Source organism: Typopeltis vanoorti, chromosome 4 (assembly GCF_054136105.1).
Source record: "Typopeltis vanoorti isolate ZY-2024b chromosome 4, IOZ_Tvanoo_1.0, whole genome shotgun sequence".
In the NCBI taxonomy this organism is placed as follows: domain Eukaryota; kingdom Metazoa; phylum Arthropoda; class Arachnida; order Uropygi; family Thelyphonidae; genus Typopeltis; species Typopeltis vanoorti.
In genome coordinates this window covers 37,470,782-37,884,585 of record NC_143552.1, presented here as the reverse complement: position 1 = coordinate 37,884,585, position 413,804 = coordinate 37,470,782, and the positions used below count along the sequence as shown (strand labels likewise).

At 33.7% G+C, this 413,804-nt stretch overlaps 1 protein-coding gene across 5 annotated transcripts; it reads right to left on the bottom strand.

Moving 5' to 3' along the window:
* Nucleotides 1-14,731: 14,731 nt before the first annotated feature.
* LOC150107233 (protein turtle-like) lies at nucleotides 14,732-389,636 on the bottom strand. Of its 5 annotated transcripts, none has more exons than XM_090391086.1 (13): nucleotides 389,261-389,636; nucleotides 211,645-211,980; nucleotides 125,038-125,148; nucleotides 97,343-97,549; nucleotides 89,749-90,045; nucleotides 88,426-88,716; nucleotides 84,353-84,640; nucleotides 55,705-56,001; nucleotides 45,846-45,974; nucleotides 35,316-35,349; nucleotides 22,444-22,547; nucleotides 18,351-18,475; nucleotides 14,732-15,743 (listed from the first exon to the last, which is right to left on the bottom strand). In XM_090391086.1, exons 1-13 carry the CDS (start codon nucleotides 389,421-389,423, stop codon nucleotides 15,531-15,533), a joined length of 2,595 nt encoding a protein of 864 aa, XP_090247212.1. In that variant the 5' UTR covers nucleotides 389,424-389,636; the 3' UTR covers nucleotides 14,732-15,530. The 5 variants fall into 5 exon arrangements, 4 of the variants coding, with proteins under 4 accessions (XP_090247212.1, XP_090247213.1, XP_090247214.1 ...); XM_090391087.1 differs by having other exon boundaries at nucleotides 35,316-35,346; XM_090391088.1 differs by having other exon boundaries at nucleotides 45,846-45,971.
* Nucleotides 389,637-413,804: the final 24,168 nt, after the last annotated feature.

Genomic DNA, 413,804 nt, shown 5'->3' with positions numbered 1-413,804 from the left:
AAGTCCTGATAAACACATAGAACAAATATGATATTAAAGCAACTGATATAACAACAAGAAAGAAAGAACATACTAGGAACAGAGTTTTGAAGGTAACTTATGCTCTTAAAGTCTTCTATCCTCGCATGTTCTTTTTTTTTGTGGTTATATCCGTTGCTTTAATGTATTTTTGTTATAGGGGTGTGTTTATCAGAACTTTTCATCTCTCCCTCGAATATACAGATATTAATTAATATTCTTTGTTACTATGATATTTTCAATATTTGATATTTATCTTTTTGTTCATCTATAGGTAAATATTTATTTAAGATTTTTCGAGCAATTATGAATATAGTTGTTGATGAAAATGTTTCATATTTTCATCTGCTCAGTTATGACTGTTGTTACGTATTTTACGAAAGCTTTTTCTTCTCACAGCAATTCCGATCTCAATTCTAGGGAGTGAATTTGATTGTTCCTGTGATGAATTAAGAACCATCCCGAATGGGAAAACAGGATGAGACCGTCAACTATTTTTAAATAATTTATTTTTGTTTCGTTGCAACAGTTCCTTGTATTTCCACGAGTTATTTTTAAAATTTAACCTTAATCTATAATGCAGATTTCACAACACTGGTTGTTATAGCAACGCGTGTGAGAACCACCAGAATGTTTAACCCTGATTGGCTTATCGACCGTTTTAATCTTTTTGCTCCCCTTTGATTGTATCCTGTCTGTTTCATGAAAGTTTTCTAAAGGTGGGAATTAATTGCTTAACTCCCAAGCTAAAAATATGTTCAACGATCATGTAATAAGTGATTTTTTTTTCTTCTTCACATTCAACACAATAGTATCAGCTAATAACAAAAAAAATGTTTCACAAGCTTTCCTTTGGGAAGTATTCTGTCTTCCTCTGTTGAAGACATCAGTAGTTTTTAAACAAATCTAGAAAAGCGAATTTAATCAAAGGATTGCCACTCCTGAGTAGTTCTGAAATTCTTTCGACGACATAAAAGTATTTATTCAGAACTGATAAATAATTTACATAATCGCAAAGAAGCGTTCATTAATTTTTCAAATACAAACATTTTTATTATTTTAAGCTATGCATCTTTGAAATTAAAGATCTTTAATAAACTAAATGTTTACATTTTATGATGTAAAAATTATATTGGTACTCGCGCTTCTTCGATGATGGAAAATGCATTTAATCCATTTACTCCGGTAAACTGAAAAAAAAACTTTGATTAGTTTCCTGGAGAGAGAATCACGCTATTATACATTTTCATTATGACTTGGCTGAAACATTCGAAATGGAATCTTCAACCAGGGAACACGTCTAATAGTGAGTGTGACCTTCTGTCCTTAACAGAGATCAATTTCCCAGATCAAAGTTTGGAGTTGCCTTTGAGAAGACGGAAAGGCAGCTACCCTTAGCGTGCGATGAGGAAGGTTTCATTGAGGTTTTTTAATCGTTTAATCAATCCTTTGCCTTAATAAGGAATAGTGAAACTTTGTAAATCTATTATCGGACAAAAATAATTTCTCATTTAGTATATTTTTCGAATCGGAAGAGGATACATCCAATGTTTTGTTTCTTCGCTTTTATTTGATGCATTATATACATACTTTGGAGATGAGATATATTTTATTTCGTTTTTCATCAAGTCGTATGAAACAGTACGACAAAACGTTTTATAGACATTCCGGCATATAAGCTACAACACCTTTTCAGTTGAAAGCACAAAAATAATAAATGTCACCGACTTTTCATTCAACCGTAATGCTCACCTAGCAGACACATCCACACACCAATCATTACTATACAGAGTATCGCTTGTTTTTTTCTGAGATCAAGAAACACATCTTTATGCACATGCAAATATTCCAGACAATAAAAAAAGAAAAGGACCAAAATGAAGTAGCTCTCTCTTCTGCGGTTATTTTTATGTCGATAAAAATAAATGTTGAGATTATTTTCGAGATAATAAGGAAGGGTAAATAGAAGCCAAATATTAGTAATACGTAATGAATTTATGATAAACAGAATAATATCTAAGGTGAATCATATTTTAATTCCATGAATCATAATGCAGTCAATGCATACTTTACTGGTGAGATATGAAGATATAATCTCTTTTTTCATAAAACAGAGGTAAGTGTCTCATATGAAACTAGACGTTTGCATCACTGAATAAGCATAAAACACAGCAAACAGTTCGCTCTCAGTTGCTTATTCAGAAGCTCTTTTTTCTTGCAACTATCATTCTCTTCCTCAGTAAGAAAAACCAGTGGCTTATTTGATATCTCTATGCCTAGTGAGGTTTATACAGCTTTATATATATATCCGAAACTGTGGTTTGCTTCTAATATGAACAAAGTGGCTGAGGACACAAATTAACAGATGAAACCTGTTGAGATCACAACCAATTAACACGCATAATATAATGGGATTCATAGAATCATTGCTCCTACGTAAAATTTATTTTATATTGATATTTACATAATTTCATATTTTCTGTGTATATATGTGTATATATATATTTATATATATATATATACTGTATATATATATATATATACACACACACACACACACACACACACACACACACACACACACACACACACACACACACACACATATACATACAGAAAAAATATATATATCACCATCATCATAAATTTCCTGATATGCACCCTTAAGGAATGTCCAGGCTATTAATGACAGCACTGCTTGCTTAAGTTAATCTTATTTTTAATCTTCTATCCAAAATATTCCTCCATATTAGTCCATTACTTGTCAGCACTCCGATATTGTCGATATCTAACATTTTGTGCTTCTAAGGCACTTCTGACTGAATCAATTCACCTCGACCTTGGTATTCCTCTGGGTCTCTTTCCTGCCATCTTGGCATTAGACATGTTTTGTTTACCCATTCTATTTAAGTGGCTATACCACCTTAGATTAGCTCGACTAACACCTTCTTGAATGCCAAGAAGGTGAAGTTCCTTTTTAATATGATTCTGTCATTGATGCCATCCGTTCAAATCCCCTAATGTTTCTCAGAATTCTCATATATGTGGCTTATAAGCCACAGATCAAGTGCTTTATTTCTAACCCAGATCTCAGATCCATAACTTAAAACTGGTTTAAACATTGTCTTGTAAACTGCTAATTTGCTGTTTTGGCTAATTTCTTTCTGCTCGTGTATACATTTATTCAGCTGGCTACCCTCCGTACAAGCCTTGCTTATTATGGTATCTATTTCCAGATTTAACTTGCCATCTTTAGTAAAAACTGTGCCTAAATAGTTGAAATAAACCTATACCTATTCTATAAGCTATCCATTCAGAATACATCTGATGAGTTCAATATTTCTGACTATTTTCATAGTTTTGGTCATTAAATTGCTGATATTCTTCCGATATTTGTTATAGATGTTATTCAATTTAGTTAGAGAATCCTAGAGACTTGCACTAGATGTGTTTAGAAGTAAGTACAACATCATCTGCATGAAGTAAGTTTCACATCTCCAATCGAATATCAGGCCTAACGTTACTTTCTTTCATAATTTAATAACAATAGAGATAATGTGCAAACTAGTTTTACCCCTGATTTTGCATGAAATCCTCCTCCTGTATTTCCTTCAATTCTACAAGATAAATATAGACTATGCATTTATTGCTCTGTCTAATATTCCATAAAGTTGTTGTTTTAAAAATATTGTCTCTGGGCACCTTGTCATATGCCTTTTCCAACTCTGCAAAGCTTAATTACGGATCCTTGTCATATTCCCATGATTTCTCATTAGTTGTCGTAAAATGAAAATCTAACCTAAACTCTATTTGACCTGAACCCAGTTTCGTCTTCTCCAAAGTTCTCTTCCACGATCTTTCTCAACCTCTTTTTAAGTTTGCTTGCATAAACCTTAACTGGAACACTTAGTAGAGAAATTCAGCTTTGTTCCTTTTTATATATGAGAACTATCTATTAGAGTTCTGCTCCAATCATCTGGATTTCGCCTTCTGCCAAGCCCTGTGAATTTTGCAGTGTAGCTACTGCAAAACGTTTATACCTCCACACTCGAGCATTTCTGGTCGAATATCATTGACTACAGATGCTTTTCCCCATTGAAAGTTTTTGATAGTCTTTGTTACCATAAGTATTTATGTACTTATTTTACATTCCTCTGAAAATATTGTGTTATGATACTGTCATTGCTTGTTTCGTTTAACAGTCTTTCAAAATAATTACTCTAGATATCTAAAATATCCTTCTCTTCAGTTTTCATGTCACCGTTTTCATCTCTAATTCCTTTCACAGCACTCCTTCCTCCATTTCTAAGCTTTCTCAATAGCCTAGAAATGGAGGTAATAATCTACTTTTATCTACTTTTCCACATACGAGGGTGGTCTGAAAAGTTCTCAGCCCAACAATGAAAAAACCAATTTATAATTATTAAAATTATTTTCTATTTTTCAACATAATCTCCAGGAAGATAATAGATTTATTCCAGCGATGCTATAACGCCATTATCCCGTCCCTGTAGTAGTTCTCAGTATAATCTGCAAAATACCCCTCTACAGTTGCAACAACCTCTTGATTCGAAGAAAAATGCTCAACAGCGAGGATGAGTTTTAGTTTTGGAAAGAGATAGAAGTCAGACGGAGCCAAATCCGGGGAATAGGGTGGATGTTCCAACAATTCATAGTGCAGATCCATTAATTTTCCATTGCCAAAACACCTTTGAGGGAAGGTGCATTGTCCCGATAAAAGATTATTTTTTTTCTTCTGAAAACCGGGTCTTTTCTCACGAATTTTTTTTGTCTTGTCTGGTTAAAAGATCCGAGTAATATTCCCTGGTTATTGTTTTACCTTTTTCAAGATAATTAATAAATAAAATGCCTTTAGCATCCCAAAACACTGATGCCATGATCTTTCCTGCAGAAGGAACCGTCTTTGCCTTTTTTGGCGCTGAAAAACCGGCTTCTGTCCACTGTTTTGACTGCTGTTTGGATTCTGGTGTGTAATTGTGAATCTAAGTTCATTCATAGTAATAAATCGACCAATAAAATCAGTTTTATTCTTGTTAAAACACTCCAAGCACTGTTCAGAGATTTTCATGCGAGTGCGTTTTTGATCTGTTGTGAGCACGCGCGGCACCCATTTTGCGCAAAGCTTTTTCATTTGCAATTCTTAATGCAAAATATATTCTACACGTTCTTTTGAAATGCCTATAGTCTCAGCAATTTCACGCACTTTGATCCCCCAGTCATCCAATATCATATCGTGTGCTCTTAATCAATGATTTCTGGTGTTACACTTTTTTGACACCCTTTACGTGGATCATCTTCTGGTACGGCCACATTTAAACTGCAGCCCATTTCTTAATTGTCGAAAATGAAGGTAAAGAGTGCCCATAAACTTTTATGAACTTCGAATGAATGTGTTTTGGCGTTAAGCCTTCTTTACAAAGAATTTTTTAACCGCACGATACTCAATTTTATCCATTTCAATGGATACAGACAATACTTTTGCTTTAGACAGCTGTATAAAACAAACTATTTGATAGAATGACTCTTGCAAATTTACATGGATGCTTAAGACAGATGTACCAACTTAATAAAAATCGTGCCGATAGTATTGCCATCTATGGTCGAGGCCGAGAACTTTTCAGACCACGATCGTATGTCTTAGATCTCTTGTAATTTTCTCTTTACTCTTTTAGGAAATCTGCTGACTTAATGATTTGCCAGTAGTAGCTTTTGGTATGTTTCTTCTTGTCCAAAACTGGTTCTTTAACTTCTTGTCCACCATGGGTGTGTGTGTGGGGGGGGGGGGTTATACTTCTATCCTTACAGACAACTTCACCATATATCAGTATATCTGAATCAATGAACCTATTCTTCAGAGTTTGCCAATGAGACTTCAAGTGTTGGTTCTTTTTTTCAAACCTCTCCAAATTTTCTTCAATTAAGGTTTGTATAGTCGAGCCTACAGTTTTCCTGTAAAATGCTGTTCCACGTTAATTCAGCTGCTCATAAAGAGAGTGGTAGTCTCACACAGGGAGACGAAAATCTTCAATATGTATTGGAAAATAGTCATGTCCATGGAATATGCGTGATTGTAATCCAAAGAAGCGGATGATTAGAGAACAAATACGTCAATAATCGGCAACTCTGACCTGCATGTTATATTATGTATATATTATGTTTCTCTAGATGCAATCTGAATACTCCTCAATATTGGTTGTTTTCGATCTCTCATGCAAATACCCAACTACAATTAATTCTAATATTCGTCGCACGGCATTTTGCGGTCCGGTTTTTCTTTTTAATTGCCTCATTTCAAATATCTCATTTTACTTCAGTAATTATAATAATTATTTTTAAGAATTTATCGCGACTATATTCACACCGCTCGTACAAAACCGAATGCTAAATTATTCTTTTCGTTTACCAACTGTTTACTAATAAAATATCGCATTACTCTTGATCCCCTTAACTTTAAGCTCTCTAGCTCTCCAATATCGCCATTTAGCATAACAATGAGATGAATTTATTTTATATTTATACATTTATGATTCTCACAGTAGTTCGATACACAAAATTAGAAAGTGGTTAAAAATACTAATGTTTTTAAAGATCTTACTCTGAATATCGACTTAAAAATAGTCCGCCTGTGGGCGAAGTCGTTTCACTTTGAGCACAAAATATCCATTAACACAGACATTTTAAACATAAGGTAATTAGTCGTACTGCCAACCAGAGTCTTTGTTTTAATGCCGCACAGTCATGTCTTTTTCCTTACACTTTTCCTCACTCGTATTAAATAACTTAATCCAGCTGTAAAAGTCATCACTAATTATAACTCCTTTCCTAGTGTATTCTTCGACATGCCAGGAATGAGTTAATCCCTACTCAGAGTAGGCAGCACGTAATTAAAGCAGTGTTATTTCATATTTCTATTCGGTCTGATTTCTCTCGTGCTTTTTAGTTTTCTATTGAATCGACAAATAGTTTTGACTGTGGAAGGTTCTTTTTTTTTTTTTTTTTAGTTATAAAGTGTTGATTTCTGGATTCATTATATTTCAGATAGATAGGCTGCTTTACAAGAAACATGAATTAATTACGTATCATACGTCTTAATAGAGTCTCCGCCTAGGTTCGAATCCAGTTGAGGACTCTAAGAATCTTTATCCTGACTTTTTCATTTGAAGGTAATTTTCTGGTGACATATACGGAAGAGTAGCACTGATCTTTCGACCCGAAAGTCGGGTTTTTCATCTTAGAAAACAAGCAAGAGCGGTAGAACTACACGTTAACCACCTATTGCATCGGATCTGGTTTGAAATTCCCTCATAGTAATACTTCAGCGTAGAACAGAACCTATCAACAGACATTCTCGGATCCAACATGATTTTGGCAGAATATTACTGATCCAGTTCATCATGCATATTTGGGTTGATATAGAAAGACTGCTCAGACAAGAATTCATGGCTGAATTCTTGGATGCATTTATTAAACTATGGACTCAGAAATGACAAAGTGGATTGTCGCACTGTATGTTAAAATCATCAACTCAGAATAGAACCAACTGGAATTATCAATCATGACGCCTTAGTTTAGTAAACGTAAACATTTATTCAGCTTCTTAATCCAATATATTTCAAGTTCCATCCCGTCTTCTCTATATATTAAACACAATGGCTGAGAAAGCAAATAAACGTGAAATTTTAATTATGGCAATGAAAGGAAGGTTGTCATCCTATCCAACTTTCTGTTCTTGGCTTCATTTTCCTCTGCCATTTGCATCACTGAAACTTTTGCATTTATAACACCATTAACAGCCGTTCTTATGCAAAAATGAAATTGGCGAGTCGTTTGAAGCACTGCATCTATCCTTATCGCGATATTTGCATTCGAAAAGACATAAGTTAATAGAGCTCATATGGAGGTGGCACGAATTTTCATTTTAAGACACAGAAATCAACCAACCAACCAACGTAGTTAACATATTATACTGACCTCATAGCCTTAGTTGTCCTCAAACGATTATTACGCTTTATAACTTTCTATATTCATTACACTGTGGTTATATCGTCATTTGCTTTCAGCCATATACTATTCCTCTTGAGAAATAGTAAAATAATCATTAAAAATTACCATCGTCATGTAAGAACTGATAAATCCAACTTTCATTGCGGTAGCTAACTTCGGTATGCACATCCAAAACAATTTTTCTTTAGAACCTTAAAAGCAGCCATTTTCTGGTTAACTGATTGCTCGTATAAATTCAAAGCGATATAAATGCATTAATAATTAGTGGAGGTTTTAGAAAAAAAAAAGTTTGCTCAATTGGTTAATTAATATTTTTTTTCTTTCTTTATCTCTTAGAATTGTCATAATTGCTGATAGTTCTAATACAGAGATTTTCTTGAATGATCACATTCACTACCCTGATAACGTTTAGCTCTGCAGTGTCTGCTAGTATTATTGAAAAATTTCCTCTCTTCTCAGAATATTTCTGTAGGGAATCCACAAAGGAAACTACAGCAGTGTATGCCGATATACCCCCGACACTGAGAGAAAAACAACACTGATAGCACTTCATTCCTCATCTAGAGAACAGGAGGTGGCAGAAAGGATTAGAACAAACAAAGCAGAGGACATTTGTCTTAAATATTGAACATGCTACCTCAGAAAACTGTTATACATTCTGAGATTTATACAAAGAAGACCATAGAATAATAGATAGCCTTAAAAATAAATGGACTGAATTTTTGCTTGTAGAAAATAAGAATTAAAGAGGATTTTACAGGTCCCCATTTGAAAAATAATTTATCCTTTTTATTTATATTATTTAACATATCATCCCCACTTCCTTTTTCTGCACAATATATTTCTTTTCATCTCGTTTATTATTAATACTCATGTAATTATGTGTACGAAAAGTTCACTAAAATGAGCTATGCTAGTGTAATTTTCCCGCTGGATATAGATTGTTTAATCCTAGTAATGATACCTGCAATGGATACGTAAGTTCCATTAAGGAAGAAGAATAATACCACGAAAACGTAGTATTATTTGCATCTTAATAACGCATGTGCATTTCCAATCTTTTCTTAGTGCAATAGGATACCAATGAACAAATAATTATACTTATTTCGCAAATTAAATTGTAGATTAATCATTGTGTCTAATGATTGGTTTCTCTAGATGATTGCCGTAATAAATATTACTAGAAGTTCAATCTCCGTTAAAGCGTAGCCGTATAAATAAAACAATCGCTCAGTAAAACATTACGATGTATTGGAGACATTCTCTTGCAGGTATTTTTGAAAACACATGATCGAATCATTAGCGCCAGCGTAAGAAGATCCAATGAATGCAAGGTTAAAGACAACAGAAAATAGAAGTATCTTGAAAGAGAGAAAGTAAATGATGGTAGATACCAGAACGGGCTTTGAAAGATTGTTCTGCAATGGAAACTCTATCGATTGCAAGGTGAACAATTGCTTCCATTCGGATAGCGAGATAACCACAAGGAAAAAGAAAAACAAAGACGCAGAAGGAAAGCATTTAATAAGATAATAGAATTCCTTGTCAGAAGAACTCTCTAACTCATACGGGAACATTTTTCTTATGGACCGAAGACAGTGTTTCAGAAAGAATAAAGACAGCAGTATATTAACCCTGCTGTTGATCTGAAGGATCCAACAAATTGTTTAATATAAATATTCTTACACATATTCAGTGTATAGCCAAGGTCATGAGTAGCTGCGCATGCATATATTACGAGTGATATTACACACTATTTATGCAGTCAGTTTTGGTTTAACACGTTATGTAAAGGTCTGTAATAGTTCATGGCAAATTGTATCTGAGAGATACCGCGATCTTCGATGTCAGTATAGTATTTTTTTTTTTTATTTACCGTTGAAAATGGCTGTAAAAATATATCGATTGGATAATCCATGAGATGTTGAAGAGATTCAGCGATTTTTTTACTCGAGTCCGATGATGAGAATGATAGTCGAATGCGAAAGTGATATTTGATAGTAAATTGTATCTGAGAGATATCGCGAACTCCGATGTCAGTATAGTATTAGTTTAGTTATTTTTTCTTTTTTTCATTATTCAATAATTTCTAGATTGTAACTGAAAATAAATAAATCCTCATGTATTATATTTGCTATGTTATTTTTTTAAAGTTTTATCGCATTTTAGATATATTAGTAATGAATGTATCTCTCAGATACACGCTACCTACGCTGCAATGTTTTCGACCACGACCTCCGCAGGGTTAATGTTATCATTAGTGATTTTTTTTTTTAAATCATTAAGAATGTTTGTCTCTATTCGAAAATGTAAGATATTTTCTATAGGGATAGCAACTTGTTAAAGTGTTCGAAAATGATATTTCGGATATGAAGAGGGTAACTTCAAATATCCTTCTCAGTAGAATTTTCATGTATAAAATACATCATGTTCTAGACTATAAAAATGTCACCTCCACTAGATCGCATTTTAATTAGATCGAAATTTTGTAAAACACTTTGATTTAGTGAAAGTGATCTTAAACAGGGCTTTATGAAGTGATGCTGCAGTACTTATCTCAGTCCAGTACTGATGATAATTCATTTAATGTCGACGCATTGCTTTATCTCATTCGTAAATTAAAAAGTGAAAATTACCAACTGAGATAAAAATTGCCATAATATTAACATATTGTGGTGGTGGGGGGAAATATCTGCCTACCTTTTCGTGTTTGGTGGGCCTGTCGGTAGCCTTGATATATTTCATTCTAACAACATTAAATTATCAAGAGGACTTTATCTAGGAGTAAACAAAGATGGACACTCCCTGAAAGGAGTAGTATACACATTAATCGGTACATGAATTTCCTCTCCAATAACACCGTCACTTTGCAAATTTGAGGCTAGAAGTGAAACCATATTTGGACTCAAGAGCAAGAACAAGTTTCCTTTACTTTACTTCTTCTTCCAGCATGCAATATTTTGACTACTAACTCTCATCTTTCATAATAATCCAGGTTGGATATATTTAGTTTCAAAGATGGTATTTGCATATGTTTGATCTATGTGATATACCTTTCGAAAAAGTTGACACCTCAGAGTCTCCTTTTGATCTTCGTCTAAAAATCTTTGTACCCTGTTATATGAAATCATTTGATCTCTGCCTATGACTTTTCTAAAATCACCAGACATTCTTAAGTTTTGGATGATCTTTCTTTAAATATTGATTTGTCACGAGTCCAATATTCATAGCAACAAATTGTTCTCCTCAAAAATGTTCATTTCCAACTAGGCTTGTTTTTTTTACTACATAGACTTAGCAGATCGAGATTCTGGGACATTATCCATCGCTTCTAATCTCACACAAATTGTTCAAATGCTTATTACAGTATCATGTAACCTTGAATGCCATCTAAACGCTGAATATTTTCCCTTATTGTTAGCATACTTAGTTATCGTTTTTCCTCTAAGCAATATACATCATAATCTAGCGTTGTTCTTACTTCGATTAACATTGGCACATTCACTGTCTTCTGCTGTTGGTTGGCAGTATAAGAAAGCCAACTGGGATAATATTCCTGATTTCCTTTTGGATTATTGTGTTTAATCTCCTGAGACATTTATAGTGAAAAGCACTGAAGTAACTCTTCTAGAAATCGAAATATTCATTACTTCTTCCAATTTAATTATCGCCTTTTATTTAAGGATTGGCTCTTCAAAAAGATCAAGTCTGTCCAAGAAAAGAATCAAACTAATACAAACAGTTGACTTTCGTAGGTTTCATCGTATTTGTTTTTCTCTCTGTACTAAGGTTCAAAATAGTTGCAATAAAATTAACAATACACCCAAACCCGATTATTAAACGGCCAAAAGCAGGGAAATTTAAGTATTATGTAAGATGTGGCTCCGTTCTCAAAGCTATCAGCTTTGACATTTGTCCTATCCAAAATTACTGATTTTATATTTGGTCTATTGAATCACTACCCACAAAAACAATCTCTGGCTTGAAACGCTTTCATAAAATAGTGAACAGATTATCTCAGGAAATTAAAGCGTTATATTCTATGTTCAGAATATTCAGTTACTTCTCTGATTTTTATCCAGAAAGTCGCATATTTCCAACGAACTAGATACACGAAACGTCTCATGGTCTCAGTGCTATTTCACCGGCTATTATGTGCATACGGCCACTGAATTAGAAACCTTTATGCAGATATACGTAAAGACACTTATGCAGCATATATGCATAATACATGATTATGTGCGTTGCTACGTGTTCTAGACAACCTTTTTAAAAAAAATGCGGCAGTCAATAATCGTCAACAATGTTGATCATAATGGGAAAAGCAAAGTATCCACCGGAGTTCGATAAAGGCTTATTGTGGGTGCCCGTCTGGCTGGAGCCACGATTTTATAAACAGCAGAGCTGACTGGTTTCTCAACAGGTGAGATATCGCGGGTGTTTAATCAGTGGAAAAATAGCCCGTATTATTTGTCTAAGAGGCGTAACTTTGGTCCTAAGACAGTCTGTCGGGAACGAGATCGCTGTCGAGAAGGCCTGCGGACAAACAACTTCCTGTGTGCAGCAACTGACCAAAATATTTAAGGGTGTTTCCGATCCGTATCCCACCGAACTATGCGCAGGGAATTGAAGAGTATAGATATTGCAGACGCATGCAGATAGAGAAACCAATGATTTCTGCGAAGTAAATAAAAGTTTATAATTCAGTGGCGGCAGTATTTGTACATGTGCTGATTTTTTATCTCATATCATCTGTTTTAAAATAATAATGATATATAAGTGGCTAACGTCTTTTATTCTCCAAAGGGTGTGGAGGGGGCTACGTTAGTTCTGTGGGTGACATTCTCCATCCCCAATAACGTTCCGATAGCGAACTAGCCCAAACTCTCAATAAAGCTAAGCTTTTTTCAAGGGTGGAAGTAGAGCAGATAGCAGCCATCATGTAGACCCAAATCCCAACATTCATATTATTGTCAGTAATTGTCTGAGTTCTACGGTCTATTTTCAGGAATGTGGGGTTAAAACTGAAGTGCTAGGGAGGTAAATACTACTTCCTCTGCCAGGGATCGACTAGCTCGGGAAGTGGATGAAGAAAGACTTAGATAAAAACTCTCCTATTTGACCATTGGAATCGAACAGGCTTTCTTCGGGTGGCCAAACACTATAGATGCAAACACTTTTACAGGGAGCTCTGTATTCGCCTGCTTTTTACATTCATAATTAAAGCAGCAGATCTTCAAATAGAACATTAAGAAATTCCTTCTTTTTCCTCAGCTTGTAAAGTCTATTACAATGGAAATGCACATCGAAACAGAAAATCCGCAATCATCGTCCTCTAACGATAGACATATTACACCTCCGCAAATATGCCACAGAACGTGGCTGCACTTCCCTTGATTAATATGTAAAGCAATGAAGGAGATGTGGGTGAAATCAGAAGAGTTTAATTGCTTTATCAAAAGAAATTAAAACCTGTACTTCAATCTCAAACTATACGGACTACACGAAATTGGTCAAGATCGTTTGTAGTCCAAATATGTCTAGAAAGTTTTTCATTTTTGAAAGGTCTCATAACGAGATTCCATCTAAGCAAGTTGCCTAAAGTTTTTGTTTTTCCGAATGCACATTTAGGGAATACGCAAAAAATACTCTATTGCCTTCAATCGGATTCCAAAACCAACAGAGAACATGTCGCATACAAGTGTTTAATTAGCTTATCTCGTAGTATATTTATATTATTCGGTAGCTAGACATTTTTATAAATCTATAATTCTTTCAATGGCATTTCTCTATCTTCTAAAGATGTGCGTGTGTTTATAATTAGAATAGAATCAGTATAACTCAAGAACTAATTACGTTTCTCATTTATTTTGATTATGATATGTCTCTCGGTTACTTACTAGAAGTAACTTATGACACTCATGAAATAACTAAATTTAGATAATTTAACCTACGACTTAAGCCACAGATAAAATTTCTCAAACTGTTTGGTTTATCGGCATTGTTTCTCTCCCAGAACTGCTGTACTCAGTCCTGGTGGCTTCTCAGTAGCTAACTACCTGAGAATCAAGTTCTCTCTTTGAAACAGTTTGGGCTGATTGCTTAATGTAAAGTAATGATACTTTAAACACACGACGCTTTTCATTATTCACCGAATAGTTTTACAAATAAGTTCCTTTAGGGAGTTGACATTTTATGAATTTGTGAATTTTTATACCAAAGGAAACTTAATCGTTATTAAATTAATAATGTTCTAGGAAATCTAACAATCGCCGTAAGACTTTTTATATATATCTAAGCAACGTTTATCATAAATATTTTTTCGCTCTACGGCTAGTTTCTTTAAATAAAAAAACAAGTCATGCATTATTGAATAAAATTTATTGGCTTTTGGCCAAAAGACAATTTTCATGTTGCAGTAAATTCTCAACATTATGTATAGTCTTCGAAGAGGACTGGTTCAGTGGGAAAAAAGGACCTAAATAAAAAAAAATACTGTACATTTTGTTTTCGGTTATTAAATTAGTATAAAAATGAAAGTCTCAAGGTCTGATCATCAAAAGGCCCTCCCTGTCTTTCAAAATTTCTGCTCAAAACATCTACAAGATTAACACTATTCGGAATTTAAAAATGCATACTAAAAATCAGGTTATTGATGTAGTGTGTAGGAAGAGAAAAAAAAAGAACCTTTACATTAATTAAAAGATTTTATCAAGGGCACTTTACAGCATTTGCATGATAAAACATTTTTACAAAACTCCTTTACATTTCATAATTAAACATCCATATATTATAAACAATCAGTTCCAAGAAATAAGCGAACAATATGATGGTGAGACCTGGAAAACATTGTTTACAATATTTTTGTTGGTTGCTGTCCTTTAATTTTTTTTTTTTCGGCGTGTCTGTAAGAGATCGGGAGGTAAAACAGCTCACGGCATTTGTTGCACGTTGTTGGGCTCCAGACTTGTACATGAGAAAGAGATGCCTGGGTGTAGCTGGAAAATGAAACATCACTGATTGAGTCTTCTGTCTCCTCAACATCCTTTAGAGGAGCCAGAGATTGTCGGATGTCTCGCAGATCTGGAAACAGATGCACTGGATTTCAAAAAAGAAGCACCACTATTTATCTTAGTTACGAATTCATAAATGGTTTTTTTAATGTTGAACGACACTGTTTCTGTTTTTTCTCTCTTTTGGTCTGCAGTTAACCAACGTGGCAAGATCGATTATCATCTATTAACAAATAATCTCAAACGCAGAGTGTGATATCGAGAGTATGGAGTGCTTTGAAACAAAATGATTAAGGATTATTTTAAAGAACCGGTTGGAACAAACTGTACACGTTTATACTTGGTCCTGGTGGAATATACATATAAAATGGATGACTCGTCCCTCAAAATGTTTGATTAGGGGGAAAAAGTTCGCTCCCCGTCATGAATCACTTGGTAATGATAGTTAGTTTATAGTTAGGTTTAAAATTGCTCTCATACAGCACTCTCGCGTTTATTTTTCATAAGGGGGGTTTCACATGACGTAGATCCCATTTCTTCATCTTCCTCACATTTTGATGGGTGGATATGGCGCTGTAGGTCTAATTTTGCATACTCTGTCGGAGGTTCTTTTCTTCTGACTGTTACTGTGGCTGCATTTTGATGGTCCATTGGTAGAGCAAGTTCAGCATAAGTGATGTCTTCTTGCTATAAAACAATGAGAAACAGAAGTTAGTTAAAACTTGAAATTCTAAATATTTATAGTGTACAAGTGGTTCTCAAACTTTTTACCTCTGAACTCCACCTGACAAGAGAAAACACTATCATCTCTACCCCCCCCTTGCCAGTTTTATTTATCTAAATAGAAGTCATACTAAATTTGACGTTTTATTGTTCATTTTGTGTTTTCTACATAATATTTAACAGTTTTTGACACAAAATAATTAAAGTATCACAATATTAGGCCTACAATAAAAATTAGTTTTAACACTTGCAATTAACCAAAATATATATTGAAATGAAGCAATATCGATAACAAAAATAAACACGAGAGTCTAATATGATGGTGATGGATGGGCCTGCTTTTGAGAACAAAGTGTATCAAAATGTGGTGTAATATCAGAAATGGCCACTCGAAGTTCTTTAGCAATATTTAGTATTGAACGATACTTTGACTTCATAGCTGGCAAGGCAGAAAAGCCTTTCTCGCATAAATAAGTTGTTGCGAAAGGAATAAGGATCTTCAATGCTTTTGGCTCAAAGTTGGGAATTCCTTGCCAATATGTATCTAGAACTCTGACAAAGACAATTCCTTAAATTTACTTTGCAGTGACGTATCATTAGTGAGATCGATGAGCTGTTCTTGCTCATTTACGTTCAGAGATGATGGCCCAGGTGCATTTTCGAATGGGTTTTTAATTCAATAAAATTCACTAGTTGAAGGAGCACTGGTATCTTCATGTCTATCACTATTCAAGAAACGCTTCATGATCAGTTGTTCGTAATCGAGTCAACTTTAAGAGGTAAACAAGTCAGCACAATTGCACTGAAACAATCGCCAATGACATGTCGCTAAGTTGCTGTGTTAAGTCGCTGCTTTCAGCTGCGCGTGTATAGTGCTGCCTGGAAGAGGATGCGGCCGCTGCTGAACTATCAACACTGCCTCTGGCACACGCGTTTTATAAGTGCGAGGGAAGAAAATAATTATTAGTTATTTTGAATTTGAAATTCATGCTAATTAAAATCTGTATCATGAAAAGTTTTTCTTTCTATATTTTTATTTGTTGTTATTTTTAAAGCTGATTTAGGGCAGTTTTAATTTTTATCTGTAGTAAAGTATGCCGCGCTCCCCTTTCAAGCTATTCGCGCCCCACAGTTTGAGAACCACTGGCGTACACAATCATACAATCTTAGAACAATTTAAACTTTTTTCAGAAGACTTTTCTATCTTTTTTTTTCATCATTTTATTTTTAAAAAATTTAATTTATTTCATATGCACAACAAAGTTACAAAGTTTCCTAATCACGTGCCAATTATTTATCTAATATTTTAACAATGGTTACCGTGATATTTATTATTAACAATAAATAGTAATTAACAATACTAGAAAATTAACAATTAAGCTGTTCAAGAAATTCATCCAGTTATTAATGTTTGCTGTATTAATATTACTCATTGCGATATTATAGAGGTCGCTCTTATACTCATTAATGAACAAGCGCAATGAAAAGAACTGTCGCCAAAAAAAGTACAGAAATTTTTGAAGACTATAATAAAAGGGGTTCTTTAACAAACAAGCAAAAAAAATTATTGATTTTAATCGATGTGCAGTATAAATGGAATATTTTAGTGACTTATTTAATGAATATAGTATGAATTTAAGTATAATTAGTAAGTGCAGAATGCACGCAATAACGCAATCCATCTTTTGCTTTTCAAAATAAACATAAACCAATTTCCTTTCCATTATTTGCTTTCTGTTTTCTGAAACAAATTTACTGGATTTCAATTAGGTACTGCTTGCTTGGGCTAAACGTCGATTAAACATATATTCTGATACGTGTATTTCCCTGACAAAAACCCTTTAAATTTAAAAACAATCTCGTGACCATAGCAATGTGTTCAGAACTGAATACCACCGAACTGCCTAAATAAATGGTGTCTGGTTTCCTCGTATATTTCATTGAATTATCGACTCTTTAGATGTATAGGCATATGAGTTTCTTCCAATGTATACTCCAACAAGAATCCATAAAGACTAAAGACGTAATTTAGGAAATTTAAAATATGTATATATTCTAGATTAAATATTCTCTTATTGCTCCTTTAACATCGGAATAACGATCTTCAGAAACATAATGCCTTCTGATAGATATTAAATCGACTATATTTGTTGAATAGAAGACAAAATATAATAGAGGTCGCGCTTAGTAACTTTACTGAACAGTCATTGTTAAAATTGGCAAAATTACTACCATTGTGGAATAATAACCTTCAATAATGACTATACAACTAAAAGTGTTTTATTTGGTTTAGTTAATCCATATTTAAAAATCCGATATCATTACATATTTCGATAGTCTGCAGAATATTAATCATAAGAATAGTAAGAGAAATAACAAGCCTTTCTCTTTATAATAAGACAAATGTAACATTATTCAAGAATAAAGAAGTTTATTTTCGTATAGAATTGAGTTCTAAAACTATTATCTCGTTGACAAAACAACATATGACTAATCGCGAAATCTAAACAGAAGTTTTAAAATAAATCTAATGAAATAACAATCATTGAACCCAAATCTGAGCTAGCTTACCCTCCTAAAAGTTGAACACGCTTGGCTACCTAAAGGATTTTCCACATTTAATGTACGAAGTGGAGATCCCCACTGACAGACTGCAACTGTACTTTTAACCGGAGAAGTAGGTTCTGCTTTTTCCTCTGTAAAAATAACCAATTACCATTTCAAAATGCCAGTTGCAAATTTTAAAAAACAATTATTATTTTAAACAAGCCTCAAGACCTTTTTTTTAAAAAATTAAATAACTTTGTGCCATAATTAATCAATTATTTCTTTAATACTTCACAAGTAAAACACAACAGATGATATTCTAACGAAACAGGATAGTGTGGCAGGCTTGGTTTTAGTCTACAGCAGTGGTCGCCAAAGGGGTCGATATAACATTGTTAGAGGTCGATTCGGGCTCAGGGGTCGACAGAAAAATATAAGACATCATTGTATGGGTAATATTTAATTCGGTTAACTTGGATTACCTCCATGAAAAAGACATGGAGGTAATGACAACGCAATTAAGAGTGAATCGTGGGATCAGTACCTCTATCTTACAGGTCCATGAATAGGACCTGTAAGATGGAGTAAGGTCATGAAAATAGTTACTGAGGCCAATCAAGTAGGCCAAAATGACGTATTTACCAATAAACGGATGTCGGTGGTTCCTGCCGGCCGGCGCAGTGGGAGCGAGATTGCAACATGTGCGTGGTTCTTATTTACTGATACAAGTATTCGATCCCAGTCTCATTTTTGCGCATCGACATACAAGTGAGCGTTAATGTTCTAAAATTCATTAACATACATATTATAATTCAATCGTTATTCATTCAGTTTTGAGCAGCGCTGGTAGTAATACCAGTGATATTAATACCAATACTTTACTAATATCACTAGTAATACCAGTGATAGTAATATAATAATATATACTATATTATACATATATAAATAAACACTAACTATAAAATAAACAATCAAAAAACTCACATAAGCGTCTGTTTTTGCTTGTCCTATTATAATTATGTAATAGTAAAATAGAGGGGGGGGGATCAATAAAAAGTCAAGAAACTTCAATAATTTCGAAATTTCAAGCAATCCATTGAGCGTTTTGATTTCATTATCAAATCCTACTGTGATGTTACATGACTAAGAATGTTCTAGTTCGATTTTTTCTTATTTTGAAATGATTTTCCTAACATAAAATTCGAATTTCTTACTTCGTTGTAAACTTTATTTGATCCACATGAAAGTTTCCCAGTGTACTGCGTGATTCGTAATTTTTATTAATGTTTCTTTTTCATAACTTTTAGGAATATTTTTACAGTGATCAGAAGAACAAGATGTTATCTGTGGTTTGAAGAACCCAGTGTGCGAGGATCAACGATAGAGGCTTTTCAACATGAGCGGGTAAACATAACAGTCTCAGGCGAAAGTCGGAGAATTTTCCTTTTCCAGAGACTCGTTTTTTTAAACGCTGTGAACATAACAATTTCATGCATGGCAGCAACCTCTGCGCATGATTGATTCTAACCGGAAGCAACTAATAACTTCGTCAATACTCGACTATTAGGAGACCATCGCGAGTGTTTTTCCAAATTTCATCCCGAGTTTTCACCAAACATATGATTTTTTAGTATATGCTTTTTGGTCAAAAATACGTCATATATTTATTAATGAATTGTCTTTTCTCATCATTCCCTAACATTTCGATGAGCAAGGCATTGACATTTGATTCTGTTTTTTATTTCATCTAATTCTGTTTTTCCTTTGCGAATCATTGTGTTAAATATGAAATAGGAATTTCTAATGCATTGTAGTATTAATTAACATTATGCGAAAGTTGTGGAAGTGTTTCGGAATTGTTCTCTCATTCGTAACCAATAACATTACGTGTAATGAATAAGGACATTAATAGAGAAAACGCGTCGCATTTATATACTAACATTCGTATTATTGTGCGTTTCTCCATTTCGCTTTGAACAACTATTTAATGGAATATAAAAAAGAAAATGCATTGAGACTTTTTCCGCAGATTTTTTTCTTACTTTCCTAATATCTAAAATGTTTCCTAAATCACCACAAAATTGTAGTCCGTTTTGGTGTGCTCTTCAATGGACAAATCTTGTAATCCCAGAAAATGAAGTTGGTAAAAATAATTTTTATTCAAAATGGAAGTAAATGGTAACAATTTACTTTTATTAGAAGTATGTCAGCACCATTCTGATCATTCTGTTATTTACGAATGTTTTTATTTGCTTTTGGTTTTTAAATGACAACTTAAATATGACTGGTATCATTTCGATAAGAAACTACAACTTTCGTACAACATTTCTAATTAAAAGTAAATTTTATCACACTTTATTTTATAGAATTTCATTTATAATTATGTAGAAACTTAAACTGTTTAAAATATATTTTAAGAAATACATATTTGTTAAAAAAAATCATTATTTTCGTAATCCTTTGAGATTTCGGAGTCATTAAATATGTAATTTCTTTCGAAACATACTGCATTACGATCATTATACTGAAAATACTCTTATAAAAGATGCAAATAAAACTAAATTTCCAATGAATTTTCATATTACTTCTTTGAGTATCTTAATTCGTCAAAGGATATGTCTGCAGGTTTAGCACGATATTAACATTGTCTCCTGAAAAGGACTGAGCTTTTAGGATTACTTTAAAAAGCCAAAAAAAAAAATGCATTTGCATTGTAATCTTTATTTCTGCTTTTAACTCAGCCCACTAAATAATTGGATTGTTAGCATATCAATAGAAAGAAACCCTTTAGAAATGTGTCTTTCTCATTCACACCTTTAAGTAAGAAAATTAAAGATATTTATTTGGTTTTTTGTATGAAAGAGGGATAAAATCAGATAATTCACAACTGTTTAGTAAAAATACGCATTCGATTGCTAGATTAGTAAATAAATGCTGTTTTCAAAATGCTTCGCAGAAATACCATCAAGAAATTATACTATTTTTTGTGGTTTTTGTCCAACATAGGAAACAAAGCTATTTGTTTTGTTGAAACGAGATCTAATTCTTGCTGAATAAGTGGGGGACTTTCTTCACCAACTATTGAAGCAACTGACCAGTTTCATGATTACTGATGTCCGTTATCAGCATTGTTGTACTGCCAATATCAGTCATGGTAGGCTGGCGATAGACATAAAACGTATTCCTTCCTGGGCTGCAGTGAAAAATATAAGCTTTATTAAATATCTCAAATGTTACTTAAATATAAAGAGCCAATAGGCTTCATTTCGGCGATATAAACATTATTCAAATTAAGGGGATATTAAATCCCACATTGTTTTAAAACCGAATAAGAAACTCAAAGATTGGAATCAGAGAGTTTCATGCCGAATATAGTAAACTATAAAAGTATCGGCGGCCACTAGCGTGAGCTAATGCAAGTAGTCCTAGCTCGTTGTACACTCTCAGGCAACTCGTTGTAAAGGTGGAGAAAGTTCTGATCGCTAATCTTGGTATTTTCCATAATGTAAAAACACATATCCTAGGAAATGTATGCTGTTATTACATTATAGTGGGAGGTTACTACCCGGACCGATTTCAGCCTTTTTTGAGGATTCATCAGTGAGTAGCTAGACCAAATTGATACCAAAGGGTATAGCGAAAAGAACTTATATACTCTGCTATATGAGTTGTCAACCAGGTGCAACCATTAAGTTACTTAAATATAAAGAGCCAATAGGCTTCATTTCGGCGATATAAACATTATTCAAATTAAGGGGATACATTACATTATGGAAAATACCAAGATTAGCGATCAGAACTTTCCCCACCTTTGCAACGAGTTGCCTGAGATTGTACTACGTGCTAGGACTACTTGCATTAGCTCACGCTAGGGGCCGCCGATACTTTTATAGTTCTATATTCGGCATGAAACTATCTGATTCCAATCTTTGAGTTTCTTATTCGGTTTTAAAACAATGTGGGATTTAATATCCCTTAATTTGAATAATGTCAAATGTTTTTAAGGAAGAAGATTATTAGTAAATGCACATAATTTCTCTGTGCATTTGTAAGTCGGCAAAAATGTTTTTTTTTAATTTTATGATTAATTTAGTCATAAAATTAAAAGATCTGTTACCTGAAAATTGCGGCCTGTTGTTAATTTTTGATGGAATGATATCTGGTCCCTTTTCTTCACAGTCGGCACTGTCGTCGGTATCCTTCTTCAGTGGCGTCTGGCATCTGAAAGAATAAAAAAAAATTAAACAAAATTTCTAAATCAAATTTGTAAAGGTAGGGTTTTATATTCGTCATATTCTAACAAGCATATATTAAAGAAAATGTAATTACATTTTTCCTACATTTTTCGATAGCAAGAATGGCTTGCATTCCAAGTTATTTAATCTCGTTTTTTTTTTTTTTTCAACGAAATTTTTAATAATGACTACTTAACTGTATTCTACACAAAGGAAACTTTATTTGAACTAGACTGGTATCACTAATGAGTAACGATTAACCAAATTGATTTCTGAGATCTTTTACAGAATCCAATGTTTTATAAGTCTAATGATGAAAATATTCTAAAATGTCTTATTATATCGTCAGAAATATAATTCTCGAAAGATTTTTTTTTACTTATAGTAATCCAACATACGAGAGGCTGTCCAAATAATAATACCTTAGTACTGTGGACAGGTATAAAAATCAGAGGTCCCAGTCATTGATGGAATCGAAGAACAGCACTAGGGATTTTTCAAAAGAAGGCGAATTAGCTGGTTTACGAGAGTAAAAGAAATCTTCAGGTCTGAAGAAAAATCTTCAGTTGTTGAAAATGTTTCCTCTCAGACAACCAGATTTGGCACACTATCCTAACAGACTTACCAACACTAACATAACATAGCATAAATTGGTTTATATGAAAACAAGTAATTTTATCTTAAAGTTTAGCCTAAAAGTAAGAAAGCGGGAAGGAAGCACAAAATAATCCCATTCTCTTTAAACTACATAAAAATTAAATATGCTTTAAACTATACAAATAAATATAGCAAAAACCGCGATTTAAATTATCAATTACAATTTTTCATGCAGCTACAAATTTCGGTGTATTAAATGTAATAGAAATGCTAATAATGATAACACAGTTTATAGTCAAGATCTGCTTTCGCAGCTGTAATTTTTGGATAAGCCTTACACTAGATATATATTTTTATGTGTTCTCCTGGAAAGTTTTTTTGGGGGGGGGATGTGAAAACCCGATTTTCTGTAATGAAATCTCCGCTAACAGCTGTCTAAGACTGAATAAGTTGTCTTCATTTGAAAAACTCTGCTAAAAGTTCTTCGCCTTCTAGATGGATTCGAACCAAATCATCCAACCAAAGGACTTTGGCGAAATTGACTTAGCTACAGAGGTTCTAAGAATATACACTAAAAAAGATTAACAACCTCTAATCAGGTTGTATACTGTATGTTTATGTGTGTGTGTATATATATATATATATATATATATATATATACACGCACACACACACACAAACATACAATGTAGTAGAATCCGTAATGGTTTACGATACGCTGAATAGACTTATTCTAGCTGCTTATCATACCATAATGGTCCAATTAATACATTTCCAATCTAGATAACATTCTAACATTGATCTCAGGACACAAGTCTGTATGCGCATGTCAGAATGGAAATGACTCTATGGAGGCATTTGTCTTGTATTGCATTTTATTTTAGCTGTTACATTTGTAGTATGTTTTAATATCTTCCACTTGTACCTTAAGCATTATGACATTATCTGGTCTTCAGCTACGTAAAATCATTTTCCGCATAGAGCTAACTAAATAAATGAAGGCTAATGAAGTTACGAATCGCAATCTTCAAATTCTTCGCTTTATTAAAGCTATTCTTACATTTTATATCCAGTACTGCTTTATAATGTATATCCGCATATTGTTTACATTATTATTGTCAAAATTCCATTTAAGAAATTTATTTCCAGCATGATTCTGCAAATTAGTATTATATTTTATAAATTATGTCCTTTATATCTGAAACGAGAGGCAAAACGTTGAAATAAGCCGCGATTTCAGTGCACGTGTGTGTATATTGCCATCTCAAACATTTAACAGCGCTTTCACTAAAAATTTAAGGAATGAGAAAATCTAAAAATAATGTGGTGATTTATTTAGATGGTTTAAAGAAAGTCAATAATATTCATCGCTTATAGTGATAAAGAGCAATTACCAAATCTGGTATAAACATTTTTGAGATATTTACGCACAATAATTACTGGAATGGTTTATGCAATTTCAAGACAATAACTCATATATTCCATGTGTTTCATCTGAATGCATTTCTTCACGGATACATAACTCTTCTTTTAATGCAACATACAACGATCGTAAGATATATGACTGCCTTTAACTAAAAAAATAAACTAACGGTTGAAAAAAAAAAGATATGATCATAGTTTTTTTTTTAATAATTGATTATAATCATTAGGCGTAGTCGAAATTACAAATAACACCATGAAACAATACCTACTTAAAAACTTATCAGTGCGATCAGTACTCATCAATAATTTTTTTTTGCCTAACCATATTATTATTATTATATGACACCTAAGAGTCCAAGGACTCATGATGAAAGGGCACATAAGCCACTCTCCTCAACATCAACACACACACACACACACCACCACCACATCTACCGCCCAACAGTACTACGAATAGTACTTTTTTCTGTAAATTGCGTGTGTATGTGTTCTCACGAGTGATATGCTGGATGAACAACCCGAGAGAATAAAACCTGCCACATTCGTATGACATCGGTTAAATTTAGCCAGATAACATTATAAGAATTTTAGCCTTTTCATTCAGACCAAAATTATGACAATTCCCAAGAAAGACTGAAAATATTTATTATATAACTTGTAAAAATGATGCAGGATAATGAGGATTTTCAACATTTGTTGCAGTGTGTATTATGAGAATTTTTTCAGGACTATGTTATCGGATTTTACAGGGCTTATTCTGCTGAATATTCTGAGGAACAATTTCGACAATGTAGATTTTTTCCAATACATTATGTAAAGTAAAATACACTTTTCTTTTCAATTTTTCATAGGAATTAAAATGATACAGAATACGTATCTAACAGAATGGCTGTCTATTCAGTCGCTTCCTTTCAGGAAAACATATTTACTTAAGACTTTTAGAATAGAATTAATGGCCTTTACTTCTGAGCTTAAAAGAAAACTTGTCATCAATTTCATCGATTTAATACGTCTGAATCATCTTTTGATATACTCTCGGTGCCATTAAATGTGTGTTGGGCAAATATTTATGAATATCTCGTAAGCGAAGCTGAAATCTTTCTTAACAGGTTTAGATTGGGAGCAGCCAGTCTCGCTAAAGAAAGTGGCGACCACAATAGAATGCAATAATTATCTTTTTAATTCAAAAACACTTCAGCTTCCTTAACGAATTTTAAGATCCTACTGATGTCTATTATCTTAACAAAAAGCAACATTGTCTAATTGATTTTTATGAATTCTTCCAGACCAATGTTGCCATGCATTTCACCAATAAGCTCAACTCTGTTGTTACCACTTTCTAATACGATTTGAACTCTTTATGGAAGGAATAGTTTGCGCTTAGTTAATGATGTATGTTCTAATGTATTATTTCACCAAATAAATAAATTACTTCATCCCTATACGGAGATTTATGCCTGTAAAGTAGTGAATAGTAGCGTTACACAGTACAAAAATAATATTTTTAAGTATACTGATTTGTGTATGACAACTACTATTTTAACATTGAAATATATTTCATTATACACACGTACATCCGTCTGTATATATGCATTTATACATATATGTATATATACGTATATGTATGTATATATGAGATTCACTAGTTCCATTGCCCAGTAGAGTTGTCGTACTGGGCAATGTCTAAAATTAATCACTCAACTCACAACAAGAAAAGTTACGAAATAATGAGATACTTGGCAATGTTATCACAGTGTACACAATCTGGAATCCTATATCTGCAAATAGTATGTCGACACGCGGACACTTCTAAAGGGATCTTATTTAGCCAACGGGATATGTTGAGCCCACACGCATTTCTCGACACACAGCCTCAAAGGTGATGTGACTTGGCAACAACAAGAAAAGACCTCGTCAGCCAAGCATGACACTCATCATTCCTGTCAAGCACACGCTTGTGTATCGCACAGCGCTGTTAGCACAGACACTGGATGGAGGAGATAAAAAGCTACAAGTGACAAAAACTAGCGACTAAGTTCACTGGTGAAGTGTGACAATTAGACAACGCTAATTTTACGTTTATGTTTTTGAAAATATCATCGTAAATAGTTAATATATTGATTTAAGAATTAAATGTCTAGAACGAAGTCAGGTAGTGGAATTCCTTTACAATCATTATTAATTGCAACGAGCGGCTTCAGTACTGAAAACATTTCTTAAAATCGACCTTTTAGCAAACAGTATCTGTTTAAGTTCATAGTTTTCATTGTAATGAAAAACTATAAACTCTTCTTTCAATAATACTAAAATTAATCACGTATATCCCTGAACTTATCTCCTAAATCTTAAATTTTTATTATGAATAACTGACTTACGAAAAAGTTATTTTTCTCGACTACTAAAATCAAATAGTTATTTTCACAAATTTTCCCATATTCCTTTCTCATAAGAAGAGATGGACTTGCTCATTTGTCAAGGTCAGATATTCCATTCTAAAATACAACTTACAATGCTCACAACGATGTTTCGTACTGTTTATATTGGTGTCATGTATCTCAGTTGGTAATAACAATCATTGCTCTTTCAAAACTCTTTAAATCCCTTATGGTTTTGAGGAGGGATGTTGAGAGCAGCAAAACGTCTGTCTACTGCATTCCAGATGAGTTCGTTAGGATTAAAGGTCAGGAGACCTGATGCGAAGACCTCATGAGGCCGTCGCTCAATGAGGACGAGCATTATCGTTTTGTGTGATAAATATTTTCCCCTATCTCACACCATACTGCCGAACATAGAAGATCCAGGATCGCGTCTCTATACGTAGCAGTATTCATAGTTCCACTAGAAAGCATATACAGGTTGGTTCGCATCCATCCAACGAGATGCCTCCCCCCAAACCATCACACTAGCTTCATTATAAGTGTCCTTTCGGATATTAGAGGGATGATAACTTGTCTCTCCAGCTCAGAGCACATCTGGTATCGCTTTGTACAGCAATTGGGGGCTTGTCTGTAAACAATGCCGATCTCTTTGGTCTTGGATCAAGTTGACGTGGAGCCTGGACCATTTATGGCGTAGGGGATCGCACACTACCGATCACTTAGAATACAGACCACCTTCCTGAAGCTTTCTGCGTAGAGTGCAAGCAGATACCAATGATCCTGTAACCGACGCTGATCAGATGATAGCTACTAATGATAGTAGTACTGTTCGTCGAGCGGTAAATCGGAGATATCGGTAACCCACTGCGGTTGCAGCAAGTACCGTTCCTTCACTGTATCACCAGGATGTTTTTTCTGTTGGAAATGTCTTGTATTCGATGACCCGCCATATGAAATAATCGATTAAATGATGTCTTACAGCCATATTGAATAATTTTGCTATACCGAAATGTCCTGCACTCCAGATGCGAAATGGAAAACCACTCCAAAACTTATGCCGTGGCTCATTTGCATGTGCCACACATTTTTATACGATAACCAGACTCAGACATTTTATGTTTCTTTCGTATGTATTTTCCCCTTTCCATCCGAATTTTCTCTTTGTCCCTTTCATCACCAAATCTTGTTTTTATTGAATTCCGTCTCATCACTTTGATTTTTAATGCCAAAAGCAATCTGAGGAAACTGACTAATAAAACTGCTTAATTAACAAGTTTTATGAAGGTATGGAACACATCAAAAGACGCAGGAATCAATCAATATAATCCAACAACACCATCATTTCTAAGTTTCATAATTAATTAGTATTAATAAAAATACATATGAAAGAAAAATGTAAATGTGTCGATATAGGGATTAATTAAAAACCTTGTACAGCTATTATTAATTTCACTTTGTATATTCGTAAACAGTTTTTTCATTTATTGTGTATGGAATATTTTGCATAAATCATCTTTCCCAATGTGATTTATTAGATGCTCCATTCCTTCTTAGAACAGAAATTGTTAGATCAACTTTGATCGGTGAGATTGTCATCCATTGATACTTCGCGGCTTGACGGAGTGAGATTTCTTCTTAATATTGTGGTGACAAAAAAAAAGTCCAAAGAACAAACATAAATAAACGGATAAACTATGGAATGGCTAATACTTTCCAGAGAGAGCAGTTACTTTCCAAATTTAGACAGAATGCTTCTCGAGGTAGCGAAAATATAATTTATTTTATAACTAATAATTATAAACATAATTAATTAAAGGAAACCTTTAAAATGGCTGAAGGTTATTCCAGTATTGGGTGTAACCTCAGTGACTCTTCCCTTCAGAGTTCAATGGAAATATCACATAATGTGAAAATGGTTTAAAAGATAATTACTTGGTGGTAGGAGTGCAGCAGCTGAATTATCTAGCGAGTTGTAAGATTTAGCGAAAGGCGATTACGGAGAATAAATGTTCGATAATTGAAAGAGACAAATCTAGAGTAGATAATTCTAGCCAAAATTCCGGTGCAAGCAACTCGCTTTTATTGGGTGAACTCAGCGAGAAAGAGAATTCTAATAATTTAATTACTGATTCCATTTCAAATGTTGGCGTTAAAATCTATGGGGAAAAGCACATCTGGTAGGACCAACCGGAAGTAATTTGTTCAGATTATATTATTTCGAGTAGCATGCTTGCGGGGGTCATCCTAAAAAGCATGTAAGAAAAATAACATTAATTTCTAGACGTTATTACTAGTAAGTGTAAAGGCTTTAAAAAACAGTAATACGGTTAACTACAAATCAAAATCTGAAAAGTTAACTTCGTAATATAATGCTCAAGTTTCACACCAACCACTGCTAAAATTCATCTGCATGAATCATAATATGAAGGAAAGTGGAACTAAACCTGATATCAATATTGGAGTTATTAATCTAGCGCTTTACTTTATGCTGATAATGTTAAATTCCTAATAAATCTAGTACGTGTAAATCTTCAGGATTCGCTGAATAAATCAAATGAACTGCTGTAATAAATTTGGTGTAAAAATCAGCAATAAAAACATACAGAACAGATAAATCATTTCAGCTATTTATAAGCAATTTATTAAATTTAGCAAAGATAGCAAATTAAATTTGGAAATAGACAACAGAATTAGCAAAGCTGATATGGTGGGAAGTTAACTGTATAAATTTATATGAAATAAGAAAGAAATTATCATAACACTAATTTACCTGTATTGAAGACGTGTTCAAACCAATTTTAACGTGTGGGTCTGAAAACTGGATTAGAAAGAAAATATTTTATCGAAGACTAGAGATTACAGATATGAGAGTTCTGAGAAAAATTCCGGGACTGAACAGATGGCATCATTGGCAGTGTCACATTAGAAATGGGGATATTAACAAATAACTTGCCATTGTTAGCATTCAGGAATGTGTTAGCAGAACTTGTTTCAGGTGGTGCGGCCACTTAAATAGAATGGGAGAGGAAAAGTTAACAAGGTTTTTTTTGACCTTGGTGGCAGTAAAGACTCAGAGGAAGACCATGATCTGGGTGGATTGATACAGTAAGATACGTTAGAAGCAGAAATATAAGATTTCATAATATCGAATTCTTGACAGATAAGATTGATTAAGAGGAAAATTGTCAATAAAAAGTTAGTAATGATGCAACTTTTACATGTCGCACTATCATAATATCCTGTACTCCCCCTGACAGTACATATCAGGAATTTGATGATGATGGTGATTTGACACCGAAGAATTCGTCGCAGCAATGACAGCTAATTTTAAGTAAGCTATGCGTTATGTACAACTCGGGCTTTATTAACGTACGGAATTAGCTCATCAATAACAGGAAATGGTTTCGTGGTGATGGTATCTGTCAATTGCCATGCATTTCCTTCTAGCTTCGTTTAGAAACGAAAACAAAGGAACGTTTATGGCAAATAACTGAATGTGGAAATTTAAATGATATTCCAAGTCATAATAAAAGGAAAGTTTGCATTACCGGAAACAGAAATCCGACATTACAGTGTACTTTGAATGGTATTACGTTCTCACATACTAACGAGTGAAGCTTAAATAATAAACTGTGTACTATAAATTATTAAACGGAAAAATTAAGCCTCAAATTTTGTTAATTTTAGAATACTGGTTTAATGAGAACGTTCCTGAGATCGAATCGGGAAAAGAAGAGGTAAATCATAGAAGATGATAGGATCGATGCTTTGCATTTCCATTCGGGTAAGGAGTTCAATAGAGCGTGCAGCTTAATGAGTACGCAAGCTGTAGAGGTTAACTGTGTTACCATAGTGGCAAACAATGATAACATTATGCGTTAATTACTTAATGAGACAAGAAAAGGCATTATGTTTTATGGGAAACTTTAAAATAGGCCATATTGATTAAAGAGAATAAAACGGATAATATTTTAATGGGTTATTTTTGGAACTTTCTTGATAGCTCTCCTGAAGTTTGAAACACACTAGCAATTTAGTTAAATGGAATAGGATCTTAGATTTTGCTTAAATGCAATACAATAAACCTATGACAACCGAATGAATAACTATAAGCTAGAAATAAAACTTCAACTAAAATACCGTAACCATAGACCAGTTAGTGGAATTCTGGGTTGATATCCCATGATAAATTTACTGTGCATATAGAGCTTGCAACAGGCACAGCAGACTTTACAAACACCTTGGTGATATCAGAACGCTTTCTAGTTTTAGAGATGGTTTGAAACATTTTAAAGTTGTGTATCATGTTCTTTTCACAGAAGAGTGAACATGTCTATGATTTTCAATTGATTTAAAGAGTATACTCCGTTTATTAATTATAATATCTAAATTTTCTAAATAACTAAGCTTTATTAATTATAATATTAAAAAGAAAACATCGATAGCCTCTGTAGCTCAGTTGATTTCGACGAAATCCTTTGGTTACATAAACCTGGGCTCAAATCCCACCTAAGATTCAAAGAACCCTTTATCGGGTCTTATCGAAAAGTAGCAGCGTTTTCCTGCCCGGGAAGTTCGGGTTATCTTCCAATGTTATCATTTACTGGAGCATTTCTAAACAAAGATGTGTCAGGGACACTAGCTAGGATATCCAAAAGAGGGATTTTTAACGCTGAAAGTTTTTAAGTCGATGTAAAGATGTTATGCATGTGGAAATCTTTATGTCCAATATGACATTTTAATGAGCGTGGCACTAAGTCATCTCATAATACGTAAGCAGGTCTGACGGATGGGATATTGGATTACCGGTTTTTGTTTACTTTGTTTTCCAATCTTGAATTAATCAGTCTTGGACAGTGGTTGCAAGTTTGGTCTTCCACAAGGGGCTTTCTTTTGCTGATAAAAACCATCAAATTTAATGTCACGCTAGGTCGATTTAGGTATCATGATAATTGAATAATAATAATAATAGTGATAGCGGTGAACCTTACAGTCATGTAGCATATGACTGTAGGAAGGATTGGCTGTGGAGCATTCTGATTTCAGGAATAGGCACAGTTATGCAGGTGAGGTATTAACAATCACTAGCGTTAGTATTGCAATTGGCTTGTAACTTCAAGAGAAAAATTTTCAGTCCATGAATTTCAGAAGAAACTTTCATTCAAAAATATCGTACAGCTTGTATTTCCGTGTTTAAATTTCCGTAGCTGTTGCTATTATTGATGTCGAAGTCTCTGAAACAGAAAACTACGTAGTCATGTAATGCAAATAATTCAATAGCAAAATTAATTAGTTACAAACCGACGTTTCGCTAGCTTAAGCTAGTATTATCATAGGCAATTTAACACTACATAATTATTGAAGAAATAAATCAAAATGACCTGGACAACACGGGCAGTCACGTGCATGGAGCATTAACAACGAGGAGCACCGCGAAGAGCGACAGTGGAGCTCTTCGCGGTGATTCTTGTTGTTAATGCTGATGGGTAGATAATGTGGTGCGCCAAAATGTCTAAAATCATACCATACGTTCTGTTACAATTAATCGGGTTGTTCTGTTGAACTTATGCCGCTTCCAGGAATAGTCTCTGCAATTTCAAATGGACTTGTGAAGTAGCCTGGCTTTCTTGCATCTTATGATTTTCTCTACGGCATGTTGAGGTAGTTGGTTTTTGGTTTTCCACTTAGAATGCATTTTTTATGTTCTGTATTCGTGACCGAAGTAGTTCGTCCTGTCTGTCAGAAATATTGGATTTCGCACTGGCAGGGATGCTGTAGACACCTGGACGATACAAGGAATCGTTGAAATCTTTGCCACATAATTTGCTCCTCCTCAAACCCAATTGGTTGAGAATATAGATAATGTCCTATCCCATTGGTCCGGATAGCCACACGCTCTCGTTAACACTTTTTTACAGTACCTCAGTACAACAGATAAACTGGACTCCATCCTGAAACAGCACAGAATCAGAACAGTATAAAAACCTCTAACCAATGTATTTACCTATAAATTAACGATGCCAAGAAATTATATTCTGATATAATCATTTATCCAAAGTGTAAGCAAACAAAGTTTGCGCGTGAAAGTATTTTTACGACTAGGCTATTTGTATTTACAGGCTAATGACTTCACTTGCCTTAGTATCCCATAATGCAAAGCATCCTTTCGGAAATGTATGATAATATGTATTATGGGAAGGGCCGCTAACCAGACGGTTTCGACCTTTATTGAGGTCTCATCAATGGGAGCTAGATCCCGAAGGGATACATACCAAGGTTGAAGTACGGCAGAATGAAGGATAGCCTGGACCCTCTCTCCTTCCAAGGTGTCTGCAGCATCCCCTGCTAGTATGCAATCCAACTACGTTGGTCAAAAAAAAATATTCCGAAATGGAGAACCAAAAAAGCGGAATATCTCAACATATCTTAGAGGAAGATAAGATGCAGAAAAGCCAGGCTAGTTCATAAATCCCAGCTTAAATCGGAGAGACTGTTCCTGGAAGTGACACAAATTCTACAGAACCAAATTAATCGTGACAGAACGTACGGTGTGATTTTACATAGATTTTGGCTCACCGCGCTGTTTTAACAGGAATCACTCGAAGAGCGACATTGTGGCTTTCCATGCACGTGACTGTTCTCGTTATCCAGATAATTTTGTTTTGGTCTTCAATGAGTCTGTAATGTTAAACTGCTAATAATACTAGCTTAAGCTAGTGAGACGTCAGTTTTTAAATAACTCATTTTAACTATTAAATTATTTATTTGAATTTCATGTTTACATAATTTGCTATTCGAGAAACCACGACACGAATAATCGTACAGCTTGATTACATGGTTGCGATGCTTCAACACAGTGATGGATAACATCCCTGATACTATGAAAATTCCGCAGATTGGGAAGCTTCTCGTATGTAAGTGTTTCAGCAGTTGTATATTTTATTTTGCTTCCCGTCAGGTATGTTTCAGTAGGATATGTGTCTTGTGTAGAATGGGATGTAACGGTGATTCAACTTTCGTTATTAACACGGCATTAACATAAGGGTTTGGAGCTTCTCTTTGGCGTGAATGCTGGTCTACCCTACGATTTTCGAATACGAAGGTCTGAAGCATAATTTCATAAGGTACTTTTTTTCTTCTAGACATTTACTGTTGTTGTTTAAGGCAAATTATTTAAATACTAGATATCCTCCTGAAAGAGTTAAGACTAAGTGATTAAAATAAGTAGCAACTCACGAAGTGACTGCTAGTAGATCGCTCTAGATCAGACACAATGACTCATTGATAAAACAATGAGTGATTGTAACAATGAATCTAACATCCACAACCGTTACATTCTCCACACCACAAAAGTGCAGTTGTTACATTCTCGGCCAGGCAAGTTGATGTTGGTAGTTCGAGTACATACCATCTCCTCTTTCAAAATCAGTATTTTGGGTTGTTTGCGAAAGTCTTTACGAAGCAGATGATTAGCCTCTTCCGGTGAAATAATTATCCTGCTTATTAGAAGGCTAAAGTGGCCTGAAAAAGTTCCACGATGCTTCTCTAGATCATATCGACATGTTTAACATGATAGGTAACACCAGAGGTTCGCTTTCAGAAGACCGCTACATACACAGGGAAACTTTATCTCTTTCAGAACAAATTTTTATTAGAGGGAGGTTAATAATCCATGGAAGTGATAGTGTTGCTAGAATCCTTAAATTGAAATAAAGGAATAAAGCTATTCACTGTTTAAGAGATATTTAAGATGTTACAAATTAGCACTGATGTGCATTTTTCTAATATATATTCGTTATAAATTAATCATGATGAATCGTAAACTATAAATATTACGAAATGCCCAGAAAAAAATAGTGTGGATAATTTTTTGTGAGAACAGAACTTTGCGTTCTTCTACTGCTCTGCATGAAAGAAAAGCAGAGGGAAAAATGAATCTCATCTGTAGCGTGTATCGATTTTGATTCATTTGCATCCTTCGCTAAAACAACAGGAAGGTCGATTGATTTTGACATTTTAATTCTTTTGGTTGTGTGTGTTTCACTTTGGTTCAACAATCGTTCTTGAAAGAGTAAAGTACAAAATTTTACATAAGACAACATTACAATTCCGCGTAAAATTCATATATTTATATATTCATAAAATTCATATTAATAATTGTCAATTTCATCAATAGTTTTACTAACAGAATAGTATCCAGTATTAGCTTAATTAGGACATTGATTATTTATGTACAAATTTATACAAATACGTTGACATAAACATTTTTCAAAATATCCATAAACTCGTAATTAAAAAAGAAGTGTGAAATCAAATAGTTGAATGCTTCAGGATATACTTATTTTTACACTTACTTGTCAGCTGTTGATGGAGTGCGCTTAGATGCTGCTTGAAAAGAGAAAAAAAAATCGAAAACGATTAGCACAGTAGTCACTGAACACCCCGGTACCACATCAGATTTTAGTTATTTAAATTTGATAATTTGTGCGTTTAGGAGTGTATGATTTCATATGTGCGAGTATATGAATAATAGTTGTACTGCTTAGCTGATTTTTTGCGCATAGAAATGTATATTTCTAACAGTTATATATTAATTGATCGACACCCCTACCTTCAGAAACAAAGGTCAATATATAAAATCGCTACATTGTGTTACCTAAAAGATATTGCTAACAAAGACTGTATATATACACGAAAGGCTAAGCGAAAAGGCACCTTTTAATTAAAAAAAAAAAAAACTAGTCGTTAGCATGCGCAGTACTTTGATGTCTCCTACTTCAATCGGAAGTGGTAGCATCCATATTAGTACAAAAAGCAGAATCTGCTGCCATGGAAACATGACGTCACTTCCGTTTCCGTCATTATCCTAAAATTACTTAGGTTTGTTCAGCTCTATATAATATGGAGCAAAGTACTGATAAATTCAAGCAAATCTAGAGGAATCTGTAAATTGCAACCAAATTTCATCTAAACGTATAACGACAATATAACTAGCACCATTAAGAATAAAACCATTCTTATTAAATACGAATCTTCGTAATCCAAATCAACGATAATAAATGTTTGACATGGTACAGATAAAACTGGTTAAATGTATAAATCATAACGTAGTTATCAATGAATTCGTGTAGGAATAAATGAACACAAAGAATTGCATATTTTTAATCAAATAAATATATACGAGTTGCCAAAATATTCAGAGACACATCATCCTCAATTTCCAGATATCCTTAAGAAAGTTCCATTTAGCATGTTTCATTTTCATTTCACTTAACATGTCAACCTGACATAATATGCTTAAATGTTTTCTTTAATAATGAATGGTGAAATATCTTTGATTACTGTGTAAATTTGAAAGAAGCTGAATATTGTATTAACGAGTGCTTGCTGTAAGATGTATAGTTAGTATACCCATTTCTAGGTGGAGGTTCCCATGATGATTTGTGTCGATCTCTCCAACGCTTTCCACAAAATAGAAAATATATTTTAAAACGATGTCAGAAATTGCAGAGTATGGGCATATACGGTGATTACTCGTATAAAAACATGAAGGCTAAGAATTCTATATCTTCCTCAGTCTTTTCCACGCCTTTACAACTCTCCTCACGAAAGGTTACGCATCTATAGTAGCAAAATTTTATTTATCAGGATAAGATTGTTAGTCTTATGCGCAAGTGAATGTATTCTGCCTTGGAAACTGCATGTTATTTTATTTTATAAATCGAATAAATCTTCCATCTCTGTATGAGACCGGATACCTCAACTGCAGATAGAATTTAAACTCCTTTCCAGCCAACCGACTGGGCTTATCAAGCAAAAGTTATCCTTATTAAGCACGAAGAAAAATAAAGTTACATTCAATAAAAAAAAATCGCCATAAAAGCAAAACTTTAAACTGCACAGGAAAGATGATCAAAATAGTCTCGTAAGAACAAATTGAAAGTGCTTGAATTAATTCAAAAAAAAAAAACTTTGGAATAAATTCAGGAACTTTAAAAAAATTGAAATTTAGGGTAATATAACCCTTATTGATTCTAGTGATGTAGTGTTGGCCTAATTTATGTACTCGTAGAACGATAACTAATGGGAAGAACTTGGATCCTTATATAATACATTTTGTAATCCTCTGCAGTACACCACAGCTTCATATATTATCGTATTTCTTTCCCCATAGTTTTCTCCTGGTGCATCTATGGACACACACACACTATAATATAATACAATACAATGGATAGCGAATCATATACGAGCGTGGTTGTCGGACAGTGCTTGCTCGATAAAATGTGATTCACACTGCCCGCTATTATCCTATTGGTAGCAATATTTCTGTCGAGGTAGGTGGAGGAATGAAAAAGAGAACGAGAAAACGTGCAGGTGTCCACAGATGCACCAGGGGAAAACTATGACGAAAGAAATACTGTCCTCTCTTACTGACATTCAGGAAGCTTAGGATTCCAAGTCTTATCTTATGATGTCTGAACTATTGCTGGAATCTTTTATAACTATTTCATGTGGTCCCACCATCAGCAGGAAACATCTGATAACAGGTTCGGTAAGCGTTGACACATATTTATGTATGAAAGTCATCATCATGTAGGAGAGGAAGTCGATTCACTAGACTGCTTGGAAATGAAAGTTTCCAGGATAGGGAACATGTACGAAAGTATTTAAATAAGGGAGAAATATGCCGGTTTCTTGCAACTATACTTTCATCGGATATGTCTTGGTATTTCCTTATGGTAGGAAGAATCTTATCTAGAGTCTTAAAAAAGTTAAGAGCAGTAGAACAAATTGTAGAAGTTGTGCCAGTATGGTTGCTCATGGTTTAGTGAAGTTTCAAATCAGAAAAAAATAGATAGTTTTAGTTTATAAAGCAGCCGTGACTTAAAACATTTTAGGACTCTGCTGATGTATTCAATCACATATTGCTGCAATTCTGTGGAAAAGAGAGAGATGCAGAAAGGCTTTGGACTTTCGAAAGAAAATGAATGAACTATAATAAGTTAAAACTAGAAATTGTAAACTTTTAGGTTGTCTTTTAAGCACTGGATTAACAAACTCGTTTATGTCAATATACACAAACAGCTTAATGCTTGTTTGAGAAAATGGTTTTGATAATTATATTCTATGAAAAGAGGGCTAATATCAGGAAATCCTTCTGAAGATCAAACAAAACCTAAATCTATCTGGGTAAAAAAAAGATAAAAGAGAGAGGAAAAACTTCCTCTGACTGTTTTTGCAAACAAACCTAACATGTAAGAAAAACACTAAGCTAAAAACTCGTAGAAAACAGAACTTCGAAAACAAAACAAGCCACTTTGAGAGCCACCGACAATACTGATAAGAGAAGCAGTTTGATCGAAAACACATGTTGTTTTCTGCGGACAGCGATAGGGTGGATGGATCATTACTGGTTGTCTCGGTAGCAGGTCATGCGCGTGCATCAAACTTTTGTTCTGGTTTATATGTTGTATTTTTTTTTTTTTTTTTGGAAGATCCTCTCCCTTATCACACATAGGCGGTTTTCATGAGCCCATCTTCAAGATGGACTCCGGCATGTGACGCAGAAGTACACAAAATACTTATGACGTTGGTAAGCATTGAAGAGGAACTTCTAAAAGAAGCAAATGCTGTTTTAAACTTGTCTTCAGTGCAGAACGTGTGTGATAAGTCGATATATGTCGGTGATAGTACTAGGGAATGTTCAATATCATCATTCTGAGACAGAATTCTGATCCTGCTTTCTAACACTATTCTCGAATAAATAATATTTTACAACTAAACTAAAGATTTTTAAAATATGGTAACATCCTTCATATAACAAAGGAAACAACTCTATAAAAATACCATAATGCCCATAGGATTAATAATATATATATATATATATATATATATATATATATATATATATATATATATACAACTCTATATTGATAGATAAGTATCAAAAATTTGCTTAATCAATATTTAATAAAGTTAATGTGAAATACTGAAGGCGATTTTTTAAAATGAAGATCTGTGTCAAAACTTTAAAAGTTAAAATAATAATAATAATAAACATTTACAGATCAGGATGGATTGACATCTAAACATGTCTAAAAATCGTAAAAAATAATTAATATTCAAAAAATTGTTGAATAAAAGCGGAATTAATTTATTACCTTATAATTTAAATTGTTTTTATTATATTTATATCGAATGCATTTTACAAAAAAAAGGAAATAAATTTATTTGTGAATTTTAATGTCAAAATAATTATTTTCTTCTGCATTGCAGTTTATGATTAATTGGAAGACAAGGATAGACTGAAGTTCGGTATCAATTTGTAAAGACTTGGAATTCCCAATGATTTGCTATGTAGAATTCAAATAGTCTCGGAGTATAATACTATTTATGGATGACCTATAAAAATATAACTGAAAAGGAGATACAAGACGATATAATACCCAAATTGAATTGCTTTTCATAAAGCGAAGCCTCCATTTGAGTTCTATGAAAACAACCATCCAAGAGAGAGAGAGAGAGAGAGAGAGAGAAATAAAAGGATCTAAGCAAGAAATCCATCATTAAATTTTACATGTTCTTAATATGCAAGTGCGTAATAATAGTTCCAATAAATGCAAAGTAAAATTGGTCCTTTGGTTTACATAATTTCAACATTCAACTTCAAAAATAAAAGCCGAAATTCGAAATAATCTGATGAATCGATTTCGGAAACAATTGTTCAAATTCAATGGGGGGGGGGGATTATTTCTTTTCTTTTTTTTTTTTTTAATCTAAACCAATAGTGGAAGTGACGGTTACTGGCCAACTGCCAAACAATCATCACTGTCATCAAGTGAGAACATTTAAATGCATATCTAATAGGCAAAGGGATGTCAGGTTTCCAGTGTTGAAACTGGGCGTGTGTGGCATTTCAGAAGCACTTATCAAAGATATTAGCAACGTAATCGATTTCTCTAAAGTAATACTATCCATATAATGTGGGCCAGGGAACAAGCAATTTATCAACATTCAAGAACTCTAAAAACCATCATTAATATTGCGAAAAAAAAGTTAATGTTACTCTGTTCTTTTCAAAATACCTTAATGAACCTTTTGCTTTGGCATATAAACGTAATCCAGGTTACTAATAGATATACTCATTCAACGCTTGTATAGATTTGTAATATTCGTTTTAAGTCCATGATTGCAAAGTAGTGTAAAATGAAATGGCTCCGTAAATTGTTGCAACTTTCCGGCTGTTGTAACTTTCATCTTCGATTGGGAAAATCGCTCATTCCGAACATGCTTGGTTGTAATCTGCCGTTCCAAACTTTCCTGGGATACAAGAAAGATTTGTAACAACGTTTCAACTGTAGTTCGAGTAGTCGGTATTATAAGGAAATTGAAGCGTTTTCGTTTAGAAAAATGCAGTTTTTCTTCGCAGATAACAAATATAATATAACTCCCATAGCCTTAGTTATTTCCTACTAACCCAACAAAACTCTAAAGCAAATCCCATACCTATTATTTCTGATATACATATTTTGAATTTTTACACAAGTGTATATTTAAAGGTTCTAAACATCTTCACCGTGTGTGTGTGGGGGGGGGGGGTATGTGTGTGTGCGTTTGGAGAAAGAACAACATGATGGAGAGGAAAAACAATGGAAATATAATCAGTTAGAAGATGACAGTATTTTGTGTTTTTTTTAGAACAGTTTGAGAAGTTTATTAAGGAATCTGAAATTGATGTGCTGTGTATTTTGAAAAGCATAAAATATTAATGTAGGAAATTTCAAGTGTATCCTGAGAAGTCAGCCATTACTTCATAATCAGGTAATCAATGTCTTTGAAGATATCGTTAAGATTCTCCTTCTATCTCGAGTGAAATACCAATACATGACAATATATCCATTGTTTTAAAAATTTCTAATCCTTGAAAATCAAAGAAATGAATTTTTGTTTAAGGTGTTCTCACAAATACATTTTCAATACTTGTAGCAAGGCTGGAAAAAAAGAGAAAAAAAACATATTTTTGTTATGCTGCACTTTATGTTATTACAATTATAACGTAAATGGTATATGAACAAATTTTAGGTGGTAGATCAATTTGGTTAAAACTTGTTTTAAGAATATTGCATGTTTATTCTGTAAATCAGGGTTTTGAAACTATCTAATTCTTATCCAATGCAGAGTACCAAAGACCTGTAGCTTTACCCACTTTCGTATTAGGATATATATATATATATATATATAAAGGTGAATAATGACAGTTACAATGGCGTTTCGCTTCTTTAACTGCGAAAATGCCTAAATTTTAAGGAATAAAAATGTGTTGATCAAAAACGATGAAGCATCCAGTGATTTGATACAATGTAAAAGCGCTTCGAAATGTTTTCGACACACTGAAAAGTTTTGTGTTAGAAAAATTATCCTTTACAATTTGAGCCAATAATAATTAAATTGTTTAGATGCAAATGCTGAGATTTTCATAAATTGCACATAAAGACAAAGAAATATTGTAAAAAAATTTCTGACAAACTAGTTTGTCAGATTGCCAACAGAAGACTAACTGGATAAAGAAGATCCCCCTCAGTTTGCAGTTACTCAGAAATTATGCCAATGAATTATCGCAGCTTACCTATAATACAAGACCTTTTGACACATTCGTGATTTGATCCAAAAAAATAGGTATATTAACTGGAGATTTGCACGCAGTCAGCAGACGTGACATTACTTATCTCGTTGCCTCGGTTACTTCATCTTAAATATCACAAAACAACAGCTAAATACCTCTGGTATATATTTTTTTACATTTAATTAAAAAAACAAACTTAAACATGTAGAATTCTCTCTGTAAATTTACTATAAGTTTTATAATTCATTTACACAAAACTGTGCTATATAAATGATCATTCCATCTATGCTATAGTGCGTGCTTAATTTAAGTGACACTCATCCCTCCCCTCGAGGGCTGTTGCAGATTACTAATGACAGAAAACTGTTTATCGAGAACTTTCGTGTTCCAAAGAAGATACCAATTTCTTTTCTAATTATAATGTAGTTGTGCGTGATTAATTTCCAACATTATTTATGTAGTTCAGGCAGTTATTAAGAAAAACAGAACATAAACTATTCATAACGGCAGTTTATCATTAGAAAATGTTGTGATAAATATGATTTAAATTAATAAGAACGATGAATATATGGAAATAAAGTAAAATCCCAGGTGGCGCTAGTAAATATTACCGAACGAAGTACGTTGACTACTGCAGGGATATCACATAAATGGCTCATTATAGCAAATACTTTGATAGTTATAAATGTTTGTAACAATCTTAAGAATTAATGTTAGTTCCCCTGATTTTATAAGCGTCCGATCTCACCATAAGAAAAACAAGATTAAAAAAAAAATGGGAATTACATGACTTACCGATTTCAGCATGATGAATTATTTCTTATGTACTTAGGTTCTTGCTCTTTGCAATTAGAACAATTTGCAATGTTCTAAGGAACATTGGATTAATTTTTCTCTAATTTAATATTTCAAAAATAATAGATTTAATGTTTATTTCGTATTATTTTTGTTTCATTTTTATTTCAGTTTATTTCTTAATTAAATTCCCGGTTTTTTAGAACTTTTTATAGTTTACTGTAATCCAAATTAAGCACTCCCAACAATAACAACTGGGTTAGCACTAATTGGGTTAGCTGCTGCACGTTTATTTCTATTTAATTTACGTGGCGAGAACAGTAATCTTTTTAAGATTGTTGCAGCGTGAGTATTCTAAGTCTGTTGCTAACAAATGAAGAAGGCGACAGAATAGTATGAAGTGGTAGAGTAGGGTATTTTGCTAATAAATTGAAATCCTGAACACAGATTTTCATTTAACATTTTAACAACATCATCGGCTAATATCAATTTCTGGATATGATTATGGAAACAAGATTCATAAACATATATAGCGTATTACGCATATGTTTTCCTTCAATTTGGAATCTCCCTTACAATCCATGCAGATTAATTTGTACAACTTGTTTTTTACACAAATCAGAGAGGCCAATATCCTCTGCGCCAGTAATGATCAGTCCCTACCACGTAAGAAGACTTTTGTAATCTGATATTGATACCTATCTCACTAAACTCGCTCTCTTCGAGTTTCCTTTTTTTTTGCATTTAACAAGGATTCTTTTCGGCACTCCCCTCTATCGTGTCTAATTCTACTTCTATTATATTAGACCACATCTTTTAAATTTTTACAGTATTAAAATTCCAGATTGAATTTCTTTCATGTATTTGATAATTGAAGTTCGGGTATATAAAATTTAATCTGCATATGTGAAGCATTTATATCTTCTTCCATTTCAGGTAGTATTAATAAAGAATGAGATCTAATCCTCAGATCTTAAGAACTTTTCAAATATTCAAAATTCTGAAAATTTAATGAGTGTCTACCTTTAGACCAGAACATAGAATAATTTCTGAAGGTAGAATAATTAATTACATGTGATCTTATGTTATTCTTTAATGAAAAGAAAAAATTTGATTAACTTTAGATCATTTCAAATATATACTGCCATAGTAACTGTTGTAATCAGACCAAGAAAATTAGCAAGAAGCTTGATTTAAAAATCTTTGTTTAGTAAAGCATTATGTGTTTTTCCATCCCTTAGCAAATATTTTAATCTCTAAACTTCTCTCGGTCTTTCCTATTATTTTATTCTTTATGAAGCATTTCATATTTGAATTGTTTCTAAAAATTCTATAAAGAACAACTAAGGAAACCTGTTTTACAGACTCGAAGTAGATGAAATAAATGATGAAGCGGATTAGCTGGTTGTTGAAGAGGCGAAAGAAATTATTCTCTTTACCGATAATGATAATTCTAGGTAATTCGATCGTAAAATATTTCTGGGCATTTGCTACTCTGTTATTTATTTTATGTCTAGCAGAAATGAGGAGCTCAACATGGATATAAGTTCTGCTGAACAGTGCACATCGAAATAATTGTAGAAGAGACACAACACCAAAACGTGAGTCTTTGTGGCAGTGCTGAAGAGCCTGTGTAAAGGAGGGGTTGTCAGTTAGCCGAAATGTTGTCTTCTGAACTGTAACAAGAATCTTTAGAGAGCAATTACGTGAATCGTCTTAAATATAAGAGGAGTATTCCAAGATTGGGAAGATTTGGAGATCCACACATATTTCACGTCTTGGGAAGGGTGGAAAAACGATTTCTAGTTTTTAGAACCCGACGATGCTGCAGAATTGGTGTGATTATGCTAGTAGCAAGAGTCAGTCAGATAAAATAGATCTGATTCATTATTATTAGGATGAGCATTATCCTAAGATAAGGAGAGATGGGCTAAGATTTCTTTTTGCGAAAAAGAAAAGATAAAAGTGTTTTTAAAAGAGCAACGAAGGTGGCTAGGTTGTTATCCCTCCATTGAAGGATGGCATGCAGAATCAGGGAACTGATTTCAGGGAAGAACTGATCTTGAAGATTGGGATGTTGAGTACCGCAGACTTTGTTGTATGAGTAGGATGAGTGAAGAATGCTATCTATCATTTGAAGTTAGTTCACGTATATGTGGAAGAGAATGGATGATATAACAGAGTTCTAAGAAATGTCTGAATTAGGGCAGAGAGTGTTCTTTGTTCAGATTAGAGCAATCTGAACAAAGACACCCTCTACCATTACACGCGGAGAATGACTCAAGAGAAAACTTGACAGTTACAAAGGGTGGAATGCCGACTAGAAGATATCAACTTGCTGAACAGCACCCCATGCCAAATCTTATCAAATGCCTTGAAAATGTCGGATGCAACAGCACAGGTTTCTCCAAACCTGAATGTTAGGCAGTGGGATGAAATAATATAAACTGCCTTGGAACTTGATTGGACGAATCCATATTTGTGATCGTGATTAGTTGACAGTTCTAGAGGTTTTGAAGATGCTGAATGTCAACGTCCTCTTCCATTACTTTAGACAACATCAAGGTGAGAGGCAGGTCGAAAGTTTGTTAGTCGACATTGCTGCACCTCTCAATCTCTCTCTCTTTTAAATCGACTGCATTTGGATTTGTTTTTATGTTGTGATGTGGACACCGGCTGTGTAATATAGCGTAAAAAACATGCGTTAATTCAGGAGCACATCATTCGGACACAGTTGATGGGATGGTACCAGGAAAAGAAGCATTTTTGGTATCCAGGTCACTCAAGATTTTCTCATACCTTTCTGTGGGAAGCAGGAGGCATGAAATGCACTGCCGAAATTCTTCATATTCTGCTATATCAGTCTTATCATGTAAATGCTAATTAAATGCTATTTCTTTTCTTCCTGATAGTTATTTTATTTCTCTCTCTTTCTCTCTCTCTCTCTCTGTGTGTGTGTGTGTGTGTGTGTGTGTGTGTGTGTGTGTGTGTGTGTGTGTGTGTGTGTGTGTGTGTGTGTTTTGCGGGAATCTATAACGTCCTCGTTGTTTTCTGTTATTTGGAAATGCCCTTTCCGTCATTTTATTAGACTTTTCACATACAAGATACTGTCTTATAATAATTCTACCTTAAATGTATTTTCTTGGATTTACTTACTTCAAAAAATACACACCTGATAATGATCAGCTAAGAAGAAATCAATTAAGTGAATGCCTCGTTATTAAAGCAATTTCAGCGAAATTAAATTATAAATTCACTTCACTGAAAGAAACTATTAGTTGGTTTATGGTTATGATATGACCTGCTTTCGTATTAAGAATACAGTAATGATTGTAAAATACAGTTGTTTCTGAAATCAGAATTAAATAAAATCTGAGACTGTGAAAAGCAAATGCTAAAACGAAAATGCTATAATCCTATGCAGTGTTTCTATATTATCACTGTAATTAACACAAAATGTGCTTACCATTTTCTTTTTGTCTTCTCTTAACTTTCATATATACAATTATCACTATTGCTATAACAACGAGTGCCACAACAACTCCAATTAGTAGTCCTAGAACTGGGCGAATGATGATAATCCCTTGCATTCCTACTGGAGATACAAATAAAATATATTATTTAATACAGTGTGAAGTTTGACATTTCCTGAGATCTAACATGAAATTACTTCGTGATAATCGTTTAATGATATATACTAATAAATTAAAGAAAAATACCCAAAAGGGAAAAAATCAGTCAAATCATTATAACCCATATGTAGTAGCGTGTTAGGTCTGTTTACAACGAGTTGATCGCTTACGTCTGTCTCGTCATTGAAGGTATAATAAGGTATTCAGAAATACTAGAATGAATAATGTCCTGGAAACCAGAGACAGAGCGAAGTCCTGGCGTGGACTCCTGGATGCCGCATTCCGATCTCCAGGGAAGTATATAGAATGGCTGGATATATTCTTCGAACTATGCTCATAATGTAAGGCTGGTGACACCAAGCATCGTCTTGCTGGAAGAGTCCTGATCCGTCGGGACTCATTTTCACCATGTAGGGTAATTCCTAGTCCGAGAATATTCTCAGGTAAGAATGAATAGAAATAAAAAGGAATAAAAGAATGAGCCACAACATTATGACCCATATCTAGTAGCGAGATAATTGCAATGCACTGCACATGGTGAGAGCACATTTATAGAGAGTGTAACTCTCCTTAAATGGAGAGTTACACTCTTGTTACTAATATTTATTATGAAAACCTCCACTCTTCATAAACGAAGAACCCTAATTCTTGAACAGAACTCTATTATGGATGGTTTTTAAAAGGAAAGGAACCTACTGCTGCAAACCAATTATATTGAAATGGACTAAAGTCAATTGGTCAAAATAACATCTTCTTGTAGTAATTAGTTAGGAGCCACAATTAAAAATAGGAACTATCAATAGTAATAGCTTTATAAGATGAAGAAAAATTGCCAAACCTAAACTTTAATAGGAAAGAAAATTATGAAAGTGAAATTAACCAAATTACTGGACGAATGCAATTAATTCCAGCGAATCACAAAATAATTTGCAAAAAAAAAAAAAAAAGCTAACCAGTAAAGAGAAATGGTGAGTGCATCCTCGTTGGAAATGGTTTCGGTACACTAATAGAACTCCTTGAAGTAATTAATTAATTAATGAACTTAGCCTTGGTAGATGACTGGATTTAGCTGTTGCTTTCATGGATAGATGAACGATGATTACATTTATTTTTTCTTTCCTGGTAGACCTCAGTCCTCTGCTATTTTGTCCTTGGGGAAATGGGATTTCTGCTCCATGACGGTCGGTACATAGCATAATTCATAACGTAGCACTTTGATATTTGTCGTAAGTTTCGGTCAGTTTGTCGAGATGGAGAACTGGCTGTTTCTTAGAATCTTCCATACTGTTGACTTCCATCTGCATAGATGTAGATCTCCTTGACAACAGAGGACTGCTGAACACATGAAGTGTTTCTCCGCTACTGGGCATAAACATCTCTCTCTCTCTCTCTCTCTGTCTGTCTTTTCAGATGCATTCTTGAAACTGTCAAATCCATTGTGGAATTAAATTGCACTTTCCAAAATTTGTTTTATTTTCCAAACAATTAAGAATAATAAAATAGAACCCGTAAAGTAAAGAACAAGTTCAGGCCATTCGTCTTTCTATTGAACCAAGAAAAAGAAAGAAACAATACATTATCTCAAACCCACTGCTGTCGAAAAAGTTGAAACTCTTCTTCCAACAGTATAAGCAATGCATGCATTTAATTATTTCAAATATTTTTAAACCAATCAGTTTATTTGTGTCCACTTGTTTAATATTTATTGGTAGGTAAAAATGTGATGTATATTGGTGGAAAGTAATCACCTAACGTAATCATGAGAGAAGGGAAGTGGATCTTGTTATTTACAAAACTTTAGTTACTTTTTGCACGTTGATATCAACAGAAACTGTACAAAATATAAAAGCGTTTAGTAAATATTGGAATTTAAGCGATACTATGCCATTTAACACGAAAGCACAGCGAAAAGTGAATAATAAATTTTAATAGTCAAATATTTGAACCCAAAAATTACGGGTCATCATCAGTCGAATCAGGCAGTTTTTCAATGCAAATTCAGCCTGTTATCCATTTGCGAAGATTATGTACAACATCACGTTAATTTGTTAAATATTTAGTAAATATATTTCGAAGTTGCAGTATCGGGTTATTGTTTCTTCAATGTTCTACTCTGATACTTTCTGAAATATGACTGACTGCTTTGAAATTACACTTTTTTTCAGTATAACACGGTATTAATTATTTAGCCTCCTTCATTACTGCATTTTATAAAGCGAAACCGGAAACATGTCCTAAGCATTTTACAATATTAGTCTCCAAATATAATCCTGTTAACGAATGCTGAAATGACTTAACTAAAATTCAATTTCAAGTCCTCCATTTATTATTATTACTAGTTTCAATATTATGTCCAACTCGTATTTTACGACTTTAAGTTGAGCCCACATCTATGTCCTCATCATTCGGAACATAAAATATCGGCATTCATCCAATTATCCGATAGATGAACCCAGTATCAGATTGTATTGGATTAAAACTAGGTATATTTTTTGTTAATCAAATTAATCCAGGAATCAGTAATTAAAAAAAATGTATAGATATAGATAAATGGATGGAACACACTGAAAGAATGAAAACAGAAAGATTACCAACACAAGCATTAATTTACAAACCATTAGGAAAAAGAAAACCAGGAAGTCCTCTTAAGAGATTCAACGATGACTTCTAAGGCCAGAACAGGCCACTCTAGGCCTAAATCCTTGACAAGCATGATAATGATGATTTTGTTTTTGTGTGTGATTGCTACCCGCTTAAAATTAGTACTTCAATACTGTTTGTGTGTAGGCTAAGAATTTTTTTCTAATTTAATTAATTTTTATATAGTTTTTTGAATTTTTATTTTTTACTTAATCTGGAAATCCGGCTCTAGAGATCAAACACAGAAGTTTTTCTATCCACCTCAGGCCTACCAATAAGCTGGGGAAGTGTTCTCACATCGGTGGATGATATTCCTCTCATATAAAGACAATCACAGACATCCAGGTGGCTGGATTCGAACCTGCTGCCTGTAAGTCGAAGAGGGAGTATGGTAATATTCGGACGACAGTTTTACTTGCTTGCTTATATACACGGTAGCATCGGTGCATTGTAAAGAAGGCCTAATGCTGACAGCGTAAATACACACGATGAAAACTAAATTAATTACAAAAGGAACCATAGAAACTCTTACTAATCGACCCAGTGACAAATGTGACAAAATGAGAACACTCTTTAATTCATTTCATCTATTCTTTTTCTTGAGATGACAGCACCAAACTACAACACAGGATCTGTGTTGGAATGCAATTATTTTCGGATTAGACATCATTAAGGAAATATTCCGTTTCTATCCATGGTTCGCAATGCTGCTGTAATAAGAATATGGAAATCCAAGTAAAGTTTTATGTTATAATTTTCGATTGTGATGGTAGTTTGCTATGTCGGAACTTTTGTACAACAACATTGAATAATCCCGCCCATAACTAATCTCTTCTGCAAGGATTTCAAAAAAGAATCGCATTTGATAAAGAAAGGATAAAATACTATTATAAATGTGGTAGGAAACGAACGAAGTTCCTTGTCACCACACTAATATGTGTCGGTTATTTTTTCATACGATCGGACTTCTGCTTTAAGCATTCTGTTTGTGTGCGTTGTGTCAGCTAGGGGCTCTTGTCATGGGAAGCTGATGAGGTAAGAGAAATGATATCCGTCTTCAATCTTTAGGGACTGATTGTCAGTTATTTGACATATCCTTCCACATATTGCTGTTTTCTGAATGTGAGAGCCAATATAAACTGAGAATTTAAAGCCAAAGTGGATGTTACATAACATACGTTGGTTATTTACCGAGAAAAAATGTTTTGTGAATATTGACAGAATGTGTTTTATGGTTCGTAATATTTTTTGTCGGTCTTTGAATAATTCATTGCATGGCGTTTTTGTTTTGCATCTTTTGAGGTTTGTCAATCAAAAGATTTTTTAAAGTGAAACGATTTTCTGGTTTGTAAATAATCAAAAGACTTGGTTTTCTTATATCTCAGAGTTTTCTTCTCTTTTAATATTTTTACAGGGTTCATCTATATTTAAAATGTATTCCGTTTGCCCGTCAAGTACAACTGCAATTTCGGTTCTTCTGTAAACTGTAGGAAAGTAAGTAGATCCTAGTCATGTATTTACGTATAGTCATAAATGGAAAGCGAAGTGAGTAGTAATAATAGATACGACAAAACATAAGTTCCTTTAGATTTAATAATGTTATTTGGACATGTATATAAGGATCACAGAAATAAGGTCACAATCAACAGAATAAAGATGGATGGACAAATTTAATATATCATTTTAGTAAAATCATTCAGTATAACGAACTGCTATATGCTTATGACAAAAACATGATCTGCATCCTGTCAGCGGTTTAAATGAAGGAATAATGCAACTGAAACCTTGAAATAGGCTACCTACTATTGCTGGTCTGATTGAGAGTGGTTAGCGTCTGAGACCGCCAACCAAAAGGCTGCAGGTTTGAATTTCAAGGTAGGTATGACTTTTCTGTGAGTGTTTATGTAGTAGGTGAATTGAATGCTTTATGTGAGACCACCATCCTAATTTTTGGAGGCCTGAAGTGTCTCGAAAACAAGATCCATGTTTGGTCTCCCGAGCGGGATTCAGGTTATCTAACTTTTAGCCCACCGATGGTACACTACTTAAGCTAAAAGTGTTTCATGAGTGGCATTCACGTAAAAAGAAGTCAGTGTATCATAGACTGTAAGATGCAACTACTTTCATGTTCATAATTAATAAAATAAATCTTCTTTTATTCCTGAAAGGAGTAGGTAGCACTTTTGAGCCCTAATTTTTTGAAGATCGTGTTCCCATCTTTCAGCACTTACGGCTATATTCAAGACTATCAAGAATTTATTGGGAAATATTTCGGCAAACAAGTACTGCCATGTCCTGTTCCTAAACACTAACAAGTATATTATGTCTTAAAAGATTAAGGTATGTGGTCGAGTTTTTGAGCTGAGGAGTTAAAAGTATGAGTTTCCTACGCAAACGATCAATTGAGTAACTCATAAACCGGATGAAGAAAGACCTAAAAAATTTCTTCTAGTCGGCGACTGGAAACGAACCTATAACAACTTTTCTTCGGAGTCTATTCATTCAAAGTATACGATTCAAAATGTTATATGTAACGGTATATAATGAAGGCATATTTTTATCACTGTCTGTAATATTATGGATAAAGATATGTACTTTATCTCTTTACAAACTCAAAGCAGTATTTTATTGCTCTTAAAATAGTTTTTTTTTCCATTTAAAGAACTCTACCAAACAATTAGTTTTTTGTTTGGGACAGAAGTAGCCTTTTCTGTAATACTCATCAGAATCTCATCAAAGCCCTTCCAACAATACGTTTACCTACCCGATAAAAAAAATAAGTACTTCTTGCATCTCCAACAGAAACGGTGGCTAATGAAGATTCTTTTCAATGATCTTGATATTATTATTATTACACAACACCTCCAAGGAGACCAAAGACTCATCGAGGGAGAGCACCTACTCTACAGCACTCCGTCTACACAACTACATTCATCATCTACACCAACGCCATCTACCGCCGACCACCACCACTAGAATTTTCACAGACAATCACAACATCCATGCTCACAGCGGGATTCGAACCTGCAGCCTTTTGGCTGGAGAGCAGATACGCTAACCACTCGGCCAACCAGGCCGGCAATTAAACTCTATAAGTTTAAATGAAATGTAAATTTTCTTTGCTGGTTTTCTGAGAATTCTATAAATTATCCTATTGAGAAACATTCTAATTTGTGGACTAACAACATTCTTTCTTTAGGAAGACGCGAAAAATGTTTTTCCGAAATGAAATAGAATTGGGTAATGTAGCTGTTTGAAAAATGCTAACACGATCTAATCGAAAAAATGCATTTGCACTGAAAACATATGTAATGCTTACTTCTATATTATTATTATAACATATTATTAACGTTATTATAATGATGTCTTCATGGAGTCAAAAGACTCATCGCGGGAGATCCTATATTGACACACTAACCATTATTAACATAATACCTGTCATACTTCTCCTTAAATTCATTCACAACTACCTCTGGCAACGCTTTCCGCCGATTCACGACCCTGTAAGCAAAAAATCTAGTCCTAACACCCTTGTTAACCACACTCTTACACAATCTCCAAGGATGGCTCCTCGTTCTCTCCCTTCCTGCACTGGTCTTAAAAAAATCATCAGTATCAATCCCATAAAAATCCCTTTAATATGATAGAGGCATATATCTCCTCTCCTACGTCTATCAGCTAGTTTTTGAAGTCCACAGACCTTCAATCTATCCTCGTACGAAACATCCCACAGACCTGCAACAATCTTTGTAACTCGCCTCTGAATCCTCTCCACCATTTCTTCATCATCAAGAAATTCAGGTGACCAAATCTGTTCGCAATTGTCCAAATGCGGTCTTATTAACGCCTTATAAAGTGGGACAATCACTTCCTTATCCCTGCTTGTCAGTGGGTTCTTCAACAATATCATGCTCCTATATATTTCCACAGTTACTTAACACTTTTTAAAACTAAATTGCAATTCAGTTTCATAAGCACTGCTGCAAACTTATTATCAGCAAACAAACTACGGACAAATATTTCAACAAAACCCACAAATGAAAACAAACACCCATTTTCTTCTTCTTCATTGAGATGAGTAATCATGCCTATTAATATTACGTGTTTTCGTAGCAAACAGATTTCTAAATTTGGAGAGTAGTGATGGCGAGACATGGCTTTTGAACACTAGTCAGAGTCTAGACAGATAAGAACCGAACATAAAAAAGTGAAAGTTTAGAATTATTTCGCTTAGAAGGAATAGAAATACCAAAAAATATTGAGTGGAACACAACTTGATAATTCTTCTTTTCCTAGAGTAAGGCTTAAAAAAAGAGGAATGTGTCCATTCGGAGGATAATCTGTCCATTACCGAAAATCGCAATTTAAACTTTTATCCTACCAAATAATACCGTAAATCGCATTTACCATTACCCACGTAAGCACATCTGAGAAACTCAAATAGATAAGAAGATAAGCCTGGAAACCTCGCTTCACTGATTCTTAAAACAGCTCGCTGAGAACTTCTAAAAGATTTGGTACGTAACTGATATTACTGCCGGAGCGGTTTTAGTGACAAGCCTTTAACATTTAAGGGAACTAAAATTGGTACGAGGGTGTAGTTCACAGTGTTGATTTCTGCAACAGCCAAGGAACCAACTAGTAAGATTACTGTTCTTCCCAAACATACATTTATTTTCTAAATATTATTGGGCAATTATCTTCACTTAAAAAGTGTGCTACTACAACACTTATCTTTTATGTGCGTAGTTTTTCGATTAAACTTACGACCATTAAAAATTATAATAGTGGGATTTTAATACCGTTATTGTTTTTAATTCGTTTTTCAAAACTTTCATCACTCGGCGTGAACTAAATTATCAGCTGTTTCATTACAAGTGGAAATTTACAAATTACCGGACTCTTCATACCTAAGAGTAATTGAAGTGAAGGAAATATATTTAAATCATGGTAAATCTTTCCCTTGTTTCTAACAGACCGTGATATCAATTTTAAAAGGTTATTTCAGAAATATAAAAATAGTTTCCATAGTTTGGAGTCCATTTAATAGAAAGTGCATCCCTATGTAAAAGTGCGGACCATGCATTTAGTGCTTATTTCTAGATCGAATAAGCCGCGTGGATTTTAATCCTCGCAGAATCATCAAGTTACACCGTTCGGGTACTATTTTGATGACTTCACAGATTTATTTTTCATCATAATGGATGGTTCCATGCTGCTCAGAATAAATTTGTGTTAAGGTTATCAATATTCTCAAAAAAAAAAAAAAAAAACAGTTTAACGAGGATATGAGTTAATAAATGCACAAGTTCCTGACATACTGAAAAACTGAATATTTTGTAGTAAATTAGGAAAATATTTAGCACTCATGAATACTGTTTTTACTATTTACTAAACAGCTGTAAAATTTATAGTAATTTAGTATAAGTTTCGTATAATGTAGTATAAGTTTTAGTGTGTGTTTTTTTTTTAATTTAGTAGAATATGTGGTATTTTTTGTGAGTTTCCCTTTCAGAAAAACCACAAGTTACTGGCCAACTTCGTATTATATCCCATCAAAATTAATTGGCCATCAGTAATCAGGCACGTTTATCTTTATACTGCAAGTATTAATGAAAAAGGCCAATGTTAGTTAGATTTGCTTCTATACAATCTTTTTCAAGTCAACCATGACAAATTTCCTCTAAGATCAGTGCGATGTTCTAGAGATTTATTCCTCCAAGTGGATATCCAGGTGAAAATCGGTAATTCTCTTTAAAAAAATCCACGGTTTACACAAGATTTCTATTTAAACCAGAAAGATACCTAGAAGCTTGCAGATAAAGTTGTCCATAATTTCTTGTGGGCATCGACTTGGCAGTGCAATCGGTCACCACCTAGTACCCGATCACTCATCATCTCTAAAGTACCCTGGGGAGATTGCACACATTCCAGAACCAAAATATGTTGCTATAACCTTGAAAAAAATATCAAAGCATAATTCTGTACTGTGCTGAAGGTATTCTCAATCGGTGACTCATGAGGAATTATGGATATCTTCCTAATGTCCATCTAGAAGAGACTGGATTTACGATATTCTCTCTCTCTACAATTATAGCATAATCATCATTGTAATACATCTCATTTATATGCTTCTGTATCGGAAATTATTTGTATACACCTTCCATGTTTCAGATAACGCCTTAGAATCATTTTAAAACAAAATTTGCAATAGTTTTGTATTTTTTAGTTAATGCGATATCCGATCCAACTTACGTAACGGAATATGCATAAATAAAAACGTAAATATTTGTTTTTCGTCAAAGTTTTCAAAGTTACCATTTGTGTTGTGATTTAATTGATTAGTCAATAATAGCGGAGCCTTATTGAGTGTCGAATCCAAATCCTGCGTAAACCTCAAAATCAGGTTTTTGTCCACTTGCTGAAATTCAAATTCAGCAGTCATGAACCAAACAATTATAATTACATTTCAAAAGTTATAGAACGAGGCAATAATTATTAAATTTAATTTTTCGTATTTAATTCGAAGTCGCTTTATATTTGCCGTTTATTTTTTTATTATTAATTTATTTAAGCTTATTATCTCATGCATCGAAAAACTTAACGTATAAGGAGGCTTTGTGTTGCCTATCTTATGAGCCACCGAACTAAACTAACTCTTGACTAGGCAGAGTAGACAGTGCTTACTCTTACAAGGCCTATAAGTTCGCGATGTAAGTTCAGATTTTTTTCCCCCCACCATTACAGAGTGTAGGGAGAAAGTAGTTTGTTTAATCATTCATCGGGCGCGTAATAAAAGCGGAAAGTTCATGAACTTCGTCTTGTGTACAAATTCCTTCGTCTGGTTCAGTTAATAAACGAAAGAATTGACGTTATCTCAACAGTCGTTTATTCTTGCTCATGTTTCCATCCTCCCCTCCTCTCTCTCACGATTAGTTTCCTCAAGATATTCACGTGCGGAGGAAATATCGCCTTCACGTGCACGTCTTAAGAACATTTCCGTTGAAATTTAATATCACCTTACCCCGTAGCGAACGGTGAAACGCACTTTACCTGTCAGTTTTTCGGGTCTCTGCAGGGTACTAGCAATGAGCCGGAAGGGCGAACTTCTTCCTTTGGCGTTCACTGCAAACAGAACCAAACGCAGAACTTTTCCGCTGGGCAAACCAGTAACGACAAACTGCGGTTGAAATGATGTGAGGTTTCCTCTCAAGCGATCTACTCCTTCTTCATATACTTCCAAGATAAAAGTCTGCACCAGCCCGCCGTTGTAGCCTTCCGTACACTCCACGTGTAAGGAATCTTCCGTATAATTTAAAACAGAACAGTTATGGAGACTTTCGGGTGGACCTGGAAATAAAATTAAATAAATAAAAAATGGGGAAATTTTAAGAGGTTAACATTAAAAATTAAACTAGTTACGGATTATTTTTTCCGCTAAAATTTAACTACTCATTTGGATTTCGACATTTAAAATTTGAAACATTAAAAAAAAAAACTTAGATGCTTACAGTGAACAATTAAGAGTTAAAAATACTGGGCCACAAGTAATTAGCATCTTGGGAAGCTAAGACCTATATATGAGAATATTTATCATGCATTTATGTTTTAAAGGCAAGCCATATGTAATGAATTAAACTTGACATTTTTGTGTGATGGAAAACATTAAGACACCGTTGACAAAATTCTTTGAAACAAGTCACTTGGCAAATGAAATTTTCATCCTTGAAAACACAGAATACTTTATTTTGAATTAAAGTATCGCAATGATCAAAACCAAAACTCTGAGTACTTTTCTGTTTCGCTGTGTTAAAATGGAAATAAAACAAAATACACGAAGATACAAATTCGAGTTATTCGAAAAGGAATTCTTAATAAATATCGAATATTACTAGACGTAAATATAGCGTTTCAAGAAATAAAATAACATAAAAAATAAATAAATAGGTTTAATAATTAAATTCGATATGAAATGAGAAATGCCAATCGGACATTGGTTATTAGCTACTCTAGTTTTTTTTTATTTTTTAATCTTCTCGAAACTCTGTCACCTTCTTTTCTACAGAGTTTTATTAATATACTTGAATGGGTTATTAGTTATTTAAATGAGATCGGCACAAGTTGTACGATAAACGTAACCTTCATAAAAGGAATATATACGATTAAAAAAATTCAAAACTGAAGGAAGCATTTAATAAAATTCATTAATGTATAATAATTAAATGGAAATTAGGAGTCGCGAGTGCGTCCGCATTGTAGGATGCATAAACATGGACTTACATATTGACGTACACATTGCAGTTGTGTATTGTGTACTACCTCTTGCTTTTTTGTCCCTAGAACAGGATTACTGGATTATATACAGTGATCCAGAAGTCGCGCACCTCAAAGTTGAAGTTTGAGCAACATCAAAGTGTTTCGATTCTAATTATTCGTTTCTCTTATAGATGGCACCCTAGGACTATTGTGCACTATCGTGTAATCTATCAGCCCCGTGTCGGGTATACTGGGTCAAAGAGAAATGGTAATTTCCCCGGAGAAACGAGTTGTTATTTTGGTATGTTATTTTACCTGTCGATTTTAAACAAATGTTTTGGAGGAGTTTCGTCAGAAGTATTCCGACTCTGTTGTTCCTCAAATTTCAACATTTACAATAATAATCAAACGCTTTCGGGAAACCGAATCAGTTGCAAACAAACAGAAGCATGGAAAACCTTCCAGAACCACCAGTGAAAGCTTCGTCCATACCATGTTCACTCAGTTTAGAGCTACTGGATAAGGAAAAACGTATTGTGTATTGTAGGTGGTTTCGATTATTTGTTGAAGAAAATAGAGGAACGAGCTGGACAATGTTTTCTTCAGTGACAAAGCGTGGTTCCATCTAAATGGATATATCAGTAGCCAAAATAACGAAATTGAACAGTACACTGTACCAAAACATCATCACTCAGTTCGTGGTTCTCCTTGAGTTTTAAGAACGTGATTGCTGTTTTCAGCAGGATGGTGGCACTTGCCACACATCAAATGGAACAATGAAATTTTTTCAAGAGTTTTTTGATGACAGACTGATTTCTAAAGGACTTCCCCCCCCCCCAAAAAAAGGTCGCCAAATTTGTTACCTCTAGATTTCTTCTTATGGAGTTACCTGAAAGGTAAGGAGCATAAAAATAATCCTCACAGAATTGATGAACTGAATCAATCAGAGCAGTCAATAATTCTGCTTCGAAGCGTTGCCTCCAAGTTAATAAAAGGTCATGTGCCTAAGTCAATAACGAGGCGGTCATTTGAACATTTGCTTCAGTAATGTTATTTTTATTTTTGCCTTTGTAAAGATACGATTATAAGCTTTGTATGCAACAATTTAGTTCTATAAAATTTGTAACTAATATTGAAAAATGTAAGTTTATTTCATTATGAGAGCGACTTTTGGATCATCCCGTGTGCGTATGTGTGTGCGCGCGACTACCTTAGACAACCACGCTAACAAAAAAAAAAAAAGTTTACAACCAAAATGTTGTATGATATTATCATAAAAATAGATTTATTTAAATAAATATAAAAAAGAGGCGAAAAATGAAAGCATATCAATGGGAATATAGCAACGTCTGTTTCATATTATAAATATAGTACGAGGCTCATCTGATATTTTTATTTTATTTTCTAGCACTTAGATGGTAGGCTTCAGCTGTTTTTGGAATTTTCTCGGTGTGTCCCTTCACGAATATAAAGCTAACCTTCAGAGACTTTTGTTACTAGCATATTAGTTGGACAGAAAATATGAAGTGGATAATTTGGTGTTCATGCCATCGTTATGTTAATGAAACTATGTCAACTCGCTAAGGTTAATAATAAGAAGAACGAAAATATGTTTTCAACAAACTACTGATGTTTCATCTCAGGGAAAGATAGTGAAAGTGGCTGTATGAACTATGCTATATGAGCAATAAGATAAGCGATCTCTAGATAGCTTACGTACTTGGGCAATAGTTTTACAACCCTAAAGAGGCAAAGAAGACTATGAAGAGAGTAAATCGGATCTGATGCTGTATAATAGACAGCTAAACTCAAATTCAATTGAAGAATTCTTATACATATTTCTCAAGCCTAGAATAAATTCGAACAAGTCATCTCAAGAGCTGTGAGTTTTTAATCTTAATGTGTCAGGCATGTTTGTGAATATTGTTAAGTGGTAAATTTTCTTAAGTTTACTTCAAGTATACTTCTCTTGTTCGAAAGATAATAAAAAAATTAAATTAAGGTAACTTGACTTGAATCAGGCTATGAAACACAGCATGCACACCAGACTGTTCTCAAGAATATTTGTCTAAGTTATAATTATCCTTCGGCCAAGGGTGTGTTCTATCACCCCTCCTTTTCATAATATTTATGGACTGGATTGATAGGCACAGCCGAGGCAGTGAGTGTGTCAGAATTGGAAGATGTAGCATTGGACGTCTGTTTTTTGCAGATGACCTAGTTCTGCTTAGCTCTTCCACAGATAACCTCCAGCGGACCCTGGGTAGGTTTGTAGCTGTTTGTGCAGAAGCTGGAATGAAGATCAGTGTAGCCAAAACTGAAACTTTTGTGGTCTCAAGACAACCATCCCAGTGCACTTCACATGTGAGTGGAGTCCCACTGAGGCAGGTGGAGAAGTTTAAATACCTTGGGTCCAATATTCACGAGTGATGTAAAGTGGGACGTAGAGCTATATATTCGGATTGGCTCAGCAAGCGCAATATTGCGGGAGCTTGGCGGTTCGGCAGTATTGAGGCGGGAGTTAACCAGAAGGCAAAGCTGGCTATCTTCAATACAGTATGTCCCGATCCTCACCTATGGTCATAAAAGTTGGGTAATGGCTGAAAAAATGCGAACACGAATCCAAGCGGCTGAAATGAGGTTCTTTCGAGGGGTTGCGGGGCTGACAAAACTCGACAGAGTCAGATGCTCTGCAATTCGGGAAACCCTCAATACTCAACCGTTGTTTCTCCGTGTTGAGAGATCACAGTTACATTGGTACGGGCACCTGGTCAGAATGCCACAAGAAAGGCTCCCTCAGCAGGCCCTCTTTGACAAGCCAGAGGGTGGGAGGCCAAGTAGAAGGCCAAGGACTCACTGGATAGATTATATCCAAAACCTTGGGTGGACACGTTAGGGAATCCCACCAGAACACCTGAGCTTAGTGGCGGAGGATCGTGACCATTGGGAGTTCCTCTTGCAGCTGTTGCCCCCACAATCCAATTAGGAAAGGTAGGCCTTGAAGATGTATGTATAATTATACTGCCTCGAACCTATATGCATCAACCAAACCAATATGATATTATTACTCCGGTAAGAATAATTTCATCAGTTCCTTAAATAGCATTAAAATAAGTGGACCAGGAAGGCTTGTTATAATTACATTAACTATATCTTCGATTGCAATATGATGAATTAACACAAACAGATGCAAGCGAATTTCAATTGAAATTAACTAAAATACTAAGGTTCATCAAAATCTCAAAGCCCACGCAGGTAACATATTATTAATAAAACTAATAAATCATAATTTTACAAATAAAGATTAAAAGTGATTAGGCATATTAAAAATCATACCATTTAATAATATTTTGGATACAAACCTTCTTCTGAATAGAAACGTTACATATTGAAGTTTTGTTATCTGCTGGATCACTCGAGCAGATAGTGTTCCAGCTCGTCAACTAACAGGCTATAGTCCTAATTCCAATGTGGCATGGATGCTGGTGAATGGGTTTACATTTAGACGATTTGTTTTTGTCTAGTGCCTGAAAACATCCACTTGTTGTCAGGCGCTAGGCAAACGTTCCTTCAGGCATTTGTTGGAGGTCTTGAATATGTTGATAGCTTGAAAATATATTATGTTTAGTCTCTGGTGCGGGACTTCAGAACTTGAAATCCATCACCTATTCAAGGCTAATAAACAAGTTATAGGGTAGCAAATCTTCGTGAATATGATTCACATAAAAAGTTCATGAAATATTATCCGTCAAAAGGAATAGACGGAACTCCTTAAATTCTAACTTTTTTTTTTTTTTTGAAATCTAGAAACAGAAGATCTCAGCTCTTAGTCATCATCGAAACTGAGAAGCATATGGCTATGAATGATTTTTAGGCATCTGTGAAACTCTGTGTTAGAGAACTACCCTTCTTTGATCTTAAAACTCGCATTATTCTCTAAAATAGAGTAAGTTCTGGTTGATTTTTTTTCTGAGATGCAGAGTTTTCAAGTCTGGCTTTTCTATTCCAAATTACCAGTGGGAAAAACCAATTTGCCTGTGCCAGAGATCAACTAACTCACAACAGGCTGAAAAAAAAAAATAAAGATCTATTTTCTCTTCTTTCCTATTTTCTTTTCTTGAAACAATGTTTATCTGTAATAGAACCACAGCGCCGTCTCTCTTTTCTGTCGATAGATCTAACGATTGATATGACAAACATCCCTTCAAGAAAGACCTCCAGAACACTAACTTTGAATCAGATTGATGCAGTTATATAACGTTGATGATGAATTTGTGAAAATAATCATTTTATCCTCCAATATCAAGTCAAACATTTTCATTATTGATTAATCCATTATTATTTAATCACTATTTAAGTTAAGCTGAAAACTAAACAAAAACAATAATAATAGTAAAAATGAATGAAAACAATTATCTGTCGAATATTCCTAATTAAATGACGTAAATAGACGTGTAAAACGTCATTTGTCTTCAATACCTTGGTTCAGTTCCCTTGTGTTAGAAGCGAAACATAAAATCAGCTTTTAAACTAAAGGGTGAGCCGATCAATACGAGGGTCGTATACATTTTTCCTGTTGATACCTTGGATTTCGCGTTCCACATGAAGTTTCCGAATTTAGAATGTTAAAACTAATAAATGGAAGGTACTATAATGAAGACCAGATAGTGAAATTTTTATCTCTTACCTTGAATGTTTTGATCTTTACCATCCCAAATTAAATTCAAGTGCTAAGCATCAAGTTATCTGATGTGTATTATCTTCATTATGAAATGAAATTCATGTCATGCACTTTCTAGTGTTATGATGAATATTTTATATAATATAAAGCACTATGTATGACCCCTTTCCTCCTTCTCTACTGTAATATGGCGTTTAAACATGTACTTACATTTTGTAAAGAAAATATATCGTATATCATACTGGATTAACTGCGAAAGCCTAATCAGCACCCAAGAGTAGCAGAAGGTATGGATGATGTTGTGAAGCGTATAGATTGTTAATGCACCAAGGGCAAAAGTGTATTTACACGTACTGTTTACACACGTATTATATATCATTTAAAGCGTCTATGCAGATTTTCACAAACGATAAAAATCGTATTAAAAGCGTTGGTTAAAAAATGAAAAATTAATTAAAAGCAAACTAATAAACACCCATTCTCAAATACATGAAATTTTTCCTCCTAAGACCTGAATTCAAAATCTGGGAAGCAGAATTTCATTATCTGCATCTTCCTTTAATTAATTCTTCACTCATTTAGTTAAACAATAGGTTTTTTTCAAGGTCGGTGGAAAATGAAGCCGTAGACAGATTACAATAATTAAAAAGCGCACTATCCGTTGCACATTCAGATGAGTAAATTATCACTTATCTCATAAACAAAATAACTCGTATGTTAAAAAAAAAGAAAGAAAAAAGAACCAAGCCCTGACAACGATTTTGATCAGTGGCATTTCTTGTTGCTGATGTTTTGTTAATGAAATTTCTGAAGGGCATTTCCTTTCACAGGTAATACCAACAGTGACCATTTCTAAACTGCAGTCATCCATCTGCTTTCTCAGGTATATTACAATAGTAGCCGAAGAACGGTTCAAAATCGTTCAAAAAATATGACAGAGAGCGGCATTGTACATTATTTTTCCTTCTGTACAACCAACTCTATCCATACTCGTCCAGTCCTGACGAAATTCTCACAGATGGAGCAAGGAAACTACGACGTTCAAAATTAGATTCGAAAGCTGTTTAAAGATGCTAACTTATATGAAATATGCTTCTGCTTCGACTCTTTTTTCAGTGTTGACGCAGAAACATATTATCCATTTGTTTCATATTATAATTTAAATGAATTATAATTAAAATTAACGGCAGATTTAAAATTTGTTACATTGATCGATCATGACTTTCTGAAATGCATCGTTATATATTTATTGGTGCATGGAAAGCTCCATCTTAGATAAATAAATTTGGTTGATATGTTGCGAAAATTTTCTTTCATGCTTTTCAATAAGATATGAAGTCTGCTGAATATTACATACAAACTGACAGTCTGTATATAATATTCAGCAACACGAATTAGTATCTCATACAATTCGTCACGTTCTATTAATGTTTATTCTGCAAAATGATCTCATTATGTTTATAGACGATCTAGCAGATATATCGCGTACTAATAAGGTAGTAACGCGTTGAGTAAATTATACAAGTGCTACCCGCAGTGGACAACCTACCACACTCACCGACGTGACCGTAGGATGCTAAGAAGGATAATATGTAAAAACCGCCATTCATAGGCTGACACGTTGAATGTGGAGTTCCGGGCATCGATTGGAATCAAAAGAATTCAGAACTGAGGCTCACATTGGTTTCCACCCGAGGACCGCAATATGGAAGTACCACATTACCCGAATCAACATGCAGCGTTGTTTTCAGTGGTGTAAAGAGTGCGTACAGTGGAAGCTCGGAAAGCTGTGTTATGGAACGATGAATTATGCTCCACCCTCTCCCGAGCAGATACGGGTGGGACGTGGGTGGGGGAAGCCCGGTGAACGTCTCTTATCGGAGTGCCTAACCTCGGATCTCATTTTGTGGTGCTACGAAAATTGAACTCCGAGAAGTATTTGAACATTCTGGATAATGCAATTCTTCCTACTTTGTGGCTTTTCTAGGGAACTGAGAATTGTCTTGCTGAAAATTTCTTTAAGCAAGACAATGCACCGTGTCATAAGGCTACCTGCCTGGTTTTTGTACATAAACGCCACCAAACTTCGACTGGCCTCCACAGAGCCCTGATCTCAACCTTATTGAACATCTGCGGGATAAAGTGGAGCCTCGACGGAGGTCAAGAGATGTCCGCCTCACAACAATCAGATCTCATTACAAGCCTACAGGAAGAATGGTCCAAAATTGCCATTGATCGCTAACGTATGCTTCTGGAATGCTCCTTAGAATTGCTGCAGTTATCGCAGGGAAAGACTGTCCTACACCTTATTAAGACATCTACAGCTTATGGATACCATGGCTGTTTGTTCTTCACACTATGTTCGTTGACTTCATAGGCAATATGTGTGTGTGTAGATAGATATATTCTTATTATCATTATTCCTTCCCACCTCTTTTTACCTTGCAGTGTCGAGGAGTTTTCTGTATTTAACCGTATCGAGGATAAGGTGGTTAACCCTATGCCTCCCGTTGTGTCCTATGTCTGTAGATGTGTATTCCTGGGCCGGTTTGCTTGTGCTGGGGACGAAAAGCCCTAGTTTCGGTGAAAAAAAATCCCCCGGCATCCGTAAGAGGCCGACTAACTCACCTTTAGTAGAAAGAGGCCAGATAAAGGTTCCTCGCGTCACTGACGGGAATGGAATCCAGGTATTTCCAACCAAAGTGATTCGTTTATACTGACTGAGCTACGGAGGATAATGTGTGTGTGTGTGTGTGTGTGTGTGTGTGTGTAAAGCAACTTGGAGATTTTGATTGTTTACAGACATACCTACAGTAGTTAGTTATCATTTTTTTTTCTGTTCTAAATGAAATGAAAAAAGTGTAAATATTTTAAACTAATTTACGCATAAATGCTATGGAAAACGAAAGGAGTAGTCTCAAGGCACGCGTTTATTGAGAATGGAGAGATACAAAGATTTCCTCTCAGACAGAATGTATAACCTACTGATTTACGACTAAGCCTACAAGCAACAGCTTGGATGTTTCAGAACTATGCAGAGGCATAGAGGAAAAGGATTACAAAATAATCAGTTTAAACTATCGAATATTTCGAATAACGCTCGCTGTATACAGAATATAATCCAAATGCTTTCAGGAAAGCATGAATTTAGGTATTAACTTCCTCTAAGCTGTGTAACTCTTTAAGTAATGTGATCCTCACGCCATCTGCATTTTAATACGGGCTACCATCTCTTAAAAAAAATTAAATAAAATAACAATTTTATTGGTTTTAAAATATCCTGAGCTTCATATCATCTGTTATCATTCATTTCCCTTTTGGTAAGCCCTTTAGGAATTACAGCAGTTCTATATAATTGCTTAATTTGGTTTGTATCATATTATCATGAACATCTTTGTACAATTTAAGACTTAATTGTTCAGTCTTGCCAATTTCGGAGATTTTTAATGTATCACAATGGATACCCAGAACGATGATCAAGTATTGCATTTTTTCCTGAACGAATTTTTAACACAGATTCTTAAGATTTCCACTCCAATGGAAACGATTGCAATAACAGATTCTTAAGACAATAGAATCAACAACGTTTATAAGAAAACAAATTTAATATTTTTGTTTGAAATCACTGAAAATAGCACAAGCGTTAGTTTCAAAAATCATATATAAATTCTCTTCAAGACGATCCAAACCATCAATAAATATAAAGGGAGGAAAAAGCGTTACTTCTTTATCAGGGGAATTACAAGAAATGTACTCAAGAATAGTTACAAAGAATTCATCAAATAATTTTTCATTCCAGATGATAAAATTACTTAGTGACAATTATCTAAACTAATTTATATGATAATTCAGATCGTGTCTTAATTCTGTTACACTAACAAACGAAGATCTCGGGAGAATTCTCCGGATAAAGGTGAAAACGCCTAAGGAATCCATTTTCGTTCTAAAGGGACAGCAATTAAAACGGCACAAGTTTAAACATTTACACGATTCTATCAAGATATAAAACACTTAGCGCAGAATGGTTAGATATTGATATTTCAAATTTTTCTGAATTTTAGCATGACAGTTGAATAATCTTTCATAAGGGAAGCATACATACCTAATCTATCTTTATATCTGTATATAAATAGAAATGTGATCCTTGTTCAAATATATTTCTGATCATGCGTAACTTGCATCCGATTCGAATATTGAGACTTCGACTGGGGAAGTGAAATAGTATTTATTTTTAATTATACCAAAAGGACTAAACCAATTTATGTGTGAATGTCATATCTATAAGTCTGTGTATTCCTTTTTGCTGATATAAACATGGAATTGTCCGAAAGAAAAATGCTATCTACATTTGAGATCTGGCCAACTGATCTTCAGTTAAAAATCCTAAATCTTTCTCATGTCCGGCATTTTAATGACCAAGTTCTTCACGCTGTTATAGAGACGTACCAAACCAACATAGTGTCCTTAACTGACTTTACCAACCTTATCATGGGAAAAAAAATATTCTACAATTATTTTGCATTCTTGCCCTACATGCAAAGGTTTTTTCTCTTACTGGAAAGATAAAAGCGAGAGATACTTATTGTTTTCGCTTTCTAATTTGAAATGATACAGTAAAAAGGTCATACTATTTGCCAAAGGACATATTTGTATAATAAGGTCGTTGATAATTTTTTCAACAGCTTTAATATTCTAAGGTTTTTTTTTTTTAAGACGTGCTATTGAAAACTTCAAAAGTTATTATTAAAGATCCGAGAAAAGTTTCTAAGCCTACTTTGAAAAACACTTTTTTTTTCCCACGAAGTGAGAACGTTATATGTTGTTTATATGACTTTTCTTCGACACCGATATTTGGTTAAAAACGAACAGGCATCGATGTGAAGAGGCGTTTCCTTACGTATGCCTCCTCGGGAATTTTGGTTGCAATACGAGATGCGACATTATTTTAAACTAAACCACTAAAGTTCAAAGTACTTAGGACAGCGACGAGGAATTGCTGGAAGCGGTATAGTTACAGACCAATTTTAGTAAAGCAGTTTATGCCTTCTAGGTGATGGTGACCCACTTTAGTAACATTTGTCGTATGTCACCGAAGACCTAAAGGACTTGGGAATACGTTCTTTGTAGATGCCATGCGTCCCTTCCAATTGCAGGCAGGAAGACAAACGTCTCCATTATTACTGCAGTCTTCCGATTGATATTCTTCATGCAGCGAATTCTAATTTGTTTGAAATAAGGAAATTTCAAACAAATTAGAATCATCCACGACGTTTGAATCTCTACGATCTTTTCAATTTCCTCCAAGAATTATCCCAATCTTCTAAAATCAACTGATCAAACAATATTAAGACATCAAAAGGTCTTTAAAAGTTTTATTGAATGGCTTCTTTGCGCAATGTCAAACATGTCGGTGAGATGCAGCAAAGAAAATGATTGGGTTCTCTCTTTCATTATTGACAAAGAATCTTTCAATAACATATTTCTGTTACTATGAATAAATGTGACTACGCAAAGTCAGCGATCCCAATGATCATAAATATTTCTGTTACTTAAGATGTTATTCCGAAATTCTTAATTCACGTATGAATATTCAGAGAACTGTTTAGCAGGAATGAAATTGCTAATCAAGAGCTATGAATAGCTGTGATGAAACTTAAGAAATTTATCTTTCCTATTTTGAAATAGTAAAGAGCTTAAAATTCTTTTACATAGCGTTTATTATAGTTACGTATGTTCTCTAAAATATATAAGCTAGACATGAATTGCAGAAGTTGAACTGCAATTAGTGGAATTAATATTGAGTAATCTTAAGACAAGATATTAATATGTAGTATTTGCCAGTAGCTCGCGATTGAACATCAGCTACTGACAGTATCTCTTTGTTGAAGATAAAATATCCTCAATAGTCAATTTCAATCAACTGCAGAATCGACTGAAGAGTTTGATTGAACCAAATATATTAAAGTAAGAAAATTGAGTCCGTGATATTTTAGAAAAGGATTAAACAACATTTCCAAATGCACTAAAAAGGAAATAAAAGCAACACTCGCTTGTATTTTTACTAGAATAATTATAATTAAAAATCGGCGCAAATGTGAAGAGTAAACTCCAACTAGATGAATAAGCACTTAAAAGAGACAACTTTGGTATATTACACGTCTCGGAATTAGCAGTCACTTCTGAAAATAAATACATTTAAAATTTAAAAGTTATTGTCAAATAAATTAATTTAAGATACTTCTTGTACTGATAAATGTACTTCAAATGAACCGTTCAATTTTGTATTTTGTCTCTGGTGCAATTTACCACGAAACTACATCCAGAAGGAACCCCTGGTTCGCATTTAGTTTGAAGAGTATGACTTGTATTCCTTGAGAAATACATAAGATGAGAGATTTTTCCAGAGCGCAGCAGTAGAAACGATGAACGAGGGAAGGAATTCAACTGTGAAAGAGTGTTGAGTTGATGCACGTATTTCAATGGGCTTAACAGAGGATGGAGGAATTATTCCAGCTCAGATGAACATTAGCAGTAGAAGTATTTGTAGAAGATGCAAGCAGGAAACTGAATGACTGCGTTAGAGTGGGTTGAGTAAGAGATGGCTCATTAATCAACCTAATTGTCCTCTTCTCTACTTAGTAAAGTATTTTTAGGGATCATTAGGGACATCATCCCAAATGCGAGAGTAGCCTTCAGTGGTAGAGAGGATTTGTATCCAGTTAATAGCTGTTCAGAGGTAAAATAACGCCTTGAGCGAGCATTTTTTTTCAGGAAAAAAATCGGTTCTTCGCAACCTCTGAAATCTGATGTAGCGTTATTCAGTTTCTTTAGAGTCGTAGTAATTAGTTAATCAGAGAAAGAACGCCAATGTGTTTTAGCCCAACCTACTTATATTTCAGTCCTGCTACATTGGTAATCTCTTTGGTGGCACAATTCTGATAAAATAGGGAAAATGATATTATGAGGAGAATTTGAGACCGTGTGACATTTTTATTATCTATTTGCTAATTGTTATTACAATTAGTAAGAAAATCCCTCCACCTCCATAAGAAACCAGAAAACTTACCTTCAGTTGAGTTAGCTGATTTCTTATTGAGGAAGTAGGATTTTCATGCTGTAAACTCAGGTTTTAATTCTCGCATAACAGGCAAGTCAAGCAAAGGACATACATACTAAAATGCATGCATGCATACATACGTAGGCACTTGTTCTTCAACTGGAAGCGAAAAAGGCTGTTTCGTACAATTTAGAGAATGTGAAGAGCTTTTTAACTAATGTTGAATTTTCCTGTTGCAAACGGAAGTGATGGTGTTTTTCTTTTTTCCCTTTTGGTGAAGTAACACCAGTTTCCTCATCAAAGCAAATAAACTAGCCAGAGAACAAATGCAATTGACAGACATAATTTTCATGGCTGAGATCTCAGTTATAATAGAAAATACTCTATATTCGTAATTAAGCCTTAACGAAAACTGAACATAATGAACATAAATAAAAAATATCTGAATAGGGACATGATTGCACAACATTCTGCTAGCGAAGGAAAAAAAAAAAAAAAAAAAAAAAAAAAACGAGGTTTAAAAATGGCTTTAAACGCACACTTCATACTGTATTTATTTTTGAAGGCAATATTATAAATGTAAGTTCCTGTGGCGCACTTCCCTGGATTGAGTATTTCTTTCACCCTTTTTACACTATTTGTTTTTCTATTTTCGAGGAGTTTTCTCAGTTAGTTGTGTAGGAACTAGGCAATGCTTTGCAGAACTGTATTGTAGCTCTTATGACTAGTCCAGTATTTAAAAGCGCAAATGTCAGGTTTGGGCTGTAATAAAGCCTTAGCTAAAGTAAGGCTCACTGCTTCAATGGAATGGCTTATCTCGGGAACAAGCGAATCAAGAAAATCACTGCAAATAAATCCGGATGAGACAATGAACATGTGGAATTATGAAAATTAATGCAAGAATATAGCAGATTAAGTAAATAAATACTGAAAATGGGCACCTAATATTTCTAAATAAAACTAAAATATGAAATGAACTAAAAATATTATTTAGTTCATTTATAATGTGCATTAGAGTAGTGAGAATATTGTATTCTATAAGCGATAAAATGAGCAATATACTACCAGTTTTTTTACATGAGCCTTTTGAATCTGAAAATCTGAAAACATGTATCTGAAAATCAATAAAATGAGAACTGCAATAATAAAACTAAAGAAAGAAGCAAGACTTCAATATGGGAGCTTATATTTAAAAATTAAACTCAGATCATTACCAAAAATGCTTAAACAATAATCTGAATTTAGATATCAAAATGAAATCCTTGTACACTCACTCTTCGCAAATTCAGCGAATATACTTTAGTCATGCGGTGCCAATGCTTCGTTTTATTTAGCAGTGCACCACACATAGTTTGTGCATATATCATCTCGATGCATTGCAAATTTGGTATCCGTTAGCGAAATATCTACCAAAGAAGCCACCTTAAATATTATGCATCGTGACGATATTGCTCTACCGAATTTGAAATCCAAGAATCTGGTTTATTCAACACATCAAATATTTAATAAATCTTTATCGATTGAGGATCTTATTGCATCTGACTTGAACGATCCTCAACGGAGATGTAAGTAGCCAAATTTAAATTACTTCCACCTCCAAGGTAATGTGATTCCGACTCACCATTTGCTGGTAGAGGATAAAATTTCAAAACCTGCAAACTTTCTCAGGATTACCGAGAGTTTTATGTAGATTCTCTGTTAATAAGATGGAGTCGTTTTCTTTTTCTCCTGAAACACGATAAAGAAAAAATATATAAACATGAAAAACTTAATGTAAGAAAGCGAGAAGTGAAGATATTTCGCTTTTATTACTTTTTTTTTTTCATTTAGAGTTAATCATAAAAATCATTATCGAAGTAAATATTATGGTTTAACGAAGAATTTGAGAAAATAAGTACCTTATAGTTGATGTATTGGATTAACAGTAGCGCCTTCGATTACAAATATTTGTTATCTTTAAAGTACCTGATTATAATTTTATAATCATACATGATTATAAAATTAGAGATAAATATTACGACACGGTTTTAGAGACGACTGACCGACTGTCAACTACTCGGAGACGAACTTACGGACTTTGGATGTGGCGCTATATCCTAGGTCCTAGGATGCTATATCAATTTTGTAAATGGTATTATCAATTACTAGAAATGTTCAAACCGCTCGATAACTGAAGTATGCAGAACGATGTATTCACTCAAGCAAATGAAAATCATCTAAAGATCTATAAATAAAAAAAGCATTTGTTTTCTACCTAAAGACTTTCAGAGATATTGGTGTCAGAGTAGGATTCAAACCTAACAGTTGTTTCTTTTCAGTATAGATTCGGACGTTTTGGTTGCAGTACGTCTGTGAAGAAGAACACCGGCGGGAAGTCATTTTTTTTATTTTTTTGAATTCAATGTTTTCTATGTTATTACAGTTTTACAAGAGATCTAGGCGCTGTCGACACGATAATGGAACCTATCGGTAGTGCAGGTATAACTGTGGCACATAGTTTGAAGAAAATTATATGGAAAACTTAACTGGCCTGCTAGTTCCGAATTCATACGATTGTGGGAAGAACTGGAACGTTGGGTGCGACCCAGACCAATTGTTTGCATCCAACAACGCTCACGGTGAACAGAGAATGTTCAAAAATACCTGACTGATGGAGAGCATGCATAGCAGCGTGATCAGGTTCAGAGGAAAGCCAACACGCCATTGAAATATGTGCAATTTAGTTTTTTTTTTTTTTATTAAATATAGTGGCGCTGCAATACTTATTTCAGATTAGATGTACAAATATATCAATCTATATATTCAAACTGGTTTCTGCTGCTTGTGTTTTTGGGATTTGGTCCATTTTTACAACTGGCGTCGATTTTGCATACAACTGATTTCATTATTGCAGTGATGTAGTATAGCAAATATTTTCAAAAATATCGAGTATAATTTTATTGGTTATAAAGAACCAGGTAAACAGACAAAAGGCTAAATAAAAATCGAAAATGACATTTTAAAAGAAGTGAATGGGCAAGATATTATTCTTGGCTCGATATTGCTGGTCTGAGCTATGGTTACGGTTATACTTTTTTGTATTACTCATGACTTAATCTTCTTTCGTGGAAATTCGTGTCGTGATCTTTATTGATCGCTAACTTGGCTATCATGGACTGTGCTGTTAGGAAAAAACTATGCTTTGCTTGTGTTTCTGCATTGTCTTTCTACACTGAAGTCACGTATAGAGGCGGTTCACAGCTGCAAAGGAAATTGTAAACTTCCGCCCTGTAAGTTAGCGATTGAGGAGGTGAATTTGAAGTTCATTTATTGAGTTTCAGTAATATGTTTGAAAAAAAAAAAAAAGTAATATAAAGCGGAAATAGTTGGAATATGGTGATTATTGTTATTAATGTTTTATGTGTCTTACAGATTATGACCTATCTGGTATAATATACCATAAATCCTTGGTAAACACGTTTTCTCCTCTCTCTCTCTCTCTCGGAGACAGAATGCTTACAAAGGAAATGATAATTATTTACATTTTTTCCCGTTCGTTCTTGACGTTAAATCTTTTTGAATGATTATCCCTACATAAATTCCAAATTCGTTATAGTATAATCATTGATGTTATAGTACTCCATTCCTAAAACGTCCAGATTTTGAAGGAATGTGTCACTCTCGCAGCCTCATATCCTTTAGCGCTTACGCTGAAATGTACTTTCGATTGAATTTGCCCAAATCATATTAAATACAGAATCAGAATGGTTATATGATTCTTTTCTTCTTCACATTCGTATAACACAGGAATGAGTTTAACTAGGATATCTTCAACCAAACATTGCTTAGATTTATATACAGAAATGCTATATTACATGACCACGCAAGAAATGAAGATGTATTTGGTTTCAAAATCCAGTGAAATTGCATACTTATAGAATAGTTAAATTTATATAAAAACAGATAATCCGATCAATGTACTGAGGTGAATAATTATAATAAGTTACGCTTAATAATTACACATATAAATTTTTAATGAATGATTCATAATTTATAAGTTTCAGGAATTAAGATTCTTGTGATACGAGTTTTTGATTCCATAGAGGTTAGATGCTAATAAAAATTGCATTTCATTCGCACCCTTTCATTTTGTTTTTTTCAAAGCTGGTAACGATAATAGCATCCCTTTACAAAGCTTGTTTACAATACTGTGTTAAGCGAGCTAATGAAATTCCCACATCCAAAAGTATGCGTACTTAGAATGTTGCAGAGGATGGGTACTGGAACAAAGGACCTCATCACAGTTTGAGATTGAGGACTACACACCTGATTATCTAGACTAAGACAAAGTGAACACTTAGTTCAGTTTTATGAGGTATTTGGAAAAAGGAAGCACTGAAGTGCAATGTTCGCCGTATAAATGCTCTTCCATGATCACCATGTAATCAAGTAGAAGTGGGGATGCTGTAATGTACTAACAATGTAATGAGGAATAGTTTAGTGTTTACAAATTTCAAGCATGTACAGACGGTGATTAATTAGCCTGTTAAATCATTCAGCTGATATCAATGATTAGCCTTAAGTCATCACATTAATTAATGAGAAGCAGGTGAAGTAAGGCACAAAAGAAAACGGAATTTTCCTCGTTAATATTTAGCTAATAACAAGTTACTTTGTTTACCAAAATTTAGAAAACATAAGCATGCGACTAAGATTATTTTAAAGGTTAATATTTATATTTGAATATAATATTTATATATGAAACCCTTTTCATATTCATCCGAATCGAAGGTTTTCTTTTTTAATTGTGCATTATTTTAAAGATTTCTAACAGCTTACTTATTTGAGACGTCCTTTTCAAATAAATTTCTCTAAACCGTCTCACGGATAGTGTCTTAAGGAGGGTAATACTTTTTAAGAATATTCATTGTGATTTTGAGTAGGTGGTACAAACCCAGGCGAACTGCAGGAGGTAACGAAGTTGACTATTGTAATTTTATCAATTTTTTTGACGAAATGAAGTGATAAAAATAAATGGTAAGATAGGTAAATAGTTTGCGTTTATACCCTTTTTTGGCGAGAGGGGGTATAGGATGAATATACACTTGCTTTCATGACCGATGTGATTGAAAATTTGAGGAGACTCGCATCCTCTCTGTAATTTCGCATAAGCATATTGCGCGAGTGCTAATTCTCAAGTACAAGGCTTGAACAAAATCAGCATGATATCACGACCAGAAAACAAGATAGATATTATTCACTTTAGAAATGTTCTGAATTGGAGAAAAATTATAAATAAATAAAAAGAAAAGTATTGCAAGAATTTACGTTTTATGTACTCCACTTATTAGCAAATACTAGAACTCAAGAATAAGAACTGATATATATTTCTAGAAATTGTAGTAGCAACTAAGAATGGAAATATATTGATATACTGTTGAATAAAATCGTTATTTGTAATTTATCAATTATAATCCCAAAATCCAAGGAAATGGAATGATCGATAAAATCTTCAGAACGATTGTATAAGAATAATTAATGAAGATTCATCATTTATGAAGAAAAGGGCAATTTTTTTTATCTCCAGAAATAATACGTGATAAATCGGCATACAACGCATGTCAGTTTTCCTAATAAATTTTCATTTTTTTAGGATTTTTATTTATTTGAAATTTTTAAATCTACCACGTCAATTATGCTCTTAAGGAAATTTCATCGGAGTTAAAATTTAATCAAAGAATTCGTTCTTCGTATCTGAATGATAATAGTAAAAAAAAAAAAAACTTTCAATATTTGAAATAAATACATATTCGCTTTCGAAACGTTGTCATCAGTACAGCGCGCACACACATTTCTTTATTCTTTTGAGAGCTCAGCTCACAATGTTCTATTCTTCGTCTTCTTTTACCGTCTCTACTTTCTTTACTCCAGTAAAGAGTCTAACCGATACCGCAGTCTTTGCATGCATCTCATAACCACAGTAATTAATGTGTGGAATGTCATGGCAGAAGCACTCACCAGGAGAGAAAGCTCGTGTTGGGCAGTAAAATGAAATCGCATTAGGATAATGACGGCATGCGTTGTGTGTATGGTGGTCTACTGTCGCTTGACCTACATTTTCCGATGGGTTTGCCACAGGGTTTCGTGCGACTTATTTCGCTGCAAGTAAAAAGATGGTCCTAAATAAGAACTGCGTTAATTTATAATTTATGAAATCTGATCTTTTTTTTTTTTTTTACTGTATTATCATGTTGTCGTTTGAAGAATGGAATTTCAGGTTTACTTGGAGGAATGGAAGTAAACAATATGTAGGTTTTCTTTTAACTTAATTGCTGTTCCTCCCACAGTGGATAATGCGAAAATGGTTGAATTCAAGTACAAATTGGAATTCAAACGTGAGTTACAATTCGACCTTATAATAAAGCAGTGTTCAACTTTGGTTTGATTGGAATCAAGGTCAAAGCAACTGACTAAGTTGATCAAATCTCATATCTTTATTGAATTAACATTTAACAACAGAACCATGTTATTTTCTATTATAAATTCAGATTGTCATGACTGCGGTAAAAACATCAAACTGATGCTTTTATTTTTGAAATATCTACTTGTAGTGATCAATGAAGTTGTCTTCTTTCCCATGTTGTGGCAGAGGAAATAACACCAGTAATTAGGCAATAGTGACCACTGTTATTGTTAAATAGCAAAGGGTAATTATAGACAAGACAGACTGTCAGTACACCAACCGATTAGGACTATTAAGCCCATTCGGCACGTAAAGCACATAGTATTGGGGATGTACGATGTGTGAGCGTGCGTGCTTGTGCACAAATACACGATCGGTAGCTCCCTACATCCTGATTGTAAGTAATCCACTAATCTCTAGATTGTGGAAGAGCGGGAGTTAATCCCCTATGGGAAAAAGACAGCACATCTCACGAAGCTAGAATTTGCTTGACTGTATTGTGATACTATCCTTTAGTCGTGGAGAAACTTATCCTTTTATTCATAGCTGTTTACATCTTGAGAGAGAAAAAATATTACATTTGTATTAATAGTTTACTCTTTTTCATATCTCTACTTTCTGGCATTAACTCTACATGCAAAAATCAATGCTGAAATATGAAAATAAATAGATATCCTTTCCTAATTACTGAACAGCAGATAACGCATTTATATCCAATCTTCACGGATCACAGGAGAACATACAGTGATTCCAACTTATACCGTAGTTTATTCTTTTAATTATAGAATTTAATTACATAAAAAGAAAAATGCTGGGTCTGTGAACAAGAGATAACTTATAGTTTGTGCATCACAACACGGAACAAAACTTTGACAGTTTGTTATGCGAAGAAATAATTTACTACTTTAATTAGTATGCTGCCTAATATAAGATCACAGACTTTCGCAAGACATGTTATTTCATGTGAATATTTCTGATTTATAAACATCTTTTACTCGTTTTTTGATTCTTTGCCAAAGTTCGAGTCGTCTTATTAAGGTCAGCATTTGGCAGCAAAATTATGACATGTCGACCAAGTAGTGGCAATTTTCTGGTAGAGTGAGCTTCTTTGTTTCGGTAGATGTGGACGATTATAGTTTACAAACCAAAGCTGAAATTTAAATTATGATAACATAGTATGTCTTTCTAATTTCCGTGTTGCTCTATTTTTTTAAGCATTCCAATGCAGAGTAAAAAAATTACATCTGAAATTACTCTTTCCCAGATGTATGCAACTTCATGTCTGGGATTAGCAGCAAGGCAATTGTAAGTTACCAATATAATTCACCGTCTCTAATAATCATGAAATATGTAATAATGATTTTGAACATTTGCCATCCTTATGGAACATCTTTTGTCGCTATATTTGCTTAAATAAATCAGAAACAGATAAGAACGTGCAATCCACTTGTCTAATATTAGATTCGGAGTGGGCTAATTTCATTGTTATTGTTCTGTCTCGTGTTTCTACCGCCTAAACTAATTCAATCTCCGAAACGCAGCACCTTCCTCATTAATTCTACACTTTCACGCTGGGTGTAGCAAATGCTTTTGGAGATGTGCCATATTTTGGCTTCTTTAACAAACGTGCTTTACAGGCAAATTGCAACCGAATATTACAATGAGTTAATGTATTCATTCATCGTTAACTGGTCAAACATATTCAAAATCTGGATAATCATGTTTGGTGCATTCAAATTTGAAAGTCAAATCTAAATCAGTGGAAGAATGGAGAATTATAAATTGAATGCAATTTTCCCTCAAAGCGCATTGTTTTCTACAAAAGCAAACTTCCCCAGAGATATGCAAAAGTAAACCGACTAGGGAATAGAAGGAGATGCGTGAACACGCGCTCCTAAATTAGAATAACTTACGTTTCTATGTCGATGTAAATGAAGTCTATTTAAAGTGGAGTTATGACTTTTTCAGCTAGCTTTTGGATAGCTGCTTAAAATGGAGAAATATTGATTTAGTGATTGAAACAAATATTTGCTTAGTGTGTGGTCTAATTGCTCGAGTCGCAATAAACTTTATATTGGAACCTTATTTTCGTTGAGCTGTAAGATGTGCACTATCGTACCACATAGATTAGAGATAAGTGCAAAAAGTAAGTTCCACTAATAAATAGAGCAGTCTTATTCGTGATGCAGCTCTGTGTTCCAATTCATTCCACAAATACACAATCAGGTTCAAGTTGATGATAATTACTCTGATCTGATTTTATTCTCTTCTATCTACAGTCATTGCTTTGTGACATGAAGAATTATCGTGTTTGAAGATGTAAATGCCAGAAACGTAAAATTAGGTCAAGCACAATGTTCAGAACATCAATGCAGAACTCAATAGTCATTACTGTCTTCACTGCGATCAGATGGTAACCTCAACCGGAACATTATAAAATACCCTAGATCATTTCCTAGAATATACCAAAGACGCTTACAGATTTCATCTTTATAAAACCACAGTCAGATAAGATGTTTTCTCTAAGCGTTGGCTATATCCCCACCAAGTCCACCAGACTAAAAAGTACGTGTACGTGAGTCGTCAAAACAGAACACACTTCTGCCTACATGTCGAGGTTCTGTCTGCCTTGGCCCATAGCATTCGACGATGTGAGTTCCTTCCTGTCAAAATGACTTGAGATCTTTCCTTGAAAACTCAACCCTAAGCATCGTGGCTGCTAAACGCATATCCAAATCCATATACTTTGGGATCAAATGCTGAGGAGATAACCGGCTCTTACCAGGAACGTCACTTCCTGTCATTTTGTGCATTAGGCCAATTCGCTCGCATATTGGATATTTGTAAATATTCATTTCCATTTATTTTGCATGTTTACAACTTGCGAATTGTGACGCATTAGTGGGGATAAACATTTTTCTAATATGATAATCAGTGTTCTCTGGAGTGGAAGAGGAGTGGGAGTGCCTGGAAATAAGACTATGAGGCTCTTAGCCACATAGCCTTATTTCCTTCGACCGTAATCCACACTGAAACCCTGCTTGCTTTTCATTTTATTCACAATTCTGCATAGAAGATCGAAATACTTTCCAAGAAAACTGTTAATCTCCTTATAGGCCAAAATTTACATATTGAACACTTGTATGCATTATTACAATTGAAGGCATATTCCGAGACTTTAGTAGTATAACAGAATCAATATACAGTTGCTCTGAATGATTTTTGGTCTTTTGGCACTAAACACTTTAAGTCCTTTTGAGTGTTTACCAAATGCTCCATGTTTCCCACTAACGTCAACGGAGAGCCTCCGCAGCTCAGTCGTTATTGACGTATCCCCTTCTAGCATGTGAAGAACCTTATAAGGACTCTTCAAATGAATGACAATTAGCCAGTTTCAAACAGTAATGGCAATTTTTTTTCGTGTAAACTTTGGTTTTTCATTACGCACGACTGGCAAACCGCCAAGAAAATACTCATATTTACGAAATATAACCCATCGATCTCATACACTTATGTAATGGCAAAAGAACGATATCCAAACTATATATATATATATACACACACACACATAACATAAAGAGAGCCATAATAATTTATTTTCACAAAAAGATTTTCAGTAAGATCAAGAAGAGATTTTCGATTCATCTGTATGTAACATTTCTTAGAGAAAGAATAACATGCCGAAGGCTATTCCAAAGATTACAGCCAGATGGAATAAAGAAAAGCATAAATCAGTTCGATATGTAAGAACTTGACAATGAAGGTTAATACACCAGCAGCAACTTGGTAATTATAGTCAGGAAAGTAAAATGATGATGGAAGCTAATTCAAGAGAACAGTTCCATACAAAGGGCATAAGGCAGAAGTTTTATGAGAAAATAACCGGAATGATGCTGCGAGAAAGTTTGTCAATTAACGAGAATGTCCTCCTCCGGACAGCAAAAATTTAAGGTTTTTGAAGCACGCAGTGCGAAAAGAGTATTCTAAGCTTAAACCGATTTGGAATTTGTGATGATTTTAGCTTTTACGGCTGAGAAATAACAGCCTTTTGAGAGAGAAAAATATATAGCATTTTTTTCTTTATACTAAAGATGTCTTCACTGTAAAAGGGCAGTGTTCTTTTTTTTCTTTCTTCTTTTACTCAAGACACTTCGGGAATTTTAGTGTGGATATTATGTTTATGTTTTTGTACTTGTAAACTGTCAGAAAGTCCAATAAAAAAGAAATGTTAATTTGTTTTGAGATGCAGAGTATTAGCAAAAGAAAAAGCAGAAGACGAAGAAGACAACGTGTTAAAATGGTAGGTGAGCCTCCGCTTGGAAATGTTGTTGATGATGATGGGAGTTATGGCCGAAGAAACCAAAATTATGCTGCCAATGTATCACACGTGTTTCCTTATGAAACAGAAATAATATATTATGACTGGCTGTCCACCCGGAGAAGAAATCGTTTGTCGATGACTCCATTATTTCTAAGAGAGCTAAGATGTGAGTATTGAGAGGATAGCTGAATCCAATAATTAGTCAAGAATGAATAAGCTTCTACAATTTCACAGAACCTACGATAGAAACCATTGTAAAAAATATTAATTTTAATAAATAAATAAATAAATAAAAATTCATTCTGTCTCCATGACAACTGTGAGCTTGTATATCGTAATTCAATGACAAGTTTGTGCGATATCATTTCCGATTTTTTTCCTTAGAAACTGGGAAAAAAAGGAAAATAGGCAAACATTTTAGCACAATGCATGCATTAGGAACTAGTTTAAAATAAATATTTGTTTGTATTAAAATCATACTTCAAATTATTTCATCGTAATACATACGACTACAGAGTTTTCCGAGAATGCCAAAATTCATTGACGCAAACCTTACCTTCAATACTGCCTTTTGCAGGCCATCCGCCTGTAAACGATGTCTACAACACGAGTGTCAAGAACACCGAGTCGATGAGATATGACATCTCCAGTACGTTTGTGAAAAAAAGGCTATGAGCACTTCTTTGCCTCCTTCCCACATCATCAACCTATCATTAGGTGCTAGAGCGTTCTTCCTTTTCTTTTCGCAGCAAAAGCGATTCGAGAGCTTTCAATAAAGAAAAGAATATAAAAAAAAAGACTTTTTATAATTCTGTCGAACTCTCGCGCTCTGTTATTGCCTCGAAAATGCTAGAGAAACTTAATCATACCTGATTCCAATTCTTCTTGCAATCTCTCTCTCTCTTATACCGGTCCGGACTGGTTAAAAAGAGGAGTCCGAAGGATACCTCATTTAAATGAATATGAGAATAATTTTTTATTAAATGTTAATAAATCGTACTCTTGTAATTTCCTAAATTAAAACTACAGTTGCATTTTATTCTAGAAGTGCCTATAAATGAATACTACTATCACAAATATTCTGAAATGGTGATTATTATTTCTATAACTAAATACAGAGGCTTCCTGAAGCTTCCAATTTCAGTTCGATCAGGAGTTTCGCTGATCACAAGGCGGCAAGTGCTAAAAGTGTCCGTTGGGATTTGTGGAATTATTTCTCTCAAAAACAAACTGTCAATCTTAAAATAGGAATGTTTTCGGCAATTAGAATTAAACATTCTTTGCAGTAGGTGTTCCAGAATTTCGGAGTAAAACACGTGCATATAATTAACAAAACTAGATTCCTAGGTTTGAGAAACAGATAGAGAGAGAGAGAGAACAATTACGTGTGCTATCTCTGTGAGCCCACTAATGCAGCGGCCTGTTTGTCTATATTTTCCAGTGGATGGATCGATGTTAGCATAGAACATGGATAGTGGAGTGACTCATTCTCTTGTGCTAACTAGTTTACCAACTAACTTGAAACAATGAGGTTTAGCTTTACTAATCTAAGCAATGTACGATTTCATGGTGTGATTCCATTTGACAAAAAATAAATTAAATAAAAAATAATATAATAATAACAGTCAATGCAACAATTGTAATGGGCTCATGCCGTTATTACTGTCTAAATATCTTTAGTTTGGATGAATCCCCCAACGCATCAGAACGAATATTTTGTATTGGTCTTTTATGTCTCACTACAAAGTAGAGAATCACTCAAGAGTATCAACCCTACGAAAAGAGAAGTAACTGAACAATCTTTATGCGTTCGAATATGTAAGGAAATAGCAACTAATAATGAAACACTAAGCTATTTAAATTCAACTATTTCTCATTTTACATTTTATATTGTAGGCAACATTAGCCTTCCTAAACATACATCCTCATTGCCAACCTCTCTTAAATTGCTGGTACTCAAAAATATACGAAACGTGATGCCAACTCAACCCGCTATAAAATTTGAAAGTATACCATATATACCGCATTGACAGTTTATTACAGATATCCATCTAATGCTATACGGTATTATAGTTAGCTTGCAGAATAGCCTCGACACACCAGAGCATCGAATTCAAAACTTTCCAAAAGCGCTTCAAGTGGACATGACATCATACACTTCTATCGGATATGCTGAGAGTGAAACGCTGTAATGAACTTTTGGTTCTATCATATCCTGTAGAAGCGCTGTGAGAATGAATAGAAATGAGAACTCACGAATAAAGTGTGAGTAATGTGAGTAAGGTAAGGTTGTCAACATCGTTTTGCAGTAACCGTTGTGATTATTCACTTCAATATGTCCAACATAGGCAGGGAAAACATGAATGTGTGTACTTGGTCGACAACCATACTCTGATAGGTTTTGTCATTCAGCCTTGCTTTATTAGTATTCAAGGATATAAGGGATGCCAAGAGAAATATGTCCCAGACTTCACTTCTAATGCTTTTCATTGTTCATAATAAACAAATTTGCATTCCATGATGTTGTGTGTGTGTGTGTGTGTGTGTGTGTGTGTGTGTGTGTGTGTGTGTGTGTGTGTGTGTGTGTGTGTGTGTGTGTGTGTGTGTGTGTGTGTTGCTTTGCCTAGTTGGCTCGCCTAATAAGTGGGCGAAGAAGGCCACGCAACAAACAGAGTAACACTGCCATTTCTACTACGAAGTTGCTAGAAATGTCACACACATATACACAAACAGATAGAGAGAGATGCACTTAAACACAGATACTCTCCCCAGAATACAATCTCAAACTATTTATAGCTAGTCCCATCTCAGTCATTATAACTCATAGAATTTCTTTAACTTTAGAGTGCCTCTAATATTATGAGAAAGTCTAAGAAAATTGTCTACCAGAAAGGTTTATTTTTATATCATAGTAATTCTATTCAACGTTGCGTTGCATAACTGCAGAAGCTTAATAAGGCACCATTTCGACTGAGTTATGCTTCATTCCTGTCTTTCACTCCTTAACTCAAAAGAATGTCGGGACCATCGTTACCGAAGCTACGGAAGTATCAGAATGCAAGCATAAAAAAGATGTATGGTATTAAAGTGAGAACTGATTTGATAAATTCCAGAATTGTTGTTACAAATATATGCGATCGATTTGGTGATATTATAGATCATGATAACACTAGCCTCATGACTTAAGTTGGTGAGGTTTTGCAAACAGATTTTCGTGAAACCTTTCCTAAAGAATATACAAGATTTAGTCATTTAGAAATTAACAGAACATAAAAAAAAAAAAAAAATTAACAGAACATAAATCACCAAATTTTACTGTTATCGGTTGATCATGTTTTCCCCAACAGAAGTTTCATAATAGCATCACTTGATGAAATTGACCTAAAACATGGCAATAGATATTCATTACCAAAGTATCACTAAATTGAGCCTATATCACAAATCCTTTCACGATTCTTTGGATGTCCATTTTTGACCATCTAAAGAGATAGGTCTAAGCTGAGATAATTTTATAACTAATCCGAATTATTCAATCCGATCATTATTTGCTTCGGGCATCAAGAAAAGCAAATATCTAAACGTTATCAGTCACCGCCTCCTTATGAGATGACTGTTAGCTTAATGCATGTTGTGAAGAAAGAAATAAAACGCAAATGAATTCTGAAATAAAGCTGTTTTCCTAAATGAGTTTCGGCATCAATGAAAAGGTCGACCAGTTCTGAACCATATACATCTGGCCAATATCCAATCGGTGTTGTGAAGCTTTTATTTCGCTCTAGAGCGCACAATTAAATGCTCTTAGTGTAACCTGTACTGGTGAACGGTGCTCTCGATATTGATGTCAATTATATTCTGTTGATAGTAAGTTACGACATACATTTTTCTTAAGATATTCTTCAACTTATTCCCAATAATGTCGCATGAATAACTCCCAATATTTTAATTTTTCAGATCTGTTTGCAAACTGCAATTCCACATATAAATGGCTTTTTTTACTGTTCAATCTTAAAAATAACTGATCGCTATTTATGCTTAAATACGATTCATACCTCCCCCTCTTATCGAATCAAGTACTTTTAAACAAGAGAAATTTCACTATTTTCATTAGAAAAAAGAAGTTGATCTCCATGTTAATCATTAACCAATAAAACGACTTCAGTAATAAGTAACGCAACGCTAAGGGAAAAAAACAAATTCATCATTAGGTTTTATACCTGTTAACCATCGTGCCACTAATACAGAATTTACAAGGAATATTTTTATTGCATTCGAAGACACAGGCTTACTGTTTATAATACAGTAAGAGTAGAATACAGTAAAATATTAATAAAATAGTAAAATGCATGCTTCTAATTTCTGTTTACCAAACTACCTTTAGGATAACCACTAACTGCATTTACAAATTGTATACAAACCACTTGTGAGCCAATCTGGCATTACTGAAAATTTCATTTGGTTCAGAAATATACTCGTATATATGCATAGTGAAAGGTGCTCGTAAAAATGATGCTTTTTGATTTATTGGATATAAGGCGCTTAAAAATAAGAACGCATTTATAATTTATGGATTAAATGGTACAGAATATAACTTAAAATTTTAATTTAATCTCTATTCTATATAGACAAATATAGATTTCATTGCATAGACTTCAAATGCGGCGTATTTATTAGAAATATAACACAGGGTATCATAGCATCAAAACTAGAGAATATCGATCGATAAAAAGAGATGCAGAACGTCAGATAAAAACCAGGAGTAATATTAAATATTGGCAACCATCATCTATGGCGATGATCTCTCACATGTAGCCTGAAAGAAAATTGTAAATATTTATTCCGAATTCTGAGAGTTGCATCAGAGGAACAACAAGCAAATATGTTGCATCACCTGACCTGCGAGTAGTACAGTGAAACGCCATGCAGCCACGAGGAACAGATACTCACCGGCCGGAATTACAGTGAACACGCAAGGATCCCTCTGTCTTCCCACATCATTACTTCCCAAGCATATTATCGATCCGTAGTCGTCTTCGGTGTGTGGCATGTATGTGGCGGTGCTATGCCGGCCATTCGTCTGGAAACTTTTCACATCTAAACTCTTGCCGGAGCTGTTGAATCGCCACCGGAAAGTAATATTCTCAGGATCGGCATCCAGCTCGCACAAGACACGAACTGATTCGTAACGTCCCACTCCGTAAAGTTTCTTCTGGCCAGGTTTGCATTCCGGTGCATCTAAAGAAAGAGGAAAGTAAGGTAGGATTAGTCAGTGATAAGAGGAAAACTAACTACAGTTTCCATATTCTTCATCTCCCCCATCCCTGTACATACATTCATTTTAATGTTCTCTCTCTCTCTCTTGTACGCAAACACTGTGCCTTCAGGGATTTCAACACACAACACATCATGAAGCGAGGTATTCTGTCTCTCTGTCGCTCCCCTTCTATAAAGCCACGGGAAGTTTTTTTTTTTTTTCCTTCATCGTATTATAGAGTGAGGAGCACGACGGAATTAAGAACTCGAAGAGAACTGACAGCCCTATATGCCGCAACAAAACATGTTCTCTCCGGGCTGTCACGTAGCTATTGGTGGATCAATAGTGCTCTCTTAACAGTGCTATGGTTTGGTAGCCAATCAACACGAACACGTGAACTATTCAATGCCCTGTACTTCTGCTAGAAGCAATTGACTTCAAACATTTGAAGGTAGGATTGTAGCCTATTTTACAACCGCTAGTGTTTGTTTGGTAAAGGAAATCTCATGCTTTTCAAGTAATGAAGGACAAAAGTTTCAACATGTACTTCGTGTGGAAGCGGAGTAGTGATTAGATTTAATTGTTTGGACAGTTGCCGTAGTGAAATTCTAATGAAAATAAAGTGAAATTTTAATATTCATTGACAACAGTGGTGGTCAATGAACATTAAAATTTATACACAGTATTATATTTAGCATTAGTACACACACACGTGTGGCTGGGAGCATCATTTCTTATGTCAATGATATTTTCAATTCCATTGATGTTAACGAAATTGTGGAAAAATTAAAAAATACATCTTTCATGAGTACTATCTCTGATGGCTTGGAATGTAGCTAAAATGCATTTTAAAATAAGGCGTATTCATTCCTGATCTGAAAATTAGAAAATCATATTAATGAACAATTGTTTTCTTTTAATTTATATACGCGATTAATAGTTATAATATACGACCTTAGTTCCTCGCTCATAATTCCAACCATTCCTAATTAACATGGTTTGCAATTATTCAATAAACTTTTTGTTAAAGAAAAATAAATCCCTCGTATTCTTAGACTTGATTTCTTTTGCTCTGAAGCTTGCCTCGTATACCCTTTTGTACATACACAGGTTTATCAAAACATTCGGCATGTTGGAATCACTTTCAACATCTGTGGTGAAAACTATCCCGTGCTTCTGTTTCTTGTTGTTGTTTTTTCTTCAAGGAGTGGAGTTTGTTCGTAATAACACGTTATATTACCTCTTATGAAAAAGATCCCATGGGTAGAAAATCGCCAATAAAATAAAACTCGAACGAAAGTTGGTATAGAAAACAAGGGGGGAAAGGTGTATATACACACTATAGACACATAATCGGCATTGCAAAAAATGTTTTCAATCTCCTGAACCACCTGATGGCTTGGCAGGTGGAGGAGGTATACCGCATATGGAATAAATCTAGTGTGAAGCTCACGGCAATTGCACGAATGAGACCAGAGAATGATTTCAGTTTGAGACCATTGGCTTAGAGCAATGGTCACCTAAGGGAGCTATAGCTAGGAGAACGATAACCACGGAGAAAGCCACGAGAATAGCACTTCCATAAGGCGTTCAAGAATGGGAAAGTTTGGAAATGTTTCTGATGTACTTTGGTGAAGGTGTGCAGCTGACCACAATGACTGTAATATCCATTTGATATTCAAACGAAGTTTTGGTTTGCAAAATTTAGGGATATTAAAGTTATGTTGAAACACCAATCACAACAGAATGGAAGTTATTTATATTTGTTTATTTTTCATAAGGCTATCTTTTGCGATGAAAACATTTTCAGTAGAAACTTTGAAGGAAATTCAAAAAGTGAAGACGAAAATCTGAAAAGCTAATAATTGCTTTTAGGTTCATTTGATAATTAACTTCGTGTCATGAGTTTTATTTGAAATCGGAAGGAGATAGCTTTATATTAATTCGCTTCCTTAAGTCATGAACTATATTATTACGAGTAAACCTTTAGCATCGTAATCATTCCTGACATAGGTTGTTGTTGTACCTGGAATGAGAAAAATGCAAGCTATATATAAGTTGGCATTGAGGTCTATTTACAAAGAACCCGCGTACTTAGTTAATGACAATCACAAACTGGGGTTATGATGCTCGCCGAAGAAATCTGTAGTGTGTTTTCCCTCACATGAAATGTAAACATGTAGAGGGGGAGTGATAAAGAATGTAATCTAAATTCTGCGATGTTTTTAAACATAGTATTACTATTAACTTATAAAGTTATCTATATCTGAATTTAATTCATTCATTTAAATTACTTTAGTTTGTTTATTGTTCTGTACTAAATAGTACCAATAACATTAAGGTATTAAGTTGGCCATTCTTGGATTCTTATTTTCAAATAAGAATCCAAGGATGGATTTAAACGTCTTTATTTGAAGAATAACAAGAAGTTAGTTTGATGTTCAGTGAAGTTCCTGATTGAATGCTAAACACTTCTTCCGTGAAACATTAGAAATGGTATATTTTTATCATCTTAAATTAGTTTAACATACTCCGTATTAGAAGCTTAAAGTTTCATGTTTGGTCTCCAGAGCAAACTTTCTGGAACCCATTCAGAGCACTTCTGGATGATATAACCTTCAGCGCACCCACATCATTTCTGGACTATGTGACTTTAGTAAATTTATAATACACTGTTATGATGTTCGTGGGCGGAATCCACATAAAATAAAGAAAAAATATTAAATTACCTAATAGTTCTTTCAAAAGCGGCAAGTTTGATAATCTGATATGCAGAAGATTGGTTGTTTTTTTTCTTTTCTTCAAAGCTGGTTTTTGATGCAAGACCGTATACTGTAAAGACTGGAGAACATTCAGATAATAGACAAATAAATAAATAAATACACACACAGCCGCCCAATTTGACTAATCGTAATGTAATACTAAACAACTATAACCTCAACCAAATACGGTACAAGCTGGCCTCTGCTAATGATCAGCTTATTTTAGCATTTGCAAATTAATATTATGGATTTCGTAGTGAAGTTCAATTAGGATAAATCGAGTATTCTTATTTGAAATCATTCTAAAAGTGTAGTTTCGTTATTAGATCTCATTATTTCTTCAATTTCTAAAGTTAGCGAGTACATTAAATTTCACGATAAGCTACAGCTACACAATGTACCCTCCCTAAAATTATTTCTATGATGAAATTAGCTGTTAATACCAGAAGAATGTGGTTGTAATTGTCCTAGATGAATGGTACCGTAAAATAAATTTCCTTACTCACCATATTTAATTCACTATCACCTAACTTTGATTTACAGCAATTTTATTATTATCTTTTAGGTGTGCGAGCATCATAAATAAAAAAAAAATAGCAAAAGTGAAATAGACGACACATATACTAATTGCATTATTTAAGTATCAGATCTAAGTTTTTATTTCAGCTATTAGATTGGCTCTTTAGTACTATTATTTTAATATTGATGTGTATTTCTGCAAAGAAAATCTTTCCGAGCATGTTTGCACTCTTCAAACAGAAATTCTTGAATCCACAACACCAGTTAACTTAATACTATTCATAAATTTGACTTATTCGTAGCATTCTAAGACAAAATTCTAAATGCAGCGCACATTTCGGCATGAGTATCCATTAAAATAATCCATTAATCATTAAAATAACCAACTCTGGGGTAAATATAGATATTAATCAAATTATAATAGCAATTGAATTATTATTATTAATATTTTATGAACGAAAATTATAGGTAACTTATGTACTTACACCTTATCCTTAGATAAACTTCATTGCTTGTACCCTGTCCTTCAGAATTAGTAGCCATACAATAATAGCGCCCTCTGTTGACACGATTAACTTTTTGTAAAACTAGAGACTGATTGCTTATCACTATTCCAGCTGTTGTGTTTGTCCTGAGTTCGTGGCCCTCAAAGAACCAACTGACTTCCGATACCCAAGGGTTTGCGTGGATGTTGCATTCGAAGTAGACATCATTACCCTCTTGAATTTCCCCTTTCTTAAACGTGCTTCCGAGTTGAAGTGAAACTTGGGGTGTATCTAAAAAAAATATATTTATTTTAACTTAAACTTTTAAAATAAATAAAGAAATAAGAAATTTGGGGTAAACTTTGTTTGAAGTATAGTTTATGAATGATGACCATTAAAGATAGCATGAAAGGGAAAAATATAAAAATAAGTAGACGACTTTGACTTAACATTAATTGTTTTAGAATTTTTATATGCAAATCTATACTTAAATTATCAGGGAGAAAAGCTCTTGCCAATTACAACAAAAACAACAAAAAAATCCCCATTGACTTATTCTGTCTTCCTTATTCGTTTCTCAAAGAATTTCTTGTTATCTGTCATCTTACATCTCAGAACACTACCTTAGTGAATGTTATTGGTAATATTAGCCAATGGATCCGAAACGTTTTAGCTTTTATTAAAGTATTTGTTTCTCCTTTCTTTATATCTCGACGCAAAATAAACGTGTTGGTGACATCTAAAAACAAAGAATCTCTTTATAAACCTGTAAAAGGAATTGTGATACAATGAATATCAATTTTCAAAGAAACGATTCTACTCCAAGAATATGTTTTATCACCACTTCATTCGTGAATTGGACATTACAACAAATGAAATATATACGAGTGTCTTGTGCAAATCGTAACCCTGGAGACACAATTGCCATTTCTGGTAAACATGAGCTTTCCACCGGGAAATAAATTTCATCTCGGAGAGACAAGAGCACGTTGTTTTTCGATGGAATTGTCTATTCTTCGACAGCACTGTTATTATCAGAACACCGCCCTTCGTGTTATAGTATATCTCCACAGAATATGCAAAGTACTGATTGCTGCGAAGATACAATTTATTTGAAACTGTACAGATGGAAAACATTGACGGGTAAATGTGTGTCCAATTTACTACAAATCACTTTGGGCGTTTGAAAGTTTCGAAACATTTCAAAATGCACAAGGTCGCTTTTTCTTGTCAAATTGCTTATATCAGTAATGTAAGAGAAGTTTCTTTAGGTAGTTAAATACATTAGGTATATACTGATTTATTTCTTTATCTGATACTTACAATACACTTCTAGTTTCCATCCATCTTCAATTGCACTTCCAGGTATTAAACGGTTATCAGCTCGGCAAGAAAAATAATTTCCGTTATTATCTATCGTAGGGGTGAACGTAATAGTACTTGTCGTAATGTCACCACTTTGTACCACTTTAGGATGAGGATTTTTAATTTGTTTACTCGTTTTCCACCAGGTAATTTGAGCAGGAGGTCTAGAACCAGTTGCTGTACATGTAAATTCATATTCTTGTTGAGCGGATAAAGGCTGTTGTGGAGGGTCTATCCTGACGTCTATCGGTTTCACTGAGGAAAAAATAAAACAAAAACATATGTAAAGAAAATTGTTTGCATTATTATTCTTATTATTCATATAAATAAAATCATTTTTATAATATATGTTTTATGGTTTATTAATATGATTTCATGGAAAGCAAAAATCCAATGCTATATGGTTAAGAGCTGAATTTCCTGAAATTGAACATCAGCCGGGTGCATATAAGTACGGACAAAATTCTGCCCCCCCCGTAAACTTCGTGTTTTATCCCCACGAAATGGACAGTTCAGCAGGAGAACATACAAGAAACATACGATACACCTCTCTCTCTTGAGTGATCCTGCAATGTTTCTAATTATTGTGTGCACTCATGGAATTAAAACTACCGAACGTAGACATTGATCCAAATCAATTAGGATATACTTTATTCTTACCTTGAACAGGTTTGCTACAGTTCTCAGGAAATGCCTTGAAATCTTTGCTTTTCCAATTTATTAGCGCAGCAAGCACAGATCACCAAAGTCACCGTAGAAAATTTAATTCGCTACAAGCACAATAAGCTAGCGTAAGTTTAATTTTCGCCTATGGAATATAATGACAAGGATGGGGATATTCAATGCCAAGGAGGATCTAACATGGAATATCAAAATAAATGCATGTACTACTTAGACTGATTGCAAGCGAGCAATTAGGCTAAGTGTGATGCGATGAGAGAAGTCGTCTGTACAACTGCATTTTGGTAACTAAGATTACACATAGTTGACTGGGAATCTGCTTTTTATTTTCATGATTATTGAAGGTCAAGCGAGAGAAATATGCAATCAGAACCGATGCTATTTTAACTACAGTTCAAAGTGCTGTTGGATATATATATATATATATGTGTGTGTGATCCACACACGAAAGGCCACAAGCCCTATAAGCACATGCCGTGTGTGGGCAAGAGGAACAGAATAAAGGAGGGATTTATTCACATTTGGCTTGAAAAAGCTGAAGGTTGTAATCTCTGGGGGAAGGCAGAGAAGGGGAGACTGTTTCAAAGGACAGAAGTAGATAGAATGAAAGAGGAAACAGTGACGTTGGTTCGGTGAGGTTCAAGATAGACTGTAAAAGGATGATGGTTAGCACTGGCTCTTGTTTTAATGATTTTGGAGAAGAGTGGAGGAATAGCAGTGGCCAATTCAGCATATGTGCCTCCGTAGATCAGTCGGTATAGACGGAGCCCTTTGGTTGGAAACACCCGGGTTCGATTCCCTTCAGTAACGTGAGGAACCTTTATCTGGTCTATTTCGACGAAAAGTAGTTTTTTTTCCCACCCGGAAACTTGGGTTTTTCTTCCCCCAGAACTGGCAAACCAGCCTCATGAGCATTCGCACTGATTACAGTCATGAATATTGTTCTTAGGGGATGCAGCAAGGAGTGACGAACTGGCTGCATTAAATTCGTCGTGAATCCTTAATTAGGAGTCTCTACCCGTCCTAAAGGGATGGATGAGATGAATTAATCAATCAATTCAGTAAAGCGCTGGATTCAGAAGAGGCACAAGGCGGAAACTGAAAATCTGTGAGAGAGGGATTGAAGTGGGTATGTAAGAGAGGGGGATCATTAATTAGCCAAAAGGATTCTTGCATGTTCTGATTATCTGCTTCAAAAGCATTTTAAATTTCTGAATAGTAGTCGTAAATTAATTTTATACATTAAATTTATGTATACTCTCATTCCTGCTAAGACCACGATTTCCTCTAATAGCATCCGCCACTTATTATACAAAAGGTTTGATCTTGATGTGTGTGTGTGTGTGTGTGTGTGTGTGTGTAGGCAATATTATAAATTTATTCCCTCTCACTTTCCTTTTTTACCTTCAATTGTCTATATCTTTCATCTGCTAGAAAGAGATAATGGAGTCTACAAACATAGAATTCTAATAACAAAAAGAGATGGAAGCGTCACTTCTGAGAATTTAGGTAGACTGCATTTTAGGTTCGCAGGTGCAACGAAATAGTCTTCTATAAAAAGGAGAAATTTACTCAGAAAACTTTAGGAAGAAGTAAAAGAATCTACTGCTCGGTCATGCTTCGTGTACGGAAATCGAAAATGTCTAAAATCCTGACGTTCATGCAAAGAAACAAATCTGAACAATTCGAGTACGAGATGATTATTTTGAAACGAATTCGTAGATAGGATCTCGTATAGAATCATGCAGTTGTATCTGTAAAAATGAAATGTACGTTATTTTATAGGTTAAACGCAGAAAGAGTAAAATAAGAATTCCGAATACATCACTCTATCATCAATAATAGTTTCGTTATAAAAGATTTCAAGAAAAAATCGGCTGAAAAAAAAACTTAATAAAGGCAAATAACAATTAAATTAAACTGAAATTAATGCAAAGTATCGAACAGCTGTCTTGCAAGTGTCAGCCATGGATATCGGAGCAGGAATGAGGAGGACTTTTTTTTTTTTTTTCCCATTTCGGCCAGAAAAATCTACCTCCTAATAATAAAAACAGTTCAATATTTCATACGTAGGCAAGTCTGACATTCCAATAAATAAATAAAAATTTTAAAAATTAATAATCGACAAAATTTCGTTAAATTTTTGTCGATGTTATGTTAACAAACATCCACGCAAGGTTAATTTTAAAAACGCATCGCATTTTATTTATTTATTGTTTGTACCACGGGAAGCCTAAGAGTTGGCTAAATTTGGAATACAGAATTTCTATAAGCTGGGATGACAGAATCACACTGGACAACGTAAATTGTCTACCACCTGAAGACTTCCTCAAACATCCAGGACATTGTAGGATCCGATCTCGCAGCTGTTGGTATTGGTTAGAAAGCAGTCCATCAGGCTAATCACGCTTGCCTGATTAGAGTGACAAAATCCTATTTAGATCCCTCATATGAAGTTGCTTGTTACAACTTTCTCCTAATTCTCAAAGTTTTCTGCAATAGAAAATCTCAGTTTTACCATTAAACTGCAAATTGGTTAAAAATGCAAAATTAAAATTTTGTATATGTGTTCTTTAATGTGTATACATACGTAGTATAATCAGATGTTTCATACAATATGAAAACCTGAATGGTTTACCTCGCTTTAATTAGAGAGAGTCAGCACGATTGCCATTCAAATAAGTCTGGACACCGTTGAGCTAATCCATAAGGATACATTGTGGCGCTAATTGGGTTTAACCCTAAAAGCTTTTGCAATTCCAGTGAACAAAGGATGACAGAATTTCAACTCAGGTAAATTCAGACAATTCCAATATGTTGTTAAACACACTGATATCAGATTTCACTGTTGAAATTGCAAATGTACTGAAATAGCGTAGCACAACTCTATTGAAATCTAAGAGATGCTTTGAACATTCGATTCTATCCAGTGGCAATCGAACAATGTAATGAATGTAAAATACACAAATGAGAACTTAATTTTTATACAGTTCTAAAAGGACTTTAATAACACTTTTGCTTTCTATTATTAGTCTGAAATGAATAACTGAAAATATTTTTACTCAAGAGCCTTCCGCTAAAAATGTTATATTTTAAGACACGAATGGGTCAAGCATTATTCTCAAAACAAAATATTAGAAGCTCTTAAAGAAAAGTTCATTTATTTTTCGAGTTTTGAGCATCTTATTCAGGTATTTAATGTAATAAATATGTTTCTTCAGTTCAGATCCTCCCATGTCGTATTTTGTCTAGAAGGAAATAATAATCCTCTTTTATAGGATTTTTGGTGGTTCTTCAAGAATCTCTGTTGTCTCCTAAATTCCACAGGATTAAGGCTAAAATATTACAGCACTCCTAGTTTTACATTAGTAACAAGAGGACGTTAAAGAAAAAGAAAAGCACCAGGGAAAACGCCAAAGATCCTTCGAAATAATGCATAATGTATCACTAAAACATCTTTTCAATTTATAAGAGATAAGTAATTAATAAGAGATAAGTAGTTTATAAGAGAGAGATTATTTTATTCATCATGTATAATTATTTCTGCTATTCATCTCAGGAAAAAAAGTTCCAAAAATGCATTAATAAAGTTCTTTATATTCCGCTCATGTATTGCTCCAATAACTCCAGCAATATTCGTTTTTGCTGGAGCCAAATCTCAGGGAAAGGGTCATGGGTTAATGAAGCATCATTTCAATTTGTATTGCCGAGCCATGAAACTAGGACTATAAACAGCGTAGCTTTTCCAAGCTGGGGTGGTGGCCGACTTGCTTGATTCAGAGCCCTAATTTTCTTAATGACATTGTTAAATCGTGTATATACGCGAGAACATCCCTGGGTGTGTGCTACTCTACCATGGTAATGACTTAACCTGATATGTTGTCATGCATTCCGGTGACTAAACAGAGTGACGTCGATGCACGAAGAAAAATGGGTGGGTTGTATATTAGTAAGAAATAAAAGATAGGAGAAAAAAATGTTACTGTGGGGAAGGTTAATTAGGATTAGAATCTTACACTGTTTAGCATTTTTCTTAACATTTCGTCAGCTTTTCATTTGCGGCTGGGGAGATTCAGTTTTGGGAATTAAAAAAATACTGCGACTGTTTGAGGAAACTTACTTTCAGGCGAAAAGCCTGAAGTGGCTAAAAACCAGGTTCGGGTCTTGAAACAGGACCCTGCATACTCATTCTTTACTGCTCTCGGGTTACTAAAACGTTATCCTTTAAACATCTGAGATAACTTAAGAATAGGGAAAGAAGCAAATATACAGTACGTATATAAATTAAAAAAAAAAGAAGACATGTTTATAGCACTTTTGTGGAATGCAAACGGATAACTATTATGGAACTAAACATATGTCGCATCACCAGGCAAAACTATGGATTCGACAAACAGCCAATTTTACGATTAGTTTTGCCAGCAGCAGATGTAGTCGACTAAGTTCACAGACTAGATCTCTGCCAGGTTTTTTTAATGAACAGTTCCCATCAGATATCAATAATTTACGGCTTCTCACTTCAGCGCTAATTACTGTAAATATAGTGGAGTCTGAATATTTTAATTTCCAAGCGAAATGTTTATTTCGTCAATATTTAACTTTCGAAGGACTTTTTTTTTTTAATCGAAGACTGTTTCAGTTGATGAAGCGATGAGTCGAAATGCATGAGAAGCACAAAATCTATGAGAAAATCTTAATGATTTATTCGGATTTTTTTTTAATTAAACAGGTTTTTAATTATTATATTAAAATGAGATGAATATTGAAGAATATGGATGAAAATGGAGTGTAGGTCTATGCGTAAATCAGGAAGGAATAAAGCTACCAATTAAAATCAGCTTGGATTTTCATTACAAAACATCCAGCTTTAAGTTTCAGTGGTAAACTAGCATATCATATGCTTAAAATAAATGCCTATGTTACTGAAAGTTTTATTAGCTGCTGCTGCTACTTAGCCAATAAACCTAGAAATTTCTCAGTTCTTTACTAAAATATTTCCTTGTAATTGATAGAACGACACCAGTTATTTATTTATTTTGAAGAAGTAACTTTTAAAGCTCTTTCATTAAAATAATCACTTAAAACTGAAATTAGTTTTAAGCTGTGTGTACTATCACATTCAAAGAGGTCTCCTAAGCGACAGCACTACACCGTTCACATCGATGCAAAGTGCGTCTGTAGAAACTTTGTTGCCGGTAACGTGACCTTTTAAGATCTATTTGCAGGATTCACTGGATCGGAACCTGTTGTTAATTATGCAGAATGTAGTTAAATCGATGTTCGCAGGGATCAAGTTATGATCTACAATCAGGAATTTAAAGTAACTCAAATTGCAATTTCCCATCAAACCCATTTGATCGCTCTCAACTAATTCGCTGAATTTGTTTCTATTCCTGAAATATCAATCTACTAAGTGGACATTATCGATATTTGTCTGTAGTGAATTTACTAAGAATAATCGTGCGTTTTCGCATTTTATGACTTTAATCTTGATGAAGTATTGGGAGCAAAATATTTCATTTCGTCTGCATCAAAGAAATGCTACTTTCATCTTCTGTGAAGAGAATATTCTTGCCTGTCAATTGCACATATTCTTCAATCGATTCATCTGTTTGCTGGAGGAGAAACACCAAACTTTCCTCTGTATGATATCCGCTAATCCACGTTCAACTATAATACATTATTGCCATCATAAAAAATAGATAGTAGAAAATGCTGCGCCATCTACTCTCTCATAGTTAAGATAGTTTTTAAAACCTTACGCCAGTAGGCGCTACAGTAGCAACAACGAAATTACCCACTATGGCCAACCGGCAAGCATTATAAATCTCATTACTATTTTGTGTTCCTTTTTTCCGAATGCGATTTTCGATCCTTTCCACTTCGCTACATTCCTAAAGCATACGGCGTTCACGTGCGTGCTTGTCAGATAATTTCAGAGGTTTTCCTTTCGTGATACAGATAGAACTCATTAATTATTTGAATCAACACAAACACATATCCCACCACCAGTAAAAATGTGTAGAGAGAAAAAGAAATATCATTCATTATACAAGAGACTTTCTCCCTCTGAACGATAGAGGGCGTTGCAACGAAACTGATGAATTTTGTTGTGGTTACATTGGAAATAGATTACAGATTACGTGAAGATAGCAATCCGTGATTAACTGAAAGATGGTTTAATAATACCACTATTTTTTTTCTATACAAAGTCACGTTGTTGCTTTCTTAATCCTCTTAATCTAAAGGGATCAACTTTTTTTTTATTTCTTAAGTTTCTTTTGGGATATTACAATTTACTCGAGCAAACAGTAATTAGTTAATCTGTCAACGAGAGAAATTAAGGATAAATCTATACAGGAACAAATCATTAAAATTTAAAGATGCATCATTTACTAAATCAATACTTCTGCCTTTTTATCACACATAAATAATTCTGAGGTAAAAAAAATGCATAAATGAGGTGAAGAATAATTCACACTCGAATCGGTAGGCTTGCGTGGTTAATTTGAAGAAAAAATGATAAAATAAAATAGAATATTATAGAATAGAATAGAGTAAAAGATAATTTTTATTGTTCAGTGACCATGCAATTACCTTAAGGGAGTTACATCTTCTATATGGGAAGTCCTTGTCAGATTTAATTAAGGATAAAATATACCCTTAATAAATTATCCTTAAGGGTTTCAAACAATAATTCATTTTTATTTAGAACCAGCAAAATCAAGTATTGAATGACTTTAAAAATAAATAAAAATTGATTCTAGTTACTTTATCGTGATAGGAAATATTGGAATTCGCTTAGAAATATCTTTAGTTTTTTTTTTTTTTTTTTTTTCTACAGAAGAATGGAGAAAGCTGACTTTCTTACAGTTAAGATCGATGGTTACCGCACTGGACGCTGGCACTGTAATGTTGTTATTTGAAGCTTGGCAGGTGAGAACTGCTAAAAGGTCATGTCGTCGAAGTTCGGCAATCTTTAGCTCATTTCGGACTAAATTGTCCCCAGGCACAAAGGCATAGGTGTCGTCAAGTAGCGAATACTCTCGCCACCAAGTCACTGCAGGTCGGGGTTTACCTAAAAAAAAGACAAACAAGAACAAAGATGAATGATGCAAGTCAGGAGAGAAAGAAAGAAAAATAGATGAGGTATTAATCAAAAAAACATTGCGTGCTGCTAAATAACAGATTTAGATGTTGAGTTCAGAACCAGTTGCTCCCAGCAGGATTTGCTTTAATGGGAAATGTATTATTGATTGTCTTTTGCAAATAGTTCACCATCTACAGCGATTTTCTAGGAAATGGTGATTACTTGAAGACATGCCTTTTACCAAAAATTAGACCTGTGAACTGGAATTTAAGGGGTAAAGAAATTTCTAAGAGTTCACTTAAATTTCTGCTCAAAATCCTATAATGGATACAAAGTTACTGTTCGTTTACTGGCCATCCGTTTGTAATTTATAATTAAATTTTCACGTAAAATTACTTAAATGAATTTTAAATTATGTCTCTTAATTTATTATTCACTTTAGTCCGCCCTTCGGTCAGCTCTTTTAACTGTTTCTATTACGTATACCGAACTCTACTGTTTTATAATTAAAATTTAATATTTTTGACCTCCAATTTTATTTAAATTTTTTACTTAATTTTCATTCGCTTAATTAAGACTATTTTTACTTCGAAAAACAGGGAAAAAAATCAAAATGCTGATAAAAATATCTTTACAAAAGAAACTAAATAAATTTAACACTGCAGGAGCCAAAAAACTGCTTTTGATTGTGATAACAAATAGCTGATGATGTCATTACACTTGAATCTACTTCAATTGTTCATCGACTATAAAGTAGACCATGAGGTGCGAGTGCATTTTTTCCCTCAATTGCTTTTATTTTTTTCAGCTACGAAACGCTTCTTTTTTGATTCTCCGAAATTTTTTATTCTATTTTTAATTTCAGTTCTGATTTAAACTTTACGTACAATGGTTTATAGATAAGACTTCTCTTATTCGTTAATGACACACTCTATTGTTGATGTTTTAAATTTAACTCAGATAAGTATGAATTCAAAATAAATTTTTAATAACAGACTTATTAAAAATTTATTCACAGGTTATTAAAATTACTCACAGGTTATTAAAATATCCATAAGATAAAGAAAATCTTAAAAACAATGTCATGTGCTTAACCAGCTGTAGTGAACAATATAAATACAGAATCCTGCGCGCATTTTTCTAGTCACATGACTAGCGATGTCACATCAGTGAAGCTATCGCATGAGACTATGAATACACCTAATGAACTATAATTACAAGCGCTTTTCATATTCGGGATGATAATTAACTCGGACAATATTAACAATTTCTATCTAAAGTAAAGGTATTGTATAGCGCTCTGGACAGCGTCTAGATGAAACAAGGTCTATTATTTTACTCAAATACAAAACATAAAAAAATAACGCACAGTCATATAACAATGGCTGTTTGAAATAAGCTGATTACTAGCGAACTTTTAAATATCCAGATAAAAGCAAGCCCATTACTTCACATGAAAACAACAATGCTTGACAAAAGATGTTCAAATAACCTCATGCGAACTGCAACAATGACTAACAAAAAAGTCGGATTACTTCACGAGAACTCTACAATGGCTTGCTAAAACTGTCAGACTTGTTCACGCGAGCTCGTATGATGACGAGTTGGGAGAACGGAACGTGCTTTACTCGGCTAACAATGACTAACGAAACAAACAAAAAAAAAAATATCAATTATTTTTAAGTCTGCAATAATGAGCTGGCTAAGAACTTAAAATTATGTATCCAATTTTTGAATCAACTGGAACGATAATCGTGATGAAATTTAGTTATTCAAATTGCTGTTGAAATTGCCGCTAGTCACTCGAAGGAGATTATACGCATAAATATTTTGCAGTTACTTGGAAAATGAATGTCAAACTTTCTAATTCAGTACCTGTCACTCAGAAGAAAAATATAATAGCGAAGGTTAATTACTTTTTTTTTATTTTTAAAGTGAGTCTGATTTTTATGAGATAGATGGTCGCAATTATATCTTCAAGCATTTATTTAACAAGTAATTAGAAAGTTTGATATGAACTCTTAAGAACAAAATCTCGGGAAATAAGATTTAAAATGATAATGACTGCAAAATAGATACAAAATAAAATTAAAAAAAAGGAAATGTTGTTGACTTTTCATGCTTCGCAGCTCGTTATTATTGGAGAAAGTAATTTTCTCATTTAAAAGCGAGTGTAAAAATCAATCACTTCATAATAACTGAGAAAATAAATATCGGATCTTAACAAGCCAGCCAAATTCCTTAAGGTCATCTAATACTAATCCTAAATAAATAAAACAAAAACCTACGAATATTATAACGGTTAATCATTTTTTCATCCACTGAAAAGGACAGTTTAATCGTATATAAGAAGTCATTAAGGATACTAAACTCCTTAAACTGAAGTAGCGATTGAATATTCTGCTTCGGTTGCTTCCGCTTAAATTGCTCAGCCAAAATACCCATTAGCATAAGTGCAATCACAGTATTTGTTTAGCTTCTTGCACCCACAATATCCGCATATCCATACTGTTTTTCGAATTGTGCTCGTATTTTTTTCCATTTTTCGGAATGCATTTCAAATCCATAATGGAAATAATTTTAAAAAACAATAAACACAGTCCAGACAAAAAAAAAAAAAAAGAAAGAAATTATTTACAGAAGAGCCTTTGGTTCTCAAGTTGTTTCCGGGCCATTGCCTTCTTATTACCGACTTTTCCACTTTTACCGTTCTTTGTAGATATTTCTTATTATTTCCCATAATTTTATTTTTCACTGTTGGGAAGTGACAAAACCAGACTGGATTAGTGCGCTGTCAACATTCTTTTTTAAGGTTTCCTTTTCCCACCCTCTTTTTTTTGCTTCCTACACTCCTTGGAAAAGGAAGAACTCTGACAGCAACTGGTTAGATGTTGGCTACTGTCAAGAACAAGCAAGCAATCCATCTTAAATTTTGAAAAGAATAAAAACAACATGCCAACAAAACAAATCCTACGTTTCATCGGTGGACATCAGCTTGTAATCAAAGTTTACAGAGCAGAAACTAACTTCGGTATATCACTGGCGGCGAGTTTAAACAACATCTCAAGAAAAATTAAGAAGAAAACAAAAGGAGCCACTGAAGAGATCGATAAAAATGACTCCTATGGGTCGAATAACAAAACAAAATACTTAACTGTATTAGTATCGAGTGTACTATAGCAAGTGAAAAAGTTATATGAATAGTCCTTGAAATACTTTTTTCATTTTATATAATTAATGTGTTACGAAACTGATAATACGGCTAGCAGTGCAAATCGCACAAAAATTCTCCACAATAATGTATTACTTATTAGTAGTTTGAGAAAATTAGATCAACTTCTTCCAAAAGAATTGATCCTAGTAGCACATTTATTACTATAAAATATGAATTATTACATCTATTTCTCCCATTGCCATGTTGAGTAATATCTCCAATCAGCGTGTAAATTCAACAATGTATACGCCAGCGTCATTAAAATTTATAATTGTCTAATGAGCTGTCGCATAGACTAAAAAATGAAAATAATTGTTACAGTTTAAAATTGACGATTTATTATTGAATAAATTATATAATATCTGTGCCATTTTCCATTGTTATTTGTTTCATCAATAATTTGATATAATTTACCGTCGTCCTGTCAGGGGTTCAATAACTTAATCTATTTTATTACTATTAGCTATATAAATATTGCGTGACATGCATACTGTTAAGCTTCAATAAAACTATAAAATAAACTATACGTCGAAGTAACTTTCAGTATAATATCCATTTTATATTAATTTATTATGTTAATTAAATATACTCACTGTAGGTCGGATATCGTGCAACAATGGCTAGCGTTAGTGTTCGGTGTGAAGTATCTGATCTTATAAAGGAAAAGTATGAATGACAAGTACATATCGATCTCCCTATACGGTGGTGACACGGGTCCTCCAATACTTCAATCAGTTCCCTAAGTCGAAAGAACCACTTCGTAATAACACTTAACTATTGATAGGATTTCTATTGAAGTGACTCGAATTATGAAAGACATAATTTAAAAGTAAGTATAGGCAGCCCTCGTTTTACGCCGATTCACAATAACGCCGGATACCTGCGCGTGCTTTCTTAATGTAGTGTGTGGTCTGACTGAGAAACGACTCTAGTAGGCACTCCAGTGTTTGAGTGTTTACCGAGCTACTACGGCGTATATGTATCAAACCTAGTTTTACTGTTGAATCTACTTAATTGTTCTATTTAATTTTTTTTACATACATACGCTTTTAAATTGATAAAGTACGTAATTACATACCATGCCTAATAAAAGTGCAGAAAAGTTAGCAGAACTTGGTGTTAAGAAGGCACCGAAATCAATTACACTTGAAAAGAAGATGGGCAGACACGTGCTAATGTCTGTAGAAGTATGAACGACTGTTACTACAATTATGAAAAATGCAGATAGAATAAAACAGTCTGCGCAACAATCTACGGCAGTACTAAATGCAAAACATGTGAGCTATAACAGGGGTAAACTTCATGAAAAAATGGGAAAGTTATTATCATTATGGGTGGATGACTTGAATCAGAAAAACATTCCTCTGTCGCAGGCTGTTATATGTGAGAAAGCAAAAACAATTTTTGAGGATTTTAAAAAGACAGATGGAGGCAAAGAAACATTTTTAAAAAGCAAAAGTTGGTTCATGAGATTTAAGTCTCGAAGTAAGTGCCATAGTGTCAAATTATGTGATGAGACGGCAAGTGCGGATGTTGCGACAGCGGCTGCTTTTCCTATAGAATTTCAAGACTGTGTAGAACAAGAAGTTATCCTCCTGATCTCATTTTTAATGTTGATGAGACTGGGCTCTACTGGAAAAAATTGCCATCACGCATCTTTATTTCCTGTGAAGAAAGTTTCGCTCCAGGTTTTAAAGTTGCAAAAGATAGACTTACGCTTTTTTGGAGTGCAAATGTCTCCGGAACTTTAAAGCTTAAACCAATGTTGGTGTACCATACAGACACCACGCGCCTTCAAAGGTCTAAAAGCCATGCTGCCAGTCTATCGGAAATGGAACAAGAAAGCTTCGGTTACACAAGACGTTTTAATAGATTGCTACACAAATTATTTTTGTCCTACCGTGCCCGGCTTCTGTAAAGAAAATGATTTGCCAGCCAACGCATTGCTTTTCTTGGATAATGCCCCTGGACATCCTCAAAACCTTGCTGAAGTAACAACACCATTGGGTGTCAAGGTTGTTTACATGCCCACAAACACAACATCGCTTTTGCAACCGATGGATCAGTGGATTATACCAATCTTCAAAGCCTATTACCTGCGTATAACATTTATAGAAATGGTAAGAGTCTTGGACACTTCCGGAAAAACTATTAAAGACTATTGCCGTCATTCGATATTTTGAAGGCCATTAGCAACATCAAGGTAGCGTGGAAAGAAGTGTCAGCAAAGGTGTTTAAAAGGAGCATGGTGAAAACTTCTATCATTTATGCACGACTTGGAGGGATTAGAGCAGTGTATCTCAACGTGGGGCGTACGCCCCACAGGGTGGCAATTTAAATATTTTCGGGGGCAATTAGAAAATGTAAATGTACATATTTATATCATACTTTTTCAGAACTTGGCCGACTATTATGCTAGAGGGGGCAGGGCATCAATATCTTTGAGACGCTGAGGTGGGGCATGATCCAAAATATGTTGAGAAACACTGAATTAGAGCAAGAGGAGAATGTTATTGAAAACGTTACCAAGCTTGCGCGAGAAGTGGGATTGGACGATATTATAGTTGAAGATGTGACAGAAGTCTTAAAGAGCCATGATAAACTGCTTTACAATTAAGGCTTAAAAGAATTAGCCGAACAATTAAGTCGACATCCAAAGGAGGAGAAAGAAAACGAAGAAGGTCCTCTGAGAGATATGAAAACGGCCGATTTACAGCGTATCCTTGCAAGCATAGAGATATTGACTGATGAACTCTGTGAAATGGACCACGATTGGGAACGGAGTACGAACGTAAAAAAGGAGTGTAATCGCATCTATTAGACCTTACACTAAACTCCTTAAAGAAGGAAAAAGAAAATCTAGGCAGTTAACACTGGATACATTTTTCAAAAAAAAAAAAATGCAGGTGATCCGAAACCAGGAACTTCAACATAGAATATGTAATATCTTTTCGAAGTTTCATATTTTTGTATATAATTTTGTTTTGTTTTCATTATTAATACTTTTATTTTAACAAAAAAAAATATTTTTTTTTCTATATGTATATATATATATATATATATAGGCGTAAATCGAGGGCTGCCTGTACTTTTAAATGCATTTTATTGAATAATGGTTTGTTTTCACAAAAGAAATAAGTTTTGCATCGTCTTTGTTGTTGGTGGCTTCGATCTAGTTCAGTATAAATAAATTACACACTTAAAAAAAAATCAAGTTACTTAGCTAATCGTACTTAGGATTATAATTCCTTAAAAATACACTGCAGCATGAAATAATAACAATGAACTATTTTCTGTAAAAATAATGCGATAAAATAATTTCAGGCGAAAAATTAATCATTTAGATGGTAATTAATATTTAATGAATTCTTGTTTCAATACTAGCATACAGTTTGATAACTACTTTGCCATAAGAACTTATTCAGGAGAAGCTGTTATTAAAATAATGCAAAATAGAAACAATCTTTAGAAAAGTGTGTGTAATAGATCTGATGTACCAGATTGTGATGGCTTATAAATATGATAAAAACATGATGGTAATCAAAAGCATGTCGCTCCCTTAAGAGAAAGAGGATTAGCTGACTCGAGTATTAAGCAAACGAAAGAGTACTAGAGCGGCGGCTAAAACAGATTCATGATTCAATATCACATGACATTTTCCCCATCAGGTTTTTGACTTTGTCAGAGCTAATTAACTTTACTTCAAATCTAATTAATGTTATGAAAGGCAGCTACTCGTATTTACATATTTGCTGTGTATTGACTGCGTGTGTTTTCTGACCAATTTTTCTGTATAGTGGGCGGAAAACTCAAAGGGACAATGTTGTGCTGATTCAATATTTATACTCTATATGCGTGTCATACAACATATACTTTGTGAGAATAAAAAGGAAGGAAGGATGACATTCAAGGTTATTCTGCAAAAGTGTCGCCTACATTACCACTGAGTAATAAAACACTTTTATGTATGCAAAATATTCTGAAAAAAAAAAAAAAACCTTTCAAACGAACAAGACAGTAAATTGATCATTCCTAATCCTTGCATTTATAACAATACTAACAAAAAAAGAAAACTGAAAATAAAGTAATATATCTACTAAGTTTTATGAGAACCGGTCTGATAAGTGAAGCAACTGTTTGTAAAGGCATCTTGAGAAGCAATATGCATACTTCGCCTTAGGCGACGTAATGTCTATGTCCTGACATCAGAGGTTATGATAAGAGAATAGAGATCTCGAAATTGCCAAATCCGCATCAATATTTGAGTAGAAAGAGAGAGAATGGCTGTGAAAACATAATGTTAAGTTCATTGGTGGCATTGTAAGACATTTAATCCTTTCTTGTTCAATGCAGAGACAACCAGATATTCAAGATTTTGTTGTGGTTGTTGTCTGTTGTCGTAAACATCTCCACAAATTCTTATTTCCCCGCTGTTCGAATCTTAAAAATATTCTTATAATGCAAGTCACTTTATCAAGAATGCTTACATTAAGACATTCAAGAGCTACATAAACTGCTCTGTCGCATATTTTTGATTTAATCTTGAAATTTTTACTGTTGCTATGAATGATTATCAATGAGAGCTGTGTTCGGGGATAGATAGACATGACGTGCAGCAAGTGGGTTATATATTCATATGCTGATTAGACAGTCTTCTGAAGCAATGAATGCATGAGACGTATCTTCGAGTTTCGCTGGTTGATAAATATTTAAAATTGTCTCCATGATGTATTGTAGGAATAATAATATAGTACTTTGTAATATTTAAAATAAAATGTTAAATAAAATTGCAATATCTCTCGCTCCAAAAAGTATTGCTTTTTTTTTCTCAGACTGAGCAAAAATGTCGATCCTTGGTACCCCCTAATAGCAGTTAAGACCTGAAGTTTTTAGAATAGGCAACATCCCAGCAACAAAATCGTAGAAATCAAAGGATTCGTTTAGGTTGATTACGCAGTTACAACTGAACGTGAAAATGAATAAGCATTTTTTTTTAATTAATCAAAAATCTAATCTGATCTGTACTCGTCAAGAGAAGAATATTTCACATCCAACTGAAAAAAAACAAACAACCCAATCTTTTGTTTATATTAATAGCAATCTAAAACACCCTTTCTAATCATCAATCACTTAAACTGCACATTACACTAACAATTCCTGATCAGTCAAGTTTCATCTGATGACGTTCCAAGTCGGACCGATCTCAATTTGCCACCAAAATTATATTATTGACCAAAAGGAAGGTAACTTGTCAGTAACATCCTTCCTATATTAACGGAAATGTGCTGTAGGGTATGCTATGCAGTCGGAATAGCAATAATGCCTGACGACATATAGTGAATGGACCACCAATTTAATGTACTGCATGCTAATACACGTGATTAGCCACTATTGATCTTAAATGAGTACTGCTGCAGTTACAGATGATATTTCTGTTTAACATAGAAATTTTGAAGAGTGCAATTTTTGCTTTGGAACAATTTTGATAGTTAAATGGACATTTGATGAGGTCATTAGGAAATATTTTGGGACCACCTCCGTAATGTAATGGGAAGAATGACCCTGTACCTTTGGTTGAAAACTCCTGGTCTAAAACCAGTTTATGATTTGATTAATATTAAGAATAACTATTTAACTAAAGGTGATTTAATCGATCTCAAAGAGAGATATAATTTTCCTCTCCAAAACATTTAAATTTCTTCTTCAAACCACCAGTAAATATGCATAATTAGCTGAGTACATTCACCTAAGTTTTTACGATGTAATCATAAAAGGTGGGAAAAAAAAGCATGCTCTTTTCAAACGATGAGAAACGCATTTTTTTCCTCTCTCTTTCCAAGGTAAGAAATGCATTTTTCGTTCTGAGGTGCGAAAGGTACTTTTTGTTGTTTTTTTTTGTTGAAAGGTGAGAAACACCTTTTTTGTTCAAAGGCGAAAACATATATTTTTTGTTGAAAAGTGAGAAATGATATATTTTTGTTTCGTAGTTAAATGTAGAAATTAAACAGTAATGGTTTCTCGCATCATGAACAAGATTAAATTTCAGGTCTTTCACGCAATCAACACGTGAAACCAAAAAGTTTGTCACTAATCCCGTCAAGAAGAGGTCGCAAAATCCATCGAAAGATAGTTGAAATATATTTGTTTGAATTATTTTCTTAATAATAAACGTCCAAAAACAGCAATGTTTTAGTAATGAAATGTATCCGTAACAAAATCGGGAATGTTGCCATACATTTAACAACTACAGTGCCTTCATAGGCTGTTCATTTGTATAAAACGGAAAGACAAATACCTGCTTGACAGTAGAAGTAATTTAACTTTGCATAGATGGAGGCAGCTTCCGAAGAAAGGGGAACAGAGCGTCTAATAATATTAGAGTTAGAAAAGCAACATCAAGTGCTGTCGACATGGTTGCATTTGAAGAGTAAAAGGACGTCCTCGTTGTAGCGTTTTCTGATTTGGGGAATGGTGGCACAGCAATCAAATTTCATGTGTGTTCCTCCTGTGCCGAATATCGGTGAGTAAGACCAGGCAACACAAACAATAGTAAAGAAATCGATCGAGTGCCTTCGTCCCAACCAAGCTATCCGTATAAATTCAATTATTCAAACAGCAGTCGATGTAAAAGTCAAATAAAATAGGTACTTATTCTAACAAAACCTTATTTCGAATTGCAGTTTTGCTTCTCTTCCTGTCACTGTCTGATTCCAACTTTTGTACAAAAATCTATTGGATATAAAAGTAAGCATCGGATACCAAATTCCAGCTGATTGAAATCTCTGCATGTTTTTGTCCATTTTCCGACTCTCGGTATTTTTAGTTTCGTCAAAGTCAGCATCTCTCAGATAAAGTACTTAAGATCGTACAGAAAATGCGTTTTACTTATCACATAACGTACTTATTGGTGAAATCTTTGCTTCCATAATAAAATTCACTTTAGTAAATTGAACGGCATTGTCTGGAATAAATGCATTACTTGCATTCTAGAACAACAATACATAAGCTAGTCGCTTACCATTCTGTAGAAAATAAGCTTTATTAGCGATGTGCGTGATTTTCTTAAAAATCTCTATAACTGTCTCTCTCTGAAATCGGAATCTCACAAAACACGCAGCTCACTTATAACAAGAAAAGGGAGAGAGGGGAGGGAGAGAGAGAGAGAGAGTTAATTCTTTGAAATGTTTGGCAAAGATGCTTATTTTAGGTAGCATTTAATGCGATCACTTCCAACTATGATTAACTGAAAGGCTTTGTCTTCTTGAGCCTATTTAAATGAAAATTCTTTGTTATGTACCTCTGATTCCGTCGATATATGGATTATTTCCGCTGTTTCATGGTAAGAAGCCCTTTTTTTCAGAAAGTACACCTCTGAACAGGAAGTAATTTCTAGCTTGATTGGATTACTATACATTTTTGCTTCGCTGTACCCATATTACTTTTGTATAAAGCAAACTAAAGAAGTTATCTGTGCTTATTAAGCAGCGAAGAAAACAGTTAATATGATATATAACCTCAGTTCCGGCTTAGATTGTAAACACAAGCACTCCCTTCTCTCGAGATATATCTTGCAACTATTTGATAATGCATTACAGCTATAGAAACTTCACACAGAGAATCTAATATATTGCTTCACCCCAATAGTGGGTATTTTCTCGATACGAAACCAAAAATAATGTTTATTTATTTTGAAGATATATACTATGAAGACATACTACGCCCATTATTGTTTGTTTTAAAATAGCAAATTTATTACATTTTATAGGTGTTAACTGTTCGGATGCTAATGCAGTGTCTAATTTTTTATTTCAAACTTTCTAAATCCCTAATGAATGCAAACAGTTACACTAATTTATATCCTGACAAAAGATAAATGTGAGATCGAATCAGGTGAATGTCGGTATTGTAAATTAATCCTAGTTTTAGTTCCTGTTTGAATTGACTTCTAACATTAGTAATGACATACATGCAACTACACTATGCGGGTGGAATATGATTTCTGTATGTCATCTCTTGCTATTTCAGAATATCAGATAAATTCAGACTTTTCAAACAGACTTTTCTCTTACGAATATCAGAATGAGTTCCACTTAAATGGTGATGGCTACCAACTATCGAATGTAATGTAAATTTAGTTCAATCAAGCTAATATCTCTAAATTCTCTGGCCAACGGATTTTAGGATTCATCTGAAAAAGCAAAAAAGTGACCTTTGGGTCTTTGCTATGATGACAACGATATTCTGATACTAACAAATATAAAAGAGGTATTCTCAGCATATTAAGTATTGATAATATGTTGTTATGTATCCATTGCGATAGGAAGATCTCGTTTCTGCCAATCTGGCTTTAGCACAGTACTTCATGAAAAATTAATTCGAAGAAATGCACGGAATCCAAGCAGGATGGCCAATTAGAGATAGAAATCTCAGTTTTTTCCCCCGTATCCTCATATGTTTATAACAGGAAAAAACAGTATCTCAACAAGCTTATTAAACTATTTTTCCTTATGTCTTGTTTGTGGTAGGAAAAACCCTAGTTTCTGGCTGGAAGACCCTGCCAATCCGCATCAAACAGGCTAACTTAAATTCAGTTTAAATGCTCTGATACAGGTTCTTCGTCTTCTAGACTTCCAACCGAGATATTTTCAAAGGACTTCGTCTACATCAACATATTAAATTTTCTATTAATTTTTTTTTTTTTTTTTTTGCAACTAACGATTGCAATTTATATTTTTCAGTTCTCTTTCGAATGTAGAAAATACGTACGCAGTTAAAACTTCATAATACAATCTAAAGCATTTACTAATTGCATTTACGATTGTTATATATATATATATATATATATATATTTTTTTTTTTTTTTCAAAAATCGAAAGATAAATATCAGATTGTCATCTATTCATTTCTTAATTATCTACGCATTTTGAATTTAAAGAAAATGATTTCCTAAAATTATTTTGAAATCATTTAATGAATCAGAACAAACGTTATTGTATGTAAAAGCGATCAGTTTTAATCCTCCCTTCTCCCTTAAAACTCATAATTTACAAATGAAACAATTCTTTTACAAAATAAGCAATTAGATTTCCTATTAATTTCACAGAGAAACTGGAAAGATTTTCGAGAATAAACTCTCAAGGGAAATCACTCGAACAATATCCTTTGTAATTAATTTGCATTTAGATAATCGCCAGATGTTAAATCCATACATTGAAAATAGGCTGAGATGAAGTTTCCCCCTTCTGTCAATTAGCGAAAAATTAATGAGAACAAATCTAGAACATTGAAAATAAACCATGTCGAAATTATTTGCTTAAAAAATTACTGATCCAAACCTCCGGTTTTGATTCTCTTAAATCGTTCTCTTAACAGAAAGCTTATTATGTAAGAATTACAAGACGAACGAATTTAATGACATAATTATTTTCAGGAAATCCATTTTTTTTAACCTTAGAACGCGTTAATAATCAAATGTTAGGTTGCTGTGCTGGAAAGAAAGCTATGATCAATTATTATCCTGCACGGAATATATAATGGAGAGATTATGTGTGCAATGAGAAACTCGCTGTTTTAGCATGCGATATTTCATTATTTTTTTAAGAAGAGAGGAGCGACTATTCAACAGCTAAAATAATAAGCTTAATTTTAATGGGTTCCCCCTAATAAGGGAACCTAAAATATGTCCGATATACATTAAAAAAAAAAGAATTTTTTAAATCTAGCAAAACATTTTAATAATGAATACATGCATATATATATATAGATAAGACACACGTTATCTTATCTCAAAGACATTATTTTGTTTGTTGGTTTATTTTTCGACAACTTGAATTTTTCATGCCATATACAGACACAAAGTCAGAGAATATACGCAGTTGACAAACAAAAAAAAGTACAGTTAGTTGTCGATAGATGGCGTAGTGTGAATAATGGATTGTAAAATGCAGGTAGTAGAGTAAAAAAGTTTATACAATATGTTGTAGAGAGCCTTGATGACTCCGTGCACACCAAAGTGTCAATTAATAATAACAACATACAGCCTCTGGCACTCTGATTTTTTTTTTTTTTCTGTTCATATAGCTCTTGACCCAATAAAGGCTTCCAGCTTCTCTTCACCTCATCAAAAAAATAATTATCTGCAGAACCTTCAGTTATTGATAATGTTTGATATTAAATAGGTAGGAAGAATTCAGCACAGCTTTTCAATTGACTTTCCTCGTTGAACTTTAGTTATAATATTAACATTTTATTTCATGTAAAACAGTTTAATATTTGAAAAGTGTGTGTGTGTGTTTCCATTATTACGCATTTTCCCAAAGGAATTTTTTTCTTGTAGTAATGAGTTTGTTATTGATAGCTATGTCGTCATATTTGGAACAAGGAATATCACAGTGAATAATATCAATTTAGTTCAATAAATAATTTAATTTATCGTTTTATTGTAAGAAACGAAGTTCATTTTGTGAACTCACCGATGGAAAACCAGCATTCAAAATGTATAACGATCGCCAATATCAATTTAACTGCTGTCTAGACTAGCGTTAGTTGGAAAAATCAATACCAATAGGATCCCCCCCCCCTTCTTTCTATAGAATTGTTAAGTGGAACAGCGTCCTTTTCCCGAACACTTTATTTGACTTTCATTTCCTCACTCTTTCTTTCTGTGCCATTAAACAGTGTTAGCCCAGTTCAAATTGCTCATTTCTCTGAGCTGTATAAACATTGTTGCTTCCTGCTAATTATAAAGCTTACAATGGGTAACGCAGTTTGTGCTCAGGCAATACCAGAAGTTTATAGTAGGAGCAACTCATTTAACTTTTATATTGAGGAGAGTTGATGCTATTTATACATATTTACTTCGCTCACGATTCACTAGTTTAAATTAGACTTCAACCCATCACATGTTGTTCTTTTGAATTCCAATCCACCATAAATTGCACTGTTTTCCGAGACAGATGTTAGCCCTACGACAACATGGCTTTCTTCCAGAGGTAATTGCACTTCTAACCACGTCTCGCACACTGTTTACGCACGCCCTTTTCCTATTGTAGATAAAGGGACGAGCGTGCTGGGGATACTGTTTGCTTGGTATCAGTGACAGTGAACTTTGTCACTAAACCAATGGACCCATTTCGTTGCTTGTAACTTTGGTCAGTCTTTCCAACTGAAGCTGGTTATTCTCTGTCACAAGTTTTAGCTCTTTATACACGCAGATGGAAAGAGTATAAATATTAGATAAGATCTTAACTCGCTAACAAATAATAATAAGCAAATAAAAATTCGTTTTATCCAATTGATTAAATATCTTTAGTTTAAACGTGAAAATACTTCCCATAAAAAGGTTATGACGTGTGTAGAAGTGATTCTTACTGTAAAAACCACAGGGTAGTAGTCTTTGTTCTTTTCATTCTGTTTGAAAGTATGTTGGTACCGTGTCTTTAGACTTTAAAAGAGAAAACAATCGTTGTGGTATTGTTTCATGCTTTTAAAGAAAGTGCACCGAAGTACGAAAAGAGAAAAAAATAACTTCGCCGAAAGAATGACACGAGACCTCAACCGAATGTTGCTGTCCTCTTTTGGAGAGGTGCACTTGCCACAAGAGATTTCACGCTTTTGTGCATCAAAAAGTGGATTTCTTTTAGATTTAAAAATTCATTGCTACCTTTAATCGAGGCGTCAGCAACAAAAAATGAAAGCACGCACAAGAATGCATTGTTACGTATGACGCGAGTGTAATCCTGCCAATCTCTCATAGCGTGCTTATGAAAAAAAAAAAAAAAAACGAATGTTTATAACAATTGAAAATATAAAAATATTCAATATGAAAATTAATATATGTGAACCTACTATATAGCTGCAGTTTAGTTTGGTCATCTTTGCAATAATTAATTAATACGCGCATGATTTATACAGCTCCATAAAAAAAAAACAGTTTCATCTGTTTGTAGGTTCAAAACAGATGTGGTAAAACTTCGATGTTTCCATGGTAACAGTAGCTTCTGCTTTCATCTACCATACGAATTGTCTTCAGCAAAATGCTACTCTCTCTTTTCGAGTCCAACTGTAGTCATATATATTTTAGTACGTTATGCGCACACCGAACCTTTAGTTTTATTACACATCAATCCTTATTTTACTTTATAAGAATTTCTGTAACTGTCTTAACTTTTTATGTTTCTCGGAATCAGTTGCAATTCTTTAGATTCTCTTTTGTAGGGCTTATTACTTGTAGATTAAACACACGCTGTAAAAAGACAAGAAGAAGTAAAGCCAGGAGATGATGACCACTCCCTACAGCGACGGTAATCATAATAATGCTTCTATACTGGAAGTGTAATGAAAGAGCATGTGACAGCAACGAACGACTTCATACATTACAGACTAATGTCATCAAAGAACAACCAAAAAAGGTTCGGGAAGAAATAGCGTTTCTGAAAGAACATAATTTTTGTAACTTCATAAATGAGAAAGTTTCAAATCAATACCAAGATGCCAGTTTATTACTTTGATCTTCAGAGCTGCAGAATTACTCAAGATAATGGCCGAATTTATATCTAATTGAGCAAAGACAGCAGTCTGCTCTCCCACACATTATGTGCTGCTATGTTACCTTGGAAAGTCAATTCAGATTTCATATATATAAGTAAGAAATAGATGCGTCTGTTCTCGTTATGGTTCGTTAATCAAAATGTCCCCCCCCCCCCTTTTTTTTTTTTGGAATTGATAAAAGAAATGTAAGAATTTCCCTTTTAAAATAGTCTTCTAGAACAACATAAAGATCTTTTAATTTCCACGTTGTCTTTTTCTGTTAAAATATATTTTTGCGTTGTAACCAAAACGTTATAGCGCATGCTCACACACATACAGACACTCATGTTTGATATTTCTGTATATACTATTTATTTATTCTAGTGCTCAAGTTTTATTGTCATAACCTGCTATCATTCTGTGGGCACAAAACTCCTATGAATGTATAGCAGTGAAAATTTTCATCTTCCTAAATGAATGTTTAATGCAACTCTTCTACTGAAATAGTAATGGAATACTTTTACTGCTTATTGTTCTTTGCTTCTTCAATCATAACTTTGACGACTTGACATTTATGGCTCTTGCGTCATCAAAAGAAGAAATCTTGTTTTATGATTTTGGACTTTAACGCCATATTTATACCCGAATGAAAGCAGAAATGAAGTTTAATTATTCATATTTGTTGAAGTGTGATATTACAAAACAGAAGCGTATATACTTTGCTAGTACGAAAACTTTTAGACATAAAAATATTGATTGCAATATATATCTTTCATTTTTGAACTTTTCTCCGATCAGGTATGGTACATAATATGAGTTTTGCTTTGTCTCTATATCCGATGGACATTCTTGCTTGTACGTAGAGTCTGAAATGAATACTGCATTTTTTTTTTTTTTTTTTTTTTTTTTTTGCGTTTTGCGTGCAAAGAATGTGCAGTGGTCTGTGACGTTAAAGCCTAGCATTGTCAACTCTTTTTGAAATTAGAAGTGAATACTTTCTAGGTTACCGATTAAAATACTGGAATGGACTTACTGAAGCTGTTTGACGGCAAATACAGTATCTCATGTAGTTCATATTTCTGAATGTTTTAACAATATGAACAACCAGTTCAAATAATCATATATATTATATAAAATAGCAAAAAAATAGAATAACAGCATTTAAAATAAAAAAATTCCCACAATTTTTCATTCAGTCAATTCGTCGGAAAATATATCGATACGTACCACTGACAGATGCAATCACTATTTTTTTTTTTTTTGCTCCTTTCTTTTTCTGTCGCTCCAATGATTATAGATGAAATATAACTATATGCATGAATAATTTAGACATAAAAATAAGATTAAATGGGACACAAGTAAGGAGAATTAGTGCACGCGACACGAGTTCATTTGTAGATGGTTTATCGTTACTAAACTACCATTTATGATTCAATGGCCTACTTGCGAAAGATACCATAAGCCTTTATGTTTTTATATCCTTAAAGTAATTTTTAAATGAAGTATTCCTAATGGAAATAATGGCAGAGTTTGAAAAGCCTCGTTACTGTTTCGTATTGCCGTCCGAAATATAAATGTAATTACGTAAGTCAATATATTACAGGTAACCCGCATTGCGCCCATGCAACCAATCACATGACAGTTGCTATAACCGATAAAACCACAAGTTTAATTGGCCTTCAGTTAAAGCGAACAACCTTTAATTTCCGCTTGATAACAGGTATCGCATAGAGAATACTGCTCCCTTTGCTTTATCTCTAAACAAAGCGGACAAAAATCAGGCACGCCAAATTTCTAAATTGAAAACATCGAAACCTTCTTTAAAAGAAAATGTAAATTAAATGCACTGATACGGAATAAAATCATACCGATTAAGAAAATATACAGTAAATTAAAATGAATATACCAAACAATATTCTTTCTCGCTATAAATAGACAAATAATAATAAAAAAAAACATATATCCGGTTTCATAGATTTTTAATTAACGTGAGCTTGAAAGACAGTTTGAACTTGAAATGAAGGCATAATGATAAAAATGGGATCGTTTAGAAGAATGATTTTTTTAAACTGTAAAAACAGCTATTGATAAGGTGGTGTGCAACCTCTACGTACGCTGTTTTTTCCGAATGTTGAATGTCAAATGAGAAAGCCACTGTTACTCTTAAACTGCAGACCCAAGGACATTCGAGAAGGCTAATAAACACACACCGAGTCGTGGTCTGGAGGAGGGGATACGTGACATACAAAATTGGTTTCCTAGGGATACCCTACTAACAGTTTTAGAAACATTGTATTAAAGTATCGCTCCAGAATGGTAATTGTTTGTTACTTGTTAGGATTTAGTTTTATTAAAATATGTAGGGAAGCCAATAAAGTTTTCGCCATAAATAGAGTACCATAAAGTACATCAGACTTCGTACAATCACGAGTGGCAAGGTGTGTTTGAAGAAAATAAATTAAAAATACATGTGGATTTAAATAAGTGTACAGTACTGAAGCTACATCATTCTCCCAGTGAAGATGTTTGCTTCAATACATACGGAAGGATAAAATTAATCTTGAGTTGAGCCATCAAAATTTGTGATCTCTGAACTCAGGATTAAATTGCGCTACAGATGCAAAGGACTTTAATGAAAAATTGCGTACAAAAATCAAAAGAGAGTGAAATATTTTTATTCGTACTAAAAGTATTCTTTTCTTTCTCATTGCTTTCATACTAGAAAATGTAAATGCATTAAATGATCCTTTTCATTTTCTAGCTTTTATGTTAAGAATGCGAATGCCTACTCACGCCATTAACCTGAAGATATCGTTACGAAGTTTAATAGTGCCGTTCCTTCTAACTTAAGTGTTCTAAAGTACTATGAAGCCCATTCAACTCAATTATCGTCTTGTATTTATCTCCTTGGAGCAAAGAACTCTTAAAAAGGATGCTAAAATCTTATCCAGCGCTCATTGTTATCAGTTTTTTTTTTAGTTTTTCTTCTATTAAATATAAGCAGTGACTGAAATAAAGGTAAGAAAATCGATATCTTCAAACAATACAGCCAACCATATAAAAGCATCCATTTTTTTAAAAAAAAATTTTACAAATCGATATGCTTATAACCCAACTTATGTGTGACGTTTTAAACTCCCTAAAAAATTTAACTTGTCGGTAACAACTGCATTCTGGATACCTACAGATGAAACTATGGCGGCCGTTCATTGGTAAACAAAATAAATAAAAAGTGATATAAAATAAATATATAATAACAAACTTGGTTTGTTTGTAGACACAAATAAAGCTAAATAAAATTTATATAAATTTGAGATTGTCAGGTATTTCAACGCAACAACCAAGGCTTATGAATCCTGAATATCAAAAACTTGCTATCATAGAAGCATCATGCAAAGAATAACAGGTTTCACAGGGGCAGTGGCATTTGCCTTTCATCATCCTTGTTTGCACAAAAAGGGCCAACTGATAATTTTTAGACTTCGAGACAATAATGTGATCATCAAATATGAATTACAAAGTAAAAAACAATGTTTGAAATTTAATGAAAATATGGATACTGTTTTCACTCGACACAATTCTCAGACCCTAGTTATAAAGCGTGTCAGGACAAAATTACACAGGAAACAATTACACGGGATAAAATTGCGCTGCAAAAATTACACGAGGACGAAATTACACAGGGACAAAATTATACAAGGAAGAAATTACACAAAGAAAAAATTACACACTGATAAAAATTAAAAGGAAAAAATACACAAGTAAGAAATTAAAAAATTAAGAAATTACACAGGGAAGAAAAAACAAAGAAAAAAGTACACATAGATAAAAATACACTAAGAAGAAAATTAAAAGGAAAAATACACAAGTAAGAAATTACAAATAAAATAAAAGTTACCAAAAATTGTACAAAATTTATAACCAGCAAGGGGTAAATCACTAGTGCGGATTTGGGCAAGGGGATTACGGATGTGGTTAAGTTGGAAACTCAAAATGATGTAGTGATTAGCTACTCTAATTAGTACTTAGTACTTAACTCAGATTTACAAGGAATAATTTTCTAAGGTAAAACTAATCGACAATTGTTAATCACCATGAACTGCTCAAGAATTTCTAAGAATTGTTTGGGTGAAGGTATATAAGTAAATTTTTGTCTTACATTCTTCAGTTCTAGTTTAGTGACTCGTAATACAACTACAGTAGTGTATAACGTGCGACGACGTAATAAATTTCGTGATTTTTTTTTCAATTAATTTTTAATTTACCCATGGCTGATTTTGAGTACGGCGTTAGTAATAATGGTGTTGAAATTATAATTTACAAAGGATTTGAGTTTGTTCGTCACTGTGAAACTGCTATCGGAACTATTCATTGGCGTTGTGCAAAGTTTAGAATTTTTACATTGTCAATCGCTGCTCCATACCAGCGACAACAAGATTATCCGTGAGTCATCAGAATCATGTTAGTAGGACTTTTGAATCTGAAGCTCATCAACTTGCAAATCAAATGAAAAGAAAGAAAAATGTCGAATCCAGGCGCAACGACTCATGCAATTATAGCTAACAATTTAGTGACTGTATCAGACGGATTAAAAATGTGCCTACCGAAGAAGAGCTCCATGACGAGGCGATTAAATAGATCCAAAGCTAAAACAATCGGAAAAATTCCGTCAAATCCAGATAACAAAAGTTGAAATACCAGAGAAGTACTCTAAATGGATTATTCACGATTCCGGGGCAGAAGATCCAAAACGTATAATACTAATTGGTCACAAGGCTCTTCTAGATCAACTTGCTTGTAGTTAACGATTTTTGGCTAGCAGATGGTACATTTAAAGTGGTTCCAGAAATATATTATCAGTTATACAGTATCCATGTCCAATATGATTCAGGCGTCGCTTTTCCTTGTCTACTGGCTCTTCTACCAGGGAAAAAGGACGAAATATACGTGAAGATGCTGAACATGTTACTGGAGCAACTTCCTCAAGCTCGACGACGAAAAATTTTGACCGATTTTGAAACAGCAGCAATGAATGCTTTCCGTGCCGTGTTTGAAAACATCGAAATTGGTGGCTGCTTTTTCCACTTATCACAATCTGTTATATGCAAAGTAAATGAATGTGGACTAGAATCTCTATATGAATCCAATCAGTCATTTGCAGTACACATTAAATTGTTACAATCACTTGCACTTTTACCAGAAGAAGAAGTGTTAGAAACATTTTTAGGAGTTGCTGATCTGTTCTCTAATTTAGACGAATATAATGAACAAATCGAGCAAGTTCTCCTTTACTTCGAACATACAAATATTCGAGGTCGACAGCTCAGGAACGGTACTTACAGACAACCTCTATTCAATATTTCTACTTGGAACCATAGATACTCTGCAGCCAACCGTATATCTAGAACTACAAATTGTATCGAAGGATGGCACTATGGACTTAAGTCGCTCTTTCAGTGTTCCCATCCAACTGTTTGGAAATTTTTGGATAACATTGTTAAAGAATTATCTTTACAACATACAAACTATTTGCAGCATTTAGCTGGTCAACGAAACCCAGGACGTCGTAGGTACATTTCGTTAAAATAACGTATTTCAAATATTGTACAAAATTACGACTCTAATAGACGATTGGAGTTTTTACGTTGTATAGCTTATATGACTTAGTGTTTGTTTTTTATTATTTTTTAAAATAAAAGTAATTTTTGCAATATTAAGAAAGTTTATGTGTTTAATTTGACAACCAAATACCAATAATATTTTAATCGAATTAAAGTCAACAGGTAGGTCTTATAAAGTATTACAAAATTAACGGAACTCTTATCCGAAAATAAATATAAAATTCATCATAAAAATTTAAAAACTCTAAAGTAAAAAACTTCGGTGTGAATATTCAAATTTGTGTAATTTTTTCTTAGTGTATTTTTATTTATATGTAATTTCATCCTTGTGTAATTTTGTCCCGTCTAATTTTAACATGTAACTGTTATAAAAGTATTAAACTACAAAGGTGAATATAAATAATAAGAAAAAATTAAATAAGAAAAAAAAACGCAGAAATGTATCAATATATTATAGAACGTTTCTATTCGTATCTGCAAACCAACAATTATCCTACCTCATACATAATTCCTAGTTAATAAAAACCCGTTTGTCTCTGACAGCCCATTCCAGGTTAATTTGTTTGATCAGTGTAAATCATACGCAATTTAATACTGCTCTTTGGTTCTTAATTTCTCTGCCTTGGAAGGCATATTATCTTTGCCGCTTCTTTGAATCTTTTATGTAACCGTCTTGCAATGTAGGGCATTTCTGTTCAATTTCAAACAGCATTCTGCTTTTTGTGCGTACTATGAAATAGTAATCCTGACTTTCACCGATTTGTTTTTCATTTGCTTTTATTTCTTTTCCCTCTGCGAATTTCTTCTGGTCTTTTCTATATAGCAGACTCTACATGAGCAGGAAATTGCATAGACAAGTGTTTCTTTCATAGGTGACTGTTAAGATTTTAATTCTAAGAATAAAGGGATTTTTTTTAAGGGAATGCCTACCTTAATATCATTATTCCTAAGAAGATAAACAAAGTACGACCAGAAACTAAGCAGATATTTGTTCATGTTGTTGGTAGTACGTATTGGAAAAACTTAATCTTACATAAAGAAAATCCACAGATTATGTTGGAGAAAAAAAAGATAGCACAGGGCTGAATTTATAACTGCTGGAAGTAATGTCTCTTCAGTAATGTATTAAAAAAGTAGTTTTATAAGTAGTTTTTATTGACTCAATGTATAGTGTATCGTGGTAATATTGAAATATCACTGCTAGCAAATTCATCCTTTTTTAATACGCACACAAATAATTACCACTTATTTCACTAACATCCACGTGTAACATATTTCTTTACACAGATCTTTCATTAACAAATAAATATAGCTTCAACTACATACAACCAAAGGTCATCGTTGCACCTGACTATTCTACGTAGGTTTTTTATTTAAATATTAATATTTGTGTAAAACAAGCGACTATTATAAACCCACAAACAAAAAAAAATATTAAATTAAAGCAAGTACGATATATCAAAGAATGTGATATTCACAAACATCTCGAAGACACAACTCCAAGAAAACACAAAAGAAAATTCCAGACATCAAATACCCATATAGACATTCCATCTCTGAAAGTGTAATAGATACATCAGGTAAACTATCTTATTTACAAAACAAAATGCGTCGAGATTTTCGTAAGTGACTTTATTTTTACGCGACCAGCCGTATGATAGATGACGGAGCACCGCATTTTTCGAGCGTAAGCCATTATGCATTGAACATGACAGCGTGTTGTGATAAATAGTCGCATCCCCCCCTTCTTAAAACCCAGCTGTTGTCAACTCTTAAACCACAAAGTCAGAAAACATTCCTTTCCAAAAGCGAATACAATGAATATCGAAGTCTGTTTTCAGTGTATGGAATGGCACTTCAATGCCCATTCAACGCACCTCCTTCCCATCTTGAATGTCTAATGGACTACGCTTAATGTGAACTTAAAGCCTTATATTAAATCGTACATTTTGCGCTATATGACACTAAGTTGTGAACAGAACTATAGAGAAGTTTGCTATTCTGCAAGCTGGCATTTCGCCCGCCCAAAATAATCCATTTAATGGCTCTAAGATTAGGCTCCATCGCAGACACGAAGATATTTACTTTCCCTATATATCAGCAATATAGTGCCGTAACACTATTCGCGAACTTTATATAAAATTTAATACGCCGTTATCTTCCTTATATTGCTTCATTACAACGGAGCTCAGCTCTAAGATTAGGAAGTACCGCTGAATACCACTGCTGCATCCTCTCCCAAACTAAATATTTGCTTTAAATACATCAAGTCAATGTTCTAGTTCCGCCCATACCATTACAGCCCAGCGAACGGTACATTTTCATTATTTATCTTTCGGTGAACGAATGGCTATCTAAATCGCTGGTCGTAGCCATTGTAAACAATTGTTAGCGCGATAAATATTATTAAACTACGTGTGGATGGAGCAAAGATTTAAAGGATACAAATGAATTTAGGTAAGTGTCTTGTTTTCTTTTCAAGCAAATGATTGCTTTCAAATAGAGTGAGTTCACCTTTTGTCAATGGAGACACTACTTTAATGCACATTTGTGATCGTATTCGCATCATCTCTGTATTCTCCTTCTTGTACACTGTTACCAAGTCTTACTGCTAAATAACCCGCTAAAATGCGAGTCATAACTCCGGATTATTTTTAATTTAAAAATCACAGAAGACCCACAAATTATGTATCAGTATATTGACAATTATGGAAAAAAAAATACAAAGTCCTTATATTTTTAAAGTGAATATCATTAATCCACTGTGACATCATACAATTACAGCATTTATAATATAGAAATTTTATTTATGAGATTTTTTAATGAGAAAATCACGTATTAACTAAAATTTACAGTATTTTAAATCTGGTGAGAATTTGATTCAAATCGATTGTGCAGGGAATGATAAGAGACTCCAACAGTATTATAAAATGCAAAATGTACTAATCAGATGATAAATTTTAAAAGTTAATTATCTTGTTTGGGATGTAAATGCTTTAGTAAATACCCCTTTATTATTTATATGCCGAATAAATACATCAAAATTAAGTAACGTATGATTCCGGCATTTGTTTATTTCAGTACGTCTTTATATTATAAATTGTATTACTAATGTCAATTTGCTTTTTCTTTCTAAGAATCGTTAGGTAGAAAAATGTGGAGCTAACTAGAAAATCTTTACTAGCAAATGTATGGATCCACTCTTTCTGTAGTCCATCTCTTCAGGAATCGTGTTTAGAAAAGCGATCTCAGCTATGCAAATGTTAATTATCTTACCAAAAATTCTAATTGTAACAACAAATAAGAACATTGTGTAAACCTCTTTGGAATGAAAGAATTCAACAGCATAAAATATGTAAGGAACAACATAATGATTCTAATTCACATCAATCGTGCGTAAATTAAGCGTTAGTATTTTTAAATAAATCTGTAGAATTCCATGAAGCTTTCTTCAAGTATACACATATTGTTAGGACTCAAATGAATAAAGATAATGCGACTGCATTATGTTATCAGTCCATCATTAATAGATTATAAATTATATTCTGTCTTCAAGCCGGTGCAAATAATTAATGACATTCTGTAAGCTAAAGGATTTGCAAGCTTAATTCCCAAGATCATCGAATGTAAAATCCGACTTCAGACTCCTGAATAATTTGTGTTTAGTGTGGAGCGAGAGATAGAGAGAGAATATTATCCTGATGCCGGTCGGTTTAGAAACAGCGTATGGCTTCGTTCAGCAGTTAATACCCCAAAGTACCAAGTTCTTTATTGTCGTAAAAAATCCGATTTAGTATTAAAATTTTTTACACGTATTAATGGAGAACTTTCTCTGAACTGTACATAATAGATTATTCAAAGATGCAATGAATTATCACTGTTTATGCAAACGGTAATCCTTCCGTTCCTCCCAACTTTCTGGATTCGTAATTTTGTGAGACTTATTATATTTGGGCATGCATATATACCAAGGGCTGCAATTTTCTCTGATGTTATGATTTATGCATTGATATCAATGGTACTTCTGAATCGAAGCTTGGGTGTATGTGTGTTGGGGGAGTGTTAATATTTAATGTTATGAATAAGAAAACAAATTAAATACAGTAAATTTGTAAGTCTATAGTATTTTTAACCCTTGGATGTGCTATACACTGTAGGTGTTACTTTGCCTACCCACGCACATATATGTAATTAGTTTGTCCCACTGTCGTTATATTAATAACTTGTAACTGTCCTCTCCACATACATTTCCCTCTTTCAGCTTTATCTACTGTTTAGATGATACAAAGACAAACGACAGATTTCAGAAGAAAAATAAAATTAATAAATAAACAGAACACCCTAAATCAGACCTTCCGAAGAAAATAGGATTTAACTACATCCAGCGATCGACCTGTTTGCCCCTGTTCTCCAGGTTTGTCAACGCTGGTGTATGTTTGCATCCTGATACAATAATGACATCTCTGGCATGGGTTCAGTGGAGAGGGAATAGAGTGGGGAGGGAGGAGTTGTGCTTGCTATCCATTAAACTACTCTAGCAATTTCCTATAAGCGGAGTTCCGGATGATTCTTTTCCATATTTAAATGCCTCCTATTATAGCGACAAATTCGTCCATTTAGAACTGCAGGGAAAGCCGATATTTTATGTCAATATTGCCAATAAAATGAACGACATTGCTCCTATTCAGAAATTCTCCTAGGAGTCGCGATAGTGTAGCTTAGAAAGTAGATTAAATCTTTTGCAATGCGAATTTATGGCCACAACCTAATGTGCAGCTACTAAACATAATGTAATATCTATGCAAATCATTCTTCTTTTGCGGAGATGGGAATATTATGATCGGATACGACCAAGCATGCGATCAAAATCTTTTTAAGTACCATTTTATGTTATGCTAATTGCGTTGGAATATTTGATGAGATGTCTGCATAAGACAGTGCGTCGTCCCACTACAATTAACTTCCTTTACTATTTTAAGCAATTGGTAATTATACACGACATAAGCACGAAACCAGATTGTCATAATTACATATAAAATAATAAATTAGTACCGTAATTTGTGTCATTATCAACATTATTAGTCCTATATGATAGGTCTTTATTAAACGATTAAAATTCTTTCCCCCCCCTGGAAAAAGCGTTTAATAAATAATTCATTGTTTCTTTCTCCGTATCAACTAGAAAATGTAAAAAAAAATCGGTTTGATAATATGTATAGTGCAATTAAAATGAGTTAGGAGGTAAAGGAAAAAATAAATCACATGCATTTTTGTAGTGCACGTGAACTGTTACGTAATATTTTAAAAGCAGAAAATAATCGCATTTCAAATATAAAAGCATTTGTTATTTAAATTTATGTTGTGATATTAAATCAATGTATTTCACAGTGCATATAAATTAAGGATAAACTTCAGAGGATTACAATCATAATGATGAAAAGAGTAGGTAATAATCCTTGATTCAGATAAGGAAAGATATGACAATCATATGTTTGATTCTCTGAAGCAGTGAATAAAGAGTTATTAGTCCGCTGAACTACAGGAAACACACGTGACTGCTTTAATCAAAACCGGGATTGCATCGAAAAAATTACATCCTTGACTTGATGCATATGTCAATATTCATGGTCATTTCATGTGACGTCATGAGATTATAATTTTTTTATTTAAAGAAAGGAAACCTTTCACTTAGTGCCCTGGTGATTTTTTCCCAGACTATTTTATCAGTTTTTTATTAGATATAGATATGATGGCATCTATTGGAATTAAGAGGACCAAAATAGCATTTAGATTTCATAAGTTTGTGTCTTGTTCTGTTGTATACTATAGTTTAGATTATGGTAAACTTCAATCTCATAGTGTAAAATTCAAGTTTGTCGTTTGTTTCAGTTTTATTTAATCTCATTTTTTTTTTTTTTTTTTTTTTTTAATTTTTGACCACGAAATTTTGTATGTCTATTCACCAGGAAGAGATTAATCGCGTCTTTCTCTTTTAATATTGGAATGCTGAATGATATTACATTATATTTAATTACACATGCGTCTTGCACATAAAATTATAAATTGCACGTAATTATAAATAAAATATACACACTTAGATGCATTATTTTTACCTCCAACAGCTTCACATATTAGTCGTAAAGAATCGCCTTCGTTATACGTATCTGTTAAACCCTTCATCAGTTTTCCATTTTCATCGGTAATTAAAGGTTCTCCTGGAGGCACTACATAAAACAAAGACATTAAAAGGTTATATTTTGTACTAATCAAATAGGTGCTAATGTTTAATTTACTGCCTATATTGAACAATAAAAGGAACGGTATCTGGAAATAAATTCCCTGCGTTCCACTGGGAATTTACTTCCAGATAATTTCGTTCCTCTATGCACTAAGATATATCTTTAGCATAGGAAGACAAACACATGACTAAGCTTTTTTCCCCCTGTTTCTAGAAAAAATATAACGTGTAGTTCATAATACAGTTGTAAAATGATCGTGCTTTTTAAATACGTTTGATGGCGGATCTTTTGCAACTTTCTGCTACCTAAGAAATCCTCTTGGTGTAATACATTTTTTCTTTGCCGATTATACCGCAAGAGATTTATAACACCCAAGGTATCATTACACCTCTCTACCGATCAGTGTGAAAAATTTCGCCGTTTTCTTCGTCCCTAAAGCATGACACACTTTACTTGTCAATCCCGTCTCTGAATCCTGAGCAATCGATTCCTAATCTTCTCCAGGCAGCCTTCACTTTACTGACTAGTTTATCCGTCAATGCATGTGTCTGCTAGTCGCTAAGTAATGCGTTCTTTCACTTCTAGCGTCCAGCTTTTCGTAGTTATTAACGCAAGGAACAAAAACTATCTCCAGGTAGGTATGATAGTTGGAATCATTTCAGCAGTTGTTTCAAATTGCTCGATCTGTATATTATTTGAGACTATATTTGGTGGTATTGGATCCACCATCATCTCTCTCACTGGAAGTATCTAAAAAAAGCAGAAAACGTAGTGTGAGAAAAGGGGGAAAATATCGGTGTAGCTAAATATAGAGCGTTCCATCACGTTTTATGGGTGTTTTCTTCATATATAAAAGAAATTGGTTTATATAGGAGTAACCTTAAACCATACCACTCGTGTTTCAAAAACATAAATCTCTTGTATTATCGGTTGTCCGCAATTGTTATTTACTGGTACTTTCACAAATCTTTCTGGACAACCGAATGAAATATGTTAAATTTTTTAAAAAAATAATTAAATATGTTAATTGAAAAGATTTATGAAAATTATGTCCATATTCAATTACATAATATGAATCCGATTTTTCTAACAGAAATTATCAAGAACTTATAATGGAATGTTAATTTAAAAACTAAAAATTAAAATTTTGGATTAGAGCGGAATGATTATGGTCACGTGATCCGGTCTTATTACGGAGTTAAGTTAAAACACCTGTAAAAGTAATAGGAAACCATACGATACTTACTCTATATAGTTATGACCATAATTAAGAATACATAATTAGTCCAATTGAGAATCCCTGTCTTCTAGTGGTATGACTTGCTTTTCACAAGGGGAGGTTATAGCGACCGAGTATTACCGGTATAAGCATAATATCTGAAGCAGAAGGAAATTAAAAGTACCATCGTACTATTAGTTCGCCTTGGTAAAGAATATCAACTTCACATGGATCTGACTTGACTATTCACACTGAGGCTACCTGATTACACAGGATACTTAAATATCAACCGGCGATTAATTAGGAGCAGAGGTCATCGCGGTGCTGGTATCTGACCCAACTGTTCTTGAAAGCATTGCAAACTTCAACTGATCTGTCATTCACAATTGGTTTAGATGGCTTAAACTGAAGAGATTTCGAAGAAAGATTATTATCTCATGCATGCAATTAGGGGACTGATTTTGCTAAGCGCCGAAAAACAGACAAACAAAAGAAAATCTTCCACAGACCTAATGAAACTTTTCTATAAGTACTTACAACATAATGACATTGGACCAAGACTGTTTTGCTTGATTTTCTCAGTGAAGAATTTCAGAGGCGCAAATTAGAGATTCTTGTTCTACAGGAAAAGGATGGACATGAAAAGGCAACCCTCAGAAGGGTAATACTCGATTCATAAGTGAGGAGGCAAATATCATCAAAATGTATGACTTAACAGAAATGCTTATAAGTAATGATCATCTCGGACATAACTCATTGATTACAGGGTACCAACTACTAAATTTCAAAGTGAAATTAAAGCTCAGAATGTAGTTACTATGTTCACGCTCAGGATAATTCTTCTCTCCTTTCGGATATGTAACTGATATTGGTGAGGTGATGAGTGAAGACGATTAGGAACGGTTTGGCTTTACTGTGTTCAGGTACATATACTGAATGCAGGACATCCTGTTGGTCAACAAGATTAACTGATCCATGAGTTGTTAGGAAAAGAGGCAGGTCGAAATGAGATCGACTAACACTATCAACCTTAATAGAACTGCTTTCCAGTGAGGCACATCTCGCAGAAAGCTGGTCAGTCGGGTCAGATCCTCATAACCATGGGCTATTTGTGGAACTTGAATGCGTACATAAAAATGCTAAAAGGATTAAAAATTTATAAAAAAATTCTTAATGCAACCAAGAATCGAAGGACCCCTATGATAGAAAATATCATCGAAACACTAAATAGATTTTTTTTTTTTTTTACATTACATTACGGTAGCCATAATGCTTTTATATTTAGCACCAATGGAGTATCGAGAGTGAAAAATAAATTATGCAACGAACTAAGAACTTGTATTGGCATCATTTTGAAGAAAATTACCGATATCATATAATATAATATATAATATAATACACAATATCTGTATATAATATACAGATATCATCGTCATCATGTGTATCAAAGATTTAGGCCTAGCAAGGCCTGTTCCGACCTTAGAAGTCATGTTGAAGAGGACAACGTGTTTCATCCATTTATGTTTGTATTTTTTAATTTTTTCTATTACTGGTTCTTGGTTTAATTCTTTCATAATTTCTTCATTTCTTTTGTGATCAAATAGGGCATACTTTGCAGTTTAACTTCATTTCTGCTGTTGTTAATCTATGTTTGTCTTTTTGTTTTATTGTCCCGATTTCGCTTCCATACATTAAGACCGGTAGGGCTAATGTATTGTATACTTTCAGCCTGGTTTGTTTTTGAACTAGGTTTGGTTTAAATATAGAGTTAATTACTCCTGTTATTTTTAAATATTTTGCAATTTTTATGTTTATATCTTTTTCATTTTCATAAGTGATCATACATCCTAGGTAGTTAAATGAATTCACCTGTTCTAAGATCTTGTTATCTAATACTATTTTAGTTCTTGCTGGATCTTGTCCTTTAAAGGCCATAGTTTTTGATTTTTATGTTGATATTATCATACCATAATTTTTGGATATCTCATTTAGATCTAAAATAGCTTTCTGTAAGTTATCTTCAGAATTTGTAATTATTATTTGGTCGTCGGCAAAGAGGAGAGTGTTTAAGTTTACTGTAGGAGAAAGTTTAATTCCTTGATGTAAAGTTTTATTCCATTTTATTATTATTTCATTTAAGTAGATATTAAAAAGAGTTGCTGAGAGGGGACATCCCTGTCTGACCCCTTGGTTTATCTCTCTCGTATATGACAGCTCGTGATTTAATCTTATTTGTTTGTATTTGATTATTTTCATATATACCTGTGATAGCTTTTAGGATATTATTTGGTATTTGACTTTCTTTTAATGTGTTAAATAATATGTTTCTGTTAACTTTGTCAAATACTTTTTCAAAGTCAATAAATGCAATATGTGTTTCTAAATTGTATTCTCTTCTTTTCTCTATTATTAATTTTAGGCAAAAGGTAGGGTCTATACATGATCGTCCTTTTCTAAATCCATTCTGTACTAAAATAAAGTTTTCGGAATATTTCATTAGTTTGCTATTTAAGATTCTGCTATATATTTTGTATCAGAAATTTAGTAGTATACTGATACCTCTATAGTTTTTAGGGTCATCCCTATTACCTTTTTTTAAAGACAGGAATCACAATTGCTTTTTTCCATTCTATTGGAGGGATACCAGTTGAATAAATTTTATTTAAAAATAATAAGAGTCTTTCTTTGAATCCTGTTCCTGCGTATTTATATAGTTCTGAACCTAGCTTATCTTCTGCAGGTGATTTTCCGTTTCTTGTTTCTTTCAGGCTGATTTCTAATTCTTCTTTAGTTATTTCCTTTTCATTTTCGTTAATTGTTTGCCAGTTGTCTTTTTTTTAAATATTTGTCTGTCCACAATTCTGTGTAGTAATTTAGTAATTCTTCTAATTTCAATTCAGTGTTTAATTTTATGTTTTCTTTGGTATCTGCATTTAAGTGTTTCAAAATCTTATATACATTGGGTCTTATTTTATATAAATCATGTTCTAAATTAGAAACAAATTTGTTCCATGATTCTCTATGTTCTTTTTCTGACTTCTCTTTTAGCTATGGCTCTTATTCTTTTATATCCTATTTCATCTTCTAATATTTTACTGCTTAACCATTTGTGATAGGCTTCTTTTTTCTTTTAGATTATTTCTTTGATTGTATCATCCCAGATCTTCAGTGTTTTCCTATTATTGAATTTTTTGGTCTTTCCTAAGCTTTCATTTGCTGTTGCATTTAGTATCGTTTTTATATTAAGCCATTCTATTTCTATTTCTTCATTTTGTTTTATTTTATCTAGATACTGGTTAATTCTTTGTTCATATAGCCATTGTACATTTGTGTCATTCAATAGTCTAGTTTTATAAACAAATGTTTCAATTTTTCTTTCTGTTCTTGTTACTTGTAGCCATTTAGATGGTAATCTTAATTTTATTTTAACAAGGAAGTGGTCACTGCTTGTTTCATATCCTCTGTGAACTCTAACGTCTAGTGAAATTTTGATGTCTTTTCATTTAATATAAAGTAATCTAATATTGATTTCCATCCATTTGCTGCCCAAGTATATATATGTATGTCTTTATGTTTATAGAAGGAATTCATTATATTTAGGTTATTATAAACTACAAAGTCAATTAATTTTTTACCATTCCTGTTTAGAGTATGTTCTCCGTGCATTCCTCTAGTATTATTAATTTTCGTGTTTCCAATTCTTGCATTTAAGTCTCCTGCTAAAATTAATCATTTTTATTTATTTTATTATATATGTTATATATATTATTATATATATACAGATATGAGCTAGAGTCATATGCCTTCGCAGGTCGTGGCTGTTAATTATAACCAATTTACACTGTCAGGTATACATTATGAAATCACTCGGTTTTGTGTGTTGTATGAGTGAGAACGAAACCAGCTAATTCATTCAAATTGGAGACTCCTATTCTTCGCGTTTTAGACGGTATTCAAAAAGTCGCGGCTTTACAACTAAACAGCATAATATGTTACCCATCTTTCATTTCCTTACCAAAAAAGGTATTTGCTTCCAGGAGTAGCTTAGCATACGAATTAAAGTTTTCAAATCTCCTACTAAAGAATGGATTAAATTCTTATCAGTATTTTTTTTTTAACTTGGCGACGTTTTATTGACACTATATTAGGAATCCGATTTATATAGTCTAAAACGAATATATGAAATAATGTTTACACTGACCTTTGAGACTTTCGGACATTGGTAGTGTTTGCCGCTGTTCGAAAAGCAATAACTTCTGTTAGAAGAACGTAAGTCATTTTTCCGATGGATATCAGTAATGTAGAAATGCCTTTCATATTTGAGATGCTTTTAAGGTAAGACACGCATTTCCATCTCTTATGCCTTTTTGTGACACTTTCATGTTTTGAGAAAAATAATGGTGGGATTGTTCTGTTTTTGTTTTTTTGTGTATTTCTAAAACCCAGAGAAGAATATTGGTCTGAGCACCTTCCACTCCAAAGTATACCTGTGTTGATGAGGTGTTCTTCATTTAGTCGCATGGCGAGGATAACGATGTTAACGTTTTTGGTGCAACTTTGCACACTGTAACTTAAACAAGGCTGTCTACAACTATAAAGAATACTCCCTGAAAAATTCTTGAAGGTGTGTGTTTATATAATCTAACTCCATAACGAATGAAAATATTTAGAGAATGGTATTTCAATGTAACATGACCTCCAGCTTTGTTTGGTGGTTTCTTAGTCTGGTATTGCACTGAAAGCAGGAAAAGAAAGAAAGAAAGAAAAAAATTAAAAGCCTCCCTGAAAATTTAATAATTCGCTGAAAGAAATTGATTTCCAAATAGGAGCATAAACTATTTTCGTGACTGAAATCATTAATATTCTATATGGATATGAGCGAGTAAACCTGGCAGCTGTTTTCATAATTATAAACATTCTAATTATATACAGCACATAATTTTCTTCAACAAGAAATTATTCCTTGATATAACAATATATATATATATATATATATTAATGAAGCATCACATTACCTATTTTGATTATCCTTACTAGCTGAGAAATTTAAGTTATGTGTGATACTTTCTGAGAATTTTGTTTTTATAAATCAGTACTGAGTTAGTCATTCTCAGGTCAAAAGCAAATCAAATATTGAAGTTCTAAGGTCTACTAATACCCTAATACTGGATAGAATGGCTTCAGTTTTATTAAAACCAATTTAGTCTTAGGTGTCTTGGTGTCTCATTTAAAATCTTAAGCTATGTAATAATACAAATCCATAATCGGATTAAGCGTTTAGTGTTCAACGATGCTAGCCGTGAAATTCGCAGCAACAGTAACAAATGTCTGTTAATGAATCAAAGACAATAAACCATCTGACAATGACAGAACCACATAATTTTTTTTCTAGGTCACTTTCAGGTCTATTTCATTCTTTATTTCACAGCAATGGCAAACAAAACAATAATGAAACGATGCTTGTGGTATGAACTTGATAATGAAATTATTTTCGTGTACTTATAGCTAAGTATTCCTAAGTATGCGGAGATCTCATGATATTTGACAGAGGTAGTTACAGAAGAGCGTCATCGATTATTTCAAATGACTTCTAGTAATTCGTATTAAAATAAAAACTGACAAGTGTTATGGATAACTTATATCATCCATAAATTATCCATGGAGACTTCTGATCTAGCAGATTCATCTCGTATGAAAAAAATTCACAAGGCGTACTTCACGTTGTATGTGTGTGTGTGTGGTATTTGAGGATAGGTCTATACCTAGTCTTATTTCCCGTGAGTGGGCTAAGATATTCATAATCCTGCAATTACTCATCACTCTCTAGAGACCAATCATCGTACTTTTTCAAGCAACTTCGGGCTTCCAGCAAGCAGAGTGATGGCTTTATACCTGGCAGTGAAAATCATCTACTACTATGGATAACGGAAGCCTGAAGTTGCTTGAAAAAATATCATGATTGGTCTCTAGACAGTGGTAAGTGATTGTAAGATTATGGAACTCATCCCATTCACTGGAAATAAGAATTAATATATAATATATGTTTTACTAAGTGCATGATTGGTTCACAACCTTTAGTTATGGACCTACCCTGGGATAACACAGACAACAATGAAGTTAGCCTTATAAATGTTTATATACGAGATGAATTTGCTAGATCAGAAGTCTCCAAAATTCTGCTGCATATCAACTAGATACGCTGTTTCTTTGATCATCATGAACCGAACGCCAGGCCAGTACAAACAGCTATTAGTTGTTAATACGTAAAATGGTACCCACGAGAGCAAATTAATCAGTTCTGCTAGTCAGTGAAATATTTATATTTTTTTAAATTTACTCTGAAAATGCTGAATCGGAACAACCTGTTCATGTTTATGAACAGGTTGTTCCGAAGGGTTGTTTGCATTGGAACCAAACATCTAAGTCTATGGAACCAGTGAAGTCTGTTAATTTGTGTGTGTATATGTGTGTGTCTAGTCTGCCTGTTTTGAGGGATGGAAAACCAGTTTCTGAAAAAGAAAAGAAAAAATAGCTGGCCCCTCTGTATAACATTGACTAATCTAGGATGGCTCATCGGGCGAAGGTAGTAGCTTTGGCTATGTAGCAAGTGGAATGTATTTGATATCTGTCTGTGATGTCAGTCATTTTATCTGTTTAACAGGCAGGAAAAACAAAACAGGGCACCATCGTGTTGGACAAGATAACTGATCTTCATTTTAGAAGATTTGATAAATGTGTTCGTGTCTAGACATACTATTTAAAATTTAGAAAACATTTTTGCATTCTTTCCTCAAATTTATATACACGTCCCGAATAAATGTATCAATAATCGAGTAATCACTGTTATTAAAACAAATGAGCTTCCGTAAACCCTTTGGTCAGAAAGACCTGGGTTCGATTCCCGTCAATGAAGTAAGGAACCTTTATCTGGTCTCTTTCGACTAAAGGTGAGTTAGTCGATCTCATACAGGGGCGGAGAGTTTTTTTTTAACCGGAAACTCGGGTTTTTCGTCCCTCGGAACAAGCAAACCGGCCCACGTGAACACACACACACACACACGGATCTACAGTCATAAAATACATACTTAATCCCTCATTAGCAGAGCTCAACCCGTCCTACGTGACTGGGAACTCCACGGGAAATAAAAAATAATTAAAACAAATCGTAAAACTCAATACCAGTTGGACAATGATACAAGTAACTTAAATCTCATTAAATCTCAAAATAAATTATTCCCTTTACATTATTCAGATAATGAGAATCTGAAGGGGGGGGGGTTAAAAAGAAATAAATAATAAGCACAAATTTTCCAACCACGGATAAGATTCAGTTTTCAGTACTTTTCGCACAACTCAATACTCCACTAATTAAGTTACGGGATATCCTATTCCGACACGTGCCTTTTTAAAAATAGCATCATTTCTCAGCCCAAAATGAATCCGGAGAAAATTTATTAAATCATTAATAAATAAACAGCCTTACACATCATACTAACCTAAGCAATTCTGGAAATGTTTTACTTTATACTTCCCTAAAAATTGGACAAAATATGCAAAAATAATACAACCTCGAGTGGACAAACATATAGATGAAGTGATTATTCTGGTCTAGTAAAGAGAGCGCTAATTAGTGCTGCTGTCTATTTTAAGTAAATCCCACTTTCCACTAATGTATGAACATTGTTAATTTACTACGAATCAGTAATAATGATATTAAGACTCATAATTAGCTAGTTCCACACCATTAGCAATGTCGACAGATGCATAATAACGAAGCCTCCTAACATCACAAACCCACTTCTGTTAAACTTAATAACAAACTACAACATTTCTTTATCTGCATACGTCTTAAAACACCTGAAGTACTATTGATTTTTTTCCCCGTTCTGAATTGGTCCCGACTGTTTATTACCTGTGGACATCAAAGACTTAGGCGTCAGATTGTGTTGTAGTTCCGCCAAAGTGACTTTGCCCTCCGTGGTCGCAGTTTATAATTGTGTAGTGCTTGCGCTGACTCAATCCTAACTTCCTGACAAACTGCTGTAATGAATGGGACTCCCCACTGTGTCTCTAAAAGAATTACCCACCTGAACGCCACAGTGAATTCCCTGGGGCGCTACATTGCCCACGAGGCATCCACCATATTCCAAGATAATCGATAGATACGTCGGCATCGCACGACATAAGTGAATAGAGATGTCGAGAGAACAAGGGGGATTATGCGGTCATTTTGGAAGATAAGTGTTAGGTGTATAGAATTGGGATAAAGGAAGGTTGCAAGTGATGGATTATATTAGTTACTCGCTAATGAAGGTCTAGTTATAGAAGAGCAGTCTGAATATGTAATTTGATATGCTTATTATCAATAGAACGCGTTCCTAACGCAGGCAAAATGGTAGTCAATTACCACACTGACTCAAACAAGGAGGAGAGATTTATATGAGACGGCGAAACTACAGTGATGTAAATACCCTCCTCGAATCGCAGCGCTGGGGAAAGAGCTTAGGTATATTTAATATACGCCCTAAGGAATCCATGGTTGACCTAAGGTCTTACGGAGTGACCCCAAAATCACAGTAACGGCTCTGGTTGGCGGTTGTTAAGATTTCTAACAGAAATGCGAACTGAAATTCAATGAAAGTTAGATTCAATGGTTCACATTGAGAAAAAAAATGTTCCACAAGACTGAAATCAAAGAGAATTTAGTGATTCCTTTATCATTCAACTGTTTCGTACCTGTTGATCATGTTTTTATCTGTAAGACAAGAGTTTATAAGAGTAAAAAAACAGAACCCTTGAGTTATGTTACTGTATCTATGAGTACTTCACAAATATTACGTAATTCAAAAATGTACAAACAGCGTAGAAATATTGTTGAAGTAGAGATGCGGCTATTTGTAAAAAATCAACTACATTTCGGGATATATTTCTTTCAATCATAAATCATCAACCACAAAAAAGCTTCAAAAATCCACATGCCACAGCTTTATCGACACGTGTCTTCGCGGATCCGTGACAAGTGCCAATCTTTTTTTTACCTGAAGTATTTTTAAGGATATCATTTTTTGTTAACAACTTTTGATCATAAGATTTTCGTCCACTGATTGCTGCTGTTAACATTTTTTCTCATTTTGGTAGCGGTCCCAATCTCAAATGTATTTGTAAGGTTCTTCCCCCTTTGCTCCTTCAACAAAAACGTCTACTTAGGTTAATACTGCACTCGGCAGCCCTTGAAGGTATTAGGACAAATCGTTAGCAATAAGAAGAGTGCTTCTAGTCTCCTTCCTCGTGATCAACATTTCTTTAAACAGTTCTTTAAAGGATACATGGAGTGGTGTAGAAGTGGAAAATTCCCTTGGGCGTTAGATCTGCAAGGACAGTAAGTGACCGTAGCTGCCCACCAAATACACTATATCATCTATCTATCTATCCTCTGCATAGGGAAAATGTCAAAAGTCACGTCAACCGATGGAGGAAGGGTCATTCAACTTTGAAATCGTTTGGTCCCAAGAACATTTGTCACGTTTTAACAAAATGTCATCAAATGCCTTTGGTACTTAGCTTGAAGTCAATATTTTGCAAGGATGTTTGATATATTGTGGTTAATTTTATTAATTCTTGTTTTAACTGGATGTTACAATACTACTGTATTGATTTCACTTAAGCTAATGCAATCAATAGACTCCATTGTTTCTAGCTTCAAACACTTTGATAGAATAGAACAGCTGAATATGCCTAGAAATGGTGGCATTTAACGCCAGATTTCCCATGCAATTGCGCTGTTATGATTAAATGATGCGATCCTCTCATGTTGGCTTTAATTTCGGATTTCACTAGTCAGTTGGCTTTTGTACTGAATCCTCATTGGGTAGCCAGGATCAGTATTGACAACAATGAGCAGATGAATTTTATCCGATTCCTATTAATTACTGCAATCAAGAAGCGTTCATTGGCCCAAATTCTCACTAGTTTATATATATATATATATATATATATATACACACACACACGCTGGATAAAGACTTTTCTTGTTACGAAACATATTGTTATGCAATATCTCAAGGGCGGTGTTCATTGTTTATCATTGCTAGAAATTGTGAATTTTTCTTAGTTAGCATTTTCACAAACATCGTTATTTTTGAAAGGGAGAAATTAAGATCTCACAGTGCTAGTACCAGATCTTAAACAAAATCTACAACTTCGACTAATGAATTATTTTTTCTGAAGTTTCTCAAATAATTTTGCTGTTAGTCAAGCTTTTACAGATGAACGCAACCTTTCACTGTACTTCACCTGCGATTGAAAATACCTAGATTGGAATTCGCCTAAAGAGTTCGCTTGCGTAGCTCAGTTGTATCGACCATGTCTTTTATAACGGTTTTGAAGGGAATTATTCGGGCTCATGAGTTATGTGCTCGAGTGGGGGGGACTTTTCCTAAAAAATAAAAAGAATTAAAAAACTCATCCATCTAATCATCCTATTAAACTGATCGAAAAATAAATCTATAAAATCCTATAAAAATGATCGAAAAATAAATCTATAAAATCCTATAAAAATGATCGAAAATCCCGTACTCCAGAACTAATTTCTGTTGTATCGAGTTTCTCTCTCTCTCTCCCTCACTCCACTGGAATCTTCCCTCTGTATGGATATGGAGCAACTAAGCTTGTATGTTTATGCGCGCAACTAAGTTTATGGGCGCCAGGGTTTCTTCGTGACTAGGAAGGAAGTGGAGAGGATCCAAAGACGAGTGACCAAGATGATAGCAGGTCTGTGGAATGAACCTTACGAGAATAGGTTGAAGATTTGTGGGTTGCAAAAAATTGGTCGATAGGCGGAAAAGAGGTTATATGATTGAGACATTCAAATTACTGAAGGGTTTCTATAAGATTAATCCAGAAGATATTTTTGAGAATAGGACTGGTGGTGGGAGGACTAGGCGCCATGCATGGAAGCTGGACAAGAATGTGGTTAACAAGGGTGTTAGAGCTAGGTTTTTTACTTGGAGAGTGGTGAATGAGTGGAATAAGCTGCCAGAGTCTGTTGTGGGTGCTACGACCGTGAATGAGTTCAAGGCAAGGTATGATAGATATTGTGTGAATGTCGAATAGTTGTTCTTGACATGATGTTAGGGCCTCCCTCGATGAGTCTGTCGACTCCTTGGAGTTGCCCGGAATAATAATAATAATAAATCTTGAAGTTGCTCCGTATCCAACCTAAAGATAAAAATTACCGTCGAACTTTTAATGCACTGCTTTAACTTAGATCGTTTTAAAAACAACGGAAATATCCATAAACACCAACTGCTTTACTAATTAGAAGCCTTCCATTTAATTAAAGATGCCTGGTATAAATTCTTTAGATATCACTCCAGAGAGAATTTCCTTGCCTGCTTTTTCTATTCTTAATTTTTATTTTATTTTTGTGAATCTCGTACGAAAGGCGATTGGCCTTTCGTGTGCGAGATTCACTTGATTACAAACCTTTCGTATGCGAAAGGCCTTTCATTACTTATACGTAGTACTTTAATGCTAACAACATGGAGAAGATGAAGATCTGGCAATTCATAAATACTGTTCTAAAAAGGAAACGTTGACTTTTTCATGCCACTTCACATCCTTAATAACTGGGTCCTGACATCACTCCCGGCGATGCATTCAGTTGAAGATATTCACAAATCATATAAAGGCATTCATTCAAACTTACGATCCGTTGAAAAACCTTGTATGCTCAATTATATATATATTTACTATCAACAAAGCATTATGATTGAATTGGTTTGCGGTACTGTTGGCATTACTATTATTTATACAAACTAAAAGGTTGTTTAAGCGATCCACCGTAATTGTAACGGTTATTTAGTTAGCCGCCTAAATTTTATAAACTATATAAAAATGTATAAAATATTAAATAACTTATATGCCACTGGCATATTCGAGAGACTTTTAATAACGGAGGAAAGAGCGGAAAGGGTGGCATTTGATGCGTAATACGAAACAGCTAAGTATACGAAGTTTGACAGAAAGTTAATGGTGGGTTGAAGATGAATGGCTAACCTGTGGAAGGAATTTCTGAATATAAAGACTTTATAACTTGTACGGGAAAGATTTATAACGTGAATGAATAAAAAAGAAATGAAGTTGTGCGCTCGTATAGAAAATAATAGCAAAAGCGAAGTGAGGCAAGTGTGTGGAAGAGAGGATTGACTTATTTCACAATAAAGCCCTCAGTTTTCAGCATTATTTTTAAAAATATTTAAAAAATAAAGAAATATTGCGCCTAAAGAGAAAATGGTCAATATGCAAATGGCTGTTTCATCAGTTATGATTCAAAATGGTTAATTATGAAATAAGAAAGGAATTAAGTGATAGATAGCGTGATCGCTTAATTACCACGTTTGTAATCAAGTGAAGAGTGGCCTTTATTTCGCGAAAAACAGGTAAAAATAAACATAAATAAAATTCAGTCTGATTATTAAACAACCTGCTGAATTTTAATGGTTATGATTTTAATGGGAAAACTTTTGTTATACAGGAAAAAATATGTACAATGCTGATTGCGATGCGACCTACAACAAAGGTAGGTTACTGGAACAATATAGAATGACCACTCAGAAAATAACTTTAGAGTATGTATACCAAAATAGCCACACTTGAGGGACTTGCTTTTACGAGCCAAACTCGAGCACTTTTATTGTAGTCATGGCTTATAGTGTCTTAAAAAAAAGATAAGATCTGGTCGTTAAGGATGATGGTAGAAATAAAAATTATTTGTGGTGGACTGCTCTACTTACAGGCAAGCCGTATTTATGGAACGCATGGGATCTCTCAAAAATCGATTATGTTCTTTTCTTTGGAGATATCGGATGATCTTAAATTGATGTCGTGTAATGTTGATCGCAGAAATAATGGAGAATATTTATACTAGCATTATCTTCTGTTAGCATCTATATATTTTTATATTAACATATACCCAAACAATCAATTATAGACATGTTTTTGAATATAAACAAGTATAAGTAATAGGTTAAACTAGCGACCATTAAAACAATAATCTGGAGGACATAAATTTTCTTTTTGGGGCGTATAAATTATGCGATAAAGATCAATAAATTTGAAATAAAAAGAAACCAGTAAGGAGAAAGATAGACGATAGTGACAGGAAAACTTGCTGAATGGGAATATGTTGAGTTCTCAATTCTGTAACGTAATTTGATGAAGGCAGTCATCATTGTTGTCAACCAGAAGCTGCCGTTAATATTTTAATTGTAGTAACTATGGTAACCTTCTCTAGTGCACCAATGAATGAGTAAGAACGAAACATATTAGATTCCCAGAGGCAATTTTAGGGCCAAAAAGTTTTTTTTTTTTTCACTGTTTTTGTAAGGCACACAGAAACCGATACATTCCCTTTCATCGGTTCTGATGTCGATAGTTTGCGTCTAAGTAGAAAAATAAAAGAAAAAATACATTTTGTGTGGCCTCTCACCCCAATATTTCTATTTTATATTTTTGGAATCTAGTTGCAACAATAAATACTCATTATTTTTATAATTACTTATGAATGTTAGATTGAATTTTACATGAAAATTATGTGGCGAATAATGTTATCAAGAAAGATGTTTGATTTTCAATAATGAAAATTATGTGTTATTTCCAGAAATGTCAAAATAACTAATCGGTGACTGAAAGGAATATAGAGCTCACAGAAAACTATTTTAAAACATATTTGATGTAAACGAAAACCCGAATGTGTCCTATGCAAAAAAAAAAGAACATAAAATCATTAATGGTAAGATACAACAGAACTTCTTTATCAAGACGTAAGTATTACAGAGGTAATAAAGACTGGCTTAACTGCTATGCATGTGAGGAAAGTAGAAGGAAAAAGAAGTTTTATTACGATCCGGGGCGTCTAAGTAGAACGCATTGCCTACTTCGTTTGGAAGGATAGCAACCTTAACGACCAAGCAGAGAGGAATTGTAAGAGCACAGATGCTTTATTGCCGGTTAAGTGATAAATGGATGTGTAAGTTAGTTACCTAACTGGATAAAGCGCAGTGTAGAAACACGAATATATGAAACGTAGTAGAGCGTGCTGGTAGCGTGTTTACTTACTAAAATAATGAGATCTAGTGAGATGATGCTACAGTATTAAAAGACCAGAAACGACTCATTGGGTTCTTATCTGTTTTTCTTACAGGAGTAACATTAAAAGGATCACAAGAATTATTTATTTTTTCAAGAAAATATAGTTTTCTATCAGCTGAGAACATCGAAATGTTGGGACTCTTAACTTTATAGCATTATGAGACACTGGAGAATATCAATCGAATGATTTTCATATCGATGCAAGTGCTTTTGGTACCATATAAACAGCAAATGTAATATATTCTCTGAACTGAAAATTAACAATATCATCACGCTCCATTTTATTCACCAAATAGATACATCTGACCTGTCCCACTAGTTGGATGGCTATTAAATGCAGAACTGAAAATACGGCAATCAGGATTTCTAAAAGCAAAATCGTAAAAGCATATACTTTATAATGCTAGAATAATCTTGGTATTTTCATTTCCTCAAACAAAACAGCCATATATAGTGCATCCTCATCACGATGATACTAATATTCATTTCCAGATAGGCAACAGACAGTTTCCAGCTGTCATCATAGTACTCGGTCTTCATATGTCTGGGAGCTTCCACAACGGTCGCGGTCTAATTTCGACCAATCGAACCCATACCTAACTCACGATAAAATATGGTGGATTGTTCTTGAAAACTGAGACTATTTATCTTATCACGTAATGACTCGGGCTTTTATGGCTATGAACGCCAGATTATTTGAGATTCTAAATGGTCTGCAAGATCGAAGAAGATTGGTTATTTGTATGCAATTTACATCCATCCTGTCAACCAGAAATTAAACACAATTTGTGGTTAATAGAATCAACTTACACTCGAACGAAGAAACTCCCAGCGATTCTTTTCAAAGAGCTTGGCAGAAATTGATCCTATATTTGAACAGTTATGCTTTCGCAAACCGTCAATGATGACAGTACATCTTTTAGAACTAATAACTTTATTTTAATGAGACCATAAGTTTTTTTTAATAAAGATCATACAAACAGCCAACTAGTTTCGCTAGCTTCTGACTAGTTTTCTCAAGGCTGTAACTGTGCTAATACAAACGCAAAAAATTAAACGAATACAGGAACGTTAGTAACTGTCAAGTAGCTGCATTTGATATTTCATGTGGTGTAGGGTGCATGCGTTCGGATGCTTCAGTCAATATCAAGTACATGACTACGCGTCACATGGTTATTCGCTAATTGTAGTTCTGTTTAGCTGAGAGAAGAGATGAGGTTTTTCCGTATATCTTTAAGGATAATACCCTGATTTCTATTTAAATTATTGCCTGTGCGTAGTACTACTGCTGCTTCTTTGAAAGTTCGGTGTCTATAGTCATCTTCGATGTAACGCATAGAGCTGTTTTTCCAGTCTATAACATGGTTGGAAGTTGAAAAATGATGAGATAAACCTGATGTAATGATTCTGTTGTGATTGACATCCCCCACGTGTTCTTTCTGTCTTATTTCAAGACTTCTAGAAGTCTGTCCAATATAAGAAAGGCCACACGTGCATGGAATTTCATACACTCCTGGATATTTAAAAAATGGGACCTTATTTTTAGGTGATCTTAAGATTTGTCTGGTCGTGGTAGTTGGTTTTGAAACCACCCTGATGTTATGATCCTTTAACATTCTTGCTAATTTCTTGGACACTGTACTCACATATGGTATAACTGCTGTGGACACGTGTTGGGGCACCGTTTCACGTTGTTGAAGGTTATTTTTAAACAGGAATTTCTTTAAAATTAGGCTTTCAACTCATGAATTCAATATCCTAAAAAAAGGTTTTAATTTTTCTATTACCCCGAATTACATTCCAAAAATGGACTTCATATGTGGAATAGAAAAGAGTCTTTACCCTCTTCTAGAGGTTACAGCAAATATCATTAGATTCAAGAGTACGATTATTCTTGCTACGGCAATAATACTGACTGAAGCATTTCGAACGCATGCACGCTACACCACATGAAATATCAAATGGAGCTGCTTGACAGTTACTAACGTTTCTGTATTCATTTAATTTTTTGCATTTGTATTAGCACAGTTACAGCCTTGAGAAAGTTAGTCAGAAGCTAGCGAAACTAGTTGGCTGTATGATCTTTATTAAAAAAACTTATGGTCTCATTAAAATAAAGTTATTAGTTGTAATATATTTAGACCAAATATGAACAATTTAAAAGTACCTACATCTTTTAATTACATGGCTAGGGAAGTTTATATCTCCATTTAAAGTATTGTATGCAATAGTAGATATTAAAACTTCCACTACTTTCTCAAAAGGGAATAGACAGAACTGTTTTATAGGTAGCTGAGTTGATGGCCGCTGACCATGTGAAGATTCGCAGGTGACGAGAGTATAATATCAGTCTGCGCCATCTCATGTTCCTGACCATCAGTGCTATTATTGTCTCATTACGTTCGACGGTGGATTTTTCTGAGTTCTGGAGTATGAAATCCGGATTTATCGGAGAAAATATCCTAATTGTCGGCTGTAGGGAATAACCAACTCCGACTGGCAGAACAAAATCCTAGAATAAGTTCTAGTCGGCAGCTAGAATCGAATCTATGATAGTCTTTCTTCTGAGGTTTTGAATAATACGAGAATGCGAGTGGGGATTTTCTTATTATTTTAAACGAGATCCTTTTGCATTACATTCCTATTAAGGAGTTTCTTAAATTCTTTTTAATTAGCAGTTAAAATAAAAATAGTCCGTTAGATGCAAGATAAACATCAGGATTTCCCTCAAAAATTAATAATAAGAAATAATATTGACATGTATCAATTTATAAAATTTGCAGACTCACTGAAGCAAAAAGAGCCAGCATGCATTTCAATTCCATGTCTTCAATTTGAATGTGTATCATGTAGGCACTTCACTTTTAGGTAAAAGATAAGTCCAAATTCCAGGAAGAGGAAGGCGTTTTGCTCTAATGCCACCAGAATCAGTCTCGTTTCAAAACGGAAAGACAGATTTCCTCGCTTCCTTTATAGGATTTGAAACTAGTTATTCTCAGACAAGAAGTCTGAATCCTTTAAGGTGAATCACATAGGCGTCGATGGAGGCTTCACGTGCTGAGATGCCCGATCCATACTTGAAGCAGAAAAAAAAATGCGACAAACTCTCATTGCATCAGTTTAACATAACGGAATAGAGAGAACGTCTTAAGCTGTGTTTTATACATTTAATTAGTTGATGCAGTATCTGATTATTAACAATGGGAACCTCTCGTTATAATTTAAACTGATGAATTATTTAAGGGTGCCAAACAGAGAAGTTGATTTTATTTTCTTTCCTAAAGAATTCGATTAGGTTTAATGTGAAACTTCAGTCAGTAGAAGTCTAATTCAAAATTAGATTCTTATTTGTCACTGGCACCGTGTAATTAAACTAATTTAAACTATGATGCCTTAATTAAGGTCTTTTTAAAACTGCAAACAAAGTTAAATCACTGTTTAAATTCTCTCACAGGATCATTGCTCATTTATTAATGAATAATACAATCTTTTCATCAATTAATTTATCCCGTTTTAAATTTCTGCATTTGTAAAGGAGCCGAGTTTATTAATTTTAATGGGAAATTGTCATAATTCCCATAGTTGTGGAACTTTTACTGATATAATTATTCTCGAAGTATGCTGTTGTTTAGTGGTATTCAGTTATGGACCACGCTATAAAAAACTTGTCCCATAAAGTTTTATATATCAAGCTTTAAGCCTAATGATGCCTTTAGAAAGAGCTAAGCTCGAATCCCGGTCTCTCGAACCAAAGATTCCAGCCGATTGGCTTTACAACAATCTATGACTTCTTAGAACCTTTATGGTCTTCGCAAATAAAGGTCATATATCTTGTGTAATATGGAGAACAAAGAATTTTTTTTATTCTATGATGAAGAGAACAGGGAATAAACAAATTTACTTGCCTTACAGTGTTAGTTGCTTTGGAATAACAGCCAAAGCAACTTACAGTGTTAGTTGCTTTGGCTGTTATTCCCACTAAATTATACAACACTAAGCGGCAATCAGTTATTTTTTGAAAATTTTTCGAAGATTTAAATGAAAATTTTTTTTCATTTAAATCACTTAAATTTAAAATAATTAAAATAACTTAATATTACTTTAAAGTTATTAAAATACTTTTCACCACATTACATCTCTTATCTTTATCAAATGTTGCACTTCGTTCTACTTTGGAATGCATTGCTCGTTAAAAAGGCGAACTCGTGTGAACATTTCTATTTTTGTTGGAACCATTTTAAAACAGGACATCGTTTAGCTCCGAGTTATGCAGATAGAGAAACGGTGAGCTGCGTCGCTCTGTTAGAATGCTATTGAAGTAATGTCAAGATTAATGTAAATTTTCATAACAACATCAAGATGTTATAATGATCTTATTAGCGTCCTTCGCGGCGCTGTCTGACAAACGTGGGTTTCTCAAAAAGGCCAGTTATATCTAGAGTGTAAAGGCCTTGTTTATGATTCGATAAGATCACATCTGTATTTGTTATTTTCTTAAAATGCGAATGAATATCAAAAGGAAGATTCCGAATTTCGAATCTCTTAGAAAACTTTGTACCGGAATGCTTAAGCAAATTTATAAATCAGTTTCCAGCCTATTTCTGAATTGAGGTATATTAACTTAACTAATTTCAGTTCCATCACAATCGTTGCTCATTAATTCTATTTCATTGTCCTGACATTTACACAGTTGCATAATATTTAATGACATTACTTGGCATTTTTATCTCTTTCTTCAATATCTTTACAGCAACGCACCATCATTCATTTGCATGTTCCAAATGCATCGAATATCTCACGCGTGCATTTCTTTGAGGAAAATATTCCTTCGGTCTTGCACTAATGATATTTGAACAGTCTATAGATTAGTCAAATGCGATTAATAAGATTAGTCTAAGTTCTTAATTTCATTCCAATGAAGCAAACTAAAATGCTGGTCTATCGTATGTTTCAAACTAATCAGCTTATTCGGTTGCGGTCACTGGCCGAATGTCCGTTTTAAAATTGTTTTTTTATACCTTTCGGTCTTGCATCTGATGGTGGAAGTGTGCATTTTCTAAAGTTAAATAGGGCCGTTTTAGACGTTATTTGCCCAAGTTATATCTTCAAATTTGTTACAGCAGTTAAAAATATTGAGAAACGACACTGTAGAGAAATTCTGGGGGGAGAGAAATAGGAGGGGGAGTAGATGTATATGCAAAAGAAAAATCACCGTTCCATTTTTTTCTAAGCAGTCAAACACGCAAAATGTCTATATTGCTTATAGTGTTTGTAGAACACACACAAACACACACACATACTTCCCTAAAACCACATATTTTTCTGATAACCAATTCCGTTACGACATTATCACTTTGACGAGAAACAATTCTTTTTCAAAAACTTTTGTAGCTATAACATAATTTCTAATGATCTATTGCAAACTATAAAAAAAGTGTATATGAGCAACGCCTTTTTTTATATTAAAATTCCAAATGCCTTTCTCTTGTAGAAAACAAAAACGTATATTTGTCTACATCATAAATCACCTTAATGCTTCTTTTTAAACCGTAGACGTTTCTTTGCCAAAAATGAAAAATGCTGACCTACTCGCAATTGTGACCAGCATATGTGGCAGTGAGATTCAAATTTCAGTCCTACCATGCGCCGTATGCTGGTCGAATACATTCTGTCATAAGAATTTCCCACGATACCGTACAATGAGTACACATAAAAGAACGATGCCAAGAGTAATATTTCTTCTAAAAACGTTTTCATAACAATTTTAGTTTAGGGTGATATATTTGTCGTTCAGAATGATAAATGTATTTTGTGTTCTGTCATCAGTTCTGGGTATTCGAAATATCCAGTGGTTATATGGCAGGTGAATAACCTACTTCGAGAAAAGTGGAGTAAAAAAGTCACAGCACAACACACACACACACCGATTCCGAATTTTGTTTTACCTTTAAGTAATAGAAAGACGAGAGATTTTCTTTGACTCTTTCTATATATATATATATATTTTTTTTTTTTTTCCCCTTTCGGATAAATATGACCTGTTCACGCTTAAAATATGTATGAAGAACTAATGAATTTCAAATTATCGGAAAAATGCAAGTTATTGAAATTTTAAAATGTCAGTATGATTTCCAACATTTAAACAGAGATGGATATGATGAAGGATCTCCTTATCCTTCTTCGAAATTGTGCTCTCTTTTCTTTCATAGATTATTCTATATACATTGAATTTGATCAACTATCACTCATTAATCCTTTAACTCTAGATGAGAATAATATTCCACATGCACAGTGGAATTACAGCAACAACTACCGGTAGTAAGTTATAATTCGGTAGTCGATTAAACCAGTAAATGTCATGGAAGCATAATCGCCAGCTACATGGTTAGCTCAGGGGCGATACTTGTTATAATGTCCATAGGTTGCTGGTCATTGTTTATGGATCTTGTCTCTCACCATAGTAGTCTTTTTTTTTCTCTTTAATTGGCTCCCAATGTTCGAGCATTCCAGAACGTATGGATGTTTAGCTAGGTAACTTGTCATGTCCAAAGAACATGACTGCATATAAACCATATAAATGCTGCGATATTTGGAATTGTATAAATGCTATTGTTTGCTTTCTGTAGTATGAAACTGTACGACTGTGGACTATATCACGATCATTTGAAACTTCCCTGCTACAAAAGTTCGGAGACAATTCGAATCCCTGGTCTTTTGAAGCAAACTTCATCGCTGCTACCAAGATCGTTCCATAAATAAACGATGGTAAAAAAATTATGGGCTACACTTGAACTTCATTCATCGGTTCAACTTTAGTGGCAATTGCATTTGGATATTCTCCAAGGTTGATTTTTTTTTTCCGCATGTTGTTATCAACTGAGGAGTCTTGATCTTTTCATCCACCAGAACAGCATGAGGACACTGTAGTGAGTTTGAAGTATTGGTATCACACTTATTTGGCTTTCCAAAATTCTTAACAAATTTGAGATAGTATTCTGTGCTTGCGAGTTTATTACTTAGTAAGATGCAATTACTTACTTTGGTCATTTTCAAGGAACTGTCCATCACAAGAGAACCATTACCGCAAAAGATAAGGATCCAAATAGGAGAAGCATTCACACCAATGCCATCACACGTAATAGATGGAACAGCACACTCTAATAAATGGCATTCTCTTGGTGGCTGTCACACACAAACGCGTCTACCGATTTGAAAAGTGTGTATGGTAATTTATCACTACCACAGACTTCCAATAGTCTACTGTCCATTTACTGAGAACTCTGCGTGATGTAAGTTGAACTGGGTTTGAGATGTTTGGAAACTACTGGAAATGAGTTACAGTTAGAATTCAGATTTCCAGCAGCTTGTTATCATAGGCCACCATATTAGTCATCAATCATTTCCTATGATGGCACAACAATTAGGTCATTTACTATGAACCGGGACCTACGTCATTAAGAGAAGGAAACATGATGGTGAAAAGAACTCGATAAATAGTCACACAAACATCATATGAATTTACGGAAAGGAGTAGGAGATACTGAAAATGATTGTGCATTAGTGGGGCTTTTTCAAGCAAACGTTCAGGGGTCATAGCACTTTATGCACTTTTTTTTAACTCTATTAACAAGAAGCAACCTGAAGTAGCTTCATATTAACTTTGTCTTAGCATATAATTTCAACATTACTCTTCACAATATCAGTGAAGTCCACATTACTAATGAAAGCATGTAAGACTACACCAACAGAATAACATACAAATGGCTGTTTTAATAACAAATAAATTTCAAATGCAATGTTTATTTACGGCAATAATGTACTGAGGGACGAAAAACCCGAGTTTCCGAGTTTAAAAAAAAAAAAAAAAAAAAGACTACTTCTGTATGATAACGGCTACCTCACTTTTAGTCAAAAGTGACCAGATGGAGGTTCCTCACGTTAGGGACGATAATCCAACCAAAGAACATCTTCAACGACTGAGCTACGGAGGCTCGCATTTATTAATTTGTAATATAATTCAAATATAAAATCGGTCACAGAACTTGATGCTATAATATTTTTATATTTTATATTAAAAATTATATTAAGAATTATATTTTTACATTAATCTTTTTCTCCATCCGCATAATAATATTTAATGCTTTTGATTATCCTAAATGGAGTATTTTAGTTCTTTAATATTCGCAAAATGTTATCCAGTTAATTTCTAAAACATTGTAAGCTGCGATCTGCCATATTTTTATCGTGGCTGATATCTGTTCAATACGTAGGATTATTTTTACAAATGTATTTTTATTCATTGCTCAGTTAGAAATATTTTATGTAATGAATTAAGATTAATATTAAATTAAAAATAAACGTAAATAAAAATATATTATTAAAATTTTGACTTTCTAATGCCATTATAGCAATATCCTGGTAACAATAATTTCAATTATACGGTAGTAATAAGAAACTGAAACTAAATAACTAACAATCTGATCACTGAATATATTAAAATTATTATACGAATTACAACCATGCGCAAATCATGTACATGTATTGATTGTATAAAATCGAAGAATTATCCTAGATAAATATCCAAGTCTACACAAGCACGCCACAAATAAGCTAAATATTCCGAAATGCAATACCCTGAGTTCTTGAGTATTAGCAACAGGACGCTGATTTCGATATATGAAATAAATAAATCTATTTAGCCAAGTTTCCATAGCTTTCGTACGGATCTATGAGCTGAAACCCATTCCAGCATTTTATTTGCAATATAAGCAGAAACAAATTCAAAAACAGCCAAAAATTGCAAAGTATAACGAACACTATGCATTTTTTGCATATAACAAAAAAAAGGAAGAAAAACAAAAAACATTTTTTTCAGAAGTTCGTAACAAATCTACTCTGTTTTTTTGTTTGGTTGCTATTTGACTTGTTTTAATAGAAGAAAAAAAAGTAGGCGTCTTACACTGTTATTAGCCTTCTTGAATAGCTTACCACGCGTGCCGTTCTTAATTACTTGCCTATCATCCCAGCTTTAATCTTAATAGCTGTCAGAATAGTTAGTAGGAAGATATCCGTCATCTTTACGGGTAGATTACGTTCGTGCGTTTCTAACAATATGTAGAAAGAGAGCACAAGTTAAAAAAAAGCAGTAAATGCTTAGCTTCCCAACGTAGCGCAGCTTGGTAACTAAAGACAAAATTACTTAGAGTGCCCTACTGGTGTTAGTAGTTTCTGTTGCATGTGGGTATTTACATCGCCTAATCATAGCCCATTTGTGTACAAAGCATTGATAAAATTATTTAGAACCAACTATGTTTAAAAAGCTTAAAATGCAACATCTTTGACATCAACAAATTTATTTCTGAATTTTTTGTTTCAATAACTTTTCATCGCCGAATAATTTGAAAAGCGAGATTGAACGTAATGATTGGTCCAAACAATACAGATTTGTTAGCACTTCATTATATTAGTGGTATCACGAATACTCTTATCATCTGGGTTGATGACAATGTTATAAATATTTAATAGCTAAAGTCCTGATTAGGCAGTTGTAAATAACAGTATTTTTGAATGCAAACAACAACTCATGGTCTTTGAAACTCACTAATGTAATAAATTCAATATACAATGCATCGGGGACTTAACTACAAATGCAGTTTTAGAATTTAGCACATGAGTTAAACGTGATAATACTGCATTAAATGCCTCTACTAAGATTAATTAAACGGAATTGTATTTACCTTCGCTAACGTCTTTCTTTAAAAGAACAGCAAACAATATTAACACTAGAAATTACTAACAAAGCGACTAAGTGAAATTTTCTACGCATGCGTAGGATAACAGACAAATTACTAATTTTATTTGTAACGTTCCTTTGCTTGTTGACTACATTTTGTTAATTAGATCATGCACATTGAATAAAAACAATCAAAAAGAATAAATTAATATCAAATTAGCAAATTAAAATGCTTTAAAGTTCTACACATATCTAAACTCTGCACAATAAAATAGATTTCAGTTCTGATCAGTTATAACAGCATTAACAAAAATGAAAAACGTAAATTTTATTACTAAGTTTGGAAGAGTAAATGAGAAGGCCTTTTATGAAGTAAACAAGGCATCCTATAAAAATAAAATATCAATTATATGCTACACTTTTCTGTTTTCAAATGTATTTAATCTGATAACGAAACCGTGTCTTTATTTTAAAATGTACAATCCAATTCTCAGTTTAAATAAATGTTTTTAAAATCATACTGCAGTGGTTGTTAAGTGTAAAATGAGATAACTAAGCCCAATAATCATATCTGTCATTCGTACGTATGATCATCTCCAGGAGGTTTTGCCTAGTTAAAATCGAACCCAGATCATTCCAATTAAATGTCATGTGACGTTCTTCTAAACACAATATGGAAATTCATTTTTGAAACAGATCTCCTTCTGAATTCCTGCTAATTCCAAATGAAAGAGAATAAATTATTATTTTGATAAATGCCAACCAAATATAAAGAAAGGAATTAGGAAACTCATTTAGGGACAAATTAGAAGTGATGGTGTCTTTTGACGTGCAAAACAATCACTAAATTTCACTGAATATCCCTAAAGAGTTATTTAAAACAAGTCTTGCTTCTGCTCTTTTTGAAATCCCTACTGACTCTCTTGATACCAATACCTCTTACCAACAGTTTTCAAGGACAAGCAACTGAAAATATTCTGGGAGGAAAATAAAGTATTAATAAACCTTGGTCACGAAATATTACACCTCTGTGATCAGCAGAGAAGATTATGGCCAATTCGGCACATTCGGAACAACAAAGAACACTATAATTACCCGAATAGACAGATTAAAAAGGAGTTTTAATCTGTCTATTTTAATTTTTTTGCCAAACAAAAAAATCGTTATCCAAAGAATGCGAAGAAATTGAGGATAATCTTCATAAAAATAATGATACAACTGCATACCAAATAATTAAGAAATGAACGAAGCCTTCTGTTCCTAAGAGCTGGATAATTGAGGGTGATGATGGAACAAATATTACTGATCATCAAAAAATATTGAAAAGATGGTATGATTATTATAAAGTAAACTGTTCCAGCGTAATAGTAGCTTGGACCAACAAAAGTTAGAGTGAACTCTCCCAGTGATAATAGAGAACAGTGATTACCCTATACTTAGAAAATAAATAGAAAGAAGTATCTTAAGATCAAAATCAAGAAAACCAACAGGAATTGACAGCGGAAATATCTCATCAGAACTACTTTAAAAAAAGGAGTGAATGTATTGTTATCTCACTCGACAAAATTTGCCAGTGTTTGCCAAAAGGCTGGCGCACAGTTATCCTTATTCCCATTCAAAAAAAAAAAAAACAGCAAAAAAGTGCACAATAATTTTAGGAAAACTAGCCTCATCATCTACTTGAGCAAAATATTTTTGGACATCTTACGTTCACGTATTGGATCAAAAATGGAATTCAATTTTTGCAGACTTCCAGACTGGATTTAGAAAGAACATATTTACGCTCCATATCATTGGAGAAAAATATGTAAAACGTAATAAAGTACTGTGCCATAATTTTATTGACATACAGAAAGTCTTTGGTTTCTATTAGGCATGACCTTTGTAAAATTATGCGACATTACGGAATAGACAACAAAACAATACCACTGATTCAATCCCTGTACTCATCATCTGAAATGATGGTTAAAATCGAGGAGAATTATAGCAACGGAGCGTGGAATGAGACAGGGTGCAAAGTATCACCAACGTTACTTAACTACTTCTGCAAATCTGTTTGCAAATGAAGCCCTGGAGAGCCGTGATATTGGAGTGACGGAAGGAGCAAGAAGAATAAACCATCTAAAGTTTACTGATGATATTGATCGACTAGCTGAAACTAAATCAGATCTTCTGGAAATCACCACAAAATTAGCTTATTCTCTTAAAAATATGGCTTAACCATGAATACCCAAAAATCAAAACGACATATCTGTACTTCTGATGAAGGAAGTACTGTAGTAGAAACTGAAAAAAATCTTACTTTAGGATACACCCATAGAAGTTGTTCAGTTTAAATACCTAGGCAATATCTTTAATAAAGATGGCAGAACAAGACAGGACATTAGAACAAAAATTGCAAAAGCAACAACTGCATTCCAAAAACTAAAACCACTATGGAACAGGTGATATCGCCAGCAGATTACGATCGCTTACAATCGCCAACAGATTACGCCGTATTGATATGCTAGTTAATTCGGTATTTTTATACGGAAGTGAAACTTGCACCCTCCTAAAAGAAGATGAAAATACGTTGTTGGCGTTCGAAATGAGGTGCTGTCGACGACTTCCAAAGATACCATACACTGATCAAATCATAAATTTTGAAGTAAGATAAAGAATCAGTTCTTTCCCTGGTCCAAGAGATATAACTAAGATCCCAAGGAAACAACTTATGTGGCTTGGTCATGTCAGTAGATCAAATGGTCTACCAACACAAGTTCTTGAAGGACTTATAAAGGAACAAGGAAAAGACGCAGACCTAGAATAAACCGGATAGACAATATAAAAAGTTGGGCGGGTGCTTCACTTACAGAGCTGAAAGCAGTGTCAATCAAGGAATGAGTGGGAGATTTCTGAAAAGAACATTTTCTAATATCTAATCTTCGGTCCTTTATGGACTATGGGATGAAGAAGATAATGTTACGTCATTTACGCATATTATTCTTTAAATCTGTTAGATTAAAGATAGCAAATAATTACATTTAATCTTTCAATATATATATATATATATATATATATATATAATTAATTAATTACGTGGTATTTGTGAGCCTCATGATTATTCTCCTAAGAGTGATAGAAGGATCCGAAAATGATTTCATAAGAAAACTATCTCAGAAAATGTCTTTTACGCTAAATAAAATATTTTGTGAATAAATTTGTCAATGAACTGCAGTTAGTCGAATTGATCGACAAAATGTCTATCTAGAAATGTTTTCATCAAATTGTTTATCGAGATCTGTTGCTGTACTCATATCGTTTAATAATTCTGGTTCGGTGAATTTTTATTCGATCAACTGTTGTTCATTAAATGATATTTCGAAGAACTGTTGTTCTATAGGCCATCTTTCTAATAATATTTTTTAATTAACTGTTGCCCTATGAAGTTCTGAAAAACATTTTTTTTGGAAATGTTTTTCTTGCTAAATGACCTTAAAGAATTCGACGATTTAAATAATTTTATAATTAAAGTATAAAGTTTGAAAGTAATTCATGATTTAAATGATGTCAGACTTTGCGGCTGATGATTTAAACGATTTCTTATGTAACCTAAATTAAATAATTTTTCATATATATCTAACCATAATTACTAAACGGCTGATATATACTAAAAATTCTATAAAGCTTTTAGATCCATCCTTGGTGTTACAATGTTTATCTCTAGTTTTGCATTTTTTTTCTTTCACTGGTAAATTTTTGATCGCAGAAATGTGCTTTTAGAGCATGAAGTTTGCTACCGTTATAAAACAAAATCATCAATAATGTTATTTAGCCATGTTAGTGTAAGTTAACAAATAATTTTTGCATGCACCTGTAGTTATTGAGACTGTGGAAGTATTTTCCTCTAAAAATCACTTATGCAACTCTTTTCGTTTATCTTGATCTACTCTTGTGTCTAATATCCCCATTAATCATACCATCTACAGAAACTGACTGTTGTAGAACTGAAATATTGATGTGAAATAACCTGAGAAATCTCTACAGGCGAAAAAAAGAAGAAGAAGATAGTCAAAAGGGATAGAACACACGGATAGCGTTCGGATGAGAAATGATGCGGGGCAGAGATTTAATTTCTCTTCTGTATAAGATTTCGATTTTTACTGACTTGACTTGTCCAACCTATTTATCTAAACTGGATCTTTAACTATATCTAAATACATTAGTCACGGGATTAATTTCAAAATCTTATTGTGTGACCTCGGAGCGGGTCCATTAGGAAAATTGATAACATTCTAGATGGTGGTCACATGGTTCTAAATTTACCAAGGTTTATCGATCTTAAAATAAACGGATATCTTGGACACTCTAATCAATCACGAGTCCATTCATCATCATCAACCGATATTCCCCACCCAACGAACTATTTCAACAAGCCAACAGAACATTATACTTTAGATGCTTGTCCAGAGCAAATCAAAATTTCAGAAAGTTTGCTATCACTTGTTTCCCTGACAATGATGGCAGAAATTTCATTTATCAATGATTAAACTTCGGCACCACCCTGTTGGTAGATCGAGTACTCACGAGAACGTAATTAGTAGAATGTCACATATGCAGTATATCTAAGGCAAGTGATGGTGTGTGTGTGTGTGTCGAAAATCTTATAACAGTCATTACAGAGATATTTGTTTTCCACAGATAAAAAGACTCGATTAGTTTGAGACAAATATAGAAATGCAGACAGTAAAGCAAATAAAGGTTAATGACAAAATACAAAAGAAAGGACGAAGTTTGGAGAAGAAATAAAAAATAAAATAGACTTAACGAAGATGAAAGACATAAAGAAAGATATCATAAAGCAGTAAATCGAGATATTGAAACGCGTGCAACAGCTTTTTAGCCGCAGCATATTTTTAGTCTAAGATCTTCCATTTGTATTACATAATTTCAATAAAATAATGATATATAATTTGTACGATATGTTAAATATTTCTGTCTTTACAAATAAAGCTTTCCAACTCCATTTAATATATTACCAAGGATTTAGTTATCTTACTATTCAACATACAAGAACACTTCACAAACAAGTTCTTTTATGCACGAGGGATAAGAAAAGATAACTGTTGATTTATTTCCACGAAAATAAATCAGTGAACAAAATAATTGAAAGATATTCTTGAAACTACTTTTAATTTTACTTAAAATAGATAATCATTTTTATACACATAAAAAAATCCTGTTTTATATTTTAAAACAGCATTTTGACATTTGAAACTGGGTTCAAAAGGTGTAGAAGTAAATGGAAAGTTGGATACCCGCAATATAATTACCATTAAAACAGCAGCAGTCTTGCAAATTGTAAGAATTATTGCGCTAGTACATCAAAATATACTAGCCTCGGGGCTCAACATATTCTCTCTAATTCTAAATACATTTCCAGCGCATCATAATATTTATATGTCTATTAGATGCTAGTCAAAGTACTTTTGATCAGTCTTAAAGCAAGATAAGGCCATGATTTCGATTATAAGTAGTTTGGTGCTGTTCTCATCAGTTCGTTCATCTGGGTGAATTTCCTGTTGGTTCTTTGTCGATGTCAATAAGACAGCTTTGAACATGCGATTTCAATCGTATATGCTTAGCGCGCAAAACACCGTCGCTTACCGTGCTGTAACACTTCGATGAAATCCTACACCCACTGCATCTTTAGTCACAAAAATAGAATCATTGCCTGCTATTTACCTTCGGTGCTGGTAGTCATTGGAGCGGTGATTTTTACGCGAATAATCCAACAAGGCTGATTTGTCAAGAATAAACACCTTACTTGGATAACAAGTTTCGTGTTTCCAATTTTGATTCTATTGAATAACATTAAAAGAAAAATAATGCATTTTGGATGTAATCAGGAAATTACACCCGTAAATCCTGAATTTTTCATTAATGTAGTTATGACAGAAACTTGCCAAAAACTTGTAAAGAAATACCAATTCGGAGATGAAAATCGGTGTATGTTAAAGATTATCAGGATTCTCACACATGCATATATATAACCATTTCAGACCTCTGAGAGGTAGGATGATGGTCACTGGAAATAAATTATTTATCACCTAATGACATAATTTTTTAATAATCACGTCAAAGAAATGAACACTTATAATGGTGTAGACCATATAGAATTAAGACACACGGTTTAAATCGCTTCAATGAATTCATGCGCGAAAAAAGCAATAAATAATAATTTCTAGTTTTGACTTATGTTCTTTATATATCAAGAATCCCCCCTCCATTGAAGTAGCTTTTTTATCACAACTGAAGACTGTATTCGAAAGATATTTGGATTTGATAGAAATAATTCACACAGATCTTTGAAATGTTTTGAGACAAAATAATACATCTTTTGGTTTTAAGTCTGAAGAAAAGGTCACATTCTCTACTTACACCCAGAAATGAAAACATCCATTAGGATTATAAGTTCTTGTCAAACTTCAGAAGAAACAACGTCTGTAATCTCTTTTCTAACTGTTCCTTCAATCCTCCTCCCCCTCTCTGTTGTATGATAGAACTGTAGTGTTATTTTCTCTGTTAATGTTTTCTTGTGATCAGACATATAGACAAACTTTTGGAACCAACAATCCATCTTCTTTTTCAATACGTTTCCGACTTCCTTGTCAACAGCGATCTGCCTTTTCTGATATCGTTTGTAGTTAGTTGACAGCCCTATTTTTTATTTATTCTACGGGTTTCTGTGTCTGTTTTGATAATTTTTATTAAAGCTAAAAGTTTAATGCCTTTTTCTTTTCTTTTCTTTCTTTCTTTGTACACTCCCAGATTTACCAACGTTGCACATCCATCATATTGTCAAGAAAACCTGAATGAGACTTCTTTCTAAATAATAAACTTATTTAAAGCTAATAAAATAGAAAGGCAACACTTGCAACTTTTGTTCTAATTTTTACATTATATAATTATTTGTTAATTTATCTATAAAAGTCTTTCAGGAAATCTGTTTAATTTCAATTATACGAATATGCCAAATTAATTTTAATAATCAGATGTGATAATTAAAATACTAAGTTGGCTAATGCGAACAGATCATATAAGTTGAGTTTATTATATTTAACAAGTTGTGAATGATACTGTGGCAAAAGTATTATTGATGGCAATCAAGATAATTCAAACTGTACGCGAAAATAACAATTTTTGTTCCCAATTAACTATATGTAATACAGCATTATCGGTGCTGAAAACTTTAAGTTTAATATATAATACAATTAGGGATAAAAATGATACAAAGTTAACTTTTTTAAGTATATTTATTTTAAAATAACAGATATATTTGAGCCTTGAAAAATCATCAAACATTTTTTTTTTTTTTTAAAAAAAAGTTGTTTTTGAAATGGTTTTAATAATTTCATGTTTAGTCTTCAGGGATGGGTTTACGGATTACTTAATCTGTAATCTAATACACCCGTCGTAGGTTTACATTACTAAACTAAATAATAAATAAAAATAAAAAATCGAACCCCATTTTATTCGAAAGGGAGTAGGCATAGTTCTTTTAACCAAAAATAACTTTTGGAAATTGCTAGACATTCGGCTCTACCTTTAGCCGTCACCAATAGCTGAGTTCATGGATACCAATGATTTTAAGGTATCAGGTTGCAGAGTAAGACTGCCAGTTGCCATACCCTTGCTGATATACAGTATTATTGTTGAAACAGTGGGATTTCACGGCCTTTTTTTCTGAGATTATGAACAAGAGGGAGACACCTATTAGAATGCAATAGTATAACTTGTAAGCAGCTTAAAAAATCCGCATATAAAATAATAAAATATGAAAACAGTGCTAAGAGGTCTTACATTTTAATTATCAACCATTAATGTTACTTTTGTGTATTTTAGATTATTTACTTTATTTTATGACATGACAATAAAAAAAGACGATACGTTTCATGATACTGTTACATCATTTCCGTTGGTGTATAAGAGCATGCGCAATGCACTACATTTATCAACCAGAAACTATTACTGGCTTGGGGAGTCTAGGATAAATTGTATCAGATGCTTAAAGAGTGTGTAGCTGATATATTTGTTAAGTATTTGAACAAGGGATTTAACTGTGATTACTAAGGTAATATATTATCGCATTACTTAAGTTAAAACGGGATTACGTAATTCCAGATGCGATAGAAACCTTTGCAAGCCAAAGTATTTACTGAAAGTATTCACAGCCATTTCTAAGGCTTCTTTCATCGTCGAGTGCTTCTTTCACTGAACTGCCTGAAGACTTTTATTTAATTGCTTTACCCAATAAAGATCAGTTAAAATATATCTATATAAAAAAAAATGAAAAGAAAAGCGAGGAAGGCAAAAATTTCAAAGCGGCATCTTTCTCTAAGCGTCAGAATATTCATTCTGGAGGGTACAAAACTGTCAGCTGTGAAATCAATGCGGATTACTTCAATAAGCTAAGAAACTCTTATGTCAACGTTGCAGATTTAAATGAAGAAAAGTGTTGGTCTCGACACTGCTACCGAAACCAGGTGCAACCAGTTCCTTTTATCTGATTTGACGCTGGACTTAACACCTTTCGTTTTAATCAAAGCTGTGAAGCATAGCGGCTAAGCAGTGATAGCACGTGTGTCGCCTTCTATGACTGCTGACAGCGTGAAATTTCTGCGGCCAGCTCTCCACGATCTTATTAGACACATCACTAGCTGTGAATTTTCTCTACTCACAGAGTTTGCTGACTGTATTGAAATTCCGTTGCAGTGAAGTAGCACGTTAAGAATAAGAAGAAATAATACTACACCGGTTTCTTGAAGCGTAAAAGGGGGAACTCTATATCTTCGAAATTTCTGAAACTTATCTGTCCTTTCTTCCCTGTCAGAAGCCATAAGGTACATTGTAGAAGTACTTAAGATCCAGATGCTCGAACTATTGTTTGAAGCTTAGAGTTTCACTGTGATTTTGGATAACAAAGTGTGTGAACTGTTACACTTCCTTCTAGCGTACATAATATTATTACTTAGATAGCTAAGATCATTCAAGTGTAACGCACACAATAGACTTTGTTCGCTTATGTTTGTAACTAGTCTCTGGAATGGAGAAAACGTTTTTTTTTTATAATGTAGTTCAGGAAATTCTTAGATGAATTCTCGCTGATGTACAACATCACGGAGTCCAAATGTGGAAATAACCACACCAGGAAATATTAAATCAGAGTATAACTTAAGAATACTGAACAAAACTTTCAATAATAAAAATTAAATAATAAATTTTTTAAATAATTACGATATGAACATTTATACGCTCATATGTAAAGTTCATATCATTCATATGAACGATATGAACTTGAACATTCCTGATTAGGTATGTGACAGATTCCTTCATTACCTTCATAAACGTACGTCATTATTAAATTATTCCACAGTTTAAAATACAATGCATTAGTTTAAATAGAAATTGTCTATTATGCTATATGTGTACTAAAAAAAAAAAAAAGTTTAATCCGTTACTATAGCAACCGAAATCCATATATGTCGAATACGATTTTATTTGAGCTGAGAGCCCTTTCCATCGTCCACGCAAAGATGTTCAGGTAATATTAACTGCTGAGGACACATTATGTTCTAATTTATGACTTATTATTTTAATTAGGAAACTAAAACTGCACTACATAATTAAGCGGAAATTAAAATACGTGAAATGAGTTAGTTCCTAGTCGTTCTGGGAGCTATTTGTTGAATTAAAAATATATAAACTAGACAATGATGAATCGCATTTGCAGTTAAAATATTTATTCATTCACAGCATATATTAGAAATAATAATCTCAGTTATTTATGATTATTCTGTAGTTTTAGAAGAATAGTAAATATATTTAAATTGCATAAACTCGCTAATGAACCATTTGTATGCGACTGCCATCCATATATAATATAATATAATGATAATAAAATTACGTAGTTCTCCCAAGGTGCTAATGTACACTGCTTGGAAAGAAGTCAACGGACGCCATAGCATGAGGAACAAACAGCCATGGCGTCCGCCTTAATAAGATGTAGGACCACCTTTTGCTGCGACGAATGCAGAAATCCCACGATGCAAACTTTTCATAAGCGTACGATAGCGATCGATGGTAATTTTGGATCATTCTTCCTTTAGGCGTGTAATGAGGTGCTGGACTGTTGTTGGGGGCGTACGTCCCTTGACCCCCACCCGACACTCCACTTCATCCCATAGATGTTCAATAGGGTTGAGATCAGAGCTCTGTGGAGGCCAGTCAAGTGTTCATGGCCACAAACCCCGCAGTTACAACAGCAGCGGCCTTATCGTGTTATAAGACTGCTGCTGCTCTAATTGCATAGTACATGCGAGTAACTAAAACGTTTCTATAGCCCGTGAGTAAGTATTCATTTTAGAACGATTGCAAGTGGAATGTCATGCTGTTTCTTTGGGGATTCTATATTATTTTTATATATATAATTCCAAATTTATAAAGAAAACGAGTTTCGTAATAGAGCATCTTAAAGAATATGCATGTTGGTTCTATCCAAATCATTAAAACAGCAGAATAATTGTTCACACTAGCTGAATCTCGTAGTTATGTTCACCTGCTTGTATTGAAGTTAATAGGCGGCTGGCTGGCTGAGAAAGGGCGAAAGTTCAATTAAGGAGCCAAGTAGTTTCCAGGGGATCTAGAGTTAGTTCTCATCGGATTGGAGATATTTGTAATAGAAGATGATGCAACGTAATGGAAAATTTGGTATTAAGTAGGATAAGTTTCGTTTTCCTCTCAGACTCACTATAGTAATGAAAAGAACGTAGAATGAGGATTTACTACAACATGACCAAAATATAACCAGAGTCCTATTTTAGTGTCTAAACTGGAAAGACCAGTGTTTATTTAAAATAAAAAAAAATCCTGAAAGTATATTCCGCAAATCATAATACAAGTCCGTACTTTATTATACACTTCTTATCACAAGATATAGGACTCCCACCAGAATTCAGGAAAATGGATGCGACTATGCAATATGAAGGCATTTCTTGACCTGATTATCTTTCGATCTTGACCCAAATGACTGTAAACATGAAAGAAGTTAACAAAGAGAAATGATAGTCGGATGTCATTGAAAAAGAATGTGCTTCGATGTTGTACTGCACAACAGATTAAATAGGCTGAAGTAATCAACCGTAATCTTTTGGTAAAGTGAGGCAGCAGGCGGGATAAGGGTTTAACTGCAATACAATTCATACCGTTACAATAAATATGGTTATCAAACTATTGTCTTTTTAATTTAAAATTCACAGACGTTTTCGGTTAATTCATGCATTAGAATGATAATTATTTATAAAATTATACTAAAAATTGCAAATGCAGCGAGTTTATCTTACCTGCCTAAAACTTTAAAAATAATTAAAGTTTTTGGCAGGTAATTTCATCATAATTTTCTAAATTGTTAACACGCACGTGTCGATGAACTTGCATTAATTATTTTTTTTTAAATAAAAACTGGCTTCCGAAGCAATATGTTTTGAACTCGAAATTTATGGAAATTAATTTATACACTAATAATGATATCCGAATGAGATTCTACTCCTTTCTCCCCCCGTCCTTTTTTTGGGAGAGGTATATATATATATATATATATATATATATATGACTGTAGATCCATGTGTGTGTTCACGGGGCCGGCTTGCCTTTTCTGAAGGACGGAAAACTCTCTACTTCCGTATGAGACCGGCTAACTCACCTTTAGTAGAAAGAGACCAGATAAAGGTTCCTCACCTCATACACGAGAATCGAACCCAGGTCTTTCCAAACAAAGGACTTCGTCTATACTGACTGCGCTACGGAGCCTCTAATTTTTGCACCAATAGTTGAAAATAAAAGTTTTGAATCATCAAGGAGACGGAAATTTTAACTTAAATACCTGTTTATTTTATATTGTTTACCAGTTTATTTATTCATTATGGTATTACTGAATAAATGGAGACAGACTCCGCAATGTCATGTAATGCACATTCCAAATTATATCACTGAAATTGATATTTTGACGATAATTCCAGGTTCTGTTTAACAGAGACTCACACCCATGTAGGGGAGAACGCCTCATAATTTGAAAAATACGGTTTTCCAAATATTTATTTATTTTGCTACGAATGCTACAACAAAAATGTTTTCTGCGATATTTTAGCTTTTAGACGAACGCTTCTGGAAAAGGGAAAAATGTGATTAGCTGTTTTGCCAATTTTTGTAGTAGAGCAGTACTTCTAGCCAGATCGGAGTATTCGCGACTGTTTCATTGATCATAACAAACTTGTTTGCAATATATAATCCAAACGTTTACGTATTATTTTAGGAAAGTATTGAGTGTTTTGATAGAAGTTCAAGGAATTAACGTTATCATATATTTCAGTTGTTCTTATATCGCTTACTAATAGCTGATAATGACTAAGTCATGTTTTCAAATTGCTTTTGCATAGCTATGATAAGCACTTCAATTTTAAACGAGCAAGAGGTATGCATTAAAATTTCTCGAAATTTTGTAAAAGGCATGGATAGATTTCGTATTTACACTTTTAAGGATGCATCCTTATGTTAAGCAACTGTGTTTTGTGGATTTTCAAATTTTTAATATGGTCTAAAATACTTTAAAAATGATTTGTGATAAGATAGATGACGGCCAACGTACGAAATAAAAAACAAAAATCCACAGAAATGTTTCTGAAGATGAGAGATGAAAATTGCTTAAATAATCTCGACCTCAACATTAGATAGTATACCTGCCAGTGAATTAGGAGAAGATTTGTGAATATGGCGGAGATGAAAAATTTGTCTCAATAATTCTTGCGTAGGATAAAAATATTCTTTGGCTTCTTCCTACACTTGGAATTTCCAAAGTTGAATATTCCTCTTCGTGGAATGAATCCGAAACGATGGATGAGAATTTCGCTTCACGAAAAGAGATTTACAGTAGCGATTAAATTAATGAAACAGAATGAGAAGAATATCACTCCAACATCCGAAAATCCTTAGTTGCTGCTGCAGTAATTCAATCTAAGTCAACTTAAAAAAAAAGTTCGAAAGTTGCTTCAAGAGATGAAACTATCTCGGGAAACGGCGCATACATGCCTAAGAATCTATTAGAACTTGACACCACATTTTAGAAAGTCGATTTGTTATGTTCTATTTTATGACTAGAGTCGAAAACTTTTGCAGTAACTTGTGCATCATCATCGACCATTATCTGTCCGCTGCTGTAAGAAGATCTTCCTCAAAGTTCTGCATTACTTTCTGTCTTGAGCTTTTCTATGCCAATGAATTCCAGCCATCTTCCTAATCTCATCCTCCCACTGTCTCTTAGTCTTCCTGTAGCTCTTTTTCCATCTCTGGAATACCATCCAGATATAAACTTTGTCCATTGTTCAGTTTTACATCTTGCAGCATGACTTACCTGTTTCCATTCGGATCTTTTAATATCTCTCCCCCCGCCCCTAATCTGATCCCTGATCCAAGTATTGCGCTTTCTCTCCAGAATGGTAATACCGAGTAATGATCTTTCCATTTTCTTCTGGATAATCCTCAACTTGATCAATTTCTTTAGTTAAAGTCCATGTTTCACTTCCATATGTCATGACCGTATACAACTGTCGGATTTTTCTTTTAATGCAGATTGTGATGGTTCGCTAGAGTACTTAACGGTGTTTTCCAAAGTCTATTCAACTAAGTTGAATTCTACGTAGATTTATGCTTCACAGCTGCCCTCTACTGTGTTTTTTTATCCTACGTAGGCGGTGACTGTGTTAATTTCCTGGTGTTCCATTTATATTGACTTTTTGCTGATATATGTATCATAAATTATTTTTAATCTGTACTTGTTTATATTTAATCCTTTCTTTTTACTTTATGCATTCAATTCACTGATTATTTGTTGAAGTTCTGCAGAGTTTCCTAAAAGAACAATGTCATCAGCAAATAGTAGGTGATTTAGTTCTTTCCCACTAACCTTACTTCCTCTATTTTTCCAATTCAGGATTTTACATATCTCTTCTAGGGCAGCAGTGAATAATTTAGCCGAAATTGCATCTCACTGTCTAACTCCAGTTTTTTATAGGAAATCGCATATTTGTTCCATATTTTATAGCTGCAGTTGAATTTTTATATATCTAACTAAGTTTATCAATATAAGTTTTCCATTTCGTTTATTTTTTAGAGCTACTAAAATAGCTAATTTAGAGAATGAATTAAATGCCAGATCCAAAGATTCTCAGGCACATCCCCATACGTGCTGCCTTGTGCTCCTTTGACAATTGTCGGGCACCCAGCTGGGGACACACCTTTAAAAAGTCAAGGACATCGTGAATAATTTCGAAAGCCCTCGACTTACTCAAGTTGTCATTAACGCGCTAAATATCTTCTGTCTTGCAACATGCAGTCCTGCCCGCCCGATGTCGATCTTCACCACGGTCCGCTTTAAATTCACACAACTACTTCTTTAACATCACCTTTTCGCCATACACAGCAACCAGTTCATGGTCAATATCATTTGGTGAAGCCCCGTTTTTGCAAAAAATCGAATAATTTCATGCACACCTGTTTTGGATCACATTCGCACGGTAGCCGCCATCTTGCAACTGGAATTAACTATGAGGCGACAGTAGCGCCACACTGCAATGGAGAAGTTTTTGAACATTATTAATGGGTCTGTCTCTCCACAGTGTTTTATTTCATTCCCTTTTACTATTATTAAGGAGAAATGTGTAAACTTACTTTTCGGAAATATTACATCGATGTCTTGGGAAATGTATTTTCTGATGGTTAAAATATAGTGTATTTCGTTAAACAGGTCTCCATTTGGACTTCGCTATGTCCATTTCTGATTCTTACTTTTTTTGAAGAAGGTTTTCATTATGTAGAGACTCTGCTTTCAGAAAATTCTATCAATCTTTCTGCATTTCACTGGCTCATACCATATTTTAAAAACAAATTTGCTGCTTAGATGTGCATCTCTTATACCTGTTTTACCATCGAGGTCTCCCATCAAAATTGTAAAGAATGTATCATTGCTCTTTACTAGTTGATCTTAGAGTTTATAAAATGTATTTGTTTCTCTGTCTGTGTGGTCTGAGATTGATGCATAAACTTGTGTAATTCGTAATTTATAACGTCTATTTATTTTAAAGTAGAGTTCTGCAATCCTGTTTGTGATGTATCTTATTTCTTGTATTTAATAGTTTATGGAGCGGTTAATCAGGAAAACAGTTCCTCTCTGAGATCTTGGGTTATCACCATAGCCATAGAGTAGATGTCCATTCTTTAGATTGATACTGTTTTCGCCAAATCTCCGAGTTTCACTGAAAATCCAGTGATCCCATTTTATCTTTTCTGCTTCCAATAGTAATTCTTCAAGTCTTGTATATAAAATATAATTTATCACATATAATTTTCTGCTATTCGCTCTATTGCATTTTATGTTCTATGCGCGTATAGTGTTTCTCAATCTAAACGTATGCATAAGAAAAATAGAGTGAGATATTGTTACAATGCAAAATGCTGACTCCAAATTCTTGGCCAGAGTTTAAAACTTTCTCAATATGTCAGTTTTAAACTGCTGTTTGCATATAATCCATAGAAACACCTAAGTATGTCGAATAGTTTGCAATCCTTGTGAACGCGGCATGTGGCTATTATAAGTTATTATTAAAACTTTACAAGATATTGTAGAGCGAGATCAAGGATCATTTATTCAAACAGAAAGTCAAGAATAGCAAGTAGCTCGCCTTAATGAATTTTCTAATATGCTTCAGTTGCCTATATTCTAATTAGCAACGATATTCTCTGCACATTACGTGAATTTAGACGAAGATCCTTCTCTAAGGCCAATCTCTCTGAGTGTGTGCGCCTGTGACGTCACAACGTCGCTTAATTAATTATGCATGCAGTGTTCCTCCTGTAGCGAACTAATGAAGACATCTATGACTAGTAGTAGGCAAGGTGATGGTTATTAATATAATTTTGTAGAACTTTGCGTGGTTCACTTGGTATTATGGTGCGGGATCCGTATTGGCCATTTTAAGTCGCAAGGGCAAAGTAGACCGCGTCGCTAATGGTGATAAACAAGACTGACTATAAGTCTTCCGTTGTTTATCCTCTAGTCATGAAATTAAAGTCTGTTAGCACGCATTTTCATAGCAAACAAAACCATAAAATATTTATTGGGTTGATTGCTTGCTGTGCTATCAGACTTTGGATCGTATCAAGCAATTAAACTGAGTTAGGAGGAATAGCACATTCGTGAATTGACTATTTTAGCGATTTATATCACTTGTAGAAGAATGTGGAAGACTGGAAGAAGGTTCTGTAGTTAATTCTAAGCGCTTATCTTATGGTTCGACTTCCATGCATTAAAATAAAAGCTACTGTCTTTGTTTTGGGAAGTATCCAGTATCTTGTAGAATGGTAACTTTTTCAGACAGTCACTAAATCCCTCTGTTTTTTAAGCTGTGAAACAATATGTTTATCTTCTTACGATAATATCTTGTATTAAAGATGCTATTATCGGGTCTAGATTTAGTTCATGCTGCAAAGTAGAAAATGCTCATGAAACACCAAATGCCATGTACATTATATTGCCAAAAGTACTGGAACATCCATCAAAATACACCTTTTTAATATGACGTAGACCTATTTGGATTGAAACACGACTAGCCTAAATGGTGAAGTTTTTCCCTACATCTGAAACCTTCTGAATTAAATCGTTCTGCATTTTTCCTGCACGCCTACATCCAGTTCCGCTTGTATACAAAACATGTATCCTCAGTGTCTTACAACTTCATCCGAAAAGTATTGAATCGGATTTAAATCAGAATTCGGAGTTTAGCTAGCCTATTCTCTCCTTAAACTAAACTACAGATAAAGTACAAGTTGTTAGGTGGGGAGAAAGAAAGAGAGACGTTCTCTCTTGCTGAAACAATTATGTCCCTTCACTAAAGAAGTGAACTAGCGTCATCCAGAAAGTGGAAGTACTACCTTCCTTCATTAACAGTAATATCTGTGAAAACAAGCCGACTATTTGCATACCACGTAAAACACTCCCATAGCAATATAATTCTTTCATCATAGTTTATAGATGAGATAAATGAGTCTTTTTCATAGTCATTGCACTGATGCCATTCATCCAGATTCTCCCATCCAATTATAAACCACAGAGATTCGTTTTAGTAACACATCTATTCCATACTCGACATTTTACTTTCTTGAAGCACCAATGCAATCATTGCTGAGCAAGCTCATGTTAACATGTTCAAAACGGCTGCTCTGCTGCCACTGGTTCAAACAGAATTTTGTAATTACTGATATCTTCCTATATACATCACTTCTTAGAACCTCATTAAAGTCATCTGCATATTCTCTATTTATTTGCTTTTACATCATGACATTTTTCGATACTTTTGACATGGCATGTGTGTTTCGAAAGGTTGTATAATGTCGAAAAAACGTTACACGAAATCAAATATATGAAAACATGTTTATTTGCTTGTCCTTGCAATCTGCATTTGTTCTTACCACAAATGGAATATCTGAACATATTTGCGATTATAAAATTGTTAATACCTAATAAGTAATGTCTCACATGCATTTTCATAATATGTTATGCAGGCAAATTAATTCATTATACGACGTGTCAATACTTTTTAATTTAAGAACCAAAGCAAAATTTTACAATTAAAATCATCAAGTATAATCTAGCTTCTTAAAACATAAGTTAAGATTTAGTTTCATTTATCCTGCTATATGCAACTTGCAGTTTGGAGCTTTATCAAAATGGTGGTATAACACCGCATAACGTCAGATGACGGAACTGAGTGAACTTTCCACCTGTAACTTCTTGAGAGAAACATTTCCAAGTATGGTAGACTAGACATATCAGAAGCTCTCGTTTCATTTTACTTCCTAAGAAAGGAGTTCAGGGAATGGAAGTACGCAATATTAAAATGCAATTTCTTGAGTCCCTCACATAAATTCTTCAGTAGCTTCTTCTTTCAGCAGAATACAAAATTGTAATTCGATGTACCGACATCCTTCAATCCAGAATCGGAGAGTCAATTAAACTGCTGTCAGCAAACTCAAGATGGCATAATCAGAGAAGTGGGAGTCAACAAAATATTGAATTCGGATTACTGTGTTTTCTTTACCACCTTCGGTATCCACTTGCTTCAAGGAAAGAAAGTGATATTGAAGATGTTTCTACCCACACAGATTTTCAATAAATGCGATATCGCTGGGGAAAGTTTTTCTAATTTAGATTCTGAAGGGAAACTATTTTGATTAAAAGGTTGCTTTACTTAGTCAAAAATCAGTTATTTGATAGTGGAATTAATTCATTTTTAGTAAGTCGGTGATTTCTTACTGTATTTAGGACAAATGAAAGGGAATAACCAAGAACAACGAATTATGTATTTCTTACGGAGAAAACTATTTACTTTAACGGCATTAAAAATGCCCAAATATTGAATGCTATCCTCGAATGAAATTAAAGCTACAATATACGTTATATTTCTTTATGCAGTTTTAGGAGTTTAACACATATATAGAAAAAATCTGTATTATATGTTACACATCTGAGTGGGTAACTATTTGTTTATTTCTTTATAAAATAAATAAATAGAAAACATGTACAACTTATTATTTCCTGATTATGTTTGACCGCCTGGAACAAAAAAAGAGCGAAATTATGAAGCTTCTGTACTTGTGTTGGTTTTAGGACCAATTTCAAGCAGGTGAGGTCAGAACTTTGATGCACAGAGTTTTCTTGTTAAGGGGTTTTATGAAACATGTAACTCATCTTTTATAAAAACATGAGGTACATGTTTTTATAAAAATTATTTTTTGAATATGCATCACGTATTTCTTCAGATAAACAGTTACTTAAAATTATTTTAATTTCACAGAGAATAAACTTTTGTAGTTATAGAAACCTTTTCTGCATATATTCGTTTTGTGACACAATAGGACTAGGGAATGCTTATTTTTATGATATTGGTGTCACATCGGCAATGAAATTCATCTCCTACCTAAAGACAATAACGACCATGTATGCCCATGGAAGAATTCAAACCCGAAACATTTTGGTTGGTGAACGGGTAGAATAACCTCGGCTAGAAGGCCCGTCAAATTGTCCCTATTCCCGAATTTCAAAATCCTAGAAATACTTTTTTTTATTTCAAACACACATTTCTTTTGCTAATAGCGAAAGAATTATTTTATATAAAATTAAGTGGATATTAAATCCAGCAATATTTCAAAGCCAAATACAGAAACTATAAAAGTTTCGTATGAAATTTGACCAGAGAGCTTATGGGAATACATTCCTGCGTTTACGAGTCGCCGGCTAATGTATTCCCATAAGGTCTCTGGTCAAATTTCATACGAAACTTTTATAGTTTCTGTATTTGGCTTTGAAATATTGCTGGATTTAATATCCACTTAATTTTTATAAATTTTGCATTGTCGAATTGAAGTCTTTTTAGTAAGTTATTTTATATTTTAAATTGTTACTTTTAAGTGCGAGATTGACAAGAAGGGATTTCAAAATTAAATCTCAAACAGGATCTACATTCATGGTTCTCCCCTTCAGTAACGCATCTCTAGACGATCTATACGACAGGCTAGAAATATGCTTCCAGAGTAGCTCTACCAATACACAACCGTGCCAGTTGTTCTTGATGGTCCAATAACACACTGGAAGACTTAACGAGATATTTGTAGCTGCACATTCTGGACAGTTCTCCGATAATTGGCTTGCACATAGGAGTTTTTGACGACGACAAGAGCGGCACTCATTTCGTCTATAATCTTGTTTCGTTAATCGGATTTGATGTGCTCAGAAAGAAGCATTTACTGCTTTGTGGTGAACCAAAGCAAGAATAAAACTTCGTTGTTAAATTACTGAATTTGAACATCCAAACTGAAGGCAAGTCCGAGCGCATTCGGCTTGGATTGTGTCCGTGCGCTCAGGCAGGAAGATTCATGCGTCAAAAATTAACAAAATCTCTGAAGAACGTTGATTACTGCTTGTTACTCCCAGAAATAACTGACACTGTGTAAGACCACTAACACAACGCCTTGACCCTGTTCATTATCACAGCTCAGAAGATCAAATCTTTTTTGTTTCCCTATTCCGTTCTTTCAATATCAGATTACTTTCAAATGATCCTTGAAATATATTGCAAAGGTTAACTACTTTCTGTAATAAATCCTTATATTTCATTTTAAGTGGTATGTTATGATACTTATTCGTTTCAATTACCAAATTGGCTAAATTAGAGAAGTATTTGGATAGTCCAAACGTAATTTAATGCCAAACTTGTCATCAGTGTTCTAGAATTAACGATAATCATGTCTACCAAAGTCCGTGTTCTCTTCTTAGCTGCTAATGCACGAAAATGTCTGAAATTGAGCTAATCTCAGGTTGCGTCTGTTTGTCTGCAAGTTGAACTAAGCTTCCATATCGAAATCTCTGCTAAACGATATAAAAGATATTAAGAATTCTGTATCTGCTATTAAATATCGGCATGAAAATAGTTTTTAAAGCATTTTAATATGTCTTGTTTATTTGACCACTTTTTACTGTCAGGAGAATTTCGAATTATCAAATGCACGTGTAAAATATGATTATTCAATATCAAAAAAAAAAAAAATCTTCTTCCTTCCTCCCCTAATCTCTATTTGGTGGTGCATGGAAAAACAAAAAACAAAATAAACAGTGATTAATTAATTATAACATGATATATTGTGATCATTGGAATTTACTAATGTTAAATCGGACAGTAAGGCGTACATAGGATGCAAGTGCATTATAAGTAAGATGGAGAAATAATCGCTTGCTCATTTAAAATATACATTGTTTATCTGATCGTCTCCCCCCCTCCCCGCAATACTTATGTTGTTACACAAGCGTGCCACTAAGGATGCAAGAGAAATGAGCTTATTTTAATGAGCAGTCATAGTAAGAAAAATTATACAATAAACCGGCTAATCAATTTATAATTATATTTTAAAAGAAATCCATTAAAAACATATTTTGTTAATAAAACTGGCAAACATTCTCCTGGTACAGTTATTAATATACGATAATCATTCAAAACTGAGTGATGTTATTTTAACAGTTTTCATCGTATACAAATAAGTCATCTAAATTATATACTGCATATTTTACTCGTTCTCCCACCTGAATGTTCTCCATAGATAACAAAAGAAAAAAAAAACTTTTTATTCTGTTTCTTTATATCACGTCACAAACGACAACAGCACCTGTTACAACAGCCTATTCTTTCTGACAGCCTGACCATAGCACCACTCCGCGTACGATTATCGGACCCGCTGCAGGCAATAAATAAACCGTGCTTGAAAAAGCCGTACTGCTAACACAGTAAAAACACAGTAGATATCGGTTCGTACTTTAAGAACAAAAGGAATGATAAAATGAACGAAGTGTTGCAAGCGTCATTACACTAATGTTCTTTCTTACTAGTAACATATTTTAATGCAATGACGTCAGATATTCTTCAGAGATTAATAAGCTTGCAGAATGTCTGCGAGAAACAGTTGCCCAGTAAAATATCAACTTTAATACAGACCCGTCTTCGTAAATTTTTTCTTTCACTATTATGTCATTCTTAGTATTTTCTTACACCCAAAGAAAGAATGCTTAAAACGGTTTAGGATGTTAAAAAAAGAAAAACGCATTTAATGCACCAAACAATGTGTGTGTGTGTGTGTGTGTGTGTGTGTGTGTGTGTGTGTGTGTGTGTGTGTGTGTGTGTGTGTGTGTGTGATGCTTTTCCGTTAATAAAAGAGAAAGTAACTTCTTTTAGCAGCATCTTTGACACAACAACAAAACAAATAAAATCAGGACAGTTATTACCTTAAAACTTCGTGTATACTACAGCTATCAAAACATCACTGACCAGCAGGTCGTAGAATGAAAAGACCAATGACTTGTTTACTTATCTGTCAAAGAACTGACGAAACACATGCAGGAAAAGCCTAATGGCACCCTGGAGGGTCTTGCTTTGTGAAAGGAAACAAGACTTTGCAGTCTGGCACTTCCTTTATATGTCGGCAAAAACGAGTTGCCAACTCAAACGTAACCTTCTTGAAGAGCACACTAAATGAAATTTCTGGGGAGGAGAAATGCTATGCTGCAAGGAAGAAAAGGTCGCGCATCCCATGCCTTCAATTCTGAGAGGCACAAAAGGGACTGAAATGAAAAGGTTTGGTACAATAGCCAGTTCAAGAATCAAAAAACGAAATATTCAAACAAAAGAATTTTGGACTTACAACAATGATAAATTTTAACAAAACTACAAACAAATAAAAAAAAAACGCATTGGGTGAGAAATTTAAGTGAAGAACATTTCAACAATTACATTAAAAACGATGATAGCACATTGACAGCAGATAAGTTGACAGATGAATAAAAAGCTGCACCTGAGAAATAGTACACTGATGAATAACAAAACTGCATGTGAAAGTCTCATTCTTTAATAACTCAAACTTCTGTTGATAAATTAATTGCAATTTATATAAAAAAATATATTATAATGGCATTATTTATTCATGGTTAATTATTTACTATAAATAAAATAGCAATATTAAATTTTTGAAATTGTTAAAACTTTGTACCATGACAATAGTATAATTAGAAGGTGAATACAAATCTGTTTATTATTGTTGATTTGTTGAGGGAGAATGAAAAGTTAGAGTTTTAAGAAGGACACCTCTGCCACCTCCGTATGAAACTGGCTAAGTTGGCTTTAGTTGGAAATACTCCAGCGGAAATGCACTGCTCCTAGGAAGCAAAACAGTTCAGCCTTTGATATACAAAACCAAAAAGTTAGGGTTCACAGAGATGTATATTCCTTTCTTAAGAATAAATAAACCTCTAGTTTACATATATATAAAACCATGCCTAAAGAAAGATTCAGTCCAGCAGCCCTTTTGTTGGTGATCGAGTATATGCGAATCAACCAGCCATCAAAGCAGTATAAATTATTACAGATAAATAATCTTGTTCTTCAAACAAATTAGAATAATTAAATAAACAGTAATAATTTTTCCCTCAAAGCAATTCCAATTATAACAATGCCTATATGTGTTGGTAAATATGATAAATGAAACAAATACTACGATTCCAAGAGAACATTCTATTTTCCCTGCTGGTGTTTTCGATACACAAGCAGGGAAAATACAGACTTATTTCAAAATTAAAACTCAAAGGAATCAATCATTCAAAAGTAAGCCAGACTAAATTGAAACGAAACGCGAAGACAAACGAAACAGGAGCAGACGGTTGTCGCTAGCAAAATATAATTTAAATAATATATGGGAGTGTAAACTAAGATGTGTGTCTACATATTCGATGGCAGACAGCTATAAATATCTAAGCAAGTGTTATCACAAGAGAGGAACGGTAAACATGAAAATAGTACAAAGTAGCTGAGAAAACTTTGGCTGGCAATATATGCGTTGAGATATGCATGAATACGTTCGTCGAGATGAAACGTGTGTCGTTATAATAAAGATCTTGCGTTAATTTTGATGCAGGAAACGTAAGGAAAGTAACAAGAGCGGAACATATGAGAAACTGAAAAATTTACAAATGAGATACCTAAGATGAAAAACCATTGAAAGAGAGATAAAAGAGAATGTCAGAGAAAAGTTAATATGAAAATTCTACGAAAATTCGTAGAAAGTGACGGTAACGAAATAGCATACTTATACATTTGACAATTCATCGAAAAATAATCAACCGAATAATAATTTGTCGAAAAACATTCGTCGTAAAATCAATCCTTTCAGAAAAAAATGCATCGAAATTTTCGGTGAATGACTGTTCATAATTCAATAAAAGAAAAATTTCATTACGAAAGTTTATGATTATAAAGGATTTTCAGAATTATTTGCTTTATTCAAGAATATTATTCTATATGTCCAATTTCATAGCAATCCTTTATTACAAGTAACAATTTATCTTTGATTGATTGTCGCAATATTGATTGTTACACAACAATTTTTGTAACAATCAATATTTAACGAACTTGGATGAAATATGCAGTTCATTTTTACGAAATTTATATAAATAAATAAATTACTATTACATCATTTATTTAGATTTTTTTCTTGCAAATATTACGTAGTTAACTGTTACAATGTCGTCATAATGCCAATCATAATTCTTACTAGTCTTACTCATTGAGAGAGAGAGAGAGAGAGGAAAAAAACTATAATACTTTTTTCAGTCCAGTCTGTTTTTAAAATATCTATTTAGCTTAAAAGCAGATAATTCCTACAACTTTCTTAATGGTTATTTGCAACCATACTACGTTATTTCTCTGTATTCAGTTAGTTTTTCTCTTTGATGAGTTGTTAAATATAACACGAGACAATAAATTGCTTTGCAACAAGAAAAGAGTGGAACAGAGCAATAAAGAGATTTTAAAAATAATTCACAATTAAAGAATGTAAGTTTTTCTTCAACACCTTCGGCGTTTTAAATAGGGCGGAAATCTGTTAACTAAGCAGGTCATACAATGTTAAATGTACACATTGATGGTCCACGTGCCTTTTGTATCTAAATCGTGTGGTAGAATTCAACAACCCATCAAACATCATAGATCCTTGGATACTGTGGAAGCTAGATTTTCATTGAAATATTAAGATTTTCAAAACGCATATGCTTTCGTTAAAAAAAATTCTCATTCTTGAGAAGTGCAATTGTTGTTCCTGTACATCTAAGTCACATCATGCTATTTTGCCTTTGTATCCGGCTGTTTCCTGCACTTCCTGAGAGTAGACTAATGGACAATTAGATTGGCTTGGAATTTTATACAATTACATTAACTTTAAGATCATGATGAAGGATTATATAAGTGGAAATAAGTAATTTCTTTAACACAAAAATTAAATTTCAGGAAATGTCTTTGAACTTCTATAAAAGTTAACGGAACAGGGATAAAATACAGCACTGTTATTATTGGATATTTTACTATCACTCTTGAAGACTTCACTGTTCTTTTTTTGAAGCATCTCTTGAGGCTCTAATGGATATCCTGCTAAAATAAAAGTCATCAAAAGTGGTCCGATATTGAAGACTTTTATCATGCCACTTTGCGTTAACGTCGAAAGTGCACTTTGGCAATCAGTTTTTATTTCCTGTTGAATGAAACCGGCATGGAATGTTAATTTAAATTGCCCGTGGGACACGGGTGCTACACAAGGAAAATAAAATAAATAATATTATGTGTGAACAACAGGAACGCAAATGCCTTCTTACTGACATCTTATAGGCATTGTAACTTCTGAATATTCCTCTAAGAATTTAAAATAACTTTATCGTTTATGCCAATGAAATGCAAAATAAAGACTCTGCAGGATGCAGAGTCTTTATTTTGCATCGTCTTAGCATCGCCATACGATGCTAAGACGAGCCTTCAAAGGATTTAACCTTGAGAGATTAAGTACTTTGTGGAATCTGTTTAAAATAATCTTTTGTTGTTTTATCCAAGCAAGAGGGAAAACAAAATTCGCATCTTTTCAAATGTAATTTATTTTTCCCGTTGTTTATTTTGATCAAGGAAAAATTCGAAGAAGAATAAAATGAATTTTTATCTTCCTAGACTAAAACTGCATAGAGGTTGTTGCTGTACTCACAACACTCAATTTTCCAATTGTAAGCATTAACTTTCATTTAAACTACACTATACGTGTCGATTTTTAGCACGCACTCCCCAATTTGTTTATGGAGGGGATTTAACTTTGGAGAACGAGCAACTATATCACCTCCGGATAAGACTTGATGATTCACCTTTAGATATAAGGTCTTTATAATGCTTCTTTCGCTCTGATTGGGGCTTTTAACACAGAAGAAACTCTGCAATTATAAAGTGACAGCACTCTTCCGGATTTGGAACATTCTGTGTCTCTAGACATAAAAAAAACTACTCGATAGACATCCTTCATTTATAATGTTGGCTGCATCAAATTCGTCCAATGTAGAAGAATATGACATCCTTCAATTTAATCTGAGAGAAATACAAGTACGAAGGGAAATGACAGCACCGCATTGAATCACCAATTTCGATAATCAAGAATGAGCCAATGAACTTGTGAAAGATTTTAATATTTCCGAATATGTAAACATCATTTAAATGAAAACCCACATAGAGGAAAATGCTATGTGGAACAATTGCTAGACAGATAAGATTTTCGAAGCTGATACGACATTGCCACTGAATATTTCTCTTGTTGATTTCTTGGCCATGAAGAGCATCTTCTCCCGTCTCTACTGAAAATTGACAGGCAGTAGACATGTCATCAACTAAGTCTGGAGGTTGAATAAGTCAAACTAACTTTGCTACATGTGTTGTGTTGAAAGATGTCTTAATTCAGCAGTCTGTCGCTTGTAGATAAGATATTCAAAAACAGAACTCTCTGAAGATAGAATTTCATGGGTCTACAGGCGTACAGCCCTCCAAGATAAGTATACAGTCTCCTAGAAATTATGATGAATAACTTAGTGACTGAAATAAATGCATGCATGCATTTGAGTACACAGAAATTCTTATTCATCGTAATGCAGGGAAAGAGTGTGTCGACCGAAGCGAATAAGACTAGCAAACCATCGTAAAATCGAGAATTTTCTTGAAAGAAAAACCACAAGACTTTTTTTATAACAGCTTTTCAATTGAAGATGTGTTATCCGGGGTCATACGGAATTCATAGTTTTCCTCCCAGAATTTGGAAATTTCATCCATAGCGGAGTGTTGGGCGGAATTCTAACGAATATGTTCCAACGGATCGACGAATATCATGGTATCCTCACAACTGCGCTACGGGGAAAAAGCAATATATGTTAAGGATTAACATGGAAGCTCGAAAACGACTGAAGTAATAAAAGCGTTTTTCCCCCTATTTTCTGGGTAGAAATTTTAAATTTTAAAGTAGTTAGCTCTCTAATTACAACAGAGTCTACAGAATATCGAACAAGCATGATGGTTTCCCATATTTCTAAGAAATCAATAAATTGCTTTATTTATATTAGGATGATGATACAACTATATAAGTAGGTTTGATCATGTGTAAATCTACAATCCAGATTAAAACTACGCATTTTGTAAATGCTGCTTTATAAAGAGAGCTCTAGTGTTAAATGCTTACAGCGTTGATGGTAAGTCAGAAAGCAAATGACACGCACACTGTTTTATGGAGGTTTAATTCTTTATTGCATAATTTCTCCCACCACCCCCAAGAGTTTAATTTGTTATGTTTGTTTCGTAGAAGCAAGAGACTTATGGAAAATAAATGGATCCGGACTCCTGAAGGTTGTATCGCTACAGTTCATGAAGATCGATCAATGGTTTAAAATTTATTAGGCGATAACATTACAGCCCTTATATATTAATCAATTAAATACAAGATACAATTAAATACAAGATACAATTAAATACAAAATAAAGGATACAACGTAAGAAGAAGGCAATATAAAAATATCTGAATGAGGAATGGAGACCACCGCTCACATTTATTTTATATAATTTCCATTTTTTTCAAAACGTGTTCTTGCATTTATGCAAGAACATACCAATAAAAAAGAATGCCACGACTTTAATCATGTTTTACTATATTTGTGCCATGAAGATTACACTCTTACATTAAAATTCACTTTGGAACCGTGTTTTTTTCTTCTATCATTTTCTATCCACTCACCGTTATCAAAGTGATATCCTTAGGCCTAACGGTTAGCCACTGGAATCATGTGACTGCTTTGGCACTGATAGACAGTCTTGGCGAATATAATTTCCTTTTCGGATATCCCTGATAAGACACCGGATTCACTGATCACTGTGTCCACGGATATTCGACAGCGCTTTGCTATCTGGAAAAAAGATACGCGAATTTTTCCAGGGATGGTGTCTTGATTAAGCGATAAGCCCTTGGCTATATGGGAGTGTGTGAAAGCCATAATGGTACTTTCTTCGTTTTATTCTGATTGAGTGACTTGCTCCACACAGTATTCTCCTACACATTTCATTATAAGTAATATAGATTGCAGGGAAGTAGCCAATTCTTACAAGAAATTGAAGCTAAAAAGTGTCTCAATATCAGAATTATTCTTACATGAGTATTAAGACTAACCCTTTTTTTTGTTATTGTTAATAACTCTTAAATGATCATTAGATTCTATTTTCTCAGCTGAACTATCCTATGTCATGCGGAGGCGCAAGTTTCTCTTCTCTGAAACTCTGGTGTCCATCTCTCCAGACACGACAATACCGCTGGCCAACGCGCACACGGTTCACCAACATAAAACCGTAGTCTCCCGACTTACTGCTTTAACGGTAATTCTAATCAATGCTTCCTGTTTGAGCCACATCCGAATTCATTTATTAATAATTCTAAATGATGAACAATCATTTAGGATTATTAATAATCCTAAACTAATACGATGTAGATGTACTCTATAAACTAACCTGCAAAAACTCTGAAATGTCTAGTGTAAAAACAAGTGACACAGATTATAAATTATATGGTAGCTAAACAGGAATTTTTTTTCTGTAATTTTAATTTAGATTTAGGAGAATAAAAATTCCCTATCTAGAATTTTAGTTTTGTTTATTTTAATGAATATTTATTAATCTGTCAATAGTCTATCCCTATCTCTCTTTTAATCAGCATTTATTTCATCCAAACCAAAGCAAATGTCATTCTCAGACTGTCCACTTATTAAAAATATTTGTACACTTCAAGATATACAAATCATTTAAAATATTACTCTAGTGAAATACAGACTAATTACTTCATTTAGTTTACATTTTCAACGTACAGACAGCATCTCTTTACCACGGTTTGTTAAGTTTTGGATTTCAATCGGCAAATAAAATATTTTAATGACCGAGAAACTAATAAAAAGTGTTAAAATGGTTTTCCTACTGTCAAAGGCGGCAACTAAGAGCCACAAAATATACATAATTATCCCAATTAAAGTGTCTGAAGCTCCAAAATCGCCATATACTGAAGACATAATCAAATTTCTTATGGTGTGAGTTAGCCACAATTACTAGACAGTTCTCTAAGTAGCAATTAAAGGCTAGTGACAAATATCCCTTAAATGCAGACGTCCAGAGGGGTGGAATAGCACTGGGTGTTCTGAGATAATTACATGTTGTCTTACATCTTCTGTGCCCTTTTGAGGCAAGACAAATATTTTAACAGAATTTTATAATTATAAGCACAGCGAAAGGTTACAAGTGATAATTAAGTAGCAGTAAATGGTTTTGCGTGACAGAAGGTACTTTGCCTTCACAGTTATCGGAGATGGGAGGACAATTACTAATTCAATTTCGAGTGGGAACAATACGACTGGAATTAACCAGATTACAGACATTGCAAATATAACTGATGACGATACCCGCTTTGCAGATTAAATTGTGATTAACGTGCATTCAAAACATCATAATCCTTCTTTCAATTATACAAAATGAATAATATCTGCGTGCTTAAGTGGGATGATGGAGATGATCGTGCTGATTGTTGTTTTTCTCAGTTACAGTGGAGACGTTATACATTTTGCAACACGTAAGTGGTTTGAAAGACCTTTCTTGATCCCTCTGGATCAAATTTAGAATTATGAACCAAATTAAAAAATACTGTAGGCTAAAGTCTTCGGGTTTGTACATGTTTCACTATACTGAAGCTATTAGAAATTGAAAAAAAAAAAAAAAGAAAGAAAGAAAGACGACTGGAGGAAATATCTTTGGTGGCACGCTTCCAGATCTCTGGCTGCACTGCTCCAAGAATCATTATTAACTTAAGAAATGCAGTTTTTGTTAACTCTCTCTTTTTCTGTTCATCTTGAATTCAATTCATTCCAAATGTCCGAAGTGATTAAAACCGCACATAGGAAATTGCATTCTACACTTGACTCAAATGGATTTATTTTTTTTTAATGGAAAATAATCATGGAATGAAGTGTTCACATTAGCTGAATAAACTATTAAAAGAGTATGCGTAACATGAAGTAATTACGTAGACCTAGTTTTTGTGTTATTTGGAAAGAACTTTAGTTCTTGAAAAAAATCTGACGGATGACTGCAATCTAGAATACGTAAAACATTATATCCTCATCATCAGATGAGGTAAATGTGAAGTACTGCTACAATATTATTATTACACTGTATTCTACTCCACTATCATCACAGTGACATCAGAATTGAAGTGTCACTAATATTTGGTATTAATAAATTTGACAAATCAATTATAGTGCTAAATATACTTACGTTAACATTTTACTTTTCCAGTAGCTCTTTAACTGTCAATAAGCGACTTACTGACAAGGTTAATTACATAGTTTTTTTTTCAAAAAAGTGATAAAAACTACTACTAAGTAATATAAACTAAAGTCTGTCTACACAACAAATGGACTCTTATCTTGGATCTCTTCCTCGATGAAATTTGCTGGATTGTGTGCATTTCAAGTGAAAGTATATTTCATATTTATTTTTTGTTTCATATGTTTAAATACTGCCACGCTCTACGAAAGACAGTGAAATACAAAGGTATGATATTTCCAATGTCTTTGTCTATACAGTAGCATTAAGCATAGTAACTACCTTGTTATGGTTGGAGTCACACCTTAAAATACAATTCACTGAATTATTTCCAGTGGTTGGCATTCAACTTTATTAATTGAGACGGTGGCAGCGTTTTAAAATTGCTATGGTTTTCTAGAACCCTCGCATGGTCCAGCCAGGCGTTGAAGTTTGAACCGAGAAGTCTGATTTACAGCATCCACTCTCATCTATGATATCGTTTTTAAAGTTGATGCTGGAATTTGCACGTAGTCTATCTTCTAGTCTTTAGGAAGTACTAAATAATTAAATCTAAGAGAGAGATTTGTTAATATTATTAAATAGATAAATTAGTATTTTACCGTTGCAACTTGTTGCCTGTAGTAAATAAATTATTATATATGTTTAAAGTTCATCGTATTTTACTTTTTAGCGTTTTTCTTCTTCTTCTTCTTGGCTTTCCGTATTAGGCAATTGCTTGCCTGTAACATTTCCAAGGGTTTAAAAAGTCTTCTACCCATCTCCTCCTGGGTCTTCCTCTTGATCGGTGTCCCTTTGGTTTTTATTTCCAGGCAATATTTGGCCATCTGTCCTCATTCATTCTTTCTATGTGGTTTTTCCAGTTCTTTCTATAGTTTGTGATGTCGTCTGTTATGTTAATTATGGATAATTGTTTTCTTATTTCTTCGTTTCTTATCTTGTCTATTCTTTTATAGTCTGCGAGAGGTCTTAGAAACTTCATTTCTGCAGCTTCCACTTGTCTTTTATCTCGTTCTCCCCAAGTATATATTTCACTGCCATATTTCAAAATTGGTTTGGCTATTATTTTATATAGTTATATTTGGGTTGTTCTGGACATCTGTTTACTGAAGTGTCCATTCAAAGTACCAATGACTGTTAGGAATTTTTGCTTTTTATATGCAATGTCGATTTCTCCATTGGGGCTTATGTAATTTCCCAGATATTTAAATTTCTTCACTTGTTCTATTACTTTGTTATGGTTACTAGTTTTTATCTTTTAATTTCTCTACCTTGAAATGCTATTGATTTCGATTTATTTATTCAGATTTTCATGTCATACCGTTCTATTGTAATTGTTCTTCATTTCCAGCAAACATAACTTGATCGTCAGCATACAATAGGCTGATTAATTATTTATTTCCTATTTTAATTCCTATGATTTTGTTTTTCCTCCACTCTCTTGAAGTTATTTCCGTGTATATATATAGCTTTCTTCCATTATATTTGCTATTGCTTTTGTGGTATAATGTTTAATTCTGTTCTGTTGATTTGATCATAGGCTTTCTCATAATCTAGGAAGGCCATATATGTTGGCAGGTTAAATTCTATTCTTTTTTTCTATAATTTGTTTGATTGTAAATGTGGGATCTGTGCAAGATCTTCCTTTCCTAAAGACGCGTTGTTCTTCTCCAATAATTTTCTAAGCCCATGGTGTTAATTTACTTTTAATTATATCTAGATATATTTTATAGCATGTATTTAAGAAGGATATTCCTCTGTAGTTTCCGCAATCCTTTCTGTTTCCTATTTAAGAATATGTTTATAACTATTGCTGTCTTCCATTCTTGTGGAATGTTTCCTTCTTCCCATATTCTGTTCAGAAATTTAATTAATCGTAATTGAAATAGTTTAGAGCTGTATTTGTATAGTTCTGAATTTATTCCATCTTCTCCTGTAGCTTTTCTGCTTTTCCAATATTTTCCTTAGATCATTTAGCTGTATTGGTTCTTCATTTGTTTCTTGACTTATTACTTATTTTATTTCAATTTGATTATTATTGTTTAGAAGTGATTAGTCATTCTTTTGTGGAGGGGCCTTCTAATTGTAGATTTTTGTTTGTTTCTTGAGTCATTTTTTAATGATTTTATAGCTCTTTAGTTGAGGTCCATTCATGTCATGGTCTAATCTTGATCCAAATTTTCTCAATCTTGTCTTCTGATTTTCCTGGTTTCTCTTCTTCTTATTGCTCTGATTCTTTTATATTCTGTTTCATTTTCTACGGTTCTGTCGTTTAACCATTTAAGGTAGATTTCTTTCTTATTAAAGATTCTATTTCTGGGCTCCAGTTTCTGAGTCCTTCCTTTTTCTTCTCAGTTTTGTTCCTATGGCTTCATATGCTGCTTATTTTACTATTTGTTTAATGTTTTGCCATTCCTTTTTTATATCTGTATCTTCATTTATTTTCTTTGTATGATTTGTAAATCTTCTTTGATATAGTTCTCTGATACTATCTTGCTGTAACAGATCTATCTTAAATTGCTCATGCTTTTGTTTTTGTGTTCTTGTATTGTTTCTATTTATCTGGTTTGGGATCTTAATAGTACTGATTAATAAATAATGGTCTGAGTCAATATTGCATCATCTGTATACGTTGCAATTTCTTACCAACTTCTTTAGTTTTTCACCCACTATTATATTGTCAATGATGCTTTTATACCCTCTGACTTCCCATGTATATTTATGTATATCTTTTTGTTTAAAGAAGCTGTTGGTGATTTTCAAGCTATTATAGGCCACAAATTCCCTGAGTTCTCTTCCATTGTTATTTATGGTGTTTTCTCCTCGATTACCTATTAAATCTTTAAATGTATTTGATTCCAATTCTAGCATTGAAATCGCCTGCAGTGATTAAGTAATTTTGTTTATTTGTGTTCTGAATTACGTTTCGGAGGTTTCAGTTTCAGATTTTTTTCCTTCTTCGGGTGCATATATTCCTATGATTGTAATAAATTTCTTATTTAATTTAAGTCTGGCCGTTTTTCAGAGATCCAGTTATAGGATTCAATTTTGTTTTTCCATTTATTGTTGATCATGATGGCTATACCTGCAGCTGCTCGTCTTTCGTTGGGTACTCCTTTTTCTGTACTCATTATATGCAGCGAAGTATCCAGTTTTATGTACCAGTTCCAATAGTCTGATGAATCTAGTTACTCTTGGATTATTGTAAGCCTGATAGTGATATGAGAAGTTAATCCAACCTGCATAATCAACTATGTCTGCCAATAAATGCATTTTCTGTTTTAGGAGTAAATAACTCTTCTGCCTGGCAAACCCTCTTTCCTCGCCTTTTAGATGGCATTCCAACTCAAATCCATTCAACGAAGGTGGTTCTTCCTACTGAATTATCTACGGGGGAGTAGCTACGAGTAAAGTTGTATGAGTATGCACTTTAATTATCCATTTGGGAAAGGTAATATCATAGCAGTAGGGATGGGAGACAGATGCTTATTTTGTCACTTAACCAAAATCATCTAGACCACTATTAACGACATCACTTAATTATCACATAACAAAGATTATTTAAAACCAGGTAACCTCTCTGCACATAAATAAAAAGCTCAAAGTTGGCCTTGAGACTTTTCAATTGACCCTTGAGTAGGCGGTTGAATCCAGAATGTCCTGGATTCACAGACGTAGTTGCCTTTGCCGCAATTCCAAAACATCCCAAAATAATGTAACCTATTTCTCTTTATCCCCTCTTTCTGTTTATATTTTGTGTCCTGTTTTTAAAGTTTACTCTCCTTATAATTTCATTCACAATTCGCAATTTCTTTCTCGCACCTTTATCAATAGTATTATTTTATATTTATCACTTCCAACCACTTCTATATGATGGAAAATTGAACAAATTCTTGCTGTCTACTAAGATATTCTGTTTTCTATTCCCCTTAACAGTTTCGTCTCTTACGCTTTGAATAATTTATTAGAAAGAAATAGACTAAGTCTCATATTCCAGTTTATTTTCTAGAGATCTTCGCATCGCAAATATTTCTACTAGCAATTTTCTTTTCTGAAATAGCCTTAACCATTCTGTCACTGCAAGAATATTTCTGTCACCATATATTACACAAACGTCTAATTTACCCTCTATTCTTATGCAAGTGGGTCTCCCTCTCTCTCTCACACACACACACAGATTTGTTTCTCTTTACATGATCGCATTTTTATGTTAATGTTTACAATATCTCCATCTGGAATACTTCATCATCATATATAAGTGTTTTTAGTTTATGTGATTACTGACCTTACTTTTCGAAAGTCTGTTGGATTATTTATTCGTTCTTTTACTAATATCACTGGTGTGAGTACACGTTAAAATGGACGCTAAGGTTGGGTATTACGAAACTGAAACTTCTTCAAAATTTGCATTTCTTCTAAGCCTTTTTCTAGATGAATGTCTTATTCTTATATTGAAATAATTCTTAACTAGTTCATAAAGAAAAATGCGAGGAGGAGAAAAAGAAAAACATCGAGCGTGTACATTTGAAATGTCCCCTTTCTCCCGTTATATGAAGCTCGAATGGTCTTAATAAACCTGCCCTCCTCTCCTCCCCCAGCACTCATTTAATATTGTTAAACTACTTATTTAATGCTGACTGCAAACAGACCGGAAAAAAGAACTTAACGAATATTCAAATGAATGTTTGGAAGCAGTGTGCGTGACTATTGTTGACACGTGCTCACCTAGAACAGGGAAAATCCATTTAGGCTTATTAGTATATCCATCTAACTCAATATGCACAGTGAACTCTTCGGTGTAATAACCAACTTTAATGGAAAAAATAGTTTTAGAAACATAAAAACAAATATTGCAACTGAATTCCCCCCCCAATTCTTTTTGCATGAATTAATCATTAAAAAGTGTCTGCCTTGTTAAGTCAATTGTCTGGTTCTCTCATTTCAGATTGCCACGTTAAGTGACTAGACATGGCTGTTTTTATTTTATATATATACATATATATATATATATATATATATATATAATTATTATTTGCTTATTATACTGAACCTACGGACGTCATTGGCTTAATATATACTGCAAACAGTTTATTTAGACAGATATCAAACAACAAATAAATGTAATTCATTTAGTCTGTCCAGACTGGGGCTGTTTTTTCTTTCTTTATCACTATATACTATAACTACGGGTATATGATATTCTAACCATCAATAACTTTATGCGTTAATAGTTAAATATACAAGAATTATAAATATACTCGTACTCTATCAATGAACTGTATAACTATATAATTAGCTATACCATTAATTATTAACTATAATTATTATAGCACTTAACTGTACCTGTACTTATATGTAATTCTTTATCACATTTCTAATCGCTTTGACAACTTTATCTAAAACAGGACCTCCACAGCCCAGTCAGTATAGACAAAACCCTTTGGTGGGAAAGACTTGGATTCGATTCCCGTCAATGACGAGAGGAAACTTTATCTGGTCTCTTTCGACTAAAGGTGACTTAGCCGGTCTATAAGGAGATAGGGGAGTTTTTCACCCCGAAACTAGGTTTTTTGTCCCATAAAATGGGCAAATTAGTCCCGCGAACACACATGGATTACAGTCAAGAATACCTCCCAGTCATATGCCGGTCTCGAGCCCGGATAAAATTGGGGGGGATTGTGGAAAGCAATGATGAACTGCCCTGTAAAAATCTCACCAGGAATACTTTGTGGGCAATGCCTGCAAAATCACCTACGGTCGGAAACTAGTGATAGGAGAAAGAAAGTCGATCATTAATAAAATAGTGTGGGTAGTCGAGGTAAATCCAAATTGATATGTCTGGAGAAAGTTTACAAGGTTTCTAATATTAAATTCAATAAAATCTGATCCACCGGAATGAGGTTAATAAGTAGTTAATAAGAATGGAGTTAATAAGATAACAGGTTGATATCTACCTATTATACAAAACGTATCTAATAGGTGCTTACAAATTTTACTAAACTCTCTTAAATATTATGGTAAACAGTTTAAGGATTTGTTGTTGAATCATTACCAGTTAAAGAAATTGCGAATACTGGCGCTGTTAAGATTGAATTTAAAACCAAATTAAATAAAGAGTATAGTGATGATTATGTAGTATTTAGATTTAATTGGTCAAAGGATGAAAATTACCGCTGGTTAAATGCTGTTTTGCTCGGTGAAAACGTAGGAAGGATGCCAATTAATGTTAAAACGTGATATGCACGCTAAACATGTACACTAAGATCAAAGTACCTGGTAGTACTTTGAACAAACTATTGCGCGCAGTTAAATATGCTTCATTATTTTCAAAGCAGGTTTCGCACTTGTTTGGAAGAGCCCTGCTCGCTACTTATTTAATGTTTGAATTAATTGCTCAATTAATAAAAATCTTACTTAGAGATTGCGGATGCTTTCAGGTTGTTCTAGAATTGTAAAATATGTTTAATGTAACACGGAGAAGGATATTAAGAATACTGTCATTTATAGAAACGCTATCAAACTATAGTATGCAAGATATGACGAATGACAGTGAACTTAGATTATCAAGTTACAGAAGTTTCTGCATTTAGTAATGATCAGTTTATAGTTGCTCACATTCAACGTTTAATGAACTAAAAGAGTTTGCGCGAATACCCGTCATAATATTGCACATCCATATGCATGGAGAAGGAGTGTCCTGGGTTCTATTCCCGTCGTGAGGAGCTGAAGGATTTTCCTCAGCCATAGCCAAGTTAGCCGGTCTTGGGCGTGGACAGCAGGGTTTTTTCCCCCAGTTTATTCTCGGGGTTTTCATCCCGCAAAGCAGGCAAACCGGTCTTGAGAACTCAACACTACGGACATAGGATACACCGGGGCGTAGGACTGACCACCTTATCCTGTGAACGGGTTGAGGTCCGTTGATTAATAAACCCTCGACACCGCAAGGTAAAAGAGGGGGGAAAGGAAGATGAGATAAGATTATTTTCAAGAATGCCAAACAGTGTTATAATAGAACAACTAGTAATGGATTAAACTTTTCGGTTTAAATAAATCAAGCCGTGCATTATTGGTTAAAGGAAAAATGATAAACCGAAGAATCCATTTTTATCCTGGATGCATACTATAAACTAATCATTTCTGATGATAAAAAAATAAGTATTTAGACGTTTAATTTTTTTGATAAAAACAACGGCTTTCTCTATAATACATAATACTCTATTTCTCTCTCTCGATTTAAAGCCATCTTTCTATTCATTAAAATATTTTGTAGACTAAAAGACGCTACGTGCTGAATCAAGCAGAGCTCTTTTCGTAACTTTCGTGTTCTTCCACAAACAGCGAACACAGTTTACCTTACAATATCGATTACGAAAAGGGACTGATTGCCACACGGGAATACATGGGAATATATCCCTTTCGCCCTTTTATGTGACATCCATGTGTCATAACCTTGAGGTAATTGGATTCAGATAAGTACTTGAAATGTACGTGCCTAGAGATCCCAAGAAATAACTCCGTTTAAATAGGATTTCTATTGTTCTCTTTTATCTACATGCATTTCTCAGAGATCGAAGATATTATCTTTTTGTTTCCATACTTATTTTAGCATAGATACCATAAATACCATCCATTTAGTTCCTGTTTGGACTAGTATTGAAAATATACCTTTCTGGTGAACATAACTACAGAGCTGCAGAGAGATTACCAGATTTTTTAAATGATTCCTGCCCCCCAAAAGATTGTAATACTATAGTATATTTGCACAGTTGGCAAGTTATGGATTTTTTTTTCTGTTTTATTATTTATTTCATAGATTTTGTTGTGTTTTCTTTACTTTTTTTTAATAATCTGTCATCTTGCTCTAGAGTTAAACATTGATTTTTATCAAACAACTTCACCCAATAAGCAAGACGGTAATGGCAATAATCATCTACTACCTAGGAAAATCACAAACGTCCATGTTTATGCGGGGAGAAGGATTTGAACCCACAACCTTCGTTATTACGATTATTAATGTGCATTAATGCAATTTTGTATCTCTCAAAATTTTCTCAAGTAATTCATAAAATTTTTTGTAAGGATTTTAATTGAGAATGAATGAAGAATGTAGTATTACAAATAAATATGCCAATTATTTAAAACGAGAGTAGTTTTGGATGCCTTTTTAAATGGTAAATGATTTTTCTTGCTCTTTTTTGGTGTGCACCATCATCTTGTTTACTGTGGGTCTGAAACAATTTGAAAAAGTGCCATGTTTGGTGTACACAGCAGAGATTATCTTAACTTTCATGGAAAATCCTTAATTCTTTCACTGTTCTAAGTGTGTTTTGGTTTCCAATAATTCGTGAATGAAAGTGTTATTAATACAGTATTACTATGCTATGATGAACGAACACAGTCATGAGAAGAACGTGTCATGCGTACTTAATGATACAAAGGAATTAAATCATTTCAACAATTCAAATATAACTGATGTTATACGTTGCTAAGAGATAAAAACTGATTCAAATACAAGCAAGATTTCTTTTCCCAAGAGACATTTTACTAACAAAAGAAATCTTCACTTCTATAAAATAGCACCTTATTGAGGTAAGCTTCCAGGAATGTCAACCAACAACCTATTCTTCGAGTATATGTTTTGGTTTCCTCTCTAAATATCAGACCTGGCAACTTATAAGCATTGTTGTGACTACCAGAAAAGAGAACGAATGAATTAATGAATTGGGAGGAGATACTCAACTATGGATATATTGCCGGTGTCACGCAATCTTGTCTGAAAATCGAGATATCCGGTAGCCGTGGCGATGATGGAAGCATTTAATACACGATATGATATCAAATAATTATTAGTATTCATATATTATCTTGCATAGATAAAGGTATTGTTAAGAGCTGGCAAACTGTATTCCCTCATGCAATCTTGTTAGCACGAAGTTAGGAGAGGAAAAATGCTGTTTCCAGTTTGCTTTCTTTCACAGCAACGATTTCTAGGAAATCAAAAAAGAAAACATCAGAATATGATGAATTCTGAAAGGTGTCCTGATTTTGTCTCCTTAATCCGTGAATTATAATCTCTTAATAGAGTTGTACTTTCCAGATATCTATACCGAAGTCGAAACGTCAGTTTGGAAAACCATTCGATTAATATTAATTTTTGCGGAGCGTTAACTAAACTTCAGTTATAAACTTAATCAGCATAAATTATTCTGTGTTCCTCTTCCTTTCACGTTAGTGGATGCAATGGCATTAAAGAAAATGCAACTTTATATTTAACAAAATGTGGAAATAATTTACGAGAGTGAAGTATTCATAAATCTTCAACATTCGTAATTAATAAATTCAGTTTTTTTTTTTCTGGAAACAGTCAATAATATAGCATTAGACAGTTATTGATAATCCGGGAAGCAATAGAGAATGAATGAATATACTTCTATTTTCAGTGTTGTCACCGATAAAAATATGTCACGTAAGCTAAAGAACTGCTTCTGTAAAGGGATTCCGAACAAGTCACCAGAAACCAAGTACACTTACGGAGTTTTATTCCAATATCGATCCTGTGAATTCTGATATTCGCAAATTTTGAATCTCTACAAAAATCCTTCTTTCTCGTGTTAATTAAATTGCACAGCACGACAGATATTTCCGAAATATAAATATAAACCACATTCTTATAAAAATGAAATCAAAACTTTCATAAACAATTTTTCGATTTTTAAAACATTTCCCACACCTTTGTGAATTTGAAATTAGGTTAGGAAAAGGAAAATGCACATTTTCTTAAATAAAATTATCCGGTTTTCTCAATATATCCAAAAATAGGATGGTTAATCTCTTTCTGGAAAGTTCAATGAATAAAATTTCTATTGTCAGAAAGCTCCCTTTTTTCTTAATCCACTCATTCTTCTTCGCGACAAAGCGATGTTCATCTATCATTTCCTTTCCACAGAAATGGTTACTAAAGCCAAATGGAGAAACAGACAATTGTCTCTGACATGAAATAAAAGTTACACAAGAAAAACCTAATATGATAGAATCAACTGTAGAGCACTACTACTGCGGTACAGTGGAAAAGCAAATATACTAGGTGTAACTTCTGTGTCGAAGGAGAACTTAGCAGTAATTTCAGGTACATTAACCCCGAAGAGGTAGCTGAAATATCACAAGTGAGAGAAGCGATATATATCAGTTACTTGACGGAAATGGAGGGTTTAAATAATCTCATCGCCAGAGCCAAGTTCTAATAAATGAAGAAAAATTATGAACTATTTAGAAGATCGAACTTAAGCAATAATTTCAAAGTAATATTCCTTAGATATTAGATTCCCTAAAACCCGACTCTTTCCCTTTAAAGTGCACCCGTTCTTAAGAGTGAATTATACCTTTTTAAAGAAAACGATACCATAATACACTACACCATTATATAATAAATCATTTAGCATTCTAACATGAAATGGTACTAAAGAAAGAATTATTCGAAAAATAAAGGTATAAAAGAAATAAAATCCGACTGAGATTTTAGTAAAAGGTAGGAAATGTCTAGCGCTGCATTTTACAGTATGTAATAAATCCAATATTTCAAATTCATACATCGGGTTATCATGTTTTCTTATTGTAACGTAAAATTCTTTTTCTCCCATAATGGAAATTCTTCATGAAAAGATCGCATGCAAAGAAAATGCGAAAAGAAATATTTTAAACATATATCTACTTATAAATGGGAAAGGAAAAAAACAAACAAACCAAAACGGTGTTACCGCTATTTGATCAGTGATCGGCATCCTTTCAGACGTTAAAACGAAAGTTTTAACGTCTGCATTATATCAGAATAAAGAATTTCGTAGCATCAATATTAGATTCGTCTACAGTTCGGGAAATCAAAACGAAAAAAAAAAAGGATAAAAAAAGGGTCTAGGTAACAGATGATTCATATATTCAAAATATACTAAGAAAACATGACGGAGATTGCCGTTTGCACGCAAACCATGTTAGAATGTTTGGATTTAACAACAAAAAATACAATATTGTAGATTTTGGTTTTGACAGTTTAACTTTCTGAAAAACAAATATATATATATATATATATATATATATATCCTTAGCTGAGATATATTCATGTTAGAGATATCGAATTTCGTTTGTTTAAATGTCAATTAAAATGCAAATTCACTTTAAAATACAATACATTATTATATAATAGCATTACGTAAATTGGGGATGATTTTGTATTTCGGTACCATTTACCTTAATTATATAACGGCTTTCACGTCAGTAAATTTGGGACTGGTATAAGTATAAAAGAGAATACATTGATCGCATTTCGAATGCAGTGTGATAAATAACGCATTCTCTAGAATTGAATGTTGGTGAAAATGTTAATACACGTTGTTCTCTGTTAGTGAAAACCGTAACAGTTTTAGGTATACATTAAAGGAAACTTTTGTATTTGCATTCGACGTACTTTGTTTCCATTATTTTACTTTGACTTTTAGTCATGTTTTTGTACGGTATTTTATACCGTATAGAAAAAACTGCGTAAGAGGGGCATGTAAATACTGTAATGCATGATTTTTACATTATTTACATCCCTCACCGAAATGGTCTTTACAGTGTTTATATTCTTCTGTTATGCAAACTTTTTACAGTATTTACACTACTCCATTATTCATGCTTTTAGTATTTACATGTCTCTCTCTCTCTTATACACGTCTTCTAAAGTACATCCGCTGTTATGCATGCTTATTACAGCAATAACAATCCTCTTTTATGCACTCTTTCTACAGTATTTATACATTCCTTCGTTACGCATGCTGTTTACAGTATTTACATTTCTCTATTATGTATGGTGTTTTCAGTATTTACATCCCTACAGCTATTATTCGATTAGTGACCAAGTGTTCAAAGCACAGTTCAGATTAATTGCGAACGATGTTAATCTTTCTAAGACGAATCGTAAAGATGCTATTGGAATACTTCACAGGAAAGGAATGAAATATCAGGAAAAAAAGCACTGATGATATTAGAGTGCAAGCCATTTTACGTGCACTGATCAATGACACTTAGTAAATGTCCCTGCTTGAGAGAATTTAAGTGGTCGGTCGATGTACTTATCTAAGCCAGTGCAGCTGAAAGGTGTAAAAAGAAAACCGCAATTTTTCTCTTTAAATACTTTTACACGGTTGCAATTAAGAAAATCGGAGTAAAGCAGTATTTTATAATGGTACAGTATAAACTCAGTACGCTGTAAAACTGCAACTATAAGATAGAAAAAATCATGCGATATATATTTAGCTCTTTCTTTCTTTTTTCAAAGAAAGTTAACAAAACACAAACATTTCATCAGCCTAGCAACCTTTGTTGCCCCCAAACTGTGTGAACCCTCCATCCTTGAGGGCCTAAAGTGGTTTGAAAAAGTCTTTGGTGACTGCAGCAAGGTTCCCAGTTTATCTATTCCTTAGTCCATTCATATTAATGTACTATACTACACGTTTACAACCTTTTGTAGATGGGATTCACATAAAAACATTTCTCAAGTTTGAGGGAGGATTTGAACCCAAAGCACATGGACGTTTCTTTTACTGCGCTACTAAGGCAATTCAATGAAACGAAAGTGCCTCAGTAGTGCAATAAAAGAAACGCCCATCCATGTGCTTTCGGTTCAAATCCTCCCTCAGATTTGAGAAACGTTCTTAAGAGATTTGAACTGAAAATGTACATAGAGTCTGATTTTAAACTGATCGAGTTTCTCTCGCACACTTAGATTTTCAAACGTGATATCAGATCGAATGCATACAATTACCACGCAGGACATACTCGTCTCGCAACCTCATCTGCTTTGGTTTGATCATTCCAACAAATATACGAAGGCTAACATTCTAGTCGACATCCAGAAAATTCTGCAAAGAAATAGGGTGAAGGAAAACAACTTAGCTCCAATCAAACAATGGAAAAAAAAAATTCCGCATTGCATATCAAATTATGTAGGAATCCCATAACCAAGAAATGGCATTATGTGTAGTGTTGCGTGTTGAAAAATTTGGAATTTCAACAAGCACTGAATTCCTAGAGATAATATATTTCCAAGCCGATATTTCGCAATACACTTAGACTGTATTTCTACCGAAATCGAATTCGAAAAATTCTCCACTCTATCACATTTGATGGATTTTACTGGAATAGTAAGAAAAGATTTCTCATGTATAAAAATCTGGCAAAGCATGGAGGAAGAAAAGCTTGACTAATTTAGTTAAGAATAATTGCTATTAAGTATTCTTAATAATTAATAGTAACGCTGTTGCTGACGTTATGGTAGTTATTGAATTTCAAGAATGGTAACAATTCCTGACAATTAAAACAAGCTGTTAAAACAGCTTCTAAAGTGCAGCCGACTTTAGTGCCTTATGGTATTTATCAAATTTTTGTATGGAATTTTATATCTGAAAGAGTTAGAATGTCATTTTCTGCTTGTAAACTGAGGCTAATTTCTACTTCAGATCACTTTTATTCAGTCATCAGTCATCAGATGGGTATCTTTCTTTTTAAAAAATCACTTATTGTTTAAGAATATGTAAAAGCGCTATGGAAAAAAATACGTTGCTCATCAATGTGATTAGTGATGTCTACAGCATTTTGATTTTCGTCGACCTCTTTTACCCCCCCCCCCAAAAAAAGTATTTTGATTCATTTGTGCAGAAATTGTCAGGGGGTTCTTTACCAACATAAGATTTGCATTTAGTCAAATGTTACGAAGGATGCAAGTAAAGGATTATGTGCAAAGAAAGAGGAGGAAAGGAAGAAGAAGAAGAAAAAAAAAGAGGCTTTTCGTCATTTTTAGTCTTGTAGTTTTTTCATCAATGTTATTTAATGCTCCCTTTTGGCAGGGCTATTTTCCGTTGAATTCATATGGAGATGGAAATCATTCCATCTCGTGATTTTCGGCCTAAAAAGTAGATAGACAGGCGAGAATATTTCAGTTAATAGAACGTAACACACTGATCTCGTAGTCTTAATTGTTTTGCCCCTGACTACAAACAAATTCAAAAGCTATGGCCTATTGAATATCTTTGTGGAATAAAATATGGTAGATTTTCAGTTTAAACCTGGCGTTGCAACACGTATTTTTGGCCCTAGGCATAATTTTTTAAATGAGAGCAGTAAGCGACTCACTATGTTAGTTGGCTTGGTGTCAAGCCATGCACGATAGCGATCGATAAATATTTCAAACGAGTGCCAAGCACTAATCGAAAAATAAGAAAACAAACCCAGATTCTTTACAGGTTATATATATAAACACACACACATCGTATAAACTGTATAGCTCAGTAACAGTGAAAATCCCAAAAGAAATAAGAAACTAATTAAATACTTTTCAGTTTCAAATACCCTGGAGGATGAATGTAAATGGAGAAATATTTTTATCTTTCCTACTTTCAAAATGCAGACCGGTAATGGATGGCGCTTGTTTGTTGCACGCCAATTAATTAGCTTGCAAAACCACGGAGGATATTACGGTCTATTTGTTGTCGAAATATCTATATAATCTGTGCAGTAAAAATAACAGTTTATATTTCAATGATCAGAATTAACTGGAGCAATAAGATAGAATGTTAACCTTTTTTTTTTCATGTTGTAGAAGTATCATCAAAGATGCAAGACGAGTGTTCTTTTGCCGTATATAATTGAGATTTGTACTCGAATATGCTAGCAGAAAGCTTCACTTTCCAAAATCGTTTGATATGTGGGGATGACCATACGGGGTTAAGGGACGTCAAATGTGAATAACTATTAGTTGTTCAAAATGGAAGTAAGACTAGCAAAAGTGGAAAAATATTTCTTGCATGTTGAAAAGCGATATGTTTGCGTTACAAATGATGCCTCACTGACGTTGGAAAACGAGCAGCATACCCCATGTTTCGATGCCCTCAGAAACGTTACACGCAGTCCATTTTAGTATATACTATCGTTGGTCTGAAACTTCTTTATTGTTCCAATATACCGCGGAGAGGATGCTGCTGGGTCTCCACAATAATTTTGCTTAGTATTAAGTTTTGTACATTACTGACGTAACCTGTAAGAAACACAAGTGGAAAAAAGGATCCTTGCTCTGAACAAACAAATGAATATAAATAAGCCCATCTATTTCATCTATAGTAACATGCACACTAATGCAATGTATAACAAAGGTGTTCTTGAATTATTTTATTTTTTTAAGGAAAGTAACTTCATATATATTGCGAGAACAGAGACCGACCGATGGAGAGAAAGAATATCCTTGAGGATCGGCTAACTTTTTCTAAAAAAAAAAAGTCTTAGAAAATTTTTCTCCCAATCTCAAACCAGCTCTCTTTTCCAAGCCACAGCTGTCTCTGTCTCTGTGATTGTTTACACAAAAATTGTGGAAATTGGAAAATAGCAAAAATTATATTTTTTTTATTCAGTAAATTGTACAACTATCAAGGATACTATTCAGAATGATCAATGGATTCTTTAAAGTAATTTGTGTATTTGATTAGGCAAAATAATAATTAATGGAAATAAGACTTAAAGGAATGGATTCCGGGAATGAGTAACACAGGACTTTGTCCGTAAAGCAATAGGAATACTAATAAGAATGGAATTTTTTTGTGCTCAATCTTTATGCAACAAGTAGACATGATTAGGAAAGTTCCATATTTCTTTCTGAGTGAATATTCACACGACACATCAGTAGGCGAAAAACATCAAGTCCTCGGGATTTTTTATTATTTTTTTTGAGCATACATTGTTCCAATTTAATCACGTGTTGTTCGTATTTTTGCCGTATGTGCAACCTCAGTTGCACTATCAGAAGATTTTATAACTGAATTGGTTTTATTATGACTAACTTGGGAAGACAAATATTTTTATGTAGTTCTGAAATGCATTAGTTACGGTCTAGAAGTGAACAATTTTTGTTAAGAAAATGTAATATTTGCCTTTTTTTATTACTTCACTCAAAAATACATGATTAGCAGTGATAACAAAAATAAAATAAAAACTCAGTATTCCAATTAACTTTCCGCCATGATAAAATCTGCCTCTAAACGTGGCGATATAAAAATTTTCCCATTGGCCGCCAGATGGCACTACTGTCAGTTAGTGTTAACTCCGATAAGGGCAGAGAAATGTAGAAACTATTAGCGATTAATTCCAAAGTAAGCTTATGTTTAATGAGAAGTAATACCGTACAAAGCATTGTTGTGTACAGTGCTGCCATTTCTGCATTAGGAAATATCAAATTTAAAGAAGAGCGATTCTGCATAAAGTTCTGATTCAAATTGGGAAAATCACAAGTCGTCTGAAAATTTAAATCTTGCTTATACATATACATATATATATTTTAAACGCAGAATCTGACTGAAATAATATTAAATTAACCTAGCAAATCCTTCTTCATAGAAGAAATTTTAAAAACTATATATATAATATCCTGTATTATGACATTTGAATTTATATTCATCCCATGAATGATTTCAACAACAAAGTAAGCAATGATATAGAAACAATCACAAACAGAGAATAGACTTTGCTTTTTTTTTTTTTTTTTCTGAATAGAAAACCCAAAGGCAAATGAGAAATCCTCTACACAATGCGCAAGATTCCATTTTTCTCGTCCATCAGATTTCAATAATTCTCTATAAGCCAACCATCAATTTTCTTTCTTTTTCTGTCTACAAAATCTGCAAATCACTAGTTGTCAACCGCAGCATCCTGGTGAGCAGTGGAAGAAATGTGGCTGATACGCTTCAGTAGGTAAAAATTCAACATCATCTCCATCTGCTGTCTTTTGATTACCTTTATGGAAGCAATCAAACGTCTCGAGGCTTTGTGTCAGGATTTCTTACTGGTTTATACTCTAGAGGCAACATATTATGCTATTTTTGGAGAGGCAGGTTGAAGATAAAATGATTATTTTAAAAACTAAAATATCACAAAATGCTTAACCGATATTATGAAATTTTGTATACATTATTATAAACGAAAAACACAGATGCCATAAATTATAATAGGAAAAAAAAATTGTACAACAAGAACCACGGATGCTGATAGAACGGATTACAGATAGATACCTGAAGATGCATAACACAGTCGCAATAGTAACATACAACAATGAAGATGGATGCTTATAAAACTGATTACAAATAAGTACCTGATGTAGTGCATTTTTTACACCTAAGTCCTATTTCACAACTTTCGTATCCGTCAATGTGAATATGTGGCTTCCTTTTGTAGAAAGCAAACAATTTTTCAGGAGGGAACTTTTTACCCCCCCCCCCCTCCATGAGACTTGATAATCGATATTTGCTTTTTTTAATAACAGATTTAAAAAGAAAACAAATTGTAATCTTGACATAGTGAAAAAAAAAATCAAAGTGATTGTTGATGGTCATATTACCGACTGTTCTTGCTCAGGTTGCAACCTTTAATAGCACGAATTCTATAAGATTCGTCGCGTATAATTACATTTCATTTAGGCAGTTCAATTTGCCGTTATTTTTGCGTTAATGTGGAAACTTGGTTATCATTAAAATATTTCTTAAGAGGAGAATGATCTGCAGAGAAAGGGTGGAAGACGTAATCTTAGGGGAAAAAAAACTATTCTATCAAAATAATTAATTTTTTAACCAGAAATAGTTTATAAAAATATAAACTGAACCTAAATCTGACTACAAAATAGCACATACCAATGATAGAAAAAAGTTTAATAAAGAGAAAGAAATGCGATTTAGTCACTGTTCGCAGTCCAGATCAAACATATCAGAAGAAGGAAAAAAAGAAGAACAAAGAAGACCAAAAGAATCTCAAGCGAATGGAGCAATAAAGGATAATCCCACAGTGCCACGACAGAGGAGATAGAAGACACAAAAGCAAGACGAAATAGACAGACCGACATATACGAATGCATAAGGAAAAGAATCAAAGCATTGGAGGCATCGCATAAATGAATAACTTAACAAGAGACAGAGAGAGAGAGGCAACCATGATTCTGAGATTAAAGAACACTGAAGAAATACATTACGGATAAAAACTCCCATGAGTTTGTTTGAAGAAGGATGTCGTACTACCTGAAAAGAAGAACTCTTCAGTACTTCTCATAACACTGCTAGGAAATACAGTCCAACGGGTACGAGCCTTCTAAAGAGATGAAATGTAGAGGAATACACTGAAACTACAGATAGTAAGAAAAAAGAACGACATGCGTTGAAGTATAAAAGAAAGGGGGAAAAAGTTACGAAAAAAAATAGAAACGAAAGAAAATACTCAAGTTTCGGAATTCAAGACAAGAAAAAGTACGCAGTTAGACTTTTAAAAAAACCTAACAAAATACAGCGGATTTTTATTGTGAAAAGAAGTCTATGAGAAGGTACCTGCTGCAAGTAATCCTATGGCAGAAACCACTGCTGAAATAATTGTTAAAAAAATCACTCAAAAAAGTCTGGAACACGAAAACTGCTTTGAATTTTAAGGCTGCCCATGCACTCGCAAAGAAGTAATCAAACAAGTCTTTCATTTACGCAAAAATAAAAAAAATAAATAATTAAATAAATAAATAAAAAAACGCTAGTGAATGAACAAACAGATAATGCAGTAGCTTTGATGATTGTTGTGTACCAAACATGTCAACTGAGGCCATGATCCACTTGTGTGAGTGTGTGTGTGTGTGTGTGGGGGGGGTGATTTGCACGTTCTAAGGATGATTTTTCTCTTTTGTCTGACTAAACATCTTAGTTTGGGATAACAGTATTATTGTGGGAGGAAATATTACGTACACAAATATACTACGAAAAATAAATAATAACAACGCCGGCCTAGTTGACCGAATGGTTAGTGTATCCGCTCTCCACCCAAAGGGCTGCGGGTTCGAATCCCGCCGTGGGCACGAATGTTAGTGAAAATACTGGTGGTAGTGGGCAGTAGATGGCGATGATGTAGTTGGTGGAGTGGTGGAGACGAATAGTTATTGAGTAAGTACCTCTCCCTCGACGAGTCTTTGGACCCCTGGAGGAGTTACGTAATCATCATAAATAACAGGAAGAAATGGAAACACTACATATTAATATAAGGGCAAATATAACTTAATTAGTAATTAAAATTATTGTTTAAAAATCGGATTATTTTAACAATAATTTTAATTACTAATCAAGTTATGGAAAAATAAACATGTTAGAGTAGAGACAAATACCAGAATTTATAAAGCAGTATATGTCGTAATAAATCTATTACGACATATAATGCAGAAACAAGACCAGACACACACTAGGAAAACAAGACAAATGTTAATCACACATGAAATTAATATATTAAGTAGTAAATAAAACTAGATTAGATAAAGTAAAAAATATAGATATAAGAAAACAATGTGAAATACAATCAATAAATAATTGGGTATCAACCCTAAGAATAAAATAGATTGAACATGTACAGAGAAGAAGTGAAGATAGAATAATAAAACAAGCCTATATATAGAAACCAAAGAATAAGAGAACAGGAAGACATAGAAAAAGACTAAAAGATACTGTTAAAGAAGATGAAGTCTTGGTGGCAACAGATATCACATCTAATGCATGAAAAATAAGATAAAATAATATATTATAAAACCCATAAACTCACAAATAAATTTCTATTTAAAAATGGACTGATTAACAGACTAGACGAGAGTTAGCTAAAAGCATAAATGATAAAAACAGATAACTGTAAGACTATTTCGACAATATTGCGTCTATAAAGTGTATATATGTGCAAGTTATTTCAAAGGATTTAGTAATGCATCTAACACTTTCTTCCCAAATATGTACATTGAGTGTTATCTCTTCAGCTGTAAAAAATGAACGCCATGATGCATTTGCCTCAACTCATCACTTATTCATTGCGTGCGACGATAGCTCATAGTCCTCACAAATCGTAAGCTTCCACTGGTTCGTATCGAATAGAGCAATATGCTTATTTTCATCAGATTTCTTGACTTTAAGAAAGAAATAAAAAAAGTGTCAAATGATATTTTTCATCTCAAGAAAAATGATTTCGGAGCACGTCAGAAAGTTATAGAATCATAAGAATCTTCGGAAATTGGATCGAAAATTCTTAGGTACCTTTGGGACTGCAGAAATATAGTTTCATACTGTGCTAGGAAAAAAGTTTCAAAAAGTACATTTAGCGAATACTCGTTTGTGATATGAATTGCTTTGTAAAGTATCATAACGGCGCATTTAGTTTATTAAATAAGATTATTAGATCTAAGCCGAGAAAGAAATTTTAATTGCAAAAGTCTATAATTTAAAAAAAAAAATTATCATTTAAAAAATAGTACACGTGATTAAAATGCAAAAGTTACATACTGAGACTAATTATTACTCGTATTTTGCAGTGTATTTTAATGGCTAAAGTGTGCTTCAGCTCTTGTGTTATTGAAATATATATTTCATTCTGTATATTTCACATTTGCACGCTTCTATTGATTTCTCGGTAAGTTACAATTCTTATATTGTTGTATGGTACAATTGTTAATGTTTAACTGTTTTACACAAATTGCTGTATTGTTCCAGTTGTTTTACACTTCAGTTGTAAAATGCATCTGAATACATCGATTATTCCTGTACATTTCAATAATTATACTGTTTTAAATTTTAATTGTTTTGTTGTGGTTGTACGTTTCAACAGTACTATTTTCCATTTCACTTGATTTCTTTTACACTTCAGTTGTTTTAAACTTGATTGTTGCAGTTTTCTATTTCAGTTGTATTGTTTTACACTTCAATTGTTGCATTGCTTTACATTCCAATTGATGTATTATTGTTTGCATTCAGTTGTACTGTTTTACTTTTCAACAGTTATATTGTTTTATACTTTAATTGTGTTGTTTTTAGTTTCTACTTGTACTGCTTTATTTCATTTTATTTCAATTGTTTTATTTCAGTTAGTTCAATCAAATTCTCCACTTTACTCGGACGCATGTGTCACTGTGCACGTTCTCATGTTGTTTTTCTGCAGACATAGAAAACACGAAGGAGGCACAGTTTTCTTTAATAAGTTATCTAGCCAACTTTTAATGTATGAAACCTCAAGTTAGATTTCTGTTTGTTACGTACTGAATTTTAAATAAGAAAGAGCATGTTTTAAACTTCACTTCTTGCAAAAGTTTTAGCACTTTAATATTTTATGTTAGCGTTCTCCGGACACGAACACTGCAATTAAATATTAAGTGTCGTTCACGAACCACGTTGAAAACTCTTATAATTTCATTAAAAGAGCGGCTTGTTCTTCTTTTGCTTAATTTAAGAGAACTAGTTTGTGGCTGAAAGAATGAAGTTACACTTCAAGCAAAACACTTTGTTTCAGAAGTTTTTTTCTTCAGTTCTGACATGTTCGAAATTTACTGCTGGTCTACATAGCTAAACACATTTCTAAGATATATCTGATAGGTTATATCTCAGATTAAATAACTAAAAATTTTATTTTAAAAAAATACATCCTGGACTCATATCCATTAGTATTCTGAAGTTAGAAATGAAAATATTATCTAAAAACGGAAGTTTTCCTATCATGGCTGAATTGTACTTTAAATTTTAGGAAGCAATTATCTTTCGAGACTGGATGTGCTTAAATGTCCAAGCAAAATTGCAGATATAAGTGCATGTAATGCCATACTATAAACTGTCATACAACTAATTAACATTTATGTGATTACACGTCATATGCATAGCGATCCGAATATTCTTAGATATGTCTTTCCGAATAAGTAAGTTGTAACAAGCCAGGAGGATAATTTTCATATGGTGCGAGTGCGCTATGAGTAACGTAGTCTGATCACCGGTACGTTGATTAGAGATTACTAATTTAATTGTCAATCATTGGCACACACGCTGAAAAAAGCTGTTATTATTGCGAAATAATGTAATGCGAGTATTGTTGAAAACGTGTACCATTATTAACTCATTTGTATTGTTACAAACAACAAAGGTTTGTATTATTACGTCTGCAGAGAGTAGATAACAATTATTATATCTATTGTTCCTAACAGAAACTGAGATTTATATCATGGATTTGAAATTAATATTAGAGAGTTTCATTTATTCACTACAAACCAAACATGAAAATTCTTACTAAGAATTCTAATATTATCAATTTTCCTCAAAATGCTCCAAGACTCTTGAGATAATATTATGCGAATAAACTAAGCATACGAAATGGGCGTGCTATGTTGGTACCATAAGCTAAAATTATTTTTATGGAAAGCTAAATTAAAACGTTTCTAGTAATAAATGTATTAATAATTAACATATTCTGTGAATCATATGAATTCTTGTTTGCGTTTATTTAGCTGCTAATCTGGATGATATTTACCGTTATGAAGTATTTCAAAATAAATCATGACCGTCGCAAAAAGGAAGAAACTAATAATAATCGAAAAGTGAAAAATTACGTAATATTATTTTGATATAATATGACAGTACATAAATATCCACATGTAACTTTGTAATGCAAACTTAACAAAAATTTAATTTTCTGGATTTTTTTAGATTACGATCCATGCATAATTCATAAAAATTCGTCAAGACTGACAGTTGAAAAGCACAGTGGTAGACAAGGCATGCCCTTTAAGACGTTTTATTTCTCTAGACTTTGGGTAGTAATTAATGTCTTTTTAAATAAATAAACTGCATATTCCATATTTTAAAGTGTTTATTATTATTTTTGTCGTTTTTCTCGTGGCACGTGTTTTTATCACGACCTAACTGTACAAGAAATACAGTATTATGATACGCTTTTCAGATCAGCTTTTGAAGAGTTTCGTCGTTTCTTCAACAGAGGTAAAAAGATATGTAGACGATAATAAGATATTAGCATAACAGAACGACGCAGTTATTGAAATATGATAGAAATTCCAAACGTTTAGGAAAATACGAATGCAGTGTTTAATTGTGAGCTGTGTTTCTACAACCCATGAAATTTTCTACGCACGAGGTCCTCTAAATTCGCGATATTAAATCCCACTGGGTGCGAAAGCTTCATATATCTTCTCATAACAAAAACACATTAAAGACGGCTTTAAAGAACTGTATAAAATATCATTTAATGTTTTCTCTAAAGAGCATATCTCCACCGATAGTATTTCACCGGTGACTGCACAAATTTACATAATGAACACCAGCAATGGATTCTTTAGGTGGGAGTCCACCTTTGTATCTTCTGAAACTCATCGTGTTTTCTTCTACTCTTTTCAAAGTCTCCATTAAAAGAGAACTCATGAATTATGGAAGCATCGTAAATATAGCACATTACCGAAACTTAAATGTTCTCAACAACAGGGTATAAGTTTTTGCTATAGCATTTCCTTTGAACGAAAGCCGTCCAACATTGAAAGCCATTTGTATGGCTTAAGCAAGTTATCATTTCATAATCTCCTTCAGGATGAAGTATTAGCACTACGAGCGCATTATTCCATTCTTCTTTAAAAACACTTCGTTGAAAATGGATAATCAAGTCGTCTTTACTATGATACACGCCATATTTCAATTGGATAACAGCTGCAATTACAGCGCGGTTTCCACGAGCATATAAAATGTTACCATTTCATCCTAAGCCAACACATAAATTTTAACCCATCTGTCTTTTTATACTCAAGCAACCTGTAAACTGTACTCATTATGTTTTTGTATTTTTACCAGACGATATATATACGTGATCTGATCAGTATTCATGAATAACGTTAAAGCAATATTGATTATCTCATTTTTCATTTATATTCAATATGCACATCTCTCTTACTGCCAGCTTGAGATATCTGTACTATGAGTACCTGTCAGAAACAGCTTACGTACCTGTAATATGCGATTATCATTTCTAATAGGGTAAAGAGCTAATCGGTCCTGATTCTCTATCAGGCATTCCAGCCCAACGGTCTCTTCGTGACATTGTCGCTTTTCGCCAATGCCATCTGTGCTTGCATAGCTTTGTATTTGTGGTTTCAAGTAACAGCTGGAACAATTTCTAATAAATTAAATGCGTGCGATTTAAACACAACAACAATCCTTTGATGTATGCTTCCTTTAGTTTTTAATTATGCAATACGCATAGCAAACACTTGCTATTTTTACTAAAGACACACACACACACACACACACACACACACAGAGAGAGAGAGAGAGAGAGAGAGAGATTGCTTTCGGTAACTGTTTTCATTCCAAAATTTATTCATTAGTTATGATAAATCTTTTGACGCTAAAAACACAGATACAGCAACTGATTAGTTTATGGACCAGTTCATTTATCATTAAACAGAGTCTTAGGCAAGTGCTTTTTTCGCGTGACGAGTAGGATTTTACATAATTTGTCCAGCCCGGTATATGTTATTACTATTATTATAATTAAAACAGACTTCCATAGAGTTTGGGATTCATCGAGGGAGGTCACATAATACCTGCACCAGCTGTCATACCTATTTGGAATTCATTCACACTGATACACTCACAACATCCAATGGCAATCCATTCCAATCACGCACCACCCTATGAGAGAAAAGTCTAGCCCTCACCTCTTCTTAGTGGCATTCATTCTCAGCTTCCAAGGATGCCTTCTCATCCTTTTCCCACCCTCCATAAAATGAAAAATTCCATCAACTGAAATCCTGTATGACCCTTTCAGAAGTTCGTAAGACTCGATTATATCATCCCTCTTTGTCCTGTTTGCTAGTGTCTGCAGTCGACAAATTCTCAATCTCTTCATAATCAATTTTCCACCATCCTGATATCATTTTTAACACTCTGCTTTGCGCATCTCTCTCTCTATCTCCACTGTATTAGAATCACAACGGAAACAGTGGAGATAGAGAGAGAGAGATTTTTATTTTATTTTATTTCGGATTTGATATCTCCTGTTGATTCAAGAATAAATTAATGTAAATATCAAAGAGCAACAAATAATGAAATAGACAAATAAAAAAGAAAACTTACTGTGTGACTGTTGATGTGTTCGTTTTACAAATACTTACCCAAAAGGACGGTAAGTATGAACCTTTGGGTCTATTGACCTATACGTTTCCTATTAAGCAGCCTAAATCAATATTCCAAAACAAAAATAGTAACTTTTAATAACATTTTGGATGAGAAACTAGTTCAGCATGAAACCAATCCATTTCTGCGAAACCCTGTATGTTGTTTACAACGTTGTTATGTAGTCAAGTCTTTTTTTCTTTCTAACTCCCAGTTCAATTTTTCCTTTAGATGCCACACCATTTCTAGAAACTTCATTACAGTGCGTGTGTGTTTATTAAGCTGGGTAGTTTTTAAGAGTAGCCGTAAGCGCAAGAGGTTGTTGAACTTGCAGTATTGTGAATAAGCAAGAAAAAAAAATAAGATGAGAGATTTGGAGGCATTAAAAGGATGCAGTCATATAAGAATAGCATTACTATGTAATGAGGGAGGAGAAAAAATATTCTGTTTGCTTGCAAGCTTGAGGATTTTAAGTATAGTCATTTTTATTTTCATGTATTAACCGTCTTCCCCTCCTCCCCCTTTAACCTCTCGAAACATTCATGTCTTTTCATATTCTTGCATTTTTAAACCAGACGATGATATTGTTGAGGAAATGCTCTGATATTAAGACTAGGAATAAGCTTATCTTATATAATTGATATTTATTTGTTTTAAGTTTAGAAATATAGCATGAATTTAGTTTAGTTTGAAGTTCAGAAACAAAATTGGAATTTATTTAGAAGTTTGAAAATATGTTTTTTTTTTTTTTTTTTACATTTCGAATTATAGCGAGTTCATTTTTTAAAGTTTGGAAATATACGTTTTTTTTTTTTACTTTAAAAATGTAATTATTATTTACATGGTTAGTATTTATTCTAAAGTTTAGAAATACAGTTGATATTTATGTTTATTTATTTATTTTTTTAAGTTGGTATATTATATAGTTGGTATTTATTTTGAAGTTTATTAGTACTATCTTTTTAATTAACTGAGTGAGTGTTTCGAAGAACAATGTCTTTTACACGGTATTGCCATAAATACTGTTACAACTTGAGCACACCTCCGCGCTGTCCATGGAATTTCTTGAGCCCGGTTCCAACAGACGCAGAGTTATCCTCTTCACAGATAGAAAGGTTTTCACCACTGAAGAGTCATTTAACCACTAAAACAATTGGGTATTCCCTGGATAGTCGCACAGTACGTGCCATAGCAGCCAGGATTCACAGAGGTTATCATCCAGCGTCACTAATGGTTTGGTGCGGGGTAACATATCGTGGGAGAGGAGGGGGGGATCTAAGTTGCATTTCTGCGAGGAAGGAGTCAAAACTTACTTTTCAGATGCTCTTACCATCGGTGCTTAGAAATGTCAATCACTTAAATGTGATTATTGAATTCTTCGTGTTACTTTTCGAGAAGTTGCGTAGATGAGCCATTTGAACACCTATCGAATGCCTTATTACAACAGTTAAACCAGCTTCACATGAATAAATTTACATGTTGTTGGTATTGTTAATTGGAAAATAATTGCTAAATTTCGACGCAACTTAGAACATACTGCATATTAATTTTTGAAAGTATGATTGTTTCAAACTACATACCGCTTTTTTTCTTTTTCGTTTTTTTAAGTGTTCAGAACATGCTTTGTCCTGAACACTAAACATCACATTGAAACGGAATGCACGGCTTACGAAAACTACTCAAATAGTGAAATTGCTAGAATATATTTAAATGCAAAAGAATGCCTAAAGAATGCGAGAACAACAATTCATATCAAAGGCAATATGACGTGCTATAACATGAAAAACTATACCGAAACATTTGTTTCGTTAAATTTTCAACTAGAATTTTAAGCATGTGGTCGATATTTCTGAAATCTGCGCAAAGCTATATCAAATTTATTTCGAGACAAATATTTGATTGTAATTCACAACAATCACACATACGTTTCCCAAGTCTCGTGCTCACTGATTTTAATTCCACAACAATCATGTTTCTCTAGTCTCGTGTTCCCTTACAAAAAATCCACATCATTTTAACAATGGAAATTGAAGCTGATCTTTTAGTTGTTTTGTTTTTATTGGCGAAAACCATTGTATACAGTAACTTTACCTTTAAAATTGGAAATGATCAAAATTAGACGACAGACCGATATATCACTTTATAACCCGGCACTTTTTCTGCAGTGTAACAATGTTTTTGATATGGTGTGTGTGTGTGTCTTTGAAATTAGCCTATCTCTAACTCACTTTATTCCACAGCGTAGGTATTGAGTAAAGAAATCACGTGAAAGGCACACGCCCATTGGAGGTCTCCAAAGGGCTGTAATGAATCACACATCACGATTTACGCAACGCAGGGTGGGAATCACAAATCTGCAATCACAACTTCAACTGTTGTGGCATGCTAAAGGCGTAGACAATTATAATGTATGAGACCATCTGCTCCGATTCCCTAATAAACTGTTCGCGAAAAAAATCAAGAATAATTTCAGTTTCTTTGAACTAATAAATTGCAGGATTTTTTCAGTTTATGACGAGTTCATTTTTCTTTATTGGTTCTCCGAATCTCGGAATAAATATTGTTTGGAATGGGAGTTTTACTATAATCTTGTTACTGTTTTAATGTTTGTGTGTTTACTCGAGGGTGGCTATCAAATGGGACAATAAATATCTACTCGCGAAACCATCCTTGTAACTGAACAATTTTTTCCTAGTTAAATATTATATTTAATAATTTGGAAAATAAGTACTTTAATATCTTTAAAGAAATTACAAGTAATTAATAACAATGACAGCTTAAGTCTCTCCTAATCAGTATAACATATAGGATCGTGTTTAGCAGGTTAAGCAAATTCTAATAAATCAAAACAGTAATTTTTCATTCGTCATCTGCTTTCTTCATGCATTTTAGAAAATGCTATGGTTAATTTTCAATTTAAATAAGAGCAGATGGATTTCGTAATTTATAAAGTATATTGTTTTTCTGTTAAATGACAGTGAAATGATTATGAAATCCCATTTATAATAATTTTCTGTTTAAATTATTTTGTTTCAACAATAATGGATCTATTCTTATTCCACCCAAAACGCCCATATGGGTGAAATGTACTAATAATTTTTTCCGCAGATAAGAATCGTGGGAAATAAATATTTTTTGAAATAAGAAATCCAAAAGGCTTCACTTCGGCGATGCACAATTATTCAAATTAAGTGGATATTGAATCCAACATTATTTCAAAGTCGAATAGAGAAACTACAAGAGTTTCTTGCCGAATATAGAAACTATGAAAGTTTCGGCGGATTCAAGCGTAAGCAAATCTTTCATGACAGGGGGAAACTCGTAGTAAAGGTGGGGTAAGCACCGATCACTATCCTTGGTATTTCCCATAATGTAAAACACATCTCCTAGCGGACACGTATGATGTTATACATTATGGGGGCGATTCACTACCCAGACCGGTTTCGACCTTTGTTGAGGTCTCGTCAGTGGGAGCCAGACTCAGATGTAAGTGTACTACGAGTTAGCCCTGTCATAAAAGGTTTGCTTACGCTTGGATCCGCCGAAACTTTTATAGTTTCTAATTCGGCACGAAACTCTTGTAGTTTCTCTATTCGACTTGGAAATAATGTTGGATTCAATATCCACTTAATCTGAATATATATGTTTACATTTGCTGTTTCTTGAAATAAATGAACTAAAATTAAAAATTGAATTAAAACTTAAAATAAACGCAATCGCGCGGCATTGAATTATACCTATTGAATCTTAATTATATATTTTAATTATACTATTCAAATTATCTTCAAATCGCATTACTGTTTATTAAAATACATTAAAACATGTTAAAGATCTTCCGATCTCTTATTGTACACGAGATTTTCGTAATTATCTTAACTAGGAGACTATTCGGAGCATTTTGTAACTGTCGTAGTCACGACACGTTGATTGTGGTGTCGACCCTAATGATTAACGAACTCATATAACCACCGCTAACATTTTTATAGAAGAAGTTTAGTCCTTCAAGATTGTTGTGGCATTACATAAATTGGTTAAACACATCCGCTCTGCTGATTAATGACAGTCCGGTAAGGCTAGCATGAAACGTTCAGGGCATTCAAGTGGAAATTCAAACCGTAAGTTGAACCCCGTATAACAATGGCGGTAAATTTTTAAATTTCCTTTTGCAAACGGATGTTTCACTCTTAAAGGTGACGTTTCAAATGGTATCTTCAAGATAAACAGAATGTTGATATTGTGCTGACATTGAAAGAAACAAAAGTGTAAATGAATCCCAAATTAATTAAATGAAAATTTATTAACAAAGACTTAATTTCTTTTCATCAAAATTGCTTCTAAATTTAACGCAATGAAGATGAATGGAGTGCAAAGGAATGCAATCGATTATATAAACCATCCGGAGAAATGCCAAGTAGTATTCATTAAGCAATTATTTGAACAAATTAATGCAATATATTCCATCTAAGAACTAAAACTACCTAAGAGAGAATGGAATTCACTTCCTACATAAGCTTATTACCGCATCTTGTTTGTTTAAGATGGATATTGAGAAATCCTCTGAGTCCTTCAGCATGCAAATCAAATTTCGAAGGTTCATTTATCATGTTTTGTTTCCTTTTGCATTAAAAGGATATTGTTTATTCAGCTTTTATTTTTTAAGAGCATTATAGATAAAGTCCCTTGTCGAAACGCAACAGAAAGACTATACTGTCTTTTCTGATATGTATAGACAGTGATGAATAGGATTACCTGTAGAATTTTGCGGACTTTGTACAAAAATAAAATTAGTCTGACTTCTATACTTACAAATGTATTCGGAGAAAATGAAATAAGGAATGAAATAATTATCTTTTTTGTTCCAAATAAAACAATACACTTGTATATTCGTTTTCACCTATATGATCCGAGTTGAATTCTCTATTAATTAATACAGTGGGATCAACTAAGATCTTTCACTTGAGATTATTTAAATCCTGTATGTATATTACATATTCTTGCATATTAAAGAACTATATAATAAATAAAAACAAGCAAATCCTTCTTGGCAAGTTATAAAAAGGTATGCTACTTCAGGCGCAAAAACTTTGTTTGCTTACACTTGGATAAAGGATTAAACTAAATTTATTATACTCTAACCAAGTGGGAAAAAACTTCCAAATATGTATGCTGTTGGACCTACCAGCATAATTTCCATGTGGTCTGCAAACTTCTCCCTAGCAATCAAATCCTACGATAAAAGCATGTGCTACGAGCTGTCTTAACCCAAAGTTGTAATCTCCTAACGTAGTAGCCTCATCTTCCTGTTATTTGATAGGTTTGGCATAAATCACGATAATAGATGTCATACAATTTAGATCCCGATTCAAGAGGATTCTATCTCTTTATTGTATCATCATTTTTCTCCGACCGATTCACCTTTTCGTGCGTGGGGGAGGGGACCTGAATTTTGGGAGAGAAAACTTCCTACACCCGAATCAGAAAGCATATCTTCAAATACAAAATTTGCATCAGTCCAAAATCAAACCTTAAAAAAAAAGTCATAAGATGTAGATGCAGTTTTTTGACTCTCTTTGTAGTTTTCTTATTCGATTAAGTAGGCAGAAAATATTTCTCATTTTCGCAATTATCCTTAATGTCTATTACATTCCGCCAGAAGCACTGTTATAAACATCAATTATGTTAAATACTAGCACAAATATGTAATGAATGTACACATCAAAGACTACAAATAAATAGAATTTGTATAACGATCATGTTATTCGATTTCTTTCTGAACAATACAAAATGCAATTTATTTTATACACCGAATGACTGTGTAGAGGAGATTATGATGCACGGTTTTAATAAAAACTGTAAAACTATATTCGAATATTAATTTTATACAGTTCCGATGACAGATCAGATCATTCGCAATCTCTATGATTTATAATACTTTTAAAAATAAAGCTATTTAAATCAATGTCAAACAACTACAACTGGCTTTGCTTTACTCACCGATAACCTTTAGAGTTATAACCGTATTTACTGTACGGGCTTTACGGAAGTCCACTCGGCACCTGTACTCCCCAGCATCATCTTCTTGCACGGGATCAAGCTGAAGAAATGCCGGCCTGTTTATCATATTGAAAAAGGCTCTGTTGTCTAAATGCGTACTAGATGACTGCCTGGCTTGTTCTACGGTACCACGACGGGCATCGAGTGTATAAATGGGGGCTGGATCTTCGTCTTTATACCACAGGATGAGCACAACCGAATCGTCTACGGATGGAGGTGATATGTCACATGGCAACGCTACCTTTCCCCTTACTACGGCAGTGTACAGTATCGATGCTGCAATGAAATAAAATGTGTAGATTATTGTATCGATATTAGAATAGCATATATAGTTAACATTATCGACTAGTCAACTACTCTATACACTTTCTATTGATATTACCTAAGGTAATAGTGACTAAGGTGATTCAACAATCAAGCAATCAGATATGATGCATGTTGTTAGCGAAATGTAAATCTGTTTGGTGAAGTAGGGTGTGCTTGTGTACCAGCAAGATAGACGTATATTACTGGTACAATATCAGCGGATTCTATTTGGAATTTAAATAGCTACGAACAAGGACCGCAGCGTAACTTGTATAGTGTTGCGTTTCTGATTATATGGAATGACATATTCGCTTATAAATAATTTAATAGTGAATTCGAATGACGCCACATCAGATGCTTGTTAATCTGTCCAATGGATGAATGATTCAATGTTATTAACTGCAAAATACGCTCAGCTAGTCGCTTTGTTGTTTACAATTATGCCAAACCAGTTAATGTCACGTGGCGAGTGTGTGTGTCATCCGATAAATGCGTACGTTCTTCCAACAACACGTACAAATCGTGTATTTTATGGAAGGAGAAATATTTCTATCTCCGTGCAAGACGGAGAATTCATCGTGAGTTGAACAGTTCATGGAAATTTTCACATTCCTGAAACTTGAGAGCTCAACGGACAGCTGCTGTTCTTCAGAGACTGTATTTATTTTTTGGGTTTGATTTACTAACAGTATTATAATGTCTGGGAAACTTTTCACAAAATACACTAATGAGCACGTGAAAAAAGGAAAAGAAAGAAAAAAAAAGAAACGAACGCCTGGCAGAGAAAGAAAGGATAAAAAAAAAAAAATCAATCGACTTGTCTAATTTGTAGCTTCGATCTAGCAAAGCCAACCAAACTTTTCCGCAGCCTGCAGCGCCAAGTCTTAAAACGAATGCGTAAAGAGAACTGCGTGACCTGAAAACTATATTGATTAAACACCTGAATGGTTCGATAATGAATATGATGAACAGGAGGAGGGCAATGATAAAACAGTTTTATGATAATGACAAACTGTCATTTTTTGGACCCATAATGGTGTCAGTACACCATTACACCCAACTTCTTTTCTTCGTTATTTTTATACAATATTTCTGATAATAATGAATCTGAAAACTTCCTAAATGTCGCCTCTGATCGTAAATATTCATCACACCCTCCCCAAGCAGATTTTAATGATCTCGGAGTTATTTGTAAGTAACACTTAGGCGAAGCATTTTTCATTTTTTTATTAATCATAATTTCGTAAATGTTACCATCCTAAAAAAAAAAAAAAAAAACAGAGTTTGCTTTCCTATCTCTTCATTTGAACTAAGAATGATATCAAATGAAACGATCATTATACTAATGCATTTCTACTCTCCTGGTATGATTGCATTATCTATCATTACAGTCGTTTGTTACAATCCCATAAGACTTTAATTAAGATGCCTCTCCAATGATTATTCTGGTCTTGCTAAAAATAAAAGTCACATAATGAGGGAGGATCGCGAAGGGTCTTTCTGACAGCAATTTACTACGTATCTTCGTATATAACAGCTATTATTATTATAATCATGGGAAGATATTATTAATGTCTTTTGAATGAAAGATGTGTCGTGTTTGGTCAAATTCTGGATCTTTAAAAAATGGAAAACTACCAATAATGTTTAGGGAGAGTGGCTGCAGTTCTGTTTTGAAGCGTAGCAAGACTATTCTGGAATTACCTAATTTAATGAAACATCACACATTTGAAGAACATTGCCACTTTACTGTCAATTTAAATTTCTTTCATTTTGTCAATTATAAAGCCAAAGTGACATTCGTTTCTTAGTTGAGCATTCTTCACACAACCTGAAGACAGTTATGACAGACAAACAACATACAGCAGCTATTGATTTGTTTGAAACTATTATTAAGTTATGATGTAAGTCCTAGAAATAACTTAAATAATTTTTGAAACTACTTTCAGAATTAAAAATCCTTAACATTTTATAAATGTTTTGATACCACGGTTGAGTCTTACTATACGACACTATAATTGCATGTAAAACTTTAGTTAAAATTTTACATGCATTAAAACCTTAATGTAAAATTTAAAAGAAAACAACGTCCTTTCGAATATCCTGGTGTGGATAAACGATATATCAGTTATTTCTTGCAAATGTATTTTTTTCTTAAAGTATTCCTTTAGACATTATTGCAGCTTTATTTTTACTCCCCTCCCCCCCAAAAAAAATAATATTAATACGGCCATGATGTTCATATAATTTCCTAAAAATTCAGTAACAGAATACAACATAACTAGACAAAGATTCCAAGAAAATCTCGTAACATTTCTAAAAGTGAATATTTTATGACCAGCAAATCATTAATTATATTCCAAGCACCCAGATTCTAAATACATAATCCTAGAATTCTATAGAAAAATAGTACTGTTTCAGATGTTGAATTCTTAATTAGCTGTAACAGCTAGAAACAATAGTTTTTATCGGTTGTATACATATAATAACTTTTATGAGATTTCTCGTATATTACAGCATTCAATTTTTCGACAGAGCAAAATATATAACTATGTGGAATCCTTTAAATGAAAATAAAATAAAATAAAAATGTGGGCTTCGTTCCTTTTTTGTCTTAATCATTAATGCAATATCTCCTGTAGTTCAAGATGATTTTTTTTAATCGATTTAATTCTATAAAGTTAAATCGTTTTTTTACTGGATGAGAATATTATCATTTGGAAAACAGTACATTAAAACTGTAAGAATTTTTTTTTCTCTTTTCAAATTCCACTAAGATTTTAATGGAATTCAATTGTTAATAGGACCGTTTTTAATACCTCTTAGCTTAAATGGGAAATTAGTATAAAAAAATAAATGAACTTCAAACCATGAATGATCTGTATCTGTTCCTATCAATGAATGAGTTCTCGATCTTTTGTCTGATTGTTCTACCTGGTGATATAAAGTAATTTCAAAAACTAATGGATATATCACTTTTTGTTTAAATTTTTGCATTTCTTTCAAATTAAATTAAAATGGCAGAACAAACGTTGATCTTCTTTGAGTAGAAAAACACAAGAACTGGTGTCAATTTATCTTGTTTAATTAGCATACATTGTTAACTTTTTTGTGATTCTTTATCATGTAAGAGGATATTTGCTTAGTACAGCTGACACAAGTAAGATCAAATATTTATACAAAAAGACAATCCAGCCGTTGCTAATTCCGTATGTAATCCAGAAATAATTATGGCTTAAGAGAAACAAAAACCCGACAACCTGTTAAAAAAGTACTTCGTTAATATGTTAATGTGGTTTTTAGATTACATTAAGGTGTCCAATTTAAGTCAAAAAATGAATTCGTGACTATCTATTTTAATTTATTACACGCGATCATTTGGAAGGTTCCTAGAAACACTAATAAAATTCTTTGAGTAATTCAGTTGTCTATGTATCATAGATCTTAGTTACAATGCCTTCCCGGAACAAAACCTGCATGACATGAGAAAACGATATAAGGGCTTTCCAGTCATCATGATTGAGATTGCAGGTTACCCCAAACATAAAACAGCTTTTTTTTCATCTGCAAAAGAGCATTCTACACTCGATGGACAAAACATTAGAGATAGAAGTGATAGGAAGTTGACGCTGTTATTCCCCGCGAAGAGTGAAACATACCCAAGCCCAACTCAGTCGCTAAATACGCAGACATCGTGATTTCCCAACAGTGCATCGTGAACGTATTATCAGCCCAAGACAGATGGATCATTTTTATCACTCAAGCGGTAAGAACCCTAGGGTTCTCAAGGGCACGAGTATACCATCAACGGGCCAACCACGCCATTGATGACAGGGATCGACGTAGACCATCCAGGCTTGTACAAACCAACCTCAGAGCAACGGCGGCACAAATCACATCCAGTTCCAATGTTGGAGGTCCAAGCAGCGTCAGCGGGCGAACGGTACGGCGTATCAAGCATACCACGCCCTAATCGTGTACCACTGTTGCCAACGTCATCGGGTATTGCGCCTCACCTGGTGTTTGAACCATCTGGATCCCGTCATCGGTTGTACCGGGCTGACGGGAGGGTGCTGGTGTGGCGTCGACAGCATCAGGCCATGGCCCGTCGTTCCAGGTCTGCTCTGTTCAAGGAGGTGGTGGCTCTGTGATAGTTTGGGAAGCCTTCTCGTGTGACACATGAGGCCCTTTAGTGTGCTTGGAGAGGTCGTTAAACGCTGCGAGCTACAAGAACGTCCTGGCTGATCACCTACGCATTTTCATGACCTTCGCGCATCCTGCAGCCGACATTTGTTTCAGCAGGCGCCAACCTACCGGACAGCAACCACCCAAGCATTGCTCGCGGAACGCTCACCTGAGCTTGGAACCATTGAAGGACCCCAAGGTCCCCGAATTTAAATTCAATCGAATCTCTTTTTTAGGGATGCCGCAAAGCATCCCTAAAAGAGAGATTCGACATCATATCCATGTATAAGGGACCGATGTCTAAGGCACAATTGTGGACAATGCTGCAACAGGCACGGCTGGAATTACCTCTGGCAACCCTTCGGAATCGGGAAGAGTTAATGCCTCAGAGAGTACAGTCTGTTATTTCAGCTAGAAGAAAACCGACATGCTATTAGGTAAGCATCTCTAATGTTTTGTTCCGTTGAGTCTAAAAGACAACTGGTTTAATCCTACCTAGTAGGGATTAAATTAGTATAAAAATGAGGTTTGTAAAATACCATCTTACATATTGTAAGTAATCGAAAATTTAGCAGCTTAAACAAAGTGATCATTTAGTTGTATAATTTAGCGAAACGCCACAAAAGTTCGCTTGCAATTTTCACTGTGCGATTTTTCTGATTCAGTCGAACTACTTTAGTGTTCCAGGAGAAGCGGGGTGAGCAAGATATCAAAGAAAAAAAATACAATGTATTTATTATTACCAAAAATATTAATTGAAAGTAAAATTTTAAATAATGATAAAATATAAACAATAAGTTAACCTCAAATCAATTAAGATCAAAGATGAATTTCACCGCAAGTGTGAATAGTCAAGTGGGTTGAAAAACTTCCCTAGAGTAAAGTTATGTGAAAATAAATAAAATATAAAGAAAATAACAACAAGTAAAACTGATGGAAGTCACATCATATCCGATAAAGTAGCTTAATTTGTGTCATTCATTTTTATAATAAAAAATGAATGACACAAATTATGCCTCTTTATCGGTTCATGGCTTGTGCTTAATGATCTTAGGTAAATTTTTCTTAGAAATTATGTGAAGAATAACAGGACAACTAAGACAGTTTTCCGTCAGTAAATAGATGGCAACGCAGATAGCGGGTGAAGATGAAATATAAGATGGTTGAAGGTTAAATTTCACACCTCACTAAAAATAAACAGATAGGATTTCTCAATACTGAATGCCGTTTTAGGTAAGTAAAATTCCGAAACTTCAGAAGTCTTAAAAGAAAAAAAAAACAACAACAACAAAAAAAAAAAACATTATGAACTTATCGTAATTAAAGAACAAAATTTATTTAACTGAGATAAATATAAAAAGGATATCCGCTTTATTTAAATGTTTTAATCATGTGAATAGGATTATGAAAACTTTTCAAGTCACTTCAGGGTATTAAATAAGCATGATAAAGGTCTCATACCGGCGATTAAATTGATCTTATCCCTAGAAGAGTCAAAAGACTTCATGCCCACAGAAGATACCACTCGGGCAACTATGCGCATATGGCTTATTTAAGATTACTAAGAATCATGCTTAGATCTTCGCCTTTTCTTTTTGTAAAAATTACAGCTCTATGTCCGGCTTTTATATATATATATATATATATATATATATATATATATATAATACATTCAAGTATAAATGAGTAAAATATCACAGTGGGGACAACAGATACTTTATCGTGCAAGCGATAGCGTTGCATCTCAATTAGATTTAAATTGGTCATAAATTATTATTTTAAAACTTGGTAAAAGAACATTTCTAAGCTAATTAAACAAGGTAAAGTTTAAAGAAGTATTGTCGCTGATTGTCAAGTTACAACGATGAAGAAATTTATTTATTAATTTTTATCTCGTAAGGACGTCCGTAGATCAGCCGAAATAGATGATGTCTTTTGGTTATAAAGATTTGCGTTCAAGTCTCGTCTAGGCCTTGAAGAACCTTTTCAGGGCTTTTCCAACCTTCCGGTTGGAAAACCCCTGAAATTCCGTAAATTAAAACCCCTGCCAACTCCATACGGAATTGGCAGGGGTTTTAATTTACGGAAGTCGGGTTATTAACCCCACACCTCCAAGACAAACAGGCCATAAGAAAAGCACACGCAATTAACATACGAAACTGAATGCGCAGATAGGATTAAACACTGTCTTGGATTATTAATTAGATTTCTCTGAAGGTGCTTTTTGCTCATGTTAGGCCTTTTAGGCTAACGCATTGAAATGAAGGCGGGATGCGATATCATTTGATATTTCCAGCACATTTCTGTCAGTGATCCATATCATTGAGAAGTACGGAAGAATAAACCACCAATCAAAAACACAGGACATTTTATATTTCATAAAAACCGTCCTATATACTAGATTTATTTTAATCCCATCTGGTCTTCAGAAAAGGGATTTCACTTATCAAACAGGAAAAAAAAAAACGAAAACTTTGAACATCTCATATATAAATGCCTCGGCATCTAATATTACTTGGAATGTTTCTTTGATTCCTACTTGCGCTGTCTTAGGCTGTCTTGAGAGCATTGGTAAGGTGAAGAATGTTCCACTGTTCAGCTGCAACTGAAAAAATTTTTTTTCTTCTGCTTTGTTCCTTGCTTCTCTGCTGTCCTTTGGAAATGTTTATCTTCTCATGTATTTCCTAAGCAGTACAAACGACCGGCCTTCAAATCTAATGTTAACAAGTTCATTCTCCTTTAGCTTACCGCCTATTCATGGTACTAATATATTACGTAAGGCTGAACTACCTGTCGTGAGTGTGATTATCATAAAAATGGATGATTATTTATGATTATTATTATGAAATTATTAAAAATCGGGAGTTATGTGAGTTAGAAATTGCGAGTGATTCTATAAAACTGTTTGGTTTTGTTGAAGGTATTAAAATATATTCTGAACATTCAAGTTACAAATCCGTGTGCGAGGTGGGTAAATGTATAAGCATATGGATATCAGAGATGTATACGCCCTCATTTAGAGCACTCCTAACTCCCTATTCGTCAGTAAACTTCGCTCAAAATGTTATTTTATTTTTATTTTTTTCTGAAATGGGCAATTACAAACGGTCAGTAGCTCAAATAACAGAGCATCACGAAAATCCCAAGTATAAACAATGATGTAATGTATGATAGTTGCTGCTTATTTCGGGACATAACAGATACAAATACAATTAAAATGAGAAATAACAAAAATTACTTAAGACATGATTGAAAAATATAAAGAAACCCAACAAATCACTAAATTAAAAATAATCGCAGCATTAACTAGGAGAAAGGGAATGTCGAAGACAAACAGTTATCAATAGAAGATAATTTGGCAAAATATTGAACGTAATAAATATATAAACGTAATAAATAAAATAAATAAATAGAATATAATTTGGCAAAATATGTCCGACAAGTTTTCTTTCAGATGTTTCCAAAAAAGTTACAATCCGCGAAATAAAAGTTATTTAGTTATTAGACTTCTATATTTTTTTAAAAATTATGACACAACAGCCAAAACATATTTGTCTTAGATATTTAAACGAATTCTTGATTTAATACAGAAAGCAAAAAATAGTCTTATAACAGACTATTTAAGGTATTACACTAAATACTAAAAACCAATTGTTTGAACACATTACGAAAACAAAAACCTTTAAATAGTGTGACCCTAAAGACAAATGCTGTAATAATCTCTTGTAGTACATAACCATTTAACATCTTTCTTTGGAATTTCCAATAAATTTATTACCGTAAATATAATTGAAAGCATCACATTACATATTCTGCAGGCCCATCATTATTTCAACTTCTTTTATTCAGAAATGTACTTTAATTCGAAAGAATAGATTTATGGTCTCATTTTACTTATGCCAAGATAAACTATTCAAATAAATACTATTGCTTCAAATTACATTGGATTTATCATTTTTAGTTATTTAACATGAAAAAAAAAAGCTCATCATGATGATGCACAAATTCAAGAAAACCACGAGCACCAAGCCTAACTCTTTTCCTCGTATTGATTATTCAGCCAAGCAATAATCATTACAAATAATAAACTTTTAAAACAGAGTAATTCGAGGAACTCTAATATAAACAATTACCATAATGCTGTTTGCAGACATCTTAGAAGAGAAATTAAGGTTTCTCATTATGTAAGATGATTGGAAGATCAAACTATATTTCGAAATCTTAAGCAGAATCAAGTTTAATAGTAATTGCTACATAACTCATGTTTGTTAAAAATAATATGGAGAGAATGGAATAATTCTTAGCAGCGACTCACTCACTCCCCCCCCCTCTCTCTGAAAGAAGACTACATAATTAAGGTTGTTGACCGCGGAAATGGTTGGGTTTTGAAGATCAAAGCTTTCACTATAGTAATTGTCTAAATATTTAATTAATATTAACTTCAGTTCTTTTACATTTCAATTGAATAATGCTACACATGTATACATATGTAAAATACGCTTATTAATTATTTCGTAAGATTGGTTCTTACGTTATTATTATTTAAAGAAAGCATTACTGAATGTCAAGTTTTTATTTCAACTGAATTTTCTGTAAAATCAAAGTATTTTTTATTATTATTTGATACCAACTATAGAGTAACTAGAACCACGTATAATAATGACTCTGACAACTAACAACATTACGCATAAAGACAACAACAACCATTATGGAAAACCACCTGGAATTTTTACATCAAATATATAATAATGTATTTTTATAAATAGAAATTTTGCAACCTATAGTACTCTTTAAAACAAAGCCTGAGGTTACAAAGTTAAAGAAATAGATGAAAGACAAAAAAAATTGAAAGGAAATAGAAATATATGCACAGCACTATACCAACTGGCTTCCAGCTCAGTGATGCACCATCAAATTCCTGGGTATCCTATATGTGTGGTATATATCTGGACTGCTGCCAATATGGCAACAAATTAATATGCAATACCATCCTCAGATAAGCTTAGCACAAGCTTTGAGGATAGACACAATTGTAGTATACCTTATTCAGAATTGTATTGTGTTGGAAAAGTTATTAATATTTCCCAAGCGCTGGATGGATTTTAATGATATTTGGAATCTGTTAAAATTTGAAGTTATTTTACCACTATAATATGATATTGCTATCCTCCAAATTATTATCATTATTATTATGTATATTTATATTTATAAAAAATCAATGTACTCGCCATTTTGTACTGAATCCTTGTACTGGATGGAAAATATAATAACATGTTTTAATTGTATATACGTAAAAACTTCGTATGATAATAAATCTTGTCATTGTGATTAAATTGTATATACAGTAATATAATTTCTGAAACTGCATATAATAATCCTGCATCAATGAAATGTGATATCCGTTATAAATTGTACTTTATTATCAAGTACGGGCCTACTTCGACTTACGGCGCTTAGCCCCAAAATTACGTCACTTGCTTCTTCGGAGTCTTAGATGCTATCAAGGAAAAGATATCGTTGTCTCGCTATCGTCAGTGTGCCGTTAGACACCGCTCGTGTCAGAAGATGTGCTTTTGTGTTGCACTCTCTGATTGCGTGAATATTAAACTGTTTTTTAAACTTTTATTCCACTATTTTTGTTGTGATTAAACTTAATATAACGCCGATAAAAGGGAAAAGAAAAGGCTATTACATTAGATTCGAAGATTAAAATGATTAAACTTAGTGATGAAGGTGTATCGCCATCTGAGATAGGATGAAGACTAGGCTATCCTTGCATTACTGCTAATACTGTGATTAAAAGAAACAAAAAATTTCTTGCTGAAGTTAAAAGTGCAATTCAGTGAACACTAATGTAATTAGGAAAAGGGATAACGTTACTACTTTATAAATTCAAATACAAAACACAATCAGAAACTGAGGTGATACACCGAAAGAAACAAAAGCTGTTTAATGGAAAATTGACATTTTTACTGACACTGATTTTTATGGACATCTACAAACACTTCTAGTTTCGGCTAATTTTTATCCAAAAATCCACACTGATTTTTGGAGGAAAAAAAAAATATTAGAAAAACGTATACACATATTTGAGATCTTCATCAGAATTAGGATCGAATTCTTCCCACGTGTAATAAGGAGTCACCTTCATTTGTAGCATAAATGGAGTTAATTGTTGAAATCTTATTTCGAAAGTGGTAAGCTTTACTGTTTTCGTTACGACTTTTTTTCAGAGCTTTTCAGATTAGAAAGAATTAATAATTCGCTATGCGGTTTCCACTGTGATGCCAGTTTACTAAATATAGTGACATAATATTGTGTTGAACAATTGTGAATCTTCAGAAGCCTCGAAACAGTGGAGTGGCCATTCCAAAGGATTTCTGAATATTTTATGAGTATTCAAGATACAGGATGGATTCCTTCAGTTCCGATTTACTGGTTCTAAATCCTTAATCCTGATTAATAATATCTCATCTCAGCATTTTCTGATTATACTGAACGGTAGTAAGATCCGGTGAACAAGGGAGGGGAACAGTTTTGTCTCTCTCTCTCTCCATCTATCATGCTTCTGTAAATATCTCTCAATACCATTCCCTGTGACACGATACATCATCCTTATGGCGTGCATGAATGGACGTATTTGGGATGACTGCTGGAATCAGAAGCTCGGAAACCATTGTTTGTACATAACGTTCTTGCACGTGACTAATATAGCAGGACAATAGTTTCCAAGTTTTTGATTCCTGAATTCATCTCCAGTTCGAAGTGTCAAGTGACTTCTGATGCCATACACTACAATGGTAGACTGAGAGTGTCCATTTATTTATATAGATAGCGCATGCCACTTGTCAATTACATTTATAGATGGATTCCTTTAACATGAGGATGTATGTAATATTTTGGACAGCGAGTGTATTAGTTGGCTACTGGACTTATGTTATTTCTGGTACAGCACTTTTGATTGTACAGAATCACTGCTCAATAATCGGTAATTTCATTAATAATTAAATGTTAGAATAGTGGAATGATATGATTAGCACCGTTTTCGATAACAATTAGCCTCACGTGAATCTGAATCTATTTCCATAACAGATACCGAAATTACCTTATATCAATCATTATAATCCTTATCCCTAGAATATTTATAATCCTTAAGTATTTATTACGCTAATTTCTGAATGTTTTCAATGGCAAATACAAAACACATTCAAAATACAAATATCAGAAGGAATAAATAAATCAGTTGACACAAAAACGCCGATATCTTGTAGTTCTGCTGCTGTCGCTGCACACTTCAATTGTTCAGTGCATTTTTTTTTCCGAAAACGGAATGCGCATGTGCAGAACCGGTTAAAAACCATTACTTTCTCAGCACTGTAAATAAAGATTTGCCATGTTATTTTAAGCTCACACTTAACGAAAAACTAGGCCACACTTGCCTACAGAAAATTGAATACTTCAGCAAACTTTTAGGGAGAACATTTGTTTGACGCTCTGTACTTTATTCCGTACACGTCTTTCCTTTTCCGTGGAAGAATAACGTGCAGCGGCTTCTTCCAATTCCAAATATTTGACGATCGGAAATGACCATCCCTCGAAATGAAAAAGAAAATTAGAAAACGTTGGCGTTAGAACAAATATTTTTGCGAACTGTTACTTTTTTTTTTTTTTACCGAGGGATTTCGTTAGAAAATGGGGTGGTTGAGAAAGTTTTCGAAATAACTCCGCAGTGCTTTATTAAATTGTAAATACGACTGTGAAATAACGGAAATGTTCCCATTTTAAAGCATTTATAGCATTTTCAATAGAAATATCGATTAATGACGGTCGAGTTGATTTATTTTTTTTTTATTTTTTGTAGAACTGGTTACGAATAAAAAAAATGGAGACGGGAAAGAGTATTTTAGTCTTCAATAAACTGAGTTATTTTTAGAGCTTGACTCTTCTATAGGAAAGGTTTCTGCTATTAAACTGTAACCTTTCGGTCAGGATAAGGGTCACCGGTATTGTCACCGTTCATATTCCTCCAACACGGACTGCAATATCCGTTTGTATGGGAGCTGTTCAATACTTTCGTTAATGATGAAACTTTTCTTGTGACTGCATTCGTTTTCTGACTAAGCTGTCAAATGAAAAGAGGGACAAATAGTCTATAAAATCGATACTGTCATACAATGAGCAGTAAGGTACGAGATACCTTACTGCTCATTTTGATATGAATGTCAGAATACTGAGAAAAAGTTAAACGTTCAGAGTATTCATTTTTAGTTTCTTGTGCAGCAGCTAAACATGGAGGTTTATATTTCCGGTTAAATATTCTGGAATTTTTATTATTTGTTTTCTAAAATTTCTAAAGCTGAAACAAATTCTATTCTAGAAATCTGAAATAAAAAAAAAAGAAAACTGAATTTTATAGAAATCCCTCTTGGAGAGTAATTAACAGATGAAAGTGCGAACCTCTGCAATCGTTTAGTATTACATCTGGTAGGACAACAGTTCAATAAGCGATACTGTTTCTCTCTATCTCCTACTTTATCACAATCACCTGCCCATGATTCCTAAATCACCCTCTCTCTCTCTCTCTCACACACACAACAGTGTTACGTTATTGACTTTTACACCTCTCGTGTGCGTGGTTGACACACCCACAGTCCATTGGTCTCTTAGCACAATCAGCAGAATATTCATATGTGGACTCAGAAAGTCAGAGTAACACTGAGTTAATTTCAATCCAGATTGCGATTATTAACTTCTTCTTCAGGGGCTAACAAATTTTCTAAAGCAGAACTGTTAACTTCTCTATTAGCCACACATTCCACGTTTCGTGACAATTAATAAATACAGAGCAACGTCTTATTAAAGGGTGATGATATATGAATTGCCCAAATTCAACTCGAACTGATTTACCTATTTTCAGAGGGCAAACAACAGTCACCCAGATTTTTTTTAAAAAACAATAAAACAAAAATGTAGTATTACGTCTAAGATCGGTTAACTTGGCCTTGCATTTAAAAAACTTCATAAAATGCCTTCCGTCCTAAACAATATGTGAACTTGGGTCTCCTCTTAGACAAGCAACGTATGGTGAACATGTTCAAAGTGTTACATAACCATGTACCCAACCCCACTGCCTCCTTCACTTTTCTCTTGAATATTCTGAATTCATCTCGCCGATAAGAAAATCTCATTAAATATAGATTAGACAAGGTTGGTCATTTATACGTAAACTGCTCAATGGGAGATCAATAGCATGCTAAATACTGGTTGCAATAAGTGTGCTTTTGAGAAGACGATTTAAGGAATAATACTGTGAAGTGAATTATTGGTATCAACAGAAACCCAACTGGGCGATTTCCTACATGCAATATATGGAAGGTTGCTTTTTTCTTTTTCTTTTTTCCTGTTATGCAAAGAGCACAATTCTCGCAGTACGGATTCCCTTCGTCTAGACTCTAGACAAACTGGATTGTTTTTTTTTTATACCTGATTTGTCTGTCTAGCTCCACGGAACTTCAAGGGCATCATCTCTCTACAAACCAGTGTGGCAGTCGAAAAATTCCTTCAGTAATACCATAGTTGCATGGGAAGTGCAGTACACCAATGTCATCCAATATTTCTAAACAAAACTCCTCCGTCAGCGAAATTTATCCCAGAATGTATTCCTATACTGTGAAAATGATGAATGAAAATTGTGCTCTAAAACAAATGCATCATTCCTCGTGAATCTATGGAAAAATGTCATGCTTCTACTGTTCTTAACACATCATCGTTACGCAGCATATCCTATTACCCAATGCCTGTTGTTGCCATACTTAGTTACTATTGGACTGCGTGATCAATTGACAGTTAAGTCCAGTACAATGAATAAAATCACCTAAACGTGTATGCTAGATTTAACCAAAAGGAATTTAAATTAAGAATACTTCCTACAATAAAACCATCATCATACGTAGCATTCAGAAATGAACAACGTACCTTAGGAAGAAAACAAATTTTAAGTGAAGTGCATGCTTGCTTATATAATTTTACGAATCACGCAAATTATATGATATTTAGTAGGGAAGGGTTAGCTCTGTTCAAAGGAAGCAAAGCGTAATAACTTCTTTAGTATTGTGAAAAATAGTTCAACGTATTATTTCTATATTTAAATTGAATTTTATATCTTGGAGATATTTCGTATTTATGCAAAATCTGGAATGATATTAACTCTATGTTATTAATGCAAATATTGATATGTATGCGCATAAAGATGTGTGTCCAAGCCTGAAAAAGAGAAAGCATAAATCTTCTTAACTGCCAATACTATAATTTATGTTGCAAACATATTAGCGAGACATCTAAGGGCTGAGATGATTGTATGTATTACGTATTTGATTGAAGGATGGCTTGTTCATTTTGATCACTGAAATTACTGTCGAAACAACTAAGATTATGATGCTAATGTATTATGTTTTTTTTTTTTTGCCTTTTTTATGCGATAAGGAATCCGAGTTTCCAGTAGTTAAACAAATCCAATTCTCTATGATATTAATTCACCTTTAGTTTTAAAAATATCCTCCCAAGGGTTCATAAACAGAATCTGAAATCGGTTCTCTTCAATGGAGGAAATTTCGCGAAAGAAAAAAAAATATGTGAAAACACTTCTTTCATAAATGGAGTTTGAACGATTTAGCTTTTCCTGGGAAGTGATTAGTGAAGAAACCACTCTTTCGGAGAACAGATTTTTAAAAAATTCTTCCTAGAACTCCAAATGGATTCCGCTCCTTTCAACATAGCAGGCTGTGTAAATACTAAATCCACTATGAAGTCACACTGACTAACATTACTCTCGCAGTGTGTACTGTACGTCAAATTAAGAGACCCTTAATTTGACGTACAGTTTGCTTCACCGATACTCTCGCTCATTTGATTTTTTTTCTCTCTAAAATATCATTGTTATCAACGTCCTCTATTATTCTCGTTAGTCGATTTTGTTGGTATTACTCTAGACCTATTCCAGACAAATATTTATATAATTTATATAAAACATAACTGTTTTATATAAATTATAATAATATCAAATACTTTCAATTTGAATTACATTTTCCTTTCGTACATATTTTGTCAGCGCCCCATTCTCCAAACTAACGCTTGGCTTTCGTTGTTCTCTTCAAAGATACCTTAAAACGTCGCTGAAAACATTAAAATGAATACGCGAATAAACATACCCGGTTCTTTGAAAATTCAAAAATAAAAGTAGATTTTAATTATTAATATAATGAAGCTTAGTGCCGCATCTTTCAAATATATTTCCACAGCAAGAAATTTTAATGTTTTAATTTTATTTACTATGCTAGTCGAAGGTATACACTAAAAAGCATTAATGCCTTCCGGCTCATTTGAGTGTTACTATTTATATACTCAGTCAAATGCTTCGGCCAAGGTGGCATTTGACACGTATAAGAGATTCACGTCCACGTGAATCTCTTATACGTGTCTAAGTGCCGCTGAAAGCTCAGCTGTTTATCATATTTTCCAAGTGCTGTTGGAGGCGATAGTACAGCTGACCATCAATGTCATACGGAGCACCAAGGGTTATCGTAGTAAAAAGAAATCACTAAGCTATTTTTTTGCTATATTTGATAAGAATTATTAATAAATAAGTAAAATTAAATTTAACTTCAGTCAGCAATACACTAAACAGCACACTTCATTACAAGATAATAGTGATAATTCTACATAAATATCCGTTCTTACCATTGTAATGCTTACATAAAAGCTAAAGCTAGTGTTCATAAACAATATTATGCCATTCGTTTGTTTTTGAAACTAAGATATTGTTCATCAGTGAACAATATCGTAGTTTCATTAGATTTTATGGTCTGAGATTCGAATAATCTTTCTCCGGACTTTTCAACTCAAAAGAAGTTGGCCATCAGCAAAAAAGGAATATTTTCCTTCTATTCCAAATAATAGAGAACTCACCCGTAGAACACACACACACAATTCCCAGGCATAATTTGCTGCCCTCACAGTCTTAGCTGCTTTATACTTCCAGAGAATTTCCTACAGTGGTTTGATTTAAATAAAAAATATATGAACGTAATTCTGGGTTATTCATGAATAAAAAAATCCGTGATTGGATTGATTTATGCTAATTTCTTCCAAATTAAATTCCAACCCATAATTTACAGCCTCTATGTCTTTTTAAGAATAACAACCTAGTTCATCTTACGTTACTTATTAATGATTAAGAGATAGATGCTAATTAGATTTGCACTCGGTTTTTTCCCAGCAAATATCTATCAAACAGAATCCTGTTATCCAAATCAGCATTGCATATATTCAGACCTATTACAACGCAGAAGAATGAAGACAAAATAATTCTACAAAAGTGTTCAAGAGACTCAGAAAGCAGATGTTGTTATTCTAGGAAGACTAAGTGTAAAAGCAGAATATTTGGTTTGCTATTTGAAAGCTTCACAAATGTTTATTGAAAGTTTCGACTTTGGTTTTAAATTGGACAATTCGAACTAGAAATGTACTTCTCTGTGATTCTCTCAACTCAGATTATTTCTGTGATTGTTGGGTTCTAGCACGTTACATCAGATAAGCCTGTCATAAACCTAGCACAGGGCGTCATTAACACACATTTCTTAACAAATATGAATAAACGCCTTGAAGAGTACTTTCAGAATTCCTTAAAGTACTCTAGCTGATGTGATACCTCATCGTCTGTGTAGAAAGAGTGTGGTGTCGTCAACTGGAGCATCTCCTTTCTGTGTATTTACTTTTGCACGCTCTTCACGAATTAGCACTTAAGTGACATCGACACGCATACAGTCCCATTTAATGAAGTAGTATATACCAACAAACCTTAACAAGAGTGGAGTACAACGAGCCATTCTTCTACACCATTCAATTTCCTCTTGCTTTCCCAACGATAGCTGTTGAATGCCAACAACCTTCAGGAGCTCTGACCGTAATGTTTACCACTCCAAGAAAATTAAATTCTGAAAGATAAGCGACGAGAAGAGATGACTAAGAAGTGTTCTAAATTCTTGATTTTCACATAAAGACAAAATTTTCTTGATTTCGTATGTGTTTGAAACTTTGAATGGATTTTTCCAAGTTAAAGACATAAAAGAAAGTGAGTAGTAGTAAATAGCTTTAAGTTTGCTACATTGCGTATTGTTTGTTTTGCATAAACAGAAGAAATAAATGTTCATTAAATTATCAAGGACTCTTCGGAAGGAGGTGCAATGATCAGTAGACATTTTTGACCCTATCTACTTAATTTAATGTTTTGAAAAAAAAATTCTTAGTGAAGCAAAGCCTACCTGTGAATTACAAATATATTCAGGGCACAGTGATTAGAACGGCTTCATACTACAGACAATTATAATTTGATTTCAAATATCTTTGAAAGAAACGAAAGGTTATAGAACCTATAATGTATTGTTGAGCGGTGTGCATTGTGCATACAGTAAGGCGTGCACAGGGACAGCCATTGATCGAGAGAGATTAGCATAACTAAACTTCCTTATATAAGAGAATTACCTATTTAAAATTTAAATGAGTACCTAAACAGAAATAAAATGCTTTCCTCCTAGAAACATTACCTCAAAACGGGTATACATGAAACTATCTATAAATGCCATTTAATGAGACCCTGAATTATTATGAATATTTCATTTGTTGGTGCACTTTGCACATCTTGTTGACTAGTTTCAGAGAAAAAGAGAGAGACAATCTATATCAACTTTAGTAATATCTGACAAGGTGAATTTATTATTCGCTAAATCGATAATCTCATCCAGTGCCAGGCACATTTTAACCGGTGCTGTAAACGAAGTATCCTCTCACTAATCAAAGGATATATTTTTATTCTGCTCAAACTAATTTATATGAACGGACATATATCAATTGGGTAACCTCCTGAATCAATACTTAAATGGAAAAAAGATAAATACATTAATAAAATAAAGTACCTAATGTAATAAATATTTTTATAGTGTTTATAACTGTGGACAGTAATTTTCTCAAATTAGATTACAATGAAGGTGAGTTGGGATTCCACAGAATTTGAGAGGCATGTCACTTGTTCGTTCTAGATAAAAATCAATTGAAAAGGTAGGATACGTAGTAATGTATGTGTGTGCGCTCAGTAATTCAATACGATAATACACCAACAGCGTGACCCAAAGTGATTTAAGAGCGGTACAAGACGTACCATTACGATCACGAAAACGCATGGACATGGCTTCTTGCTTGTGTTTAAGGGCATCTGAGTCTAAGTCTGTCGAAATGGGGTCAGCACTCTGAAAGTATTCAGTCAACGGTAATTTGGAAAAGGCGTGTTGGTGTTGGAGGAACCAAGACTTACCAGGATCATGTGTAATAGATAGGTCCACAATAGGTCAAATGCAGCTCAATACAACAGTGGTCTTCTAATGAGCATATTGGAAAGTATACTGTATCAGCGTATCGTCTGTAGCGCAGCAGCATACAGCTTTGCTGACTTCGATTCCTATCAGCTAAAAAACAAGCTATTCTGACTGTACAATTGAAAAGTGCCAAGACAAGTTGCCATCAGATGAATCTGGATCAGGTTTTACCATCATTCAACTCCCACGGTTAATGCAAGGTGTTGGTGTTTAAGTAATGGATTGTTTCCTCTCAAATGTTATAATAACTGATGGAGTGACATCGGAATACCACATCCTATTTGACGGCCATGTTGCAAACTAGGTGGCGTCTCTTCGTATTCACAGTTTATATAACTATAGGTAACGCTTACTCCCAGAAGAACACGAGGGTGGTCTGAAACATTCCCGGCTTCGACCATAAATGGCAAAACTATCGGCAAGGTTTTTTCCTCTAAGTTGATACATCTATCTTAAGCATCCGTGTGAAAGTGCTAGTCATTCTATCAAGTAGTTTGTTTTATACAGCTGTCTGAAGCAAAGGTCTTGTCTGTATCCCTTGAAATGGATAAAACTGAGTATCGTGCGGTTATAAAATTCTTTGAAAAGAAGGTTTAACGCCAAACGAAATTCATTCGAAGTTCATAAAAGTTTATGGGCACTTTCCTCCTTTGTTTTCGACAATTAAGAAACAGGCTGCCGAGTTTAAACGTGGCCGTACAGCCTTGAAGATGATCCACGTGAAGTACGTCCAAAAAGTGTAACAACACCAGAAATCATTGATCAAGTGCACACGATATGGTATTGGATGACCGGCGAGTCAAAGTGCGCGAAATTGCTGAGACTATATGCATTTCAAAAGAACGTGTGGGATATATTTTGCATGAAGAATTGCATATGAAAAAGCTTTGCGCAAAATAGGTGCCGCACTTGCTCACCACAGATCAAAAACGCACTCGCATGAAAATTTTTGAACAGTGCTTGGAGCGTTTTAACAAGAATAAAACTGATTTTCTGGATGGATCGATTTATTACTATGGATGAGACTTGGATTCACCATTACACGCCAAAATCCAAGCAGCAGTCAAAACAGTGGACAGAAGCCGGTTGTTCAGCGTCAAAGAAGACAAAGCGGTTCCATTAGCAGAAAAGGTCATGGCATCGGTGTTTTAGGATGCTAAAGGCATTTTGTTTATTAATTATCTTAAAAGGGGTAAAACAATAACCGAGGAATATTATTGCGATCTTTTAACCAGACTAGATGAAAAAATTCGTGAGAAAAGATCTAGTTTGCAGAAGAAAAAAATCATCTTTCATCAGGACAATGCACCTGCCCACAGAGATGTTTTGGCAATTGGAAAAGTAAGGGATCTGCACTATGAATTGTTGGAACATCCACCCTATTCCCCAAATTTGGCTCCCTCTGACTTATGTCTGTTCCCAAAACTAAAACTTTTCCTCGCTGGTCAGAGTTTTTCTTCAAATCAAGAGGTGATTACAGTTATAGAGGGGTATTTTGCAGATCTTACTGAGCACCACTACAGGGGCGGGATAATGGCACTGGAGTATCGCTGGAATGAATGTATTAGTCTTAAGGGAGATTATGTTGAAAAATTTATTTTGAAATTATAAATTCGTTTTTTCATTGTTAGGCAGAGAACTTTTCAGACCTCCCTCGTATCTCCTGCCAGATTAACGACAAATCCGGTTATTTATATGTAGACTTATGCGTGAACAGCTCAATGATAGACGCTCCTTAATTTGTATAAAATTCCAATATTCTGTGCAGTTAAAAGTATTTGCATGTCAATCTATTAATGGTCAAGTAATTTTGATTTCTTTTAAAAATTTATTATTTTCAGTACTTAATTTTTACGGGAAAAAAATGTTGCGATATTCTTCGGAACCGTAAGAGAACAGACAGGTAATCGGGTGCGATAAGCAATAAAGTTCCTATCCAACATCGCGTTATTGTGTATCAACAAATAACGAGATTAATTCGATTAATTGTGTTTTAATAATGAAATATGAAACTACACAATTAAAAGTATATAGTTAGAATGTACTTTCTTGAATGGAAAAGATATTTAAATTTAACCCGTGAAAAGTAGAAGGCAGTCATTTTTAACCAGTGTTGAATTTCACAGATGGAAAAAGTAAATCAGCTAACGAATTTCTTATCGCAATTGTTAGTTATTTTTCTTTCTTTCTTATTTTTATTTTTTTTCACTTTATACGCAGAATTATCAATCAGGGCATTGGCAATAGAAATGTTTATAATTTTAAGTCTGGTTAGTTTGATATTCCATAATGGCATGAAGTTAGTAAAACGTTTCATAACGATGATTTTAATCATATGGTGGGCTCAAAGTTAGAACAGACGAATATATGAAACACATCGGAGGAGGAGGAAAACCATGGGAAAGAGAAAGGATACTGAAAATACGGTCCAATTACAGTGAATTTTGTTTTTATTTTGAATTAATCTTCTCCATGTCTTCCTCTAATTCAATAAATATTAATTAAAACTCACGGTATCTACTAATGGGAATAATATAATTTTCAAAAAATACAAAAACAAAATGCTATGAATACTTTGCTATAGCTACAAAAAGCAAATTATGTTCTTGCCTACATGATGACGTAATAATAGGCATTTCATTGTAGAAATTGACAAACTTTTTGCTATCACGTCACATGTATTTTAATATAATGTAATCAGAACACATTTTTTAAGAGAAGTTATAGAAGGACATCTATTGTTGGAAAAAAAGACTAGTCAAAATATTAATAACCAAGTACTGTAATGACTAGGTATTAAGGCCAACAAATGAGGCTCATTCCATATGTTAAAAAAAACTAGTCTTCGCAACTATTCACTGATAAAGAGGTGAACGTTTTCCTGGATGTAAAACATTTAACTGCCATATTTGCTTATCTGCACGAATCCACCAATCCTACATAAAATATAGATGTTTCCGCCTTTAAAGCAGCCATTTATCACGTTTGTTTAGCATAACTGTAATTTCCGTTTCAGTAGGTAGAACTGTGCTCTTACACAAATCTAACTACCTATAATAACCTGATGATCCATCCGTAAAGAGGAGTGGCTTATCGCTGTATGATCAGGACGTGCTCAAAGAGAGAGAGAACTCACTCCAGCTCTATTTTGGCCACATCGGGTTGTCTTTACTCTCAAGTGAACGTCTGAAATTCGTGCATGTGAAATTCTTCCTACGAGGAAACTACTGGGTAATATGAATAATTAAGATAGAACGAAGTCGCCTGACACGAAGAGCGTGCCTGGGCTACCTTACATACTAATCAGTCTCAGCGGCTCATTTTATACCTTGTATGTCACTGTAAGAACTCCTGTGTTGTACAAGGCCAGTTGCACTTATGTACTAATTTGGGTAATTCTCACTTCGTCTACTTAATTCTTTTGTAGTAGCACTTCCGATTTCACGTTAACTTATATTTATTTCTAGTCTTTTAGTTGTGTCCTTTCAAATCTTCTTCTCTATGATTTGCATTTTGTTTAATTTTTAGTTAGCATTATAACTTGATTGTTCCAGTTTCACTCTTGTCTTTATCATTTCTTTGTAACTAAGGAAAATTCGCTGTATCTTACTTTTTGGCTTTTTTAGATTCAGCTTCGTTATTAGTCGAGATTTTATCATTATTGTTTGTTTTACACGGTATTCGTCATTTTCTGTCATTTCTAACCGTATCCGTTACACACCGTTGTAATTTACATTCTATAAATTAATTAATGTAATAATAATTAGATCAACACATTTTGTCAGAATTATAACGACAAACAACCGAGGTCCAAATGTTAGTAATCGATGAAGTTAAGCCTAACTATAATGCACAGCTATAATGTAGCCTTCTGCGCAAGAGTAACAGTATCTCTATAGTTTAATACAAAGTGATTTCCAATAGTTTAACATAAATTAACAAGAGACCGGTTGGTAATCCAGATCTCTTATTAATTCTCGTGATTCTAGTGTTGACATTTTTGCTTGGTTGAATTTGGAAGACCCCCGATCTGGTGACAATGCCAAGCTTTCTATTGCCCGTTGAAGAAATATTCGGCAACTAATGCAATTCCGATATTGCCAGGTATGTGGCAGGAGACAGAAGTTGTTCCCGTATACATATGATTCATGACAATTATAAAATGTACCCTTCATTATATCATTCTTGTATAATTTCATTCGTCACCATAGCAACTGAATCCAGAGCTATTGTTGTTGGCCTGGAAAGTTTTAGTACACTTCGAAATAACAATTAAATACATACGTTTCCCATTTCTAATGAATTGTCATGAAGAGCATGTAGATTGTAGAATTGTAGATTTAACTAGTTAAAAATAACAGAATAGATAGAAAATTGCAATGCTTACTGTGAATAATAATAATAAACAGTTGAAATTGTGACTTGTGCTGTCTACTGCGTGATACTTTCGTAAAATAAATAAGAATGCATTCTTTTTATTTTCAGGGTGAAACCTAAAAAAAAAATCGTTTACAAAAAAAAAAAAAAATGCTGTTTGCTTAATGTCACAGCGTGTGACACACACACACACACACACAAACTGAGAACGAGAAGATGAATAAATTAATATTATTATTAATTCCACTCCATCTCTACTAATGTCATGGGATTAATGCCACTTAGAACGCCACGATCTATGCCACTCAGATCAACTCAGTTTGCGTTACGCTAAGGTACGTTTCGGGATTCCCAGTGGACATTTGGTTCTTGGCAGCCTCATTGACAACAACCATTACTTAAGTATGCGAGTCGCTCGAGGGATTTTTTGTGGAATATAATTACACATATAATAACGCTTACTATGTGTATGATCACATTATCTGCGCACAGCAAAAGCCATGCAAAATATATATTATTTGCATCATATACTGACACATACATTAATCTTGATACACCCACATATAAAAAAGTATAGATATCCTCAGGAGTAGAATGGAAAGCTAAAAGAGGTCGTTTTAATTTCAGCCTTACTTGCTGCTAAAGGGTGGAACATTTCTTAGCTAAAAGTAAAGTAGCATTTTGCTACTAGATTAACAAACCCAAAATAAATACTAATACCTCATTCTACTGCGAATAACGGCTACGAATATCTACTTCTGCACATAAAATATGGAGATATAAAAATTCCAGTAATTTCAGTTTTAAAATGTTTCTCTTTGAAGAGATGGTTACTTTATTCAAAATATAAAGCATCCTTGAGCAATTAACTCCATTACATACACAGTCGTTCGAGGCTAAGAAGGTTAAAAGATTGTTGAACAAATTAACGTAATATGATACAGTTTGATTTCAGATATTCAAAATTCGAATAATTCACGGCTGAAAAAAAAGAAAAAAAGACGCGCGTTCAGAGCTAGCGCGCGAGCGCGAGGGAGAGACACTTTCTATGTGTTTCGCTGAAAATTAATCAGGTCAACCATTCCAGACTATAATTTCAAGTTGCAAAACTCCATGACAATAAAAACGGATTAGTTATTTGCAAGTGTACAAGGAGAAGTTTTATTTTTAATTCCGTGGGTCTTATCTTCTCATTAATAACTGCGCAGACGACATAGAACCGCAATTTGCATCTCTGCTTTTAGCACGCAATGTTTCACCCCGTGGCCCTTTGCGTGTGACCTAAATATTACTGGACAATTGTCAATACACATCGTTGGGCAGCTGCCATGACTGTGTGCGCGCGCGTGCGCAGTGTGATCGTTTCTTCAAGCTCTTTGTTGATTATATTTATTGCGCTTGCTATATCCTGTTAACATCTTCGTTACATTATCCTTCCTTCTCCCCTTTTTCTATTCGATTATCAAGTTTTCGGTTTGGAAAATAACAGGAACAATCATATATTCATGGACCATATTTTCGCAATTATTAATTTCATTTTGCATTATATAGGTAATGCAAAATGAAATGCGTAGAATAAACCGACATGCGTAGAATAAACTTTGGTATAAATTTTCGTAAAATAAAGTAAGTAGAATATAAATTGGCAATCATAGGGTAATCATTGGCAATTTTAGGTACACCGGCGCGGATACATCAGGTGTCATGCAATGAAATGTATCTTCACTTTTGTCGAGTCAATCTATTCTACAAGTGGGAAAAACCGACACTGCATAAGACCTATTAGCTCAACCTCAACTGCCAGCGGACTTATGAAATTGATTTTTTCTTTGAATATAAATCCCAACTTTCAGAACGACATGACTCAAGTCTCCCAAATTAATATTTTCGCAGTGAATTTATTAGTGTTTTCAAATCACTTAAAATTTTTAAGCCCGAAGTGGGAAAGAAAAAAAAAATCGTATTCCATGGCACGATTCCCTGCTGATTTTATAATTAGCTCACCAATGGCTTTCGTGTATTGAGATCCCAGAAATCATTACAGAATATAGAGGTTATGTATTCCAGATTTTCTCTCTACAGTACAAAGTTAGCAGCCTTCTTTCTTCTTCTTCTTTTTTTTTCAGACAAATTTAATCATTTGCATGGCTGGAAAATTATTAATTTATCCAAGATTCTCATTTTAATTGAGTTCTCCGCACACTCCAATAAGAAAAGCTAAAAAACATGTAGTATTTAGGTTTCTTAAGAGTTCTTAGGTTAAAGAGTATTATTAAAAATAAATTTATACGTGGTTGCAGATATTAAGAAATAAACCTTAATTATATTTCTTTGTGCTTCTGTATTTCTTCATCAAAACAGAAGTTTTAGAGCTTCAAGATTATGAGTGTTGATCCTTGATATACGACGCCAGTAATTGTTTGTTAAGATTTTTCAGAAATTGCAGTCAAAATTCCGAATAAAAGCTAAGAAGCAAGAATTAATCATTCCTGCTTTCACTGGATTATCAAAGAGCTAACACAAAGATTTTGTTAAAGTATTTCAAACTCGGTTAATAGGACAATTCTAACACACATACACACAGCACGTATGATGGGCAATTCTCAACAGGAAACATTCACCTGCTTGTAATTTTGAAGTCGACCATTCCGTTACAGGAAGCGAGTTTACATTATCTTAGAAAGTTTCCGGAGAAGTTGGAAAGATTTAAATTACTTGTTCAACTCTGTTAGCATGTCTCCCAACTGAGATAATAAATTAGGACGAAGTAGTCAAATTAGTGGAGCAAAGCAAAGTCTGCTGCAATTTAATTTGTCTTAAGAAGTGCATTTTCCGCTTTCATTGTGATAGTTTGAAAACTGTGTTTTGCTACCTAAAGCCCCAAGAACAGGAAGAGGACAATACAAAGACAGCAATTACCTAAATTTAGCGAACTTTTTTTGCCTTGATACTTTTCATTTATTGTTTTATGTGTCGCTCTAATCAATGTAACCAATCTGCCGGATTAGGTCAACTTGGGATCATTTTTTAATGTAGCACCATTAGATTTTTTTTTTTTTTTTGCTTTTAAACCGATTATTCACTACAGTTTTTTTGTGATATCTCAGATCTTACAAATACACCAGTGCGCAGACTAATTATTGAATTCCAGGCAAAATGTGTACAATTCTTATAAATAATTATTATTATTTGACACCTCCAGGGAGTCCTAAGACTCATCGAAGGAGGGTAGGCTACTCTACAACTCTCCGTCTCCACCACTCAACCTCATCCACAAAACGCCTCATCTACACCAACGCCATCTACTGTCTACCATCACCACTATTATTTTCACAGACAATCACATTTAAGTGATCAAAATCAGATTAACTACCATTCTATAAATAAATCACGTGAACATACCGGTTTCGATAAAAACATGGGCACCCCAGTAACCATGTGGGTAACTTCTATCTACAGACGATAATCGATTAGTAAGAATAATCACTCGCTGAAGAACCTTTTTCTATGATACTTTTTAAGGGTTTCTTTAAGAAGAAATTCGAGTTTTTAATCTGATAAGAAAGCGGAAAATAGTACATATAATAAATAAATACTATTCGATGATGAGATGCGAATACTAATTGTCAGCCGATTTCCAAAAGAATGTTATTCTATGGCTAAAATAGTGATGACTATACGCTTCGGAAAGTGAAAAGCCCTGATAAAAATTCTTCGAGTTTTAGACAGGATTCGAAATCAGATCTTTCCCACTAGATGGCATCATCGTCACCGACTGAGCTTCGGCTGGGAAGGGGTAATGAAATAAAAATTAAAGTAGATTCCAACTTGATGCTATATCCATGCTTCTAGGAATAAGTTGATTTATATTTTACGTTAATTTTTTTTTGTTTTTTTTTTAATTAAAATTTCGGAATGCTGAATTTCGAATACATTCCTTCAGAGTACGTAGAGCAGTGATATAAATGACCTGAAAATTGAAAATCTTGTAACAATATTTGTCATCATTAATAAGATCAATTATGAATTATTAAACCCATAATCTTGAAATCAAGCATGATATTTTTCCATGCCATTTTAGGCTTCCAATTAGTAAGTTGGTGAACTCACATCACTTCCTGGTCAATGAAATTCATTAATCAGTTAAATGGAAAGTTGTTTTATTTTTTATATTAGGGGATGAAGGGCAAAGTTCTTCAGTAAGAAAATTTAATTTTTTTTTTTAACAAGAGACGACATACATGAAAATATATTCACAATTATCATAACCTATGTCGAGGAAAAAAGTTAAAAGAAAAAACGGACAAATGGTGTTTCGCTTCGATCGAATCTATAAATGAAAGAATGAGTCAACAATGCAAGAACAAGACTGACAACTCCTGGAGTCAATCTCATCTCATCCTCTCAAGATATCAAAATAAATAACAAAAGTCTGTTGAAAGGTAAACGCAGGCGTTAGTTTGTTAGAAAACAAAAGTCCAATAAATTATTCTTAAAGCTAGCATTATCCTTTATTCTTTCGAATCCAATGTTAAAATTTAATGCTGTCTAAGCCAGCAATCCATCTACTGCATGTTACTTGAAGAACATAAAACAAACGACATCCAGAGGATTACAAGAAACTTTATTAATAATTGACGACAAAACATCGCATTTATTCTACTTCTCTGATGAAATTTCTTTTCGAAGCTGAAGATCAGTCGAGATCTTTTGTTTTCCAAGGATGCCGACTTAAAACATCCCTTGAAAGAAATTAATTAATATTAATAAATTGAAAATAGGTTGGTCGTAAACAATACACTGAGCCCTGGCTAAATCTGTGATCATCTGCCTCTAGGGTAGTGTGTGAGTGTTTCTTCCATTAGATATCAATGCTAACTATATTTCTTTGTTTCCAAGGAATACTATCTTTCAGAAAGAAACAGCTTTTATAAAATGAGTTCTCACTTCATCGCTGAAATTTTTCATATTGTTTATCTTTCTCTTGAAAATAAATATTTTAATATGCAAAAATATCTTTTCTTAGGCATAAAGAAATTGTTGATAATTTAAAAATCCGAATATAACACCACTCTTGTGTAGTCTTCAAGAATATGACTCTAGGGATTAGTAACATGCAAATAACAATTTCTATGTTCATTCCAACTAAGCTATGAACCAACATATTAGCGTTATTTTTATATTCAACGTCATAAAAATAGTGAATTTCCCTTGACAACAACTAGCGTTACTCAGTTGTAGACTTGCTTGGGTTTATATGTGAATTTTTAAAACAGTTGGCTATTTTGCTAATAGTTATTATGCAGTACATAAAGTACTTCATTTCATAATAACGAGCTGTATCATAGGAATAACATTAACTATTTAACACCATTTTCAAATTCATTAAAATGGCAATTTATAGCGTAGAATGATTTTCACTAGCTGGTTGCTTAAATGCATCAAAGCTACTGTCTGGGAGTGAAAACCATGTAACCCCGAATAAGACCGTTTAACTCACCCTCAGTAGGTCGTAATAGATACACATTCCTCTCATACTACGATGTAATCGTACCTAGTTCTTTATATCTACTCTATAATATAAAATGATAAGTTTTTTTTTGTAACGTTTTTGTGTCACGTTTTTTGTCAAGTTATTTGAAACGTTTTGAAACTCAGGGCTACCCCCTGAGTGTCGAGTCTTCAAAATTCGAGTCATCAGAATTCAAGGAGAACCGGCCTACCAGTCCGGAACTCGGGGGGTTGGGCGCCGGGGGGGACCCTCCCCTTTCGAGTTTTCTAAATTCGAGTCATCAAAATTCAAGGAGAACCGGCCTACCAGTCCATAACTCGAGGGGTTGGGCCCCCTAGTGTGTGTGTGTGTGTGTGTGTGTGTGTATATATATATTAAGTTTTTTTACCTTGGGTGAATACTATGTTAAAGATACCAAGCAATTTTATAAGCTAGGTTTTAATCCTTTTTTTCCCAAGTAAGCAAACAGACAAGTTAGTCTAGTTTGTGCCTGCACGTAGAGCAAGACTGAGACAACTCGTGGTAAAGGTGGAGTAAGACGGTTTACTTTTCTTAGTATTCAATGAAAATCCCCTAATACAAAGCACATCCCCTTGCGGAGATGTATGATGCTATGCATTAAAGGCAAGAGCCACTACCCAGACCGGTTTCAACCTTTATTGAGGTCTGTTTGCTTACTTGGGAAAAAAAGGATTAAACCTAGCTTATAAATTTGCTTGGTATCTTTAACATGGTATACACCCTTTAACATAGTATACCACCTTTAGCACGAGTTGCCTCAGTCTTGCACTACATGCAGGCGCAAACTTGACTAACTTGTATGTTTTCTTACTTGGGAAAAAAGGATTAAAACCTAGCTTATGAAATTGCTTGGTATCTTTAACATATATATTTTTTTTTCGAAAGAATTGAATGACTAGAACCGAGATTTAAGTAAAAAAGCTTTTAATATAAAAACACGACTAGTTTCGGCTTGTAACAGGCTTCATCAGGTGACATTATAAAAGAAAGAAAAAAAAACACTAAAACACTGAAGCTTAAATAAACTATGAACATCATAGAGAGTCTCTATACATAATTGACATTAAATCGTTGTGGTTGTATTTAAAGCTGTTCTTTCGTTTGTTCTATTGTTGGGAAAGTACCTGCTAGTAGCATCTCGTGAACGTCAGTACATGATTACAGCTGAATGCCAATCTGGGAGGTTGTAGCTCAAGTTATTATTTAGATGAACAGGATTGAAGTTGATTTCCCTAGATTCCACGATTTTTCTCTCTAGTTCATCATTGCAACGTAAGATGTTGGTAGATTTTTCCAACAAACTTTGTGACTTTGGTTTTCATCATTAGGATTAGCCGAGAAAAGAATATGACTTGATAATGCACTGGCTCGCTGTCTCTTGTAAGTAATGTCCCTCATGTTTTCTTCCATACGCAATTCAACAGATTTGTCTGTCTGCACAAAATAAGGAATATCACAATCACACAATATTTTATATACACCAGGGTATTTGAGATGATGATGACAAGGTTTTGGGTGGCTTATTAAGAAACGGATCTTTGGAAGTGGAGTGAACAAGGTTCTGATATTGTATTTTCTTAGAACATTTGCTAATTTATGTGAAACTGTACTTATGTAGGGAATAGATATATTGCCTTTGAATCTATTTGTTTCTTCTGAACGATGTCTAAGAGGATTAAGAAGGAATCTTTCAATGATTCTCTTGGAATATCCATTAACTTTGAAAGAAGTTTTGAGATGGTTTATTTCTGTAATAAGTTCATTTGGGTCATCCAGAAGAGAACGGGCTCTATGTCCCAAGGTGGAAATTATTCCAAGCTTATGAGGAGGGAAGTGATGGGACTGACTATGCAGATATCTATTGGTATGTGTGGGCTTTTCTATATATCGATATTTTGAGTTTACCAGAAGAGCGGGTCAGTTTAACATCAAGAAAAGACAGGGAATTATCCTTTTCAAGCTCAGCAGTAAACTTAATACTTTGATTTCGGCTATTGAGATATTCCAGGAAAACCATAAGGGAATCATATGCATGGCTCCAAATAATGAAGACATCATCTACATAGCGTTTCCAAACTTTAGGTATTAAAATAAAGGAAGAGATAGCCTTGGTTTCAAAATTCTCTAAGTAAATATTTGTAAATAAGACAATGCGGTGACATGGCGAGTAGTGCTGCCATTAAATAAGTACCTGCTGGGGTCACTACCCCTGACATTGGGAAGCAGCATTGTCAGTACTGACACAAGGTCGAAGCCAAATGATGACGGAAAAGCTTGTGATCAGAGATTTGCAGATGGCAATATGATTATATTGTGTACGTCTGTAATACTGCGGAGCAGAAAGCAAACGGAGAAACTACTGCTCTACCTTATCTCCAGAACAACCACCATGGCGAGCAAACCCTTACAATTGGCCCCAAGTTCCCGGCGTCCCTTAAATGGGACAGGGGTGCGAAGAATCTCCGGGCTCAAAATGGTGTCCACTTTTAAAATTGCAACTTGGAATGTAAGAACTCTGTATGAAGCTGGCAAATTAAGAAATGCCACAAGAGAAATGAAGAGGCTGGGCATCCGGATTTTGGGAATTTGCGAGACAAGATGGCCAGGATCTGGAAAGTGTCAACAAGATAATACAACAATGTATTACTCTGGGAATGATGAGAACAAACATCGACATGGTGTAGCTGTAATAGTAGATGAAAAAATCAATAAATCAGTACTAAATTGGATTCCATTTTCTGAAAGGATAATGCTGTTACAACTTAAGGGAAACCCCGTTAATATAAATATCATCCAAGCTTATGCACTCACAGCTGACAAAAGTGAAGATGTTGAAGAGTTTTATGAACACCTAAAAGAGATTAAAAACCTAACAAAGAAACATGATATAAACATAGTGATGGGCGACTTCAATGCAAAAGTAGGAAGAGCGGGTGATGGAGAAATTGTTGGCGAACATGGCTTAGGCACCAGAAATGACAGAGGAGATCGCCTAGTCCAGTTCTGTCAGGAAGAAGATCTAACAATAGCAAATACCTGGTTTAAACTTCTACCCAGAAGACTGTACACTTGGAAATCGCCTCAAGATAACCAACATAGCATTGTCCGAAATCAAATTGATTATATACTGATAAATAAAAGATTCCACAGTAGTATAAAGAGTGCAAAGACTTATCCTGGAGCAGATATCTCATCAGACAACAATCCCATAGTTGCAGAAGTACGTCTTAGATTAAAATCAGCTAAAAAAATCACAAAAGAAGAAAAAGAAAATTGATGTAGAAAAACTGAAAGACCCGAACATAAATAAAAGTGCTAAGACACAGCTTAACCTGCTATTACAACAGATTAACATAGAAGAAAATGAAAGTGTGGAATCTCTTTGGAATAGCTTAAAGAATGCCACCGTAACAACAAGTATTGAAGAAGTAGGTTATGTGAATAATATAAAACAACAGGAATGGGTGACAGATGAGATTCTTTCTCTTATTGATACAAGAAGAATGTACAAAAACAAAGACCTAGCCAGGTATACAGAAACACATAACATCATCAAGAAAAAATAAAAGAAGCCAAGGAAAATTGGATGAAAAATTTATGTACTGAAATTGAACTGCTTCAGAAGAAACATGATAATTTCTATCTGTATAAGAAAATCAACGAAATTTCCGGAAAACTGAGGAAAAAGCAAATAGTGTCTCTAAGAGACGAAAATGGAAAAATAGTTCTAGAAGAAGAGAATAAAGTACAGATTTGAATAAAATATGTAACAGAACTTTTCAATGATACTAGACAGAAGCCTATAAATATAAAAGATAACATTCAAGGACCAGCAATCATGAAATGCGAAATAGAGAATGCTATACGATCAAGTAAAACAGAAAAAACCAGTGGACCAGATGGTGTGCAAACAGAATTTTTAAAATTAATAGAACCAGATAACATCAAACTTCTTGAAAAACTATTTAATGAAATATATGAAAGTGATGAATTTCCATCAGATTGGCTCAAATCTACATTTATCACTATCCCAAAGAAACCCAAAGCGAATTCCTGTGGTGACTTCCGACTTATTAGTCTAATGAGCCAAACATTAAAAATATTTTTGAAAGTAATTCAGAATCGCATTTATAGAAAAAGTGAAGAAACTCTAAGTGAAACACAATTCGGCTTTCGGAATGGTTTTGGTACTAGAGAGGCCCTTTTCTGTACCCTAATATTGATACAAAAATGCATAGAAAAACAGAAATCTGTCTTTATGTGTTTCATAGATTTTGAAAAAACATTCGACAAAGTCAGACACACTAACTTAATAGAAGTCCTTCAACAAACAAGGATAGACGAACAAGACATAAGACTAATAACAAATCTGTATTGGAATCGGTCAGCTACCGTTCAATTAGACAACATTACCACCAGTGATATTAACATCAAAAGAGGAGTGAGACAAGGATGTGTGCTCTCACCACTCCTGTTCAACATATATGCAGAGGTAATCTTTAAAAAAGCATTGGAAGAATGTCCAGAGGGAATCACAATAAATGGAAAGATTGTTAACAACCTACGATATGCAGATGACACCGTGCTAATTGCAGATAATATTATGGATCTCCAAAAACTCATTGACAGAGTATACATAGAAAGCCAAAGAATGGGAATAAATATAAACATTTACAAGACAAAATACATGATCATCAGCAAACATCCAGCCTCATCAATGAAACTGACACTCAATGAGAAAAATATTGATCAAGTGTCAAGATATAAATATCTTGGTTGTTGGCTTAATGAACGGTGGGATCCAAAAATAGATATAAAGACAAGGATTGAAGTTGCACGGCAGTCCTTCATGAAAATGAGAACACTATTCTGCAATAAAGACCTAAATATGGAAGTCAGATGCCGAATGCTGAAATGCTACGTGTGGTCTATTCTGCTCTATGGAGTTGAAACATGGACATTGAAGGCGACAACCATCAAGAAAATCGAAGCCTTTGAGATGTGGCTATACAGAAGAATGCTAAAGATATCATGGATAGAAAAAATTACAAATGAAGAGGTCTTAAAATCCATTGGCAAAGCTAAACATCTTGTACAAATAATCAAGAAACGAAAAACATCATATCTTGGCCACATCATGAGAAACAACAAATACCAACTTCTACAAACTATTTTGGTAGGAAGAATTGATGGCAAAGGAACTAGAGGAAGAAAAAGAATATCATGGTTTGACAACATCAAGACGTGGACAGGAAAGAGCAGTGCACAACTGCTCAGATATGCACAAGACCGCAGTTTGTTCGCCAAGATGGTCGCTGACCTTCAATAGAAGATAGCACAATAAGAAGAAATATTTGCGAGTACAGTGGATAAAGGATTACCCATAACCAGTCCATGATTTTGCTTGTATATAGTATCTTGAAATCTTAAGTAACCGGACTTGATGCAATGTGTAAACAAGGCTAACATTTTTTGGATAACTTGTCCTTCAGTAATGTTAGGACTTCATCTGTTGGGACATTGGTGAACAGAGAAGCTATGTCCAAGCTAGCCATGATTTCAACTTCATTAACTGTTATATCCTTGATGTATGTAACAAATTCTGTAGTGTTCTTGATAAAGGATGATGACTTGCCTGAAAAACGTTTGAGGTATTTGGCAAGATATTTTGAAAGGTTGTACATCGGAGAATTGATACCTTCTACAATGGGGCGTAGTGGGGTGTTCTCTTTATGGATTTTAGGAACACTATATATGCGAGGAATTAACGGATGGAGAGAGCGTAGAGATAGGCGAACGTTTCGGAATAATTCAGTTGTTTTTAATAAGTTGTTTGTACGATTTGGAAGTTCACAATTTGGATCTCTCTCGAGTATTGAGTAGGTATCATCTTGTAGTAATTCAAGCATTTTATTCTGGTAATCTTCAGAGTCGAGGATGACTGTTGCATTGCTTTATCCGCAGGAAGGAAAATTATATCTCTGTTGTTTTTTAAACTTTTAATAGCTTTGCGTTCTATTAAAGTAATGTTATCTGCAGGTGGTTTTGCGTTATTGATAATAAAGATTGATTCAATACGTAGAAGTTTTGCATCTTGTGGAGGGAGAAAAGAAGTAGCTTTTTTCTATTTTTGTAAGTAGTGTTTCCTTTGGTATAAATTTTGGGAAAGGAATAAAGTTTAGACCTTTACTAAGGATGCTTTTTTCTTCATCTGAAAGTATATAAAAAGATTTGTTGATAACGACTTTGTCAATATTGATGTGTGGTTTTGAGAAGTTCCTATTATTTTGTGTGCTTTTTAATGTTTCAAATTTTCTTATAAGATTTACTTTATTATATTGTATTGTGGCTGCTTGAGATTCACAGTTTATATTAAAGGTATGCCAACTTTCATTATCTAGAGATTCTTCTAGTTTCTCCGCTTTAGTTCTTTTTTTATTGAAAAGAAAAGCGAGAGTTCGTTTAGTATCCGAGATTCTTTCAGACAGTAGGTCTAATTCAGCTTTATGATAGATTCTCCTCGCACGTTTAGTTGTTATATTTTTTTAAAGGACATAAATATAGGAAAGACACGGGCAGCAAAGGTAGGGATTCTTTATATACATATATATAAAGAATCCCTACCTTTGCTGCCCGTGAATTTCATATATAGCGAAAATAGAATTCAAACATCGCACGCTCTAGAGTTGAGAGACGAATTATTTTTAGCCGACAGGGTAAAATGTGATGGAATAGGAAAGCAGATATTTCAAACACCCAAATGGATTGTTAGATGATTACTGATAACAGCTTTTGTAATAAGTTGTTAATGGTTATCGTAAGATGTAGAAAAAAAGTAACAGTACTTATCTTTCAGATTCTAGAACCCGACTGAAATGCGAATAAAGAATAATAATCGAGCTAGATTACCCAACAAGTTTAATTATACAACTATTGATAGCAGTTGAGACGTATATCTATGGTTAGGGCGTTTACATTATTAGAATCATATACAAACTGATATAGTTTCTAATAGCAGAATTAATTGTAATCCACTAGTCAGATGGATGTTTCCTCTATGGAAGGATGACAGCTGTTAGATAAGGGTAAGTTGATGTAAAACTAGTGTGAGGTCTGTAATATTAACCACAATAGCATGGGAAATCTAGCTCGTATACTTACAGCTCCACTTGTGTATCATTATTCATGCAAGGAGACAGTTGCATCTAGTGTAACTAACTGTACCTGTAACTAATTACTATAGGGGTCGGTCGCCCATTGCTAGACCGTTTTAGATCGCAGCAGGAGGTGACACTCACAGTGTAACATTTGCATCAGTCACCATGTAGTTATTACACCGATACGCGGCATACCTTGTACATGCAAGACATCGCTTGACGCACAGTCCCCATTATAATGAATTTGCATGCAACCAAGCTGGTCCATTAGCTACTTGGATAGCACGATCCATAATAATAATGAAAAAAGAAGATAAAAACTGCTATTTGTAATCCAAGTATTAATTTAAATTATTATTTTTATTTGTTTATTAATTTAAATTATTATATTTAGATATATCTAAATCAAAATTAATTTATTAATCAGTATTAGGAAAAAAAAAACAGTATTTTCTGAGTCGGAAGAGAGAGTAACAAGCAACAAGAAAACAGAAGATATTTGATCCTAACAAAACAACAGAAGTTTCGAATCGCAACAAAACAATAGAACATTCTGATCGCAATAAAACAATAGAAGATATCTGATCACAAATGGCAAAACTCTTTTTTATACCATCTATAGTTTCCACATAGCTATCGCCTAGAGGAATTTTCCTTCGACCTCGAAGAAAAGAGCGATTAAAAAGTAGGCTACATTTAGCAAGGTCATTTTCCAGGGAAATGTCACAATATTAATCACCAAGACGCAATGAAATTACTTCAATAAGGATGGCATAGATAGAAATAAATACGGTTTATATGAATGGAAAAAATAAAATCCAAAAATATTTTATTATACTTCGCGTTGTTTGAATTCAGTGAATAAATAAATGCAAAAATTTTGAATTAGCAGGCCCCTATTAAAAATGTCCTTATTCAAAATATTACCGAGTATTATATAGAGAAATCAAAGATCTTAATAGTTCATGTATGTATTCATATACATGAACAATTTTACAACTTTAAAATTAATCATGTAATTCCAGTATTTACTGAATTAAATGTTAATGAATTAGATTCCATGGAGATTATATTGTAACACTCATTAGCCAATAAATAGCTTGTCTCGATGGCACAGAAAATAATTAAAGATTGATCAAAATTTACTCATAATAATCTAAAGATCAATACTGACATCAGTCAAACTATCAACGTTCAGTTGAAAAAAGTTAACGTCCATTCGCCAGCCTAACAATTATGTTGCACTGAATTTTAACAAAAATCAAGTACTGTTATTTACACTGAAGTTGATATTTTCTTCGCACTCAGACCTTAGATAAGACAGGAATTTTATCACACAAAATAATCCCGTAATATAACACGACTGTTTCTTTTATCCCGAAGGGGTAACTCGTCTACAAGTCGACAAGCAATTTCCTGATGCACAGGTAGAAAAAGAAATGGAATCCTTAGAAGTCTATCTGAGCGTTACACCGGATCAACTACACCCACAGAGCTCAATGTACTTTTGCTTTAGTTCGGAACGCCCAGAATGTTGTCAATGACGGACTAGTCAGCTCTTCCATCTTCCATTAGAGCCGTCAGTGGTACAGAACCATTGTATTGACACAGGAGCGCGTACCTCACCAGTTGCAACACGCTGCCCTTCTGTTGACGGTGTTATGGAACTTCCGGCAACCAAGTGAAGATGAACAGTGAACGGACGTGATAAATACGCCTCGTGACCCCATACCTCCCTCAATAAGTTGCAACTCAGAGCTCGCACGGTGCGAATGAATCGCTTTCTTCAAAGTATGGTGACCATCATTCATCCAATCGCTGTACAAATAAAACAAATTACTTGTTATGTTATGTATGATGAAGTATTTCCTCCCTACCTTGGCAGTGATGGAAAGTCGTGTCTAGTTGGGGAAGAGAAAGTACACTTTTAGAACAATTGCTATTCGTGTCATTTGGTGACAGCGGATGGCCATTCTTTCCATTATGGTTTGTACATAGTTAACGAGTGACACATGTCTCATACTAAAATATACGACCTTAGAGTATGATGAGGGGTGTGGGTGGGGAAAAAAACGAACAAAAGTTAGGAGAGCGTATCGAATGATTGTTATTACGTTAATTGCCTAAAATGTCGGCCATCCTTTGTTCGGCCACATAATCGCAGTCTCATTTTAAGCTATATGCTATCCACAAACACGCCTTTATACCAATGGAGTCATTGATAAGGCACTAGTATGTACGGCTTTCTTTCTAAATAATACGATACTGTTACCTTGTCAAAAGTGCAAAAAAAGTCGAATGTCATTCGCACCCTACCTACAAGAGACAACGCTTATTATTTTTGTACTTTTTCTCTCTTGTAACTATCTCATTAGCTCATAATTTCATGAATATTTTTGAAACACTTAACTGCAATTTTTTGAAACCTTCTAGAAAATTAATCATAGGAAAAGTGTATCTCGTATGGTTATGCATATAACCCAATTATGCTAACATGCATTCACTGTAGGGATACGTTCGTATGAGAATTAAAAAGCGCAGTTGTGTATTGACTAATTTCCTCGTTGCGTGCAGAATTCATTCGCATACGACAATCAACTGTCGGCAAATAAATAAAACATGAGGAGGATATCACGTCAACTTGATTAGAGAACGAACGAAGTTTTAAAGTTAAACCAACAATCAACTACGGGTGTCAAGCTATTTGTTGGGTGTGTTTGTGATAAAGATTTATTCTGATTTAAATAGGAAAGCCATTCTGTCATTCATTTCACCAACCGATCAATACATAAAAAATTTCGTAATCAATTACACAAAAAATATATGTTTAGACTCAGATGTTGATTCTCTACATCATGTTAAAATTGGATTCATTTTCCTGGTGAGATGAACACCACTCATTATACCTCATAATAGTTGGTTTTATGGAAATCAATCATCCTTTACGATTAATGTCATATGTGAGAATTATGCAAGCTATATTTGTACATTTCATCCTCTTCATAACAACTATATGAAGCTTTTTTCTCAAGAGACCGGTTGCCATAGTTACATGGGATATACGTATTTTCTTTGGATCAAAGAGAGAGAGAGAGATTGCTGCTATTTTGAAAATTGTATTCCGAAAATAAATATATTTCACTTATTCACGCTTTGCTTTAAGTGAACTAAAATGAATGAACTGAAAGTGCATTGAACTTATTAGCACTTTTCTGCAAGTAAATTGATTTACTTTCAGAAAAGTAATGAACTACAATCTAATGAACTGAAGAAAACTGAATTTATGAGTATACTTTGAACACCAATAAATGAATTTATTGGTGCTGAAGTAAATCGGATTTATTAGTACTTTGGTCTGAGTAAATTGAATTTATTAGTACTTTGTTCTGATAAATGGAATTGATTAGTACTTTGAATACCAATAAACTAAATTTATTAGTACTTTGGTCTGAGTAAATTGAATTTATTAGTATTGTTAAGCAAACTAATGATTAGTACAATTCTCAATTGCATGAATTAAGGATTTTGAAGGCGGAATGAAAATTTGTGAGCTAGTAAAGAAGTTCGACCTACAGGAATCCACATTAAGAACAATCATAAAAGATAAATAAAGAATTCTCACTGCTGTAGAAAATGCCCAATCATTGAATTCAAGCATAATTCGTAAACGTGATGGGATTATTGGTGAGATGGAAACGATGCGTAAATTATGGCGTGATAATCAAGTGAGAGTAGAACATTGTCCAGTTGATCAAACGACAATATACAGCCAAGCTGATTTTTGAGAGGCTAAAAGTAGAAGCTGGAGAAGCGGCGAAAGAAGAAAATTTCGTGGCCAGTAATGGTTGGTTCAACCGATTTAAAAATCGCTGTAACTGGAATTGTAGCCACAAGGCAAGGAATAAAAAAATCGTTGGCTTGCAATGAAGAAATTTTGCGTGACAAGAAAAAGACTTTATGCCGTCAGACGAGTCTATTAGATTTTATGAAACCATCGTCATCGAAGTAACTATTTTTTTCTTATGTACGAAACACTACAATTATGATTATATTTCTTAAAAAATATAGTGTTTCGGTCCCAATTAATTAACTTTTGTATGTTTGTATATATAAATTACATGCACAATTATACCCCGAGTTACGCGAATTTGACTTACGCGATTTTTGTTGGTCCCATCTACCGCGTAATTTCGGGGTGTTACTTTATTTATCATTAAAAATTGGTCATGATGAGGATCACTTGTAGTAACATAAAAAATTTCCATTGAGGTTGGAAAGCTTTGATGGTCATCCTAGAATTAAGAAGAAATGACTAAGCTAACCTACCTTACCGATTATGTGTATATGACTTTGAAAGTAGTCTAAAGGCAAATAATAATGTGCATAATAATAATGATGATTAAATTGATTTCTGGAAAAACTGAGATTGTGGAGCTAGTAAATGAATAAATAATTGCAGACGCACTTGCTGTAAAACAGGTGCAGCACATGAATCACAGCTGTAGTTAGGCATATCGTAGTTTTCTAAAGTCGACAACTTTAATTATATGAGACATCTTCCTACCATTATATATTTCAAACAAATTACTTTCACTCTCTCTCTTATTAGTTAGTTCATTCATCTTTTCTAACAAAGCTCACTCAGTTTAATAAAGAAGGCGGAATATATAAAATTTAAATGCATCACTTGTAACATATTTCTTATTACTTCGTTACTGACATAGCGGCTTCTCTAATATTTTCCACAGCACTGGTCAAAGCCATTAACCGAACAATAAATTATAAACTTGTTATTCTCTTACTAACGCTGGTCTAGTTCCAGATGAGATGGGCGAATTTCGGTGCCACCAGTCTGCAGAATAATTGAATATCAGGTTATTTTTAATTCATTCAGTTCTACTTGGCACCACATGTGTTGCCATCATTACAGCGGTATATTTAACCGCACGAGCGATCTTACTGCCCTCCGTTACTTCAAGTAACCGGGCTAAGTAGAAAGTAAAAGCAAGCAAAAAAAAAAAAAAATAAAATAAAAAATCGGATCGAATTTCATGCTTCAGTGAATAACCTGCTCTTCTAGTTATTACGGGTCCCGAAAGAGTTCGCTGTTAATCGTTTAAACTACTGCACCGTGTCGAGGCTAAAGAAGTTAGCCTACAGCAGAATGTTACTTTGAAAGAGAGCAAAGAAGTTTCATAGTTCTAAAGAACAAGAAAGTAGTTGGACAGAATGAAAGGTGTTGATGAAGTGCAGCTGTGCCACCTAAAAAGTTTCTTAGCAAATTATTTTCCTTTAAAAAGACGAAAGAAATTAAATCACAGACATCTTATTCAGCCTTTAGGCACGTGGCTAATATTTTAAACTGCGCCTTGAAAGCGTTAACTGCTTCTAGAGATGGGTGGTCTTCATCTTCTACACATAACCACAGTTGCGTCTAGTTTATTATTATTTTTATTAACGTATGAACACCACTTCCTCTGATAACCGTAAAGGCGTTAACTGTTCTCTGTTTAGACCTATAATTACAGAATTGATAAACCGCAGATGAAATTCCATTTTCTAAGTGCTTTGTAAGGGCTGTGCAAATGAAGATGACTCAGTTTTGCTACAGAAATTTGAAACTCGCATTTTTCATCCATAAAACAGGTCAACTAACCAGAGAATACACGCAGTCAGTAGACAATGCAGTGGTTTTAAAGTCTTAGTTACTTCGATAATTCCGTGTGGCCTAATAACAACCCAATTCAAAATCAAGATGGATAGTCGCCGATGCTTTGATTCTCCCATGCTGCAACGGCCGATAATTCGATTCCGATGACATAAGAATAGGATAAATCTTCTTTACCAATGAACACTGAAATACTTCGTCACATATAACCGAAAAGTAATAATTTTACGTAAATCATATTACAAAATAGCCCAAGGCCTAGTAGTTGTTGGATTATCTCTGCTTTGCTACTACTAAAAATTCGCTAATAATATCTTAATTTTACATTATTATCTTTGGAAGGGAATGAGAATGTTTAGTTTTAATTTACTAGATTTTCGACATTGTGTATAGGGAATGCTTTGTTTTTTTTTTTCCATTAATCGATGTGTTTATTGAAGGCATGTCTGATTTCGCAATCTTTATTGAGATCAGAAGCATTACAAGTAATATGTACAGAAAATATATAGTAGAGACTGAATCAGCAACAGGAGATTTAATTATTTTATTGATTTTTCCCCTAAAAATGAGATTTGAACTTAGGGTCTCTTTAGAACGCATTTCTCTTTTTTGCTACAACAAAAATCTCAATAATTAAATAATTGGCTAAATTTTTGTTGAGATCGTTAAAAATTTTCAAAACTCTCGTCAAAGCCAAAGGAAAAAAATTCACCAAAAATAGTAGCAATCACAAAACACTAAAATTTAGATTATGTTTCTATTAATAGATGAAATAAGGAATATTGGAAAATAAATAGTACTGCTTTGTTTAAACTAAATCACTTTGGGAAAATTATTTTAAATGCTCAATATCATTGTAATTTATCGTTTCTTCTGTTTCCAGTGATGATAATACAGACTGCGCTGTTAATCTTTAGCATCATGCATAACATCATTGTTACTTAAATGTTCAGCAATTCTGTTATTTCATCTAAATAACCTCAGTTACTGGAATAGAATACAGTTTTCAATTCGGTTTGTCATTTTCTGTAATGCATTATACGATCGCCTATAATTTTCAGTTGCATTATGTATTCCTCATAAATTATATGAGATTTAATGTGAAATTTTCTAAATATTCCAAAAACTGCATACTTAGAACATGATTATTTGGCTTGAAGTAGAGTAATCGGATTTAAATAGATATAAATTCTTCTTTTATACCTTTTTATTTTCATTTCACATTGAATCAATGCTTTCAGAGAACTAAAATCATCTGTCTTAATATATCCTATATTAACGTAACCATTTCTAAATATAACGCGAATGAAACTTATATTTGCTACAAAGCGAACATTAAACATGATGGCGAAATCTTGAGTAATGGAGGAATTTTTTAACTTAAAACAAACATTTAAATTTTAATTCAAAACAGCAAACGTCATAACGAAAAATTTTAATTAAAAAACAGAGAGAGGAGAAAAATTAAATCATGTTTTAAAAATTACCAGAGGAACCTTAGAAGAATACTTCACGATATTGAAAAAATAAAATCACTATAGGTGCCGCTACAGAACCAACTTTTTTCCTGAGGACAAAACCAACCTACCATTTTGAAGCAGAATATGCGCTTGTAATTCGCCTTAGTCAAAACTAAAGCGAACGGAAAGCCAATTTCCTTTCTAACCGTGATTTTAGCTTTTACAAGAACTCAGATTTCGATCATGTGAAGTAGGGTGGATAACATTCTCTTATCCAGTCTAATAGAATTGTCTTCTTTCTTTCTTCCTTTTCTTATTTATTTTCCCTCCTCTAGACACTTTATTTATTTATTAAAAAAAAAAAAGAGAGAGAATTGAATGCTAAACTGCAAATATGCTATTAAATGGCTTATTATTGTTCTACGGAATAAAAAAAAAATTAAAATAATGAATAAATAAAATAGAGTTTATAATTTTTCGGAAACGTTTTAACTGAAAATTAAACTAACGCAAGATCCTTTCTGAATTTCAAATATTTTGACGAAATTGACATTTTGGTCAGTTTATTTTCAGACACACTTTTGGGGAAATAATTTGAAGTCTGGATTTCTTATTCTGAATTTTTTTTTTCCTAATTATAAATTTTCAAATTATTTTGGTGATTTTTTTTAGTAATAATAAGCGAAATAATTCCAAAAGTTTTTGAAAACAATTTATTGCTATAACAAATTATTGTTTATAACTGCAAACACCTCTGTTTAATGCACGATGCAAAAAAAGTTTATACGTAATAGAAAAAATTGTAAAAAGAAAGAAACATTTTGAATCACTTAGCGTAGTTTTACCTTAGAATTTATACAAAGTCCAAATTTAAATAAGACATTTTCGTTATTATTATTTATAAGGGAAACTAGCAGAAAATTATATTTCTCCCTTGGTTTACAGTCAAAGGCCTCGACTTTCAAAAGCTTTATTTATTAAAATTATGACAATAAAGTAATAGCGAAGTATAACATATTGTAAAATCAATATCGAAGTATTTTTTTAATGTCTTTATTTAAATTAACCTTTTTTTTTATCTTGCTAGTTCACCTAAATAAATTAAGATAAATTTAGCAAATTTACCAGTTCTTGTCCATTGTTTCCAATTCTGGCACTATGCCAACATTTTGAATTAAGGCATATTTAAGTTCAGCATACTAGTAATTGTTAGCAATGCACGCATGCGCCGACAGGCACAAATGTAGAGAAACTGTTGACAGGTGAATTGGCACGTTTATGCATTTTATTAGTCTCTAGATTTATATCGAATAGGTAGAAACATAACATTCTTCTTCATGGGATAATTCTGATACTTGATTTGGGTACTGGAATACCCTTGTATTTAAATAATCTCCGTTGAGAAGGCTCTTCTGACATTGCACTGAGGCTATATATCTCGGACCTACATCTTCTGAACATAGTTTTACGCTTACTTGGCTGCAACAGTTTCAAGTAACTGCTTACTATCAAAATTCTTTAAGGTGCATTCAAAGCTTATCCTTGAAGGGTTTGTTTACACGCTGGAAACACTTTTAAAATGTTTCAAATATGTATACAATATTTTATACACCATCAAAACGAATAATAAATCTCACTGCTGTCAGTGGTTAATGGTAACAGAAAAAAAAATGCATGAATCTGGAGTAGTGATAACTAACAATAAGAATAGTTTGCATTCACAAAAGTTTTTTTTTTTTTTTCGTCTCCATTTTCATTTTCCCAGGCAAGTTTTCTTATGCATAAGTTTCCTGTTGTGTGATAAAGAATAAATAACCCGATATTTGAAACGTAGTTCCATTTTAACGTGGGATATGCGCCTCAGCTTTATCTGAATCGGCAATTTTCAGCCAATGTCGGTCAGAGAACTGGGAATATTGATTTGTTTGCTGGTAAATACAGGGAAAGGTGGCATTTATTATTTAATATGTAATGCAGATATAATATTCAGTAGAGAGGGAACGCATTTGTTGGGTGATTATCTAACCTTCAACTCTCTCTCTCTCTCTCTCTCTCTCTCTCTTTGAGGCTGTTTTACAAGCTGGGTACGGAGGTAGTTTACATTTAAAACACGAGTTTGTAGGTGCATGTATATATAATTTCTTTTATAAAAATATTCAAATACTTTAGAGGCATACTGAAATGAAACAGACATTTATTTTATGTTTTTCTTCCAAATACACCGAATATATAGAGAAATATACATACATTCATGGCGTAATGTATAGTTCTCTAAATAGATCGTATTGTCTTTGCTAAAGTGCCTAAATGTGAATATATCGACAGGTTTAGAACAATGGACAATCACTGTATTCTTTATGGGTGGGTATCGCTGTATATATATAACAGTATTGTAAATATATATGTTAGAACAGTGCTTCCCAAACTACTGGATGTCAGGGCCTCCTTTGCAAAAATTAAAATATTTCAGGCCCCCTCTCGAAAAATATCGTAATAGAAAGATATATTATTATAATATTTATTGTATTTATATTCAATACAAAACATACACAGCGAATATTGCAAAAATCAAATGCATATATTACATTTTTTGCCTCTTACCGTTTGGTTCTGAAGACGATGCGGGCTGTTCTAGTAAAATATGAAATACGGTCTTTTTTTTTTTTTTTTTTTTTCAGTGTGTTTCTGCTGTTTTTGATTGTTCGCGGGAATTTTTTTTAATTTTTTATCAGCCACTTATACATCTCAGGGTTAAAATTTTTTAACGTAGAAGAGATCAACTAATATCACCACTTAGCGATACTGGCACACCACAGACTGATAACATGAAATTAGTGAATATTACCTGAATAAGGGAATCCCCGGACCAGGAACATTTTTCTCTTTTGTGACTTTTCTCCCTTTACGGTAATTAAGCCTAACGCGAAACAGACAGCAAAGGCAGGTTATTAAAACGTGGATATGATTGGTGCGGTATTAACAAAAGATCGCGCAAGTGAAAGATAAAAGCATAGCTGACAATTGAGTTGAAATGCTAACTCTCTTCAACCGAATTCCATATGTGAAACTGCCATAACATTCATTATATATATATATTACTTAGTTTTAACACTTTTACGAATTTTAACACGTTTCGGTGAAATTTTATTGCTGCATTGGGAAATCGAACTCACACACATCTAATTAATAACAATAGTTTTTTAGTTAGATACTGTGTTTGCACATGCAACATATGGTTTTGTTTCAGTCTATACAGCATAGTTTCTGTATGAGGGGACATGTGATTCATTAATTAGTGTGTTTTTATCCCAGTTGTCTCTAATTGCACTATTTGTTGAGAAATATATTACACAGACTCCTCATACTTTATTCACTGGCATAATAAAAGTACTTGTTTTGATTGCCTCTGCAGTATAGTGGCTGTAGGGAGGGCGTGTAATTTACCACTGCAAGCGAGTTACCATCTCCCCACATGAACTTGTTTAAGCTTTTTTTTTCATGTGTGAAGTATATGCGAAACTTTTATTGGTAACAGAAAACTAGCTCGAATGACAGTGATAATATAAAACGAGTTTTGATGTGTATATAAAGTCAATATCAACAGTCCCTGATTACGAACGTGGGATGTAAAGGACAGGAAGATTTGGAGCTTCCCTGGAGAGCATTCGAAGTAATTACAATTAACCACTGCTTTGAAATGAAACATATGAATAAGCAATATTTACTAATATTCATTAAGTGCCGAAATACGCAGGAAGCAAAGTTTGTAAACCAACACCAATGTGTACATTTTTCCATTAAAATATAAAAAATAACAAAAAAGAAATAATAAATAATCAAGAAGTTAAATACGTTTATTTAAAAAAAAAAAAAAAAAAATACTTAAGTCTTAAAACATTTTAAATTTGTTTTCATTATTTCACGCCTCCCTCCCCCCCTCAACAAAACCTACGGCGGCCCACAGTTTGGGAAGCGCTGTATTAGAAGACTGAGAAAAAAATCTACAACGCCTTAAATGTGTGTTTACTAAATCTTAAATTGGAACCAGTCAGAGGAAATTTTAATAAGAAAGTGAAATTAACATCCCCTAAAAATACTGCTGATCACATAATTACCTAAAACGTTATACTTAATTAGACACTGTTTCCATTATGAAAAAATAAGGAGATTATTGTTATAAATCCATAATTATAAATGGAAGGGCAATTATATAACAAATTTAGATTGCAATAACAAAGGTCTGTGTTTATGGGTTGGGAAACATTATTTTCAACCAAAACTTTTGGAAATAAACAGCGTTTCATTGTTAGTATTCCATTGTTGTTTTGATGATGGCGCGTGTCTTCACACGAAACATTGGCTTCACGTGATAATAAATGACGGAAATAAATAATACACGCATACGCGAATGTTTTAACATCCGACATCTTAAATATACGAAAAAAAAAATACTCAAAGTGAAACAACTACCTTCAATTGTTTTCTGCCTTAATAAAGCAGCAGGATTGTTGGATATAAGGGGCAAAAATATAAAAGAACTCAGGCGTCTTTCTAGAGCGAATAAGTGCTCTTCGAAGTAAGCAATGTGTGTGTGTAGGTTTTTTTGCTTAGTAAGTTGTTTATTTATGTTGTTCATAACTCAGTAAGAAGTCAGTAACTGAAATTAGAAATACCTATGTGACAACGTAAAGAATAGCTTTGAAAAACTAGACAAATACTAACTGTTGAGAATAAGCTGAGTTTAAGAGAAGTTACTTGAAATATGACGGTTGTCTTTACTACCGCCACGACTTATGAGAGCAGAGTTACTATATTAGGAAACGTTTCAGCACACTACAGTTAATTCGAAAGAATATTCTTTTTTAAATATTTTAAAAATCCTTTTATCGAGAAATTATATATATAAAAAAAAGAAATAGTAGTTAATTTTAAACATAGTTGTTTGTATTTGAAAAGATGAAAATCGGCTTAAATTTAAAGTGGAAAATCTATTTCAGTTAACAAGGGTCTACCCTAATTTTTTTTCCCCTTTCACAGAGAAGAAAATAAATTCAACAATTGAGGTTGTTGAAGAGGGAGAATCGTTAATGTCATGTGGCAGTCGAAAGGTAATTTTTGTCCTGTTGGGAAGTTTTTCTATTGTCTTAAAGAAAACACTTGCCTTTTTAAATCCGAGATTTATAAAAACAGACCATGGGTATTTATATTAATTAAAAAAAAAAAACTGCGTATACATATTTGAGAGAAAGGTACGTCTGGCTATAAATTAGTGTTCTCGCAAAATACCTAATTTGGGGTTTAAATATGAAGCGGTTTTCATCTTGGATTCTATTAAGAAGGCATCTTTTTATTTTTATTTCTATGAGCCGTATATTCATTCTTACACAAATAATGTGTGCAGTCGTATAGCGAGCTCTGAGACTGGATAAATGTCAAACCCAGCACACAAAGCAAAAGATAAATCATTATCTATTAATTGCTAATAATAATAAAAAAAGAAAACACCTTGAAGACATCGGTAACAATAGGTATTAATTTTATAATTAAACAGCATGCAATTGAAAGATGTGTCGCTTTTATTTGATTAATTGTTTCTAACAAACCTTCGTACAAATTGCTGTCTCGGAAAATGAATGATATTCAGACATAGTGAAGTTTCCATTCAAAGAATAATATTCGAATATTGCGGTCAATTCGATAAAGAACGAGAATAAAAATGTGATTGTTGGTAACGATTAAATGTATGTAAAGTGCATCTAATAGAATAATATGTCACGCTATAAGATTTTTAAAAAAATCATCTCAGCACATTATGTCTTATTGGATCAAAAGAAGCAGTTTGTAGGTATTGTTTATAACTCTACTAAAAATATACTTCAAATTGTGCTTCGAATTAAATTAGGAATTATGATAAGCAAGGTTAAGACTGCTCCTTTAAGTATCCTATCCCAGCGCCCATTATCACATAATTAAACGATGAAAATTATTGCATATGATCTTAAATTATTATAACATTCAAGTATTTTTCCTTTGCGAAGAACAATGCGCAAATGTGTAAGTTTTTAAGCAACATATCATAGTAAGAGTTATGGCGCATGCGTGCTAGCAGAAGTGAAAAACATTGGAGAACTGGGTGTTATTAACATGTTTTATTCTGTAATAGAAATCTATGTGATCTGTTAGACATTCAAAAGGAAATTTACGTAGAAGTCTATAGAGATCAATTTATCTAATGTGAAGCAAAACTAAATATGTTTACCCAATTATTTAGTGAAACATAATATTGAATGACAGAAATATCAATAGCAGAAAATGTCTTTTAGTTAAAATTGGCATCGATGTAGCGATAACACTAATAATTTATAAAGCCTGTGTCAGATTTGGGAAATAAAATTAAACTATACCACTAATAATCAGTTTGAAACATAAAATGTTTAAGGGGGGGGGGGAACGAAAAATGTTACAAAAAACTTTCTGTAATAAAGGTTAAATTTTTAAGAATTCATTCAGTTAGTCTTAGATATTTTCAATATCTAAGACTAACTGAATGAATTTATATTTTCGTTTCATATTATTATAAGTGTAATTTAGTAACTACACTTGCCCCAATTGAAAATTCAAAGAGAATTATCTTTAGAATAATTAACTGCAAACAGAGACACAAGTTCATGTCAATGAGTGTACATCAGTGAAAAGCGAAAATAAAGGCTGAAGAATTTGACTATTATTCTAAATAAAACGTTCCGTAAACTAATGCGACACTGTGCTATAACAATGAACTACACAATACACTTTCAAGAACACAGATATCAAGCACAAAAACTACAGATACAACTGCTTTAATTCTCTTTCCAGTTAGTTATAGAACCTTGGCTAGGTCAATGATCTCCACTCCACTACCTACAAGAATCGATATGAAAGCCTCTTCGTACTCCAGCTCTCCTCCAGGTGCGCGGCTTACCTTCTTAAGTTGTACAATATATATCTCAGCAAAACTTCTTTAAAAATTGACAATGCCGTTATTCTTCACTGTTTCTTCCGACAACGTTTCTGTGCGTATTAGTCTAGAATTATATAAATAAACCCGACATCGATTTTTAGCTTCTGAAAATAAGTTATGAATATTATCCCAAAAAGGGACCGGTTGAGATCTAAGAGTAGTGTAGCAACATAGCTGAACATCCTAACCGTTTCACTAATTAATATGAAATGCAACGCAAGCTTAATTAAAAAAGGCGTTGATGTTTATTTATGGAAGAGTTTTGCTCCAGAGAAAGAGGGATTTTCGCCTTGCAAAATATACATCCGAATGGAGAATTCACACGGCTAACAGACACAGCGGCGGCTTCGTATTTTAGTTGCTATGGCCACAATTACAACCATATCAAATTCTTCTTTGGTTATGTGCTGGGCATACAAGTACTGAATTCACTATTTATCTAATAATTATATTTGTCGTGCACATAGCTAATATTATCCTCGTATCTGAACTAATTAATAACTCGCTTTTATTAGCTCCTCTGTGAAGAGAGAGAGAGAGAGAGAGAGAGAGAGAGAGAGAGACAAAATAAAGCAGTTTCTAAGATCTCTATTTACTTTAGTAATGAGCTAAAATAAGTTAATTAGGTGTGTTTCGATGAAGGGCTGGATTTTGATTAAAAAAAATGCAAATTTTCATATTGTTCAACCTAAATTTGAATGAAATATATAAATTATAATCGACGCTTGTAACTAAATGTACAGTCGAATAAAATTCAATCGTCTTAAACTTGTTCACAGTTTTCTATATATCTTAATATTCAAAGAACAAATTTGTTGTTGTATATATGAGCGTGTTTCAGTGTAAAAAAAAATTCATTAGATAAATTTGTCTTTTTCTCCACTGTTCTAATCATAATTTAAAGTTCATACGACATGGGAATTGCAGACACATGATTAATGTGTAAATATAATTTACTAAATAATGTTAAATAGATTAGATTAAATAGATATAATTTATCACAACCAATATTAAAATTTTTCACAATTTAAAACAAAATTTAATACTATATAATATTTTAATCTTCTAACCAACAATGGGAGTAGTTTAATGGATGGAGAACCAAGATCTATGCTGCAGGGTGTGATTTTGATAAAACCTGAATTAGGGGGAACCTCTAGGGAATGAGAAAAATGGGGAATTTGGATTAAGCACCGTAAATAGAAACCTGAGATAAGAAGAAGCGTTTGGTGAGGTATCTGGGGATGACACAGAAGACCAGCACTTCCTCTAAATTCTAAAATAATTGGTCAATCCAATTTAAAGAATTTTTTGTAACACTTCAGTAATATTATATCTTTTTTAAATATTTAATATAATGTTTTCTTGCTACTATTTATTGAAAAAGTCATACATACAATACAACCCACTATAAACTGAGGCAGTTATAATAAATAACCTGAATTTCAATTATTATTTTATTTGGGCTACATTTTTGTAAAATTTTACGAATACTCTTTTTGGATAAAGTAATCCAATGTTATGACTGTGCATAAGTATGAAGGCGCTCAAAAACTATATTTAGAGTTCATTTATGAATCTTTTGGGAATAAGAAGCAAAATCTTCTTGTTTCCGGCAGTGAATAAATGTCTTTATAATTATTTTTAGATTACAGATAATTAAATACATTCAAAAGAAAAATAATGCGATTCATATAAAGAAACAAAACCAGTTTCTCTTTAAAGGGATGTTAAAGTTTTAAATATAATTTATTATAACTTCAGTGGTGTTTTTTGACACAAGTATACGCTGGAATATATGAAAACGAAGCATTTTTATGAACCTGTGACATTTCCAATTGTCTGATTTTCCGCAAAGTCACTTAAACCATAGTATCACTTTTCTTGGGATAATTCCGACTCTTATTCACGTACTAGTTCAACGAATCTGTTTGAAAAGTTGTGTCATTGATTATAAAGATTTTCTAAGAAACTGTGAAAAGTGAAACACTGCTGTAAAGAAGATTAAGGTCAATATTCCTTTAGTAGAACAGACGCTAAAAGGTCCATTTTTCTTGTCTGCTTACAACAAAGTTATCACCAAAGTTAAAACAAATCTTTGCCTATCGATTAGCGCTATACGTTCATTTGTTCTATCAATCACAGCTTATTGTAAGTAAAACCGCTAATGTGCTTATGTGGCATACAAACTACTCACGCAAATGTACACCAATAATTTTTCACAGATCTTTCAAAGACTGATAAATAATTACAGCCTATCTAGACGTTAGTTTCCTGCCACATTATTTCTCACAAATCAAGAGATATATACAGATCGTTTTGTAGCTTTATTCTCGAACATAATTGCACGCATGTACGTTTTGTTTAACATATATAATTAACAATGGAGAACTTTCTTTAATCTGAGTTCAAATAGTGTTGTTTTATTAATGAATTTATAGAACCCAGTCGACACACGGTATAAATCTAAACGAATATAAAATTGATATTCCGGGGGTCGTTTTAGGCATTGATATTAAATTTATATTAAATTTATATTAAAACGGAAAAAGAAAACTAAAAACAACATAACGCAAAACCATTGGGGTAAAACTCGCCTACACACACACACACACACAGAGCATAAAATAAGCTTCATTCGGAAATCTGTCCAAACATCCGGAGACCAATCAGATATCCTGGGTGCAGAAATTGCCAATAACCTCACGTTTCGCCAGCGACAGTAGAGATAAATCCCATAAAACACAACGCCAGCTGCTGACTACCCTTCAAACCACTTATAAGGAAATTCCCCTCCCCCAGAATTTCAGAAAAAAACGTCGATGAAAAGGAGCGATTTAAGAAAAATTAATACAGTAAGTTTCACAATTTTTTATATACAACTCACGTTTTTGTTTAAATCTTTTAATAATCCCTTTTGATTGATTTATTCTGATGAGTTTCATTGAATTAATGTAAATTTTGATATTTCTTGAGAATTATTTGTAATAATCTCCAAAACCTTTTTATAATTAGTATAATAATAATACGAGGAGAAAAAACTACTTTTTGTTTATTATAATTTTTATTAAGTAAAAGTTGGTACATCTGTCATAAGCATCCATGTGAAATTTCAAGTCATTCTATCAAGTACTTTGTTTTATACAGTTATCTGAAGCAAAAGTGTTGTCTGTATCCCTCATATCCCATTTCAAAAGACCTGTAGGATATATTTTGCATGAAGAATTGCAAATGAAAAAGCTAATATAATGTCTAACATTTGTAGTTGTCTCCAATTACAGTATTGAACTTTTGCGAATGTTTTGTTGTGTTTGTTATAATGTTTTACGGACGTAATGTATAATATATTTGTAATAATCTCCAACATGTTTTAGCTGTTGGAAACTATTGCAAATATTACAAAGTAATTAGTATAATAACAAAGAAGAGAAAGAATAGAATCACAAAGAATAGAAAGGATGTGCTGCGTATATTGCATTTTATTAGGTATATAATGTTTAATACTTGTAATCGTCTCCAACACCTTTTTGTTTTCAGTATAATAATAATATAACAAAAGAAGAGTAAACTATGTTAGTAAACAGCACATTAGACTCCAATACAATTTAATGACAATCAATGATTTATCATCAGATCATAACCCAATACGATTAAAATTAGGAAATCTTGAAAAATTATCTCCACCCCCTCACTCATTTATTCCCTGGGAAAGGCTCTCCAAGATGCTTCCAAAATATATTGGTCCTGTTCCCATCATTAAATCAAAAGAGGAAATTGAGATAGCTGTCAAAAATCTAACAGAACAGATCACAGCAGCCTGTGCAGCAGTTACTACCCCTGTAACTACCCACAAACCCAACCATCTGCCCGAAGATATTATGAATCTGATTAGGGAAAAAAACAGGGCTAGGAAAAGATACCACAACACTAGGGCACCACAAGACAAGCGGATCTTAAATAGGTTAAATTCTGCAGTGAGAGATGCACTCGCAACTCATAGATCTCAACTCTGGGAAGAAAAACTGACCTCCATCTCCACTGATAACCACTCTGTATGGAATCTTATCCGTAAGATCAAGAACAAAAACAAACCTCTTCCCCCTCTACAAACAGATTTAGGCCTCATCCACACTGATGCTGAAAAAGCCGAGGCAATAGCGAATCATCTTGAAAAACAGTGCAAACCTGCCTACGACCACCTTGACATTAGTCATATTTACAAGATACACCGTAATGTCAGATATTCGCTCAATTTTGCTCCCACACAATCCACTCAAATCACACCCACCTCGCCTGCTGAAATATATGCTATTGTTCAGAAATTCAAAAATAAAAAGGCTCCTGGACCCGACGGTATCTCCAACAAAGTTATAAAACTTCTACCTCGCAAAGCTATTGTTCATTTAGCAAACATAATCAACTCCATACTTCACTACAAGTATTTCCCTTCCTACTGGAAACTGGCGTACATAATACCAATTCATAAATCTGGAAAGGATCCCACTCTGCCACAAAATTACAGACCAATCAGTCTCATCTCTAATCTCGGAAAAATTGCTGAGAAGGTAATTCTTACTAGGCTTCAAGATTCAGTACTCCAGTTAAACATCCTGCCTGAGGAGCAGTTTGGCTTCAGACAGTTGCATAGTACCACTCAACAAATACACAGATTGGTGGAACATATCATTACAGGTTTTAACTGGCGTCAATGCACTGGGGCTGTTTTCCTAGACTTAGCCAGTGCATTTGACAAGGTTTGGCATTATGGTTTGCTATACAAGCTTATATCATCCGGTGTTCCAATCGGAATCATTCAACTCATCAAGACATACCTCTGCGATAGGCGCATGCAAGTGAGATTAAGTGGAGTAGTGTCTGCACAGAAACACATCTTGGCTAAAGTTCCACAAGGATCCTTATTAGCACCGATCTTATTCTCCTTATACTTGCATGATATCCCACACAACCCATTATCTTCAATTAAAGCTCTTTACGCTGATGACACGGCGATATTGGCCAGATCATTAAAGCCTCATTTAGCCATCAAGAAACTGCAAGAAAACCTACTACAAATAGAACAATATTTTGCCAAATGGCGACTCCAGGTGAACCCTCAGAAGAGCGTAGCCGTCTTATTCTCTAGAAGATCAGTGCTTCCTAATGAAGATATTCTCCTGTTTAACACAAAAATTCAGTGGAAAACAGAGATCAAATATCTTGGTGTAGTAATGGACAGAAAACTGACTTTCAACTCCCATATCAAGACTCTCTGTGTAAACACGTCAAAAACCATAGCCCAGCTCTATCCGCTAATAAACAGAAACAGTAAGCTGAGCACCAGAATCAAACTTCTCATATATAAACTGATGGTTCGTCCAATACTCACCTATGCCTCACCGGCCTGGAGCCATACTTCAAACTCAAATATCATTAAATTACAACGCATTCAGAACAAGTGTCTCAGAATGATCCTGGGCGCTCCATGGTTCGTCTGAACTGTCCGACTGCACCGGGACACGGAGGTCCCCTATATCTACACCTTCATGCAGACTATAGCAACCAAATTCTTTTCAAAGGCAACTGTGCACCCTAACAGACTGATCCAACTGGCTGCTGACTATGATGCTATGGACTACTCGAAGCACAAAAGACCTAAAGCCATCCTCAAACCCCTCACTGAGGATTAATCTCCTAGCCTGCTGAGGGCGAGCAATTAGCTCATAAACTCTTTCTACTCACAATCTCTATTAAGATAGCCGGGAATATGAAAAGCTTTTGCTTCACCCGTTAAGCCAGTAATGTTACTAGTTACTAGTATGTTAGTAAACACACACACACACACACACACATACACACACATATATATATATATATATATATATATATATATGTTTACTATTGACTGGAATCAATTGACCGTGAGATGCGGTGATTGAAATTCATTCAATCCCTTGGAGGGTAATGGATGGCAATGCTATAGCTAATGAAGTTCTAACTGAGGCTCGGCAATTGCTGTTACCCTTCTGCCATGATTAGAGCTTTAATTGCTCAATAACACCTAATTCTTACACTGTCCTCTACAGATAACGGGGAAGATGAAAAGCATTCTTGCTTCGCCCCTTTAAGCCAGTCCTTATAAGGACTATGTTTACTATTTACTATATATATATATATATATATATATATATATATATATATATATATATATATATATACAGTATATATAGGGCGATTTGAAAACAGTCCTTTTTAGGACTTCCAGGGTAACAAATGGCAATGCTGAACCAAGGAAGTAAACTGAGGTTAGGCTGTTGCTGTTATCCTGGGTGATGAGTTTTTGAGTTCGCTCTCTTAGGGTTTTTGCCTTAAGGGAGCACTTTGAGTCTCCGGGGAAGGGGTTCTTGCCGGTGAATTATTTTCCTCGGAATTTGAGTGGTTCTGCTCAGTGGTCGGGGAGCCCGTCACTGAGTGGAACCAACGCTGAGATATGGACGGTCTTTCGCCCACTATGGAGTGGCCTAGAGATCGTCCGATTTTTTGAGATTTTACCCTTTACTTACTAATCAGGACTTCCAGGGTAACAAATGGCAATGCTGTAGCCAATGAAGTTTTAACTGAAGCTCGGCTATTGCCGTCACCCAGCCATGACTAGAGCCTCTTAGCACAAAATAACACTCCATCCACACAGATTCACTTCATTCAGATGACGGGATAAAGAGTCAAGGACTCAGTCCATCGCCCAGTTCTTTTAAGAACTATGTTTACTATATATACTATTTATATATATGTTATTTATATACTATTATTTTGTTAATTACAAGTTAATATACTATTTTTACATAATAAATATATCTTTAGAGTTATTTTACCTTATATTATGAATTTTCCTTCGAGTTATATTTATATTATTAATTTATATTTAACGATATATAAGAATATTTTATGTAAAGATAATACAACAATAGAATGGTAACGTTTACTCTGGGTATATATTATCGTTCAAATGCATTTCTTTTTCAACTCGACGCATATTTAAGCGTATTATTCTGTAAGTTTAAGTAAACTTCGAGAATCATATTCGAACTTTGTAAGAAAAAGCAGAAACAAACTTTCTAAACACCGCAAAAATGTACTTCATTAATCATGCGACTTTCTCCGTGTACGAAAAAAGATTTTTCCTTCGTTTCTAGAAGGTCAAAAGTTAAAAATGTGACCAGAAATCTACTTTTCTTCTACTACCGCAAAATTGAAAGTCACTGTTCCTAAGAATTCCGATAACATTTCCATACAGAAAAATTTTCTTCTGTTGCTTCCTTAGAGTAAATAATATAAGTTATTCCGATTTTGAAACTTTCTAAGTTTGTTTGAAACAAAACGAAAAAAAAAAAAAGGTTGATAGATGTATCTTTTTTTACCCTATTAAAACTGGTTAAAATTATTTTTACTGAAATAATTTCCCTCACAATGGTTTGAGAACGTGAATGAACCCAACAAAGCAATAATACCAAGGAATATTCTTAATTATTTCTTTCTGCATCCAAACTTGGCACACTGCCAAGAAATCTGTATTGACCCATAACTGAGGGAGACCTCTGTTCCATATGTCTTCAACATAATCACTGGCTGTCTTATAAAGATGTTGCGCGGATTTTCTCTAGCTTGTATACGTAACAGAGCCAGAAAAATGAGCGAAGTAGGGGTGAACTTCGTCATGGTACGACATCATATATATATTATCAGATCGTATGACAAACATTCACTTTGAAGTATTTTGGGTATAACCTAACCTTGTTACTTTAAAATAAGAAACGGCTCTCACATTAAAAAAAATAAAATATGCTCTAATATAGTTTTAAATCCATCAATGTTTTTTTTTTTGTTTAATAAAATAAATAATTTTAAAACGTTTGAAATGTAGCTCTTTTGTATTACTGCGAAACAATTAAGACAAGTGCACTCTGTCTGTAAATTGCGTGTATTCTTGCCTGTGTCTGTTTTGAGTGATTTTTTTTATTTATTTATTCGCGTGGTGTCCCCCCCTTTCCTCAACTGGTTGAGCCCCCCTAATGAGCGATAAAGTATGTATTTTATGACTGTAGGTCCGTGTGTGTTCACAAGCCAGTTTGACTGTTCTGAGAGACGAAAAACCCAGCTAACTTGCCTTTAGTCGAAAGAGATAAGATAAAGGTTCCTCGCGTCATGGACGAGAATCGAATCCAGGTCTTTCCAACCGAAGAGAATGATCGGTAGCGACGGAAGCTCCATTTGTAATGAGACTTGCTAGGATTTTGTATACAAAAGGAGGTTTGCGATGTGGAATTTCGAAAAGAAAAACGATGACCAAAAAGCAGACTTTACAGTATTATACCTATAACTTGTTAGGCATTTAGTTAGAAAACCTTGGGCTGACTCAAAAAACAGCAGTTAGGGGTCCAACTGTTTAACCAATGATTCGGAATAAAATAAACCAGTATAGACAGAAAGTTTTATATCATGTACTATCAGTCTATTCCGTGAAATTAATATCTCAAGCAAGGTTTTCGATTTATGCTTTTGAGAAAAGGATTCCTAAAAGCATAAATGTAACCTTGCTTGATTAATATTTTAATATCATTTTGCAAACAAAAAATACATTTTCATAGTACACCTAAGAATGTAAAACCAATGAAAACTAGTAAAAGTAATTGTATAAATGATTAACTTGATTTCAGTGCTAATATATATGACGGGCTTATTAAAATTCCTACGAATATCTGCATCCACATCTGGCTGTACTATGTACAACACTTATACCTTGCAGGTTTGAATGTATCACCATTAAAACCCTTCCTGACATCATTTAAGAGGAATTCTGTAAGCATACATGATAAGTCTCTTAGTCAAGGAGAATGCCAGAAGCAACTGTCACATTGATGACTACCTACTAGAAATCTAGTGGACGGATAAACTCAGTTTAGGAGAAAGACGCCTTGTAAACAAGCCCTGTTTCCCTGATGTGGGCGTAATTATAATTTAACTCGAAAGACGATAGAAATATATATGATTTAGAGTATGTCGTAAACATTCAGAAACTAAACTATACATATTTATGCAGTGAATGAGAAAATATTTTCAGAAAAAATAATTTATAATTTTAGCGAACGTTATGTAATAGATATCTTACTGAGATGTAATGACCAAAACACAACGTAGGTATAAACGAACTTGAAATTAAGGACATGTCTTATCCTGAACACAATATATCTCGGACAGCAAACATGAAAATGAAATTCAATCCTTCATTATTAAAGAGGAAGAATCTTCAAAATACGAATCCGTAGAAAACTTCTCAGGCGGGTGGTGCCCAACCAACGGCCGACGAAAATTATAATCAGAACCTATTTCTAATATCTCATGCTGATTGGAATCGTTAAAAAACAATAATAAATGAATAAAGTAATAAAACAACTTCTCTTTCCCCCGAATATTAGACGAAAATAAACGAAGGGACCACTACAAAGAAAAATAGTATTTCAATTATAATATTCATTATAATTGAAACACAGAAAGGAGTAATAAGTTTCAAATATAGTTGGAAAAACATACATTTGAAACTTTGTAAGATTTGAAAAACATATAAATATTGGTTTGAAGGAAGGCAAGAAGGTATTGTTCTGTAATATTTAAATAAAAAAAAGAAATTTAAATGCGTTAAGTTAATAGAAAAAATATAACTGAAAAATTAACACAGATTAACAAACAACTGGTTACGTACTGGCAAGTCACTGAGTCTAATGGACGACGAAAGAAAGAAAATCGTTTAAAATAACTGCTGTTTCATTTAAAAAGAATTTAAAAAAGGAGCGTGGTTTCTATTAGTTAAAATCAGAATATATTTTCTGCAATAATCAAAGAACTTTAACATAATCTACTCAATAATTGCGCGATGTAATTATTTTTTTTTAAGGAACGATCCATTTCAATAATTTTTTTTAAAAAGGAGAAACTATTAAAAAAAATTATCAACACTCTCTATTGTTTTCAAATATTGGGCGAATATGGTAACGAAGTCGTAAAGAACTTTAATGCCACGATTTAAAAGAAATGCCATTTTTAAATTTATTGTTAATAAATAAAAATTAGCAATTTTTGACAAGAATAAAGAGAAATTTCCAGCCGAGTTTTTGTATATACATGTTTTTGATTTTAACAGACGATGAACGTATGCAGCGATGACAGCTGATACATCGCTGGCAAAAGTTGGTCTTCTTTTAATAAATTATAACTTAGTTCGCACATATTTCATTTCTAAATCCGAATAAATGGTTGCAGTGTAGTTAAGATAATGGATCTAAATTTGAAATTTCACAGAGAGAATATTTATTTCTTTTATGGTATTAAATAAATGGTGTAATAGAAAGATACTTTAAGATTGGATTTTTTTTTTCTATTTTACAGCGCACAACATTTAATAGCAATGCCATTTATAGGTGCATTCAAAAACAGATGAACAATCACGCTTTTCTCATTATTAACGTTGATGAATAATTATTTAAAGCAGACCGCCGTCCATTAAAGCCAAAACCCCGATAACAACGCAGACACAAAAATTAGTTTTTGTTTATGACTTTTTATGTACAGAGTTGTGCGTATAAAGAAGTATTTTCCATACCCTAAGATGTGCGCATAGAACCATAACTAATCCTTATAATAGCCTGTGGTCAGACGTCATTGAACAGCCTCGCGCTAACAGACGAAAGATGACCTCGGTGAAATTAGGTTAGAGGTTTATCAGAAAAATAGTTCTGTGTTCATGGATAACTCGCAGAGAATAAAGCAACATTTCTGTAACGTGAGTTTAGAAACAATGCGGATAAAAGAGCAGGGAAATAATCTTGCCAAACGTCATTTTTTCATTTTTCACTGTTGCAGGCAAAACTGCAAATAAAACAAAAATATTTGCTCATTATATGACACCGAACAGTTAAAACTACTACCGTATATGACAAACTTCATTATCATTTAGGATAGTAATGTTCAAATTGAAATACGCTACGCCTTTGGCACACAGGGAGACACTCCAGATGACAGTCACCATCAAAACCCATTTAGTCCACTGCGAATTTTTGCATTTTTGTTCAAAACTTAAAATATTTGCTGCAACAAAAGCATAAGGGAAGCTATGCCTACAAAATTTCAAGTAATTTCGTATTTAAATACAATTTCGGTTACTGTTCACTTTTAACCTCTGGAAACAATGCTACCGTAGACTTAAAAGGAAAACACGGCTATCACCTCCCCCTTTACTAGCATATTTATGTACGATAAAATATTTCCGACGCTGAGAGAAATTAAAATAATAACAAAAAAAACTGTTGCCTGGATACTAAAACAGGAAATTCTCGAAAGGGCTAATACATAAAATTCTCAAAGGAGAAGAAAATTCTCACCGGGAAATGTCAAAACAAGGCTGAATACTAATTTTCCAATCAGTATTCAGGATCGTTAGGGTCCTTGTTTTCTGCTTTCTCACACATTGTATACCTCTCTAAATTGCATATTAAATCTACATACCTCACACATTTTAACGCGAGGCTCATCATCGCCTATTTCGTCTTCCTTTTCGACGCTCGTTGATATGCATATTTAATAAACGTGTATGTGTGAGCGTCTTAAATAGTTACAAATAATTCTTTGCTATTGGCATTTAAAGCATGCTTCTGGATTTATATATTTAATAATTTTAGTTCATATGGATGCTTTGAAACCAATCCCTCGTTGACTAATGGCGAGTGTATACCCATTCTCCATATAACAGGCTACGTTTCTGCGTGAACTGTACATTTGGTACCCGTGAAGTAGAGCTACTCGCCTTCTCTCTCTCTCTCTTGTGTGTGTGTGTGTGTGTGTGTGTGTTAGAGACACCAATACTACAAAATCACACACACGAATTCTGTAAACAATTTTTTTAATTCTTCAATTTGTGTTCCAAAACGTATAATAATCTATGTATTTTCTTCCGAATTACATGTCGTATCTGGATTTTTAAAACAAAATGAATACTCGCATTTGGAATAATTATCACGCCACTTAGACAAACAGAAATATTTTTGGGAAAAAATGTATGCACATTTCCAATACTGAAATAAGATCCAAAACCAATGAAAGCACTTACCCAATGTACGAAACCCACCTGTCATGTTGCAGGCATTCTGCATACATTATAAGGTTTCGAGATGATTTTATTTTATGAAGAGCCATTTTGGAAACGTTCGGTTCCATTAATGGAATACCATTAAGCTATCTAGTTGGTGAACTCTTGAACTTTGAAAGGAAATGCCTCCAAAATATTTCGGTTACACTAACAGACGATAGAATCAACTACTTCACTTGGCAGCATTCCAAAATACCAGTGATGGAATCAGATATTTTCAATATCCGAAGATTTCATGTAACAGTTCCTTCTTAAAACGCACATTGAAATGCAAATTCTTGTTCATAAATAATACCTATTTTTCAGATAAGGTGCACATGTACAGTGCGAAGAATAGATGCTGGTCTCATTCAATTAAAGCGGCATCTGAATGTCTGTGTCCCTGGTATTTTTCTTTGCCGAGATACACTGACAGTGAAACACGCCAGAGAGATAACCGATAGTAGGATATACAAAACTACTTATTGAACTGCCGACAAATTGATCAAACCTAAGATTTTTCCCCAAAGGTTTAGTCTTAAAATATCTGAATCTTGGAAAGCACAATGTATCAAACTTTGTGCTCAAACTTACCCCAGAGTTTTTTTGTTTTTTTTAAAGTAAATGTCATACATCTGTAAATATATTCTTATCCAACTCCACTCCATTTGCTTCCAGATCGAAACGGTTTAACTTTTTTTTATTGGTATTACTGCGATCATGACTAAGATATGAAAATCTACATTCACATCCTTCTTCGAGTGCGCTGTTATCAAGAAGTATCCACACTTCCTTTTGCAAGTTTCCAAAGTGTCGAACAACACTTTACTGTCTTTTGATATCGCAACACTCACACTCAAATAGTAATATCATCCTAAGTTGAAACACGCGCTTATAGAAGGTTTCAGTCGAAATCACTGAAAATATTATGACCAAAGTTTACACCATTTTCCATTCTTTTTGAAGAATTTTGAAAATATATCGGAGAGGGTTTTCTACATAGCCTTAAGATGATCACTACTACTATTCGTATTAACTTGCCGAAACCTCAGTAAAATAAGCATAAGGTCACAAAAAGAATACACCCAATTAGTTGACATAATATTATAGATTATATTATAGATTCTAGATAACCGTATAGATTGTTTCTTCAAGTTCCAATAAATAATTAGTTTCAAAGTCCTTGCAATAATCACATTTGTATTATTCTTAATTATCGTATAACATCTAAATTGTTCAGATTCAGAACAGTTTATTTATTATTATTATGTTCGAAATACTGAAGGAAGTTTGACCGTGAACACAAATCAGAATAAGTCTCTTCGAGATCTAACATCTGTCTACAGACTGTTAACATTAACATACTGTCTTCATGCAATATTTACTGAACTTTTGATACTAATTTTCACTCCGTCCTTCTATATTCTCACTATCAGCAGCTCTATTACTGTTGAGATAAGGAAATGCCATGATTTATATTATTCCACTAGTGAGTTACCTCGACGACACGCGCTCTGTTCGTGTAATTACACAAATGAATATGCGCACACCGTGCGTATCTTTCTCCCGTATCTCATTAAGCAGATTCGACATCCAGTTCGAAATTAGTTCTGTATTTGTAGTGATGCGATCACGTTTCAGTCATCGTTTAGTTTCCTTAGTTTTCTCGCAGACCTAGTCTACGAACTCAAGTCAAAAGTTGGAGTACAAGTAATTCTTATTAATATCGTAATGTCTTTATTTATTTATTTTTTAGCAACTTTTTTTTAACGATGAAGATTTCTTTATAATTTAAAAAAAAAATCAATATTTTCCGCTGTCAAATTACTCGCATAATTTACTACATGGAAGACAGGAGTTATATCTGATCGGACCGAGTACCGAAGCACTCATCAGTATCATAATTATTACTGCCTGCCGTGATTTGTTTCATGACTCGGTTCGTTTCTTCAAGCGTACCTGTGGACCGCTAATGACCGTATCTGGCGGCGGAGTATGCTCCACTTAATAGCTGGAGTATACTCAGGAGGAATGTGTTGCTAATGTGTTGCCAACTAGCTAGAGCAATGAAGCTCAACAAAGATGGGACGTCTCATAACCCCGATGGATGTTAAGCATTTTTGTGAGGAAAAAAAAAGAAAAAAAAACGATCGAAAATCTACGAAACTAGAATTATTGTACGCGGCATCACGTGGTATTATTATACCACCTGATTAACAGATTACCTGAGTTAAAGATTTTTATTATTTTCATATTAACTACAGTTAACAATCAACATAATCTCGAATGCTAAATTACATTCTGCATTTAACTATTATTCTAATTGCTTCAGTTACTCTAAAGTTATTAGAAGAACAATTACGTTATTCAAATTTATTTCAAACAATCAGGTTCTGAATATTGTTCAAATTGCAAGCGATATATCTTTAATTGTTGATAATTATGATGTCACTGGGATTACCAACCTAACTTGATTGTTAGGCATATAAAATCTACTGAGCAATATGGATAGTTGTTAAAAATCTCCAATGTGCAAGTTAATCATCTATTTCACGTATATATTTATGTGTATACACATATTGTCAGAAATAATGAGGTAATTCTTCCTGGTCTAAAGTGAATCATACAGTTCTTACCAAAGAAATTTCATTTCTTCTTCTTCCATCATATAATAAAGTTGATATTTTGCCATTCAGTTAAATGTACTGCACTTTAACGTCATTTTTCCCCCTTTTGTCTTGAGCACGAGGTGACATTATTATTATTCCAGCGAGACAGCAAATTGCAAATGCAAGGCTCGTGATAGTGATTTGTTCTAGCTATTTGTCAGTTGAATCTAATGCACTTCATAAAGAATGAAAAAGTGTCGACATCCATACAAAGCTCGAGAAGCGTTTATGAATTGTTTCACGAAAGTGTATTGGAGGTTGCATTTACGATTTCTCTCTGATCCATTAACGTATCGCCCATTTTCCCACAAGGTTCGCATACGGAGGCGAAGACATCATACTAGATAGCAATTACTTGCTTGCAATGAAAATTCTAAATTCAATTCAGAGCTTCTGGCGAAAGTAAGAGGCAATAAATTCATGCTATGCTGCACTAATTCCATTATCGTGTGAAGTTTCTATCAGATATTGTTCTTTGCATGACTCTCGCAATCCATTCAAATTAACTCTTCGCTGTCTATAAGAGATGCATATTCAAAGGGGATGCCGTTCTCTAATGCAGCAGCATTTATTCTGGCAAAATGTAAGGAGTTTACCCCTAACAATGTGATATATATAAATTAGGCTGTTGCAACAGCTACCTCTGGTTCAAATTGTTTACGATTTCAATTTTACGATTGTCTTCGTTGTGGATATTGAGATTAAATCCTTAGGGCTATAGAATAAATATTTTATTTTATTTTGGAAACTCCTGGAATCAAATGCCTTCTATAGTTTTTGTTTATTCGGAATTGCAGCCAAAGCAATTATGGTTATGTAGCCAGTATTGCATGCCTCAATTGCCAATTGATCATCTAGCTGGTATGTCTATTTTGCCAGAAGAAAAATACGAGTTTCTTTGAGAAAACCTCCCTGCTACCATAGTATGACACCAATTCCCCAACTTCAACTCGTCGCGAAGAACTTTTATAAAGATTCTTCGCGACCTAGAGGCAGTTTGTATGCTTTTTTTTTGGTTCAAGGGGTACAAACCACGTCTAGGTCGCGAAGAACCCTGGTACTAGCTTATGTACTGCAATTTTAAAACGGTACACTTAACCTTAAGTCATCGTTCATGTCTATCAATTTTTTTACTTTAAATCTAAGGTTTTTTCATAATAATTAAATGCGGTGGAAACCTAGAGAAATCATTACTATTGTTATTATTATTATTAATTAGATCATCCCTCCATGGACTCAGAGACTCATCGCAGGAGGTACACACAAAACTAATTAAACTTCCAAGTTAACCTGGAAAGAAAATTTCCAGATTGTAGTTATGTAGAAAGATTCGTCCCATGTAGTTTATGTTGTTTCACTTTTTACAAGGTTTTTAATCCAAATAACATAATGAATACTCAAAATGTTGTCTCATCTCAGATGAGATCTGCTTTCAAATATACGGTAAATCATAATCCAATTCCGAATATCCGTTTATTTGACCATGTTCAGTTAAAACAACGGTATTCAACGTGTCACAACATTCAGTTATTGTAGGACATCGATTCAGTTATGACATAAATTTTCGAACTAATAAATCAGTCCACTGTGAGATAACCAGACATTTCACATTTATGCGCAGAATTAGGCATTGCACGTCAATAACAGACATTATACTTACAATATTGTGTCGTTTTTAATAATAATAATATAAAGAAGTCGATTTTTCTGCTTCACATTTAGATATCCGAAGCTAAAGTTTTTCTCCTAAATTCTCTGGAGAGTTTGAGAAAGTTTGAGCAATATCTGCTCGAAGATATTGCTGCATACCTGATATGCAGACGTCTTTCTTACAATAGCGTTCGTAGTCTAATTTAGCTGGAAAAGCACTTCACCGACTGATGCGTTTTGAAAGAGATCACGAATTCACCTGGAAATCCTTTTCGCCCATTCTCTATACAGTCTTGTTGCGGAATTCGATTTTTATGTTGAAAGCACGTGCTCCAATGGCAAGTTTAGGTCACCCTGTTCTGACAATGTTTTCAAAAATCGTTATGGAAGAAATTTTTTTTTCCCGATTACCAAAACACGATATTGTTTGTTTAGTTTAATTATTTATAATTTCACTTAAAAATCTTATTACCTCTAAGAAAAAATATAAATGTAGGTGAAATAAAATGAATTAATTTTATTATTAAAATAAAATTTAAAATTAATAAATTTTATTCATTAAACATAAATAAAATTTATTATGTTTAATGAATACAAATTAATTAATATCCATTGAGAATTATACTTCTCTTATAAAATCTTTTATTTGAAGGTAATTTATGTCTGCCAATAATTGTTTGGGCACCCCTGTTTAAAGTTATGGAACATTCCAGGTTTGTTAATAACATAAAAACCAGTGTGCAGATAGTAGGAAGCAGTATTACATCGTGGCAGTTGAATGCAGGTGGTATGGCAACACGACCTGAACTCAGTGACTTCGAGAGAGGTGTCATCGTAGGCTGTCACACTTGTAGCATGTAAATACGTGCCGCCGCTCATCTGTAGCATCCAACATCAACGGTTGGCGATGCGATCAACAAATGGAGACGTTTTGGCATCACTAGTACAGGATAACACCCAGGGCGGCACTAACACCATGGTGACCGCTAATACTTTACGAAAGAACTCCATTTATCGGATTTTCGCGCACAAGCCCAACATCGCAAGAACGAACACTGCGGCTCGTCTGGCCTGGTGCAAAGAGCGTGTGAATTGGATAATTGTTCAGTTCACGTGTAAACTGACCAGTAGAAAACGGTACTCTGGAGCGACAATCAAGGTTCATCTGTTTCCAGTCTGATGGCAGGGCGTGGAGAAGTACTATTGTGAGGTGAATTCAGCTGGGACCACTGGTTGTTGTTCGTGGTTCTATGAAGGCAGCTCAGTACCTTGATATTCTGGATAATCCGGCTTTCTACACTGGAATTTTTATGGAACGGGCCCGTGTTACTATCAAGACGACGATGCCCCATGCCACAAAGCTGCAGCTGTTATGGAATGGTATGAAGAGATGGTGTTAAACGACTGTCCTGGCCTCAAGCCCATCGGACGAATTGGAGCGGCGATTGAGGTCCAGAGCAGCACGTCTTGGATCTTTCGCTGAACTCAGTGCTGCATTGATGAAGGAATGAAGACAAATTCCACCTGATGTCTGCAGCACATTGGTGAAAAGCCTCCCTTAAAAGGTGAAGGAGGTGATCAAAGCCAAAAGGTAGACATGTCCGATATTATGGTTCGCCTGCTGGTATCAATTGTAAATTGGTAAAAATGTCCGGACAATTATTGGTAATTAGTGTATAACAACTTTTGCTTTCATTCAGCTAACTAAAATATGGACACATCTACCAACTTCTGATCATTAGGAATAAGAAAAAGGAATTTCTTATACAACCTATTAGAATATTATTTTAGAAGTTAAATATAGGAGATTATTTCTTTATAATTTAAATCTATAAAAGAAAATATAAGCAAATGAAAGGCACCTTTTAGAATTTTATATATGACAATTACTTCAAAAATGCAATCAAGTGATTATCTTCAGAAGAAATATTTCTATCTGCTAAAAAGAGTTATTTTTTGACAAGAAGACCAATATTGTGAAAGATGTGAACTAACATAATATACTATGTAATGGGAATACGGATTCAATACTTGGAAGTTACAGACAATTTGCTATATCCCCATTAGGAGTGGATTGTCAGGTCTGTGAAATATATGTTCAGGGCGGCGATTTGGCTGCTTATGGGAGGAAGTATTAGAACTATATGAGAGAGATAAAAATATTCATCCGTGCATGTTATCGGCTTAATTCACTTCATACATAAAATGAATTCACTCCCCTCTCCACTTTCATTGGCCATCCTAAATCTACCTACTTCGTCCATTGAAAATCATTTGTCTTTTCCCTTTTCATAAAAAAAGAAATTGACTTTTATATACATAATCTAACACCATTTCAATGTAAATTTAATCTAATTCAACATTTTTACTATTCTACAAATATTCCAAAAAAAAAAAAAAACATTTCTATTTATTCTACTATTAATTAATTTTTGTTTATTTTATTTCATTTATTTTTTAGCGCGCGTAGCCATCTCTTGATAAAAGTAAACGTGATTGTAACTTCAATATACAGTTAACTCAGTCTCCAATTCCATTAAACTTTATCACGCAACACAAGAAAACAAATAGGTATACAAGGCAAGTCAGTTTGTGTTGCGTGCAGTTTTAGGTACAATTCAATAGCTAGTGACATTGGGTACGGGATCTGACATGTAGAAAAAAAAATGCAGTCAAAAACAAGCAGCATTTGAGGGCATTAGTTTTTAAACAAAGGCCAATATATGTATTTCTATGAAAAAGATATATGAAAATCTACTTTAAGATAATGGTTTTAACAGTATTAATTGTGTATTAAGTAGATTATCCATTAGCTATAACTAACAAAGGCGCTTTAGTAGCAGGATGACTAAGATTCGCTTAACTCATTGGATAGAGTTTGCAAGGATAATCCATTAGTGTTACTGGTATGGCGGTACTAATGACAGCTCTATGTTGACAGAGAATAATTTTCAAGCCTGACAAATACGCCACGTTCAATGACCCCCATACTTAGTGTTAAATTCGATCGATATAGTTAAAGATTAAAGTAATTACTCTTGTAATATTTCCCCCCTGAACATTTTGTACATTGTTAATGTAAAACAATATTGCAATTCGAAGTCCTTTTGGATTGTTGTACAAAACTTTGGTCGAGAATATATTGTTTATGATCATGCAAACCAGAAAACGTTTGAAATATGCAGAAAGTAATTATCAAAGTAGTAAATGAGTGTAAATATTTTAACATATTCCTTTCTCATGCTTTCTTGTACTTAACGTACGTGCACATATAGATTTATTTAATGACAACTGACGAAGTGCTAGCACCCTGTTCGAAAAAAAAAAAAAAAAAAGGCAATTTCCTTATTGGATTAGCCGTGAATTGGGATTTATATATGCAGATTAAAGCAGTTGCTTGTAAGCAAAACAATTTCAACTCAAGGCATTCCTTTATTGCTTTTTCTAATATTTATTGTTTCAGAAGTCCCGTTTATCTATACTATGCTTATTTTTAACCATCCAAAGTTTTCACCGCAGCAAATCTGTTTGTAACATGCATTGTACAGAAAAGTACATTGCACTGATTCAATATAAATCAGTCTGAATGCCTTACTATTGCAACAGAGACGGAATTGAGCGTTAGCTTAGCTCCCTATGGTCAAAAATAGCAAACGATAGGAGATTAGGAGCTCAAAACCAAAGACAAATCTGACCTTTTGTTCACTGATATTCATCCATCCTTATCTTCAATGCAACATCGATACACAAAGCATGTTCTAGTGCCAAACATTACAAAGTCGGCCACGTATTCTTCTCTAGGATATGAAAAATATTCCTAATGCTCGGTTTCAACATGATAAACTGCGCTTTCTGACGCAAGTCTCTTTGTCCATACACTTGCTCAATAATCTTGGCTGGTTTCCTATAATTCTGAATCTTTTGTTGCCAGTTCCTTCAAGGGAATGCTTTGAATGATAATCTATAACTAATTCTTGGAAGGCTGTAATCATGACTACGTCCAAATGGAACATTGGAATCTGCTTAAGACAAATTTATTAGAACACCTGTTAGGTATAGTTAAAAAACAATATCTTCGATTTTCTCTTTATATCTTGCAGTCAATATGTGTGCGTGCGTGTGTATAATCATAATTTTCGCATAATCTGGACGAAAAAAACGTCACTGAGGGTGCTCAGCGAATGATATTTTGCTTAGTAGACTTATTTCGTTTGCTATTCTTACGGAAGCGTCAAAAGGCAGTAAGGCCCCGTGAACGAATGCATTGAAGTGAAGTTGCGCCCATTACTTCTTGAGAATGTAATCTACATCTCTCGCTGCGGCACCATTAACCGCGTCACAAATCACGCCTTTCGACTTACGCCACGTACCGTCGAAGAAAAGTTAAAACAAAATACATGTTTTCGTAAAAGTTTGTCGAATCTGTTGTTTTTTGTCAAAAGAAGGAGTCGCGATGTGAAAAGAAATGCAGTGAGTCTTACCAAATTACTTTAAGAGAAACGTGTGGCAATAAGAATCCTGTGGTTTTCGTGTCGCAGTACCATAAGAGCAAACGAGAAACCACTTGCAAAAATAAAGAACAGAATAGATAATAAACTCTCACCGTAGCGGCTTCACATCTTTCTTTCGTCTTTCCACTGGAAAAAATAAAAAGGTACAGGGGAAAGGTACCAAAGTTTCCAATCATTTACTTGAAAGAACTCGAAGTCCAACAGCGCAAAGCCTTACTGGCCTCTGTCTCCCTCTTTTAGAGCTTCTCCCTGACTATCATAGTGATTGTTTCCGATTGATGTTTCTCACTCCTGTCAGGTTGGCTCGCTGTTAGAATTTCAGCTTGCTAAAAGAAGTCTAAATGTCTGCCCACTATTGTGTTTTGCCTTTCACGTTCGTGCGCTAATAAAGACTGACTTGCACATGTTTGTGTAATCTAATAACCTAACAATGCGTCTAGAGAAGCGCTGTGGTAAGTAATTAAGGACAATATATTTGAAAGATTTCAAAACGATGGAATATCTGAACGATGCACACACACAACTTTTCGCAAGCGTTAAACTCGTGCAGCATAAATGTTTTATGCTGCAATTAACAGATTGCTTTCGACAAACTAATATTCGACTTAACAGTGCGTGCTCGCGCATATTTCATTTCACGTGTACTAATTAATGTAATAATATTGCATTGTTGGTTTCAGCAATGACGTGCATCTGATGACGTAAGCCTATTGCGCCATCTAGGCGTGTCTAACACTTTTTAAATCTAAATCTTAAATTAATTCATTATACGTGCATTTTAATCCATTTCTGCATATTATGGGCTAGTTTAATTTCATTATGAATGACAATAAAATAAATATTTTTCTGTTACCGACCGACTGGTTCGAACTCAACGGATAAAATGCACTGTATTTATTATAAACTGGAAGCTGTCTTCATTTAGGACATCTTACGACACATGTAATGAATAATGATAACATTGACTGATAAAATAAATCAACCGACTAATATTAAATGCAACGAACACTTTTATTTTTATATATTTTCGGAGGCAATAAATACAAAACAAAAATTAATTTCATTTTCAAGGAAACGAGACTGATAATCGACTTTCAAATTAATTTCTAAGTAAAAATGAACGGCGTTCATTGATACAATCAACGATTTCGAAAACAACTGAATTCGCAGTTTGCAGTAACCTGGAAATGTAGTTGATTCCCTTTCGTAATTACCTCCAGAATGATATATCATTGTTGCTAAAATTTCGCACCTATGGTTTGAAACCATGGCAATGCACGAGACCACAGACCACTATTAATCTCGTGTCATTTTGCAACTTGACAAGTTACACACTGGCGTGCCAGGATTCCTTATCTGTACAGTGTGGCGAAATCTGGCCGGGAATGCGTGCACACACTTCCATAGTATAAATTTAAAAATGATCCACCATTAGTCAGTGATGGCTTTCCTCTCTGCGTTGAAAATATAAGACAAATATATTTTATGAAAACTGCATTTATTCTTATAGAATTAGTTTTGTTTGAGGTTTTGTCTTCTGGAAGCAAAGATATCGCACTTGTTTAATTAGATAATACCCAAACTGACTGGTTGATTCTTTACATTAAACATTAAAAACAGCCAGAGCATAAAATAGGTGTAGCATATAGGGAACTCATTTAAAATAATTCAACCATAAAAACGACCAACCAATAAAGCGGTTCTTACTTAAACCGTAAAGTACTGAATTCTGCAATGGCGAATATTGGAACTGATTTTTGTTTCCTAGTTAAAATACTATTTGCTTTTATTTACTTTGATTGAAGTATACATGTTTATACTCTGATTAAGACCGATTTAATGTTGAGTATATTTTAGTTAACAGCACAGTAAATTACTTATAAACAACAGAATAGTAAACAATAAAAAATAAATCTATTTGTTAAGAAGTATTTATTGTTGAATTATCTGCTCTTGACAAGAAGCGATTATTGTTATGTGGTCTTGTTATAGTCATTTTATTTTGCAAAGACCATTGTTGAATTATTGGTTATTATGAAAAGATGTGCATTATAGAGTTCCATATTGTTGTTTCCACTTATGATTATTTATTGTTATGTTTTGTTTCCTTTGTTAATAATAGTGTTTGATTGAATAGATTATTCATGTTTTCCTTTTAAGACGCTTTTTATTTGCTTTATTTACTTTGTTTCCTTCTTAATAATATTTCTTTTTTTTCTTTTACTCGATGAAAACTGTCTCTTAATGATACATTTATTCTTATAAAAACTACTTATCTTCATTTATTTGCTGTTATTAAGAGCTATTTGCTATCGTTTTCTTCACTATTGACCATCCATAAATTACCAACTCTGAAAAAATTACAAATATGAGTTTTTATAGATTGTTCTTGACGCATGAATGAATTCTTTAGGCATTTCAATATGGTATGATAACTAATAATATAAGGAATGCCATAATTGCTTTTTCTCAATGTATTGTAGAGTAATTCTAAATCACGTGAAAGGAAAACAATTTCTGATGTATAATTTAAATAAACCGTTCGTATCTAAGTTGGACGTGAGTAGTGAAAAATGCATATTTATATATATATAAAAAAAAGGTTTCCGGAATGTTCGTCAATTAGATCTTTGAAAGAAGAGAAAGAAATAAGAAATTAAGCCGCCCAGGTAATAAGTACTGAATGATCTCTTCACAAAAAAGCAAAGATAAAAAATTAAGTGAACTCTAAAATGCCTCCCGCAATTCTCAACAATAATTAATCACTTTATTTACATAAGAGGAATTGAATTGCTGATGGGTATAAAGAAAGTGAAAAAAATTTCTTTCTTTTTCATTAGACTAATTAGAAGAATAAGACAAAAGATTCGTTTTTACGCTATCATTCAAATTGGAAGATGTAGTTTATGATTTTTTTTTTTTTCATATAATTTTTCTGCGTAAAGTACTGCGGCTTCTTGGACCCATTATTAAACACAGGAGAAGATTAGTATCACATGCCACTGAAATTTTTGAAGTACGGAATGCACTGTTTCGGCTGATGAGCCGCCCCCCCCTCCCCACTCTCTCTCTCTCTCTCTCTCTCTCTCTCTCTCTCTTATACGCTTTCTCATTTGTTCGTTTGCGAAATTACAAACTATATCTTATTCAGTGGAACGAACTCTAGCAGAATTAGAATCAGTAAAGAAAAAAATGACATAAGGGACTTAATTATTTTGCACTTAAATGTGAGCGAGTGAGAGTTGAAATGAGACGGACTAAACTGACCAAAGCGAAAACCAGTACAATTAGTAATTAAATTTCATTGTGTTAACGAAATAAAAAAAAAACTGATAATTAGCGAACTTAAAATCTACAAGGCAGCAAATTAATCTATTTAAAGTTGTAGATAGTCTAAAACATAAATGGAGCTCATTATTATTAGTATAGGAAGTTAACGACTGAAGGATCGCACACTTGGGTTTTACAAAACTAGTTAGAGTGTAATAATAAGCTACAAGCTTCTTAAAAATACTTAACTAATATTACAACCATTCTCTTTCGTTGTTTTTTTTTCCATCTTTTTAATAATAATCTATGGGTATTTGTAAAGAAAAAAAAATATTCCATCTGCAAGGTCTATGCTGATCATCATCCTTTTCAAGTTTCCGTTTATTATGTGAATTTACGTTCAGAGCTAACAAGCAACATAAATTCACCTCCCATTTTGCTCCATAAGGAATTTCATCATATCTCAATTAGCGTTTTCGCATGCAAGGAATGTCTGGTGTCCCAATGAAGTCATTATGGGCACCATGCTTGAGAGCTCATAATAATTACATTGGATGTAAAGAGGAAAAAACATACTTTAAGTAGTAATATTTATATAAGTAGAAAGAAAATGGAGATTACTGAATTTTCTGCATGCAAAGCAAGACTACATAAAAAATCAGTATATAAATTTATGTATTTGTGCGGCTTAGAATAACAAAACTGTTCAAACACCTGAAGGAAAAACAATTATTAGTATTATCAATATTAGCCAGTTTACGAGAAAATATTTCTTCATGCATAGAATTTTCAACCAATTTGCCGTGACCGTCAAGTTACGTTTTAGAAGTTGGAACTATAGCACCAGCATAAATGACAGAAAGATTAACAATGGAAATGTGAAATCTCGAGTAAAGAATTACTATTAATTATAAGCTAATTTGTACAGAAAGAGAATTGCTACTTCGATATATATCAAAGCATGATCAGCAAGTCCGGACTATTTTAGCTCATGGTGTTTGATGTAGTATTTATGTTCCTTGTGAAAAACATAGGTCACTCAAACTGACCAGGGAAAGATGAACCCCAGTTGCAAGATATATGATAAATACTAGAAATATGATAATTACTAGTAAATGTCGATGGAGGAAGCTTATCCTTCAGACAACCCAAGAACGAAGAAGCCTTCGAACAGAAAAGAACGAATTTGGATGTTCTAGGGATTTTATTTTCTTAGCAACTCCTTGAGGCTCCTCGGACATATGAGTTAGCCAAAAGTTAATCTTTTGTTCAAAAGTTGACAATGAGGAAGCCCTATATTTGTTTACTGGTATATTGAAGAAAGCCCACTAAACCTATTAGACAAGAAAATAGGCTTTGTGTTTTCTATTTCTTCTTATAAGAGGATGTTCCGCGGATTTCATACAGTCGGGGCCAGAATTTTGACATGAACGACGGCAAAAGGGAGCAATCATGCTCTCTCTCTCCGTATAATATCCATATCAGTGTCTAGTTGAACATCATTACTGGGAAAGTACATCCATTTGTGTTCATCATTTCACTTCATGTGAACGACACTTTCAACTGGAAGGGATGTCATGTCACAGGATATGTGTCATTAAGGAATGACTACAGCTTCGTGGCAGCGAGGTTCTCCCAAGGGATTGCCCTTCACCTTCCTCTCAATTCCCATGGCATTTGGGATATTTCTTGTACATTTGGAAAGAGACATCCGTGGAAGGGACCCACCACCTGCAAATATAATGCAACTACAATAATTCAACATGCCCTTTTGGAATAGTATTGAGTGTATACTGAAATTGATGTCCGTTGAGGCTGTGCTAACGACTGAGAGTAGTTCAACACTGTATTAGATGGATATCGCTAATAAACCGGCAGCTCCGTGTATCGTATTTCCAAAATAAATAATGATTGGCGCAAAATTATAGAAATAATATGATTTTGTTTGATTTCCTCCCTATTTTTGTAGCTGTTAAAAGAAAAGCCTTAAAGTTAACAATTCTTATTTCTGTTCTAGATTGAAGGCGGGTGGTTAAATAATGTTTTACCTTAAAATGAAAGAGAATAAAAGTAGATATTCCGAATGACATCCTCAATTTCTCTCTGTAAGGAAGTCCATTCTAATTGGGGAAAAAAAGCTTTCATCCAAATTATTGAGTAGTCCTCATATTAATGAATTCTTACAAACATCTCTCATAGAAATAAATTAATCCTGTCGCTTAACTAAACAAAATGATCTCTTTGATTCATTCATTGGTAGCCTGTTTACGTGATGTCCCTTTGGAATTTTAAAATTCGCGTTGCTATTCAAAGAAGATTGCAATCAACCGGCTCGGATAGAATAATGAATAAGTAATTAGATCACGTGAATTTGAGGAGCGGCAGGAGATTATATCAGTGGCTAATACTTGCATTCACGGCTCCCTCTTTCATATACTCTCTTTGCCAACATTTTAGCCATAGAATCCACTCATCTCTTCCGAATTTCAATTGATTTGTATTTCTTTTGGACAATGATTTGACATTTCTATATGGCCGTCCCACTCCTAATAGATATATAATTTCAAAAATAGTTCTGACGTCATGAATGCCACTGCTACGAGCCATTTATTGAATTCTCTTAAATCCTGATTTGATAGCGAGTCAATTTGAACCAATGGATAAGGAATAAGAGAGAAATTGGTCAAACTATTAAAAGTAGGTGCATATAAAGTGATAACGTCTGAATCTGAAAGTTGGAGTAGAAATAAAACACAGTCGATCAGACACCAGAAACCACGCATAAAGACATAAGAAAAAAGTCAGAGGTGTGTGTGAACGGATGGCGTCATTGACGGAAAGTTGTCATGACAGCAATCAAGAACATGTCAAAAGGGCTGATAGATAGTCAAAAATACAGTATATGTGTTTTACTTATACAGAATAGAAAGATTAGCAAAATGGTTGATTGATGTCAGAATGACAGGAAAAAGACCCACTGCTTCGAAGATCAAGATTTATGTAGGCAGGTGCAGTTAGCAGTGCTTTCAGCCAATACTGAAATTTAATATCTTACAGTGCTAGAGTTCAGACAAATATCGGTTTAATTTAGAACAGAATTGTACGAATACTCTCCTGTACACATCATAGGAGAATACATATTAGGAACTGATGATAACAATGAGAGAATATAATTCGGATTGATGCGTATAGAAAAATATTAAAGCAAGATTTTGTCAGCTGGTGACACTTTTCAATTCGAATATTATGGAACATATTTTGTTTACTAAGCATATATCACACATACCTCCGGGACACGGGGGACACCGATATTCTCTATCCATTTTAAATACGCTCACCAGATTGCTGACAACCATCCTCAAAAATTCATAAAACGTTCTGCATTTCACGATGGTGTTCCTTCAGAACTCTGTGATTGATTTTCAAATGTCACTGGCAAACCAAGGATTGAAAAGTGTTGACAATTTATTCCCTTCTAAGTTCACCACTAACATACCTGAAATTCCTACAAATCTTCAGCTAATTTATTACGTAGGATAAAAAAGGTAAATGCTATCAGATTGCATTTACACTAGAGAGCTTTCTTTGGTTTATCAGATAACATCGTTCACGACATGACTCTTTATAAAAGATTTTCGTTTAGATTCGACGCACTTCTAAGATATGCTGCTAATAACTAGCAAGACTTGATAACGTAACAAATTTCCCCAGAGGCCAAAAGTATCGCGTGTGATACAGTACCAGAAAATAGCAACACGTTATTAAAAATTATTCTGTTGAAAATAAGAAAAGTGGAGTTATTGTTGCTTGTGAAAATAATAATCGAAATCACCCGTGAAAAATATTCTGGCAACTCATTTTTACAACAAAAATTTATTATGTTACCTTGGCAACAGTACACATAATTAAGTTACTTTGTATGATGTAAACAAGTAAATAAACGACTGCAGATAATAATATAATAGTGAATGTCGTATTTGCGTTAATTTTTTGATATTAACACCTGGGGGTGGCTCGTATGTGCCTACTCGTATGGACGAGTAGGCACTGCGGAACTGCAGCACCTCCAATTTTTCTCGATATATAAATATATTTATATTTGCTTGTAATATTTAATTTTATCATCAACAATCCTCTTATTTTGTATAAAAAATAATAAAAATCATCTTATAGCACTTAGGAGGGAGAAGGATGCTAGCAGCACTATGTTTATCGCAGTGTCATATTGCTACGCGCGCAAGCATATGCACGTCATAGCGAGATGCGAGCTATTAGCGTAATGCGGCACTGTCCGTCGTGCAGTTCCACTGTTGTTTATATGCTGTTTCGCCAGTAGTAGAGTGTTCGTAGTGTTTATCATGTTTACTCCGTCTCTTTAAATATTTGGACATTACAATTAAAGACATAATATTTGTTATAGTTTTTGTTTTAGAACATTATTAGGGTTATGATAATGGGTTTTATTTTTAAGTAATTTTGAATTATACTAAACTGTATAATTTTATCGATAATAAACAATATTATTTAATGCTTTTTTTTTTTAATTTTTACCATAATTTTGATATTTTATCCAAACACGTATACTCCGTACTTACAGTGTGTATGTATATTTCGAAAGTTGCAGCATCCCCACGATTTCAAGTCACGCCACTGATTAACACGATTCATTATCACAACCGATGTATATATTTTACAAATTCATTCTCTTCTACCGATTGCAATGCATTGTATCTGCAATTTCAACCAATGGCACCCCTTCAATAAAACAATAGCATCTTGATATTCAGCATATGCGCGAAATGCTAACGGCACACGAAAGGAAATAAAACGAATGGCTTTCCAGGGGAAACCAAAAGAAGATGTATCTGTGCAAAGCATTACCTTGAACAGAAGGTGTTTTATTTTAACTCTAAACGCAACCACGAAGAAACTACTTACATATTTCGAATTGAAATTTTTCTGGAAGCCAGATTCTAAAATAAAACAAAAATAGATGTCTCTCTCGCCCAGAACAATGCTTCAAGTACAGCAGCGCTTTCTGTGAGCTAGTAGATCAAGGATCTACTAGCGTATGCATTCGCGAATAGTGTAATACGAAAGATTTTGCCTTTGCAAACTGTTCATATCTATCACAGAAAGCAATTCTTCCCTCCCTCTTTTTCTGGACATCACTTGATTTCGCAAGACAAAGCTTCTTCATAGCGCCTTTGGGTTATAAGAAATACATTACCTTGAATACGCTATTTCCAAATAGCACTCAGAGGAAGTATGTGGAACGATAAAGGGATGTTTCTGTAACATCCGTTATCTCGAAGCAACTTGTCAAAAAATAAACTATTTCTTTCAGGACGGGTAGTCGAGCTAATCGTACTGAGTGAGAGTTTTGTCCGAATAGTACTACACAAGGAAATGCAGGATAAGAATTATCTTTAAAAGTCCATACGCACAGCGCGAGACATTTAACAACTCAACTGGAAGTGTTATTTCAAATTATGCTCTGAACATAACAATCCAAAACTTGAGTGTGGAAGAACAGAAAACTACTCAATATGAATAAAGAAAATGGGATACCGTCTTTTAGGTAAAGATCGGATATGAATCCATGATTTCTTAAGGACATCTCGAGTGCAGGGGATGTATGCATTGGGATATTTTATTGTCATGATAATTCACCGTTTTATCTTTGGGAGATATCAACTAATTTGAGGGGATGTATTTATTAATGTTTAGAAACTAGAAACTGATGCGAAGAAAAATACTTTAAGTCCTTAAAAAAATACAATTAATTTATCTTTATTAGGAAAATAAACGCAAATTTTAAAAGGAAAGGTTATCCATGTTTTCTATTACTTTTCGGAATTATCTGGCTGCTTTAATATTGTTTCAAGGATTGAAATGAGGTTGTGCCTTTTGGGATATTCATTTTGAAACTGTTCATTGAACACGAGTGACATTTGTCCACACGTCTCAAGAAAATTATGGGACATTTTGAATATAGCTTGTTTTTTAAGTAAGTGTCTTGTGCTAATCCACGTAATATTATTTAGTGTAAGGTTACTGGGATTTGTTTAAGTCTCGATTTCATGCTATTTATGGAATGCTACAAAGTCTGAATTCTCATTTGTAGTTCTAAAATTCATATAAAATTGTCCTGAATTTTAGGTTCTGGGATTTTAGACCTGATCTGACCTATCATATTAACAATTTCAAGGGAAATATTTGGTGATTCTGAAAAGTAATATGAAAATGAGGAAACTTAAGGCTAATACGTCGATTGATATTGGTTGGTATTAGCAAACCGAAACAACTAAGCTATCAGTCATTAGCCTAAAGCAGTGCCACAGCATTCCTTCTACAAACGAGCTTACCGGAATGCCCTCCTCCTATGTAAGGGCATTTCTGTATTAAATGCAAATAACTTATAATAATTATAATACTAGTTTTTATTAAACTATCGTGAAAACTAAAGTTAATAAGCAGCTTTCAGAATAAGGATTAATGTCATACCCCAGTTTCGCTGCAAATAAAAATACATAAAGGCATACGACATTCCTTTCATTATATCCATTATACAGCGCACACTAAATCTCATTTAGAATATGAAATTACTTCTGATATTTCTTTTAGAAATAATCCCGCTGTTAAAGCCTTCAGAAGGAAAAGGATATACAACAGCTACAAACATACTAGTAATATCAAAAGGTAGTTTTATAATTTTAGAGATCGTTTTGTTGAAATTTTATTGAAAATTTCAATTTATTTTATTTCTCTCTCTTTTTCTGTGTATGTGCGCGTGCACCATTCATCGTTAGAAAGCACTCTGTTAACAACAGAACTATCCGTTATACAGTCCCCTCTTACTGTTCTTCGAGATACTTAAAAATCTTGGAGTTCAATTACTCCAATTTTCTTGTTTTTCGATTCTACAATACCTGCGTAATGGCACTATTATAAAAGCAGACTATGTTCCATTAATCTGTAAAGATCAATGAGGAACAGTCCCTTTTATATTTACTGAAGTCAATTACCATAAAAGTCAAGACCAGTGTGAATAAATGACCAGTGGAGACACCGTCGAATCTACAACATTGAAGTTATTACATGACTAAAGCGAGCAGGTTACTTTAAGAAAATTGAGCTCGTGCTCTCTAAATTACATCGTTCCCCTCTTAGGAATTACAATAAAGCTAACCGAATTGAGTGCAGAAAATTATGCAACTCCTAATTAAGCCTACTGAACACTGCGGTAGACTAGGATCTCTATTCACGCCAATGATTATTCTCAAGCTCATTGTTCGTTTGAACCAGCCGACTTAAATGTTGAGCGTATTACTGCCGATTCTCGATAAAATCCGACTAATCCTGTCTCACTTTCTCTAGTTCACTTTCAGTTTGGAACATTTAAACCCTGTCTGAGATATTTATATCGCGTTTATAATAAATGAGAATATATATCATATTTTCATTCTAGCCTCAACCAATATATAATTTGTCGTATTTCTCGTATACTCGTAATTTCAGATTAAAACGAAAGTATTTCGATAATAACAGACAGAACTTTCATAATTTCAAAAGATTTACTTAAATAGCCACATAAACGATTTAGTTTTGCTTTTAATAAGTGGCCACTGATTGACTCATATAGTCTCATTTATTTCTCTTCTATCACGCCAAAGAATTGCTCTTAGCTACACAGATGGTAACAGGTGAAAGAAAAAAAAAATAGTCTTATTATTTATCTAGACTCTGATGAAAACCAATCAGTTCGAAACAGCTGTGAGGCCAGCGAAATCTAATTTAATCACTAATAAAAGGCGAACGTACAGAATCCTGGTCAGAGTTCGTGTCTTTTATGTAGTGTATACCAAGTCCACTCCTGCTGATGCTGAAATGATATTCTCATAAGTTCTCTAGTAAATGTTTAATGCTTTTATAAAATATGACTGGATTCATGTTTTCCTTCATTTTGTTATCTTAATGATGCTCAATTGAATCCCTTTGTCACTATATTTTAGTAACTAATCTTATTTTTCCCCTCTGCTTTCATTATCACTTATTGAGTAAAATCGTTCATTCCATTGAATCATAATTTTCTTAATTTTAATAAGATAATCTTAGAAATCTAACAAACAGTAATTTTAACGATTTCCTTGTTATTATTATTATACCTGATACCTCCAAGTGGTATGAGTACTCAATTGTAGGAAGACACGTTCTGTTCTACTACTTACAACTCACCGTCTCCACTACTTAATTCACTAAACTAAACACAACCCCATCTACTGTCCATCACCAAAAGCATATTTGTAAATTTAGTGTGTTCGCTCTTTACGATAGCTTGTGCGAATATACCGAGAGAGAGATAATACGTATTCAAAACAACTTTCTGACCATGAGAACATTGCTACGGGGTTTTCCTTCCCGTAAAAAACGGACAAACTTGCCAATAGAACACAAGCAGTTAACACAGTAAATACACTGGCCTCATTAGCCTTAGCTGATTCGGTCGTAAATCCAAAACCAACCATTGCTATGGTTAGGTAGAGAGAGCATTTCAGATTTTCAGATTCTCTGATGAGAACCAAACAGTTCGAAACGGCTGTCAGGCCTGTGAAACCTAAACACGCTAATAAAAAGCGAATATATGAGCTGAGTTCGCGTCTTTTAAGTAGTGCAAAGCAAGGTAACTCCCACGGATTATATTCTCATAATCTTTGAGGAAATTAACATGGATATATATATATATATATATATATAGAGAGAGAGAGACTAGAGAAGTACGCAAAAAAACTATTATATACTGCAAAGGTCTTACGCATTTACAGTGCAGGAAATTTTGAATGAATTGTAAACTCATTGTAAACAGCTATATAAGTCATCAATAAAAATATTGAAAACCACAGTAATCAAACTAGGTAATTTAATATTGATTTGTGTGCATCGTTATCTGCTTATTTCCTTCAATACTTCCATATTTATAGGGGAACAATACGTTTCATATTTTAGTGTTGTAGCACTATAGTGAAATGTGCGATATTGCTTGCAGGTCTTTTGTGTTAAATACACTTACTAGTGTCAGACTTACTCCGCAGAAAATATTTAGAATTAAAAAAAAAAATCTTACGAGTACAAGCATAATAAAATTTACAGAATTGCTTCGAGTTTTTCATTTATATGTACGATTGACTGAAACAAACATTTTCATGGAAAATAAAATCTCATGCAAAATATAGTTTCGAATATAAAGAAACCAAAGGCAGTTGTTTATTTCCCAAATCGTTTTCTTTTCAGTTTCATAGAGAAATCAACGTCAAAAATGCACAATAAAACTAGCATGCTGCCTTTCTGATTTTAGTGTTTCCAAACAACACTTGTGAATGACAATTATCCAGCCAGCATCGCATTAACTGCAATTGTAAAATAAAAATAAAATGCTCATCGATTTACAGTCACTACAGAAGTAAATAGTTTGAATTTTCACTGAAAACTCGTTAAGAATTCCATCAGTTACGGACACTTTAGAGCTCCCACACACAAATTTTTCCTAATATTCCGTTTTCTCTCTCTTACACGAGATTGTTGGTGGAGAGGATTCTTCTATATCTAAAAGACTTTCTCATCATCTTGCAATTTGCGCTGATTTCTTTTTATCTCTGTTTTTGGAGGTAGGTTTTGCGTTGATTACCAACACTAAGAAATCAATAATGTCGTCATCTTCCACAGTCATATTTCCATGGGCGCAGAGCTTTCTACAGACAGTTTTACTTCACTAACTCGAAGACTGTTACGATTCCATCTTTTTCGAGTTTCAAAGAGGAATTCTGTTTTTTTTTTCCTTTTTTTTCTATCCTTCTTTATCTTTTAAGATTCTCTGTGCAAATGCCCGCTTTTGTAAAGTTAATTTCTATTGATTTATACTTAGTAGAAATTTAGAAGAAAACTCCTGTTTTGGCGAAAATTACTTCTAATTAGGAAGCATTTTTATGCAATCGTACTTAAGAATAAAGTAATTATTAGCTACGTTGAACATTTTTCAGATTTAGTTACAAATTACTGTAATTTATTTTTAAAATTTAAAAATTAATGCAATAGAGTACAATTGATGATATAACTATTAATGATCACACTTGAAAATGTAAATTACTTAATTTTCTTTTCTATTTTGCATATTATTTAAAATACTTTTAAGTCGATTATACGACTTTATCATTCAGAAACAGGATCTCCATCCCAGGAATAATTGTAATGGGTTCTCTGCTGTTCTCTAGTCCATAGTGTTTATAACATGCTTTCTAATATCAGTGGCTATTTATAACTATTTTATTTTATTTTTAAATCTTATCTGTTTATCTACCTTCACTAATCAGATATGTCACTTTTGCGTGAAAATAAGTATGGAAATTTATATATTTTTGATATTTTTCGCATATTCAGGTTAATATTATCTGAAATGTGTCTACTCTGTTGGCCAGACTAACATCCTACAATAGATAGCATACATCTTCCAACAATATTGTTTCTATTTCGAAAGATGGATACTGATATCATCCATCTTCCAACAATACAGAAAATATGAAACAAACTATAATAAATATTATAGCTATTCTTTTTCCTTAATCTAACATATATAAACGGAATATAAATAAATAAAGGGATAACATCTAGAATATTTATGCATAAAATTTGTAGAAAATACAACCATCGGCATGGATATTATACAAATGCCCATATTCAACATTTCATTTCCTTTGTTGAGTAAGATTCCGTGACAACATTGGAAAATAAGTGTGTTCTAGTGGACTAATAACTAAAAACCAATGAAAGGGCATTAATAGCAGCAGTTGTTCTTTGTTTTCTTGATATTCTAAATGGGTGCATTAAATTTCAATTATCAGTGACATTAATGGGAGACTGGTTGGCTATAGATCAAGGATTCTACCACATTCCTTCTAGTACGAACCTCCCCCAAGATTTCCAGTGTCGTGTGTTCTGAACGAACGACAACCCATTCATTTAATTAACTCTGTTGTTCGTTTTCATTGGGTCATTCGCTCCGTAACTTTATTATTCCTTTCCCGGAACCTAAATATATCGAATTTATAAATGTGTCAGGTTTTTATTCTAACAAATGAAGGAGACGGGTTTAAATTACAGCTATGATTGACATAAAAAAGACTCGTGTCTTTCCCTCTCCTCGCTCCATATATCGATGCGTCGATCATCTTTAATTTCTTCTCATATATCTCTATTTGGAGAATAGATTCTCCAGGAAAGAGGGAGGGTGAAGGGTAGATAACAACAGACTCAACCACCAGTTAAGAAATGAGTGCAATTGCTTGAATGTTATGCGGCACGCGTCTACATCCATAAGTGAGAAGTCCTCAGATATCTTTTACAATCAGCGATATCACGAAATAATGCTGATTGAGACTTGGATTTTTTTTTCTAGTAAAATACCACTAAGTATAAATCAATGCAAGCTAATGCCAACAAAGCCCTTAAACACATTTGCCTGATCGAGTCTCTTGAATAGATTGGTATACATTTCGCTGGAACAACAGTTCTTTAACGTTTAAACTGTTACTTAATGCACTGCTAATGCTCAGAACTGAATTTTGCAAGCGAGTTTTTTTTTCCCTTCATGGTAACCATATTTAATCAGCGGAAACAGCATTCAATTGACCATTGAGAATGCGTCTGTGTGCGCGTCTAAAACATAATGAAAATACACTTTTCACATGTGGAAAGAGGTGAAATCTTGATTACCAGATAAATCTAATTATTTTTTTTTATCTGAATCCTACCGAATAGATGTTAGCCTTGGAAAAATGTTTGGAGACCAAATTGGAGGCTTAGGAATCCAATATGGTCTCCAACTTCAGCGCTTAGTGTGAGACCAGCAGTGGTGGTTTCACTATATAATGTAATGAAAAACTCTCTTACACTATGAGTTTTTTTTTTATTATATAGTGAGGTATTATATATTTACCAAAAAAAAAATTTAATTATAATAATAACATATGTGGATAAGAAGTCATAGGAATTATCATAAGAAACTAATAAAAGAAAAATAAATATCCATTCTTATTTTACAGCCAAATAAACAAATAACGGCTACCTATCGCAACGCGTTTTGAAGTTTCAGAGGAAATATTGTGAAAGAAAACAGTAACGAAAACATAATCCTTCGACACGATTTGCCTAGGTACTGCATTGTCACCCCGTACTTCGGCAAACATTTATTAATAAAATCTCTAATCATAAGCACTGATAAAAGACAAGCGTACGAGAACTCAGATGATTTTTTTTTAACACGATACGAACAAAGTTTATTCTTATCTGGCACTGTCCAGACTGTAACTGATTCCAATATGCAGCTCTACTGCTAAGGAGAAGAAAAAAAAAAAAAAACACAATATATATGAATAAATACACTGGCGTCCAAAAGCTAACGGCGAACTACATTTTTGCTTGTATATGAAAAGATTTTCATGACTACTACAGCCAAATATGGACATAAATTTATTTCATTCTAATAAATTATATAACACGCAAAATGTTTTATAAATTTCACACAAATTAAATTTCAATACGTTTTTGGCAAAATTTATAAATTTCCTAAGGACGTAGTTAATTTCTTAACTCCTTAGGAAATAAGGAATTAACTACCTCCATGTGCAGTGCTTGCGGAAAGATATTTTAGCATGCAATATGTCCACCCCGAACTGCGATGAAGCTCTAATAACGTTGTATGCCATGCTTACAGGAGTTCTTGAGGCAAACTGGCTAACTCCTCCTTCAGAGTAAGGATAAGGCCCTGTTTGTTTTATGAAAAGGAATTTCGTGCACCAATACGTCTCCTTATTGCGTCCGAAACGTGTTCTAAACGCAATAGGGAGACGCACTGGTGCTCGAAATTCCTTTTCAGAAAACAAACATAAAAATTGGACAAGACTCGAATGGAATATCTCCACTGCTCGTATACGATATGGTATGGCGATGTCATCTAGAATAATGAATTCTTCGGTAACAGCACCACGGAACGATCGAACATGACGTTGAAGAACTTCGTTGCGATATCGTTCACCAGTATCATAGTCCCTTTTTCCAATACTTGTAGCTCGGTACGTCCATTAAGTATAATACTTCTCACAAAATGACTCCAGCACCGCCGTATTTATCCCTTTCAAGAACACTCTTGCGATGGTAAGCAGTACCAATTCACACCAGATCAAGTGTCGTCTAGAATCGGAAGAAAGACTAAAATTACTCATCTGTAAAGAGTACATTAATCCACTCAAGCCGTCCAATTTTTATGGATACAACAACAATGAAAACCTGCTCTACGATGAGCTATGGATAAAGGCCTGCAGACTTCAGGCCTACTTGCCGCAGTTTGTCGAGATAGCCGCATACCTTTATTTTGAATGGAGCCAACTTTCAAGCTGATCTGCCGTGGTGCTATTATAACTAAAAATCTCTCTTCATGCTCCGCGGTTAGGATGACCTCTTAGTACACGTCTGAACACATTCCCTTGGTTTGAAACGCTTAACAGAGCCTAGATACAACGCTATGTGAGATTCCAACCTCTATGACAATATCAGTCAATCTGTGGCCTTCTTCGAGTTTTTCCAATAATTCTTCATGAAGCAATTTAGATAAGTCTTTGAGACATTGCAAGACATCCAAGTTTTCAACTTTATTCTTTCACGAAAAGAACTTCCTTCAAACACAATTCGTTTAGCGCAGCCTTTTGCCCTGTTGAGTGCTACCACTCACCCCTTTCAGCACGATTCGAATATATGAATCTGCACTCGCTTTCTAGTAGAAATCGTCAGTTATACAAATTGCATCAAGCTGATTCGCCTGAATTTACGGTTATAATCTTCAGAAACAGTATTCGTTCTTAGGTTTTGGACACCTGACAAGGACTTTTCATTCTGAGGTAGGTTGGACAATTGTTGCATTTCACTTCGGAAGGAGATGATTCTACCATTAAGCAAACAACAAACTTTTCAGAGAATCTTAACCATTTCTAGGAGAATTCATGTACATACTTATCCCCAGTTCTTCATTTAGTTGTAGAATTCAAAATCAAGATATTGTCATCTCATTAATATTACTGTGCTGTACCTTCGCGTGCATTTTGTGGTTCAAAAACACTACCTGAAATGATGATGGCAACACGCATTTTTTCTACATTAAACAGAAACTTTATTATTCAAACTAAAAGTAAACACAAGAAGACACAAAGTTCAGTGCATTAGAATAACAGCACTCTCTAATAGCTAGAACACGTGCAAGAAATGGTTGAAGAAGTCTATGCACGTGTAGGAAGCGTTTGATTGAAGCCGCATAAAAGCACCTTACCGGTGTGCATCTAATGCGTCGTGCAAGAATTAACTCTGAAAAAGAAAAACATCTCGCGTTCCCTGCGTGAATCCATCTGAGCAATAGAAGTCGCTAGCACAAAATGGACAAGAAATCAGAGTAGTTCGTAACATTAAGAAGTTTCAAAAAAGAAGAAAAAGAATGTTGTGCTAGACTAGAACACAAAGGTGAAGTCTTTGGCTATTATTATCAAAAATAAAAACACCGTAAGAAAAATAAGAAGCATGAGATCTCCTGAATAAACAAAGAAGAAAAAAACACTATAGACAATGAGGTTGAAAAACAATGGCACTTAAAACAAATTTGGTTAAAAAAAGATTAAAAGTTAAGTCAAAGTGCTAAAAGAATCCAAAATCAATAAAAAAAGATGACATAATTTTTTAGCATTATTTTTACTGAGTGTGAACCTCTGCCGAAATTTCCAATTATCTGCGAAAAATTTAGCTGATTTGGATCAACTGATTCCTGTGTATAGTTTTATTTCACTTGCTCAATACTATAAAATTAACCAAAAATCACAACGATAATTTCTTTATCGGGGTTTCCACTTGCTACTGAGCATGTCTCAAGATCAGGGATAATCCTAATTACTATCCACTGGATTACAGCTCTAACAACTTGATTTGAAACTATTGCGTTTCTCCAATGTGCAGTGGGCCCACATTGTTCATTACGGCCTAAACTTCTAAGATGAATCAGAGCGGAATAAAACGACTCTCATTCCTCAGAGGTAGGATTGTTACTAACTATGGTAACAAGCAGATCGACATGAAGGCAGAGGATGTGCGAAGAATCATTGGATAACTAGATCACGCTGCGTTGAAAACTAGATCTTGGAACTTTAAACTGAGGGCTCTCAGCAGTAAAGCACATCTAACTAAATCAAGAGAAGGGCTAAAACGACTAAACTGGAACATTATTGGATTGTATGAATTTAGAAGGTATGAAAATTTTTTTCAATTATAAACGGATACATTTTACTACAGAAGCAAGGATAAGGAAAGAATTTAGAGTTCGGTTTTTGATAATAAAAATGGAAAATGGTATCAGAATTTCACAGAATACTTGATCGACCAACAAGCATATATCGTTATCCAGATCTGGAAAACAAGTTATTCAAGTCAACGCACCAATAATAAGTCGTACCGATAAAGAAATTGAAGATATCTATTATGATGTAACACACCTGTACAAGAAGGGAAAAATAATTTCAAAATCACATGGAGGCGTTATTATGAAGTAATATGTAAGTCTATTAAAAAAAACGAACTGAGTAAATAACTTACAATCATTTGTTTTTAGATGAAATGCAAAAACATTGGCTGCAGTCAAACTATAAGATGGAATCATAATCACAGAATATATAAATGATATGGTAAATGATAAATTTTACTGAATACTGTATAGCAAAGAGAACCGGATAATTTTACTCAACATTTTATCAGGATAACAAAATTAATGAATACAAGAACTCTGAATGAAGCTGAGGTGTCAGAAATTCGACCGGATGAATTTATGTGGAGCATCCGAAGCATGCTAATGCTAGAGAAAACTGCAGGGGAAAATGAAATCAGAGGAGAAAGAAATTCTCGCCTAAACTTTTCCTATATCTGAAGAAAAATGATGTACCGGGTTCACGAAAAGAGGCTCCTATGATTATAATACACAAAAAAGATGAAGTAAAAGACTTGAAGAACCATCAGGTCTACTATCAGCTATATACCAAGTGTTTGCAACACTGTTAACTCACAGGCTTTGTATAATTTTAGATCTTGCACGTACAAAAGAAAAGGTGGTCTTTAGAAGTGGTTCAGCACAATATTCGTACAAGATTATTGAGAGGTGCAACTAATACCATCTACTATTTATGTCTTGGTTTTATTAATGATAAGAAAGCCTTTGATTTGATAAAAAGTTTCACAATAGTAGCTTGTTTAAAGATAAGCCTAAAGGAGATCCAAATTATGTTCCGCTGTGTGCAACTAGAAATAATAAACTGCAATGATGATGAAGTTAACAAGTAAATCCGTACCTATACTTAGTATAACAGATACAAGTGAATCAAAATGTCACGGAAGAGGTCAAAAGACGAACTATGTTTGGCTTTTGACTTCTTCCGTGGCATTTTGATCTGAAACATTTCCCCTGCATCAATCCTATAAAACCCTTTAAGTAGCTCAAATATTCATATCATATCCTCTTCCCTCTTTTTCGCAGGTCAACCAACTTCTATAACCCATAAACCCTCACAGGGAGTAATTTCTGATTCCCCCCCCCCCCAAAAAAAATAGTTAAAACACAGGTGACTAGGCCTGAGAAAAAAAAACAAAATGTGGACTCATATATAGGAATAAAAATTTCCTTGCTTCTACTTGTTAGCGTATTCTTCATCCTATGAATTAAATTGGCAACTTCAGCAATATGCTCTCTAAACTTCAACTCTCTATCAGTTACCAATCCCAAATCCTATTTTCATCTGTTGCTTCGAGTAGAGTCCATCAATGTAGTGCACAGCTTGTAATCTGTTTATCCCAAAACGCATAACTTTACATTTCTCCACATTAATCTGAAGCCCATTATCGATATACTGACAGCACTCTACATCGCCTTGATTAACTATTTTCTACCTAATTTTGCATCATCAACAAATAACAACCGAATATTTTCTTTCAGGTTATTACCTATATTATTTATGTACAAATTATACAGTAGTAGTCCCAGGACTGAAGTTGGCGGCACACCACTAGTCAACTGTTTTCGCCTCGATTCAGCCCCTCCACACATCACTTTTTGATATCTGTCCAGCAGCCTCCCTCTTATCCACATAACCAGTGTCATATCCACCCTCATTTTTTTTTAATTTGCTTAACAGAGTTCCATGTAGTCTTCTGTGAAGTTCCTTTGCAAAGTCCAGCAGTATCATTGTGTAGTCATTTACTTTATACAAATCAGCTGTTACTCTATTATAAAAAGTTACTAAATTACTAAGGCATGACCGATCCTTCAGAAAGTAGTCCTTCATAGCCACTCATTTCTGAATTTTCTTTTTTTTTTTTTACTAGCTCTTCCAGTCCTTTACTACCACTACTGAGATACCAACTGGTCTATACTTTGCTACTGCAGTCTTAGAGCCTCCCTTATGCAAGAGAATTATTTTGCCCTCTTTCCATTCGCTTGGAACGCTACCAGAGCTGAGACAAATTAAAGAGCCTAATCAGAGGCATTGCTAGTTCCCTTGCACATTCTCGCAAAATCTAACTGATATACCATCTAATCCCACAGCTGTATTTACATTGACATCCTATAGTATCATAAGGACTTCCAATTCATTTAGCTCTGTTCCAACATCAGTCTCCCTGTCACAGCAATAAGTTTACTTGGATGATATACCCTTACAAAGTACTCTCTCAGTAGCTCAACTATTTTGTATGCTTCTGTCACCTCGTGACAATCAGCAATCATTAAGGTCATCCTTCCATAGTCATCCTTCCTTTTACTTGCCACGTAGAGTAAGAACTCTTTGGGATTTCCTTTGGCCTGCTCGTCTAGTGTCTTCTCATATTCTGATTTGGCTTTCCTTGCCAACTGGTCACCATTTGTGCTCATGAGTTTGTTGGTCACCTTTCTCCTTATATATACCCTCCCTAACATTTTTGCAGAACGATACTACTCATACATCTAACATTCATCCGATTACCCCTCCTGACCTTGTTTATATTCTGATATTACTTTCTCCATACATTACTAACATCCTTCCTTTGCTGGTTTTTATGATATAACACAGCGTAAAGCTTCCTTCTAATCTGGTCACATCACCTGCCTTGTAGTTTCACATATATCCCTTCTTGACAGAATATTCCTCATGTTTTACAATATCTCAAGTCAATCCATATGGTCACAATCCACACAACGTGGCAACATTGGTTATGGATAGTCCTTCTGATTCGATAACCCGATTCACAACGCTCTCCTACGACGAGTCCCGTCCATCACAAGCTGTAACAAGCAATTATCTCTCACTAGGTGTGTTAGTTATATTTCCTTCCTGCCAGGCTATATCTCCATAGTTAAAGTCCCCCCATTGTACTAATTTCTTGGTGCATGTCTTACTGATCATCTCTGGAACCTCCTCGCTTACAGCAGCAACTGACCGTATATTTTGTCTTATTAGCCTCAATCTCGGACCAGACTGCTTCAAAAGAACAGCTACCCTTCCGACTGGCTTCCATTCTATTTGACTACAATGAAGGATGGGATGGGGGTACTGCTATCATCAGCAGTACTCCTCCCCATCCTGCACTGTCTATCGTCCCTGAAAATATTAAACCATTCACATTCTATCCCTGCGATTGAATCATTTGCTGTTAGACGTCTCACTAATGCCTATAACGTTTCGCAAGGCTGCACTAACCATTGTGAAAAGCTCCTCCCTCTTGTTCCTTAAAATGTAATCCTTTCTTCGCATTAAATGTAAAGGAAACCAAAAACTAAGAACAGCACAGTTCTATGGAAAGAGGAATGCTTGGTGTCACGTGATTGGATCATAAAAGGAATACTTGGATAATAAGCCCAATCAAAGTCTCTAACATTATAGAATGGGCGAGACATCCGAAGTCACAATGGGATGGATCGAATACAACTTCAACGATGAACAAAATAAGTACTGGTTTGGATACGAAAAGAGGTAATACGACAAAACAAACTTGAGATTGATTGGTGAAATCAGGTTTGCTGGAGCAATTTGGGGAAGAAAAACGACTGACAATTTTGAAGCAGTCTGCTCATCTTGGAAAGGCTTTCAGCCAGCTGAGGATCGTAATGGCTGCTAATATAAATTTGGAGCAGGATTCTTCTGCTTGGACCTTACGTTAAATCTTGGAGAATGAAGTGCGATTAATATGCTGATATATTGTTTTATGTATATTGCTCTTTTTTTTTATTCAGTAATTAAAATTATATTTAAAAGTAGACGATTTAATTTCCTAATCATCTAGATTCTCTGGCTGTATGACGTTTTCGTGTACATTATAAAAGAAGAATTAATTTACATTGCAATATAAATGTTATACCTGAGAATACATAAGCTACTTTTAAGCTGGCATATGTACCGTTTATTGCTGTATTAGTGAAAGTATTGTTTTCCATATCTCACATATTTGAGGTAGAATTGCTTAAAAGAGGAAACCTATAGTTTAATAAAAAGAATTTTTTTTAAATTTCCGGCTCTTCTGTGATTTTTTAAGCAGCCATTATAAAAAGCATTTTGGCTTCATTCCAAATAATAGTTTTACCTAGCGTTGCGGAAGCTAATCACGATTTTTGTTTTATAGATATTTGAAGTGTTTATATTTTCAGATTTCCACATTTGGAATCCATTTAGCCCACATAACTAATACCGCAGGCTCAAAAACGTATACTATTGGACTATTTTTTCGTTATCGCTGGTTAGAGGTTTCGGCAATTAGAGTACAGCTAATATGTTATCTTAGTTAGAGTTGAGAAAAGTCATTACGCTATTTTAAGTTAACATAAATTCTGTTATATCTGTGACATTCTTTATGCAAAGAATGATGGCAGCACTTTCTGCATATATGATTTTCTTTTATCTGGATTTCTTTGCAGAACTATTCTAAAGCAGGATCCTTAGTTAATTTTCAATGAGCCTTGTTAATAAATATGCAATGGATTTCGTTTTAGAGGCCCATTAAGTTTTCGCTGCAGTGTATTATCGGTATTACATGACACCAGTTTGTATGTTTTAAATGCAGGGGGTTATCAAAATAATGGAAACACCTACACATTTTTGGAGATTTTTTTTTATTAATAAGCTGTACGCCTACTTCAGGCTGTTAAGTACAAATGAATTCGACGTGGATTAGATTGATAGAGCCCTTATACATAAGATAATGGAATTTGGAACCATTCTTCCTGCAAAAATATGCCATAACTGTGCCAATGATGTTGCAGGCGGAAAATGTAATCGAACCTTAGAGAACCAATTGGAGTGCGACTTGTAGGAGTCTTAAACAAAATTGCAGAAATCATAGGTGAATTACGAGCCACAGTATCGAAGATTATGCCAAACGGACAAAGCGTTGTCTCCAATCGGTTGGATCATATTTTCCGCTTGCAACACCGCTGGCACAATTGGGACATTTTTCAGGAAGAATGGTCCCCAAAACCCTAATCTTATGTTATTAACAAAATATTAATATATTAACAAAACCCTAATAAACTGATACAGGACTTGTATCAGTTTATTCCTTTATCATGGTGTTCTAACAGCCTGTGGTGGACCTACAACTTATTAATAACAATTTCTCCAAACATTTGTAGGTGTTTCCATTATTTTGATAACGCCCTGTTAAGTTAAGCTGATTATTTTACTAAACTATCACATGAAATATCAAGAGAAACAGAGAGAGGGAGAGAGAATAAAAAACAACAAGAAACATAGCCATTTAAAACCTACTTTTACATCGATATTTTTTTCAGAAATAATGTTAACAGTCACTTTGCGGTGACAAATTTCGAACTAAGAAATGAGGTTCTCTTGTCGATATTGTGAAAACTGATCCTTTTTGAGAAAAATAGTAACGCCCCTCCCTAGTAGCTTGACTTTGTCCTTATATTGGAGTCAATTTAATAAAGTAGGTTTCATATTACTAAACGATATTCCAACAATTCTCTCCACATTTATTTCTCATCTTTCAGACAATGTATTTAGGTGGACTTGAAAACATACTGCTAAGAGCATAAGTGTAGTATCGCTTGAAATGTCGTAACTATTGTATCAAGAAAGAGAATCAGTTTCTGTAGGTTGGAGCTATGATGATTTGAAGAGACGATATATATATTTCGAGATGGATAAGAAGTCCGAAAATTTCAAAAACAACATTAGCTACTATCACGTTATGTTCAGCAAAATGGTTAGTTCTTTCATGCATTTAGATGAACAAGATAAAATAAAAGCACTTTATCGACGGAAGGTCGTTTTGGAGAAGGTGATATTTTTCCATATACAAGAAGTTTTCATTGGGAAACAAATATTCTCTAGAAAACACATCACGTGTAGTTATGAATATAAGTAACGAGAACCATAAACCATGAGTTTCAAAGTTAGAACGAAACCAGACCTGGTAAAATGATGATTACGAAACTATATAATAGGAAGGAGCTTGAGAAACGGAACCTGGAACTACAAAAAAAAAAAAAAACCGGAAGGCCACTTACAGGATTAATATCTTACTTGGACAATCAAGCCACGACAGATTTGTTCATAAATAAGAAATTCTGTTTCATCTTAGCAAATTTATCTCAATAAAAGCATAACGTATTTGTCTACCGACTAAAAACAGCATCATTTCCTTTAAAAAAAATTTTTTTTATATATATAAAGGTTAACACCTGCTTTCTAATTTAGATATTAGGAATGCGTAAATCTATAAATTCCTGAATTATAAGCAGATGTTATTGCTGTCATTAATGATTCCGTAAATAACCATTACTGGCAGCAATAACTTTTATGGATGCATCTTGTCTAGCTAAATTAGGATAATTAACGGCCATGAATAATGAAAGGGCAGCTTCCTTTCTGGGATATGTTTGGTACTGAAGAATGCAGTACCAAACATATAGAATATACAAACAGATAGAACTTAATACAAACAAACTTCGGATTTCCAGTCGAAATACAATGAATAGCACATGCATGTAAACTAGAGAAGTGAATTAGAGATGAAAACAACTCTAATTCACTTTTTGAGCTACGAAATCTATAATTTTTGATTGAGAATAATCATATTATAATTGAAGGAATGTTTGGCAATTCACGAGCTGAAAACTTAAAAATCCAAATCGGGTTAAAACAAGTATCTTCAATTTGCACAATGCCGTTGCAATTTCCACTCAGTAAATAGGAAGGAACCATAATTATTCACGAACAAGCTACGGAGCATGCATTGAGCTGCATGGCATCTGTAGTGCGGACAACGGCAAATGAAGTGTAAAATGAGTAATTTAAACTGAACAGACTGAGCGAATGATTCTGTTAAATATATAAAACGTAAGATGTTAGTTAACGTAAGAACTTAAATTATTTAAAATTAAACCAGTTTTCTTCGGCTACCATTAATATGACGAGCATTTCAATAGTTACTCAAAATAATTGTCTCTAAGAGAATGTGAAACGAGTCTAAGCTTAGTGATTCTATCCGATAATATCTACGAATATGGTAGACGTAATCGCGAGAGTTGTTAAGGGAGCCTTAACCGCCAGGAGGAAAACATCGGAAGAAGGAAGAGGATGGGGGGAAGTAAGAGGAGCGCAGGAATCTCTGAGGCATTAATCTTAGCAAGCTATTCGTTGGAAACGTGCTTCACTCATTCATGAAGGCTGAAGCGACCAGTTCAACACGGATCATGTGGTGAATAAACGGAAACGGATTCAGTGAAAGTGCACTTGTGTCCTGCAGAGCTAAAGATTAAGATTAGTCGCCCGTGGCAGTGTGCGGAAACCGAGGTTTAATTGATCCGTAGATTCCATTAGAGAATGTCGTATCACTGTTGATACTATTATGCACTAAGCTGAGTATAAATTGAGCCCTAAGAGGAATGTGTTTGTCCTTTTATATTGGCTTTACAATGTGAGAAAAGTCTTTGCTTCTTGAGGTTGACTAAATACACACACGTGGTGTTTGCCAGTTAAATAACAGTTCGTATAACAATAAAGAGCAAATACAGAAAGATGAACCATTTATTTATTTTCAACATAAACCCCTTTAACTCAATGAGCCGTTTACATAGTTCAACAAACTTTCGAAACACTGCTCGTAGGCTTCTAAAGGTATCAACGTTGAGCCAGGCAGTCACACATTTCTGGATGGTCTCCACTGAGTCATCCTTTCAATTTCGTTTCAATTCTGGAAACAAAAAAGGCCAATAATAAATTCGACAAATACAGCTACTGTTCGAGCACTGTGCTGGATTTGAAAGTGCGGAACTTACGTTTACCGCACAAGATGCAGGCGCATTGTGATGGAGTAACACTAACTGTTAGGTACTGATCCAATCTTAGTTGCTGATTCCAAAATTTCATAACTCCAAGATTTTTACATTTTCATAGGTCATCTTCTATTTAATCCCTACCATCTCAAAATCCCGAGCATCACTAAAGAAAAACGTGATAGGCAGTCATCCTAGTACCCTGTTTTACGAATGATCATTAAATGTTTTTTCGACGGCCGATTTTTCCAGTTTGAAATAAAATTTTTACGTTGCTCGTCGTTCCATTTTCGAATTTTTGACACGATATATTATTTCATTTTATATTATTATTATTAGTTATGTATTATTTCGTTGCTCTGTAGAAGTAAAATCTAGCGCATAATCCCTTCATAACTGTTCTGGATGTATAGCATGTTTTATTATTATTTCTTTTATTACAAATATCATGATTTCTAGCCATGAATGATTATTGAAATCAGTTTTTTATTTACGCTATTTTACAACAAAAACATCAAATTTATAAAGAAATTCAGGCCAATAACGATCTTCAGAAACTCTCTTCCGATAATAAGATTTCTTTACGAATTATGAGTAATTTCTTTTTTCCTGCGGCAGAATTCAATATTTGTTTTACCTTTCATTTACAGTCAATAAGGTTCGAAAGTTTTACCTCAGTGAATTGATACTTAGATCACGCTTCTTGTCGTAATATCCTACATTAAATATACTTAATGATGAGGAGTTGATGATGAAACGTACATAAACGGTGCATAATTCTTCTCATAAATACCAGTAATGAAAAAAAAAAAATATATATATATATATATATATGTTCACAGCTCTACCATATCGGTTTCTTTAAAATGTGGATAGAATGACTTCTTGACTGCTGCTTCCAAAATAAAATATATTGAACAGTCGTTCGGTATCGCGACAGCTTCATCACTCATGGCTGTCTAACGTCATCTTAAAAAGAAATTCTAAAGATACTTTACAATGAAGTCTCGTTATTTAATGCAAAGAAGAGCTTTTTAAGAAACATTAGAAGTTAAATCGCCATCTTTAACGACCTATTTCATAGCATCATCACTTCGGTGTATAGGATTATTCAACAGAAAAATAAATCTAATGCTCTTCAATAATATAAAAGCATCTCCAACACATACACAGTATTAGCGCAGTCTGAAATTCTTATTATAGCTTTCTTCAGTGACTAAACCATGCGTTCTTTAAATGCCAAACATTTTAGTGATCAACCAATGAGCATTTTATATGCCGAGAAGAATGTAGAGATAACGTGAGCTGACTAAAATAAGCAATACTGATCTAACGCTTCCCTAGAGGGTGGCTATCTTGCTCTACTACAATGCGGATTTCCATTGAGTGCTCTTGGAATTTTTTTTTCTTTTTCTTTTTTTATCAACAAGCGTGGCAGATAAAGCAACGTAAGTGCCTGCCAACCTCTGAGAAATTGCACTTCATATCTTTATTTTTATATGAACGTTACACATCAAATATTACACGAGTTATTGCTTCTGTGGATGGTGGGGAAAAGCACCCATTTAGGACATAATTATGTCACCCATCGAGACAAAGCATGGTCCGTATTTCTTTATGCTTAAAAATAATGTTCAAATGTAATGTGCATATAAATAAAAAAAGCAAACAACGATATAGCTGGCTGAGTAAGGATCGTAGATTTTAATGCGATAAAATGCATCATTTTCTATGTCTGAATTTTCCATAAAGCACTCATTTCATTCTACACGCTGTAGAGTAAAAGCGATATGCCAAGAAGACTATTTAAAAGCTTTAAGTTTTATGGAGCGAACTTTATTTTTTAATATTTTGTTTTATACGTAAACGACAAAAAAAGAAATTCATGGCCAGTTTGTGTAGCACAGTATCTAAAATATATTCAGATAAAATAAAAGAATAGCTAATTATATCAAAAGATTTTATATAAAATCCTAAATAAATTGATTGCAAAATTGTCAAGTATCTACGTAAATATTTTATCTATGCAAAAACTTTGTTTGGACTCGTTTTTTTTTTTTGGGGGGGGCACTTATTTTCGTAATTTAGTTGCAATTTCAACTTTAATCAATTTTTTGCAAAGAGAAAAATGCATGTATAGACTATTAAAAGTTTTAATTATTGTAAACTATGTACGTTCTTCTTAGTATAATGTTACGCGCTAGGCAATGCAAGATGAATGCATGCTATGACGTACTCATCTCGCCTATGCTACTGCTGAAGGATATAATTAGTTGTCGGTAATTTTTGTATTCTTTTAATTTTGAACTTTACACAGTTGCACACTTAAATATTCTAAGAACATGTTTTATGAGAGTTTCCTATTCGAAATCGCTTATTTTTAATTTGAAATGACAACATGAGCGAGTTAGGAAAGCTCTTTCACTGTATTTAATTTCTAAATTTTCTGAAAAAACAACCCATTGTTTTTTTTTTTACTTTTCCACTTTGTACGTCTACACTATGCCACATTCACAAATATAATATTTAGCAAACAGACGTAAAATTTAGCCATGCTTATTTCCTTACAAAGTTAAAACGTATTTAAGATGTCATTAACGAAATGATATCTTGATTAGGCATTCACTTAAGAAGCTGTAATTAAAGCCACAGAATAAAAAGACGAAAGTGTGAAAGCGTGCGTTATCTAAAATTAGTGGCAATTAGTTTATTTGCTACCATATAAACATTAAAGATGGAGTTAGGTGTTGGCAGATGGACATTTAATGCCAGGCAATTATCCTTTGTTTTATGTTGTCTGTTCTATGGAAAATAAATGGCAAAACATTAAATATTATTATTGTCATTAAACTTACGGCACATGTCTTTTGTTAAACGAGCTATAGGATTGTTGTTTTATGATACTAATGAACTTCAGAGGTGCTTAATGGTTCTCTTTATTGGCGAGACATCTCTGGTACGTGACTCTGGAAATATGTTCGTAGTGTTTTATATTGATCTTTTTTCTTTATTAGAAAAATCTTTCTTATGCCATGGTTTTATCTTACATCTAGACAATCTTAATATTAATGGATATAAAATGAAATATGAATTATGCCTCGTATTTTGTTTCAGCTGCCGAAAGTTATTGGAAACACATCTGGTCAAAGAAGTGATTCCAGAGTATAAGGAAATAAACAGTTTTCTGAACAGATAAATATGCACAAAATGATCATATTCGTACACTTTCAGATGATATACAGCATTTTAATGCAAAATATAAGATGAATTTCTCCTTCCTTTCATGTTTACACTTTTAATATGCACATACTGAAATATTCTCAACTGAACTACGAGGTCGGAATTATGCAACGCTGATATAAATAAATGAAAGAAAAATTAATGCATTTCATTTAAACAGTCTCTATAGTATTCGTCTTCAACTCTATTATAGATAATTATTCAAGCTGTATAGAAAATTCATAATTATTAGTACTTCATTAATTATTAAATATGATAGAAGAAAGAAGTAAATACATTGCGTCCACACGAGAACAAACAAATTCTCAAAAGTAGAATCCGTGGTGAATACTTGGAATTGTGAAATAAAAGCAACCGTAAACAATACAACTATTGCACTAAAGTAAATGAAGTAATTATGAATAATAAAAGATTCGAAACAGAGTACAAACCACAACGGAATATACCAGTTCTACTAAATGAATGTCCTCTAAATATTTATTGTTGGTATCCTCTTGAAAATTTTATTTCGTGCAATACTTTCTAGGAAATTTATGCTAATCATCAGAAGTTCAATGGAAAATTTAAAAAAAAAAGATTTCTCGCGAACGAAGCAAGATTCATTGTAGAAGGCTATAGGATTTTTTTTTTATTTGTAAATATGAAAACAGGCATTTAGTCGTATAATAAATCGGTATTTGAATGCGCGCGCGCACATGCACATAATATATAAAACACACAAAGTTTTCTTTGTATGGTTATCCCAAAATGCCAAAAATGTGTAAGAAGCACACAACACCACTGTTCTTGTTAATTATATACAATAAGCATATAATTTCTTTGATGTTATTTATGAAAGAAAATTCAAAGTTGTTCACCATTTCTCATTTCCATTTTTTTTTTTTTATTAAACTTAACGTGTTGAAACCAAAAATAAATAAACAATTTAAGATGGCTTCCCTTTAGATTTCTGTGAAACAAATTCCTTAAACGAATAGAAAGATAGAATGTGAGAGTCGAAGTTGGAATGAATTTACCTTAACTATTTTGAAATGGACTATTAGGATATTATAATTTATTTATTGCCTAATAAATAATTTTTTTAGAATGTCTAGTTTGTGTCTGTGTTGTCTGAAAGATGGTTAGTGTTTTTTTCAAAGTCCACAGTTAACTGTCTCCGTACTGTTTTAGTGTGATAACAAACCTTCTATTTTGCTATTCTTCTTTCTGCGATATGATGTCTCTGGAATTTTTTCACTATACAAGGACTAACCTATCAATACATAAATGCTTACTTATTTTTGATTAATGATTAATATTTTGCAACAAATCTCTTTTATTTCTTCTATTATCGATTTTTTTTTAAATCGTACTCAAAATAAATGCAAATTTGCTTATTTTCAATTATATGATGACATAATTCGTTACTCTCCGCAATATTTGTTTAATACACATAACACCAGTTGAAATTATTGATAAACTCGGATGTGTGTAGTGAATATACTTTCTATTCACAACTATTATTTCATTGCTTAAAGCTAATAATTCTCACATATTTCTTACTTCATTAATATAATTCCATATAATTTCTTGCACCTTTCAATAATTTAAATATAATAACTCTATATTGTAACACAAACAAATTATTTCCATTCTCTAAATATCAATGTCGAAATGGAACATATGAGATGATTTTCTGTCAAAGATTTTATCAAAACATCATACTCAATACTCACAAGAAAAATGATAATATTTCTGGAAATCCCTAGGATCCAAAAGTCACAGTTATTCTTAGTAAAGATATTAAATTTCAAAATTTTATTAAACATTCGTTTTTTTTTTCTTCCCCGGATTTTCTTTTCGCCTCCACAAAAATATCGTCGGAATGTTCTCGGTTTATTTTGTCTTAAAAAAAAAAAAAAAAAAAAAAAAAAAAAAAAAAAAAAAAACTTCATCGAAATTACCCTGACAAAATAGTTTCGGAAGTGATGAGTGCCATCCGGAGTTAATGGGGTTGAAACGCACAGAATGACAGTAACGGGGGACGTTAGAGAAATCGTGATTCACAGGCGACTGAACTCATCGGTTTCTGAGCACTGCTAACACTGATACTCTCGTAATCAGGTAGTCATTTTTTAGTGTTTGGACTGCTTCCACGTCACGTCACCAGAGAGGTGGATGCAGGGGAGGAGGAGGAAGAGAAGAATTTAAAGCAGATTCATAAAGTCAGAGAATGCACTTCGGTGATTTTATTTGAATTCTATTGAGGTAGAACTGGCTGGCGTGTGTGTGTGTGTGTGTGTGTGTGTGTGTGTGTGTGTTAAAGCTATATTTACATACATAGATCCATATTCCTTATGGATAAAAATATCTTTATGGCAATGTGCGTGACTTGGTTATAATTCGTTGCTTATTCATGAAGAATTAAATGACTTTCATGAAATTAGCCTTCTTATGATGACTTATGAAAAAAATCACACGAACTAAAACGCAGGAATGAGTTTCCATTTCGGAAATACACGAGAATATCGAAAATTATTCTATAATTAGCATATTAAATGACTAATGAAGAAAACATCTGAATATATTATCGTTTATGAGGAGACATCTCCTCGATTCATATTTATTAATTATTCGTGAAACTGAAAACTAATTATAAAAGAGACATGTACATCGATATGAGTTCCTGTTCAATTTCCTTATAAATTAAAGAAATTGGTGAAATCTGATTTTTTTAAATATAGCAACTGTCTGGAACATTGTAATGTGCAGACAGCTCCATCATTTTTGATACTTGGCTACCATTTGTATGACCTTTAATAGAATACCTGACAACGAATCAAGAACTCTTTAACTAAGCTGAAATTCACACAGAGAAATCATCATCTCCAACACTAATAATAAGCACATAAAAATAAACTAAAACAGATCTCACTCATCTTCAATATTACGTAATATATAAATAAGCAATTTTACATTTATGTTAAGACTTTTGGTGGTATACGATTTTCATTTGGTTCCTAAAGAGAGAGAAAAAATGATAACCTTCAATTAATCTCATTTCGCCGAATAGCAGAGAAGGTAGGTTTAACTGCTCCATCATAGCACTAATTAGGTATTTATGAAACGAAGTCAATTGACTGTGAGAGACCCACACGCGTTAACGAGAAGATACTGAATAGTGAAGCATTGTGCATATTTGTAAGTTTCGCCTGTGTGGGAGGCTTCCTGGATTATCCAGAATTTTTTCCACCCATCCATAGTAGTAACACGTCTCCAACCTTATAGATACAATTGAATAAAACACAAACCAAGAGTTGTTATAATCATTAATTCTGGACTGATTTTTTTTTTACAATTTCATTTTCTGATTGTTCACATACTAAATAGCAAAGAACTGGATTTCTGGTTCCAGATCAATCATAAAAATGGGCAAACATTTCAAAGTCGTTTACAGAGATAGGGGTCAGCGAAATGATTTCAACTGGAGGTTTTATTTTTGAAAACTTTTGCCTATTTCTCCAACAAAACATAGCAAAACCTATTCGACTAATAAACACAACCGATTTAGTACACAAACGTAGACAATCCTCGCATTCCAGATAACAGAAGGTCATAATCCATTAAGAGTTTTTCTTTTGTCTCCAGTAGTCGTCAAATTACTGCAGTAGTTTATAACAATTTACTTAAATACGGCAATTATTTTTTTTTCTGTCTTGTCTTTACCTATTATGCTCAGTAAATTGTTTTAGAGTTGAAATAATATCAAAATTACTGTTCTTTGTTACTTTTTTAAAGGTTTCTCTTACATAAAATCCTAAAAAAATCTCTAAGCATTACTTTGGTATAAAAAAAATTCGGAAAACATTCATAGGTTACTCTGTAATTGCTTTTTTCTAGAGATAAAATAAAGTAAATTGGAAGTGGTAAAGACTTTCCTCCTAAGGGGAAAATATTCACATCACAATACTTTCAGCTACTTAAAATAGAAGAAAAACTATTAATCAGGGTTATAAATCACGCATAAAATGGGAATGGTGGGAATTCCAAACATTTCAGTCCCATTTGGTACTGGAACACATTTCATCTAAACCTAATTAAACAACTGACCGAAGATTTCAATGCAAATTTTCCCTAAGGCAATTAAAGGATTTAGTATTTCCAAAAGATCGTTATCTTCAAAAGAGAGAATCAAGAGTCTAATACGAAAATTCATTATTCATAAATTTCCACTTTCGCTAAAGAAGTCAGAAGACACGTCTTACAAAGAATTCCACTTGGGAGTTACTAAGGAGACGTTACACGTTACTATTTAATATCATATTTCTGTCTTCTTTTTCTACCCCTTAAAGCGATTCAACGCATCATCACTATTATTATTTTCAACTTTCAACTTTATTGGCTTAAAGGGTGAGGCAGATGCTTTTCATATTCCCCGCTGTCTGATGAGGAGAAATGTGAGAGGAAAAATATTAATGAGCCTGTTGCTCGCCTTGAGTGGGCCTGAGGACCTCCCTACTGGCCAATGTGGATGAAATAGTAACACCAAATTGCACTTCTTATCCATGTTATTCATGGATTGGGGGGGGGGGTTAATCCATGTTATTCATGGTTTGGAAGTTTAATCATTGAGGTTGCAGTTTAAAATAGCTTTTTTACTTGGTGTAATCTGTTGCATCGTAATTTGCAGCTAGTTGAATTATATTATTAGGATGTAGGCTATGAAAAGAACTTAGTTGCTATAGTCTTAAAGTCCTTAAAAGGAATGGCTTAAAGAGGCGAAGCAAGAATGCTTTTCATCTTCCCCGTTATCTGTAGAGGACAGTGTAGGGATAAGGTGTTATTGAGCTATTAAAGCTCTGATCATGGCAGGAGGGTAATAGCCGAGCCTCAGTTAGAACTTCATTGGCTACAGCACTGCCATTTATTACCCTCCAAGGGTATTAATCACCGCATCTCACGGTCGATCCCTGTTCTAATTTCAGTCTACATCTCATCATCATTAATTTTTACCATTAACATTACTGACAGGATGGGCGAAGCACTAGTGCTTTTCATATTCCCCTTTATCTGTAATGAGAGCTGTTTGGAATGGAGGTTTGTGAGCAGTTAAGCTCGCCTTCTGAGGGCAGTTGTGTTAGCTATGATCAGTTGAGAGAAGAATAGCCTTCGGTCCTTTGCGTTTGTAGTAATCAGTCTCATTGTAATTGACAGCTTGTACGATTAGTGGGTTTGAATGTGAACTTGACTTCACGAAGAATTTTTCTGCAAGATTACGAAGAAAGGAGGAAATGTATGGAATGGAGGTTTCTCGGTGAATTTCTGATGAACCACGGTGCATCCAGGATCATCCTAAGGCATTTGTTTTGGATTTTCTGTAATTTCGAAATGTTTGATCTTGAAGTGTGACTCCATGCTGGTGAGGCGTAGGTAATGACTGGACGTATTACCATCCGCTAAAGAAGCAATTTATTATGTAGGTTCAATTTGCTCTTGCGGTTGATCAATGGGTAGAGCTGTGCTATTACTTTGGAAGATTTGGAGCCAATGAGTTGATGTGCATAACAATGCAATAGTCCTTATAAGGACTGGCTTAAAGGGGCGAAGCAAGAATGCTTTTCATCTTCCCTGTTATCTGTAGAGGACAGTGTAGTATAAGGTGTTATTGAGCTATTAAAGCTCTGATCATGGCAGGAGGGTAACAGCAATAGCTGAGCCTCAGTTAGAACTTCATTGGCTACAGCATTGCCATCCATTACCCTCCACGAGTATTAATCACATCTCACGGTCGATTATCATCTCTCCCTAACAATGCAAGTTCTTAAGTTCTTAAAAGAACTGGGCGATGGACTGAGTCCTTGACTCTTTATCCCGTCATCTGAATGAAGAGAATCTGTGTGGATGGAGTGTTATCGAGCTAAATGCTCCAGTCATGGCTGGGTAACGGGCAATAGCGGACCCTCAGTTAAAACTTCATTGGCTACAGCATTGCCATTCGTTACCCTGGAAGTTCTAAAAGGACTTTTTTTTTTACCCTGTCATACTCACCCCTAACAATGTAATTTATATTTCAGAGTTATTGAAATATAAATTACATTTATATTGAAATATAAATTTTGTTAATAACGTTGGATGTTATTAACAAAAACAGTAATTCTGCAAATATAACTTCAAACATTTGCAAAATTACTTGAGAATTTCATGTAGAATATTATTTCCTTTGATATTTAAATCATTTACTAATGCTACTAGAGGTTAAAGTTAGAAAGGAATAATCTGAAAATGTTTCTCTAGTTACAAAACCATATGTTTCAAGTAACTTCAGAACGCTAATAAACAGGATGATATTTTCACACCGGGCGATGAAAATCATCTACTACGTAATATATCGTATCGACTTAGTAAAATTCAAAAAGGTTAAATATTTGTTTAAAAATACTCGAAAAATAATTCATATAAAATATAAATATCAGTAAATTATTCCAACTAAATTTTGAATTCCACTTAAAGCAATCTCGTTATCCTATTCTTTTTTCTTTTCTTAAATAGGAAATCAGAATGCTCACATAATTAATTTGCAATGTATTCGTCAGTATTTATCATTATTAAATTTAAAATTTACAGTTTATTAAGGAATACTCCTCAGTGATTTTCACCCTTAAGCGGAATTGGGCCCTCTTATATAAAAGATGGGCAAATGATGCAATTGGATCAGAAGCTCGTTTTCCGAATGAAAAAAAAAAAAAAAACGCTTAATAAAAAGAACAAATTGCTAGTCCATGGAATTAACAGAAGAAAAGAAAAAAAGTTTCTAAATACAAAGACATGTTTTTGTAAAAGGGTATTCTTGTAATCTTCCACTAGTGATTACAGCTAACCATTAGAACATACGGTATTCTCTGATGATGTGACGCGCTATGTCATGTAACTACTCAAAGGGGAATGGGGGAGAAATCTTCCCAAGCGAATCGCTTAAAGGTATTTTATGGGGTATGCATAAAACATCAGGCTAACAGTTCTTGTAATAAACACGGTAGCGAATTGGTTTATTTTAAGTAAAAACGAACAAGGTGGGACTTGAGGTGCGCCCATGCTGTGATATCTACACAGCACCACACTCCAGACCACCCAACATGTTTTTTTTCGGCAAAACTTACTTAAATAATCTGAATATTAATTTATAACTGTCTCATCTTTAACGGAGTGTAATAAGAAGTTTGTTAGAAGAATACAGACATTATAATTTACTCAATCTTCCGACATGCACATGTTTCAGTATTCCTATTTAAACAGAATTGCAAGAAATTCATTCCAATTTTTTTTTTTTAAATTATGAAACTTAAAGAAAAACGATTCTGCTCGATTTCAACAGTCCATTGTAAACAGTACTGATCGTGAACTGAATGACTTGCCGAGTTATCTTAACATGAACTGTATTCTTATTATAGGTAATTATAGTAGACTGAAGTGTTATCATAATTGTAATACATTTATGCCGCTCAGTTAACGCAATGCAGATAACCGTAGATATTTCGCACTCTAGTCATCTTGTCTACCAATCGTTAACATCTTTCTCTCGCTTCATATTTTTCCAGTTATTCTACCGCTTGCCGAAGAATCTGAACGTGCTGTTATAAAAGAACGCTGTACGATGTAGGGAAAATAAAGACACGTAGTTAATTAATGTCTTATAAGGTAAAACACACTGGTTACCACTCGAGACAAGGTGTTGAGTGGTAATCACCGTGTGGTCTAGTTACAAGTATTGGGGAGCGATATATTTCATTGTTTTTCAGCGCGCTTTGAAAAACGCTGTCTTCCCGTCCTTACATAGGAAATTTTGATAAAATTTTTAATCTTTTCAATTATGATTTCAAAATAACGATTATTTTGAAATCATAATTTCTTCATTTCAGGATCAGAAATATATCTGAAAAACTCATTTCAGATAATATTTTACTTAATACGGTAATGAGACTGAAAAACTAATATTTAAATAAATCCTTTACTTAGACTGAAAAACTATGTGCACTAATGAAAGAAATAAGGTCCATGGAGAAAAAGCTATTTCCTAATGCACAAATACTTTTAGCGATATGCAAAAATGAAGTGGGAACTTCTTGGATAGCTTCACATGTTGAGATCTATAGACTCACCAAGTAACCAAATCGAATGTTTGCGTGCAGAAACCCGTAAGATGAGCCTTGCAAAGGAAAACTCCATGCGACAGAAGCGTATATGTACTGTTAGCTAGCCATAAATTGACAGCAGAATGCTTTCGTTTACATATACAGAATTACGAAAGCTCATTTGTATTCGAGGAAGAAACGCACATGCATTTTGACATGCGCATATTATATTAAGCCACCTTAATGCACCTAAAGGTATGCTGTGGTGTACATGATGCAACTGGAGAATTGAAAATAAAATAGGAATAACATTAGTTTGTATCGTTCTGGTTTGTCTAGACAAGCATAGTAGCGTAAATGTCCTATATAAAGCAACACTGGCGAATTGATTTTTTTTCTTTTCGAATAATAAAGAAAGGAAAACACATGCAGACACTCTATTTTCTGAACATGCAATGGGAGATATCTCAAACAAAATTCCTTATGGACGACAGCATAATTACTTAAATATTAAAGTAATATTTAAGTAGTTATGCATTCTGATTATTAAAGCATTCTGATAATGTTATAGAACTTTATACAATAAGAAAAAATACACAAGCACCAATAATAGGCTATTAAGAAGTTTAATGATTTTTTAGAAGGAAATATTTTATACAGGGCGAGGATTAAAATAGAATTTCGGATATCTGGAAAGAAAGAATCGTCCATGAATAGGTAAAGTTAATGCACATATTTTAAGATATGTTGCCGTAAGCGATATTTAGCTGGAATATTTTCTCTGAAGATTTGGAGAAATCTTTACACTTCGTGAACCGTGGAAACATCAGATTTTACGCAACAAAACATCAAAGATATGGATTTGCTGAAGTGACGAGAGAACGTACTTATAAATGCCTCCCTCTGGTTGTTAAATCATTCAAGGCAGGAATGCATTTCTCAAAGTTATATTTACGCTTCTTTAAGTTTCTTCTGAAGGACCTTACCCTTACCTTTCGTATTTCTATTAAATATTTTCGAACTCGTAAAGCAGAACAAATTTCAATTTACGTAGCTGTTTCAATAGGAATGTTTTTTCATATACGTTAATAGAATGTTTACAAATACAAAATGTATTTGGAAGAAAACGTAGTATTAAAAACTACGGAAAGTATTTAAAAATTAATAGGAAATTCAATAGAAAACCAATTTTTTTAAAAAAAAAAAATACTATTATTATATACTTTTTAATTTTATCGCTATTCGCGTTCTCGCAAATCATAACATATTTAGGAATACATTTATGATATCCAGATGAAATATACCGCTCTACAAAATAAAACAATTATTGAAGAATGGCCAAGTCCGGTAAATAGCATTGTCTGAGGCGTTTTGATTATAAAATAGTTTTATCGGAATTTTAAGATGGTATCTGAATCTCAATTCTATTTAAAATTTTCTTTTTTTGTTGTTGAAAATTTTAATTCTTGTTAAAATTAGGATTTCAATAACTTTCAAATTCTTATTAAATTAGGATTCAATAAGATTCAAATTCTTGTTAAAATTGGGATTCAATAAGATTCAAATTCTTGTTAAAATTAGGATTTCAAATTAACGTTCAAATTCTTATTAAAAATAAACTTTCTAACTTTCTTCATTATTAAATCTTAACATTAATTTTTTCGGATAATCAATACGATTGCTTTTTTTTGCTTTGCAAATGACCATCAGAAAAAGATTTCCTGATAAGAACGTAATCTTGTCATCAAACCGATCTTCGTTATTTTTGATATCATTCGATCTACAGGAAGTGCTTGTGTGTGGTTAGTACTTAGAAGACGTATGCTATATCTCTCTTCTGAAGAGAAAGATTCGCGAGAGATAATGTCAATAGAGCAAGAGGAAATGAAGGAGGTATGATTATTGGCATGTTAATATAAGACATTCCTATCTGGATATCTTTTGTCGTCTCCTTGGGAGAAATAATCTCTAACAGGGATTCAATAAAACATCTCTGACGTAATGACCGATTACACAGAGAAGTGTGCACAGCATATTTGTGCTTGCGTGTATTGCAGCCGTGTTCACAAGCAATAAAAGGTTATTTTCTACCTTCATCTTCATATGTAATAATTTAATTTATGTATACTGTTTCTCTGACAATGACGTAACAGAAAATAATCCCCTTTACATTGTGTAACAGCAGCCTGGAATGTAGAAAAGAAATGGCTGAAAATATTTACAAACAAATGAAGAAACCTACGCGTCAATTTAGGAGACATTAATGCATCACCAATCAGAGAAATTAGAAACAAAGGAATAAAAAAGAACGAAAGAAATCATTAGTTTAATTTTTTTTAAGTGGATTTTTGTCAATCTGTTTAGCTCACAGTTCACAGAAGAATTTTTAAAGTGCATTTCATATTTTATAAATGTAGCTACTTCACTTATTAGAAATGGGACTAATTTTTAATGCGTAAGGATAAATGAACATGAGTCAGAGGAAAGTGAATGTTTGAACTTATTTACTAATTTACACATAATAAAGTTTATTGAAATAGTTCATTTAGTCTAATCACATTTCAGAATAAAGTTAGACCATTAAATGGTTGCCTTGCCACAAAATTATCAACGATTGTTATTGTTGTGGAAGGTCTGCACTTTATAAGCCACCTTTTGGATGCTTTGTAAACATTTATTCTTTATTTATTTTAATTACTTTATATGATGGAAGTAATTTCTTTACGAGCAAAGTAAATTCAGTACAGACAATGCTTATAAATAAATTCTTAAGACAAAATGGATTTAGTCATGAAGCAAACCTTTGCAATAATTAAGAATGTTCGGTTGTAAAATTAATTTCAAAATAATTATTTTAGAGGAGTAAAATCATGTTCGTATTGATCGCAGAGCGATTATGATGAAAGATAAAAATATAATCACTAATTAATAAAAAAATCTAGCAGTATTTTTAGTTAACACAAATTTAAATAACCGAATCTAGTTGAAGATATTGCAAACCACCCCTGAATAGCTGCCGACTCTGCTCCTTCAGAAATAAACAGCAGTTTGTGTTTCACTGAGCTGAAAACGTTGGCAATAGAAAGGAAATAATTATTCAATACACAGGACAAATATTTCGTCATCAAAAACAAACTTGACAAATAACGGATTTGGACATAGATATGGGATCAAATAGAAATAATTAGCAAAACAATGGAATTTTAAAACAAGAAATGAATATTGAAAATAGTTAAATAATTGTGTTAAATTATCAGATTCCTTTGATAGTATAATCATCAAAAGGATAAAAGTTAATATTTCCGCTTTACTTATTAATGTTCAATATGCTTACGAGTATTGAAGCAGCGATTAGAATTAACCTATTTTGTATCATTAGAAATAAAAAACTGGGGCGTCTACTAGATAAGTGAATATAAACAGAAAGCAGAGCTTACATTTAGAGAGAGAGAGACAGAGAATGAGAGGGTTATGATGCGCAACTGAATGAATTAAGATAGGGCTGTCCAACCTTAGGTAATCTGAGGGCCGCTTTAAAAAAAAAAAAAAAAGATTTATCCGAGAGCCGCATCCAATGCGTATCTAGTAATTTAGTGAGCACCAGTGACAAACCTCGATAGCTGAACAAACGAACAACACTAATTGCGCGCTCTCGTTCTTCGTGAGCGCCCAGTGCATGACCGTTACAACAAAACACTGTAAGAATGCTACTTTGACACATCTAATATTTGAAAAACACGTGGGTATATAGTGATGTAAAAACACTAAATAAAATAACCAACATCTAGATTATCGATTAGTGATAGAATTAAAATATCTAATACCCATTCGGTTCAAATTGTTATTTTATTTATTTGCTCGTGAAAATCAAAACCCACAGGCGGCCTGAGGGCAATGTTTTGGACAGCCCTGCATTAAGACATAGCGAGAATTAATAACTTTACTACAGGATCATTTTACCCACGTTATGTAAAGACAGAAATGTGCCACTGATGCTAGATTTATCTTGTTCAGTTGAAGATGAGGTATTCAGTCACAAACGCAGTCAGTGACATTTTTCTCTGAAACTGGTTCAACCCTTCTCTCTCTCTCTCTCTCTCTCTCTCCACATACACAAGAAATAAACTGGCCGCAAGAAAGAACTATTTTCTTGTCCTTAGCCACCACAATATGAACCCGTAAATGACTCAAGCAACACACACACACACACACACACACACACACACACACACACACACACAGAGAGAGAGAGAGAGAGACGATTAACTTTCATTACTGAAATTTCAAACAGACAAATATGCTTTCATTCACACGTAATTGTGGTGATGGTTCTGGTTTCAACAGCATCATCGAAATGATCATGAAATTAAGGATATGGCGAGATATTTGGCTAAGCTAGTGAATGACTGCATGGTCTATTCATACGGATACCAGGCGGAGTCATTATTGGTTCAGAGACAATACAGCGCTTGATAGAGCACCCTCTATTAATGCAGGAACACGATATTAGCACATCTGCAACTTTCGCTTAATGCACGTGTGCGAGTTGACGAACATTTTAGAATTCGGAACTAACTTAGTATTTTCCATTGTGTACTTGTAAAATGAGCTGATATCTATCATAATGGAATCATTATGGCCTAAATATTTATAATTATGGAATAAATTATGATAACATACTGAAATATAAGAAATAAAGAAAAACATTAAGGATCGCAAATCAGATTACTATTCTGTGAGAACTAAAATAGCTTTTATAAAAATATATAATTAAAAATAAGAGAAATTACATTCGATATCATGAGGATGGTGTGTGTTAATCATCATAAAATGAAAATTTATATAACAAACATTTTAATTTTTTTTTTAATGTCGAGAGAGAGGGAAATTTAATTTTTGTATGTAAATCTTCCTTTGGTGCCAGCTTTCGCTCTTAGAGGACATTTTTAATTGTCCAATCAGGCTCAGCTTACTGAAACCGACCTTAACTATATAAACGAGACCTCACATAAAGAACAAGGAAGGCACTTAAGAAAGATCAAACATGGTGAAGGAATAAAAAAATCGCGATGAAATGAAACAATAGACGTCTTCTTTTGTAACATCAGTTAGAGAATTGCATGTGATGCTTAAAGTCAATAGTCCGAATTCATCAATAAAATAAGGAACTTGAAACCGTACATCCTCTATTTATGCTATCACTATTTCGAAGAATGATGATCAGTTCGACAATAAAAGAGTAAAGAGGATATCAGAAGTAACTGTCTTTCTTAATCGCGGTTTTCTTGTATATTCCCAGGATATCAGAGTTGGCAAATATCGAAATACAATCAATCACACACACACACACACATATATATATATATATACATATATATATATATATATATATATATATATATATATATAATACTGCTGGCAGGTTGCATATACAAGACAATTCTAAGCATTTTACGATAAGTGAAAAGATGTCTAGCGTGAGTATATAAGTAGCTGGAAACGTGATTAGTGCATGAGTCTGAATGTTTTCTGTTTTGGCAAATATCTGTTTTATTCTCTCTCTCTCTTTCTCTCTCTCTCTCTCTCTCTCTGTGTGTTTCAATTGTGCATTACATCATCATCAAGAGCCTGAGTAAATTGCGTAGTATAGATACATTTTGTAATGTGTTTGGGATTTTCATAGTAAAACAGATTCAATAAATCTATAAAGAATTTATGCATTACGGATGGGATTTGTGAAAAATTCTTACGTGATCCACTACATTGAATACAATGTTTGAGATCAGCATAACAATTTTGCCATATTAAAATTTCCAACGCAAACATCCATTCGCAAAGTTTCGATTTATGAATCTTTCCATTATCTTGGTTTACTGAATGAAAGATATTTATTGGCGAAGAATCAGAATTTGCATGCTATTTGTAATGGGAGGGTTTATGATTCTCGAATTGAAACAAAGAGCTCCTTGGCAGGATATGGGCGGGAAAATTATTCACGCAATATTTTTAAGTTTGAAGAAAGATTAAGCATTAACATAATTAGTGTTAATAATTATGTATTAGTAATACATAATTAGTATTAATATGCAGAAGTAAGAGCGAGTTCGAATTGCAGAAGTGAATTTGTAGTGTAGACAGACATACACCATAGCGTATGGGTGTAAAGAGCCCAAATGCAGTACGCATTATGATATCTGTAACTTTAAGAAATGTTTCCATCACTCAGATCCAAAGTTAGAGAATTTTAGGTATTTTTCGGTTACGTTAAGATAGTTAAAATTACAGCCAGGACGCAGAATTTCTCCTGTTTTTTTCTTCCCACTGGAAAGCACGCGTATACAGACACACACATTAGATATGGAAATTCTCTAACTCTTAAGATTCCTAGCTATACCCTGTATACTTTACGAAAGAACTGGCTGGAGTTTAACTTAGTAGTGTGGTGAATAATCTCAAAAGAGAAATTAATGATAAAACCGCATAACCTCCTCCTCTCTTTATGCTATTTGGCTATCCTGACCAAGTTTCACACGATCGCAGAGTAATGGATTAATCGAACCTCGAAATGCAATTATTACACGTAACATCGATTCGATTAGGTTCTGGAAGATGTCCAAGAAGATACTGGACTGCTACTAAACCAATAACTAAAGTGGCTCTTTCAGACGCGAGTTGAGTGTCATGCGGAAGCGAATAAAGACAGGGAATTCAAATGCAGGGAATGTAACTAAAAACAGTACTGTTACCAAGAGATTAAGATGATTCTACTTTTGAGGAGTATTTAAGAAATATAATATAACAAAATATAAGGAGATGATCCCTGGACCAATATCACTGAGAGAATGAGAGAACGTTCTGCGTGAATAAGTGAGGGAAATTTCATAAAGTTGTCAAATATGTGGAAAGGTTTCCATAGAAAAAAGTCCAGTCAGTCGAGTTAAAGATGGGCCTACATCATAGAACCCCTGGTCTATATCACGGCCTACACATCATAAAATGTAATAGTTTAGTCTTTGTATTTCTCAAGTGGCTAAATATTTCCTGGAACATAAAGTCCTTCATAACGTTAATCTCGGACTGATAAAACAACGATGGTGTGAAAAGTGGAATTAAACAGTTTATTAGAATAGTTTATTATTTTACTATCACCAGTGCGCACTATTTTGTTTTACATTTTATTATGTTATCGTCCTGTTCATTAACAAGCTTCATTATTAATATTATCAATGTTGCTAGCACAGCTGTTAATACTTTGTGATAATGTTAACAATAGGGAAGCATCGGGCATTTTTTTATCATTTTAAATGAAATATATTATTTTTATTCTGAATATTGTATAGTCTACTCCTCGTTCAAATAAGAGTTATCGACCAAAGAAATGTTCCTGTATTTTTCATCTAATCTTTAGTTAAAGTTTTCTACTTACTCAACATACTACTGTTAGACGACTTCTACTGCATAAAATATTGAGTTACAAGGCATTCTTTGAAAAACGCAAAATAAATATTTTATGACTTCTGTTTTGTAACATGTTTTTAATAAGCATTCAGAGCATTCCACGCTTTCAATAACTGCCTCTCTGAAAAGTATGCAATTTCTCCTCAGGTTACACAAACGAAAATCTCTACGGAGATATTAAATATTTGTAAGTGTTTCGATGCATCTTATTTCTTTACTCAGTAAATAGTTGATATTAAGACATTTAAGTTTACTTCGTGCTTTGATGCAGCTAAATTCTTCATTTATATCCTCAACGGAAACAGGTTTTCAGTTATATCTGAACAATAAAATAAAGAAATATTTCCTACTCATACATCAACTTATTTTTGTATTTTTGTGTAATTCATTATTAATTATTTGTCGATAATATAATCTGAAAAGAAAGAAATGCATCTGCCTATTTGATATGACTTGTAAATAAATAGCATTATTATTATTAAATTCTTTAAAATAGTTTTTCACATGAAAATGACTTAAAATGTCAATACTTTACTTTAGATCCTGAGTTTACTCGCTTCTCAATGCCTTAAAGCTGTATATCTTGTCACAGCCAAGTAACTTGGCTTTAAGCATAATTAATTCTACGACATGGAGGTTAAAGACGAATTTCTCTATCTCTATAGTGTATTTTCTATCCAGCCTGGTTCGTTTTCAACTGGCATGACTTTATAAAGGTTGTTTGTGTCGTAAATGCGGTTCAAATTCATATCTTTCTATCTAAACGCATCGCCTATAACGACTGAACTAAGAAGATCTTCATCAAGAACCATAGTCCTTTCAATTACTAGTGAAAGAGAAAATTTTCAACGGATACGTGGACAAGATTATTTGGTTATAAATAAGCAATTGAATTTCTCAATACGTAAATATAAAATCATGTGAGATAATAAACCAATATATTTAACTCTTAAAGTAGACCCGCTGTCTCAGTCACAGTACTAGGGTTCTATACGTTTTCGACATTTCTTAGTTGGAATTTACATAAAACTCATACTCTCAAGGATTCAAGAAACTTACGATTTTACAGTTCATCCTTTAAAATTATACGGAATGAGAATAGATGGCGTGAAAGTGATGTATCTGAGAAGAAAAAAGGATTAAGTTGAAAATGAGAGAGATGAGTAATATCTACTAATCGTACTAATTAAGCGGAGATACGCATCATGACTAGATTTTTATTCATAATCATACGTATTGCAATATGAAGAATAAAAAACCTACTCAACAGTAGATAACTTTAACAATGATATTGCAACTGCTTCTGTGTTTTCAGTGGGAACCCAAAAGAGTCATTGATGTTCACGAGATTCACCTTATAACAAATAATGAAGTGGAAATGTCATGAGCATTTCTTACTTAGAAGAAAAGAAGCAGATTGCATTTACTAAAGATATATTTGCAATTACGAAGTCAACCGTACATTTCCAGGCAACCTAAAAATGTATGGCTGAGTGCATAAACTCCCCAAGGTGACTTCGTGCAAAGGATTTAATTCTCATCCTTCTTCAGCCGTTTCTAGACAAACGGGAGAGCTACGGAATTTGCGAAAACCCGTTAAACATACTGAGATAGAGTGCACTTCTGCATCCACTCAATGATAATATAAAACACAAGACCTTAAGACACGGTAATACCAAAGCTATTACTCCTAGTTTCATGCGCTGACATACCTTTCTTATGAAGTAAGTCAGGTGTCGGTGCAGGAAATAGGCAGGATTTATATAATGATACCTGCAGTAATATCTGAACTGTAGAAACATACAAAGAGATGTGTTCTCTATCTTGTTTCTCCCTTTTGGGCATTAGCTTGTATCTGATTGCTTTCATACGAGTAGTGTGTGTGAATAAGGAGAATCTGTAGCTTGAAGCGCTTACATGTATTTGGAGATTTAGAAAATGTACAGGCATAGATAAGGATCCAAAATAAATGCGAGGAGAGGGTTTGCAAATCTTATGTTAAATAAAGACAATGATTTCCTCTATTTCTTCATAAATCATTTTTTTACAAAAATCAACGTATATATAAAACAAATACAATTTATTGAAGTACTAAACCAACATGTTATCTTGTAGTAGGTAAAACAAATTAGATGCGTATATGCATGGCAATGAATACTCGAATTTTTCTACAGATCATCCAGTGAATTTCATTCTTTTTATTAGAAATGTTTACAAATTAACTAATGCCGTATGTAATTACGATTTACTCGATATTGTGTGGCTTCCAAAAACTAAAACGCTTAAGCGAATTCATTGATGATTGAACGACAATCACCATTATCAGGATTCACATTAGTGATAGAATATCTAACTGACGTCAAATTATCTCCAGATAACGTTAATGTTTCTTTTCTTAACACGGGGGATTTACATAGAGAAGTTGTGAAATCAAATTTATTGTGAAAAAGAGTCAATTTGTACAGTCATTTTATCAGAAAAATATTCCTAAAGGAAAATTTAAGTGATCTCATTAAATTTTAAAACCTATGTTTTGACTGCCAAAGGCGAGAGCTCTCCTGGCAGTCTGGGTAGAATATTACTGTTTTCATTTCCTGATGAAACAGTTTAGTCACTAATTTAGTATAAGGTCAGATGATCAGGAAACTGCCTCAAACCAAATACACAACTTTACACTTCAGGCTTCTAATAAGCAACATAGATTGTCACACGATAAAATGAATCTACCACCTAAAGATATTCACAAATATCCTGACACACAGTGGTAGTCGAACACACACACACACACACACACACACACACACACACACACACACACACACACACACACACACACACAGCGTATTGATTGGAACGTGAAAGCGCTATCCACTTGGTCAACCAGGCTCGAAGGCTATTTTACAAACTTCTGGGGATAATTATGCAATAAATAAATTATATCTAAAATTGTTGAGCTAAATTTAACAATTCAGTGCTGCTATGAGAAGTTCGAGACCATTATTCCACTCCAGCGATGGTCTTGGAAAATTTGTGACCATGTAAGAAAAGAATCATGCAAACGTACCTTATTCTAGAAGTGGCCAATTGATTGGCGATATCGGAAAAATAATGCAAATAGCATAGGAACTACGTTAAGCCTTCAGAACGACTCTTCAATAAGGTTAGCCAGCGAATCTACGAGACTTCGAAAACACTCGAGAAGTGTCATATCTTAAGCGGACATGGAGAATTTCTGTAGTCACGCGAGATTTTCTTGAGAGAATCCTTATCATGAATGTTTTTCACCAGATCTCAAACGTCCTCAGTAATATTGAAATCCAGTTCAATAAGGAAACTAATCGAATTGTTGGACGTGTCTCTCACATAGAATTTGAATGACCAACACCAGTGGATCTTCTTATTCTAAAAATTGTTCAGATAAATTTCAAAATGCAGTGCTGCTATGATACGTTTCAGACCATCACTCCGCTCTTGCGATGGTCTTGGAAAATTTGTGACCAAGTTTGTTGTGTCTTTGCCAACGTCGTGCTGTTGTTACAACTTTCTCCTTCCGTCCGCATGTAAAGAACTTAGGATCCCTCACTCTGCGCGACTTTTCTGCACACCAATGTTTCTCTGTACATTTTACGATTTGTTTTTCGTTGGTGGACATGGGTATACCTTCAATAGTCTACTGCTGTTAACTACCATTTTTGCCAGTGCCCGGCATATGTGTTCAGATGCACTTCCATGCAATTTCTAGATTTAATCGGATAATCATTAGACCAATTGTAGAGTGCATAGTTGGTCAAATGACTCAGCAGAATATGTAAAACTGAACAATCAGCTATATTAAACCACATATCCAACGTTGATCTATTTTTTTTTTATCACACAATTTTTGATGTACTTGATACACCTTATTGTACGTTGCCATTTATCAGGGCAATGGAAAGCACTCTATGCTATTCTGGTCGACATCTCCTCTGACATCACTTAAGTCATAATCATGACACATATACTTTAGTGTGTGTCTGCAATTTATCCGAAAAACGTCTCTTTTAATTTCTCATTCTTGAAATGCATCAGTGCAACTGACAGTTTTCTTTTCTTCCGTTTTACCACAAATATTATCAGCAAGATGGGAAGAAACTAAAGAAAATTTAACACGCAATTTACAGAATGGCGACAAAACATCATTTGATTATCTATAAAATATCCAAACGTTGTCTCAAAGATATTCATAAGGAAGTTTATGAACCTCAGCTCACCACTAACCAAACAGTGTGAACACACAACGCATTCTTACACACGAAAATGGGTTTTTCGATTGAGCTCGAAAGTGCGAGCGATTCATCATTAATGACAAGTCGCCCAGGGGCCATCTCTTTCCTATCGCCAGATACGGAAGCGATGGCCATAGGTGGGATTGGAATCACTCTGAGAGTCATTTCTCTGTGCCAACTGTTGACGACTCGGGTGGTGATGAGTTTATGGCGCAAGTATTTATGCATTGGGATTTATTTCAGCGTAATAACTTCTTGTTTGGTTGCAATCGGTTTGATTAACAGGAATGGAATTTTTCAAAGTCGATTCTAAATCGGACTTCAAATACGATAACGATTCAATTAAGGGCACAGAAAATTTTTAAGATGAAGCTTAATATAGATTATTTTCTCTACGCAAACAGAACATAGGATATGATATTTAACACATTTTGATGTTAAGCTGCAATTATATCACGCACTTAATCAATTAAATCGGTTACACTTAACTAGAAATTTATCTGGTATTTCTAAACAAACCACCAAATATGCAATACATTCTCAGCTAAGACTGAGCTACGCATAGCACGTGACTGAAACCTAATATTCATGCGCAGTTACTCCTATACAGCGAGGAACAGAATGAACTCCTCTGGTAGGTTGCAATTGTTAGAGTTTTGTAGAATTCGTGTTTATATCTGAAGCTTTTCGGGATTTAATCAGGATATGCACTGCCGCTTGGCTTTACTCCTTTAAACGAAATGGGGAAATCGGATGATATGCTGGAATAGTTATGTTTTTTATATTTTCTTTTCTTGATATATCTTCGATGCTGTTTCTTTCTCATAAAGGAGAGTTTTACCTATTGGTCAGGAATACTCGGATCAGAATCGATAGGGAATGCTGTAAATGGTTGGCAAAGAGAGAAGGGCCCTATGGGTATTTAATCTGTCTGAAATGGACCGTGATTTTATCGAAATCTGAATAAAGTTTGATGACGTAAAGATTTATCAACGGTGTTAATGCAGTGGTGCCTCCTGTGCAAGGATATGATGTTGATGTCCTCTCCCTTTTAGATTCAAGGGAGAGAATGGTTTTTAAAGCAATTTTTTAGTAGCATTTAGTTCAAAGAGCTTATTGCTTTTATGTAAATTCTATTCGGTTGACGAAATATCTTAATCATGGACAAAAACCCGCTGATTTCTGCATATTAACAGAGTTGTAATTGAGAGATGGAGGAATAAATATTTGGTGTTGGCTTCCTGAATAGTGTTGGCTACATAAACACAATTACAATTTTTTACAAAGAAAATAAAGGGAAATAAGCACTATCTACAACTGTATATTAAAGAACATGTCGGGTTTGAGAAAATTAACCCATTCACCTAACTTTTTATTTAGTGTAACAACAGAATGAGAGTGAAAACCAGAAAGATAAAACTTAAGGACAAAATCGTCTATGAAATTCTTCACTTTCAATTTTGAATTAATAGACAATCTAGAGCTTTTCAAGACTTAGCAAATTAATATTCCTTATATTTTCCAAATTTTAATAGCCTAATCCACACAACGAAGCAAGTAATTTTTCGAGTCTCTTCGCTAAGCCTACTGATATAAAATAAAAATCTCTTGCCAGTAGTGGTGCGGTACACGAGGATGTCGCTCTTACCGACCTTTAACTCACTAAGTGGATAAGTATACACATTATATACTTTAATGTGTACCTTAATAAAAGAAGTAGGGATAAAAGTGCTCAGGAAAGATATATGTAAATCATCCAAGTCTGTCTAATCGTTGCATACATCACTGCTTTAGCAGCGAAAGAAGCTCTTTGATAAGACACCAAGTAGTAGAGATTAGTCTGGATAGTAGGATGAAGAAAAAACTTAAGGTTGAATGAGTAACTAAAGCAAGAGATGACGCAGTGTTTGGATTACACTGGCATTTATTTTCTAGATCATTTGCTACGAATTAGTTCAAAAAACAGGAACCTATTTGTATACAGGAAATTTCCATTTGGTTTTCTTATCAGGAATACTTATATAAACGTACCGAGGAGCCTTTAGTCTTACTGGAAGTGTTGGATCAAAAAAAAAAGCATGAACGTGTGTGTAGTAAATATGATTTCAAAGGGAGACAATTATAGACATTAATCTGGAGTTTCATAATAGTGCATATAGTTGTAACATTACATAAATATTTACTAGAATGAAGCGTACACCTAATAATTCACAGGTACAGTAATTCGTTTTAGAGATTGGATTTTAAGAAATGACTGTTTTAACTGAAATAATACTTCAGTTTAAAGCAACAATGTGCACATATTCCAAGTTAATTATACCTTTAAGTTGCTTGGATTTCAGAAATGAAAAAGTCGGCCTGGTTGGTGATGTAGTTAGTCTATTCGCTCGTCCATCAACAGACTGCGGGGTCGAATCCAGCTGTGAGAATGGATGTTTGTGAATGTCTTTAGGTGGGAGATGAATTTTATTGCCTGGTGTGAGACGACCGTCCCGCTAATTGAAGTGGCATGAAAAAGGTCCATGTTTGGTCTCTAGATATTGTCAAAAATAAATAAAAAATTCAAGATATATATAAAATTAATAAAAATGAAAAACAAATCCTTAGCCAACGCACAATACCTACAAATGTACTATTGGTATTTGAAGCCGTTCGTGTGTGGGAGCCATATAAAAAATGATAACATCATACATTGGTTATCATATCGTTGAGCAGTTTTCTCATACTCTCTCTATCATGTGTGTGTGTGTGTGTGCGGTGTGTGTGAGAGAGAGATTGAATATCGTATCACATGAGGTTATATGATTATTAATATATAAAGAACTATCAAAGCATCCGTTTGTTTATTTTGGGTACGTTTTATTAAATGTAAACATATTGAATGACATTTAAAATGTCAGTGGAATGTAGATTCTACCAAAAGAAATTACTGCGACTCCAATTTAATTAAATATATGTGGATGAAATACAAAATGATAACAAGAGATGAAATCCAGTACCAGAGAATTTCAACAACATATCGATTGATTAGCCTCTAACAAAAAGTGAACAACGTGTTTTTAAAGAAAATATGCTAATTATATATTGCTTCAAATATAAATCTACATTCTAACAAATGAAAAGAAAATTCAAATTTACTTTCTGTGCTTATTATCTACATAGATTTAAGAATCTAAAGTCAGCTTAAATAACAATAATAAAACTAATAAGGCCAATTCTCCTCGTGTAGTATTTCGATAAAATATACCGTCTTAAATATAAACAGAGCTCGAAGGAATTGCAGCCTTACATATCTGCTTGATCATCAACACACCATTGTAGAAGTCTTCCTCTCCTTAATCCAGCGCACAAAAGAAATTTATGGACGACAAAAAAAAATTCACTTCATTTACTTGGTTATCGAGTCACGGAGATCAGTACCGAGCTTTATTAAGGCAGCGTTTTGAGAGGAATTTCAATATATCGGCTTTCTGATGTTTTCGTGTCCAAATGGATTTCATTACACAATCGAGAAAATACAAAACTGTAATGAAATGAAATCCACATGAATAACTTGAATTACATACAGATTTGATTACATTTAAAATAGCGACGCAGCGGAAAGATTTTGTTTCATTACTGATATTCGCTCTCTCTCCTAAAATAATACTTTCAGTAATATTCATTTCATTTTTATTATGCTTACATTTTTTTCTATTTCGGCGAAGCAGCAAATTGGATAGGCTTGCTTTTACTTTTAAACGGAAGAGTGCCATAGATATATCTTGAAATAGCCAACTGCGCACCTTATCATAGCAAACGCAGTTATCTATGCAGTTGGAAGCCTGATTGGATGAGCACAGAGTGTTCCCCCACCCCACCAATACACAGTGGTTTCTAATTCCAACAGTATCATGGATGTTCGTAGAGTGTAGGTGGTAGATGAATTTCAACAGCTGGTGTGAACCAACCGCAACCCTACTTATTGAGAAGAGATCTGAAGTGGCTTGATAAAGTTCCACTTGTCTCTAGAGGTGGATTTTTGGTATTATAAAATCCGTGGTGGTAGTGGGCAGTAGATGGCGTTGGTGTAGATGATGATAATAGCGGTTGGTGTAGTTGGTGAATTAAGTGGTGAAGACGGAGATTTGTAAAGTAGGTGCCCTCCTTCGACGAGTCTTTGGGCTCCCTGGATGGGTCACGAAATAATAGTAAGAATAATAAAATAATATCATTACTGTACTTTTTATGGTAATTTACAAAAAGTTGCATACCTATAGCATATGTAATACAGTGGGTGAACAAGGCTTACCATGGATTCTATTTTAATAGAGATGAAACAGTATGGTTTTCAGTGGGATGATGGGGACAACTATTCCCTTTCGCGTATGAACTAGTAAAAAGGGCTGGAAAATGACAAGATCATCGCTAGTGTTTACACGTCTTTGCATATTCGATATTAAATAAGTGAACGAAAAGGAAAACAGCAATGACATAGTTTGGAAATTCTCGTGGGAAAATTTCTTCTGTAATTTCTGATGTACAAACTACTGGTACATTAGTAAATGGTGGCGTCTGGCCAATCTAACTTCTTGCTTAATCATGATAGATTTCACTCTTTAGTAGCGTACAATTTTGTTAAAGAACTTTGCCTGCCTAATATAAATTTTAAGTACGGAAGTTGGATATTTAAAAACATGAAAGACCAATTCATAATAACTTCTCTGTATCGATCAGTTTGTAAGAAAGCCCTAATAGAACCTACCCACAAAGTCGGATTGATTTTCCATGGCATATGCATTTCGGTAATAACTCCTAATAAGTGCACACTACTCGTTATTTGAAAGCGACAAAGAATTAAAGAAATGAAACAAAATATTGCATGATTGTAATAACGATGAATTTGACTTTTCGTCTGATAATCGCTTTGTTCAGTGACTTTTTTTCACATTTATTCTTGTGTTGACTTACAAGTGAACCTTGCTGATAAGGGTGATCGCATACTTCCAGTTGATTTCGCAGTAATATCGGCCTCTATTTATAGAAGAGTCACTGTTAGTCGTATAAGAGTAATGTGCAGATAATTATGACGTTTCATAACATATTATTTTGAAGTAACATGCGAGTGTTATTCGTGTTCCTCTGCCCTGTACCAGCTAACGCATCGTCACTTGAATCTTATAAACTGTTTTTTTTTTTTTCTTGGTACGAGGGATTTCGAACCCGTCCTTCCAACTTACAGAAAATCATGTCACATACTCGCGAGCGTATTATTGAGAGAGAAGTTCGAAATGGAGAGAGTGGGGCAGAGTGTTAAGGTACAAAATCCAACGTTATATACCTGTTGTTGATTTGTTTCTTCAGTACTGAGTCAGGCTTATACGAAAGGGGGTATAAGGTTGATTTTTATTGAGGTTTTTCTCTCAGAGAGAGATTAAACCTGCCCAGAAAAGTATATTTTAAATTTAAAACATAATAAAATAAAAAATTATGTAAATTAATCATTTTAAAGTCTCGAATTTAAAATAAATAAATAAACAAAATTGACGCATCGGACCTTGACGTCAATAATTAATTTTTTCTTCAAATAGATATTTCTGATAGATATATCAAATAGATAAGCCTTGTCTTTAAACATCATAATTACTCATTTGTACGCTTCAAATACAACTTTTAACAAGAAATTGTTTCTAACAAGAATATTGATGATGATGACATGAATTTATGATCCACATGTGCGATCCTGAACTTATCAATTAGGTATAATATGATCGTGCATTTTTTTATGTACTGTTCTATAATATTACGATATATTGTTCGCATCAGACAGCAAAGAAATTCTCAGATAAATTCAGGTGTTTTTTTTTTCTTTCCTTTTTCCCATCTCATGAAGGCATCTACAACCTTTCCTTTGTACGCGATATTCTTCTGCCAGGATACCATACAAGCTGTCCACTTCTACTAATAGTACACGGATATTTTGTTCAATTTACTAAATCGCGTGCACAGTGAGACTATTCCTTCGGCCTCCCAAGGGCACAACAACGACACATTCGGCGACATGTATAGCGCGGTCTAGCACAGTCTGCGTAATCAATAGTCATTAAGGTAAATCAACGACACAAGCAAGATATGCATTTTTGTCGTCCGCAAACGCTGCCCTTCTTCTCGTGACGTCATAACCGAGATCAACAAAAGTTTTAGCGGAAGCGAAGAAGAGGGTCCAAAAGAACAGGGTTTTCTTTTTTGATTGCTGCAGAGGAGATAAAGTTTGCTGCTATTTCAAGGAAACTGTGGATGATACCAACAAAAGTCACATGGAATAAAGCTAATGATAGTGTTTTTTTTTTAAATATTTTTTTTATCCTAAGCAATATAGGACAGGGTAATGATACAGCTAATTACCTGACACATCTCACACATGCAGATATGCAGGCCATAGTTGATTGCATCACGTGCAATCAGCTCTTTGCCTGCATTTAAACCTGAGTAGATAACAACTAATTGGATAACCTACAAAATTGGGGTTCAACTATGAAGGTTCTTCGCATTTTGTAAAAGGTATTGGAACCCTTCAAATTAATGCATTTTTCCATATTTTTGTTTTCGCATGAAGGGAATTAATATTTCGAACTATAGATCATTATCATTCTTCCTGAAACTCGAGTCCACAGTTATGTGCCATTTCTTCAAAAGTTGATGTTGCGAAAAACAATAAAAATGTTTAGGCAAGATCAAGAATTAAAATACGGCTCTTATATCTATGACTCATTGCAAATTACTTCGGATCTTAAGCTGAAATCTCTGACTGTAAGAGATTTGCTGAAAACTTGCACCCGATGTTAATTATTAAAGTCAGAATCTTTCTTTTTCTTCTTAGCTCAGCTGTAAAATTTACCGCAAAATGTTAATACGTCTTTATTTTATCTTCTTACAGTAAGCAGCTTTTATTTCATTTTTCCAAAAACAACTTGAACCACTATCTCGTAAGCTGCTTTCTTAAATTTTCTGATTATTCTTTATTTTCATCTTTTCAATATCTTTTAATCTTGTTACGCCCTCAATTAATTTTGCATAAACAACAAAAGGTTTATTTCGCTGCAGCTTGAGTGTTTTATGGCAACGAACTCTAACTGAAAGTTGTTACCTGTTATCCAAAGGAAGGGGGGGGGATATTGATTTTATATTAACTGTAAAAACTAAAACGTAGTTCTTTCTTTAATTTGAGAACGCGGACAGTAAGACAATAATTAATAGTGTTCACCAGATGGGTCGTGATGTAAAAATCGCCTAACTGCTGTTGAACAGATTAAATATACAAATATTGCTAACTGTTGTCATAAAATGTTATAAACCACAACACTGAGTGAGAACAAGATGACCTGACCCTTTTCATTAAGAACAGATCTTACATTAAGAGATTACAACTTTAACAGTAATCTGTCATAATACTTTAAAATCGCATTATTATTAATATTAGTTTGTCATACCTTCATGAATTCAGGGAAACTGTCGTGGTAAACTATTACGTACACAGTACCTATCATACTTATCCTTAAATTCATTTATTGCTGCTTCTGGCAACCGTTCCACTATTTACTACTCGCATAGCAAAATATTTTGTCCTCACGCCTTTGAAAATCTCATTTTTACAAAACTTCCAAGTGTTTCATTAAAAATATATTCACCATCTACTGTATAAAACCCATTTAATAACCTGTGCTTCTATTTATCTCCCCTGCTGGATAGCTTTAGCCTATAACCCATGGGTCGCCATTTTGGTCACTCATCTCTGGAACTTCTCCATCATCCATCCTGAGATACCGAGGAAACCAAGTCGCTATACCTGGTGCATATGTTGAATATTAATTCCTCTATACATATCACACAATCTAATAGACACGACGCATCACCAAATTAGCTATAGAAACTAAACGAAGTGTCAGGACGGACGAAGGTGGTCTGAAAAGTTCTCGGCCTAACAATGAAAAAACGAATTTATAATTCAAAATTATTTTTATTTTTTACCATAATCTCCCTTAAGACTAATACATTTATTCCAGAGATGCTCCAGCGTCATTATCCCGTTCCTGTAGTGGTTTTCAGTAAGATCTGCAAAATACCTCTCTACAGCTGTAGTCATGTCTTGATTCGATGAAAAAACGCTGACCAGCGAGGACGATTTTTAGTTTCGTGAAGAGAAAGAAGTCAGAGGGAGCCAAATCTGTGGAATAGGGGAATTTTGGCGTTAAAACTTTATCTTACAAAGAATTTTATAACCGCACGATACTCAATTTTATCCATTTCAAGGGATACAGACAACACTTTTGCTTCAGACAGCTGTATAAAACAAACTACTTGATAGAATTACGCAATTATGCAATTTCACGTGGATGCTTATAACAGATGTACCAACTTAGAAAAAAAAAATCTTGCCGATAGTGCCTGCCATCTATGGTCGAGCCGAGAACCTTTCAGACCACCCTCGTACACATATCTTCGCATTATTTTACAAGGCAAATTTCCTTGTAAAACCAACAATAAAAACAATTGTAACCACCAAAATATATCATAATTTACAGTACAAGGAAAATTCTAATCTCGAAAAAGATACTTTTTTTTTTTTAATCTAGGAGCACAAAATAATGTATTTCATGTATAATTCATAACCCATTGGATTACTGACCTTCGGGTCCTAACGCTGTGGTCCCTGATGAACAACAAAGGAAAATCTGTGTGACATATTATCCCATCATGGTATAATGAGTATACCCTGAGGGGCCAGCGAGGTTTCATTTGGATAGAATTACAGGAATAAAAAGCTATAAGTTCGACGTGTTATGTCTGTTAATCGTGCATGTTTTCGTTTATTTTTTTAAGAAAAACTCGAACTTCCTTCATGAAAGGGTTCTAGGTTGATGGATTAATATGTATTGATGACAATGAAGAATATAAAAATTTCCAAAGTATACCCCATTTCTAAAATTAATTATCCTATTAGGCAACGTTTTATGTGAATATAGTCCTCGTTTCATTAGCAGAACGCGTCACAACTTAAAGATAACGTAAATTGTTTTTACAGTGGTATTACGACCACATTTCGAAGTCGCATCTTCTAAATGATGATATAGTTAGGCAAAATGAGTGACAGTACTTGAGCAATGTACATTTTCGGAACCACTTAATAAATAAATGAATTTTATAATTATATAAAGAATTGTGATAGTGTTCTCTTGTGGAAAATATATCACCAAAATTTGATTTCCATGTTACCAACCATACAGTAAATTGAGTTAAATGCATGAAATTTTTTATCTCTCTCTCACACACACAGAGGTTAAAAGCATTCAAACGTAATGAAAAAGATCTGGTTGCCATGCCCCTCCAGAAAGTATTCTTGGCCCAGCATTTGACACTACATCGCAATCAATACGTACAAAAGGCTAACGCTTATATAATTTTTAAATTTTAGTCACTAAAATATCCACTGAAAAAATTAAATTTCATATCTCCTAGACTATTTAACTTTGATGAATAGATATCAATTATATCAAAACAATACATAAAGGTATTTGTCCTGACAGAAAAACATGAAAACAGTAAGGCGAATTATGAGAAACTTAACGTCTCTTAGTTGATGTGTACTCCATAAAATACGCTTTTTTCTTCGTATGTTTCTCTGTCTTCTGAAACATTCAATAGGATAGGGTGAGAGACAACTTGCACGAACAGAATGACGATCTGCAGCCGTGTATTCGATTGCTGGTCTTATGAATATTAGTGCTTACGGCAGTCACTGAATGTTCCAAGAGCGACTCGCGTTCCAGAGCATTTCGAAACAGAATCGCACAGTCTTGGTGACGTTATAGCTTAGTCACGTCTGGCCTATATTTCGCCATTCATAAAATTCAGCTGAACAAATAGTGTGGACCAACACTAGAGCTGCACAGCAACAGAATGTTATGGTTATTTCGTTTTGCGAGAGTGCCGTTGAATGTTCCCCCAATGTGCCGACAAAGGTTTCATAAAGATTTCATTAGGTGTGTGTGGTTCCAGTGAGCTATTCGTCGAGTTTGATCTCATATGCTACTTTCTGCCCAATCGCGTGTGATCCAGCGAGGAGCTGCCTGCTACTGACGTGGTGGTAGCAATGCATACTTACGCAACGTCTGCAACCGTCAATTCAACGCGGGTAACGGAGGAGAACGAAGCAATTTTCAAAATGGCAAAATATGGAAACGTTCTGCATGTTTGTTAAACAGAGAGCGTATTTATCATTGCTAGGCTGTCAGTTCAGTTCGATGTTTATGTATAACGCATGATGAATAAATGTATTGCCTTGATTGACAATATAGTTTTATCCTTCGGAAGAAATAAATCCATATCCCATTACTTGCTTACATGCTTTCTGATATTTGGGTCAAATATACTTTTCTTCTTTTTTTTTTATGATCAACATTTACAGGAGTGAAGTACAGTGATAGCAAAACAAGCACTTAACCGTTTTCCATTATGGCTTATTTTATTGGAGACAGATCGTTTACTCAGTTAACTCCATGTGTGTGTAAACGTCAATATTGTATGATTTTCATGGTCATGATACTAGTTTATAAAACGAAAAAAAAAAAAAAATCAAAGGGCATTAAATACTCAAGTTTACACACTGACAACTGGTCGATCTAAGCGGAACGTAGCTCGACAGGAAACACCCTAATCAGTCTATATATATAAACCTCACTCAAAATCATTACAAAATTATTACTATTTATAATTTCATTTTTATGTATTGTGCATATGTGTCCATCTCACGAAATGGGCACTTAAGAAATGTAGCTGTCACACGCTCCTCGGAATTTTAAAAAATTCTCAGCGAAATAATATTTAATTTTTCATCCCGTTTTCTTTTATTATGTTAATTAAAAATAGGCATTATTCCAATTCTATTTTAAAAAGGCCTAATGTGAAATATTTGAATAACATAATAGCTTCTTTGGCATATAAAACTGATGTTATTTAAGCTCTACAAGATTCTCTGTAATCCTTTGGTTCTTTTTTCTGCCTAATATTTTACTTTCAAATATAGGGATAATCAGCTCTTCTATCTTCCACGCGAATAGTGGCATAGAGTTTTTTGTTTTTGTTTTTCTCAGACCGTGCAACAAACTCATCTCTGTACGGATACTGTGATTTTCACCAGTGAGATGAGGTTTCGTGAGGCTTCAGTGCTATATTTTCTTTGATTTCTGTTTGTCGGTATATTTTTCGAGTTCATGTTTTTCTTGTTTTCTAAATAGGTTCCTTTTATGTGGTGTGTGGTGGTTTTCAAGTACTACGCAGTGATTCGCAATAGTGAATTTCGCCGACGGGCACAAAAATATTTACCTTACAAAAGCGAAAAATATTTTTTTGCCTCAACGAAATAAGAGCAAAGCAACAAAGTTATCCAACTTTGTGGATTTAGAAATTCGTAAAGATTTTTTCCCATTGGTGTGTAATTTTAATGCATAGGTCAGATATGGATTGAGCCTTATCATGTTTTTATAAAATATCACAGCAGCAATAGACTTAAATGCAGTTGTGATTATTCGAATACATTACAAATTTGCTGTTAATTGTAATAATTCTTTATTACAACATAAGTGAAACCCCCCCACACACACACAATAGTTATTATCCAGCAGTTTCCTAAAATAGTACGGTAATATTTGATAAGGTGTATGAAGAAAAGTCAGTTATGAGTTTGTCATTATTTATTTTTTAATGCAGTTACTGTAATGATCTGCAATATACGGCTTTTCTGCAGTAAAAATAATATTTTGTTAAAAATGAATACCTTTGGTCGTTGTCCAAAATGGTATAAATATGTTTTGCTTCAGTTTTTGATATGAACAACGATGCAAGAAAATGCTTTGATATTTTGCACGGTGACCAGCCATGCATTAGGAAGGAAACAATTTGTCTACAGAGTATTCCAGTTACACACTTCTGTAGCAGATAACACAGCAATTTGTTTACTAACAAAGCGTCTATTTTTAAACTTCTGTCCCAGAACTGCTGCATCGCTTGTGATTAACAGCGTTCAATAAATTACGGTATGTTTATTTTCCCATCAGAGCCTTCTTTTGTTCAAGGAGCCTGTGTTCCTGAGATAGGGATGTATGTCAAGCAATGAGGTGTGATTTACCAGTTAAATTTTGTACCGCATTGTGGCAGACATCTTCCCATGTGCTACTGCAACAGAACAACTAAATGCAACAAAGCGGGATTCGCGACGTGTTACCTACTGAGTCGTATATTTAGACAAAGCAGGCATGTCGGAAATACATGCCAACATGCTGCAGCATCCGTGATGTTTCACTGAAATATGGACAGTATCTTGGATAGACCGCAGTGAACCGAATGCCTAAACGATACACTCCAAAGTTAGCAACAGCTTACACATACAAGTTCGTGATACGTTAAGTCTAGGGGTGTTATAGAGAATTTGAAGTCTTACTCTTGAAGGAAAAAAGAGCACTGGGAGGTAGACTTAACTATTCTTATGAAATCATGAAAACTCTGTTGAAGTGGTAAATGTTGATAAAGGCAGAAATTTGTAGGCGTTACCATTTAATCTTTTCAGCATTTTTTACGATAAAGAGAAGATTAAATGTGTTATTGTCAAGCACAATAGGCCTGGAGGGAACAAAAAGTCTCGCAATTCTCAGAATTAGCAACTGCTTTTCGTGTTCTTCACTCTAATGAGTGCATGAAGAATTTCCATAGACAACTTTTGCTTAATTTTTTTATGAAATGCATGATGGTTTAAACTTTCGACTTTTTCCCCTATAAAAGTTTCTTCGCCATTATGTAATGGGTAAGCATTGCTTAAATGATGTTCTGATTTTTTTTTTTTTTTTGTTAAATTCTTTTTTATTATATATAAAAATAAAATATCTTTCTCTTCGTTCATTTAGCTATAAAGCTACTACATAAAGAGACAAATTATAAGAACAAACGGTACAATCCTAAAATCTCTCGGAAGGAGACCATATCTTTACTTTCCTTACAAATGGAGTCTTTTACCATTATTTATCACCAGAGGTCGCTCGCAACTGATCTGCGTACGCTCTACTATTTCATTTGTAATCCTTATTCTTTATGACTGATATATATTTCATTTTAAATTGAATAATCCATCTTTCTTTCTATTTTTAGAAATGAGTTAATTCACATGTAAGTGCTCGTTCAAATAAAAATGAAGTTACGATGCATTTGATTCATTTTTTTCCACGAACCTCTCTCTCTCTCACTCTCTCTGGAAACAAATATTGGAAATGTTCAAGAGTCACAATGAAATAATGGCGATTCTGAAGAATCTATATTTGAGAACGGTTTTAATTAATATCTCATACTCCATGTTACTTGTTAAATGCAAAATATCAGCCTCTCCTAGTTCTTTAACTTTTACGTTTTATTTGCTTTAAGAATCGGAGAAAATTTTCTCCATTGCGTGACTTGATTAGTTCACTTGAATAAGAACACATTCCCCATCCAAGATCTCCTTTATGCAAATATATTTCTGTAAGATTAGGTAATTTTGGTTTCAGACGGATGTTAGTCCAAGAGCAATGAATGAAAAAAAAGAAGAAAAAAAAAGAAGAACAAAAAAGCTGAACTGTAGTTAAGAAATCCATTTTGGAAAATTATTCAAATGTTTGCTGTACATACACGCTCTTGGCCGTAATTTCAAGGGAGCTGTAGAGACCATCGAAGCACAAGAAACTAAAGTGACAATGCTCAGTAAAAAAAAAAAAAAAAGGGGGGTACAATTTATGATTACAAAACGCACGTGCTGAAGGTAAAGTTGTACCGTTAAATTATTTTGTTTGTCCTTTTCTAATTCTTAAAACAACATGCACATTTATTTCATTATTTTTTGAGGGGTGAAAACGAATGAAATTATAGTGCATTTACATTTCACGCATTCTGTCATTTGAGAATAGGAAAAAAAAACTGCAACAAGAAGTTAAATTTAATTTGGTAAGATGCAGTAAAAAAGGCCATGCTGACGTAGCTACAAACTTGCAGTGATGTGCTTGGCAAGAGTTGTTCACATCATAAAAAGCTTACCGAAGATAGTCTTTATAGTAAGTGAAGCATCACACGAGACTTGTGTGATTATTGTACACAAATCGTAAGAAAGTTATATTCGGTTGAAACATTTAGTTTAACATGACGAAGACAAATCAATATAAGTAATCAATATACTGATTACTGAAATTATCGATCCATTATGCATTTGATCGCAAATACCTGGGTAGAGTTTTTACTTTCTTCCCACAGTAATAATACACTATAGATTTGTGCCCTTATAATCAGTGGTTTCCAAGTCATAACAGTGAACAATATATTTCTAGTTTTAATTGCAGCGTAATTCAGTTATAATCGACAACACGTTGAATATGACTATGAGACTGTAATAGACAGATTAGATTGGTTGGATTGATTAAATTCTAAAAGTTCATGATTCTTTTATTCTGAACAGTTTTGAAGAATTGTAGCTTGCTCCACCTTTGTAACGAGTTGCCCTGGTGTTATACCACCTTAACCCAGTCCTAAAGATACTTTCAGGCGCAAACTTTGTTTGCTCACACTTGGATAAAGGATTAAACTAATCTTATTATACTCTAACCAAGTGAAAAATAAACTTTCAACAGTTTTGAAGAATGTTTTGAAAATTTGAAATCGATATAATTATTCAAAACATTCAAATATTTGACATGATACACAATAAATTAAATCAAGTGTGTATTTTAAAACGTCTTTCTATAAAATATTTACTTGTAACAATTTTATCTTCAAAAATAGAAACGCATTTCCTTTGTTTTAGTCACAGACATTAATACTGGATTGCTATCATTATTAATGATCCTTTTACAGAATCGGAACAAAAATTTTAAACCAACCTTGCAGCGAAGAAAATGTTTGTAAATATAAACTCTGCTACATGATGACGATCCCAAATTAAACATGCAGTTCGTTAAAAGAATCGAAAGTCAATTTCCAGACTCAGTATATCGCTCTGCACACTTCTCTTGCATCGGAGAAGGCCATCAACAGTTCGTGACTTGTGGCTATAAACGACCACATCTTACGTGCAGTCTTATTACAAAGGGCCCAGGCAAAAGTACATACACAGCTGTTTATCCTTTGTCACCATTAATCCTTTTACAAATGTATTTTTGTATCTACAAAAGTGCAGATCTCTTTCATTGTGTGGGCTGTTTTCAGAGGTGCAAAAAGTGTTGTGAATTCTACTACAGAAAAAAAGAAATCTGTATTGCCTATTCTAATAGCAACAACAAAAATATCCACTAAGCATATAGACTGTGTAAATGATGGCTGCATTCAGATATGTCACATCTGAATGTAACATGTAACTCTCTTTTGCTAATACAAATATACGAAAGCAAACATTATAATACATTATTGGAATATGGGAAAGATTAGTATATTTCTAATAATAATGTACCAGAAACATTAGCAGAAGGTCGTTCACATCTAAGATCAATATCATGAAGCCCCATCAGAAATCACTTATTAAGTAAACGGAGAGTATTGAAGGTAGTTCAATGATCATTGAGAAGGGACTCAAGCATTTCAGCTATTAATCTGTGCATGCAGTTATGATAGTGCTATTTAACAATAAATTTGAAGACACGTGAAGAAGCATATACAAGTGTTCATGCATTATATTTATAGTAGTAAATGTTAGAAAAATATACTTAAGATTAGTATCAAACTGGGGGATAAAAATATGAATAATGTTAAAGTAATAAAATATGACTGATGTTATTTACATAGCTTTTACGAGTCTATTGAATTGTTATTTGAGCGCATGTAATTAATTATAACTTATATATTAGCAAGATGTTTGAGCTAATTGGTTAATTTTTGAATTGAAGAGAGAGAGAGAGAGAGATGCCCTGCATAGATGATACCACCACCCTGCTAAAAAGACTTAAAGCAATCTTTGATCTCTAGAGGTACTGAAAAAATCGAGTACTCCACCTGTACTAAATGCACAATATGTATATAATCTTTGTTGAGTATAATTCGCACAATTATGATCTAAGTTAGTTTGATGTTTGGTGGTTCAAATAATTTTTTTTTGCAGAAAGTGTAAATACTCAGAGTTGTGTGCAGTTAAATTTTAACTGCACACAACTGAAAAAAATGACTGTAAAACTAACATGCTTTGATATAAAAGTACCAGTTTGGATTTAAGATCACGTGTTGTGGGAAGTTGTCAGCCGTACTCATAACCGTTGGTGGCTAGGAACTTGGATGTTGTTTCACCACCTGCAAATCGATTTTCAAAAGTTAGCACTAAATGAATTTAGACTACTTTTGGAAAATAAAATAGAGAATTTATTTGCTTCTATAGTTATTGTTATGTGACTCCAATCCAAGAACCATGTTTGGTATAAGGATTTTTTTATTTTATTTTGTTATTAATTTCAAACATGGAGCATTTTCCAAGCCATACTAGTCTCCAATAGGTCGGCGAAGATCTCACAGCGAGGATGAAATTCATCTTTCAGTTAAAGGCAATAACAAGCATTCATACTCACAGCGGGATTCCGACTTCAGTGTGTTAGTTGGAGAGCATATATGGTGACCACTCGGCCACCCAGTCTGACAATCATTACAGAATTTACATGCTCTATTGTCAATAGACTATACACATCAATAGACTATTGATGTAGGAAGGATGGATAAAGGATAAATCTCTTATGTCTGATGATGTGCCCACTCTAATATTATCCCTTTCTCATGATTCTAGCGAAGTGAGTTTAGCAGTGCCACCGATGAATGTTACATAGAGATAAATAAATGTTAGATACGTGCATCTAATACAGTGATCATCTCTCAGAGCTTGGCGGGTGCCTATTTGCTATGCTCGTGAACAAAGCACTCTAAATTTACAATGGGGATAAATTTGAATGCAAAATATAAAGGGGACATTTGTCAAGATAGCTCTATATAGAACGAACGAATAAACGAGAAACTATAAAATGTTATGATGGTAACAGCAAATTCAAATAAAAGTTTGATTTTAAAATGGCGATACTTTTTAATAGAGAAGTACTAATCAAACCTTTGAATGGTAAGTGAACTATATGAACGAGGGTATGTTCGTTTTAAAGAATGCCCCAAGAAATTATGAGAATGAAATGGCACCATTTTTTTTTCATATTTAGTTTATCAGTATAATGCATTTATAGAGCAATGATGTGAAATATTTATATAGAAGATATTGAAAAAGCGCTCAGGTAGCTCACTTAAATAAGAAAACGAATGATAATTTTTATAAAAATAAGCAATGATAATAATTGAATAAATTTATTTATTTATTTTTTTAAGTAAAATAAATCTACACTTTAAACGTTATTATTGTTTCTAATATTTCAGAACAAAAATATAATAACGGTGTATAGTAGTTTATGGTCGCTGATTTGATGTTAGTTACATAAAATTCAGTTATTCAATATACTTTCTCAATCTTAAATAGAGTAGTTATTGTGCGCTTTGAAGACATTGTCGCTATAGCAACAATATGAGATAGGCTACATTACCTTGTAAAACAGGTTCAGATATGAATTGAATCTGAACTGAGACAGTTTTTTTCAAATATCTATAAATTTATAGGGAAACTTAACAGTTGTAATAACGTTAATATGTTTTATACAATAATCGAAAAAAGCGAGTTATGCATTCCAATAAGTCCAGTATGGACTTGTTCTGATTAAAGAAGTTTATAGATTATTACTTGAACTGGTATTTGTTCCACATGATATTTGCATAAAGTTTCTTGAAGACATTTCATGGGTTGAAAGGGCAAACGAAGATAGAAATATAGTGTGATCTTAGAAAAATTTAATTATGTAAACTAGCATTAAAAATTATTTATTCCCTTACATTTAAAAAACTTAACCAATTTCTATATTTTAATCGAGTTTATATGCAGTATAAGGAGCTAAGTCGTTTAATTAATAAATGTGTACTCTCGGCATGCAGTTTATAATGAAACAGGCCATATTCAACTATAACACAGATTTTATCTAATTTTCTCTTTTTATTTAGTACATAACGTGCTGATCTTCAGATACTAATCACTTAGGATTTCCAAAATAAGTATTAATGGTCCGTAACATCAACTTCTTAATGTTACTACATTACTGGCAATGCATCAATAATGCATGCAGCTTTAAGAAAATTGCATAGATGATGCAATAAGTGGTGGAAGAATTCATCCACTTTCCCCAAAGGTAACACACTCATGAATTCTCTCCAACCAACTAACAACAAATTAATTAGTTTACGCTGAATTCTTAAACTCTACCTCTACTAGAAATTTTAATAAACGTTCTAGCGTGCGAACATAAATACTTTTGCCAGAAAAATGGCATCAGTGTATACGAAACACATTTAGTCAACTAAACTTCGCATATTTGTTGCTATAAATTTATCTCCTAAATGATTTCAATCTTTTTAAACTAATTATCATAAAGATTCCAATAGATGATGGACTACTGAATTTATAGTATGTTATTATCTGTGGGAATGAGGCTGAATGAGCAAACGATTCACCTGATCATGTTATTTCTTTATTTTCAATAGTTGTAGTCATCGGACTACCTCCAGCGGTTCAAAATCAGTACCAGCATTTTTCTTCCAGAGTTCAGAGTCAAGGTGTTCAACACTGAAAACTTTCCAGTATCCAGCTTTACAATACTGTGGAAAACCTTCCTCACATAGAATTTTTTTTCGAGAGGACAGAGTTTAAATGGAATAAAAGAAAATTGGAGCTCATAAATGTTGAACAGCTGCAGTTTGAATTCTATAAGCTTAAAGAAATGTGTTCATTTTCACAATATTATTGTCGCATTTCACTGCAATACTGAGAGTAAAATACTGAGATAAATACAGTATCTAATGACATTTCCATGGCAGCATACTTGAGTTAATTTCTTTTCGCACTTATGATTATTTCGGTTGAATAAATTCCATTATATTTATTCGCTTAAGTCATCTTCTATCTTTCTCGATGCATTCATCCTTCGCTCTCAGATATCAGAAATTATGGAATATTGCAAACAATGCTTGCTTTAACTTTATATTCGCATGCTTCTTGAGGTTTCCATTTGCAAGTGGAGTCAATCATTCTCATCAAGTCCTAAGCTAACAAGAAGAAACGCACGGGTGAATGTTGATATCTTGTAGGTGTCATCCTCTTTTACACATTTACATATTTTTATATTTGCATTAAAACAGTATAAAATGAGTGAAAATTCAAGAGAAATGTCCACAAATAATGTACAAACGGAAATCTTCTACGTCAACAAATTACAATACACTGAAATGATTAATTTTATCATCAGTTAATAAAATTCATTGAAAAAAAAAGCTGAAATGATAGAAGTACTTAAACAGAAAAGATGGACGCCCCAGGAAGTGATTCTACAAGCTCAAGAAGATATCATCGAAACGAATTGGAGAAAATTGTCAATTTTCCACTCTCTCGAAATAAGGGAAGCTGTCCAAATTCCTCTAGGAGACAGAAAACCGATAGCACTAGAAACTCTTGGGAAGAGAAGGTTGGAAAATGAGTTGTCTAGTGACAGAGAATGTGACACAAGTCAGTAGCTTATGCCCTCCAGATTGGTGCGCGCTTTGTGTCACATTACAGTGGACGACTTTCTGCTGAAAGCTCATGAACGACAACCAAACAAATCATGTCCCTTGTGAGAACGCTAGCGTGTCCTGCCTGTAAGGAGAGAGAAAAGAGGTCTAGAAGACGTTGTCAATATAATCGATTCTATCTACGTTTCCACTGACGATCTAGACTTGACACTAGAAAACGAATCTGCAGTCGAAAAGATACACTGATTCTCCAGTCAGCCAATAAATCTATGGAGATGTTTCCTGCCAACGATTACGAAACTTTCCAATGGTCTTACCGTTAGGTTTGAAAGTGTAAAGAGAACTAAAATGTTTCCCCACATAACTCTCTCTCTCTTTCCTTCTTACATTTCCTAAGGCATCGCTCGATTTAATCGAAAGGAAGTGCTCCAGTTAAAATGGAACACTAGGATTGGTGTTTTTTCAACTACAATCGAAGAAAAGAAGATAAAATAAAAAATAAAATAATAAAGAAATAGGTAGATGTCTTCTAGAACGTATCAGTCGTAGTTTTGTACTGAGTTTTCTTTACTTCGTTTTTTTTTTCTTGCTGGCTTATAATTCAAGCGATCACAAAAGATGTTAATTAAACCGGTTTCTATTGGGACAAATATAACTCAAGTAAATGGAAAACTTCCTACACCAAAATGTTTCTCAGTTGGTTGATAGAAATTTCAGTTTCAACCATATCCATTTCAAATGATATGACTAGTGTCTGAAAAGAGAGAGAGAGAGAGAGAGAGAGAGAGATGGTGCCTAAAGGAATGCTTGTATACGAACTGTACAATCAACATCGTTTGAAACGAAATCCCTCAGGACACAGCAAACGTGTAGTATCTGGTACACAGAGGAAAGGATTCATTTTAGCTGACCGAATAAACAACTGATAGCTTTATTCCAAATAATTTATTACTGTGTACAAACGTCCCTGTTTCTCGTAACAACGGATTTGTCATGTTCTGTTAAGTTCGACTATTACAACATCTCCGTTGAACAATATTAATTAATTCAATTTCTCTTATAAAACGAAGAAGTAACTGATTGGCTACACTATTTTAATATTTTAATTTAAAGTTTGTGAACAAAATAATCATTGAATATTTATGTATTCTTCACACATTCTTAAACTAGGTTCTGTCAAAATAATTGCACAGCGTGGAGAATATGAGTACTCACTGTGCATGTCAAAAGCGAAAAATCTGACAAATTTGTTCATTCTGATTCATTGTTTGGGAATAAAACTTTGCTTGAAAAACAGTTCGTTATAACATCCTATTTCAACCTGCAAATTTTACTTGCATGCGAACAAATGATCAGAAAAACGCGTTAAATGTAACATGTGAGAATGATTGTTGGAATCAGGGTTAACCGAAATTATTTCGTAATCCAGCTATCTAAAAGTTACACGATTTTTCTATCACAAGCATGATATATTATTTAAAAGTGATCAGTGCTTACCAAGTTCCTTATCCTGCATTTCGGTAATGTCATCAGAGACACTGCTTTAATGGGAAACAGAAGAATCTAATCACACAACTCCGGATACCGATACATTAACTGAATCCCTGTTGCAAAGTACTAGAAAACCAGAACAATTCTCTTTCTCTCTGGAGCTGCAAGAGAAGTCGCGAATGCATCAATAGTTGGAGAACTGCATAACGTTTTTTGCATTTTCCGCGAGGTTCGATTCAATTTACAGCCTCCTTTGAAATACGAAATAGCTTTTTCTCCTTAAGTGATCATCTCTTAAACCAAATAGCACAAGAAAGAGATGGCATTGTGCTATGAAAATTAAGCAATGAAAAGAAAAACTAAGTTAAAAAAGGAGGATCGAACACATTATCCATGTAATTTTATAATGCCACGTTTTATTTAAAAAGTCGCAAAATTCGCTACAGAAATTCTTATTATGTAAAATTATATAAAACTCATAAAAAACTTCAAAAAGGGTTTCGAACTCCTGAACACGTGACTCTCCCCCAGAAAAAAAAGAGATTTAGCGTTTCTTCGTTGATATTCTTTCATATATGGCAAAATCATGAAAGATCCATCCATCAAACTGCTGACTTTGACTAGTCATACAAAAATATCAGATCCCCGATTACGAAACTGTACCCTGCAGTTATCGTGATACAGTCAAGTTGCGGAAATAGCCTCATTAGCTTGCTTGAATTATTGCGGAAATGTTGCGTGACAAATCTGTTGGGATTCTACCAAAGCAATATTTGAACAGAAGAATTTCAGCTCACATGTATTCCTTTTATATGATTACTTATTTGTATTTATATATCTCTCTATTCTAATTAAAGCTAAAACAATCAATAGCATATGAGCGAAAATTATGCCCTATCTGCCATCAGATAGGGCATACTTTTTTTTTTTTTTTTTTGATTGATTGTAGTGTCCTGGGGATTCAGTAGATATCGTCTGCATTCATTACTGATTCCCTGTTCTGGACACAGCTCGATCTTAACTCAACACCTTTGAATTTGTCGTTTTTTTATTATCATAAGCGTTTGTCTTATAGAATATTTTGTCTCAATATTTATTTTAAGAAGGAAAATTTTCTAAATGAAGTTTCTCGATCTGTACATTTCTGTATGACGTAGGTGGCACTTGACACGTGATTAACTACTGAGATAAGGTAAAAACAGAATTTGGTTTGAACCAATTCAAATTTATTCTCAAGGTACTTGTGAGTGAATAAGCAATTCAAATCTTGCTTTTCAAAGAAGCCATTAAATGGAACAAATACCAAATTTCATCAAAATTAGTCCTTAGCAGTTTGTCCGTAACAGACTCTGATATTTATGCTCCGAATAAGGCATTGGTTTACACTTTGTAAAGAGCGTGTCTAATAATATCTTAGAAATTTCCTGACCTCCGCACTGCAACAATAGGAAACGCACTCAACACCGTTCTGCGCTGGTGAGTTTTCCTAACGTATCATGTTATGCCTACTTCCTCTGAGAAAGGTAGATGAGTGCGTTTACTTTGCTCTTCGTATGAAATATGATTTCTCGCCTGACGGATCCGTGATTTATACAATTTCCTGCAAGAAACAGTACTTTCGCATTCCGGAATCCGAGATCACCGACATTTATCAGCAAATTGTGTGTCGGAGTGTTTTCCTGTTTCAACGGCTATTACTCTTTACAATTACTGATAGTAGAGCAAAGTTAATACCTCCTTTCGTCTGCCGATTTTTTCTAGTACTATCAGCTATACGTTAACGTCACGACTTAGCTTGCGAAGTGAGAGTTTTGTCTCTTGGCGTTTTACCAGGTTCTGGTACAAAGGCAACTTCGGTGGTGATATATCACTGTATTTCTGCATTTATAAATTTACTGTATGTGGAGTGTATATATTGTATCATTTTTTGAAGAAAAATACATAAAATGCACTTTTAGAATAAATTAGTGTCAAAAGGTTTCATCTGTTATTATTATTGGAGCTTCTATTGAGGTCCTCTTGCTCTGAATAATATTACAGTACTTTGTTTAAGCAGAGATACTTATGCAGAGCATAGTATTTAATACTTTCAATTATTTATTTGCATTTACAGAGCATTTTGACCTGCACGATACTATATTTTTACATTTTGGGTGAAATGAAAAAAAGAAAGTGAAACTACCTTATCGTTTGTACAGTTCGTACAAATTTAATAATTTATTATTAATATTATTAATTTCGTTTTTCAGTCCGGTTTGCTGATTAACGAGGGATAAACTGTGCCACCTATTTATGCGATGGAATTAGCAGGGTCTATGTTATCAGAACACCATGTTAAGATATGTGAATAGAAAATAAAGATTTATATAGAAAGTGTAAAACAAGAATGACAGCGGAAGAGTACTCTAATACAAGTTTATCTTTCCTATTTACTCCATCACATCGATCGAATATTGCCTTTCTATGAATACCAACTTTTTCCTCCAACAAAATGGCTTCCATTACCACATCTAGTCATCAAAATGTATTGCCACTGCAGACTAAGCTAGTTTTACTTCTTTCTCCTCCCAACAATTTCAGATTATATTGCCTTAACAGACTCTTACATTGATGTATGGAGATTTTTTCGTAGTGAGTGATTAGCACATAAAATTTGACAGTAGTATATTGCAAGTGTTTTATGTTTATGGCTATAGGTTATGGCAAAATAGGGTTACGCGAACACCTTAAAATTTTTATACACTCCTATTCACGAAAGGTTAAAACAAATCATATATTATTACCCTGTGTAGTCTTGGAATTGGGTAATCCCGAAATCTAACTAGAGTCAAAATGTGACTTTTCAAAGCATTTCACCTCCACTAAGCACAGTGGTAATATCACAACGGGCAATGAAATTCCTACGTCACCTAAATATTTTGAGTGACCACAGTAATATGCAGCAGCACGGTTATAAACAGTCAGGAAGCATGCACTCTTACATCAGAATACCATCTCGACGATTCATGTTAGGCAATGATACATTCTGGATTCACTTTGTCTTCTATTCTTCGGTGGCATATTTTTGTTAATAATCAATTATTGAGATATTTAATTCTTTACTTCAAATATGGCTGTCCATGTTTGTCATAAAATAATATTAAGAGATGAAAGAATGAAAATAGAAACATATGATGGAACTCAAAAATTACTTATTGTAAAGAAGTTGGCGATTCGTTCATGATAATCGTATAGAGGAGTATAATCAACAGGTGGAGCACCATGCAAATTGGCCAATGACTGATTTTCGTAGGAGAATTATCAAAATGATTCTCCAAAACCTTTACAATAAGTAGTTTATTTACTTAGTCCATTCAATGGTTTTGTTTTCCTATGTAGTCATTAAATACAATGATTCTTTTCTCTGATTTCTTTAAGCATCATTTGCCCTACTTCACTAATAAATACATACATTCATTTATGCATGTTATTTGATTTCTTTTAGAAATAATAGAGTGCTGATAAAAATGTAACAGCGCAGTAAATGTCAAAACTCATAACAGAGCATTTGCATCTTTTATTTTTTCATATGACCAGAAGATGGTATAACTATCATTTGGAAAGTGGTAGGACGACTGGGCTTGGAAGATTAGCCAGTGTGTACAACTATGCAGAGAAAACATCACGCTACAAAAATAGAGTCGAGTTGGCTTTGAAGTAATTAATGCCTTTGGTAAGGGCAGACCAAGACGCAACTCAGACTCCCATGTACGTGCTGTCTGTCGTGAAGTTACCTCAATCAGAGAAAACAGATGCATTAACCGGAATTACATTGTCCAGGAGTTTGACATCTCAGTGGGTACTGTACAAGACGGATGTGCAGTATACTGACGTTTTCTGGTTAAATACATTGACAATGATTTATCTGCCTGGATAGATGCCATGTTAAGACAAATACAAAACCATCTTTGGCAAATACCAGAAATTCGTATGTGAAATAATGTTTATGAAACCACTAACAGAGAAGATGCTTGTATGGAAGAATAGCATATCACATAAGAGGGATTCTATCAACTATTCAAACGTTCTAGTAAAATAATATCATATTGAATTCAGGACAATATTTTGATATTTCGGAATTTATCACGTGGAATACATTTTAGATAGCAGTTTCATGTTTCGGAGTAGTGGAAACACTACTGTTCATATACTGACTATTATTACAATAAACCTAAGAAAGCTATAAAAGCAACAACAAGAATCTTTTGCTTCCATCATTCTCTCTAAATTTATTAAAAATAGTAGATGATAAAGTTCTTCAAGAATCACAGCAGAGTCTCTGCGCTAAGGAATTACACGCAACCATTCACACAAAGCTTATACCAAAAATCCAATATACAGCATCGATCAACAAAGTAGACATATGTTTCCTAGTGGAAGGAGACTGACGAATCACCCCATTAAAGACACCTCATAAACACACAATAGGGACATCAGACATTTCGGTTCGAGCGAGCATAACACTTAGAGAGAAATATGGGACTATATATTAGCTAACCAGGATATGTTTTCCTATCTACTTACCCGCAAGGTTACACAGAAGACGATATACTATACAGACGTGTCATCCGACCAGTATGTAATAAAATATCCGGATTACTCATATGGGAAGAGCAAAATTTGGAATCGTTGTACTCATAACCTAGTCTCGTTTCACACAAGTATTTTTTTATTATTCGTAAGCGATCCTTTGGTATAAAAGCTAGAATTAGAACAATATAAAATTGATGAATTCTTAGACCATTTATGACTTTTTGGATGTTATTAAAAATTACGGCTCATGTAGCTTAACAGCATCCATCATGCTTAACATTCCTTATGTAGTTCCTTATCATGCTATGAAAATACATAAGATTCATAAATCTCAGTAAAGTGGAAGTCTCCATAAATTATTCTTTACGTTTGCACTTTTGTTGGAAAGAACAGGACTCGAGTTTTGTCAATGTCTCGAGGAAAAGATTTTCAATTAAGGATACACATGGGGGGGGGTAGTAGGGAACATTGACAAAATGTTTTTGTCAATGTTTCAGAAAACAATGACAAAAACATTTTGTTGCTCGAAAAATAGATTTTTTCATCCTATAACAAAGAAGTCCGGGATTATAACCATGTGATAATCTTTATTATTGTTATAAAAAACCTCCATGGAGTCAAAGACTCGTCACGGGAGATCCCACACAAACAGTTTATCATACCGCAGCCGAGGCCAGAAACCACCTTAGTCAATCGTCTCTGGACCTTTTCCAATTCATCTTCATCTTTTTAAAAACCAAGTGACCAAATCCGTGCACAATAATCCATATGTGGCCTGATCGAAATTTTAGGTGCTTATCCACAATCACTCCCAGATCTCTCATCTTCTCTACCTCTTCCAAGATATTTCCACCTATTGTACCTATTGTTTACTCTACATTCCCATCTCTGCTTCCCAAATTTCAAAACCTTACAATTTTCAACATTGAATTAACATCCCCACTTATTTACCCATTCAACCTTATATTCAAGTCCTCTTGCAAAGCCACAGCATCCGCTCTACTCCTGATAGTTCTCCCCAACTTTGTATCATCTGCAAACAACTACATATTACCATTCATACTTCTCCCAATAATATTTACATACAAATTAAACAGCAAGGCTCAAAACACACGCTTGGGGTACACCACTGGTAATTTTACTAATCTGGGATATCGCTCCTTCATAGACCAATGATACCCTGATACCAATCAAACAGCCACTCTCCAATCCAGTGAACTAATGTACTCTTCATCCCCATCCGTTCCAATTTAATTACCAGTTTATCGTGGAAATTTATCAAAGGCCTTTACAAATCTAAATATACTATTGAATATGCAACACCCTTATCCAATGCATTTGTCACTTTATTATAAAAAGATTAAGTACTAAACAGATTGCTAAAACACGATCTTCCTTTAACAAATCCATGCTGGCCACCAAAGAGTATTTTTCTGTTGTCAACCGAATTCTGAATCTTGGTCCTAAATAATCTCTCTAACACCTTAACCACAACCCCAGACACATAGACTGACCTATAATTCAAGGTCCTAGTCTTATCACCTCCCTTATGAATTGGAACAATTTTCCTCTTTCCACTCCTTTGGAAGTTGGCCCAGTGCACGACTCATGTTAAAAAGATATGTAAAATTATTGTAATAAACAGATTTATCTGAATAGTTGTAATTGTTGTAAAGTGGATCTAAATGTTCTATTAATTTCAGGTGCTCAGCAATACAAGACCTATAAATTGAAACCGGTAAGCGATCATAAAGAATTATTCTTGTTAAATAAATATTAGCAAACTAAATAAATCTTTGATGGTAATGCTTAATGTTCTCAGTATCATTGTAAAATTTTTTCGGTAATTGCATTTAACAATTATTTTCTCTCTATAAAAAATATTAATTTACAGTTTGCATTTAAAACATGCCTTATTTAATTGCAGATATAATGTTTCATAATGCACTATGAGAGAGAGAAAGAGAGATAGAGAGAGAGATAGTAGCAAAGTCATTTACAAACATCTCCATGCAAACATGAAAGTTCATGCGCGATATCTCTACATTTCATGTATTACACGATCAGTTTGTTTTATTGACAGAATAAAACTACCAGTAACGCCTCTAGCGGCCGGAAGAATGCCTCTTTGCATTGAAAGAGCTAGACGCAAGCAACGCTTATATCTATTTTTCATTTTTTTTTTTTTAAACAAAGACATATTAGCCAGTCTCTCAGATGAGGGTGCGAGTCAGTGACTTAAATAACTCAAATTTTCCCGAAGGCAAACAAACTAGTCAAGAACACTGCAATTAGTAGAGACAATAAACTATGAAGGCAGGATTAACAACTCTATCAAGAAAAAAATGTTTTATATAACCCTTGACATGACTGTAACAAACGACTATACCTGAGTATTAGTGGATGATGGGCTGAGAAACCAGAAAAAAATTTCTCTCAGAGAAAATAGATAAAAATGCTTTCTCAGAGAGAACTCAAAAAAATTTTCTATGGTTTCAGCTAAAGTGGACTTTTATAAATTAAGCAGAAGATGAACGAGGGATGAAATCTAAAATGAAGGAAGTTCAGAATAGGCAGAAAATCAGGTTGACTCGTAATGTCAACACTCTGATAAATATTTGATCATCGTGAAAATAATATTCTCATTAGGAGCATTAAAAATTCTAAGGGTGGATTGGAATTATTTCCTAAGCTACTGAGTCTATGAAGCCAATGTCTGCTAAATGTGTGTGTTCTTCGGTAGGTTTGTCTACTTTGTGAGATTGAAATTGAAAGCCAGATTTTTTTCGTGTCATGGACAGGATTCTAACCGAAGTCTTTTCAATTGAAGACCAATAATAGTCGCGAGCTTCTAGAGATTGTGCTACGAAGATGCTGAGAATTATTTAACAGTATCAAGAAAACAGATTTCTGTAAAAAAAAACGTAATTGGTTAATAAACATGTTGGAATATGAACTTACTTTGTCATGAGCTCATTCTTCGAGTGTTCGTAATTTATATTCTAAAATTACATCAAATATTGGAAGGCAATTTTCTGCAGTCATATCAATAGCTAACGGCATTTTTAATCGTGTTAATCATTACAAACTCTCAGAAAGTGTGTGTATCTTGAAACTGGCCACAGTTAGTAGCTCAAACACGGCATGTGACTGATCGAAAGTCGCCTTCATAAAATATGGTAAGGGCAGAGTGTCGTTAAAGTCTTAATTAACTCGTCACTGTAACACTAGTCTCACGGGGTCTGCAGTTAACGATAAGTTTCTGACACATTAACTACTCATTCGAATTTGATGTCTAATTAGGATCATATGAACATGTGTCTGTTATGATGGAAACAGACGACTCGTTGAAAAACATAAAACTCCGTAGAGCGGACATCAGATTACGTTTAGTTCAATGAAGATGCTCACGGTGAGATGAAGATAAATGTATTTCTTCTATGGGTATCTGCAGCTTAGAATCAATACGTTGGTTTTGGAGAGTTGACTTAGAGATATTAGTTTTCCATATTTAACATGAGTGAAAAGCCGGTGAATGTAACTGTGTAATTAGATTTTTATGATTAAACTACTTGTAATTCAAGAAATATTTCACCAAATCGCATTTTTGTAAGCTTTGGTTTAAGTAATTTTTAAACTAATGTAAAATTACTTGAGCTAACGCTGTATTCGTTTAATTTCCTATATTTCAAAAATAGCATGGTGTTATAATCAATGATAATATCTTGAAACCTTTCTATAATTCTATTTATACACCTCCTTATTAACTTGGTTTTAAAGATTACAGTATGGACCAATTTTCTTTACATGTTTCGTTGGGCATTTACAAAGAATTAAGCCTACATTGAATCAGCAATTTAAAAAAGAATTATCTGGGATTGTGCTAAGAGTCGGTGACAACATACGAGTTTCCAGCAGTCAAGTATTAATCACGGCAATACGACTAGGCATCGAAACAAGATAAAAGGTTTAGTATCTAGTACCCGTCTTCGCGAAAGTAAGGTCTGATTCATTTAAAGATGCACCCTTTTCTCGAGACAAAGAATCTGTTGCAATCAGATTGTCACCATTTTCGTGATAGGTTACCTATTCAAGTACCATTATTTGGATTGGTGTGCTAGTATAAAGGGTTACTGTCGAATAGTTCTCTCTCTGTAGATCAACACGGATTTATCTGCAAGCAAGGATACATTTTAACAAGTCAGAATTAAGAAAAACCTCTCATTTTACTAAACGATATTCGCTAGATCTATATTTTTTCAATTCATTGTAAATAATGAATTATACTGAAGTACCTTGCTTTGGTACATGACATCATAATGCAGATATGACGTTGTATTTCTGTTTTTCTATGGCTACATTAGATTGTGTTTATATTAGCAAAAGAACATAGCATGTGACGTTAGGGCTTCAAAATATACAGATTGCGCTTTTAAAAATATAACGTGACATTTTATGATCTTCGCGAGCTGAGGTTCTAATTACAGATAAGTAAATAAGGTTGGGCAATAGTCAGAACATTAACTCATGATTTTATAGTGATTCGTAAATAGGCTATCTCATAAAAAAATTGCTATTACTTGTCTATTTTACTCTTTCGTTATAGATAAAGCAATGTCCTCCATTAGCGTGCACAAGAGCAGAAAAAATAGAATTTAGGCAGAATAGCGTCAAAAGCTGATAGCATGCATATTACATTCTTATCAGTGATATATTGTCTAAAATATTCTATCTGAATATTTCATTGGGAATGTTAAGCAAACTATAATTATCGTCTTATCTTAATGCACGAAAATGCCTTATTAATGTGCGCTAATTCCCATGTCAGTTCACAAAAAATGTCGACAAACACTTGAAAACGTTTTTTCATGCACAAATCGGAAATCGACGAAGAAATTAAGCACAGGACCGAAAAATCATTACAGAAAATGTGTGTATAAAAAAGTAAAACTCAAATAAAAAATAATTAAAATACCCACTCAGGGACTAGCAATTTAACAGCGTTTTATTACAGTTTTCATTCTTAATATGCGTCAACCCTAAATATTCAGTTGTAGGAAAAAGAAGGCGATGTGTTTGTGAATATATTTTTACCGCATGGAGACGAGAGTGGGTGGGAATGCAACAGAGAGATGAACGATGCTTTAAAACGGCTTGAATGACATCATCTGTCACCGCTATCATGTTATATAAGAGTCCAATTAATTCAAAGAATGTTTTGTTTACAATTTCACCATTTAATGTGCGTTACCATCCTTGACTAACTTCAGATATCCTTATAAAAACCATTGGAGTTTCTTCGAAGTAAGTTATTTTTTTTCCCGCACGTACTCTGGACAACCTTGAAGAGCAGATCAGATTTCTTGTCTTTGAATATTACAGCTTTCTGGCAAGTGGGGACGCGAGATGTAGGTGAAGGTGTCGCTTTTAGAGATAAGTGAGAGTGTCATCTGATACCCATTCCTTTCTGCGCTTTCAGCATCTCTCTCTCTCTCTCTCTCTCTCAATAGACGTTTTAGGCCTTTTTTTTCTGGAAAGGTTAAAGGTTGCAATATAATGGTTCTGTTGCCTTTCAGAGAAACTGCGTGCAGGTAACAGATATCCATTTCAAATATTCCTTATCTGTTATGTGAAGCATATTTCGTAAACAGAAGCTCTTAATACCACTACTAATATCTTCTTCATTTAAAAAGAAAAGATTTTAAAAGCATAATTGAAGAATTATTTATCCCTATAGCTAGGTGGCAACTCTTTTAGATTTATATACATTCCCATGGAACAGTTACTGTTTTAACTAGGAAAAAAACATCTCTAATAAAATGTAGTTATTTGAGAATACATCTGAATAAAGGTTAAAGGTCATGTGATTTCACTTTTTCTGATTCCATCACTGAGAATATGATTACATCGAAATCATATTCTCAGTGATGATGCTCACTTATAAATTATCGTCTCAGCATCATTCGATAAAGATGATGCCCTTATTCTGACACATTTGATAACAATCCTATTTTAATTTTAGAGACATACTTCGAATATTTAGAACTCTTAAGTTTTACGATATCATCTCAATCTTTTTGTTAAGTAATTTAGTTAATAATATCTTCGTTTCACATCAACATTACAAAGAACAAATCTTTTCTTGATCTGATAACGAAGTTAATTTTAACTGCTATTCTCTACCTTATCTGGAAATCAATTTCACATTTACACTTTCATTTCTTTGTGAAAGATTTTTGTTAATCAATAGGAATTGCCTTAGTGCAGTTCCAAAAACAGATTTTTGGTCATTAGTTTAGATGCAGTGTGGTCTAAATGACATTAATTTTGACTAAGCCCATTTGTGACTTAGGCGAGAAATAGTTTATTCTTACAAAAAATCATATCTATAATTCGTTTTTTATATTAATTAAATCGGCCATTTAGTTAATGCAACTCCTCATTCAATTATATAAATAAATGAACCTTTTTGAAAGATTCGCTGTTAATAGCGTGGGGATTTCGATGGGAGGAGGGGATGAAGAAACACTTGGGAGTTTTATTTTTAGCAAAAGAAGGGGAGCATTCTTGGTGATTAAAGATCATTAATATTATCAGGGAAACAGACAGCTACTTAGAATACTAAAGATGATGAAACGAAAGAAAAGTCTGCCTTGATTGTTCTAAAATTAAGGAAGAGCAAAAACAATAATCTAGTCTTATTGATTTCTGTTCGGTACAGATATGAACTCTTTTTTTTCTTTCAAGATGTTATCCGTTGATTTGAAATGGGCGCATCTTACAATTAAGCAAACGTTCCTAGTAAAAAAAAAAGCAGTTTAAGTTGAAATGTTCTCCAATCAAACAGCTAATTTTGGAAGAACAACCAATTATAAGTTTAACAGGACTAATTTTGATGAAAGATTAACATTTATTTAAATATATGAATATTTAGTGTGGCTAAGCATTATAGCCTCTGCAGCAATAGGCTATAATAGTAACAAGTTACAGCAGAGACTGTTACTATTCAGAATCTAATGAGAGCATCTAATGAGAGTATATATTGTCGGATATTTGCATCAGTTCTGTTAGTTTGCACTAAGTAGAGAAAATAATATCAGTGCTGTACAGGCATTTGCAATGCTACTTGTAGGGTTCTACTTATTGCCTAAGTGAGCCAAGGCTATGGGATCAGTATATTATGTTTCGTTTGTTCATTGCACGTGTTATTCTTCTGATTGGTTTATCTGTTTTGTCTTCATACAAGACTGGTAAATTCACCTGCATTTAAACTACATATTTTATGTATCAACTCTCATATTTAGTTGTTAGTATTTCCTAATGTATTAAGCCATGGTTTCCCAAACTTTTCCTGCTACGGAACGCTTCACAAATCCCAAAATTTCAACGGAACACCTTGGTTAGAGTCGCGTATCATCGGTCTCCTATTCAATGTAAAGCTAAGCGCACACTATCGCCGAAGCAGGCTGTATCGCATCGCAAAAAACGCGACAGCGCACACTATACAGGCGTCCCGGGCCGCAGCGAATTGCATTGACCTTGATTGTGACCGCACGTTTCCTAGAATAGAAACCCCCGTACTTCACTCGAGCTCGGAGGTGTCGACAACCGCGGGCGGCTTTCAGTGACTGAGTCAAGGTCAGCGAGCGCGCTGGCCTTAATAGTACAATCTACACGCAAAGTGAGGGGCGCCTTTTTTTCAACCATGTTTGAACTTATCGCAACATTTAAAACCATTCCAGGATCATAGTAATTTTGATAATTTTTCACCGAACACTTATTCACTTTCCGCGGAACATAGTTTGGGAAACCCTGTATTAAACTACAAGGGTGAAATTAAACAGCTCATGATACCTAAAGAGAATGAAACATATAATATTCTTAATATTGTTTCCAATTACTCAAAAAAAAAAAAAATAGATTTCAAATTAAACTTTAAAACTCTCTTTTAAAATTAGAATGTTTGGATGCGGTTGGGCGCATTTTAATAATAAGTTACTAAAAGTTATCATATATAATTTGCTTAAAAAAATTCCTAAGTTCGTGATAAACAGGTTTTTGTGGCTAACTAACATTAAAAGGACTAAAAGATTGAAATTATAACCAACTGGTACAAGCATGCTGATTTTTCATAATTTCCAAATACTTGGATTCAAGATCAAGATACTTTGGTCAGAGCTCAGACCAGGGTAAAAGACATTATAACAGCTATTAAAAGATCCAAATGATATTTGATGGGTTACACTGCAAGGAAGAATACTCAAAAATGGACAAAGTTGATATCTGAATAGTGCAGAGGTGGAAAGAAAGTTATAGGAATAGCAAAAAGATGGTGGTCGAATAAGATTATAAGGTTGGCTAGAAATTAGTAGCATAGAAAATGGAGGATTTTGAACGAGGTTTCGTGGAGTGTCCACTGGATAGAAAGTGATTGCTGGTAATTATAATAAGGACACAAAAAATCAATGAATAAAATCTGAAGGAGAACAAATTACTTATCCTGTAAGCAATCACATTAAGATATCGACCATTCACAATTATCAACCATTTTGTCGTTTAGTGGTAAATGTTATGCATTTAAATTCACTAATGTCCATAATAACATGAGACTACCTTTTCCGCGTTCACTAATGATCGCTTATGGGAATATAAGGGCATATTAACAGATGATAGCGATTCCTCATATGTATTGTAGAGTCTAAGACTATATGCGAGAAACCAATCAAGTAGTGCTAAATGTTTTTGACAGCAAAACAATATCACGTGAAGATGAGAAAAAAAAGCAAAATCACTGGTTAGTTTACAAAACAGAGTATTTGATATTCGATAACATCGAATATCAAATACTCTGTTTTGTAAACTAATAAAAAACGGGTATAAATTATTGCATACACGAATTAATTATTTCGTTGGGCAGAGTAAACCAGAAAATTTTCCGATAAACAGATTTCATTTTCCATCCTGACGATTATATAGAAACATCAGTTTTATGTATGATAATCATTAATGTGAAACCTGAAGTAATTTTCACGTTAACAGTTTAATCAATAAGCTCGAGCGAAAAAAAAAATGGTTATCGATCCAAGGATAATAAATAACTGCTACCATGAAAGGATTTTTTTCCACTCAGTAAAAGCAAGTAATAGTCAAAGAAATTTCTCTTAAAATGTATTTGTTAGAAAGATTAATAGTTGCTTTGGTATTTTACTCTTTTTTCCTTAAAATATACCCAAGAGAGAACTTTTACTGCAATATGATATAATGGGCATAAAAGTACATTTCAATGGATGCCCTCATTCTAAGCCATTTTAGTGATCTGAAGACTCCATCTTTGTTTATTTTAGCAAAACAAAAAATCTGAATTATGTTAGGAAAAGAACAAATGATCAATATTGCGAAATATATTCTTGAAATATTTCAAAACACTTTGAACAAAGAGAGTGTTACTTTTTTATAACTCATTTATGGACATAAATTACTTTTAGAAGGATAATATACATCTATTTGTTTTTATGTGAATGGGCACAATCAATGTTGAAAAATAAAATGTTTTCAAGGTCATCAATTAAGTTACGTAGCATTTGGTATCATGGGTTGCCATAGTATGGCTTCGATTTAATGTTTAACTGACCTCCTAGCAGTTTCGATCAGTTGGATCTTATCAGATAGCGACCCTTTATACCAGGGGTCGGGAACCGGCGGCTCTTTTATATTTAATTAAAAGATACATAATTAATACAAACAACTAAATATTGTTTTTTGACACAGCCTGTTCGTGGCGCTATATACTATGCATGTGACGTGTGTTTACGCATGAAATTTTATTACATGAACAACTGACAACTACGTTACATTTGAAATACCGCTAAATGTTAACCCTGCCTAAGGTAACTAGCGCCACGGCGAAAATTTGAACTAATTGATCAGCTGTCCTGTCAAACAGCACGGTTTTTAGATACATACGGATTTTAACTGTCAAAATAAATATTCTGTTAGTTAACTTATTTATTGTGGTACTAAACTGGTGTTCAATTTAGTGTCAGGTAATGTTATGCACAAATTAATTTTATTATGTTATTATGTTGAATTTATGTTTTTACTTGCAGGTAAATTTATGATAATAGCCCTCCTAATATGAGTTCAAGAACAAGAAACAATCTAAGAAAACAGAGGATTCAATAAAATGTGGATAGAGAAATTTGCATTTATAGAAGTAAATGAAAATCCTCAATGTTTAATTTGCCATCTACGACTTCAAAATAACAAATCAAGTAATGTCGAATGACATTTTCCAGGAATACGTTTAGACTTCAGTAAAAAATATCCTGAGGGTGATAATAGATAAAAATCTATTGAAGAATTACAAAAGAAAACATTGCTTCAGCAAAGAAATTTGTCAACTTGATCGAAATCTTCGTCGAAGACTACTGAAGCAAATTTTTGTTATCCCTTGAAATAGCAAAAGCGGGAAAACCTTTTACCGATGGTGAATGTCTAAAATATTGCATGTCTCTGAAATTCTATTCAAGGATATGAAAAATAAGGACGAGATACGTAAAAAAATTAAAGATTTACCTCTTTTGGTTAGAACTGTCATGGAACGGATTGTAACAATTTCTGCAGAAGTTTCAAATATGCAAATTACGGATATTAATTCTGCCGACTTTATATCTATTGCGGTTGATGAATCAAATGATATTTCCGATATGGTACAATGTTGCGTGTTGGTTAAATATATCATCTTCCGGTATTCGAAAAGAACTTCTTGATGTGATAATACTTAAAGGACACACTACAGGTCAAGATATTTCAGAAAACCTTCTAACAAGTTTACAGAATAAAATATATAAATATTAATAATATAGTATTGCATTGCGACCGATTTTGCGCGCCTTCTATGACTGCGAAAAATAAGAGGTTTGTTAAATTATTCTCCACCCATATTCCACAGAGTTATTTCATTTCATTGCATTTTGCATCAAGAATCTTGAGTTGCAAATTCTTTGGGATTATTACCACAACTAAAAAGAGTGATGGATGTTGTTGTACCAATGATCAATTTCATCCGATTTCAGACGTTGAATCATAGACTTTTTGACACATTTTTTAGAGGATCTAGGTAGGAAACAAAGATTTAGTGACATTTACATCTGTACGATGGTTATCAAGAGGAAAAGCATTAAAACGTTTTTTCAGTGCTTAAAAGAAGTAATAGTTTTCTTACCCACTAAAATGTATAACGTAAATCATGTGGAACTTCTCAGTAATCCCGAATGAATACAAAATTTTTGTTTTTTGCTTGATATGACAGAGCATTTTAATAAGCTAAATTTTAAGTTGCAAGGGAAGGGAAACACAGTCTTACAATTACTAGAGGAAGTCCTTACCTTTGAACAGAACTAAGAGTGTTTTTCGAAGATGTTACTGAAGAAAAATTTATATATTTTGAAAATGTAAAAAATTATAGATTGAATTTAAATCAAGAAAAAGTTGATCGCAAAATATTCGCGGAAATGATTACTGTAATTTTAGATTCATTTATAAGCAGATTTCAGGATTTTAAAAAACATCAGGAGATGATGAAATTTATATTACTTCCGTTAAATTGCAATTTAAAATAAATAGATATTAAAACTTTTCCTGGAATATCAATTGCAGAACTGCAAATGGAGCTTCTGGAAATTCAGAATAAAAGCATCTGGGTACAAAAACTTCAGGAAATGGTAGCACAAATTGAAGAAAATAAAACTATGAAAGAAACACCACAGAAAATTATATTTAAATGTTGGAATTCTTTCCCAACTAATTATTCAAATGCCAGGCGACTTGCGTTTGGGGTTTTGACTCTTTTCAGTTAAACGTACAATTGCGAACAATTTTTCTCTTCAATGAATTACATTAAAAATAAGTATAGGAACAGGAACAAATTGACTGATGAAAGTTTGAAAGCCGAATTACTATTAAAGTGCACGACATACAATCCAGCTTTAAGTAAATTGGCTGAGAAGATGCAAAATCTAAAGTAGCATTAGTGAATTTTAAATTAAAACAATCAAATATCTATTAAAATACATAATATTGTATTTTTGTTCGGACTAATTCTTTTTTGCAATACAAATTCTGAATTTTTTTCAATATTATACTTAAACATATTTTGTGATTAAAACCTTAATCAAACTTAATGTTGTTTTATTTATTGAACATATAAAATATTTATATGCAAACATAAAAGTGGTATTTGATATCTGGAAGTACTGAATTAAAAATAAATTTACCTAAGTTCGAACTAACTGCAACTTTGAGTCACCAGGAAAAATAGAATTGAAGTTGCGGCTTCCAAAATTTTGTTTTAATTATTTTTTTTGGTGAAATGGCTCTTTGGTTCAAAAAGTTCTCGATCCCTGCTTTATACTATAGTAATTAATATGCGAATGTGTGTCAACTAGCCATTCCACTTGCGCTTCCCCTAAGGATGGGGAATTGTTTGGAGTTGTATAATTTCAGTGAAAGTAGGTTATAAATGATGCATCTACTACGGCAAAGCTATAAAACACTTTAATATGGTCATACTAAATGAAATCTGTTGATTAACTAGAACGAATAATCATAATTATGCTGATACTTGCTTTCTTTCCCCACTAAGAAATAATTCACGCATCACAGTAAGATATATTGCGACCTCATTTGGATTATTATGCGCAGGTCTGATCTCTTGATTTCGGCGATAATGCCGATACAGTGGAGAGAGAGTACAAAGGTGTGTGTTAAAGATAATACCAGGGCTGGGGAATGTAGATTATGAAGAGAGAATGAGAATTGGTGGACTTCAGAGGCTAGCAGACAGGAGAAAGTGGGGTGATATGATAGAGACCTACAAACTTCTGAACGGGTTATACAGGATTTCAGTTGATGGAATTTTTCATTTTATGGAGGGTGTGGGGAGGACATCCGCTGAACTTGTGAATGAATGCAGTCAAGATAGAGAAAGAGATTTTCTCTCATAGAGCGATGCGTGACTGGAATGGAGTGCTTTTGGAGTTTGCGAGTGCAAATAGTGTGAATTCAAGATATGGTAGGACGTTGTGCAGCTTCTCTCGGTGAGTCTCTAACTCACTAGAGGTTTCTTATAATAATAATAATACTCACGAGAATGCTACCATATGTTTTTAACTATAATAATTGTCCGTGCTCTTTGAGAAAAAAAAAACATTGGTGGCAGCTGGATTTAGGGCATTTTAGATATTTCTCTCCCCACGCCAAATATCCTAAGCGCAAATGCAAGCAGAATATATGTTACCGTTGTTAAATATAATCATAATCATACGATAGTATCATCACCATACACTACAGGCAGTTTATACTTTTTTTTTTCTAAAAGAACAAAAACAGTGTTTAAAAATATATCATTTCACTTTTAAATGATAACTTTCTTTTTGTTTTAAAATTGCACATCTCTACATACTTTTTTTTTTAAAAAAAGTAACATCATTGTCTAAATAGTTCTAGTAAGGGAGTTAGCTGACTGTTATTATGTGTATTTTTCTCTTTACGACGCACATCACGTGCCATGATATCTGTTGTTGCCATGGTAACATTAAGTATGACGTAACATCCAATTCAGTCAAATAAACAAACTGATCTGTTCGAAAAAGCTGACCAAACAGGTATTGTTATGCAGAGTACTGTATATTGAACTGATAGACTGTGTATTGATGGAACTAACTTAAGCTAACTCAAATTATCAATGAATTTTTGGATTGTAATTGAAAAAATCTATCAGTACTTGAGAATAATTTGATTAATTTATTACGGGATATAAAATAGAATACCTGAGGAAGGCTGTTATAAGTTATCTCGGTTTTTAGTCATTAAATCTATGCTTTTTTTTTTTTTAAATATATATATTCAACAGTTCACATCCAGATGAACCTGAAGAGATGCACACGTCACATTCCGAGAAGTTCATATCACCCGATCTTTCTACACCACGGCCATATTGCTCATTTCTTTTAATCGGTATATTTATTTCAGTGGAAAATTTAACTAGAAAATTTTTTTTCTCTTAATTCAAAGACACATCGACAGCTTGAAAACAGATCTATAATTATAGATCTGTTTTCAAGTCTAATTCCAGTTTAATTCTGTGGTTTCTTTTTAAAACTACAGCAATTATAATTGCTGTAGTTTTAAAAGAATCCACAGAATTAAACTGGAAATGGCCATTTTAGAACTTGTTGCATCCAGTATTTTACTGTTTAAGCATCGAATTGCTAGAAGTTCGGTGGCCAACCGCAAGAGAATAATGCATTTAATGAAAACGGTAAATTGCTGATAATATAGGTTTAACGTCTTTTGATTTTAATCGTTAGCAACACGATTGTTCGATTTACGGTTACAGAAAGAGTTCCGTAGCAAAACACAGAACTTATGTAGCAACGGAAAATGCTGACGGTGTCAGGTATAGTGGAGGCAAAGTCAACAGAACAAAGACACATCGATTTCTCAGATTCTGTTGAAACCACATTTTCAATGTTTGAAAGGTTTCAAAGCAAACGGAAACGCTGATTTTATCCAACATACACACGCTGGTAAATAATGTACATTCATGTAAATATTTCATATCTCAATATGGCCTGTTTGCATGATATTTACTTCAAATTCGGAATTTGTTTTGGTAAGATGGCGCTAGTTTGTTGACAAATACAACGAGTGTGTGTGTTCACCATTATTATTATTATTATTTTTTTTTTTTTTTTTTACTAATCTTGAATGTATATGTTTAAAGAAACAAAGGAGTACATCTTAGTGTTTCTGGTATATCGAGTTTACGGCCATACCTCAACTGTTGTAATACAGGCAAGTTATAAATTCATAATTTAATCAAAAAAGAAAACACAATCTCCATCTGTCAACAAAATGCACTTCTTCATCCATAAATCTACGAATTATGGATGAAGCTAGAAGTTTCTAGCTGAAACTTCGCAAGTTTTGATTCTGTCAACATTTCTTTCATGAAAGTAGATGCGCTCATTATTGGCTTTACCAATGTCAAAAACATCCGATGTTTTATTTCATAGCAAATATTCTGAATCATCACCTTTTTACTATTCCTACAAGGAATTAGGCCGATTTTATAATAAAGTTTGATACTATGTTGTCTTATTAGTGAAAGGGTACTTTGGAAATGAAATTCTAACTCACACTCTCATACTTATTGGATTTTTCTAAGTTAAGAAAAAAATTAGGACTGATCCTTGTGGTACACCACTAGTTATTTTAATTTATTAATCTTTGTACTGATCAAGGGCATTACTACCCTTACATCACGTCCAGACATCTTGTCCAGACTTGATATAGGCCTAAGCCTTTACAAGTGTTTTACCCTGTGCCTGTTCTAGTTATCATTGTACTGTGCAAGTATACACTATGTTGATATGGTAGTGTGCAAATTTTGAACACTACCATATTCAAATATTAACGGATTGTCTGCGTAAGTCTGGTAATAAAAGGGAGGGGATGTGCTGCATGTTTTGTACTGTACTCGATGTCAAGAAGCACCGTTTAGCTGAACTGAAAACTTCCAACGTGGGATGGTAGTTAGCTGTCACTTCAGTAATCTTTCTGTCCATGACATTGCTATCCATCAATATACCGAAATCCATCGTTGATTATGTCATTCGTATATGGAAAGTTGGTGGTGCTACCACAGCAGGAAAATGCCCTGGGAGGCCGCCGATACTCACTGAACAAGATCGACGAGCTCCATCTCGGACCGTTTGAGCATCCTGCACGTCATCATTGGCGGACCTCGCAGTCAACCTGGAAATGAATGGACATCTGTCAGCACTAGAACTGTTTGCAGAGAGTTGCATGCCTTAAGTTACCACGGAAGATCTGCTGTGAACAATCCACACATCACCTCCTCCTCCTCCCTCAACGCTAAACGACATTTCGATTGTTGCCTTTTATACCGTTCCTGTGCCAGAGATGATTAGAAAAGAGTTCTGTAGAACGTTTCTTCCATATGTTTCACTATTATGGTCATGTTTCGATTTGGAGATTAACCTGGGAAGGTTCCAGCATGATTGCATCATTCCAACTGTCAAGTTTGGTGAAGGCTCAGAAATGGTATGGGATGTTTCAGTTGAATGAAGTTTTGAGCATTTCCATCGGTGGAAATGCTCAAGACCATGACATCTGATGGCTACCTGGACGACTGGACAATTCCATGCTTCCAAGCATTGAAGCACTTCGGCAGTGACCCTTGCATGTTTCAGAACAACAGTGCTCCATGCTATACTGCACTGCGTGTCCAAGACTGGGTCCACAAAACAACCTCGAAGTGTTGGACTGGCTGACTCAGAGTCCAGACCTCAACTCCTTGGAACATCTTTGGATCGAATTAGAACGTCGAATTCTTTCCAGACCACAGCGGCCGTCATCACCATTAGCAACGGGTGTAACTTTGCGCGAGCATGGAAGAATATTCCTATTGCGACGTATCATAAATTGGTTGAAAGAATGTCCCCGAAGGGTTGTTGCTGTCATTCAGGCCAAAGCTCGTTCTACTTGGAGCTACAAATGTAAGTAAAATGCATTTTTCATCACAGCTAAGTGTCCAAATATTTTGTCAACATAGCGTAAAATAGATTTAAGTATTTTCCTTCATTATAATGGTGAGGTATTCTAAGTATTCTATAATCTTCAGATATTGTATCATGTTTTTTTAGAGGAAAACCTTACGAAAAAAGTACTTCACATATTCATTTATGGCAGACTGATGATTAGCATGTTGAATAAGGTGTGCCTAAATTTCATATACGAATAAACAATCTAAGGCATTAAAACATTATCAATATGCTTCTAAGTAATGCATACTGCTATCAACAGCACTACTGTACTCTTATATAAGACAAAAACATAATTCCTAAAGTTGACTGGCGGATGAGTTGTTATTATAGAGTTCTGTGTAGTTGAAAAATCCTGTCATGGCACTGGTAAAATAATATACCGCCTAAAATCAACTGTAAACAGCATTATCAGCAGTAAGAAACGTGGGGAGTGCTCGATCAATCAAGAATCATATAGAGGTCTCAAGAAAAAAAAAATCGACTCTTTATTTGGTCAAAGGACCAAAGATTGCTTGGAATAGTGATGATTATAATTCCAATATCAGTCTTGGAACCTCCATTATCGTATGACATTCTTCAGGACTTCAGTACTCTTAGATGAAGTTGTATGTTATAGAAGCTTAATAATTGTTGGTAATAATTGTAATTTATTCCAAACAGACATGATATTATATATATATATATATATATTGCTTAAAAAACTTCCTTTCAGTGAAAATCACATGAGCAATTAGAAAGGAATTTGAAATAACATTTGAAAGGACATCAGTGGCAAACTGTTTCTAGTGCTGCAAATGCGAGGTTACCTACTAGCGATATTTTACAAATCGTTTCTATGTATGAGTAATGATTAAACCATTCGTCCTTTATGAACCATAATCATATCACGCGTGAAACATATCTGCTTTGAAATGTTGGGTGAATTTGCTGCCATCAAAACAAACTGTCATCAACCTTGTATATTTGCTTAACGTGTTCTTACTGTTCAGCGATCTCATTTTCCCTATATATAATACTAAGAATAGTGATCAGAGCTTTACCCACCTTTACAATGAGTTGCCCTGGTGTTACACCACCTTTAGACTTGAATTACGTTCAGGCGCAAACTTAACTGTTTGCTTACTTGGGATTAAGAGTAAAATAACCAAGTTTATAAAATTATTTGTTAATCCTAATATACATTACCCAAGTTAAAAAAAACTTATTTACACACACACACACATATATATATATATATATATATATATATATATATATACCCATCACTAACAGAAACTGAGGCCCCCAAAGAAAACAACGATACGAAAAGAACAAATTTAATGAGAATATCTTTGATATATATTTATGCAGGTTCACTGCTATTTCTTCAAAATACATTGGCTAGATATTTATAATAATTCTAAAACAAACTAACCGAGCTCTCGCGCCAAAATGAATTGAGAATTAAAAGCATGGTCGAAAATCCATTTAATACAAGGGATGATAAGCTAAATAAACTGGCATCTAATGCATATAATATAACCTATTGATTCTAAGAATACAATAGATAGTTCACTGTTAGACTGAACATACGCAAGTGTGGTCAGGTGTGCTTTGTTTCAAGCATGGCAAGGAAACTTTGTATATGAGCTTTTCACATACAAAGGTGACTTATCTGATCATATGAAAGTGGCATTTTTTTTTTCTCACATGCACTCCATTTTTCACCTCCAAAACAGATATACTAGCTAGAAGAGCATAACCAATTAACAGGTATAATACATTGGACTCAGCATTAATTTCTTCGGCCGTAATTTTAAATAAATTGTCTGTACAAGCCCAAATACTACAGCTTCTAAATTTACAATTTAGAAGCTATAGTTTACAATTTCCAATGTCTCTTTTCAATGTCAACATTACAGACAGTGTCTGTATTCGTACGTTAAACATGTGATTGCACCAAACCATGGGCCCTTATTTAAAATGCCTAGGACCTCTACTTTGAAAGTGTCAACATGTACTACATTTTTCTTTTAGCATTACTAAGAATATAGTTGAGAGGTAAAATACCTATTTTCTATGATCGTAAGATAAGAGAGTCAAATCCTAGGCAGATCTTTAGTTTTCACTGCCCAATACAGACTGTCTTATGTTTTCATGTTTTTTTAGTAACCAACAACGTGTTTCTTTGGGGAAAAAATCAAGCTGTAAGAATAGATTGAAGAATTTCAAGATTGTAAATCACTAGAGTCGTATAACTGATACAATTCACATTCATATATGAATTCTCATACTCTTGTAATGAAGATGTGACTAAGAGTGAGAATACTATTCCATCATACTCGTACAACTCCGTAGTTAACTGAGCTAATGAAGGGACCCTAGGATATTATAGAGAACAACATTTGGATGAATAAAATATTTTAGGTTGCCTAAATCATGCAAAAGCTACGGAGTAAGTTAGACATAGTTAAGATATAAAAGTTTATTTCTCTGAAAAATGAACCATGAACTCCTAGTGGTAAAAAGGAACAAGTTCAAATTTGTACAGCCCAATATAAACCATATTATGTAAATAATTACAGTAATGTCACCTGACTGCATATGTTGATGTTTTACTCTTGTAAATATACCTGTTTGAAATTTACATTTTGAGTAAAATTTCCCATGTTGGAAATTAAATATTTTGTTTTTAACCAAAAGACTTTTGGTTAAAGAAATAATGTCTTAAATAGACAGCTTAGCATTTTATATTCTAGTCATAAGATAGAGTTGTAGCAATGCTAGTGGTAAATGACCCAGAAAGCAAACTAATGGGTGAAAAACTCCACAAAATATAAAGCCATTACTATATTACACACATCGTTATTTTAGTGTGTAAATTTTCTCTTCAGCAGACGAAGCAAATGCTAGAGTAGGTTTAATGAAAATCGTTCGGGACTTTGCCTTAAACATAAAGGATAACTGTTTAGAAATTTGTCCCGACATTTATTTTATCAATAGCAGCTTAAACACAACGTCCTATTTTCACTAAATCAATTGGATCCGCTTACAATATAAAACAAGCACCTCTCTAAACAATACACAATTGATATGCATGACACTAACGGTTAACCTACAGTTAAGAAAACCGCAGGAATAGTTAAATTTAATTAACATTCCAAGTAACTGTTCCAGCTTAAGTGTATCGCAGATAGTCTTTGTTCAATGAGTGTTCTAATTCTTAGATGTCCTTTGTCTCGTCCTTTTTCATTTTCTTCCTTCAACTAGGCTCTGTGTTTCGCCAAGTGAACTGCTGGAATTCTCTCATAAAATTGGCAATAAAATCTTTCCAAGCAGTTCATCAGGTTAGTATCTCCTTGAGGTATATAAGCAAGACTCGCTGAGTTTATATTTCGGTATAAATTCCGGGAAAGTTAGATCCAATTAAGCCAATGTCTTATTTCAATGTGTCCGATAGCCTAGCATTATGTGATTTTGCAATATTTATTAGAGACACTAATGGTGTAATTTTCTTTCAGACTCACAGTAATAGATAAAGCATAAGATGTTGGCTGCGAGCTACACCCTTTCTTATACAAGATTGTTCTTTCTTTCCGTAAATTATTATACGAAAGAAGCAGAAAAAAAAAGCTTAGATCAATGGTATATTATCCACATAAGAAAATCCGTGACTAACCGAAATTGAGTAAATAAAATTGTAGTTTACCATATCCATGGACACATGTCAACAAAGAGAAATTGTTAGAAAACAAACGAAAATAGAAGAGAGGGAAGAATTTCATTAGGCTTCTCCCATCCCCTTCTATGATAGTATATCACCAATAATTTGCTAGTCTAGAAGACTAGATATGAATGATTTACTTGTGTTATCATTCACAAGTAAACACTGAGGTATTCCACGGAATGCTGTGAATTGTGGAAGGTAAAATGAGTTATTTAATTATAAACCCTTGAAATAGCTCGGCAAAAATAAACTCGTGATGATGCGCTGCATGTACACATCCCTAGATATAGGCCATCGACAATAAAACAAAACTCAGTCTTTATATTGAACATAAATAGAAATGAATTATTCATCAAAATCGTAAATATTTCCATCAGTTTATTTTTCCCGGAAATAAATCAAATGCAAGAGGTATGCACGCTTTAGTCTAAAAGATGTTCATCCTAAATGCAGTTTCATATTCCCCTTGTTTCTGTGTTTGTTTAAAAAACGTTTCAGACATCGTAAACCAATCCTAAGCATCGGTTCTATTTGCATTGCATTTGCTCTTTGTCAATGATTCTTGCTTTCCTGTCCATTTTAAAGCAATCGTGAAAGGCGTCTGCACTTTGTATTTTACAGGCTTTTGTTATAGTCATCTGTGGTCGACATCTTATTCTAAAAGAACAGTTTATAAATACTCATTCGTAGCAGCTTTATATTTCACTTTTAATGTAATGTATTGTATCTTTGGGTTGATTAAGAATTAAAATACTTTCAAGTCAATAACTTGAAAGTTAACTCATGAATGTCAGCCCGAAGGACTGACTTGGGCTCGTCATTGTTCACAGTTACCAGATTCTTTTAAGAACGTTAAAACATAAACAGGAGGAGAGTGTTGCCTAATTATTGAAATATTTGGAATCAAGCACGTATGAACACTAGCTATATGGCTGAAGAAATTATCGATCATTTAATTGATTCTTTGGGTGATTCACAACACTTATATGTGTACATACACAGGGAAAAATTCTCATCGAAAGATCCCCTCTCCACTTTATTTCAAAAACGTATAATCAATAAGAGTTTAGAATATAAAATTATTTAACTGGAAACGTTAAAAAATCAGATTTCCTTTAATGTCAGAAAAAAAACCTGCTGTTAAGATTGAATCCAATCACCAATGATTGAATTCAATCATTGTATTTATCCTTTGGTAAGATACTCTCAAGACTTAAATGATCATTTTCTAGTTCTTACTCTCTTATTTTACTTGTGAAAATCCTAAATGGGATTGTACAATTCACTTGGTTCACCAAAACTAAAATGTCACTCGTTTTTACAGTTTGACGGATTATTATTATTTGACACCTCCAGGGAGTCCAAAGACTCATCAAGGGAGGGCACCTGCTCTACAACTCTGTCTCCACCACTCAATTCACTAACTGATTGCAACTTTACCAACGCCATCTATCGCCGACCACCACCACTACCATTTCCACAGGCAATCACAAACATCCATGCCCACGGCGGGATTCGAACCCACAGGCCTTTGACTGGAGAGCGGATACGCTAACCACTCGGCCAACCAGGCTGACTTGCAGTCGGTTTGGGTTCGACTGAGTTCTGTTGTTCTCAACTTTCCAAAGATAATCTAGGAATGAGGCAAACCATGTTTCCAAAACAGTAAGAAAATTTTAAAAGAAGTGGAAAAGATCCATGAACGGTAGTCATATTTGCCGCAAAGAATCATACATCAATAGAGAGTCAGCTATTGATTCACAATAGCATATCACACACAATATATCGGCAATACATTTTGTGTGTATGTTGTAATATATGAAACTCTACAGGATTATTAAAACTTTATATGATTTCGTATTGATCATGGGCAGTGACTAACTGTAAAACTACTACGAGTCATTCTGTATAATTCATGGAGTTCAAGTTAATCACCTCAGATATCACGCAACCCGATATTTATCATCAGGTACTGAAGTATTTTCTTCCAAAAAACAATACAGAGTGGAGTGTATAATGAACTACATATTCGTAAAAAAGAAATACTTCGCAAGATACATTTAGAATATACAGGAAAAAAAAGCTACTGAACTGTATAGCAAGCGAAGTTGCACTAGGAAGCGATATAAAATGTAAGAAATGTTGCGCCGTTCCACATTTTTAGATCTTTTCATCTTGGCGAATGCGTGTAAGGATAATGTAGCTGTGTTACTTGTTTACTGCTACTTTTGTGAAATGAAAGTGAGTTTTTGTCAAAATGCGCTTGCCAGATTTTGCATTTTTATTCTTAATTTTTTTTTCCCCAGAACTATTCCGAAAACACAAAGCGTTAGAAATAGGGAAAAAAAAAAAAAAACACGAGATTGTCGTATAAAGATTATTATGGAAACTGCGAAACCATTCGACTGGTTGAAATCCATTCCTATGTTATAAGCCGCTTTACGTGTGCAGAAAATCTAAAAAGAAATCCTAATTACAAATAACATTGAAGCTATTTCTCATACAATCCTACCGGTTTGTTTCCGTCTTTTTTTATTGATTTATTAACGTCTATTACACAACTTTTGAATCCACATGGGAACTGGTTTTCAAACATTTTATCCATTCCTTTTGCAAAATACATCCAAAACAGTTGGAAAAAATAACGCATTATTAGTATATTTTTGTTTATGTATTTTAGATTTATTTATTTTTATTATTAATAATTTTAAATCAATCCATAGACGGTAACAAAACCTACAGACGTCATTGTAGTGAATGTAAAGCGAATTCCACTCTAGGTAATCGAGACATTCGGTTCAAATCTCGTCTGGATGAGGGGGACCTTTGCTAGATGGTTTAGCCAATCACATAAAGATGTATGAGCATGTATGTAGCATAGTATTTTCCCCAAAACACGTATTTTTATATATAAAAACGATTTATTTTTACATATTCATAAATATCTAATCTTTAATAAACATAGGGTATTTTTCATAACTGCACGTTCCTAGACTATTTTCACTATTAATACTTTTTCTATTCAACAAAGCAAAACATAGAAAGTTGTTGAAAGATATAGAACTCTATGGAAGAAAAATATGCATAGATTTTGATGAGAAAAGCCGTGAGATTTAATAGGAATCCCAGAAGCGATTATATTTAAATTTCAGACGTGATGTTTCGTGTGCTTATGTCTGAATATCTCGACTAAAGTTACAGATAGTCCGCTCAATATTTGCTCTCCATTACGCGAAGTCTCACAATTCCAGACTAACCACGCTACTAGGTTCTGTATTTAAGCAAGAAAACTGTTAAATAGAATGTTCTAACAAAACCGCATAGTGTTGACTTAGCAATGTATAAAAATGACACCTCGTGAATTTTAAAGAATTCTTGTAAAGCTGTGACAAACTATTTTCGACGAAGATATGTACGTGTGTTCAAAAATCGCTAAATTCTCCAATCAACACATAAAAACAATTAAGATTGCATACAGCATTAGCAGTACACGAGCTCTTGTGTGTTAGAACTACCTGTATCAACGATGAGAAAACTATCCGCTAAACTCACCATCTGTTTTCTTACAGGAACTACTATGTTTAGGTTCGTCGCAATGGACACCAAAATTGCGTATAGCTTTTACAGCTTCTTCCAAGACAGTGGATAAGCTATCATCCAGTGGGTATGCTATAACCATAAGCGGTTGACTCCGCTGTTACAACTAAGAACTATCCTGTTGCATAGTTGGGTAGTCAGTGATTGGCTAACCTCCTATTGGTAAGTGGTTCCCAAGAAAGTAAGAGTTTATGACTTGGCCGTTTTTGTCCGTTGTGAGCATAAAGTGCTATTTAGGTGTAAGCAAAATAGTCATTGAAGACTGCAGGCGGATGACCAACGCTCACAAATGTCTTTGCGTAAAACTGCAATGTACGGTTAACATCTCCCAAGGTCCAGATCGCACATTCAAGAAGGTCCCTGTGCGATTTGAAAGTCCAGGAATAAAATTATTTAATTTGGTTTTGAGTCGATGAAAAGATACAGTATTTCGTCCACTTTTTTTTAACGAGAATTGATTACATAGTACACAAAGTGTATTCTTCAGTATTATACCTTTGCTGTCCATATAGAGCACTAAATAATCCCCCCCAAAAAAAAAGACTGTTGTGTGGCATAAGATTAACACATTAACCAAGTTATGTAACCTCGGCTGTAGGATTCATTGGATTAATTCATTGAAATCTTCAATTAACTGCAGACACACAAAACGAATGAAGGTGTGATTGACAAAGTAAGAAACCATTTAGGATAAAGTGGTTTATTTTTAATAGGATATATGATTGGGCCTACGCGTATGCAAAACTATACAGTTGTAAACTCACAAAAAAACTATATAAGAGCATATAACTCTCAACACAAATTACATAAGAGCAGTTTACTTATCATCAGGATTCGAATCAGGCTTTTTCAACTAGGGTAGACAGAAATTTGCTTCTAGAAGATTAATACTTAGCTGATAATGAAAAAAACTAAGGGAACGAGATTAGCAGATATAAATTCATTAAATACAGAAGTACACTCGTAATCTATATCAGAACAAATATTGTAAAAGTTTTCTCAGTGTCATAAAATTTTTCGGATGCATTTCTTCTTATCCAAGGAAGAATATACCAAATATATAAATTTCTTCAACATCAGCTAATAAATTAAGTACTAACAGATCACATAACATATTGCAAGTATGTATCTCCTCTTTCTGAAAGGATCGTTCTTCTAATTTCATAGGAAAAAATTAACACTTTTAAATATAATTACAGTTCATTGAACACTGTTATTACTATTATCATTTATACCGACTAATGAGCTTATATTATCATGCATTAATTCATAGTTTAATTAAATCTTAATTAAAAGTACTGACACTTTCCTAATTTTATTTTCTTCGTAAAATTTCGGCAAAAATGTTTCGAGTTGAATATCGCTGGGTAGCCAGTAATTGATGGAAGTATTCCCTTAACGCTGACGGTTCGAAGTATTGCTTTTGCTTTTTTGTTTCTGCTCATTTATTTTAGATGCTTGGGAATTGGAAATGGCATCTAAAACTACTAAGAAGGGATTTGGTACCTAACTAGTACTTCCCACTACGGACTGTAGATTTAATTAAACGTTCATTCCTGAACTTATAAAGCGTGGTGTATTCTTATCCTTTTGTTATAAAACTTTTGCAAGGTAACGATTAAATTAGACGCGTAAAGTTTTTTTTTTTTTTGTCGTGGAGGGGGCATTCAAACAGTATATAATCTAATAAGTTTTGTTGTGGCTTAATATAATATCGGATGAGGTATTGGATTGATACAAATCCGATTCTTAAGTGAAATCTCAAAAATACAAGTACTTTCTTAGTTCGGTGACTTGGTCACCGAACTAAGAAAGGTTATTACAGGGTGCCTTATTGTCCGTTGATTTTATTTTATAACAAAAATTTTGGGAACGACTCAGCCTCTAATAATAATGAAAAAAAATAGAAAATGCCTCTTTCCACAAATGTGTATATTATGTCTGCTAATTGTGTGCGTTCTCCGGCTGGTTTACCTGATTTGAGAGATGAAAACCCCTCTTGCCTACATATCTGACTGATAATTTACCTTCATCTGAAAAATAGTAAGAAAGATTCATTTTGGTTAGACGGGATTCGCACCTAGTTCTTTTTAGGAGCAAATGTCATGTGAGAGGTATGCTCTGATTTTTGAAGTGTTCAACAGAAACGACCACTGCGTACAAAGCACGCGCACACACACAGTTTAAAGTAATAAAATGGGTTCTTTTCGTAATCCCAATCCCTTTCTTGTATAATTACTATCAGCAATAACGACAAAAATACCAGAAACGGTTTAGTTATACTTTTGTAATTACTTTCTTTCTCTAATTTAATTATTAACATTGTCACGCGACCGTATATTCACTTATCCACAATCACGTTAGATACAGATTCATATAAATTTATATTTACAACACAGTGTTACATCGAACCAGGACGTGTGCAGCTCAGTTGGTTTCCATGATACGCTTTCGATAGAAAGTCGTTGATTCAAATCCCACAGAACTTTTATTTTTTTCTATTTCCAATCAATTTCGCTGATTGAAGCCCAAACTAAAAAGAAGCCCTTCAGCAATGAAAGTTGTTCGCGCTCCTCATTAGTTAATGTAACATTTTGTGCATGTTAATATATATCAGGAATAAAGAACCATTGCTGAGTTGGATTTCTCTGGTGATATCGAAGAGAAAATGAATTATCCATGTACCATGCAGAGTTTATTTGTGAATATCATGCTGATGTTGATTAGAGATTAGTTAAAACAATGCGTTACAAATGTGAGTAATGGCTGACCCGCATCTTCAGATGTTTATCGAACTCTTAAATACTACGAATAAAGTTTTATTTTTTTTTCTTTTGCGTCGCTATCTCTGGCTGTTTCTTGGGCATGTTATTTACTGCGATATCAACAAATGTAGCAACTGGTCATATATGTGAGATAAACGTAAAATCTGAGTGGAATATACCGTCATGCAGCACAAAATTTGTTCATGCTTTGGTATTTATGCAGTTCCAGTGAATTATATATTCGAATACACCATATTTCGCTAGGAACTATATTGCACGCTATTTAAGGAGCTGGAGCATGTTTAGGGTCAATTGGGCTCACTAGGTTTCCAGTAGCAACAAATTTACAATTTTAGAAGATTTAACTGTACAAAAAGACAGAAAAAATCTTTATAATTATGCTTTTTTTTATAAAAGTATAATCAATAGCGATATTATTTAAGTTTTAGTAGTGTTTAATACAACCTAATTATCTTAGAGGATCCAATCCAAAATAACCATAATTGGTCTCTTCGCTTGCTATGCCAGGATTGCGCGCGCGTATGGTATGAATCGTCGATGATTCTATATTCCAGGAATGCAATAAACAATGAATAAAACAATCCATGAGATTGATAGCCTCATCTTAGAATCAATATTCTAACCCTGTTAGTGTCAACCAACACCGATGCCTGGTTAAGGTGAGAAGACAATTTTTTACTAATACTTTTACTTAACTTTCTAATACATAACTAAATATATATTCTTAGGGTACACAAACTTTCACATTTGGGATACTGATCACACGGTTTGTATTAAAAATTTATTTTTATCCCACACGGTATTAAAACATCAAAGACAAATCTTCGAAAATCCACATTATAAATAATAACTAAGAGAAAGGAATTATATATCTGTATTCAAGTTAATCTTCCTATCCTGCTTTCACTAGTACCTAAAATATTTAATACTTTCCAGATCGACTGAAATTTTAAGCACTGTCGGATCTCAATAAGATCAGACCAGACATCGAAAGAGAATCCCTGTAGGTATGCAATCGATAATTTTCTGCAAGTTCGAGTTAACTCTATTTGGGCAGAGGTGTGTGAATGCAGTTCGCCTATATAGGGCTTCCTTACCTATACAACAAATTCAAACGGGCTGTATTTTGACCTTTTGAATTAGTCTGAAAGTTTTGAATTTCGCAAGGCTAATATGGCGAATACATTACAGAATTCTGTGATTGCTGATAATTCGCTTATCTGATATTTAAGTTATCTCGTAAACAGTAGTCTTGCATAAGAAGCCACAAAAACTGTAGTATATATAAGTTGTGGGCAAAATACTTAAAAAAAGAGAGAGAGAGAACCGGTTGCAGTTTCTTTAGCATAAAAAGTGCTTCCGAAATTTACAAGCGAACGCAAATGGATGGAATAAAAAAAAAGTCGATAAGGTTGTTTACTTATTGGTCATTGGTCAATTTGCAGTTGAACAGTGAATGTTAAATAGCTGCCCTTGTGTTTCTATAAGTTTAGGGATAAGTGGAGTAGAAATGAAAAAAGAGCTACGCAGGACAACACCTGTGGAAGTACCTTTGAAAATGGCATAAAACAAGAATAGAATATCTCAGGAGAAAGTAGATAAGGTAAACCTGTGGAAAAAAGAGGATCATTTATAATATTACTCAGCAAGAAATTGATCCCAAAAGTTTCATGAAAACAATTGCAATGTTTTCATTACAATCATAAGTCATACAATCTTAGCAAAAGCCAATCTGAAACTTAAAAGAACCAGTTATTAAAATGTTTATATTTTTTCTCATAAGGAAGCAAGTTCATTTACACTTTACTAGGTGGAGATTGAACTGTACACTCAGTGTTCAAAAGATAGATACGGCTAAAACGGCCTGGCTCTAATCCTTATAATGAAATAAAAGGCTTAGGTGATTTATTTATTTAAAATTCTACTATAGAACAATGTATGAACGCAGTAACTTAAAAACAATTGGATTTAAATAGTTAATCTAAATTTATTGATTAATGATAGATGAAAAAGCTGTGTATAAAGTGAAGAATTTTAAAGTTCGAACTTTAAAATCCTTCACTAGAGTTCGAACAGCAACAAGCATGCTTGTATATCTGATACGATAAGATAGGATACAGTAATAGCAAACAGTTACGAACATAATTAACATCGTTTAGCTACAGCTGTAAATAAAGGTACATATTTAAACATAGCTGTTCATAATATATCAATACTATCACGTGATTCAATGAGAAGCTGAATAAAAAGGAAAGCAGCCAACCACTGCCTCCATCAGTAATTCACTATTTACAGTAACTGCTGTTCTGTGGAATCTCATCAGGAATGTCCTGATTCTCTTGAGAGGGTAAGAATTCCTCAACAGAAAATCCCGAGGGTTATCACCTCGCTTAAATACAATAATGCTGCCTACAGATGCAGTACATCTTAGTCAACCCACACACTACTGAACGTTCATATTTGCACATTACTAGCTCAGAAAGACAATTAAAAAGAATCAAATGAAATGTAGATGTACTCCGTAAAGGTCAGTAAAATGGTGTATGAGATAAATATTTATAAACTTCAGGATACGAGAAGTATGTATGTAATGTTGCAAGAATTTCATTTGATTTCACTTTTGCAATATTGTTTGCTATCTTACCCATTACAAACAAATTAATCTCATTATCAGCAATAAGAAATGAATCTTAGCCATTTCAGAACAAATTTAATTTTTATAATGGCTTACGTTTGGAGGAATAGACAAATGTACATTCTGTAAAGAGTGATAAAGACTTTTTTTTTTTTCAAAACTATTTTCTCTGTTACTAGGTGGCATAATCTCTAGCAGTAATTGTAATGTTCAAAAGAGTTCTGCTGTTGAATATTTAACATCTCGTCTGTGTGTGTTTCATGGAGAAGATATGCATAAATCATTAAATAAAAGAACATTAATACACTCGTAATGTCTGACATTTGCTGATTAGTTTACAAACAAATAATAACTAAACAAGTTACGAGAAATCTGCATACTTAAAATACAGAAGAATAAAATATTACCTAGGTATATCAACAAGTCTAAAAAAATCTAATATATTCATTTGATTTACTACTTGGCAGAAAATAAAAATGCCATAGATAATTTATTAAAGTCACACGCAGCTGTTAACGTATGCTCATAAGATAACCTAAACATTTTATATTTAAATCAGATACATAATTACAGGTTGAAAATAATAATAATATATTAATATCACTGTAGATGTGCAACTACAATTTCATTTTCAACTTATGTTTGAAGTATGAAATTATAATGAATTGTTATTAATGAAAAAATGAATCAGAAGCTGATTTTTGCATCGATTACTATAACACGTTCAAAGGCTTATCACTGATTTTTTTTTTTACTGTGGATTAGGTAAACGAACATTATAGAAAGGAAATACTTGCACTCTACAATTAATTTCGAGTCTGCTCTTTCACGAAAAAGTTTTCTTGATAAGAGACTTAAGTGTGCAAAGTAAGAAAGTGTTTCTCTATTGCTAATTAGGGTCTTTCTCTGATAGAGCTCAGCAACCCTTATATCTTATCAAGAGTTGCGATAAAATTTGCCATCGTTCACTTTACTGGTTTTCTGGTTTTTTTTTTTTTTGTGATCATCAATCATTCAGATTCAAACACAACGTGAAGGCATTTTCTGTAACTATCCACAGAAACCTCAGCGTGGGTTTTTGGAGTTTGGAGGCCCCCACCAAGCATCTTTCCTTTAAAGATAGAACGCCTTTTATTCGCGCCTTTCTTCCGGAGAAGAAAAGGCGATACAAGAGCGATAGACATTGATGAGAAAGCTGCTGCTGATAGGAAGAAGAATAGATACGCGCTAACAGCCAAACTGAGTTTCATAGTGGCTGCTACAAAGAGTGATGGAACTTAGATTACAACATTGGTTTTATAATAACAATGTGCAGACGTTCACGTCAAGGCCTATAAAAGGTATGAAAAACAGGAAGTTTTTCTTACCTGTCTAAGGTAGAAAATCGTATATATTCTAGGTAATCATTTAAAAGATACAGAAAAATGAACTCAAACCTGTGAAAGTCCAATAGGGTAATAAATATTGTAAAAGGTAATCCAAGAGGGCGCTGCAATTAATACAAGTCCAAAATATATCTCTCTTCGCACTGATCGCTTGGCGTGTATGAGAAGCCGTCTACTACAATCCGGCTCCATCACTTAATTTAATACTCCTGCCTGCAAGGTCACGCTTACTTACCCCATGGCTGTTCGTTGGTAGCCGGCGAAGGTGCACGTGCCCTTACTGCTAGTACCCATAAGCAGCACAGCAAAGAACAGACTCGAAGACCTAACGCCATGGGTGATGCGGTCCAACGGTGAAAATTAGACTCCCAACCTTGTGAAGCATACAGAATCCCCATGCTTCGTCTTTGGCATTTTATAGGTTTGTTTCCTGGAGTAGATCGGGCTATTCCACATTACCCTCACCTCACCTCATCTCACCTCTCAATAGTAACCCATAGTATTAGTATAGAAACCACAGTGGACACTTGAAGATCAAAACACATCAGCGAGCAAAGGTGTGTGGCAAGTAGTTTGTTCCTCGGCCGCACTCAGGCACAAAGCCCAGGCTATGACTCGCGTTGAGTGTCTGTTACTTGCGGCTGCGCTTTATTGATCGATTCGCGCGGATTTCTACGTCGTACACTAGAGGGCCTTGAAAGGTAAGGTCTGTCCTCCCTTGTGTTTAGAGAGATATGATGCCAGTGTAAATATTAGCAATTAGCGATGGGAGGCTCTAATAAAGTAACGTGGGCCGACAGTCAAAGGAATTCAGAAAAAAGTCAGGACTTTTAGATTGATATGCAACATCGGCCATTATTTTCCACATAGATATGCAAATAAACACTAGTCCCATATGCGGAAGAAGCGAACACGGAAAAATCTCGGAATGAACCGTTCTACAGTTTGTTGAAGGAGCTGTAGATTTTTTTTATATTCATTATTTTTCAGGGTTCTCTTTAAGGGTCTTACGCGAGTGAAATTATTATGTCAGATTTGCTATTGAAGATTACGAAAAGAACATATCTGCAAATGGAAAGATGTGCGAATCGTATAAACGGGACTATAATGATGCTTGTTTAAAATGTTGATAAAGAGATTATCTTGCTGGGATGGTTTCACTTTCTTAATAAAGAATGGAAGGTCTTTTTTTTATTTCTCTGTTTAGATATATTTCATGTGAGACGCGTGTGTGTATGTCATACCTTAGAACGAATCTTACGTTGGTCAGAATTATACTAAAGTCGTTAACGACTGATTACGTTATATTTGTTAAACTCACGTGATTTCGTTATGCAAAAAAGAAACTCCTGTTAATTTCTTCTTAAGTAGGTAGTGTAAGAAACTCAACTCTCATTACTAACTTAAGAATACGAAGTGATCTTTATTTAAAAGGTATTTTTTAAATGATCTCTGCGTTTTAGATGGGATTCTCCCCATGTGTTTCAGCAAAGTTGTTTATGTCGTTCAACTGCGCTTCAAGGCCCCTTTTACACTTAAGGGAAAATACGTCTGATATCAACAGTTGGGAAGCTATATTTAAACTCTTACATTCTAACACATATCTTTTTATATTGCTGAGAAAATCACTTTACTTCTTCCCATCTGGCCTTCGTAACAAATGCTCCAAAATATCCATGCAACGCGAGGAACACCCGTTAGATGGCACCCGGGTATGATTCTTAAATACAGCACTTCCTTATAAGACAGAGCAATTCAAACTTTAGAGGTTGTTTAAAGCAGTCTGACTGTTGAGATTAATTACGAGATTAGGGGAAATCTAGGCTCCTGTTCTTCAGAAACTCAACAGGGATATGAAATGGTTATAGGAATATGCACTGAAATTTAATCTTATTCTAACCCTATTTATAACTGTTTTCGGTTTAGGACTCCTCCATTTGTCTCCAGCTTTCTCTGTTGCAGGCTTCCCGAAGTCAACATTCTCCAATCATCTCCACTAGGGTTGTCCAGGAATTCATTTTCTTTCATATGGATGCTACTGGCTGAATACGTCTGTCCGTCTTAAATTTAAAATCTCTTCCCTTAGATCCAACACTTTTTGTTTCTTTTTTATACTTCCTTTCCTTATTTTGTCTTGCAGTCTAACATTTAGCATAGCTCAGCTTTCCTCATTCTGTCTAATATTCGTCTGATGGCCATGTCTCTGATCCATATCTGATAACTGGAATGAAATTGTGGTTGAAAAGTTTGGCTATATTTTCTGGTTTTATTTCACTACAGAGGATTTTTTCTTTTTAGTTCCAAAAGCTAGACGACCTAGCTGAATTATTTGATTTATTCATAAATGCTGCTTTTTCATAATGTAAAAGATCTTCCAAGGTGTACGCATACTGAAATTTAATATCCCCAATAAAATATCAACAGAATTCCTATTCAGAGTTGTGGCGAAATGTTAGTCCTAGTTATGTAAATCATCATAATATTAAGAATAATAACAGTGTAGCATGATATTCATGCAAAATTGAATTAAAATAGTGTATGTAAGCAGACATTTGCTTATATATAGAAACGGTGTCTTGAACATCAAAATCATCCTTCTAAAAAGTTTAACCCATTAACGCTTTTATTCGAATCCCACGCACTAAAAGGGTGAAATAATACAGAAACTTTGTTGTGGAGAACAAATATGAAATATTCTTAAACAACTTCAACCAGAATGGCAGTCTTATTTGAAGGACTAGAATCGTCTAATGGATAAAGAAATTCAATCCATATCAAATTGGAAATTTTAAAAAAAATGTAAAATAATTGTTCGATCACAGAAATTGGTTGTGAAACTTCAACTTGACAATCCGTAACCTATCCCTCTCGTCCGTCCTAGGACGGATGGAGTACCTCCTAATGAGGGGTTACTGGCGTATTGGGGTTGCAGCCGGTTCGCCACTTCTCTGCTGCATCCCCCTAAGGGCAATATTCATGACTGTAATCCGTGTGTGTTCACAGTGACCATACAGAATGATATTAACGTTTGATATATACGTAATGCAAAATGAAATACCATTGTTAGTTTTTGCAAAGCCAACATGCTAAAATCTCGTTATTACTACAGGATCTAACAAATATGGCAGCTTAAATACGTGTAAACAATTATAATTGTATAAACTGCATGGAATTACAAAATGCATATAAAAATGAAGCGACGATCCTATTAATCAAATAATACCTATCTTGGCAATAGTTACCTTTTTTTTCCAATCACCTGCACTGTTTTCGTTTTAGTAAAGTTTAAATTGTCCAAATGCATGTATTGAAAGTCACACATTCTTAAGTTAACAGTGTATTTTTATATTTAGATGCATCGATAGTAAGAATATAAAACATTATGCAAATAAAGGTTTAGTAAATCATCTGCTGAAGTTGCATAATATGCAGAAAAATATGCAAAATAGCTGATGTACTTCAAATTGTGATTATATATAAAGACGTATTTTAATAATAATGTATTTAGAAAAATAATGATCTTGGTTAGTTAATTGAAACATCGTAACCATAATATCTAAAAATCCGATTAAGAGATATTTTATTATTTGCTTAAGTAGGTTTTTACCGGATATCCGAAGAGAAAAATGTCCCAATACTTCTTTATATAATGAATGCTTGCAGAGCTTGCATAACCAAACAGTCTACACAAATGTTTCTGAACCAATTAGACGGGGCATAAAAAACATTGGCTTTCATTTTTTTTAATTATGCGGAATAATGTTTTCAACTGCTAAGGGCTGTTTTGCTTTTTTTATTTTTAAATATGTGTGCTTTCCCCCTTGAAGTCTAACTGACCAACTTGAAGTGCAGAAATATGTTTTACAAACACCATAATGAATTTTTAGACAAGACAAAAAAAGTGATGATTAGAGTTAAATGAGAGAAAAGTAATTTCAGTTGGACATTTTCAGTTGGTATACTGTTAGTTGATCTCTGACAGAAGCATTTATCTACAAGAAATTCTCATTATAAAGAGCATGGATTTCTTTTTCAGGAGTGGAGGATTTACCAAGAAAACTACAATTCACTGGATAGAAGCATATATTATCCAACGCTATTTAAGGAATGGCAATTAAAATTTAGAAATACCACGATCTAGTTATTCCTGTATTCAATGGCTCATTCAGAATTTTTACTGTTGGAAAGTAAAAGGATGGTTGAAGCTCACGATGAACACAGGGTATGGCGGAGATTATATGAAGCTAATATATTCCAAGGAGTATATTAGCAATCCTCATTGAGCACAGAGGGTCCATGGAGTCTCATCTCTACACAAACAGCTCCCACTTTGAGATGTGCCTCAGAGATGAGATGAGTACTAGAGATGAGACTCCATTGACCCCCCCTGTGCTCCACGAGATTATATGAAGCTAATATATTCCAAGGAGTATATCAGCAATCCTCGTTGAGCACAGGGGGTCAATGGAGTCTCATCTCTACACAAACAGCTCCCACTTTGAGATGTGCTTCAGAGCTACATCTTATTCTCTGTGGGCTTGAGTAGAGCCTATAAGGAAGTGGTGTTGTTGCGAGTTTATAAGATGGCTCAACGCATTTCTGAACTCACCGGACATTTCTCTGAACAGGGTAAGTGACAGGGATGCACACTGGTGCAAGCAGACAGACGGATGCGTCTGAAATCGTTTGATCATATGGTGAAATGTAGAATATTAAACACATCCTAAATCTTTCAGTTGCATAAAGCACATACTGAAATAACTAGGATATCGTGAAATGTGTAGCATGAAGATGTTTAAAAGATTGAAGAAAAATTAGAAGCAGCACTCATAGAGACAGCTCATCAACCTGCAATGAGATAACGAATATTAATAATAGGTGCTTCTCGTGCGATAGCAGCATCTCGATTATGCCATTAAGCAAAATTTTCCGTGCCACATCAAAAAAATGTGTTTCCACTTGGAAAACTCAAAATTTCCTTTTTGGAGTAACTCAGTTTGACCAATATAGAAGTTTATAAAAAGGTCGTAGCTGTTGCAAGAAATTGGGTTAACGTTTTAGATTCAACAGAAACGAGCATTACAATTGATTAAATGAATGAGTGTGGCTGTAACAACGTATTCCTCTGCTTATTGAAAGAATCAGGGATGATCATAACAAAAATAGTTTTCATTTTACAGTATTTTCCATTAAGCACAAACATTTATAACCACCGTGAGATTGGAACTCGCATCTTAACAAGATGCGTGTAATTACCGGAAGTGGTAATTACTCGCTAACCACATCCTAGTATGTTTCATATTTAGATGGTGTAAGAGGAAACTCCGTTACTTCTTACACCAGTACAGACAAACAATGAAAACTAGGGAACTCGCAGGTGCATATCGTGGCGAATGTATTATCCATCTCCTTTCCTTAATGGTTTCGGCATAATCATGAACGACAACAGCAGTTCAGAACTTGTGTATTTTTCAATAAACCTTCAAAGTACTAACTTTCCTATAATCGTTTTCGAAACTCAGCAGAATTATGGAAGGTTGTATTGCTTTGTGTATTTTGTGCTTTGAATATTTTAAGGAAAACTCCTGGGATTGATTACAAATTGAGGGAAATGCTGATACTAGAATGAGAAGATTAAAAATGGCTTCTTTCCCCGTCTTATAATAAAAACAAATCCATCCTGTGAATTTGTTTTATTACAAAATGTTTAAATTGAAAATATTGCATTCAAAGAGAGAGAGTCCAGACAAAGTTAATCGAATACTTTGATAAGACCCTTGTGGAAACTGATCAGTTACCTGATCAATCTCCTCAAATTTCGATTTTATATGCAGTCAAGCCTAGTTTTATGAACAATCCCACTTTCATCATAGCTTACTTATTGAATTTTGTGATAAAATACAATTATAAAACAATATATTTGATATGAAACTTTTAGCATTTTATTTTTATTTTAATATAAATATTGCATCATTTAAATTTGCTGGTTATTGTTTTAAGAGTGCTTTCTGAATTCATAATTTTTGAAAGGCTAAATAGTAGTGAATAATTTATATCAAGACAAACAAGTTAAAAAGTACAATCCCACGAGTAATTGCAGAAATTTGAGCAGTTTCTGCAAATTTAAAGAGGAAACAGAGAATTTACGTCGTATGTTGTTGTTATCCTGGCAGTGGAGGGAAATCAACCAGTTTGCAACTGACACCATCCAAATGGAATTGTATTCTACAGGGACATCTAAGAAGGGATTAGGTAATGACTTTTCTCCTTGCTCGCCAACAGTTACTGGAGAAAAGTGCATCAATACACTGCACTAATGAAGGTGTTTACAACTGTTCTCAAAACCTAGCATGATTTCCTTCTTGCATAAGAGATTCCACATTGCTCACTTAAGTCCTAAAGCATTTTTAAAAGTATTTTTTAACACAGTCTAAATATAAAAATGCTTCTCCAAATTGTGGGTGCATTATCTAGAAACTGTATTACTTTTGTTAGAGTGAATGAAGCAGATATCCAATACCTCATTCTCAATCTTCAAAATAATATTTACGATCAGACTGATGTCAGTGATATTTTAGCATTTCTTTCGCCTTGCAGTACGTGTAGAACTATTTCTGTTCATTCCATATCATATTGTATGTCATCTAGTGTGTCAATAACTTCGTTTAGTTCATTCGTGGAAAGTAATCCCCCCCCCCTAAATAAACGCAATCGCAATAAGCATTATGGTAGTATGTAGATATCTTAAATTACAGAAATTGTTTATATCAGGTTGAAATCAAAACGTGAGATGAAAGTTGATACTAAATGTAATAACGTTTGCTTCAAAGGAATAAAAGTTGACATTCATCTGACATTCTTTCTTGTTTTTAAGTGTTAGAATATTTTCATCCCAGTAAAATAGACCTTATTGTTATTATTGTTGCAGTGCCAACATTACTACAACTATTTGATTGCTATCATTAATATGGTAATAAAAGAACTGGAATGCATTATATTGTCTCTCCCTCTATGGGTATCAAGATGTAATTAACGAGTATCCAAATTGTGAAAAGGAAGAAGAAACAGCTGAGTTTTGTCTGGGATTTTTTTTTTCTTAATACGGCAAAACTAGACAAGCAGATTTTGGTGTCTGGCCACTTAACTGAAGGGAAAAAAAAAAACCTACTGTCGACCATTACAGCTATCTGCACCTAATGATGTATTATTGGTGGAGACAGCTGCGACAATAAAACATAATGATCAAGTTCTAGATATTTTAGGGTATTATTTTATTATTTTCGCAAAAATTAACTGACGAAATATATCGTTGTTGTGGAAATATAATTGAAGGATACGAGAACTTTTTAAGTGATTATTTTCCTATTTAGTTTTAACTAGCGACATTTAGTATTTTGAAATGTTTTTATAATCTTACAGTTACTGAATGTCTGTGCACTGCACAGGCTTCAAAGAAGTTATAACTTTAGCAATATTTCTTTAACCTTATTTTAAGTTACTCGTAACAAAGTAATTAGAAAGTGGCGAATGTCAGCGCATTGCAATGGTTTAAACAAAGTAATTATGAGACTGAATTAATTGTTTTGTCAAAATATAAATGTATATGGCAGCCAGAAGACTTCTTACAATTTACCCTTGGAATAAATTGCACACACAAAACAAAAAATATAACAAACTTCGTAGCATGTTCATTCCTATGATATATGCTTTTTTATAAATACCAACATTCCCATTAGTTAAATTACCACGTAGCTATGACTATGGACAAAATCCCCTTACATAAATCCATCACCTAATTACAACAGCTACTACCTGCAGTGAAGTTTACACATTAACATGACATTTGTGAATTTTCGCAATCCCACTGTTAAGTGACACGGTGATTAGCACTGACAAGTATATACATTAAGCTAATTATGGCTATTTTTTAAATCCCAAACAAAATTACTTTCAATTAGTAATGTTTCAACAAACCGAGATCCAGATGATCAAACTATGAAGAATAAAAATGTAAGAAATCGACTCTTGCCATTAATATAGTACAAATTAACTGTTATCATGAATAAGATAACAGTACAGAGTTTAGCCATCTGTAAGTATGGTGTATGTGTACTGCTTTGGGGGCTACAGCTTTTACCTAGCTGTGGCGCACTTTGTATCACTTTATTAATTGTTATTATAGTTGTATTGTTGTATATTGTTATATATTGTATTGTTGTATATTGTTATATATTGTATTGTTGTATAGTTGTATATTGTTAGTCTAGGAATTGTAAGGTAGTAAAAGTTAGGATGTGAAGTTATTCTGAGTTGTAAAGAATATGAAATTATTCTGAACTGTAAAAGGGTCTACAGTTATTCTGAGCTGTAAAAGGGTCTACAGTTATTCTGAGTTGAAAGAATATGAAGTTATTCTGAGTTGTAAAGGATCTACAGTTATTCTGAGTTTTAAAGGATCTACACTTATTCTGAGCCTTAATCGTGCATTAGCAACTTGCAATAGAAATGTAAAGATGCGTTGAAAAGAATTCCAGAAATGGTTCGTGTAAATTAAATAATAAAATAGAAATAAATCTTCCTGTGAACTTTTAATATTCAAATTGAAATATTCTCGAAATGCTATTAAATCGAATTAAAAGTAAAAGATGCCATTCAGCATAATAAATCTTTTTTAAGCACATGTACGTTTTTTAATAAAAAGGAATGCGTGTTGTGATGACATAATAGTTTTAAATGCACCTTCACCTCTAAAGTTATATTGCGAATCGATAACCTTTAGTTCAAGTGGGTCATGGAGACGTACGTAAGCCGTTCGTAATATTTCAACGTAAACCTAATACAAGGGCTAATAATGTGCCGGCGAAAACTTCTCTCTCAATAAACATGCGTGTAGCAAATGTCACGTAATTGGCAAGTATTCTACTCCGCTGTTGCGGCAAAACAGTCCGCTAATGTGGTTCGCTTCGTCCATGTTAAATTCGGTTGTACCTCACGTCCTGATATGCAACGTTCATGCAAGAACTTGGGAACGCAAGGCTTTAAGTAACAATCTTGGACGTTGACCTGCATCTATGCGAGTGTGTTTGCATCGACTGCTCAAAAGTCAATACTGTCAGCACGTAGCCACTTAGTAGTGTAGGAAATACAGAGACAAACTCCGAGGACAGAACATTATATCTAATGGCTTCCTACCCCCGTTTTTGAAACGAAAAAAAAAAAAAAAGTAAAGGAGCGTTAAACAGAGAGGAATTTGAATCGTTAAACAACTAGAAAGTCTAGAAAGAAATGGGAGTAGAATATAAATTTAATAGTATAACGTCTCAGCTAGGTGTTCCGTTTTTCTGTATTCAAACGGCAGGTAGGAAGTACAGAGAAAGAGCATTAAAGTAGCTCCATAAAAATCATACACGCCCCCTTAGCTAAATCACGTATTTTAATTTAACTCTCATGAGTGATCAATTATTCCTACATTTCAGGTCAACCATAAAATTCTTATGACAGTGGTTTTCCAAGAACCCATTTCTCCATTCGTGAAGCAGAATATCGTCTATTCTTTAAGTAATATTCAAAGCTGCTGTTTTTTATTTTTTTAGATACTTGTATATAAAAGTTATATTCTGTTATGCAACTATGGTTATATCAGAATACTGCTGATATACAGACAACAATGAAGAATGTGTTAACAATCGAACGCATGCATATATAAATCTGTCATGCGCATAACAAGATTAGAAAAGGAAGCAGTAAATAGAGGATAGCTCATTGTACAGTGATTGAATAAATATATACAAAAATGCATCAATTAATATATTTTAATAGTAAATTCATAAAATAATACGGACGTACCAGAGGATGTCTGTTCTTTATCGGTTCCATGTCCTGTTTATCTGTTCTTCTAGAGAAAATATCTTCTATATTTGAATGAGATCAATTAACTGATTTTCATAGGAATACCACTCATAAAAGTTCCTTGTATCTTAGATAGGAGTCGAATCCATGTTATTACCAAGGTAAGAATGTCGTCACATTCTTATCATTTACGAAATATGCGTGAATCTGGCTATTATCCCACTTATTTCAATAAAGCTTTAACTCATTTTATTTTGTGATTCAAGAATTCAAAGAGAAATATGCCGAAATCGGACCACTCAATTAACTGGCTTTTATGTGTTTTGTACGAATATGTAAAGTAAGGATCTTGTTTCGTGTGTTCATGTTAAATCGCTTGTTCGTAATGACCTCTGAAATACAGAGAATAGTACCATTCTATCACGATTATTTTTATGAAGTTCTATACCAACTCGTGTATAGGGAACATAACAAAACAATTAACCGTTACTAGTGAATGGGTCACTGATGAAGCAATAAAATATCAAATTTAGATGAAAAAAAAAAGCTGTAGTGAAAATTTATTATTTTACACATGTAATTACAAGGGGTACTAAAAGCAACAATCAAAGGTAATAAAGTGAAAGGTAAAAGTAGCAATAAGGTACAACAAAGTTTATGGTAAATGTTATTTTGTTATCGTATATAACAAAAGAAATATACGATAGTGTACGGTAAAAATAGGAATCGAAGGTATAAAAAAGTGCACGGTAAACGCAACAATCAAAGTTACACATACCGGTCACCGAATTAAAAATCTTTATGCAGGTGAACGTAACCGTCACTTATGCAGCGTATATGCCAAATACTCGGTCAAGTGCGTTATCACCTGTTCTAGTCAACTATTTAAGCATGCTGCTGGTTAGTAATCGTCAATTGTGTTCCATCACAATGAGAAAAACCAAGGATCTTTCAAAGATCGATGAAGGCCTTATTGTGGGTGTCCGTCTGGGGGAAGCCAAAGTTTTGAAACAGAAAGTAGAGCTCATTGGTTTCTTAAAAGGAGATATTTTTATTCAGTACAAAAATAACCCGCATTGTTTGTATAAGAGGCGTACCTTTGGTCCTAAGATGGTCTGTTAAGAACATCGTCGTCATGTGAGAAGGTTGTGCGAACAAACAGAACTTCCTGTGTGCAACAATTGACCAAAGCATTTAATAAAGGTTATTCCCTACCCATATCTCACCGAACTACGTGTAGGGTATTGAAGAGGACGGTATTGGCAGTCCCATGTCTATGTGGAAACCATTGATTTCTGCAAAGAACAGTCAAGTACAGTGGTGTCAGGGACACCGCAACTTGATATTGGGAAAAAACTCGTGTCATCCGACGAGACATGGTACACCTTGTACTGACGGTAGTCAGAGAGTTCGGCTGGAGCCCCCATGAAGCATTGAACCCAGCCTGCCATGTAAACACAACTCAAGGTTCTGGAGGGTCGGCTGTCCTCCAAGGAATATCTCAACATTGTTGCCGATCAAGTTCATCCTGCAATGTGACATGTCGTTTGCTAGATAAAAATGGATGAGAATGCTATTGTCGGTCGAGTAAGAATTGTTCAGCAGTAGTTCAGCAAGCATGACGGAGACTTCTACCATCTTCCCTAACTGTCCCAAAGCCCGGATCTGAATCCCATAGAAAACGTCTGGGCATGTTATATATTAAAAAAAAAAGATGCGGAAGCAAAATCATCTTCTGTCAAATCTAAGCCGGTTAAAGGACTGTTTGGTGAATATCTGGTTATGTTGTAGATTTGATGAAATCCAACACCTTCTTGAATCTATGCCAAACTGCATATTTGCTGTAATTCTGGCTAAAGGAAGTTCAACAAGGTATTAATAAAAGTTTAATTCAGAGGCCAGTAAGTGTATAATTGATGGTAAAATCAAAAGTTGAAGGTATAATAGTATACAGAAAATAAATGGAATAGTATAAGCAAGACATATGGTAAAAGGACCTATCGAAAGGTATACCACAAGGGGTAATGCAAAAGTAGTTCATGTATTATCTACAGAGATTTGATTTGTTTTTGCTTGACTTGGTGGAAAACCCAACTCACATATAGATTTTACAAAATTCGTATTAGTACAAATACATTATTTTCGTTATACTAAATGTATTTTCATACATAATTTCTATCCCATTAAAACGTTTTGTAAAGTAAGGCTCAGGACAGAATATTTTTTAAAAAATGTAAACTTTTAAAGACAAATGTCTGAAAATTTTTAAAATATTGAGATCAAGAGTTTGTCGTGTTCCTACAAGGAGCAAAATATCTTAAAACAATGCCATTACCAAGGTCTAACTTTGAGAAGTAACTTTTACAATTTTTAATTTACTTATCTTTCGTTGTTATTGTGTCTCTTTGTGTGTTCGGTTTGTTTTATATCTCGGACATAAACTAGACTATCCTTTGTGGAATTAAAGTTTTAGCCTTTTACACACGCAAGAAAACTCACCGGATGAGTTGTCGCAAGGGAGATGTGATTGTGCTCTACTTTGTACGCTTCCAACCATATGATCTATAGCGTTAAGTTTGGCATTTTTATGAGTAAAACGATACTCCAGGAACCGAGCCGCAGTCCCTGGTGGCTTGTGCAAAGATCACGAATGACAATTCCATGCCTTTGAGACATGCTAGGCTTCATATCCTAGCATAGCTTATCGTTGAACTGATAGCAAAATGTTTGGTTTGGAATACTTCTTTCAACTGTGTAATGTGCTGAAGGAAACCGATGCTACAATACTAAGTGATTGTTACAATTCCCAACTGATGCAAACACGAGATATTTTTTGCATGTTATTCACTGTGCAGTTTTTTTCCATTGTTGAAATTCCAACATTCATTTACGCTTTTAATTATCTATTTAATGCATAAAAATAATTAAAATTAAGTGACTTAAAAGTTCAGTGTTTGGTCTCCAGAGTAGCATTTCAGAAATTCGTAAAAATATAAAGTTAACTGTAATATTAGCAGCCGTATTCTGCAAGATTTTATTTAGAACCAAAGCACTAATTATACCTTTTTAAAAAAATCCAAGTAAATAGTCTTCGATTTGCAATTAATCTTCGTATATATGCTATCCTACGTACTTTGAATCTGTTCAGTATTCTGAGCATGTTCCGATTTTTAAACGTATTTCGGAACAATTAGGTACACGACTCCCTACTGAAGCACGCTCTACGAATCTTTCCTTTTAAACTGTAGTTTGCAATGCTTCCGTTACTAATATATGCAGGATTGTCAACAGACGTACAGAATAGAGTTCCGTAACAATGTTTAACATGCACCAGGTCTCTTGGCTACAATGCCTTCATATAAATTTACACTTGGAGCCTTGTGCAGTACACCTACCGTAGGGAGAAAGCCATTAATCTTTCCCGTATCAACGTAGTCAATAGTCTGCGGTGATGCAGAGAAGGACAAGGTGAAGCGGAAAACCATAGCGAGAAAGCGTCCAGGAATGATAAGCTTAACTTCGCGGACCCCTTTGAACTGCATTTCAGATGTGAGCAGACAGTATTATAGGGAATGGCAGATACTACAAGGAATAAAAGATTAAATAGGCTGCAGTACAAGTCAGTTCTGTATGAGGTACTAGGCGGGTGCAGGTCACTAAGTGTAAATTATTGATCTTGTTTCCTAGTTACCGCTAGTGCGTATAAGGTGTACCGTCTTCCGGATAATGTGGGCACGGGAATAGAATCCATATTGTTTTCGATACTGCATTTCCACGACATCGCCGACTTTGATGGCTTTTTATTTTAACTACATATATTCGTTAAGAAATATAATTAAATTTTGCTAGATTTCGGAATACTTTTGACTTCGGTCTGTTTCTCCTTTTATTGCAGCAGGTGAGAAGAACTTGATAAGGTTAAAATTTCGACAAGGTTTTAAAATAAGTCATTTACGGTATATTTGTTTTCTGGTTAATTCCTATGAACTTCTATGAATCATACATTATTAACAAAAATCAGAAAATTCCATTATTTCAGAATCAATTTTTAACATGCTGTACATTGTAGTTAACATATTCTAATTTTAATTGCCGACTTTAATATCATTAAAGAAACGTCAATTTGAAACAATTGATAAAAAAACGTTTTGATTGACAGATGTGAACAGTCTCGATGTAATTATTAAAATATAATAACACATTCTTCGTGCATTTTCCAAACAAAATTATTGATAAACAAAGTCGACTTAATCAGAATTCAAATATTTAAAACCAATTATATCACAAACGTTTCAAAATTTAATATAAATTTCATAAATTGTCTTGACGAATCTATTTCAAGGAAGGAATTAACTGGAACCACTCACGGTTTTTCTTCTCAAAACCCGCGCACAATGAATGGAAATTCCGAGACACGCATGAAACTTTTATCACAAAATCACCCGAAGGCACAAAATGAAACAAACTAAGGCATGAATTCAAAAACTCCTTTAAATCAATACAGAATGTGTTCTTAAAAACACAGTTTAAACAAATTCAGAAAGAGAAAAAAAACTGCTCTTCAGTTCTTCCTGATTCGATATTATCTTGTATTGTGAGTTAATGGTTACAATTAACACCAACTGATATTTTATTAAGACTCAATGCATTCCATTGCATCATACTTACTTTTGAAACACCGCATCTTTTACGAAGAGTTGTTGCTTTAGGTGATATAATCAAAATCACTATTATAAAGTCAGGAATGTTACTGTTATCTTCTTATGAGTAACAGCAACATAACTCAGCTGAAAGAGGGTAGTCCATATTTCACAGTACAAATAAGTTTGGGTGACGTTAGTAAAGATTGCTATAACAACCGAGATATCGTTCAGTAATGTATTGTATTGCTAGCAGACCATCTTTCGATGATGCAAAATTAATACGACAAAATAACAATTTAAAAAACGGCTAATATAATAGCAATAAAAATAAGGGATATTTATCCTTCTTAGCTGTTTTTAATGGTTTATCTACTATTCTCTCTATATAACAATAATAAGTGAATCACACACACGGTTGTACCACACAATTTTGATGCAGTGCATCCCCTGCAATGGGGGTTTCTCCAGATGATACTGCTGTCTTGAAGTGAATCATGTTTCATTGCAAACGTTTTTAGTGGCTCTCGATCATGTTCGTCTTTTTTTGGCCAACAAAAGAAATAAAACTAATATACATCTCATGCTTTTATAATTTGGTATGTGAAATTCAATTATTTATAAGAATGTACTACTAACCCTGGTGGCAGTTTTTTTTTTTTTTTTTTTTTTTTTTTTTAATCAGAAGGGACAAACTTTGAAATACTATGCAAATAACTTGCATTATCTCTATCCTTACTGCTAGCTATGAAAAAATCCTCCGCTATTTTGACAAAGGTTTAAGTGCAATATAAAGTATAAATCCATCTAAATTTGAGTGTTTACGAGTTTGTTTATATCGAGAGAAGCGTTTCCCATAATTATTTTTTTTTCTTATTTTTTTTTTCGTTCTTTCTTTGGGTGATGTTTTTCACACTCGACACGTGCTAGTAATCGAAAAAAAAAAAAAACTTCCATGCATGCTTGGTAATGCTTGTTATCTTAACATTCTTTGTTTAAACACGCGCACAACGTGTTTTTTTTTTTTTTTTTATAAAAGTATACAGTAGTTTAAAATCTATTTAAAATGTAGTTGAGGGGAAAAAATCAAAAAAATCCAATAAAAGTAGTTCAACTTTAGCAAAAAAAAAAAAAAAGAGGAACATAATATAAAAAGTTAAGAGTTTGATATTATGTGCATGTTGTGATCTGATCCCTTTTAGCAACATACGAGCCAGAAGCTACTGCGATTATTAGTCTTAAAATATTCTAGATGATTATTAACGTTGTTTAGCTCTCTGGATAATATAAGTATTACTTATGCAAGAAAAATTTTCTCTGCATTGCTTTTCCTCAGGCGTGATACATGAAAAATGTTAATTTTTCTTGTATCTTGTATGCTCGGAATACTTTTTAAGTTTAAATTCTGTTCAAGTCAGCTTCGATCAATTAGTAGATTATGTGCACAAAATAACAAATCTCTTTTAATCAGACATAATCAACAATAATAAATATACTTCTCAAAGATGAGAAAGCCAGTTTATTTTTTGTTTAAACCGAAAAAGCCATGACCTCTATAGGAAAGCTTTGAATTGCAATCAACGGAGCTGTTTGACCTCAGGGTTTTATCAGCTTAAGTTTAAGGAATGTCTTGATAGATGCTTCTGCAGATCACAATTTTAATGCATCGCTAGTCTAGATAATGTTTAATCACATTAACAGCTAAATCGTCTTTTTTACATTGGTCAAATACCAAGCAAAGAATTCGATGTTCGCGTAATTATTGAATGCTTAATTATAAAATTGAATGCAAGTATAAGATCAATATTCAAAACAAGCCACGTGGTGTCGTGAATAAACTTTTACTGATTGTATTTGTCGAGTCCAACGAGCGTGTAGAGAAAGCAAGGATATAGGCGTAAACATGCATTATCTGAAAACTATTAACCTGAAGATTATAAGAAAGCGTTTTCTTGTTTTTATTTATTTTATGTTACACTAAAAAACGAGCCATTTTGATCTAGCAGTATAATCACTCTAACAATAAGCTATTCCAATGTTCAATGTAAAAACAGCTCTATGTCATTCTGATTTTATAATTTTATTTTATATTTACGTATTATATTTTGTGCTATAAAAGTGGTTCAGTTGTTTACTATTTCGTCCCTTTGGCGGCAATCGCCGTAGCCTTTAGTAAACAACTTACTGCAGGAGTCAAATGCAATAAACAAAATGCAGTAAATAAACTACTTTATTGTTTTTTTTATAATGTACTGTGATGTTACTAATAATTATGTATTAATAATAATTCTGAATCTAATTAGCTATTTATTTTTAAACTCCAATTCTTAATATTGTGTCTTCTGGATGATTTCGTATTCAAATTTGGTTCGCACATGTTTAATATTAGTTTCGAATTTATGATATAAAGAGTACGGAATTTTCTTTTATTCTTAACAGTCGTGGTCAAGTTCTGGTGATCCAGCGTCATTTACAAATCGAGAAACTGATCATGTGTTCCGAGACCTAAAACCCAAAATAATAATTGCATGTTTATATATATAATTTCAAATAAATCAAGAAAGCTCTCGTGTGTTTATTTTTGCTCATATGGATTACGCATGTGTCTAAATCTAAATTAAGGTTGATTGAAGAGCATCCCATTCACGGAAGTCAATGGAAAATGTAACCCGCCATTTTCACTTCACTTTGTGAAATAAATTTCACGATCCATATCATAAAAACGACAACTATAATTAAAACAGTGGTAAGATCTGAATCAAAGGTAGATGCTCCAGCGTGTCAGGTATGGAGGTGAGAGGTTTTCTTCCTGATACTTGTTTTTTATTTTCTTAAAAAAAAAACAAATGCAGGAAAAAATCACGTAATTGAAAGACGTGATATACTAACTTTAATTGACGAGAAAACAGCCTATGCAACAGAACGAATTAGAAACACACACACACACACACATATATACACTACGAGACTCCTCCCCCTGGCGCCTACGGCGCCCAACCCCCCGTGTTCCGGACTAGTAGGCCGGTTCTCCTTGAATTCTGATGACTCGAATTTTGAAAACTCGACACTCAGAGTAGCCCCTGAGTTTCGAAACGTTTCAAATAACTTGACAAAAAACGTGACACAAAAACGTTACAAAAAAAGGCTTATGATTTATATATATATATATATATATATATATATATATATAATAATAATACTATTTTCTCTAACACATCAACCGATTAGGGATGAGGGGAAAAAAACCAACAGAAAAATGGCACCGTGAATAAAAATGCGGGTTAAATAATTCGAAAACTTACTCTAAACCAAAGACGTTATTTTTAAATATCTTCAGTAAGGACCATGGTGGTTTTATTTGGTTATTTAGCAATAAAACAACACGTGACCTAATGTATAAGGCCGCATACCCTAAAATATCGATAATGTATTTTTCTTACATAAGGAAGTGAAAATATTTATGATCGAGGGAATCAGGGAATATAGTACGATGACTTGTATGTAGTCTGCGTAAATATGCAACGCATATTTTATTCATAATTTTGCTCTCTAAGAGGAGATTTTTGTGTAGCCTGTTATTTTGAACAGAAATCAGTTAAATGTAATTTCAACACAAACAACGTTGTAATGAGGAGTGTTTATTTCTGGATCTCAGTCTGCAAATGCGTATTCAGTATAGGCAGGATAACGTAAATTAAATCCATTTGTTACGACGTTTTTTGAATAACAGAATTTTAGAACGTAATATGAAGTTCGATTTGAATTGTTCAACATTTCTTTTAATTTTGCTGTAAATTGCAACCGTTATAAAGGTCGGTTTGTCTGTTCTCTAGGAAAGGAAAGTTCATAAAAAACTGATAAGCTTCTTCCCTACTCAAAATTCTATTCTTTTCGACGCAGTATCGATAAACTCTCTAGTTCTTCAGTAAGGCAATATTATCATGGCAAAACCCTTTGCTCTTTTTCTTTTGTTTGTAAATATTTCAGTAACAGATACTAAGCTAGTTTATTTCGGTCTTCAGTCATGTTTATCGGATGCACGAGAACACGCGTAGGGAATTGGCGATGAAGAAAATGTACATGTTTACTTAGAGTTCCATCCAGAAGTAGATGAACGAAAACATGACCTTTAAAGAAACAACACTTTTAAGTTATACACTGATATGCTTGTTCTTATAAGGTCACTCAATCGCAGCACAATGGAAACTTCTTACCGAGTTCTTTCTCATCGTTTTTCAATTACTGTTGTTTACTGAAATAAATGTTGGCTTTAAAATATCGGAACTTATATACAGAAACTTGTTTCTAAATTGGAAGTAAGATGAATACTATATAGTAATCACCAATCGGAACTACAGTAGTTCTAGATAAGCGAATAATATTTTTTTAAAGTATTTATACTTAACTGCATGTTACGTATAATATTTTGTTTAAAATAAATCCAAAAATTAGGCAATTTTATAAATAAAAAAAAGTATGTTTTAAAGAACTGTGGCAGGTTCTGTTTGCGGTAGTGCTATCTATCAGTACAAATCCATAATAAAAAATCTTCAGATTTTTACAAATTCGAAAATAATTAAGTGAATGTTGTAAAGTAAGAAATTAGAAAGGTTTAATATAAATTTTACAAAAAAATTAGTGCTGTAATTTGGCACTAATGTCAGAATTATTTGGTTTTACATGTTCATTTTTTGAATCCATATACGCACAAAGTCCGCGCGGTTAGCCTAGTGGCTTCGCGCTTCGCAATCTGGGGAAGGAGTGTCCTAGGTTCGATTCCCGTCGCCGACGTGAGGAGCTGAAGGATCTTCCTCAGCCATAGCCAAGTTAGCCGGTCTTGGGCGTGGACTGCAGGGTTTTTTCGGCCAGCTTATCTGGGGTTTTTCATCCCGTAAGCAGGCAAACCGGTCCCGTGAACACACAGGGATACAGCCAGGAATACTTAGAGGCATAGGGGCGACCATCCTATCCTCGTATGGTTACGAAATCCAAGCATGCTTGGAAAGTTGTGGGCCTTAAAGCCTGTTAAAGCCATCCGGGTAGGATAGATATATACACAAAGGTTTAGACATAGAGTGTACGAATCGAAGACCATTATTTTGACAACTCTCAGACCTATTCCGATCCCATACACTTCAAATGAAAATGACTTTGCACTCAGAAACTAGAAAGTGTTCGGTATTGCCAATAAGTGCTAAACTAAATACCACATATATAATCACTAAATATACACACAAAAATAGTTTGTTTCTAAAGACGAAAGTGTTTTTCGACTGTGTATGTCACTTAATATTCTCACTTCCCTCTTAAAAAAGCATACTGTCTTTACTTATTGTTTAATAGAAAGAGTATATCGTAGTATATACATTAAAAATGTGTAGTACATTGTTAGAGTATAAAAAAGTTTTGCAATTTTTTTCTAACAGATCACATTTGATTTTAATTGTTCACTAATATTCGTGCAACAAATAACAATGATTGAGATGAATTTAAAATGTGTATAAAAATGCAATTTTAATGTTATCGTATAAAATGAATGTAAGTGGTAGATGAATTTATGCAAGGATGATTTTCATCGTTCGGTGTGAAACCCACATCGTAGTCGTAGTATATATCATATTATCGTTCACTCACGATAGTTTCAGAATCTTTCTTGGACTGCGTTCAAACAAAGAAGTAAATAATACCCGACTGGTCCATTCAAATCACCCGATCGTCTATAAATAAACTCCTATCACGAGACCCTTTACATAGCTTCGCTTAAACTATCTAAAGCATCAATAGTGATTTATCATATTACTATTTTAGGGAACGATAATGCACATGAAAATCACTTTAAGAACTATATTTAGGTTGCCTGTGGTTTTACCGGATATTGAATTAATTAGTTGACCATCATTTCATCTACGACATGACGAAATTTCTCTTGTCTTGTAATTATCAGAGCTAACGTTTGTGTGCTCATTAAATATAGGATCTATTTCCAAAGATTGAGTTTCGATTATTAATTGGGGGAATATACGAAGATAATGGGTTGCCTCATCTCACCAAACTTGATTAGCCGATTCGGAATGATACTTTGTGGAATTGCTAATAATTTCTCAATAACGTGATATAAAATTTATTTTTCTCCGTTATTTTGTCGTAGGAGTAATAACAGTGTTTTCTTAACTGAAGGGGAATATGTGCATATATTGTACCCAAGGGCGAATGCTGGTCTTGAAATTCACGCTTGATCTTGTTATCATTCAGGGAATGAGAGGTGTGAGTGAAGTCTGATTAGCGGAATAATGAATTACTGACCATTTAAAACTATATATTTAAAAAATTATGTACATTTAATCATACAAATGCAACATTTATTTTACAAATGATATTCTATCTTTTTCAATTTAGCTATTTGAATACAAATTCTACCCTACGGTTCTCTATGAACTGGTCAATAACATCGTCATAAAAAGTTGGTTGTAACTTAAATTTCCCAAGCAACACGCACACTTGTAAAGGCTGGCTGAAGCTCACTGGAAAGAGCTACTTTGACTGCATATGGCCTTATGTTTAAGACAACGTGAAGGGAGCGGAAATGGCTATGCGCGCGCATGAAATCAGTGCTGCTACGAGGACCTTGAAGCGCCTACAACCGAGCAAGCCAAGGTAGCTTTGACTAGACGAGCAAGCATCGGCCTTCGATATACAACGCAAAGCTCAATTATTGCCGCCCAAGCTTAAGACGTCTTCTGCCTACAAAATAAAAGCCTAAATGGAATCTTATAAATGCAAGCATTTATTAATAAATAAATATTACTTTTTTCTCAATTAATGAGCTTACGCAGCAAGCATGGAGAATTCGCCACTGATTGTACTTGAACTTTAATAAATCGGAAATGACGTCCTTAGTTAAACAAAAACCACTGCTTGAACTGGGACTTGCATCCTTACTTGACTTACTGAATTTCATAATTTGCCTCACTGAACGTCCGAAAGATTGCGATAATATTTTTGCAACAATTTTAGACACGTTTCTCATGAGTTAATAAATTATTTTATCAACTATCCTTTAACAGTACTATTAAACTTAGCGGAGAAATTATTTAGCAAAACATAATGGCTATCCCTCACGTAAAACGTGTAAATTATGTAAATTATAAAAAATAAAATTTTTATAAAATAAAAATAAATAAAATTTAAAGTAATCCATAAAGTGAAATAATTTATTTTTTAAAAATTACTTAAATTAACCGGGAAAAAAATTTTAACCACAATAATTTATTAAACTATAATGCTATTCAGGCAAATGAACTTTAATACACAATCGACTTTCATTTTATACTAGTGATTTATTCAAATCACTAGTATTCAATTAATACTATAACATTAATTGAATTCAAAGAAGTAAAAAGAGTTCTGAATGGTTCTCTTTTGGCCAGACAATTTCAATAGATTGAAAGTGAATACGCAGGAAGTAATGCTATCATTATTAGTTTTTGAAACTCTAATCTGGGTTGTAAAGGAAAGAAGAGAAAAACTATCGTAGTACCACATACCAGACAATCTTGTGTAGATCAAATGCAGTCAATTTTGTCTGTGCACCACTATAACAAGATTTGAATATTAGGAAGTAATTACCCAGCCATCTTTTTTCCCCTTTACATTCTCGGTTTGACGTTCAATAAATAGAGTGTAATTTCGCTCTACTGAAGTTATCAACTTCCTTAAGGAAGTTGGCGACTTAAGCAACAGTAGTTTATATTCGACAAGAATGTACAATCTACGCTTCAACTGCAAGCGCACACAACTGTGATTTTACGTTTTCAACTGCATCCACCGAATAAAACGTGTTCGGAGAAGCAGACGCACTTAGAAGTGGAAAAGCTTATCCCACTCGGTACAACAATGTCAGTGCTCAGAGAGTGAGGCAGGTTTTCTAATAATGCTTAGACTGCCTCTTAGGATCAAACGCGCGTGATCCAATGAGAAACATCAAGTGGCCGTTAGCTGTTGACAGTCCGAGTACCTGGGACTTTCTCACAGTGCATTTTAAGTAGCATTTCTTTGAACTGTTTCTTTGGTAGCTGCAACTCAGCATGTCCCTTTGAATTCTCGTAAGCGCTGCCAGCTTATTATATGCAATTTAAGAAGGATCAATAGATTTCTCTTGTACGGATATATGTCTTCGTTGTTGAAGGACATCGCAGTGCCTTTTGTCATGGTTTCGCTGTCATTTCGGTGGAACTAACGCTAAATGTCTGCTTGGTACTTCCTATTTTTAAACACCTCCCCCTTCCACTTACTAAATGACTTCTGATTTCGTTCGGAGCTTTACTCGCCAAGCGTATAGCTCGACAAACTATGATCTCTTCCGGCAAAGTGATTTCTAGCAGGGATGGGTAGGTGGGATGCTGGAAGTGGGGAAAGGAGGGGGGAAGAAACGACTTCCGCCGTAATTAACCGTTCTCTAGAAATGCTAACGTCATTAGCCACGTCCGTAAATGTCTACCGAACATCTTTTCGTTCATTATGCGTGAATCTCTATTTGCAGCGCTAAAGAGGAATTGCATTGAAATTGCATTAATAAATAGATTAGCAAAGTGCAGCTTGTCGGACCACAAGTTGCCGTGTGATCTTAAAGAAAGTTTTGATCGTCTAAAGAAGCTAAAGGATGCAATTTTTGTTGACACCTAAAGGAGATGAAGATACGATTTTGGAATTATTTTTGCGTACCCCGAGATGAGAATCGCTGCCATGGTATGACTCATTATGTTAAGTATGACATCGAATTACTTCTCGATATCTTCACTGTTGTGTTACGGATGCTATCGGCCGTAGCGCATGGCGAAGGAAATGCATGGATCCTGTCATATATCCATTATAAGTGTAGCGGTTGTCCGGATATCAGTGGGTGCCCACCTTTTCGGAGGAAATCAATAATGACTTCCTGCTCTTTCAGGCCAAATAGAGTAAGTGTGTTTGAGTGTGGGACTCGGAAGAGAAAGAGATAGAAAAAGGAATAAGGCCAATGCCTTTCTTAACGTGCTTCAGTGGACTCGCATTTTGAAATTAACGCTGCAAGGAACTGAGTTTATTCACCTATAGTGTATAAGCACGCTGGTCACGTATCATCTCTAAATTAGTAATTTGGCCATACAAAAGAAACTGAAGCGACTGTGAACAGAGAAAAAAAAGAAGACTCCGATAAGGATGTGGCACAGTACTTTACAAGCCAATAATGATGCCATTCCCTTTGGCTACACACACGCACGCCATCTTTCTCCATTTTAATGATGATTACAATGCTAGCAAAAGTTTCAGCCTTCTTAATTCTAAGTGATCATTTGCTTAAACTTAAAAAAAGTGATTTCGACAAATAGAAATTTGGGTGATGAAGGAACTGTCGACAAGTTCGTATCTGCACTCACAATGCAACAGCTGCGCCTGTTACGCAACAGAAATCTCTTGTGTTTTAGTCTTTGACTGATATCAAGAAATTTTCTTAATAATTACCGTCCCTCAAAAAAAAAAAAATGAATCCAGCGCAAACTTCACTCTATCACATCTTAAAAACAGTAGTCGCAACTAAATAAGAAAAACACAATATAAGGTGTACACATCAGTTTCTGGGATTCATTTTGACAAGATAATATTAAATTTTAAGACTGATTTATAAATTGTGTTTAATATAACTAATATAGTTTTAATCATGAATATTAATACCATTACTAGTACTGATAATTTTATAATAACAATAACTTTAAATATTACAGATTATTCTAAGGACAAAACTCATCTAAATTATGCTATCACTTAGAGCTATCTCTTCCTTGCTTGTCCCAAGAAGTCTGTATACCAATCGCAGCTAAATTAGTACCACAATAGTCTGCAATTCTAAAACTTAAGCTCAAGAAGGAACTCATTCCCAAAATGCAACATCGGACTAGCAGAATTCATAAGGAATATTGGACCCAGCAGACCCTTCATAGCTCAGTGAGTATAAACGAAGCTCTTTAGTGAATAACCTAGGTTCAAATCGCGTTTCAACAGAAGGTCAGTTAGTCAATTTCATAAAGAGTAACAGAGGTTTCCTCTGGCGATTCGTTTTTCATCCTGCAAATTAATTGAGAGACATAGTAGACTGTGTAAATATGATTAACCGAATTATGAAATTAAACCAAGAAAGTTCATTGTTGATTGCATTGGATAACGATTTATTCTCATATGTTTCTGCTCATGTGTGGCTTGAGTGGTACATAAAGAAAATTGCAATTCTCATTGAAGTAATGTTATACAACCTTC

Excerpts from the sequence above, each read along its gene's own strand:
- LOC150107233 (XM_090391086.1), bottom strand. The coding sequence starts at position 389,423 with ATGGGGATTCTGTATGCTTCACAAGGTTGGGAGTCTAATTTTCACCGT. Across the intron at positions 125,149-211,644 it reads TATAACTCTAAAGGTTATCG|TGCCTCCAGGAGAACCTTTA; the intron begins GTGAGTAAAGCA and ends TGTTTTATGTAG. Across the intron at positions 88,717-89,748 it reads ATGGAAACTAGAAGTGTATT|ATACACCCCAAGTTTCACTT; the intron begins GTAAGTATCAGA and ends TATTTTTTTTAG.